The 576,716-nt window shown below is 45.4% G+C and overlaps 1 protein-coding gene across 1 annotated transcript; it reads right to left on the reverse strand.

The window, feature by feature from the left end:
* Positions 1-5,034: 5,034 nt before the first annotated feature.
* SLC16A2 (solute carrier family 16 member 2) lies at positions 5,035-402,026 on the reverse strand. The gene is made up of 6 exons (XM_069210883.1): positions 399,866-402,026; positions 184,662-184,806; positions 133,560-134,007; positions 115,487-115,630; positions 71,547-71,775; positions 5,035-17,875 (listed from the first exon to the last, which is right to left on the reverse strand). The coding sequence occupies exons 1-6, from the start codon at positions 400,203-400,205 to the stop codon at positions 17,655-17,657; spliced, it is 1,527 nt and encodes a 508-aa protein (XP_069066984.1). The 5' UTR covers positions 400,206-402,026; the 3' UTR covers positions 5,035-17,654.
* Between the last annotated feature and the right edge of the window lie 174,690 nt (positions 402,027-576,716).

Genomic DNA, 576,716 nt, shown 5'->3' on the forward strand with positions numbered 1-576,716 from the left:
CAGAGTCTTCAGTCAGCAGAGTTGTTCTTCAGCAGTTTCAATAAAATATTATTATCGCTCAAAACTTTCTGTTTAAAATAGTGTTATCATAATGAACGCATGCTAACATTTTAGAAGAGGAAAGTGGGTAATTTAAAAAAAAATATTATAATAATCAGGAAAATGTATTTCTCCCATTGACTTCTATTAAAGGAGAGGTAATTTCAGGCAGGAGACAGCCAACAAAATAAAGCCATTTTTGGCTCAAAAAATCTGGAGTCACCCACTTTATAGATGGGCACAGCTAAACATCAGTTTAGCCCAGGGAGCTTCCATGCCTGATCCTGTGAGGAGAGGCGCTGCCTAGGAACAGTGATCGCCTCATGGATTTTCCTATTCTCTGTACCAGATCTGCCAACCTCACCAAACACCTCACAGCGTGAGGAGGGGGCAGTGTGTCTTGTGATGGAACCCCAGGGTAGGTTTGAGGAGATTCCTATCATTCCTGAGGTCCATCTTTTGTAGACGAGGAGGGCATAGAAGTGTTGGGTTTCTAAGTTCTCTGTCTTTGGAAACTATGTAGAACGAAGACATTTACTGAAATGTTCATTCTTCTGCACCGTTGTTATTGAAACTATGCCAAATATCAACATATTTGTGGTAAAATGCTAAAAATATTTATTATTATTCAAAAGCTTTTTCATATTCGTATCAAAACCAGTAGGCATTACTTTTAGAATTGCATACCAGATGCTCGCCATGGGCATATGTGGTGGTAGTATGGTTTAGGTGTTAGGGTCTGCTAGTGTGCAGACTATTAAAGATGCCTCAGACCTGCATGGTCTAATCTATATTTGAGTACTGTGACCTTTCTTTAATGTTTTCTCCTCTACTTTCAAGACCCTTTAAAGTGTTTTTGTCCTTCTACCGTCTATATATTTATAATTTTGTGTGTAGTGTTTATTTTTCCTTGTATTAAAGTACGTTTTCTTTTTAAAGAAAAATCACTGGACTGCTTTTGAGTATTCCTTAGTGCGTGGATGAATTCTGAGGCCCATATTTACAAGCAGCGTGCACCGATGGAAGGTCTCTTTTTGTGGCGCACGGGAAGCGCAAGTTGCACACCCATATCTACAAGGTCACGCAAATCCACTTTATGTGGTTTTACATGACCTTGTAAATATAGAGGAAGGCAGCGTAGCGCAGGCCACTGCATTTCCTTCCTTTGCGCCAGAAAGGCGTTTCCATGGTTCCCACGCAACACCCATGGATTATGACGCATTCCCAGATTTACAAGGTTTTGAACCTGGGAATGCATCAAAAGCCTACGCCTCCCCAAGGGTGGTGTAAGAGTGGAGCAAACGGGAGAAATAACATTATTTCTCCCCGTGTTTCCAACTGTTTATGTGTGCTGCATTATGCAGCACACATAGGAGAAAATCGCCTCCACTGATTGTTTTTGTGCAGGAAGGTTTTCCTTCCTGCACAAAAACAATCATCCCCACAATGCAGGCACTCTTGGTGCAAGGGTGCCTTGCATTGGTGCATGGTAGTAATTTGTGCCCCAGCGAAGTGGGAGAGGACAGAAGTCCGACATATCTTGTAGAAATGGCACATATCTGCCCGTTGCCTGGCAGCGCAGCACAGCACTTGCTGCACCGGCCTGCGCCATGGGCCTTGTAAATATGGCCCTGAGTTTCTTCCCTGCTGGAACCCCATGTAGTAAGCCTAAACCTCTCTTCCTCACTACCCTGAGAGTCAAGTGCTAAAAAGGGTACTTGGTTCCTAGTTTGGGGGTACACAGCACAGGGGAGCCCATGACACCAGAAGCAAAACAACTTATTTACCACAATTAGGGCTTTGTAACTTCTGATTATCCTGGGACCCTCCTGCCCAAATTTCTTAGAGAGAGCTTATAATGACTGTGCTTAACACTGCACTACTGGCAAGATCCTTATAGCGAAAATCATTGCAGGAAGGGAGGCACAGCCTGGCCATGCTGGCAAGGACCATGTTTCCCAGATGTTCGTAGGAAGCCTGATCTTTCCCACTGCATGATATCAGCAGGACATGTTCTGACACTCTGGAGTAATGGTATGCATGGAGGACAATGGAACCAAATACGGAGAGATTACAATCATGCTGTTCAAGCAGTGGTCATTGTAAATCTTGAAACACTCCCTTGATGTGTAATTAAGTCATGGCCTGACAGGTGATAGAGGATGCATCTGTGATCTTCAGGGGTGGTATACTACCTGCATTTATAGCCGCGAGAAATCCGTTTATAAATATTTAGGCAAAGTAACTTTTAAAACGTGATACGTTCTCTGCTTAAACCTCTAGTGGGCTAATTAGCATTGTCCTGCCAGCAGCTGGCCCCTGTCAGTGTTTCCTCCTAATGAGGTGTGAAAACTGCTCCTGCAGTAGAAACAAAGGCCGAGACTTTTTGACAGGAAAACCTGGATGTGCTCAGGAAGGGCTGCTGGGGAGGGTTCAGGATTTTCATTATCTTGAAAGGGATGGGGTGAGGCCTGCCCATTCATAGTTCAGTCTAACAGGAGACCTGGTGAAGAAAAGCCTTTCTTCCCTGGGCCAACTGTACCCAGCATGGCACCCACCCAAGGGAGGGACAGGTTGGTCACAGAACCAGTTTGGTGGGCTGAGGAGGAGGGGACTTCTCATTTCCCTAAACACACCCATGCATGGGATGCCAGAAACTTCCAAGGACCGAAGGGTGCTGCCATGATGGACTGCAATCATAATAGTGCACTGGGGGATTTGCAAGAGGCAAACGAAATGCACTGCAAAAGTAGAAAGGGTTACCCCTTGTAACTTTTTTCTCCTATGGTTACGGAGGGAATCACCTCACTCAATGGCTAGTGAATCTTACAAATGAGGACACACACCCACAGCTCATCAGAACATATTAAGACCTGTGGAAGATCAGAACAGGGCTGGATCTTCTGTCTGTGACCTATGTGGAGACCGTAAGTCTGGACCTGCTCCAACTGTACCTAGACTAAGACGTGGACTCCAAGGGCCAGTTGGCTGACCTCCTACTTGGCTACAGGAACAGAGTAAGCTACAAGATACTGGCCCCTATGTGCTGTCCCTGATGTCCTAGGAGACTTAGAGGAGACCAAGTGGAACGGATTTGGAAAAACTAAAGAGGTGAGGCTTGAAACAGTTTTGGACTTCCAAGACATCCGGATCATAAGCAGGACTTCGGGGCAAAGGTGTCCGACTCTGAAGGGACTTTATTGAATGCAGCTTCCAGTCTTGCCTGGCTAGAAAATTTTGAGCCCCAAAAGGCCAAGATTTAGTAAGATTTTACATCAGCGTTGATCACTGTTTTGATGCAGCCCTCCACAAAATCCGTTTTGGTATTTACTGAGCCACAAAAAGTCCAATTTGCATGTCTTTGTAAGCGTTGTCTTGCATTACCTTGTATCACCATACGTCAGGGTGGCACGGCATGGGTGGAGCATGGGTATTCCCCTTCATCCACCCATGCCCACCCATGTATTCTGATCCAGACCCATATTTACTAAAGTCAGCAAATATGAGTTTGTGCTAGAATGGTACGCCTACCCGAGGCTGGTGTGACAAGGAGATATATCTTAATTTCTCCTCGTTACTTTCTCTTTGCATTCTGCAGCACACACAGAGGAATGAACCTCTAAAAATAGTTTTTGTGCACATAGCTATTCTGACCATAGCGCAGGCACCCTTGTGTTGTGGTGCAGGGGTGCGTGCATTGATGCCAGGTAGCCAAAAGTGGCAGGTGCTACAAGAGAACTGAAATGTGCCATACATTTAGTAGATCTCCTTTGCTGCATTGCAGTGCGTGAAACTTTGGTAAATCTGGGCCTAAGTCCGAAAATAAATATTTTGAATGGGCGAAGGCATGAAAAGTGTCCACCCTACAAAAGAACTGCGATAACCACAAAATTTGACTTTTGCTGCTACAGAACTTTTCTTGCCAAAATCAAAGGCTAAAACGGAATGCCAATCAACAGCTCTTTGACTTTGAGAGTACGTTGCATAATAAAGCTTGGAATCTTGGTCCACTGGACTTCGAATTCAGAGACTAAGGAGGTAAAAGCTTTGCCCAGGTGACCCACTTGGGCTATTGATCTCCTTTCTTTCACAATTGGCCTGAAATCATGCCTAGGTCCCAGTGAACAGTGACCAGTGAGGTATGATGGGTGCTTTGCCTTTTTCCACTGAAACTTAAAAAAGTTATATCTTCAGTTCCTTTTATCGGATTTCAGTCATTTTGGTGTCATTTTTCTTAGTGAAATGTTCTCTATTTTGTGAACCTGTTTGTGGGATTTTGATTGTGTTGTATTTTGACCTTTTAGTTGTTCAGGTGCTGCTAAATACTTCACACACTTGTCCTTTAGGTAAGACTCTCTCGTCTTTCCCATATCTCCCAGGTTTAGAGCCCAGGCGTACTTATTGAACCTGTGTGTTGGACAAAAAAAAGACCTTTGAAGTTTCTGAAACTAGTCACATCCTCATCAAATAATAGCCAACATTTCTTTACAATGAGGGACTATTTTATATCTCAAAAGGTCTCAAGGCGTATGTCATTGTATATAGAAAGCAATTGCTTTTAATTTGACTGTATCCCTGCAACAGGCTTGTTTGTAATATTTTAGTCATGACTCAAAATGTGGTCCAGTCTATTAGCATTGCCAGTGCTTGCTTAACTAAGTACAAATTTATTTTTCCAAAATAATTGTTTTTGGCTGACATTTACATGATCTACCAATAACACAACTGAGAGAAGTGATAAATTATTCTTATTACCCTTGTTACTCAAGTATTGTAATTACCCAGGCTCCCTGTTTAGGAATACATGGCATCCCTTTGTGATAAACGGTTGGTGGGCCAGTGGGGGTCTGAAAGAGAATGTAATCAAGCCAGTGAAAACCTACCCTATCACCCCCCCCCCAAAAAAAAAAAACACACAGGACTATAAAAGATACTGTAAAGTACCTTTCACACACTGCCTTTGGAGACCTCCACTGGAATAACCAAAGTCAGACCAGCTGTTATTTCCTTTATTGCGTCCATCACATTTTGCACATCCATATTCAACTTTCTAGAAAAATACAGATATTATTGATTACATTCTACTACAAAATATATCTTTTTTCTATTTGCACAGAGACAAACTACAAGCAAGATAAGGCAGTGGAGAAGGTTCAATATACAAAAAGTTGGCAGTATAATTACCATTGATTTATACAAGAACATTGTAGACCAAACAACCTAGAAAAAAAGTTATCATCATTAAATCCGGAACAGTGCCTTCTTTTATTACATGTATTTGCTATTTAATGGCGTCTGATGTTGACAAGGTAAAATCAAACATTTGCACTACAAAAATGACACAAAGTTTATTTGCTTAAGCCATGCCTGGAGGGTTTGTTTGCTGTGTGTCTGTTTTTTCTCGTCAGGGTGCCCATGCAGCACGGGCGCCATGAGGCAACATTTTCAGGTGCCCACCTGGATGTGAAAATAAACACTGGTGCTGGAACAGAAGCTAAAAGAAGAGATATGGTAGGAAATGTGAAATTATGTATACGGCTCTTTGGGAGCAGGCATTAGAACAAACATCTACAAAAAGGCCCAGGATAAAGTCACTGTTGTTTTTACTTTTTAAGACATGCTTGAGCTATCCAATTTGCCCAAAAGGGGGTGCTCTTCATTCCGCTGCCATAAAGTTTTTATTGTACATTTGCATTTTCTGGCCTGCTGATCTTTGGGACGTATTGAGAGGGGCGTAGCATGGTCAGAAAGATTGGGGGGAGGGGGTGGTGTGTTCATCAGATTTTCCGACAATAAGGCTGACATGTAATGTTTAAATACATTATAGGACAAGCAGGGAGAATGGGAGGGGCCTAAGGAGAAATGGAAAGGGAGAGGAAAGTGGATTGGTAGAGGTACTAAGTGAGAGAAAACACAATATTTTGTAAAATTACCAATATTTTTGATGACTTTAAAAACTGAGAGGGAGAGAGTGTGTGTGCGTTTTTGCCTGAATGTAGGTAAAAAAAATCCTGGTGAAATCCGGCAGATACCTCACCATACCCGACTGAAAGCATCTGTACCCAACTATTTATCAGAACATTAATTTATTGAATTCTGAAGCTACGCCCCTGCTTATTGATATCTGGAGCATCAGTCATTCAGCTTTCAGGCCAACGGTTTATGCGAATGTGAGTATTTTGTCACTTTCCATACAGGCACGCCCCTTGTGATTTACCCAATCTGAATAATGACTTTTCAAAAAACTTTTTTACCTTTGGCGTTTTAGTAACTGGTAGTTCCTGGCTGTTTGTGCAGCTGCTGCTTATTAGAATTCTTCATATTAATGCAAAAAAGATCAACAAATTACAGTGGCTCTTCTTCAGGGTCCATAGACTGGGGACGTCACTTCCTTTTTGACTACCACAGGATAAAGGAACCATGATGATACTTCCGCTGTTCAAATGACACAACAGTTTCTACGATTGTCTTACAGAGTGCACTGTACGGCTTCTGTCTACAACACATCAAAACTCTGGGCAAACACCCATTGTCAGAAAAGGCAAAAACGGTCAAACGCGGGGGGCACAATTAACTAAGCTTCTTGAATACATAAGTTATATTAAAGTGTGCAAGTGCGATCTTTGAGTGCAAATAATGGACTTGATCCAAAACAATGGGCGTTCCTCAGTAAGAATTTGCATAACGTCTCCTTTGTGTGCCTTGATTCTTGTGTGAAAACCCCTCATGTAGGCTTTTGTGGGAATGTAGAGGAACAAAGGGGACGCTGCTTCTCCATCCCATACTATAGTTGATTCTTATTTTTTATTAGTTTTACCCACCACAATTTTGAAATTGTTTTGTATCCAGGTATAAAGGACGCTGTGCAAACACTCTGCTAAAGTGACCACAGATAGGTTTTTCAAAAAGGCATCTGGTGCAAAGAGGACCATTTTGAGCAATATTACAATTGTAAGACTCTGTGTTTCCGCAACCACCACCAAAGTGCCAGTAGTAAGAAACCTGGGAGTTTTTCCAAATAAAGACATTAGTTTCTCCATTCAGGTAGATAGATTTACATCTTCCTCTTTCTTATGCTGGAGGCTGCTACAGAAGATCACCTTGTTAGTGCCTGCCTCAAGTCAGTAATGCAGGCCAAATATTATCTAGATTGAACTATATGACATTGTAACACAGTGCTCCAAAATACCTGTTTCTAAGGCTATGTATAGTGCAAAATGTAGCAGCTGGTCTAATGTTAGATCTCCTTCATCGTGCACACATTTCTCCACAATTGTCACTGCACAGGCATCCTATCTGGAAGACAGTCTTCTTCAAAACGTTAATACTGGAACATCACACCCTGACTGACAGCCCTTCTACAGTCTAGGTCTAAGCGGTACCTTTGTGCTTCAATCCTCCAGCACCCACCATCTGGTGCTTCCTTGTTTTTTGAGTTACGAGTGGTCGCTCTTTTTACTTTCAGGCACTCAGGCATTGGCACTATCTTCCCCTCATTTGTCATTTGCAGGAGGGGTGACTTAAAGTTTTGTAAGCTTCTGAAGACCTGGCTCTTAACAGGCACTGGCTAGAAAATGTTTGGCCTTCAATTAAGTGATTTAGTGCAAGGATACCCTAATGGATAATCACAATGTGTAATGGTTTATCGAGGACTCGAAGTAACTGAAAGCAAATTTGATGCTATAGCCGGAATGCGCTTTATAAATACAAATTCAATTCAAGGTAAACTGCACTTCAATTCTCACTTTCACATTGATTTTGATGGTGCTAAGCAAGGCCAGTTGAACGCTCTGTTACTGTCCTAATAATACTTGTGTATTTGTGAAGTGGAAAAGACAACAGGATTTAAAAACATTGCACATCAACTCAGCAAAAAGGTCAAAGGATGGATGTAGAGCACATGTAAGGTGACAGTGTGGCAGCCTCTAGAAGTTGTTTCTTTCTCAGGACCTAATTTGCAAACAAATATGTTCGTTCAGGAGTCATTGTCTTATGCCTACAAGGTACATACATTTACAGATTTTGTGGTTTTCAAAATCCCTATCCTTTAGATTAGAAATGTAAGTAAATCCGGGATCTCTTTGCATTGGTCTAGCCCTAAGCAGGTGGATTTCTACAAATAGAAAACACTCCAGCTTTTGGTTATTTTTATGGTGCAAATATGTTTACTTTTTTCCCACATTTAAAATATTTCTCTATACAGAAAGACCTATGGATTGTCAAAAACTGATGGTGGTTGATGCACTTTGATTCCCAGTTTGTCCACTGACTATGCAAACTAGGTATGAAATACTACTTGAATAGTTTGTGGCTTTGTGGATTCTTACCACCACCTTAACTGGCATCTTCTGGGAACACTGATGTGCCACATGACTGGCAGAGTTCCTGCTGTATTAAGTGGGAATCTGAATCACAACTGAGTACATATACAAGTTAATTCAGTAATAATCTAGATTTCCTTTAAAGAAGTCATCCAGTCAAGACAAAAATGTTATTTTTACTCAGTCCTGCATCACTAACAAACACTAACAACAAGCATTCTAGAATGTTCCTTTATTTGAAGATATTGTTTGGGTTTTGAGACATATTGTGACATCATTCACCAGGTACCATTTTAAAAGGTTGGATACCACAGGTCGCAGTTAAGTGCAGGTGGATTGGACAAAAGTAGGCCTACTATACTCTTGTGTAGCACTACATGAGATCCCCAGATTGGAGATCCATGTTTATTTTTGTAGAGTGCTTTTTGCAAGGGTACAGTTTAAGTACTCCTAATTATTTTCAGATAATAAAAATTGGAAGAAAGGGAAAAAAGTGATCTGCCCAGGATCAGATTTCTTGGTCAAGAAGAGAAATTGGGATTAGAAAGCTAATCTGCTACTTTTACAGTAACTAGTATCCCTCATCTCCTACATTATGTTTCATCCCACACCTGTACGGCTATAAGTCATAAACTCAAGAGTCCAGTAACTCTATTAAAACAATGACTATTTCATCCATTTAAACAAGAAATGTTAAAATAATTTGACAAATCATTCCGTCACCATGATTTAACAATGGCCTCCTTTTTTGCCAGTATGAAACTGTGCCCTACGTCATACAGGCATTACACATTTCCTAATGGTTTGCGAATGACTGTCAGTCCATTTGCTGCATATGATCAGATAATGACCATAGTACTGAGCTGACTGTGTCTAATGTGGTCTATTGTGTTGAGGCACAGGCGAAGGAAAGTGCTGATTAGTTCAAATGTAAGTGCGGGCATGTTATATGATTCACGCACACACAATTTGCATGCTAAAATAAAATGCATTATGAAAAATAAAAATATCCCTATCCATATATATAATTAAATGCATTGTCTATATTGAATGTATCTAATTAAACTGATATGTGTTTATGTGCATCCTAGTGTGTAAATATCACTTGAGTTTAACCATGACTCAAAAGCTCTTAGGTGCCTTCATTCCACATTCCCTCATATTTGGTGAAATCCAATCCAGCTCTTAATATTTAGTCAGGTTCAGCCACCATCCTTGATCCGAAGGGCAGAGCTGTCATTTGTCTAGGAATTCTTAAATCACAGGATGTTTGGTGCTACTTCTGCAAGCCACAAAACATGGTGTAGATCAGATGTGAGTTTAAGCCAGACACACTTGAACACTGATATTTGCCTGTGCTATTTAGAAAATGAGCCAATTTCTGTCCATGATAGCCTGCCTTTACTTTGAACAGCAACTTCACAGTAAAAACACATGAACATTACAAAACTCAAGGGGTTACACATGTGACTTTAACAACCAATCAATGCAAGCCATGTCCATAACTTAAAATACCGCAGCCATTTTATCCTCTTTCCTTGCCAAGGATAGCTTCAGTTACCTACACCCATATATTCACTTTTCTTCTGATTTTTAGGATTCAGTGTTTGTCTTATTAACTTTTACATATGATTTTATTTTAATATTCAGATTGGCTGATACTATTAAGTAGCAGTTGCACTACACGCACCCTTGCCTCCATGCGTTCATGGGCTCTGCCGGACCCCGGCTCTGTGAGTTTCTTGCAGAGAGGCATGGCTCAGCACTCCTTTCTTTAGACTGAGGACACAGCCACCATTTCTGTGACTCTGTGGTGGTGAGCCTTCTAGTAAGCACATTCAATAGTTGGTTAGAGACTGTAGCAACCTGCCCCTGCTTCCTGTGTATTTCGCCCCTGGGTGGGGGTCGTAAAACTTTACAATTCAGCTCTGCTGTGTTGCTGAGTGGGTATGCATGGCCTGCCAACCATTTTCAGCCATCCCCAATCAGTCACTGCTCGCTATACAGACCTATTGTAGCTTTACTTCTTCATAACTAAGTTAGGCCCTCACTCTGGAATTAGCGAGAACAGACTTAAAGACTGCTAGTTCAGGGCAGAATCAGTCTTTGCCTGCGGCCTTTTGTTTTTCTACTTATGATGGTTCCAGGGAAATTTGTACAAGAGTCGCAGCAGCTACTGTTAGGGGAGAATAACTCCCAAGTTATTGGAGCCACAGTTTATGACACTGCGGCGAAAGCTCTGGTTATTGCACTGCAACTGCTGCACTCTCCCAGTGCAGAATTGGCCATTCAAGTGAACTCAGGGCTACAAAATGCAGAAGAAGCAGCCCACTCTAGAAAGACAATCCAGCATGCAAGAAAAGCCTCCATTTTACACAATGAAAGAGAAATCTAAGAAAGCTTCCCACAAAGACTCACTTGAGAAACTGAGGCAGCAATTCCTTTAGCACAAGATTCAGTATGAAGGAATTGCTATTCGCATCGACTGAAGAAGCATGGAAAGACTTGGATTAATCCACTGTGCACAATCAAGGGTGGAGGGTGTGGGTTACATGACTCGGACTTCCCACGAAGAGGGTCACAAAGAAAAAGATGTGAAGGAGATGAGGCTAGTGAGGACCCCCGGCCGACCATGACAGTCCCTGTGAAGCAACTGTTAGAGGGCCTTCCTTTTTGACATGGATGAGATTGTACATTCTTGATCCTCAGACTGGATTCCGTCTCCACGTACTGAGGCTTAAGTCCGGACCTGATTATGCCAAGCATTAGACAAAGAGATTAGAAACCCCCCTTAAGATGGAACATCCTGGAACTACCTTTATAGCAAAGGGGCCTACACTACTAAGCTGGGCCCAAAATGTCCATCTCCAAGGGCAAATTCTCTTAAAATCAATAAAAGAGATTAGATTGAGCCTAGAGGGGATCCCAGGACAAATATCCGGAGCTGGCAGACTCTCTGATGAACATTTTGGACATGACCCTTATTTCAAAAGGCCCTAATGCTACAATTAGTACTGACACAGTGGCAAAATGGGTCCTGAGCCCTATGTGCTTGCTGGTAAGTGCCAATTGTGCCCTCTCTAGGAAGAGACATAGACCCAGTTTAATCAGACCACACCCTGAACTGACCTTGCATCACTCAAAGAGGGCTCAGTAACCCAAATACCCCTTTTTGGGGGATATCTTCATAAAAGAACTTGGGCAATTGTTGCTATATTCACGGTCTTGAAGAAGGCGAACCTTTCTTTAAAGAAGGCCTTCAATCCTTTTTTCAAGCCTTAATATGGCGGGTGCCACATCTCCAGCCATTCCAAGGCACAAGCCTTCCAGCTCTTAATTACAGGCAAAAAAAGTTGAGGTGGCTGAGGACGTTTCCAAGGCAATGGATGAGGAGGTTCTTTAGACTATATTTGCATGTAAGTGTACCGCCACCAGATCAAGTGCATTTAGGGGGCAGAAAAAAAAAATATCTTAGCCAACTGGAGGCAAACAATGTCAGGCATGTGGGCTCCACAGACAATATAATGTTTTAACCTCAAAATGTATGGCACCCCCAAGCTGGCATCTTGGCCTTACATTCTCTTCTTTGCTCACCAGGAACAAATATGTTGAGATAGATCTGTTCAGCAAAACAAGAGTCCAAATGTCACCCAAAACTGGTTAACAGGCAATGGTTTTCTAGTGCTAAAGAAAGACAAGGGGTTTAGATTTGTATTAAATCTGAATGAATTTAATTCTTGGACCCTGTGTTGACATTTCAACATGGAAGGGAGTTACTTTTTAAGAGACGGCCTTTGGAAGAATTAGTGAGTGGTCCGTTTAGATCTCAGAGATGCTTATCTTTCTAATTCAACATTTCACCCTCATTCCAGGTTCCTTTGGTTCATCTGGAACCAGGCTTTAGACCTAAAAGGCAGAATATGTACCCCTGTTGTTTTCTGGCTAGATTAAACATTTTCAAGGTTGATCTCCTACCTAATTTTTCCTGAAAATCCTCACCCATGCTTTGTGCGTGTCTTAAGGAAACCTTGAAGACAGAACTAGGGAAATTAAGCAGCGTGAGACTTAATTTCCTACTTGAAAATCATTTGCTGCAGTTTCCACTGCTTCATTGGGCAGGTAAGTACAATGGATTATGGCAGAAGCCAAAATAAACATTGTAAGAGTCAGAGAAAGCCGTAAGATGAGCCATGGTGATGGAGTTTTACCTTTTAAGTGTTGCTGAAAATATATTATGAATTCTGTTGATTGAGCCAAAGATTCAACTTTTACATTGTTTTACTTTTCCTGGTATTGCATCTGAAGTAATTGCTAAACTTTGAACTAGCACCATACTTGCCCGAGGTCCTGCCATTTATTCACATTATTCAGACTGATTGTGATGTGGAAACAATGTTTAAAAGGCTTGATTTACGAATCTGTTTCATTCACAGGTGCAGAGAACAAGCAAGTTCAATTAGGGTAGACAAACAGATGAAGGCGCATCGAACAAAGGAAGAACTTAAAATGGCTGTAGGTTTGTCATCATGGACTTGGTTTACATGGATTGGTCATTAAAGTCATGTGCTTGTGTTAAATCCTTTGGCATATTGGGTTTTTAAGCTACTATCAAATTTAAAGAATGTCTACAAGCATAATACTTGCCTTCATGTTCTTAACAGATTAAACATTTCAGTCTTGAAAGCTAGGAAAGTTTGCAGTCTCATCACTGAATGTGTGAACTCACACCCTGTCATGGCTGCCAAATGTATGTAGCACAGGCTAAGCAGAGGAGTTGCAGCCAATTGGCTTACTATTCCAACAAATATGATGAAGGGAGGTTGTTCGAGATGCCATGGTGAATTAGAATCTATGTTGCTAGTGTCAAGATAACAAAACATGATTCTAAGAAATTTAGTGGAGTGGCACACATTGTATGCAAACCTACAAATCAAATTAGCAGTGAACATTAGTTAAAAAATCAAAAATAATCGACAGAAAACACTTGTCACAGCTCTGGGTCATCCAAGCAGCTGAATGAATGTGGTTAAAATCCTGTTGCCCTATCAGCAGAGCAGCTGCTGTTTTAATATCTCTACAAGGGAAATGGTTCACTATCTGCTGTTCTGCAACCTGTTGTAAATTCATACCCGCTTGTACTTCAGAGCATGTGCTCAGTCTCTCATCAATAAACCCAGATGCTGTCTCTGTTTCTGCAGGATTTCCAGGTAGAATCACACTTCACAAATGGCAACCTGGCCTGCAATCAAAAATGTAAGCAGGAGTTATACTTTCGCCTGCAGCTAAACACAAAAATATCACTTTCGTTTTGATTAGATAAGGACTACTAATAGTTTATTGGGTAACAAAGATGCTTGCCACAGGTTTTTTTCAGGAAGAAATGGGCATGAATCCACGAGTTTTAGTTAAGACATTGTTTTAGTTACATTTAAGACACAGTTTTCAGATTTTATTAGAAAAGCAAAGTCTCATAGTTCATTAGATTAACAGAATATTGTTATACCAGAGCTACACCAATAATGGTGAGACACCCAATTTACACAGAACAAAAGTGGGCACCCTTAGCAGCTCTTTTGGGGAGGAGGATAGCAGTTCAGTCACTTTCAGGAAAAGTCACGTTCTACAGTGAGGGAATATTTAACTCAAGAAACAGGCTAGCAGCCCTGTTGTTAGAGTCAATGTGTTACAACTACCTTCTTAGGAATGAGAAGCATTGGTCAGTAACGGTGAATACTAAGGGGCATATTTATCATGGGTTTGCGACACCCTTGCGCCAGGCAAGGGGGAACAAGGGCGGTGAAAAACCTAGAATGACATCTACCAAGCCATGCAAGACCACCTTGCATGGCCCTGTGGCCCTTGGCAAATGTGGATTAACGAAAGACAGTGCAAGTCGCTGCCTTGCGTTACTCTGCCCTGGGAAAGCATCTAATAGATTCTGCTGCATTCACAGACGTACCATTAGTGGTAGACCTGGAAATGCCTATTTCTCCTTTTTCCTCTTTCTATATGTGCTACCGAATGCAGCACACGTAAAAAGAGGACAAAGCCTCAGAGGATTGCTTTTGTGCATGAAGGTCTGCCTTCCTGCACAAAAACAATCCTGTCTAAAACGCAGGCACCCTTGCACAATGGTGCAAGGGTGCCTACGTTGGTGCTAGGCGTCAATTTGTGCACCAATGCAGGCAGAGACCAGGAATGAGCCGTATAATATTAAATAAAGCGCATTCCTGCCTTCTCCCTTTCACGCAGCACAGCAAGGCGACTTCCAGGGTTTCATAAATATTTGATAAATATTCCCGAGTTTCCAGATGTATTTTGGTGGAGACAATTCAGGCATAGTTTCATATTTGGAGTAGACAAATGAGGTTTTCTTTATTTCTGCTAAACTTCCACAGAATACACTTTGCCTGATTCTTTATTAATACTTAGAAATTTCCCTTCCTTTATCATCAGAGAGATGAACAACTCAAACCAGAGCCTAGCTGACAGATACCACAGGACGTGGTGTACAAACTGTCAACATATACAGACTTCATGACAACCGACAACCAGTTCTTAATTTGTGGTGGTGTTTTTGACAGTCTACCACATGGTGGTGGTGTCGGTTCATTTTTCAAAAAGCACTTGTGCAAAGGTGTTTAGAATTCAAAATGTGAATTAAAAAAACATAACACCAGTGTACACAGGTCATTTTACAGCTTTTGGCCATATATTATATTCCAAGTTGTCACATTTATAGGACTGTTATGGTTAAGTAGGTGTAATTGGCAGTGCTGTGAGCGACCATTGATGGTGCAAGCTCTGGTGGCCTCCAGAGAAATATTTTGGGCCTGGCACTTACTTTACCAATTAAGCACTGTACTGCACTGACTGACCTCAGTGTAGGTCCAAACAACTGTGCAAAATCTACTAGCACAATCCATGTAATCAGGAGTTCCCTTGTCTAACCTGTCCTCTGTGTTTATTACAGCTAAACTAACTTCTGGTGTGACTCTGAAGACTGAAGGCTATTTTTTAATTCGATGAAGTCAAAATAGTTGGTCCAAGTCAGCTTTCCAATAATGTTTGCTTGAAACCCTTGCTGAACACAAATGTTTTGGCAGATGCATTGCAGCACCTTGTGCACAGTTTGATGGGCCTCTGCAGCATGAGACTAGGATGAGAACTTCAGTGACCATGGATTGTGAGTATGTAACTCCTAGAGAAGGCATTTGCTGGAATAAAGCCAATTCTTGCATCTACCAAAGCACAAAAGAAGTGACAATGTGATCCTAATCTGCAGCAGCCTTTTATCATCCATATCATTAATATTTTGTGATTTCATGAAACTGTTTGCCTACATGTATGCACAAGTGCAAATCAACAAGTAATCCAAGTGTTTCTGTGTTGTGCTTAACACATCTGTGAGCATTCTGTGAGATTAGTGATCAGCTTGAGAGGTATGTCCTTGTGGGGTCAGTTGGTGAAATCACTACACTGACATGAAAGTGACCTGTTCAATTAAGTATAAATAGCCCTTTTAATCCACTCTAACATTTTGTTTTTTGGATCAGTGGACACAGAAGAAACTATTCAATGCCACATAAGTGTAATTACTTCTTTGCCTAGTAACATGACTGATGCAAACATATTTTGCACATTTAAATAAAGTGTTCTCAGGCAGTCAACGGTTACACTGGCCAGACAAAGTCCTGCAGGATGTCCATTCTTGTTCATCGGCAGCCATTGAAGAGACAGCAAAAACACGCCAGGGCGGTTTTTTACTATAGCCTTAAGAGGCCGCCGTAGCGGGCTATGCTGGCCATTAAAGGCCTGCTCCGGGATTGGCTCGGGAATTTAACAAGGGTTCGGCACTTAAATTACTGGTATAGCCCAGATATGAAGGGCCATAAGGCCATTAGAACATTCTGTCACTAGAGGGAAAGATGTTCTAAAAAATAAAATAAAGTTCTCACGGAGCCTGAGGGGATTAAAACCTCCTCGGGCTCCGTGAGGCCTTTGTTCACAGCTGTTGCTGTGAACAAAGAGCACTGGAATGTTGACGCTCCCGGCTTTTACGAGCCAGTAAAAGCCCAGATCACTCCATTGTCTGCAATGGAGCTCCCAACATTCCAGTATTCTAATAAGGTTTTGTGCATTATGCAGACATGCACAAACCATTGTGTCGATTTACTTGCCATTATAAAGTCTGATGGTGAGGAGAAAAATTGTGTAGCGTGGTGCAAGCACCATCAGACCTCTAGTAAATATCTCCCTAGATGATTTAATATGCTACTCTAAGTCAATGTTCTGGTACGGTGACAGTTTTTGGACATTCTGTATACTTGATCAGCAGTTTCTTGGCCACCAATTCATCTGTATCTGATGAAACTACATAGGCACCCATAAGTTCTCATTTAGGACCAAATGCACTCCCTCGCACATGATTGTGCAGCCAATACTTTTCCATTTACTGCGATGAGAGCCTCAACTCGATCCGCCAAATTATCCGATGTAATTAATGACTGTATGAAGACACCAACCAATGAAAGTCACAGAAAGGACACCTAAAAGGAGTGAAAAAGCTGCACAATAAAAGGCACAGCTGCAATGTCTTTGGCAATCATTTTGATGTCAATATAGTGCAGGCTGTGATACGCTATGCTACCAAATGGGATACGAAAATTTAGTGAATTTGCATAGACTTAGGCAATAAAGGTTTCTTAATTTTTAAAAACACAAGTTACAGGCGTATAGCTGCTAGGCAAGCCAAACCAGGAAAAACAATATATATTTTATATATAGTATTATATTGATTAAAAAAAAAGACATTGTAATACTTTTATGTTGAAGGCTGCAAAACACAAAACTTCCATTGTCGACTTTCAGTTCATTGTTAGAATAGTTGCAAAACCACATAGACTCCATGAGCAGCCATGATCTTTTCCTACCAGAATGCAAGCCATGTTCATGTTGAAGACATTTGCAACCATACGATATTACTATGCCAAATAAAAAAATATATTTCTAAGATCCTTGTGGAATGAACACCAGTAAAATCCAAAAAAAGTCTCCTCTAAAATATTTCAGTCACTGGAGGAATAACATCCTCCCCTTCCCTGCAGAAAGCATGTGAACATGGGGGAAAGAGCAAGGGGCTTGGTGTGAACATGGGGAAACAATGGTGTTGGATGAGGGTGTGGGGGGAGGTGGGTGTCTGCCCCATTTACAAATACGAGGGGGGCAAGGTTGTGCGTAACCGCCACTCTTAGCAAAGAAAGGCCAGTGCTTGACTAGCTACTGAGGCAAATGTTATACCCGAGCATCTGTAACAGGACTGCCAGGCAGAAGTTCTCCATTTATGACCGTCTCAGAACTCAGCATCTTGGCTTTGTCCAAATCAATCTTTTGCCTTTTCATCTCTCTTTCGTGGATGAGTGGAACAAACGAAATGACCAGGGCACCCACGATTGGAGGAACTCCAGCTAAGTAAAACGACACACTGTAATTTCCAGTATAATCATGGAGCAATCCTGAAAGACAGAAGAGAAACCGTCAAGTAGTGTATCCCATTATGATGCATGGATCTCACAAACATTTAATTTACAGGTTCATAATGCAGCAACACACAGAGTGTGTCCAGCTTCATAAAAAGTAAATTTCGGATGCACACTGGAAGCTTTAACGTCAATCTAATAGACCAATGCAAAAAGATATTACCATGTCAAACCTGTCCCTCAACAAGCCTCATTTAAAGTCTGTGGGTCCAGCCACTGAACATCTACTGTGGGGGGAGCTTATGGCGGCTGGAATGACGAATCAGGACTCTGCTATTTTTGCAGATGTTTCACCTACCACATCCATGGCTGAGGTGACATCACGAACCACATTGGTATGGTGGACGTGTTGTCACTAATGTTACTCCTGAAGGTAGACTTATAAAGCAGTGGTCTAGCTTTGGGAGAAACATGACTAATATCACCCAGTGAAAGTAGATATTTAATGACATTTTCTGTCGTGGACCACCATGATTTACATGGTGGCCCCAGACACAAAAGACACTTCTGGAAATGGATTTAGAGTGGGTTGCCCTAAAATCTGAGGGTGCTGCCCTGACATTCTTACTTGTGTCAGGACTGTCTTAATGAGATTACTGTTCCTGGAGTCGGTGGTAGCACCTCTTTTGAGAACTTTGAATCTCCACACACTCTAAATCAGATGAATGGGAAATCCATATTTTTGGGGGGATATTGTGTTACAGAGCTCCTGTAAATGAGGATAGTAATCTAAAATACCATGTTGATAAATAAAGCACATTTTCCCCAATATATTTTTTATAAAACATTTGAACTATAAAAGTGTAATGTTCAATCATCCATTTCACTATTGGTGCAGAACACCTTAATTGCTTACCAGACCTCCTCTCACCCCACTCAATGACCTTCCTTAAGAAATGCTTCATAATATTTTCTATATTCTATGCTGTTCTACACTTCATGGGAATTTGGCCCCTCCCGACCTACACCACTCCAAAGCTTCATAAAATCCTTTCAACTTTCCATGACAATCTTCAACCGCTTAAATGTAATGTAACTGTGTTTTCATCAGTTAACATTTGACTTGCACCAACTATTCCCTTTCTAGAATCTCCATGTTAATTTGGCATTTTTTTTATCCTGTCTACCTTTCAATGGAGGCTTTCATGCCTCAGTATATCATCGAGTTCAATGTGGTCAATCCCAGACCCACAGTACATGTCAGTTTCCTCTATTTGGCAACACAAACGTTTCCCCATAATATGACCTTACTATGTTTGCCAACTGAATACTCAAAATGATCTTATCCAAGATATTGGCCTGCAGTGTTGTGATCTAGCCCATTATCTTTTCAACCCTTTCGCTGCTAGGCCTCATCCCATCTCTCAACACCCAGTGCTGGGCCCTTTTTCTGGCTATTTGGGGTAGTTCACACTTAGGCCTCCAAAACGTCTTGTGCATATAAGCTATTCATGCCAAATTTGTGTCTTTTCTAACATCCATGGGATTCTAAAGGTGCCCAGGGGTTGTGGATTCCCTTGGAGAGGACTGAGAAAAATAGGAAAGAAGTGCTCCAGATAAAAGAGAACAGTTTGCTGTACTAAAGTGACCATCTTCCCAGTTTCAGGAACACGCAGAGCTGAATAAAAATAAATAAATTGTAGCACAGTTTTAACATTTTTCTAAGAGGTAACCTATTTGTCCTAATTTTTGTGCTCTCAACCTACTTCCAGTTTGTGGTGGAAACCAGTGGGAAACCCCTGGGAGATCCAGAAAAGCTATACATTTTTGAGAAGTAGACACACAATTCTGAATTCAATATGGGTTCATATTAACTGTTGAAATAAAGAACTATTGAAAACGAGTAGAAAAAAACTGGCATCATCTGTAACTTTTTGTCACAATGGCCAATTGACGGAAGCAATATACCATTATGTCTGCTGGACCCTTCTGGTGCGGGAATATAAAGGGTTAGGAGGTTCCCATACTTGCGTATGATTTTGAGGGTATTTTTCAAAATGTAATCCTCTCCTATACACTGGCTTACAACTGAAAGACGTAAATGCAGCAAAATCCAATTGGTAATAACAAATGTTCTACTGTTCTATGCTCTGATAAGTCTCCCAATAAAAATGGCACCTCACTTGTGTGGTTAGGACTAATGCCCGCGGCTGGAAACAACCTAAAAGGCATTATGTATGAAGTGCATTTTTCCACCGAAAACTAAATCTTTTTTCCGCTGTAGGTAGCTCTAAATTTTGGACCCTAGCTCAAATGGCACCTAGGGAAACCTAGCAAACCTGTACATTTTAAAAAACTAGACACCAAGGGGTATCAAGTGTGGGCTGACTTGTGTGTCTTTCATAATGTTTTTTACCCAGAATCCCTTGCAAACATCAAGCTGTGACAAAAAAATACATTTTCCTCACATTTCTGTGATGAAAAGTTCTGGAAACTGTGAAGAGCCACAAACTTCCTTCCACCCAGCATTCATCTAAGACTCCCAATAAAAATGGTACTTCGCTTGTATGGGTATAGGCCCGCAACAGGGAACGGCCTAAAACACAACACATATGCAGCATATTTTTCCACTGAAAACTGACCCTCTTTTTCTGTTGTGGCTATCTTTAGATTTTGGACCCTAACTCAGCCGGCATCTAGGGAAGCCTAGCCGACCTGTACATGTTTGAAATTAGAGACCTAGTGCAATCCAGGATGGTGTGACATGCATGGATCTCATTATGTGTTCTTACTCACAATGCCCTGCAAATCTCAAACTCTTCCTGAAATCACTAATTTTCCTTTGATTTCTGGCTGGGCCAAGTGCCACAACAGGAACGGATCAAACCAAGGACAATCGGAGCGCTTGCGTGGAGACTCCCACTGATCTCGGCTGGATCCGTTCCCGACGCTGGCACTAGGCCCAGCCACACAAGTGAAGCAGAGTTTGTATCGGCACAGGTGGGGCAATGCTGGGTGGTAGGAATTTTGTGAATTCCTGCAGATTCCGAAAGATTCCATCACAAAACTTTAGAAAAAATGTGTGGCAGGCAAAGTTGGAGGTTTGCAGTGCACTGTGGGTAAGAAAATGGTGTGGGGTTCATTTGAAGCATACCACCTTGGACTTGCCCAGATGTCTACCTTTCAGAAGTGACTGGGTCTGGTAGGTTTTTCAAGGTAGCAGCATACCCAAGCCCAAAAAGTGCCATTGCTCACCACTGCAAGTGGGACAATATTAGGAGTTAGCCGAGCTCTGCTTGCTCTTATGTGAAATCAACACTCAAAAGATTCCTACCTCCTTTTGTTTACCACTGGGATGAGATGCTTTAGTCAGTGGGTGGCATAAAGACTGTGGCCATTTTGGGAGGGAGAGGCATTGCCAATCCCATTCTGGGCAGCCCCCAGACCTAATAGTCCCTGGTTCCTAGTAGGCTTCCTGCTCTGCCAGGAGGCAGATAGGGGCTATTGCTCCCATCTGCCCCCCCCAAGGTGAGCAGAAAGACTGTGCCCATTTTGGGGGGAGGAGGGGTTGGGGCATTGTCATGCTCATTCTGGGCACCCCTGCACTAATAAAAACAAATAGTTCCTGGTGGCTAGCGGGCTTTCAGGCAGAAAGACTGTGCCCATTTTGTTTTAGGGTCGGGCATTGCCATGCACATACTGGGCAGCCCCCACCCCTACACTATTTTTTTGTTTTTAAACTGGTGCCTAGTGGGCTTTCTGCCTCCCTGGGGGTGCAGATCAGGAGGGTCTATTGCCCACATCTGCCCCACAAAGGGGGGGCAGAAAGACTGCCCATTTTTTGAGGGTGTGGGGGTACTGTCATGCCTATTCTTGGCAGCCCCCACCTCAAAACTTAATTAAAAAAGTCCATGGTGCCTAACGATCTTTCTGGCTGGAGATTTTCCCCTTTCTAATGATACCTTTCCTGTGTGGATCAGTATTTTGGGGGCGAAGATAGACCCTCAAGTATCAATGGAGAGAGAATGAAATGAGTTAATTGGTTAATTTCACTTTATTTTTCAGGGAAATGACATCCCCTTGAAACAAAGAAACAGCTTCAGGAACTGTGGAAGCTCTCCCCCAGCGTGTGAGGCTGTTTCTTTGTACAGGAAATCCCTCTGATGCCTGCACCAGAGAGATTTCCAGTGCCATGTGCGTGGATGGACGGGAGCTGTCCGATGCACATGAGCACTGTGGCATCGGACAGCTCCTTGCCACCCGACGCACCGAAACAGTTAGACTGTAACATCTTTCCTGAGGGCTGTGCAACTGATGGCCCCCTTTATGAAAAATGCACTCTTTTTGTAAAAACACTAATAAAAATAATTTAGAAAAGTCAGTACTTATCAGGAGAAAGGATCTTACCCCCTATGGACAAGGAAAATTCAACATTATCCCAGACCGAGGCCTTCTTGACATACCAATGGCACCAATGGCACCAAGTAGAGGTCACTTCTTTACATAACTTTCCATTATTTGTACACTGTAGACACTCCTAATTAACACTCAGCCATCTTATCCATTTTCAGCCATCAATAATGCATCCTCAGGATATCATGTCATGTCAGCCATGATATTCACACATTGCCTGCATGCTACTTTCTCCCAGTCCGGAAGACTTCAACATCCTGAACAAAATGTCTTGGGGCGTAACCAAGCAATGAGGGACTTAGTCACTCAGTTTAGGGAAAGAACAAAAAATGGCACCCAATTATCTACATCATAATAATGTCCACGGGCTACATTTCACATCTTTGATAGGAAATTCTGGGCCATATGTATGAATATATTTTACCATAGACAAAGAATGGGTAAAACCCCTTGATACATTTGGCCCTCACTAACATGCTGGTTTCAAGGGGATGCGCTACTTTGAACTCATACTGCTTCAATTCTCTGTGCACAACAATTGTATTTAATATCAACATTATTTAATACTAAGATCCAGGTTATATGGTGGCATCCGAGGACAAATGTTACCTCCCCTCACACACATTTTGAAAATTGCCATACTCCAGCAACCGGCTAAAATCTTTTTTGCAATCACTGCATAACACTGTAACAAAAATTATTTAGAAAAGTCAGTAATTATCAGGAGAAAGGATCTTACCCCCTATGGACAACGGAAATTGAACGTTATCCCAGACCGAGGCCTTCTGGACATACCAATGGCACCAAGTAGAGGTCACGTCTTTACATAACATTCCATTATTTGCACACTGTAGACACTCCTAATTAACACTCAGCCATCTTATCCATTTGCAGCCATCAATAATCCATCCTCAGGATATGTTTGTTTTGGGGCATCCATGAATGCACTTTGTGCGGCAGCCGCCACTCCCTTGAAGAACATTAAAATCCGAGAGAAAGTTCATCACTCACTAAAAAAGAGTTGCCTTGTCCAATTTAGTCATATTCTCATGCGATAACTTATGAATTACTTGTCTTTATCCCTTTTCACAAGTCTGCATGCAGCCACCATGCCACTCATCTCACTGCATCTTGGATCTTTCTCCTTGGTATTTTATTCTGGCCCGATTGCGATGGAAGCGACATACAGACATTGCTTCTTACCTCTGCTACTCTAGTTCAGCACATATTACCTTGGTCACCAAAACTGGAAGTAATTGGAAAGGCAGCAAAGATCATGTGCAATATTGTCATTGCACTGCATGCAAAAGTAGGGCCTTGGAATGAGAAATAACCGAGATAATGAGGGAGCGGCTGGGCTTGCCCAACCACAGCAAAAGCCAGGATTCCATGGTACTATGTAATAGACAAAGTTTGTTTATAATGAATTGTATTGAGATTTGTTGTATGCTTGTTGATCATTTCGAAAACATTTTGCTATTGGTGGCCCGATGAGCCTAGCCTTCTATAAGATATATCTTTTCAAATATTCTGAGCCGCAGCTACTTTGTTTTTTTTATCTGACCCATATTCTAGTAGACAAGAATTGGACTTCTAAATGTTACTATCCCTATAGTCAGATTCTGAATTAATGGCATTAGCAAATGGTCAGGAAAGTATATATTAAGTTCTGTGAATTAAAAAAATATATATTTTACTTCCACCAGCAAGATTAAATATGAATCTTGTTTTACAGTGAAGTGGTGATATGGAAGACTCTGCTAAGGTATTGTTTTACAGGATAATTGTATTGCTAAGAAATATTTGAAAAAGCATCTAAAGGATCAAGCATGGAGCTGAATTTTAATAACACATGTCAATGGCATAGATCGATGGCCTGTTGTCATATTTGTAACACAGAGCCATGCTCCTAACTAAAGATGAGCCAAATTTAGATTTCACCCAGGTTTTGCGAAGTTGACAACAACATTTATGCTAAATTTTACCCAATGAAAGAAAATTCAGGGAAGAAAATATTTTCTCGAAGAGTTTTAATTCAAAAGTTGTTTTCATGGGAAAATTGCTCCACAAAAAAATTGAGTTTTTACTGGAGGCATTTTCCAGCAAACCTACTTTTTTACAGGATTTTTTCCTACAAAGGTTTAAAATTTTGCATCGTCCCTAAACAGAAAGTTTGGAGTTTTGCGAGGGAAACATTTGCAACTTCACACATACCTCTGACAAGAAGTAATATTTTATTGAGTTCAGATCTGAAAAAACGAAAGTAGGCAACACAAAACAGACAAATTACAAACGTCCTCTCTTTCATTTCCGAAAAAGAGCAACTGTATGAATCAGAAACTATGTCAAGATATTAAATAAAATTGTTGTGCAACCGGCAACGTTCAATATTGTTTAATACTAAGATCCGGGTTATATGGTGGCATCCGAGGACAAATGGTACCTCCCCTCACACACACTTTGAACTTTTCCATACCCCAGCAACCGGCTAAAATCGTCCTTGCAATCACTGCATAATATCTGTCCTAGTTCTGCAGAGCCAAAAGATAGAGGATCTTATTGATGGCTTCCTCTAACATGTAAGCCTCTCGTGGAGATTTCAGGGCTGACGTATATTTTACTTTGATGCGTTAGGATTTCTGCATTGTCCCCTTGCCATTTCCATTTTTAGCTCAAATGCTGATCACAACCTACTGGAAAAAGCTGCATGGCTACTTGCCTGGGGCGCCTCCAGTGGTGAATTTGTAAAAAAAAAAATACATTTAAATTTAAAGCCCAAACGTTTTTCATAGGAGCCTGCGCTGGCACTACTGAATGCCAGAGTTGGTGAATACCAAGGTCACCCACCCTTTGGTGGCAAACTTCATCACATGGTTCCTCCTCAGGTGTGGGCCACCTGAAACCACGCAAGGAGCACCTTGCCTGGTCTGGGGTGGGGACTCTACATAAGCTATAAGTGTGGTGTGGATTTTTGTACTTAAAGAAATATGTTGCAAGCAACAGAGACAGACAAAATAAGGACACTTCCAATGTGTCTGGGTTCCAGACCAGGGGTGTCCTTAATGTTCTGAATGAGTTAGATGGGAGACATGCATATATGGTATTTCAACACTCCCGCTTGACTCTCCTGCGTGTTCCAAACACCTGTTACCAGCCCCTTGCTAGGGCTGGAAATAAAGGCTATCGGAATTATGTTTGGCTACTGCCTTACCTTATACCCAATGTCTCCCTTTGCCACTGTTTTTCTATATTCCTCCTCCTTCTCCATTTTCACTCTTGCTCTTTGTTGCTCTGTATCAGAGTCTGAGGGCACAATAAGCACCTGCCTGTGTGGCATTTGAATAGAATCATCCTGGCCTCTTTGGCCACCTGTATCCATATTAAGATCACCCCTAAACTATAGGTAAAAATGCCAGAAGTAATAATTGCGTACCAAGTCTATTTCTTATTTACTGTAGCCTTTGAGTATGTGCCCCAGATAAGGGTTCAGGTCTGTGTGCTTTCCACAATCCCTCAAGCAAATCTAAGCGTATTCTACCCACTATCATGTAGCCATGGTGGAAACATGCATCAGTGTTTTGTGTAAGCACCTAGGCATGTGCTAAGTTTCTGTGTTAACTCCTCCATGTGGTTTATATTGGTAAAATGAGGTACAGGTTCTATAAAGGTTCTGGTGAGTCACTAAGTAACTTGGCACACTCTTGCTGAAGAGCACTTTGCAAACAAGAGAAATGATTAACAAATACCCCCAGGATCTCTAAGACAAACACATTTAACTGTAAGACAAATATCCCCCATCATCCTCTGAAATGCTTTCTCCCCTTTGGGATTTTTCCCCTCTCACCAAGTTGTCTTCAATGGAGGCTGTTCTCGGGACAAACTCAACTCAGGGAACTTATTTGGATGTTGCCTGCAAGCAGATCCAATTTAAGGTTTACATAATATCTTCTTTATCCGAAGGTGACCTTCAGTACATGACCAAACCTCCAACTGGTGGTCGACAGAGATCTCATAGTTTGCTCTGCACATTGATGTTGGTTGTTGAAAATAGTCATAAGTACCATTTGAATATTTTCTGAAAAATTCAATTAATGGGCAGCCATTGAAGATGTTTACAACAGGTATTCATGGATTTGCCTGATGTAATATTATTGCTCCCATTTGAACACCTGCCACTTTATGCATACGTAATTGTTACACTGATTACTATTTTGGTATCAGTTTGTGGAAATTCATGAATAAGTCACTCTCAAGTCTGAGGTAAGATATACATGCTTACAGCAAAGTGCTTTGTGAAATTCAGGAGTAATTCTCATCTAAGATCTGACTGACACAATTACTTGGAGATAAAGCTTAGTTTAAATGTCACACAGAAGGGCATTTGGACTGCTTTACTTTTTCCTCGAAAAGAAACCCCCCCCCGACACACCTGAAAATGTTGGAAGTGTTCCCTCCCCTTACTCACCATGAAGGATTACCTCCAGATGGATGTATGGCCAGACTTAAGACGGACATTCAAGGTGTTTAGAATACGTGTTTCCTACCCTCACCAAGGCATCATGCTGGTTACCTGTATACTTGTGGGCTTAAGATAGAAGGTGTGCATATTTCACTGATGTTGTGCAACTGGGATGGAATAGTTAATAATAATTTGGAGATAATATCTGAGCTTCTACCTACTTTAGACACCTGTCAGGAATGTATAAAGAATACCTTTTTGATGTGCCCCTGGGATTATGTGAATTAGGCCCTCGGTTTAATCTATACGTACCGAGAGTGTTGACTGACTTTAAATGAATTTTAGAATCTTGGTAACTTTTATACAATATAGGAATTTTAATACACTGTGTGAATAACCGTACTGTTTGTTTGATTTAACTAAATTGATTGTGAACTATTTCTAATAAAAATAAAAGTGGATCTCTGAGGGCCTGATTTAGAACTCGACGGACGGCTCACTCCATAACAACGGTGACGAATATCCTGTCCCCTGAAATCTAAACCTCATTATATCCAATGGGACTTATATTTCGTCAGATGGGATATCCGTCACCATTGTGACAAAGTAACCTGTCCGCCGAGTTCTAAATCAGGCCCTGTATGTTTTCAGTTTGGGAGACTACCTACAAAAGGTTTGTGAGTACACACAAGCTTGCTAATTTGCATCTGTTCACCTCTTTTTTCCCCAGTTTTCCCATCCTGTAAATGCCCGAATTTGGCCCCCTGAAGACATTTACCCACACATAAAATTACATTTTAGTGGTGTAAATAAACTTGAGAGTAAATCAATTTATTACTTATGCCGCCAGTGTATCCACTACAAAACAATATCATTGTGCATTGCCTCACTCACCCATGATATAGGCATTTCGGCTTGTACCCTTTTTAAAAACATTTCATTAAATTAATCTTGCTGCTTATATGAAGAAACATACAAAATAAATCACTGCAAATTTATGTTTTATGAATCACATTTGAAATTACTCTCTTAAGGGCTACTATATTATTTGAATACATTAAGAGCACAAACACACTTTTCTGCACTTGCCAATTTTTTTATCTTGCTCCTGTCTCAATGGAAAAGCCTGTGCTAGCTTAAAGGGGGAAACTTCAGTTTAAATAAATACAAGTTAGGAAAATATTTATATTTTAAACATTTCAAATAGCAATGTATGGTCTGCCCTGAGTCTCCCACTGTGCCCAAAACTGGCCTGGCGCTTTAAGCCACATGACTTCTGGCAATTGAACCCCATAACAAAACAGACAACAAAAACTGATGAAATATGGAGATGAAATCCAAGTATGCATGTCACACCAGGATTCAGCAGTCATAAACATGAAACCTATAATGAACTGTATTATACCACCAGGCATAGTTGTGTAAAGAATGTAATGGAGTGGTCAATTCAAAATGTATCCCTCTAGCAGCCTTAATCTGAACGCTGCATTAGATACTGGTGCAAAATCCATGTGGAGAGGATTTGGGGCAGATTTATCAAAAAGTCACACAGCACAGTAAAACAACTTGCTGTGTCGCGTTGCGTGACAGGGCGAGGGCACAAATGCGCCTTCTCCCTGCGTTGGTGCAGTGAGTGATCCTAGCACCTGCCCAGCCACCCATGCACCATGGTGCAAGGGTGCCTGTGTTACAAGCTGCACAAAAACAATCCTTTGAGGTAGGTTTCTCTTTCTAGCTGTTCTAGAGTGCGCAGCACAACTGGAAAGAGGAATTAACGAGGCAAAATAGAGATATGTCTCCTTTGGGAAGGAGTACTATTTTGATACAAAGCTTAGTAAACCTGGAATTGCATCAAGATTCATGGGTGGATGCATGGCAACGCCTTCTAAATGCACAGGAACACAAAGCAGCGATTTGCACTACCTTGCATTACACTGGATTTACTGAGCCACACAAAGGAACTTTGTGTGGCTCAGTAAATCCCACTAAATGCCTTGCGCTGCTTTGCGTGATGCAAGGGCAATGCAAGCCTTTTGTAAATCCGGGGGCCCTAGTGACTGGCCTTTCCTCAAGGTAGACAGTGGCCTGAGAGAAACTAGATGCCCAAAATCTCTGGGACTGAGCACAATTTGCATGAAACCTATGATAATAAAACCGAGTCCAATTACTGTGTGTGATACATTTTACAATTTCCACATTACTCAGAACGATGCTGAATGTCCTTAAGCAGACTAATCAGGCAGATCCTGCTTCATACGAGGTCTATTATGCAGAAGAAATGAGCCTACAGTACTCTCAAGTTGTTGTGGGTAAGTACAGAGGAACTATTAGTCTCACATTTTAGTCGCACATAATTCATAGTGCCTTGAAATGATGGATCCAGATCCATAAACAACTTGTCACATGACTCTTCGCCCTAAATGACAATCACTAGGCAAGCATCGACCATTTACAGAAAAAAGGATTTCACAAAGGTTTCATGAGCAGGATCTAAAAAAGGATGCCCCAAAAGATGGCACAAAAATATCTATGTACTTAGCAAAAACAGCTGTACACTTTGTATCTGTGAGTATCTAGGTAGCTTAAAAAGTGTGTTCATGTCTTTCCCTTCTTAAGTCTCTTTATGAACTATGAGTAGGCAAACAATGTTATCTATTTAACTGTGACAACAATCTAATCAGAAAAAACGTGGCTCACTATTTAAATCATATATTACGTTTTTTTAAGACAATTAGTGTCTCTTGAATACTGAAGTTTTCTTTTGATTTATCTTCATAGTTTATTTTGTTTTTGTAAACCTAAATAAACTATATTTCTAAATGAAAACGAACTAACATATTTATTGTGTTTCGTAGGTGAACGTATGTGTGAATTACATAACCATAACTATAACTGCTGAATCTCTATGTTTTTGTGTGAGTAAAAAGGAAACCTAACTATAACATCCCTGTAACCTTTGGCTTTAAGTGAATTTCTATGCTATTTTCAATTCTATTTCCTAACTATAACGTCCCTGTACCCTTTGTTTTCTTCAGTGAATTTCTGTTATTTTTTTTAACGTTAAATAATATTTAATAACTTTATCTTAATCTGACCACCGCTGCGTGGCTGATGCCCTTTGGTTATTTGTGGTGGGGGCTGGCTAGGCCCTGGGGCCCCATTCCCTGGGGCCTGGACAATTACTGGACGGGCTGTGTGGCCCCCCTCTCCCTTGAACTGATTTTGGCCCCGGGGACCCTATCCCCCAGGGCCCAGTCAATGTTTAAAAGGGGGAGGCCCCTCCTCCTTTTATGGATGATTTTGGTCCCGGGAACCCCACCCTCCTGGGCCTGCCCAATTATTTTAAGGGAGGGAGGTGGTTGCGCAGGCTGGCTGATTATTAGAAGGGGAAGGGGCCATGTGGCCCTATCCCAGGGCCGATTTTGGCCCATGGGGACCCTATTCCCCAAGGCTTGGCCAATGATTAAAAGGGGGAGGGACGCCACACAGCCCACCTCCTTGGGCTGTTTTTGTCCTCTGGGCTTAGAAAGGGACGACGGCCATGTGACCTCGATCCCTGGGCCAACTTTGGCCCTGGGGACCCCATCCCCCAGGGCCTGGCCAATTACTGAAAAGGGAGAGGGGCCATGAGGCCCCGCTCCCTGGGCCAATTCTGGCCCCGGGGCCCCAATCCCCTGGGGTCCAGCCATTATTGATGTGCCATTATTAAATGGGGGCAGCCTGCGCAGCCCCCCTTCCCAGGCAGATTTCTGCCCTGGGGACACCATCCCCTGGGGCCCGGCCACTTGTACCTGCATGCCCTGGCCCCACCCAGGGCACCCAGTGTGCATTGATGGGGACTGGAGGGGGAGTCTGAATGCCTCCACGATCTCAGCTGGCTCTCTGCCTCCTGCTGGTGCTGCCATTGCTCCCGCACGCAAGAAACTGCAAGTAATGCAGCTCCCTATGTGTGGGAGAAATCCTTTCATCTGGTTCCCTGCCTGCATGACAGTGGGCATGGAAACAGAAAAAACATTGCTCCCAGCGAGTGGGAGCAGTTTTCCTGCTCCCGCTTAATGAGAGCAGTTAGTGTTTGCATTTGCTTGACAGCTGTCAAAGCTCCGGCCAAGCAAAAGCAAACTGCTATCTCCCAAGGGTAGGTACCTTGGGAGATAGCAGGAGCCTGCTCTGCGGGTGGCAATCCCTAGGGTCATTAATAGCTGCAGGAGGGGGGTCATGAGGCCCCCCTCCAACATTACACAGTCTGGGGAGGTGGTGGTCCCCAGGGCTTGGGGGTCTGAAACAGACCCCTTTCACTCTTTTTATTACAGCCCTGGGGAAGTGGTGGTCCCCAGGGATGGGGAGGCAGTGCGACATCCCAGAACCATATTTCTGCAAAGCCCCGGGGATGTGGTGGTCCCCGGGGATGTATGCTTTTGCTTGGTGGGAGCTGTCAGATATGCCCTGCAGCCAAGTCCTTATAACCACCCAACACTGTGCTGCGCAGAGCCTTTGGCCTTGCGCAGCAGGAATTGGCCAGTGGACCCGTCTCTGTCAGTGGATCTGTTAGTGGGTGCAGGAGTGTCTGAGTGGGCCTGAAAGTGGGTGCGTGAGTCTATGATTGGGTGTGTGAGTGCATGAGTCTCTGAGTGGGTGTGTGAGTAGGCGCATGAGTCTCTGAGTGCACGTATGAGTGAATAAATTAGTGTATAACTCAGTCTGTGAATTGTTTTTTACGCATATCCTTGAATATTCTCAAATATTTGAGGATATCGCGCATGATGAAAAATCATTTAAACCCATAATTTGACCCTAAAACACCCCTGTATCACAACCCTTATCATTTCTATTTTCAGCCCCAGGGACCCTCTCCGATAACATAAAACGGCGGCTGCAACTTTTTAGTCAGGTTGTGGCCAGCCAATTACAGCGCTTCTACTTGCAAGCGCATTGTGATTTATATGAGGCAGAGATATACAAATTTATTTTCTCTTTAACATCTCCAAAACTACTGGATGGTTTTACACCAAATAAGTAAAAGCACAATCTGCGTACCGAAAGCTAGCTTTCTGTTAAATTTGGTGTATTTCCGTCCAGCGGTTCAGGCTGTAATCGTTTCTAAAGATCGTATGGGAATTAACATGGGCAACACAACTTTTTTGACCCCCCTTTTTTCTGGGACCCCCTTGACGGTTCACCCTAAAACTTTTAATGCGCAAGAATCACCGGCACAGTTTTTTGGACATTTTTGTGAAGATTCATCAAACAGTGCCAAAGATATAGGCAAGTCCAAAAACGCTTTCTGTATGGAAATATGGTCCTAACTATAACTACCTACTGACAACCGCCACTAGGTAATGTGTGCGTATACAGGGCCTCAGGAACTCAAGCACATCAGTCACACCAAACCTGATAGGAACCAGCAAACAACAAGCACTCTACTGAATCGGAAATCCTCACACAGGATTGGTCATTACAGCTGTAAGAGGTCTTCAGGATCCAAGATGCTCCGAAGTCTTCTCGCAGCATCGTTCCTCCTTCATAGACCCAAGCGCTTGCAGCACTGAGGCATGTCCACCGCAATACTTTGCAGAGACTTCATCCGTCTGCAGGTTCAAACCTGCAGACAGGCAACAATTGCCAGCCTGAACCTGGAGAGTACTATGTTAAATGCTAAAGTTGTGAAGTTCCTCCAAGCCGCAGCAGCAAAATCTGCCTATAATAATGCCATTGTAGAAAGTGGACCCTAAATATGTCAACTTCCCCCCATAGTTCCATTTTACATCCCAACTAATCTAGGCATAATTTAACGCTGCCTTTGCACTTTGCCTTTTTTCCCGTGCCTTTGCCTTGCTTTGCTGCTACCCTCAACTTAATAAGGGCACAAATGACTGCTGAATTTGCACTTTTGCTTTTGTGTTTTTTTAACTTCTATCAACTTCCTCTAGAATTTTAGGTTTTAAATAACATCAGATGAACGTCATGTGAAATGCTTAAGTCAACCTTACCAACTATGGCATAGCTTCATGCGGCTTTGCCCCTCGTACTTTCTCTCGTGATTTTTCCTTACTATGCTGCGACCTTACATTTCATTCCCTTATGGCCTACAACAACTGCCAGGCTCTGCATTCGCACCTTCTTTTTATTTTATTTTTTAACTAACTCCCTCTAGAAGCTGAGGCTTAGTCTTACATTTTGTTTATAATTATTTGGTCATGTCTTTGTTTTTCAATATTTGTTTTGGAACGGTTGCATCCTTGTTAAGGTTTTAATTGACTGATCAATAAATGATTTACTTACTTATGGTGCAAATTTCTTACTATGGCACTACAGCACTTTACAAAAAACCTGATGATGTAACCCTTTCTTTAGGCACAGGGAGATTAAGTGATTTGGCCGGGCTCACAGGGTGTTGAGCCAAGGCGAGGATTCAAGCTTGGTTTGCCAGTTCCAAAGTCAGCAGCTCTAGCCGCAAAGCTACATATCCTCCCAGTTCCTCTCATCCTGCCAGGCAGGGGATCACTATGCTGTAAGTAGATCGACCGATGCAGTAGTTGAGCTGAAACAAAGGTGGGTGTCAAGCACCAATTTCTTTTTTTTTTGGGGCTGCCCTCGGCAATGCAGGGTTTGTTTTAGAAAAACAATGACAATGATGTGCAGGGAGTTTTCTCCATTCACACCAGGACCATTGCTTTTTTGCAGACATACTGGCTGTGTTGTGACACTGCTATTTAGTGAATATGCTCTGCCTCTATAACATGAGGCACAATCTGCCACACAGAATTAGCCTATTTAACTATCTAGTAATATATCAGAAGTTGGTACATTTAACACAGAAAATGCACTAGTGGCATAGAAGGTTAGTGTTACGTGTATATATACACCACCCACAGGTATGACTGAAACAATATGGCTCCAGGTCCACCATTGTGGGGTGGGTGGCTGCACTTTGAAATGTTGTGCATCAACACTGGAGTAACGTGGTAGAGAACAGTGCTATATAGAAAAAAATTACATTTATGTGTTAGCTAAGCCAGTGGTAGGTGTGCACCGTAAGATCAAAGGGTTGAGTACCCAAATTATGAACATGGGACATTCTAAATATTAAAGAAAGTATGTCCCTACAATGAACAGCTACCAAATTGTGTATGTTACTGTGTAGTAGCACTTTTGTTTGGAGAGCCTGGTTTGTGAATAAAAGCCTACTTTTACAATATTGGATAAGAAAAAGGCTAGGAATCGGCTTAAAAGTTATTTTTTACTATTTACAAAAAATCTAGTTTAGTGATGAAAGTAGACTTTCGATATTGTGAGTAGAAAGGTAGCTTTTAGAAATCAAATGTTTGTGCTGTCTGAAAGCCTGGCAGAAGTAAACTAGTTCTACTGGCTTTCTCTTTCCTCTAGTGGCAGTAATTAGCAAACTGAATTCAAAAAGTGTAAAAGGTGCTCTGCCAGGAAACAACAGACCAACTTCTAAATGCAGGAAGACTGGAGTTGGGCAATCACTGGATATTTATAGGAGACAGGTCCTTTGAAGTGTAAGGAAACTGATGGCATCCCAAAGGGCAAGAGTCGCAGACTACTGTTTGACCTTAGCATACCACACCGAGGCTAAAGTGGACTTTCATTTAGATATGCCTCCTAAACCTTCATGTCTGCCCAGGGGAGAATCTTATTCCTACATCAAGTAGAAAGGATGGTTCCTCATTTCCATTAGGTGGAATACGTGAGGGGATGTGAGTCAGAACCCTATGCCACAACTCCGTTTCTCCATGAAGCTTCCAGGCATTACCTAATATACAGCATCATAACATGCAGTCTCTGCCTTCAGGAATTGGGCTCAAACATGCAGCTAACAGGGACGGTAAGCTAGTCTCTGCCAGCTGATGCTGTACTCCTTCCCTGTGATTGTGTGTGAGACGGATTCTAGCAGAAGTGCTCACACCTCTCTAAAAATATAGAAATACTCTTGGGCCAGCTTTCTGCACTCAGTCTCCCCCCATGGTAATGGTACAACCCTTGTGTCTGTGAACTACTCCTTGCCTCACAACTACATAAGCTGTTAACAACATTTTTCTGACCTACTTGCTCAGCTGAGTGATTCCCACTCTGTTTTTGCTTGCTGCCTGCCTGCTCCTTAGATGCTGCATCTTGGTGTGGATTTTATTTTATGTTTGCATCCTGGGAATTATGTTTGTATCCGGGGAATTGGCTTCCTCTACATTTTGTGACACTGATATCCCATCCCCCAGGACCTTAAGTTTTTTTTTTAAAGGGAAGGGGGGCCACATGGCACCCCTCCCCAAGCATCATTAGGCCCTGGGTACCCATACCCCAGTGCCTTTTTTTTTTTTTTAAGGGGAGGGGGCTGTGCGCCCCCCTCATTGATCCTCATTATGCCCTGGGGAACCTATCCCGGGAGCCTTAAGGTTATTAAAGGGGAGTGGAGCCACATAGCACCCCCTCCCTGAGCCTCATTAGGCCCAGGGGGCCCTATCCCCCAGGGCCTTCTTTTCTGAAAGGGGAGTAGGGCCATGTGACCCCACCTCCCGATCATCATTAGGTTATGTGGACCCTATTCCCAGGGCCTTATGTTTTCTAAAGAGGAGGGGGGACATGTGACCCCTTCCCAAGCCTTATAGGGCCTGGGGGACCCCATCCCTTAGGGATGTTTTTATTTTAAAGGGGAGGTGGGACACATGGATCCCCTTGCCGAGCCTATTCCGGCCCCAGGGACCGCATCCCCAGGGGTGCCCTGGTGCTCACCCAAGCCACCTACCATACATTGGGAGTCCCAGGGCCCGCAATGCTCCCGCCGGCAGGGACAGCTATTTATGCTGCTCCCCCTGGTTGGGAGCAGTCTGTTGCTCTGTTTCCCTAAGTCTGCTCCCAGCCAGATAGAGCATTTTTAAAGTTCCAGCCCGCTGGCAGCAGACTTTGTGTTTGCTTCTGTTTGGCAGGTGTTTTGAAAATGCTCCCACCAAGTGGGAGCAAACACACAAACACAAGTTTCCCTGCCGGCGCAGGTGCATGCAGGGAAACTGCTGTGTCCTGAGGTGGGGTCCCCAGCACACTGCATGTGAGCTGCCCTGAGGGATGGGGTTCCTGGGGTCTTAGAAGGCTCAAGGAAGAGGCCCACGGACCCTACCCTTATTTAATAAAGTAGGCCCTGGGTGATGGGGTCCCCGGGCCTTTGGAGGCTCGGGAAGGAAAGGTGCATACACCACCACCTTTTGTGCACTTTTTGGCCCTGGGGTGGGCTCTCATGGGGCCTATAATGGCTTGAGGAGGGGCGAGTCACACGCCCCCATCCCTTATAGAATGTTGCCCCAGGGATGTGCTCCCTGGGGCCTAAATGGCTTGACAAGTGGGGCTGTGCACCCCCTTCCCTTAATTCATCAATGGGCATCTGAACGGCTCTGTTTGATCCCGTCAAAGTCCTGTGAGATTGTGGTGAAAACTTTGTATTTTTTTTTTGTATTTTGGCTCGTGGGGGCAGAGCCTCTAGGTCACCTTATGTAAAAAAAAAAAAAGAATAACTTCAGGACAGGGGACTAAGTTCCTGAGTCATGTAATGTCTGCCAGCAAATTTTTCTCTTGTTGCTGCTAACCAATCAGAGTGCTCGGTCCCGCTGGGGTTTGACTCCTATAGGAGCGAATTGGTGCAAGGAAAAAAAAAGCTCCCTGGACCAATTAGAACACTCCATTTTTGAAGTGGCACTCCTACAAGAGTCTCACGAGCCTCTCACGAGCCCAACAGTCCAGATATACAAATATATTTGAACAATACTTTCTAAAAAAAAACTACTGAACGGATTTACACCAAATCACAAAAAACACACTCTGTGGACCAAGATCTAGCTTCCTGACAAATTTGGTGTCATTCCGTTGAGCAGTTTTTGCTGTAGCCCCGGGAAAAGAAGTCTATGGAAAATGCATGGGGATTTGGCGTTTTGGGTCCCACTTTTTTTCTCAGCCTCCGCTTGACAGATCACCCCGAAACTTTCAATGCACAAACTAGGCAGAAAAGAGCATTTTTTTCAACGTTTTGTGATGAGTCGTCAAATGCTGCCAAAGTTATTAGCAACACAAAAAGCACATTTCCTATGGAAACGCTGACCAAACTTTAATGTCCACTACTGGGTAATAGATAGACAGATAGAAAGACAGACCTACTCATACAGATATGGGTGCCCTTGTGTAGTTCTGGTTAGAGTCTCCATAGGAAGAATGTTTTTTTATTCTGCTTATAACTTTGGCACCGTTTGATAAAGATTCATAAAACGTTCCCAAAAACATTTTATGCACCACATCTTATCCTCAGAGTTTTGCGCTGATTCGTTAAGCGGGATCCAAGAAAAAGGGGGGGGGTCCAAAACATTGCTTTTTAATGTTCTCATAGGAAACCTCTGTTGCTGCAAAATCTTTCACACATTGCCCTGGAGAAAAGTCTGCTGGTTGTGCCATGGCAACCAGAGTTTGAGCAGCTTTTTTCTCAGTGAAATATGCTATAAACGTAAATGTTTGTGTTTTATTACGTTGGTAGGGTCACCCAATGTCAAATGAATAACCACTTTTTGCCACTGTTTACTGCGTTTGTTTAAGACTTGGTCCAGTAGTAAGTATTCAGTAACTATTCATCTTTAGCAGTGGAAAACTAACTAGATTTAGATGCACATTTCTTTGTTTTTTAACTGTCTAAATTATTTTTGTTCATTTTTAATTTCATGATTTTTTTATACAGGTCGTTTTTTATAATGTTTTGTGTACCTTCCTTTTTAGTAACATGAGAGTGGATTTGTCTATTGTTGATAGCCTTACAATTGTTCAGATGATGCTAGTGATCCCAGAGGGCTGAAAAGAACCGGAAGTGCATAACCCCACATTCTTTGCCTCCTGATCAAATGTTACCTCGTGTTAACCAGCATATTACTTCTATGTTACCCTACAGAAAAAGGCGACATTAATACTTTTCTACACATTTGGGCAGTTCTCTGATGTCACAATTGAAAACCCAAAAGGGCTTAAGGAAGTAAATCCACCCAAACAAAACTAAGCACAGGGACAAGCCTCCTTGTATGATAACCCACTACATCCATCCCTCTGATACATCTACCACCATAATCCCCTCCTTCAAGGACACAAGCACAAAGAAGAATCACTGCCCTTTTATATCCCCACTCACCAAGTCTATAGACAGCCCAGTGTTACATCCACTGCTCCTGCTAGCCAAAGTACAAGCTCCAACATGAAATTGCTGCAGCACCGGGTCTGAAACAATCCGCATCCCTGCTTCAAATTTCTCCGACCCTTGTACAATTTAGTGGTGTTGCAACATATTTATGAATATGCTGGGACGGAAGCTAGGATAGTGAATAGTGAACAAACAATTCAAGTAATGGCCCAAAATGCAAGGGCAACAAGCCACAGAACATGCAAGAGAACACCCACAGGCCTCTGATTAAAAAAAACTATTTAGTGATCAAGAATGTGCCAATACCACACATAGAATGTTGTAATGCCCTAAAAATAATGCAAATGTCCTCAGCGTAATGTGAGATTAGGATTTTTTTAGGCCCATGATTTGAACAAAATAAAGGAAGATCTCAACTGCGAAATGGGACAAGAAAAAAACTAATTATCATAGGATGGGGAATGGCGCAACGTCTCACATTTTGATGTGCAACAAGGACTTTATGGACAACAGCTCCCCTTTAAGCAATCTGAACTTTGAGCTCAGTTACCCGACTTTAGAATGTGCTCATAATGATAACTAGTAATAGGTAGGGTGCCCAGAAACTTGCATCTAATCATCAACTACTGCAATGGCTGGCCAGTAGGACATGCCTTTCATAAGGCAGTTGCCCACTTACTAAAATGGGTGACTGAGAAACAAACTGCTTTATACCTGAACTGGATTTATATAAGGCTCTCAATGATACCTTACATGTTGGGTTGGGGGATGGAGGACAGAGGAGCATGGAGAGGGAAACAGTGCACTGTATGGTTCCTTTGTTTCTTCTCCATGACCTTCAAAAAAGGTTATTTGCTTAGTACTTACCCATTTATTGCATGTGAGATGAGCATGTTGACATGAAATGCTGCTGATTGCAACAGAACCACAGTACATAAGGAAATGTGCACGCTTTTATCTAATTTGGGTGGAGTTAAGAGAATGGTCTTGTTGTTCTGGACCATAAACCATATGGTTTACAGTGAAGTCTGAATGAATTGCAGCTTTACTGACAATATGACTCATCATTCCAGGAAGAAGATGATGACATATAAATAGTTGTGAACACACCAGGAATGTAGGACTGTGTCCGAATTCAACTGTTTACGTGTGACTTTTAAGCTTTGTATATGTTATGGTAATTTAGTCACACATTTGCCCTCAGTATGAGTGGCCTGGTAATCCAGTTGTGGCAAGTATTGCCTTGACGTCCTTAAATTGAACTTATTACAGTGAAACCAAGATGGAGACAGAGACTGCAGTTGAAAACATCTAAAAGTTATGAGGCTTTAACTCCCATTCTCCCGGTGTCCTGTCTGCACCCAAAAGGAGCAAGGGGCTTGTGCAGGAACCCACTACCCCTTTGGTGTGTACTGGGCTATAGAATTTGGCAGAGAGACTGGAAAAACCTGAATTCCAAAGGCTGTGCAGTCTTCAGACATCATGCCAAATTCACCCAAGGACCACTAAAGCCAGGCGATACATTTCGCTAGAAAAACTAAGGTTTCTCCTGGGTAAGGTGTATGGTAAATTATATAATGGAAAGCTCGCAACATTTTCCCTGATAATCCCTGCTTTTAGCAAAGTAGCTGACTTTTATCCAGCTTCATGGATTGTATGAACACTCTTGGCACCATGTAGCCCTGCAGTAAATAATACTGCTGACCTGTTGCCCAAGGTTATTTTGATGCTAAACTTGTAGTTAATCTGCTAAACGAATGATCATGGAATCGTTTAGAGACTCTATGTATTTCTACTTTGTGATAAACTGCATTGGCAAATAGACCTGAGGGGGTTTAAGCCCTACAGGTTATTTTAAAATCCTCTCCCCCTTACTCATCATTTACATGCCAATTTAGAACTTGGCATATTTCATCCAAGGGCTATGTGAAGGTGCCCCCACTGTTGCTTTGGATCGCAACGCACGAGACCAGTTGTAACTGTTTTGTAATTTCTGACTGCCTGGCCCACCGCGATGTGGATTCTCTGGTTGCTATATGTCTAAGAGGATATCACTAGGCTAGGAAAACCCGAATGGAATTGTTTTAATACCCCAGACTGCACTAACTCATCTACAGAAGATAATAATAATAAAATGATTCCTAGAGCGCACAGTAACTCCAAACGGATTGTCCCCTCACTAACATGGAACCAGCAGCCGCCCTAAGCCCCAAAACCAGAAGTGACCTCTACGGTTTCCTAAAGTTCCATGTCTTGATTTTTTTACGGAAGACAACTTCAGAGCTTTTCTGTCTTAAGTCAATAGGCAAGGAGTTCCAACATTTAGAAGCCAGGAAGCCAAAGGAGCTTCCCTCCAGACCTAATCTTGTTATTTTGGGATAACTACTCGGGGCACCATCAGATCTGAGATCTCTGTTCAGAGCACACTCTATTAACAAGAAGTGCAGATAGCGGGGGGCCTTTCCCCTGTAGGATTCTGTGATACAAATTAGGGCCTTAAAGAGAACTCTCTTATTTATCAGGAGCCAATGTAGTCTGCTAAGAGCAGTCCCAACAGGCACCCCCTAGGGATGTTACGCAAGAGGCGTGCTGCTGCATTTTGCACTCTCTGGAGTTTATTCTGTCTGCCTCCTGATACACCAAGATACAGCACATTGCAGTAGTCCAGACTTGAGATAACTAAGGCCTGGACTACAGATTTCCTGGACTCCACAGGATGCAAGCCTATAATTTTGCTCATGATTTTCAGAATACGGAAGCACCTTCCTGCCAAGAAGGAAATCTGCCTATCAAAGGATAGGTTGGCATCAAACCAAACACCAAGATTTTTCACTTTCAACTGGGGCACCAGTACAGGCCCTAATACATCTAGCCATCTGTGTTTCTTCCTTCTCTTCTGCACCGCGACCTGCGTGTGCTTTCTTCTTCTTTGTCCTTCTTCTGTGTTCTTCATCTGTACTCTTCTTCTGTGTACTTTGTATCCTCTGCTTCTCAGGGCTCTCCTCTTCTGCCGGACTCCTCTTCCTTGACTCTTCTCTCCTCTTCTTTACCCTTCCTCTTGGATCTTCTCTCCTCTGTTCTTCTGCTCTGGACTCCTCGCTCCTCTTCTTCTTTACCTTCTCCCTGGCTCTTCTCTCTTCTGCTCCTCTTCTTCTTTACCTTCTTCTGGGCTCTTCTCTCTTCTGTTCTTCTGCTCCTCTTCTTCTTTACCTTCTTCTTGGCTCTTCTCTCTTCTGTTCTTCTGCTCCTCGCTCCTCTTCTTCTTTACCCTCTTCTGGGCTCTTCTCTCTTCTCTCTTCTGCACCTGACTCTTCTCTCTGACCTTCCTCACTCCCCTCCACCTCTGAAACCCCCCCTCCCCTATCTTTTCTTACTAACTCCCTGCCACCTTTAACCCCCCGTCCCCTATCTTTTCTCCCCTCTACCTGACCCCCCACCCTCCGCTTTCCCACCGCCACCTCCTGCTCGCCCCCGCCCCCCTCTGCTCCCATTCGTCACCCCACTCCCACCCCCCGCCCCCAGCTGACCCCTCCTCCCACCCTCCTCCCTCTTATGCGAGGGTAGGTCGCTCCCCCTGCCGCTGCAGCTCCACCAGCCCAGGCTCCTGAAACCTCCAAGCAAGTCCTGCGAAAATACAGTAAGTACCCCCCCGCCCAGCCCCTCGCCCTGCCCCGCGCTACTCACCTCCTCTCCTGCTTCTTTCTTCATCTTTGATCTTCTTCTGTGCTCTTCATCTGTATTCTTCATCTGTGTTCTTCTTTTCTTCCCTGCACCCCGTCCTGTGTGTTCTTTCTTCTGTCTTCATCTGTGTTCTTCTTCTGTATACTTCATCTGTGTTTCTTCCTTCTCTTCTGCACCGCGACCTGCGTGTGCTTTCTTCTTCTTTGTCCTTCTTCTGTGTTCTTCATCTGTACTCTTCTTCTGTGTACTTCATCTGTGTTTCTTCCTTCTCTTCTGCACCGCGACCTGCATGTGCTTTCTTCTTCTTTGTCCTTCTTCTGTGTTCCTCATCTGTACTCTTCTTCTGTGTACTTCATCTGTGTTTCTTCCTTCTCTTCTGCACCGTGACCTGCGTGTGCTTTCTTCTTCTTTGTCCTTCTTCTGTGTTCTTCATCTGTACTCTTCTTCTGTGTACTTCATCTGTTTCTTCCTTCTCTTCTGCACCACGACCTGCGTGTGCTTTCTTCTTCTTTGTCCTTCTTCTGTGTTCTTCATCTGTACTCTTCTTCTGTGTACTTCATCTGTGTTCTTCTTCTGTGTACTTTGTATCCTCTGCTTCTCAGGGCTCTCCTCTTCTGCCAGACTCCTCTTCCTTGACTCTTCTCTCCTCCTCTTCTTTACCCTTCCTCTTGGATCTTCTCTCCTCTGTTCTTCTGCTCTGGACTCCTCGCTCCTCTTCTTCTTTACCTTCTCCCTGGCTCTTCTCTCTTCTGCTCCTCTTCTTCTTTACCTTCTTCTGGCCTCTTCTCCTGCTCCTCTTCTTCTTTACCTTCTTCTTGGATCTTCTCTCTTCTGTTCTTCTGCTCCTCGCTCCTCTTCTTCTTTACCCTCTTCTGGGCTCTTCTCTCTTCTGCTCTTCTGCTCCTGACTCTTCTCTCTGACCTTCCTCACTCCCCTCCACCTCTGTAACCCCCCCTCCCCTATCTTCCTATCTTTTCTTCCTAACTCCCGGCCACCTTTAACCCCCCCTCCCCTATCTTTTCTCCACTCTACCTGACCCCCCCATCCTCCGCTTTCCCGCCACCACCTCCTGCTCGCCCCCACCCCCCCTGCTCCCATTCGTCGCCCCACTCCCGCCCCCGCTGACCCCTTCTCCCCCCCTCCTCCCTCTTATGGCGGCCGCGCGCAGCAGGCACGCCGCTGTGTCTGCGCCCATCCGCGCCTGGACCGCGCCCAGCGCCACGACCCCTGGCCACCAGCACTCCCAAACCCCGCAGCACCGCTACGACCCCGCCACCCTCCACGCCCTCAACCCGGGGCGCTCCAGTACCTGCTTCCAAGCCAACCCGAAACGTACCCACGGACCCTTCGTATGTCACACCTGCAAACTCACCTTCCACCGCGAAAACACCACGCCCGCCAGCCCACGCGCTAACAACCACCTCAAATGCATCCTGATCAACGCACGCTCGGTCCACAAGCACGCCGTTGAACTTTGGGACCTCCTGGACTCCACCGCACCGGACGTCGCCTTCATAACTGAGACCTGGATGAACGCCTCCTCGGCCCCCGACATCGCCATAGCCATCCCCGAAGGCTACAAAATTTCCAGGAAAGACCGCAACAACCAAGTAGGAGGAGGAATCGCCATCGTCTTCAAGGACTCCATCAACGTCACCACCTCCACCGAAGACACCCCCCTCGCCGCCGAACACCTGCACTTCCAGATCCACACAGACCCCAGGACCACCCTCAGAGGAACTCTCATCTACCGACCCCCTGGACCCACGCCCTCTTCAGCGACTCTATCTCCGACTTCATCTCCCCGCACGCCCTTGCCTCGCCGGACTACATCCTCCTCGGGGACCTCAACTTCCACCTGGAACAGAACAACGACCCCAACACCACCGCCCTGCTCGACAACCTCGCCAACCTCGGCCTCAAGCAACTGGTGAACACCCCCACCCACATCGCCGGACACACGCTCGACCCCATCTTCTCCGCCTGCAACCACGTATCCTTTAGCCACTCCTCTGCTATACACTGGACCGACCACAGATGTGTCCACTTCACCTTCCGACGCGAGAATCGCCACCTCCGCACACAACCCATCCCACGTCGACAGTGGAACAAAATCCCCGAGGAACAGCTTTTCTCCACTCTCAACGACAACCAACCCACCTTCCCCTCCGACCCCAACGACGCAGCTCTCAGCCTCACGAATTGGATCACCAACTGCGCAGACAACCTCGCTCCCCTCAGACGCCTCCCAAGACAGACCAACACCAAAAAACCTCTCTGGTTCACCGACACCCTTAAGGAATCAAAGAAAACCTTCCGCACCCTCGAGAAAGCCTGGCGCAAGGACCACACCGCAGAGAACATGACTGCCCTCAAGAACGCTTCCTGCGAACACCACCAACTGATCCGCGCCGCCAAAAGAAATGTCTTCACAGACAGACTGGACAAAAACAGCCACAACAGCAGAGAACTCTTCAACGTCGTAAAAGAGCTCTCCAACCCTAACACCAACGCCATCACGCCCTCACAAGACCTCTGCAACTCCCTCGCCACCTTCTTCCATCGTAAGATCACCGACCTACACGACAGCTTCGGACACCAGACCCAGCCAACCACCACAGAACCTACAACCCCAGCCATCACCCTCAACGCCTGGACTCACATCAACATATATAACGGGAGAGCTGGAAACACGCTGAAGTCAATGCCCTACTGAAAAAACCTACGGCGGACCCAAGCGACCTGAAGAACTTCCGCCCCATCTCGCTCCTCCCCTTCCCTGCCAAAGTCATAGAGAAGACCGTCAACAAGCAACTTACCAACTTCCTTGAAGACAACAGCCTACTCGACCCCTCTCAGTCCGGATTCCGAGCCAATCACAGAAACGGCCCTCATCTCAGTCACAGACGACATCAGAACCCTGATGGACAACAGAGAAACAGTCGCCCTCATCCTCCTCGACCTCTCGGCTGCCTTCGACACCGTCTGTCACCGCACCCTAATAACCCGCCTCCGCTCCACCGGGATCCAAGGACAGGCCCTGGACTGGATCACCTCCTTCCTCTCCAACCGCTCCCAAAGAGTCTACCTCCCACCTTTCCGCTCAGACCCCACCGAGATCATCTGCGGCGTCCCCCAAGGCTCCTCGCTCAGCCAGACTCTCTTCAATGTCTACATGAGCCCCCTCGCTGACATCGTATGCAAACACAGCATCTTCATCACCTCCTACGCCGACGACACTCAACTGATACTTTCCCTCACCAAGGACCCCACCAGCGCCAAGACCAACCTGCAAGATGGAATGAAAGACGTCGCAGATTGGATGAAACTCAGCCGTCTGAAACTGAACTCAGACAAAACGGAAGTCCTCATCCTCGGAAACACCCCGACCGCCTGGGACGTCTCCTGGTGGCCCACGGCCCTTGGCACCACACCGACCCCCTCAGACCACGCACGCAACCTCGGTTTCATCCTGGACCCACTTCTCACCATGACCAAACAAGGCAACGCCGTATCATCCTCCTGCTTCCTCACCCTCTGCATGCTCCGAAAGATCTTCCGTTGGATCCCCGCCGACACCAGAAAGACCGTGACCCACGCCCTCGTCACGAGCCGCCTGGACTACGGCAACACCCTATACGCAGGAACCACCGCTAAACTCCAGAAACGTCTGCAACGAATTCAAAACGCCTCCGCCCGCCTCATCCTCAACATACCCCGCAACAGCCACATCTCCGCCCACCTGAGACACCTGCACTGGCTTCCCGTCAACAAAAGGATCACCTTCCGACTCCTCACCCACGCACACAAAGCCCTCCACAACAAGGGACCCAAATACCTCAACCGCTGCCTCAGCTTCTAAACACCCACCCGTCCTCTTTGCTCCACCAACCTCGCTCTCGCCGCCGTCCCTCGCGTCCGCCGCACCACGGCGGGTGGAAGGTCCTTCCCCTACCTGGCAGCCAAGACATGGAACTCCCTCCCCACCATCCTCAGGACCACCCAGGACCACTCCGCTTTCCGGAGACTACTCAAGACCTGGCTCTTCGAGCAGCAGTAACCCCCTCCCCCTAGCGCCTTGAGACCCGCACGGGTGAGTAGCGCGCTTTATAAATGTTTATGATTTAGCCATCAGACAGAGGACCAAGTTGAAGGCTGTTTTCCAACTAGCAGAACCTCAGTTTTGCCACCACTGAGCATGAGGCAGCTGTGCGATGTCCATTCCGCAAGATCTATCGGGCAAGATTTTAGCCAAGAGGCAGATACTCCTCCATCCTGGGAAAGGGTGATAACAAGCTGTGTGTCATCCGCGTATGATATAATATTAAATCCATGACACTCAATGACATCAGCGAGAGGGCGCATGTACAGATTGGACCAAAGATCTTATCAGGAATCTCTTTCTTACTCCTATTAACACTAAAGGAACAGTTTGAATTCCTGAAGAAGAAGAGGCTTTCAATTACTATCAATTACAAATCTTGCGAAGCCTTACTTAAGTGTTATCCCCGCTGCACAACCTAGGTTCTACCACGCACGGTTTAGTTTTAACACAACATATTATTTGGTACATTATCCTAAAGGTGTTTATAGGACATCATATCTTGTATCTTTACCAGATCAGTGAAGTTCTTCTCGATCTATGCTACATTTTGTCTTCTTCTGCAAGCTCAGTGACAGAGGCAGTTGTTTCTGGTACCCCTACTGAGAGATCTCAATACAAGTCAATGTACTCCCCTCTGAATCTGTGCAGTGTATAGCTTTATTGAGGCTGCCATAGGGTCGAGAAATATGATAGAATTACAAAATATGTACTGGCTTTTAATACTGTTTGTATTGTATGCCATTATATCATGGCCATCTTTTGCAACTTTCCGTAGTGGGTGCACTCAATATAGGACAATGTAGAGTTGCAATGCATTTTTTAGCTACTTTTCTTTGAACTTGTTTACTTTGTGGTGTATAAATTAATTTAGACCACAGCTAGGTCAAGCTATATTTACAGGGTATATTGTGGTGTTTATATTGTAATCAATTATGTATTGTATTTTCCTATATTCATGATCATCTTTTATGGCTTTAAACCAAATAAAGCATCATCTGATATGATCACTTCCCTTCATCATTTTTCATCTGATTTTCCTTTTTGTACCAATAAGATAACAAAGGTATTTTAAATGGTACTTTTATTTTCATGGATTGGTTCCGACACTACATTTGTAAATCCTTTTATGTTTTGATCCATCTTTGCGTCTCCCCAAAATGGAGTATGTCTTCAACCTTAAAGTAACAATAGGTAGGATAAGGGTACTATTTATAAACAATTGTTTTGCCTCTGTCGGTTTCCCCTCAACAGTGATCTGTTAGGACCTGATTTTAGCTTTAGGGATCTTTGACCACTGCCCTCTCTCAGCCTTGCAGAGAGCAAACATATTCAGAGACAGGGCTCAGGCACAGGATATGTGAAAGACCAATCTCTGTGTTTTGCAGATTGTTTAAAACAACATAATCATGAAGATAATTTGGTTCCAAATGCATGTAATGATCACTGTGGCACAAAGTAACTCAAATACTCTTTCAGCGTCTATGGATTGCCAGTGATTTATTTTGGGCCCCACACTGCTCAGAGTAGTAAAAATTGTATGCAGTATGTAACCTAAACCTGCAAGGGGTGAAACAAACCTGATGTTGACAAACCCATGTACAACCCTTCAAAATGTACCTGGCCACCCTCATCCCTAAAGTGTATTAAGTTAATGAAAATATTTCAATTTAATAATGGTTGTACCTTATATAGTCAATAATGTCACGAGGGCTTATTGTCAATGGCACTAACTTGAATCTTAAAGAATTAGGAACATGGTCCAAAGATGCAAGGTACCAGCCAGGTAAAGTAGGTTAATAACTATGTGCTGTTTCATCCATTATAAGATGAAAGTCCCTGAGGACCTCCTACGTTATTGCCATCAACAATAGAGTAATAGATTGAATGACATGGAAATAAACATCTGAAAGATTAAAGATGTCCTCATATGCCACTGAATTTCATATCATGTCTAAGCTCTTAATCTTTGCTGAGGTCAGTGTCCATACACACCTCTTCAAAAAATGCCCATTCAACTCACAAGCATTTGCTAAAGATACACTTAAAGACAACCAAAACATCTAACCTGGCAATACTCATTAAGTAGAGAATTGGAAGCTTGAGGTATACGAGTGAACGAGACAACCCACATCACCTCACTATATGCCGACGATGCTCTAGTATACATCCACTCTCCTACTGAGGCAGTACTTGTACTAATGCAGCACCTACAGAACTTTGGACTTGTGTCGGGGGTTACAGATAAATCTTAGGAAAACATTAATGTTTTCTTTGGGGAGACTGCCCGGGTGCCTCTGTATCAATTATCGAACCTGGGGATCAAATGAAAACAGGAATGTTTCCCGTACCTGGGCATTATGGTTACCTGGACACCGCTGGAGCATCAGAGAATTAGGGGGTCATTTTGACGTTTTTCACCTTCCACCGAAGTCCCGCGGTCAGGTTGCCGCCAGTGCACCCGCCTTCCCCCGGGCCCCATTAAGAGTTCCCTGCTGGGTCAGCAGGCAGAAACTGTATTTCCGCCCGCTGGCCCAGCGCAGAATGGCCTACAACATTGACGCTGGCTCATAACAGAGCCAGCGGCAATGCTGTAGTGCACAGACTGCACCAGCGTCTGTTGCGGCAGTGCAGAGGCCCCCCTGGTTCACCCCGTCTCCGCCAGCCTTTACATGGCAGTGCTACCACCATGTAAAAGCTAGCAGAGAGGGGGATCGTAATCCCCAGGGTGGCGCTGTTGCAGCGCTGCCCTGGCGGATTAGGACCATCAGTCCCTCCTGTGAGGAGAACTGGCGGTCTCACCACGGCACGACCGCCACGGTCAGAATGTGGTGGTCAGACCGCCGCCAAAGAGGTCAGGCCACCGATTTGGTGGAGGTCAGACCACCACCGCAACCCTGGCGGCCTGAAGACCTCCAGGGTCGTAATGATCCTCTTAATGTTGACCGGGTAGAACAGGGACTCACCAAGTCGGTCGCTTTCTGGAATACACTCCCCCTGTCGGTCATGGGGAGGGCAGCAGTGGCAAAAATGGTCTTTCTCCCTGGGTGCTTTCACCTTATGCAAAATGCACTCTTTCCGCTGCACGGACCCTAAACAGTCTACTCATTTCAGTAGTATGGGCAGAGAAACTTAGCAAGGTCGCCTTAGCAGTACTGAAAAGGGACATTGAAGAGTGAGGCTTAGCTCTCCAGATATACGACTGTATTTTTATGCAGCACATCTACAACATGCTGCCAGGTGGCTTACTTATGGTATTCACTGGAAGAAGCAGCTCCTACAGGGGTCAACGAGAGAGGACACATTACTGCATCTTTTAATGCAGGGAGGTCAGGCAGACGCATTAGTACCTTACCTGATCAGGCATACAGTACATTTATGGGTAACAGTGGTGAAGAAGATACTGCGTAGCGCACCATTCGATAGGGAGTTACCCCTTTGGGAACTGGAGGTCTTTCACTCTATTGACTGGGGAATGTCCATGGAGCGATGGAGAGAACATGTCCATGGAGTGGTGGAGAGAAGGTGGCTGTCTTTTAGCAAGGGATCTATATCCTGGGGAAACCTTAATCACATTCCAGGAATCACAAGCTACATTGGAGGTAGGACAGGGACAATTTCTACACTATGCCAAACTGGAAAATACTGCAAAGGAATTATGGTACACACACCCAACAGCCCCTACACCCTCACAGACACTAGGGAGGTTTCTTCATTGGAGGGAGGGTAGGTACCTAATTTCTCTGTTTTACACAGCACTCTGTGAGGATCAAACAAAACGGGAATATAAAACGAGGACGGCATGTGAGGCGGGCCTCGGTGAACCTATTGCTGACTCAGACTTTGAGCATGCATGCAGTGTAGTAAAGTTGGTATCCTGTAATAACCGGTTCAAACTACTCCACTTTAATTTCCTACACTGTATTTATGTAACACCGGCTAAACTCAACAATATTGATCCCAATAGGAAGGCAAAATGTGCCCATTGTGGGGAGGAAGGAGCCACTTTCATTCATCTGGCTTGGACTTGTGTGGGGGTGTGGGTTTTGAGAAATATTACCCCCCATTTCTGAAACAGTAGGGATTGATATTCCTATCACACCTGGCACATGCTTGCTAGGGGGGCATGGCGGCCCAAGGGACGCAAGATCTCGTATAAGCTTCTAAAACTGGCATTACTTCTTGCAAAGCGTAGAATAGCGATAGGGTGGATGGAATCATGGACCCCTAGTGAGATCTTATGGGTGAAGGACGTTTTGGAATAGGGAGTCACTGAGGAACAGCACATGAGGCTCTCTTGTACGGATGATAAGGTCAGTGGGGATTTGGCAGCGTGGGGAGTGATGTTAGACTCATTTAATGGACAGGAGGACACAGATACGGTCTCAGACACAGGGGATTCAGAGTCATGAGAAGCTATTGCCCCACATTATCTAAGTGAGATGACACTGCCGAGTGGGAATTACCTGGATTTATGACATTTAACATCTGTTTACTGTCTCGACACATGTATTGATTATATGTGCCTGAGGAATCAGAGATTGCATCCCAAATTTCTGCTGTGTGATTGTGACATCTCTGACCATGTTTTGTTATGTTGCTAAGTGAAAATGCATAAATAAAGGTTTAAAAAACAACAACCTGGCAAAACTCAAGCCATCATTTGACTAAAAGAAAGGGACAAATCCACCTCAATCCAAGAGATAAAAAAACGATCTCAGCGAAAGCATCACTGTTAAATCACCAGACTAGAGAACCACAAGTACACATTGGCAGTTCAGTGATATATGCAACACAAACCTATGCATGTGTGCACACCAGATACTTGTAATCAATTACCTTAAACTTTTCACTGTTTCTCTAACAACCTGTCCTACAACACTGCTCCCAGTACTTGCGGTGGTCTGCAAAGAGACCATGAACCATTGTGCCCCAGGACTGGAAAGGAATTTAGCTCATGATAACTAGGACCTGAATGGAACTGCATAAGTATGAAAACATTTAGAGTAAACTACATAAACTAGCAGCCATATTTAGGACCCCCTTTGTGTCACTCTTGCACCACGCAGCGTGGTGCATAAGCGACACAAATAAGTTATATTTATGAAGCCACGCCTGCGTTGCATTACTCTGCACCTGGGAGGCGTATCCATGGGTGTTGCGTGGGTGTTCCCATGCAACATCCACTGATTTTGATACATTCCTAGATTTACAAAAACAGGTAAACCTGGGAATGCGCCAAAAAGTTACGCCTCCCCAGAAGAGGCGTAACACACAGACATACTTTTATTTCTCCTCATTTTTTCCTCTTTCTGTCTGCAGCAGTCATAGAAGGAAAAGCATCTCAGGATTGTTTTTATGCAAGAAAGTGCCCCTTCCTGCACAAAAAAAATCCTGCATGCAACGCAGGAACACTTGCACCACGGTGCAAGGGTGCCTGGTTTGGCACTAGGCTGTCTAAAGGGCGCCAACACAGAGGAAAAGACAGGAATGTGCCGTATTCTTTTAAATACGGCACATTCCCGCTCTTTCCCTGTCACGCAGTGCAGCGTAGGAAGATGACTTGACATTCTATATAAATATGCCCCTAAAGGAAAACCACTATCAGGATGATGTCCCAGTACTACAGAAGCGTAATAACAAGAAGATGGAAAGAGAATAAAATAGAACTTGTATCCAAATGTAGCCATGTACCAGCTCACCGTCTGACGCTCACGATAAGTAATCATGACAGCTGAGGGACCTTGTCTGGTCACGTGGTGCAGCTGTAGGGCTCTGTTATTTCACCTCTGTCTCTTCATTAAGCTCTGCAGCAGGAGGGAGGCCTTCTGTCCCATTGGCCATTTAGACATTAGTTGATGATACTATAAATGCGCCATTTGTTCCTATGACTTCACAACGCATCCACACCCCAGCAGCCTGGTGAAAAAGCTTCCAAACTACTAGGTGCCACCTAGCTGCTGGGTTTCAACTAGCTGCCAGACCTAGACATCCTGGAACAGGACGCCTGGGTGTGAGCACCCCTGGCCATGCGATGATTCAGTGTGGGCATCTGGGCTGTGGGAGCTACAAAGTTGCCAATCTCTCTCATGCTAACTCCAATGTGTCTATCCAAATCCATGCCAGCCCCTCACTCTCTGGGCCACTCCTTCCCTCACCTGCCCATACCATGACCCTCCCTCACACGTCACACATGGTGCCCCGTTCCTCTCCCACTAACTAGAACTCGAGCGATTAACTGCTAGAGTCTCCCTACATGTTACCAATTTCCCATCCCCTTTGATTCACTGTTAGAAACACTTTACATTTTTCTAATCTTGCTTGGTTCCTGATAGAGGGCATGATCCAACACTCTTAAACTCCTGTTAGACACCTGTCATTTGCTATTAGTCTCCCTATTTGTCGCCTGTCTTTCTCCTAAATGCAAGGCGAGTTTCACTTTCACCCACATTTTCTTAGCATGCTCAGCTTCTGTCTTAAAGTTAGTTGAGTGATCCCAGTTCTTGGATTCCTATTCTTTGGTGTAACCTTCTTTGTTTTTTTCATCAGATGTTCTTTTTGTGCCTCTTAGATACCAGTAGTAATCTAAAAAGTACTTTCATAGATCGGTATTGGCATTACATTTTTAACTCTATCTATGTTGCCGCTTCTCTGCATTAAGCACAAGGTAATGTATCCCTTCCACCTCTGTTCACATTAACAATAGGTAACTTAAGAGTACTATTCAGAAGCATTTGGCTTTCCTCTGTCCTGTCTCCTCCTGTACAGCAGCAGTGATCATGAGTTTATCTGTTTACTTCCTCTTATGTGGGTTGCTAAGGAGGGCAAAATACTGCAGATCACATGGAAATGTGAGTGTTTACATCTAGTCTAATACAGACTGAAAGCATCTGGCAAAGTTTTTGGTGTGAGCTTGTAGATTACATGTACCTGTGCGACCTCCTACTGTCCTGTTAAGGAATACTACAAATGCATGGGCCAGGTAGATTGAACACTTTTACAGAAGCTCAATATTTAGGTCTGATTGGAAAGTAATTCTACCTGTGTGTATGTAATGATAGGACCATACATGCCAATAGACTAGATTAGCGTCGGGGGGGCTCCCGATTCCCAAAGCAATAGATGGCCTGACTGTCTCCCTCCTGAAATTGCCTCTGCTCTAGTAAAAGTCAACGAGGAAATACATTTCTCCCGAAAGATCTTATGCATGTGTGCACAAGTACATTCCTTCCTTTTCAACAGCGTGGAACTACACAAACCAGCACACTGTTTCAAGTGGCTGAAAGTCAAATTACATGCAAAGTATAGCTCATCTGCCTGGTGTACTGGTGAACTGCAGTTCCACATTTTTCATTATAATTATGGGGTTCAGAAGCACAGCATCCAGAGTTCTCCTGCCTAAAAATCAGAACTGGGAAACAGAGGCTCACATGACGTTATGCCACTTGGCTAAGCTGACAACCTCACCCCATGTCATTAAGGGCACTGTTTCCACTTCTTGGCTTTCAAGTGACAACTTACTGCATTCTGGGTATTGTGGTCCTGATTTCTGTCCATTGACCTAATTAGGCGAACAGACCCGAGCATAATAATTTGTAGATGAACAAACCCCAGACTGGAAACCCTGCCCTTGATGTCATGGAGTGAAGTGGTCACCCTACACTTGGCAGCTGTAAATGACATGACTGGTGCATCCTTCCCAGCAGCAGTTAAACAGAGCATGGCTTGTCTCAGAGCTCTAACAGAGGTTGCATGGATGAATACTACCTTGCAAAGTGCTATCCTCTAATGTCATATACAGATGTTTGTGTGTCTGTGCTCTGGCCCTAGAGTATGTATTACTCAGGCATTAAGCATTAATTCTAGGCAACAACAACTGTTTTTCTGTGGGAAGAGGAATTGTCCGTGGAGACCTCTTGTCCCATATTTTCATCCTCATCAATCAAAAGCGGTGTCCTCTAGGACACCATCTGAGGCCTTAGTCGGGCGGGTCCAAATGTTTAAGAGTTGATGTGCTATTCCTTGTTAAGCTCGATGAATAAACATCAACTTGCCACAAAAGCAGCATAAGTGCACTGGTGCAAGGTGGAACCAGCACAAGTAAGGGTAAAGTGGCAAAACAGATGCTGAGCACATCACCCTAATTCACCCTAAATGTAACACAACCTGGAAAGAAAAAAGCACTGGAGGAGGAAAAACACACACAAATTCAAGAAACATAATAAACAGAGGTCTTCATGGACGAGGTGTCCGGATGCACTGAGCCACAAATGTTATATTCTCTTCCCCTGGGGGTCACATGCTGTGGTGTGGTGGTACCTCCACACTGGCATTCGGGCTCTGTCCTGCCACTTTTTGACAGTTGTTTAGACTTAGCAAACAGTGCAGCAGCTCCCTGCACCATTTACTGAATAGAACAGGAACAGGCTGCCACTGCTGTCTATCAGAATCACCCACGGCTTGAAGCAGAACAGCTCAGTACAGATATGTGGGGATAAGGCGGAGTACACCATGGTGTGGTCCTCTCCATCTCCACAGCAGCATGCAAGGCCATGGTGAAATATTACAGTCCTGCTTTTGGCATGGCACTATAGAGCCTTTCCTGAAGAGGGAGGGGAGGCCAGTCTCTTCCCTTCCTGTTACTCCATCTTTTCCTGGCATGCCACTGGATTGGGTGAGGTCACTGGGTTTGTTGTCCCTCAACAGCCTGTAACTTGGCGAGAAATGGTTGAGTCAGAGGGTGAGTCTCAGTTCCACCCTCTCTTGTCCCAAGATACTCTGTCTCAAGGCGCACAGATGGGAGGATGTGTAATTCTTAGAGCCCCCTGACTCTACCCAAACCCCCTTCCATCGCTGCACTGGGTGGGTGGGTGGCTAGCTCACTGAACACAAGTGCCTGGCTTCCCCATGGTCTGGGAGACTGACAGCTCAGCTTCTTGAGTTACAGAGCCCTGGTTTCACAGGGATATGCAGCAACTGGGCCTGTCACTCCCTCCTCCGGCCAGCACCTGCGTCTGCAGCAAGCAGGGACCGTGGGGTGGTAAAGTCCATGGGACTGCCGAACATGTTTGTTACCGCTGCCCAGAAGAAGAGTAGTGGAGAGGAGGATGGTCTGGAAAACATCATTTTGGAAGTGAGACATCTCAGGAGGCAAAAGCTTGCTCCAGATGCAAGAGTCTTCTCCGGAGAATAAACCACATATGTACTGCCTTGAGGCAATAAGGTTGGAAGAGGTATTCACCTGGCCAAGTGCAATGCCCACGTAAAATTGAATTTAAGGAACGGCAATTAATATAACTGAAATATATGATGCCTTTCAGAGGGTGGAAACAGAGACTAAAGGGGAGAGCAAACTACAGCCAATCTCGGGTGGTGAGAACACAATCCTTTGTACAACAATATGGCAGAGCTCTCAAGATTTTCATTCTCCATGGAAGGTAAAGCAGACTTGTTATCAGGGAAGGACATTGAACTCCATGCAGATGAAAGGTTTTTGAAGGTTAGGGAATATTTCAGTGTAGGTGTTCCCAGGGAAGTCTAGAAGAGACTTTTACCTGGTTATGGAGTGAAAATTAGTCCAAGGAGGCAAGGAGGAAGGCACCCTCTAAATAAGGGAGAATTGAGAATTATGGTATAAGGGTCTGTGAGTATTATTTAATAACTTGTTTTTTGGTATTGAACAATTATTATTATTATAGAGTTGTGTGTAGCACGCAGCTACCAAACAGGGTTTCCCGGTGCTTTGACAGCAGGTAGGGGCAAACAGAATAAGACACTATTACAACATCCAGGTCTTCAAGTTCTTATGGAAGAGGGTCAGACAGGGGCAATACTCAAGTAAGGTGTTGCACAACTTGGAGCCCAAGTATGAGAAGGAGCGGCCTCCCATGCGGGCCAGGTTGACCCGGGAACCATACACAGGGACAGGTTGCCTGAACGCAGAGAGCGAGTGAGCTGGCAGGGAAACACCAGTTCTTGTAGGTATCGTGGTCCAGTGCATGACCTATCCTTATGTATATAGCATAGTGCCTTAAACTGTATTCTCCTTTTCACTGTAAGCTAACAAAGCGCGTGAAGGAGGCGGGACACAGAAGCACATTTCTGGTGTCGATAAAGAAGCCTGGCAGCATAGTTCTGGACTACTTGTAGGCGTTTAATGAGGACTTGTTTGTCCCTAAATAGAGACTATTTCAGTAATCTGATCTTGATAAGATCATGTCCTGAACTTCCGTCCTTTGGGCTGATAAAGGGATCATCCAAATAATGTTTTCCAGCCTTTTCAGGACCACAAAGCAAGTTGAAGCTACCATGGCAATCTGAAGTTTAATCGACACATCACTATCCAGCCAGAAACCCAAGTTCTTGACCTTGGAGGCCAGCTCAGGGAGAGCACCCAGGGTCTTAGGCCAGTGTTGTGGGCCCGTTACCTCTGTCTTATCGCCAATCCGTTTTAGCGAGCTGAAGTTCATCCAGGTGGAAACCAAACCCAGGCAGGAGTTCAGGGCCTCAGGGTTGTTACCCTGAGCAGATGACACATACAAAATAATTGGAGTGACTTCTGTGTCGGAGAACAGGGTAAGGCCACAGCTTTCCACAAAATCCGCAAGAGGACAGATGTAAATATTGAATAACATTGGGTTTAAAGTTGATCCCTGACGGACTACAGAAGTAAGGGCATATAGCTGTGACGCAGAGCAGGCAGAGAAAATGTGGAATGAACAATCTTTCACAAAGGAGGTCATGCGGGATAAAGCTGTCCCTTGGAGACATAAACTCGCCTGTCTTTCCAATACAGGGATGTGTGACACCGTTTTGAAGGTCGTGCTGAGGTCTGGCAAAATCATTGCGACCATCCAGCCCTTATCCAGAAGCCATCTCAGATGTTCAGTGATTCCCAGAAGGGCAGATTCAGTACTAGGTCCTGCTCTAAAACGTGACTGAGAAGGGCGCAGAAACTTTTGGGAGTCCACAAAGGTGGTCAATTGTGCCTTCACATGTTTCTCCCAAAATTTTGGAAAGAATGGTAAGCAATGAAATCGGTCTAAAGTTGGACCAGTTGAGGGCCCCAGGTTAGGATTTTAAGAGGAGGAATGTGTCTCTCTTGTAAGAAGAAGTTGAGGAGTCCTACCAAACATTATATGAGATCAGGGTCCAGTGTGCTGAACTTGGCCGGACGGGGAGGGTAATATGAATAGCTGGACTTAATTGACTGCAACAAAGTCAGAAAGAATGGGTTGTTCAGAGGGACCAGTGAGTTCATTTTATACATGGTCTGCAAATAGTCTGAGATATTTACTTCCATGGGAGGAGAGTGTATCTGTAAGCAGATATTGGTAATGCTAATGTCCAACTGGAATATACCCATCCAAGTGGTCAAAAGGGAGTGCTGGATATCTGTTACCTTTTTAACAAAGAAGTGGACAAGCTCCTCACAATGTGACCGTGTCAGAGATGGGAAGAACTGAGATATTTTACTTGAGTCAGAAACTTCTCTAACTACTCTAAAGAGCGTTTTTCAGCAGTTTTGGGCAGCCAAGATTTTATTTGAGTACAATGCAGCCTGAGCAGCTCTGAAAGTGCATGATAGTCTTTTAGTGTTGATTTCTATTCAAATTTTTTATCTTTGTCCTCCGGGACCCTTCCAGGCCCTTGCACCTCTTTTTCTCTACGGGTAAATCCCCATTAAACCACAGGGCAGGGGGGTAAAGTCTAGCAGAGGAACCAGGTTTTGCCAGCAAGACTGCATCCAACGAATCTCGAATCCAGTTGTCAACCATAGGTTGGTCTAAATCGTCCCTCTGCATTGGATTAGGTATCATATTCCAAAGTTGAGCATTGAAGGGGGGACATCTGGTTTTGGACAGGTTTCTAGACATAATTTGAGGTCCATCTGCCACTGTGAATCTGAAAATAAACCGGAATTGAGAAAGGCGCTGCAAAGTGGGCTGACCAGAGTGACGGTAGGAGCTTGTAGTAATGCCCTTGATTTTTGAGAAAATTGAGTCAAGAATGTGCCCTGCCTTATGTGTGAGTGTCGAATCAAGATTCAAGGAGCTAAGATCCGCTATACTGACCCGGCTAGAGCTACACATGAGATCCTCCAAATGAATGTTTGAATCCCCAAGCAATATGAAGTTAGCACACTTAAGAATATAGAGAGAAAGCAAGTCAGGGACCATCGAGCACCAGTTCCCAGCATGTACGGAAGAACGATACCACACACACACACACACACACACACAAACACACAGGGTCACCCCCTTGCCGCTCCCCACCACCACCACCACCACCAAAGGTTTGTTTTGGTCAGTTTCTTTCATCTGTTGCATGAAGAATGCATCATTCACATTACAGCACACATTCATGGCAAGCATGAGCTCACGAGCCATCTGGCTGCCTTGTTTTCCTGTTTGTTCAGAAACATGCTATGTTTGACGTGCAAGACCCTTTCAGTCACCCAAAGTACTAAAACTCTAGAACATCTGGATTTGAATTCAAAGAAAACATGGAAGTCATATTTAAAACCTGGAAATGAAAACATATGCATTTAATAAGACAGTTCATAAGCTCTCCTTTAATAGTCCCAGATGTTTGCCTGCCTCACACGAGTTTATAGGAGACTAGAAAACAGAACAGTAGCCAAACCTCCACTTTCTAAACACTCACTGTCTCTCCTGAAAGTGAAACGTGAATGGTCCCCCAACCACCTACAATACTTTCCATTTCATCAACATGCTTCAGCGGTCCAGGCTGCAGCTGCAAATCAGGTGCAGGTTGACACGCAAGAAGTTCTTAGCACATATTATGTAACCTCGAAGACATACAACTGTACTGCGCTCAGCACAGTTGCCCCTCCAGTGACACCACATCTGGGGATGTGCAGAACCTTGAGAGCCTTTAACAGCGCCTTGCGTTGTACCATTGGCAGACTGCGGTGAATGTCTTCTCTGATCTGCTCCGCTTCCCGCCCTAGGCAGACGGCAGAAGAACCTGAGGCTGCAGAAACTAGGGAAGAACAGTTAAAGGGACAAATGGCTAGCCCTATGGGGAATCTATGTCGCTTTGTTTATCTCTTGAGAACTGATTCACACCCCCTGTGTTTAGTTTGAAACAATCCCAATCATGTTGAGAGCAAAGTATTCCTGTAGCCTATGGGAGTTTCAGTAGCTTCTTGTTTGCCCTTTGATGTATTTTAACATCTATTAATTCATTTTGGAGAATTTTACAGCACTTTCACCAAAGCACTGCCCAAAGGTACACAAAGCAGCACAATATTATTTTAATTTATTTCTTGTGGCAGGAATGTCACCTGCGTGATGTACAGTCAGGTGACCTGCTCTGCATTCCCAAACTGCATGCCTGTGATCCTGTTTTTTTTTATTTTTGTTCATGCCACACACTAATCCCATGTGCATGCACTAACATAGCTTGATCTTTTGACAATGATAGGTTCTGTTCCTTGTCATGAGCTGGGAGGGGCACACCAGGCACACCCTCATGACGACACTGGTTTCATGCATGGAGCGCGGTGGTGGCAGCGTACTCTATAAGTGATTTATAGAGACAGGCTTTCACCTGTTAGACATAAAAATGCATTCATCGGCCCATTCTTCTAAAGTTCTGCTTCTTGCGATGAACCCGGAATACTGAATGAGATATCTAGTGTGTTGTATGTGCGCCTGTATGCTGGATGCGATAGTGTGCTGTGCATGTGTGATACAGACCTCCAGTTTCCATTTTGGAAACCCACAGCCTGGACCAGAGTAGAAGGTGTAGAGGTTGCTTATTTCAGACAGCATACGGGTGTTGCTGGCATCTGCTAAATGGTGTCAAAAGAGAAGACAGGCTTGCCTTAGAAGGTCTAGCCCATTCCTCATATATTGGGTTCAAAATGATTCTCACTGCAGCTGCCACTAGGCAGATGGAAGGGGGTACATGGTGAGGCCCGTAGTACCTGTTGTTAAGGAAAGGAGTTCATTGAAGAGGCACCGAATATAGGGCCTCATTACGATCCTGGCGGGCGGCGGAGGCCGCCCGCCAGGATGCCGCCCTCCATAATACCGCTCCGCGGTCAGAAGACCGCGGAGGGTATTATGAGTTTTTCCCTGGGCTGGCGGGCGGTCTCCAAAAGACCGCCCGCCAGCCCAGGGAAAAACTCCCTTCCCACGAGGATGCCGGCTCGTAATCGAGCCGGCGGAGTGGGAAGGTGCGACGGGTGCTACTGCACCCGTCGCGTATTTCACTGTCTGCCAAGCAGACAGTGAAATACTTTTAGGGGCCCTCTTACGGGGGCCCCTGCAGTGCCCATGCCATTGGCATGGGCACTGCAGGGGCCCCCAGGGGCCCCACGACAATCCCTACCGCCATCCTGTTCCTGGCGGGCGAGCCGCCAGGAACAGGATGGCGGTAGGGATTGTCAGAATCCCCTCGGCGGCGCAGCGAGCTGCGCCGCCTTGGAGGATTCTAAGGGGCAGTGGAAAAGCGGCGGGAGACCGCCGGTTTTCCCTTTCTGACCGCGGCCAAAGCGCCGTGGTCAGAATGCCCCGCGGGGCACTGCCAGGCTGTCGGCGGTGCTCCCGCCTACAGCGGCCCTGGCGGTGTTACACCGCCAGGGTCGTAATGAGGGCCATATTCTCTCTTCCTGATGTCTGTGAGGAGGGGTTGCAAATAGCTTGGTGCAGTCTGCTTTCACCTCTTTTTACTTCTGTGCTGGGCACCCCACCTGGAGACTGAGCTGCCAGGCAGGGCATCCATGCAGACAGAGGCCAGGCTTGGGATTTGGCCTGACCTGGACACGTCAAAGGGGAACTGACCCAAACAGGTTCCAAGGAAGCAGACCTAAAGTATCTTCCATCTGAGAAACTAGCTTTGAGTTAGGCGTTCAATACCCATCTCTTCAATGTTGTGGTCTCTTCTGCCAAGGAAGGGATACTGTGCAGAGTAACGAGGGACAAGAAAGCAGCCAAGTATTGGTGATGTTCTGATAACCAACTCGCCAGATCCAGAGAAATATCACCTGGAGTCTGATCTGAAGTAGAATTACTGGACTGCTATGCGTACCAAGATATCCTGCCTATGAACATGGAATGCAAGAGCCAACCCTGCAAGAGGAGGGATCGTGGAAGGGACTGCTGTGACTGACCATGGCATTGGGTCGGTAAGGCACAGACTCGCTAAGCAAATACTCCAATGGACTTGTGGTACTGTTGGATCAGGCAGTGCAATCTTTGTCACTTATTACTGTGTGAGCCATCAGTCACCTGTAGCAGTGCATGTGTGGTAGGCCCAACTAAAGCCAGGATAAGCATTTGCTGGTGTCTTGTGTGCACCACAAGTGGACTGCATGACTGTGGCACTGCCAAGTGTGTCACTGAGACTGGACCTGCCCTGAAGATGAAGCGACCAAAGAGATGCCCTGGGGGCACTTTGTAAAGATTTGAGCTAGTTGCCTCGAGGCACTGTGTGTCAAAGATCGCACCTTGTTTGAACTGTGTTATAGAATAGTGTGCCAAAGATTGCACCTACTTTCAACCGTGCTATAGAGACATTATTTGTCAGAGTGTGGCCGGTCCTCTCAAAAGGAAGCAATAAGTACTCACCGGAGTATCACTGTGAGTCGCACCATGAGTCAAGTACCCACTGGAGTGCAGAAGTGAGACGCAATCTCCAGCCCGCCTCCTGGAAGAGGGCCTGTGACAGAAGCCGTAACCCATTAAGCTGTATAGAGCAGTTGTCAAAGGCCTTAACCCGCACACTGGTGGCCCATAGACTCTTTCTCCCCTATTGCCTCCTGAACTGGTTCTGACATAATTCGAATATAAAAAAGAATCAGAGGTAACTAACAGGTTTAATATGTAAATATGCATAAAATGTTGAAATCAAGGTCTGCATTGCTGCCTCAAACAAAGAAGGGGAAACCAATCCAATGACCTCAACAGCTCAATTAAGTGATGTTAATAGAATACAGAAAGAGCATTTTGCTTGTTGTGCATGTGATGAGCAGAAACCTTGTGCAGACACCTTGTGCACTTCCCATGGCCTGGGATGGAGCAAGGTGACAGTCAACAGGGCAAACAGATGAAGACTGGATAACTACTACTACACCAGACCCCAAAGCCTCTTGTCAGCCTTCTAGGTACCTCATGGCGGAGGGGAGGAGAACAAGCTACAGGCAACTTAGCCCTCCCTTGCCCATGATCCCAGAACATGGGTAACGGTCACGCCAAGTGCAAGAGATGGCAGCAGCAGTAGAGGAAATCCCCACTCTAGAGTTTGCAGCAACCTATACGTATGACAGCTTCAGCATAAGTTACATTTTGGTACCAACCAGGAACAACGGAACAGATCCAACTACACCCATAGACCTCCATGATGGCGCAAGCCATGAACATCAGAGCCTTCAGGCTGACATACCCCAGCACCAGCGTGTCAGCAGACGCAGCTGACATCCCAAATTGCCGAACTACAGAATAAAGTGGGCAGAACAAGGAACAGAGCGGGCTCGATTGCAACAAACACAAGAAGGAGACATAAATGAGGACTGAAGACGGAGAAAAGTCGACTGAATGGCCCTGTAGGCAAGGGAGCAGATTTTACATGTGCTCCAAGCTTCTTAGGTAATCAATTTAAGTTATACAGAATTTGAGCAATGTCCTTAAATTCGTTTTTTGACAAGCTTCATCTCGCTGTTGAGTGAAAGATGGCTTTCAATGGGGTGAAGGATGTCTGATGGATGCCAAACTACGTGGTATTTTGCAGTCCACTAGAGAGCTGAAGGCATGTGATGCTATGCTCTGTTGACTTGGGGATAGACGGTTCTAGATTTTCTTTCAGAAATAGAGGTAAATGTGTCAGGATAGTGATAGCTTATTATCGACCTGATAGATTTTATCCCCAGAGAGTGCATCAAGGAAAGACCTTCAAATTTCACAGTATGCATTCATGCTGAGTCAAATCTGCATATCAATGCATTTTTAATAAGAAGAAACTTTTTTTTTGTTAGTTAAGCATCAGGAGGTTGCCACACATCTACTGCTGGATTTATTAGAGATGAGACCTAAGGTTACAGGATGTTGTGCATTGACGTCTTTAGGTATGATTGTCAGTCATCACCTATTAATATATGGTTATTCCATGCTCATCTAGGCAAATATTTAGTGATACCGCAGTAAGGAAAAAAACAAGAGGAAAAAATGAAGACGGGAGACAAATTTTTTTTAGATAGGTGTGGCATTTCCCTACAGCCATGTATTCCAGAACAGATTGCTGGACTGCAATATATAGACTTGAATATAGTCAGCTAGTACCCGCTGCCTTAACCTCCACTACTCAAGTTTGTGCTCCATGTGAGTGGATCTTATTAAATCCGGAATCTGATACGTCCTGATGCTGGAGCCTTCATGTCAACGAGGACATGCAGCCCTCACCTTGCAAACTGCCTGCGCGAGGGCCTGAGCAGATGTCACAGACGCATGCGCAAAGGTCAAAGGACATGTGAGCCGTCAGTGGGAGTTCTGTGAATAAATTCTATGTCAGGACCGGAGGCTCAGATTATGCTTCTCTTTCCATGCTTTATTTTTAACAGCAGCCAATGAAAATCATGGAAAGTAAAAAACTGCATGACCCAATATTAGTCACAACACGTGATCAACCATAGAGGAGGAAGCCTATAAAGTGTTGAATCACACCAAGCCACTCCTCTTTCTTTGCTGCTTTGCAGCCAGATAAGTGTGATTTTCATTTTTCTTACTGTTACATTTTAACGTATTGGAGCGGGCTTTTCCCCTCCTTACAAGCGTCCTTTGGAACGCTTTTCAGCAGTGGAGTGGGAGCAAGGGAGCGAGGGCTCGCGCTTCCTGCGCAGCCCTTTTATGCCGGTGAGGTTCTTATCTTCATTTCTTTCGCTTAAATTTTATGACCCGCGCTCAGCGTGAGCGCGTTTTATGGGTCTACGTTCCCTTTTTCTTTCCCTTCTTCACCGCGTGGATATACGCGCGTGTAAAGCCTTTCACTCAGACGTTCTGTTGTTGAGCCGATCGCTCTGCAAGTCCGCTCTTCGAATTCCGCCTCCCCCGGGACGCCTATTATTCAACGCTCATATCGGAGCGTTAATCCTCCCCTCTCCGCACGCTCGCTCGGAGCGCTGTCTGTTCTTTTGTGTATTTCCCCAAGGGGCCCGGTTTACAGCGCTCGTACCGGAGCGCGGCTGGGGCCTAATTAATTAGATTTTTTCCTTTCCTTTTTCCCACGAGGGCATTTACTAGAGGCTCTGCCTCGTGCGACTCAAGCGCATATGCGCTATTAACCCCCTCATTACGGGGACATTATTAGAGGCACTGCCTCATAATATCAAAGCGTTTTTAGTGCTTTTGAGTCCCTCTGAAGTTCCTCCACCGGCTCAGCTCCCACTTACGCCCCAGTGCTTGGACACTGGGGTTGAAATAGTTCTGATTCAGGCTGGGCCAGGTTTAAGGGTCTTTAACCCCTTCAGGGCTGCTCCCTCCACATCTTAAAATTCTGATATTCTGGTTACTGCCCTGATTTATTATTTACTGATTTTACTGTTTCTCCATCAGTATGGCTGGCTATGATGACCAAGCCGAGGACTTGTACTATATTGATGATACTGCTGGCTCTTTTGACCAAGACTTAGTGTATGCTCTAGACGCGGGTGTGCGTCACTCAGTTAATCAGGCCTTGGCTCAGGCCATTCAGCCCATCAAGCATCATCTCTTGAGCTTGGTTGATCAACAGGCTTGGACAGCGCCCGTGAGCGCCCCTTCCTTGGGAGATCCTTCCTTTGCGGCAAGCCCGCAGCCTGCGAAACAGCCTTCTAATCCACATGCTGTGGATTTCCAATCCCTTATAAGGAATATGGCAAGAGAACATGATTACAATGCAGGATCACAAAAGAAAGCTGTGGATGATCCAGCTTCTTCTTCTTCATCTGACCACTCTTCTGAGCAGGAGGACGCGCCTCCTCGTAAACGCAAGAAGAAAGCCCACCACCAGGAGGTCCCTACCCCTAAGGTGTTGACTTTCGAGCCAGAGGACATCGTGCACCCCAGATCCTCTCTGTGGTTACCACCCCCTGAGGTGGCGGATTATGTAGAAGCCCATATTAGACACGGATTTGATAAGGATATTCGTTCTAGATTAAGGTCTGAGTGACCCAGACCTGATTTTCCCTCCAAGGTTACTGAGACTCCAGAGTTAGAGCCTACCCTTGTTACGTTCCTCAAAAAATCGGCTAAGGATCCTAAGAAGGGTATCGATTGCGCCTGGTGTGGATGTCAAGATAAACTTTTAGACATTTCCGGACCTCTAACTAAGATTCTGGCATTGGCGGACCTCGCTGCATCGGAATCAGGCCCCGTGGCCCAGGGTTTACTATTTGGTTCACGCTTCATGAAAGAACTTGCTAAGTTCGTATCCACCTACGCCAGTCTGGACAAAGCACAAGGATCCATCCGGAGAGTGCTGCGTCCACTTTTTCGAGGGGCCGGACACTACAGAGGGCGTGCCTTCGGCCGTTTCAATCAGCAAGGCCCCCATCGTGGATCCTTCCAACAAGGAAGAGGGGGTTATCAGGGTTACGACTCCTCCTCGTCTACCTTCTACCCGTCAAGACCTAGGTATGGTCGAGGCAGATTCCGCAGAGTGAGAGCCAAAGGACAACAATCTTTCTCCCAGGAGTCAGGAGCCACAGGTGAGATTGGTCTTGAGTTCAGAAGTAATTTTAGGGGGCAGAACTCAGAAGTTTTTGGAGAATTGGCATCTAATTTCAGAAGATGCTTGGGTCTTAGAGACCGTGCAGGGGTTCAAACTAGAATTTTACGAGACCCCTTATCAAACATGCCTTCCCAGGCAGGGATATTTTTCCCATCAAGAACACAGTCTTATTTCCGCAGTAATTGCGGCTCTGCTCAAGAAGGGTGCCGGTATCAGAGTTCCCCATCACCCTTCAGGGTTTGTCAGTCCAGTATTTCTGGTAGACAAGAAAGGGGGCGGCTCGCGTCTAGTTCTAAACTTAAAAGACTTCAATGTTTTTTTGCTATATCGTCATTTCAAAATGGAAGGTATCCATTTACTAAGAGATGTTCTCCAAGAGGGAGACTGGTTAGTCCGCTTAGATCTAAAGGATGCTTACTTGACCATTCCTATTTTTCCTCCACATCGGAGGTTCCTTCAGTTCTGTTGGGAGACCGAATATTACGAGTACAAGGTTCTCCCCTTTGGTCTGTCCTGCGCCCCTTGGTGTTTCACGAAGGTTATGCGTCCAGTAGTAGAATTCCTTCGCTCCCAAGGGGTCAGGCTTATTGTGTACCTAGACAACATCTTAATCATGGCTCAAGATCGGGACCTTCTGTTAAACCACCTTGAATGGTCTGTGTCTCTTCTTCAGAGTCTGGGTTTCATAATCAATGCCCAAAAATCCGTTCTGGTCCCCTCACATCGGATAGACTTTCTGGGATTCCAGATAGACTCGTTACGGTCTCTTCTGATTCTTCCTTCTGGGAAGATCCGTTCAATCAAGACAGAATTGAAGTCTCTATTATCCAAACAGACTGTTTCCTTGAGAGCGATTGCTCGCATGGTGGGCCTGCTATCTTCTTCGATTCAGGCGATATTCCCGGGTCCTTTGCATTACCGAGCACTTCAACGTTTGAAGATTTCTCATCTTCAGAAGGTCCTCCGTTATGCAGATCAAGTTCCCTTGTCGGAGGAGTCCTGTGCAGAGATGCATTGGTGGCTCGATCATATGGAAGCCTGGAACGGTAGAGCCATATTCAGCTCTCTCCCGGATGTAGTGATAGAGTCCGACGCCAGTCGTTGGGGCTGGGGAGCCCGGTGCGGCTCAGTGTCCACGGGAGGCAGATGGTCCAGCTCGGAGTTGAGTCTCCACATAAATTGCTTGGAACTCCTAGCAGGCTCTTTTTGCAATCAAGAGTCTTTCCCCCATCAGAGCAAATTGTTGTATTCTCCTTCGCATGGATAATATCTCGGCAGTGAGATATGTCAACAAGTTGGGGGGAACTCGTTCCCGCATTCAGGCGGAGATAGCCATTGAATTCTGACACTTTTGTCTTCAGCACAGGATTTCTGTGGTGGCGGAGTACCTCCCTGGGGCCAGCAACTTAGTGGCCGATTGGAACTCTCGTCACCTGAGAGACTTCAGAGATTGGAGGTTACATCCCAGAGTTTTCTGAACTCTCTCTGCGAAGTGGGGCCCCTTTTCGATCGATCTGTTTGCATCACGCCTCAACCGGCAGATAAAACATTTTTTCAGTTGGAGGCCAGATCCAGAGGCATCAAGGACGGATGCGTTTCTTCAGGACTGGTCTCAGGAGTTCCGCTATGCTTTTCCTCGCTTCTTGATGATTCCCAGGGCTTTGGCCCAGATCAGGCGTCAGCAAGCGGAGTTAGTCCTAGTGACACCCCTTTGGAGGTTGCAAGCTTGGTTTCCGATAGCTATGGAACTGAGTTGCGACCATCCGATCATTCTTCCCTTCCAAGAGAATCTCCTCCAGGACCCTCAGGGCTTGTTACATCCATTGATCCTGTCAGGCAAACTATCCCTGATGGCATGGCGTCTTTCAGGCAAAGATGGGTCATCCCAGGACTTTCGCAAGAGTCTTCCGACTTCATTGCAGGTTCCTGGTCCTCCAGTACTCACAAGAGGTACGCTTCGGCGTGGAAACGATGGAGTGCTTGGTGTAGTTCTAGGAGTGCAGATCCTTCTTCAGCAGGTAGCTGTCTGGTCTTGAATTTCCTTTCCTCCTTAGCAGCGTCAGGTTTGGCATACCGCTCTATTAATAATTATAGGTCCGCTATTTCAGCAGGGCATTTGCCAGTAGAGGGTAAACCCATCGGTGAGTCTCCTATTGTTTGTAAATTAATGAGGGGTATCAGGTTAGCTAATCCGCCTCGCCCCCGTTATTTGTCCCTTTGGGATGTTAATGTGGTTCTTCGATTTTTAGAATCCTGGCCTGCTAATAGATTTTTGTCTAGGAAACAGTTATCAGCTAAACTCACCATGTTATTGTGTTTGATATCTTGTAAGAGGATTTCAGATGTTAGAGCTCTGGATTTGGCGGGGAGAGTTTTTTCTTCTGAAGGAGTCTCTTTCTCCATCTCACGTAGAACTAAATGCAATTTGAAGTCCGTGTCTTACCCTTGTTTTGTGGACAACCCCAAGCTTTGTGTGGTGCAATGTCTTAAAGCGTACGAGGTAAGTACAGAAGAATTTCGTTCTGATATGGGGGGTCAATTACTCATTTCCTTAGTCAAACCATATCATCCTGTTTCCTCAGCCACTTTTGCTAGGTGGATGTGTTGGTTGCTGAGTGAAGCGGGCATTGATGTTTCTAAGTTTTGTGCGCATTCTGCCAGAGGAGCTATGGCATCGAAGTCTTTGGTTTTGGGTTCTCGTGTAGAGGAAATTTTAAAGGCAGCAGATTGGTCTTCGCCTTCTACTTTTAAAACTTTTTATTATAAACCTATTGTTGATATAGCATCTGTAGTTGTGAATCAGCTTTGAACAAGCATAATCCTAACCCCCACTGTCCTAACATAGAATTAAAAAAATTCTAGCATTTGCGCTAAGAATTTTTAAATTCTATTAACGACACGGAGGCGAGGATTATCCTGCCGCACTGTATATATATGATGGTGGAGTGTCATGCTATTTTGTTGATATTATGTACAAGTTACTGTACGTCAGTGCTATCCCACCCTATTGTTTAGTAATATAAGTATTTCTTATGATATTCAGTTTTTATGGCCTGGATTTTTTCATTTTTTCTAGGAAATGATGAGAAGTGATGCGGTCTGCCGCGATTTCGTTCTTCTTCCAGTCAAGTGGGATGTCTGTTCGTCTATTTTTCAGGATTTCGTTTGCAAGTTTTGGTTAAGACTTTGATTTTTCTGTTACGAATTTTGGACAAAGAAAGAGGAGTGGCTTGGTGTGATTCAACACTTTATAGGCTTCCTCCTCTATGGTTGATTCACGTGTTATGACTAATATTGGGTCATGTAGTTTTTTACTTTCCATGATTTTCATTGGCTGCTGTCAAAAATAAAGCATGGAAAGAGAAGCATAATCCTCGCCTCCGTGTCCTTAATAGAATTGAAAAATTCTTAGCGCGAATGCTAGAATTATTTTTATTATTGTGACTTGTCCTCACTAGTACGACTGGAGGTGACGCACCCTTATCGAATTGGACAAAGTCTTCTGGTAGCTTCCTTTTACTCCTTGCTGTAAGGGCAAGAATAAATGGGGTACCAGAATCTTTGAAAGTACCAGTTATCATTAAAATACACCCAGGGATTATGACAGGTATTGGTGCAGATGTCTAACTTCCTCGGGCTTTGCAGAAAGCAGTTGTTGAAAATAAGAAATAATTACTTAGAAAGGAGGTTCTGGAGTATCAGACTGGCTACTGGAATCGGTTACAGCAGCAGGAACCACCTTTGAAAGGACTACTTGTTCTGTTGAATACATGGATGCCTTTAGGCTAGGCTTGCACTAACCAATCACTATATACATACGTACAAACATACATAAGTACGTGCATACATACATACATACGTATGAGTGAGTGGAGCAGCTGGTGTTCGCAACATACCCAGTGAGTTGTGAGTCTGTGGTGAGGACATTTCTGGTGTTGGGTGTTACATTTGTCCAGACATGTCTTAGTTCCACTTTGGTTGGTATTCCAGTTTTTGCATTTTTTTGATCGCCGGTTAGGCCGCGTACAGGTCTGGGCTGTGTGAAGCAGTTCCACATCTTTTGTCACCATGTGGAATGCAACTCTACCGCCTTTTTTCCTGACCTCAGCAGAGGAACCAATATCAAGACAAACAAGTAGAAGGTCCTCACCCGCTATGCAAGAGTATGCAGGACCAGCCTCCCAGGAGACAGGAAGGCTTCCTTGCTCACGAACTGCCTGGTGGGTGCAGGGACAGGAAGTGTTTTTGAAACACTGCCTGATCAGGAACCTAAAGAAGTGACTGACTAAGTAAAGTACTCTGGTTAACAGATGTTCCGTCCCAAGTAAAGCTTTGATGGTGGCCAAGAAAACATTCATTAGCTTGTATACTTGTCAATAAGAAAGATAACAGAGGTAGGGAATATACTAGCAAGGAAAACTAGCAGCCAGTACAAAAGGCAGAAAAATAAAAAAAGAATCTCTTGCAGTAAAGGATGAAGCAAATTCAGTGCGACCAGTTAGCACTCAGCACGAAGACAACACAAAGATGGCAACTGAGACCTTGGCACAAGTGCGGACACCAGGAACAAATAATATTTGCGCCTATACAGCACTTTCCTCCTAGGGTACGTGTGCAAATAACACTTGCTCTTGTGTTTGTGAAGGTACTTACCACCAGCTTCTGTCAGTTACTAATTCCCCATGCAAAACTGTGCTTGAGGCAATAACAAATGCAGAAATGGTGCTTACATTCTTTCTACATCCCATGCTTCATTTATTTCTACTTAAGTGTAAACTGGGTGCAAATAACACCTGACTCCCAGAGCAAATGTTATCAATGCCCATCAATGTGCATATGAATTGAAACAGGCATGTTACAAAAATTAGAAATACACAGAAAGAGAGCAAGGGAAGCAAGGCTAACCCACACCGCCTCCCAAAAGAAACTAAGTAATCACAAAAGGTGTGGGATAGTAGGAACAGGGGGTAAGACTGGGTTAGTCTTTAACCAGTTCCTGGTTGCATTATGTTGCTTGATAGGGGGTGCTGTGTTGCCCTACAGGAGTAGCAGGGGATTTTCCTTTACGGACTAGGTGGTCTCACACACATAATAGTGTCTTTCTTCATCATATGACCACCTAGCCCCACCTAAGTAAGATGATACTACTCAGGCGGACTCGACCTCTGGTTAAAAGAACCAGAGGGAGTGCTGAAATTTAATTGTCTGGATAGTTACAGTGATCCAGAGGGGGTGAATAATAAAATTACCTAACATGTCACCGGTGGCTCTTGTTAGTTTTAATGGTGGTGCATGGGGGTTTCCCTTGTAGTCACACTCACGCCAAAGGGAATACCATGGGGGGTACCTACGTGCCGGAGCGGCCTGGCTCCGGCACGTAGGTACCCTCCATGGTATTCCCTTTGGCGTGAGTGTGACTACAAGGGAAACCCCCCCCCCCCTGGTTCTAGCCAGACCGGAGGCAATACGCCCCCAGCTCCGGGGCCTACCCCACCGTGAACTACCTGTTCAGGTAGGACACACACTTTCACTTTGAGCACCGTACTCATTACAGATGCTCCGACCCTGACGAATGCCCCTGACCCACCAGCACTTAGTGAGGGCAGAAACATGTTGGTCATGTTCAACCCCTTTTAGACTCCAAGAGACATTATCCTCTAACGAGCCTTCCCCCTTAGTTTTAGTCTTACCAACATGCACCACCATTAAAACTAACAAGAGCCACCGGTGACATGTTAGGTAATTTTATTATTCACCCCCTCTGGATCACTGTAACTATCCAGACAATTCAATTTCAGCACTCCCTCTGGTTCTTTTAACCAGAGGTCGAGTCCGCCTGAGTAGTACCATCTTACTTAGGTGGGGCTAGGTGGTCATATGATGAAGCAAGACACTATTATGTGTGTGAGACCACCTAGTCTGTAAAGGAAAATCCCCTGCTACTCCTGTAGGGCAACACAGCACCCCCTATCAAGCAACCTAATGCAACCAGGAACTGGTTAAAGACTAACCCAGTCTTACCCCCTGTTCCTACTATCCCACACCTTTTGTGATTACTATGTTACAAAAATTGACTTGCTTCATATAAAGAATAATATAGAAATCAAAATACTTTAAAATACTTTCTATTTGAGGGTGAGTTACTGACCTGCTATTGGTGGGCCAGCTGTCATAGGTATTGCCATCAGGCCTAAGAGGAAGCCAATGGCCTGAGATGCCTGCGCGGGCCCAACGAGCTCAAAGGCAATGGGGCCCATGATGCTGATGAAGAAACCATCACAAAGTCCAAGGAAAAGGCAGACGACAACCAGGGCGGCGAACACTCGGCACAGGGGTATCATCATGCTCATGAGTCCGAGCAACACAAAGGCAGCAACCTGGAAAAGAAGATGGAAATTAAAACTGTGAGTGAAGATAGGTGTTGGCATCCTTAACAAACATAGGGTGCATTTCTGAAATTCTCAAAGAATAAATTGCTATTGTCCTCAGAGCAAATCCTTTCCAACACAGCATGTCTCCTGCAGGCAGCTGGCACACACAAAGCACAGACTTCCACAACAAAATTCCAGCACAAAGACTCATAATTTATTGGTGCTTTTCCCCTGCCCTGAGCTAGAGAAAGACTACAGAAATGTAGGCGACACAAAGGGCCTGATTTAGAGTTTGGTGGATGTGTTACTCCGTCACACACGTGACAGATATTCGGTCCACCATATTACAATTTCTTTAGGATATAATGGAATCGTAACAAAGCAGACGGCATTTCCACCACATTTGTGACGGTGTAACACGTCCACCAAACTCGAAATCCGGCCCAAAGAGATTAGCACAAAAGGTGAAGACTGATTCTCAAAATTCAGGTTCTTTGGGCATACTTTACAAGATATTGTCATGTGACGGCATTTCTATTGATTCCCATGCCCAATCTGTTGGAGGAGCACTGAATTTCAAGTATAAAATCAGTTTTCTCCTCCAAACGAATCGCCCACTGTCTTCTGCCGCATTTCCAATTGGTACAATCTATTCTATTAGTCTTGCAATACCAAGGCTTCTACAGCTATTGTTTCTTTCCACAACCCCTCCTTCCCTCTAGTTTGCTATCAGTTGTGCTTTCACAGTCTTGTGCACAGTTCTTGTCCTTATTCTTTTGAAGTCTTGCAAAGGGCAGAAAGAGGCACCATCTCAAGATTCTGTGACACAAGCTTTACCATACTCAAACAATTTAAACCCATTTTACAAATCTAAGAAAGATTATCTGCTGTACGGATCCACGTGTAGAACTGCAGCTCCCTAGTTTTCAGAAGTAGATAACTCAACCAATTGGCATACAAGATTAATAAATTCACTATATGCTTTTTAGTCTCATTCATCCAAATCTCTTTTTTTGATTTCACTTTTCTTTTTTTGTACAGTAAATGCTCGCATTATCTTCTGCCAGTAGTTATTATCATATTATTACCCTCCACCAAACACAAAATGTCGGGGAGCTCTCTTTAACAATAACTCCCCAGAAAGTATCTCCTCAGCCCCAACTCTCCCCATTCACAAGTTTTCACTTAGATCAGCATAGTCAAAATGTTGGTCCATTAGATCCACAGCCAAACCAGGTTTACATGATATCCAGTACTGGATATATTAACATATGGTGATCATAAATCTGAGTCATTTATGCTTATCTGGAAAATAAAGCATGCTACACTCGTGGAACAATTTTGGACAGCTCTGCTTTCTGTGTTATTTTGAATACGGCTCCTCTGATAAAATGTTCCCATAAATATCTGATATTCCTTGTTTCCCCTGCTTTTTCTCTCAGTTCTCTGTAAATATGTCCGACACAGACTACTTTCCTAACTTCTTGCCTCTCGGTTAAATCACTTTCCCCCTACGTTTCTTCTGCTCCAGAAGACTCCCTTTGACGTCCCTCATTCTACCTTTCCATTATTTCTGCTCTTCAGCCTCTGTGCTGTCCCACCTTGGTTCCCCCATACCTACTGCCATCCTTTCAAGACCTAGTTCAGTCACTCACCACTCCTCTTACTGGTCTTAAGGCGGGTATACAGATGAGTACATAGGACCTGAAGATGACCTCTCTAGCACAAGATATACACAGTTGCTTCTCTTCTGTGCATGGAAATAATATAGTGTCCAGATATTTTTGGAAAGTCTATGACTAAGCTCCTAAAATAACCTTACCAGGGCCTATCAATGAAGCAAACCAAACACATCTTAAAAGTAGTGGAGCTCAAGACTTAGCCTGAGAGAAATGCTGAAGAGTTCAACAGTTACCAACTAAAACAAGAAATACCGTGTATGATTTGATTCAAATTCTTACATAGAATTGTGAGTTATCTAGTTCCTACAAAACAGTTTGAGGAAAATTGATAAAAGAAAGTGGAGAAAAATGTATATTGTACGCAAAAGTGGTCATCCATTATGAAGGATCTGATTGCAAGAAAAGGGGGATCAATAAAATGGCAGGAAAAATTGCAGCCTCTGTTGGGGTTTTTGGTGGGAGAAGGTTCATTTGTGATTGAATCTTCTTGTATATGGTTAGTGGATTAGCCTCGATACACAAAGGTACCTTCAGATCTAGAAATTTTCCTTGATCCCAAACTACACCGGAAGACTAGATCTCAAGGCACCATCTCGAAGGACACCACAAGGTCTGATAGAGTCTTGGATGTCAAGCTGGGAAAAACAAAAACTTCAATAGAAGGTACTTCTTTGCAGTGCACCTAGCTGAAAAGCTGAAAGATGCTCTGGATTGATCCTATCAGTTAGTCCTTTTTTAGGTAGAGTGGTGGTGCCTTGCAGGCCAGTGGTCTAGGCAGGGCTCCCAGGCTAAATGAACTGTTAAGCTGGGGACTCAGGGCCATCATTTCAACCTCTAATCTCTGCATGAGACGATTTCTTATAAGTTATTTTATTATCAAACCACCTTTAGGTTTGGATATTAGTCAGCCTTTACTCTCCAAGATTTTCAGTTTTTTCCCACTGTCTTTCTTCTTATGTGAGTCCATTCTCCTGCACTGAGAATAGGTCTTAAAGAGGCTGGAGTTATAATTGACATCAAGGTAATCTTGACCCATCTCCTCCTCCTTCCATGTCTCCCTAAATCATCACTACATCGCATGGAATATATCACATGATAAAAATGCTGCATGCACTACATCGATCTAGACAATCCATTGAGGAGTAAGTCTTGTTAAGTAGATGTGGAGATAAGTAAATGTGTAGTACCATGACTATGTAGTGGATGCAATATTTCTGCAATCGTACTATGGACCTATAGGGACTTACAAACTTTAAAGCTTTTATGTGGGCTAGTCAGTAAACATAACCCATCCGGCTACTCTCATTCCTCAGGCTGTCACAAATATGCTTTCAACCCTCAAGTGAATAAAAAAATAGTACCAAAGCAGATTGGCAATGAATTCTAATAGATTCTGAATTCACAGTTAGAATTAGGGTAGTGGTATCATGGACTTAATGTCACAAATTGTAGACACTGGAATAACTCCAAAAAAGATGGTCTGCTACAACTGTTTCTTCAAGAAAGTGACTTAAGAACAGCTGTTCAACCTCTTGTGGGCTTGCATCTCGATGGTGGTAATGCACTGCTCCATGGTTTCCCAGATGCCACCCTGGCACCCCTTAAGGACATCCTACAATGCCACAGCATGTCGCACTCAGGGCCTGAAGAAATATGATCACGTCAAACTCATCCTGATGGAACTCCACTGGCTCCCCTTGCTAGACACCACCATCTTCAAAACCAACTGTGTTTGTGCACCCAATGTATTCAATGTTTAGAGAATATTCAGTCACAGCGAGCAGTGAGTTTTTTTAAAAGGCGGTGTCTTGTGATGATGCTGGTCTCAGGTTCTGGCTATGATTTTCCCTGACTACTGTCTGAAGTTCTGAGTCAATGAAGATCCAGCATTTTGGTATTTGATTTACAATGCCAACTACTGTAATGCCTTGGTGGCACTAATATACGTTCACTAGTCCCTACAGTCATGCCAGAAAAAGATTACCAGGTACTAATTACCTGAATCAAGATTCAGCCATACATTATGAACATCTGATTGGAGGGCACCACATGACAGACAGTGTGGCAGTTGTTTTGGTAATGTTTTAACACTTGGAGTGATAGGAGCAGAACTCTCTATTGCAAACTCTTAAGTATGGACCTGGTTGAAAATTGTGCCATACAAAGTTGTGATGTTGGAAAAGATCAGAGGTCTACCTGCCCCACTGCCACGCCTGGACAGGCAATATGACTTATAAGGAAAATCAGCTGGAGGACAGGGCAGCACCTTTCAGGTCTGGATGGGCTGAGAAGACTTTAAGAATATCTATCCATGAAATCAGCACTGAGTGAGAAGCATAAGTTTTTCTTTTATGCCCTTAAAGGATTTGCTGCTGTGAAGAATGAGTGCTTCTGGGTCCTGTGACAAGCACTGGAGATTTAAAAAATGTCATGCATTCACAGGTGATTACAAGGTCAGTAGGAAAGCATGTGTAAACCTGTGTTACTCTCTCAACCAGGGCAAAGTAGGGTTGGTAACAAAACATCTTCCAATGCAGACTTTAGTTGCCACTCTACCTCTGCCCACCATTATCAGACACCATGGGCTAGAGATTGCACCAATGATTGCATTTAATTTACTCATTTACTGTACTGGGAAGAAGCGCAGCCACACAGGACCAGGGTCTGTGGTATCGGCTAGGTCCTGCCACAGGACAGGAACAACTGATATTCTTGGATACATTAAATTGAGGTAATCATGGTTTTGCTTTCTTTGTTCTCAAAGATTTCAGATGTTTCGAAACCACAGTAAGCAGCTGATTAAAATATATAGAAACCTCTGGGGTTTGCAGACATGGACAATCCGCCAAGTTTCCGAGGTTTGGACACAGCCAGTAAAAATCACTATTTAAGACCTCAACTTGCTTGTGGTTCATTATGTCCTCTTGAGTTCAATTATTTATCGCAGCTGTTTCCCAGTTGTTCCCAGAGGGAATGTGACTACAGAAAGCCATGGAAAGCATTACTGAACAGGGCAAAACAACCTGAAAAGCTCCACAAACAAGCTGGATTAAATACTCTTCGTCAAAACAAAACATTCCAGCCACAACTACTTCATTTCTTGCAGACTAGAACTTCCTTCCTTTTACATTTCTGAAAAAGCCATAAACCGTTATTGGGTGTTTATTTCATTGAGCTTCAAATTCCCATCACATTTTCACTTCTCAACACTCCCCCTTTCGGCCACTTCATTGTGGGCCTGAGAGGGTCAACACCTGCTCTACTGTTTACATTTTTCTAATAAATCTCTAGATCTCCAGAATATTTGGTGGGACTAGTGAAAGTATTGGCAGTAGCTGTCACCCTCAGAAGGATGGATTATGATCACTGTTTTGACAATGACGGTGTTTATAAGGCCAAAAATGCCCGGCAGAAGGATTCACAGATCCCGAGCCAAGTGAACAGGATCCACCACACGTCAAATTAGAATGTTGGAATGGCTAAGCAGTGGCAACGAGGATCCACATCCTAGAACTATTAGCTGATATGCTGCAGTTATATCAACTCTAAAAGCATAAAAGAAGAATATGTAATGCACCTTGTATCCCTGGTGCATACTTTGTATGCCAATGCATGTACATCGGTGTCTCACTCATGTAAAGCCAATCAGCGAGGATCATTCTGAACGCGTGATGTAGGGAGTGGGACGGTTTTTGTCATTGGTAACTGAGTCATGAAGATTTACACTACTAGATGGATACCTAGATGCACTTATTTACTGCAGCATTATGCTCCTCAACCTTGTGCGGCAAAAAGCAAATCACATGTACAACTGGAAGAGTACAGAGCAGGCCATGGACTACACCTGGGCGACATCAGTAATCAGTTTCAGAGTTTACATTACGAAACAAGCCTTGCCTAAGAGATCCCAGCCTTGTAAACGTCATCAGCTAAGATATCAAGTTGCAATACGCTGGAAGCTGCCCTTGCTCTAGAAGCATTCGCCTGAAGATCTTCATTGCAGGGTAGGAATGTCATATGGAAATCTGACATTGGAATAGATTGGTCTGATATTAACATGATACTTATTTTATACAGTGCTTAATGACTGTGGTCACTGCAGATAAATCAATACTATGTTACCTGGAAAGGAGAATGTTAAATGCTATTATGAAACATCCCATATCTGTTGGTGTGAGTTCTTTGAACCAAGTTATTGAAAAGTGCAGTTTAGACGTTAATCTAATAGTTAGATTGCCATCTAGATGGTCTGTTGCTTTACTGGATGCGTATGAAGAGAGATGCAAAAAGATACTGTGGTAACCGTGTCAAACAGGGGCGTTGTTGACTCCAGTTGAACATTGTTGTAAGGCGAATAGCAATTCTTTAGGACAGGTTTTGAGAAGCAGAAAAAAAAACAGGGGCTTCCGGTATGCCGCAATGATGTGCACATAACTCGCCCAATGATCAGCTTGAAAACAACACAGATTAAACCCCATGAACAAGTGTTTGTGAGTGTGTAAAGAGCAGCTGGGAGTCATGTGGCACTAGAAACTCATCAGGAGAGCATCCATCAGCTATAAGTCAATCATAGCGATAATGTAATTAAAGCAAGAAAGCTCGCAATTTGTATTGCTTTACTAAATTCCAGATAGTTCCAGAGTGCTTGAATAAGGATGGGTGGATACTCCAAACGTTAGGGACCAGAACTGATAGAGTCCAGCTTTCCAGACATATTTTCATGGCAACAGTTAATAGAAGACAAATTATGTAAAGAAGCAGTTGACATGCAAGGGTGATGGGAGACCTGGCTTGTCACAAAGCACAATAGGTGAGACCAAAATGAACTAAGTGAATTTGTTGCTGCAACAGGAGCCATGGTAGTTTACACCAAGAATGATCATAATACATAGTTATTGCAATTTATTTAAATATCTTACTGTATGAACAGATACAGGGGGTGCTCTTTGTCAAATCAGGATGAGATAAACAAGTTTGTGATGATGGGTGTGCAGAGAACCACCACAGATGGTGAGCTTGTCTTCAAGATAAGCCGGGGTACTAATGGTTATGTCTCTGTAAAAAGGCAGCCAGTTTCGAAGATGGTGCGGGCCAGCAAAGGGAGCCAACAGAGTGCGATCAGTTCAGGATAATGTGATCATATTTCTTCAGGCCCTGGATGACTCATACTGAGGCATGTATGATGCCCTTCTTAAGGTGTGACATTGCGGAGTCTGGGAGGCCATGGAGAAGGATGTCACCATCATCCAGGTGCAAGAGTAAGAGGGTTTGAACGGCAGTGCTGAATGTTGTGCTCCTGAAGTAACGGTTTCACTATCTTTAGGAGAGAGAGCTGGTACCAGGCTGTCTTTGATTCTCCTTTCGCAATGTGTTCGTTGAGGGTGAGGTTGGATCCAGGGTGAACCTAAATGACTTGGCATTGAGTGAAAACTGAGGTTTGAACGCATCAAGATCCATGTCATTGAGCCAGATCTGTACTGCTACTTTGTGTTGTTCTAGGCAAATAACAGGAATTCTGTCTGACTGATGTGCAGGCAGTGTCTGGGGTGTTGGATATTTAAAACAGAGGATGCTTTCAAGTAGTTTTGTACCATCAGCACATTGGTAAATCTTGATGAACTTATCTGTGAGTACAGCACCAAGCGGCTCCCTGTACAAGCTGAAGATGACAGGGGACAGTATAGAACACTGGGGGACTCTGCAGGTGATGGGGATCCCCTGGACCCAGAAGTGCCCAAAGTGCCCATTTGAAAAAACTGGTGTAGTTGGAAAGGTAGGCGGAGAAACAGTGAGGAACGTTACCAGTGAATCCCATTCAAGACTTCACGGTGCGTATCAGGGTGGTCTTGTCGGCGGTATCAACGGCAGCTGAGAGGCCCCGCAGTATCAGGAGGCAAGGGCCATCTTCATCAGTGGCCAGAAGCTCTGCCAGGACTAGGACACTTGATAGTCAATATGCCAAATCACACTTGGCCATTCCCAAAAGATATTCCAGGACAGACCTGCTTGGGTTCCTGGGACCATTCTGGCAGTAAATGTTCAATCCCTTTGAAGTGGACAGCTCTAACTAGTTGGTAGTGAGTGGAGCTTGACAAGACACAAGGGCATCAACGTCCTTCAGTGCCAGGTTGGACTTTAGGCACAAATAATTCAGGGACAGCTTGGGTGGCACGTGCACTGTACCCTTTGGAGTAAGAGAACGGGAGTCTGCAGGATGAGGTTACGGTCACCAATCTATTGTATTGTAGATCCCCTTTTATAAGTCTTCTTTATTCATAATTCACTTCTGCTTCTAGCAGACATAAAAAAAAATGCACCCGCTCCTAACTGTCTCACCTTCACCGAACCATGACAGTGCCCACCTGTCCTCAAGGCGCCCACTTAAGGTAATCAGGACAATGTTCCAGTGATCTATGTTTTAATCAATTTTCAGTTATCTCCATTATTTTATCACATTTGTTAAGTTGCTATCCCCCGGTCTCGTCCTTACTATCTAATGTATATTTGTTTAATACAGTAATTACTTTTTGACTAAACATGGTTGCCCCTTGGTGTTGATTTGTTGTTTGCCTGAGATGCTACATTCACCATCTCACACATTTTCTCGGCGGTTTTCCTTGCTTTTTTAACAAATTAGGTTTTGGCAGTACCCCATGAACCAAATATTTATTCATTTATGTATTTATTTATGGAGATTTGTAGCGCGCCAAGCATATCCCTGGCCTCTTCTCCTGAGAGCGCGAGGTTTAACGCTGCCTTTGTGAGGCTGCTGAACGCTACGATAGCCCTCGATAAATATGTGCCCTGTTTGGCAACTAAATCCATTTTAGATGTGCAAAAAACTTATGACCAGTCATAAATGGTACATCCCGAAACACAGAATGGTCCCATGGAGACACTGATGCCTACAGATGAACGGTATGGCTGAGGAAATCCTGCCTACGTGAATCCACAAAATCGTAGGATTATGGTTAGTACTGGCAGTAAAAATCTCACAGTTGTGCTGAAATATATATATATATGTGTATATATATATATATATATATATATATATATATATATATATATATATATATATATATATATATATATATAAAATAGTTTAAGTATGTGTGTGAATGTGGTGGAAATTTCCCACAATATTTTTCGGGATGTAAGTAAAGAGATTTCACGACCAGAAATAATATTTATGGGTGTAGAAAAAAAGGAAAAATGTTACCTTGATGCACATTCCTGTCGCACTTTCGCACTGAATTGTTGTACCTTGTGGACAATCAGCAGGAGTAAGTCTAGGGCAACAGGAATACTCATGGAAAGCTAAACATTGCAGAAATTCTCATGCCTGCTCTTGGGAATGATGGAAGTTTACTCAAATTGCAGGAGGTGATCTACAATGCATAAATGTAAAAATAAGTTTTGGGACTTTCCCTGTTGTGAGCTGCATGGCCCTACTTGTAGATATCAACTTTACTTTTTAAAGTAGCAATATATAATGCAATTTGTTGTTTCATGTGCTTCCCTTGTGATGTATTTTTAAGTGTGGATTTCTACACACGGTGCCGGGTACCTGCAGGTTATAGCGGTTTAGGTTACACAATGTGTATCCGTGTCACAGGGCCCAGACAGTCAAGGCTACCTCTGCACAAACACGTATGTAAGTTGAACGTGACCTTATACTCACTCGTCTAGCCAGCATGCGCACTGTAAGCTCATCCCCAGGACACGGGCAGCCTTGTGAAATACAGATATCACTTTGCAACCTGAGTCTGTAAAAGCGACAGAAAGGTGAAACACCTCAGTGTCCATATGTGCATGCAAAGGAAGTTGTCTGCATGGACCTGTGCATTTTCGAGCTCTAAAAAAACTCAATAAAAAAAGGACGAAATTGAACATATATAAATAGAAAATGGAAAACTAAAAGACTGGCCCACCAGCCCTGGCACTAAAGTGCATAATTTCCAGGACCTGCACACGTGATCAGGCAAATGCCATCAATCACAAGGCAATGCAGCCAATGGCGGAAGTGGGCAGATCCATTGCCCTCTGTGGAATGGTGCCCGGTGGCGTAACAAAGGGCCCCGCTGCCCCCGCAGTGCGGGGGGGCCCGGGCTCCAGGGGGACCCCCGCACAGTACCCTGGCCCAAGACCTCCTCAGTGAGTCCAGATGGGGTGCCCTCCACGTACTGTGCAGGGGCCCCCTCAAGTTTCGTTACGCCACTCGTGCTGCCCTGGCAGAAGCGGGATGTGTATGACGCTTCAACAGTATGTATGGATGTATAAATGTTATTTTATGAACTGTTTTGATTACTAAAGCCTGGCAGACAGCTAAACCTGTCAGTAGGCCCAGGTGAAATGTCATGTTACGCTTGTGACAGGAAATGTCCTAAGTAGCGCCATTACACCACAATGCGCTAAATGCAGTTTTTACAGTTCACATAAGTTTGCATTCTTTTTCGGAACTTCACCTAATTATGCAAAAGCTAATTACGCAAATTTTAGACACCACTACCTGCCAGGCCGTTCTAAGAACATGTACTATCACAGTGAGAATGATTAACGTCAGGGTTTGTAAGATGGGGTTATCAACACCAAAGTCTTTGCCCACTGTAGCAATCTGTGAAGCTTCACCATGGAGTGATAATTCATCTCAGAAGGCCTACTGGCTTTAACATACACTTTTCATAATAAGAACGTCAGGGGACTGCCTTTCATAATCCTTCATAATAAACAGACCAAGCCTGTGATGTCTGACATGAACCAAGGTGACCCATATCTTTATCATTGGTTTAGCACCATTACCACCTCTGGCCTAATGTACTGTTCATGGGCTTTTTCACGAGGTTCACGCCAACATAGGCAGAATTACAAACTGAGCTCACATTACAATTGGAAAATGTTACACTGTCCCTCTAAAACAGCCGATCGGGGATTATCACTGTGCAAATCTTCATCCTCCAATGCTTGTTGGAGGGGGTGGGACCAACACGTTTCTATTATGATAATTCATGAGACTCCTTGAAACTAAATACACTTGCACAGGCCTTAACATAGTATAACCCACCATTGAAGGTTGATTGATTTTAACATTTGCTTTTCACAATAAGTAAATCAAGACTACTGCCTTCGTCATAATAAACAGATCAGACGAACAAACTACTGAGGCAGAGCTTATCATTGGCTTGTCACAACAACTGACACAGGCCTACGATACAGAACACCTGTGCAGCATTATGGCTGTAAAATTACAAATATGTACAAAATTACAGTTGGAAACTCAGCAAACAACAACTGTTAAAAGGACTTAATGAGCAATATCGCAGTGCAAATTCATAACAAATCCCTTCTACAATATTCAGTGTTGTTTCATGTAACAAAATGCTGGTTTACATTCTATAACACAGAGTAATACCAATCCACCATGACAGGCCTATTGGCTTTAGCATACACTGTTCACAGTAAAGTAAACCAGGCCTCCTTTCTTAACAATGTGTTTCCTAAGGGTGAGGTTGGTGCCCAGGAGTCCAGCTGACCCGGCATTCAGTGAAAGAAGGGGGTCAGACCCATGACGGTTCATGTCACTGAGCCAGGTTTGCACTATTTCTTATTTGTTGTCCTTGGCAGGTAACAGGAATTCTGTCTTGGGTGGGTTGAGCCTCAGGTGGGCACTGGACATCCAAGTCTGGACGGTGTGCAGACAGAGCTTGAGGCGTTGGATGTTTGGAGCAGAGGACACTTTCAAGTAGAGTTGTAAATGATCAGCGTATTGGTGAATCTTGGTGCTGTTGGCTGTGAGTAGAGCACCAAGGGGTTAAAGAAGAGAGGAAACAGACAGCATGGAGCACTGGGGGACTCTGCAGATGATAGGGACCTCTTGCGATGTGGAGGTGCTCATCGGAAAAACTGGTCTCCTTGGAAAGGTGCATAGCAGAATTATAAGTTGTTTTTGCAAATTATCTTAGTAAAGTAGGAGTGTGCAAGTTTATGTTGAAAGTGCACTACATGATTATGAAACGCGTAAGCCGAGTTATGCATAAAAAGATGTTGACAGGTGTGTGTGCTACGTAGAAGAGATAGGGCCTAGGTTGCAGTAGCTGATGGGTATTTCATTACCGTGGGCAATGGTGTACAGCTGCTGCACACTGGGCGCCTGTTCTGTGAGGGTAAGGATGCATATACTGCTGCCACCTCCCATATAACCAGTCTTTGAGTTAAGGAAGCTAGAGCTGCTGCTGGAAAATTGTGCTTGTGTTGGCTACTAATGGACCTTGGTGAACATATTTTCACTGTATACTGCCCAAAATGACCTGCAGTATAAAAATGAGGAGTTCAGTGTGCACATGGCTGAGGGGGTGATGTTTGCAGGGGTGTGCAGGCAGGGCACAGAGTGCCAGGGACAATGTAGGATGCAGAGGAGGGAGCAGGGGGTGTGACACCGGTGTAGGGTTTGTTTGCACACCCAGAAATGGCACAGCACATGCAGAAGCAATGTATTCGGACACACACAGAGACAGAAAGATGCACACAGAATGAACAGATATGGAATTAGCAATAGCTCAATCTATACACATTACAAACGCATGGTTCGCTCCTGAACCACGAGGTGGAAACAATAGTTTGTGACAGTAGGAACATCTCACCAGCGTAAACATGGTTCTTGTTAAAGACAGTGGGCCCAGGCAAACACCTCTAGGGAGCTCGCCTCTTCCAAAAATAGAGCTGTGATTGTGTATAGTACATTATACTAGTTACTTCAAAAATGAAATGGGAACTTGTATTTGACCTATCACTCTACAGATGTAGGTCATGGTGAGAGGCGTTTGCTAAATCTCTGCTGAAAGCCAGTGACATCACATTCGCTGAATCTTTGCAGCAAGCCACTAACCTCTCATTTCCTTAATCTTTGCAACAAGCCAATGATATATTTGCTAAATTTTTGCAGCAAGCCAATGATATCACATTTGCTAAATCTTGGTAAAACGTCAATTATATTATATTGACTTTGTTTCTACTGTCTATAAGTAGATTATGTTGATAAAGTGTTGCAAAAACTTTGACAGTACACCAGTTTTATTACATGAACTGTGTTAATATTCATTTCACATAATTTGGAAATACTGGTGTGATTATTGGACAGCTCTCATTAGGTGTTCATGTAACTTCACCTTCACGCACAAGGGCCTTATTCCAATAGATGAGGTGACCTATCTTTGGACTCACTTTTCAGACCTTCGAAACAGTCATTTTTTTGTTCCTAGGGCTCAAAAGCTGTGTTAACCAATTGCCTGGTCTGATATTGCTGCATTAGGTTCTTTGTGACTGTTCAAGCGATATTCTGACAAAATACTGAGTTAAAAATATCGATGCACACACATATTGAGTTTTTAATATTGTGATACTAAATATTGTGAGGCATGAATATCATTGACAAAAATATTGATTTTCTAAGGTAAGTAATATCGATGTTAAAAATATCTATGTTGGTGATGTCGTTCACAAAAATATAACTGTAAAGAATATCGTTTTTTAAATATCTTAATGTATTTTAGTATATATTTTAATTGTATATGTCAAATTGTTTGTATAATTGTTGTTGTGTTTTTTAATATAGTCTGTAAATGTTTAGTTGTTTTTAAATTTAATTTAATTATTAATTTGCCATTTTTAGTGTTGTTGTGGGTTGTGGGGTTTGCAAAGATACAGAGTGGGTAGTAAATTTATCATAATTAATAATTTTAATTATAATTAATTTTTAAATTGATAATTATGCAAATTGTGTAATTAATTTATTTTTTAAGTTGGGTTTTAGGTGCGGATTGTGGGGTTTGTAGGGGCGAAGGCTAGGAAGTTAATTATAATTAATCAATAAAACAATTCAATTTATATTAATTATTTAATTGATAAATATGTCAATTGTGTAATTAGGATATTTTAGGTTATATTTCAGGTGTGGGTTGTTGGGTAGGTAGTGGTAAAGGTTGGGAAGTTAATTGTGAAATTATATTTGTTGAGCTATATTTTAGGTGTGCATTGTTTAGTTTGTAGAGGAATAGGGTGGGAAGTTACTTAAGTAATCATAAATGAAAAGAAAAAAAAAAAATATATATATATATATATGTATATATATATATATATATATATATATATTAACATGTTAATTGTTAAATGTGTGTGTTTTTTATTTCCATTATATTTTATTCATATTATGTGTTTTGATTGATAATAATTATTTAAAATTGTAATTAGTTTTTATTTTTGTGAAAATTTAGACATATCATTTTTATATTTAGAATTTTATATTTTTGGGTACTTAAGAAAGTTAATAAAATCTATTATTTGTTTAAAGTGAAATACGCTCTCTCTACTATTGGACTGAATAGAGTGGGAAGAGTAAATTGTACCCCTCCTGAGTCCAACGCTTTCCCTGCTGTTGCACAGACTGGAGTGGGAATAGTAAATGTTACCCCTCCTGAGTCCAACGCTTTCCCTGCTGTTGCACACACTAGAGTGGGAATAGTAAATTTTATTTATTCAGTATCCAATGCTTTTCCTACTGTTGCATCGACTGGAGTGGGAATAGTACATTTTACCCCTCCTGAGTCCAACACTTTCCCTAATGTTGTACTAACTGGAGTGGGAATAGTTAATTTTACCCCTCCTTAGGCCAACGTTTTCCCTACTGTTGCACCAACTGGAGAGGGAATAGTAAACTGTAGCCCTCCGGTGTCCAATGCTTTCCCTACTATTGCACAGACTGGAGTAGGAATAGTACATTTTACCCCTTCTGCATCCAACGCTTTCCCTCTGTTGCATACACTGCAGTGGGAATAGTATTTTTATTATTTCTACAGTTTAATAGTTTTGTTAGTATTGTTTAAATATTTATTATGTGTCTGTGTATTTAATGTTATGTTTTTAATATATGCATTTATGTCATTTTTAACATATTTTTAGTAAAACGTATTTTTATTCGTTGTTACTTTTATGTATAATTAAATTGGAAATACTTTTTTTGTTACATTTGTTATTTTTGATGTGTATGTTAATATATATATCTGTACATGTCAAATTAGTATATTTAAAAGAAAATATAAAATTATAATATGGATTGGAATTATTATGTTTTCTAATAGTTTTACTATATATATATATATATATATATATATACACATATATAAATATACACACATGTGTTTGTTTAACTAAGTATTTATTAATATATATTTTTAATAATATTCAAACATATTAAATGTACCTTATATTAATCTCATATGTAAAAATATTTCAGATTTACTGTTTAACTACATATAATAAAAAAACAGATATTTTTGTAAATATTTTTGGATATTAGTGTAAAACAATACTTTTTCCGGTATTTTTGCATTTACCTTTATACGCATAGGATAACAATATTTTTGTGATCAACATTTTTGACTGACCTACATGGAGCTGTTTAGATAAGTATAAGGATAATGGTATGATTTGTGCAGAGCAGCCGGCTGAGTTGGTATCTGCACACACTTGTCAGATAGTTTCAGCAGCTGGTTTCTGTGAACACAGGTGCAGTAGTTTGTGTTGGAAGAGGGTCTTGATTTTGGTAATGCACTACATGGTTTAGTAAGATTTAAGTTTTTGGTGACAGGGTAATTGGTTAATTTCAAGTTTTACTGTCCAACATGGCGCTGACATTGATATGGTGCAGATGACCACAGACTGGTTCTTTTAGAGGTCCCCTCAATATGGCGCCATGAGGTTTAGGTACCGTATGCAGCAGATTTGCTATCATTTCACATATATACTTACGCATGTCAAGTATTGCGTGCATGTGTTTGAAGGGATAAATAGGAGTTTGGGTAAAATGGCAGCTGTTGGCAATGCTGTTCCCGAGCACATAAGCTGGCAGGCTGCCACTCCAGGGTAAGATACTTCACTTGATGTAAACTCTTCTTTTTAACTCTACTCTGTAATTGACATACTGTCTATGACTGTCAGGCCGTCATTATGAGTTTGGTGGACAGGAAAGCCTGTCTGCCAAACTCCCGAGAGGGTGGCCATCACCTTCATGGCAACCACTCTGCCGGAGTTATTAAGAGTTTCCTGCTAGGTCGGTGGGCGGATATCGCAGTTTCTGACCGCTGACCTAGCGGGAAACAAGCTACAGCATTGTCTCTGGCTCATAATCACACAAGAGGGTGAAAGAAAAATCTTCCTACAACCACTATTACAGGACTTGATTTTTCTTTCACCGTCTTGTGTGTTGGTAGAGTGGCAGAACATTATCTCCATTCCAGTCCCTAGAGTTTTTAACCTTGACCGAGATCCCTTATGATCAATAAAATATATAGATTTTTGAGGTTCTCGAGCCAATTTTAATTTCTCTTTCTCCAGCTCCTCTCTGACTGTAGGTTCAAATTCACTCCTACATTCTTTCACCATGGCACGCATTACAAATCAAGATCTCCGGCAAAGAGCCCCCTTGTGTGGCCCATCAGATATTGCAGCACCAGTCTGATGAGGAGCAAGCCCTATGATGAAGCATGACATCCAATGGGTGTGTGAGGGCTCTTGCTTCTATTTTTAGAAGTACCTAGTGGATCATTTCCTTTTCTTGTGGAACAGTGTACCTTTTTGATTTGCATTGTATGATGGTTAGTCTCCTTAAGAGGCCATCATAATGGCCCGGTACATGGTTAGTTTCCTTAAGAGCCCATCATAAAATTTAGACATAAGTAGAAGAGTAAGAAGGTTATGTTGCGTTAAGAGGCTGCCACAACAGTTTCCCCTTGGAAAATAGCTGGTACCCAGAGATTGTAGTAGGGTAATGGTTAGTCCCCTAAAGAGAGAAAATAATTTGCAGATTTGGTAAGAGAAATTGGTAAAGGTTAAGATTTCAGATTCAATGATACAAAGTGGACAGAAAATGTGCCCCTAAGAACTTAGAATTACTTTCCCAGAACCTTCTAGCTTGCCAATGATTGTTTGAAGATGTTCTCTGCATTCTAGTGACAGTGTGAATGAATAGGTTTTGCGCTTGCACAGCTTAAGAAAATCACAGGTGAATTGTGATGTTTGTGAGAATTAGGGAGTCTGCATACTCCAAATGAAGTTGTTGAAGGAGTTTGCGTACTCCAAATGAAGTGGTTGAAGGAGTTTGCGTACTCTGAAGTGTGAGAGTAGGGAAGTTGTCGAACTTCACATGTGTGTGGCGCTTTGTTCTCAAAAATTGTCCAAGTGGTTGTTGGTATATGGGCCCTGCGAGGTCTAAGACTCTGGAGTATATTGGAAAGTGTATGAGACACTTGGTTTTTGTTGTAATTTGTCTGGTTTAATAGGTCAATCGGGCGTGGTTGACAAACTCAAGAGTGCGTGTTAAAGTGAGTGAAAGGCTTTTTGACTGAGATCTGGTGAGTCCTATGTGCACCAGGACAGACCCACTGATCAGTTGAGAGTAAAATTTGTGGGTCGAATTTTGCTTGCGAATCAGGGAAACTGAGAAAGAAAGAGTAGCTGCCAGAGCGAAAAGCCGTCAGTGAAAAATCCGTAAGGTTTCTGAAGCAACTGCGATACCCTACCTGTAGTAAACAGACAAATTGGGTTTTGATTTTGTTTAGTGCTTGCAATAGTCGCATTCGTTTTTCTGTGAGTTCGAGTTGAGTAGAAAAGGCTGAAAGACTGTCAGCCGCTGTACGTGTGAGTGTGACGTCATTAGAGCCGTGCTGGGATAGGTCTGTTAGTGAGAAGGGTCACGCACGGATTGGCGGACAATCGTGAAGCGCAATTGGTTGAGAAGGTCGGCGAAAAGGATTTTGGGATTGAAAATCACTTCCTGATTTGATTGAAAGTAGCGTAAGAATTACAAAGATTACATTTTGCAAGGCTTTAAAGAGTGACCTAGGGAGAGATACGTATATTCCAATGAGTATAGGAGAAATTACACTGCAAGAAGGTACACCCGCATACATTGTATTCGAAGAGAAGGGTGCTGTGGCATGTCTTTGGCTGAAGCAATGGTGCAAAGTGACAGAGAAAGATGGGAGTTTAGCGTTTCCTGTCCATAGAACATTTAATTTGAAGAGCTTAGAGAATTTGAGGAGGGTGCTGTATGACTTGAAACCCCCTCCGAGACCAGCACAGATCAAAGCAATAGCAATTTGGGAACTATTGGCTAGACAGCAGCAGCAACTGAAATTCGAGAGGAGAATGAGAAAAGCTGAGAAGACACTAGCAGAGGCTAGATGGGACAGTGATCAGAGATTTTGGAGAACCAAGACTTTACAGGGAATTAAGCTGTTCCTGCAATTACAAAGGAGAATGAGAATACGGGTAGAAAGAGCACTAGAAAGATGGCTTTGTATCTTTCTAATTACACAGAGCAGAAATCCACAGGATCTTTGACACACGACGAAGAGTCAGATGATGATGAATTCATTTTACATTTATTGAGAAATCATCCCTCGCCATATGCAGCAAATGAGAGAAGCTCAAGCACCAGTATAGATCCTACTGCCCCGATATCAGTTGAATCACCACAGAGACAGATACAGGTTAGCCATAATTCTCCAGTTATTTCAGGCCTATGTTGCAAATGTATATTCCAAGAATTTACCCTGATGTGCCTATTGTAGATACTGCAACAAACTTGATACTGCCGACAGGACAAGTTTACCAGAAGCCAACATTGGTCTTGATAGAGTCCACCCCAAACTTTATGTCCCCAGTACAGACACAGACAGTTCTGAGACACACCCCTTTAATAGGATCACAGATAGAAATGTTCACCCTGACAAATGAGAATGCAGGAATAGTGCACCCACAAGAGCCAAATGTCAGACCAAGCCCAGATGCAGTGTCAGTACCAGTCTCCATAGGTCCGGTCATACCATTTGTTTGCCCAGGGAAATAACGAGAACAGTGAGCAGAAGTCTCTGAACCAGAGTGTAGAAAGGGAAAGATACATTGTGAATACAAGAATGACAACTCCCATGAGACCAACATATGATGGAACAGGTCCGTTAATTGATTTAAGTCCTTTCAGGTCTCCTCCAAACAATGAGGTGAGATCATATATAGGTCCAAATCCAAGCATGGTGACACCAGAAACCCCGGATCTGACACTGCAGCAAGTGCCAGGGGTGAGTCACAACAATGTTACGTTACAAGGTTTGACAGCTCAGCAATTAACTGAATGGTTAGAGAGGTTGAGTAGTACTCAAGGAGATCCTAGCAGAGGAAGTGCCCTGAATTTGTCTAGGCTTATACTAGAAGCAGAAGACCTAACTGAGGGAACAATAGGGTTAGACAGGATTGACACGTCCAAAGAAGACGAGTTACGTTACTGGTGCCAATTGGTCACTTACAAAGCAGAAATAGTACACTAGAAACTAGCAGACCTAGCAGACAAATATGACATAGAGACTGAGAAGACCAAACATTTGAAGAGGAGTTACAGATTAGAGTTTGACTCAAAGGACTTTGAGAACTTGAGAATGCCAGAAATGAAGATTCACATTAAGAAGCTAATACACAGCATCAAGATATGGGGGAATTAACCAAATGGGAAGGCAGATGGATGAAGAGAAGAGACAAAATGAAAAGGGATTCTGCGAATCTTACTGCAAAGGTGCAGCAGGTTGAGGACCCAGTGAAAATTCTACCAATGAGAGAGATTACAGGAGGGAATTTTGTTCATGTCCCTTGGGGCAGAAGTGATATTCTGTCATTCAAAAATGATTATCCCAGGTTGAGGGAGAAGCCGGATCGTTTAGTATTGGTGTAGAATTCCTCAGGGGTATTCAGAGCCACCTTCTATTTTCAATCAGATCTTACAAAAAAACCTGGAGTCATTTGAAATGCCTTTCCAATCGACACTGGTACAGTGCATTGATGATTTGTTAATGGCATCCAAAACAAAAGAAGAATGCAAGTGTGATACTACTGCCTTGCTGAATCATTTGGGGAAGAATGGTCACAAAGTGTTCCCAAGGAAATTACAGCACTGCCAGAAAGAAGTGAAATATTTGGGTCACCTAACTGAGAAAGTAGTTAGGAACATATCCAGAGAAAGGGTCACAGCTATATTGCCAATGAATCCCCCAGCAACACAGAGAGATGTCAGGATGTTTTTGGGGATGGTAGGCTACTGTCGCCAGTGGATTCCCAACTTTTCAGTCATTTCGAAGCCATTTCAGAAGCTGACTCACAAAGAAGTTACTGATCCCTTAGTGTTAGATCAAGCCTGTATGAAGGCATTTTCTGAGTTGAGAGAAAGTTTGTGCAAAGCCCCGGCTTTGGGAATGCCTGACTACACAGAACCCTTCATGTTGTTTTGTCATGAGCATCATGAATGTTCTTTGTCTGTTTTGACTCAAGTCCATGGTGGTGTGAACCGCTCAGTAGCCTATTTTTCAGCTACTTTCGACCCAGTTGCAGCAGCTTTACCAGGCTGTCTGCATTCAGTCGCTGCGGTTGGACTGTGCCTCACTCAGAGTGAGAGCATTGTGATGGGACATTCTTTAACGGTCATGGTCACTCACTCCACTGAAGTTTTACTTACGCAAACCAAAATGCAGTACCTTACAGGAGCCAGGCCGACTCGCTATGAGACGAGCATCCTGGGGTCCCCAAATGTGTCATTGAAAAGATGTACAGTGCTTAACCCAGCAACCTTACTTTCAAAAGAGAATGTTGAAAATGACAAATTGGAAGAAGTTGAACATGATTGTCTTGAAGTAACTGATTGGTGCACAAAACCGAGATCTGATATTAGAGGTACCCGATTGGAGGCAAATTACCAAATTATTTTTGTTGATGGTTCCTGTTTAAGAGACAACATGGGAACACTGAGAGCAATATATGCCGTATGCACAATTTCTGGTATACTTGAAGCGTCCTGGCTTCGAGGAGTATATTCTGCACATGTGGCGGAACTGGTAGCACTTATTAGTGCATGCCATGTTTCCACACAGTTTAAAGTTACTATCTATACGGACAGCCAGTATGGATTTGGAATAATCCATGACTTTGGCCAGTTGTGGTCACAGAGAGGTTTCCTGACCTCTTTTGGTTCATCGGTCAGAATTGGTGAAAGAATTCATGAATTGTTACAAGCTATTCAAATGCCTGAGAAGATTGCCATGGTGAAATGCAGTGCACACTTGAAATCACAAGATTTTGTGTCAATGGCGCATTGAACTGTATATCGTTCAAAGATAAGTGGGAATTGTTACCTGAGGAAGACGAGGTGTGTCCAAGTTATGCATTACATGTTATAGATACCAGATTTCAGAAGAACTGAAAGCATTGTGGGATAACGTTGAAAGGGATGAGAAAAAATCATGGGTCAAATTGAAATGTGTCCAGCGTGAAGATGAACTGTGGGTTTCATAAGAAGGTCAGCTAGTGTTGCCCAATAGTTTGCTTACACAAATGGCTAGACATTATCATAGTCAAGCACATGTTGGGAGGGATGCTATGATTTGACTGTTTAAACAAAATTGGTTCAATCCAAAGTTTAGACAGGTTGCCGAAGCAGTTTGCCATTGTTGCGTCATTTGTCAGCAGGTGAATGTGGGGAAAGGGACAGTGGTCAACTTGAGCTACACTGGAAGAGCTGGAGGTCCATTCAGCAGGATGCAGATTTATTTTATTGAGATGCCTGTTTGTGGAGGATTGAGATACGTGTTGGTGATTGGTTGCATCTTTAGCCATTGGATGGAAGCTTACCCTACACAAAGAAATGACAGCTTTACAGTAGCACAGTTACTGCTTAGGGAACTGATACCACGTTTTGGGTTTCTGGTCTCTTTAGAATCATATAGGGCAAGTCATTTAAAAAATGAAGTAATGCGATTGCTATGTTCAGCTTTAAACATTGAGCAGAAGTTGCATTGTAGCTACAACCCTGAAGCATCAGGATTTGTGGAACAGATGAATGGTACTTTGAAATCAAGAATGGTGAAAATGTGTGCGCCCACAAATCTGAAATGGCCCCATGCACTTCTGTTAGTTCTGAAGACAATTAGGAACACACCCAACAGGAAGACAAGACTGTCACCGCATGAGATCCTCATGGGCAGAGCAATGAGGTTGCCAGCGGTTCCAGCAAACGTTCTTGTGAACATAACAGATGATATGGTGTTGGACTACTGCAAAGGTCTGGCTGATGTGGTTCGCTCTTTCTCTCATCAGGTGGAAGCTACCACACTGCAACAGTCTCAAGATCAAGGACACAACCTGAGAGCAGGTGACTGGGTTTTGATCAGAAAGCACGTGAGGAAGATGTGTTTGGAGCCTTGGTGGAAGGGTTCTTACCAGGCAGTGCTGATCCCTACCACAGCTGTGAAGTGTGCTGGAGTTCCAAACTGGATCCAGGCAGGCCATACGAGGAAAGTGGCATATCCGTTGGACAATGAAGAGGAGTTGTTGAGAGTACCAACAACGTCCAGAACAACTCCAGAGCTGGAGTGGGGAGAAGAAGAGACTGTGACTGAATCTGAGCAAACTGAAAGTAGTTCAGCCATTCATGTTAGAGACGAAGGCGAAGACCCACAGGAAAGTGAAAGTGAACCAACCTCAACTGAGGTAACAGAAGAGTCTAGTCAGGGGAGCAGACGGGACGGTCTTGAGAGGCAAACAGAGCAAACAATAGACCCTAAGGGGGAAGGAGCTGAGGCGGATCAAAGCCAATGTGGTGTGACTTCTCCTGAACCAGTTGCAGGTCCATCAAGAGAAAATCCTGCAGAACAAGGAGAAATTACAAGTCCGACACTGAAAAGAGCATTGATGAAAGGTCCACTGAAAGGAGATAAATGGCCGAAGTCGCAAGCAAAGAGAAAAGAAGCAATTACAGTGACAACAATTTGAGGAAGTAGACACGACAAGGAGAGAAGATTTGAGTGATAGAGAGTTAAATGGAGATCGCAGATTGAAAAGAAAAAGGTACACTGGTCCTGAATGGGTGTATGCAACAACTAGTGATTGGCAGAGTGAATTTTTGTCTTTTTGTTTTGATAGAGACATTCCAGGTTAATATTTTGGCACTCGAAGAGAATAAATGAACTGTTGGGAACTGTAAACTGAGAAAAAGTGCAAAGAAAGACACTATTGAAAGCAACTGGAAACGACTTTTGATAACCTGATCTGACAAACTGCTAAACTGATTTTGACAAATTACCTATTTTTGACAAAAGGATCCTGGAGGAAATACTGAAAGCTGTAAATAATTGCTAAAGAAGATTGAAGATTTGTTTTTTGATTTTTGCTGCATAGTTATAATTTCTCTTTTACTTTCTGATTCTTTACAGATTATGAGTAACCTTAGCCAGCAGGGTAGGAAGAATAGGTGCTGTAAATACATGAGTATTAGTTTGGCGACTGTATGCATGATATTGTGCCTGGTCTTGATTGTGGTTATGACTGTTCCTGACAAGAGTAAAGCCAACGATACCTTAGCTTTAGAGACAACTATTGCACTCACAGAAATAGAGAAGTTTAGGTTAGATGAAAAATATCTGCACGTAGATAATACACAAGGAGAACGTTCTTCTAATGTTTTCTATCGCTTATTGGGTGAGCATGTTGAGACGATGAATGCGAGAGATTGTTACGTTTGCACGTAGATTCCTTCATCAGTCGAGGAAGGAGTTACTTATCATAGTTTGCCCCTTACTTATGGAATAAGTTGTAGTCTGTTACTAACATGATTCTATAACCAGGAGTACATTCAGTATTTCTACTCCAATTACGATGTTGTATTTTCGTTTGTCCCTATAATTAAGTATCTGAGTAGAATAGCTAAGGAGAACACTACATAATTAGTGAGAGGATTCTTTGAGCCCATGTTGACCTTTGGCACAGTATACGCGTGCCGCAACAACTTGACATGCTTGGTTACACCTATATAAAAGAGCTTTTTAGATCAGACAGATGATAGAGGAAAAGCATTTAAGGAAAAATTGGAAAACGGTTTAGACAAAAGGACGTTTAGAAATGATTATGCATTTAGTGAGATAAAGACACAAGGAAGGTTAGCTTGAGATGTGCAACACGTAGGAAAGCTGTATGTATATAGGTCTAAATCTAGAACTGATACATTGTTTGTGGGAACGAGTGAATGTAGACGTGTTTTTGTTTCAGAGTAAATGGATGTTCATGTTGAATGAACAGGATCTGGCAATTCCAGGAGTTTATTACATCTGTGGACCAAATGTGTATTATTGTCTTCCAAGAGGATGGTATGGCACATGTTACTTAGGGATAGTCTTCCCAAAGATATTTCAACGTGAGGACTTGAAAAGTTACTGAAAATGACTGAATTAATCATGTTAGACATAAAAGAGAGTCTTCTTCTAGTATAGTTGGAGATATATTTGGAGCTATAATTTCTTCAGTAGGAGTTATCCTAAATTCTATAAATATTCAATAGTTGTCTACTATTGTGGATAACATGCTGACAAATTTTTCAGGAGCCATGATCCTAATGGATACGGAAATGGCTGCAGTAAATCTATGACTCTTCAGTCCCGCCTTGCGTTAGACATTCTTTTAGCAAAGGATGATGGAGTTTGCAAAATGATGAACTCGAAACATTGTTGTTCATATATTCCTGATAATAGCAAAGAAATTAGAAGCTTGATTAGTAATCTGACTAAGGATAGTGCTGAGTTAAAGGAGCTGAAAGAACCAGGAGTTTGGGAAAAGGTTGGCAAAGGATTTGCTTCCGTGGGAAATTGGCTTGGCAATCTAGTGAAAGAGATAAAATTGGAGCAGGGGGAATATGTAAATTGTATTATGTGATTAAAAAAGAGTCAAAAAATGATCAGAGGAGGGAAGAAATTAAAATGGAAAAATTGTTCAGGGAAAATTCGAAAAGGGAACGAAGAAATTAAAGGGACAGGCAGGACAAATTTTAGTGGAGCAAAAATTTGTGTGGGAAGATGTAAGTGTGATTACATATTTGGTCATCAGAGGAGGGATTGTGAACGCTGAATTTTTACTAATAAATATTCATGTATTATGAATTGAATCTGCATATAAAATGAATTAATGTAGAAAATAATACACAACTTGAATATGTGGCCACTTGAATGACCGCTAGCAATCACAAAGTGTCCTTTTTAAATGCTTATTAATACAAATTTATATGCTTATTTTTAAATTGATGTAGTAGCATGTTATATTAATGATTACTTGTTATGTATTTGCTTTATAAATTGTAGGCCTTAAGTTAGCAAGGTTTTGGGCCTAGTTGCACAGCCTCATGTTAAACTGTACTGTTGAGTTAATGCTGTGAGAAAATGTTCGCCTGAAGAAATTAATATGTGAATTGTTCTTTTCACCTGCGTTGACCACACACTAGTAAAAGCTTTCTTTCCCATGAGAACTGCTTGCTAGAATATGCTGTATTAGCCATTGATAAATTGTCGAGTTTAGTGTGTGTGAAAGCGATGTTCCCAGGAGCTAACAATGGATGCACTGACTGGAGGACAGAGAGATACAAAATTGTTACCTGGTGAGTCCGACGTTGGGAACAGGAGAAGAGGAGCCAATCATCGACATGTGAAAGACAGTTTAGTTATATCTTAGATCTGAAGTTCTATTTTCTTTGGACTAAATGTAAACGTACGATTCTTTGACCAATAGCAACGTGGAAAGAGTTCTGGATGATTTTAACTTAGCCTGACTGCACAGAGAGAAGAGAGCTCATTTTTCATAATCCTTTGCTGAGATGCCATTTCAATCATTCTCACCTTCCATGCTCATTCTTATTTTGATTCTCTTACTTGGAGAATTCTATCTTTAACTATTGCTTAGCTGTTGATGCTGAATCCTGATCCTTAGACGCTGCGTTCCATATGGTTCGGATAACTTAAAGTCCACTGTTCTGAACCATTCTCTTTCATGGCCCGATGCTGATGCTGACTGAACAGATGCCCAACTGACGAAGACAGTCGCAGCTTGCTGATCCATACCGAGGAGTGGTACTAACCAGATGTTATTGTGTGATGTAATGTGTCTTTTGTTTCTAGGTACCAACCGCTATTTTGATAGAAGCCATAGTTAAATGTTTTTCAAATTTGTGTTGACTAAACTGTTTTGCATGAAGCCCAAACATGCCATTCTAATCTGAAGGCCAGTTAGGGGACTCACAGAAGATGTTTGCTAATTTTTAACAACAGTTGATGTCAATTCTTTGTTGAATCTAAATGTATGCTATTTCTATTGCGCAGTTATTCTTGCTACTGAGTTGTACTGTAGTCCTAGAATGCGTGACCATACATGCTTTAATTAAATTGAGATTCTTTAGGAGATTTGGTCAACCAGTGTTGTTTCTGTATGTTAATTATTTGATTTTGAGATTGAGTTATGTGATTTTAGCACTGTTAATATAGGGAAATAAGCATTATAGCTTTTACATAAAGGTGTGGTTATTCATGGCCAAAGGGGTCATGGAGCATGGAAATGACTGACTCCACAGATTATTGATGTTATTGATTGATATTGTTATTGACGGGTATTGAAATCGAGTTCTATGGTGGGATTTACTCTAGGCGCAGTCAAAAGATCCATCTAACCTCTAAAGCGTCCCCTTATAAAGTAATATTGAGAAACCAAATAAGGTCAGACGTGCTAACAAGTGTGACGCCTTCCTTTTGTTCTAGCTCTGAAAGAGGTGCATACAATCTGCAGGAGCTATTTTCATGGACTACACGTAGGAGAGTGTGTCATTACTGTGTTGGGTAAGAGATTTGTGCTAATAAGTCCGCCCGTGCATTCTCGTCAGTAAATGTGAAAACTTTGATCTGAGAGTTGATGATATTAATAATTCTCCCATTGTGGTTGGATTAAATGAGAAGTACACTCTTTAAAGAAAATAGAGGTAATGTTGGATGAAATTATCAATTGTGGAAGAATATTTTTGCTTTTTACCACTGTGCTCATAGTCTTGCTAATCATCATGGGAACCTATGGAATAATTACACAACATATAGGTAATGTTGTAGTCTCACATTACTTTTTTGGAAGAGGCATGCTATCTGGCGCTATAGGCCTGGGGCCAATATCTTTAAAAGTAACACTTTTACATGAGTGTGATGTTCTTACTGTTACAAACTAGTGTTTCTACTTTGTGGGACTCAGTGTATTATAATTTTAACATTATAATAGTAAGATGCGACTAAGAGTCCTGGTTTCATGTTGGGATATTATGAATTATTATATATATTATTATTTCCTAGCCCTAATGAAACCTCATGAAAGATTTTCAGGAACGAAACATGTTTGGAGTGAAGATTGGCGGAACTATTTCAAGTGCCTGACTTATTATTCAGATTTTAGATATTGGGCAAACCGACATTCATTATATCCAATCATTGCAGTAAATGGTTTTTAAATAATTATGTGCAGTCTAGAAATATTGAATTTGGTGATCCTTTGAGACGTGCCATCACGTACCTGTGATTGCCTGTTACTATTTGTAGGCACACAATTGGCATAAGCAGTGCAACTTTCCATTGTAAACACAAAGGCGTGCAAGGATGCCTACACAAATTTTCTTGCATTCGTGGATGCTTGCACAGGTCAGGGGCGGCTCATCCATAGGGCAGAAGAGCGTCGCCACCCCGCGAGCAGCGGCCGCTGCAAACCTTTTTCCCAAAAAATGATCACAAACTATGTTTATGATTGTTTTTGGGGAAAAAGGGGTGGGGCCACGGGGGTGACGAGTGTGAGGGGGAGTGCTCAGCACTCCCACTCAGAGTGCATGTGTGTTTGGCAGGCCGTCTCGGGCCGGCCAAACACACATGTGCACAGGGCTCTCTCCAGCCCAGCAACATAGTTGCTGGGCTGGAGAGGGCCTGCACAGGCTCCCAGTCTGCTTGGGAGCACCCTCGCTGGGTGCTCCCAGCCAATCCTAACGCTGCTCTAAGCAGCGTCAGGATTGGCGCAAGGCAGGCTGGGAGCCTGTGCCTGCCTCGCCAGCGAGACGGAGCAGCAGAGGAGAGGCGCAGGAGCGGAGGTAATTTTTTTCTACATTTTTTAATTTAATTTAATTATCCCCAACCGCACGTGCGCCCGCCACCCCGCCCCTTTCCATTAGCGCGAGCCGCGACTGGCACTGGTGTGCCTCTCTGAGCATGGAGCTGTCTTGCTGTGGAATGCTTGCACAGGTGTGCCGCTCTAAGTATGCAGCATGTAACTATCTTGCTGTGGGATGCTTGCACAAGTGCGCCTCTCTGAGCATGTAGCATGCAACTGTCTTGCCGTAGGATGCTTGCACAGGTGCGCCGCTCTAAGCATGTAGCATGTAACTGTCTTGCTGTGGAATGCTTGCACCGGTGCGCCGCTCTAAGCATGTAGCATGTAACTGTCTTGCTGTGGAATGCTTGCACAGGTGCGCCGCTCTAAGTATGTAGCATGTAACGATCTTGCTGTGGGATGCCTGTACAGGTGCCCCTCTCTGAGCATGGAGCATGTAACTGTCTTGCTGTGGGATGCTTGCACAGGTGCACCGCTCAGAGCATGAAGCATGTAACTGTCTTGCTGTGGGATGCCTGCACAGGTGCGCCGCTCAGAGCATGGAGCATGTAACTGCCTTGCTGTGGGATGCCTGCACAGGTGCCCCTCTCTGAGCATGGAGAGTGTAACTGTCTCGCTGTGGGATGCTTGCACAGGTGTGCCTCTCTCAGCATGGAGCATGTAACTGTCTTGCTGTGGGATGGTTGCACAGGTGCCCCTCTCTGAGCATGGAGCATGTAACTGTCTTGCTGTGGGATGCCTGCACAGGTGCGCCTCTCTCAGCATGGAGCATGTAACTGTCTCGCTGTAGGATGCTTGCACGGGTGCGCCTCTCTAAGCATGGAGCATGTAACTGTCTCGCTGTGGGATGCCTGCACAGGTGCGCCGCTCTGAGCATGGAGCATGTAACTGTCTTGCTGTGGGATGCCTGCACAGGTGCGCCGCTCTGAGCATGGAGCATGTAACTGTCTTGCTGTGGGATGTTTGCACAGGTGCGCCGCTCTGAGCATGGAGCATGTAACTGTCTCGCTGTAGGAGGCTTGCACGGGTGCGCCTCTCTAAGCATGGAGCATGTAACTGTCTCGCTGTGGGATGCCTGCACAGGTGCGCCGCTCTGAGCATGGAGCATGTAACTGTCTCGCTGTAGGATGCTTGCACGGGTGCGCCTCTCTAAGCATGGAGCATGTAACTGTCTTGCTGTGGGATGCCTGCACAGGTGCGCCGCTCTGAGCATGGAGCATGTAACTGTCTCGCTGTGGGATGCTTGCACGGGTGCGCCGCTATAAGCATACAGCATGTAACTGTCTTGCTGTGGGATGCTTGCACAGGTGCACCGCTCAGAGCATGGAGCATGTAACTGTCTTGCTGTGGGATGTCTGCACAGGTGCGCCTCTCTGAGCATGGAGAGTGTAACTGTCTTGCTGTGGGATGCCTGCACAGGTGCGCCGCACTGAGCATGGAGCATGTAACTGTCTTGCTGTGAGATGCTGGCACAGGTGCGCCGCTCTGAGCATGGAGCATGTAACTGTCTCGCTGTAGGATGCTTGCACAGGTGCGCCTCTCTGAGCATGGAGAGTGTAACTGTCTTGCTGTGGGATGTTTGCACAGGTGCGCCGCTCTGAGCATGGAGAGTGTAACTGTCTCGCTGTAGGATGCTTGCACGGGTGCGCCTCTCTAAGCATGGAGCATGTAACTGTCTTGCTGTGGGATGCTTGCACAGGTGCTCCTCTCTAAGCATGGAGCAAGTAACTGTCTCGCTGTGGGATGTTTGCACAGGTGCGCCGCTCTGAACATGGAGCATGTAACTGTCTCGCTGTAGGATGCTTGCACGGGTGCGCCTCTCTGAGCATGCAGCATGCAACTGTCTCGCTGTAGGATGCTTGCACAGGTGCGCCTCTCTTAGCATGGAGAGTGTAACTTTCTCGCTGTGGGATGCTTGCACAGGTGTGCATCTCTAAGCATGGAGCGTGTAACTGTCTCGCTGTGGGATGCTTGCACAGGTGCGCCGCTCTGTGCATGGAGCATGTAACTGTCTCGCTGTGGGATGCTTGCACGGGTGCGCCTCTCTGAGCATGCAGCATGTAACTGTCTTGCTGTGGGATGCTTGCACAGGTGCGCCGCTCTGAGCATGGAGCATGTAACTGTCTCGCTGTAGGATGCTTGCACGGGTGCGCCTCTCTGAGCATGCAGCATGTAACTGTCTCGCTGTAGGATGTTTGCACAGGTGCGCCTCTCTGAGCATGGAGAGTGTAACTGTCTTGCTGTGGAATGCTTGCACCGGTGCGCCGCTCTAAGCATGTAGCATGTAACTGTCTTGCTGTGGAATGCTTGCACAGGTGCGCCGCTCTAAGTATGTAGCATGTAACGGTCTTGCTGTGGGATGCCTGTACAGGTGCCCCTCTCTGAGCATGGAGCATGTAACTGTCTTGCTGTGGGATGCTTGCACAGGTGCACCGCTCAGAGCATGAAGCATGTAACTGTCTTGCTGTGGGATGCCTGCACAGGTGCGCCGCTCAGAGCATGGAGCATGTAACTGCCTTGCTGTGGGATGCCTGCACAGGTGCCCCTCTCTGAGCATGGAGAGTGTAACTGTCTCGCTGTGGGATGCTTGCACAGGCGTGCCTCTCTCAGCATGGAGCATGTAACTGTCTTGCTGTGGGATGGTTGCACAGGTGCCCCTCTCTGAGCATGTAACTGTCTTGCTGTGGGATGCCTGCACAGGTGCGCCTCTCTCAGCATGGAGCATGTAACTGTCTCGCTGTGGGATGCCTGCACAGGTGCGCCGCTCTGAGCATGGAGCATGTAACTGTCTCGCTGTGGGATGCCTGCACAGGTGCGCCGCTCTGAGCATGGAGCATGTAACTGTCTTGCTGTGGGATGTTTGCACGGGTGCGCCGCTCTGAGCATGGAGCATGTAACTGTCTCGCTGTAGGATGCTTGCACGGGTGCGCCTCTCTAAGCATGGAGCATGTAACTGTCTCGCTGTGGGATGCCTGCACAGGTGCGCCGCTCTGAGCATGGAGCATGTAACTGTCTCGCTGTAGGATGCTTGCATGGGTGCGCCTCTCTAAGCATGGAGCATGTAACTGTCTTGCTGTGGGATGCCTGCACAGGTGCGCCGCTCTGAGCATGGAACATGTAACTGTCTCGCTGTGGGATGCTTGCACGGGTGCGCCGCTATAAGCATACAGCATGTAACTGTCTTGCTGTGGGATGCTTGCACAGGTGCACCGCTCAGAGCATGGAGCATGTAACTGTCTTGCTGTGGGATGTCTGCACAGGTGCGCCTCTCTGAGCATGGAGAGTGTAACTGTCTTGCTGTGGGATGCCTGCACAGGTGCGCCGCACTGAGCATGGAGCATGTAACTGTCTTGCTGTGGGATGCTTGCACAGGTGCGCCTCTCTGAGCATGGAGAGTGTAACTGTCTTGCTGTGGGATGCTTGCACAGGTGTGCCTCTCTGAGCATGGAGAGTGTAACTGTCTTGCTGTGGGATGCCTGCACAGGTGCGCCGCTCTGAGCATGGAGCATGTAACTGTCTCGCTGTAGGATGCTTGCACAGGTGCGCCTCTCTGAGCATGGAGAGTGTAACTGTCTTGCTGTGGGATGCTTGCACAGGTGTGCCTCTCTAAGCATGGAGCGTGTAACTGTCTCGCTGTGGGATGCTTGCACAGGTGCGCCGCTCTGTGCATGGAGCATGTAACTGTCTCGCTGTGGGATGCTTGCACGGGTGCACCTCTCTGAGCATGCAGCATGTAACTGTCTTGCTGTGGGATGCTTGCACAGGTGCGCCGCTCTGAGCATGGAGCATGTAACTGTCTCGCTGTAGGATGCTTGCACGGGTGCGCCTCTCTGAGCATGCAGCATGTAACTGTCTCGCTGTAGGATGTTTGCACAGGTGCGCCTCTCTGAGCATGGAGAGTGTAACTGTCTCTCTGTGGGATGTTTGCACAGGTGCGCCGCTCTGAGCATGGAGCATGTAACTGTCTCGCTGTAGGATGCTTGCACGGGTGCGCCGCTCTGAGCATGGAGAGTGTAACTGTCTCGCTGTAGGATGCTTGCACGGGTGCGCCGCTCTGAGCATGGAGAGTGTAACTGTCTCGCTGTAGGATGCTTGCACGGGTGCGCCGCTCTGAGCATGGAGAGTGTAACTGTCTCGCTGTAGGATGCTTGCACAGGTGCGCCTCTCTGAGCATGGAGAGTGTAACTGTCTCGCTGTGGGATGCTTGCACAGGTGTGCCTCTCTAAGCATGGAGCGTGTAACTGTCTCGCTGTGGGATGCTTGCACAGGTGCGCCGCTCTGTGCATGGAGCATGTAACTGTCTCGCTGTGGGATGCTTGCACGGGTGCGCCTCTCTGAGCATGCAGCATGTAACTGTCTCGCTGTGGGATGCTTGCACAGGTGCGCCGCTCTGAGCATGGAGCATGTAACTGTCTCGCTGTAGGATGCTTGCACGGGTGCGCCTCTCTGAGCATGGAGCATGTAACTGTCTCGCTGTAGGATGCTTGCACGGGTGCGCCTCTCTGAGCATGAAGAGTGTAATTGTCTTGCTGTGGATGCTTGCACAGGTGCGCCGCTCTGAGCATGGAGCGTGTAACTGTCTCGCTGTGGGATGCTTGCACGGGTGCGCCGCTCTGAGCATGGAGCATGTAACTGTCTCGCTGTAGGATGCTTGCACGGTTGCGCCTCTCTGAGCATGGAGCATGTAACTGTCTCGCTGTAGGATGCTTGCACGGGTGCGCCTCTCTGAGCATGAAGAGTGTAATTGTCTTGCTGTGGATGCTTGCACAGGTGCGCCGCTCTGAGCATGGAGCGTGTAACTGTCTCGCTGTGGGATGCTTGCACGGGTGCGCCGCTCTGAGCATGGAGCATGTAACTGTCTCGCTGTAGGATGCTTGCACGGGTGCGCCTCTCTGAGCATGAAGAGTGTAATTGTCTTGCTGTGGATGCTTGCACAGGTGCGCCGCTCTGAGCATGGAGCGTGTAACTGTCTCGCTGTGGGATGCTTGCACGGGTGCGCCGCTCTGAGCATGGAGCATGTAACTGTCTCGCTGTAGGATGCTTGCACGGGTGCGCCGCTCTAAGCATACAGCATGTAACTGTCTTGCTGAGCCTGCACGCATGTTTGTATCTGTGCATGCACTGCCCAAAAACCAAACCTGCTAGTTTTGTGAGTGCCTCTCAAGACACTGGCTGACTGCTGCTGAGTACTAGATGTGTGCCTGTTTGTCCACTCCTGTCTCAGCCTTACAGAGGTGCATCTGGAATGTAACTGACTCCGCTCCAGCCCTACCGAGCACGGATCTGCCTGTTATATAACTGGCACTGCCCCGAGCCTAGAAGCTCTACAGGTTTATTTCCGTTGTTTTTACTGCCAGTACCGATCCTACCATCTCCTCAGACATGATCTGCTCGGGTCCTGCTGCTCTGACAGCAGTGACTGCAAGTGACTGACTGCACGTGCGTAGCTGCACTATATGGAGGTGTGCCTGGCTTGTGAGCGTTTCCGCCCTGTTCGGGATGTGACCGACCGGCATGACAGATGCGCTGCCCCCTGCAATTCTCCTCCTTCCCCAGAAGCCAGTCACTACTTGCCTCATGAGCTCTCTTCTGGTCCTTCAGCACAAACTAAACTACGTTTATTTCCCAGTTCCGAGAGTGACTCAGCATCCTCTCCATTTGGATTAAAAAGAATTTAGCAGCACATTTTGTCATGCAGGCAATTCAAAGAAATACAAACCCAGGTCCCTGAAAATGCCAGGCGCCTGCATGTATGCTCTGCGGCTGCACAGGTGTCTGCGCGTGCAGGCTTTTGTGTGCACGTGCCAGCCTGCAATTCAAACTATTCTGTCTGCATGTGCCCCTCTTCAAAGGTCCATTATACAAAAAACGAAACGATTACCTTTGTTAAAGCTTCCAAATCGTGGAAATCTAGAATGAAACACCGGTGCAGCGGATTAGAACGTGTTGACATCACCACTGTCCTTACAGAGGACAGCATAACTGGCGTGACTGAGTCTGGCTGAGCCAGAGGCCTGCATGGACTGTGACTGAGTCTGAACCAGCCCTCGCTGCATTACCCGCGCATGCGCTGTGCAGTTCAGCCCCACTGAACTTTGTGACATGTGCCTCACTCTACCCCAGCCCCATTGGCCGGCCGACATGTCAAATATGCACCGTGCATGTGACCAACTCACGGACTGTCCTAGCGATGTCTGACGTGTGTCTGCCTAGGTCTGAATCTTTCCCAACCCGACATGCTTTTCGGGGGGCGTCCTACACTTCACTAATTCTGTCCTAGTATTGGTTTTTCAAGGGTAGTGGGCTGTCAGAAATGACCTCACCTTCCCAGAGGTCAGCTTTTGACCAGACGTCCCGGATTTCCCCGGACAGTCCCGGTTTTTAGAGGACCGTTCCGGTGTTCCGACGCTTCTCTTAATTTTAAACAAATGTCACGGTTTTTGGGACAAAGGTCAGATTATCTAGGGAAGCATAAATTCAAGGTAAAACGCATACAAAGTATGCAATAATTAAAGTAATTATCTGTTATTGTCAGGCAACACAGTCCCCTGTCTGATCCCAGCAGAGAAACAAGTGGGGAGCAGAGAGAGGTGGGTGGTGGTGGGTTGAGGGTGCACGGTGGGAGGTCAAGCCACAGCTAATTTTATATGTGTAGTCTTGTAAATGTGTGTGGGTGTGTGTATATATATATATATATATAAACACACATGTATAGGCACAAATTCACAAAGCTACACAAAAAACGGGGCATGCCAGATATAAAAGTGTGTGTAAAGTTGTTAGCCCTTCTTTTATGTCTGACCTGTCCCGGTTTTTGCTCCTCAAAATCTGGTCACCCTAGCTTTTCATCCATGACTATGTACTAGGGTGATCATCTCACTTCAGATCCCTATGGACGCCGTCTCCAGTCGTGAGCATTTCACCTACAAATTGCTGATCCAGGTGGGTTACTCTGATTAGTTCAATTGAAACAACGCAAGACTACAATACCCAGAATGCAGTAAGTTATTACATGAACGCCCAGCGACGGAAACAGTGTGCGTTATGACTTAATAATCATGGCCACACCCTTCTATTTACATCCCGAGCTATTTTCTAAATCATGAAGAGGTTTGAAAACGGCACTTTTAATAACAGATTTGAGCATATTCTGGGGCCAAAGGCAACCACAGTAGATGCCAGACATGTTCTTGCCCTACTCGGTAGACTCATCCCACTGCCGGACCAAAGAAACGGAAAGTTACAAACAACAAACGGAGATGCTGAATGCGTCCTTCTTTCCAGAATACATGACCTCTGCGGACGAAGTTTTCAGTTACAAAATATTCAAAAACAGACTCTGGATATGGCTTAAGTGGGTACAGAAATACCTGTAATTGCTTATAGATGTATAGCGCCAACTACCTTGCTTTGTGAGTGGTATATTGTTGGGTGTCCCATTAGAGTTTTGAATGAATTACTCCCCATGATGCCAACCTCCACTGTTAGAAAAACATGAATGTGTACAGGATACCAAAGTAATCTGATATTGGAAACACCTGGTAGGACAGCTGGAACTTACAAGATCCTCACATAAGTACTCCAGGAGGAGGAGGAGGAAGGGGGGGGGGGAGTGTGAGTGTGTGTGTCACAGCTTTCCAGGTGTACTACAGTTAATGTGTTATCAATTCTTAAAGGTAGTACACCTGCACCAGTTTGTAGGAGTACTACAATGGGAAAAGATTTACTACACTTCTATATGAATCGGGCTCAAAGCAGCTATTTGCCTAGCGATGCTAGAGCACGTGACATGCACAAATACTTACAGTAACTTACTACCGCCATCATAAGGCATCCTGCCAGCTCCACCTTCAAAGCACGGATGAACAAACATTGATGCTGAAGACCACAGCCTACACTTGAAGCACAAAAGAGAATTCTATGTTGAAGAAGATTTAAAGTCCCTTGACTTACAGGCGGCAGTTAGTACATTTCCCTGGATAGATGCCTGCTTGGATGGAAATATGGTGGGGGCGATGTAGGCCATTACCAGAATCTCTGACTAAGCCCCTTTGAATGAGAAGTACCATTCTCTCAGCCAGTCCGGGTTATAGTCTAGGCAAGTTGTGCTGTCTGCCTTACTGCCCACACCGTATCATTAGTACACAACAGGAGATTCAACTGCATAATGTGTAGTAATGCTATTACTGGGCTATTTACATTTTTATCTGTGCAATCAGTCTTTTGCAGATGATAATGGCAGACATTTTTCCCATCTTGTGATGCAGTTGTTTCCCCAACGCTGATATAGCGAAACAGTGGAACACAACTGCTTTACTAAATAAATTGACAATATTTGTCCTAATGACAAAATGTGTGGAGATTAATCAATCAATCAATCAAGGCATTTGTAAAGCGCACTACTCGCCTGTGAGGGTCTCAAGGCACTGAGGGGGGAGATTAGGTAGTCACACATTTTTATAATTTGCCAGGTGGGTCCAAAGTGACAATCTCGTGTTTAGGAGATCTTTCTACAAGGTAGGCATCAGCAGAGCCAGTCTTCTCTCAAAAGATCAAGGTTAAACAGCAAATAAATTAGGATCATTAGGCTTTCATAGGTGTCGCACTTAATTGTTGCGGTCCAAATATCGACTTAGGCATACACTGTGCCCACAATATTGATTCTGAAATATCATCGCATTGGAGTTCAGAATAGTAAATCTATACTTACCTTGATAATATTTCAAAGGTTGATAATGTGACAGAAGTCTTAGTAGGCACAAGAGCACTACAAAGTCAGTGTCTTGGGGTGGCGCTGTAGATGCATTCCTTGACAGGAATGACCTTGATGCTACACATCTCACTGCTTCCATCCACAGCTCTAAGCATGACAGATCCATTGATGGTGATGCATTTCTTGACAGGAATGACCTTGATGCTACACATCTCACTGCTTCCACCCACAGCTCTAAGCATGGCGGATCCATTGATGGAGATGCATTCCTTGACAGGAATGACCTTGATGCTGCACATCTCACTGCATCCATCCACTGCTCTAAGCATGGCGGATCCACTGATGGAGATGCATTCCTTGACAGGAATGACCTTGATGCTGCACATCTCAGTGCTTCCACCCACTGGTCTAAGCATGGCGGATCCATTGATGGAGATGCATTCCTTGACAGGAATAAGCATGGTGGATCCATTGATGGAGATGCATTTCTTGACAGGAATGACCTTGATGCTGCACATCTCACTGCTTCCACCCACTGATCTAAGCATGGCGGATCCATTGTTTCACCAGAAGTATGTATCTGAAGCAACTCAGAAATCTCATGCACGTCCTGCCATCAGGTAGTGCGGACACGTGGGGTGTGTGCACTCACTGAGGGAGGAGGGTATCGAAGTGCCCTTTCAAGCAGTATCTGGGGCCAGCGGCCTCCTGGTACCAGCCAGGAAAGCACACAGTAACGGACACCTAAAAAACTCAATTTACTGCAGATGCCACAACCGTCACCTAAGGAAGGAGTCACTGTCATCTTTACGTTTTTTTGTGACCGGAGCAAGATATATTTGGGGCCCCCAGTTCAGAACAACTCTGAATTTTATTACGTGTTCTGCTAATTCAAGCCAGCAAGATACCAAACAATATTGAATTATATGTATAAATTATCAAAAATGGGGTCACACAAACAGTCACAACGTCTCTTAGCTGGGGCAGTAAAAATTCATAAAATGACATTGGGTAGAGAGAGATAGAGGTACAAATGGGTAGACAGAGGCGAAGAGGTTGAGATGGTGAAACTGAGGTGATGTTGAGCGAACAGTCACTTTCCCAGGGGGCTCTTGGCCTTAAAAGGTCTCTGGAAGGTGCATGAAGAGGCCAGATGTGGAAAGGGTGGGTGGGTGCAATCTGCAAGCTGACACCCACACACACGCCAGAACTTCCGGTTCGTCTCATGTCCAACCTGGTGGGAAAAAGTTAAATACCCGCAAACCCTACGGTGGCTGTGACTCTAAATAGTCTTAAAGGCAAACCAAGCACTGGCTTTCTACACATCCTGCTGTGAAGCTTAGCTACCCCAGTTCCACCACCACTGGACCATGGCAGTGCTGCTTCTGATTGGACGGGATCGGTAGTCAGGACTGCCAATCCTATCCAATAAGCAGAAGCCCTGCAGTGGACCAGGAGGACGGGCCTGGTTAGGCATCCTCCCCAAGAACCGCCAAGAAGGCTCATCCAATGAAGAGATAGGTGCTCCGTGCTGGTCCATGCAGGCCACTGGAGCACGTGCACAACAGTGTCAGGGAGGTTTTTCTAGGAACAGTTTCCCAGGGACGTAGTTTGGTCAGTAAGACTTGGGGCTGTGAGCTTCACATTTTCCGACAATCAGACTGGCATATAATGTTTACATGCATTTTACAACAAGCAGGCTGCATAAGAGGGGTTTAAGGGGCCGCGGAAAGGGCAAGGGATGCAGATTGGTAGGAATACTAAGGGAGAAAACAATATTTTGCAAAATCAGCAATATTTTTGAGAGACAGAGAGAGAGAGTGTGTGTGTGTGTGTGTGTGTGTGTGTGTATACATTCCTGCTGAAATCTACCCGACTGAAAGCACATGTAACCAAGTATTCATCAGAAAACACATTTATGAGGAACTGGGGTAACACCCTACACCACGAAGCCACACCCCTGAAGCTTCCTTGCAAAGAAATGCAAATCCACATGTTAGTTTTGTTACATGTTGTTTCCACATGTTTGAATAATGCGGAAACTGCATTCGTTCCACAAAGAATGCTTAACAGTTTACTGGATATGACATCAAAAACACCCGCTTACCACTGTACATAGGTTCTGGTGAAGATCCCCTTGTGGATCGCTTTGTATTTTGGAAACAGGTGAATAGTTCCGGATCACTAAACATTTTGGGCTATGAGGTGTATGGTGAAAACACCTTTAACTACAGTATCTCTAAAGTGGCCGTGTGGCCTGGTTAGTAATAAGCTTATGGCTTCCTCTTTGAGCAGACGGACTGCAGTCGAGTCGCAACAGCTATAATACCCTACAATAACACGAAGGCATTACAACACAAGAGAATAATGCTACGACAAACCTAGAACACAATATAGACACACTGGCACACACCACAACAGCTTAAGAAAGCAACAGTGTGAGGACACAGAACAGCAGCAACCATTAACAAAATACACCAACAAAAACCCCAACACAAAACAACACAGCCACACAATAAAACAAAAAAAAACAAAAGCACAAAAATGCAATTGCATTTTGTTTTCATGGGGTCATTTTAGATTGTTTTTTAATTTTATGTTCTGTGTCATTGCTGCTGTGGTGTGTTACTTTGTGTTGCTATTTCTGTTTTGTCTTGTGCTTTTGCACGGTCATGTTTTTACAGTAGTGTGTTTTTATGTTACTGTGTTATTTGTATTAGATAAATTGTAGTATTATGTTGTGGATGTTTTGTTGTGCTGTACTATGTTATTTTGTTATTGAGATGATTTCTGGTTTGCACTGTTATGTTGTGATATCATCTTAAGTTGTGTTGTGCTTTAGAGTTGCTTGATTTATAACCTAGATCTAAAATCTATAATGGCTTTGTTGATGTTTGTAGTATATTATTTTGTGTTGCATTATTGTATTGTCAATCATGTTTTTTCTGTTGTGATTTGTTGTTTATTGTCATTATAATGTTATGTTTTGGCATGCTGACTGTATTGTGATTGCGCAGCAAAATTGTGTTGTGTTTCATGTTCAAAATGCTCTGTGGTTCTTTTCTATTGTGAAGTGGTGGCTTGCTGGGGTTATGATGTAGAATTGTTTTACTGTATTTTTTGAGTTGTATTTTTTGTTGCTGTGTGTTATGTTGTGTGAGTTGGTATTGTATTAGTTATGTAATAATGGCATATGATATGGCGAATATCAAATTAAAAGTGACTTTCTCAACAAAAGAAAAAGTATTTTGGTGTTAATTAATAACAGACACCATCTGCCCTGCTAGATTCTCTTTAGATGTCTTTGGGGGTAATAAAAATCACATAAGGCCTGATTTAAAGTTTGGCGACTGGTTACTCGATGTCCCGTCTACTGTACTATGATTTTATTACAAGACTGGAGGCTCATATTATGCTTTCTTCTCTTGCTTTAATAATACAGAAGCCAAGAAAAAACTTCAATACCCACAAAACCCTGGGAAAGAACTTTTACATTACATCACAATAGGGTAACAATAAGACCTTGAGTACAACAATAACTATCTTGACTGAGAGCAACAAGCCCTCTTTTCTTGCTGTTTGCAGTCAAGATAAGTATTCTGCTCGCAAAATGTACTTATATTTATAAGTTAATGTTATTTATGTTAATATATTGCATATATACTGTTTAATATAGTTAATACATACTGCTAGTGGCTCGTAATACTCTAAATCAGGCCCATTGTGTTTAGTGCTAAACAACCTTAGCGACTGAGTAAAAGTCCAAAATATATGCCCACTCCCAAACGCCTTTGGCAAGGGATTTGAGCACAGAATTGAAACATAGCAAGATATGCAATTTATCTTTCAAACCCTTTCAGACTGAGTTGCACGCTTGAATATGATTATTTTAAAACCATGTCTATAACACCACCCAGCTGATACTCAAACGAGGAAAAATATGTCAGTCATTGTTGAGGATTTATGAGATATGTCTTTGGTTGAACAAATAAATCACAAATAATATGGCACAGTCTTCAGATGATGGTATAATTGTGAACTGTGGCTTCGAACCTGCTGTGGAGCTCAAAGGAGGCTATTATTCCATGAAGATGTGCCTGTCATAACATACATGAAAATCACTGGAATCATTTTTTTTTTGTTCAGCAGCATCATAGCAAACCCAATAGCGTATATTGGCTCGAAGAATGAAGGTACGACTTCTTATGAATGCGCCAAGAGGCAGTTAAGTCAGTGATCTTAACTACCAATATTTATCCATTCATTCACGCGTATTTTGGTTTATTCAGCCATTCTTTCATTTGTATTGGTATTAAGCATCTTAAATGATCCCCTGCCATTCCACTACATTGTGCCCTCTTCTGACCGTCACTAGCACGAGGGGGGCACATGTTTTAAGCCTCTGTCTGATGAGGAAACACTTCTACCAAACATTAATTGGAAGGTTTAGAGCAGCTTCTAGGTGGTAGAGTAAACAGTTACATCCAGGCAATCATTTAAATGTCTCCTCTTGATAAACAAGCTTGACGCGGGTCCGCACTGACCTCTGCCAACTAGTCATTCTAGTCCCCAGTATCTAATATAGGACTTTTACAATGTCATGCCATGTGATCCTTACTGTTTCCGCTCACTGGTGACTTCCGCTGTCTCTCCTGCTGTGGTTGCAGTGACTCCAGGCAGGCGGCATGTTCTAGAGGTGCTGCCCAGATAGGCTCCTCCCAAGGCCAGGCAGCGCTCAGCAAAGGAAGTACTGTAGCTACTGTGAGCCTGGCTTGTTAAAAACATGCAGTATCATCTTAAGCCCAGCTTTCTGACGTCAGACTGTATGGCTTTATGCATATAGTACACGTCAGAGCAGTGATGGCAAACAGCACAGCCGCTAATACAAGCCTTGGGTCAGCCAATGAGGGAAGGCAGCAGTCCCAGCCTCGTCACAGAGTGGGATGGGGTCAGTGAGACTGCTGACCCCACCCCACCCCACTCTGTGACGAAGTGTCACTGATTGACACTCGCCCTGGGCGCTTCAGGGCTTAAACCTGAAGCGCCCAGGGCGAGTGTCAATGGGTGACGCTTTCCTCGTCTCCCAGGGGAGGGCCTCGAGGCACCTTTGCTGAGCCGATGAGCTCACGCCCATAGGAGCTGTGACCTCCTCAGCCCAGCAAAGTTCAGCTCAGGCAGCCAGGAGTCTGCGCAAATCGCACATGCTCACTCATGGCTGTCTAAGCTGAAAATGAAGAGTGTCTGTCAGGCTGGCCTTTGTTCAGCCTGACAGACACTCTTCATGAGGGGCAAAAGGTGGGGGGGTGGGGCCCCTCCACCCTAAAGTATGGGCCACCACTGGTGCGTATACGAGGGAAGCTTGCTCTGCTGCTGCGCATGCTGCAATTGGTCTGTGCGTATGCAAGGGAAACTTGCGCTGCGCTGCGCATGCTGCAATTGGTCTGTGCGTATGCGAGGCAAATTTGCTCTGCTGCTGCATGTGCTGCGATAGGTCTTTGCGTATGTGAAGGAAGATTGCTCTGCTGCTGTACGTGCTGCAACTGGTCTTTGTGTGTAGAAGGAAAGCATGACCTGCTGCTGCATAAGCTGCGATAGGTCTTTGCATATGCAAGGGAAGCTTGCTCTGCTGCTGCACGTGCTGAGATTGGTCTGGGTGTATGTGAGGGATACTTGCTCTGCTGCACGTGCTGTGATTGGTGTGGGTGTATGCAAGGGAAGCTTGCTCTGTTGCTGCACATGCTGCGATTGATCTGGGCGTATGCAAGGGAAGCTTGCTCTGCTGCTGCACATGCTGCGATTGGTCTGTGCGTATGCAAGGGAAGTTTGCTCTGCTGCTGCACCTGCTGAGATTGGTCTGGGCGTATGCGAGGGACACCTGCCCTGCTGCTGCACATGCTGTAATAGGTGTGGGCGTATGCAAGGGAAACTTGCTCTGCTACTACACATGCTGCAGTTGGTCGGTGCATGTGCTAGGGAAGCTTGCTCTGCTGCTGCACCTGCTGAAATTGGTCTGTGGATATGTGAAGGAAGTTTTCTCTGCTGCTGCATATGGTGCGATTGGTCTATGCGTATGCGAGGGAAGCTTGCTCTATTGCTGCACATGCTGCGATTGTTCAGTGCATATGTCAGGGAAGCTTGCTCTGCTATTGCATGTGCTGTGATTGCTCTGTGCATAAGCGAGGGAAGCTTGCATTGCCGCCCCAGCCCATGATGTGGATGTGCTACACAAAAGCCAAATGTAAGGGCTTTGCAAGTGTTTGTTATGTTTTAGCAGCCAGGTAGGCTAGCTACCTACAGAGGCCCCTGGCATCTACGTAGGCTTGGTATTCCTTGGGCAGTACACTAATGTCACATCCTGCCATGCCGTTCGCCCCCACTTTTCACTACTCCAAACCACAAGACTAGGCACATTTCCAAAATATCCTGATGAATAAGCCTGTGGTTGAAGAAAATGTGGTTATCCATCCAGACAAACACACAAGTCCCTGCCACATACATCGAGGATGGTTGGTTCTGGCCACCATCAAACCTCCCACTGCACATCAGAGCCTTCTCTCCTTGAATTCCACAAGAAGATGAAGACCAGGTTTTCAGTTAACCAATCTACCCTAGGCAGGCTAGCTGCACACACCTGCTCAGCACCAGGGTACTCTCACAGGTAGTAATGCACTTAAACACACAACACACATGCATTGTTATGATGCCCTCTTTTCCATGAACGTCAACCAGCACTGGAGACCCCCAGAGCTTTCCACCTCTGGATCATAGCAAGCAACTATTATTGTACCAAGGTGAGATAACCTCCAGTGCTTTCAGAACAGCTGCACAGCAGGAGGAAAAGAGCTAAACTTTAGGAGAATGTTCCTAAATTATGAGACAATGTTTCCTGTTTAACTTCATTACTGCCTCATACATTCTTCAGAGAGATGCCCTGGTAGTGTTTATTGTAATGATGTGATTTAAGATGAGGCTTGCTTCATTGTTTTTCTTAAGATGACAAAGTGTGGATTCTAGGGAGCAATCAGCACTCACCACAGCCATTAAGTCAAGATAATATTGGAAATTAAGAGCTTTCAAGGTGCCCTCTCTCACCTTGGAAGCCTGTGCAGGCCTGGTTTCGATCATTGCATTCTGGTACTCCTAGTTTTGCCTTTCCAATTCTAATTGCAGGACTACAAATCCCAGAAAAGAGGAAACTGCAATCAATGCCTCACTCACTCACGCCTTTGGAGGATCCATCTAACCTATCACACGCTGCAAAGAATGGCGCACGAGGACATTTTCACAGTACCTGTAGGTAAATCTTTCTCAGCCCAGGAATAGAGTCCCCGATTCTGCCAGAAGCCAATCTTCCGATTCCTGAGGTCGCGCCAATACACACCAAAAGGATCCAGTCTGTGTTGGTTTCTTTAAACTCCTCCTCAACATGTTTCATCTAAAAAAAAACAAAGATATGGTTTTTATAAAATGTTGAACCAGCTATGCTGGGTAATATGAAAGCACAGGAAAGACCAAGGGTGGGCCTCAATAGCCAGGTGATGTCAATGACTCATATTATAGATTCTTAATGACTAATTATTTTAGGATGTGAGGTAGTAATCCGGTAGGTTGAACTTGAAATCAACATTGAAGATGAAATAAATTATAGCCCCTTAGTGACACCTTGCTTGGAGAAAGGGCATGCTGACAGGGGAATTAAATGGTGCATTCTTGAGAAGATTGTAAGTGACAAAAAGCTAGTGACGTCACCTAGAAAGGTGAGAGCAGCATTGGATTTGTGAATTTAGGATTCAAATAGCTGGTCTCAACCAAACACAGTCCGGGCAAGCTACATAGATTTTTAAGTTTTCCATATGATTGATCACTACTACAATATTTCGTATCTCTTATCCGGGAAACCTGCTGCATTTGTTATATGTTCATGCGCTAATGTACTGATTTTAACGTTCTGTCATGTGTTAACATTATTCCATAGTAGCGTCAACTATTTGTTAGTTAATTACTCTTGCAATATTCATTACAAGACTGCTCCTACAGAAGCTTCAGGGACTTTGTTATAGGCTTTCATGGACTTTGTTATAGGTTTTTCGCCATAGCTACTCGCGTAAGACTCAGTGCAGTCCTCTAACTGTATTGCAAAACATTGGTGGCACCGTTACACTCATATTACCCAGTCCACACGTAATGTCATATTTGGGTGCATGTAGATGCATTAATTAGTGTTGCGGATAAGGTTTATAAAGAAATGTTTTCTCCTCTTCTCCTTCAGATCTCCTGTTGCATCACATAATGGCGTGGCCCACAATATTTCAGTTCGTGGGTCGTGGATCTAATATATGACACAATAAGGTAACAAAGTGATCAAGAAAGATACATTACAAGGATAAAATGGTTTAAAATTAAATTCTGAAACACAAAACAGTAGGGGGAGTGATTGATAATGTTCACTTACCACGCATCAGTTATTTATAGATTTAGCTCCTGATAATAAGAGCAAATATATCCACCACATACGTTTGACATTTCTAGTTTATTGAATCCTGATATATTTATCACAGAGAAGAAGACGTCTGTGGGTGTTCCATCTTGAAGGCCATAATTAAGTTGATTGAAACTGTAGAGCATGGCCAAAATCTCTCATTGGGGGATATCAGATGTGCAAAGTAATCCTTTAAAAAGTGAATGAATTTAAAACAGTTCTGCTCAAAGAAGATAAGTGAGAAGGCTGATAAACATAAAGAGTGTTGGTCTATATGCACTGCTGAGACAACTAGGAATCTAAACTATTAAAGACTTGTTGGCATTTGAAGTCAAACTCATTGTTTGTAGAGGTGATTATGTAAATTCCTGACTGTGGGGATGTGGATAATTGAAATACAAGGTAGCCCTTTCGGGTCTCTGATTGTGCCACCCACTTCAGTAGCCCCTTAACCTTGTCTCAGGCCTGCCATTGCAAGGCCTATGTCTGCAGTTTCACTAACAATTCGACTTGGCATTTAAAAGTACTTGCCAAGCCTAGAACTCCCCTTTTTCTACATACAAGTCGCCCCTAAGGTGTGGCCTGGGTAACCCCTAGGGCAGGGTGCTGTGTAGGCAAAAGGCAGGGCATGTACCTATGTAGTTTACATGTCCTGGTAGTGTAAAACTCCTAAATTCGTTTTTACACTGCTGTGAGGCCTGATCCCTTCATAGGCTAACACTGGGGCTGCCCTCATACATTGTTTGAGTGGTAGCTGCTGATCTGAAAAGAGTAGGAAGGTCATATTTAGTATGGCCAGAATAGTAATACAAAGTCCTGCTGACTGATGAAGTTGGATTTAATATTACTATTTTAGAAATGCCACTTTTAGAAAGTGAGCATTTCTCTGCACTTGAAATCTTTCTGTGCCTTACAATCCACGTCTGGCTGGGCTTAGTTGACAGCTCTCTTGTGCATTCACTCAGACACACCCCAAGCACAGGATACTCAGCCTCACTTGCATACATCTGCATTTTGAATGGCTCTTCCTGGCTGGGAGGGTGGAAGGCCTGACACTTGCATGTCAAAGGACAGTAGCCTGCTCTCACACAAAGGACTGCCACACCCCCTACTGGGAACCTGGCAGACAGGATTGGACTGAAAGGGGACCCTGTGCACTTTTAAGCCACTCTTTGAAGTCTCCCACTTCAAATGCACATTTGGGTATTTAAACAGGGCCTTGGCCCTACCAACTCAGACACTTCCTGGAGAAGAGAACCTAAACCAGACCTGCATCCTGCCAAGAAGACCTGCCTGGCTGCTCAAAGGACTCACCTGTCTGCTTTCTGTGAAGGACTGCTGCCTTGCTGCTCTCTGGCTGTGGTGAAGAAGTGCTCTCCGAGGGCTTGGATTGAGTTTGCCTCCTGTTTCCTGAAGTCTCAGGACCAAAAAGACTTCACCTATGCAAGAAGGACTTCATGTGCGGCGAAATACGACGCACAGACTGCCAGAAACGATGCACAGCCTGCACCGCGGTGAAAGTTTCACTGCACGCCGAACCGGAACGACGCTGCCCGACTTCGCAACAAGAAGATAGACGCAGCGCCAGCGTAGCGACCGGAACTTAGACCGACTTCCAGAGAGGAATCGACGCAGCACCTGCCGTGCCTACTGGATCGACACAGCTCCTGTGACTTCGTCCTAGCAGCGCCGGAAATCCATGCATCGTACCCGGGGCGTCTGAAAATCCTGCAACCCAAAGAGGATCCACGACCGAGCACCGGAAATCGACGCACAGCCGTTCCTGCTTGAAAACTAAACGACGCATTGCTGTGTGCGGCCCGAGAAATCAACGCATACCCCTTTGTTTCCACGCATCTCCTCCTCTGCGTTCCTTTGCGGAGATTTTTCATGCAAACCAGGTACTTTGTGCTTGAAAGAGACTTTGTTTGCTTTTAAAAGACTTAAGACACTTTATATCACTTTTCAGTGATAGCTCAACATATACTTATTGCATTTTAATCGTTTTGACCTGCATTTATCCAGATAAATATTATATATTTTTCTAAACACTGTGTGTTGTATTTTTGTGGTGCTATATTGTGGTATTGTATGATTTATTGCACAAATACTTTACACATTGCCTTCTAAATTAAGCCTGACTGCTCAGTGCCAAGCTACCCGAGGGTGGGCACAGGATAATTTGGATTGTGTGTGACTTACCCAGACTAGAGTGAGGGTCCTTGCTTGGACAGGGGGTAACCTGACTGCCAACCAAAGACCCCATTTCTAACAATGTGTATATTCTGTACAGTCTGTGAATACTGTCATATCTGTGGGGTTACTAATTTCATTCATTGGATTTGTGTGACATACTAGTTTAATGAATAAATTATGGTTCTTTAAAAAAAAAAGTTTCTAAATAACATTGAATCACTATAAAGTATAATAAATTATGCTGCCCCCGCCCCCCCGCACTCCCATTGGAGGTTTCCCTCCCTCCTCCCAGTTGCCACTCCCTCCCGCCTCCCTCCCCTCTTATGCCGGCCGCAGTGCAGCCGCGCCGCTGGCGCGCCTTCCGCCAGCGCCCGTCCGCGCCAAGACCGCGCCCAGCACTAGACCCCCTGGCCAACACACCTCCCCCGCCACCGAACACCTTTACACTGCCAACGAACTCCACGCCCTTAATCCAGGACGCTCCTCCATCTGCTTCCAGTCCACACCAACTTCCACCTAGAAAATAACAACACCACCAACCTAATCGACAACCTTGCCAACTTCGGCCTCAAGCAAGTCGTCATTACACCCACCCACTCCGCAGGCCACACACTCGACCCCATCTTCTCAGCCAGCAACCACGTCTCTTTCAGCCACACCACCGAACTCAGCTGGACAGACCACCGCTGCATCCACTTCTCCTACCAGAAACCAGTCACTCACCACCACCGCACACAACCCCCGACGCAACTGGAGCAAAATATCAACGGATCAACTGAACTCCACTCTCGCCCGGGCCCCACCCCCTGGGACCCCAGACCCCAACACAGCCACCACCAACCTGCATTGCTGGATAGAAGACTGCGCCAACACCCTCGCACCGCTCAAAAAAAAAAAAAACACCTCCCACAGAATCAAAGCCAGCTGGTTCACCCCAGAACTACAGGAATCCAAACGGCTATGTCGCAGAATGGAAAAAACCTGGCACCTTGACCCTACCAACTCCAACCACATCGCTTTCAAGGATGCCCTACGCAAACATCACCAACTGATCCGCACCACCAAAAGGACCCACTTCAAAAACCGCATCGAAGCCAACGCTCACAACAGTAAAGAGCTCTTCGGCATCGTCAATGAGCTCTCCACCCACAGGACCTGCTCCAACTAACCCCGCCATCACAGGAGTTCTGCAACTCACTGGCAACCCACTTCCGTCGAAAGATAAAAGAAATCCACAATAGCTTCAAACCCCAGACCCACCAGCTGACTACAAACACCCAAGAAACCAACGCTCCAAGCAACACCCACCTCCTCCACACCTGGACCCCCGTCAACATAGAGGACACCGCCACCACCATGGCCTCCATCCACTCCAGATCACCATCGGACCCCTGCCCACACCATATCTTCAATAAGGCAAACATCATCATCACCCCCCACCTCTGCAAAACCATCAACAGCTCCTTTGAGTCAGCCACCTTCCCAGAAAGATGGAAGCACGCAGAAATCAACGCCCTGCTGAAGAAACCAAAGGCAGACCCTCCTCCCCTTCCCAAATAAGGTCATCGAGAAAATCGTAATCAGCCAACTATCCCGGTTCCTGGAAGACAGCAAGGTACTCAACACCTCCCAATCCAGATTCCGCAGAAACCACAGCACCGAGACTGCACTCATTGCTGCCACAGATGACATTAGGACCATGCTCGACGAAGGAGAAACAGCAGCACTCATCCTCCTGGACCTCTCCGCAGCCTTCGACATGGTATGTCATCACACTCTCCGCACACGCCTCCACAACTTTGGAATCCGCGACAAGGCACTCGACTGAATCTCGTCATTTGTCTCAGGCAGAACCCAGAGAGTCCACCTCCCACCATTCCTGTCAGAAGCCTCCAGAATCATCTGTCGCGTTCCCCAAGGATCTTCGCTCAGCCCCACGCTCTTCAATGTTTACATGGCCCCCCTCACCAACATCGCACGAACCCACCACATCAACATAGTTTCCTACACAGACGACACTCAGCTCATCCTCTCCCTCACGAAAGACCCTACAACTGCAAAGAACAACCTCCACAACGGACTTCATGCCATCGCCAGCTGGATGGAATCAAGCCACCTCAAGTTAAACACAGACAAGACAGAAATCCTCATCTTTGGCACCAACCCCTCAACTTGGAATGACTCCTGGTGGCCCACCTACCTAGGAACCGCGCCCCCACCCACCACCCACGCACGCAACCTAGGCTTCATCTTGGACTCCACACTCAGCAGGTCAATGCCATCTCCTCTTCCTGATACAACACTCTCCGCAAAATCTTCAAGTGGATTCCCGTCGAAACCAGGAAAACTGTCACCCACGCCCTGGTCAGCAGCCGATTGGACTACGGAAACACCCTATATGCAGGAATAATAACCGAAATCCTAACAATGCTGCAAAGAATCCAGAACGCATCCGCCCGCCTCATTCTGGACATCCCACACGGCGACCACATTTCCCCCCACCTCAGAGACCTTCACTGGCTACCAATTTCAAAGAGGATCACCTTCAAACTCCTCATCCACGCACACAAGGCCCTCCACGACACAGGCCCAGCCTACCTCAACCACAGACTCACCTTCCACACCCCCACCCACAATCTTCGCTCCACCAGCCTCACCCTCGCCTCCATCCCCCGCATCCGCCGCACCACCGCCGGAAGATCCTTCTCTCACCTAGCCGCGAAGACTTGGAACTCCCTACCGCTCCACCTTCGCCAGACCCAAGACCTCTTGACATTCAGGAAACGCCTCAAGACATGGCTTTACGACCAGTAGCTCCCCCCCAGCGCCATGAGACCCTAACGGGTGATTAGTGCGCTCTATAATTCCTTGATTGATAGATTGAATAAATTGGAAACAAGGTAATTTGGATTTAACAGGGATATACACAGTTTCCTGTAGTTTCTGAGTCTGGTGCTGATCCTCCCTGTAATCCCACTGTGTTAAGGCTTTCCCTTTTTGATTGTTAGATATATACTAATCCCCACACTCATAAATGTCTTTGTGAATTATGTGAATTAGCCTCAAAATATTTCAAATTGGAATATTGAGGGAATAGACATAAAAAATTAGGACACATAGAGAGAGCTACAATTAGAGAGGGCTGTGCCATCTCCACAACAGGTCGTTGGACATTTCGGGGCCATTTCATAAATGTTTTCATAAGTATGGGAAGTAATACTCAGCAGTACTACTTGATGTACTCATATATACATTTGTGAAGTGGCCCCTTACATTGTGAATTTGTCTCGTGTGAATATTCGGAACCTATGGCGTGGGCCGAAGCTTTGTGGACCAAGACTAACAATGAGGTTATCAATGAGCTATTTTTTCAGATAGCCCAGTCATTGATTCAAAGTTAGTTTCCCTTCTTTGAGGCCTAGAAGTATGTTATAAGTAATGCTACCAGTGTTAGGACAATTGTGATAAGCTGCTGAAAGGGAGTCAGGGTAGCTGGTTCACAGGTTCCCCCCACGTGCCTGCGGGACAGAAATCTCACAGGGTCAGTGGAGGGTGGGTCTGATTTTAATTTCTGTAGGCAGCTGAGGTAAGTAGGCTTTAAAAAAAAGGCAGAGTTGCTCTGGAATTTGCCTCTGGTTATCACAAACAGATTCAAAAAGTCTTCCAAACTCTACTTTTTTCCTGCACTTTGGCTACAGCATCAGTAGGGATGATAAGGCTTCAGAGTTCTCATTTATTTTAAGAGCTGTTTTATTTTCCAAATCATTGAGATTGTGAAAAATAAAAAGTAAGCTCCTGATATTTCAGCAGATTTATGGGGAATGTTCTAATTCCATAAGGAAAACAGGCTTGCAGTATTGTGTCAAGTTAAAAACTGAATACAACAGGCCTTAGTCATTGTGGCCGATTCATAAAGTCATTTATGAGTAAGGGAGGTAGTACTAAATGAAGGAGTACTTTTTATGTACTCTTGTGCACTCTTACAAGCCTTTGGTAAATCCTCCCTGAAACATATTAGTAAAACCCCTTCTATTACTGCTAATTATTTATTAATAGCCTCATGTTATTTCCCTTTTCGATCTTATGAGGTCAATGGAGAAAGATATCTAAAAGCATGCAAAAGAGTACTACTGGAGAACCACTTTACGCACTCCAAAAGGCATGTGTGAATAGGTCCTAGGATGGTTCATAATCCATCATGGAGCATATTCCTTACAGCTTAGGATATGTTTGATTGCTGATGCACTATTGATTAGCACACCTGGTATAAGAAGCATATACAAGCACCGGAGGTTGTTCCATAGATTCTCCTTCCTTCATCTTCGACATGCGCGGGATGGACAGATAGGGCTCGGAGGAGGATATCTAGGTAGATGAACCCACCAGCTTCCGTCCATCTTGTATTAAATCACAGTCAGTTTCTCTCACCTATAGCCCCATCTGCAGGGATATCCTACTGAACCACAGAATGCTGTGGAACCAAACTTTCCTATCGGTACCTGGAGTGCCAAGATGGGAACTCAAACAACATGCCAAGAAGCGATGAGCTCAGATGACGTTGGACCTAGCCAGATGACCCCAACATCTTAACTACATACGTAGTCAATTGCTGCAGTTGCAATTAAGCCAGAGTTTATGGGATACTCTGTTGCTGGTAAACTGTTATCAGGAACTCAGAACTTTGGGGGAACTTGTCTGGCACTGACTGACCATGTAGTTCCACGTGGCACCGCAATGGCTCAAAGTCATGTTCAGAACTGGGACTTGTTTGCAGGCAAGGCGAGTACTGCAGTGATTACCCTACAAATGCTGGTATGTTGGGCTATTTACAGGCTGCAGTACGGCAGTCAGAGGTACTGCAGATGTCCATGGATTTTAGGAGGGGATGTTGCTCACCTAGTGTTGCTTTGCAATGATGGAGCAAACACGCCATTGCAGGGAGTACTGCAAACGCATCGTCCTCAGTGTCACTGAACACACAGTAGGATATGCGGTTTTGGAGACATTTTGGTGGATTGCAGCTTAAGTTATCAGTGAGCTGCACCCTCACAGTTTTATGCCGGCCACGCAAACACACTAGAAACAACTTTAAAAAGTCTATATGCAGACGGGATCCACATATCAATCAGAATGCTAGTCATATGTGTATGAATAAGGACTTGAGTGTGAAATGTGCCCAGAGCTGGGTCAGTGTATGGTGCTAGTACAGCCCTAGCAGGCTATACCGACCATTAAAGGCCCGCTCTGGTGTTAAAGGCCTGAGCTGAAGGCAAGGGCCTTTAACAAGGGAGCTTGCCTTAAATGGCCGGTATTGACCATCTACGGTGGGCTACAAAGCTATTAGACGATTCCATCCCTAGAGGGTAGAGTGTTCTAATTATTAAAACAAAGGCCTCCTGGATCCTTAGGGGATTGAAATTCCCTCTGATTCAATGAGGCCTTTGTTCACAGCAACAGCTGTGAATGACAAACATTGGAATGCTGGAGCTCCGAGCTTCTACCGGCCATTAGAATCCCAGAGCACCCCATTGTCTTCATTGGAGCTCCCAACATTCCAGTGTTCTAGAATGTATTCCACCTTGGAGGGTCGAGTGTTCTAGAATATAGATGGAGAAGGACAAAGGTTGGAATGTTGGAGCAGAAGGTTTACACCAGCCACTGCTGGCCAGGAGGCTCATCATTGTCCTGAATGGAGCTATCAAGATTCCAGTGTTTAATGTTGAATATGCATCATAACCCAAAGGAATGGGCCATCCGCGAACTGTTATTTAGAGGTCACCGGGGGTCGCAACTACAACCCCTGGCTTGGTTCATGTGACCCCTAACAATGTGCGTGCGAGCCCTGGCCTCAGAGCAAAACAAAACACTTGCAAAACATGCATTCTTGCAAGTGGGGCTGCAAAGATGTCCTTTGTCCCCTGAGAATAGAACAAATGCAAGAAATAGAGGAGAGAGAAGTGGGGGGGAGGGGGGGTGAAGGGGAAAGGCGAGGAGGCGATATTGAGAAATGAAGGCCAGAAGAGGAGGCTACAGATGAGAGGCAGGAGTGAGAAAGGTTATAAAGGGACAGCTGGTGAGACAACCGAGAGACAGAGGGAGGTGCGTGAGACTTCTTAGAAAGGTACAGCTCCGAGTGGGGAGACGGGAAGGACTGTTGAGAGTCTATTCAAAGGCGATGAGGGAAGGAGGTTGGAGAGGTGACAAAGACAATGATGGGAGACAGGTATGCGCGCGAGAGGCGTGATAAAGAGACAGGTGAGGACAGCTGAGAGTTGGGGAGGTGGACATGGGAGTGACCGCTGATAGCAAGGAGGCTATTGAGAAAGTGGTGATAAAATGCCAGGGCTCAAAGGGAGACAGGGTGATTATGATGTTTACAGAGACAGGTTAGGGAAAAATGCTGAGGGAGAGGCGGGGAGGAGAAAAGGAGAGAGAGACGGAGGAGATATTGAGAGAGGAACAGGTGAGAAAAGACCGACAAGTAAGAGAGTTGGAGACAGGTGAAAAAAGACAGAAGCGGCGAGAGTCAGAAGGGAGTGAGATATTATAAGGACATCAGTGAGAAAGACAAGTGAGGTAGAGATGACAGAGAGGGAACGAAAGTGTGTGAGAGGTACCAAAAAAAGACAGTTGAGAAACAGACAGCTGAGGGGGGGGCCTGACAATGGGTCAAAGGTCATACCGCATCACTTCGTGCCACTTACGCCACCCCTGGCATTTTGGTGAATGGACATCCTATGGAACACAGCACAGGCCTCACTGTGCAAGAGCACACGTGTACATCGGAGACCGCCAGGATTAATACTGGCCGTGATTACAACCGTTAGTGGTAACCTGTGTTTCCTGATCTTGAAACATGAAAGGGTTCATTAATTCGCCTTTTCCAGAAGAATAATGCTTTGAGGTCAAAGATCATGTGGAAGGGAAATGACTTGCAGATGTCTGGAGCACGCCCTGGGAAGGACTTCTTGGAGTGTTGCTGTTATTTTGAACCTTCGCCACGCCAGCACATACCACCTGATGACTGGGGATGGGTGGGGGCGTGTGGGGGCGGCGGAGGAATAGGAGTCTTACTTGCTCATAGCAGAATTGTCAACAGCATTGTAGGTTAAGAAAGCCGTTTTGGATTCAGATCAGGAGCCCGGTGGGAGTCGGTGTAGGGAAATCTCAGTGGGTGGTATGTGATCACATTGCGCCTTATTTGATACTAACCTGTTTTTATATAGCGTTTTATGCCGTACCGTTTCTCAGCATTGTAAATGGCTGTTCTTATTACCCAATGTAATGGTGCTCAATTTACCAACCTTGGAAGGATGGAAGTCCGAGTTGGCCCTTACAGGATTCAAGAGTGACCTTAAGTTCACAGAAGATGTTAGTGCTGAGCTTTGGTTCACTGAACCATCTTTCCAGCATCATACAAGGCCTGTGGCAGCGAGAGGTTCTAATCTGCCCTCCGGGAGACCTGCCAATTTTGTGTTTCTATCGTCAAGTCTGGACAAGAATAGCGCCCGCACTGACGTGTGTATATGATTGAGAGAAGCCCTTTCCAAAGTAGGAGCTGGATGACCGGAGCCATGCCAGATTTTCAGGATATCCATTGCATATCTCTCTGAGTCCCCTTTACATGCATGTTCTGTACATGCATCTCATGTGCAAATCCTAAAGCTCTGGCGTGGCAACAGTGGCTCATGGACCTTTGTTGGACAACACAGATTTAGAGAAGCATGGTTTACTCTATACCAAAGGTGCAGGTGGACTTGTGCTCCGTGAACAGTGTCCTTTCTTGCAGTGGAGCTGCAGATCGAACTGAGGTCTGAAGTTCTGCAGGAGTTTGGACCAATGGTGGCAGTGACCACGTGATCTTCGCCTGACTCTGGAGAATGCAGGCGCATTCCCAATATCTGCCCCCCTCTGAAACCTCCACCATCCCCACTCTGCCTTCGCTGGAGCCGGTGGCCTTCGTCTCACTCTCGTAGCCAACAAGCACAAGCTCATGTTACGTATTCAACAGAGTGATCTTTGATGTATCGCTCCTTGTCATGAGAAGCTCAGTCATCCTGGGTGCACATCTGTAATGACCTCACTGTGAAGCTCATGATATGTCCATAGGCGCAGTCTCAGATTTACTTCTGCGGCTTTTCGTCAACACCATCTCCTGCTCGCTGGCTTGCACCACAGAAAAGTTCAGAGCCCAAGAGAAGGGACACCTTCTAGATTTCAGCAAATGTTTCTAAAAAAGCCAACCAGCAGATGTCCGCGCTAGTGGTCTACATCTGTGACGCAGGAGCCTCGCCCCCTCCACCTTCTGTGGTTACTGCCGTTCAAGCGGCTCAGCCCGGGCAGGCTGTGCGAGTCAATATCCCTGGACCGTAAATCACAGCACGGTCTGTTGTTCCTGGTCGCCTTCCAAACAATATTTCCTCCCCTCTAAACCGTGACTGAACATGCCGGCTGTAGCCAAGGAGTGAACTCTTTGGTTGTTGTGGCTTGTGTGCTTGCCAGCGGCTAACAGGAGGGCTTGAGGAACCACAACCGCTGGCTGACTGTGGGCTGTGTGAGCACTGCCATTATATAATATATCTTTCTAAGTATGGAGGAGTTATGAAACACAAAAGTAGCAAAAAATCAAAGGAGAACTGTACAAGATGGGGCATAAGAGAAACCATAGCAGATAGGTACAGCTGGTCACAGAGGGGGACTTACAGATAGGGTATGGAAGGGTCAGGAAATTATAGGGAGGGACTCACTTTTCAATTGCTGGACAGCATCAGGATAGACTTGCACATGGATGAGGTGTTGATTGAACAGACCCCGCTGACCTGAAGAAGGGATGGGGCTTAATGGTGCTCAACAGTGGAGGGCCTGACCTTTGGTCTTTGCCTATGTTGCGCTGGGCACCAGCGATTTTGATTTTGTTCAGCACAGTGAAAGATGTGGTTCTGGAGCTCACAGTCTTCAAGGCGCTCCCACAGACTTTCAAGCTGACGTGTGTGGGTAGAGGGAGTCATGGAGTTCTGAGATGGTGGACAGACCATGTTGGACTCTTCCACCCCTTGATCAGATGGCCTTCAGCATGGCTGGGTCTGATCCGAGCTGGTACGGACGGGTAAATAAGTGATGGACTGGGATGTGGCTTGAATAATTATCAGTGGCTGAGATTAATTCAAGCATTCTTTCATCACTGTTTTGTATTTTTAATTGTGATGCCCTAAGTGTGACAGTAATGGCCAGACGTTGGACCATTGCTCACTGTGCCACTGGAACCAAGCTCCACCTAAATGGAGGGATCTAACTAAGCCAAAACTAGTCTTGGGTTGCTTGTCTTTCAATTCAGAGAGCACCTGACTTCGCAGTTCGGGATGGACTGTTCCTGTTGGAGCAGGACCAAGGCTGGTTTGCATAGGGCTGGGCCTCATCTGAGATGGCACTGAGGGCAAAACAATGATGGACTGGGATACTACCCACAGTAGTTATCAGTGGCTGATATTAATTCAAGCATTCCATGCATCACTTTTTTGTATTTTTCATTGTGACAACCTAAGTGTGACAGGTATGTTCAGGCGCGGGTCCTGTGCTCACTATGTCACTGGAATAAGCTGCACCTAAATAAAAAGGCTCGAATAGGCTGAAACTGGCCTTGGGTGGCTTCACCATGAAGTCAGACACAGGCAGCCTGCCCGAACTGGACACCTCTGAGGCTCGCAATGGCCTCAACATACGGATGGGATGTAATGATTATGCTATCCTAACGGTAAGAGATGTCTCTCCACCCAAAATGAGAAGAACTTGCCACCACTCAGCACCTGAAGACCTGCTTCTTGGCAGATGAGATGGGGGGTTCTCACCTTAGACCCCTCCACACAACAGACTTAGCTGCCTTATCTCCAACCTCTAACTACAGTCATTCTATTGTCCTCCCTATCTCAATCTGCTGTAAGCTATGTCACCATTTGATATCAGATATAACTTCCCCACCTGATCCTTCATCATCAACAGAGCATGCATATTATCTATGAAATGATCTACAGAACACTGCTGCACCTGGCTATACACGCCCAGTTAACTAAACACTCAATATTAACCACACAGTCCTTCAAAGAATTGAGAGATCTGCCGCATATTGCTGTTCACTGGAGTACTCTAGCATGGGAAACCACCTTTAGTACACGGTCGTAACCTTGCAAGCGTTACTGCGCTTGCCTGAACCACGCTGGTGCCTGAGCCACGCAAATGTGTGGTTAAGGCACCATGCAAACGTGTGGTTCAGGCACACAGCAGGGCAGCCGGGAGAGGAACGAGGCGTCCGGGTAAGTGGGGCTGGGGAAGTTGGGGGAGTGGGTGATTTAGAACAGGGCGGGGTAGGTTTTAGGTTTTGGGGTGGGGTAGTTTTTAGGACAGGGCTGGGTAGGTTTTAGGGATCAGGACAGGTGAATGATAAAACAGGTGACTATATTAGAACATTGGCATGTTGAGCGGTCCATTGAAGACAATGGAGTAGCTCCACTTTTATAATGGCTGGTATAAGCCCGGAGCTCCAACAGTCCGATGTTTCCCTTAATGTTTCTCCCTTTTTAATTCACAACATTCTACCCTTAGTGGGTGGAATGTTCTAATAGCCCTATAGCCCTTCTGACTTGGGGCACATATAGACCATTCTGATTTAGCTGTATAGTATCCTATTTATCAATGAAGTGCAACTTCCAACATGGCTATAATTCTGGCATGAAGAGGTGTAAATTATGTTTGTCGCTGGTTCATATGTGTTTTTCATTTCACATATAAACAACCTTAATTCAAGTGAGTCTGCCATATGCACACATGAAACAGCCTCTCCCATTGATCTTCTGGGGTACTGCTCTATCTATATAAGTATATGGCACTTCTATAGCGCAAACCTAGCCAAACCCCAGTGAAGCACTGCACAGCGTCAAAGACAAACATACAACCAATATGTGATAGGAGAAGTAGCTGGGTTGTGGACTGTTAATGTATTGTAATCCATACATAAAGGGGAGTGCTATGGTAGCCCAAAGAAATTTCCTTGAGTGTTCAAAAAATCCAGTAATACTAGAACATTTCTTATAAGCCTTATAAATTGTTTCTTTATTCCTTTAATGATCATTCAGCATCAAGCCAGCCCGGCTGATGCTGAATGATCATTAAAGGAATAAAGAAACAATTCTGGATTGAAACACAATATAATCACTGGATATTTAAGAAAGACTGTATTTTTATATGATAAGGCTGATAAGAAATGTTCTAGTATTACTGAATTTTTTAAACACTCAAGGAAATGTCTTTGGACTACCGTAGCACTCCCTTTTATGTTGGCTTTTGGTCATGGGTATATGGTCTCTGAGTAATAGGACCATTGGGAGGTAGAGTGCTGTACCCTTAAACTCTAAGCACTAGCACCTGTGCAGCTGCTTGTTGCCCAATGTTGCTCTTCCAGTTGTTAATGTATTGTGATGTGGTGTTCTTGAAAGAGGTGGGTCTTCAAATCTTTCCTAAATTGAAGCAGCGTTGGGTGGTCCGGATGGATAAAGGGCTGTTGTTCCAGATCCTGGGCGCACAGATGGAAAAGTCTTGCTACCTTTGTTTTTTCTTTTTTTTTTACCATTCATAGTCTGCATTCTGATGATGTCCTGGCCACAAATGTGTGGGAAACACCCGAGACAGTGAGCTTGTTTGCAGTATAAGCTGATTGCTGGTAAAGATGCATCTGGTTTTGAAGATAGTGCAGGCCCGCAGGGGGAGCTAATGGAGTTCCATTAGGATGGGGGAGATGTGATAATTTTTCTTCAGGGTCCTGCATGAGGCATGCCGCAGCATGTAGGATTCCCTCAAGGAGTGCCTGTGTGGAGCCTGAGAGGCACAGGGAAGGGCATCACCATCATCTAGATGTGAAAGTATGTTGACTTGTACCGTAGTTCTGAAGTCTCTTTTGGGATGAAGCCATTTGACTTTCTTTAGATGGGACAGCTGGTACCAGGCTGTCTTTGTGTTTTTGGCAATGTGTTCCTTGAAGCTTAGAAGATTGGTGTTCAGAGTGAATCCAAGTGACTTGACGTTTAGTTAAAGATGGGGCTTGACGCTGTCATGGTCCATGTCATTTAACCAGCTTTGTATTGTTTCTTGATTCTTGTTTGCTTTTCTTAGCAAATAACAGGAATTCTGTCTTGGTTGGGTTGAGCTTTAGGTAGGAGTTGGGCATCTAGGTCTGGATGATGTGCAGACAATGTTTGAGGCCTTACATGATGTTGGCTGGTCAGTGTCAGGTATAACCTTACTCCAGTGCCACTCAAATTGTATCCTGGTAGTTCAGTTGTACTTCAGAGCAGAATTGGGTCGACCTCTCAAATCTATTGCCATACCTTAGTGAGTGTTTGGCCTCAGCAAAACAGGCCATGATTTTGGGAACTTTCCCAAGATAAATCAGAGCTATTCTGGTGGTTACATGCTACGCGTCTGAAAACCTGGTAAGTAGTGTTCGAGTGTGTATTTTAAAATGAATATTAACATGAAAAGCTTGAAATATATTGTGCGATGAAGTTGCATAGAAAATGTGCGAACATACAAAATAATGCATGTGTTTGGAATGTGCCCACGGGGAGTGGCTGCCAATGTATACGAAGGCTAATGAATCTTATTAATGATGGACTAATGTTTTGAATTTGTATAAGCATATCATAATTAGAGTCATGTATTAGGAGTTTGCTTATTAAATCCTTAGGCCTTAGCTTAGTAGGGCTCTGGGCCTAGATGCCTGGTCTCATATTAGAAAAATACAGTTTAACGGGCAATGTGCTGTTTTCCTGAAAGACACAAAGCTGTATTTTTCCAGAGTTAGATGTGTGTAGCCGTAGTAAATTCTTTCTCATGGGACTCGACTTGCTCAAGGAGACATTCTTGCTGAATGCAACAGTGTAATTCGGAACAGGTGCAAGGCATTATAGAAAACAATGGAACCACTGACTCGAGTGTAAAGTGTAACTTTTCTTACCTGACATTCTAACTGATGAAGACGTCAATAACATGAACCAAACGCGACATGAGAACTGTGGTTTGTGGAAAATTCGGGTGAAGTGCGTGGAAAATTATTGGCCAGAGATAACGATGCACCAATTATTACCCAATGAGAAATTAAAGACAGATTAGACAGTTTTGGTTTAATTGCACTACCCAAGGAGAAAGGGGATCATTCTTTTGAGACTTTGCCGTTTGTTTGCGCTGATACTTTGAACCATCTTCTTTCCATTCTTACTTATACTTACTTCTCCTCCCTATGAGGGAAGATCCTGTTCCTTAGCTATGCTATATTGAGACTTCGCCCCGTCCTATCTCTGCTGATGATGAATCGACTGATGTCCTGAGGACGAAGACTGACGCTGTTTGCTGATCTGTTGGACTGGTAACTATCTGATGCAGAAATTGTAATTGTCTGTTTGCCTTTCTTTCTAGGTACCAACTGCTATTTTGACAGAGGCCATAGTTAGATGTTTTCTAAATATGCGTTTGCTTAAACGTTTTGCATGAAGCCCAACATGCTGATGCTAATTCGAGGGTAGATAAGGTGTTCACAAATAATCTGACGCAAATAGACAAATGACTGAGTTCTTGCTTTGTTGAAACATGTACTAATGAGACTCTGCTAAGTTGATACATTTCAATGATGTGCTTAAGTACTAAATGATCATAATCTATGCATTAATTAAGTTGTGTTCTAATTGCCAAATAATAGTGGTTATGATGAGCTTATTGCTATTGAGACTAATAAACATGATATTAGATTGTAACAAATAGGGAAATAAATATCCTAACACTTAACTAAACTGGAGTGGTTATTCATGACTGAAGGGTCATGGCGTGTTCAACTTATTGATTCTTACTAAATGTTATTGATTAACTTGTTGATTTAGTTACTGTGATTATTGATTGGGTTATTGATCCATTGATCTGTGATGCCAAAAGACATCTTGTCCTGGGAAGTCCCCGAAAGTGGTCCAAAGGTTCACCGACCTAGGCGTGTCTCCTTGTAAGTTTACTTATCAAGGCTCTGACGCGCTATCAGTAGTAGCCCCTGCCCTTTCGCTCTCCTCGTTCAGACACTTTTTCATCCTGTTAACTGAAACACCCTCACCTCTCTCCAGTGCCTACACTCTATGATGTGATCACAAACTCTCTGCAGCTTTGATAGAATAAACACTCTTCACCGATTCTCAAACAGAACACAAAACAAATGCCCATATGTACTGTCCATAGGCAGAGTGGGAAAACCCTTTTGTACATCAGGCCCAACATGCCCAGTTAAACACAAATGATAGAGGAAACATGCCCAGGCCTGCACTATGAAAAGATACTCAGGTCTAAATGAAATCAGCAACACTGTCAACTGCACAGGTCCCACTAATGCGGAGCAGCTTCAACAACAAATGGAGCAAGTGTAAATCTCAAAGGTGCTGCATGTAAGTTTTGTGGTGCTTTACAGTTCCTGGTATAGTATTTAGTAAAACGTTTATTGTGCACAGCATTATGTTTTACCATAAGCTTATAATTAAAAACACATATATAGCTTGAGTGCAAAAAAGTATATTTATGCATATGGTTATTTTTTTTCAAAATGCGTTGAGTGGTCAAAATACATACATATCCAAACAAAAGAAGAAAAGCATGCATAGAATGTTCTTACCAGGTGGATGTAAGGTACGAAGTATCCGAGGACCACCGTGGCTATTCCAAATGCCCAAACCCGATATGTCTTCCGGCGGAACACTCTCAGATTAAAGTAGTTCCGCACCTCGGCCAGGCACTTCCTTTTCCCCCCCTTCTCCTTGTCCCCGCCATGACCGGATGAGCGAGGGAGGATGGGTTTGAAGGTGAGGGACAGCAGAACCTGAATGAACATGAAGGCGCTGAGCACCTGGAAGGTGTGTGCGAGGCCGATGGCTTTTCCGATGGTCTTCATGATGAAGGGGAGGGACATGGTGAAGAGGCAGCTCCCGCCGGCCACTATACCATTGACCAATCCCAGGCGCCGTCTAAAGTAGTGACCAAGGATAACCAGAGAAGGCTGGAAGGCAAAGGAGCTGCCGCATCCAAAGAGTATCCCATAGGTGAAGTATCTGACCTCAAGAGACCTGCAGAAACAGAGGGTTCAAGAGCAAGCGTTACTTAAAGATATATATCAATTAATGTGTGGCAGCTTGAGCAGTTACACAAACTTATTTCCCCATACTCAAATCCACTTCACCCGCCTTTAAAATTAAAATTGCCTTTTTTGTGCATGTACACACACACACATACATATATATATATATATATATATATAGAGAAAGAGAGAGCGAGCGAGCGAGATTTATATACACTGAAAAAACACGTTAAAATGGTGTTATCGTTCCACAGCAAAGCCTTATATCCCTTGAAAGTTGCCAGCACTTAAGGCCCTCCATACATACCATAACTCCCCCCCACTATGAAAACATAATTTGCATCAAAAATGATGACCTTACACATTAAATCACAATTGTCATAACAAATTACATCAATGACATCACTAATTCCATTACATTACACAACCCGCTATAACTGATATTAACTTTAGCATCACTCTATATACAGTATAATTCCTTTATTTGGATCCAAGTCCAGTTGTTTATTACTATAAGTCGCACAAAGAGCTCATGTAGCTGCCAATGCCTATGCAGCATGAAATTGCGTAATGTGTATTTTATTATGAAACTTTACTAATAAATTAAATTCAAACTCACATCAAGAAAAACATTTTCCATATATGCCATGACTGATGAACGGAATGCTAACAAGAGACGATTGTTTAATGCTGATTTAGCTGCTTACTAATATTACAGGATTAGCCATATTACTTAGAGATTAAATAAATTAATTCTATAGAATAAGTGGCAACATTGTGCTGTTCTGAGTAGGCTGTTCCCAAAGAAGTATGAGGTAATCTGTTTTAACACTTTTTCGTATTTTATACCATACACATACTCATGGAGAAATACAAAGGTTGACTAGAAATGTATATGTGGGGATATAATACTTCCTATCTATCTATATATTACATGTTGTGGGGCACAGCATGTAGGGATAAACCCATATATCACAGGGAACCTTGAAATAAAGAAAATATTTCTCACTATTTCACAACTGCAACAAGAAATTGCAGACAGACTAATCTGGAAAGCTTACACATTGCCAAAGCTACTAGGATTATTTGGCATAGAGAACCAAATTATGCAGAAATATTATCTAAACATCTAAATTATTCAGGAAAAATGTTAATTACACAGCACATTCCCTGGAAGTATTATTTCGATCAATCTGAGCTTGAACCACCATATTTGGTAAAATCTGCAGAATTCACAAATTATGTGGCACATTTTGTGACATATGGTAAATCTATAATTATGTGGTAAACACTGCTGCCACAAAATCGCTAACATCCACTGACCCTCATCATGGCCCACTGTCTTATCAACAGTTTTTTCAAGAAAGGTAAACAAAATCTAAACATTCTAACTTCAATCAGTGCCTATTGTTAGCTGTACTTTGAAGAAAACAGCTTTTTCAAACTAACTACCCAAAAATAAATATGTAATATACAGTACGTGTAACGGATATCATATGTAATATGGGGCATTATTGTTATTGAGGGGTTCTGGGCACATTTACAAATCACTTTTTGTGTGGTTTGTGATATCTTCAGAACGACTCAATGGCAATATTACACCATATTTCAAAGGTACCTGTGCACCATATACATTTCAACATGCAAACCCACACTTGCTTCCAAGGGCTTGGGATTTTTACATTCTATGCACCCACACACAAGTTCTCACAGTAACTCTATGCTATAAATGGGTGTAATCCTATCAGTGATGTCATCAATGACATTTGTGAAGATCAATGATGTATTTTAACATGTCATGAGTTATGTAATACGTGAAGTCAAAAGCAGTGCATGGCAGGGGTGCACGTTATAGTTAGTTCAATAAACTATAAGTGGGGAATATCTGTTTTTTGATTGTTAGTTTTTCCTATCTCATTTCAACACCTAACTACAGCTCTCACTTTAATCTTTGATTTTCTTCAGCAGATTTCTGGAGTTTTTTTTTATGTAAACTGAGATATTATTACCATACCTAACTATAACTTCTTTTTAACCTTCGTGTTTTTCAGTGAGTTGCTGGGGATTTTGTTTTAGCATATTCACACTTGAGCACATTCCCCAACCCCACAGTTCAGACGGTGTCCAATGCTCCTGCTTCCTACTGGCCTCGGCCAGTCACAGTGGGATGCTGACTCTGAGGCCTGGTTAGTGACTAACCCCTGCAGCTGCCTAACCATCCCCGTGGACTGGCAATTGCTGCAGAGTGCACGGCCTTTGGCAGGGCTCAGCAGTGAGCTGGATGTAGGACTTCGCCCATGGCCAGGCCCTACATCCAACCTAAATGTGGCTGCCCAACCTTTCACAATGCATGACCTTTGACAATGCCTGGCAGGTGGGTTGACTGCAGGGCCTGACGTTGCCAGGCCCTGCAGCCAAACCTCCACAGTTGGCCAACTGCCCCATGGCTTCAACCACGCGCAGCTGAGGTTGGCCTCAGGCTTCTCAAACCCCACAGGCATCCATTTAATGTTGTACCGTGGTGCCATGCTGGGTACTGCTGTACCAGGCACATGTACCATGGTACAGACGCATCAAACGTTTTTGTTAGTTAAACTTAAGGGGAGGAGGCGTTCCTTTGGGACCCCGCCACACTGCTCCTGGGGTGGCTACCAATCCCTCCTTATAGGTTTTTTAAAACATGTTTTCAAGACTCAGGGACCAAGTTCCCGAATGCTGCAATGGAAGCAGCCGCAACATTTTGAACCCGGGTTTCGGCACTGTCATCTTTTTCATCTCATCATCATTTTCAGGTCTAGTATCCCAATATTAGGTCCATGGTCCAAAAGAGTCGGATTTATGGTTCGGTTCAGTTCCACCATCCTGTGACAAAAATTGGGACAAGGTGTGCATCTCGTGACCCATTGGCTGATGTGCAGGCAGGAGGGACTCAGAGAAATAAAAAAAAAGGAAATTTTGTTGAATGATTTGCAGATCCTGAGTTAGGGTTCTGAAACCTCTCAGTAAGCCTCCAAGGTTTGCCTCCTCCTGGGTCAGCGGAACCCAAGCAAACGCTCTTTGACCCTTACTGGTCCCTCCTTCTGGGTTCGCAGACCTGGGCCAGGACTGCAAACTCTGTAGGGTTGTGGGAGTTCAACTTAAGTCCTTGAGGGTTTAAACTATTTACACTGAATATGAATATAGTAATATTTACTGGTCTGAGTATATGTAGTTAGTTAGGTGTTACTTATTGGTATAAATATTGTAAGGTCATAAGCACTGTACATGGTTCACTTTTCTCCTGACTTGTCTGTTGCACCACTGCTCTGTATGAGCGAACAGCCAAAGTTTAAAAAGCTGAAGACCTGCCGCTTCCAATAGGCCCCCTCACAAAGCCCTGGCCATACCTTCTATGGTGCCAGGATACCCTCTTAGGTGATATGCATGCCCAATAAATGCTAATACCATAACACATCAAGAACAACATGCAGTTGCAAAGCCAAGATTAAGGGCCAGATGTAGCAAAGGTTTTTACCCATTCTGTGTCTATGGGAAAAAGTGTTCGTACATATGGCCCTAAGCCTTTGACTTTGCTAACTCAGACCTATTAGCTTTGCCAGTGTTTTTGCTGCAAACCAAAACGGTCATTGCCTCTGCTCAACAGCATCACAAAAAGAAGGTAAGTAGTATAATGCATACAAGCATCATCACACATGCACATAAGTAGGGGTGCGTGGTAAACGCCATTCGGCCGGAGGAGTTTGCAGAGTTTTGCCACTTCGCCCTGCACTTGGAGCGCAGAGTTCGGCATAAACTCCGATAACCGGTGGCGGAGCGGAGTTAACCGGTGTGGTCAGTTGCTCATTAGGAAGCTGATAGGGAAGACTACATTTCCCAGAGTGCTGGAGGCGGTGTCATCAACAAGAGTGAGACTGGCAATCCCAGAATCCCGGTGGCAGGGCAGATGCTGTTGGAGGAGGAGACCCCTGCCTGCAGGCGGGTGTGCCTCTCATCGAGAGCGTGGCACCTGTGCACCCAGCAAGCTCCGCCCAGGATCACACATAAGTGTCATTACGTTATGGCAGCCCCAGTGTGATTAGGCATGCAGCCTCATGTATCACCAAGCATGTGTCATGATGCAGCTGACATTTTATTTTGGTTTTAATTTCCTGTTCCAAACTGTCTGTTGCTTAATCTTGGAGTGGTAAGTGTGCAAAATATAACAAGCATTTGCAATGCAATGGGTCTCGCGTTTGCTCATGTTAGAGCTGATCGCGTTGTAAACTCCTAACCCGACTTTTCACCTATCGGGCAAAAGTGCATTTATGTACATAACCCGAAAAAGTGAAATGAACTATGTAAAGCGCTCGACTTCTGCCAAGCGAGATCGTGCTAGTAAATTAGAGAAAAAGAAGTCCACGAGCCCGATGGAAAACAGCGAGCCTCGCATGTTTTCTGTACTTGGTCGCTGCGCTCGAGGAGGGCTAGCCACCGGAAAAGGCACGACGTATGCGTGCCTTCGACTAATGAAAGCATGCAGATTTTATTAGGCAAGCCCACGAACCAATAAAAAAACACTGACGTGACGTTGACAGGGCTCCGAGCCCTTTTCTAAACACTAAAGCGCCTCGCTGCGATACGCATGCGCGAGCGCATGCAACGCAGGCTCGACCCTAAAAAAGGGCACGAAAGTGCCGTTTTAAAGAACAAAGTGTCCCTACAGCAAATTAAAGTTGCCGATCCCTCCAAAAAGGAAAAGAAAATATAATAAAACAATAATGTGATGGGATTTGGAGGAGCTTGTTTGGAGGTGAGTGGAGTAAGACAGCTGATGAGCAACAGGTAGCAGCAGAGGAACTGAACGGGGGTGGGGTGTTTAAATAAAAAAAAGTTAGTGGGACATGGACAGGCAGGGAAGCAATGGGCAAGCTTTGGGAGGGGAAGCAACACAGAGCCGACGCAGTGGGGATGTGAGAGGGAATCAGCACACGAGGAAAGAACAAGAAAACACATACAAAGTGCAAGAAACCGTATGCACTTCCATGAAGTGCTAAAAAAAGAGAAAAAACATTTCCCTCTTGAGGAACTGTGGAAGGATACAAGTCATTAAAAAAAACATGATACAGATGCTATGATCTAGGGGAGGGACAAACATAAGTCGAGGAAGGGAAGCCATTGACAAGAATTCAAGAAAATGAGATTGACAAAAAGCAGTGAGCTAACCAAAGGTAGAGTGTAAGTAATGGCACTGTCCACAATAGGTCTTCTACAACAGGAAGCTAAAAGCAATCTGTAAACGAGACCTAACATGGGAAATAGAATACTAGGACAGATCCAGTGACGGGCAAGATGGATCCAGGAGCAGTAAGCTTTCATCAGTTCCTGGAATCTGAGACGACAAGGCAATCTTTTGTTAAACAGTTGAGGTGTGATTCACAAAACATTTTGCAAGCCAACGTTCTTTAATCATAAAAGGAAGATCAGAGGTGTGACCAAACATATCAGCAGGAGAGAAAAGCAGGTTGATCCCTGAGAGGGTAGTGATCATGGGCAAATTTGGAACTTTGAGGATATTTACAAAACTTTCAATGCTCACATAGTGCCAAAATGATCAGCAGATAAGTATGCAAGTTGTGGTGAATAAAAGAAGCGAGATCTCCACCAGGAACCTTGGTTTCCAGGTGAGAACAAAAAGTTAAGGTGCATTTTTCATCTTAGCCCTGACAGCAAGCCAGATTGTTCACCACTTAAGAGCTAGAAGTATTCATTTAACTCTATATTTTTTGTAGATTTTCATGCTTAGGTTTTGGGTTTTTCAGAATCTCAGAAAACTAGTAAAAAAAATCATAGACTTGACCCCATTTCACCTATTCTTAAGGACCTTCACTGGTTTCCAGTTGAGACATGGATAAAAGTTACAATCAGATTTAAGAAGTAAGAACCCACTTCACCTGGAAATGCTGAAATTACAAACAACCCAGGCACCGGAGCAATCAGTCTCCAATGTATTTGAAACTCCTTATCAGTACAATTAGGAACATTGTCTGACATGCTACCATTCAGTAATGGTCTGAAGAGTGTCCTTTTCCTGTCATAGTTGTTGAGAAGGATCTCTAAACAAGAAATTATGCATTATATGCTCCCACCTAATCACCTGCTAATAGGTTACTATAACTACGTCTGTCCCCATTCTACGCCCCTGATCGCCACCACATTTCTCTTTAATGTATCTATAAAATGTGGTCCTCATTGACATACAACTTTCTATGGCCATTTAACTTTGTTTTTCAGTACATAAAATTGTAATTTGCTGTCCTTCGTAAAGTGCTGCAATACTGGTCATTTTAGCAGTGTTATGAAAAAAAAAAAAAAAAACAGTTGGTATCACAAACTGCATTCCCGTTTGCCAATCAGTCGGAATGAAAATTGTACATCCTGGTTTGCAAATGGATGTGCGCACATCTGGTCCAATTTTCCTTGCATCTGTCACTCAATACACATAATCAATCAATCAGTAGATTAGTAGAGCGCTACTTGTCACCTGTGAGGGTATCCAGGCGCTGGCAGGGTCCAGTTGATTAGCCGAATAGCCAGGTCTTCACGGGCGTTCGAAACTCTGGAAGAGATAGGGAGGTTCATACATAAAAGGGTAGCTCATTCCATGTCTTCACTGCTAGGTAGGAGAAGGAGAGACCTCTGCATCTCCTACGTCGGAAGCAGGGAGTAAGGATTAGAGAAAGGGACGAGGAGCAGAGGTGGCTGGTGGGCTGATGGAAGTTTAGGCGGTGATTCAAGTAGGCAGGTCCGCAGTTATGTAAGGCATGTTTGCATGGGTCAGGAGCTTGAATTGGCATAATTTCTGTACTGGAAGCCAGTGGAGTTCCTGGAGGTAGGGGATGACGTGGGTTCATCAAGGGAGCACCAGTTCCAGTCTGGCTGCAGCGTTCAGTATGATCCGTAGTCAGAGGAAGTGAGCTGTGATCCCTGCGTAGACAGTGTTGTCATAGTCCAATCAGCTGGAAATGAGGGCCTGAGTGATGGTGCATCTGGAGCATTGGGGTAGCCATTTCAATATCTTATGAAGCATGCGGAGGATGAAGAAGCACCAGGACAAAACAGAATTTACCTGAGTTGTCATTGGTAGCTTATTGTCCAAAATGATGCCTAGGTCCCTAGCGTGGTCAGTGGGGGCCGGAGTATATCTAAGTTCTGAGGGACACCAGGATGCGTCCCATGGGGAGCTTTTGTTTCTGAAAATCAGTACCTCTGTCTTGTCCGTGTTGAGCTTCATGCAGTTGTTCTTCCACAACTGTCATGCAGATGTGGAAGCTGGTCTTGGTGATGCTGGTGTCTTCGGAGAGGGACAGGATGAGTTGTGTGTGGTCGGCATAGGATGTGATGTTGAGTCCGTGGGTTTTGGCATGCTGGCAAAAGGTGTCATATAAGTTTTGAAGAGTGTGGGCTGAGCGAGGATCCTTGGGGTACTACACAGATGATTTTCTTGGGCTCGGAGGTGAAAGGGTAAGGCAGACAATTTGCGTACTTTCAGTGAGGAAAAAGGTGATCCACCTGAGGGCAGCTCCTTGGATGCCTATGTTGTGCAGCAGTGAGATGAGTGTATGGTGGGAGTCCATATCAAAGGCTGCCGAGAGGTCTAGGAGGATTACAGCAGCAGTCTCTCCTGGGTCGAGTAGGGCTCAATTGTCATCAGTAGCTGCAATGAGGACTGTGTTGATGCGGTGGTTGCTGCAGAATCAGAATTAGGAGGAGTTGAGTAGGAGGTTTCATTCCAGATATGAGCAGAGTTGTTGGTTGATAATTTTTTCTAATACTTTGGTCGTGATAGGGAGCAGGGAGATCAGACGGTTGTTGTTGAGTTCACTGGGGTCTGCCGATGGGTAATTTAGTGGGGCACTGACTTCTGCATGTTTCCAGTCCTTAGGGACGGTGGTCGTGGCAAGTAAGGTGTAAAACAATGTGGCGTGTACGTGGCTGATTCTGGCTTCGCCTTGGTTGAAAATCTGGTGAAGGCATGGGTTGGTTGGGGCCCCTGAGTGGACTGAGTTCATGGTGGAGGTGGTGGCCTGTAGGGCAAGCTAGCTCCATTCATTTAGTCAGGTGCCTGTGGTGGCGGGGGTGTTGTGTTGCTTGAAGAAGTTGGTGGCCTTGGTCTGGGGCTTGAAGTTTCTGTAGATGTTGGCAATCTTGTTGTGGAAGAAGTTTGCACGTTTGTCACTGAGTTCCTGTGAGGGGGTAATGTTTGTTGCAGCTGAGGGGTTGAAGAATTCCTTGACAATGTTGAAGAGTTCTTTGCTGTTAGTGGAGCTTGATGTGTGAGGCTAAGGCCTTTTCTTCGATTCTCTCAACTGTTTGTGGTAGAGGTTGAGGACTTTCTTGAAGGCAGTCTTATCGGACGTGTCCTTGTTAGTGCGCCATCTCCTTTCCATTTGTTTACAGTGTCATTTAGCGGTTCTGAGGTATTCATTGTGCCAACTAGCTTGCTTGGTAGACCTTCTGTGGGTGTTGTTGCTAATGGGATTGGTGCTGTCAGTCCAGTTAGTGATCCAATTGTTGAAGTTTCTGATGATTTGGTGTAGGTTGTTGTTGGAGTTGGGGTGGGTGGTGTTGAGGGTGTTGATCCATGTCTCCTTTGAGACTTTGCGCCATCTGTGGTAGGGGTTGTTGGGCAGACTGGGGCAGACGTCCGTAAGCTGGTGATTTTGAAGTGGAGGATGGAGTGGTAAGTCCAGGTTAGTTCTATGGCGTGATTGTACTTGATGCGAACGCTGGGGGTGAAGATGAGGTCTAGTGTGTGGCCTGTGTTTTGCGTGGGTTTGTGGAAGATTTGGGTGAGTGCGATGGTGTTCATTCTGTTGAGGAGACTGGTAGAGTTGATGTCATTGTGGTAGTCGAAATGGAAGTTGAGGTCGCCAAGGAAAATAAAATTGTTAGAGCCTATGGCGAGGGAATCGATGATGTTGGCGATGAAGGTGCAAAAAGCTGGGTGTGATCTGGAGACGTTAGGCGAGGGTGCCCCTGATGATGGTTTTGCTGTCTGTTTGGAGTCGGAAGTGGAGGTGTTTCATGGCTGGGGTAATATTATCATTTGTGGTGGTGTGCTGGATAGATTCCGCATGTCTGATGGCGATCCCTCCAACAGGCTTGTTGATGTGGTAGCAGTGGGTGATCTTGAATCCTTCAGGTATTGTGGTGGCAATGTTGGGCACAAAAGTGGGGTTAATCCAGGTCTGTGAGGAAGAGGAGAGGACGTCAGGTGTGAGGGTGGAGCTGAGGCCCCAAATCTCTGTGGTGTGTTTGCATAGTGAGCGTGTGTTGAGAAGGGCACATGCAAGGTTGGTGTTTTTGTTCAGGTGGTGTCTTCAGGGTGGGGCCGATCGGTGGGCTGGTGTGTCTGCTGTGGCAGGTGAACGGGCAGTGAGTGCAGATGAAAGGGCCTATCGTGGAGCATGGGTTGGCGTGGTGGGAGTGTTTGTTGCGTTATCTGGGGTCGAGGGTACAGTGCTTAGCGATGGTGTATCTTTGGGAGGGCAGGGGGTCAAGCTGTGGGTGCAGTCCAGGCACAGGCAGGCGCAAAATGGTTGCCTTTGCCCACCCACTATGTGCATCTGCTGCACCATCATGCTGCAGCCTGCATTAAGTAGAACAAGCAGGAACTGGAAGCCACAGGCACTTGGCAGGCTAGGTGTCTAGGTGCCTACAACTTACCATATCTTTACAATCAGCAATGGATAAGACAGCATTCCAATGGCAATGCTCCATGCAAGAAAAGTGTTGCGATTGAACAGGGGTCCACAGGGCCAAATATGTCAATTTTTACAATCCCACTGCAGCCTCTAAGACTGCTTCAAAGAGCTCAGAATGGACAGTCCTAGAAATCCCAGCCACTGATGTAGAATCACTTTCAGACACACTTTAATAGTGATCCCTATTCTTATGGTAGAACTTGGGTCTTAAAACTTTCTGGAGGTTGGAATCTGTCAGTGAGACAAGGCTGAAAGCCAAAGCTGAGCAAGACTACAGAGTACTGGATCCAGAGTTAGAAATCTTTGTAGTAAGTTCAAAGCGAGAGAGCGTGCCTTTAGCTCTGGGCTGTGTTGTTCTTATGATCGGAAAATGGCACCTTTCCTATCAAATTATGTACCAAATACTATGCTAAGCCTCAATAAAAAAATAACAAATTGTTGCTGAGATCTTGACATAATCTTAACCACCACAACACTTAAATCTCCAGAGCTGGGGACTCCACAGGAAACAGCATGCTATTGTCCTATTAAACCTGGATCCACCCATCAGTCCCCAGCAGATGCAATTAAAAAATCTATGCATATGGCTCAAAGAAAAGAAAACAATCTATCATATGCTTTGCAAATTACTGAGCTGCTCATGAACACCACTTTCTACCTAATACCAGTAGTATAAGTGTGCCCTCTGGACCTGTACTGAGGTAATTGATTCTAAAATGAAGAAGTTACAAAGGGTGAAATGAGATGTCATCTGCATTTTTTTACCTTGCCATAAATTTAACAGAATTGTGAAAACCTTTGGATGATTCAACAAGATGTACATATCCTTGAGGAAAAGCATAAAAACTGCTGTCAAGTACAGACTACACTACTGCGCAAGGTGGCCACACAACTTCCTTTAGAAATGCTCTGTTTATTGCAAGGGAGGACATAGACAGAGTTAAAGTTGCTCTAATCTTTTTCATGTCACTAGGATGCACACCTACAGTTGCCTCTCCCTGTCAGGCCTTCCCTGTGGGAGTGACAGTCAGGCATCGCTTACTGGCTGTTAGGCTTGGAAGGAAAAGGACTAACAGTCTGCACTTCTCTTGGCATTGGTGGAAGACAGGCTCGTGGAGCCTGGGTGCCAGCAGAGGATTAGCTTCCATTGGTGCAGCAGGTGCAGTGGCACTGGAGCACAGAGGCCTGAAGGGGTCCACTGAACTTTGATGTTTGCAGCATTCCACAGTATAACAGCAGACAAGGGGCCCATCTCCTTTCTTGCAATAGGGTCCGTGACACAGTGGCCATGCCCCTGGGTGTAAGGAAGGTGTAGGGCATGGAGGCAGGTCCTTGAAGTCATTGAGATAACAATGGTGCCTGGGAACATCAGCTTGTAGGGCATTTGCAGCTGCTTAGTGTCTGCACCTGTTGTGCGCCCTGCATTTCATTTTCCTCCCTGGGGCATCCCTCGGTTTAGGTCTATATTTAGCCTTGTCTGTCTCTTTTGTTACTACCTGTTGTTCTCCTAGGTGATGACTCCTACCCTTGTGGAACATGGCAAATTTCTGGTTGTTCTGAACCTTCCCTCAACTACCTTCCAGGAATAGTTGGTGAGTGTTTCGCTCCCCATTTTTTGTCTACCCGCTTACTTCTCACATGCTTTCTACTCACAGGGCCTGATCCACTAATGGCCTCCGCACTCGTGGCGAAGGCCCCACAGCCACGAGGGAGTATCCACACTGGGGGTGGAATCATCTCAATAAGAATTCTCATTGCGGAGATTCTGCCACGAGTACAGAGACTGCCCCACGACAGCAGGGCCTTCGCCATGAGTGCGGAGGACCTTTGTGAATTCGGCCCACATGCAAAAAGTTAATATTTGTTACCCTCTTCTGTTTTCTACTGCCACAGTCCTATGCATCCCGGATAGAACTTTCCTAATCCTCTGACCGCTTTACCCTCAAAGTTACCACTGACTTCTTTGTCAAGACGCATCCTTTTTGCTAAGACCCCAGTGACACTATTCACCTGCCAGCCCCAACCCTTTACCCATTCCCCCGCCCCATCTGCCTCATATTAAAATAATTAAAAGTATCTGAGACTAGTGGCATCTGGGAGCGAGGTAAGTACCAGATCAGTAACCTGGTCTACTGAATTTTGGGCAAGTAACTACTTCTAGCTATATAATGCTGTGGTATTCTCCAGAGGGCTACATCATTCAAGGGACAACAGGAAAACCAGCATATTGGATCTCAGAGGCAAGGTTACGAAACAATTCAAAGGTATGACTCTACTTCGAGAGACCAAAAGGTTGGCGGTGTTGAGTAATTTTACGATACACATTATATAGTCCCTGAGATCGTACTTTGCACCTTTTTCAATGTATGTATAGGACAAGACGTGCATAGTTAGTATGCAGCACAATCAGTCTTCTGACTTCTAGTTATTGAAAACTGGAAATGTAGGGTTCCTCTCCGTGGTGCAGAAATCTAAAATATGCAGTTGCCCACAGCTTTAAAAAGTTGACCCTATATCTTCAGGCTTTATAGCTTAGCTCTTTGGGGTCCGCATCTGGCTGTAACAATCTTGGTTCTTCCTGATTCGAATCCTCCAATGCTGGGCTTCACCCCATTCTCCTGAAGTCGATTACACGAAAACCACTGAGGTGGGCAACAAGCGTCAGACCTCTTAAGACAAACAGGAAACTAATTTTGAGGCAGCCATATGAATGCTACATTTCAATACTAACACTCCAGATTAAGCATTAGGTAATATATTCGATTCACACTGTGCTGTGATAAGTATAATTTAAACGAAGCGGCCTTAGAGACAGATGAGAGTAATTGGACTACCGGTTAATACACGTTACAGCAGTATCTAGTTTCGGAAGAAAAAGTTTCAACTTATGCTTACCAAGAAATGCTAATAAATTTTCGCTTACAACAAAGATATCTTAGATATGAAGCAGAGAGAGAGAAGACAAGACCCCTTAGGCATCTGCAGTCACAGGTGGGTTGCAGTTAAGCAGGTCCAAGGTATCAACGAGAAAAATAAATCATTTCGACAGGAGAAATCTTTGGCATTTTCCCACTCGCTGCATAATAACGTAATCATTGATAAAATAATCAAACAGACTTTTTCTAAAGAAACTTTAACTTGGATACATTGGGAAGCAGGTTCAAGTAAAACCTTAATATATCTGGGCTGCCACTGCTTGATACAAATAGAAGACCAGTGTTTGATGTATTTGCTCTGCCCCTTCTTCATTGAGAATTTGTCAAAAGGACTTGCCAAAGTTGGATATGGCCAGGTAAAAGAGATGACACGCGATACTGCTAAAATTACAGGACCTCGGATGTAAATCACCAAAAGGCAAGGCTAGAGGAAATTAGATGGGAATTGGCTTGTTGTTAAAATCTTAGAAGCTGTATTATTAGTTAAATGGATTTGCATGCCGAGGTTCCCACAAGCTGAAATTATTGTTCTGGTTCAGCGAGGACCTGGCTTGGCAGTTTGGGCTAGACTGTTCCTATTGGAGCCCATGAACGTCCATTCACCAAAATACAAGGAGTAGCGGAAGTGACCTCACAATTCAAGTGACATCACATGACTTTTAATCCTGAATCCTACAAAATGATGTAACAAGACCTTTATTCAGTTGAAATCACTGAAGCATAATTTATACCTCAAAGGAAAAAGAGTTGCTAAATCACAGGGAAATGCACACAAAAAAATAATTAAAAAGCCCAATAATGGTGAGGCTAATTCAAAGGTACTATACATTGTATATGAACTATATTGTTGGCTTGATTTACTTCTGTTCATTGATAATAAGCTTTGATTTATCATCGTTTGAGAGGAAATGCAAACCAAAGCGGCAACGTTGTTTTCAAAAACAATTTTTTTGCAAATATTCACAGTAATGGACTGTGGCAACAATTTGTAAATTTTTTAAAGTGTATCTAATTTCATTTTTTATTACCAACGGAGTGCATACCACTTCATAATGTATTTATTTCTAACTTAAAGTGCAATCTCCCAGTGGGATCTGCATAAAGTAAACAGTGTCCTTCATAAGAACACTGTTTACCGTCTACGTTTGGCACTGCCTTTGAGGCCCAGGTTCGCAAAAGCAGCGCTAGATAGAGGTCGCAAGATAGAGGCCGCAGCTGCGACCCCCTAAAAAACTTCCAACGGGAACCACAGCTAGGTCAAATCTGAGGTGGATAGAAGAATAATCGGTTGGAATGTTACCCCAAATGATTGCCAGTGATTAGACAAATTGCACGCATTCCTATCATCACCTTTTGTGTGTTTGATGTAACACCCTAAGGTTATGTCCAGAAGTGGGTCCCTTGCTCACTGTGCCACTGGAGCCAATCTGCCCCGACTGAAAAAACCCAATCATGTCAAAACTGGTCTTGGGTTGCTTGTGTTCTGGTTCAGAGAGGACCCGACTTGGCAGTTCAGGTTGGACTGTTCCTATTGGAGCAAGACCAAAGCTGATTTGCATATAGCTGGGTCAAATTTGAAGAGGCATTGTGGGCAAAACGACAATGGAATGGAATGCTACCCCAAGCAATTGTCAGCGGTTAGACAAATTCCAAGCGTTCCTCTCATCGCCTTTTGTGTGTGTAGTTTAGCTTTATGCCAGTGTCTATAAGATGAACCAGTATTTGCTAAATTTAAAATGTTTTGTTTCCCTATGATCACACACCTTATGAAAGGAGATCTGTATCAATCCACCAGTTTTACCCCATCTTTCAAATTGCACTCCTTCCGTCCCAACCCGGCCCCTATGCCCCCCCACATGGTGGATGATGAAATTTCAAAGTATTGGGGCGTGAAAATTAGTCCTGAGATCCAGCAAAGTTTGGAAGCCTGACAAACATAAGGGTGCCTGACAGGGACAGAGGGGTAACTACTTTTCACATGAAGCTGAGTCCTTAAGTGCTTCAATGTTTATTACTATCTTTATACTTGTAAGTACTTATGCTATGATGAAAACACTATTGAAAAACCTCCGCAGAAAACACACACTAACCTGTTAAAAATGTAATCCTTGAAGAATTGTATCACCGGTGAATGGATCTGAACATCAGCCATGAAGCTCTTTATGGAAAACGTGAACACAGACATCCACATGTAAAAATGAAACATCATTTGAGCATACTTTTTCTGCAGCTTGGCGCAATGGAGAGAGAGTTCACAAATAATAAGATGGGCTTTGTCCAAAGAAAGCAGGACCGCAGCAGCAAGAGCCAAGGGAAAGAAAGAATAAATCATTGCAAAGCAGGATGCTTTCCAGTAATTAGTAGGCAGACAACTCATCGCTAACTAAATATAAAAAACAAGCCATATGTCATGTGCAGTTTTAGATTCAGAAACTATTGTCTGCGTACTATTTCTGAAACTTGTATGTGCAAGATAACTCCACAACAGAGAGGACTACTGAGGCAGCCTGCATGCTTGCTTGCTTCATCACGGACCCAGCAGGTGACACACCTTAACTCGTCCCTTCTCTGTGCCTTCACTGGTAGAGGCAGCAATGACAATCGTTGAGCCATGGCAGGTTGCAAACAACCAATCACTATGTGGCTCCAAAATAGGATGGAAAAGTGATTGGTCATGTTTTTAGTTACTGCTCCCGCCCCGCCGCATACACCGACTTTGGGGGTGGGGGGGATTGAAGTTTCAGCTGATCCCTGCCAATCCCAACGCTGCTCTCACACTGTGTATTACAACACACAGAATGAAAGCTGCAATGGGATTGGCTGGGCGGTCAAGAACAGCACTCCCTCAGATTATAGTGGGACTGGGCCTCTGTCCCTTTTTTGACTTTCTGGCAAAGCATGGATTCAGAACGCAAATATGCGCATGTCAGACTGGCTGCGTTGAAGGCAATGGTCAGGCTGACATGCGCAGTTCAATTCACAACAGTAGGTATCCATCCACTCTGCCAGTCACCAGGACAATGTCACATCCTTGCACTGTGCCAAGGGGCACACCTGTTTCATGTTACAATGGTTCTCTCCACTACCTACAAACAGTGTGTGACGGCTCCCAGTGGGGGCGGGGCACCATCCCTTTGACCCTGAGAGGGAGCCGTCCCTGTGCCCCCCCCCATTCCAATGACTAGCTCCCGTGGACACTACATTTGTGCTTGAAGCACAAAACCTTTGTATCCTGCCTGCCCGCAGCACATTTTGTTAGGGGAACTATAATACTTCACTGCACTTGCGGCTGCACAGCCTGAACCAGCAAATACATTGTCTGCTGTTATTAGGTAGAGGTTTTACTATGAAAAATTTTGAAGTACGAAAAAATGGCTAAAAATGGTTTGCTCAATAAGGTGGAGAATATGCATCTGAGATGGAAAGTGCAGAGACGAAAGGAGTTGGCCATACTACACACACTGTTGTGGGGGCACATGGGGCGTGTGAATCCACCTTGTTCACCCTCAGGGCACTATGGTATTACAGAAGGGCCCGCAGACGCTGTTGTGGCCCTTTCAGATAGCACTTTTGCACATGTAGCGCCAGCCCGGGCCAGCTTTAGGGCAGTGCAACCAATGCAGCTGCACCAGGCACAGACTCTGGTGGAGGGCATTGGGTTTACAAATAACTTTTGGGCTTAAAAGCACGTTAACTTTCTGGTGCGTCCAGGAGTTTTCAGGCAACAATACAAATGTTAAGATAACTCGTGATAAATGTTCCTACTGGTGAGAGATCAGTATTTTGTCTTGTGGTAGTTTTGACTCTTCATAAAGTAGGGTAAGGGGTTAATGTGCCTGCTGCAAACAATGTGTACCATTCAGACCACAGAACTGAGTGAGTGAACTACGAGCAGTGCTATAAAAACCAAAATGTATGTCAGAGAAAGGCTATGGAGAGATGATCGGCACTGTTGGAGAGTGGTAGTGAAAGAATTTGTGGAGAAGGAAGTCATAGGGGCAGCAAAAAAAGACAGTTGCGCTGTGCGCCACCAGCACTACAGCCGGCCCAGGTCCCAACTCTATTGTGAGAGGGCATTCCCTCATTTGCATGGTAGCCTGGCCTCATGCAAGTTAGGGAATCACTTTGCCTCTGTGCCCACGCCGTAGTATGGACATGGGCGCAGAGCAGTGCTAAATTTGAGCCGTGGTTGACGGTGGGGGGTGCCAGCACTTAATAAGGTCAAGCGCAAAGCGCTCAGATCCTACTGTGATCTGTCTTTCGGCTTCTAACCACGCCCATATTACATAAGCCACTTTCATTCGTTCATGGGCTTGCCTTTTAAAATCCGCTTGCTTTCATTAGTGAAAGGCATGCATAAGTCATGCCTTTTCCGGTGTTTAGACCTCCTCGAGCGCACCGACCAACTACTGAAAACATACGAGGCTCTGTGTTTTCCGTCTGGTTTCTGGACTACTTTTTTCTTTATTTTGCAGCGAGATCACGCTGTTTTTTTTTTTCCAATTAATGTGGTAAGAAAAGTCCGGTTGGGAGTTTACAACGCTAATAGCTCTAACTTGACGAAATGCGAGACCCGTTGCATTGTAAATGCTTGTTTTTGGGTTCTGGCACTTATTTCTCCACATCAGATATTTCCTGAGGACAGCAGAGGGAAAAATAAAATAAACAAAAATTAAAAGACAGAGGAAAAGAAATACAAACAAAATCTATCACCAGAGGAGAAAGCACACACCTGTAAGTGTGAGATAACGGGGCTGGGAGTGCCTGGCAGAGAATTAAAGATGCCTGAGGTGGATTAGGGACTGCACACCCTTGCTATTCGCGCTCTGACATTTTAGAGCGCCAGTCGCTGGTGTCTCAGCAGCACACTGGGTACTGCCACTTATTTTACAAATAAAGCACTGGCGCAGAGGCAATCAGGCCCTTACAAGGTGCACTAACAGTGTGGCTCAAAAAGGTGGCACACTGTCAGTGCGCCTCCTTAAGCCAGCCCACTGGATGGGGCAAAGAGGGTCCCATGGACTCCCCAGACATCCCCCTGCAGGCGGGTACAGTCACTCACTGCGACATTCCGGCAGCACATAGGTACATGGAACAGCTCAGGCCAGAACCAGCAGCCTCAAAAACCTTTTGTTTTGTGTTTTCTGGTGGATGGAGGAGGTTGATGAGGCAGGGGATGGGGCAGAAGGCCCTTTTGGGACATTTGTTGGCTGGGGTTACCTTAAGGGTTCACATTGTCACATCACTGTGTTTGCTTGTTAAATTAAGGACTTTAACGACAGGGGCCATTGGGGCCCATTTAAAAGTCTGTTTTCACATTCTGTTGGTGCCGAGTAACTCTCTCACAAAAAGCCATGACTCGCACATCAACGTTTCCACCCTTTTGACAGGGCATTCGTCAGGACTCGAGGATCTCTAAGCTGTTTCCCTAAAGCTGCATCAGTTCCATACTCAGGTGGGGTTCACTGCATGTGACTGGAAGGGAAAGAAGATGTAAACAGGACCTGCTTGGTTGTTTCACCAGGGGAAGAGCAAGGTACAGTTTAATCAAGGAGGACTAGGATTGAAATCCCATTTTTACAGGAAACGATTTATGATGCGAACTGGTGGAATACAATACATTCCTCGCTGCTTGAACCCTCTTTGCGGTAACGCAGCCATGCACTCTCCAACACGTGGACAAACAGTCCAGAGGTTTTTTTTTTTTTCTTCAGTTTTATATAGCGCAAACACGACCCGAAGGTATTGGAGCGCTTTACATGAGCACCAGTTATATTACACAAGGACACATTCATTTTTGTTTGTAGTCACAGGGAGATTAAGGGGCATATTTGCAAAATAATGATGCAGGCCGGCGTGCTGTTCCGAGCTGCACCATAAGGATGCAGTGTATTTAGAGCAATACAATGCATTCCTGTACATTCCTCAGAGCTGGTGCACAATTGGCAGTCTAGTGCCAACGGAGACACCCCGGCACCATGGTACAAGGGTGTCTGTGCTGCGGGGATGATTGTTTATGTGCAGGAAGGAACATCTTCCTGCACATAAACAATCATTAATGGTGTTTTCCTCCATCTATCTGGGCTGCTGATTGCAGCACACATAGAATGAGGAAAGACGAGGAGAAATGAAGATATTTCTCCTTGGTGCGGCACTTTTACGCCACCTCTGGGGGGGGCGTAGGAATCTGACACATCCGCAGCCTTGTAAATCTGGGAATGCGTCAAATTTCATGGGTGTCGAGTGTGAACACCGACAGCGACACTCACGGAATGCCCCTTTCACACACAGTAATGCATGAAAGGGGGCCATATTTACAAGGCCATGAAAAGCCACAAAAGTTGGCTTGGCGTGGCCTAGTATATATGGGCCGGCACACTGCGCCACTGGAGCGTAAAAAAAAAGTGACGCTCCGGTGACGCTAGGGACTTGTAAATATGCTCCTGAGTGATTTGCCCAGAATCACAGGATGTGAGCCGACGCAGAAACTTGAACCAAGTTCCCCAGTTCCATAGTCGGCAGCTCCGGCAGTTACGCCACATCCGCCTACACTATTGTCTTGTATTATCCCTCACCAAGTTAGTATACAAATTAAGCCTCACTTATTTGGAGGCAGTCAAGATGTATCACATGCACGAATTTTGTTTCCAAAACTTTCCAAAGCAGTAGTATTTTCAGGCTGACCATGGAGAACATCATGCTTCTACGGCAGCATCATCGGCAACTGCTGCTTCCACCCACTTACAGTTGGTCTGAGGAGACCCAGGGAGGCACTGAAACATCACTGCAGACTCAGAGATGTCCCTATAGTTGCCACCAACAGCCAGAATCACCTACCAGTGCCACAGGAAACAAAATATTCTCAAAGGGTTACTTTCATGGGGTCATTGCAGAAGACATCATGGAGAAGTTTGAGCTATTCAACCATTACGAAGGCTAACTTTTATAAGGGGTAGTTTAATATGCAGAAAACTGATGCCCACCACCAGGATTTCAGACACCAGGGTGCAAGGGGGTGGCAATATTCTACATAATTGTGGATTAGTAAATATATGATGGTTGTAAATGAGGCTTGTTCTGTTACCATAGGAGGAAGGAGCCCTGCTACTTACATCTCTAAGAACAGGTGACCGACTAGTAAATAATACTCAAGAGCCATTAAAAACTATTAGCACTCTCTGTTGAGCATTAAGATCAGCTAAGCCAATCAGAATGTTTAAATTGTAGGCAATAATTATTGTTATTTGCCATAAATTAAGGTTTTTTGTTGCTTGCATATCTTAAGGTTGGAGTGCGGGCGGGGCCTGCTTGCTGCCATCTCCTAACCATTCTGTCATGCCAAGGGCAGTGTGCTCAGAAGGTGCAAGAAAGGTTGTCAGCAGGAAGGTGGGGAGAGGTGGGCAGTGAACTCAGTGAAGTGGTGGAAGCGAGAAGATGCTACATAAGGGAGATGGCTTGGGGAGGGCTATGACACAGTAAGGAATGCAAAAATATCCTCTGTGAACAGGATAGCTTGCAAGGTATCAACTAGCACAGAAGAGTCAAAGCAGAGTCCATTAAGTATTCTAACTTCATATCCACACGCACCTTAATGATAGTGTGCAAGTCAGTATCTTTCATTTGATATTGTTGTAGGTCAATATTTAAAAGTCGATCTTGTGGTACCACACTGAAGCAGGAGAGTGCTAAGTTTGTGGAGAAGAGAAACCAGACAGGGCCAAAGTGACCAGGTAGGCGCAAGGCCAAATAGTTGTAGGAGATCTGCAGAGATTGTGGCCTGCTGTGAGGAGAAGCTGGCTTGGAAAAACTAGGGCAGGATAATGGACCCAGGAATGGTGTAGGTGAAGAGTATGTGTGATTTGGGAACATTGTAGGATTATCACGGGGTGTGTGGGAAATGGCTCATCCTGCCATAAGTATGAGGCCAAAAGTGGGCATTTGGCGGTGGAGAACAGAGGAGTTAGGGAAGTTTGGGTACTGAAAGCCTTTTTGCTGTTTGCTGCTGGGCAATAACAGTGATTAATTGCCTACTCATACATCGCCCACCAGCTAAACCTTCCTCGGATTGCAGAACTGAAAATTTTAGAGGGTGCAGAGCCTCTGCCCTTCTGACTCCTTTTAACCTTTTACCTCTTGTAATAACTCTACAGCGATTGGGTGCCCAATTAACAGCTGTTATTGCTCAAAGCAGTGGGAAATAATGCTTAAAACGCATGGTGGCATGGTCATCATCGTTGCTGTTTCCCAATCACAAGCACCCAAGTCAAAGGTTTAGTTTTGAAAAAATGTTAGACCTGGAATCTTTAGGGTGGTCCTACCGCAGACTTTTTGCCTTTACCTCCTGTTTTGTTGCTGTATCTTTTTGTTGGCCTTAGGACTCTGAGCACTTTACAACTGCTAACCAATGCTAAAGTGCATATGCTTCTCCCCTAAAACATGGTTACATTGTTGTATCCACAATTGGCATATTTAATGTACTTACAAGTCCCTTGTATAGTGGTATCCCATCTACCCAGGGCTTGTAGACTAAATGCTACTAGTGGGCCTGCAGCACGGATTGTGCCACCCACTTAAGTAGCCCTGGAAACATGTCTCAGGGCTGCCACTGCACAGCCTGTGTGTGCAGTCTACCTGCCACCCTGACTTGGCATTTAAAACCTCTTGCCAAGCCCAAAACTCCCCTTTTCTTACATATAGGTCACCCCTACGGTAGGCCCTAGGTAGCCAATAGGGCAGGGTGCGATATAAGTAAAAGGCAGGACATATACTTTTAAGTCGCATGCCCTGGTAATGAAAAACTCCTCCAGTCGTTTTTCATTACTGTGAGGCCTGCCCCTCTCAGGCCAGCTTTGGGAATTCCCTATAATACCTTTAAGCTGTCATTCCTGATGTGAGAGGAGTAGCTGCATCATGTTTAGTACCATTGGTAATAATAAATCTTCTATACTGGTAAAGTCTGATTTATTATTACTATTTTAGAAATGCCACTTTTAGAAAGTAGGCATTTCTCTGCACTTATTACCTTGTGTCCCCACAGCCTATCTCCATTACATGTCTGGCTTGGTCTAGGTAACAGCTACACATGTGCTTTCCCTTCAGACACCCACAACACAGGATACTCAACTGCATCTGCATGCATGTGAATACTGATGGGTCTTCCTGGGGAGAAGGTTGGGAAGGGCTCAAACATACTATCTTGAGTCCACACAAACGGGCTGATTACCTCCCACTGATAGTCTGGAGCAGAGGCTGACCTGAAAGGGGGACCTGTGCACCTCACAAGAACTCTTTGTAGTCACCCCCATATCAAAGACACTTTCTAGTATAAGTACTGGGTCATTGACCCCCTAAAATCAGTGTATTTCTGGACTCAAGAAACGCTACCGGAGTAAAGTCTGCTGTCTGCCAGGATTGACTGCTCTCAGGAACTGCTGCCCTGCTTTGCTTTGCCGCCCTGCTGCCTGCTGATCTCTGCTCAGTAACCCAAGACTCATCTTCCAAATCCAGTGACTCTGAGCGGCCCTGCATTCTTTTACCACTCACCTTCTATCTCAGCCCAAGAGGCTTTTGAGAAAGCTCTCCGCTCGCATCTGTGACCTGCCTAGAGTGGCCCGGCTTTCCTTTGCTGCTCACCTTAACTGCAACCCAAACGGCTTTTGCGCAGCTTCATCGCTTGCATCTATGACCTGCCTAGAGCAGCCCTGCTTTCCTTTGCCGTCCGCCTTCAACTTCAACCTGAGTAGCTTTTCCCCAGCTTTGCCGCTCGCACCTGCGACCTGCCCCGAGCACTCCGTCTTTCCTTTGTCGATCAACTTCATTTCAACCAGAGCAGCTTTTGCCCAGCTTCGCCACTCACATCTGTAGCCTGCCTGGAGCTGCCCTGCTTTTCCTTGCCGCTCGACATCAACTGCAACTCAAGTGGCTCTGTCCAGCACAGTCCCACTCCACTGCCAGATAGGAGCACAACCAAAGACATCACACACCCATCTTGGAGGACTCCTCGGCACCACCCCTTTGATCTATTACCTTCTGCACATTAATCTTACTATTTTTAAGTCTTCAAAGCCCATGCTTTGCTATTTATGAATTGGATCTCTATTGTGCTGAACTTAAAAGTAACCAGATAAACAAGTTTTATTTTTCTACATCTGTGTGAAGTCTCTTTCTGTGATGTATCTCTTGTGATTATTGTGTGTGTTGCACAAGTACTTACAAATTGCCTTCTAACTTAGGCCTGCCTGCTCTGTGCCAAGCTACCAGATGGTGAGCAAAGGCTAATTCATGATGTATCATTGACTTGCGCTGACTAGATTGTGCTCCCTACTTTTACACGGTGCACACCTCTGCCAACTAGAGACCCAATTTCTAACAGATAACATAAAAGCAATCTTCTCGGTCTGCTGGGAGTTTTCTACCAGGTCGAGGATTGTGAGTTATTGATCTGCAGATGTAGTACTGGAATCCTCACCCTACACCATAGGTGCTGGAAGTAGGGGTATGGTGCACCTCCGATATAATCATGCTGGAGTTCAGAAGATGAATGAGCATCTAGTTATATTTGCTGTATGTTCAAAGACAGTTCCAATGTCAGGCTATGTCTTCTGTCAAATAGTTGCTTATTCTTTTAACATGGAGATTGGTAGTTACATTACTTTCTCAGACTACTGACTGGTTTTTGTGAAGTATCTGACAGTTGGGATGGTGAGTGTGAAAGTAAAGGCTGTAGGATTTTAGTTATTCTCTAACACAGAACAACATTTAAATACTGTGCAGATATATCAAAGTAAATCAGCAGTTAGGAAAGCACAAATAAAGCACTTTTTTTTTTTACAGTTCTGAAATGTGATGGAGATAAAGTTTTTAATAGGCTCAAAACAAATCAAAACCCTGTACGTGGTGATGTGCAAATGATAAATATTCACTGAAACACGATTTCCACACATTATCATTATGTGTGCTGTATAGTTTTATCAATACAACTGTATGTCAGTGTAAAATTTTCAGCCATTTCAACGGAAATGTGCTGTTTGTAAATGACTGTACGCTACCACACCATATTTTTAGTAATATATTTGCAACCGTGTGCTCCATGATGCACCACCAGCTACATACCACATCATTACCACTCTCCTGGCGAATTGGCATGGCTCATTTGCTACACTTGTTCTTCGTGACGCTTCTGCTTTTCACAATCGCTATGTCTTGTGATGTATAATTGGTGGCAACACTCCCACTCTGAAAAGATTTCCAGCACCATTGTCATAAACTGGTCAGGGTTTCCCAAGCCATGCCTGCTGCAGGATAGCAGCAGTTTCTCTGACGTGAGGGTATTTCTGATGCTCTGCTGTCAGAAACACAACATCTACAACTTTGGATGAGAAATGGAAACCAAGAGGCTGCCAGCTAGGATATTTACTCATTTTTGGCAGATAGCCTTTTATCGCCAATCCCTAACTCAGGGCCTTTGTTTGGCTTCTTGCATAGTGCAACACAGACTAAGAGAGTTAGATTCATGAACTAATTCACAAAAAAGATCCTGGGACGAGGGAGGTGCACAGGATATCACATTAGAGCCTCCTTTTCAGGCACCGGAACCTATGGAGCCACCTATGGTGGCTGTCGTTAAGACCGTATAGAATGTAGGGCTTGCCACATTATTTGAGGCGGTGGGCGACAGTGAATGAAATGCAGCCTGTGGTGTACATTTTGGGGGCTGGAGATGCTTGTTAAATTGGAGGAAATTTGTAGGGTGGGCAACAGAAGAGCACAGTGCCCAGTGAAGGTTCTTTCTAACTATATTCACATGACCATTTAAATGAAAATGAAAGAGTGACCATGGGAATTAGCAGTGAAGATAATTTTGAGACGGGGATTTGTCCTTTCATCTAGGGGATGCATTTGGGCATTTTGACAAAAGAGCGGTTTGGTAGTGGGAGACCCTGGCGGTAGTTTGAAAGAAGATATGGGGTTTTGTCTGAGTTGAAGGAATGGAAATTTTGAAGGGGTTTGGCACCAGGATATCATCGTCTAAATGTCCATAGACATAAATATATGTCCCTAAATATAGTTCACAAAAAGATCGCCCCCCGTCTCACTGCTTAGTAATGGAACATCAGCTCCCAAATGGAGTAACATTTTTGTAAATTATATTTAGGTCAAGGTATTTTTCTCAGGTATTTTTTTGTTGTTAATGAGATTCTGAAATGCAACCTTTGCAGAAGATGCAACTTGGGCTTCTTTGCAAGTGACACTTCAGCAGGTATAGCAGGACCTGACCAAAGTGCACTTGGCAGAGGCAATGATGGTGGCAACAAAGTTAAAGTAGGACCCACAATAGCTCATGTATCTAAGCTTTGCTTGTAACATGATATATCTTAGCAGGGTTTTATTTCAAGAATGTGGCATAAGGAGGCAGAGGCCACATACCTGGACGCAGCCTATTAAAGGACTTGAGGATTTGAGAGTGCAGTAGACTATTTTACAGGAAGTCAGGGCACACCCATGTGACTGCGTAAGGGTCAAATGCAATAGGAGAGACAAATTTCCTCAACATTCTGCCAGTAAATACTTATTTATTAAGGTTAATGAACTGGAAAAAAGTATGCCTAGAAATAGGCCATTGAGTAGTTGATAGTGAATTATTTTACGATTCTTGAATTATTTCACGTCTTATTTGGGGTGGTGTGTAGGTGTAAACCTTTGCGAATAAAATTGTGATAATTATTGTTGACAATAATAAAGCGGTGTGAACAACTAAAAGTCAGCGTTGCAGCTTCTGATGCTCTTTCTTAAAAATGGGATGTTGCTTTCAAAGCACATCATATACCAGGAGAGACAAAAGTGTGGATGGCACAAAAAATGTCATTCACAGTGGCCGAGATTCCCTGGGTTTGGAAGAGGCAGAGGAGGTCCCATCTCAGATCACTGCAGATTTATGTACAATGGATGCATGAGTATGCAACAACTGGTAGAAATATTTTAAGGAGCCACTACTCAAGGGGTCTGCAGGCAGGCCTGGAAATAATCTGAGAGGATCACTGCAAAATGAAGAAGTTTAGGTTGTCAGGCAGAGGCTGAAGAAAGACGGGCCACGTTTGTTTTTGCTACACTGACCCAGCAATGATCGCTGTTAAGTTTGTGGTTACAGCACTTTATGGTAAATGGTTTTGAGGCTATGAGCCATCTCTGCTGGCAATAGGTTGCATTGTACTAAGAGGCAGCTTTTAACTTATGGTCCCCTGATCTTGCCATTGCCCTATAATCACTGTATGGAATTACCCAGTTGCGGTTCATGGGGCGGAGAATGGGCAGGGTGGCGCATGGGGGATGGTGGGGACGGGGTTGGAATAAAAATGTAATTAAGAAAAAACAAAAACATACCTCCTCCTCGCCTCACGCCGCTCCTCTGCAGCATGCAGGCACAGGCTCCCAGCTTGCCCTGTGGCCAATCCTGACCCCGCTCAGAGGAGCGTCAGGATTGGATGGGAGCGCCCAGCCAGGGTGCCCCCAGACAGACTGGGAGCCTGTGCAGGCTCTCTCCAGCCCGGCAACTGTGTTACTGGGCTGGAGAGAGCCATGTGCGCATGTGTGTTTGGCCAGCCCGACACGGCCAGCCAAACATACATGCGCAGTGAGGGGGAGTGCTGTGCACTCCCGCTCAGTGCACGTCACCCCCATGGCCCCGCCCCTTTAAAAGAAAACAATAATAAACATGGTTTATTATCGTTTTCTTTGAAAGGTTTTGCAGCTGCCGCTGCTGGCGGGAGGGTGACACTCCTCCGCCCTAATGGAGGAGCTGCCCCGTGAATTACCTGCTCCTGTTGCTGATTATTTGATCGGGTGGATGCCTCCCAGCAACTCCACTCCTATACTTCAGGACATTCATTGTGTACAGGGATATTCACAGAAGGGGCAGTGCACATAGCACCGGCGGATCTGTGATTGGACACGACTGCTTGAAATGGACCTGCAACGGCACCCAACAGAGGTGGAAGTAAACCTTAACTTGAAAACTACCAGCCAGTCTCTCCCCTACCATATATGTCCAAACTGTTGGAAAAGGCTGTTTTGAATCAGTTATGAAGCTTTGTTGACTCACATTCCCTCCTGCACCCATCACAAACAGTTTTAGGGCTTGAAGAAGCACAGAATGTGTGGCCACAGCTATCCTGGATGATCTAAGAATTGTGGAGAACCCGAGCACTCCAGTTACTTTGATTCTTATTGATCTATCTGCAGCCTTCAACACTGTGGACCACAAGACTTTATTGCACTGACACGGGTCCTAGATGTCAGGGGTACTGAATTGAGCTAGTTTCAAAGCTTTTTTGAGTAGACTAACAGTCCAGGGGAAGAGGGAGGACAGCTTTCAGGTTGCAAACAAGTTACAGTTGGAGTACCCCAGGGATCCGTGCTGCCCACTATACTGTTCAACCTATGAACGCCCTCTCCCAGGGATGTGATTTCAAAGGGAGGTTTGGAAGTCTTAATGTATGCTGACGATAAACAAATCAACTTCAGAACTGATGACAACATTGTTTTAAGTGCTGAAAGACTAATAATGTGCCTGGCTGCTGTCCAACACTGGATGTCCCTCAATGGGTTGCCAGTAAATGGGAATAAAGCTGGGATACTTCTCCCCTTTAGACAGACTTTAGTGGGGAGCTATATTTTTTGCCCCAAGTTTATGGACCAAAAACCTAACCAAGTGTTGAAAGTAGGAAATGTAGGGGTGGTAACCAACTCCAGTCTGCAACTGGATGATCAGACTGAGTCGGTGGTGAAGAGATGTTTCTTGATTCTTTCCCATGCACGTTATAAAGAGAAGAATCATCTATATATTTAATCACTACAAAACATCCAACTTCTAGATGTTTTTGTATCCACGGGGCTGTGTTGCCGCAGTGCTGTAGATCTTGATCTGCCAGCAGTCAAGAAATTATTGCTTGTGCAGAATGCAGGTCCACATTATTTCAAAACATTTAAAAAACATTTTTTTAAAGTGAAACTCTTTTGATTTGTCTGTTGCAATTTAACTGGCTCACTGTGAACCAAAGAATAAAAGCCTTATGTCGTGACCCTCCCCCTTCTTTCCCGCTTAAGTGGGGTGGGGGTTGGGGGTGGATGAGTTGACACATAGTTATATATGAGCCTGTTCTGCCTGCAGCTCTGCAGACAAAAGCTCTTAAAAATCAAGTTAAGGGGAAACCATAACAGAGGTCAGGGATGCAAAGCCAATCAAAGTAAAGGAGGCGTAGACGGTGAAAAGCGAAAAATAAAGGGTTAGTGAGTGAGAGAGAGAAAGGGATGCAAGGAAGAGTGAAAGGATGGACCCATGAGAAGAAGAAGAGAGTGACGAGAAGGAAGCTGAAAACAAATGAAAGGATGGATGCAGGGGGAAGGAATGGTGCATGGAAGGGTAAATTAACATTTTCATGGGTTGGTGAAAGAAAGAAGGGTTGGAACGATAAAAGGCTAGGTGAATGGGTAATTGGAAGTCAATGGAAAGGTGGAATAATGGATGAATGAATCGATGAAAGGGGGTGTGATGGTGGACGGATAATAAAAGCAATGGACATAGGATGGGAAAAGGACAGATGAATGGCTAGATATGCGAGTGGAAGCCTAGAAGGATGGATGGAAAAGTGTAATGATGAAATGGTGAATAGACAAAACAGTAAAGGATGGATGGATGAAGCTTGAAGAGATAGAGTGATGGCGGCTGTAAGAAAGGTTTATAGATGGAAAGATAGATGGATGGAAAGTTGGATGAAGGGCCCTCATTTGTGTGGGTACTGCTTACCCGCTCTGCTCACCGTATACCATTCGAGGTATGGATCAAAGTGGAGGGTACTTTAATTTTCTGGCTATTCTTTTGTGCTTGGTACATAGTACTTGGTGGCATGATGAACACATTACAGGGCAAATGTTATTTTTATAACTTAAGTTTGGAAGGAACCATTGTATTTAATATTCCCATTTTTGTTACTCAGAATCTGTTTATTAACATTTTGAACGTTTTACATCATTTTTGCAGAATTAAGACCAATACATCACTTAGCATACACTTGTTATATGCAATGCAATCGGGGAAACACTGTGGCGGATACATATGCGAGGATTAAAGCTGTCTCAAGCTGAGAAATAAAAGGGGAATCCTTCAGTACATCAATGTGCTGTCAACAGGAGGATAGTACACACCTACGGGGAGGATCTCATGTTTTGCTCTGGCGCCTGTGTACGTCTGAGTGGGAAGTATGAGGGTGGAACAAACTGGGGCATAACAAACAGAGGAAGGAGGAACCAGGGAAGATTTCTAGGTCTCAGGCCAGTGTCCTCCTCAGCAGGTGTTATGAGGGGGGGTCAGACGCCCGAGACAGCGCAATTTAGCAGGTGCGAGTAGGCGATACACAGAGAGGGGGTAATTGTCCCTAGTCTGATGCATCAAAAAAATGAAGGGTTCAGACCCTGGGAGGTTGAAAGCATAAGTATTCCAAACGGGACATCTAATCGATATGGGGTGTCCATAGACGCAGGAACTTTTTGTCCGTAGAGGACAGTTGTGTGTCATCTCTTCTATTGCTGGGGTGTGTCATAACTGTGTGAACCAGGATGCTGTCGGAGGGGCGGTTGGGGACTTCCAGGCCCATGCTATAAGCTGTTTGGCCGCTCTGGTCGTGTGGCTTGTGAGGTACCAGTCTGAATGTGTCATTGCTACCAGTAATGTGGGGCATACTCCCAGTATAATGTCTGACAGTTTGCCAGTATAGGATGGCCCACAGTGCCCTTAATATGGCTTAGGATCTCTTTCCAAAACACAGTGAGAGAGGGGCATGCCCACCAGATGCGTTGAGATGTGTTGGAAGTCGCCCTCTTGATGTCCCACAAGAACTCTTCCCACTGCTGTTGCGTAATGTCTGGGGTATTGTTCTGGGTCCACTTCCATTGCTATGGGTGGTAAGGCACGAGGCGTGACCACTGGGGGACCTCGTATGTCTATGTAGCAGGTGCCATCGAATCCTCGAACAAGTGTCTCAAAGGGAGTGAGGGATGGGGTAGCGGCCTGTGCACTGGGGGTGGGGGTGGAGAGCCCAGTGACGCAGTTGAAAGTATTGATGGCGGGCGGAATCAGGGAGCAAAAAATTAGGTTTGCATTGGTCAAACAATTTAATAGTCATGTCCCAAAATAAGTCTTGAAGGATCCCACATTCACCCTGTATCCAGTCTGGGAAGGAGTCCTGGGGGAGGGCTGGTGTGAAGTCAGGGTTAAGTGCAATGGGAGTGTTTGAGGATGGAAACGTGGTGAAGCCCCGCACTGTGGCTAGTTTGTCCCATATCTCCAGCACTGTGCATGTTGGGATAGCTATGCAGGTGATACGAGGGTGAAGCTGTTTGGGGAGCTATGCAAGCTCCCAGAGGGGGCAGCAGGAGTCAGCGCTATCCATGTGTACCCAATGTTTCTCGCTTTCACTTACTCCCCACTCAGAGTTGTAGTGCAAGTGGGCTGCCCAATAATAATCTTGTATATTGGGACAGGCGGGGCCACCTCGGTTTTTACACGAGGGTAGATACACAGGGGTTCTTTCCCTTCCAAATGAATGAGCGTTAAGATGCTCTGTAACTGTTTGATATCATTAGAGGGGACAGGGGAAAGCAGCGACTGAAAGAGGTAGAGCAGTAGTTGGGGTATGTTCATCTTTACGACATTAATGTGACCTAGCCACGAGATATGGAGTGGCCTCCAACACCGGAGGTCTTCCAGTATTGACCTGCAGTAGTGTGGCCAGTTGGCACTCGTCCTTGTGGCCAGGGAGTTCGTGATGGTAAGACCTAAGTAAGGTATGGAATGGGGAGACCATTGGAAGGGGGTGAGCATCTGCAGGCGATGAAGGTGTTGTGGGGTCAATGTAAAATTAAGTGCCTGGGACTTAGCCAAGTTCATTTTGTAACTGGTTACCTGCTCAAGTTGGAGGGCATGGATCACTGCAGGGAGAGAAGTGTCTGGCTCTGTCAAAGCGAGGAGGAGATCATCGGCATAAAGGAGGACTTTGTATTCCTGTCCTCCAAAAGGGATGCCCTTGATATCGGAGGATTGCCAGGTAGATAGCGAGTGGTTCAACTGCAAAGGCGAACAGCAAGGGGGTCAAAGGGCATCCCTGCCATGTGCCAGAAGAGAGTGGGAAGGACCGGGTCATTTGGCCGTTAACTCGGGTGGAGCGGTAGGTGCTGTATATGAGGCAATGATCCTACTGATAATGGTGGGCCCCAGTCCCACTTTCTGCAGGATTGCCTTTAAAAAGGTCCAACTCACCTTATGAAAGCCTTTGCAGCATCGGGGGAGAGAAGGATGTCAGGGATGGCATGTCTGTGGGTTTTTTCAGCTAGATGACCAAGGTGATGGATATTGTCAGAGTCCTGACTGTGCTGTATAATACCGATGTGATCAATGTCTATTACGCCAGGTAAGAGGGACTCTAAACAGTTAGCCAGCATTTTGGTGTAGAGCTTGGCATCCATGTATCTGTGTTGAATAGGCTATTTGGAGATAGGAGGAGCAGTGTGTGGAGTCCTTACCAGGTTTAAGTGTGATCACTGCATTGGACATGGTCAGTGTGAGGCCTTTGGAATCTGTGAAGGAGTTGTAAAGTTTGAGCAGTTGGTCTTGGAGTTGTTGTAGAAATATCATGTAGAAGGAAGGTCAAAGGCCGTGTGGACAGGGGGATATGCCCCTTGGGAGCCCCTCAAGGGCTTTATACAGTTCCGCCTTGGAAAAGGGCTCTTCTGGGTCGTCAACCAAACTGGGGGTGAGTGACTGCCATTGACAGGTCTGGAGGTAAGAGTCTATTGCAGTTTGGTCCTCCCCCCATGAGGTGTAGAGGCTTTGGTAAAAGGCCAAGAAGGCTTCTTGTTTGTCTGATTCCCTGAGGACCCATCTGGAGTTCTCCGTCCTAAGTTTACCAATGTGGGACCTTGCGTGTGGTTGACGCAGCCTGCGTGCCAGGAGGGTGCCCACCTTGTCTTCCCCCTCGTAATACCTCTTCCCTAAGTTCTAAGAGGGAGCGCTCCACTTTTTAACTCTATGCGCTTAGAACTGTCCCCAGAATATGGCCAATTGATGTTTCTCTCTTCTCGTAGGGTACTGTTTGTCTGAGCATTCTAGAGTAAGAATTTCTTCTGTGAGCTTTGCTTCAAACAGGCGGGCTTACCGCACTCCAGCTATGGTGATGGAGAAGATGGTGCCTCGGATGGTGGCCTTAAACCCATGCCAAAGAGTAGGAGGGGAGATGTCAGGGAGGGAGTGGAGTCTAAAGTATTTTATGATACTGTCTCTTATTGCCAATCTGTTTACGGGGTCTCGAAGGGGCAGGAGGAAGAGGCACCAATGTGGGGGGTATCGACTCTGCCCGTGTGTGGGTTCCAAAAAAGCTCTATGTGTGGGTGATCCAAGATAGAAATATTGGAGATTTGTGCAGAGGTTAAGGTTTACAGGAGAGAAGAGGTGACAAAGAGGTAGTCGATGCAGGAGATGGAAGGGCGCACGTGCGAGTAGAAGGAGTACTCCTTTGTGTCTGGGTGTAGGTAGCACCATGAATCGACTAGGCCTGCGTCAGAGAATTCTCTTGAAAGCAATTAAGACATGGCTCCCATGCCCTGTTCGTGCGCAGTGCTTCTATATAGTTCTGGGTCCCAGACCATGTTAAAATCGCCTCCCACAATATTGTCGCCCGTGACTGATCGCAGTTGTCCTGCGAGTGTCTGTTCTTTAAATGTGTCCTGTGCTTGGCTTGAGGCGTAATAGTTGAGAAGTGTCAGTGTACCCCTTTCGACCATCAGTGTAAGCAAGTGTCCACCTGGCTCTCTAGTCATGCTGGTAGCCTTCGTATAGAAACCCTTTTTACAGAGAATGCTGTGTCCCAAAGTCTTACAGTCTGTATAAGCCCAATGCTGGTATGTGCATTTGAAGTGCATCATGCAGTGGCAGTAAGATTTAAGCAGATGCATTTCTTGTAAGAAGATTATGTCTGGGTCTGCTGCAAAAGGTAGCGCCATACCTCCCACCGTTTACTAGGGGAGTTGAGCCCGTAAACATTAAGAGATAGTATCATCAGGTCATGCTTGATGCCCAGGAGGTGAATGGAAGATATTGCCTATGCTGGGAAAGGGACTGTCACTCGTTAGGGGTGGTTATTTGTGAGGAGAGTCCGAGTTCAGACCCTGGAGCACCTGTGCGGGATGTGGTAGCAACTTGAAGGCCGAGCAGGGAAGTCCTAGGTTTAGAACAAGTGGAGGGGGGGGGTAGAAAGGTCCAACAGGGCCCAACCGAGTGAACCGATCCATTTGGGGTCATTGAAATAAAGAGAAATACGACCCTTTAGAGGTGTTGCCCTGAATGGAGATAAGGCTCAGCGTTAGCGGTGTGGGGGTCCGGGAGCAGTACCAGCTTGCACTCTATGAAGTGCAAACTTCCCTGGAATTATAACAGGTGAAAGAAAATACAAGTAGTATCAGACTTATCTCGAGGGCCCAAACTCCAGACCGTGGGCCCTGCATAGGATATTGGTGGTGTATAAGTCAATTGGACCGATCACAGGCCATGCTTGTCAGTTCTCGTCGGCTGAGGAATGTGCAGGTTCCTACTTCAGTTTCTGGAGTTGTGCGATAATGTCTGCTTTCACCAAGTGGGAGGACTGGACAGCCGAGTGGCTACGACTGCGGCCATGTCGATGGACTGTGCACCATTGGGGTTGCCGAGCATCAGAGCGCGTTGAAGGAAGGAGGGGCGGCATCTCTCCTGGGTGGATCTCCAGGTAGACCCTGGATCACCCTGGCCTCTACCAAGGAGCATGTGATGCGTTGCTTTCCATTCCATGTGAATAGGCCGAAGGGGTGGGTCCATTGATATTTGATGTGCTGGGCTCGTAGATGCTCCGTCACAGGCATAAAGTCGCTCCTCTTCTTCAAGGTCAAGGGAGAGAGGTCCTGATATATCTTAAATGTGTGCCCTCAGAATACCAAGTCTGCTTTACCCCTTGTGGTCTTGAGTACTGCCTCCTTGTGCTGGAAATAGTGGAGCCTGGTAATGATGCAGGGGGTGCATTAGACCTTCTGGGCGCCTGCGTTAATCTGTGTGCCCTGTCCAGTACAAGGGGTTCCACCTCTGTAGTACCCCTGACAGCTCCCAGGAGATCTCTGGGGAAGGACATAATATTGTCTCCCTCCGCCCCATGCAGAATGCCTCTGATGCGCAGGTTGTTGCGGTGGCCCATATTCTTCAGGTCCTCCTGATTAGTCTGGAGCTCGACATATTGCTCTTTCAATGTGTTGAGTCATCACCATAGTTATAGCATCTATTCTTTTTCCCACTGCTGCCACGTCTTTGCGTAATTCATTGAGGCAGCTCTTAAAGTCCATTTTTAGGAGCCAATCTCCTGCTGGAAATCTGCCAGGAATTTCTCCATATAGTCCCGTGTGATAGAGAGAGCAGAGGGGGCCGATGCAGGTTGGCCATACGGGTTCCCCTTGTTACTCATGTCGGCCAGTGAAGCTTTGGCCCAGGGAGAGGTTACCGAGTTGTCTCTAGTGGATTTGCCCCTGGGCATAGTAGGTGGAGTGGCAGACTGGTGTATTTCGGTGATGTCGATCCCGCAGGATGTAGGGGGATTGATTTACTTCTGGAGTAAGTAATAGCAGCTGTCACCCTTGTCGCGTAGAGTATATAAAGGGGCTCCGATGTTGCAGAAGTGGCCCACCAGTATATGAAAGATTGCCTGGGCAGTTGTCAGCGTTTAAAGAAATTTAGTAGTCATTTCTCCAGTCATTTCCCCTTGTGTTGATCCCTGTTCTGGAGGAGAGGGGTCTCGTCCCTTCATAAGATCCCCTGGGTCCTAGCTCAGCGTTTGTTTGAATGAGGGAAGGGGAGGGAAGGCACTCTTATCTGCTGCAATGCTGCTGTGAATGTCCTCCTGCTCGTTGTTCCTCCGGGTTACGGGAGGGTGCAGCGGGAATCTCAGTTTATAGGCGGGGTCTCAAACTGAAGCAGGGGGGAGTAAGGTCCTCCAGTTCCCAAGAAGTGACCAGGCGGGGGTAGCGATTGTATCTTGGTGGATGCTTCCTGGCAAGTGTCCCAGGCCCAATGTTCATGGGGGTGAGGGGGAAGGTAAGCAGAATGTGGGCCATAAGTATATGGGCTGTGGTTGCAGGGTTCCCTAGGTCCAGGAGTAAATCAAGTTTTTTCCTACCTTCATAATATAGCTGGTGCCTTGATGTGTTGTGGCAGGGTTGAGAAGAAGAAACACGAGTCCCTGTCTGGGTCCTGGAAGCAGGTGGAGAGTCACCACCGCGTGGGCCTGGGCCCCAGATGGGGCTTCGGCCGGAGATGGGCCTCAAGGGCAACGGCGGACGCTCCTTCCCGTCTGGTAATTTCTGAATGGGGAGGCAGGAGAAAGGATCTCAATGTCAGTAGGCACCACTGGCGGTGTCAGAATGTCCGCAGGTTGGTGTGGCTATTTCGGGTGGGCTGCCTCAAGGACAAGATGGCACTGGGCATCTGTGCGGGGTCTAAGGCCGCAACCTCCTCCGGTCCCAGGCACGGTGGGAGCTCCGTGATGCACTTGGAACATGACCGTGGCCATGGTGTAGAGTTGCAAGGGAGGGGGCACCAAGTTTCAAGCCAGCGTGCCCCCAAGTCAGGCCCCAAAAACAGGGAATGGATTAATGCTGTGTGTGCCCAGGTCTGGGGGTGGTGGGAGGGACCTGGCGGGGTTAGCAATCCCCTGATCATGGCGTCCGCCTGGCGGCGACCTCCTGGCCTCGAAGGGGAGAAAAGTATTGTGGTGCCCCAGGGCGTCGTCAGCCAGCAGCTCCCGGGCATCTGCTTGTCTCCCGGGTCATCGGAGCTCCCCCGCGAGGGCCGCTGCAGGTGCAAAATGGCCCTGAGTGCCTGTGAGGAGCTGGAGGCCGCGGCTGCGTCCCAGTTGCTGGGTTGGTGCAGGAGGCCGTGCGCCGAGTCCACGGGGAGGCCGTCCCAGGCCGGGACCGTCCCGGCTCCACTGCCAGTGATTTCAGGCTGGTGGTTGTGCTTGAAAGTCGCAATAGGGCTCCGAGAGATCAGAGCCCAGACTATATGCATCCTACTACATTCCCGGCCAAGCCATACCCCCCAATATTCCGATTTTAATTGTGTAATTATAGGAGGTCCAATTATAGGAGGTTGAGTATTTTCTGTGGTAGATTCGTAGTTGTCCAGTTCTCTCCTATTGTCACCTAGAAGGGAGTCAGCATTGCTGTTCACTTTGCCATGATGCTCTTGGTACCGTAAACAGTTCGAGGCTCCCTCAGCACCACACTTAATAAATAAAAAAAAATTGAAGACTTGGCTATTCAATTTGGCATTACCTCCCGTCCCTCCCTCGCCTTCCTTTTAACCAATGAGGCCTCCCGCCTCCCCCCTAGACCCTCCCTTCCCCTTTCAAAAACCCCCCCCACCCTTATCCCCTCCTGTTCTTTTGTCTAGCCCACGCTAGACGGTTTTCTTTCCCTTTCTTACCTGCACGGCGGGGCCTGGAGGTCGTCGATGGAGGCACTCCTCGGGACGCGGTGCTCCGCGAGGAGTGCTACGGCTGGGTCACGTCTTGAGCGAACGGCATGGCTGCTCGAGAGGCGTGTACTGGGGGCCGGCTGACGGGGTCAGCCGGCCCTCTGTGGCTGGGGCGTTAGTTTCCGGGTTTCCGCGCCGCGGAGCCGCGAGGACCGAGGAACTTCAATTTTTGGATGCTGGTCAGGTAGGACGGGCGTTCTGCCCGTGGTTTTTTGGATTTTTACAAGGATTGTGACCTTTTTAGGGTTTGGTGGAGCCCTGTTAGGGAGGACCAGGGTCCTATATGTAGGGTAGTGTTTTGGAATGAAAGGCAGTGTTATTTTGGTTACCATGCCTAAAGCTCCAGCAAAGAGACGTGGTTGTCTCTTCTTCCTCCTCGGAGGTGGGAGGGGAGGGTAGCATTGCTCTTCCTGAGAACCCACAGGTACCTGGCAGGGGTACTCCCCTCATGTCTAGTGAGGAAGTGCAGGATATGGGTGAAATGGCTGTCACCAGGGCACTGCAAGCTGGCGTGGCCAGGACTGATCAGTCTAAGCGTGCACACTCATCGGTAGCGGCAAGGAAATCCTCTTCGGAGAGTGAGGATGAGGCCCCATCAACGTCATCTGGGGGGAAATAGGTTTCCAGAAGAGGTAATGTGGGAAGTGATGACACATGTTCGGGACAGTTTAGGTTTCCCTGTGTTTCAACCTACAAACTCAGAGTCTCATTTATTTCCTCAAATATCAGACGCCTTTTATGTTTGCCATGCCTTTCCAGGGACCTGTGAAGGATATGGTGTTTCGTGAGTGGAAGGATGTGGAGAAGGCTCAGGTTCCACGATTCCTTCAGAAACTTTACTTACTTGAGGGTGAGGGGGTTTTTCCTCCTTCAATACGCCTGGACTCTATTCTGGCTACTCTAATTGGCAAAACGGCAGTCAATCCGGAGGATTGTGTGCCTACGTATGCCACAGACCGTAAAGTGGATTCAGGTCTTAAGAGAGCTTTTGCGGCGGAGAATCTGGCGCTGAAGGCAGGGATTTATTCTGCTTATGCGTCACAATCATTGGTTCAAGGCTTTGATAAACTGGCGGTGGCTGTACAGGAAGGGGCGGAGTGTTCGGAGCTCCTGGCTGGTATGGAACAGCTGGCCAGATTATTGGTGGATGTGTCTTCAGATATAGTCCGTACTTCGGCTCTGGCATCTGGGTCTTTGATTGGGGCTCGTAGGTCCCTCTGGTTGCGTTCATGGAAGGCTGATCCAGGGGAAACGGCGGCCTTGTTGAGACTGCCGTTTGAGGGTTGTATCTTGTTTGGAGAACTATTACCATCCATACTTTCCAAGGCGTTTAAGGAGCGGAAGCATGCCTTACCTTATAAAGGGGTTTCTTCTTCGGGTAAAGGGTGGAAGAAGCATTCCAGATCTTCTCCTACTAGGGTTGCTAAATCCTTTTCGTTTAGGAGACGGCGTTTTCATCCGCGTTTTTCACCTAAGAAGTCTACTCCTGAGACCCGGGGTGGTTTCAAGAAGGGGTCCTGGCATTCGCTGTGGGCCTGGCAGAGGGCCGGTTGGGGGATGACTGTGTCACTTTCTTTCAGCTTGGGAGGACAGTGTAACCGATCATTGGGTACTAGACATGGTGACCAATGGTTATGTCATAGATTTTGTGGCGGTTCCTCCAGATTCCGGGGTGCATCCCACACCTCTGCCTTCAGAGGGGTCTTGGAGTGGAGCATTATTGGACGGAGTGCGGGACTTACTGGTCATGGGGGCCATTTCCCATGTTCCGCTAGACGACCGAGGTCAGGGCACTTATGCGGTCTTGTTTCTTGTGCGGAAAGTTTCAGGGGGATTTTCAACCGGTGCTCAATCTGAAGGAGGTGAATACCTGGATCAGGACAGTGCATTTCCACATGCTGTCCATTCGGACTATTTTTCCATTGGTCAGGCAAGGGGATTTTCTGGTGTCACTGGATCTGCCGGATGCTTACCCACACGTACCGGGGGCATGGTCCTCTCACAAGTTCCTGAGGTTTGCTGTGGGGCAGGATCATTTCCAGTTTTGCGTTCTGCCTTTCGGTCTGAAATCTTCTCCCCGAATTTTCACGAATATGCTGGCTCCTCTAGTGGCTTTGCTTCATTCAGAAGGGGTGTTTCTGCACCCTTATCTAGTCGACATTTTGATTCATGCCCATTCACGAGACCTTTTGCAGAGGCAGGTGGCCCAAGTTCTGGGGGTCCTGCAATAACACAGGTTTTTGATCAATTGGGTGTAATCAGACTTTGTGCCGTCCCAGGATCTGGTTTTTCTAGGGGCTCGGTTTCAGCCTATTCTAGGGTTGGTGACTGTGTCCGAAAAATAAAAAATAAAAATAAAAAAAAAGGTTGGATGCTCTCCGGGCTTTGGTAAAGAAGGTATGGTTACTGTCTGCTCCCCGAGCTCTTCTATGGTTGCGACTGCACATTTGGCGTCAGTGATATTTTGGGTTCTTGGGCACGTTTCCATCCCCTGTGCTTGATGACGTGGTTCTTGAGTAGGTGGGATCCAGGGTCCGGTTCTCTGAAGGACGGGGTTCCAGGGTCCGGATTGATTCACAGAGAGTTGCAATGGTGGTTGGATGCAGACCACCTGAGGGTAGGGGTGTCTTTGTCACCTCTGAGACCCGTGGTGGTGACGACGGATGCCAGCCTCTCCGGTTGGGGGGCATGGATGGGGTCAGCTCAGATTCGGGGGTTTTGGTCCCCTCGGGAGGCGAGTCGGTCATCTAATTGGCGAGAATTGCGGGCTATATTCCTGGCTCTGGTCCATTTCCAGGATTCCCTGAGGGGGTTGGCGGTTCTGGTTCGCACAGACGACTTAGTGGCCGAGGCTTATGTCATTCGGCGAGAGTGGTAAGTGTTCGGGCGGATCTACTGAGCAGAGTGATTCCTTCCTCTCAACTTTTCTCTCTCCGGAGGTCTCTGTTTCGGCATCTGGTTCGGCTTTGGGGTCTTCCAGTGCTGGATGTGTTTGCGTCAGTAGAGACTGCGATAGTGGAGTGCTTCTGCTCCCGGTTTCGGTGTCCCCAAGCATGGGAGGTGGACGGGATGTCATGTCCTTGGCCGCAGGGCCTTTTATATGCGTTCCCTCCGTTTCAACTATTCAGGGCGTTTCTGTTAGGTGCCAGTGGCTTTGAGTTCTACCTTGCTGGCTTCATGGAGACGTTCAACTTTGCTTTCTTATGGTAGACAGTGGAAGGTGTTTTCGTCTTGGTGCTTAAGTCGTGAGTTGGATCCTTCCTGCGCTTCTCTCTTTGAGGTGATGCAGTTCCTGCAGGACGGTGCTCGTTTAGGGTTGTCAGTGGCTTCTCTTCGGGTACAGTGGGCGGCTATTCAGGCATTTAGGGACCATGGCGTAATCTTCAAGTTGAAGGGCGATTGATGCCTGGATTTTTTCAGGGGCTTATTAATTTATTTCCTCGCCCGGTACGTTCTTTTCCCTCATGGGATCTGTCCTTGGTTTTGGATGTGTTGACGGGGGCCCCTTTTGACCCATTGGGGGGCTATGATTTGCGACGTCTATCTTTGAAGACGTTCTTTTTGGTCGCCATTACTTCGGCTCGTCGGTTGGGGGAATTGGGGGCATTGGCATGTTCCTTTCCTTTTTTGTAAGATTTTTCCCGATAGGGTGGTTCTGGTTCCGGTGCCTTCCTTTATTCCAAAAGTCAATTCTTCGTTCCATTCCAGGCAGGCGGTCATCCTTCCTTCATTTTGTCCGGATCCCTCATCAGGGGAGGAGGTCCGTTTGCATTTGTTGGATGTACGTAGGGTTTTGTTGGAGTATCTGCGGGTGGTGGCTCCTTTTCGTACAGGGGATTCACTGTTTGTTACTTTTGGTCCGGCGCGCTAAGGTGAGAAACCTTCCACGGCTTCCTTGAGTCGGTGGGTTCGATCTTTGATTCTGTTGGCCTATTCCTTGAAAGAGGTGGTTCCTCCTCTAGGGATTCAGGGGAGGTCTTCCAGAGGCATGGCGGCGACGGTGGCAGAGCTTCAGGGGACTTCAGTGGTGGATATTTGCAGGGCCGCCACTTGGGCTTCTCCTTCGGCGTTTGTGCGTCATTATAGGCTGTCGGACTTGGGTGGTTTGGAGTCGGTGTTTGGTCACTGGGTCTTATCCTCTATGAGATACTGTTTGGGATGTTCTTGGTGCAGGATATTAAATAAGGGTCTTGCAACTCGATGTCCGTCTCCTGTGTGTTTTTCTTGCTATGTCTCATTGGTTAAAAGGAAGGCGAGGGAGGGACGGGAGGTAATGCTTCCATTTTCTTACGATAATGGCATTACTCCTAGTCCTACTCCCTCGCCTTCCTTTTCCGTTCCCTCCCACCCTCCCGGTACGGACTGTCCGAGTTGCGGCTTGGGCTTGGTTTTTGTACAGGAGGGGATAAGGGTGGGGGGGGGTTTTGAAAGGGGAAGGGAGGGTCTAGGGGGGAGGCGGGAGGCCTCATTGGTTAAAAGGAAGGCGAGGGAGTAGGACTAGGAGTAATGCCATTATCGTAAGAAAATGGAAGCATGATGTTCCTGGCACCTCAAGTAGTCCGAGGTTCCCTCAGCGCCAGGCTACCCATGTGTGATTGTGTGCTTAATAAAATGTAAAAAAAAAACTAAACAAAGAAACGTGAGGTTCCTTTGATTTATCTGAATCCTACAGTCAATTGAGTACCTACTGCTATTTCTCACTATTTGACCAGTGTGTGACCCCCACCGAGCCCCTTCATTCACTGTGAGACGGTGACGTTCAGCAAAGGGGTGGACCCCACACCGCCAGCAGCCCTGTGATGGGTCAACACGGCTTCAAAGGGAACCCTGAGGGGCACTTTAACTTGTGTCCCTTTTTTTTCAATTATACACTGTAGTCACTTTCTGAGATTATCTGGTGTAGTGGGGTTGGGCAAGAATTAGGGTTGAGAGGGGCAATGACAGGCATTCAAATACAGCACGGCTGCTCAGGCAGATTTTGCTGGCCTCATTCATTCATGTCATGGATGTTTCTGCAGTGGTAGTTGGGCCTTCTAGGTGACTCTCCCAGAAGACAGAAAGAGGAGAAAGTTGATGAATAAAAGTTTGCCTTATTAGTGTTTGTGGAAGAGGCCCATATTTTTACCCAGATTTACAGCCGGTGCTATTAAAGATTCAGGTATCCAGTACCAAGGCTGCATAGTCTTGATTCCACCTCATGCCCCTTTAATCCACACAAAAAACTCTCTGCCTCTTCACATCACTCTTACAGGTTGTTTTTCGCTCATGGTTTCTTCGCTTGTCAGTTTTTCTGTATCAATCTTCTTCCTTCTTTCCCACTTTTGCGTTTTTCTCTCTCCTGCTCTTGATCAAAATCTGATGAGGAAAAATAAGTGCCGGTCCCCAAAAATAAGTGCTGGTGGGCCATACCTGCAACCACCGGCTGAAATTAAGACTAGTGCACAACTGTCTGAAGAAATGCGATGAGTCAGAAGGAGCTTGGGGTTGGTGTGTAGGCTGGCCGAAGTGTAGGGACGGGTGCCATGTCCAGGCACACCACAGCAAGAGGGTTGACTGCCCTATATTCTTTTGAGCAATTAAACACAGCAAGGTTCAAGGTGTGTTAGGTGTAGGGGTCCTGATGTTTAAACACCTTTGTTTTTGGTACCCATTCTTTTAGGATTGAGAGTACATGAAGGGGAACGAATGCAGAAGAGTAATGAGTTTGGGGTATGGGAATCACATAGAAGTGAAGGGTAACTGACGTCATATAGGTAGCTTGAAACAAAGCCTGTTTCTAACCTTTGTTGTTTTTTTTCTTTGGATGTATTAACAGGCGATGGGAATATAAATGGGGTCATGGATGGCAAATGAACGGCCAGAGATGTCTTTCTTTAAATTATTGTAAGTTCCTCAAAGAGCACCTTTCACTTTGTGTCACAGGAGCACAAATCCATCGAAAGCAACACCAATCAAATCAAATCATTAACATTTATAAAGCGCGCTACTCACCCGTGCGGGTCTCAAGGCGCTAGGGGGAAGGGGGTTACTGCTGCTCGAAGAGCCAGGTCTTGAGGAGTCTCCGGAATGCGGAGTGGTCCTGGGTGGTCCTGAGGCTGGTGGGGAGGGTGTTCCAGGTCTTGGCTGCCAGGTAGGAGAAAGATCTCCCACCCGCCGTGGAGCGGCGGATGCGAGGGACGGCAGCGAGCGCGAGGCCGGTGGAACGGAGGAGACGGGTGGGGGCGTAGAGGCTGAGGCGTCGGTTGAGGTATTCAGGTCCCTTGTCGTGGAGGGCTTTGTGTGCGTGGGTGAGAAGTCGGAAGGTGATCCTTTTGCTGACTGGGAGCCAATGCAGGTGTCTCAGGTGTGCGGAGATGTGGCTGTTGCGGGGTACGTCGAGGATGAGGCGGGCGGAGGCGTTTTGAATACATTGCAGACGTTTTTGGAGTTTTGCGGTGGTCCCAGCATAAAGGGTGTTGCCGTAGTCCAGGCGGCTAGTGACTAGGGCGTGGGTCACGGTTTTTCTGGTGTCGGTGGGGATCCAGCGGAAGATCTTGCGGAGCATGAGGAGGGTGAGGAAGCAGGAGGAGGACACGGCGTTGACTTGTTTGGTCATGGTGAGAAGAGGGTCCAAGATGAAGCCGAGGTTGCGGGCGTGGTCTGAGGGGGTCGGTGCGGTGCCAAGGGCCGTGGGCCACCAGGAGTCGTCCCATGCGGCTGGGGTGTTTCCGAGGATGAGGACTTCCGTTTTGTCTGAGTTCAGTTTTAGACGGCTGAGCCTCATCCAATCTGCGACGTCCTTCATGCCATCTTGAAGGTTGGTCTTAGCGCTGGCGGGGTCCTTGGTGAGGGAAAGTATAAGTTGAGTGTCGTCGGCGTAGGAGGTGATGATGATGTTGTGCTTGCGTACGATGTCGGTGAGGGGGCTCATGTAGACATTGAAGAGTGTCGGGCTGAGCGAGGAGCCTTGAGGAACGCCGCAGATGATCTCGGTGGGGTCTGAGCGAAAAGGTGGGAGGTAGACTCTTTGAGAGCGGTTGGAGAGGAAGGAGGCGATCCAGTCCAGGGCCTGGCCTTGGATCCCGGTGGAGCGGAGGCGGGTTATTAGGGTGCGGTGACAGACGGTGTTGAAGGCAGCCGAGAGGTCGAGGAGGATGAGGGCGACTGTTTCACCGTTGTCCATCAGGGTTCTGATGTCGTCTGTGACTGAGATGAGGGCAGTTTCAGTGCTGTGGTTGGTTCGGAATCCGGATTGTGAAGGGTAGAGAAGGTTGTTGTCTTCCAGGAAGTTGGTAAGCTGTTTGTTGACGGTCTTCTCTATTACCTTGGCAGGGAAGGGGAGGAGCGAGATGGGGCGGAAGTTTTTCAGGTCGCTTGGGTCAGCCGTAGGTTTCTTTAGTAGGGCGTTGACTTCGGTGTGTTTCCAGCTTTCGGGGAAGGTAGCAGATGACACCAAGGCTGTTCTACCATAGAGATGGCAGGTTTATCTGTGGATTTTGGAGGGGTGTCAATATGTAATGCAGCAACCTGGGCTTCGCCTCACACATTTGCAAGCTTTTCACATTGAGGATGGGGAGTTTAGTGTGTAGATTTCAGGACAATGCTCAGCCCAATCGTTGTCTGAAGCTAGTATTTCTTAATACATCTGATTTCCTTCTGAATAAACCTAGATGCACGGCAGTTACAATCTCTCAGTGTCAATCATTGGCAGGTTTATTAATTACCATATTCCAAATTTTAAAGGACGAAAAAGAAGGATGATGGAGTAATGTCCTGGTCAGATACCGGCAACCTTCACAACAGGAAGCCATTGCATCCTCTTTCCGGTTCGTCACCTCTGGATGCTCGAGGGCTTCTTATCCCCTCTCTTCTCTGAGGAGGGACTTAGTTTGTGAAATAACAGAGTGGGTCAGCTCACTGCTACCCCAGTGGGTGAGGGAGGAAGGACTCTGGAATTAATGTTGCCAGTGAAGAATCAAGGCTTTACTATCACATAAAATGTCCGATAGACGCCACCTGTCTGTACAGACTGAGTGAGTACACACATGCTATTTGATGCTGGTCACGTTGCTGCCACTGTTGCGCCTCTCAAAAAAACACAATGGGAGCCTCCATTGCTGACAATGGTGCTCTCCTGACAGAGAATGTCAGAAAGCCAGAAAGAGCAAGTGGGAGGTCCTACACAAGGTGGCATTGCACATGTGGCGAACTTCCAGCACGCCCTCTGTCTTTCAAAGTATTTTTCTTTAATAGGATATGTTTGCAATTCAAGGTTAAACTGAGGTTAAACGGGATCTCTTAAGTGTACAAATGCACCAACACGTTTCGCCTTTAAGGCATTAGCTACTGGTCTTCATTAGGGCAAAGAAAATGGATCAGGTTACCGTCTGGAAAAACATGTTTTGTAAAATGACATTTTCTGAAACTTTGCTTGGTAAGTTTATCTTTTTCACAGTTGAATGCAATGTATAGTAACTCAAAGGGTTCACACAACTGTATGTCTCATTAATTTAGAAGATATTTTGCCTTCTGCAAGCGCAAACCTTTGTAACAAGATGGTTGAAGAACCAACAGTCGCTACATAATGGCAATGGAGTCGTCAAATTCTGCACAGCAGCCTTCACAATTTCATTACAAAGACTGGCAGCTGAAGTGTAAATTCCTATTTTTCATCCTTGTAACTTACGTCTCTGTATGAAAAATATCATTAGTCCTTTCCTTGCGAATAAGGATCCAATGTTTCATAGAGAATTTTGCAGTTGTCCACTTGTGATTTTGTTTGTTTTGCAAATAAAAACTTTCAGGTCTCAAAGAAGCGGTATGATATCTATTTCGGCTCATAAAGACGCTTTCAGCTGTAATACTGTTGCTATAGCTTTGAATATTGAAGTCGGGTCATCATATTATATTATAATGTACAGCCAACGGTAACATAGGCCCACAAAATGCACATTGTAGTTGTAAATACCACTTCCTCATTACTAAAAAAAATCCACCTTGGTATTCTGCACTTTCCCAAGTTCAGACTGATGCAGGATTGTGGGACTTCCTGGGTAGGCCATTCCCCAGAAGTAAGTAAAACCCCACAAACTCAGACTTCTGTGGGTATTGCCATAACTCTTGCAGGTACTTTCCAATCTTAGCAACCCACAAAATAGGCTGTTGTTTTGAAGATTCCTTCAAATGTACCTGGGATTTTTTGTGAATCCTAAAAAGGTAAAACTTGGGCCTAGGTATATTGGGACAAAAGGTACCACCGGTGGGACTTTTATTGGTCCGGGAAAGAGACCTTTTGCTGAGGATGCTATGGAAAAACACACTTTGGAAGCACACAAATTGCCCATAGCCACTCTCACCTCTAGCCTAGGCATGGTTGAAAGAAATTGATTTTAGGCCCTTTGCATAACAGGGCCTGAAGAGGGGTTCTTCTAAGTGCCAGAGGAAGGGAGTTCCATAAGGAAGATACAAGCACCGAGAAGGGGCATCCTACAAGGCTGGTTTTCTTGAAAAAGGAAGCAATCAGTTCTTTAGCAGCCGCAGATGACAAGAGCCTCCTGGGATGGTATGGTATGAGAATTCTTTTAGGGAAGTTAGAAGACCCACCATAAGAGGCCTGAGAGCAATGCATGCAGTTTTATTTCATGCTGTGGCCTGAAGGCATAGCCAGCAGAGGGTCCTACGAATCAGCACTACATGAATAAACCTGGGAGCCTGGATAGCCATGCTAGTTGCATTGTTCTGGATACTTTAAAGTTTCATAAAAACCTATAGGGCAGCCCTACATAGCCTGCTTTGTCATACTCTGATCATGAGCCACAGAATCTCCACCCTGTCATACTGTGACCTTCGGGATGAGATATAGAATAATTCTGCTAAGATTTTTTAGGTAAAATTTGCATGCGGCTATCACCGCCAAGACTTGGCTGTGAAGCTGAAGGAGAGCATCAGCATGAATGGCCTGATTCTTCCCAACTTCCACTGGAATAGGACACAGATTCAGAGCTCCAAGCCAGTAGTCTGGAGAGCAATGATATCTCGACCTTGTCCTATACCGCTATCGGTAGACATTTAGGGCCTGATTTAAAGTTTGGCGGCGAGGGTACTCCGTCACCACTGCAACGGAGTACACTCGCCGCTAAACCCTCAGTCCACCCGAATGGTTTTCAGGTGGACGGACCTTCTGGACAATGGAGCCTCCTCTGGCTCTGCTGCTGACATAGTGCCCCTACCGCGCAACTAAGCATGGGCTGCCTAAGGTTAACACATAATACCATCCACCTTACTTAGACAGCAAAAAAACACGCAATGCCGTCCACTCTGTCACCTGGGATAGTAAAGAAAAAAATAATGACTACCACACCATGGGAGAAAAATCCCAGAGTGTGGGTGTCATTAGTTTTTTTGAAAAATGAAAAGCTCTATAAAAGTTTGACAGCCAGCCGACCTGCTTGATGGAGCCATCCATCACACTGTTACACCAATGACAGGAACCCCCATGACAGCAGTTACTGCCAATGTTATGAGTCGTCTGCAGGGACAGAGGACAATTCCAGATTTGGGGGACTGTATGTCCATCATGGCAACAGAGTAATTTACTCCATCACCCTCAGTGCATAATTTAGAAAAAAAATAGGTGCTGGTCCTCAAACATTTCCTAGAAGGTTGGCATCCACTGTCACTGCTAGAGTGGCCCACTTTAACAACTGGTGCTACCCACTACATCATGGGCTCTGGCACTTTACTTGGCCCTCTCCGTTCGGTAAGGTTCATCTCCTGTCCTGCTAAATATCTTTCTCTCTCTTGTCCAGGTCTTTCTCCCTGTCCACAAATCGTATAGAACCAAAGATGGACAAATGACATGCTCTACCAGCCACCTGCCGTGTTCATACTCACCGCAGTCTGCCAGGCAAAGAGCATCTGATACTACATACTCAAGGCAGAGGTCCCAGCCGCTCACCCGCCCTCCATTTGTAACCATTACTTCAAGTGCTACGGACAGAAAAATGAAGGTAATCTGCATTTCCATGTAACAGCCTGTTGAAAAACATGTAAATGCAGCTAACAACAATAAAAAGTGATGGCTTGCTTAGCACATCATTGAATCTGACTGGTCAGTTGGTGCTTAAATATGGGATTGTATCACTCAGAGTAGTGCATCATTGTATCAGCGCTGGTCTAAATGAGTCTACACACAGGTCCCAGCTGCAGGTGCAGTATCTCGAAGAGATAACCTATTGTTATCAGAAATTGCAACCTGCAAATTACACACGTCAATGCACCAGCTGCTCTAGCCAATCAGCTGCTCAAGGGCAGGTTCCCAAGAAGAATGGCCAAACTTAAAACAATTGCGTTTCCATTCATTGGGTATTGAGCGAATGGGGAAAGATTTATTCATTTTCTAAGTTGACACGCCCTCAGAACATATCATTACCCTACTAGGTTTATGAAAATATGAATCTAAGAGCAGCTAGTCTTGTCATCTGAGAGGAGAGAGACCCCAGGCCGTAGATGTAGCATGGATGTCACCTTTTTCAGTCCAGTGACAAATATTAATTGACATTGTCCAGCGAAGAGACAGTCACTTCAGGACACCAAGAGACAGTCACTTCAAGACACCAAGAGACAGTCACTTCAAGACACCAAGAGACAGTCACTTCAAGACACCAAGAGGCAGTCACTTCAAGACACCAAGAGGCAGTCACTACAAGACACCAAGAGGCAGTCACTTCAAGACACCAAGAGACAGTCACTTCAAGACACCAAGAGACAGTCACTACAAGACACCAAGAGACAGTCACTTCAAGACACCAAGGGACAGTCACTACAAGACACCAAGGGACAGTCACTTCAAGACACCAAGAGACAGTCACTACAAGACATCAAGAGACAGTCACTACAAGACACCAAGAGACAGTCACTTCAAGACACCAAGAGACAGTCACTACAAGACACCAAGAGACAGTCACTTCAAGACACCAAGAGACAGTCACTACAAGACACCAGACAGTCACTTCAAGACACCAAGAGACAGTCACTACAAGACACCAAGGGACAGTCACTACAAGACACCAAGGGACAGTCACTTCAAGACACCAAGAGACAGTCACTACAAGACATCAAGAGACAGTCACTTCAAGACACCAAGAGACAGTCACTACAAGACACCAAGAGACAGTCACTACAAGACACCAGACAGTCACTTCAAGACACCAAGAGACAGTCACTACAAGACACCAAGGGACAGTCACTACAAGACACCAAGGGACAGTCACTTCAAGACACCAAGAGACAGTCACTACAAGACATCAAGAGACAGTCACTTCAAGACACCAAGAGACAGTCACTACAAGACACCAAGAGACAGTCACTACAAGACACCAGACAGTCACTTCAAGACACTAACTCACACCAGCAATTCTCCCAGCCCTAGGAGTCTTTACTGGAGGTGATTTACATGCAGGAGGGAGAGGTGGGCGAGGTCTCTCAGAGTAGGTCAGTTGTGTTCTCAGGGATTAAGAATCCTAAATAACATGTTATGTCCTGTTTTAAAATGGATGGGAGCATTGCCTTAATGATGTGCGACCTCTGGCGCTTCCTGGTGAGTGGTGGAATGACGTCACCTCATTGTCCCTTCAGGCTTCACAGCTAATAATGCCTCTTAGGGCCAAAGTGAGGACAGGACAGACCCCCTGCAGCTGGGACAGTTCACCAGGCTGACACCCTGGCGACGTGGCCAAAAGTAAATGCCTTTGGAGCCCACCGGGGACCACCGGTTCAAATTAACAACTGAGATCTATCCTGACGAACATCAATCCCTTCGCCCAAATCTAATTCGGGCCCTTAGTTAAATCGTGTTCTGCGCCGACCCTGAGGATGCATAATCTCCTCGTCACGGTCTCTGCATTTTTATCATTTTGAACATTTGTTCAGACACCAAATAAGATCCCCCGGGCTCAGTGCACGAAAATGTAATCAGTCTGTGCAGACAAGTGTCTGCAAAATAATATAATGAACTTGGAAAAATGACAGCAAAATGTTCACACCAAAACCCGGCTGTGTGGGAATATTCACAAAGTATAAGGCACCTTTTTTGTCAGTTTGAACACTTTTATACATCCAAACACGTAAACTGTATGTGCTGGCCTAGTTTACAAATTGTGGTCATAAAGACGGAGAGATGCTCCAAATTTTGTGCAATGAGTAAACAATGAATAAATGCACATCTTCACAGATAATTCACTGGATTTGCTTAAGTATGCTGGAATGCCCATATTCGCCCACACTTGGACAGATTATTAATTTGTCAGTGGTTAGTGAATTACTATTAAATGCGGACGATCAGGAGCGCGCATTAATTTGCATATGTACAGGTCAATTTGCCTCTCAGGAAATGCCTTGTGACTCCATCTGACTGTCTCTGTCCTTGTTTTGGGTGAACTAGAGTCAAGGCACGGAAAGATCTGGAGGCACCCCCGTGGCTTGTGGAGTACTAGTAAGCATTTCACCTTTTGTCAATAACAAGAGGTCATGTTATGCTGATTTGTATAGCGCACTAATCACCTGAGAGGGTATCAAGGCGCTTGGGCAGGTATGTGGTCCCATGGTACTTATATGACGAGCCAGATCTTCAGCTTCTTCCGGAACTTAGGAGGAGGCTCTGACATGTTAAAGGATGTCATTCCACGTGCTGGGTGCGAAGCAGGAGAATCAGCGACCTCCGGTTTTGCTTTTGCAGATGCGTGGAATGTGCATGCGTGAGAGTGAGGCAAAGCGTAGGTGCCTGGCAAGTTGGTGAAAGTGTATGCAGTTGTACAGGTATTCTGGTCCTGTCTTGCGTAGGGCTTCGTATGTGTGTGTGAGAAATTTGAATTGGCTACACTTGTGAATGGGGCGCCAAGAAAAATCATAAATAAGAAAAAAACATGCATCTGAAAAATTAAGCATAACTAAAGCAACACAAAAGACAATCCCTGCGGAGAATAATCAAATGTATGTCCTACTTTAGTGTAAATGATGAACAATGAAACAAACAGTAACAAGTTTTCTGTTGTATAGCGCTTGCTGTTATGCCTGTGGTAGCAAGCACTTTGCAACAAAGTTATTCACTGGAAATGTCCTCAATTATCAATCTCAGAAAGATGAAAGGTTGAGTTAGCCCTGCTGGGATTGGAACCTATAATCTGGTGGTCACAAATCAATAGTAAGAAAACTGAAGTGAGACAAAGGTGGAGTGCAGTGCATGCGCCCATCCGCAAATCCACCAGTGAGTCAACAGGGGAGTCTCTGAGGAAGAAAGAAAGCGCGCAAACCGCAGAGGGAATGAGAGCAACAGGCAACATATGTAAAATCAAAGTACTAATTAATGGCTCACAGAGCACTTCCACCTTACTTTGTGAAGGAACTGGAAAGAAGTCCAAGGCAAGCCACGGCGGCTCCGCCGGATGACGTCAGCCGGCAGCCAATCCTGTCGGTGAATATGCTGACAATAGGGGAGCAGAAGAAGATCATGCCCATGGCCAGCGCACCGACCCATGCTGTAAAGAGAGGGAGAGAAGTTTGAGAAATCTAATGCAGTGGTTCCCAACCTTTTGACTCCTGAGGACCCCCAATGAATCATTACTGGAAGCCGGGGACCCCCAGCAATTGGTACGATTTAATTTTCAAACATTAAAACAGTAATTCGCAAAAAATATAACAAGTACACACCAAACAAATACTCAAATTACTAAAGATAAAATTCTTTTATATTGAAAAAATATGCAAAAATCTAAACATTTTATTGGGAAGGTTGGTGCCTCATCTCGGCAACTACCTTTTCAATGTTTGGTTTTATTTAGGAAAGGTGAATTCTCAGGTCAGATTCTACATTTCCGGAGCGATTTCAGTTTTTATTTTTTAGGTATGCAAGAACTGAGAAAGCTTTTTCACATAAATACGTGAAGGGGAAAGGAAGTAAACCATAAGGGCCTCTCATCTCTCCCTAGCCTCTCTGTCACATGTACTTAATTTGTTTTATAGCACCTCTCATACCACTGCAGGGTGTCAGGGCACTTTACAGGGGACTGCAAGGTGTAGGATTCACATGTCATCCACACTGGTAGGCATTTTCTAAGAGTGCTTGGTCCAGAGAAGCACAAACTTAGGATTCAGAACACAGCACAGTGATTAGTGATGAAGTTAGCACAGTGCTTAATTTGTCAATAAAAACGTGCCGGTGCCCAAAGCCCTCCTATTAAACACGCAGCTGCTGCAATTAAATGTGGGTACACAGAATGCAGAGGCAGCAAAATCCTGAAGCCATCTCGGGACTCTTCAATCCATATAAAGCCACTCCCTGCCACGTCAGCGCACACTAGCAGGTTTTCTACTTTCTCCCTTTGTGACGCTTTTTCATTTTTCCCTTCCTCCGTCTTTCCATTATGTGTCTTTTGCTCGCAGTAAATGCTTGAGGCAGAAGAATAAGCCCCAGCGCTCAAAAATAAGTGCTGGTGCTCAGCACCAGAAACAACAAGCACAAATTAAGCACTGCGTTAGCAAAAGAATGTATTTCTACACAAGCAAATCTTTTTTTAGCAGCATAAGGAAAATGAAAGACTAGGAAAAAAACAACTTTCTAATTTGTGCTATGCGGTTTGCATGCAGCTCTTAAATGGCAGTTCACATCTCACTGTGCTAGATTACGATTATGAACTGCATATTAACAAAATAATCTCTGTGACAAAAGCAGTAACCCACTGTGCCATGCATGTTTCTTTGCATGAAACACATTCTTTGCAGCAGGCACATTAACCATCTGCGCTACCTTTGAGTCAAAACTGCCACTGCACAAAACTCCCATCTCCCCCAGATACATTAATCACTTGAATTAGCTTGATGCTTTTACTTTTGCAGTACATGGAGCTGCTGCATTTAAAACTGCTCAACAAAGGAAGTAATAAATATGAAAACACACACGCATGTGTTTGTCAGAGGCCCCAGCTGGAGAAGTGCCTTCCTCCCAGTCCAGGCCTGCGGACCCCCTGGGAATGTGTCACGGACCCCTGGGGGTCCGCGAACCACAGGTTGGGAACCACTGATCTAATGTACACAAATAATTGAGAGAGATGCACACGAGTGTACTCAAAAAGCCACACAACTGAGATACTCTTTGCATCTGTCGGTGGTGACACCGCAAGGCCTCACTGGGGATCCAAAGTCAAATGATAATCAACAATCAGAAAAGTCTTCCATAGAACACTCCAGACTCTGGAATGACATACCGTGAATCCAGAGAGGGCACCAACCATCCAACAATACAGACAACCATCCAAAAATACGTAAAAAGATCTGAGCACTAAGCACAGCCAGGCATAGACCTCTGGCCCTAGACCTGCTGAATATAATATCCCTGATGCAATAATACAGTAAGAGAATCTTTAACTGAAGTCACATGAGAAGTTAAATAACCTGTGGCTGCTTAAGGACTGTGCAGTGGGGTACAGTCTGAAGTAAACACAACAGCAATGGAAGGAATGCTTCAATGAATCTCATCCACTGGTAATTACTTGGGCAGCACCCCAGTCCATCATTAGGTTGTTCACCATGCCATCCTGAAATGCAGCATATGCGACCAAGAACGCTTTAGCCCTGATTGGGAGGGAGGGGTTGGTCAGTCAGGTGCAGCTTGGTTCCAGCGGCACAGTGAGCATGTTACCTACTTCAGAGCATGTCGTTCGCTCTTAGGGTATTGCACTGAAGAAAACAAAACAGCTCCTGAAGGGAGCCTCGCCTGGCAGTTCGGCAGATTTTCAAGCATTTTATCCATCACCTAGTGTTGCAGGTTACTCCCTAAGTGTGACAGGTAAGTCCAGACTTAGGTCCCGTGCTCGCTGTGCCATAGAACTCAAACTACACTGTACTAACACGTCTGGGGTTGCTTGTAGTGCTTTCTGGAGGGGGCTTCACCTAGCAGATTGGGACAGGCAGTTCCCATGAGGAGCAGTGCTGGTACTGATTTGCATAAGGAGGGCCTTTGTTTAGTGTGGCATGGTGAGTGACAAGCGATGCACTGCAACAAGGATCAAGCAATTGCCAGTGTCTAAGATTAATTCAAGCATTCGATCCATCACCTTCCTGTTGTAGTTTGCTTGTGCGATGAATAACGTCCTGTTACAGTTTGCTTGTGGGATAAATAACTCAATTGAACTTGTACTATGTAAATGTTAAAATGTTTGCCCCACTTCTCTCAATCCTCTACACCTGCAGCAGTACAATATGCCAGTGTTGCTTGGTTGCACTAAACATGTAGAGTGAGCCAAGAGCTTAATACCGATCTTACAAGATATTCTGCTTGCCCTAAATGTCATGCCTTTTAATATCACCACTCTCCCTTCTCTCTCCAACACTGGCACTGCAACATTATCTAATAAGGAAACTTTATATAACGTTATCTTTTTCAAGCGGTGACCTTATACTATTGTTAAACAGATCAGTGATGAATCCATCATTGACAAATTCACTATGATGAGCTGTCACAGTCTTCCCTTGTTGCTTTGCACCATTCATTTAAGGTTCAGAACCCCAACCCGCCCCTCTTGTGAGGTCTTCTGTCCAAGTGGTGTTCAGGTTGGTATATGAAATATTCAAATAGCTTTGGTGTGTGTGGTGTTTATGCTTGATATTAGCTGGTCCCTATGGCTGGAATGGATATCCTATGTACTTTGCTGGGTTGTTGGACATTAGCACCCTTATTGACTCCTGGTCTTTCTTGCAGCAATGCCAATGAGAATGGGCATTAAAGAGCCACCCATTGGGGCACCAAGGTGGCTCCCCCCGGTAATAATGATCAGAATCCAAATGACAGTAATAGAACATGTGTTGACCGTGGAGATATTTATGACAAACATATTATTATTCATGTTAAGTATGCTAGAGAAAGCAGAATAGTTACCACCATGTAATGTTACACCCTTGACATTGTTTATGATGGCACATGGGATGGATCCATTTGTGTGTGTTTCCTTTGAGTTGGTAACTTCATAAATTTTCTTTTAAACGTAAATGATGACACGTTTTAAGAACTTTCAGGTGTTCCTTATATTTGAGAACGTTTTTAAATGAAAAATGTTGCGTAAAATTAGAGGTAGCTGGGTTATACGTTCATGAAATATGGGATACAGCCAAAAACAGGGTTGGGTGAGGCCATACTTAATAATACTTGGCATTAATGGAGTACCATGCCTAGTGTATGCATTTTCTTTCTGGTGGTATAAGGGAGTTAAAGAGACGGGGTACTCTAAGAACCAAATATACAATACGAAGAGTGGTTTGATATGTCAATCATTTTTATTAAAAATATTATAGCTGCAGTGAGTGGCAGAAGCATGAGCTAGAAAGATTGTTACCAAGGAAGGGGTGAAGGTAAAGGAATGGAAAGGTGGAACGAGATTAAGCAAGAGGCAGTGTGCACGGTGGTAACACCTGGTTGTAAAAATGGTGTAGGCAAGGAAAAAAGTCACAGAAAAAGAATATCAAGTTTCATGAATGAGATAATGTAATAATGAAAGCGTAAGATACCCAATTTACAGAGTTTATGGTTTCCTGGAAATCTAGATGAATACAAAGTTACTGAGCCCTAATTGTGTCTTTAGAGGTCTTGCAGATCTGGTGTCCTGTGCACTCCAAACCGTGGCTCCTAAAACCGTGGACCAAGTATTCCTTTTAGCACTTGACTACCAGGCTAGTGAGGAAGAGAAGCTGAAGGCTGACTTGGGATGGTATTATGAGCTAGAAACTCAGAATGCAGCACCACACAAAATAACATTCAATAAATCACTTCCTGGTCATTGCTTTTTTTTTGTAAACAAAAGGAAACATGCTTTAATTTATGCACATACAATTAAATATCACACATGAAATTGCAAATATTTACAAGCGATCAAGTGGAACTATGGATTGCAAATCTACAATAAGGATATCCTGCAGCCTTCCAACATCTTCTGACACTGGTGCTTTCTCCTCCTAAGCAGGAGTATGTCTGTAGGTGCTTAAAACAGCCCTCCTGTTCAGCCTTTGCAAGGTCCTCACATGGATTTTCCTTGCAGCTGCTCCAAGGCATTTCACACCAGATCGATCTCCTTTCTCACCTTACACAGCCTCGCAGCTCTTCCACCAACAAGTCTGAAGTGCCCACTCCTTAAGTACCAATATGAAATTGTGTTATTGGTATAGAGGGGAACTAGGGTGGCCTTTGAGAAGCAACAACCGCACCAGGTCAGACATTATATATATATATATATATATATATATATATATATACACTAGTTTCCAAAGCAATAGCGTTTTTTGTAACTTTGCAGCAGTTTGACAAATCTCCACGAAATGTTCAAACCGAGTCTGCCAGTCAATTCAGCTGCTGTCTGGAAAGTTTTCAGGGTGATTGTCAAGCAGGGGCCGACAAAAACAGGGGGGTCCGAAAACACATTTTCCCTATGCAATTTCCCATAGAGATTTTGAACATGACCACAGCCAAAACCACTGAATGGAATTACACCAAATTTGGCAGAAAGACAGATCTTGGTCCAGAAAGAGTGCTTTTTGTAATTTAGTGTAAATCAGTCCTGTAGTTCCTAAGAAATTACAAAATATATATTTATGTATATCTAGGAACGCAGAAAGTCTGCGGATCCGGCAGATCTCATGTTGAGATCTTATTCGCTGCCACCATTTCAACCAAGAAAAATGTTTAAAAAACACAAGGGGGCAGAGTAGGATACCCTCACCCTCTAGGCCTAATAATGGGGTCCCACAGGGATCCTGCCTGGGGCCAAAACAACTTTTTTTTAAAAAAATTGTGCGCATTCACGGGTGATCCTCTCACAATTTCTTTTTTTTTTTTTTTTTTTTTAACTTTTTCTGTGCTTTTGTTTAGCCCCCACGGTTGGGCCAGGTCTCGGGTGAATTGCTTTCATTATTATGGTAGAGAGAGGCACACGTGCCCCCCATCCCCGGGCCAATTTCATCCCTGGAAATCCCATCCCCAGGGGCCCAGCCTTTTTAATAATGGGGAGGGGAGCCGGCTCCTGCTATGTCCCGGGTGGCTACCTGGGTTTGCTTTCGCTTGATGGGGACAATTTCAAAGTTCCTGCAAAGTGAGAGCAAACACTAAGGGGCTCATTATGAACATGGTGGTCCAGACTGCCATATAATAAAGAAAGGAAGACCGCCAGAGGTGGCTCTCCACAACCGCCATGCTACCGCCGACAGCAAGCAGCGCTGCCCTCCGGATAAAGAACCCTTGTTCCTCCAGCTTTTCCCTGGCGGTTCCCCCCGCCGGGGAAAGGCTGGCGGACGGGGTGCTCCGGGGCCCCCCCGTGGGGCCCCTGCACTTTGCATTGGCAGTGCACGGGCCCCCGTGCACAGCCCTGTTGCGCAGGTCACTGTCCGATTTACGGGCAGTTATATGCGTGACGGTGCTGCTGCACCTGCCGCACTGCGGCATTGACAGCGGCTCCATGTGGAGCCGTCGGCAATGTCCTGGCCCAGCATTCCGCTGGGCCAGCTGGCGGAAACACTGTTTCCACCCGCCGGCCCAGTGGAATGTATATTATAGGGCTGGCTCTGTCTTCTACGGGCTGGTGGTCTGTGTTTAGACCACCAGCATGAACAGGGTGTGGAATCCCGCCGTGTTCATAATGAGCCCCTAAATCTGCTCCAAGTTTCTTCCCATGTTGAGGTTCCCTTCTTGTGCCATGTTAAGGCTCTACAGGAAATCTGCCATTTTTGAGAGAGGTGAGATTTTTACAGCTTCTTACAGATGTTTAGCAAAACATACCAGTAATAAACAATAGCTGGGAGCAAAAGTGACGGAGGCGAGATGCAAAAACTACGTACTGGTGGCCAACAGTGTGTCCAGTTGAACACGGGTGGCTACAATCATTTTTATGAATGCAGGTGAAGCCTTTACTAGAAGCTGTTGTGTTACCTGAAATCAGAATGTGCTTGGCTGGCATTTATATCAGGGTCCTCTTTAAGTGAAGCATGGTGGGCAGCTTAGTGTACCAGCCATTTGTGCCCTCCTACACATTACTGATAGGTCACTGCTGTAGTGATCTGATCTGCCACAGTGGCATCCGTGCCTTGGAAAAAGGCAATAGAAATGGAGAATTGGCATTACCTGTGAAAAGTTGGCCATCAGAAGTATAATTATCTTGTTGCCAGTGGCATCTGGTGGATTTTAAAAGTGGTAAGGTGACATTTTTTAGATAGGTGTGTAGTGCCTGAGCAAGTCCACTGAGCGAGCATGAACTAAGAACAGAGGGTTTGGAGATGGGGGATCTCATCCTGCAAGTAAACTTTGGAAAATGGTTTCAAATAGTGAATTGTACATCATACATTTGTAGTACTGCACTACTCAGAGGCTCACAATCACTCCCCTGGTGTCTGCCCCAATCTCTACACTAATAGCATCATCCTCGATCTCTTTCCATATTGAAGTCACCATTCTGGCCAAAGTGGCACCAGAGAGGAGCTAAGTCAATGCTCCATCCAAGCCCTCCCCTCAACTGGTCCACTGATTTATTCATGCAGGCCACAGCACGCTCCAGTGGCAGTGAGAGAACGCCATCCACTCCGCAGAGACTCCATGACTGTGCAACACCACACCAAGCGTGTGTTAGTCACTGAGGCTGCTATAACAAAGCATGACACGCTCAAGTTTCATTCTTCTCTACAGGTATCTCAATGGACAGTGAATCAGAGCTCTTTTGGTTTGCGGCACTGTGCCAAAGAAGATTCTTCATTTATTTATTTATTGACCTACCCAACATTGAGTAAGTTCTTCAACAGTTTATACAACACACAGCCCAACAAGGCATGCTCCAATCCCATCAAGTCAGCTGTCGTAGTGTACAAAACATTGTCTGAACACAATGCAGTCAACAGAATCGCTGTGTACAAACTGTTTATTTTATGGAAATTGTTTCTCAGCTTTCTCTAAATGAAGCCCTACTCTCCTAATACTTGCGTATAAAGTGCCTTTCACTGAGAGACATCATAAGGCACTTGAGGTTCCTTTATCCCTTGCCACATGCCGTAGAATGTTTGATTATGTGATGTGAATTTGGTTTTGTCCTGATAAAGCACCACTAGATCCAGCTGGACTGTTTCAGGCACGAAACATGTTGACCTATTATAGCTAGAGGGAGAGTTTCCCAGTCTAGCTTTGTGTGTTTTTTAGAGTGGTGGTACATTGTCCCCTGCCCACTCTTGTGTGTTTTTAATCTTGACCAAGATCCCTGTCGTTCTAATTAAAACTGAATTCATGTTGAGGTTCTTGAGCCAATTTTATCCCACCTTTTTTCCTGCTCTTTTTCTCAGCAGACTTACTCTATCCCTACTGGATTTCATCACGGCACATACTTTTTACAAAAAGATCTCCGGCAAGAGCCCCCTCGTGGGGCTCGTCAGACATTGCAGCACCAGTCTGACAAGGAGCTAGCCCTATGATGAAGCATGACATCCAATGGATGTGTGAGGGCTCTTGCTTCTAAAGATAGAAGTGCCTTGAACTCCTGTGCCTGCATTTTTTCAATTTTTTCATTATTTTCTCTGTTTAGGAACTGTGCACTTCTTTTGATTGTTTGATTTAAGTTAGGGAGGCTGTACACTGGACCTGGTAAAATCTCCCTGTTCCCCTCTTTTTGTGGGTGAGATGTGATATAATGCATGCGAGTGCACTCTGCTTGTTGTGGACAGTCAGTGTCTTATTACATGTAGTTGCTCCTTCAAGTCCCTATGTGGTTAGAAGGTCGCACTGTATGCAGTGATGTCTTAACGCGATTGCGGTTCTTCAGTCCACTTTGGTCTGCTGTTGGATAGTTGCTTTACCCAACCACACAAACCCCATGCATGGAAACAAGCAGCCTCCTCTGCACTGGTCAGACCATGGCTCGGCCTTACGTGAACCACCAATAATCAGCTGACATGAGGGGGCATACAATGCCTCAATCAGTGAGATACCCAAGGGAAGAGGCCTGGGCACTGGAAGTAGGAGGTGAATCACTGCACTGTCCAGTGCCAGGTAGGACAGATGCATTAAAGCCTCCGTATCTTCTTGGGGATGACAGGAGTGAAATGCAATAATTGGACTTGGGGTGGTGCTGGATAGGTGCCATGGCCTCACTGCACGACAAGAATATGCCTCTACAGACCTTATTTCCACAGCTCTATTTGGAAAGTAATGGGCTCCGGTGCCACTGCACCTGTTGCCCCGTTGACAGATGCACCGCTTCACTGGAGTAAATGATCAAAGATGCACTTTCTATCTCACGAAAAGAAAGAGAACGATTTTCGTCCAAGGTCAATTCACAAGAATCTGGTCACAACAGACTTAGAATGCCAGTGTTCTCAGATGACTGGCCTGATTTTATTGTGATTTCGTTTCTGACTTCTGTTTCCTCATATTTGACTGCGATGGATATGACTCAACTTCACCTGAAATACAAAACTATTGCTCTGCCTGGCATACACTTCTTTCAGTACAGTTCATGAGGTCATAGGTTTAGGTCATGCACTGAACTCCGAAAGCCGCACCTTACTCAATGAGGTACATACAGCACACTGCTTTAAATGGGCTGCAGGTTTGCAGTGCTGTTCGTTGTATCCCACCTACAAAGGCACGCCACCACAGTACTCTGCAGAAGACTTTAGCTGTTTTTTACCCCACTCTATGTTCCCCATTAAACAGTGACAGATGAATGAATGTCAGAGTCTTCCCTGCTGAACACGTGACCACCACAACGCAATACATTCTTGGTTAAAGTTGCACGCCTTTAATGCACACTGCTCAGGGTACAGTCAGCCCTCCCTTTCCTCAGAAAACCCTCCACTTTGTAGCCCTCACAACCCTGCACCTCGTGAGGCTGCTGAGGCTGCAGTCCACAGGCCACACTCCCTCCAGACTGGGAACTCACCTTTGTTACGCCAGCAGTGTAAGAAATCCAGGATTGGCAGTGAATTTTTTAATGGGCACTGTTAGCAGCCAGAGACAGAGACTTAGAGTTGGCATTCACTTGCTGCTAGGGCCCAGGAAGATCTAACCAGTGTCTGTACCTTTCCTGCTAGTGAATCCCTTCGATCCTGCTGCCAGAGAAGCAAACTCCAGTCCGAAAACAAAACAAAACCAGCGCGGACAAGAGCAGGACTGGTAGGTACTGGGAAATGGCGCAACTGACAATCTGCAAAGTTCTGAGTTCCAACTAGAAAATAACACAAGCATTTGCAATGCAACGGTTCTCGCATTTGCTCGAGGTAGAGCTACTAGCGTTATAAACTCCTAACCGGTCTTTTCTTGTCACATAAATTGAAAATGAAAAGTAAAACAGTTTCACATAAGCGAGCCGATTCAAAGCGCCACGGCGGCCATGAGCATCAGCGTGAAGAGACACACAAAAGGAAAAAGAAGTTTGCTTGCAGTCAAACTTATCGGCAAAAGTGCAAATAGCCATGTAACAGGGGCGATGGCCAAGGCGGTAACCAATCCTCCCCAAGGAGGAACAAACGTAAACCATTTACCAATGTCATCAAAGGATTTTTGAAGGGCTAGCCCATGAACGAGTGGCAGTGATGGGTGTGATGTGGGCGTTGTTAAAAGCCCAGATACATACCAATATGTCGGAAAAGCAGCGCTTGCACGCTGCTATACTCGACCTAAAAAGGAGGACTTAAAAGCAATATGGTAATCGGAACTTGCAAACTGAAAGCCCTGACAAAAATAAATGCATAACTTTGAACCAAGGTCACGTGGCACCAGCTTTAATTAACATGGAAAGGGCCTGCTTCACTCCTCCTTCAGGTCCCAGTCCACCTATCAATAAGCAACAACACCAGTTGCTGGGCTGCAAGACTGGAGGTAGAGAGCATCGAAAACCACACTCACTCCAACATTGTACCCTTTGGCCTGCCCCAAACCCGGCCCTTTTGCCTAATACACTCTTCTAGGCCTGCGCCATTGTTTTTCACACCCAAAATTAAACCCTTTACATAGCGATAAAATCCACCACACCCACCACTATGACATCACTGCCCTGGTTTCTAGTTCCAGGACGAGGGAGATTTCGCCCAGCCATGTCTCCATCCCCTCAAAAAAAAAAAAATTGTAAACACGGATTCAGTACACTATCTCACCGAGCAGCAACTGAAATTAGTTTTCAGGGGGGCGTGGCCTGGAGCCCATGGAATAGGATGCACTGGGCGAGACTCTCATCCCATAGCTGTCATCCTCTACAATCCTGACCCCCGTCGCACAAGAAGCTCCTCAAACCCTTCAGAGGGAAGACACTCGTGCTCCCTGATACCTGGGGAGAGTTATCCTGCCCCGCTCCACCATAAACAGAGCTGAAGCAGACGACCTGGGCCGAGACCCTAGCGACCAAGATGGTGGCGTGCGGCGCAGAAGATAGCAGCGTGGTGAGTTAGAGGTGGGGTGTGGCAGAGGCTGCAGGCGAGGTAGCCCAGGGCTGGTCAGCAGGCCCCCTGGTCATGGGGGATGGCGAACAACGAGCCATGGACATGAGGACGAGGACCGTGGTGCCTGGGAGGGCCCTCGACAGACTGAAGCGGTGTGCCACCGGCGTGCCCATCGTGGATCGAAGACACATCAGAGGCAAGAGCAGGGGTGAGAGAACTGTGGGAGGAGACGCCTCGGCCGGACTGTGCTGCCCTGCGGCCGTCGCTTGCCCCCAGCACCCTCCCTCCTTCTGGGAATGGCCCGGATCTCTGTAGGCATCTGGACTCCCGGTGAGTGAGGGGTCTTGGGCCCTTGAGGCAGCGTGGGCATTCTGCCCGATCTTGGGTCGGACTGTGCCGGACACGTTGCCGCCTTGGCCCGCCCCCTGCCCCCACCGCTGCCTTGGCTTTCATCTACTGAGACCCCAGGGGTACCAGTCTCGACCCCAGTCGGGAGCTCCTAGTGGGGGTGCTCCCTGTGTGGGGGCCCCCGAGAACACTGAACTGACTGGTCCTCGGAGGAAAGGAAGAAGAACCGAGGACCCATCTGGAGGGGGTTGCAATCTGTGGCCACGGTGTCCGTGGACCCGGCTGTTGGATGGGGCCCTTGGTGACATTGAAGGAGCGTGGCCCAGCTGTTCCCAGTCAGCAACCTGAAACCCGTTGGGCCTGGAGCGGGGAGATGATGGCAGGCCCTGGGAGGTGACTAAGACATGGGAGCAGTGGTGAGACCTACCCGCATAGTGCTCACGTTTGAGCTTGCACCGTCTCCATGTACTCTCGCCCTGCTGAGCTCTGTGGTGCGGCGGGGTCGGACATAGGCTGCTGACCACTGAAAAGTGCCGGAGTCTATGTACTGGGCGCTGCCTCCAAGGCGGGAGGGAGAGGTGGCGAGATTTGAGGCACTTGCCGATTGAAGACCGGGGGTTTCTGGGGGCCAAAGCTGAGCCGTGCTGTGATACAGCCCGGCCACCCGGTGAGCTGAATCAACCTACGCCCTACTGCGTGGACCCCCATGAGCAAATTCACGAGAAAGAGGTATGTGGCAGACCTGGATGGCACAATCGACCCACACCACCCGCGCGGGGGGTCCGGACCTGCTGCCTTGTCCTGGAGCTCTCACAGAGAAACCACACTGGACACGATTCTCCAGGCCAAAGTCGCCTCCTGGGAGGCATTAGAACTTGAAATAGACATGACAGGCACTAACCTGGGTGTCCTCGGGCACGATCATCGTAGGCTATCTGAAAGTTACCACAACAGAGCAGACTCTGGACCTTCTTACCCCAGACTTCCGTCAAATGCAAACTCGCACTGCCAAGATGGAAAGCAAAGTGAAAATCCTGGGAGCGCAAGCGAAGGACACAAGAAATAGAGCAAGAAGAAGCAACATATGTATATTGGGCCTACTGGAAAAAAAGGGACAGCAACAAACATGATTGCCTTCTTGGAACATTGGATTTGAACGGAAGTGGCCCCTGAGGGTCTGTCCTCATACTTTGCGCTTGAGCGAGCCCACTGGGTGCCGTACCGGCCACCCCCACTGGGCATCCATCCCTGCCTGGTTATGGCCAAACTGCTCCACTTCAAGGACCGTGATCATATCTGGCCCAAGCACGGCTGCGCTTGAGGACCACAGCATCATGATATTTCCAGACTTTACAAGGGAAACACAAAGGCAGAGAGCGTTATTCACCGAGACTAAGAAGAAGTTAAGAGATCTGGGGTCCGATATGCCATGTTGTTCCCCACCAAGCTCTGTGTAACTACAAATAATTCCGCACTCTTCTTCACTTCCCCTCAACAGGTATGGGACTGGAAGGAGACGAACTTCAATGCCACAAGAGAGGACCAAAGGGGGCAGTCTAGGCCTTCCCGGGAAGCCCCTAAGAAAACCTCAGAAAACCAAGACTGGAACAGCCCCGTCAAGCAGGCAAGCACTAAAGGAGAGACGCAAGGCTGTGGAGATGGCAGCAGCCCTTGGAGGGGCGAGCCCTAGCATCTCACAACCAATGGATAATCTGTCGGACAGAGAATCAATATCTGAATGTGCCTCGATCTCTTCCATGGACTCGACGGACCCACCACAAGCGGCGATTCCCGGAACATCAGATGAAATTATATGATTATATCACGCCTTAGGTCTGCCGTGGTGCTTCGCGCCCTTCGATGTCCACTGGGCGCCGGAAACTCTGAAGGGGGCACCTGTGTAGTACTGAATTGGGGTACAGCTGCTGAGGACCCGACCCTGTTCACCTCAACTGGAGCCCTGGAGGAGCTCCCTCGGCCCATCACAACACCAACCCATTTGCACAGGCCGAGCTCATTCAGCAGCGCGACTGGAGGTCTTCTAATAATTCTGGTGGAGCAGATGGCGTGGAGTGTCAATGGGAGAGTCTGCCTAGAGCTCCTTACACTGACCCCTCTATTTTGACTGTTGAAAAAGTTATAAGAAAGTTTGGACGGGGATGTTGCTTATTCCGGCCCTGGGGAAGGGGAGCTGGGCTGTTCATTTAGTTGTTCTGTTTGTTACAGGAATACTGGGGTTGCATCTGCACACTCCTAACCTTATGCACTTATAAAGGGTATTCCCAAGCCTGCTGGAAGCAGGCAACAGCAATCTCGCAGCACACACCTAGTAGACAACAATGATCCCCCCTCCCCCATGGCATCCCTCCCTAAAGTATAACTTCATTACTTGGAATGTCAGGGGTTTTAAAGCATGACCAAGCGCTACAAAGTCTATTCCCACTTAAAGAGGTGAGGCATGCACATAGCAATCATTCAGGTAACACACCTTACAACCCAGGAATGCAACACCATCAAAAAAAGATGGTGTGGACAAGTATAGGCCACCACTTACTCAGCATTTGCTAGGGGCGTCCTGATATGGATTTACCACGGATACCCTTTCAGGCCACAAAATAATTTTTAGACCCATAGGGCCCTTACGCCTTATTCTCAGGAAGGTTAGAGGGCCGAGACATCACTATACGCACCAGACGAGTGGGATTAATCATTCTACTCGGGCTCCATGATCTATACAGAGGCAGAGAGCTACAACCCTTTGACACCCTGGCTGACTAATACAGGCTCCCCGGGGCAGTTTTTACTGTATAGGCATTGACAAACACAATTAGACAACACTGGAAACAAGGGTCAGCAGAACCGCCAATACACATGGGCTGCCAGAACTTATGCACAATGACCGGGAAGATGAAAACCAATGACCTCCCTGTACAGAGAGCTGTGAAAGGACGCACTGCTCCCATTAGATGAATTGAGGCATAGGTGGGAACTCGATATCGGTGCCCCCTTTGATGACGTTCAGTGGGCTAGGATTACCTCGCACACATACACAGACTCCAGAAACGTTTGCTTTAATTTGATTAACTTTTACATCCTCCATAGGGCCCACCTCACCCCGAATAAAATATCCCAGTTGTTTGGCACGGAGGATGCCAGTTGCCTATGATGCGCTGAGCAAGCTGTGCACTTTCTCCATATGCTGTGGGCATGCCCACCTTAGAGAGTATTGGGAGGGAGTGTTTCAAAGCATACATGATGTAACTGATATCCCCCCTGGTGGCTCTCTTTGGGGATTTTTCACACCCTAGATCCCTAAAAATACACAGACTTTGCTCTTGTTCTGGCAAAATGGGAGATTACTGTACACTGGAAGTCTCCCAGGGGCTCACTCCTAAAGAAACGCAGGGATGCGCTGCTGAGATGGGTGGGGGCGGAAGGCAGGGTTCTCCTTCAGGAGGCAGCGAGGGGCTGCTATACATTAGATAAAGCCAGGGCATGGGACCATCTGGTGACCTGTCTGCTGGAGCTGGACTTAGATTCCCCTAACACGTCCAAGGCACTATCTCAACACAATGAACAGAGAGAACCTGATGGGACACTTAAGACCAGAATCACGATGACTAGGCCCAAGTTCCGGGATAATACAATCAGGAACCAGGACACATTGTCCTAAATATAGAGCAGATGCGGGGGGTTTGGGAGGAGGGTATTGTTGTTATTTCAGGGGGACTTGGGAATGGTGATCGCATAACAAAATAAGCCATAGGCACCTATACTTGGTCATCTTTGATGTAAAAGGATGGAATATTGTAACAGCTTAGCTGAACATTAGTTTGATCCGTGTGCCACACACATCATATATTTTTAGCTTGACTGTAGATAAATCACCCAGGTTAAGTACTGGTTTATTATGTACTTAGGTTAAATGCTAATAAAATATGTTTTTTAAAAACGGAAATTTGTTTCCAGCTGCATGGTGCCCCTTTTAATCCTTTTGATTGTTCACAGGGGTGGTAGGGCGATGCCCGTCACGCTCATCAACACCACTGTCCCTGCTTGTTGCTGTGTTAGCAGTAGTTCAGGTAACAAAAGCCATGGGCTACTAAAAATTGTAGGCCTGAAGAAATATGATGATGTCACTGCCATCCTGATGGACCTCCACTGGTGTCCCTGACAACCAGCACCATGTTCAAAAACAGCTGCATTATTTAAAAGCAATCATGACCAACATTCACATTTATCTTGAAGACAAACTCTCTATCTCTGGTGGTTCTCAGCACACCCAAAGCCAGGACAATATCACACTGAGCACTAAGAAGTGTAAAAAAAAAAAGAGAGAAAAACAGGACATCAGCCTTTTTTCCATCTATGCACTCAAGAACTGGAACAAGATCCTTGTATCCATCAGGACCGCCCCAATGGTGCTCCAAGATAGCTAAGAGTTGAAGAAGAACTTTTTTATAGACACTTCATCACAATGCATTAATGGTCCAAACCCGCTACCTCTTCTATTACTTGTTGACTTTAAGCTTGTCTTTCACACTATACAAAGCTCCGCTGCCTTTTGCCTAAGGTTTGCACTATAGAAATACCGCATACATACATTGTTACAATGACCTTAATGTGTATAGGAAAAAAGATTCATAAAACTGCGTATACATATGAATTCATTGATGAACAAGTAGCAAGGTTGGACCAGGAAAGTGATACCAAGCATATGCCAATATTTTGGCCATGTTGGGGGTCAGAATGGACTTGTGTACTAAATTAGTGCAGCCCTGCTCTCATAAAAAAGGACATTTACTTTGTCAGAGCAGATTCATAGCTCCACAATCGCAATGAATAAAAAGTGGAACTCCCTGGATTGCAGGTCTTCCTGTTTGACTTCCAAGCAAATTTTTCATTTTAGGATTTTTCAAGAAATGTATACCTATCATCGGTTTCCTGGTATACTGCTACCGCCTTACGCTTACCCCTGTCAACTGTCTCTAGTGGAAGACGTAGTTTTCTTTTTTTACCTGAAAATGTGTTTTCTGGTTCGGATGTCACTTTTCCCCAGGCTTCCAGACCAAATGGGATTATTTTAGGAGTACATTACACTAAATTTGCACACTTGCACCAGTTTGTCACCAAGTTGCACATAATGGATGGAAAAGTCAACAGGAAAGGTTTGCAGGTGCCCACAAAGTGATGACATTGAGGGTGTACAGCACCTTCCCAGTGGCTAACTTCTGCACCCCCAAGTGAACCTCCTTTTTGTCACACTTAACCCCAAAGATATAACAGCAGACTATATGGCACACATTCACATTTCGTATTGATTTAAGTTCAATTTACAAGTGTACACGTCTGCAGATGTTGGTTCCAGTATCAGATACAGATGTTGCTTTTTGGGCATGTTGGCTGATCTTAGTTGTAGAAAGACTACTTATATAAAATTGATTGTGGTAGGAATGGGTTTTGTTTCCTCATCATTTATCCTACTTTTGTGAAAAACACATTTTCGGATATTGCCACCTACCCAGCCTCAGTAGTGATGGTATGAAGGGTTCCTGAAAGTAACGTACTCCCGGATTTGCATCCTTTGTGAATGCTGTCAGCAGTGTCGAGTGACGTAGGCAGCTGCACATTGGATCACTGCATTCTCCCCACAAGGTTTTCCCAAAGGAGATATTTTTTTAAACAGCACGCTTTACTTTAAGGAAGACGGGCTGCTTTAAAAACAAGCTTTTGCAATGCAATAGGTCTCATATTTGCTTGACTTAGCGCTTTTAGTGTTGTAAACTCCTAACCTGACGTCTCTTGCCCCATAAATTGAAAATCAAAAGTAAAACAGTTTCACATAAGCAAGCTGATTTGGCCGCCATGAGCATCAGCATGAAGGAGACACACAAAAGGAAAAAGAAGTTTGCTCGCAGTCAAACATATCAGCAAAAGTGCAATTACCAATGTAACAGGGTTGTTGTCCAAGGCGGTAAACAAACCGCCCCAAGGAGGGACAAACGTGAAGCATTTACCAATGATAACAAAGGATTTTTAGCTGCTATACTCAACTTAAAAAGATTGCTTGTGTGTGACCTGTTGCTCTTTGCAGGCCACCATCCCGGTGTGTGCAGCCAATCACAGGGAGTTGCAAATTGCAATCTACCTAATTAACATTCAAAAGGCAGGATGTTCCACAAAAACCTAAGACTATAGATTTGTGATGCAACATGTTAATACATAGGTCACATTGTAAAATTAAAAAGCTCTTGCAATAGGTCAGTGCCAATTTGGAACCACTTTTTGCGACCAGTGTTTTGATACACCTGGTCCTATCTGTGACAGATCCCTTACACTATTAGTACGAGGCATTGCCCAGCACATAGGTTGAAGTGCTTGCTAAATCCACTGCTAAAGGATACACCCAATTATTCAGAGCAGTATTTTCTCATGACCCCAGTTTTATTGACAGTGACAGTGTTTTCGATATTCTGCTATTGATCCACACTGTGATTTTGCATTAACTGTTGGGCTTTTGTGACACCGTCTCTTTCTAGGTTAGCTGTGTTTTATTAGCCGACTCAAAGTATTAGGTTGTGATTTTCTTTCTAAGTAGATGTTGGGTTTTGTTGCTACATGTCTTTCTGAATTAATCATCGCCAGTAATTAATAGCCAGCGCTTTAAGTACTTACCTGGCCAGATCATACTTACTTTGAGTCAAACAAGAAACTAATGTACAAGAAATGAGATGCCTGCTATTGTCTGTGACTCTGGGAACAAATTGTTCAGTCATTAATTTAAGAAAGACAGTTCAGTGTAGTAGCAACATGTATTATTATGACGCACCAACCATGCCAGGAACACTCTTGTAAACTTTCAGTAACAAGTCTCTCCTGAGTAATATTCTCCTAATTACTCTCCACAGCTAACTCAAGGTGTTTACTTTTTTCCATTGCAACTCTTTCTAGTAACCCTAGCAATCTCTCCAGGACGCCTGCTCTGTACCACAATCCTCACTACTTTTGGGCCACAGCTTCTTCTGATTAAACACATCAGACATGCTTCATCACACCACATGACCAGCACATTAAAAATGGTCATGAGGGAAGCCATCCAATGATTGCAGTTGTGCATTCTAGAGGCACATTATGTCAGGTGCGTTATTATACAGACTTCGTCTTAGAACTTCTAAACACTGCTTGCAGTATCAGTGGCATAACAAAACTGGAACGGGCCCCCCTGCAAGGAACATGGATGGGGCCCACCATCGGACTCACTCAGGCCAGGTGCTGTGCCGAGGGAGCTTTTGTTACGCCCCTGTGCAGAATCAGTATGGTGTATGGCAGTGGCTCCCAATCTGTGGTCCGAGGACTACTGGGGGCCCGTGACTGCTTAGAAAATTAATATTAACAGATTACTAAGGTGTATATTAATAAAGCAGCTAAATGTACTGTAAATGTAAAGCACTTTGAAAATGGAGGCTAAAAAATAAATTAGTATCCTCAAATTGATTCACGGTAGTAGTGCAGGTGCATCAGTCAGAATATAATATAGACGTGTGGCTTCAATTGAATTTAGAAAAGCTACAACCTTCCCATTAAATTTAAATTTTGTATTTGTTTTATTTTATTTGTTTTTAAATTAAAATAAATGTTCTATGATTTGTTGTTGTTTCTGTATTTTTTGTGTATTATTTTGTGGCTCAAATCATCGACAACATATAGGCCTGTGTACCCAGCTTCTAGTAATTACTCAGCGGGGGTCCTCCCGATTCCAACAATGATTTAGTGGCGGTCCACAGAAGTCAAAAGTTTGGGAACCACTGATCTATGGTACAAACAAAAGAACAATGCAAGGAAATGGAAAATTGTATAATGTTGCGCACTTCCAGTTATGCTCACCCCTAAGGAAATTTAAGAGGCTGCCCTTCTTCCGCCAAGGAACAGGACCATTTTGAGGAAATAGTTTCTAACCAAGAAATACACGTGTGGGGAGAGTAACTCTGGATGGATCCTTTTGTACAACTATTACCACAAAGGATGTCAATATCTTGTGGCCAATTTTGTACATTCAGAATCCGTTGGAGGATTGTTATGTCCTGGAACTTAGTCAGAAGGCCAACCCTGGTAGGAACCCCCCCAAACTTATACCAGAGGGGACTCCAGCAAATGTCTTATCAGCTTTCCTAGTTCTTATGCAGAATGGCAATAATATATTGTATTGTTTTAATCAGGTTTGTATGTAGGAGGGTGGGTCCTTTGAAGCATTATGAAGCGTTAGCCTAAAATATTTGTGAACATTTTAGTACAGTTTGTCGTAATGAAAGGTGTGTGGTCACAAAAATCTTACAGGTCTTCTCTGGTTTCAAAAAAGATGGTCTCACTATAACTCACACCCTAAGATAACTATAGCTCGCGCCCTTTGCCATGCACAATTTTCTTATCAATAATTTCATTGCAAATATTGCAGTGATAATATCAAAGATGCCATACAAGATCTAATGATATAATATTTGGAGTAACTAGCAGTGCTTTTGTGAAGGTGCGAGTTATAGCTACCTCAGGGCGCAAGTTATAGTTACTTGAAATAACTAACTATAAATGCTGAATTTCTATGGTTTTGAATGAGTAATTTCAGAACCTATCTATAATGTCCCTGTAACCTTTTGTTTTTAGTGAATTTCTATATTTTTTTAATATAAAGTAATTTTAATGACTATATGTTAATCCAGCCACTGCCGCGCACAGCCATCAGCCGTGCGCAGCGGAGGTTGGCGGGCAGGTCCTGCAGCCAAGCCCTTATAACCACCCAGCCCCACACCGCGCAGGGCCTTTGCCCATGCACAGCGGGGGTTGGCCACAGAGTCTGTCTCTGTAAGTGGATCTGTGAGTGGGTGTGTGTGCCTGAGTGGGTCTGAAAGTGGGTGTGTGAGTCTATGAGTGGGTCTAAGTGGGTGCATGAGTATCTGAGTAGGTGTGTCAGTGGGCGCATGAGTTTCTGAGTGCATGTATAAGTGAATGAATTAATGTACGAATGAGCCTGTGAATGTTTTTTAAATTATTTTTGCATATTCTAGCATATCCTTCAATAGTCGAGAATATCCTTGTATATTCAAGGATACTCGCGAATATCGCACATGGAAAGGAAAAATCATTTTAAACCCATAACTTGACCCTAAAACACCCCATATCACACCCCTGGGGTACCTCCACCCTGATCCCTTACACCACTTATAATTTCTATTTTCAGTCCTGGGGACCCTCTCTCATAACATAAAATGACGGCCGCAGCTTTCTACTCAGGTTGTGGCCAGCCAATTACAGTGCTTCTATTTGCACGCTCATTCACGAAAATTCTGGAATATTTGCACCTAGAGATATACAAAGTTTGATTTTCTTTAACTTCTCGTAAACTACTGAACGGATTTCCACAAAATAACCAAAGGCACGATCTGCATACCCAAAGCTAGCTCTCTGCCAAATTTGGTGTAATTCCACCCAGCGGTTTGGGCTGTAGTCGTGTGTAAAGGTCCTATGGGAATTAACATGGGAAAAACAACTTTTTTGACCCCGCCACCACCTTTTTCTCTGCCCCTGTTTGACGAATCACCCCAAAACATTCCATGCACAACAAGAATCACTGGGGCATTTTTTTCTTGGAAAATTTTGTGAAGATTCGTCAAACGGTGCCAAAGATATTGGCAAGTCATATGTTATATGTTACATGGAAGCATGGTCCTAACTATAACTGGCGACCACCACTAGGTCATATATATATATATATATGAAATGTGTTTAATGTTGAAACTCTGAGGGTTTTTGGGTTGACATGTGCTGGCCAGTTCTTCTAATTAAATGTATTGTTCATGCTATATTAAATTCAGTTTTTCCACACAACGTACCTTTGCTATAGCTGATCATAACACTTTGTATTCACAAGCTGGATCCACATGGAGCCTAGAATCAGTTATTCATTAGAACAAGATCTGTCAGCGCTTTTCCAGAAATACTGAATTACCTCTAAGAAAAGCTTCTTCACCAGGACCCAATACCCGGCATTCTCAATTAGGAAAAGCTTGCTAATCAACTCTTACCAGCCCATAAGCTACTTTCACATGTTTCGTGATTTCTTAACATGCCACGGGCTGTTTTTGTCACGTATTATAACCTCTAACAAATACATGGACTATCTGTTCAAGTCCTGTGATCTCTTCCCAATCCGTAGTCTGTGTTTTTTCGGATTGTATTACCTCTTAACACGCATGGACTATTTTCTCTGAGCTTGCGATCTCTTACCAACAAGTTATCTTTTCAGTTCTAGATCTATTACAATCCCTTTGGTTATCTTCTAAGGTCTTCTGATCTCTTACCAACTTGTCTTTAATCTTAGCATCTATTATAATATTTCCATCCGATGACCTATCTCACTTGGTATTGCGATTTCTACTAACCAAGTAACTATTTCAGCATCTACCAAGATGTAGGATGACATGCCATACTTGGGTTTTGTCTTTCTTGGAATACTAAATGGCTCTGTTAAATCTTAAATGTAAGTGGACATTGGTTATAATCAGAGCTAGCCCAGAGTGCTAATGATGACCAGGGACGAAAAATTATGGATAAGAAAATTGTTATTTTCCCCCAAGGAATTAGGCAAAGTGTAAATGGGCGTACTTCACAAAGCGAAGTGTGTGTTCTTCACACAACTCAACTTGGCTAAAGTTTTCCACCACAAATCCTGCTACAGGAGACTAAAACCCTTTCATAGAAAAATCCTGCTGCAACAAACATGTTTCACTGTTTTTTGACTCGCAGAACATGCCTTTCATTCACATTCCGCCTGCCTTGTTCACAAAACTTGTGACATCCATTTAGGTTGCAAAGTTTTGAGAGAAATTGTGTGAAGTTGCACTATGCTTATCCATCACAATCACCTCAGAGCCAGATCTGCGCTGAAGGACCCCTTGAAATGTAAGGCAACTTCACAGTAGGGCAAGCAAGGGCTACAAACATTATGCCAGAGGCATCACAACAGGTTTAATAGTCCTTCAGGCCTTCGGGCTTTGAACCATAAATGGTGGGAGCATTCGCATCTATAGCAACAGTGAATTACTTGTGCTTGTAACTTACCTCGGATTACAAAAGGGATAATTAATTCCTAGATGTGAGTGTAATTGACCCCATAAAATTTCACATGCAGGTGGATATTTCACAAACCAGGATTATGTAAAGACCAGGTGGTGGTCACGGCAATGGTGAACATCTGGTATCACACTAATGTTTACCAGTAACAGTGATATGCAGTGATAACTGCATCTATAATATCACCAAAGAAGCATTTTAGGGTGATGCAAATGACCCAGAGGAAAGGAGTTGATGGGGATGCAATAGCCCAGATGAAGGATCTGAAAAGAGCCCACATGGCCCATAGCAGGAAATTGAGATGGACACAGATGATTGAAAAGGAGTTGGGAGGAGTGAAGATGGGCCACTGGAATGATTTAAGAGCAATCCAGATGCCTTATTGCAAGGAGTTAAGAGTGATGCTGATGACCCGCAGGAAGAAGCTGAAACCAATGCAGGTGACTAACCCGAGGATGCTAAGAGAGATGTACCACATTGACGTTTACTATAATTCACTCTCCTCCTGTCATTTGTGAATCTGTGTTTTATTTACCAGCAAGATATGTCAGTTAGTAAATGCATCCACTGCAGCGAACCCCAGTGGCTTTATTCACTCTTCCTCATTTTTTAGACTGATCCACCGAGTACCACTTAGTCAGGAAAAACGTCATTCATTCTTGTTGCCTGGAGGCAATGCAGTCATCATCGTGCACCACACGAGCTCGAAAAAAATCAATCAGCTTCTAATAATGGCTCTAAGTTATCTGGCCTTGTAATATAATGTACAAAGGAGTCTGAAAGTACATCAGCGAGTACATCAGGGCCCTTCGGAGAGTAACTGGGGAAGTTCTGAAGTGGCAGTAAATTGGAAGCGCCGGGGAAATGAGCGGAGATGGCAGCAAATACCAGGAAAAAAAGTCAAAAGAGAAGTAATTAGGGCATGGCAGGGGCCTGACACACCACACTGCTCGCCGTGGTTTCTTGGAAGCCTGATTATGTTGGAGGGCACGGGGACGGTCCTCTGGACACCTGCCACTTCATAAGAGTGGGGGCATTGTGCAGCCAAAGCCCTTCTGCTGGGAAGAGAGTGATGTGGAGCGGTCTCAGCCCAAGCAGCATCCCACACTGCTAGTACAGCACCTAAATGTACTCGGATTGTTACATGTCTTCCACTGGGGAATGTTTTTCCGACAACAGGTTTCCTCACATCTTGTAGCAAGAAATAACTGCAATATTTTATTTATGGGTGCGGAAAGATTTTATTATCTGAGTTTCCGCGCGTTCTCTTCCCCTATGTCCAAGCCAATCCCCCCCCCCCCAACTAAACTCATAAATTGCTTCAGTTCCCTAAGTAAATAACACTTTAAATTAGCTCTTGTCACAGCCAACACAATTACTTTTCAAATTCTCTCTGCGCCAATACCGGGCTCTTGTGGCCTAGGATCCAAGTTTTAGACTATGGGTTAGTTCAATGACTTTATCTACTTTCGAATCATGCCTGTGAGCCATGGTCCTCATCTCTAGTTCCAGCAGGCATCAGCATCACCACAAAACCTGTATTCGATGTAATCAATATATAAAACCACGGAAGTGCAGCATTAAAAACGTTTTAAACCATCCATTTAAAACATTCACATCTATTTATAAATAATTGATTCCAACATGATGCTATACCAAACCTTTCAACTTGGACCACGAAATATAGGATCTTTACAGGGCCATTGAACTGACTCCTAATTTCATTATTTCCTTTTACTGATATCACCAGTACGTTTCCTTAGACGTAAGGGCATCGAGTGTAAGTGAAAAGTGCCAGCAGTCACTTTCCACCTGTTGGCTCCGCCTTTCAACCTGTTCATTCACTGCCATTCCCATATCAGCTGTCTACATTCTGAAGCAAATGATTCCTTGATAGCTATATGACATGGATGAAATACATGTTCTCAGCCATGGGAATCCGAGGACATCAGCCACTTACTAAATTGCCGAGTGCATCCAATATGTTAAAATGATGAGTCTACGTCCCAGTGCATTTCCCCCATCTACTGAATCTCATATATGGGCTTTTTCCCTTGATGTGGAGCCGAACCTTACGTAAGGACGTAATAAAAATAACAAGAGCATCCCCAGCATAGAAATACACCCCTGCATCAAAACAATGTATTTTCAGGCAGTTTTTCCATCTGTGTCTAAAGCTAACGAGTGTGGCAGGTTTCTGATGCGGTTTCCAGACACACAGGGACCTACCTGCATGTCTGTCTCTGGTCTGTGTTTTACCCTGGTATACTGTTATGTAGAGGCAATTCCTGAAAGCTCCAATCTGGTGATAAATGTCTCTGGGATCAATTGAAACAAGAGCAATTCAATTTGCTCATAGGCAGAGGAGAAAAGGTTAAAAACTGATGAAAATATTTTTTGCAACTATTTTATTACTTAAGAAACACACTTATTTTATTCTTTTTTTGCAGTTTTATATGGAGCAAAGTTGGCACAACTGCTTTAGAACAATTTACATGAGCACCAGATTACTTTAGATAAGGTCGGACTGTCTGTTGCAAGGCACTTTCCGAAGCGTTTTTGGGTTGGCAAAAGGTCTGATTCGCAGAGTTGGGCCATTTGCGACACAAAAAAACTTTCTGTTATGTATGAAACCTAAAACACGATTTGGTAACATGTTACCGAATCACAATTTGAGTTTGGGACAAAATACCAAATTGGTATTTGGAAAGTGCGTGTTTAGGGCTTCCATTCCCAATAACGATTCGGAATGGGATGTATTAATGTTTAGTGACCATAATCCGGAAGCAAAACATTAATATTTTACTGGAAACACAAAAGTAGTAGTAACCCATTTGCAAACTGGAAGGGGTCCCCAAGGTACCCCTTACCCTTTGTGAGTGTTGACAGAAACATTTTTTGGGCCACTGCCTACTCTTAAAAAAAAGTTACTTACTTTTTGTTTTGCCTTTACACACATCGCTTTTTCCTTTAAGGAAAAGAGATTGTATTTTTTTTAAAAAGCTTTATTTACAAGCAATCACAGACATGGAAGTCTGCTGACCTCAGCAGCCCAACATCCTTCTGATGGCTGAGAGTCATACTGAGTCGCAATTTGCAATCTACTCTTTTACTATTCATGAGGTAAGTTGAATTGCGACCCACTATGAATCTTGTTTTTGTGAAACGGCTTAAGACATAGATGGCTTCTTAAAAAACCCAGAATAGATTCAGTATAAGTTGCGGAGAAAATTGGAACCACTTTTATCAACTCTTTTCTTAGCACATCTGGCTCATTGCGGCTTACTAACAACATAGATGGGCATGGAGTCCGCCCATTACTTATCATTGGTTGGCTTTCCGTCTCACTCTAATTTTCCTCCTTATTCGTGTCCCAGGTTGTGAATATTGTGTCTGTGCTCCCAGGGAGCATTGCCTTTTTATGGTCTCTTTGATTGGCTAGCATTGTTGCTTCCACTTCTTGCTTTTCAAGCACTACTTTTTTCTTTTGTGTGAAGCATTCCATTAGAGTGCATGTGTTTTTCAGCCATCTTCCTCATGTACATCTCTCCCTCTGCACTGTGTGCTTCTCTCGATTGCCCAACTGCTTCTCCATGCTCACCTCCCTCTCACACTGCCAAGTTTGTTTCTCCCCTTTGCTTCCTCCCCACGCACGTTCTCCGTGTTTCTTTCTCTAAACCGCCACATTGCTTTCACTCTCGCCCTCCCTCATCTTCTTTCGCGTCCCATTGAGTCCTTCCATGCTACTGTGGCACCCCGTCAAGCTGCCCCTGTTGATTTGCTGTGCACCCCTACCCTCACTGTGCTGCTTTGCTATTACCACCACCCTCCCCCATATTTCTTCACTGTTCTGCCCTCCCCATGCTGCTTCTGCATCCCCCACCCATTCACTTTAAAAAAAAAAAAGTTTTTTGCATGTTTTATTTTCTTTTTAGCTACTAATGCAACATGGATCAGTAACTAAAAAGAAAAAATGCACCATCTTCATTTTGTAGGGACATGCATGTGTGGTGCACTCTCCTACAAAGTGATCCGGGCACCCGTTGTTTGTTTTTAACCTTACCCATGCTGCATATCAATGCGAATGTATGCAGTGAGGCTAAAAAACATTAGCATAGCCAAGAAGTCACAAAGATGAAATCTATTGGCTTTGCCACTGCATGTTCTTTTATAAGCACAAGGAGATTAAGTGATTTGCCCTGAATCACAGGCTGGTGAGCAGATACTAAGACTAGAACCTGGTTTTCCAATTTCAAAGTTGGCAGCTCTGGCACTAGGCCCCATCTCCTCCAATTAAATATATCACTCTCAAACAAACAGAGAAAATGCAGACCCAATAATATGACACAAGACAGTAAGAAAGGGAGAGTGTGTGTGAACACTGACTGCCCAAACAGGAGAGTAACATTTTGCATCTTTTTCTATCCACTCAAAACAGCTTGTTACCTGAACTAGTGATATTCCCTCACACATGCGGGACACGCGGTTAGTGGTTCAGTAGCACACCTCCCGATGTTGCATACATATAATGACCGTTGTGTACAGCATGTACCATACACTAAGGGTCCCATTACAAAGGTAACGTTGGTCATAAATGTACCACAGTTACTTGTCTTACTGCTGCCAGGAACTTGCATGGAGATTTATTCCTGGCAGGCATAAGCCCATTTACTAGTCTGAAGATCTTCGCTACAAGTGTTGAGTGCTCTGAATCTGTAAATCCTGCTTAATGGGTTGGGAAATGGATGTTCCAAGGCATGGATAGGCCTTGGAGGTTTGTGACCACAAACATATACATTTGTTGATCTTTACAAACTCCTCTTATTGCCCTCTCCACACTGGAAACTGTAAGCAGCCAAGGGCTGTGATAAATCCCTTTCCACAGTGGGAAGGGAAATGGACCATCCACAAATTTTGTTGGGCGGGGGATGTAGCAGAAGGGCTTTCTACACAGGGAAAAGTACTTTTCTCACATGACCTTCTCAGAAATACGCCTGAAAAGCTGCACTAGCTGTCTGGCACAATTTGCTCTGGGTACCCCTGGGAGGGATTTTGAATTCCAGAAAACTGGAAGAATATATTCAGACGGAGGCAGAGCTCTCCACTCAAATGTTTTTTAAAATGTCTTTGTGAATCACCCCTCAATTGTCAATATGGCCCTAAACAGTCACTGTGCGCTCAAATCATAGGTTTTATTATCAGTGGCGGCTTGCGGGCCGCCGAAGGGGTGGGGCGGGGAAGGTGCGGGAGGGGGTTGAGGAAGGGAATAAAAAATTTTTTTTTTTTTTTTAAATCACTTACCTCCTCCGTGGCTCCTCTGTCCCTCAACGCTCCTCACTGCAGGCACAGGCTCCCAGCGTGCCCTGCCCCAATCCTGATGCTGCTCAGAGCAGCGTCAGGCTTGGCTGGGAGCACCCAGCCAGGGCGCTTCCAGGCAGACTGGGAGCCTGTGCAGGTTCTCTCCAGCCCAGCAACTTTGTTGCTGGGCTGAAGAGAGCCAGCAGCGCATGTGTGTTTGGCCAGCCTGAGACGGCCAGCCAAACACACATGCGCTGTGAAAGGGGGATGCTGTGCACTCCCCCTCAGTGCACGTCACCCCCGTGGCCCTGCCTGATAATCATTTTCTTCAAAAGGTTTTGCAGCTGCCGCTGCTGGTGGGGGAAGGCGATACTCCTCCACCCAAACGGAGGAGCCACCACTGTTTAGTATCCAAACCGAAAAAAATCTAATTTTAACGGGCTTATATAGAAAACAGACTTATTTCAGCTTACTAGGTTTTTTTTTTACTTGAAACCTATTGGTCACTCGATCCATTGATCCATCTTATCAGACTTTTTTAGACCTATATTTCCTGATGCATTTTCAGGGCCTGATTTAGACACTGGCAGACATGATACTCCAAATGTGATGGGAATACCCTCTCTTCCAAACCCTCATTCCGCCCACTCTCTAGTCGGAGTCAGGTGGACCATCAGTGTTTTGATGGCTGTGCCCCACTGGGTATATTGTCGGAAACCTTACTCCAGCAGCTTGATGGAGTAGAGGTATTCGGAGTAAGGATACAAGTCCCCTGTCCTATTTACAACAGACAGTTCAATGTGTTTTTTCTTTGCAGCACCGTGAGGAAAAACCTGGTGGCATTGACAGAACAAACGATAATGACCTTCACGCCCCGGGAAAACTCTCAGAGTGTGAGGGTCATACGTATTTTTTTTTTTTTCAGAAACCTTTGGGAGTTTGCTTTTGAATAAACAATAGGCGTGGTTGCCTAAAAGATGGCGGACATGCCCCAAAGTTCCAGTGCCCTCAGAGGGGTCACCATAGCAGTCTCCTCTGAAGGCACAAAGATCACTGCAGGGCTGGCAGTGATCTCGTAATTCAGCAGGCAGACAGCCAGTCAGGGTGGCGAAGGAGATGACCTCCACCACCATTGACAGATGGAGACCCAACCCCCAGGGCCAAAATAACGCCCATATATTTTATTTAGTATCTAACAGTGTTGACATTTTGCTTACAAGACCACATATAACTGCAAGCAAAGATGCTCTGGTACCATTTTGCCAGGTGTTGCATAAAGTCATTGTATGGCAAGTAGAGTCATAACACTTTAAATAAGGGTTACTGAATGTTGAGCAATTGAGAATTTTTAATATGAAAACACAAGTGAAATACCAAACCATGAGAGACCCTTCCTGCGCGTGATAGACGAGAAATTCAATTAAACTGTTGATGTATTGTGCACCCTGAACTCCGAGAACCACATATCATTCAAAGAGATACTTTTCAAAAACCCACTCCCCCCTTGGAGGCATTTACTACAAAGTGTCGGGGTCAGAGGGGTGCAGGGTGGACCAGAGGGGTGCAGGGTGGACCAGAGGGGCACACAGTGGGAGTTTCATTCGAGTTTCAATACAGGCTCTTTAGTTTCACAAATGAAAGAATTGCTAGAACAGTGTGTGCACCGAATAACGCACTGTTCTCCCAATTAAAGTTGTGCTGGCCTTCGGCCAGGCTTGCCCCTGGTAAATCTCTCTTTTAGACCAACCAACAATACTAAGTGCCCCATTTAGCTAAAGTGGATTAAAGAAAATACATTTTGCTCTAATACACAAAGTGGGTCATAGATGGAGGGACTTGTATTTGCCAGCACGGTGCAATGCCGGTATCTCTCACCAGACTTCACAAAGTTACAATTCCATGCAGGTCAACTTTCCAGAACTAAATGAGGGTGATAACTGGTCGACGGTGTCAGCACCCTCGATGGATCACGGGGGGATCAAGACGAGCCACCCACTCACAGAAACTCTGAAGCAGTATTTCTGGTGCATAGTCCTGGCTTTCCTTTAACAATTAATTGTCATTGCCTAAGCCAATGCTTGATTGTAGCAGAATAACATTACAACTACCAGATATGATTTTGGTTTAACTTTCTAAGCAACGATAAATAATTCACATGAGCTCGAATTTGAAATATGTATCACCTGCATGCAGTGTTTGTTCACAAAATGAGTCTTATTTTCATGCAGGTGACTTGAAAATTACTTTTAAATATATAGTTTTATGAGCAAATGAAAATGTTTTATTTTTGTTACTGTTAATTATACTTGTATGCGCCGAGGAGTGCAGCTCTAGGCCCCCATCTCCGGGTTCTCAATAGGGATGAGATTAACTATTACCTCAATCAATCTTGCACCCTCCACCTGAACAAATCTCCCTATGGCTTTCATCTTGTAAAGCGCCTAGATGTCAGGTTGTCACTGTTTTGGATTTTTTTTTGCTGCCGACCCCTGTTCTACATTTTTCTGCTCCATCATGTTTTGCAAATGAATTCCCCTTCAGCCTCTACCTGTCACTACCCTAGTCTCAGACTTGTAGCACTGATAGCAGTTTCCTGGAGGCCCCCTAGGCGAGCACAGGCACATTGGTCCTACTGTTTTACCCCAACCTATTTAGTAAGGGTAAGTAGCATCTGTATCCTAAAGATATTAACGATGTTTGTAAAGCGTGAGGCGGTCCTGATCTCTTTCAGATGATCGGTTGGAGTCGGATCAGTGTCGCTGGAATGGGGTCTCCAACAGTATTTATCAGATCGCTTTGCATGATCTCTTTAAAAGATGTTTAGACCTCAATGAATTTCCAGGATGGACCATCTAGCTGGTTGGTTGTTCACTTTGTAGGGAGTAAGAGACTGTTTGATATTTTTTACATTGAACTGAAAAGAAGTGGAACAATTTCTCACAAACTTTTTGGGTGTTACTGGCAACGAGAGAGGCTGACGGTAGCTCTACGTCAGGGCTGAAAAGCATGCGCTTGTGAAGGATTATTGCGCAGAACCGGGGCAGCACAACCGCCATTTCACAATCCAGCATCGTGACATCTTTTGCGGTGGAAATCTCATAGTATGTTTGGTGGAGGCTGTGGAGTCTGTCACCATCGAAGGTACCGTCCTTCGCTCACAGGGGCATAGCCCATTTAATGGGGGGGGAGTGCTAGAAAACAATTCAGATCTAGAGGAGACCCAGAGTGATCAAGTCTGAAAAAACATTGGTAGACCTGGTTTCTGAAAGACCAGACTGATCAGTGGTGGATCCCTTACAGGGTCTAAAAAATGATGTAGAAGCTAAGAATCCACTCATTAACACTGTATCCAGTAAATAAACCTCATTTTGACCTGCTACTATTTCACACTGGGAAATTACATATATTGCAAAATGATTGTAACGGATGTGAGAACATGAATGGCACTGCAGTATGGTAATTTAATCAAGGTATAAAAACAAAGTTTCTTCCATGCCACCTGGGTGTGCAGGTTACGAAGCTTCATGTTCTTCACAGATAACATCCTCTTGGTTTGGGCTGCTGGAAAACACAACTTCATACGGTTCCACTAGAGCAATAATGGAATCTATCTAACCACCAATCTCCACTTTGTCCACTCTAAAGAAAGATCATGGACATTACCATCAAAAGAAGAGATTACGTAACACTGGCCACAGTATACTATAAATCAACACAGGTCTGCTATTTAAAGACTGACCGCTATCACCCAACATACACCTACATACCCTCAAACTCAATAGAGTTGATGTGACACCTGGGCCACAAACTTACAGGACCTAGTGGTGTGAGGTTATAAGGGGGCACCACGTTCCAGATATCTATGCTCAGTGTGTGGTAATGCAGCGCGTCTTTAACTACTATACTCGTTGCTGGGGAAGTGGTATCTTCCTTGTCCGTTCGGAGTACGTTGGCTTTGCAGTTTAGGTTTTATTTTGTAACCATAACATCCCTTTAACTATGGTTTTTTAAGTAATTTTCAGAGGTTTTGTAACCAAACACGTCCTCACCATTACTTCACCTTTACTAATTTTGTCAGTGAATATATATATATATATATATGAATTATATATGTACGTGTGTGTGTGTGGGTGGGTGGTTGTCTGGGTGTGTGTGTGTGTTTTACACTTCTCAACAATCACGAAATATGCCAGTACTGCACACTGTATGAACTAGCACATCACAACACACCACACCAGAAAAGAAATTGGCAATTTAGTATTAGTGAGGCTGGTTTTGTGTTCTATTTTTTGTGTTCTGTTTTTGGAGTGTGGTTTTGTTGTTATGTATTGTGATTGAGCTTAAGTTCTGTTTTGTTGTGTTGCTTTGCAGCACCGCTGGGCTGTTGGAAAGTGTGTCATTGTGTTGTTTCAGTATAATTGTGTCACTGATGTGTTACTGTAATAATTTGTGCTGTGCACCGTATTGTTTTCGAGCTGCATTGACGTTTTGTGCTTCTGTTTTAGGCTGTGTTCTGATTCGGTGTGTTTTTTTGTGTTACTGTGTTGCATTCATTTATGTGGTGAAGTGTTGTGTTATTTTTGTGCTGTTGTGTTCCATTTGTTTATGTGGTGCAGTGGTTGCAATATTACATTCGATTTGTATTGTTTTTACATCTCATTCCCTGCTATGTTTTTGTTGTTTGTTATTTTACTGTGTGTTGTGTTATTGTGTTGTGCTTTGTAGCATGTCCAGACTGGGAACCAAAATGTTCAGACCTCCTCTCCTTTCATTCCCTCTCTCTCTCTTCCATCTTCTCTCTCCTCTTCTCTCCATCTCCAAAATCTCACTCCATCCTCTCATGCTTCCTTCACCTCTGACCCTCTTTCCCTCCTTCCTCACGGCCCCCCACGACTGGTGAGGGAGGCACCAGTGGGGGCCATGGACCCCCAAAGGCTCCTGCCCCAATGGAATGTGGGAGGAGGCAGATGGCCAGTCCAGGCTTGTCCTCTAGTTACTTTAGTGCAGTCAAGAAATGTTGATACATTTCCAGCCAAGGCAGCACATTCCTTTAAAGTTCAGGTCATAAACAACCATTTACCCATTTCTAAGGTGGTAACATACCAATAGTCAGTCCAAAACTGTGGCTGCGACCTTGCCTTGAATCAGCATTTCCAGTGTTCTCAATATGTGATCTGGTCTCTGGTTGTCTGCAAGTCTACATCTGGTGTGTGGCCTAAACTATAATTTTCCTCCTCCAGGCGGGTGGCAGTAGGAGAAGCCCCTTCCCTTGTTTGGAGCAGCAGTTACCATCAGGGACATGTGGCTATGGGAGGCCATTGTCTCTGAAAAATACTTGAAAATCTAAAACAATTTCTGTAAAAAAGAAAACAAACATAATCTTCTTGGGAAACCTATGGAATCTGTGAAAACCAAAGGTGAAATGCATATTAATGTTTCTCAATTAAAGTCACATCAAAGACATCCTTCAGTGGTGACACCAGACCCCACAAAATAACAGAAGTGAGACTGTCCCACTGGGTAATCTCTTATCGAGAACACCTGTGGACACCTGAATGTCGGCAGAGACTCCTCCAGTGCGGCCAGAGGAGTGATACCAGGCCCCACAATACCTACAGGCACCAGGAGAGTGATACAAGACCCCATACCACCCACATGCAGCCAGAAGAGGTGTGGTGTGAGGAAATCACAGTAAACATGTCGCCTGACATAAATATCATGCCCTAAACAATAGTCACAAAATGACAGACACTATTCTATAAGTGATATTCTGACACAAACCCACAAAAGTGAAACAAGGCCCTGAACTTCCAACAGGCCCACAAAAGGTTGCATGGTCCACCCAGAGGTGGAGAATCTGCTCCTGGACTCCTGGCAGCACCAAAGGCGAAGCAGAAGTGCCCCGGGACAAGCTTGGAGCAGAAATTAAGGCGACCATTTAGATGCTAACAGCAGAGATGTCTGCTACAGCCAGGGAGGAGAATTAATGGCTTCATACATGAATGAAATCATTCATAGAAAAATCTCAAAACGAATGGCCATATATTCTGAAACTACTACACAATGTGGCAGACTTGGAGTGTGGCCCCAGTCTGTAAATGTTGTAGACAACTACAAAGTTACAGCCACGTCCACTGTGGTGTGAAGTCAATGAATCTGGACCTGCCTACTGAACGCAACAGTGGTCTACCATCACAACCGTCCAACCACATGTACCCTTTCAACCAATAGGGGCCTATTTTAGGACCACTCCGATTGGCTGCTGGTGGCGACCTAGCCCACACTTGACCTATGTGTGCTCATAATTTCTTAGCAGTCAGTGAATGGTTGCAAAAGTACCACACCACCTATAGTTCACCATCACTTGTTGTTCTGTTGTAGGTGGGTAGCAGAATCAAGCTGTGATATGGACTCACATACCTGGTACTAGAAGAAATTTGTCCAGCATGAATTGGAACTCTCGGGGCTCGTTTTGATTTTTAGCCTCAAGTGCAATTGTCTTGCCTTCTTGACCCCCTATGCAGTCATAGCTGTGGGGAAAAACACAAACCCACCAGCAAGCTACATTTTATTTGGAAAATAAAATCACAAATGCAATAGCCTGTGAAAATCGTTCAATGTTTATTTTTCAGTATTATATGATTCTAGCATATTTTTTCCATAGAAAGAATATCTTCTTGCAAGACTAATGTAATAAAAAGAAATGCAAAACGGATACCTAGCACCATAAAAACTGATTAGGCCTCTAAGAGCAGACCCATGGTGAGCATATAACTTACAGTGAGCTGTGCTGTAATGCGTTCAGGATGGTGGCGGTAAAGCCCGCCTAGGGGTACAGGTAAAACATTGCCGGGGATCCCACACATAACCACATAACGCGAATAGATTATTTTCGGGGAACAAGCTAACACTGTTCCAGATGGCTGCTTATGGAACACTTCTGTCCCTATGGAGAGAAAGGCTTGCTTGAAACCACAGGATGTGGCCGCCAGGTCCTGGGCTGCAGGATAAACTTGCTGCATAGTTGGCAGCGGGATCAGTGCTCTTAGCTTACTACATTAAAGGAGAGAAAACTGGGAATCACGGGAAAGAAATTAACTTTTATGGTTTAATGGCTCAGCGACTTAAGTGCTCCCTTGCTGACAGGGCTGCTACATTTCCCAGATCCAGGCATGATGTGACGCTCCAGTCCATGTTTTTTTTTTCTTCTTTCAATTCTGGGACTTGTAGTCCTGTTTTACAATGTAATAAACGAGACTAGTCCCAGTACTCAAAGAAAAAACCTTGACTGGAGCAGCACTTCACGCATGGACCTGGGAACTTGGTAGGGCTGGAATCACCAAACATGCGTTCAAATCCAGGCAGAGGCAATTCAGCCCCTTATCCTTCTTGGCTGATAAAGTGAATATATATAAACTGGGTAATAGTAAGACCTGTTATTTATTGTGCTGAGAGCAGAAATGTCACAAAGTGAGAGCTGTCAAGACCAGGGTGTTCTCCTGGGATGGGTGTGGTCGCGTCAGCACCTCCAGCGGCTGTCTAGGCCAGACAGGGGAGCGCGCACCTTCCATGTTCACGCCCTTCTGCAATTCTAGAGGTTTCTCTCTTTTGTGAAACCTGTTTGGATGAGTTTGTTTGAGACCTAATCCTTATTGTGCACTGCAAATCCATTTCCGGCATTACCTCCTCCAGTGTCATGTGATGTCATTTCCTGTGATGTCATTTGGTCGAAGGGTGGGTATGTTCTTCTACTAGACCTAGCGTTTTAGTCAATTGACACCCATGGCTATGTTTATATGAATTTCCTTCTCTTGGGTTCATCAGCAAAGAGGGTCATGTGGCTTGTTACCTTTGTAACAGAAAGAGCATGGCCTTGTGGCCCTCCTTCCCATAACCTACATTTCTCCTGAGCACTGTAAACAATCTGTAACAAAACAAGCCTGCAGTCATTTCTAATAACAATGAGAGGTTGCCAAGTTTCATGAGAAGATAAATGCCTCAGCCACCCTGACAACTTCCGTTCCGCCCTTACACTGACTCTTAATTCACAGGAACGCACCAAGGCGCTGTTACGTAACCACCTACTAGTCAGCCATTGATGTCGGTGTCTCGTCCTGGCACAGGCCTCCTGAGGCCCTACACAACCACTGACAGACCACCATAGTAGTACCGGTATGCAGGTACATATGCTATTTATTCAAGCTTCCTTTCCCCGCTCTTACAACTCCTTCCACATGTCACTAGATTCCACCATCAGGGTCACCTCTCGCAGGAACCAAACCAAACACCCCTGCAGTCCTCATGACAATGGCAGAACTCTAGAGGAGGTTACCACACAATGTTTTGACTCTCAAAATCTTATTACTGCAATCTTTCCTCTATTTGGACTTTAGGGGCCCAATTTAGGTTTCAATGGAAAGTACTCTAGTACCCTAACTTATAGAGGAAGTATTAAGCTAGAGAGCCCGCAGGTGGAATTTCCTACACCCCGGTGCATTCTCCTTCGGATTTAGGACTTCATCCTGAGACCAGCATTTTTCATTACCACCGAAAATAAGAACATTGATTTTCAATTGCTAATTCATGCTTAAAAAAAGAAATCACAGACCAGGAAGCACCATATTTTCAAAGGCTAATGGCCTGAATTAGTTTGGCGGATGGGGTTACCCTGTCACAAACGTGAAGGACGTCACGTCCGCCGTATTTCAATTCCATTACATCCTATGGAAATTGTAATACAGCGGAAGGAATATCTGTCACGTTTGGGATGGAGTAACCCGTTGCCAATCTCTAAATCAGGTCCTAAGCCTTTTTTTCACACCTCTGCTGCGAATTACCAGCTGAGAATCTCAGTATTTTCATAGGACGATATTCACTGAGGACTTAGTGTCAGCCCACAAAAATTAGGTATAACCATCAAAGTCATTGTTTGCACCATAAGGTTCCCTTCCCCCTCATTCGCAGGACTTTCCCCGGGGTAGAATTCGGAAGGCTATTCCTGGAGAAGAGTGCATGGAGAAATCAACTAGTGACTGCGATAAATCCACATAATTTGTCATACCGATTCAGCCTGGGAGCTATTCTTACATGAGGGATCACTCAATATTTGCATTGGGCTGAAGCATATAAAATCCCCCTTATTCAGTAGTTCCACATGTGTTCTTGCCATTTGAGAAAACATAGTAACTTTCAACAAGGTGTCTTAAACCTTCAGGCCTGCTAGGCTTGACTTCCGTCAGGCTGGTTTTACCACTTGCCCTTCATTTCAGAACATTCTCAATTTTTTTTCTGAATAAATGCTCCAACTTTGGGATCTGTCCTGCTTCACTTGTTGACGCTTTAAAATGGCCTGACACTGGATAAGTGCCAGCGGCAAGCTGTTAAAGCAAACTTTTTAGATTTTTTGAGGGCACTACATGGGTTCTCAGCTGGTTTGGATTTCATAGATTTTACTTTCTGCAAATCCAGATTAAAAATATCAACGTTTTCAGATTTCGACAAGCAATAGTGATATTTGTTTTTTCCCCTTTTTTTAATATCAGAAATTATTTGTGAATAATTTTGGGGGACTGTTAGCCACTCTAGGCGTCCGTGGAAGCACACCAGACGCGTATATATTATTGTTTTGTATTTTTTTTTCTTCAACTGTGCAATCACAAGGTTGTATGTGCAACTATGCTTGTGTGAGTGAAAGTGGAGGTCAAAGGGCATGTGATGTCACTTCCTCTACCCCTAGCTTTTCGGTGAATCGACTTCCATGTCCCTAGCCGTGTACCCCAATTCATTTTGACATTATATATTTAGTTGTGTTTGCTGTATATTTCTCTCCCTTGGTAAAGTCGGTGGGCCTTTTATGCAGCCTTTTGCGTTCACTAGTTCTTTGACTCTACATTTGTTTAGTTTGTAATGCAGAACACCTCACACCTTCTCTGGGAACTGCTTTGCTGCTCAGAGCCAAGCCACCAGGGCCCAGGTTTCACTGAGGAAAACATTTTCATCTTCATGATTCTTTTTATTAAAGCAGCTTTGGAGCTCAGCGAAGCTCAGCTCCAGCCTGTGACCTTTCTGCCACTGGATTTCCTATAGTCAACATATACCTTTGAATTTCATAAATATACCAATTTAATGGATCTCACAAAAGGCTCCAGATTATTCAGGGAAATTTGTGAAAATCAGAAAATTGCACTTTTACATCAAACTCTTAACAATTACATTATTTACTTTCAGGTGCGAATGCAAATGTGTTTCTTTTTTCACTTGGAAAATATTTTCCCTTCATTTTCACAAAGCTGAAACACAGGAACGTTTCAGTGCCCTTCACAAACACTTTACACTCTTAAACAAGCATTTTCTGCCACTGACTTTAGATGCAGAAATTAGATGAGAAACAGTTGGAATACTCAAAAAACTCTGTTCTAGGGAGTGTTACTACCTACATAAAGGCCAGTCCCTGCTCCTTCCCAAAACCAACACTTAGTACCCCAGTTTTCGTACCCGCGGGCTCTGTGTGTCAGATTTGTGGATTGTGCCACAAATCAATTATTGCGCACACATGAGAAAAGTTTCGTTGTGTGTAAATAGGGATGTTCATTTTTTTAAATCAATGCGTCTTTTTTGCTTGAACACATTTTATGTTCATGCCTGGGAGCCCTTGCACCACAAAGCCATTGAAAAACGAATTCATTCACCTCCATGGCTGTTAAGAATTCAGTTTTCTTATGAGTGACATTTGCATGAGTATTATGACCTCATGACCACGTTATTGTGTCCTATTTGTGACACACTGAATGACACCCACGATCTGCGTTTACAGGAAGTACCCTATGTAGTATCCACCTAAGAATCACAATTGGAGTAACAGCCCACAGTGATTGCAGGAATTGTTGCAGCACTAACATTATGCCCGTGTCCAGACTTATGATGGAGCCTCTCTCGGGACCAGGACTGCCTTACCAACTAATTTCCCAGGCCCTGCTTGCATGACCAAAGTTTGAGATTTACAGGGAAAAAAAATATGAATTTAATTTTCTCATTAACTTGTGCTGGGCTGGGGGAAAGCTTGAAAGGGGAAGGCAGAAATACATTTTTTAGGTTAAAAAAAATCTGGCGTCCCTCACATAAACCGTGAGTGCCATCATGCACGCTCTCTGGACTTACTTCCTCCTCCTAACCTCTGAAGGTGGTCCATCCAGTCTTTTTTCTATTTCTATTAGTCTTTTTTCTTTTTCTATTTGCATTTATATAGCACAACTGTCACTTCCAAAGGAGCTTCCTGGCGCTAAGGCGAATTGAAAATTCTGTTAAGGAGAACCCTGCTGTTGAAATATCAAATATTTACAAAATGAGAGAATAGCAAGATGTATCCGAGATCGCGTAAATCCAGGTTTTGAGCTGTTTTGAAAAGTAGCTTCCTGAGGTACAATCCCTAAATGTCTACGCAAGGAGTTCCAGGCTTTACTGCCCAGGACGAACAGGGTTTACCGCCTCTAGTCTTCAATCTGAAGACCAGCGGTTTAAGCAAATTCACCTGCGATGATCTCAAAGTTCTGTTAGGCCGATAATGAGTGAACCTGGCTGTAAGAAAACTTGGACTGGTAGAAGAGAAGGCTCTGAAAGTCATAAGAAGAAGTGCTCCAAAAGTGCTCTCTCCTTTTCCTGAATCTGTAGCGCTTCCCTCTTTAAGCTCTGACAGCTTTTCTCATATCCAGATCACTGCAGTACTCCCTTCAGATCAATCATAGTGCTGGAGCATCTCTTCACACCTGCAGTGGTCCCTAACTTCAGGCAGTGCTTAATTTGTAAATAAAAAAGTGCTGGTGTTCAAAGCTCTCCTCTGAAACACACGGTTGCTACAATTGAATCTACAAGCACGGAATACTGACATAGCGTAATCCTGAAGCCAACTCGGGCCTCTTTAATCCATTTACAGCCACTCCCTGCCCCTTCAGCTCACTCTTGCACCTTTCTGCTTTCTCCATGTGTGACGCTTTTTCATTGTTCTCTTCCTCCATCTTTCCCATATTTGTCTTTTGCTCACAGTAAATGCTTGAGGCAGAAAAATAAGTGCCGGCTCTCAAAAATAAGTGCCGGTGCCCAGCACCCGAAACCACCAACACAAATTAAGCACTGCCTTCAGGGTAGAAGTACACTCAATACATCCCCTCTTGCTTCAGGTGCATGCACCACTCCCTCCAGGCACGTGGAGGTGAAGGTAGATAGAACACCAGAGTGGGCTCCAGTGCAATCTTGGGCGGGCGCTGACCTCTACTAGGACCTCCATGGGCTTTTGGTGCAAGCTCCCATGGTCAACAATGGCTCTGGTTGCTCTTGCTAAAATGGTGCTTTTGCCCTGACTTACCAAAAACAAACAGGGGCTTGGAGTCATCCCATTGTTTGTCATTGGTTGGCTTGCCTGTCATTCTTATTTGTCTGCTTTTTGTTAGTGTCCTTGCCTGTCAATCTGGAGTTATACCCTTCCATGGCAGGTACCCTGCTTACCATTTATTCTGACTGGTTGTCTTCTATACTTGTATTCCTTGCTTTTCAAGCGCTAATTCTTTCTCTTTTGGACTAAGCACCCCAAAGCAGTGGATGTGTTTTCCAGCTGTATCCATCTTGTACTTCTCTCTCCCTGCGCTCCATTTTGCTGATGCCTGTGTGTTTCAACCTGTCCCCCTTGATGAATCACTGATCCTCGTGTACGTCCCCCATAGCGCACCCTCTTTCTCTCTCACCCTTTGTCTCACCTCCCCAGCATCCAGGTGGTCCCCCCTTCCTCTTGCCCACTGGTTTTCTCCTCCATCTTCACCCTCCATGCTGCTTCAGCCCCCAGTATGCTTTCCCCCACCTGTGCCCTAAATGTTGCTCCCCTGCCCCAGTCTTCCGAGTTGCTCCCCTCACCCCGCTTAAAGACAATGCTCTGTGTGACTTTTTTGTTTTCCGATCCAAATCTGTCAATAAAGAAATATTGCTTACATCATTTCGTAGGTGCACCCAAGATAGTGGACTTCTCCAAGATGACGTGATCACCATATCATAGCACCTTTGTGTTTTTAGCCATCCTGCACATCAAGGGGTATGCTGTGCAGCAAGGCTAAAAACTATTTGCAAAGTCAATATGTGAGAAAGGCAGGACCTATTGGCTTTGCCAATACTTTTTACAATTCTAGTAGAATTTACGTGTGCATGATCTATACACTGCGTACATTATGTAGGGTGATGTAGGGAGTGCAGTATCCAAACAAACAAATAAAATGACATTAGGGACAACTGCTCGTGTGGCGGGGTCTTGCGTATCAGTTTCAGAATTCTAACTCAAAACAGCTCTTGAGAATTAAATGCAGAACGCCATCGTGATTATGACACTCCATGGCCTTTATCACAGATAGGGCGCGCCGTCACGGCACTGACTGAACTGAGAGCCCTTGGTACAGACTGGGGAAATGAGCCACGCGACACTGCACGCGCTGGTCCCGGTGTAAGCAGGGTAGCGGGAAAAGCCAGACTGGCAATTTGAAGAAGCCAGTCTGCCGTTCACTGTGCAGACAGCGCCTGACCTGCATTTAAGAGGGGCCGGAGATCTCCCTGCAGGCGGCCGAAGGGGCCAGAGATCTCCCTGCAGGCGGCCGAAGGGGCCAGAGATCTCCCCGCAGGCGGCCGAAGGGGCCAGAGATCTCCCCGCAGGCCGCTGAAGGGGCCAGAGATCTCCCTGCAGGCGGCCGAAGGGGCCAGAGATCTCCCCGCAGGTGGGTGAAGGGGCCGGAGATCTCCCCGCAGGTGGGTGAAGGGGCCGGAGAACTCCCCGCAGCGGGTGAAGGGGCCGGAGATCTCCCCGCAGGTGGGTGAAGGGGCCGGAGATCTCCCCGCAGGTGGGTGAAGGGGCCGGAGATCTGCCAGCAGGTGGGTGAAGGGGCCGGAGATCTCCCCCGCAGCGGGTGAAGGGGCCGGAGATCTCCCCGCAGGTGGGTGAAGGGGCCGGAGATCTCCCTGCAGCGGGTGAAGGGGCCGGAGATCTCCCCGCAGGTGGGTGAAGGGGCCGGAGATCTGCCAGCAGGTGGGTGAAGGGTCCGGAGATCTCCCCGCAGCGGGTGAAGGAGCCGGAGATCTCCCCGCAGGTCGGTAAAGGGGCCGGAGATCTCCCCGCAGGTGGGTGAAGGAGCCCGAGATCTCTCTGCAGGAAGCCGGAGATCTTCCTGCAGACAGTTGTAGTGAGTGACCTGCAGAAGGATGCCTTGGACTCCCTTTTATGGGGGCCCGGGAGGCCTACTGGCCGTGCACCACCCCGGTAGAGCACGCACTCAGTCTGCCTTCTGATGGTCCCTTCGCATCTGTGCCCACAGATGTAATGCTGTGCACACACAGAGGCCAAGTCTTTCCTCATTTGCATGGGGCCCGGAGCCATGACAATGCAGGGGACACCCCATCACGATCACGCTGGCACAAAATGCGCAGCAGTTTGATCCGAGGCGGGAGGGGAATCTCCCCCAGGTGGGTGAAGGGGCCGGAGATCTCCCTGCAGCGGGTGAAGCGGAGATCTCCCTGCAGCGGGTGAAGGGGCCGGAGATCTCCCCGCAGGTAGGTAAAGGGTCCGGAGATCTCCCCGCAGGTGGGTGAAGGGGCCGGAGATCTCCCTGCAGCGGGTGAAGGGGCCGGAGATCTCCCCGCAGGTAGGTAAAGGGTCCGGAGATCTCCCTGCAGGTGGGTGAAGGGGCCGGAGATCTCCCTGCAGGTGGGTGAAGGGGCCGGAGATCTCCCTGCAGCGGGTGAAGGGGCCGGAGATCTCCCCGCAGGTGGGTGAAGGGGCCACCTGCAGGGGGTCTTTAACATAACTGGGACATGAGCATCTTTCCTAGAATGTCTAACTAGGTGCTCATTAATCGGGTGAACAAGGAGGAACATTTTGTGGGAGGCTACGTAAGCACAGGTCCGTAGATGCATCTGTCACTAAATCATGTAATCTTTATTGATAAAGTTAATAAAAACTATTATCTTGTAGTATATTTGATTGAAACATTCAACACATTTTCTAACTGCTTTTGCTCACACTGAAAAATACAAATACATTTTGAGTGAATTAAATGAAGCATTTTATCATTTCTTTTCCACTTGTGACAGGTGTTACCCACCGCTGCTACAAACGCAGCCAAGACCCCACGTCACGTGCTCGTGGAGTCATCTGTTTCCCTTCAACTGAACATTTCAATGCGATTGAGACTAGATTTCGCATTTTCTCTTCTGGGGTTATTTGGTTTCATTTTTAATTAAATGTTTCATAAACAATTCAACTAAGTAATTTTATTTCCTTGATTCATAACTTTTTGCGGAATCCACTCCCTCTTCTAGGAAAACGTGGTTCTAATCACTGTTGAGTTTTGTAATCTGATGCACACGTTCCATAATGCAGTCATTCTACCTGCAAGCCCGCCTTGGCTCCAGATCTTGTCCTTTCCTGAAGAAGGATGCCCATTCTAGTGAATAAAGCACCTGGGGAATTCATATAACCAATATTATATATATATATATATATCTATCTCCAACAAAGAAGAACTGCAGCGCACTCCGTAAAGGCTTTTACTTCCATATTATTTATTCAATGTTCTTGTCAGTGCATTACACCAAAGCGTTTTGACCAAACGGTAAAGACCGTTTGGTCGAAACGCGTTGGTTTGTTGCACTGACAAGAACATTGAATAAATTGGTCGAAACGCGTTGGTTTGTTGCACTGACAAGAACACTGAATAAATAATATGGAAGTATAAGCCTTTACGGGGTGCGCTGCAGTTCTTCTTTGTTGGATATTATGACTAGAGGGATCGGTCTACCCTCGTGCATCGCACCAGCAATTGAGCGTGTCATCCAATTGACCGCATTGTATATGAGATATATATATATGTAATGTTATATGTGTAAAACCTACTGGCAGTAGCCAGTAGGATGTTATGGTTAGGACCAACTTTTCCCATAGATGAAGCATTGTTGGTTTTGCTACAAACATCGGCACGGTTTGACAAATCTTGACAAAACTTTCAAAACTCGCACATTAGCTAGTTCAGCTACTGTCTGGAATGTTTCAGAGCGATTCATTAAGCAGGGGCTGAGAAACAGGGGAGGGTCCCAAAATGCTTTTTCCTCATGCAATGTCTATGGAGATTTTTCATTTTTTGGACACAACTATGGCCCAAACCGCTGAAAGAATTTACACCAAATTTGGCCAAAAGCTGGATCTTGGTCTAGAAAGATCTCTTCTTGTTATTTGGTGTAAATCTGTTCAGTAGTTTTGGAGTTATTAATGCTATAAAAATATAGATATCAAGGCATGCAGATCTGTGGGTACCCATGGGTGATCTGTGGGTACCCGTGAATCCAGGCGAAACTCAAGGCCCTGATTGGCTGGCTGCAACCTGAAAGGAAACCTGCGGCTGCCATCTTCTTTCTTGGCTGGGCATCTGTGGACAAAACATGAATAAAAACACACATAAGGGGTCAGGATAGAGGTATCTTGACCCCACAGGACATATGGAGGGTCAATGGGGTAAAATTGGCCAATTTTTTTTATTTGTTGATCCGTGGATTCACCGTGGAGCACCATGCGAGTGCCAGTGTAAATCCACAATGCATCCGTGAATCCGAAGCCTAATGGAATAAAAAAATCCCTCACCCACTCCCACACCATACCCCCGGCACGCACGGGCAAAGCAGTACGCAGCGTGGGTTTGGGTGCCGAAGGCCGTGCACAGCAGTGGTTGTATTAATGTACTGTAGTTATATATTAGTTTATGTTTAAATAAACAGAGAAATTCACTGACCTAAAAAACAAAGGTTGCAGGGACATTATTGTTAGGTTCACGTTTTACCCATATAAAACTACAGAAATTCAACACTTGTAGTTATAGTTATTTGAAGAAACTATAACTTGAGTAGTCCTTTAAGCATGTCTCAGGTCTGCAATTGCAGCCTTATGTGCAGTTTAACCTGCCATTTCAACCAGGCAAAATAAACCTTTTGCCATGTCTAAACCTTCATTAGTAATACATATGTCACCCTAAGGTAGCCCCTGAACAGCCCAGGGGACAGGGTGCAGTGTATTTAAAATGTTGGACATGTACTTCTAGGTTTTACATGTCCTGGTAGTGAAAAACTCAGAAAGTCATTTTTCACTACTGCAAGGCCTACCTAGCCCATAGAATAACACTGACATTACCTTATTACATTAAAAAATCTGTAACTTCCAATTGGGAACAGGTGAACAAGCCAAGTTTGGTGTCTAAAGAATTGTAAACAAAAGCCCTCTTTAATTGTAAAGTTGGAATTTTAATCTTTCAAATGCCACTTTTAGAAAGTTGGTATTTTCTTTTATTAACCATTTGGTGCCTACAGTGTGATCTTGAGCACATGACCAGGGCTACTCTGAATTAACAAGGGGGATGTGCTGTCACCTACCACACTAGTACTTCACCAAGGCACTGACTGAGCACTCTCATAAAGGGATTGTCATTAATCTATTGTGACCCCAGACAAGCTGGGGCAAAGACAGAGAGGAAGAGGATACCTGACACCTCACGGGTGCGGGGGCCTGGAAACCCCCAGAAGCTTTCTCCACTTCAAAGTGGGCACCAGGTATAAATAATGGACCTCAGACACCAACTCTTCAGTACACTTCTGGACCTGTAGACTCTGTCAGAAAGAAGGATCGCCACTCTGCCGAAAATACTGCCACTGTTCTGGACTGCTTCTCTGAAGGAGTTCCATCCTGCTTTGCCGGCCTGCTGCCCTCTTGCCTGGGTGAGAAGGACTGAATCTGCATCTCTTGAACCCAGGACCCCAGAATGACTCCATGGGTTAGTTGGCTGGCATCCTGGCTACAACCTCAGGGTCAAAAGGCTCCAACAACCTTGAACCCAGCACCTGTTTTCTCCCATCTGTGAGTCCTACCCTGCCAAGTTGTGCCACCCCAGTTCTGGACCCTCAGAAGTGAGCCGAAGGTGCTGTACCGGCCCATCCATAGAACCAGCAGAACCAACATCTCTCCTCTGCTGCATGGCACAACTCAGAGAAGAACCAACACCTAGCCTCTGCCGCTTGGACTTTCCAGACGCAAGGCATTCACCTCACAGCCCGCAGTTCCATTGGAACCACTGTTTACATAATGCATCATCGCGGATGAAGACCCTCGCATCGCAAACCTCTCGTCGACAACAGCCTTGCCGACTACACAGGTTTCCGCAACAGAAGCCTAGCAGCTTTTTTGAAACCAGCCCATGTAAAACATATCTTTGACAAAAAACTTCGCATTGCGAGCCCCTCCCCCAACGATATCCTCAATGACGACGCAGAACCTTGCATTGCAGGTCACTAGAACAAATTCTGCGTGACGCAACTTTGACCAGAACCTTGCATCGCCTCTGCTGAGCGACGCATTCTCGACACGGGACTCGGCAACTCTTTGCATTTAAGGTACTCTTGTTTAGCGGGCCAAGCTCTGCCCTTGTACCCAGACTGCGCTCCGTCGCGGTCAGCCTGAACTTGTGACTTTGTCCTGGTCTAGCACAACCAGATAGCCACAGTTGGTGTTCTGTGCTTTTTTGCACTATATTCACTGACGTTTTAAAAATTGCATAACTACGGTTCTACTAATTGAATTCTTGTTATTTTGGTCCTGACTTATTTAATAAAATGTACTCTAGTTTGCTAAATTGGTGTGGATTCTTCTTGTGTTATGCTTTCACTTTATGACTGTTAGACCTGGCATCCTTTATGTGGTGTTCCCCTGACATTTTGCCTCCTAACCTCCTCCTGTCTTTTTGACTTCATTTTTGCTGGCATTAGGATTCTGTGCAGTTTACCACTGCTAACCAATGCTTATGTGCAGGTGCTCTGTACTCTATTGGCTTATCCACAATTGGCATATTTAATTTACTTTGTAAGTCCCCAGTAAAGTGTCCTATAAGTGCCCAGGGCCTGTAAACTAAATGCCTCCCACTACAATAGCCCTTTAAAAATGTTTCAAGCCTACCACTGCAGAGCCTGTGTATGCAGTTTTAAACTGCCATTTTGACTTCGCAAGTTCACCTACTTGCCAGGCCCAAGCCTTACTTTTAGTACATGTACGAGATCCCTAAGGTGCAGTGTATTTAAAAAGTTAGACATGTATTTTAGGTGTAACATGCCCAGGCATTGAAAAACGTACGTTTGTTTTTCGCTACTGCCAGGTCTATCTCTCCAGTAGGTTAACATTTGGATTACCTTGATACTGTTTTTGGTGTCCCTGAACTCAGAATTTAAAATCATAACTTAGGGTGAAGTTGGATGTTAAATTGTAAGCCTGAAAATGCCACTTCTAGAAAATTGGCATTTTCTTACCCTAACCATTCTGTGCCTCTGCCTATCTCTGAAAACACATCTGGGGAGGGTGACAGTTAGGCTTTGTGCATTCCCTATAGACAGTCACGCACAAAGGGAGATGGTGTGTGACTTTCACTTGCTGATGGCCCATTACAAGGCTGATGGGCCTTCCTGAGCTAGATTGGGAGGGAAGAGCTGACACTTGCAAATGAAAAGGCCTGTGCCAACCCCTACACAAAGAGCTGCATTGCCCCCTGTAGAGTGTCTGGAGCCAGGGAAGGAAGGGCAGGGACCTTGTGCATTCCAAAGGCCTCTCTATGAAGTCTCACCAAGTTCAAATGCACAACTGGGTATAAGTACTGGACCCCAAACTCCACCAAATCAGTACACTTCTGGATCTGGGGACATTCTGCGAGGAAGAAGAACTGTTGTTCTGCCAGGAGGGACTGCCACTCTGCTGAACTGCTTTGCTGTGTTGGTCTGCTGCCTATTGCCTCTTGCTTGGGAGTGAGATGGACTGGACTTGTCTCTCTACATCCTCCAAGAACCTAAGTAACTCCAAGGGCTTGTTGGCTTGCCTCTTGTTTTAGAGTCTCAGGGTCATCAAAGACTTACTTCAACCTTGTTTCAGCTGCTGGACTCTACCAACTTTGAGTTCTGCCCTGCCAAGAAGTGCCAATCCAGTCCTGGACCTCTAAAGGGAGCTTTGCAGATGTCTATCTACAAAAAAAGAACAATGCATTGCCGCTGTTTCGCTAATCAGAACTGACGCATCCCTCCTCAATGCCAATGCATCACCGCTGTGGACAAGGACTTCACATCACTGACTGCACAGCACCGGATCTATGCATCACCACCAGCCCGGCACATCGCATTCGCATCACCAGCGTTAGGGCTCAACGACAACACATTACCTTCATCACAAAGGGTTCAACGCTGCACCTCAAGCACATCGCACCGATGGCTGCGCAGCTCGATGATGCATCCCCTGGCTGCGAAGCTCAGAACCGACCCATTGCCTTAGCATGCTTCCTCGACGTCGACGCGACCCTCCATTCAACGTACTTTTCAGCAGGCCCTGTGTGGGTCCTGTGGCCAGCCTGCCCTCCACTGTGGTCGGCCTGAATTTTGGATTTACCCCGGTCCAGCACGACCTCAATTAACCTTTAAGCGCTATTGATTTCTAACAACTATATTGCAGATTATTCTTTGAGAATTCATATCTCAAGTTCTACTTATTGGATTTTTGTCGTTTTGGCCCTGCTTTACTCATAAAAAATATCCTCTATTTTAGGAAGAGTAATTTAGTGGTGTTTTTATTGTGTTACTGTAATTTAAGTGTTGCACAAATACTTTACCCATTGTCTCTTAAATTAAGCTTGACTACTCTGCGCCAAGTTACCAGAGGGTGAGCACAGGTTACTTGAGGGTGTGTATTTGACTTACCCTGACTAGGAGGATTGCGGTTCCTACTTGGACAGGGCGCATACCTCTTCTAACTAGAGACCCAATTTCTAACCATTCCTACTTAAAGTGCTGCTCAAATACTTTACACATTGCCTCTAAGTTAAGCCTGACTGCTCTGTGCCAAGCTACCAGAGGGTTGAGCACAGATTAATTTGGGGTTTGCTTGCGCCTCACCCCGACAAGGATTCTGGTTCTTGCTTGGATATGGTTTCAACCCCCCTCAACCAGTAGCCCAATCTCCTACAGTTTAAAATATTGTTGTATTGCACTCTGACAGAGAATATAAAAAATAAAACACATAGCTAGTATTAAATTTACCCACATCTATTACACTGAAATAGAACAAGTTGTGGGCAATCCAACTATGAGCAATAATCTAAAGAAAGAGAAGTGGTACCAGGTGATCATTTATCTACAACTTAAAGCTACATAAGTATGGGGTTGATGGTAGATGACAGACCACCACTAGCTCTTGGATCTCACAAAAAAAATGTGTTGATCACCAATAGCCCTAAAACGAAGAAAAATATTAAGGGCAATAACTACTGTTAACAAGAGGATTCTTTCATTGGCAAAGGAACTAGACAAAAAGTTGACAATTATCAATTAATCATATTAGGAATAGCATACCTTGTGTGTAAAAGTGGTAATGCCTATCAAACCTGCTAGAGACCCAAAGGAAGGACTAGAAAGTAATATATCAAAAGCTAATAACATAACCTACAGCCCCTAGTACGAGCCACCGAAATAGACGAAGGACTAATATGGCATGCATTAACAGCCATGAAACTACAGACAGAGAGGAACCTACAAGAGTAAATAAAAGCAAAATATTCGTGAGTCAGACCCCTGTTGTCTCAATCACCTGTGGATATCTCAGTGCGCACTGAGATACTCGTGGGAATACTAATATATGGCAAACATCAATATGCAAAAAGATATCCATTTTCACTGATTAACTCTTGGAAGCAAAGCAGCAGTTGCATCTGACGCACAATTGGGCATTTAGCTAAAGTAGGTCAGTGTGTTTGTTGCCTAGAACTGCTTTGAATGCACCAGCAAGGGCAGAATAGCAGACTTTCAGTGCACATCAGACCGGTGAAGTGCTTCCCAGAACACGCCACTCATGCATCCACAGCATGCATTCTAAAATCCCTACTCCTTTACCCTTCTTTATTGAAAAATCCATCCAGCTACGATGACCTTAATTCCTAGACTGCTTAAGGCAGTGGAATAAAACCTCCTGTTCTACAAGGCAGAATAAGCCTATTAAAAACTCAAGAGCACTTGGGATCCCTTCACAAATTCATTTATGACCAGGGGAAGTTGTACTACAGGAAAACTCTTATGTACTCTTACAAGCCTTTGTGAATCGGCTTAAACATCCAACTCCAGGTTAGTAAATGTGCAAAGAGGACAAAGTCATTTCTACTTCTGCCAATTGTAAATTAGTCTTTTCCAAAACGTCCCATTTTATTTGCAATTTAAGTTTTTTGGGACAAAACCACAAAAGCATGTGGGGACAGTGGCTTATCAAGCCCCAGCTAGCTCTAGGGGGTTCCCTCAGCAAAAGTGGTAGGTGATGGGCAAGGGGGGAGGGAGCCCTCCACATACTTTGCAGCCCCCCCCCCTCAAGTTTCGTTACATCACTGAGTAGTATAAAAGAATACTACTTTAGGCACTTGTGAATGGACCCCCTACTGCTCATTACTGTACTTGTGGGATGCATGAATGTGATCACACATTAGAAATCTCTGATCACAGAAGTTTCAACATACGGAGAGATCATTTGCATCACTGGAAGGAACAGGCAAATGGTTTCTGGGTGGAATTGTGGATCATTTAAAAAAATGTAAAAAATCATTTGATTTATCATCATGTGGAATAAGAGATTTTTTATTCCGATTTTAAATTTGTCAATCATTTTCTTCGTCTTTGTTTAATCAATCCATAATGACTTGGCTGTGTTTTTTTTTTTTTTTAACACAACAATCAATAAGCTTTTTGTCAAATATGAAAGCATTTGTTCCGTAATTAAATCCTGTTTTAAAGAAATGTATTTATTTTTAGGAAACACCCATTTATGTTTACAGTTTTTAGGCAAAATGTTTTGGCGAATAGTGGATGACTTGCTGCAAAGTGGTTCATGGCTAACAATGCACCCTATGAACGCTTGTGTGAATGAAATACTCTTGGCCCTAATGATGTCAGTCCAGGTACAGAGACTAGCATTTAAATAAAGGAACGCAAAAGATTGCAGTCTGCTTATAATAAACTATGAAAACACAGGAAGAGAAACAGAATGCATTTTAGGATGTGGGTTATTAAGGCCATAACACCATCTGAATAGCCGCTGTACAAAACAGAAGTCTGCTTTGGAATGTGAAACTGTACACTGAGGGCCCCTTTCACTTTCCAGGCTAGATTCTGAATGACAAAATTATAAACTGGAGGTTGAATTCCGATCCCTATGCCAGCAAGAGTTTGCACAGGCGTCTGAATTACAAGTTGGGTTATAATTATCACACTCCCACCATTTTCTCCTGAGAGATTTCCACAGGTCAAACCTAACAAACATTTTCAGAGAAAAAGCCTAGAAAAAGGTAAAGCAATTGAATTTCGAGTTTCAAACCCAAATTCTGTATGGTACGTCTCATTTCCAAGTTGAATACTTGAAAAAAAGAGGCCCTCACCAAACCTAGTAAGTAACTCACCTTGGGGTCATGGCATTTACTAGCTACTACAAATTGTGAATGAGGATGTAAAAGGAGGGGACGAGGAGGCCCACATTCTCCAGGTACTAGCCCCAGAATCTGAGAGGGTGCATTAAATCTGATACTGACCCGAGACCACCAATTATCACCAATGATCTTTAAACAGTTAAAGTCTTTCCTCTTCAGACAGCACTCTCCTCTTCCAGGCACCACCGCTGTTGCTCGACCATGTCCACCAACTCAAGACAGTGAAGGACCAGCTTGCGACAACTATGGCCTACGTATGGCCAATCTATGAAACAGCAATTGCCCCTGTATTCTCCTTGGGGAAGAGTAGAGGATGAGCGGGTCCTGGCGAGCAGACAATCCTGCAGAGCTAAGCTGGAACCGCAGGTTCTATGGAGATTCCTGTATAAGGACAGGGCAACCCTGTAATGAATACTGAACCTGGTGGTGTATGACGTCAAGTAGCAACGTTCTGTACAGAACATTTATGAGAAAGGTGGCACATTTCCTTTTTGCACTAATTTAATTAATAATGCCTGTTCTTGATCCTGGTAATATACAATCAAGTATGCAAACTATTGGGCACCAAACAAGGAGAATATACTGCATTTGCCACAGCGGTCATCGATGAGGTGGGCAGTGTGCAGAAAAGTGGGTAAAAACTATTAAAAAAATTAAAAATAAAATAGCAACTCAAAATTTTGAGAGCACAGAGCATTGGTTGATTTTGACAAGAATGCACATACTTTAAAGAATCTCAAAATGATTATCTGTCGAGCTCACAAACCCTTGGTCAAGCAATGGTCAGGGTCGTCTGCAGGACGTACAGTACATACAGCAGTTAGTTGTTACCACTCTGCAGCATTCTAGCAGTGAGGTATCAAAGATGGGGGAGGCATAAATACGGATTAATGAGCTCACAAAACGTTCAAGCCAATTTGGTGTGTGAACATAAGGAACTCTGTTCAGACGCCTGTATTCGTCTGCTGAGTTACTGCGAGCGAACACCAAATGGGTACTATACTGAGTAACTGGGGTCATAGGATTGGAAGCATGTAAGTAGGATTTTAGAGGTGTGCAAAACTGAGGGAATGTGCTTCCTCTTTTTGTGTAAAGCACTGATCTGCCTCCAGGACTAGGTCCACATCACCTCAATAAACCTAATAAAGTTAATAAAACGTTATCCTTAACTGATGCTTGCTGAGAAAATCAGGCTCCTGGAACGTCACGCAAGGGTGAGCTGTTGCACCACTGTTAAGATATTTTCTTAAGTTCACGGTGCATTTGACTACAGCAGCCCTTGTCCTCACAGTCGCCATGTTAGGGCCAGGCATTCGCTCTGAATTATTGTGTGTGAATTACACCCGTGCTTTTCTGGAAGAGGAGCTGAACATACTCAATTTCTCTCCCTGAAACTGCAACTGTATCCTGTCAGAACTTCTCTTCGCCTCAGCATTCTTCATTGTTATTTCTCTCCTTTATCACGTTACATTTATTTTATCCCTGGCAATACGTCATGTTTGTAGGGAAGCACGAACAATGTTTTTGCAGCACTTTGAGGATGACTAAAAGGCACATGGAATATCAGAACTCTAGATTTAAAACACAGCTTTCTTTTCCCTGCTGCGTGATCCTGCTACCTCGACCAGCTTCGTGTCAGGATGTCGCGGAAAACCTATAAAGTTTACAAACTTTCTGTGGCCTACGAATCAACTGCAAAAATATTGTGAAGGCAAGATATATGTGTCAGTAAAGACTTACCATTCTTAACTCCACATCTACATAACTTGTATATAAACATATCTAAGAGGAAGATATCAATATAGCTGGAGTTATATATTAAAACTATACTTACCTGTATGTACCTATGTTCTACATACAATACCCTGGTAGAAAACATCCTAGATATACATTTACCTTCTGTAATTCACCTTCTTGCTCTTCCTATCGCCCCTGGTGAAGGGTGTAGGGTTGTGCAAGAGTCAATGCTGTTATATCATGGGGTACAAAGGGTTTGTGACTGTCCCTTGCGCTAACTTTGATATTTCAGAGAATCGATGTCAGGCCCCCACCTGGTGCCCATGAGCTGCAAAGAGAATTTTGAAAAAATACCTGTCACTCATCTGCTCTGAGAGCCGGGCACCCAGCACAGCTAGTGTCTTTGTTGTGGCAGTTGTGTGTGTGTGTCAGGAGAGAATCTTGCACCGATACTGCACATATGTTTCCTGTGACACATCCGTTTGTGTGTCTCAAGCACTGCTGCTGCTGCCCATGCTGTGGCTCTTCTGTGTGCAAGGGGTGTAAAGCTGGTACTGTTGATGCCCACCTGGAACCTGTTCTCTCTGCCTTATATTCACAATACAAGCAACACAAGTATTGGCATTACCAAAGCTTGTTATAATACAAGATTACAAATGTGTTAAAATTATGTGCTTATGCACGTTGATGCACAGTAGCAATAAATGGCACATCACAAGTGTTTTTGTAAAGTACACATTCACAGGTGGGCATCTTGGTACTGAAAAATATTTGGTTTGTGCCAAACAGCTCGGTGGTACTCATGTTCTCGACCTCTGGCAGAAGTAAGACTTCCAGTTCAAACAGGAGTTCAATCTTTTGAAATCAAACACAAGCGCTCCCAGGGGATGTATTAGCCCTTTGAGCAAAGAAGCCCGACTCCCAGCAGGTTCAAACTCGAGGCAAACCCGTCGTAGACACTGATAGCCAATAATGACGAAAGTACAATATCAATAAACTTATCATGAAAAGATAAGAAGGAGCCAAAGTAAGCATAATGTGGAAAGGCAACAGATAAAACCAAATAACCCACGTGTTTCTTTTCATTAATTAAGCTGACAGGTTTCGAGTAAAAAAACGAAATAAACAAAATGTTTAAAAAGTGAATTAAAAAGACAGGTGTTCCGCTTCAGTGAATGAAACAGAAGTCATCTTCTAAAGTCATCAAAAAGGAATCTACATTAGAAATTGGTCGAGAACTGGAAACAAGCGTACCTTTCCACAGTGTCTTTTTTAATACCCACAGTGTTTTTTTTTTAATAATAAAGTACAGGGATAGTTGAGACACGGCAGATTTTTTAAATAAATGGACAGCGTTAACATACTTCTAAGTGCCAGAGAACCAGCTGCAATGCAAAAGTGCATTATTAGCGTTAGTTGACTGCAAAACAATATTGGAACTGCTGGCCAGCTAGTAATTCTGTTTCGGTCCTGCAGACTCGCTGGACAGGCTTCACCTAGAAATTTAGAACAGGCATGTTCCAAACATACTGCCACATTTCCTCCAACCCTTTATATGAATAAAGCTAGGTGTACAAATAGATTGGGGAAAAGTCAGGAGCATCCGAGAACATCTACAAAGTCACCATTTGGTGAATGTTCTTAATACGCTCATATTCCCACTCTATAATACACTTGCTACTGTGGAAAGTTTCCACCTAGCAGCCCGGACATGGAACACACGTCCTCTCAAGGTCAGGCAGACCGCATCACTGACGCAGACCGCATCACTGACGCAGCTCAGGAAGGACCTCAAGACCTGGCTCTTCGACTGAGCAGCACGCCTACATTCAGCGCCTTGAGGCCCTGTGGGTGATTAGCTGCGCTTTACAAATCCTTGATTGATCGATTGATTGAAACATCTGTAAACTTCTTGAGCTGTGATTCCGGTAGGCAAAGCAGATAATACTTTATTACAAGACTCACAGTTCCGGTGAAAGGGTAAAATGTCCAATGAGGAGGTGGCTCAAGCAACCAATCATGGCTTCTTGTGGCGAAGGGATTAGAGCGGAGACTCCTCTCATTAAGAAAAGGGCTAATATGCAGATGTTACAATGCATTTCTGACCAGATAGGACGATGGGTAATAGCTCGTATTAAGATCTCAAACACACTGTACCAAATATCAAGGACATCAATAAACCAAATAATGATCCAGCAATTATGCTGGAGATGACCAATTAATTAGGAAACTAAGTGGCCTTCTTTGTATTGGTTGGAGGCACGAATATTACTTTAGCTCTAACTGACAAATCTGTCTCCCTTAAAATCAAACACCACTCATAGCGCAAAACAGGCTTTTTCAATGTAATTCCATTCCTTGAGCTCCATGATGTATGGAGGGTCCAGAATTCAGAGGATCCATCAGGAACACCACCAGTTTTCCAAAACAGATTTGTTTTTAATCCCAAAGCTAACACATTAAGGTCAAAATAATCTTCCACCACCGATCAGATCATTCAACAATAATAAAGTGGGTACACCAGAAGAATTCTGCTAAAATAATATCATCATACCAAAATAGTCTGTGAATCAATTATTAACAACTGAGCTTCACTATGTAGACTGGATAGGTCAAGAAATAGGAAATGTTTCAGGTGTTATTCGTGAATATGCCCATGTGAAGGCAACGTGGGATACTTGTTAAACCTATTTAAGAGGACTAACCACTTAGAGCAGGGAAACCATCTGAAATTAAAGAGCTTGAGAGTGGTATCACAACTTTAAATAATACAATTCTTAAACCTGATGGAGAACCTGTGTCAAACAACATGTTATCCAAAAAGACCATTCTGTTTGGTTTCTGAGACAGACTCAAAAACAATGCCATGAGAAAGTTATACAATAGGACAGTGCGGAGAAGGCTAGTGAAACATTAACAAGACAAAAGGAAAGTATTGAACAGATCAACTAAATGAAAGACTCCAACACCCGTGTTATAATAAATCATCATAAAGGAATCTTGGGGGTACTTGAACAGTTCTATGCCCAGCAATAAGAGGCAGACAGCAATTTTAATGTCTATGAATTCCACCAGTTTTTGTGGCCAAACACAGACAGACATTTACTGTGGTAGAATATCTAGGGGGAAATTGTAGAAGCTATAAATTCTGCAAAACATGAGCCATGTTTAAAGGGCTACTGTAGTGGGTGGCATAGTCAGTGCTGCCAAGCAGGCTACCGGTCCTAGTGGACTGGCAAACAAACCGGTTAAGGCACTTATTACTTTTGATGATCCTTTATTGTTTATTTTTGATATACGGAAAAAATGCGATTTCGTGATAAACTGGAAGGAAACCAAAATATTTATTTTCTAGTAGATAAAGAGGGATAAAATGCAATAGTTGCTGTACCACCCAAATTCTCTGGTTACTAATGATGCAAAGCTATTTGCTTTCATCTTCTTTGATCAGCCTGCCTGCGATAGCAAGAGGATGGTTAATAAAAGACTAATAGGGTTTTATGCCTAATGGGGCTATGGGTAAAACTATTTGTGATGCACTGTCAATCATGAACTGTCCCTCTCTTCACAATAATGAAATGGGTATTACTGCAGTTGATAGCGAAAAAGTGTTTGAGAGGGAAAGGTGAAATTATTTCTGGCAGCTGCTGTCCAATTACCAATTTGGCCTAGAAGTTGTTCGCGCAATTAAGGCTTGATATTAAGGGATCTTGAAAGCTATTGTGATGAACAAGAACAAAATGAATACATATCAATTATTGCAAGGAACTGGGCAAGAGTGCTCATTATCTACTGGGCTGTTAGCTTTTTATATTGAACCACTCACAATTATGACCAAAACATGTCAGGATAGACGGAAATTTTATACGTAGATGACTTGATAGCAGCTACATCAAGTGCAAACAATTTCTTAACTATTGACTTCCCTAGAAGTCTCCTAGATACAAAATGTATTCAGGCAAAACAGAAATAATATAATTGAACTTAGATACTATTTCACCATATCAATAAGACGTACTTAGTTATGAATTTCACCTAAGCAGCTAATGATCTTGGTGATAGGATGTATCAACTATATCAAGATTACAAAATTGTAAAATTGTGTTATATATAAGAAATGTATACACAAATCTTCTTTATTGAACAAATGGTGAGGTACAGAAGTAGATGCATTGTGTGTGTGTGTGCGTGCATGCATGTGTGTGCAGCATACTTCTGTACCTCAACATGTCTTCAATAAAGCGCAAAATCGTAATGCCAAAGTTATCTGCAATAAACAAGTAAGACTGTCAAACACACTAAAGCGCTAAAGAAGAAGGAGAGTACCATAACGGATAAAGCTGGAATTTATAACTCTGGAAAATCTGATATTTCCAGGATCTGCAGGATATGCGTATAAATGAATTTGTCCATAATACTTCAAAAAGTTTCAGCTAACACTAATCTCTCTTCATTTGGTCAAATATGGATTGACAGTTGCAAGCACTAAAAAATACTACTTTTGCCTAACATCTCCAATATGGATCAATAGTAATCTGCATTTTCCAGAGGCCTTTACACTGTCAGCAGCACAAATTCTAGAGTATCACTTGCTGGAGACGAAGGAGATATTTTTAAGATGTACAGGACTTTTATAACATTGGAAGAATGTCAAAATAAAATCCGAGGTAAATTGCCAGTTTAGGTGTTTCCAGCTAAGACATTACTTTATGCCATTGTGAAGTTGCAGAACCTATGCAAAACCATTAGCTCACTGACATTTCATAATCAAAGATTTTCAAAAGATATTATATTCTCCTCAACGCACAGCTCAAAGAAAAGGTAAGCGTTACATTCTTATTAGCAGTTCTCACTCCGAGATAGATTATTATTAATTTCACTCTGCATGTTCCGCACTATCTGCAATCAAATTTCAACACCAACATTTATTTAGAGAACACAAAACATACTCCACTTCAAAAAAGAAGAATATTTCCTGAGAAAACTACTGCATGCCCAGGTTACAGTTCTAGAGGTGCAAACCAGGTTCTGTGGGATGCCAAAGACTGATTCCTTACAATGAGCAGATGATCCCATATCTACAACACTTTACCAGTCAGACTTTCCATCTCGGTCATATATAGATTTTGTTAATCATTAACATGTGTAGTTTCCTGCTACCTTTGGAGATACAGAATCTCACCTCTGTGGCCTTTGCGATTGGCTCTAATAATACTGCACGTGATTAGTTGGATCTGATTCCACTGATGTTTGAGGATTAGCTAGAAGAATTTGCTGCTTTAGAAATAAAAAACATGGGTGCACAGGAGCTGAAACATAACAGAATACATTTCCAGGAACTGATGGCAGACTGACAATGCTAGCAATAATTACACAAAACCATTCAGTCTTCTTTGGAACTTTGATCTCTTAGTATGCTCTAACTTAATCTTATTTTGTTAAGCCACTTTTTTTTTTTTGTCTATTTTTTTCTTCTTTGACCCAACTCTCACCTCTCTGCACGTAAGGAGTAAATTTATATACATGGACTATGTTGTTGAATACTATCCCTTGATTAACGGTCAAGGACTACTATCAGGTATCCTGACATGTTAAATAGAGCACTACTAGTCGACCATTGGTGATGGTGGGCGTAGGTAACAGTTAGGGTAAGGCGCAAGGTTGGATTTGTAGGTAAGATTAGGGAAAAGCACAAGGCTTTATTTAGACATTGGGCCTGATTTAGATGTGGATGGACGGGTTGCTCCATCACAATGGTGACAGATATCCCGTCCGCCAAACTATAGACCCCATTATCTCCTATATTTATATTTCAGAGGACAAGATGTCCGTCACCGTTGTGACGGAGTAGCCCGTCCGCCTAGATCTAAATCAGGCCCATAGATTTAAGATTATGGTTTGCTGTAAAGCAGAACAGGGCCCACATAGAGCCCAGATTTTAGATTTCACTTTTTAACTTAACCTATCTTTCTGATGGCGAATTTTCACTCTGTTTTTCACTCATAAGATAAAGTACTGAGAAAACACGGTACAAGCAGCCTATTCCTTGAAAGCATTGCTGCCATGCAGTCTGTACACTCCATCCAAGGCTGGGCACATAGAAAGCCATGCCCTCGTATTATGATTGTCCATTGGAGACAGCCCCTCACTTGCAGACATATCATTTCATCAGCTCTGCACTTCTGACACAGTGCAATATAAATGGTGCTTTGGTTATAAAAAGCACTTCTGTGCTATATACAACAGAGGAGCACTTCTTCTGAGATTATCCTGGAACGAAGTGCACTGTAACCAAGATACAGCCCTGCTGACTCCGACCTCCATCATGCAAAAGCCGATAGCCTGCATTACACGAGGCCAGCTTCCTGGTACATCTTATCCAGGAATTAGGGGGCGGGGGTTAGGCTATCCTGAATTGATCTGGCAGAGGGTATTCCCACTATGCTCTTGATAGTGTAAGAAGTAACAGATAGGATTGTACCAACACAGTAACATTTTCATTGTTGAACTGTTGGTCACGCAGAGTGACAACAAAAGGGTAAATCTGTTTCCACGATTTGCTTGAAAATCTGTGTAGTCATGTTTGAGGTTGCAAATACCATCTGGTACCCTGGTAAGTTTAGGGTTTCAGACGAGGCACTGTGGGATAGCTAGGAATTGTGTTAACATTTCCTGATGGTATAGTCAGCCTGAGTGACTGAGTCCCTATAACCTGAAGTTTATGTTGACCTGATACACAGTCCTTCTTGATTTGAGGGAACCAAGTAACAGGTTAAGAAAGTGAATAGGTTGGGTTTAGAGTGAGGAACAAAGTTGGATTGACAGGAAGGCTTAAGGACATTGGGTTAGGGGCGGGGACTGAGGCTAGACATTGGACTATGGTTAGAGTAAAGTGAATTGTAGGATAAGGGATCTTAGGTTACAATTAAGAAAAAGGTTTGGGATTGGGCTTATCTCAGGGTTTGGGATGGGGTGGTGTAAGGGTGATGCAGTTGTTTTAACAATCTGTTGGTGTTGATAGAGTAGCCAATTACATCACACAGCTATTGAGTCAGTTTAGTAGTAGGTTGAGGCAATTTTGTCAATGTAGTGCTAGGTTAATGTCGTGACAGTCAAGGCACTGGAGTGATAACAGTGCTATGAGCGCTAAAGCAAGTAGGAAAAATGGGCCCTCATGCCCCTCAGGTCGGTGTTAGCAGATATCCAAACCTGGGGGCCTCTTGAACCTCTTGATTCTGGTGCCACTGCACCTGCGGCACTAATGACAGCTGGGGCTCTGCTCCTCTCCCGTCATTGTCTCCACCCCTCTCTGCTCTCACCCCTTCCTCCTTTCACTTTCATCACCATATCCACTTCCACATGTCCTTTCCCCCCACTCAAAATTACCGGCTACCCCCTCCTTTTCTAAATGTTCCGTTTCTTTTCCCCTCATTTTCAACCCCCCCTACTCTTATCTTCTCTCTGCGGTCTTCTGTTTCTTATATTTCTCTCCCGACCCCACTAACATCTTGCAGGGCACTCAGTCTCGGTGCTTAATTTGAGCCAGTGGTTTAAGGTGCGCGGCACCTGCACTTATGGCAGTCTCCCACATGGTGGCACAGCCTGTATAATTTAGAAATTAGCACAACAACAGTTGTTTTTTAATTCAATATACATTATAAGGACCAATGCCTGCTGCCCAAATCATTCTTACAGTGTTAGGTGCCTGGAATAGCCTGAATTGTCACACTTGTAGCAGTGTGACGGATAGTAGTGGTTTGGGTAGCATCATGGGCAGTGGTAGTGGCCTCCTGGCAAGGGCACTGGCACTAAGGGGGGTCATTATGACCCCGGCGGTCGGTGGTAATGTGGCGGTAGTGCCACCAACAGGCTGGCGGTACATACCGTCACATTATGACATTGAAGGGTTGGCTGAAGCCAACCTGTCAATTTACCACTCCAACTGCCACGGCGGTAGCAGCCGCCGGGCTGGAGATAAGAATCTCCACCCCGGTGGCCACTATTGTACCGTCTCAGGCATTTTGACCCTGCCTACCGCCATGGTTTTAAACCATGGCGGTAGGCCCTATCAGTGACAGGGAATTCCTTCCCTGTCACTGATAGGACACCCCCCCTCCCCCTCCAAACACTCCCCAGATGCCCCCCTACACAAACATGCAGACATGCACCACACATACACACCCACTCACACAGGCATACACGCATTCATACATGCATGCATCCATTCATTCATGCACACATCCGCACTGACATGCAGACACGCATTCATATATCCATACTTACACGCATTCTCACACATGCATACACGCACGCAAACAACACTACACATACATTCACACTCCCACACTCATGCGCAACCCCCCCACACACAACACCCCCCACCCCTCCTCTCCTGTCAGAAACCCAACTTACGTGCACCCAGGGGGTCTTCCAGCAGGGGACGGGACGAGGTGCTGCTACAGCCAGCAGCGCCCGCCAGCAGAACACCGCCAGGCCATATTATTTTTCATAATACGGCTGCTGGTGGTAGCAGTGCCACCTTAACGCCATCCGCCAGCATGGCCACAGCCGGATATCCGCCCTTTTTGTGGTGGAAATCCAGCTATGGTCATAATTTGGTGGACTGCTGTTAGCCGCGGCGACGGTCTTTTGGCGGCCGTCGCCACGGCGGTAGTCGGTACTTACCACCAATGTCATAATGAGGGCCTTAATGTTTTACAAATTAAGCACGCTCAGTCTCTTTCCCCCCTTCCTCTTTGACAGCTGAATCTTGCCTTCCAGCCTCTCTCTTCCTATCCCTCTCTCCATTCTCTGTCCTCCTATTGTCTTTGGCATCCTTATTTCTGTCCCCTCTCTCTTTCACCTCTTAATCTGCTTTTGCATCCCCATTATGGTGACTCTCTCGAAATGCCTCCCCTGGCGAAGGAGTAAAAAAGCCAGCCAGGTTCTAAGTGCTATAAAAAATAAAAAAAACTCAGCCTGTTAAATAAATTGCAGCTGGTGCAGGGCCCCGGTGCCAATGCACTGCCTGCAGCACAGTCAGCAATGCCCCCGATTCGAAATATTAACACAGAACAGAAGAATATTTGTAATTTGATTTTACGTAGCGTTTAGTGCCGCAGTCTATCGTATCCAAACACTATAAAACATAATTACAACTAATACCCAATTTAATGATACCCAAGTGTAGGAGGCTGGACTGGCTTGTAGTGAGTACCAAGGGGTACTTGCACCTTGCACCAGGCCCAGTTATCCCTTATTAGTGTATAGGGTGTCTAGCAGCTTAGGCTGATAGATAATGGTAGCTTAGCAGAGCAGCTCAGGCTGAACTAGGAGACGTGTGAAGCTACTACAGTACCACTTAGTGTCATATGCACAATATCATAAGAAAACACAATACACAGTTATACTAAAAATAAAGGTACTTTATTTTTATGACAATATGCCAAAGTATCTTAGAGTGTACCCTCAGTGAGAGGATAGGAAATATACACAAGATATATATACAAAATAGCAAAAATATGCAGTATAGTCTTAGAAAACAGTGCAAACAATGTATAGTTACAATAGGATGCAATGGGGAAACATAGGGATAGGGGCAACACAAACCATATACTCCAAAAGTGGAATGCGAACCACGAATGGACCCCAAACCTATGTGACCTTGTAGAGGGTCGCTGGGACTATTAGAAAATAGTGAGAGTTAGAAAAATAACCCTCCCCAAGACCCTGAAAAGTGAGTGCAAAGTGCACTAAAGTTCCCCTAACGACAAAGTAGTCGTGTTAGAGGAATAATGCAGGAAAGACACAAACCAGCAATGCAACAACTGTGGATTTCCAATCTAGGGTACCTGTGGAACAAGGGGACCAAGTCCAAAAGTCACAAGCAAGTCGGAGATGGGCAGATGCCCAGGAAATGCCAGCTGCGGGTGCAAAGAAGCTTCGACTGGACAGAAGAAGCTGAGGTTTCTGCAGGAACGAAAAGGGCTAGAGACTTCCCCTTTGGTGGACGGATCCCTCTCGCCTTGGAGAGTCGTGCAGAAGTGTTTTCCCGCCGGAAAGACGCCAACAAGCCTTGCTACACGCAAATCGTGCGTTTGGCGTTTTTGGACGCTGCCGGGGCCCAGGAGGTCGCAAATTGGACCTGAAGAGAGAGGGGACGTCGAGCAAGACAAAGAGCCCTCACTGAAGCAGGTAGCACCCGGAGAAGTGCCAGAAACAGGCACTATGAGGATGCGTGAAACGGTGCTCGCCGAAGTTGCACAAAGGAGTCCCACATCGCCGGAGACCAACTTAGAAAGTCGTGCAATGCAGGTTAGAGTGCCGTGGACCCAGGCTTGGCTGTGCACAAAGGATTTCCGCCGGAAGTGCACAGGGGCCGGAGTAGCTGCAAAGTCGCGGTTCCCAGCAATGCAGCCCAGCGAGGTGAGGCAAGGACTTACCTCCACCAAACTTGGGCTGAAGAGTCACTGGACTGTGGGGGTCACTTGGACAGCGTCGCTGGATTCGAGGGACCTCGCTCGTCGTTCTGAGAGGAGACCCAAGGGACCGGTAATGCAGCTTTTTGGTGCCTGCGGTTGCAGGGGGAAGATTCCGTTGACCCACGGGAGATTTCTTCGGAGCTTCTGGTGCAGAGAGGAGGCAGGCTACCCCCATAGCATGCACAAGCAGGAAAACAGTCGAGAAGGCGGCAGGATCAGCGTTACAGAGTTGCAGTAGTCGTCTTTGCTACTATGTTGCAGGTTTGCAGGCTTCCAGCGTGGTCAGCGGTCGATTCCTTATCAGAAGGTGAAGAGGGAGATGCAGAGGAACTCGGCTGAGCTCATGCATTCGTTATCTAAAGTTTCCCCAGAGACAGAGACCCTAAATAGCCAGAAAAGAGGGTTTGGCTACCTAGGAGAGAGGAAAGGCTACTAACACCTGAAGGAGCCTATCAGCAGGAGTCTCTGACGTCACCTGGTGGCACTGGCCACTCAGAGCAGTCCAGTGTGCCAGCAGCACCTCTGTTTCCAAGATGGCAGAGGTCTGGAGCACACTGGAGGAGCTCTGGACACCTCCCAGGGGAGGTGCAGGTCAGGGGAGTGGTCACTCCCCTTTCCTTTGTCCAGTTTCGCGCCAGAGCAGGGGCTAAGGGGTCCCTGAACCGGTGTAGACTGGCTTATGCAGAATTGGGCACATCTGTGCCCAACAAAGCATTTCCAGAGGCTGGGGGAGGCTACTCCTCCCCTGCCTTCACACTATTTTCCAAAGGGAGAGGGTGTCACACCCTCTCTCAGAGGAAGTTCTTTGTTCTGCCATCCTGGGCCAGGCCTGGCTGGACCCCAGGAGGGCAGCTGCCTGTCTGAGGGGTTGGCAGCAGCAGCAGCTGCAGTGAAACCCCAGGAAGGGCAGTCTGGCAGTACCAGGGTCTGTGCTACAGACCACTGGGATCATGGAATTGTACCAACAATGCCAGGATGGCATAGAGGGGGCAATTCCATGATCATAGACATGTTACATGGCCATATTCGGAGTTACCATGGTGAAGCTACATATAGGTAGTGACCTATATGTAGTGCACGCGTGTAATGGTGTCCCCGCACTCACAAAGTTCAGTGAATTGGCTCTGAACAATGTGGGGGCACCTTGGCTAGTGCCAGGGTGCCCTCACACTAAGTAACTTTGCACCTAACCTTTACCAGGTAAAGGTTAGACATATATGTGACTTATAAGTTACTTAAGTGCAGTGTAAAATGGCTGTGAAATAACGTGGACGTTATTTCACTCAGGCTGCAGTGGCAGGCCTGTGTAAGAATTGTCAGAGCTCCCTATGGGTGGCAAAAGAAATGCTGCAGCCCATAGGGATCTCCTGGAACCCCAATACCCTGGGCACCTCAGTACCATATACTAGGGAATTATAAGGGTGTTCCAGTAAGCCAATGTAAATTGGTAAAATTGGTCACTAGCCTGTTAGTGACAATTTGAAAGTAATGAGAGAGCATAACCACTGAGGTTCTGGTTAGCAGAGCCTCAGTGAGACAGTTAGGCACCACACAGGGAACATATACATGCACACCTATGAGCACTGGGGCCCTGTGTGACAGGGTCCCAGTGACACATACATATAGGCCACAAACCTATGAGCACTGGGGTCCTGACCAGCAGGATCCCAGTGACACATAACAAACATACTGAAAACATAGTGTTTTCACTATGAGCACTGGGGCCTAGCCATCAGGATCCCAGTGAGACAGTGAAAACAGTGACAAACATCCTGACATACACTCACAAACAGGCCAAAAGTGGGGGTAACAAGGCTAGAAAGAGGCTACCTTCTCACACCAAGCTACTGAGGGATGGGGGGGCTGAGTCTGATTTTCCGAGGCTCAGAACATCTGGCTCTCACATCACCGCAGGTGTCAGAGGAGAGCGTTAACTCACTGGGATATCTCACCAGCAAAATTATCATCTTGGAATTTTGTCTAAATTCAGCAAGCAATTCCAGCAAGACCAGTTTCTTTTTTTTATACCACATTTTATTGACTTATAACAAAGAAACCTGATGAGAATGTCAGGTGTTTACAGATTACATCATACAGCAGACATCCAACATAAAACACAAAATGTGCAAAACACCGACAGCATAATAGCTCTAGTCAATACATGAGGTAGAGACATGGCACAATCGGGTATTTTGAAAGAGTCAGCATACTGTATAATCAAAGGTCTCTCTGCAAAATGACTAAACATATTCTGAACAGGTCAGCAGAAAGGGCCCAAGCCAGGTGTGATGAAAGGTCTGTTAAGCATCTCCTTCTATGAGATCTTCCAATCACTGATGCCTGTCCGCTCTTGAATCCAAGGCACAGTTCCATGTCGATGTACGGAGGGGATTTCCAGTTACTTAGGGTGCATTTCCTGGCAACATTCAAACGGGGTCGGGCTGGGACAAAAAAAGAAAAGTCCGGGCACCAAAATTAAAGCGGCCTCCGTTAGCCAAGCAGATAGCTAAAAATGTGGGTCACATTTGCAAATCGGGCCACTTTTGTTCTTAGAAAGATAAGCTGTGTGTGTATATTGCAGGGCATGAGCGACTGCATTCATATGTGTTTGATGCACGCAGTGTAAAGAATAAAACAAGCCCACAAACTGCTAAAAACACATGGCCCAGGCACTGATCTTTCAGACCGGCCCATGTGGCACTGCCCGACTGCCCACAGGCCAGTGCGCCCCTGCACTGAAAGCCCAGTTAGGAGCTGGGGTAAAAAGCTTCTGTTTCCTACTGCAGGTAAAATTTTCACTTGGAATACACTTTTCAGGGCACACATACATCTGTCTTTTATGTTTAAGTTAAAAATTCCAATGAAAGTGCTTCAGGGGAAGAACAACTCTCTTGGAAGATACACAGAATATAAAAACTCAGCCCCATTTGAGGGCTTATTTCAGTTTTACAGCTGGTATGTTTACATTTTTTTCTAATCCCCAGCACTTGGTTTCCAGTGAATTCTTTACATTCTCGGCCTGGCCCAGGTTACGTTTATCTTCCAGGCATGCCAGAACAGGTCCCGCCTCCACTGCTCCGGGGGTGTACGAAGTGTCAATCACCGCAGCCCATCTGGTTGTCTCAACCTAGCACATTCCAACTGCCTGCCTGATCCTCTGTGCTAATGCATCCATTGTGGGTAATGTGTTTGCAGAGATCTGGGGCCGCATCAGGGTCAAGTGTGGAGGTGCAGGCAGAAGTAGGACGCGGTGTGTCTTGCCTATAAAGCGCGTACTGTTTAGTGCAGGGTTCTGCAAAGTCAGTCCTGGAGAGCCGGGTCCATGCCAGATTTTTAGCATATCCACATTTAGAAAAAAGATGTTTCAGAAATCTACAGTTTCTAAATGTGGATATGCTAAAAATCTGGCATGGACCCGGCTCTCCATGGTCTAGTGCAAACAGCACAACACGCCAGTGATGTAACAAAGGCCCCGAAGCTCCCGAGATCCAGGAGGCTTCCTCAGCTCAGTACCCTGGCATGAAACATCTTGAGTGAGTTCAGAGGGGGGCCCTCTGTGTGCTTTGAAGGGGGGGCGGATGGGGGGGGGGGGGGCCTCAAGTTTCGTTACGCCACTGCAATACCAAATACAGACCGCCTGCTTCATTAGCTTGCAGACTTGGGTCTGATTACGAGTATGTCCGATTTTATCGCATAATTTTCCGAGTTTTGGTGGAATAACATGCAGGTTTTTGTGCTTACTGAACCAATATATTGCATGTCTCAATGCATGCCGCAGCTTTTACCCTTGTTAACTTTTGGCGGGTTTGTCCTGCAAAAATGTAACAAAAGCTGCAGCTTTTATTGCACCTGGTAATTATTAGAGGCTATAAACATCATGCGACTTGTAATTGCAACCCCTGCACAAACAGGTAATCTTATTTAATGTGCACTTATAATCAAACCGTACAGCTACAGCGCATGCACTGTAGAAAGTGCAATTTCCTTAAAAATGCATGTGTCCCTTCCATGTCTATGCACACTTGTTCACAGGATGACGCTGCACCCCTAGTTACCAGGTACTGACACTCTTCCTGAATGAGGGAGTGCTGGGGTAACATTTGAACCCAACTGCAAACAAGCATTTGCAATGCAATAGGTCTTGCATTTGCAAGAGTTAGAGCTATTGGCGTAAATGACAATGGGCCTGATCACGACCTTTGCGGACGGGCTACTCCGTCACAAATGTGACGGATATCCCGCCCCCGTTTTACAAGTTCCATAGAATATAATGGAACTTGTAATGCGGCGGACGGGATATCCGTCACGTTTGTGACAGAGTATAGCATTCGTACAGGTCGTAACCAGGCCGATTGTCTTGTATCGGTGTGTAAGGTTTGGAGTAGAGTTGATGCATGTGGTGTGGAGGGGAGTTATGCGGTTGTAATTAAATTATTAGTTGTGGAACTGTATGGGGTGGAATTGTGTGGTGTAGGGTGGCTTTGTGTGGTGGAAATATGTGGCAGGGTGGATAGACAGGGGTGAGAGCTGTACAGATTAGACAGGAAGACAGAGAGGGACAGGTAGTTTGAACTTTGAACTTTTTGATGCGAGAGAGGGAACATGGAAATGTAAGAGCGTAAAAACTACCTGTTGGTTTTGTTCCTAGCGCAGAGAGGCATTAGCTCTGCCTTTGCCTGGCGTTTATCACTGAAAATAAACGTTTGTGGTGACAGAAGAAAAAAAAAACAAGCTCAAATCCCACTCTTTCATAACTTCAAAAAAACACTTGCACAGCATGTCAAGTTCAAAACTTCCCCAATTTGCACTATAGACCACGTTTGAAACTTTATAATACACTAGTGGGTGCCACTTCTGTCCCAGTCCGACCCGGAGGGTCCCTGGCACTGGGCAAAAGCTGACAGCAGCAGTATCAACAAACACAGGCAGCCTGGCTCAGTGGAAGTAATGTTCTTCAGAAGGTCTGTGAACCACTGCATATTCAAACTGCAGGGAGGGATACATCCTAATGGCAATGCGGCGACTTTGCAAGCTGGATTACAAAGTACAGCATCTTTGATGTTTCTTGTACGGTTGCGACGATAACAGATAATTGTTAGTAATTCGTTTACAAGCCTGTCACAGCCATGCTGAACCATGCACTGCATATTGCCACGCGAGACACTGTGCTTTTGTGGGGCGAAACACTTTCGGCCTGTTTATAAATTTAAAGGATTTTATTACGAAATCTCTGCATCGGCTCAACATCAGGTGATTCTGGCAAATAACTTAATCTCCACATGCTTGTAAACAATGCGTAGGACCATGTGTAATGTATCTGGTGCTCTGGTAAAGCCCTCCCAGACCTTCAGGTTGAGTTTGCTCTACATTTTCTGCAATTTTTCAGTAGTTTAAAAGGGGGGTTTCATGATGATAGTTATGTTGGTTTTGTTAAAGAAAGAGCCTCACGTGCTTTAGCAATGTCTGAGGTGCAAAATTGTATTAGTTCACCAGGTGATTTAATGAGTATCCTGTATCAGGTGGAGGGTATGTTGTGCCTAATATCCCTCACCCCTCCAGTTAATTTAATTAATGTGATCAACTCTCATGGGCACCCGGGTGAATGCCGAGCAATTACAGGATTGCGATGAACGTCACAACCGGAGAAAACTGCGTGGCGTTGCTGTGCGCAATGCAGTGGGACTTCTTACATGGCACTATGTATTGGCACCAGAGCAATGGTTGGGCCTTCTCCAAAGAGACACATGATCACTCGATGTTCTGACACCGATTCAACCACTAATTCTGCTACATAACAAAGTCCCCTTTTCTAGTGCACAACAGACTATTGCGATATATTGGGGTTCACTATTGGGGTTCGGTTCCTTTATGTATTTGACTTCCTTTATTCATGATGGTTTATGGGTGGATTTCCAGATGTGTCCCCTCAGGTATTACAGTGCGACTCGCACCGAACCTTCTCTGCTACCCCACGGTGGTACTGTGCAGTCACCTCTGGTGAGCCTATCCAGCCGCCAGAGAGGACACAGTTGTGCAACCCTCGTGCAACGGAAGGCACTCTTATGTAGCTGCACGCTGTCATTTTAGCATGCCAAGTGGCACGGAAAAAAACACTATTATGTCAGCTATTATCAAAAATAGAAGCAAATAAATACTGCTAAAGGAGTATGAATTACTTTCTGTCTCAAAGATCTTTGCACAAGAAGACTGGTGCTTTGATGAAAGAGGACATTTTTGCCCGACTCAATAGCACTCACCTCCTCTTCTGTGAAGTGAATGACTGGAATAGCCATTCCAGGTTTTAAACAGTGGCAGGAGGCCTTACACAAGTCGCTAAGCAATTGTTCGAGTCTCAGTTTGTGACATGGTTTTAGATATATTGGGAATGTATAAAGACGTATAACTGGAGAGCATGATTAGGGAAAGGCAAGTGATTGATCTGAAACTCGTGTAATGCGAGCTATGCCTGCGGCTAACCTCATGCTGTATGAGAATTGGAAACAAAATAAAACCAGCAGTATTAAGAAAGAGAATGTGGCGTAACATCCAGACTGCCGCCTTAGCCGGGTTTGAGTCTCTGCGTCGGTTCTCTCCAGCGTAAAAAAAATAATTTAAATACATTGCAATTGTAAACAAACAATGATGAAAATGAAACAGAATGGCAAATGCAGAATGCCTGCAAAGGAACTTCCGTAGAGTAAACGTTTAGTGAAAGTAAATCGGCATTTCGAAAGCAGGGTCAGAGACAGGAAACAATTAAAAAAAAGTTCCCGGAAACAACAGATAAACAATTAAAGCGTAAGGAAACTGTACTTGGCTGGTGCTCCTCAGCCAAGAACGGAAGTGATGTATCGGTTGACAGAACCAGTTAGGAGCCAGCAAAGACGAGCGACACTGCAGTCAACCTATACTAAGCAGTAGGCGGGATCAAAGTCCTTTTACTGAGTACAGAAGGTCTTGCAGACCACGCATGCGAGCTGCCTAGGCTCGACCTAATGAGACCCACCTGCTACCAAACAAAGCTTTGTTGGGCAGGGCAAATACAAACACTGTCAAAATATCCCAGGCAACCATATAATTCTATATAAAGAAATCCTAAAAAAAAACCTGTATGGCTCAAAAAGAATACAATCACATGTATGGCTTTATTGGTATTATTTGGTCATCAATATTTTTAACTTGATCACAACACATAATAATGAACCAGGACTCCCATAAAAAGCATATTCACAGTCCCATATAACACACACCATGTATCCTTCACTCACCTTGATTCACTACCTTCAGTTGACTTCACTCACTCTCTCCCACTCTTACCCTCTTTATAAATGTCAAACAGAATATATAAAACATATAGATCTTGTGTGTCAAAATTATCACAATTCTTGACAATGTTTCTATTATACTACAGCTTCAACTTATCTTACATGTGTTTATAACAATTGCTAGGAAAATATTTTCTGCCCATCAACAAAGTTTACTAGTAATTATGAAAGATATCACTGCTTTCCACATGTGATAAACTATCCATCAAGTCTTGCAACTTTAAATACATTCATCTTTTCGCAATTATAACTTTAGTGCTTTGTCCCTAACTTAAAATTTATTCTTTTCAAAATGACCCACTGTTCATAGTAATTGTGGCTTGGGGTCTTACTCTCGAGATTGTCATTTTGAAAGGATTGCGGGGATATTTTGACAGTGTTTTTACCATATGAACCCTCAAGCAGCAGCCCCTCAGATCGCGTGCACTGCGGACTCTTTATTTGCAGGAGACTTTGACAATATTTGTCTACCTGCTGCCATCCAACCTTCAACAAGTTTTACAATCTATATTTACACAGGCAAAGTATTTTTTGTGGAAAGATCCAACTCAATTAGTAGGAACTTGGTATAACAACCCTTTGACTAACAGTATTTGTGGAACATTTTTGCATTCATGGTCTCTGCAAGATTAGTGCCACACTACACACAGCAACATTTTACTGCTCCAGTTCCCTGGCAAAGGAGCTTATAAAAACCCAGTAAACATACTAGAGGAGCCACAACTGCCTGCAAATCTTGAACACATTAAAACTGAATCTCCCTTTAAAAAGAGCTCAGTTAGGCCTGATGATCAGTTCCACAGTACTTGCTTGGTAGCAAATCTGCATGCAAAATTATTATCGTGTGGTAACACCGGGCCAGTACCATGCATTTACAATGCCATGTGGAACCAGATTTACTTGTTATAAAAGCACATGGACTTCCCAGTTCCATGGGCTAGATTCACAAAGGTAAACTTAGACTTTTGGTCTAAGCTTAGACTAAAAGTCAAAATTTACAACTTTTCAGTATTCACAAAGGTAAGTTATGAATAATATCTTTACGGCCGCACTAGGAGCAGAATCTCCGCAGTTGGGCAGAGATCCACCCTGAGTGCGGAGATTCCACTCCGAGTGCAGACAGTACACTCTGGGTGCAGAAATTACACTCCAGGTGGGGAGTGGAATCTCCATACTCGGGGCAGAGATTCCACCCCAAGTGTGGAGAATCCACCCTGAGTGAGGAAGAAAAGATACTACTCATAACTTATAATACTGAAAAGTCGTAAATTTAGACTTCCGATCTAAACTTAGATCAAAAGTCTAAGTTTACGTATGTGAATCAGGCCCTTTGGGTTTAATGCATAATTTACCACCTTTCTGAGCAGAAGGTAAATGAATGCTGCAGCATCTATGTGGGATAGGGATTTCAGGGGGTGGGTATGGGAAAGCATGTGAAGCTAGGTGCTGGCAAGAGACATTGTATGCTCCCCTGCCAAAAAAGTGGCGACTGAGGCATGGGAGTTGCTGCAGTCAAAACCTCATGCAATTGTTCATAAGGAATTACCACCCAGTAAAACTGGGTCAGTGTTTAACACCAGGAAAAAAAGCAGGAGATATCACCAAGCGAGCAGGTGCTCGCCCGCTTGATAATTCCTGTTTCAGGGATGCACAATGGAGTGGTTGGTTTAAAGGGACTGGCGTCTGGTTCAATGCTGCATCTCTGTGTGGCATTCAACACCCTGTAACGCTTTCTATTATACAGTCACTTGCTGTGAGATGTGGGAATTCTCAGACCATCTGCTGCTTGAATTTCAGTCTTCCAAACTGATCACTTGCCTCAAGTTGTTGGAGGTGACATTCTTTCCTACTTAACATCATATGTGTGTTTAGCCCCTTGCCATCTCTACTTTCCATAGTGTCACGTAATGTATACATGACAGCACTCTGTTAACTGCTGGGCTTGCTAACCATGAAATACTATCCTTACCCTGATGACACTTACATTTATTTTAGACTTTGAAAAGACCACTGAACGCAGACTATCTTCCTACTGTTCTACAGAAAGTATACACGAGTGCGAGACAACTGGCCTACTCTCAACTCAAAACAAACATTGGCAATCCCAGGAGTTTGTTTTATGAACAAAGGATTCTTTGTATCATTGATTGGTATAGGCACTCAATAAGTCATCATTCGCGAACGTTGCCACTCATCTTTGCACTTGTATGTCTATTCACATCTCCACTCACTCATTTGTGCAATCACCCTCTGACACATCCACAATATAACACAAACACACTCAACAACATATGCAAGGTAAATGAAAAGACAACCAGTAGAAAAAGCATTTGCAATGCACTAGGGTCTCGCATTTGTCGGAGTTACAGCTATTCACAGTTGTAAACTCCCAACCGGATTTTTCTTGCATTAAAAGAAAAAAACACTGCGATCGCGCTGCTACAGTTCACACCTATTGGCAAAAGTGCAATTATGAACGAAACAGGCAAAAGTGCAATTAACTGTGTAGCAAGGTCGATAGTATGCAAAGCGCTCGACTTCTGCCCAGATTTTCGTGCTGCGAAAATAGAGAAAAAGTAGTCCACAAACCTGACGGGAAACAGTGAGCCTCACGTTTTCTGTACTTGGTCACTGCGCTCGAGGAGAGCTAACCACCGGAAAAGGCATGACGTATGCGTGCCTTCCACTAATCAAAGGAAGCGGATTCTAACGGGCAAGCCAACTTGCCAATGAAAGAGACTGACGTGACGTCGACAGGGCTCCAAGCCCTTTTCGAATACCTAAAGCATCTCGCTAGCGATGCGCATGCACGAGCACATGCGACGCAGGCTCGACCCTAAAAAAGAAAGCATGCTGCCATCTAAACACAGAGGAGAGGGGTGTATTTTGACAGTAACAAACGAAACATAGTTGTGTGTCCATCTTGCATAGGTATCTTACACTGTCTACTGTTTTAAGATTCCAGCATGTCCACCACGTTTAGAACCAACATGTTGGCCATCTTGTAATGGTAAAACAAAGATGCAGTATAGACAAAATGGTCTCCTGGGTAAGAAGACATGACCACGTGGGATGAGGTGCACTGCAGATGACATGGACGGCAGCAAGAAACCTGCTAGCACTGCCTAAAGAGTGTTCGTATCCTCTTAAGAAAAGGTCAAATGAAAGAGAACAAATATATGAAACAGGAACTATAACTTAATAAATTACAAATATGTACAAAAGTACAGTTGTGAAAAGAACATAAAAATTCCCTACTAAAGAACTAATAAGGATTTTTGTAGGGCATGACTGACAGTGCTTAATTTGAGCCGGTGGTATCCGGTGCAGGGCACCAGCACTTTTTTGGGAGGGCTGGCACTTAGTTTTCTGCATCTGGCATTTTCTACTAGCAAAACACACCCATGGGAAAGAGAGAGGAAGAGAAAAACGGAAAAGAGTCACAAAGGAAGAAAGCTGAAAGCAGCAAGAGTGAGCTGAAGGGGCTGTGAGTGGCTGTAAATGGATTAAAGAGGCCAGAGATGGTGTTAGGATAACATTGCCTCAACATTTAGTGTTCACACATGTAACTGCAGCAGTCAATTGTTTCGGAGGAGAGCTCTGGGCACCAGCACGTTTTTATTTACAAATTAAGCACTGATGACTGATATCCCCACAGAATGTTCGGGTGGGTCACCAACATCAAAACCCTTGCATGATACTGTAATGTGTGAAATCCAATGTGATAAAATACCTGCCTACAGTGTAATAACAATCCATCCTTAAAAAGCTTGTTGCTTTTAACACACACGTTTCACAATGAATCAGACCTACTGGCTTTGTTATATCAAATAGATCAATCCTATGGAATCTGGCATAATATTTCCCAATGACATGCTAAGGCCCATAGCCTTTACAATTGGCATGACACCATAAGAATACATGCCCATCCAAGTGCACATTAACCAACAACTATCATGTATGCAGTTGTAATATTATAAATGTGTAGAAAAATACAGTTTGCAAAACAATATAAAACTCCTCCCAATAGGGCCTAACAGAGATTCATCACAGTGAAAAGCCCCAGAGTTTGTTAGAAAAAATGGCCAAAAACAAAACTCTTTCCTACTATGACAATCTATGAGAATACAAGTAACAAAATATGTGTCTGTTGCTTGTAGCACAGTGTGATAACTTTTAAAGATTTTCTGTTTTTTTGTAATATTTCATATTACACAGATCAGGCCTATAGCGTGATCATTGGCTTGCCATTATAGCCAACTCAGTCCTGCTGCTCTGAGTGGAAGCATTGCCACAAGTCAAAAAGTGCAATGCAAGCATTCTTTGTACTGAAAACACACAGCCGAATTAAGGGCCAGATGTATCAAAGGGTTTTACCCATTCTGTGTCTATGGGAAAATGTGTTCGTACATATGGCCCTAAATCTTCTACTCAGGGAGATAAATGTGGGTGGAGACTAAGTCGTCCTCTCAGTAATTCTCTGAAATTACATTTTTATTGCTCACGTAAAGACAAAAGGTCCAGAGTCAGCTCTGCTGCCAAGGCAAACCTAACAACTATTGGCAAAAACAATAGGTTTCGACTTTTGCAAAGTATTGGCTTTGTCAATTTTTTTAGCTATGTTGTACATCAGAATGATTGCGATACAGCATGGCTGTAATTAAAAGCGCTATAACATGACCAGCGCCCGCCAAGTGATAGTGTTTTGTTATTGCTAGCAGGAGAGAGGGTAGGGTGGGACAGCAAACACAGCGGGTGGGGGAAGACAAGGGTGGAGGGTGTGGGGGGGGCACCATACTGCAGCCAGCAATGTGTGCATCATGGTGAAATATTGTTAGTGTGTGGGTGGGCCAACACAGACAACGGAGCTAGGAGGGCAAGTGTGCTTGGTGCAAGCCAACACGGGCAAAAAATGAAGGGAGTAATAAAGAGTGGGGGCAGTGCAAAAGAGACAACGAATGGAGGGAGAAAGGGTGTTAGCAAGCCAACACAGAATGAATGGTGAAAGTAGGGAGGGGGCAAGCAAACATTGACAGCAACGGATGGGAGGGTAGGTGAGGCAAGCAGATTGAGAGGCGGGGTACACGGAGACAACAGAAGAACGCAAGGGAGCCAGCTGAAATAGATACGCTCTGGTAGAGTGCTTAAATACAAAGAAAAAGGTAAGCAATTAGAAAAATGAGCCATGGAAGGGCATAAGTCATCCATCTTTACTCCAGGCGAGGGACAAACAGACGAATGGGAAGGAACTCTGCAGTAGCTGATCAAAAGAAAGCAAGCAAGAGCCACAATGAAGCCAACCAATGGTAAGCAATGAACGGTCTGTAAACCCATTGATAAAAAACAAAGGGTCTTTAAGAGACAGAGTTGGCTACATAAGCGAGACCTAAAAATGCATGTATCCCTGGGCATTCCAAACAGCTCTCTACACACAACTGCACTCTGAAGGCTAAAGTTAATGATGGGAAGGGGAAATGCTGCTGTCAGAGAGAAACAAACAGCCTAAATTATCTACTTAGCAAAGTCACTTTAACAGCATTACAATGCCAAGGCATGCCCCCAAAGTTCAACCTCCAGCTCACTGTAAGCTTGATCCATATTGGTGCTGACTCATGCAGCTAGATAAACAAAATAATCACAGTGGCGTGGACGGGAAGCACTTTTTCCGTGGAAGCACACAACTTCTGGACAATGAAAACATCTACCACTGTCCGCTAACATGTGCACTGAGCCAAAGCTCCTCTCTGTAGCACTCCTGGAAGCTCTCTTTTCTTTTTTAAGATTGACGTTGTCACACCAGACCTAAAAAGACTGACACTCACCTGTCTGATTCCAACACCTTTTCCACTATAACTCTGACAAGTCTGCTAGCCATAGTAAAAGCAAGCGTTCTTTCACCAGACACAAACATTACGCTGTAAGTATCTCCCCTAATTTTTAAGACTGCTGAGGTCCCTGAAACATTTGGCCACAGACACCTGGATGATGGCTGGACCATCATCCTACATCCAGGATCAACAATAAAAGATTGTGCTCAAAACTTCAGTGTAGCAGCTAGTCTAGTCTCCAGCCTGGGAGATCATGGACTATTTGACAATACTTCATTAGCGCCTCAGGTGAGCCCCCATTCCACATGAGATCCTGATTCTGGTTCCTAAGGAACAAGCTGGTCTTGGTTTCTGCCCAACCAAGTCTTCTTCCACTTGTGGACACTTTTAAAAAGCACAAAACAATTTCCAAGGATGATTTCTCTCACCATTTGGGTGGTATAATTTCCTAGTTGCTCTTTGGCTTCTCAGACATTGCCTGGTGTTTGTGAGTTGGGCCTGTTTTGTTGCTGGGCGTTAAGGGTTTTAAAATAGTGCGCCTGTTGCTGTCTCGGACGTTGCATGAAGTTTCAGCATGCATGTTTTGCTTACTATGGACATAAACAAATAAAACAAAGACATGAACACCCTCAGCAGGCCCTGAAGCGAGAGTGGACAATGGGGGCAGTCTCATCTCTTCATTCTCAGGCCTTGAGGGTTTTTAATGGGCAGAAATACGAAGGGCAAAAGGTTTGCAGGCTGGGATTCTGGGCTCACACCCTTTGCACTGTGCTAAAGCGGTTGCAGTGTCAGCACAACGCTCCAGGGGCTCACACAGTTAACCGCCCCCACAACTCGTCACCAGTTACAAAGATGGCAGGAATGTGGTAAGACAGGCTCCTGCAAGCTTGAACTTGAGCTACGTACCAGAGATGACACAATGGAGTCAGTGAAGTGCCGAGCTGCGCATCTTTGCTGCGGGTCACGTGACGGGTGTGTACCTTCTTGCGTTCAGTGGCAAAGAGGCCGACTTTGGAACTTGGGTACCTGGGTTCGAACCCAGGTGTCGGCACGTAACTAAAAAGCAGGTAATTCTGGCCAATTCACTGAGTCATTTGTTTCCTGTGAATGAAATTATATAGAATTCAATTGCAGAGAGCTGTGTTTGTGTAATTTAAAGGGATACATCCATACTCGAGGAACACCATCTCGGGGCCACCGTATCGTTGCATTTTGCAGCCAAAAAGCCCGTGATTTGCGGTTTCACACGCTTGGCAACTTCAAAGTGAAAGGAACGGATGCAATGCATCAAAGGCCATTTGTGAATAAAAAAGACTTATAGACTCACAAAAGATGCCTTATGCGAACATTAAGGATTACATTCAGGAAGGGGAGTGAAAAGAACTTTCCCTTCAAATTAAGATTCATTCTAAAAGATATCTGTAAAATGACCTTGTTACAGTCCCAAACAATTGAAAAGTTATCGACTCCCAAGCTGGATAGGTTACAGATTGTCAAAGGATTCATTCTCATCTAAGACTCATGCCCTGCATGTTGGGGTAGCAGGCAGTGGGCAGAGAGTTCCCTGCCTGCCCCCCTCCATGTGTCGTTCTAAATTGGAGGGATTTTTATTAAGCAGCACTTGTACCTTTTTTTGCGCTCAGGCTGCTTACAAAATGTTTCCTATTTAGGAATGCAGGTGCAGGGACAATTTTCGGCCCACTATACTTAAATATGGAGCCAATCACAGGGTGTCTCAAACAGTGAGCAGCCTAAATAATATTCACCAGGTAGATGATTTTACAACATCCAACAAATGGGAAGTTACATTTTGGATTCTTTGTAAATAGATCGCACAGCAAATTGGATCTCTGTTCACAAACCAATCTGCGTGTAACTTTCACATACTGGTTTGCAAGCAGGTATTATATACAAAGCTAAGTATGAACTTTATAAATATTAGCAATATCAATATATACATTCATCCCTTACTTAATGTCAAAGCAAAATGACGACAAAGAAATAAGACAATGATCTGTGCCACACCAGGTAACACAAAAAATGACACATTCATTACTGAATTCCTGGTCATTTCTGGTCACTAGATTGAGAGCTCTGGAGTTGGCCATCCCCAAGTGTTCTCAATGGGCCAGTTCCCAGAAGCAGGTGTTACATTTAGTGAGTTCTGCACTCACTTATTTATATTCAGTTCTCTTTCCTAAATCATGGAAGGATACTCACTGGTCATCAGCTTCAACATACCGGAGTATTTTTTGGGAATGAGACAATTAAAATGTAATCTATTGATGCCAAACATTTTCTGAAGAGGAAGACGGGACTATTTCAAGGAAAGAAGAGCATGTTTCAGAGTTTTAATGTATTGACTTTGCTGACACCAGGGAGGGGCACTGACCTCAGGATCTCTTGAGTCAGATACCTATGAGTGTAGGATCTTGGGGAGCTTAGATGAGACAGAACACGTCTTTGGATTAGCTAGCTGGATTGCCACCTGTGTGCTGGACCCAGGTGCTCAGAAGAGTCCAGACAGCATGAAAAGAATTGATGAAAATAACAAACGTTAGAGCAGAGAGAGGTGTGTTCCCCAGTCACTGTCATCCAATACCTTGTAGTAGTTGATATCTTGGAGAGCCCATCTATGTCTCCATGCTGGGTTTGAGGGGCTTAGGGTTCTTGTATTCAGGGTCAGCCCTTCAGCAGGCAGGCTCCATCTCACAGTGAAGGGTAGATTGGACTCGGGCTATGAACAGAGCTGCATGACTACTTGGGCTGGTTGGGGGGCTTATATGCTGGACAAGGTAACAGCAGACCAGGCATGCAGAGCTTGAGCGAGGCCAATTAGCTTAGCCTTAGCCTTCAGGAAGTGGGACGCATGCTAGCTCCAAATTCTATAATGCATCTCCAGTAGGGTCCATGTAGGTTTTCAATAAGGATGATGTTTGTAGTCTACAAGGAAGTTCCGGCGTATAATGTAAAAGCTCAACAGTTGGACAGATGCCCACAACTGTGTTCTGTGCATCCTTACTAACTCGAAGGTTCAGGCAATCATGCTGGGCCAATATATAGATTCTCTGAGAGAAGTATTCGATAGTAAGAGCATCTGCCTATGTGTTGAGGCTCAGGTGACTAGGTACCCCGAAAACTACACATTCTGCTTCTACCCGCTAGAGCTGAGCTGCTCAGGGAGACTACCCAGGAGACCAGTACGGGGGTCCCCTCTCAGGGTCCACCGAAAGTGTGATCAAGGAGGAGAGTTGTAATGGACCCTCACACCAAAATGGCATAAACAAGTGAAACTTGAGTGACAAAGGGAAAATGGCAGGTCAAAACAGCTGCACAGCGTGACGAGGACTTTGATGCTCCCAGCTGTATAGAGCTTACATGATGTTCATGGATGAGCTGAACAGATCATATGCTGATCAGTCTCACAGAGAAAGGCCAAGTGGTTCTCACTCCTTTTGCTTTATCAAGGAAGACCACCTAACAACTGAGTAAACTGGTGATGTTCTTGTTCGAAGCGGGCCAGTTTGGTTGGCGCACAGTATGGCATTGTGATCTCTCAATCTCTCTGAACTAAGAGGACAAAAAAACAATAGTAGTTAGTTCAAGCACACTTAATCATTACGATTGGCTGATCCAATCTCAGCAATTCACACTGTATGCCAATTGCTATGGTAGTCTGGTGGTCCAATATTCCTTTTGGCTTGTTGCAGTCTAACTCCAGATGACATTGGCTGGCAGGCCACTGGCTATATGATTTAAAAAAAAGCCAATTTGTAGGAACTAATTCATTTGGCTTGTTGGTGCACAGTATGGCATTGTGATCTCTCAAATAAATATAAAAGGTCAATCGGGCAAGACAAATAATACTCTGGAATCCAAGTAATTGTACCGCTGTGTGTCCAGATTCCAGATGTTCCTCAATATGTTCATTGACAGTGGACAGAAAAGTGGTTAGCAATTTTTAAATGGAAAGAACATTTTTAGGGAATAAATTCTTACTAGCATACGAGAAACAGAGAGTTTGCTTTGGTCCAAAACATCTTTTCCAGGTATATTCTTTTCTAATGTGTACCTATCTTCTAAAATGCACCGAAATACACTTTCCATCTAAGTCGTGGTATGAAACACATTGTAAAACAGTGGAATCTAATGTGATTCCTACAATTGAAAAGTGAATTTAAGAGAGGGCAATTCTTTAAAAAAATACAAAGATTGGACATGGTTAAAACATATGAAAGGGCTTGATACCGTTCCAATGATCTGCATAATTAACGCACGTAAGTAAGGTTTCTTTTTTGTCTTGTGTTGTCTTGGAGATGTGATCATTGTTGCATTAACTATTATTTTAATCCTTGTGAGTATCAACAGAAACGTTTTAATTTCGTGAGTTGAATATGTTAAATATTCATTACTGTTCATGATGGTAGTTAAACTACTAGGCAATTTATAAGGAAGAGTTGTTCTCAGAACTTTATGTGAAAGTAAAATGCGTATTTGCCCCCTTGTGAATTTTATTTTTCTATTGATTGGCTTTTAAAAATAATAAGACCTTTAAAAAACAATCTGTCTGATTGAAGAGTTTGGTATTACTACCATATTGTTGAAAGAATGTCACAGCTTAGTCAAGTTTCAATAGCCCCTTAGTATATCCAAAGGAAACACACAATAATGTAATATTTAATGGTAACCATTTTTTAACCGTATTGCCTTTTGCATAGTGTGTTATCAGCAGTTAAAGCCATTTACAGAAATTGTAAACTACTGTTAACTTGATATATATCTGCAAAGAATACAGATATAGATTTAAGAAGAGTAAATCTATAACTTCCATTACATACTTATAATACATGGGATTCAGCAATCCCTGTATGAACACTTGTCTCTAATTTCTTTGTAATTGGTGACTTGTGACAAAAAAGACATCAGAACTCAACTGTAAAAAGTTATTACAGTTGAGTTCTGACATCACAATGCCTGCTGCCAGAGCTAGAAGCCAAGGTGAAAAGCAGGGCAGGTCATGGAGCATAATTAAAGCAGCTGTTTAAAAACAATACAAACCAAACATTGCTTTTCTTTCTTCTGGTCTTTTTCTGTAGCTTACAGTGACAAGCAGAAAGAAAATGTTTATTGGTTGTCCTCCTTTGATAACTATTGAAAGGTTAGAATCTCTGCATGTTTCTACACATTCCAACCTACTACAGTTAAAAAAAAATCTGACTTGTATTGAACTGTTTCTAATATCTTTTTGCAACAAATATCTGACAGGTTTTTGATGTGTTTAATTTTGCACTAGGAGTTCTATTGTTATTCTTTCTGTTTGCAAACATGCTCTGCTTTTCATATGAAAGAGCTACACACCAAGGATTTAAGCTGTTTGTGTTAAGGCTGATGGTATGACCATGTATTATATGGGATAAAGTACCCCCGTACCATACATTATAAGGATATTGCAAGTCAACTCGGAGTACCATAACCTAATAAAGGAACTCAGCCATATCCTTATGATGTCCACCAGGGGTACTTTATCCCTTATGTCCTCTCACTATTTTGGTTGTTGGTAGATTTGCTGCAATATTCTTGTAGCACAATATTACAGTAGTTGACATTCTGACATACAACCAAGGAAAATGACCATTAATAACTGTTAACACTCAACACCAGATGGTCAATAAGACTATTAGCATCCATCCTGCTAATATCAACAAACACAAGCGGAAAAAAGGCTGGCTGTCCTTGTCTGCTCCTATGTCCCTGTTTACACTCTTACTGAACTAAGAAGACAAAAAACAATAGTAGTTAGTTCCAGCACTCTAAACAATATGATTGGCCGATCCAATCTCAGCAATTCACACTGGATGCCAATTGCTGTGGTAGTCTGGTGTTCCAATATTCTCTTTGGCTTGTTGCAGTCTAAATAACTCCAGATGACACTGGCAGGCAGGCCACAGGATTTTTTTTTTAAAAGCTAATTTGTAGGAACTAATTTATTTGACTTGTTCTAAACAAGCCATTACCAAATACCTGTCATGTATGATTAATCGCTAATTTAGTGCTTCCTAAAGTGACTGCATTTCTGATGCCAGAAAAACTCAAAAACATGAATTCTTTAGCTAAAATGAAGTACTGAATAATGACTAAACCAGAGGAGAAAGACACATTATTTGAGAAGGTTCTGATTGCCAAATTATAACCAGAGGCTAAATTGGAGCGAGAACATTATGTTCAAGGATAGCCTGCGAGTTAGTCAAGCAACATTACCATATTTTCATAAACAGAAAACGAGCGTAGAAGAATGGTACCACTGACAGAAAGAGGATTATTGTTATGGAAGGGGGACAATGTATAAAACTGTTTTTACTCTACCTGGCTTTTAAAAAATGGCAAATCAGTTGATCGCTATACCTTAAACAATTGTTTAAAAAAACATTTAGCAATGATGCTTCATTTAAAAAGCTAAATTATAGTTTTGATTGTATCCTTTCAACAAATTAATTATTATCTTTCTTTAACTTGAAAGGTTTTAATAACGCAACAACCAAACAACAATTGACAAAGTATATTTTAAATGAGCAAATGTCTTATTACAGAGGTTCCCAACCTTTTGACTTATTTGGACCCCCACTTTATCAATACTGGAACCCGGGGACCCCCATTGAATTATAACGAAATCAGGGACCCTCCCCCCCCCCCACTGAGTCATTACTGAGAGCTGGGGACCTAATCTGTTGATATTATTTAATTTTCTCAGCAGTCATGGACCCCCTAAAGAAGCTTTGCGGACCCCCAAGGGTCCCCGGACCATAGGCTGGGAACCACTGTCTTATTATATTAAACTGAGGTACTGCATCAATGAGTTTCTACAGAATGGCCATATGATTATGGACTGTCATATCTTGAAGAGGGCTTTGTCTTTTTTTTCTTTTTATAAAACTTGTTGGGAACATAAGAATGACCACTTGATGAAGAATGTCTGCTCTGTGCTTGTTGAGGATGGTAAAGTGACTATCTTGGGAAGCTTGTATTTCTCATATTTCATCTCTTTTAGCAGCTTGGAGCTAAGGTACCTCAGTAGAGACAGAAGCTTTGTTAAACTTCTCCGATTGATGGCTACCTCTTCTGCAGCATGCATGTCTAAATTCAGGTTTCTCAACTGATTCTACGTGGCCTGGAGTTTGATCTCAATTTGAAGCACTACTGGTCTTTGTACTTTTACAAGTTTAGTTTTAACTTTTGACACAATGTGTAATTGACCAACTTGTGTCAATGTTTTGGAGTTCTTAGCTGAAGGTCAGAGGGCCCATTCTAAAAATCCAAAATTCTGTAACAAGGCACTAGCCTCCTGTGGGTTGGTACAGAGGAGTACAGGTGGGTGCTTTGAGAAGGTTCTGATGCTAACTGCTAAGACTCATGCAGGTTGTGCAGTGTTACTATGACAATAGTTTTCTTGGAACGGAGATGCAATTCAGTGAGATTTCCATAAGGACAGCCAAGAATGTCTGACTTTACCGTCCCAGATACTCTCTTGTATCTTCAGCTGATGACTAGTTAAAGCCTCGTTGGCTCACATCAAAATGCAGAGAGCAATGTTTGCACCAGCAATCCCTGTACTAGGTCAGAAGTAATGTCAGCACTAGGAACAATGTGGTAGTAACAGTGTCAGTTGTATCACGCACAGGAGCCGCGGCTGGAGCTTTTACTCTCCTTCTTGACCTAGGTTTTTGTCTGTCTGTGATTTTGGTGCAAGAAAGACCTTAGGATCTGATCAGGTTATCGGTTACTGTCATGCCAGTAGCAGGGTAGATGGAACACCAACAGAGGATGTCTTGGTCAACTTTAAATCCAGATCTGTATCTCCTGCTCCAGTTAGGGGGAGAAGGTCAGAACATGCCTTTGAGTGCTGCAGGCCTTCCCGAAATCTTCCCAGCAAAACCAGTGCAGGAGATGGTCCTAATATTTTAGTATCTTTCTGCAATGTGTAAATTGGTATCTGGGGAACCATTCTGCATTGGAAGAAATGCAATGCTTCTTTGGGAGACTGAAGAATCTGAAACCACGCCTGGCTATGTGGAAAAAGGCTTTTATTCCACATAGGCTTTTTATTCGGGAGCAAGTTAGGCTCACAAACCAAGCATCATTCGGCTGTGGCATGCACTCTAACAATCCCTAAATATCAAACTAACAAATAATGTCTAACTCTTCCAACCACCCTCTAATCAATTTCTCGCCCCTAAACAACACCCCTCTCATTCTTAGCAGTATGGCTTTAAACCTTTAAACTAATATTTGATGAACTTGTTCCTCTGAACTCTTCAACTTTCCCTGCATCATTTGACCGTGTTGACCACCTGGCCTGTCCCGGGACCAGTCTTACTTCCCGATGGACTTGACTTTTCTCTAATCTTTTACTGTTCCCACCTTACTTTACTGAACCCCACACACAAATTCTTGTTCTTTAAGCCTTCACTTCACTTACTCACAGTGATTTGCAACCATACAATAGAAAACTATCTCTGCATAACCTACTGTCCAAGCATTAAGGCCCGTCCCAGGGTGAGAGGTGGTCTTCTTCCACACAGCAGGGAAATGGAAACTCCCTGCCTGATCCGTGCACAGACGCAATAACATCATGTGGCGGCCACTCTCCTGCCGCATCACTGCACCGTGCCATACTCTGTGCTCCTCCCTCAATCACACCAGATGGGGTTCCCACACCACACCTTTGTTCAGGAGCAAGCTAGCCTAAAAAAAACATATCTGGTGGCTATACCATGCACCCTAAAACTCCCAAACAACACACTAATCAATGATGTCTAACCGTCCCCCCGAGCCTCTAAGAAGTTTTGCTCCCCTATTAATTATCAACAATATAACTTTATAATTATATTTGACTATCTTTAGGTCGCCTTGTTCCTCTGAACTCTTCAACTTTCCCTGCATTCGTTTCACTATGTTGTGCATATACTGCCCGCCTCAGGACCATTCTTTCTTTCTGGCAGTCTTCCCTTCTCTCTCCTCCTCTGCAATTCCATTCTTCACTTTTACCCCATAGCCCTCAATTCTTGTTCTTTGAGCCATCACTCCCACATCGAAAAAAATCCACCGAGGTGTTCTTTACCCTCTCCTGGTAACCAGTTCACATCCAATTCCCTGCCCCGTCCACAATTGCTCCAAATAAATTCCGTTGCTCAATAGAGACAAGTAAACCCCATCGTGGCAACATAGCACTGGGCATTCGAGCCCGATATTAAACATAGCATCTCACTTCCATCTCCCACCTCCGACAGTATCCCAAAATGTCTCTGCTAAGCCCCTGCCTAGCCCTGTTGATTGCTGCAGGCGTCCAGACCCCCGCACTCTCCTGGGCAGCAGCTGCATCGAGAACACTGCTGTTTGCACCTACCCATCTTTCATTTCCGTCATGTTCCTTTTTATCTCTTTTATTAATTCCTACACTAAATGTTTGTTTTTTTTGCCCAGGTGCATCAACACCACATCTGGCCTGTGACATTTTCCCTTATTTCCCATTACATGGGCATCCATTGCCCCATCTCATCCCTTTGGTACCTGACCACTACACCAAACGGTAATCCCAAAGGGTGGCCATAGCTCTGCTGGCCTAAGTGCTCACCTGCCCTTTTTAAGTTGGGCGCACAAGCGCTCTGGCCTGCTGTAATCCATCTCTGGGCTTTTCACCACACCCACCGCATGCCCATCACTCATTCATGGACTTGCCTTTCAAAAATCCTTTTTCACTGGTAAATGCTTTACGTTTGCCCTTCCTGGAGGCAGTTTTGTTACTGCCTTGGCCATCGACCCTGTTACATGGATAATTGCACTTTTGCCGATATGTTTGACTGCAAACGAACTTCTTTTTCATTTTGTGTCTCTCCTTCACGCTCATGCTCATGGAGGCTGTGGTGCTTTGAATCGGCTTGCTTATGTCAATTGGTTTACTTCTCATTTTCAGCTTCTCATTTTCAGCTTATGTGGCAACAAAAAAGTCCAATTAGGAATGTACAATGCTAATAAGCTCTAACTCGAGCAAACGGGAGAGCCATTGCATTGCAAATGCTTGTTCACAATGGAGCAACCGCATTTCCAAATCTCTCTTCCTAAAGCTCCACACCCGGTGGTTCCCTCCCCTTTGCCCAGGGCTCGCATTTGGGCTCCCAGGGCTCCTCTCTACTTCACCTGGGCTCCTGCAATAACTTGCAAAACCTGTATGTTAGATGACGCAGCACAATGAAGGCAGACTCAGAGGAACGTGAGAGCTGCTCATGATCAAACAAAACTCTTCAAATCTTGTCTCCAAGTGTGAGATCTCCACAGTTCACACAACAGCAACAAAGGTATACCAAATTGCTTTCATTCTTTTAATAGCTTTCCTCCAGCTTAGGGATGAACCACAGATGAGTGGCATGTGAAGGAAGGTGGCTCTCATCTGTGATTCTTAAACTTTGGCTGTGTGACGGAGATTGTTTCCTAATTTACCAATGTTATGTTGAGTTCCTGACCAGCAATGGGATAGACCCTTTAACTGCCAGAACATAGCCACCAAAAACAAAGGTGTCAAAAAAATGGGTACCCCATAATTACATGAACATTAAAGGGTTCATTTCCATAATGTCCCCCTTTGGCACCCTTTGCGTTTTACTGAAGGCATATCAAAGAACTGAGGGCCAGATGCACGGCCTTTTGTTTAGAGACTCACAATTTGCAATTTGTTTGCGAATCGCAAATTGCAAGTCGCAAAACAAAATATACAACAGTCTTAACCACACTGTTAACAATTCTCAAATGGGTCGCAAAGGACCTGTCTCATTAATATTCATGAGGCAGGCCGCAATTTGAAGACCACCATGTCTGTAACTGCTTTTTCAATAAAGCAGTTTTTTTTTTAATGCAGCCTGTTTTCCTTAAAGGAAAATGGGATGCATTTCAAAAATAAAAATTAAAGTTTTCATTTCATTTTTTCAGAGTAGGCAGTGGTCCGTGCCTGCTATGAAAAAACATTTTTGCTACCATTCACAAAGAGAAGGTGGTCCCGCTGGGAACCCCTTCCCGTTTACAAATGGGTTAACAAAAATTTGAAATTGGTGTTAACTTGATTGTCTTGTGATCGCATTCACGGTCACAAAACAATCATACATGAGCCTGCGCAATTAGGAAGGGACTCCTGTGGAACACCCCTTCCTAACTGTGAGTCGCAGTCCCTATTTTGCGAGTCAGTAACAGGATACCAACTCACAAAATAGGGATGGTACATTGTACAAGGACATTTTGCTGTCCCAAACTGCGATTTTCACACCTTGTGACCGCAAAATCGAATCGTACATCTGTCCGTGAATTTTCAAACCAGACATCCCCACTGTAGTAGGATGTGGAACATCACTGGAAAAAAGGAAACAATATGAGTAGGATGTGTTGTCATGGTCTAAAACACAAACTGCCAGAATAAACACTGATAACAATTCTGACTACCCTTTGCTTCCGTAAGTAAGCCAACCGTCACAGATAGGTAAAACTCCTTAGACTTTCTTTGGTTCAACCCTGCGTCTATGAATGGTGAACCGATTACGCACAGTGGTTATGGTAGTCAATGGCCAGACTGACCATGGTGGTGACTCTAGATCTCCATATCTCCAGGGGAGGTCCTCCACTTACCACTACTTGATCTCCCGAAGGGCAAATCTCCAACCCCTCCCAGATAACTGCAGGTCGAGATACTATGAGCATTCTCTTCATCGTGGCCAACCTTGATTCTAGTGAAGCCTTTAAGAAACTGGGAGCAGGGATGGCTTGGGATTCCTAGCACCTATCAACTTTGACAAGGTATAGAATGTCTGTACCTATTTGCTTTTTTCAAATGTACTACAATATAAAGCGTATCCCTATTTAACAAACTTAACATAAGGATAATTCCATCGCTCGACGTACAGTCGCTCATGGTTCACAGACTCCATGATGGAAGATCATGTGTCACTTGGCAGCGATCCACAAATCTGGAGATGCACGATTATGTTAGTCCATTCTGGGAAGGAGATGAGTGCAGCCAGCAGCTGGGAAGTGTGATGGAAGGGAAATAAAAGGTTGCCAAAGGCACTGTGCAAGAAACCCTTCCATAGAAAAAACAGCCAGGGGATCAGTGAAAGCAGACAAGAGGATCAAACAGGAGCCCGCGGGCAATTACATCTGCTGCTTTGCCAACAGATAAAAGATGCAGTGTGACTGAGAAGACTACATGTGCAGCTGCAGCTGGGAAGCAAAACCCCCACTACTGAGAAAAGATGCCTTGTCCACTGTTAGAAACTCCAGAGCAATAAGTGGATAACTTAAACTGAGCATCTTAGTCAAATTTACAGCTGAGATTCAATAGAGCTGTGAAATGAATCATTCTTAATGACAAATGTCTTACAAAGGAGTTAGGACTTTACTCCAAAAACAAAGTTTGAAAGCTCTGTGAGTCATGCCACCCCAATAACTTTTTCCCCATATATGTGAGGTCACGGGCAAGATACTTGGGGCCATATGTACGAACACTTTTTCCCATAGACACAGAATGGGTAAAAACCTTTGCTGCATCTGGCCCTTAGCTTCTAAACTGCTCCAACTCACAGCAGACTTTTCCATCTTACTGAGGTTGGATGTGATCAGTTTACAAGCGAAGAGATTGGTGGGAGCTCAGTACTTTATGTAGAGGTATAAAGAAAGCCGCAAGCTGATTACTCCAACCCCATGGTATTAAATAATTTTTAAAAAAGGCCTAAAAAAGAGTGATGGCAGGAGAAGACATGTTGGTGCAAGTGTGCCTCTTCTGAGCTCACTCACACCATATCAGCAGTTAGGGGTACTGTTCATTATTGTCTGTATTTAGCTTTTTTCTTTTTGTATTTTTGTGTGGTTTGGCTGCATCCAAGTAGCTAGCACAGTAGAGCTATTTTGCAGAGAAAAAAAAACAAAATGGAAAACAAACCATAGTTGTGACAGCTAATCAAATGCTTACTTTGGGATCGGTGTGGTCATTTCGATTTAATGATCTGGCAGACTGATAGTTACTGGGGCTGTGTAGAAGTAGCCATCGGGGTGTTTCAAGGTGTTCTAACAGCATTGTATAACAAATTGCTACTCTGGTGACAGTGTAACACTTCTTTGTGATTTTGACAGATGAACAACCCGTAAAGCCAGAGATGCTGACTGCTCTGATTTGGAAGGCCAGTTACCAACATAGGAGTGAACCAATTACTACAAAACGTCATTGTGATTGAATGAATGATTGAATGAATGCCATTCGAAAAGCACACAGCTGCTTCCCAGGAAACGTCATCATTGTGACTGAATGAATGAATGTCATTTGAAAAGTGCACAGCTGCTTCACAAAAAGCGTCCCGATGCTAAACATCCTGTAAGAAGTGATGGTACTTTAAAGCTTAGCAGATACATTTTTAACGAAGCCTTCAAATCACTTAGGATATCTGGATCTCTGAGCGAATTGGGAAGCAGGTTCCAGCTTTTTGCATCCAATAGGCTATTGACCTTCTTCCACCATGTCCATATGTATCATAGGAATACACACTAAATCCTGGTTAGAAAACCATAAAGTTCTACTAGGGTGGTACTGTCTGAATCACCTTTGTAGATAAGGAGGGCAGGATTGATGTCTGGGCTTTAAACACCAGGGCTAGTGTAGAACCTTGATGCCAGTTTCTGATTAGTGAAAAAATCTAACTGGGACACAGAGAGGCCTCTCTAGAGTGAAGTATCTGTCCAAGCAAAGGAAGGCCATCCCTACTCGTACTGTGCCCCGTAGGCATGCTACCGCAGACAACAGGGATCCAATTAAGCCTTCATTTTATGTCCCAACAGCAAAGGTAACACCAAACAGAACTACAGGCCCAAAGTATGGCTAAACTACCTTTGCTTTCTTCCTCCCTGTGTGATAGGCACATTTTCTAAGGCTAACCACTATGAGCAGTTTACCTTTTACAGACCTTCGCTGGAGGAGACAGGGGTGTAACTACTATTGGTGCAGCAGGTGCAGTGCACAGGGGCCCAGAGCCCTGAGGGACCCATTGAGCCCCAACGATTGCTGTATTTTACTTCCCAGCAGCGGGAAGTGGGACACTTTCCTTGCTTGCACCAGGGCCCATGGCATCCTTGCTACTCCACTGACAGGAAGGGCACGCGTCTTTGTTCCATCCTACACACGGTCTGGATACTAGTGGCCATTTTGAAGGGCTTTTCCCTTGTACGTCATTGAGCCGACCATATCCTTGCTCAGTGACATGAGAGCTATTTCACACTTTTATGGGGTTCAAGAGTATTCTTTGGAGTAGTGGCTTGTTTCTGGTGTATTATGTGCACTGTGGTATGAATGAGAGCGGGTGCTGAGGTTTCTCTGACTGCCCCCAACTTTGTTTATTTTTATAATGATTGTATCACTTTTTGGCATTTTAACACGTGTAAATTTATTTTCGGTTACACAGGGTACGTAATCAGATTCCACCAAGAAGGATGCCATGATTCAAGCTGCTGTTCCAACAAGCCCTCAATTGCTCCACGGTTATCCTCTCCTTGGTACAGAGCAGCTTCTAAAGAGCGCTTCCATACTTGTGAGTAAACTAAAGCACTGCATTTACCATAATGCATCTTGGAGAGGTTATGAGCCAGTGTGCCAAGCTATTATGTTTCCCGCTACCTTTGACTGGTTCTTTCTTAGTCCTAGTGGTTGATGAGCCCCTTTAGATGCACCAGTACTTTTGAAGCGGTACATAACTCAAAAAGCCTTGGGCAGCATTCGCAAGCCACCACAAACTGGCCTGGTACTCTCTGTTGATGAAGGACAGTAATCCAGAAACTTATAAAACCAGATATCTGCATCACGGCGCCAGAACCTGCAGTGGTTGTGCCCATACCGCGCTCTACTCAGAGCAGAACGGGGCAAAAAGATGCGGAAAAACCCAAATGGCAATGGGTCGTAAATGGTGGAGATGCAGGAATTACTGACATACAAAAATACAGCCTGCAATGTTTCAAGATGGCCGCCGGTTTACAAGCTCTTCTGGAACGTTCCTTCTGACATTGTCAGGTGCCGGTATATAAGTGTTTTACCAAGACGCTGGCGTGCTCTACCATTCTGAGTATTTCCGGAATTGTGTGTGGTCGGCAGTATTATTTGTCGTGTGCTGAGGACGCGCTGTTCCACGTGGCTGGGCCACTTGTGTTTGTTTCCTCGGCTGGGGTCCCATTTTGAAGAAGTAACACTGCGAAATTTCCTAGCTATCGTGAAGGAAAGTTTCAATTCTATTAAGGACACGGAGGCGAGGATTATGCATATCTTTCTCCACTCTTTATTCAAACAGAAAGTTCAAAGTTAAACAAAAGAAACAGAAAACGGCAATGAGCTCCACGAGACTGCGACCATGGTAACCATCATCCAATGAGGATCCACTCTTGCCGGCAGTATAAATATCCTCGAGCCTTTCAATCTTCCTCTTTCTTCACTGCTCAGGACAAGATAAGTGCCTTTCTGCCTCTGAGCATTATTTGTATTACGCGCTTATCTTTACCGCGTTTACTGCCTTGTGCACGTTCGGCTTTGTTATTATTTCTGTAAACGGAGCTTCCGAACCGTCTCCTCTGCGCAGCAGGCTTCTGCCCGAGCGCACTTCTTTCCCTGAGGAGACGCGTCGGGCCCTCTAGAGGGCGCGCTTCACATTTTTTCACTCGCATGTTGAGCGCTGAGACGCCTCGGCGCTTGGCACGCGAATTCCTCAGTCCTGAGGAATAATTGCAGCTTCGGCTATATTCCCTATCCCACAGACACCGTTAACGGTGGAATTTTACCCCATTTGGGAGAACTTTATATTTTATAACAAATTCGGTTATTTGTTGTTTGACAGAAGTGGGTAGGGGTTTTTTCGTACCCTTTGTAGATTTTTTTCGGGTGTTGTTCTGTCAAGTTCCTATGAGTCACAAGATACAGTCCACTCTGGACAACGATTCTATCGCCAATATGTCCCCAGGTTAGGACCCCTCTCACCGTTCCCTTTCCCCAGGAATGGATGTACTGTTCTCGTAGGCTATATCTCAAGCCCTCGCTCCTCTTTGAGATAGCGTGGCGCAACTCACGGAACAAGTTTCCAAAGGGACGGGCATGTTTGGCACGACGGGGACGGAAAGTGGATCTTCGTAGAGCCCCCAAGAAATCGCGCAAGCGTGACGCGGGGTACCTTGAATACGTCTTGCTTCTGTCTGGCGCCTTCAGTAAGAGTGCGCGCACGCAAAAGCGCATACCCTCCCTGGAGGGTTTTCTACCCAGCGTAATGGGTGAAAAGCTTCACCACAAATGGAAGCTTAATGCGGGGTCTCCTAATGGCATCACATGTGACTCGAATGGGGACTCCTCCTCTTTGGAGGACGATGAGACCGGTCGCCCTTGGAGTCCTGGAGCTTCTTTACAAGAACCTTTCGATTCAGGAGATTCTGAATCAGACATGTTCGAACCGGAGGGAATTTACCATCCTCGTTCTTCGGAGTGGATGCCAGACCACAAGGTGGCTGAGTACGTGGCCTCAAAATTAGACAACCTCTTGATAAGGAGGAGCGCTCCCGATTGAAAGCAGAATGCCTGCGTCCAACTTTAATGGACAAAGTGGTAGCCACGCCGGATATCGATCCGAAGTTGTGTAAATTTTTCTCCAAATACATGAAGGACCCTAAGAAGGGTATAGATAGATCCTGGAGGACGTGCCAGGACAAACTCCTGGATGTGTTAGGCCCCCTTACACAAATAATTCAACTGGCAGAACGTGCCAGGCAGTCAAACACGCCCCTTCCAACTGATGTTGTAGCTCCCTCCAATGCTCTCCTCTTCCTCACAGGATACCATGGTCTTGGCAAACAGACAGGCAATAGTGCTACAGTCTCCAGGGTGGGTGGACTTGGATTTCCTGGGTAATGTATCCTCACCCAGCAGTGAGACTACCAATCCTTGGCTCCCAGTCCTCATCACAGGCAGAAATCTTACAGAGCTCCGTGTAATAAAGTGAATCCACACCAGATGAAGATATGTGGTAGGAGGTATTTATTACAGCCTCAACCAACAGCCAGCATATCAACTGTCATGCAGAGAACCCTGCATGACAGAACCTCAGAACAAGCTGGTTCCATGCCCAGTGTTCTGGCATGGAGCCATGTTACATCATTACACTCCCCCTCCTCCCACAGCCCGTATGGGTGTTTGGCCAATAATTTTTGGGGTCTGAAGCTCCCCTTCTTGCAGTCCATTCCTCAACACCAAATGTGGTTTAGAGACAGGTGTTTGAGGTTTGTTGGGGTTCTGCTTTATTTGAAGTGCCCACTTATTTGCCCTCCCTTCCTTTTGAAAGCAGTATGTCACAGCAGTAGCAACTCCGAGGCTGATAGTCCCACAACACAGGCCATGGGAGTGACTAGAGTTCACACCTGGATCTCAGTCACAGTGATATAGGCATCAAAATGTTAATCCCAGGCTCCCAGCTCTACTCTTTACAATTCTCTTATCAGTCCCATCTCCTTTCTGAGATGTGCACCCTTTGAAGTGTAAGGGGGGATGCCTGGCGCCCCACTCTCTAGTGTGTGTCTCACCCAGCTTACAAGAATGCAGCAATACACACATCTATCTGGGAGATTCCTCTACCTCCTCTTCAGGCCTGGATCTCCCAAAATGAAGCCCAGAGCACTCCATGTGTTGTACCATTCACAGGCACACATACATGTTTACAGCATGCACACACTGCACAGCGATCTATACTTCCTGTACTCTACCACTCAAAGTCACAAATACATCCAGCACATGGATTCAGCCTGCATGCACTGCACAGTACTGCAGGATCCCTGTATTGTACACCCGGTGCAGATACACCAATTATGCTGAGCAACTACACACAAAACCGATGTAGGGCCCTGGGCCAATTAAGCACACAGCAGCAGAATTTTACAACGAGTAAGTCTGTAGACATCACTCCACTGACACAGGTTACACAGGTTCACTCCTGCTGATCACTACACAGCATGGTGTCACCATAGCGGTCGTGCTGCTTAACTCTTGGTGAAGGAAGAAGCCTTTCACCACTATCGAGGTAGCATTTTGGGTACCCCTCCCAGTTCAACGAGACTGAAATCCGTAAGACAAGCCTATGTCACGGTGCACATGCATGATTTGTGTTTGCCTATGAAGCAGAAATTAGCATCAGGGATCCAGACATCAGTACAACTGGGACACTCAAGGCACGTCTGTTATGCAAAGACTTTTTCATCCAAACACCCAAATGCCACTAATGCGCTACCCCCAGGGCAGCTTCGAGTCTGCGTCCCTTGTTTGCACCCAGAACATCTTTTGAAAGGTGTGTGGTGGTGCAAACACTGACACAGAGCCTGTTTCGTAATAGGGGCCCAGGAGTAGATCTGCAACTTTCTTATGGATTCACAGGACTGCAAGGGGCACCCGTGAACATCTGTTGCAGTGGTACATCTCTAGAAGTACTCTTGCTGCACTGAATGCGAAATGCGAATTTGAACCTTCATCTTTTTTTTATTTTATCTGCACAGAGTAAAACTGTTGTCCTTGGAAAAAACCCTTCCACAACACAGCTATCAAATACAGGATGCTCCATACCGTGAAAGGATACGAACTCCCGCCTTTCACATGAGTGTTGGATGAATGAATGATTGAGAGATTTATAGGGTGCACACATCTCCAGAAACACGGTGCCCGGTACGAGTGAAAGTGCACAGAACTTAAATAGGCAAAACATAGAGACGTTTTCAAAATGATTTGCAAAAAGAAGCTCCCTTCCATGCTTTTCCGGTGAATAAAGATAGCACATGACCACCTAACCTAGAACATCTAAATCTGGCAAATGCCAGGAGGTGGACATTTACAGAACACCGTGACCCTGCAGCTTGTAAGAAGTGAAGAGCCTCTGCATGTACATCGCATCAGAACCGTGGACCTTTTTGTGACATAAACAAAGGGCCTTAACAAAGCATCTTTTGTGAAAGAAAAACTGGAAGAATGAAACAGGATGAGAGGAGATGTGAGAGTGATGGCTAAGGGCAAACACTAGCCTGGCAGCACCATTTTCAAGGCACTTAGATGGGAAATGATGGGCCCCTGGACTATTGAGTTGTGACAATCTGGATGAGACAGGTAGGACTGTGCACAGATCTGGAGCATAAAAAAAAACAATCACAGGTAAAGCATTTTGTTTTGTAGTGAGAAAGAAAGATGGTAGTTGAAAAGGATGACTAAATTTAAGGCAGAGGGAAGTGCCTAGTTCAGATGGCCACCAAGAGGGATTCCAGGCAGACATCTTGCCATATAGAAGCACCTCTTGTTTATCTGAACTTAAACACAGGAACATATTATTCATCGAAAGAGAGGAGAGGCCCATGCACGCCTGATCAGCTTCCAGCCTCAGGCTTAGATGAGTGCTGTACACATACGCATGTAGACCTCAACTAATCAGGTATCAACTTCACTGACTTCTTAGATGTAAATATAGCACCATAGGTTTATTCTTCTCTTAAAGTTCTCACGTAACCAAAGAGTAACTAAGGAGATGCGCTGTGGTACCAACATATGCAATATAAAGCGGATTATTGGAGCTTTCATTCGTGAGGGTTACTTATGGAATACGAACCTATGGTTTGATATTTACACTTAAAAGGTCAGCGAAGTTGATGCCGGACTAATTAAGGCTGCACCCTGTTTTTCTAGTCCTGCTAAAGACCCTCAGAAATTGCCCCAAGGGTCGAAACATCGCCAAGCACTTTTGCCTGGCCACAACTAAATCATAGACAGTTTGCTCGTGTACACCAGTGTGTGCCTTGTTGTATCAAATTACAACTACATTTGTGACCATTGCATTTTCTACATGAGTACTTGATCACTTTATCAGTGTGCCAGCACCACAAGCACCACTTGTTTGACTGGAGTCATTTTATTATTATGTCTTGTCCTAAAGCTCTGCCCTCATTCGTGAATCCGTCCTTTGTGTCATTCTGACTGTGGGATGTGCTCTTTGAGATCTCCCGATTTAACAGGTTTTCTTTTATTCCACGGGTTGTTTGAAATAGATTTTGGCTTGTACAGTCAGTGCTGCTATTGTAGCAGATCTAAATGTAACTTTTATGAACAGCAATTGGCACAATCTTTTGTGGGTTTGTTTCAGTGTCTCTTTGAGCCTCTCCAACGGCCTGCTTAAGTTCCCTCACCTCACCCATTTAAAAGTAGATATTCCCCGTTTTCCAACCGCTCACCTCTGGCCCTCCCCAAAAATGTCTACAAACACACATCTCGATGCGTGGGGGATCTCTGCACTCTTGGCAGAGACATCTGCACATAAGAGGTAAGACAGAAGAGGAGCTCTCTGGCCAGAGTTCTATGAATAGTGAATAGCATTTGTGAGTATGTAAGTAGTACCACTGGAGTAATATTTCCCATGCTCAAAAATGCTTTTGTGAGTAGGCCCCAATGTATGCACTCTCTGTTCTTCTCCTAATTGTGGTGCATTGAGTCCTACTTAAAGGCCAAAATAGGTCATCACATCAACAATATATTCTTCAACGCCAGATGACTTTTCTCCGCTCTCTACTGCTTCTGCTCTCTACTGATGAAGAGCTAAACCCAGAAACACGTGTTACAGATAAAAGCTCTACCCGCACCAACTTTAGTGAAAACCTACAGCAGCCTTGAAGTAAGCGTACTGCATTTTCCAGAATGCAATGGGGTGAGCTGTGCTGGGATGAGAGGCAGTGTGCTCCCTCACCCCGTGTATATTCTTCAACTTAACAGTCTGATTTCTGAGTGTTGTGTTTCACACGTCTTTGTATTTAGACTATGCTGTGGAACCTGAATATCAACTCCAAAATAACACCTGAACATAATATGGTCAAAATACATCACTACAAAACATCCAGAGGGACACAGGGCCTGCTTATGAGTTTGGCAGACCGGAACACACCGTCCACCAAACTCCCGATGGTGTGGTCGTTGCCATTCTGGTGATCTCCCCACCAGCCATATTAGGACTTTCCCACTGGGCTGACCGGCAGAAACCACGGTTTCCGCCGGTCAGCTCAGTGGGAAAGTGGTGGCAGCATTGTCACCAACTCGTAACAGAGCTGGCGGCAATGCTGCAGCAGGCAAGGAGCACCAGCACCCTCAAAATGCACACTGCACAGAAGACAGTGCGCATTTTGAGGGTGCTGGGCAGGGGGACCCTTAGACCCCCATGCCATTGGAATGGACAGTGCAGGGGCCGCCCTGCAGCCCTTTGCACTTGTTCTCCGCCAGCCTTTTCACAGAGGTTTCACCATGGTTGTAATCAGCAGGGCGGCGATGCCACCCTGACTGATTGCAACCTGCACTGCCGTCAGCCCATCGGGATCTAGGATCCTGGCAGGAACAGCAGAACCTCGTAATGTGGCGGTCGGACCTCCACAACCGCGGAGGTCCGACAGCCACCACACCATTGGCAGTCCTCGGACCACCAATTTTGTAATCTGGCCCACAGTCTGGAGGATAAGTATTTTTTTTTTGTCAACTATAAACAATTGAGGTATTTATCATAGTTACATTAATTATTGTAATTTCTATGTTTATTAACATACTTTTAATTAAATGTTTTGATTTATATTATTTTTTGTTATTACCTTTTATTTATTTTTGTGGGTGTGGGATATTTTCGGGCTTAGGGTGGTTTGTGGTTTTCTTTAATTTCTATAATAAATTATGGGTTGTGGGGTTTATTGGGGGTTAGGTCGAGAAGTGTCTTTGGACCATTCAAATGTAATGGTAAGTGTTGTTTTCAGCTTTTTGAAAGAGGTGCACATTTTGACGATTCATAAATCTTTCAGTAGTGTTTCACTTACAAATTATTTGATAAATATAATTAACAATTCTACTATTTAAAATGTTTTTTATATGTTATTTTTTTAAATAATACATATTTTCATTGTTTTTAAATATTTGAGACATTTTGTGGGGTATAATGTTGATGTTTAAATTATGGGATAAGTAGTTGTTGGAAATGCAGTGTTTTAATTTAGTTGTATTTTTTTGTATTGTCTTCATGGTTTTAAATGTAATTGAGGTACATGAATTAGGGTATATTTAATTAGAGTGTTTATATTTTATAATTTGAAAATGTTAATTGTTTACATTATTTTATATGTCATATTCATTTTATGTATTTTGTAGTTTGGTTGGAGGTTTATTTTTCATTTTATCAACTACATTTTTAAATAGTTAAAAATGTATTTCATTTTTATATTTTTAAACTACACGTATAGCTACATTTATGTTTCAATACATTTAAAAATATCATAAATATATTAAATGAATTACACTATTTTACGTTTAGCTAATTCTAAAAATAATTGTATTACTTTTTACATTTTGTTTTATATTTTGTACATTATATATTGACAACATTTTATGGTACAGTCTATTGTTTATTTTTTATCTATCATACTTTTGTAGTAGATATTTTTATAGTCACTGTATTAATAATCACAATATTTTTGTTTTCAATATTTTTGTACTTTACTTTATAAAAGATATAAATCGAAACTTTGGCCTACAATACCATTGCATTATATATTTTGTAGTCGGTGTACCGATATGCAATGCGCACCTCATCCACTTTACTTCATCCTGGTCAGGCTCATTCATCTAGTTAAATGTGAGCACCTACTGTACCCACAGACAGGTCATGGTAGAGTTTTATGTGCTGGGCCTGGGTCCTTGCCTAGACGATCTATGGGTAAGCAGCTAATTCTCACTTTCCATCAATAGAATGTACACATATCTGGAAGTCAACAGTCTAGAGACTATTCAGAATCAGGAAGCTGCACCTGTGCTCAAGCAGTTTATCCTCAATGATTTTATTACTTCATGTAGGACCTAAGACAGTAATGTAACGTGCATGAGAGGTGTGGGATGGCAAAACAAGTGTGCTACACAACCTGTCCCTTCCATACAGGTGTAGAAGCGGTGGATTTGCTGTTTTTGAATGCAAAGGTGTCAAGGGCTGGATGCAAGGACATCTCAAAGAACTTGGTCTTGGAGTGTCTCAAGTATGGCTAATGCCCTCTAGCTGCCACCTTGCTCCTTTGCAAGTAGTGAGTGAAAAGAACAGAGATTCTTCAGAGATGGGTCTAAGATCTTGAATGGAGGAAAAAGCTGTAAGTCATAAGACACCTTTAACTGTAGAAGTAAGATAAGCTGACGTTGGAGAAGCAGGCTCAGGGATGTACATAGCAGAAGAGGCTGTAAGCAGCAAGGCTAACAAACTGGAACAAGAGCTAGTGAAGAAACTCCAGCTGCAGCCTTTTATACCTAAAAACAGGACGCAATGTAAAGGTTAAGGAAATAAAAAGACTCCATGATGGATACTTTTGAAGAATGTATTATAATTGTCTCCATATTAATTAGAGTAGAAAGGCTTTCATGAAGAGAGATGAGTAAGGAAACTGAAGCCAAGAAGCTTATAGAAACCTCTACATGCACATGTCTCAAGACTATAAACTTTTAAGTCCTTAAGTTCAGAGGGCAACCCATTGACATCCTCTGCCCTACCTTCATAGTGGTCTGCATCTGTGAGGCCTTTAAGTGAGAAGATGACACCTACATTCTTTTCCAGACCTTTCCAGAAAGTAATCACTCTGAAATGTTTCCAGCCATCACTCCTGCCCTAACTAGAAGCGGACGCTTCAAGGAATGCCAGACTACTGTCAACCAGCATGCCACTCTGACCAAGGCAGAAGAGCACAGGCCCCACCCCAGATCACCCCCAGCCATTCCCACAAACACAGGACCACGCGAACCAAGGAATGGAAAAAGCTCTTTCGGGTGTGTGGACTGGGTGCGGAAACCTGAGCATTGGATCCCTGGTAAGTCCATATCGCAGCCCAGCACAGCACAGAACTCTCCGCCAGTGCATTTGTATCAGTTGCCTCCCATGAGCCATATGGTTGAATGGACATTAAGTTTCTGATGCCTACAGGCCCCGGACCCTTCACCCATATGGGCCAGGAAGCGCATGTCCTTAAGCAAGCTTTAAAGGGACTGTCTATGGAACTAGCTCTAATTTTGGAATACAAATCAAATTATGCACATTTACATTCATGCCCTGCAAGACTGCAGTGTGTATAGGGGAACACAGTGCAAGTAGAAGGCTTATTTGTTCACTATTAATATTGTGACCTACCTTGTGTGCTCCTTGTGCCAGGTCAATAAAAGACCTGCACGTGGAAAGGGAGCCCATGAAAAGAAACAGAGCCTATGTGAATAACTCGCTGGGGCGCCTCATGTACAATAATTTTGCTCACAGCAACATGCACTTTTCACAGATTGGAGAAAGAAACTTCACATTTTGGCCTTTAGAATTACGTTAGTTCATTGTCTACTGTAGGCTTCATTGTGCTATCCAATGGTTAATAGACTGCTCTCAGAAGGGGTTGGAGTGTATTAGGTACTATTAGTATAATATAGAAAGAGAAAACATGGAAGAGCTTGCCAGAAATTTTGCGGCCATATAAGAACAAGCTGTTAAAATAAAGCTGCAAATTAATTCTTTTTCCCAGTTTCCCTGTCTACATGCCTTGCTCTCTGCTCCTGCTAGTTCTTTTTGAGGCAGAGTACTCCAGCTTGGTGGGTGTGTATGGGGAGGGGGATTTTCACTGGAAAACAAATTTGCTGTGGAAAACAAAAAAAACAGAAATTCATCTACACCAGGTGACACATGCTTGGGGCCCGATTCATGAAATACACTTTGCAATAAGCAAAGTTTTACTCCAGTAATAATACTTCATGTACTATAAAATATAATTCACAAACCTGCAGCCAGAGATCTTGTCCAACTCTCCTGTCTGTTCTGTACAGACATCTCCGACCTGGTGGTGGAGATCTATGCACGTAAAAAAATAATTCAACAGTAAATTCGGGAGGGACAAGGGGGAGGGAGGGATGGGAATACTTCCTACAAAGTGGACGGAGTTACCGCTTTCGACTTTGGTAGGGACATGGTAAGACCCTACAGGCATCTACATAGGAGTACAGCAATTGCTAGTCACAAAGTGCACTTCTAAGTCTACCACAGAGGTCACAGTGACAAAAAAGGCCTAACTGTACTCCAGCCCAACACTGGAGTAAGTCAAGCACCACACATGGCCAACCACTGGTACACATTAACAGGATCCCATAGGAAATAATATAAAACAAATCAAATAAAACCAGGAAAACCAGCCAACCTGGCTTCCAAACTCACTAAGGCAGGACAATCGAGAAACCTAACGAGCTCTAACACTGTGCTTCTCAACCCTCCCCCCCCAAAAAAAACAATCAAAAGCCCTATTACACTCTTTCTCCGGTTATTCACCCAGAATCTGTAATTCCCTCCCAGTAAATATCAGGACAAACCTCTGGTTCTCGAGCTTCAAAAAACAATTAAAAGATCTCCTCCTCAACAAAACACCTCGGGCTCTAGCGACTAAAACAGAACCTAAATCCCAACTGGAACCTCCTTCTCGAGTTTCTCATTATTGTTTGTTCCCCCAAAGGAATTGCTGTGTTTTGACTTTAAAAAGACTTGATTCTGTAATCGATATGACCTCAAAGAACTCTATTCTGAAACCTACTTTCATCCAACACTGCCTCTGACAATGCTTGATAATCAAATGTTTGTAAAGCGCTATGATACCCTTGGGTATTGCCAGCACTATATAAAACTGTTTAAATAAACGAAAAATGTATATATATCCCCATTAGGCAGTTATAGTTAGGACCATCTTTCCATAGCAAATGTATTTTTTGTTTTGCTAATAATTTTGGCACCATTTAACAAATGTTCATGAAAGCTTCTACCTGGAAAGATTAGCGGTCATCCCTCAAGCAGGGGGCCAAGAAAATGAAGGCTCCAAAAATCTCTCATTCATTTTTTTCATAGGAAAAATTATAAGCAGCTTTTGACAAAATGGGTAAACTGAATTGCACCAAATTTGGCAGAAAGCTGGTCTTGGTCCAGGAAGAGTGCTTTTTGTGATTTGATGTAAATCTGTTCAGTAGTTGGCGAGAAATTAAGGTTTAAAATTAATTGGTACATCACGCAGTGGAGGATCTACGGACCCAACTGATCAAAAGATTTGATCTAATTGGCTTCCACAACAGCAACAAAGATGGAGGGGCAGCTACCGTAGGACGCAGGAACTCAGTCCTCTGTCCTAGAAAATGTTTTCTTTTTAAAACATATAAGAGAAGGGCAGGGATAACCCTCACCCCTAAACCTAGTTGGGGAGTCTCAGACGGACTCCCCTGTGGCCAAAAACAGTATTTTCTTTTTTTAACCGGCTCTTAAAATCCGTATCCACTGATGATCCACAGCGCAGAAAGAAAAATGGTAGATTCCTGCCTTCTAAAAAACAAAAACAAGTGGGCCAGCACCCTGGGTGATGGCATAGTGTTTTCTTTTGGGAAGGGGGCTTGCAGGCCCCTCCCTGAGCTTCTATGAGGCCCTAAAGACCCCATCACTCCCTGGGACCATTTTCAATTTGAAGGGGGTGTGTAGCCCTCCCCACGCCCCAAGCCACAGTAGGGCCCCAGGTACCCCATTGCTTAAGGTCAGTGTTTTTTTTTGTTTTGTTTTTTAAACAGGGCAGGTGGCATCAGGTCCCGTTCCCCAAGCCTACATTGGCCCCTGTTTACCCCATCGTCCACAGCCAGATCCAAGCAGTGTCCTCTTTTGGAGAAAAAAAATGCCAGCTTCTGCCAGCACCCAATATGGATGCTGGCTGAGGGCTTTAGGGCTCCCCTGCACCTGCCAATAATTTTGGTAATATGTGGTTTCCTGGATGGACACCAGGGCACCCATGTTTGAAACAAAAACTTTCTCCCATAGGCAGCCAGTATGGGTGGTGGCTGGGGAGTCAACCAGGGCACAGGGGCCTTGCCCCATCCCCCACATCCCCTGTGGCTCCAAACATTTCTGGTGATGTGGGTGCCTCGGTGGGCACATGGGCAGTCAGTTTACAAAAAAAGGCAAAAGGAATAATCATTGAGCAGTATGAGCTGCTAATTAAATATTCACTTCTCCGTTGAAGGAGCTTCCCATAATAACCTTTTGGTTAATATGATTTATTCTTGGTGGTGCCCCTAGAAGGGGTAGGTGCACCGCCAACCATTTGTTTATTGTTATGGGGGGCCCTGCAGGGAGTGCAGCAGCCCCCAGCAACATTAAAAATACTCACACACAGCAAGTTGACTGGGTCACTGAATTCATGTCCCCAGAAGACCTTACCAGATTTTTAAAGCACTCCCAACTGGAGCTCTATATTCTTCAGCAGGAGTGCAGAGCTCCCTTATGGTTGGTTTTATTGCTGCACTTTGTAGCTTGAAAAGTGTCAAAAAAAGCTAATTTTGTATTAAAAATACTTCATTAAAAAATATTTTGAGATAGTCACTATTATTAAACATTGCAATGTATGAATTTATGAACTATACATCTGATTATAGCTAATTTATAGCTATTGGTGACTTTGATAAAGCCAATAGGCCAGTGGCGACTTCCACTGAACGGGGGTGGTTGGGTGGAGCGGATAAAAAAAAAAATTAAAACATAAAAAAAAGCTAAAAAATACACTTATCTCCTCCGTCAGAAGACTGGTTCATCTCCTCGGTCCTTGTCCTCAGCAGCCTCGTCCTCTTCCGGAAAGCACACAGGCTCCCACACTCCCCTCAGCCACTCGTGATGCTGCTCTCACCAGCATGACAGCAGCATAGTGATTAGTGTGAGCGACCTAGTTTGATGCTCACACAGGGAATGGGACCCTGTGCACTTTCTTCTCCCGGCTGTGCAGTACAGCTGGGTGGAGAAATGCTAAGTGCGCATGTCTGTTTGGCCAGCCAAACAGACATGCGCACTTATGGTGCACATACCACTCCTCCTCTAGCTTGGCCCTAACGTGGCTCCAGATAAATTTAAAATGATCATAACATTCCTTTATTATCATTTTATTTTTCCTTCTCCTGAAAGCAGTGGGGTGACACTCCCCGCTGCAATAGGCCTGTTTTTATATATGTTGATGTTGTGACCCCTTGATAAAGCCAATAGGCCCAGTGCTTTATGTATTCTGACCATTCAAATGAAACCTTTTATATTGTTACATAACAGTTAACTGCGTACGGCAGAAGGTGTTGGGTGTAGGCCCAGCCTGTGCCCAAACCCACATCAGGTTTTGCCAAAGGCCGTGCGCAGTGGGGTGTTAGGCACTCATAGGGGGTCTGGTGCAGGGCCTAGCCCTGCGACCAACCCATGTCACGCATCGCGGTCGATATCTTACAGTAGTTAAAAAAATAAAAGATAGAAATTCACTGGAAAAAAAAAACCAAACGTTGAAGTGATGCCAGTTAAAACATACCGTTTTAAACTAACAAAACCACTGAATTTGACCAATTAGAGTTATCTCAAGTAACTATAACTCATGCCTTGACATGCACTGCTAATTACCTTGCATATTACATCTCTCATGATATGTTCTATGACACCATGGATAACATCACTGCAACATCTTAAATTACATCATTCATGACAACACTGTACATGGCAGGGGTACAGGTTTATACAATAACTGACGAATTTCATTTGTTTTGTTTGTTGACAACGGTATGTTTTAACTAACTACAACATTGCAGATTTAGAGAAAAGTACTGCACTCTGTGCCTAATACTACTAGAACACAAGCAATAAGCTGGTAATAATTTTACACCAACAGATGTGTAAAAGAGACAAAAACAATGTTTGCCCATTTCTCTCTAAATTTGTGGCAATGTCATGATTGCGGGTTTTAATAACGCTATCACTAAAAGTCTCCAGTCCTAAAAGTGCCTCCACTAATGCCCTTAAAAGGTTATTCTAAGAGCCTTTTAGCAGGTGAGCCTTTTCATGTTGCTTGATGCCACTATTGATACACCTCATCAGAGTTACCAATACCGTGGGCACTGATGATTGCGGGGTGGGAGGTGGCAATAACAATAACAGGGGTTACAAGCGGGCCCTGAGGGTCCCCTTATAAATGAGGACCAATCTGAGGATTTAGTAATTCGGTTCTCAATTTTTCCTTCTAATTCGTTAAAGGATAGTAAGAGGTTTTTAGGTTTCAGGGAGAAGTAGCCTTAAGGGTCAATTATGGTTTTTAGGGTTCAGAGATGGGATGCAGTTAAGGATAGTAATGGGGTTTTAGAGGTCCTGGAAGGTCAGAGTTATGGGATAGTAAGTTGGCCCTAGGGTTCAGGAAATAGTAGCATTAAGGGATAGTAAAGAGTTTTAGAGTTTAGGGAAGGTTGGTACTAAGGGGTGGTGAGGGGTTTTAGGGTTTAGAGTAGGAGAACATTAAGGGGTAGTAAGGGTTTTTAGGGTTCAGTGATGGGTAGTGTAAAGGGGACTAAAGAGTTTCAGCATTCCTGGAAGGTCAGCGCTATGGGATAGTAAGGTGTTTTCAGGGCGCAGGGAAGGGTAGCGTTAAGGAGTAGAAAGTAACTTTAAAGGTTCAGTGACGGGTAGTGTTAAAGGGTAGTATGAAGTTTGGGGTTCAGGGAAGGGAAGCATTAAGGGATACTAAGGTGCTTTAGGGTCCTGGGAAGTGTAATTTAAAATTACATTAAATAAATACATTTAATTTAGTATAGAAAAAATAGTAAGTTTTTAAGTATTAATTTAGATTTTTTTTTAATAACTAATATATTAAAATCAATAATTAAATTAACGTTTTGTTTTGATAAATAAATGTTTATAAATGCTTGGAGAGTTTCTGTGGAAGCGCAAAGCTTTGGCCAGATCAAAAGCTGTACTTTTGTAAACCAAAATCCGCCTAGAGCCACGGTCCCTCTCTGCAGTAATCCTGAAAGCTTTTTTTAAACCACATCATGTCTGGAGATAGCTGTGCTGTCAAGACTGACCTAAAAGAAATGTAACATACCATGCTGTCTATGAGCAGTAGACATAAATAGGAAACAATTCTAGTACCGACAGAGCACAAATACATAAAGATATTATTATAGAGAGTAATATCATAAGAGGCCTTAAATGTATACAGAATTGTGTAAAAATGGCCGAACACGAGTTTTGCACCAGTGTGCACCACAGCACTAGATTAACCCAACCAGAGTTTCTTGATTGCTGCCACCCCAGTTTATGATTTTGGGAGGAGCAGCTAAAACTTGAAAATGATGGAAACGTGGAAACAAGATGAGCGCACACATTTTAGTACATTTTAAGTCACAACTTAAGAGGGGGCATACATTGACGGAGAAGGGGAAATGATAAACACGAGAGCTTGTTTCACAACAGATCAATAAATCTTCACAGGAGTGTGAATGTGCCCTAAAGTTAAAAAGAGATTTACGACCCTTATCCCCACTTACAAAAATGTTTCTTGTCAGTTTCTGAATTTAACGCATGTAAAAATTAATGACATTTATATGTATTTCATGATACTACACGTGTCGGTTTAGTAATTACGTGACATTCTAACAAACACATTTTTTTAAACTTTTTCCTTCACATGGAAAGCTCCAGAATAAATGTTCCCTTCGCTCGCCTGCTCATGTTTTGTACACCACATATTATGGGATTAATCAGATGTAATTTGAGGAGTGCAGCGAGGGTGCAGTCCGGTGCAAGGGCTGCAATGGATACAATCGAGGCTCTTTTTTAGGAACGTGGTGGAGAGATATAAAGATATAATAAAACGATTTTAATTCTGTATTGGGTTTCCAAAGTTGCAAAAATGAACACACTAAAATTAATCGAGTCAACACAGGACGTAAACCAACACGTGTTACGCAATTCTGAAGTTACCCCAGAGCTTCAAATTTTAAAAACATCTGTAAATATTTTTAAAAAGCCTCAATCTTGTGTATTCGAATTCGTTTATATAGTGCCTGGGAGGAGGCACTACACTGGTGAGGCTTTTTGGCCAGTCTCTCCAGAGGTACCTCCCCTATGTTTCTGAACCAGTTGCATGTGTGCTGGGACGTGCATGCATGCATATGGGGGACTGGTGCATGCAGAAAGAGATACTGACGTGGGAAATGGCTGCATGAGCAAAAAGGCACATGAGAGGAAGCCCTAGTGCAGACACAAGGGGGCACCAATGCCTGTGTGCCGAAATTTGGGTGCGTTTGAAAGGAGTTATTGGTGCATGCTTGATATTGGTTATGCATTGTTGGTAATGCATGCGGGAGAAGGGCTGGTGTACAAGTAATGTGGCTCAGTTGCTTGTGCAAGTAGGCATAGGTGCATGCATTACGACTCACTAGCGCAAGCATAAGGAGGCACGAGAAAGAAAAATTGGTGCATTCGTGAGGAGTTACTTGCATGCATGAGGAGGCATTGTTGCATGAGTGGAATGGCTCCGGTGCTCGTGTGAGGGTGCATGGGTGCATGCATTAGAAAGAACTGATGCATATGTGTGGAGGCTCTGGCCTCTGCCTAGGCAAGCACTGTGGCATGCACGATGAGGCACTGGCAGTCTAGTGGGGAGCCCCTGGGTAAGTCTTAGGGGCATTGGTGATCTCCTGAGGCAGACCTGTAGTAATCCAAAGACAATGGTGCACGTGTGAGAAGGGGGAACAGGGTCAAGACTGATTTGCATACAGCTGGGTCCAAACTGAGGTGGTGTGCTGGGCAAAAAACGATGGATTAAACCCAGATCTTTGTGCCTTGATGTTTGCATTGTTCGGCATCCCGCCCATCATCTGTTCTTTTTGCTTGTGTGAGAAGGCACTGCAGCATGCATGATGTTTGAGATATTTGTTTATAGCGGCACTGGGAGATGTAAGAGGAGGCACGGGAATATGTCTGTTGAAGCTGTTGCGCATGTGTGAGACAGACTGTGGAAAGGATAAAGAGGCCCTTATCCAGGTGTGAGCATGCAATGGACTACTTGTGAGGTGCTTCTGGGGGATGGGTTTGGAGGCACTGGCACTCGTGTGATGATGCACTGCCCATTAACAGTCAACGGGAACCTGTAAAGCTGAAATAGACGAGTTACTACTGAACATGCGATGAGGCGCTACAGAGTGAAGGGATCTTGTGCAACTACGTGAAAGGACTAGGGGAAGGTAATGCTTCTAAGGCCATAGTAGTAAGAATACAATTAACAATTATCGTTTAAAAAGCACACATCACAAACTTTTGATATTAATGTGTTTCATTGTTATGCAGCCTAACGCTATTTACATTTGCATATAGGACGCACACAGAAAGCTGCAGCATGTGCACCCGATAAGCAAATGCAGCTGTCCCAGTCTTCTCCCAGGTATGTGTGTGTATGCGGCATATGATAAACCCATGCAGCTGTCCTACAATCTTCTACCAGGTCATGAACATGTATGCAGCATGCAATAAACACATGCAGCTGTCCTACAGTCTTTTTCCAGGCCATGTCCATGTATTCAGCATGCCATGAGCTGTCCTACAGTCTTTTCCCGGGCCATGTGCATGTATGCAGCTTGAGATACACACATGCAACTGCGCTATAGTCTTCTCCGAGGCCATATGCATGTATGCAGCTTGCGATACACACATGCAACTGCGCTAAAGTCTCCTCCGAGGCCATGTCCATGTATACAGCTTGCGATAAGCACATGCAGCTGCCCTACAGTCTTCTTCCAAGCCATGTGCATGTATGCAGCACGCAATAAACACATGCAGCTGTCCTACAGACTTCTCCCAGGTCATGTGCATGTATGCAGCCTGCAAGAAACACATTCAGCTGATCTACAGTCTTCCCCCAGGCCAAGTGCATATATGCAGTGTAGGAAAGTGCCATGTTGGAATGGTTACCCCTACACTGTTTGCCGGATATTGATGCCAACTTTGATTGAAAGTGTGCTGGGATCCTGCTAACCAGGCCCCAGCACCAGTGTTCTTTCCCAAAATCTGTACCTTTGTTTCCACAATTGGCACACAGTTCAGTCTCTTGTAAAAGGTACCCATGGTACCAAAGGACCTGTGGCCAGTGAAAGTCCCCAAGGGCTGCAGAATGTATTATGCCACCATGGGGGACCCTTCACCAAGCACATGCACACTGCCTTAGCAGCTTGTGTGTGCTGGTGGGGAGAAAAGGCAAAGTCGGCATCACATCCCTCTCAGAGTGCCATGCCCACAAACCACTGCATGTGGCATGTGTAAGTCACCTCTCGAGCAGGCCTTACAGCCCTACGGCAGGGTTCACTATACCACAGGTGAGGGCGTAGCAGCATGAGCAATATGCCCCTACAGTGTCTAAGTCCATTCTTAGACATTTTAAGTGCAGTATAGCCATATTAAGTATATGGTCTGCGATTTGTCATTACGAACTCCACAGCTCCATAATGGCTTCACTGAATACTGGGAACTTTGGTATCAAACTTCTCGGCACAATAAACTCACACTGATGCCAGTGTGGGATATACTGAGAAATGCATCCAAAGGGCATCTTAGCGATGCCCCCTGTATGTTGGCCAAACTGCTAGTGCAGGACTGACTAGTCTGTGCCAGCCTGCCACTTCCAGATGAGTTTCTGACCACATGGGGTGAGTGCCTTTGTGCTCTCTGTGGCCAGAAACAATACCTATCCTGGGTGGAGTGCTTCACACCTCCCTTCTGCAGGAACTTTAACACCTGGCGGTGAGCCTCAAGGCGCCAGCCTCTTGTTAGAGTGCTCCAGGGCACCCCAGCGAGTGGAGTTGCCTGCCCCACGGACAAAGCCCCGCTTTTGGTGGCAAGTCCGGTGGGAAAATTAGGGAAAACAGGGAGGAGTGACCACCCGAGCTAGGACTACCCGTAAGGTGCCCAGAGCTGAGGTGACCCCCTCCCTGCAGAATCCTCGATCTTGGTTTGGAGGACAGGGACCAATAAGGTTAGGTTTATGTCCCACTCCCCAAAGAGAGTGGACACAAGAAGGGTGTAGCCACCCTCAAGGACAGTGGCCATTGGCTACTGCCCTCTGACCCATGTAACGCCCCTAAATCCAGGATTTAAGGCTTCCCCTGGACCTAAGTTGTCAGATTCCTGGCAACCTGACAAGAAAGAAGGACTGCTAAACTGAACCCCGAGCAGAGAAGAAGGAAGATGTAAACTGACTTGGCCCCAGCCATACCAGCCTGTTTCCTGCTTCAAAGAACCTGCAACAAGAAAGCAATGCATCCTGCAGGACCAGTGACCTCTGCTAAGCTCCAGAGGGCTGCTGTGCACCCCAAAAGACCAAGAACTCCTGAGGACAGCAGCCCTGTCCAAACAGAAACTACACCAATAGACTCCAGAGCTTCCCCGGATCCACGAGTCCTGACTACTCTGCACCCAAGGCCCATGTCCAGGTGGCCCAACTGGCTAGAGAGGATCCCCAGGCGATTCCAAGGAAGTGCCCACCCTGGGTTGACCTCTCCTTCCCCTCAAGACGACGCCTGCAGTGTGAATGCAGAGGACTCCCCTGACCGCGAAATCTCTGGACAAAGATATCTGACGCCTAAAGGTACACTGCACCTGCAGCCCCCAGGCCTAGGAAAACCCAACCGCTGGTGCAGCAATGTTTAGCAGGCAGCCCTCTTACTTGTCCAGCCTGTGGTTTTCCCGAACTGACCCCCTGGACCCAGCCTGCAGCATCTAAGTGACCCCCGGGGTCCCCTCATATAAAAGCATTGGGAGCCAGATGCTCTGTTTGCACCCGGCCGCCCCTGTGCCGCAAAGGGTGTGGGTTTGGTGGCTACTTGTGGCCCCCCGATGCTCCTCTAAACCCCCCAGGTCTGCTCTCCAAAGACACGGGTACTTACCTGCCAGCAGACCTGAAACCGAGTGCCCCCAGTCTCAATAGGAGCCCATGTTAAGTTTGCCTAAACCTTGACCTCTGCACCCGGTTAGCCCATTGTTGCTGGTAGTGGGTGTTTGGGGTTAACTCAAACCCCAACCTGTGGACTGCCTAACCTCCAGAGACTGAAACTGTAAGTCAAGTACCTACCTGTAAATTGTACTATCTTTTCTTCCCCCCAGGAACTGTTTCTAAAAATTTCACTGTCAACTTTTAAAACAGAGTATTGCCATTTATTCCTAAACTGTATAACTTACCGATTCCAAACAAAATCATATTGATTCACCTGTGAAATATATATTTAATAATGTACTTACCTGCAACTTGAATCTTGTGGTTCTAGAAATAAATTAAGAAAATATATTTTTGCTATATAATAACCATTGGTCTTGAGTTGTCATTGACTGTGTGCTTCTTCTATTGTCTGTATGTGTACAACAAATGCTTTGCACTACCCTCTGATAAGCCTGCTCGACCACACTACCACAAAAGAGTGCATTAGTATTATCTACTTTAGCTTCTGTTAAGCTTCTGGGGAACCCCCAGACTCTGTGCAGGCTATATCTCATTTTGATATAGTATATACAGAGCCAGCTTCCTACATGCAGCAGGTGATAAACACATGCAGCTGACCTACAGTCTTCTCCCAGGCCATATGGATGTAAGAGGCATGCAATAAACACATGCAGATGTCTCATAGGCTTCTCTCAGGCCAAGTTCATTTATGCAGCACGCCATAAGCACATGCAGCTGTCCTACAGTCTTTTCCCAGACCATGTGCATGTATGCAGCATGCGATAAACACATGCAGCTGGTCCACTGGCTTCTCACAGGCCAAATGCATGTAAGCAGCCTATGATAAACACATGCAGCTGCCCTACAGTCTTCTCCTAGGCCATGTGCATGTATGCAGCCTGCAATAAACATAGACAGCTGCCCTACAGTCTTCTTCCAGGTCCTGTGCATGTATGCAGCATGCAATAAACACATACAGCTGATCTACAGTCTTCCCCCAGGCCATATACAAGTATGCAGCTTGCAATAAACACATGCAGCTGCCCTACAGTCTTCTCCCAGGCCATGTGCATGTATGCAGCTTACAATAAACCCATTCAGTTGTCCTAAAGTCTTCTCCCAGGCCATGTGCATGTATTCAGCATGCAATAGACACATGTATCTGGCCTACAGTCATCTCCTAGGTAATGTGCTTGTATACAGCATGTAATAAACACATACAGCTGGATTAGAGTCTTCTCCCAAGTCATGTGCATGTTTGCAGCATGCAATAAACATATGCAGTGGTTCTAGAGTCTTCTCCCAGGTATGTGCATGTATGCAGCACTCGATAACACATGTAGCTGTTTCATAGTCTTCTCCATGGCCAAGTGCACGTATGCAGCATTCAATAAACACATGGAGCTGTCATAAAGTCTTCTCCCAGGCTATGTGCATACGCAACAAGCGATAAGAACGTGTAGCTGTCCCATACGCCTCTCCTAGGCCATGTGCATGTATGGCATTCCAGTCCTAAAATGACTGCCCCTGTTCTATGGTCTAATTGTGGCCTCCACCAAACACTCTAAGTGCTGCAACTATAGCAAACCATCAGCTTAACACTAGAAGCTGGATGCAAGCTAGACCAACACCGGTGCACACATACACATATAAGCACACATACCCAGCAGATGAAGTATATTTGGATACAAAATGAGATATATTAACACAAGCATCTGCTGTTAAGTAAATTTGTTTACTGAGTATTAAACTAGGCTCTTTCAGGAGTCTAAGATCTCTTTACAGTGCTGGAATTCAACTGGAAATAATACATGTGGCCTGTTGATAGTGTGTTTGCTTGTGTCATGTGTCTCCAAGGTACATTACCCTGGACAGTGACCAGCAAGACTAGAACAGATAATGAATGGTTTGGTACTTGTTAATATTAGACAGGGTCTGGCTAGATCCTAATATGGACTTCTGTTTTATGTGCATGCCAAGGGGCTATGGGATACCCCACCGTCCACTGCTTGACTTGTGGTGACAGTTCAGTTTAGAGACATGTTTGCTGATTAAGCAGCTTGGTATAGTGCTGTGCACATGTGCGTGCGACATGTCTAAGCACACTTCTTCTAAATAGTTCATATATGGAATGGTGATACAACATGAATGTGCTGTTAAGGCGGCAAGCGCCTAACCAGTTACATGGCTTAGAGCCATGTTGTGAACAGATTGTGCCATGAGATGCCTCTAATGTATATGTTTGGTATAGGCTGAAGTATGACTATAGCGTGATATGTATGTATTGTTGAAGGTCAGCTACGTGACTTAAAGCAGTGCTGCAAACATGATTGTCATGGGCGTGTCTCAGAAAATCCCTTTCACGTTAATCAAAGGTTGACAAATCTAAATATATCCTTGTGGGAATCTGCCAATCCCAGGTCTCTTGTGCACTGAGTAAGTTTCCCCAAATTTGACGGATCTACGTGCTGCATGCTTCTGGACAGCCTGCTGCTGACCCGGGGTGCAGGAAGGGAGGAGGGTGCCTGAGAGCAGTAGTGCGGTGTCGCTCATCGGATCGGACTCGTCCCGACTTGTGGTGTCCTCACTGCCGGCAGTGCAGTGCCTCTGCTTGTGCAGTACACACGAACATTGTGTGCTAGTACTTAATCCGGGCTTGAGAGGAGAGGAAGCAGTCAGTCCTCGCAGCACGCCGCAGGGAGTTCCTCTATAGGAGCTCTACGGATCTTCAGTACCAGCTGACAGCTCTCATACACCTGGGGCAGAGTGCAGGAGTCAAAGTGTGGGCTCTCCCTGCAAACACTGCACTGAGGTCCCCAGAGTGAACCCACTGGAACAATTTCATCTGCACTCAATTTTGCTTTTTGTAAGTTTTCTCTCCATTTTTGACAGATATCGTTGGCATTTTCAGCCTTTTCCAACTACCTAATTACTTTTTTAACTTTATTCTTTCCAGCCTCTTTGTGCTCTTAATTGAGCACAGTGAGGTACATAAGAGGTCGAAACGCTGTTGGCTCATTTAGTTAGACACAAGGACTATGTTCTTCTCTGTACACCTTTTAGTTCCAAGTCCTTCTCCCACGCCATGTGCATGTATGCGACATGCAATAAACACATGCAGGTGATCTACGGTCCTCTCCCAGGTTATGTGCATCTATGTGGCATGCAGTAAACACATAAAGCTGATCTACAGTCTTCTCCCAGGCCATGTGCATGTATACAACATGCAAGAAACACATGCAGCTGATCTACAGTCTTCTCCCAGGTTATATGCATGTATGCGGCATGCAGCAAATACATGCAGCTGATCTACAGTCCTCTCCCAGGTTATGTGCATCTACGTGGCATGCAGTAAACACATGCAGCTGATCTACAGTCTTCTCCCAGGCCGTGTGCATATATGCAGCATGTGATAAACACATGTGGCTGTCCCAAAGGCTTCTCGCAGGCCATGGCATGCATGCAGCCTGCGATAAACACATTCAGCTGATCCATAGTCTCCCCCAGGCCATGTGCATTTACGTGACATGCAGTAAACACATGCAGCTGATCCACAGTCTCCCCCCAGGCCAGGTGCATGTATGCGGCTTGCCATAAACACATGCAGTCCACATTTCCACATTTTTTACATGTTTTACCTTTGCTGAACAGCATCACCTTACTTAGAGCATTATTTGAAACATTTTAATGAGTAATAAATTGCCTTAATACTCTGAATAGAATCTAAAGGAAACTGTTTGATGCTTACATTTTGGACTACTAATGCATCCAGCTACTTGGTAAATGTTTTTAACGAGGTCACAGTAAACAGCTCTCTCTTTAGCGTTGTAATTTTTAGCAGAGGGACAACAGCGTGTAGCGCACTGTACTCGCCAGAATGATGTGTCAGCGCTACACAGATTCTTCATGAATAAACGGGAAAGTTCTTGATGAACGAAACAGGCTGGGTAACCGCAGTTTTAAAACTGCAGGTAACTGTGTGATCTAGGACGACAGGAAGAAAGCGCAGTTATTGAACACGGGCGGATGTGTCTGCTCCTAATGACATTGGAGTTGCTTTGTTTTGCAGAGTAACCGTCGCAGTCCATGACGGTGCTGAGCAATTCGTGTAATACTGTCCAAGCTAACAGCCCTCGGTTGTTCCAATGAAGCGGCTGGTGTGATGGAGCCGCACACGACTTGTGCACCTCAAACTACTTACACTGTCTTAAATCTGATAGGTGCAGACGGGGCTGGTACCCGGTCACCTTCTGTAAATTAGTTGTTAACCAATAAAGCAGGTTGGTAAGGTCTTCCGGTTTGAGCTGCACTCCCCACCTTGGCTCTTCTATGTCCACCACTTATCTTTCTAAATATTGCCACTGGTCGCCCCCCAGAGCACCTCACCTCTGCTGTTTCAGGAACCCACTCTTTCAGAATTACACCATAAGTCTCTTCCCAACTTCTGTGTGCTTCATACTGTTTCTTCCTCAAACCACAAAACATTTTCTCCTTTGAAACTCCTCAACAATTTGCTCTGGCCCCATCTAGTCACCCCACTCACTCACACTCAGCCCTTTCCTCAGTCATGAAGTGGATATGACCTGGACAACTTCAAACTCACCTCCTACCAACGCCATCAGTACAGTGCTTAATTTGTAATTAACAACGTGCCGGTGCCCAAAGCCCTCCTCTTAAAAACGCGGCTGCTGCAATTAAATGTACGAGCACAGAATACTGAGGCAGCGTAATCCTGAAACCATCGCGGGGCTCTTTAATCCATTTAAAGCCACTCCCTGCCCCTTCAGCTCACTCTTGCAGCTTTCTCCCATTGTGGCGCTTTTTCGTTTTTCTCTCCTTCCGTCTTTCCCATATGTGTCTTTTGCTCGCAGTAAATGCTTGAGGCAGAAAAATAAGCACCGGCCCTCAGAAATAAGTGCTGGTGCTCCGCACCGGAAACAACAAGCACAAATTATGCACTGCATCAGCAAACTAATAGCAGTACCCATTCCGGCATCCGTTGAGGATAGCTCAGTAACTCACAGGCTGTTCTATGCCTTGCAAAAATGATTGGATGGGTTGGTAACAGTGGTGGTGTGTTGCAGCTAATCGACGACAAGCATCCTTTGCAGCCACAATGATGCAGGTTGGGCAGGGTCTGCACACACTTTTCAGGGTCGAGCTTGCGCATGCGTTTCGCTTGCGAGACGCTTTAGGAGACAGAAAAGGGCTCTGAGCCCTGTCCATATCACGTCAGTGTCTTTCATTGGTTCGTGGGCTTGCCTGTTAAAATCTGCTTGCTTTCATTAGTCGAAGGCATGCATACGTCATGCCTTTTCCGGTGGTTAGCCCTCCTCGAGCGCAGCGACCAAGTACAGAAAACATACGAGGCTTGCTGTTTCCCGTCAGGTTTGTGGACTACTTTTTATCTTTTGTTCACAGCGCGATCTCGCTTGGCAGAAGTCTAGCGCTTTGCATAACATCGACCCGGTTACATAGTTAATTGCACTTTTGCCGCTTATGTAAATAATTCCACTTTTGCCAATAGGTTTCACTACGAGTGAACTGTAGAAGTGCGATTGCGCTGTTTTTTTCCATTCAATGTGGCAAGAAAAATCCGGTTGGGAGTTTACAGCTGCTAATAGCTGTAACTTGGAGAAATGGGAGACCCTATTGCATTGCAAATGCTTGTTTAATCCAGGGTACAGGTCTGCCCATTAAACGCCTTCCTTCGAATGAGGGAAGTCTCAAAATAACAGCAACGCACCTTTACTAATCCCAACCAAGCATTCCCCGTATGTTGTAAAAGCTAACCTCTGATGTACAAGCACTTCCGTCCTGAAATAATGCACGACCCCTATAAGATAACACTCTTGTTGGGAAACCCCCTCAATTCCGTGACCTCGGTGAGAAATTCCACACTCTAAGGCAGCTAGAGGTCAAGGGATTGAAGAACACTCAGCTACATAAACTACATACCGTAACTACAGGGAGTGCAGAATTATTAGGCAAGTTGTATTTTTGAGGATTAATTTTATTATTGAACAACAACCATGTTCTCAATGAACCCAAAAAACTAATTAATATCAAAGCTGAATATTTTTGGAAGTAGTTTTTAGTTTGTTTTTACTTTTAGCTATGTTAGGGGGATATCTGTGTGTGCAGGTGACTATTACTGTGCATAATTATTAGGCAACTTAACAAAAAACAAATATATACCCATTTCAATTATTTATTATTACCAGTGAAACCAATATAACATCTCAACATTCACAAATATACATTTCTGACATTCAAAAACAAAACAAAAACAAATCAGTGACCAATATAGCCACCTTACTTTGCAAGGACACTCAAAAGCCTGCCATCCATGGATTCTGTCAGTGTTTTGATCTGTTCACCGTCAACATTGCGTGCAGCAGCAACCACAGCCTCCCAGACACTGTTCAGAGAGGTGTACTGTTTTCCCTCCTTGTAAATCTCACATTTGATGATGGACCACAGGTTCTCAATGGGGTTCAGATCAGGTGAACAAGGAGGCCATGTCATTAGATTTCCTTCTTTTATACCCTTTCTTGCCAGCCACGCTGTGGAGTACTTGGACGCGTGTGATGGAGCATTGTCCTGCATGAAAATCATGTTTTTCTTGAAGGATGCAGACTTCTTCCTGTACCACTGCTTGAAGAAGGTGTCTTCCAGGAACTGGCAGTAGGACTGGGAGTTGAGCTTGACTCCATCCTCAACCCGAAAAGGCCCCACAAGCTCATCTTTGATGATACCAGCCCAAACCAGTACTCCACCTCCACCTTGCTGGCGTCTGAGTCGGACTGGAGCTCCCTGCCCTTTACCAATCCAGCCACGGGCCCATCCATCTGGCCCATCAAGACTCACTCTCATTTCATCAGTCCATAAAACCTTAGAAAAATCAGTCTTGAGATATTTCTTGGCCCAGTCTTGACGTTTCAGCTTGTGTGTCTTGTTCAGTGGTGGTCGTCTTTCAGCCTTTCTTACCTTGGCCATGTCTCTGAGTATTGCACACCTTGTGCTTTTGGGCACTCCAGTGATGTTGCAGCTCTGAAATATGGCCAAACTGGTGGCAAGTGGCATCGTGGCAGCTGCACGCTTGACTTTTCTCAGTTCATGGGCAGTTATTTTGCGCCTTGGTTTTTCCACACGCTTCTTGCGACCCTGTTGACTATTTTGAATGAAACGCTTGATTGTTCGATGATCACGCTTCAGAAGCTTTGCAATTTTAAGAGTGCTGCATCCCTCTGCAAGATATCTCACTATTTTTGACTTTTCTGAGCCTGTCAAGTCCTTCTTTTGACCCATTTTGCCAAAGGAAAGGAAGTTGCCTAATAATTATGCACACCTGATATAGGGTGTTGATGTCATTAGACCACACCCCTTCTCATTACAGAGATGCACATCACCTAATATGCTTAATTGGTAGTAGGCTTTCGAGCCTATACAGCTTGGAGTAAGACAACATGCATAAAGAGGATGATGTGGTCAAAATACTCATTTGCCTAATAATTCTGCACTCCCTGTAGAACATAATTGCAACACTGTACCACAGCACACAACACCATACCATACCACCTGACAAATCACCATCTGGCACAACTACTCAATGCCACGCCATACCACACTACATCACAACATACCATATGTTATCACAACATACCGCAACCATAACATACAGCATTATCACACCAAAATATAACCATCAGCACCTAGTACATAATACATTATCACATCCCACCCCACACTTCTGCACCATCCACCACGCAACACCATAGCACACTTCACCTCACTGTAAGCCAGAACATTACTCTCCTACATCACACCTCCAGTACCACAGCAATACACACTCCTGCAAGCCAACCCATACTGTGCTATGCTTCACTACACCAGTCCACACCGCTCACACTTCATCTCCCCATAAAACTGCACATCACATCTCGCACATCACCAATGCCAAGTACCATATCACACCTCTAGCACCACACTGCCAACTCACCATACGCAACACATCACTACACCACAACCCACAGCATCGCAGGCCAAACCATATAACATAATAAGGGGTACTACACAGAAACAGATTCTGGGAGCTACAAAGGACAGTGCCAATAAACAGACACACTGGGCATCAAGGAAGCAGGCTTGTTGACTTGGATGTACTTTCTGGGTGTTGTTAGTTGGAGTGGCGCAGTCTTCTTCAGCTGTGGTATATGTGCATTTGTGCTGCCAGGTCAGAGGTTTTGCCTGCCTGCTCAATGGTGTCACCTGGAAGGGAGGGAAAGGAGGTCGGTAAGAAGCTTCCACAGGAGGCCGGTGCTTGTGGTGCCAACATCAGGAGCAGTGATGGGCTTCAGGATAACCCACCGCCTAGGAAAAGAAAACAATCGCACACAGAGAGAAAGACACAGAGACATATACACACACACAGGTAGGTGCACACATACACACAACCGCAGACACACACACAAAGACACACACATATACAGACAGACAGACACACACACACACACACACATCTCAGGACAAAACCAGCATGAAACACAAACGTTGACATGCGCGCCCTAGCCCAACAACAATGCTGCGGGGCAATATTTATTACTAGTTTCTGCACAGGTACACAGGTTGGTGGTAAGACTACAGACTAACCCTCACCCTACGAAGACTTCTTTTGCGAGTGCCCATACGTTAGCAGTGAGAGGCATAGGGAGCAGGTGGGTCCTGCAACACACAACCACCTACGCAAAGTCCACAATGGCACTAACACACATGGAACCGAGGCTCGCAAGACGTAATCTACTATAGTCTGAGCAAACCCAGAATTAATACTCCCAACAGCTCGAAAGTCCCATTATCCATGGCCAACAATGCATTAGATAAAAATGAGTCTAATAACACAAGATGCTTGGAAGTGGATATGGCCTTCTTGGGTGATGTGTCTCGCCCCATGTGTTGCACAAAGCCACAAAGTACATTTTCTACATATCCATCTTAAAGAGTGGCTCTCTGGGGTTCGCTTTTTATCTTTAAATAGTTAAGTCTTAGCACAAATCAATCCATCCGAATATATTTTGCATTTACAAGCATTCCTTTGGTTGTGGCAAGTACTGATGCATTACAAAAACGCTTTCCCGGGCTGTGTGCCTTTTTTGTGCCAGTTGCTGTTTGGTGTTCGAGAATACTTTAAGCCTCTTTCTGTAGTACTAAATTCGCATATCATGACAGCTGAAGAAAGGAAAAAACAGCACGCACTCCAGGTTTTGCAAGCTGAAATAACGTGCATTGGCATCCAACATGTACTGCGAACAGCCGACAAGTTTCACGCTTGACGCTTTTTTAAGGCTCACAACTTTCGAACAGAAAGATTCTTGAACACAACATTTATGGCATCCGTACTGATCACGGTTCTTGATGAAGAGAACAGCTCCCAGCAGGAAAGAAAGACGGTGTGGACTTTAGACAACCCGATCGCTCAAAATTGACTAACCTTGAAAAAGCATCAAGCGAAACACGTGTCAATCAATTTTGGAGCCCAAAGTTATTTGCACTTGCAATACTTGAAGTGTGTGGTTTCATCTCTTTCCTCACTTGCATCTGCTATCGCAGGGGAGTCGCTAGGCGCTTTGGGGGTGAACCTCACAGGCAATAGCTCAAGTAAGAGGCGGCGCAGTGGGAGGTTGTGATTGCTCTCGCACTGGCAGGCCAACATTTTTTATGGATATTATGAAGCGTGCCATTAAGCAACTATTTCTGCTGCTGCTGTCATTTCCAATGAATTGAAGCACAGAGAGGGATAAACTGCTGTGCAGCTCACCAGAGAAGCAGCGCTGCCCCGGGGAATGTTAAGTGGGCACTGTGCAGTGCAGAAGTGGGCACCGTGGTTGGGCACCGTGGTGAACACGGCTGCTAAGTGCTCATCAAAGAGCCACGTGGCAGCAGCTGACGCGTCTGCCTGGTCTGGTCCCAGCATGCACCAGGGGATTGGTGGAATAGCTTGCTTTCAGGTTGGAGGGCCCAGAAGAGAGCTATGAGTACAGGCCCACTTCACGAGCCGAGGAGCTGGTATTTTTTAAGCAAGTAAACACTGGTTCTGTTCGGCTTCTCTGCCTTGTGAGCGCTGCACAAGATGTCCGGAGTACGTGTCATGAGCAACCACAGATTCGCCAGCTAATAAAGTGTCGTTTTGTCACGGATTCTGCACCTGGTTGTTCCACTTTGGCCTGCATGGGCGTCCCAGCTCGGCCGCCTCTCCCCTGCCCTTTGCCCTCTCACCTCACACGGCCTCACTTCACTCTGATTGGATAGAATATTGCAAAGTGACCACAGCTGGCAGCACACTTTCTAGGACAAACGAGTTTGTGTGCACTTTCTCTGATGTCCCAGTGCCGAGTCATTGGCAGGGTCTGTGCGCCTGTGTCCTGCGCCACTCGTTGGTCTCTAAGTGCTGAGACGCAGAGGCACCTCTGCCTCGAGATGCACCACAGGCTGGTCATTCCAGGGATCTATGCATCTCCTCCATCCTCAGCTGCACCAGACACTCATATCCCAGTACTGAGACACTCAGAGGGCTCTCACAGGGCACCTCTATCCTGAGCTCACCATACACTGGTTTCCCAGTTCTGCGACATTCAGGGTACTCTCACAGGGCACCTCTATCCTGAGCTCACCATGCACTGGTATCCCAGTACTTAGACATTCAGAGGATTCTCACAAGGCACCTCTATCCCGATCTGTACCATTCACTGATGTTCACAAGACTCTCACAATGCAACCCTGGCTTGACCTGCACTGTTGACATTTGCAAAACTTTCATAATGAGCATCTATTTTGACCAGCGTTTGGAAAAGCAATCCCCTCAGCTAAGCGAATAATAGAGTTCATGCAATGTTTACCCGCTTCTTCCACAGACATCCAAATATATCGAGTCATCCATGGGGCTGTCCTGATGCACCTCTAAGCTGACTGCACCATGCACGGATGTCCCAAGACTGACAATTCCCACAGAATTCATCAAAAAGCTCCTCAATCCTAACTAGAATCATATGTCAGGGTACTCAGTCACAAAGCCTGCACAATGCACCTTAATTATGACTTGCATCGTTCATCAATATATGTGTAATGAGACGTCTATGGAGCTCCCACAATGCATCTTTGTACGACATGCATCATGTGCTAGGGTCGTGATTCATCACTTATAGCGTCATCACTTGGAGCCTATGACCTGTGATCCCTGCTCCACAGTGAAGTAACATGAAAAAGTTCAGCACTAATCAGAATGTACTGTAAATATTTATGTTGGTTCATGATGATTTTAAATTGTTTGTAGACACCATATGAATATAAATTAATCTCACTAATACTTGCTATTGCCTGTATTCAAGAGTATTATGCAAAAGCCTGCTACCATGGCTTCTCACTTGTGCAGTCTGTTCATCATCTTTCTCATAATGTAATGCAAAATTAACTGCTCAGGATGTGGCCTGGTGTTGGACTAGGCCCTCTCTGCAGGGTTACTCCCAAACTTTTTGCTTCACCCTTCCTGAACCCGTTTTTGTTGGGTTTTCTTTGGACGCTAACCAGTGCTAAAGTGCTTGTACTCTCCCCCAAACATGGTATAATTGGTTTACATCTGATTAGTACATTTAGTTTACTTGTAAATCCCACATATATGGTACTGCTGGTACCCAGGGCTTTTAAATGAAATACTACTAGTGGGCACCACTCATTGTGCCACCTACTTAAGTAGCCCTTAAAACATGCCACACACCTGCCAAAGCAGGCTGTAGTGCAGTTTTAAACTACCAATTTGACCTGACAAAGTACATTTTTTGCCAACCCTTTTCATACATATAAGCCACCCCACCCCTAAAGTAGACCCCAAACAGCCCATAGGTCAAGGTGTGTTGTATTTAAAAAGTAAGACGTGTTTTTAGGTTTTACATGTCCTAGTGGTGAAAAACTACTACATTTGTTTTTAACAACTGTAAGGCCTACTCTCTCGTACGATAACATTGAGTTTTCTTATTACATTTAATATGTGCTAAAATTTAATTAGGAGCAGGTAGTAGAAATATCCTGTTTGGATTCAAATTAATTGCAATTTAAAATCCTCTTTAATGGTAAAGTCAGACTTTAGAATGCTATTTTGAAAATGCCACTTTTAGAAAGTTCAAAAACAACCGATGATGGACAGAATGCGGAACAAATCAAACATTCACCTCTAGTCACAGTTCTGGGTTTAATCCATCAGTTTGTTTGCTTGCCATGCCACCCCAGCCTGGACCCAGCTATATGCAAATCAGTTTTGACCCTGCTCCCCATGAGATCAGTCCAGCCTGAACTACCAGTCCAGGTCCTCCCTGGGCCAGGAACAAGCATCCTGGGACCAGTTTCGGGGTATCACCCCTCATCAATCAGGCTAGCTTGAATCCTGTGGTACAGTGAGCACGGGACCCACATCTGGATATACGCTTCCCACTTAGGGAGATGAAAGCAAAAAAAACAGATGATGGACAGATTTCAGAACAAATCAAACATTCACCCCCAGTTACAGAACTGGGTTTAATCCATCCGTTTTTTTGCTCACAAGGCCACCCGAATTTGGACCCAGCCATATGCAAATCAGTCTTGACCCTGCTCCCCATGGGAACAGTCTAGTTCGAACTGCCAGACCAAGTCCGCCCTTTATCAGAAACAAGCATCCTTCGACTGGTTTCAGGGTATAACCCCTTATCAGCCAGGCTAGCTTCTTTTTGCTATGGTGGGTCTGTTAATTGCTCCCCCATCAAGAACGTGTAATGGGCCCAGACAGTGAAGAATAGGACCGGGGTGTAGTTGGAAAAGGGCCATCCTGCCAGCATGGGAGGGGCGGAGCTGTTCCCTGTCCCTCTTAAATTTCAAAACAGATGTCTCAGGACTTCCACAAAGAACTTGACAACAGACTTTTGTCACCTCAGACATCTTGAGACCTGAGCCGGGAGGAAGGACATTTCAGAACCATCTGTTGGGTGAGGGGAACTCCAGAAGTTTCTTCCACATGAAAGTTGGCACCAGGTATAAATAGTGGACCGCCAGGCCCATACTTCAGTATACTCCTGGACCTGAGGACTGCCTTGTACTCCACAGTGCTGCCTGCTACTTGAGGCCCACCTTGTTTCTCAGAGGACTGCCATGCTGCTACCAGAGGAAGCCATACTGCTTCAAGTCTGCTTTGTTCTTCTGAGAATTGACGTGCTACTTGAGGCCTGCCTGTTTCTTCAGAGGATTGTCCTGCTGCTTCAGGTCAGCCTTTCTGTTTGAAGTACAGAGCACCATCTCCTTAAACCCATGACTACCAGAGTCACTGCAAGGGTCAATTGGCTGACCTCCTGTTCTTAGCTACAGGGACACAACAAATGCCAGAGGCCTCCCTGCAACTGCCCAGTTGACCTGCTGCAACTGGCCCTGCTTGGACTTGCAATTGGACCTGATTAAGCTCTGCTGGTTTCAGTTCAGATCCCCAAGAGGTGCCTCCCCAGGTTCAGGACTCTTGGTTGGCATCAGTTCAGATCCTCCTGTGAAATCCTGAAGTCTTCAACTGTGTGAGTCGGACTTTGAGAAGGCAACTTTATCAAGGGGACTAATTTGTTCCTTGTATCTGGCCCACACTCCATCACAGTGGGCCTGAGCTTGTGGCTTTGTCCCAGTCTAGCAGGACCAGACACCTACAGTTAGTGTTCTTTTTGTTATAGGAGCTATTTTTACTTACTCTTTTAAAATTGCATATTTACGGTTCTACTGCTTCGATTTGTCATTTTATTCTCATTTTATTTCTTAAATTTTACCCTAGTGTTCTAAAATGCTGTTGAATATTTATTTTGTTGTATTTCCACTTTATTACTGTTGTGTGCTGCATAAATACTTTACACATTGCCTCTAAGTTAATCCTGACTGCTTTAGTGCCAAGGTACCAGCGGGTTAAGGACAGGTTAATTTAATGACTTTTGTGGTTCATCCTGACAAGGACCACGGTTGTTGCTCAAAAAGGGCTTTCAACCCCTCAAAAGCCCAATTTCTCACATCTGGTATCTGGTTAGGGAGGCGACAAGGACAAGTCTCACATTTTTAGAGGGAAAGAGTGAATGAAAATTCTAAGTTGTAAGTGCCTTGTAAGGACATTGCTTATTTCACTCTGCCGATCAGATGAGCTGTCAGAAAATGAACTCCGAACACAACTCTACAAAAGGTCACTCACAACTGCTGATGTACGGAGAGGATTCAGGGATGGCTTACTTTTTTAGCAGATCAACAGTATACAAGTGTAGGCTCCTGGTAACTATTTATAACCTGTTAGGTACCTACTTACTGTTTCCATGTCTTATTCTCATGTATGCTAATGTTCACTACAGTAGGCTTGCAAACCTTTATGGCTTATGTTAGTGTTAAATATAGACTTGAAAAATATATAATTGTATAACACACCTCTAGCTTGACTTTTACCCTAACTGTATGCGAGTACTGGCACATCCATGACATGCATCATGCACCTGTGCTATGTACTGACACATTCAGAGAGTTCAGGCACTACATTGGTTTCCCATATACTTCAATATCCGATGGGCTATTATGAAGCACCTCTATCTTGACCTACAATATGACTTGCATGCTAGTACCGAGATGTCTGTACCCACTGAACACTTGCAATGCACCTCATTTCTGACTTGCATTATGCACTCGGGGACCGGCACTGACACATTCACGGGCACAGGGCTCAAACAATGCACATCTGCCTTGATTTGCAGAATGCAATGGTTATCCGGTATTCATATCTTGTATTGTATTGACATGGTGCTTACTACCCCTGATGACGTTCACAGTGCTCTCCTAAAGCACCTCTGCTCTCACATGCAGGCTGTGGTGTCAGTACGGGGCTCCCAGAGCCGTCTCAGTAATTATTCTGACTCCTCTTCGGGTACAGAGTTGAAGCAAGCCCTTCCTGGTAAGATGGCCTGAGGGCTTTGTACTGGGAGGCTCCTTACCCTGCAGGCTGACTTCCTGGAGGAACCAACTATACTTTTCTCACTTCCAAGGCTCAGTTAATGAGTGCTGTTGACTACAGCAACAGTAACACCTGCTATAAACTGCCCCAAGGAAAAGCACTTAAAAGGTAGCATGCACACGCTGTGCGAGCCAAGCCTTTAATAAATCACCGTGTAGATGTGAGCAAAAAGAAACCTGCCAAACCTACGAAGCATAAGGGCCGCGGTGTCCTTTATGAAAAGGGACTGAAGTACAGCACAGCACAGAAAACCATGACCTGGGGCTCAAGTCCCAATAAGATTGTTTAACCATCTGCTGCAGTGATTTGTGAGTAACTTATAAGTGCCAATGCCAGAAACACAGTCTCTCTTCTCTTCTCTCTCTTTCTCTCTACCTATCTACCTCTCCCACACAGGAGACCTTGGTGCCTTAGCTTGCCGCAAAAATATGGGCCTAACCTGCAGATTGCAGTTTGAAATCCCTGGATGACCATCTCATCTTTTCACCCTTGAATGGTGACAAAAGGACTATGTTTGAATATGGTAACAATAAAAAACATTTCTCACATTGAGCAGTAAGGCTCACCCTGTAAAAGTTAAACAGGCACTCTGCCCCCTCTCCTACAGAAATAGAGAATTGTGCCTTCCAACATTCATAACATATATTTCAAATAAAAAGTGAAATCAAATACACACAAATACAGGTCTGACAGTCTGTACAATTTTGCTAAAGGTGGGCAGCTTAGAATGGAACCTTCTCAGAGCAGCAAGTACATTCCCTCCTCCCCCACATAACGAGGTAAGCATATACAGAAGGCCATTCCATATAGTTTATCTGCAGTCTTCTTCTTGACAATAGGTGACCAGGGCGAGAAGCTGCTATAGTGGGTTTGCCGACTGGTATCCCTGGCACGGGACTGGCTGCAGCTGATTTCATGGGTAGGTGGCAACAGAACACAAGGAGGGCAGTTTCCATTCCTTGTATTTCCCCTTATTCTGCAGTAGGATTTATGAGGCCATCAAGAACTTCCCCACCTGGATCACAGACTGCACCAAAATAGTCATTCCCTACAAACCTACCAAGTCCAAAAGATCCTCCAAGCCAGCTGGTACACGACTGATCTAAGAACCGCAAAGCATACCTACAAACCACTCTAAAGGAAATGGCACACAATCAGGGAGCCCACGGACCAAACCTCTTCCAAAACCACCCTCAACCAATACCACCAACTCCTGAAAAAGATGAAAAGTAGCACACTGGCCGACCACATCAAAGCAAGCTCGAATCACAGCAAGGAACTCTTCAACATCGTCAAGAGTTCTCCAGCTCCTTAGCCACTGAAAATGACATCACCCGTTCACAAGAACTCTGTCACTCCCTGGCTGACTTATTACAGAACATCTCCACCATCTACAGAAACTTCAATTCCCAACCCACCAGCTTCCCGAGCCATCTCAAACCCACTAACGAAGAACACGACCACCTGCTAACCACCTGAGACTATCTCGCCATGCAAGACACCACTGCCATCATGTGATCCAGCCACTCAGAAACACCCATGGACCCGTGCACCTACCACATCTTCAAACTTGGGAGCAAGTCGATCAGCAGCAAGCACACTACCATCCTAAACGCTTTAATCACTACAGCCACATTCTCCAAGGAATGGAAGCACGTCAAGCCTCCTATTCATGAAACTGTCTGCCGACCCACATGATCTCAAGAACTACCACTCCATCTCACTGCTCCCCTTCCCCACTAGGGTCCTTGAGAAGGCCATCAACCTCCAACTCACAGAACACCTGGAGAACCGCAGTCTTCTGCACACCTCCCAATCAGGATTCCGCACCAATCACAGCACCGAAACTGCCTTGTTGGAAGCTACTAATGACATCAGATCACTTCTATGCCAAGGAAAAACAGAAGCCCTCATCCAGCTGAATCTCTCAGCAGCATTCGACACAGTGTAACACCACATCCTGATGAAAAGGCTGCACAGCATCGGAATCAGAGGAAAATCCTTCAAGTGGATCGCCTCCTTCCTCACAGGTAGAACAGAGAGAATATGCCTCCTGCCCATCACCTCGGAAGCTAAGAACAACATCTGCGTCGTCCCTCAAGGTTCGTCTTTCAGCCCCACCTTGTTCAACACCTACATGAGTCCTCTGGCCAATGTAGCAAGATCGCATGGACTAAACATCATATCCTACACCGACACCCAACTCATCCTCTCACTATCAGATGACCCCAACATCATGTTAACAATCTTCCGCAAGTGTATGGCGAGAATTGCCGACGGGATGCGAACCAACTGCCTCCAACTCAACACAGACAAGACGGATGTGCAGATATTCGGAAACATCCCCCCATGAAACGATACATGGTGGCCCTCCAAACTAGGACCCCCACCAACAATGACCACCCATGCCCCCAACCTGGGGCATCATCCTGGACAATAAGCTGAGCATGACAAAGCAGATCAACACAGTCTCTACCTCCTGCTTCCTCACCCTCCGCATGCTCCAAAAGATTTTCAAGTTGCTTTGCATCAACCCTAGATGCACCGTCACTCAAGCCCTGGTCATCAAACAACTGGACTACGGCAATGCACTCTGTGCAGGTATCACCACACAACTCCTCAAGAGACTACAGGCGATACAGGACTCAGCAGCCAGACTCATCCTTGACCTCCCTAAGCGGACCCACATCATCCCCCACCTCAAGAATCTCCAATGGCTGCCCATTCAGAAGAAATGCCAGTTCAAGATGCTGATCCACGCCTACAAAGCCCTCCACAACCTATGACCAGAGTACATTAATCATCAACTGAATTTCCACCTGCCGTACAGACACCTGAACTTCGCACCCCTCTTCCTCGTCCACACACCCTGCATCTATCACAGCAACAGTGGAGGACACCCTGCTCGCCACAAAATCTTGGAACGACCTCCCACTTACCTACGGACCTCATCCTCCCTGCAAGAACTCAGAGGAGGACTCAAGACCTGGCTATTCAAATGAGCCCTGGCAGGAGCAATACCAGCGCCTGGATATCCTCTCGGTGATTAGCTATGCTTTACACATCTATTTTGGATTAGACTGAATTTGATAGAGACATTATGAGTGGGACAAGGGATCAAGCTTGCGATGTCATCAAGGTGGGTCAAAGGGAGCGTGATCTTACTTTTGTTACCACTGCATTCTGGTTTGTTGACATTCATTAATTTCACTTACCATCCTTCCACCCAAACAATGACATTTTCAGAATACCCTGATATCCCTTCTGCTGTCAACCTCCCCATCACATCAATGTACTTTCACTTTCTGTGTGATCTTCCACATAACTGATCAGAAAAGAGGTAAAATGTTTTCTCTCTGGACAATCCGAGAAGAGCACATGGTTAAGATGTACTGTCTTTGACTGCAGTAGGACATGTGTTGTTCCCACGTAGTGCGGCCACCTTATTCCAAATCTTTATGGACATTTATTCCATTTTGGATTTTGCAACTACAAATCATTGCTATCAAATTTCTTAGTCTTACTCAGGCAATCAAAGCAAACAGGAATGTAACACCCGGAATGGTACTCGAAAGTCAAACATATCAGGTCACTTGGTTTAAATAGGCCACTCCTACTGACTGTATTGGAACTTGAACACGTTTAATGGACAGTTCTGGTCTCCATCTAGCTCCCTGACTTAAAAATGTAAAACCACCAGGATCCCGCCTGGCATCTCTGCTCAGTGCTTAATCTGAGCCGGTGGCTGCAGGTGGGGCCCGCCGACACTTATTTTTGGGGACCTACACTTATTTTATCTTATGAGACTTTGACCTAGGACAAGAGAGAGAAAAACACAAACGGCAGAAAGAAGGGGGAAGAGAAAGATGGAAAAACAATGGCAAAGGAAGAAAGTTGGGGCAAAAAAAAATGTGCAGGGGAGAGTTTGAAGAGCAGGGAGTATCTGGTGATCGATTAAAGATACATAAAGGGGAAATCATGGAAGGAAAAAGGTTAGAGAGAAAGAATGATGGATAAAAATAAGGATGGATAGAAGGATAGAGAAGATAGAAAAATTGGTAAGTTTGGAAAAATACATAAAGGACATAAAGCAAGATGGAAAAAGACAGAAAGAAATAGAGAAAGAAAGAAGAAAAATTAAGAATTAGAGAATTTGCTCACGGTAAGCAATCCCTCATACGCCTGCCTCATCCACTTGCAATGAGCAACTTGGGACATGGTTCAAAGTGTGGGTATTTTATCGTTCTGGCCACTCCCTTGGATACAACCATAGGCTGCTTGTGTGGCTTGTGTGCATTCTGGGCTATAGATCTTGCTACCACCAGAAATCTGTATGACTGGTGAACTAACGAGAGGGGAGGGGCGTGTCAAAGGTTCTAGGCCGCATTAAGGCTTTGCATAGCCAAAATGGTGCATTAATCAACTTTACAGTTGCCATTATGGCCGCGCTGGTTGAATAAAGCAAAGTAAAACTTGATCCAAGGCTGTGGTTGCCATGGAAAAGCAATCACAATAAATAAGTAACCTTGGACCTAGTCGCCGGTCATAATTGTGACCAGTGACTTGGTCCAGGGTTACTTAATTATTGGGATTGGTTATTGAATTGAGAGGGGGTATCCCTGGGTGGGGAGTGAACATCTCCCCCTAAAAAAAAATGTTTAAAAAAAAGCTCCTTCCTGCCCTTTTGGGCTTGAGAACCGAGTGTTGGTGGTTTCTCAATGCTCTAGGTCAGTGGTTCCCAATCTGTGCGCCGCGGCTCTCTGGTGCGCCGTCAAAACTAGCCACGGGCGCCGTGCACAGTTTGGGAACCATCCTAGGTGTTTATGAATTAAGAGAGACGAGTATTACAAATTCCCAAACCAATGAAAACAGAAGGTTAGTCCATTGTGCTGATATATAAAAACATTTCGGCAGAGGACAATTAGGCAAGCATTCATTCAACAACTTAACACCCTGCCTAGAGACGGGAAGCGTACGCTTTTCCCCTGTTTACAACAAAGATTCGCTGTCTTGATCATTTGTTTGTCCTTCCACCTTTTTTGATTAACATGGCAAGCCGCTCTCTGATTCAAGGTGGCTGCGAGCATCAGGACACAATGTCAGCGGCGACGGCGCTGCACTGAAGGTTACCTTGGCAGCCAGTCACCCCCATACAGTTAATATCCCATCTCCCCATGCCGCCTGCTCTCTGCAGCATGTGCTTTTCTTCCTGCACATTTCTTCCAGTTTAAAAAGTGGCCTTTTTGTGTGGCTGCCGGTTTGGAGTAGACTTGGATGTACAGTAGTCCATCACTTCGAGCAAGGTGCGGGCACTGTTTCACAACGTCTGAACGGACCCACAGTTTACATTCCTGGCCCTGCAGTTGACTTTGTGCCCCTGCCACGTTTGCATAGATTTGAGATTATGTGGCAGCATCATTGTTGGTCATTTTGAAGCTCCGCCTCCCTCCCAATCTTACTGACCAAGCTACGCCCCTGCTTTTACTGCTACCAGTTTTGCAGGTCTGGAGTATCGCTCTGTGGGAAAGCTGCATGTGTGGGCAGAGATTAACATTAATTTGCAAGCAAGCTCCTGGGTTTGGTGTGATCCTGGGTAGGTGTGTGAGCAATGACTATGCAAGTTCATGAAAGGTCTGTGCACCTTTAACTCTTGCCGGAAAATGCATGTTACACCCACTGTGTCCTGCAGCATGGGCTAAGATTTCAGGCAGGGTAACTTTACTCAGCAACATATGCTTTCATTTCCAGTGATGGCATAGCAGGGGCACAGGTTGTATGTCATAATTTCTGGTGACATTGTCATTATTTTTGGTGGTAATTATTTGAGCTAGCAAACCCTGCCTCTTTTTGTCACAGAATGCTGGCAGTTACGAAAGCATTACAGTAACACATCAGCAAGTTAATAACAATACTCATACATAAATACAAATGTAAGTAATTAAATCTTAGTATGTTTGGTTAAAATGTCCTCCACATTATCATATAAAGCAGCGAATAAATGCTTATTTTGCACTTAAATATTAGACAATAACACACAAAATCATCAACTCTCTGTAGAGCTGTGGTATCTTTCGTTCATAGCGCTATACCTCCCTATTGCGGGCGATTCATGAAAATGAAAACGCAAATGAATATACTGTTGATTCAGTAAATCATAGACAGACGTGGTTTGCCTTTCCGTAAATCCGTCCTCCAAAGCTCTCAATGCTTGCTTTCACAGGTAAGGACACCCTACTTTCTGTCTCCCAGAAGAAGTCCACCTTGTCTCCTCCGTCCACTGCAGGTGTAGCGAGGCCTGTTCCGTGAGTGGGAGGAGGGTGGTGATAATATTATTCCTTGTGACCACGTTTTCAATGCGTCCACACTAAGTCTTCGCCTCCTTAGTGCCTCAAACACAGAGCTGCCTACCTCTGGTTACTGTCCGGGCCCTGGACTGAGCAGGCTTCGAGGCAGGAAGCAGCGCTGGCCTCCTCTGGGGCCACAGGGCGACCTGCATAGCATTCCCCAATGCAAAGCCCAGAGGAGTCTGTCCCTCTCCATTCCCACTTCCTAAAACCACTCACAAAACACCGGTTTGTAGCTTATAGGCAGACCTGAGCTTGACGACTGGGCTATCTGATGAATAACAGAAGCCTCTGTTTTTTGCATAGCTTAACTAAAGGTTGTTTAAAATTACCATTTATTATCTAACATCGCATCTGACAACCAAACACCCCAAAAATGTTTTCCTTTTGCCTCTGTTGGTGTTTATCTCATACTGCCTTGACTTTTCAAGCCTTCTGCTCACTCCAGTCTCCAGACACCCTTCTTCAATCTGCCTGCCATAGGTACGATTATTTTCATGGAGAAAAATGGAAGTACTCCCTGGGCTGGTTTTACATCCCCCCCACCAGCCAAAAAAAAACTAACACAATGGGGAGCCAATGGCCAATAGGTCAAGGGAGCCACAGGTCGAAAATGTTTACGAACCACTGCTCTAGGTATAAAGTCTCATGGAAAAGCCCTGGTGTACACTTAACACCATGAAAGTTGTGTGCTGTTCCTGAACAATCCGCTTAAAAGCCCTGTGGTTTCCAAGGCACCGGTTTGGGCTTGCTGTGGGATTATGGAGCGATGAAGGGGGCGTTCCCGCCACCTGCTGCCCCGCAGCGTCGGCCCGGTGACCTGTTCATCTCAACCGGATCTCCTCTCCCCGCATCGGCCGCTCCCAGAAGCACCCGCGCCAAAGGGGGTCCATACATCAGGCCTGCTTTGTTCGTGTGCAGGTTTAGGAGAGGATGTCCGGACGCCGCCATCCTCGGATTAGTGCTTGGCAGGTGCCCGAGAAAACCCACGGCCGAAACCGAATGTATAGTCGGCGTTTGTCAACTTGGTTGTGTAACATCCCTCGCCCATCTAATAATTCAGGCACATCCCCATGGCTGGCAAGGCAGGGGTTTTACTTTTAATTGAAAACACAAAATCTCTGTTATGTTTTCACTTCGGGGCGAAAAAAATAATGTGACTCTTGCCACTCATGTGCCTCGAAGCTAAAAATACCAGTGGTTCTTTGTGTCCATGTTATTAGCCCCTCGCTGGCCTGGCTCCCAGATCTTATGGCGGACTTCCCCTCTTCCTCAAACAAACTCACAAAGACCCGGACCCGTGCCAAAAAGAGGCGATTGCCACCTGCGGCCTCAGGGCCCCTCCCGATAACATCGTGACCGACACCGGTGGTCCAACAACCCCTGTCCGCCTTTCACGTCCATCTCCCCGGAAGTAGAGGGGGGTTGTGAACAACAGCTTGACAATTAATTAAGCAATAGGGGAGGACCAAACCAGAGTTGGGTATTAATGAAAAACATTCTCTGATTTTCAGAGGAATGCTGCCTTAGGCTTGTTACGTAATAGTATGCAATACAGTATTTTTTTAAGTTAATTTGTTTGCAATATGCCTTCTTAGAAATTTCATGGGAAGCCAGGAAGAACGGAACCGGTCTTCCCGGGGTCTTGTAGCTCTCCCCTGGGGGCTTAGTTAAGGTTTATTTACGCCTTTTTTCAGTATTGACTCTTCTATGTAAATATCCACCCAAAGAAGTTTCTCTACCACAGCAGAGAATCTACGCTATTAGATATACGGTCACGGAAATTCATCTGGTGAATTACCCTTCAGATTACTTACTGAAATCTGGGCATATCTGATTACCACTCAACTCTAAATCTGACCCATAGTTTGTACAAACTCCTGTCATAATATTTTGAACTGGGCGAATAAACATTCCCATTCAGGGCATCGAATCTGCTGTGATAATTGCTCGTCTCCGGTTTAATGCAATTCGTGTTCATGTACTGAAATGCATGTATGTGTGTAAGGGAGGTGAAAGGGCACATTAGTAAGCAGAAACGGAACTGCCATTCACCAGGCTTCGAGGGTGCAGGCACGTTTAGACCCTTGAGTAGTCTTTATGTATGACCCAAACCTGCTCTTAGACATTCAAGGCTGCAGCCAGAATGTATCCTTGTGATCACTTGTGCGATTTTGATCTAAGCCCAGACTGGTCTTCTTGCCAACAGAAAAGGCTGAATTTCATCAAAGACATAGGCAAACATCAGGAAAGAAAATGGCTTGATTGGCTGACAGGAGAATGACCTATAGCCAATGAAAATGCGTTTTGCCTTTAACTGGTGTGTTTGTTCTGTCCACTATGGGACTGCTTCACAAACAAGCATTGGCAAAACCAATAGGTCTCACCTAAGAGAGGAGAACTATTCGATTTGTCAATAGTTCTTTAGCCATGTTGTACAGCAGCGTGACTGTTGGGCAGCATGGCTGAATGTTATTTAAAAAAAAAAAAAAAAAGCTCCATGACGAGATCAGGGCGGATGGGTGGATCAAAACTGACAATAGAGGATGTGGGGAAAAAGGGCTATGATACACCCAGTTCTGGATGCGTCATAGCACTTTTTTCTACAGCGGAATTGGGGGAAAGCAATGACACAGACTACTAAGGAAAGGCGGGTAGGCGCAAGCAGCACAGACGATTTGGTAGTGGCAAGAAACATGGACAAGGGAGGGAGGAATGGTGGGGCAAGAAACAAAGGTGTGTGGGGGCAAGGAACACAAGGAACGGAGGGCAAGTGGGGTGAAGCAGGAGAAGAAAATTAGGGAGGGAGGGAGGAACATGGAGGAAGGAGAAGTACACAAGAGAACTACCTGACAAAGACACATTCAGGTCCAGAGCTTAAAAAGAAAGAAAGGAAAAAGTAGTGCCTAAAAAACCGAACAATGGAAGGACCCAAGTAATGCATCCATGCTCCAGGGGTGGGACAAACACAGAGAAAGGAAGCCTATGGCAGCTGAGCAATTAGAAGCAAGCAAACGAGAGTGACATTGAAGTCAACCAACGAAAGCAATGCTGAGCCTCTAAGCCCACTGCTAGAAAACAAAGGCGGTCATTCCAACCCTGGCGGTCCGAGACCGCCAGGGTTGGGGACCGCGGGAGCACCGCCAACAGCCTGGCTGTGCTGCCATGGGCATTCCGACCGCGGCGGTACAGCCGCGGTCAGAAACGGAAAACCGGCGGTGTACCGCCGGTTTTCCGCTGCCCTGGGGAATCCTCCATGGCGGCGCAGCTTGCTGCGCCGCCATGGGGATTCCGACCGCCATCCTGTTCCTGGCGGTTTCGGCCCCCAGGAACAGGATGGCGGTATGGGGTGCCGTGGGGCCCCTGGGGGCCCCTGCAGTGCCCATGCCAATGGCATGGGCAATGCAGGGGCCCCCTAACAGGGCCCCACAAAGATTTTCAGTGTCTGCCATGCAGACACTGAAAACCGCGACGGGTGCAACTGCACCCGTCGCACCCCTTCCACTCCGCCGGCTCCATTCGGAGCCGGCATCCTCATGGAAGGGTGTTTCCCGCTGGGCTGGCGGGCGGCCTTCTGGCGGTCGCCCGCCAGCCCAGCGGGAAACCCAGAATAACCGCGGCGGTCTTCTGACCGCGCAGCGGTATTCTGGCGGCTCCCGCCGGCCCTGCGGTTACCGCGGCCGGCGGGAGTCAGAATGACCCCCAAAATGTCTTGAAGAGGCAGCGCATGCACTGTCTAAGCGAAACCTACAATGTGAGGACATCTACGTATTCTCAACATTTGAGAAGCTGCTTTGTGTGCATCTGACCACGCACACGGTCACCGTATGTCACACAATACTGATACCCTTGATATGGGAGCCCGAAGAGGTGCGATATCGCAACATGCGCAAAGTATGTGGAGGAGCTCAACAGTGTAAATCTGTTATGGGATTTTCATCCCCGCCAGACCAGGGAAGCTGCATGAAAAAACATTTTGCGTGTTTTTAGTGGGGGCGGAGCAGCTGCTTAAGCACCTGATTCTCCCCACCCACCCACCCACTAGATAGTCTTGTCCCTCCAACTATGGTCTCTCTTTGCTCAGGAAGTGATGTGCCTAGTCCACCCCTCCCCACCCCCCTTCCCCGATTCCACCTCCTCCCTTAAGCAGTGCTTTTTTTCCCCAAGGCTGGCAGTTATGAATGTGGCATGGATTTCTTAATTTTTTGATTCACAAAATAGCAAGAAGTGTGTCTTGGAAATGTACGTCAGACATCGATTTCCAGCATACGGCTACATCCGTGCAGGAGTAAGTATAACTCAAATATTGTCATTTAAATTCTTTCAAGGGGACAGAAGTCTTCCGATAAAGCTATTTGGGGGCGAGGGGTCGGTTTGTAATAGTTTCCCATTCAGCTACCACACACATTTCACGGCAGACTTCCTCAGGACTAAATCTGTATGTAAAACAAGAGAAGACATTGAGAATGTTTATTTTTTTCTGTGGGGGAGGGGGACATTCCCAAAGCCCACTCACCTGTGAACATCCATTTGGTGAACTTATTACTGTGGAAAACTCCACTAACTTGGCAGGTATTGCACAGTGGTACGTCGAATTTGCGCTTTAAAAAAAACAGACTTCTGTGATTCAGCATGTGGGAATTGTGATTTTACAGTTGTAAGTTACGAAAACGATCAAGGGATTTGTTGTGAATCTAGTTCTTGGATGGGCCCAGGCCTCGCAGAGGCAGCGCTCTGCTTTCCAGGCATGTCTTTTTCAGGACAATATATTTTTTTTCTTCCCTTCTCTGAGTTACTCATCGGGAGGAGCTAAAGCGGGCGGTGCTATAGAGGTGGTTAGAAACAGAAACCAGATGCCTTATTAAATGTATAACTCTATAAGGCGTGTTGACTTTTCCTTGGTCTCAAAGTAAATGTAAACTTCAGGGGCCCGCGGGGAGGCCGGACACAGATACCTCTTGTTCTCGGAGGCGGGGACAAGCTGCGCAGCCCATGAGGCCTCTTCTCGAACACGAGATCTTGTCTACAGCGAAATTGCCAAATTTGGAGCTGAGAAACCAGAATGAAAATCCAGACCTCTTGTTCCCTCCTTCATCAAATTGTGTGATCCTCTGCATATAACGTGTTTTCCTCTCCTTCAGTTCCGTACCTGCTCAAAATCGGGAGTGCTTAGAGGCAGGCCACATGGTAGCATGAAGCGCTAACTAAATAAATTGTATTTGATATTAAGCATGTTGATAACAATTATTTCAGTTTAAGATTATGCAATGGACACCTGGCATTGCTTAACTTCAAGGGAACTGCGGGCCTTCTGACACTATCTGCCTTCTTGAAGTATAAATTATAAAGGTTTGCTGATAGAGCAGGTTTGGTGCTTTCCCCTGTCCTAAACAGCAAATGACGTCACCCCCATGGGCGTCATTTAGGGGTCGCCCAGTGGCGTAACGAAACTTGAGCCCTCAACCCATATCCCCTGCAAAGTACCTGGAGGGGGCCTCCTCCCCACTGGACCCAGTCAGGGGGCTGCCCCTGTTGCACAGTGTACTGTGATGAGCCCCCTCCCCCGCACCACGGGGCTGTGGGGGCCTTTGTTGCGCCACAGGGGTGGCAGCTGCGATCCCTGGACTGCCATTTGCGCCCCCTGGCGTCAGAGGTGGCAAACTCAGTGCCAGGAACACAGGGGCAGCTCGTCCTCATGCACGTCAGTTGGGGCTCCACACTAATTTCTGACAAATTTGTTTCAGACGAATAGTAAATAATATTATATTATTCCCTATTAGTTTAATAAAATTAGTACAATTAGCTAGGATATACCCTTCCATGGCAACGGAGATAAGTAGAGAATGCCTCAAAGTGATGTGCGTGCTTGCAGGTGAGAGTGTGTTTATGTGAAGGAGTGTATCTAGGTGTGAATCTGTATGTATGTGTGCATGAGTGGAAGTGGCAGTCAAAGGGCATGTGTCGGATTAAGCCGCCTGGCACCGCCAGGCTGTCGACTGGCGGCAACCTAGCAGTGCTGGCGAACGGACCGTGGTGGCTCCACCACGGTCGTAATGTGGAGGCCGGACCACTGCTTTGGTGGCCGTCCAACCTCCACCGCGAGTCTGGCGGTCCCAGGACCTCCAGACTCGTAATGAGGGTCCTAGTCTCATGGCAAGCGTGCTTTGAGCCCTAGTTGAAAGAAAATAACTCTCTACCCGAGTGGATGTTAAAAGAGGGCCATAATTGGGGTGCAATGGACTTTGTAAAGTCCCAGCGTCTCTGCACCTAGAGAGTTTATGACAGAATACACGCTGCACCCATCTTGGAGTGGCGGCTGCACTCTCCAAAATCGTTTATTGGCAAGTACCCTGGGTATGCTTAAAAACATACAAGTTGGATCATCTTTGCACTTTTCATCCATTTACCCACCAACATGTTTCTGTCCATTTAGTTACCTAAAAAGGTCAAGGGTAATCTTCAGGACTATGCAAAGATCCCCATGTCACAAAATTCTGCACTTCCATGCAGGTGAGAGAGGAATTTCTTACCTTCACTCAGAGTATATACGCCCACCTGTGGGTACTTACTGACATCAAGGACAAACTCAAGGGCGGTGCTCCTGCTGTCACGCACACGTCAAGAAGCCAGCCATTAATCTACAGCGCGTCCTTAGTGAACCAAATCACTCTCTTACTGCCACTGCGTCTAGGGCTAGATGTACCGAGGACTCTGCAGGCACACATGCTGCAGCACTTTTCGATGGTAAGTAAATCAACACAGTGCTTTGAGCCACTCTTTACAAACGAGCACCCGTGCAACACGTTAGTATGTGTTAAATTTGCGGTAGCAACAGCTGTAGGTGTAGTGGAGAAGTGTGGCTCATTAGTTAGCGCGGCAGACCCTGATGCTGAGGTCTGGCCTGGGACCAGGGTTCAATTCCTGCCTCAGTGGGTCTTGGGCTCAATTTCATCAGACCTGATATTTCTCACCTCGGTGCCTAATCTAATCATGGGTCCCACTCTGTAACTCTGGGCAATAGCTTGCTTATTCTCCACAACAGCGCTGGGATGCCTGGCTTCACCTTGGGGGTGCCCAGGAGTGGGCACTTCACAGGGAAAAGCCAGGAAGGGTTCCACAGCGGTATGCGTAAAGCGGCAAGAAGCTGCAGGGTAAAAGTGCGCTATACAAGTACGAAGTTTACAGTTTTTACACAGTGCAGGTTTATACAACTCTACCACTAGGTGTTAATTGTAAAACACTGCTAATTGTGGGAGATGAATATAAAGTTCAACCACACACTTACTGGTAATTGGTGCAGTGGGCCACCCACCTGGATTCTCTGACTACTAATGATCTACTCCCAGTACAAACCTCTACTTCAAAGCCTGCTGACATCAAGAGGAACATACTGCACTGCAGGAAAAATGTAAATTGCAAATAAGATGTCATGGTTCAACGGTGATTACAATGGCTCCATTCCCTGCAAGGGTAACTCTATCCTGCCTGGAAAGGAGCCAACAGCTACCATAAGTGCTTCCTGCATCAAACACAGGCCAGGCTCCAGGATTCTGTGCTGAGCAGGGAGTGAGTGGCATGTGAAGCTATTGGCTCAGAAGATCTGAGATAATGTTATGTCACTGGCGTTTCTACAGGGCACAAATTGCAATTATTGTGATAATCCCATTTCAAAGGTTCTATGACTGACCCAGTCTCATTCGGGTTGTGCTAATGAGATATCCACAGAGTACATGGATATTTCGCTCTGTTGTGTCAATGTTTCAGCTTCAATAAGCTGGGGTCTAAGGTTTTGGGGTTTGATGTACGAGACCAGATCGCTGGAGCAGATCAATCGTACCCTTCCAGGTAGGTTTAAGTGTGCAAGCTTAGCTATTGATAATCAGAAAATTTCAACCTAGGAGTAATTAAGCGAAGTTTCCCTAGTTCCATCCAACTACAAGATGCATAGTTAAAAGCCAGCTAGGTGTCCTCTCCGGCACATACATGTTCTGTTGGAGGATGCAGCCTGAATTGCTATTTCCCTATGATAGATGTCTTGCCTGGAGCAGGAAAGGGTGGAGAGGGACGCAGGACAAAGGAGCCTTGCATCCCTATCCATGATGGACAACAATCCTGGATGCAACCAGACTGCACAGAACGCCAGTAGGTCCTGGGGAGGGCAGCCAGGACAAGTCATTGGCTGACGCTGTGACTGTGGGCAGGCTTTAAAGGCTGCTCTTGAGCTGGAAAATACCGGCAGGTGGGCGGGAATACAGGGAAAAGTCAGCTTACCTTGGGCAGACCTGGGCTCTTTTTGGTGGACTGACAGCTGGAAACCATGAGCAGGAAGATGAGGGGCTCATAAAAGCGTATGGGGCGGACCCATGCTGAATTGCACAAGTGCCGGGTCATACGGCTTCACAACCTTGCACACCCCTATTTATCGGTTGGCAGAAGCTCACAGCGTAGTATATTTTGTATGAGCAGATGGGGTTGGTCAGTGCGTTCATGTTCTGTAATAATCAGTTGGCAGGATATTCAAGCTCGCTTGGCTATATGTTGGGAATCCGGTTTTAGTGTGTTCTGGGTTTTCTGTCATGGTGGAGATGTGCTTTTGTGAGTACGGTGACATCTAATTATATGGTATAGCCATGCTGCGCTGGATGTTGGTATGATGTTCAGCCTATGTCTAACGTGTATTGGTGACTTGTGCATGTGGTCTGTGACTGGACAGGAATGCTCTTGTGAGCTTACACTAGGTATGGGTAGTGCCGTTGCTTGCAGTTTTATAGAAATAAAAGTTTAAAATCCTATTTATTTCACTTTATCACTTAAAACGGAGACTTTTAAATTACATTTAATAATGTATGTCAGTAAAATGCAGTGAAATAATCTGTAATAACAATAAATGACATTATAAGGCTAAGTAACGCGAAAATGAGATTGGATGAAAAATGTTACCTGTTTTTACCAAGACAATAGGTGGCTCATTATCCAGAATATGCACCCCACAGCCAGACACTTCCCAACTGTGCGGGCTCGTCTGTCTCAATGGATAGCGCTGAGGTTTCCCTAGCCAGTTGCTATGAGAAGAAGGGACAAAGGTCCCGGAGCTTCCTGGTTGCCTTTATAATTGAGAAGGATGAGCCTGCTAAGCCCCTGGCCCTCCCCATCTGTGGAGGATGCCTGTACCTAGCTACTCCCATTTCCTGGTGAGGTCAAGGGGGATATACCAACTGCTTCCTTCAGCCTCGTTTCTCTATGGGGTCCTGGAGCTCCTTGGTGACTTGCAACATCCTTCTGGTCTACAGCAGGGGTACTTCATCCCACACATAATTACAGGTCAAGTGGTGGGGAACCTAGGCTATACATCTAATTCGCAGCTCTTTTCTATATCCTTATCCCAAAGCTCTGCAACACTGTTTTTACTCTTATGAGCTTTATCTTATTTATTTAACATCTGCAAAAAGCTTATGATGTGGCTCTTTGACCAAGATATTTAGGCTGTGGTAATCTCAGAACTCACTTCCGAAGCCCAGGCCACCTATTGGTGTTTTCCATCTCTCAATAGCTGCTAAAATAAATAAACAACATAATAATTTCATCACTATGTCAATGTTCGTTAAATAACAGCATTCAGCTACTGGTTATAGGTCCCCACTAAAAATTCATATTTCACAAGTTCCCAGTAGCAGTGAAAGGCTGTCTGGTCTTCTCTTGGCAAACATGACAATTCAATTTAGAATCCACTGACAGTGCCTTATATCCTATAGTTCTTTGGTGCTTAGACGTTTTTAATCGATAAAGGACTAGTTACCTTAATTTATACTGCTATGGAAAAAGTAAACGTAGATAGTTTTGAAGTGAATGAGCACACGTATAATACGTTCAGAGATTTCCCTATTCAGACAGGTAAAAAAGCAGTACATTTCTGGAGGGAGTGTGACCTACTTCTATTCTTAAGCACAACCAATGATCAACTTGAAATTACACCATTTAAACCTCTTAGCAAAAGTTCTTGGAGATCAACGCATATATAAAAAAAATATTAAAAGCAGTAGCAATTGAGAAACAACTGTCTCTCGAGAAAGATTTTGTGAGAAAATTGATACAGTTCCTTTGGTCATCGGATCAGGACCCAGAATAAAAAAGTTTAGAGGCCCCGTTTAAACGGAAGACCCCAATGGCTCCGAAAGAGCATCTGAGTTATTACATAGAAAAGTAAGCAGCATGTGCACAGTTGTTTCTAAAACTCTAGAAAAACGTGTAAACTAGGAGTGAGGAGAACCTCCACAACATAAGAGCCTCTCAGAAGCCACCTGTTTATTCAGAAAGAAATAAAAGGTTTTTCTTGGACAATTTAGGAACCCCCAACAGCTCAAGTGTTAACTGATCCCCATGAAACAGATTAGCTACATGCCTAATTTCCTCTTTTACGCTATATAGCTAGATAAATAGACCCACATTTTGGCAGCTCACCCAGTACTAGATTCTGGAGCATACAACCAGTAGGGATGAGTTTTGATCCACTGTCATCCTGACTGTTGTGGGTCAGAGATCAATGTTGGCCACATTTAGCTGGGAAAAGAGCTTAGTTATGTCCAATGAAGCTCTACTGGACTTACTGACGAGTTTTTAAGTGGGTTCTTCTCACTATATTCTCCAAAAGAGCACAAACAAGACATTTTGAGTATTACCTCAGAAGCCTTTATCTGAAGCCAATCTACTGCAAAGATTGTGTAAAATTATTACAGCAGATATTAAATGTAGTGTGGCAATTACGAGTGATCACAGAGAGGATGTTATGAAAATGGACAACATATACATTACACGAATTCAATTATTAACAAATCCCAGCTAATAATATTTAGCACTAATAGAGATGCTGTTGTGTACGATGCACGTGGGTTGCATCCCAGAAAGCTGAAGGCAGGCAGCCCGCAGGACTTTACACTTGGGAGAAGCTAGAAAGTTTACAGTTCCAAGTTTTGATAGAAAATCAACAGGTTCCCTCAAAGTCGAAAATGTTTCTCTCTCCTCGAGTCAGCTGAAAACACTATTAAGCACTATTAGGAGTGATCTAGTGGGAGTGAAAACTCAAAAGAATTATTTCACCATTTTAGACACAGGATCAGTCAATACCAAAGTTAACACAGTAACCGTAATAGGAGTATATGAATAAGAAAACTAAAGGCTTATTATCAAGACCCATGACAAATATAACATATATTGACACATAATAATAATAATAATAATATGTGTGGAAAATTAAGCAACAGTCATGAATAAGGGACAATATAAAAGGCTACAGGCTTTAAAGGAATGAAAATAAAGTGCAACATATGACAGACACCAGTACAAGGTATGAGAGGCACCAGTGCAAGGTAGGACAGGCCCCAGTGCAAGACAGGACAGGCCCCAGTGCAAGGCAGGACAGGCCCCAGTGCAAGGCAGGACAGGCCCCAGTGCAAGGCAGGACAGGCCCCAGTGCAAGGCAGGACAGGCCCCAGTGCAAGGCAGGACAGGCCCCAGTGCAAGGCAGGACAGGCCCCAGTGCAAGGCAGGACAGGCCCCAGTCCAAGACAGGCCAGGCCCCAGTGCAAGACAGGCCAGGCCCCAGTGCAAGACAGGCCAGGCCCCAGTGCAAGGCATGACAGGCCCCAGTGCAAGGCATGACAGGCCCCAGTGCAAGACAGGCCAGGCCCCAGTGCAAGGCATGACAGGCCCCAGTGTAAGACAGGACAGGCCCCAGTGCAAGACAGGACAGGCCCCAGTGCAAGACAGGACAGGCCCCAGTGCAATAAATACAGAGCACATGACATGGTCATGCTTTCTAGAAGACAGAGGGAAGGGGATCATTAATTTGAGAATACATATGGCTGATCCACAGCCCCTTCCTTACTGAGCGGCAACATACATGTCTGAAACATGAAGTCTACTGTTGCACTCCCTGAATGCCTGTCAAAGCACACCGTTGTCAAAGTTGGCATGGTAAATAGAGTAACGGGCACATTTTCAGTGCAAACTGCTCGACACGCCAAACTGCACAATCGAGTTTGTGGACTGCTTTGAAATTATACTTTACAGTTCACTTAGTCAGCCATTGCAGCAAGACGCAAACATGGCAAATTTAATGGATTCATGCTAGGATTTGCTTCGAATTACAGTTGACAAACCGACAAAACAAGCATTGACAATGCCAATAGGCCTGTCTTGTGAATAAAAGCGCCTTTGGTGTCACTGATGGGTTTAGGTCCTCAATAAGTCATCATGCTTGCACTCTGCCACTCATGCATGCACTCATGCATACATTTAGCCATCCACTGATTCATACTTGCACACGCCCTCTGACATAACCACCGTAAAACATACACCACACAACATATGCAAGATAAATTAAAAGAATGCAAATGGAAAAATAAAACATGCTGCTATCTAAACACAGTGTGCATGCACTTGCAATAACAAAACTAAACTTAGCCGAGGGTGTACGTCTTGCAGAGTTACTGTAAACAGTTTATTATTGTTTTAAAGGACCAATGTGCTGGCCATCTTGGAATGGTAAAACAATGATACAGTATGGACAACAGAATTCTATAACGGCCTCCTGGTGTGGAGGAAGTGGCCATGTGGGATACCGCGCACTACAGATGAAAGGCAAGCAAGTGACCCATTAGCACTGCTTGGAGAGCCGTAGTATCCATTCAAGAAACATTACAATGAAAAGAGCATTCTGACAGTCAAATATTCTAAACCCACAGTCTGACAGAAGGGGTACTTCTGACAAACAAAATACTGTTGTCAAAACAATATGAAATCCTTACCAATGAGCCCAAAAAGGATTTCCACAGTGCAAACCATCCATCCCCATCGTTTGTTCAAGTGGGTCACCAGCAAAACCAGTGCCTACTATGGTAATCTGCAAGATTCCATGTAACACAACATCTGCCTTTAGGGTTTAGGGCAGTGTGACTACAATCCATCCTTACAAACCTATTGTTTTTACAACATTCCCACAGAGCAAGCATTCTGTATCCACGGTTTGTCACATGGGGGTGACCAACACCCAAAATATTGCCTCCGTGACATTCCATGTAACAAAATACCTATGAGTAGGCTTTGATGTAGAGCTATAAGAATACACAATTATGTGGCTCTCGACTTCAACATATGATTTTCACAATAAATACATCAGACCCAGGAGCTTTATAATAACATTTCATAATAAACAGATCATGCCTCTAACCATGGTCGTTGGCTCGCCGCCCTAACCAACTCAGTACTGCTGCTTCGACGACCAACAGACAAAACTTCTCTATAAGACTCCTGAAAGCTCTTTTTTGGGTTCATAACATTATATCTGGCGATAGTTGAGCTGTCAAGCCAGACCCAACAATTGTTCAGTCTTACTGAGAGTATCTATAATGTGGGAGGGCACACTGCACTTATCTTTAGAGTCAAACAGTGGTTATTGAATCCTTTTTGCTCGTGTTCTCTTCTCTCTGGGTCACATTGACCATATTTATTAAGTGCCAAGTGTTGGTGTCAGGATGGCTGGAATTTCCTGCACACTCGTACACTTTACATCAACAACTGAGGGTCTGGCAAGGGTCCAGGCAGGAGCTACTGCGTGCAGCTGTTAGCAGATGTGGGACTGTGGTGCTGTGCACAGCTGGATGGTAGAGGCCAGGCTCTGCATTAGGGCTCCATTTTAGCATCAGGGAAGAAAGTTTCTCCGTTCAAGGCATGCTATATAACCTATGTAACCGAGTGTGTACTTATGGGCGATATTATGTACCATATGTATCAGAATAGGTTACATTGTATAGATATCGTTAAGTAATAGCTTGCCTATATATTGATTTTATCGTACTCTACGAGTATCCCGGTACCTATGTATTGACAATATTATTTCCCAGGAGTATTATATTACATATATTTCATTTATATCATAGTCTATGTCTATCATTTTACATCAGTATTTGTGATGTCACATTGCATAAATATCAGAGCATGTATGTATTGATAATATTCCATGTTACCATGTTGCTTATGCATTTGTCAGATTATACTCCACAACTGTCAGAGTATGTATGTATTATAATAAACTCTCTCAGAGTCCATATATCATCCATGCTTATGTCATACTCCTTAAGTATCAGAAGACTTATGTATTGACAATACATTATTCCATGTGTATCATGTTAGGTTTGCATTATGTTATCACAATAGATGTATATTGGTTATATTGGATTCCATTTGTATTATGTTATATACCATGCGTATCAGAGCATGTAGGCACTGAATAATCTAAACTACATCAGTATCATACTACATATTTCTTTCTTGTCTGCACTGTACTCCATGAACAGTGGGGGTGGGTATTTATTGACTGTGTCATACCCCATGAGAAGAGGCTCATTTACATTAATTATAGCATTAAAACTCTGAACCTATTAGAGTAGTCGTGTATTGGTTATGTTATACATTCCATGAGAACAGATTTGTGTAAGTATTTGATATATGACACACCGTGAGTATGAGATTACACATGTATCCACAATATTATACTCCACACTTATCAGAGTATGTATGTGTTGGTGACATTACCTTTAATGAGTATCAGGGTGTTTAAGTTTTGGTGACATTATAGTCCATAAGTATCATGTTACTTACCGTTGTGCTACATGATACTTCATGAGAATCAAAGCATGTGTGTATTGGTTACATTATACTCCATGAGAATTATGTTACTTATATTTGTGTTATATTATACTTCACGAGTATCAGAGTGTGTGTATTTGTTACACTACACTTCATGAGTATCAGAATGTTTGTGTTTTGGTTACACTAAACGCCACGAGTATCATGTTACTTATACTTGTATAAAAGTATACTTTATGAGTATCAGAGTATGTGTGTATTCATTATAATTTACTTCATGAGTATCAGAGCATGTGTGCATTGGTTATATAACACTTCATGAGTACCAGAGTATGTGTGCATTTGTTAGATTACACTTCATGAGTATCAGAGTATGTGTGCATTGGTTAGATTACACTTCACGAGTATCAGAGTTTATGTCTTGGTTACACCATACGCCATGAGTATTATGTTAATTATACTTGTGTAAAATTATACTTTATGAGTATCAGAGTATGTGTGTATTCATTATAATATACTTCATGAGTATCAGAGTATCTGTGTATTGGTTAGATTACACTTCATGAGTATCATTGTATGTGTGTATTGGTTACATTATACTCCTTGAGTATCAGGTTACTTATATTTGTGTTATATTATAATTCATGGGTATCAGACTATGTAGGTCTTCGTTAAACTATACTTCATGAGTATCAGAGTGTTTATGTTTTGATTATATTTCATTCCATGAATATTAGGTTACTTATATTTGTGTTATATTATACTTCATGTGTATGAGAGTGTGTGTGCATTCTTTATAATATATTTCATGTGTACTAGAGTGTGTGTGTATTGGTTACTTTATACTCCATGAGTATCCGATTACATATATGTGTGTGTTATACTTCATGAGTATCAGAATATGTGTGTATTCATTAGATTACACTTCGGGAGTCTCCAAGTGTTTATGTTTTAGATACATTAAACTCCATGAATATCAGGGTACTTATACTTGTGTTGTACTACACTTCATAAGTATCAGAGCGAGTGTGTATTGGATGCATTGCACTTCATGAGTATCAGAGGGTGTATGGTTTGGTTACATTATACTCCCTATCATGTTACTTAAATTTTTGCTATATCATACATCACGAGTATCATTAGTATGTGTGTATTGATTAGATTACACTTCTTGATTATCAGAGTGTTTATAATTTGGTAACATTACACTCCATGTGTATCAGGATACTTATATTTGTATTGTATTACACTACGTGAGTATCCGAGTATGCAGGTCTTGGTTACATTATACTCCATGAGGATCAGGTTACTTAGATTTGTGTTGTTTTGTACTTCAGGAGTATTATGAGTGTATTGATTACATTACACTTCATGAGTATCAAAGTGTTTACGTTTTGGTTACATTATACTCCAGAGTATCAGGTTACTAATATTTGTGTTATACTTCATGAGTATCAGAGTATTTATTATTTTGTTACATTACACTCCATGAGTATCAGGTTACTTATATTTGTGTTATATTACATTTCATGAGTATCAGAGTATGTGTGTATAGGTTACATTACACTTCATGAGTATCAGAGTGTTTATGCTTTGGTTACACTATACACCACAAGAACCAGTTTACTTATACTTGTGTAAAATTATACTTTATGAGTATCAGAGAATGTGTGTATTCATTATAATATACTTCATGAGTATCAGAGTATGTGTGCATTGGTTAGATTACACTTCATGAGTATCAGAGTATGTGTGTATTGGGTTTATTACACTTAATGAGTATCAGAGTATCTGTGTATTGGTTAAATTACACTTCATGAGTATCAGTGTATATATGTACCGGTTACATTATACTCCAGGTGTATCAGGTTACTGATATTTGTGTTATATTAGAACTCAGGGGCATCAGAGTAGGTAGGTCTTATTAAATTGCACTTAATGAGTATCAGAGTGTTTATGTTTTGGTTATATTATACTCCATGAGTATCAGGTTAGTTATATTTGTGTTATATTACATATACTTCATGAGTATCAGACTATGTAGGTCTTGGTTACATTATTCTTCACGAGTATCAGAGTGTGTATGTTTTGATTATATTTCAGTCCATGAGCACCAGGTTACTTATATTTCTGTTATTTTTCATTAGTATCAGAGTATGTGTGTATTCGTTATAATATACTTCATGTGTATCAGAGTATCTGTGTACTTGTTATAATATACTTCATGTGTATCAGATTATGTGATGATTGATTACATTATATTGCATGAGTATCAGATTACCTATATTTGTGTTGTACTGCATGAGTATCAGAGTATGTGTGTATTCACTGGATTACACTTGAGTATCAGAGTGTTTATGTTTTGATTAGATTTCACTCCATGGGTATCAGGTTACTTATATTTGTTATATTATACTTTATGATTACCAGAGTACGTGTGCATTCGTTATAATGTACTTCATGTGTATCAGAGTATGTGTGTATTGGTTACATTATACTCCATGAGTATCGGGTTACCTATATTTGTGTTATACTTCTTGAGTATCAAAGTATGTGTGTATTTATTAGACTACACTTTGTGAGTATCAGAGTGTTTATGTTTTAGTTACATTAATCTTCATGAATATCAGTGTACTTATATCTGTGTTATATTATACTTCATGAGTATCAGTGTGTGTGTATTGGTTACAGTACACTTCATGCGTAACAGGCTATGTAGGTCTTGGTTACATTATACTTCATGAGTATCAGAGTGTGTATGCTTTGGTTACATTATACTCCATGAATATCAGGTTACTTATATTTTTGTTATATAATATATCTTGAGCATCAGAGTATGTGTGTATTGATTACATTACACTACATGAGTATCAGGGTGTTTATGTTTTGGTTACATTATACTCCAGAGTATCAGGTTACTTATATTTGTGTTATACTTCATGAGTATCAGCGTTTTTATGCTTTGCTTACATTACACTCCATGAGTATCAGGTTACTTATATCTGTGTTATATTACACTTCATTAGTATCAGAGTATATGTGTATTGGTTACATTACACTTCATGAGTATCCGATTGTTTATTTTTTGGTTATACTATACACCACAAGTACCAGGTTACTTATACTTGTGTAACATTATACTTTATGAGTATCAGAGTATGTGTGCATTCATATTAATATACTTCATGAGTGTCAGAGTATGTGTGCATTGGTTAGATTACACTTCATGAGTATCAGAGTATGTGTGTATTGGGTTGATTACACTTAATGAGTATCAGAGTATCTGCGTATTGGTTAGATTACATTTTCTGAGTATCAGTATCTGTGTAGTGGTTAAATTACACTTCATTAGTATCATTGTATGTATCGGTTACATTATACTCTATGCATATCAGGTTACTGATATTTGTGTTATATTATAATTCAGGGGTATCAGAGTATGTAGGTCTTGGTTAGATTGCACTTCATGAGTATCAGAGTGTTTATGGTTTGGTTATATTATACTCCATGGGTATCATGTTAATTATATGTGTATTATATTACATATACTTCATGGGTATCAGACTATGTAGGTCTTGGATACATTCTTCTTCTTGAGTATCAGAGTGTTTATGTTTTGATTACATTTCAATCCATTCGCATCAGGTTACGTATATTTGTGCTATGTTATAATTCATGAGTATCAGAGTAAGTGTACATTCTTTATAATATAATTCATGAGTATCAGAGTATGTGTTTATTGGTTGCATTACAATTCATGACTATCAGAGTGTTTATGTTTTGGTTAAATTATACCCCGTGAGTATCAGGTTACTTATACTTGTGTTATATTACACTCCATAAGTATCAGGTTACTTATATTTGTGTTATATTACACTTTGTGAGTATCAGAGTAGGTACGTCTTGGTTACATTACACTTCATGAGTATCTAGTTACTTACATTTGTGTATATATCCCTTCATGTGTATCAGAGTGTCTATGCTTTGGTTATATTACACTTCATGAGTATCAGAGTGTTTATGGTTTGGCTACATTACACTCCATAAGTATCACATTCAATCAATCAATCTGTGTATTTGTAAGGTGCGCTACCACCCGCGAGGGTCTCAAGGCGCTTACAGAGGGTTCGGGGGTGCCGGTACTGCTCAAAGAGCCCGGTCTTGAGCCGCTTTCTGAAAGTCAGCAGGTCTTCGGTCTGTCGTAGGGGCAGGGTAAGGTTGTTCCAGGTCTTGGCCGCGAGGTGGGAGAAGGATCTGCCTCCGGTAGTCGCTCTTCGGATGCAGGGGACGGTAGCGAGGGAGAGGTCGGCTGAGCGGAGTTGGCGGGACATTAATTATGTTTGTGGTGTATTACACTTAACGAGTATCAGAGTGTTTATGTTTTGGTTACATTACACTTCATGAGTATCTAGTTACTTATATTTGTGTTTTATTACACTTCATGAGTATCATAGCGTTTATGCTTTGGTTACATTTCACTCTGAGTATAGGGTTACTAATATTTGTAATATATTACACTCCATGAGTATCAGAGTGTTTATGCTTTGGTTACATTACACTCCATGAGTATCAGGTTACTTATGTTTGTGTTATATTACACTTCATGAGTTTCGAAGTCTTTATGCCTTGGTTACATTTCACTCAATGAGTATAGGGTTACTAATATGTGTGTTATATTACACTCCATGAGTATCAGAGTGTTTATGCTTTGGTTACATTACACTTCATGAGTATCAGAAATGTTTATGCTTTGGCTACATTGCACTCCATAAGTATCAGGTTACTTATGTTTGTGGTATATAACAATTCACGAGTATCAGAGTGTTTATGTTTTGGTTACATTACACTTCATGAGTATCAGACTATGCAGGTATTGGTTATATTACATGTCACGAGTATCAGAGTGTTTATGCTTTGGCTACATTACACTCCATGAGTATCAGGTTACTTATGTTTGTGGTATATTACACTTCGCGAGTATCAGAGTTTTAATGTTTTGATTACATTACACTTCATGAGTATCTAGTTACTTATATTTGTGTTACATTACACTTCATGAGTATCGAAGTGTTTATGCTTTATTTACATTTCACTCAATGAGTATAGGGTTACTAATATTTGTGTTATATTACACTCCATGAGTATCAGATTACTTATGTTTGTTGTATATTACACTTTACGAGTATCAGTGTTTATGCTTTGGTTACATTACTCCATGAGTATCTGGTTACTCATGTTTGTGTTATATTACACTCTATGAGTATCAGAGTGCTTATGCTTTGGTTACATTACACTTCATGAGTATCAGATTACTTATGTTTGTGTTATATTAGACTTCATGGGTATCGAAGTGTTTATGCTTTGGTTACATTTCACTCAACGAGTATAGGGTTACTAATATGTTCGTTATATTACACTCCATGAGTATCAGAGTGTTTATGCTTTGGTTATATTACACTTCATGAGTACCAGAGTGTTTATGTTTTGGTTACATTACACTTCATGAGTATCTAGTTACTTTTATTTGTGTTATATTACACCTCATGAGTATCAAAGTGTTTATGCTTTGGTTACGTTACTTCATGAGTATCAGGTTACTTATGTTTGTGGTATATTACACTTTGCGAGTATCAGTGTTTATGCTTTGGTTACATTACTCCATGAGTATCTGGTTACTCATGTTTGTGTTATATTACACTCCATGAGTATCAGAGACTGATAAGTGCCGGTTCCAGTACGCTGCATGCACCTCAGGGAGTAACACATCACTGAGGCACAGCGATGGGGGGGGGGGGGGGGGGGGGGGGAGAGAGGGTGTTAGCGCTATGTACCCAGAGACAAGAATACTTATGTAATCATAGTCTCTCCACGGGCGATAAAACGATGGGGGCGATAAGCATAGCGCGCACCTTGGAGAGAAGTCTATAGTTATAAGAAGGCTTTAGACTCCACTCACAAGGGCTCATTGTCCTGGAGCCCAGTCCTGTCCTAAACTCTGAGCTCTGACCTGAAGGTGCCTCAGAACTAATGCAAGTGCCCTTTTCAAGAATGCAATTGTTTCTCTTTTAGGGACACAACACTAAACTTCCCAGGTACAATTCTCGACTCATTAAGTAGGGGGCTTTGCTCCCCTTGCTATTCTACAAACCTGCGGTGCGTGTAAAGCGTCCTTTGCACTGACCACCGGAATGTACCCGCGGTTCACGCGCACAAAACAGCGCGAGCAAGGGACGTGCAGCACAAGCCGAGGAGCAAAGATTCAGGTGCATAGAGGAGTATAGAAACTGTCAGTGAGTGCGGTGCGAGGACGGAGAAAGGAGCTAAAAACTAAGGGGGTCATTGCCGGGGACCGCGGATGCACCGCCAACAGGCTGGCGATGCATCCATGGGCATTCTGGCCGCGGCTGTCAGAAACGGGAAACCGGCGGTGTCCCGCTGGTTTCCCGCTGCCCTGGGGAATCCTCCATGGCGGCGCTGCTTGCAGCGCCGCCATGGGGATTCCGACCCCCTTACCGCCATCCTGTTCCTGGCGGTTTTCGCCGCCAGGAACAGGATGGCGGTAATGGGTGTCGTAGGGCCCCTGGGGGCCCCTGCAGTGCCCATGCCAATGGCATGGGCACTGCAGGGGCCCCCTAACAGGGCCCCACCAAGATTTTCAGTGTCAAGCAGACACTGAAAATCGCGACGGGTGCAACTGCACCCGTCGCACCCCTTCCACTCCGCCGGCTCCATTCGGAGCCGGCATCCTCATGGAAGGGGGTTTCCCGTTGGGCTGGCGGGCGGCCTTCTGGCGGTCGCCGCCAGCCAGCGGGAAACTCAGAATTACCGCGGCAGTCTTTTGACCGCGCAGCGCCCGCCAAAGTCAGAATGACCCCCTAAATCTTCTGTAACTGTTCTGTCTGCCTTTCACCTTCGGATGACTGCAGATAAAACAGAAGGTGCGCGCCTCAAAGGAAAAACAAATGCAATTTGAAAAAATCAGTTTGAAGTGCTTTCTTTTACGTTGTGAAAGCTCAGTGGGTTAATGCGATCACTGCAGATGTCTGGGTGTAATCAGAGAATCACAGAATTGAAATCTGGTTGTCACATTGGGGAACATTTATATGAATTTTTAGTGCTAGGAGGCCCCGGCAAGTGACAGAAAGCACTATGAATATGTAAAATGTTCAAAAAGTAATACGAAAGTAAAAGATAGGCTACTGCAAAGTGTGCAAAGAATATTTAGGGGTCTATTAAACGACATTTTGTAGTACATTAACAGTACTACTAAGATACTACAAATGCTATTGGCACCCCTTTGTGCGGAGGTCCACGACTCCGCCACACCTGTCTCTTATGTGAGGAGATCCCCCTCCTGTGCCCAGAATTCACATATCAACTTTTAGTTTTCTTCCTATCCAGCACTCAAATTAGGATCTCATTAGAGTAATTTGTTTTTAGCAAATCAGAGAAATTTTGATAAACAGTGAAACAAAACAAGAAAACTGGTATTTTCATTATTTCCTCAAGCTATTATTTAGCCCGCTCTACAGCAATACAAATAGGACATGTCCTTTCATGTAACCCGACCTGGCTGTCATTCCAGCTAGTTTCCTTCTGCTTGTTAGTGTGGCCATCTGGACCCATGTCATTTGGGACACTGATCCGTTCCTAGGACCTCAGGTGACAACCTGATGCGTTCCGAGTCCAGTGACATGGGAGAAGACTAAACCAAATGATGGCTATGATTGCTTGGTTAAGATCGCAGGAAGGGAAACATAGGCCCTCATTGTGAACAAACCGCCACTGGGGTAACTCCGCCACCACCAGGCTACGCCGCCAGGTAGCCTAGCAATGGCGGTGTTACATATCCGAGAGGCAGCGCTGCCCGCCGGATAATGTACCTGATTCCACCAGCCTTTCCCTGGGGGTTTACCCCGCTAGGGAAAGGCTGGCGGAATGGGTGCCTCGAGGGCCCCCCTGGAGGCCCCTGCACTGCCCATGCACTTGGCATGGGCAGTGCAGGGGCCCTCGTGCACTGCCCAGACGCGCATGTCACTGCCCGATTTACGGTCAGTGATATGCGCGACGGGTGCTGCTGCACCCGCCCGACTGCTACATTGCTGCCGTACAGGCCCTGCATTCAGCTTGGCCGGCTGGCGGAAACACTGTTTTCACCTGTCTTCAATGCGCTGGCGGTCTTTTGTAGGCCGCCAGCGCCGAACTCAGGGGGTTTTCCCGCCATAATGAGGGCCATAGTCCTTAGTGACATGGAATAAGGCAGTTATACTAACCTTGATTAACAATACCCCACAGCTCCTCTGAGCAGAAAGCCTGGCATATTTTTAAGTTTCGAAATAAAAATATTTAATAACAATAATCTAACAGATTGCTTTGGCTAGTGATTCTCTCAGGGAGTGGATGAATCAATAGTTTTATGATGGAATATTTTTCTGCCTTCTCCGCCCCAGAAGCAAACTCTCTGTATATTGATGGGGAGTGAGTGAGCTCCTGTCCTGTTGAGGACCTCAATTTACGGGGCTTGGGTATTTCTGGGGGTAGGCGCTGTAGAAATTCAGTTAAGTCATATTGTGTCTTATACAAAACTTAATTAAAATTATATTGTTTTATTTCATTTGGCCCTTTATGTATCACAAACCCTATAGGTATAAAATATACTGTGCAAACATTATTTACGTACACAAACACGGAACAAAAATAAATAGGATATATCCTGACACAAAAATTGGAAAAATCAGTATGAATAACTGTGGATGTAAACTTCAAAATAAATAAATTACAAACAAAATAAGGGTTCCTAAAGTAATATTTTCTAACATTTCAACTAAGGTCCTCCTGGGTAAAGACTTCTTCCATTGCGGAAGAAACCTAACATGAATCAAGCTGATGTGCCAACTACAGCAATAGCCATCCCACCACAATGTCACACCACAGTGGTAACCCAGATACTTTTTGAGCGAGGGTCTGAATCCCGGGTGATACTGGTCCTGGAATATGAGAGGTAGGTTGCAGGACTGAGATTATGTCCTTGCCTTGAGGAAACTGGATTGTGTGACATTGTGAGGCACATTATCAGCAGTAATATCTTGATGGCTTGTAATTTTAACACCCATTGATTAAAAAAATGGATCCCAACACTATGCGAAAAGATAAATGTTTCTTAAGAAACAAAAGTACAAACACACAACAGATTCTATGGAAAAAGGCATCCACCAAAAAACGAGTGTCTTGCAAGGAAGCACAGAGGCACCATTATATTAGCAATCTCCCTGCTATATCCTATATTTGCCTAGTCAGTATAGAACTTATGGTAAACTCACACTCTGCAGAAAACAAGCCTACACTTGCACTCTTCACATAATAAAAGGTGTGCTTCTATTATACTGAAGAGCCCAATCAGGATTAGAACTGGTGTTCCTGTTTGGACCTCTTGAAGCAACACTTTCCAATAAGAAATAGCATTACACAACAGTATTCATGATTAAGGGGCTGATTTAACTCTTGGTAGTAAGGATATTCTATTGCATGGGCAATGGAGTATCCTTCCCGCCAAGACGATGGCCTGCCCACCAAATTTAGATGTCCGCTACCATAGGTGTAACTATGACAGACAATACTCTGTCTCTGCAGTAGGAACAGCCCTCCGACAGCCCAACGGATTAAAGGCCATCAGAGGCTGACCTTTATGGGAACCTAAATTAGATTGGTGGGCAGAGAGGTCAGTTTTCACGTGCTATCACCGCCATGAAAACCCTGGCAGTAAGGGGCAGTGAATGTTGTCTAATGTCCTCCTCGGCGTGGGAGGTTGCTCCCGTAGACAGGGGGAGGGGGCATTTTTTTTTTTATTTTAAAAATGAAAATCCTGCTGTGGGATTTTCCTTTTGAAAATAAAAAAAATAAGTTTGATGGACGGCTCAGTCATGTTGAGGTATCTGTGCACCAAACTTTAAAAGCACAGGCATCAACTACTGTGTTGGCGGTTTCTGCCAAGGCTTTCATTTCTAAGTTTGGCAGGTGGAGTAGCCTCGGCTTGATGGACGTTAATTTCTCCAGCAGGTTAACGGAGATTACACGAGCCGTCAAATATTAAATACGGCACCAAATATGTCTAATGAAACTGTCTCACTAGGAAGAACTGTAAGATTCAAGACATCAAAACTTTAAAAGAAAGGCAATTTTAGTTTTTGTTCTGTATTTAGAGTACCTCCTAGAAATAAAAACTACTTTCTCAACAGCATCAGTGGTGTAACATGAATGGGAACAAATGATGAAACGGAACAATTTTATGACAAATGCGGACTCCACATTTCCTATCTCACTTTATTACATTCAAGCAATATAATGATTTTTAATTTTTGCACAGATATTCACCTTTGATAGTCTCAACATTTTAAAGCACGGCTTGATTGGGGAACCAAACGCAGCCCTGGTAAAAATGTTCAAAGCATCCTGGCTTCCTTCATCTCCTTAGCTATCTCTCCTTTCCATCCATCTGCTCTCTCCTCCCTCTCTGATAGTGTTCTCTCTGCCTTCTTCCTCTCTGTCTTTCGCTCTCTGTTGCACCCTCCCCACTACTGCAGCGGTTTTAACCCCTGGAGCTGGGAACAAGAACAGAGGCACGATGAGCGGCCCTTGGCTTTCAAAAACAAACTAGCTCCCAGGGGCTCCAGCCCACTGGAGAAATGCCTGGTGGAATAAATGGCCTGTCCAGCCCCGATTTAAACCCTGAATATGATAAACAGCAACTGAAGGTAACATGTTTTTCTCTGCGCTGCGGCACATATGCCACATTTTGTAACCTTGATCCATTTGAGCTATGAATATTTTTGGGTTGAAATGCGCAAATTATGCAGCAGATGGTGAAATATGTGGCAAGTGCAGCACATGCAAAATTATGTGGAAAATGCAGCAATAGCACAATCACGATTTCGGAGGCCATGATTCTAGCACTAACCTTAGATATACAGCTAACCTTACCCTAACCATACCCTGACACTAAGCCTCCTGCTAAAACTAACACCCCCATGACAATTACTCTGATCCTAACCCCAAAATGTATAATAACTATATATCTGAAACTAAGCCTGGCCCTTACCCAAAATATATAATTACAATAACCTCAACATTAACTCAACCCTGACCTCTAATCCTAGCCATTCACCTTGTCTCTACCGCAGAGCCGTAGCTATGGGGGGGGCATCTGAGGGCTGGGCCAGCCCACAATAATCTTTGCTCCCTGCACCCCTCATATGACCTAGGCAGGTGGCACAGTATAGAAGTGCTGGAGTTCAAAAGGTGAATGAACAATAAAATACCTTTAAACTTATTTTTTTTGTTACATGTACCAAGACAGGTTTTTTCTGCATGTACCAAGACAGGGTGAATGTCAGGCTATGTCTTCTAGTAAATTGCTGCATGTTCTTTTAACGTTTTTCGACTGTACAGGGACTGGATTTTGTCAACTGAACTGTGACAATCTCTCTAGGGTACCGAAGGGTCCACTAGAATTATGCGACAGGAGAGGCCTAAATTATGTGGCAAGAAAATACAAATTATTCAGTTTAAAGCGGCACATTTAGTGACAGTATCACTTAATTATATTCTAATTTGTACACATTGGCATTGTCTATGTAACAGTTTCCCTTCATTAGTACCGGTTCCACATCCACAGATAGCTTTAACTGAGCGGTAACCATTAAAGCTTTGTGAAGGATCTTCCAATGCACAGCAGTACGTGTTGCAGCATTTGTGGTAGGTTTTGAGCTGTTTCAGCTGAAACAAAATGTGTGTTTACTTAAAATCAGTAGATTATGCAGCAGATGATAGATTATCTGGCAAATGTGGCAAATTCATAATTATGCGGAAAATATCCCAGCCGCCAAATTGCATAATTCCAGTGGCATTGCTTACAGGGAGTGCAAAAAAATACCGTAGGATATCAATTTGTTTCTAATTTGCAAAAATGTAAGTAACTGTAAATTACCTGTACAAATGTTTCAACATATAGCATAGGTAACAAAAGTACAAATGAAGCACATTTTGTTTTCTAATGCTGAATTGCGATGGAAACAATGTTCAAAATAAATCTTGGTGATGCAAAGATAATAAATATTGTATTGTATTGAACATTTGTATAGTGCTTATTACCCTTATCTGTGGCACTGATGCTCTTATCTACAAGGCAGAAAGCTACGCCAAATAAGGTGGTGTGTGGTTGGAGGGGTTTTGTCTTTATTTGTGATCCTACATGGGAAGTGTTTCTTTGTTTTGTGTGATGCCCACAAGGTGTGGTTATTGTGTAATGAGAAGTACCAGTGTGATGAATGATGAGGTGTGAGAGACATAGAAGCGCAGTTTATGATTTATCAGTACAATGGCAGCTTTGAACAGCTCTAAAGGGCCCTTTATGGAATTCCTACGACTATAGTCTGTAGAAAGGGATATCCTTTGAAGCATATTCCTCTTTTTATGTGTGTTGCTAAATGCTCCGGATATAGAATGAGGAAGCAACATGGAGAAATAAATATTTTTTCCCTGCTACGCCTCACTAGGGAAGGCTTAGAATTTTGACGCATTCTTAGGTATATTCTAGCTGTAGTAAATATGAGATGCATGGGAACTCCCAAGCCTGCCCATGGAACACCTTGGTAACGGAAGGCAGCGATATGCACTGTCTTCTATTACTTTGTATTTACTAAGCCACACAAAGCCATGGAAAGTATGTTTTGTGTGGCTTAGGAAATACCAATAATGATTTTACGTTGGACTGTGTCACAAAAATAATGCAACTCCATACAAAATCTTAATAAATGAATATTTGGTAAACATTTAGGGTAGTATGTTTTATTGGGAGGAGTGTGGGATGTTGGGTGCTAGGAACTTTATGGATCCTCACAGATTCTGGAATTTTTCTTCACAGACATATGAGGAAAATCTGTGATTTAGCCAAAGTTTGGTGTTTGCAGATTATATGCATAATATAGAGATATTCACACAAACTTCTCCACCCCAGTCTTCTTTAGGTAGCTTGTTTTCTGTAATATATCTGGGCTTGGCATTTTTCCCTGGCTGCCGACCAAACCCTGGCTTAAATACAGCAGCTACCCACATAGCTAGAATTGGTCAATTCTCCAGGCAAAATCTTGATTTTTCCTAGCATCTTAAGGGCCTAGGGAGCCTTTCCCTTATAGGGCTATAGCTCAGCTCAGTCACACAAATTGTGTACTATTTTTTATCAAGAGAAGTGTAGGCATGCTACAGGGTAGGACATTTGTGGATCCATTATCATGGTCTGCTTTCACCTTTGTTTTGCTGTGTGACATCAGTGTGCACAGTGTGCTGAGGATACAGCAAAATAAGCATTTGCAATACAATAGGTCTCGCCATTTCGTGAGTTAAAGCTATTGGCATTGTAAATCCAGAACTGGACTTTTCTTGCCACATAAACTGGCCAACCCGGTCTCATAATTTCATCTTTTCCTGCCATGTTTTGGTGGTCACTGGCGGCTACTGACATCAGAAAACACAAGCCCTAAAGGAGAGATGAGATGACTGCACTACCTCACCTTGTGTAAACGTCTGAACATAAATTGGAAAATAAGGCTGGAAAAGTATTTTATTTTTATTTTAACAGAATGAAAAGTCTTGCAAGCATTCTTACCTTGCATTTCAATGAGCAGAGCAGCCTGAGAAGAGTTATGGCCCCAATAAAGGAGATAAGCCATGCCCTGTGTGCAATGTGGTGAGTGCTGGCAGAGAGGGGCCCTGGAAAGAGAGAGACTCCAGAGGCTAAGCAAGTTTCACATCATTGCTTCTAGGTTTAGCTACATTCTACCAGAAAGGGCATATTGTGGCTTTCTGAGCAGTGAGATAAACAACTGGGTGATTCTTTTGTAAAATAAGCTTATTTTAGGAGCCAGAAGTAAATGAGGACAGCACTGGAATAAAGCCAAAATAAATGTCAGCGACATGGGAGGAGATGAGAGTAATGGAATGCGGCAATAAAACGCAGGCAGCTACCAGCCTAAAACACCCACAGTGAAAGGGGAGCACCACAGAAATAACAAAAATAGTCCATCACAGTAACAGATGAAGAAACTAAAGTGGAATAATACAGTAGTTGGTCACTGCTCTGAAACAGAAAAAGGAGGGAGGAAAAGGCAAAACTGACCACTAGCGAGCAATACTTTTTAAAGGACACTGCAATCAACAAATGAAAATCGCATTAAGCCATAAGAAGTTTACTAAAAGTATATACGAGGTCGAACGCTTACGTTCGACCTTAAAATCAAACTTGGGATTTGTGGGACGCATTTCCCTCCCATGCTGACTTTGAATTTGGAAAAGAAAATGTTTACGGTGTTTTTAATCAAAAAGATTTCCTTTACCAGTACTGCTGAAGACCTGTTGAAGTACACTATACTTTGAAAGTAGCATGATAGATGTAAACGGGTCGTCTGCCCTAACACAGTTAACATTTGCTAAAACCATGCATCCTCATGTCCTGTCTAACATGAATTGACAAGATGGAGGGATGTGATGGCTACACTGCACTAACTTCCATGACGGTCAGGGACTTCTCCAGTTCCAGGAGGCCCCCTGGATGGTTTGCTTCCTTCCCTGGGGAGCAGCGAAAAGTACAATGGTTAAAGAAATGAGGCAGGTGCTGGTAATGGCCACGCACAGCCAAGAGAAAGTTTCAGTTGCCATATATTGTCAATGTGAAGAGGGCTAGAGAGAGAATAAAAATCTTGAGAAGTACAAAGAAGATAGAAGAGGAGATGGAGAGAAGACATTCTAGAAAAGGAGAGAAGATTGAGAGAAAAAACCGAGAGCAAATAGAAAGACAAAAAAGAGCACGAGAGACAGGAATGGAGAGATAAATGAAGCCACAGCAAACATAAAGGATAGTGGGGAAAATGTTGAGAGAGGCAGCGGGGGGGAGATTGGAATATTAGGAAAGAATAGAGAAAGTAAGGGTGAGCTTAAAGGAGCAAAATAAGAGCTAGGTACACACAGAGAAATGGTGATTGGAGATTTTAAGTGGAATGTATAGCTTATCATGCTATAGACTACACACCTGGCCCAGATCTGATGAATTCCTGATTCAGAATGTCCCAGGTACAACATCCTCCAGCAAATAATTATGAGTGTGGAGGCTGGACATCCACACCACCACTTGTAATAAGATGTGTGGGAGGGAGGGTTCTAAGCTGAGGTCACCTTATTTTAAAAAAAAAAAAAAAGAGAGAGAAAACTTGCTAAGCTTGGCATTGCACAAAGCTTGAACATTACTGAAAATACACAAGGTTGAAAGTCAGCCTACTATACACCCTTCTACTTTAAATTAGATAACCTATCTAACTGATTTAACGTTGGATTGCAAAAGGTTGTATGAGTGTGCTTTAATATGTACCTTAAAAACAATCCACATAACGATACCAAAATATTATTGACACAGAATATCGAGGGCAGAATATCGATTTCAAAATATTCACAGTTTAGTATAGTTTTTTCTATACCTTATTCCACATATAAGTACCTACATGATATATATATAAGGTAGGTAACTGTGGAGTTAGGAATAGTAAATCTATACTTCCTGCTATGCACTTAACTTTCAATATTCTGTCCTCTGTATCCTTGTGCCACAATATTCTGTCCTCTGTATCCTTGTGCCACAATATTCTCAGGGTTTAGAGCACAGATAAAATGTTAGGTCACAGCTGAGGGCCATGCCCTCCTAAAAATATACCTCTGCTCTACCCAGATATAACGCTGAAACCCAATAGCTCAACCCTGCCTAAGCGGGGCCACTGGTCCAACCAAAACACTGTATCCTAGCCTCCCGGGAACTTTTAATTCGAAATGTGCATTTTTTTTTTATTTTTATTTTTTACTTTTGGCTTTCAAACCTTATTTTAAGACTTAACCCTATACCCAAATAAAAAGCACACATGATTTTAAAGACCAGAAAAAGTCTCTGGAGACTTAGCTGGCAGTGGGGCAGATTCTGCACATCAAGAGTGAGGCGTGATCAAGAGACTATAGCAGGGCCAGACAGGCTGTAGCAGGCATCAGGCTTTTCCCCAGGGGGCTGGAAGGGTAGGAGCCAATTTTGCAGCGATGTGGGGCCAGTTTTGCAGGAGTGCTGCAATATAGGCCCCCAGTAACAAAAGCAGCAGCGCTTTGCACTTGGATGAAACGCACCTTCCCCCTTTCTTCCCTCCCCAAGACCTGGGGGCTGGTCTGACATATTGCCAGGGCTGCTTTGGGTTTCCATTCTGGTCTTGGACTGCAGCCCTGATTCCCAGTGCCCTGCAAAGAAGTACAGCATTTACCACACTCGGCAATATTGATCCAAGGTGAGGTATTTGCTGGATGCAGTAAATACTCAGTATTCTGAGTATTCCCTCCAAAATTGAGGATTTCATGTTAAGTTGGTGCTTCCCACACCATCTTCCACATGTATATTAATAAAGCCCACATTTTTCTGCCCGTAATTTTAGCAGGGCTGACCTGCCAACATTTACCTGAGGATAACAAAATAGTGAGGGTGATCTTTGAATCAAGCCCTGCAGTGCAACATGTCCATTATATGGTATGTTTCTGCTGCCTTACTTAATTTGTAAATAAAAACGTGCCGGTGCCCCAAGCTGTCCACTGAAACACGGGGCTGCTGCAATTAAATGTGCGAGCATTGAATACTGAGGCAGCGTAATACGGAAGCCACCTCGGGCCTCTTTAATCCATTTACAGCCACTCTCTGCCCCTTCAGCTCACCCTTGCAGCTTTCTGCTTTCTGCTTTCTCTCTGTGACGCTTTTTCGTTTTTCTCTTCCTTCGTCTTTCCCATATCGGTCTTGCGCTCGCAGTAAATGCTTGAGGCAAAAAAATAAGTGCCGGTGCCCCGCACCGAAACCACCGGCTAAAATTACGTTCAGTACCGTTTGTGTGCTCCCTCTTTGGGCTACATTCCTGCAGGCTGCTTGGGTCTACCCCTCGGCCAGCTTTGTGTGGTGCAAACAGTTCCTCTTCGAAAACGCTGAGACATTCTTGCATTAAAAAAGCTATTTCAGAAATGTCTCCCAGTCACCCAGCATTACTGGTCCTCCCAGCGGCAGGAAGCTGGTTGCTGAAGTTCAGGGACACCTGCTCTGAGGAAAACGCACTATCTCAGCCTTTCGTTGACTCTTAAGTCAGTTAACTGCTTCCGCTTGCCCGGAACCCGCGCGCACATGTGCGCGTGCGATTAGGCCACATCTTGTTATTTCCATGGAATAAGGCACGCGAGCTTCTTCCAAACACGCATTTCCCGGCAGCGGAGGAGATTTGGTTAAGAGGCCTGTGAAAGGTTGCCTGTACCGTGCAAGGACCACCTGACCTGCCGGGCTGGGGTACTTAGCCAGATGCACGTGAATCCTAGATTTAGCGGGAAGGGAACTTCTGCAAAGGATGGAGGCCGGTCTGTAACCAAGATACGGTTCCCTGGCCCCAGAAATGCCAGTGCCCGACTGCCAAAAGCCGGGGTCTCCCAGATGCAGTGTTTTCACCATCAATGACCTTCACGCAGGGGTCACTGCTCGCCGTCGGGTGCTCCCACCGCACTGCCCGGCCGTCAGAGTGGCCAGTCAGCTCACGGGCACAACACGCACACAAATGTGGATGCTCTTGCAATCTCCGTAAACCACCGATATTCTGAAGACAGACTCAAAAATATTTTATTAAAAAGTCAGAAATCAAAGCTCTGACGGTTTTCATGAATATTCCCAATGGACTACACAAACTCATCACGAGCTTAAAATGTTTATTAGGATTTTTTGTTGACTTTTTGTTTCAAACAGCCAATCCCCTTTCCCTACAATCCTAATGTAAGAAATTGCGTTACTGGCTGAGGAGAGTGACTCCCTTCTAAAGCAGCAACCACAATCCTTGTCCTGGTGAAACATTAAACTAACCTGTGCTTAACCCTCTGTAGATTGGCACAAAAGCAGGTTTAACTTGGAGACAATGTGTAAAGTATGTGTGCAGCACGCAAACAGTAATAAAGTGAAAACAAAACACACGAAAGAGATATGCAATTTTTAAAAGTGAATGGTAAAAATAGTGCCTAAAAGCACAAAGTGCCAACTATGGTTATCTGTTTGCCTCAGACTGGGAAAAAATCACAGTTCAGGCCGACCGTGATGGAGCGCGGGCCGGAAACAACTAAGTTAGGCCCGCTTAACAAAGTACCTTAAATCCTGGTTGCAGGTTGTTGTGAGATCCTATATGAGAACGCTTAAGGCAGTGGCGCTTGCGATGAGCTGCGGGGTGCGATGTCAAGTCCTGCGTCATAAATGCATCACGCACAAGTGATTCCATGGAACTGCAGAGCTGCAATAATAGGGTCCTGCATTGAGGCTGCATCACAAATGGTGGGTCAGAGGAGTTGCAGGGCTGCGAGACGAGGTCCTGCATCAAGGAGGTCTTGAGCAGCAGGGGTACTGAAGAGCTGCAGGCTTCATGCTGTATTAGTCATGCTCTTAAGGACAATTACAGAGCTGGCAGAGCACCTTCAGGCCCACTTCCAAGGATCCAGGACTGGGATGGCACCACTCGTGGGTAAGGCTCACAGGAGGCAGAGACCAGGTGCAGGGTTCAAGGTAGCTGGGGCCTTTCCTGTCCCTGAGGCTCTGATCAGGAGGCCAGCCAACTAACCTTTGCAGTCACTCCGTTGATCCTGGGTTCAGGTCCAGTCCTCTCTCAAGTTGCAGGGCAGTGAAGTAGCAGTCCGTCTTGCGGCAGAGCAGCACAACAGTCCTTCTGACCTTCCACAGGTCCAGAGATGTGTAGAAGAGTTGGGTCTGAGGGTTCAATATTTGTACTTTGTGTCAGCTTTGAAGTAGGAGACGTTTCTACAGGGTTCCACCACCAAAGGTGTTTGAAATTTCCTTCCTTCCCACCCTGACCCCAGGTTGTGTGAAGCGAAAACAACTAGCGTGAAACCCTTTGTGAGTGTGCTGATGCAGAATCTTTGTGATGTGCAAGGGTGGTAGTTGACAGCTCTACCCCCTAGCAAGCCAGAGATGGTCCATCCTGGCAATCCCTCTCCGTCGCACTGTCTGGGAACAATATACAAAAACCAACTGCCAGCTACACCAAGTCATCTAACACAGGATACAAGCTGCAGTCACTAAATAGTTGGGAGAAGAAAATGGCAACTTTGTAAAAGTGGCATTTTCAGAATTGTGACTTAAAATCCACCTTTATTATTAAAGAGGGTTTTAAACTACAAGAGACCAATCTTGACATTCCTACCTGCTCCCAAATTAATGTTATCACATATTAAATGCAATAAGGCAACACAATGTTATCCTATGAGAGAGGGAGGCCATGTAGTAGTGAAATATGAATTTAAGAGCTTTCCACTACCTGGATACATACAAGTTAAAAGAACATGACCAACTTTTCAAATACATGGTAAACTGCCCTATAATCTGTTTATTAAAAAGGAATGTTTAGGCCTAGCAAAAGGTTTATTTTGCCAGGTCGAAAATGGCAGTCTAAAACAGCACACACAGGCTGCAATGGCACACCAGCAACATGTTTCAAAGGATAATTAAGTGGGTGGCACAATTAGAGCTGCAGGCCTACTAGTAGCATTTCATTTATAGGCCCTGGGTACAGGTAGTACCACTTTACTAGAGACTTACAAGTAAATTAAATATGGCAGTTGGAAGGAAGCCAGCGTTACCATGTTTATGGGGGAAAGCACAAGCACTTTAGCACTGGTTAGCAGTGGTAAAGTGTGCAGAATCCTAAGGCCAACAAAAACAGAATCAGCAAAAGCAGAAGGACTGAAGGCAAAAAGGTAGGAGAAAACCACACCAATGATTTCAGATCCAACACCTGTGGAATGTGGGCCATACACTTTCCCATTCTGGAAACACTTTATTCTGCCTTTTATGTGTCCGTGAAGACAATAGCCATGTTATAAGTTTGTGAATACACACACAATGCAGGGCTGTGATTGCATAACAGGCCTCCCTTAGGCATAACCGATAGATGATGTCTGATGATGAGCATAAGACTGAAATGAGACCCGGAGCGATCCAATGGCAAAATGCTACTTTGCCTTAACTACAGTAAATCCTTGCACGTTTCATTCCACAATGTTAGGGTGTGAATGTACAAAGATATTCCAACCATTATCCAAAGTCCTACCTCTTACCCAACACCAATGACTACTGCAGTGGAAATTCGCCACTAATGCATTTTAATTAACACTGAGTTGCATTTTGTGGTCATACAGTCTGAAAAATGTGATCCCAGATTTGAAAATGCAACATACTTTTACTTAAGCGTCTCTTTGACCACTGCAAGCTCTCCTCTGCCTGTTGGTCTTTGGTGACTGCAATATAATTGGTATACACGATGCTACCAATGATTTGGGAATTTCCAACTTAAAAAAGCATAAAACTTGTGAATATGGCTGCACGTTTTCAGCATATCGGAAAGTGATTGGTGCACGTTCCAACGTGGGCTGTTTTGAGCTTGCAAGCAATACTTTTGTGAGAGAGAGAGTGTGTGTGCGTGCGCGCGCGTGTGCGTCCGCGCACAGTGACCCTTGTTTGAAACTGATTCATGGTGAAAACACTGCGCCTGGCAGCCTCCTGGCCTTGGCAGCCTGGCACTGGCATTTCTGGGGCAAGGGTACAGTATCCTGGTTACAGACCAGACATGATTCTCTTACAAACCCCCTTTCAAGAAAAAACACAGTAATCTAGGATTCACGTGCATTTGGTCTCGCACGTCAGCCTTCGCACTTAACATATTAACCCTTTCAGGTACTTTACAGGCAGAACGGTGGCATTTACTCCTTTTTAGGAGCACCCAAAAAATCCTGAATGCCCTCCTGACCCACGTGAAGCTTGCCCCCACCCTTTCACCTGTTCAACAAAAGTCTCAAAACCCCTAAATAACTAAAGTAACTTGATCTATATCATTTCCAACTTGCTGAAAACTATAAAAATAAAATAAAAAATGTAAAAGTAAGGATACATTTACATTTGTTAATACATGCATATTCCCAGGAGTACCCGTGGTAGGGTGAGCCAGGAACAGGTTTCCAGGGCTACCACTGGGATTGTCAAGTGACTATTCTCATGGGCTCCCATTGCTACGATGCAGAATCACACATAGTGTAGAACTTCACTCAGGGAGAATGGAGCCTCCTGTTCAAATGCACTTGTTTTTTCTCTGAGGAGAGAATATCTTTAGGTCGAGCGCACAAGCGCTCTGACGTATTGTAATCTATCTGTGGGCTTTTAACCACGCCCACCGCACGCTCATCACTATCACTCGCTCATGGGCTTGCATTTTGAAAATCCTTTGTTATGATTGGTAAATGCTTTACGTTTGTCCCTCCTTGGGGCAGTTTTGATACCGCCTTGGCCTTCGACCCTGTTACATGGATAATTGCACTTTTTCCAATATGTTTGACTGCAAGTGAACTTCTTTTCCCTTTTGTGTCTCTCCTTCGCGCTCACTCCTATGGCGGCCGTGGCACTTTGAATGGGCTTGCTTATTTCAACTGTTTTACTTTTCATTTTCAATTTATGTGGCAAGAAAACTCCAGTTAGAAATTTACAATGCTACTAGCTCTAACTCAAGCAGACGCAACACCCATTGCATTGCAAATGCTTGTTTGCTGTGGAGAAAGCCCATCTTGGAGTGAGCTGCTTCCCATCCCACCCTGGAAAAGTAGTTACTCCAGCTTTCGGTTGGAGAAATAATCTGACTATTTCCAGGGTCAGAATGGGACATTCAGACATTTGGGGATGCCCCCACAGGTACAAGTTTGTGGGCATTCTCGAACTTCCATGGCAATCCACTTACCACAACGCCAACTTCGCACCCCTTTATTTTATGTAATACAGTGGATTTCTCAGTACTCCAAGTGGAGAAATCCCCAGTAGTAAATGCATTTACACCAGCCCTTTGAGAATTGCTGCCAGGGATTTTCAGACGTAATTTTACAGTGGCTGTGAAAGTATTTCTGTGATTAGGCCCCTATGGTTCTTGTCTATACAAAACTAGCCCTCACAACCATATTTACAACATCACTGCATGAACAGCTTCTATCAGATATTAAGATTTTCTAATTGTTCTCAGCCATGTCCTCAAGAACAGTAAATATGCTTACGTAAAGGGCTTTCAGCCATCCCTCATCATCCATTGGTTTGTTGTTGCATCATTCACCACAAACCCTCCCCACACTATAGCAAACAGCATGGGGCAGTGGGTCTGCCCATTTCAGCTACTGGCTAACTTCACTGTGAATGAGGATATTCACTTCTTTTGCACATCCGCACAAAGTAGTTCGTGTCTGGCAAGGCAAAATGTGCTTTGTGAAGCCAAAAAACATATTGTTTATTTTAGGCAATGTTTATTTAGGATGCTGGCGATGGACAGGCAGCTCCTCAATAACAGAGTTTTACAAAATTCATGACAAGAAAAAAAAAAAACAATGGCAACATCCAAAGGCTGCCAATCAACACCAGACCTACTGACTTTGCCTCTGCTTTTCAATATATAAAGTGTATCTAATGTTTAATGTTTCGTATTGTCTTCTAAGTACTGTGTGCGTATTGTTGTATTTTTATCTGGACGAAAAATGTTTAATAAACTGTTTAAAAACATTCTGTTGCAATGTTGACGTACATTTTTATTTTTATGTTCTCTTGTGTATTTGTTCTGCACTCCTACTATGGTTGTTGTTTTGTATTCTGTTTTTAATGTTTTGTTTTACAGTGCCATCTTAAGTGTTTATTGTGTTATTATTTTGCTTTATTTCTTTGTGCTGGGTTATTCTGTATACTTTAGAGATGTCAGCGAATGCTGCTACAATTCCAGTTAAAAGCAGCCCATTCCTTTAATGTTCCAGTCACTATCAATTACCACTTTCTAATGTGGTACAATAACACTGCTTTACCTCTAACTATCTAAGCAACCAGTCAGCCCCAAACTGTGGGAGAGATATATCGATCTTACGTTAGCACTCCCAGCGCTCACCTTGTGCAACAGCACTTGTCCTCAGGTTCTGACCCAAAAGCAGGCCCAGGACGTCGTTGGGTTTAGGGATCTGTGCTCCAGTCTTGCATTACATGTGTGAAAGGTCTTTGCTGTATCAAATGTGAAATGTTTGGTGGAGAGTCCTGGCAGGAGTGTTGTAGGACACCAAGCAGGGAAGGTACACAGAGCCAGTCCCAATAGGCCTGGTGCACTATTCAAGGGGCTTTAAACTTGATCCTTGACTCCACTGGCAGCCACCGATGAACCTTCAAGGCTGGTGTAATGTGATCCTCTTCCCATAAGGTTGGGTGCATCCAGACAGCCTGCTTTTGAAATCTGTGCATCATCTCTGCACGTTTTGTTAGGGATCTTCTATCATGCCTAACAGAACTCCATCCAGACAGGCCATCACCAGACCGAACACAAACAATGAGCTACTATGCTGCTCCATTGAAAAAATATACATACTTTCTGCCAGAATAACATTTTTTAAAGTATATATACATACACAAACAAAAAAAGAAGCAAGAATTCTGGGTAGTTCCCAAGTTTATGTGGAGAGCAGGGGTTGCTTTTGCTCATTCCAGGTTAGCTTGGGTGGTATTATCTCAATCCAAAGCTGTAATACTGTGCCTGGAGTGGTGAAAGGCTTTTGTCGTTTTACAGCTGGGCGAGGATAGCAATGTGCCAAACCTATGCCTAAAAATGTTGCTGTACCTTTCTAGCCCTGCGTGGATGGCACTGTGCTAATCTTATGCTTAAAAACTTTGCTAGAAAAACAGACATTTGAGGTCAGCAAATCTAGAGCGTTGCTGGTGTTGCAGGGCGAGCTGCTCTCCACCTAAACTTAGGAACTACCCAGAGTGCTCCCATTTTGCATAATTTATGCATCACTCTAACCCTGAAAGGGTTGTGTTTTGACATATATGTATATACACACATACATATACATGTATGTATGTGTGTATATATATATATATATATATATATATATATATATATATATATATATATATATATATATATATATATATATATATATACACACACACACACACACCTTTTAATTATTTAGGCTCTTATTAAGAACTCCCTAGCCTAAGTGTGATGGGTGCTGTTCAACAATAAATTAACACACATGAATATATCAATAAATATAAAAAAGGAAAAGATACACAATTTCAAATAAAGGTGAAAAGGATAAAATGGGAAAAAAACTGAGCACCCCTTATGTAATTGTGCTAACTGGGTGTAGGGATTATCACTTTTTACTACAGGGTTACATCTTTACATTTACGTACCTAACAGTTTTAGCACGCACTCATTTTGTGGGATTGTGTCTGACTGGCCAACTCAAGACACGTAGATTTACACCACCAGCCTCCACACATAATAACATTCATGGTATCATGGCAATATAATAATATGCCATGAGTATTACCATTGGTACCATACCACAAGTCATCCTCACAATGCTAAGCTTTATCAATTTTGTTTACACACAAGCGACTCAACGATTCTCTGATCACCGATGCATCTGTTCCAGGACCTGACTTTGTGAATAGAGCATAAAACGGTCGGATTAATCTGCTACAGGATATTACAGGCACCTGTTTACAAAGGTAAATCCATATCTGTACATTAGCTCACATATATTTTTACTTCTTCAGCTATGTGTATGTGCACTTTTTGCTGATCCCCATTTCTGAGTGTAGATGTACACCTAGGTGTAGGCTCAGATCAGGAGGTGGAGCCCCCTGCAACAGGATTTACAAGTGCAAAGTTACTATAATTAACCTAACACAGGTAGCAGGAGATTTCCGCCACTGTGGTGGTGTTCTCCATATGAAAACTGTAGGAATAATTACTAAAACGTATTTAAAAAAAAAAAAAAAAGTTAAAAGAAAAAGGTAATGCAAAATAGAGTGTAAGTTAATTCTGAATATCTATTTTTAACTTAGAACTAGCAAAATAAAAATGTTACAGCACATTAACACATTAAACTGAATTGGTTTAAATAATGAATTGCAATACATTAATTTAAATGTTTCAATAATCATTTCAAACAATAATTGAAAAACATTTCCATCCCACTAGCTTTTTTTTATTAAATACACAGCAGATTTTGTTAAAAATATCTGTTTAATTCAAATTATTTTCTTTTTTTTCATAAAAGTATTAGTTTAATTCATTTTTAATTAATGCAATTATTCATTTTTAAAATAATAAAATAAATACATAATCAGAATATATAAACAGATATATATGTATACATATATATGAAAATTTTCAATATTAAAAACTATTTCCTGCCTCCACTTTTTTCTAATGAATTGTGTTCCAATACCTGTGAGTGGTCATGTGGGGTGACTGACTTACTCTAAGATTGAACTGGGCAGTAGTACTTTTACATCTGCTTTAAAACCCTAACGGTTGTAGTAACTTTAGAAGAGTAGTCTGTGAACAGCAAAAGTCTTACTTTTTGTGGGCATGTGTTTTTTTAGCATAGCTCTTTATAAATCCCTCAATAAATTCCCCCAATCCCTTCCCATTGGGCAGTAAGTAGTCCTCATTTTCCAGCCACACCCCTTTGTCTGTGCCACATGTAGGTTAAAACATGCAGGTGTGCAGAGATTTTTGCAACCTAAGTTGAGACCTTTGCACAGAAACAACAGGAGAGACAGAGGCTGAGGTTTGTTGATATAGGTAGGTTTGTTGATATAATTTTTTACTACTTGAGTAGTACTGCTGAAGTACTACTTCAGGTGCCAAAAATGCAGTTTGTGAGTAGGCCCCACAATCTTCAAGGGCTAAATAATTCACTGTTGCTCTGAGTCCTGGGATCCTGGCTGTAGCCTAGTCGCTGGGCCTGCTTCAGGCATTGCCTGGCTCTCAAGATGGGCGGTGTGGGATGCTCTGTGGGGCTTGTAGTTAAAGGTGAAGGAGCAGATGGGGGAGTGGTGTGGGTGTCCATCGGCCAAAGGAGATTCTGGTATACATTGCTCACATCCGTGCTATCAACTGTGGACAGAGCTGCACAGCCTCACCACCAGTGAGGACCAGGAAATACAACAGTCCTGGGGAGGGTTGCTTCCAAACTCAGTCTTCTGTTATCTATTTTCGTTTTCTGTTCCAAAGTTGTGAAGTTGTGAAGTGGCCTAGAAGATGTGAAGTGCTTTATAAAACTCCCAAATGAAAAAATGCTAGAAAGATGAATCCACAGAGAATCTGTTGACCGGGGACCACTTGCATGGAGTCTGAAAGAGGCCACACTGCCTGCTTCCACTAAGGTTTCCACCCCTTATGGACTGATTTCCTTCACAACTAAAGTTTTGATGAACACTTTCTACACCAGTAATCACTTGCTCTATGAGAAACAGGTTCAACATCTGGAGTTAAAATATCCAAACCTATATCTCCTTCAAGCAGAGTTTATTTAAAACAAATAGGAGATAGTGTATCTATAAAATGAGTAGATGAGTAAGCAATTGTGTGATTGATGCTGTGGAAAAAGCAGGCAAATTAATCACTTAACTATCTTTAATAGCTGCCCTGAGCAAAAGAACATCAAATCTAAACTACAATCGCATCAGTGTCCTCAAAGGCCCGGTGACCACTGCCTGCTCGGCAATGCAAATTAGTATCAACGTGTGCAATGCAATCACAGAAAAATTGTTTGTCCCTCGATGCTCCTGTGATTCAGGAGTCAGCCCCATCCTTCTACCACAAGGAGTGCAGTAAAAAAAATATTTATTCTGGGAACGCCTTCTCTAGATAAGGGGTAATGTACTGAGATTTTATCTCATTCAATCAATACAATTTCATATTTGTTTCTCAAAACTCTTTAATGGTCTACAAACACCCACACTAAGGGCCTCATTACGACTTTGGCGGTCCTTTCATAGGACCACCGAAACCGCGGCAGGCAATGGAGTTCTTTTGCCCACCATATTATGAGTTTTCCACTGGGCCAGCGGGCAAAAACAGCATTTCCACCCGCTGGCCCAGCAGAAAACTCACCACAACATTGACACCGGCTCGTAATCGAGCCGGCGGCAATGTTGTGGTGCATCCGGTGTGACAGCACCCGTCATGAATTTCACTGCTCATAATTCGGGCAGTGAAATGTGCGACTGGGCCGTCCATGGGGGCCCCTGCACTGCCCGTGCTAAGTGCATGGGCAGTGCAGAGGCCCCCATGGGGCCCTCGCCATCCCCTTTCTGCCAGCTTTTGCATGGCAGCGAGACCGCCATGCAAAGGCTGGTGGAAAGGGGACGCGTAACCCCCAGGCAGCGCTGCTTGCAGTGCTGCCCTGGCAGATTGCGACTGCCGAGACCGCCAGGCTGTCGACAGGCGACAACCTGGTGGTGCCGCCGGTCAGACCATGGCCCATTTTCCGCGGTCATAATAGGGCGGTCGGACCATCTTGGCTGCAGCGGTCCGACCGCCATCGCGAGGGTGGCGAGCTTGAGACCGCCACACTCGTAATGAGGGCCAAAGTTTTTTCCAGAAACATCAAAAGGAACTGTAGGAGATTCCCTTACCACATGAGACTTATCAATTGTATGCAATGGGCAGTTCCTTACACGTCTTTCCAAATCTTGTCCATTCCAGGCAACCAGAAAACCATGGGCACTTTTGCTTCATGGATGGCATTCCTCCAGGTCCTTCATGGAGTCATACCATCCCTTTATCTCTCAATGCAATGGGCACCACCAATCTTTTACCACAATAGAGCAGCTCATCCACCATTTGTAATTCTGACCTGAACTTGGACAACAAAACACCATTGAGAAATTCTTTCTCTCCTCTCTTGTGATATGTGGTTTCCCACTTGCCAACTCGGTATCAATAGTCACTTTGTTTTTCCACTCCTACTCACTAATGGTACTTCCAGACACATCCTCAACACTCGTGACCATCCAATCATCCTATTCAGAGCCATTGAACTTTCCAGTGGTAACATTAATAAACACTCAGCACTCGTGATACTGACACCTGGCTATATTTAGTTAAGAAAATATTCCTGCAACGTAAATTGGTAACCTCTGAATAGCCTTTCCTGGCTCATAATCTGTTCCCAACTCAGTAGTATACCCCACAAACATATCTGAAAATACTGAATGCCCCACCAAGCCAATGCTTCTTTCTCTATAACAGAACAATTACTTTCCACACCTTTGTGCGTTCTGGATTGGAAAGTGACTACTCTCCCCTTTCCATGGTACAACTGCAACAAGACAGCATCAGGACCATGTGCACTGGCATCTATTATCATACCCATACTAAATTTAGGATTAAATGGTTTCAAAATCAATGCCTCCGCAATGCTCTTCTTCACACTCTGGAACAATCCTCACACTTACTAGTCCACACATACTTCTCACTTTTTTTCAGCAAAGCACTCACAGAATTGTTTTTTTCAGCAAAATGATGAATGAATTTTCTACGATATTCAGTAAGTCCCAAAAAGATATAAACTGTTCTTTATTCACTGGGATGGGCTTCCTTGATTCCGTTCAACAAATCTAATTTGTGCTTTATGTCATCTACATTTATACTGTGACTTAAATACTCCACTTCGGTTACCTAAAATTATGTTTTCCATGTCTATGGGTGAATCTGCTTCCTTCAACTTTTCCTTGAACTTGCCTCAAAATCCAATCATCATCTACCCACTCCTTGCCATATATCAAAATATCATCCTGGAACAGCGCTACGCGATCAATACATTCTATTGCATCAATATTCCACACAGTGATGAATTCATCAGTAGCAGGATATAACACTAACCATTCTATTTAAAGTCCTTTTCTGGATGCTCAGAAATTATGGATTGGATTTTTAATAGCAAAAGTCCTTCTCATGTATTCAAGGGGCACTTTATCCCATTAAATACATGGTAACGCCTTCATTTTTCCACAAACCACCTAAAACCTTGGTGCGTATCTCTTTCATTTGAAAGAGCTAGTATGTTTGCAAACATGAAGTATAAAAATATAATCTCTAGTATGAAATTAAACACATCAAAAACCTGTTAGGCATTTATTGCAAACAGATATTAGAAACAGTTCAATACAAGTCCAGTTTAAATTTTTTTTAAAGTTGCAGTAGCTCGGAAGGTGTAGAAACATGGAGAAAGAGTCTAGCTTTTCTCTATCTAAGGACAGCAAAAATAAACATATTCTTTCAGTCTGTCATTGTAAGCTAATAAAATAGAGCAGAAGAAAGAAAAGCAATGTTCCATTTGTTGCTTTAAACAGCTGCTTTAATTATGCTCCATGACCTGATCTGCCTTTGACCTCGGCTGCTGGCTCTGGCAGCAGGCAATATGCGGCAAAGGCTGCAATAACCTTATAATAGTCGACTTCTGGTGCATTTATAAAGAAATTAGTGACTGCCGTTTATACAGCAATTACAGAATCCTGTGTATTATTCTAATATTATGTTGACTTCAATAATGCAATGTATGTCATTGCAATACCCCATTTTCTCATTTACAACGTAGACCCTTCCCCTCTCTGTGTGGCATCCTAAAATCCCTTCCTACATCGCTCTGTAATGTATTTTACCCATATTTAAAGATATCTAACCAATCCTTTATACATGATCTTAATGCCTATATCTATCTATACCTGATAAAGCCAAAGTTTGTTCATATCAACTTGTTACCTGGCACAGCAGCACCGCTACCACTGTGCAATTTCTACCATGGATCCCTGATCTCTCTGATTTCAGTAACCAATAATTAATATGCATGTAAAGCCCATTTAAGAAGCATGCTGTACTATACTTTCACAATGAAGGTCTCTCTGTTTTAGAATTAATCGTCTTTAGTTTGTTTTGGAAATGGACCAAATTATAAAACTGAAGATTTTTTGTTTTCCTGAAGGGGAGTGACACAACTCTCAAAAGTCTGACCTATTTCAAAACCTCCAACCATCTGCACAAATTAAGCACTATACAGAATCTCTCTCCGTAGCACACCTGTACCTACTTGGAGAAACGCCCTTAGAAAGCGTATGGGCTTTTCTTTCGGTACACTCCAAAACTAAATTCAAGTCTGTAGGAAACTGGTCCTTGTTGCAGTTACACACCCACTTTTTGCCTAATATTGATGCTGACTTGCCTGAGAGTGTGCTGGGATCCTGCTAACCAGGTCCCAGCACCAGCGTTCTTTTCATAAAAATGTACCATTGTTCCCAGAATTGGCACACCTCTGGCACACAGATAAGTCCCTTGTAAAGGATACTAGTGGTACCAAAAGCCCTGTGGCCAGGGAGGATCTCTAAGGGCTGCAGCATTTATTATGCAACCCCAGGGGATCCCTCACTCAGCACATACACACTGCCTTGCAGCCTGTGTGTGCTGGTGGGGAGAAAAAGGCAAAGTCGACATGGCACCCCTCTCAGGGTGCCATGCCCACAAAACACTGCCTGTGGCATAGGTAAGTCACCCCTCTGGCAGGCCTTACAGCCCTAAGGCAGGGTGTACTATACCACAGGTGAGGGCATAGCTGCATGACCAATATGGCCCCACAGTGTCAAAGTCCATTCTTAGACATTGTAAGTGCAGTGTAGCCATATTGAGTATATGGTCTGAGAGTTTGTCATTACGAACTCCACAGCACCATAATGGCTTCACTGAACACTGGGAAGTTTGGTATCAAACTTCTCAGCACAATACGCCCACAATGATGCCAGTGTAGGATTTATTTGAAAATGCACACAGCGGGCATCTTAGAGATGCCCCCTCTATTTTACCCAACCCTCTAGTGTAGGACTGACTGGTCTGTGCCAGCCTGCCACTAGCAGACATGTTTCTGACCCCATGGGGTGAGAGTCGTTGTGCTCTCTGGGGCCAGAAACAAAGCCTGCACTGGGTGGAGGTGCTTCACACCTCCCACCCTGCAGGAACTGTAACACCTGGCGGTGAGCCTCAAAGGCTCAGGCCTCCAGTTACAGTGCCCCTGGGCACTCCAGCTAGTGAAGATGCCCTCCCCCCAGACAAAGTCTCATTTTTGGTGGCAAGGTCGACAGGAAACTTAGGAAAACCAAGGAGTGTCCACTCCAAGGTATGCCTCCAAGGTATACCCCCTCCCCCCCCCCCCACCAGAACAGAACAAAATGAGGGCAGGGGATGGCCTGCTGCTACAGCCAAAGCTTTGTGTGATTTTTCCCGGCGGAATTGACACTAGGTAAAATGTGGTCTGGTGGTCCAGCCCCTGAGAAAATCAGATGTGGGAACACCATCCCACTCAGAATCAGATGAAGTGGGATTCCATACAGTAATTCAGCGCCGCCTCCCTCATAATCAGGGCCTCAGGGTACTAAGATTACCAAGCTTAAAAGGATGTAAAGGTACATTTTCCTTGCAGGGATTTGAAGTCTGGACCTTCTGGACACTACATTATTCATCAGCAAGGCTCCCGTTCTCAGAGCCATCCTCCCTCTGCACGACGCTGGTTTGTGCATCTCTATATGGACATTGAGCAATCATTGAACAATCTGCTTGCGCCGTCTCGCGGGTTTGCACTTAAGGTACAGACAGAGGGAGCAGCACTGAAACACAGAAGGACAACCCAGAATTCTAGTGAGAAGATGGACACACATCTTCACTTGCCTATAGTTTGTTGTTCAGATTTGGATGTGATCATATCTTCTACAAACAATAGGGCTCTCCCCACCCTGTCTGAATTCAGCCACATGCCCTTTTAACAAATAGCATCCAGTGGGTCCGGTGTATAGGAAAACATACACACACACTCATCTCTGGTAATGGGCGCTCAACATCAAGCGCCCCACCAGTGGCGGACATTTAGTGCATCCCCTGGTGGTGAATTCACCTGCATGGCCTTTTCTGTAATACCAAAGTGCCGTGCCTGAGACATAAACAGAACCAGAGTCCATTTGTGCAAGGGTCACATTCTCTATGATGCAGTTGGCGAGGTTTACTTAGTATATGGGCACTTCAATTGTACACAATGCACAACTCAATTATTTTTCAAAGATGGCTGCTGTGCCCAGTGCTTAATTAATAAAAACAAAAAATGAGTGATGGAGCCCAAATCTTTGCTCAGAAGCCCCTGGACAGTGCTATCAAGTGTCAGCATGTCGAATGTGTAGTCTTGAATCCACCTCATGCCTCTTTAATCCACTCCCAGACACTCCCTGCTCCCTCATCTCACTCTTGCAGGTTCCTGTTTTCTCTCTTTATGACAGGCCTTTCCGTCTTTCTCTTCCTCCTCCTTTCCAGTTTGTGTATTTTTCCGTCTCCTGTTCTCAGTAAATATCTAATAAGGAAAAATAAGTGACAATCCACAAAAATGAGTGCCGGTGGAACTCGCCAGCAGACACCGGCTCAAATTAAGCACTGACTGTGCATCGTAGATGTGGCCCAGTGGCTAAAGCTGCGTTCTTCCTAACTGGGGAACCCGGTTCGAATCCTGACTTTGAATCTATCTATTGCAATTTGGACAAATCGTATAGGGCCTGATTTACAGTTTGGTGGACGAGTTGCTCCGTCACAATTGTGACAGATATTCCTTCTGCCGTATTACAATCTCCAAAGGCTAAAATGGGATCGTAATACGATGGTCAGTAACCACCCCCCCCCCCTGCCAAACTCTAAATCAGGCCCTTAGTATCTCTGCGCATAAAAAAATTTGTAACATGATTTTTTTTTTTTTTTTTTTGTTTAGCGCTGTAGTGACCTCGGGCCAAACTTGTCATATATTAAACTGCATTAAAAAAAAATGATAGTGTTTCTAATTCCATAAGCAATAGAAATTACATTTTTTTAAACTGCGATTTGATGAATAGGTCTTTTCCGAATTCTTGGCCAGTATTCTAATTTTATAATTAAATATTTATTTGATTTTTATAAGAAGCACTTAACTGCCATTTTGGCAAAATTGAAGCTCCATAAATAATTACAACCTCAAAAGTACCCACGTGGTGCATTTCTTTTGGAAAATTGTAGATTTATGTTGTTCTATGGTTTTACACTTTGGGTGGTAAATTAAAATTCTGCGGTTTCTAAAGTGTATGTTACATTCCAAGGATATTTTTTCAGCTGAATTTCCTGCACCATTTATTCCAACTTCAGAAATTCCAATAATGGATTATTCTCATGACTTTGCAATTCCTTCAGAAACTAGAGGAATCTGAATTTCCATTACCATCCAACTCCATATCAGCCCTTTTTTGTTGCAGGTCATTAAATATTCAATTTAATTTATAGACAAACATGGAAAACAGCACAATATCGCAGGCAGGCACAGCTTCTTTTATTTCAAGTCATTTTTATTGATATGTCATAAACCAGACAACACCGAGGTGGTACAGAAGGAGAAATGAGGACCAGTCGCGTATTGGGGTGTGGTGATTAGGGTAGGCAGTGCTTTAACCATCAAAAACAAATCAAAGATATTCTGGCAAAACACATTTCACTGTTACAATTTACTAAAGATGGTTGTTAAAATGATTAATTTTGTAAAGACCAAATTGCCTCTTTAAAAATAAAAGTGATTATCGAAAAAAAAAAAACATTTTTTGTTATATGACGGTATTCATAGTTTGCATAAGAGACTTTCACAGGGACGGATTCATCCATTTTGCTTTGTGGTGAATTGAGGGATTTGGGCATTTTCCAATACGATTTACAATTGGCATTCAACAAATTGAGGCCGTTCATCAGCCCTACACCACAACAGCAAAACTACATTACATGATTCAACACACTCTAAGCATGCACTTTACAAGAAGCACCACAACTTAACAAAAGGTCTACCTGATCGTCTAAGAGAAAACACACCATCTTTGAATCACTGATATTTCTCAGGAAAGTATTTTAATTTTCACGGATGAACATTAAAATCCTCATGATTCTTCCTGCAAAGTATTAAGCCACACACAAAAGTGGCTGTCGCATTTCGGCCACGACGCTGGCCTTCTTCATGGCAAGTGTCGTGACCGAAATGCACAGCACTGTCCTTTGGTGCCAATGAACTATACTCCTACTATAGCGGACTCCTGAGTGTTAAACTCCTTTCCTAAAATGGTAGTGCAGCTGCAGGTGTTTTAGCAGGCTGGAGTATGACCCGCTTTAAGTAATACCACCTCGATTTGGCACCTGATAGCACCTTGCTCCTTTGGACTTCATTTCAATATAAGTATAACGACTAGGGGCCTTATTATGATTTTAGCAGATGGAAAAGCCCATCCGCCGAAATCCCGACAGGTAGGTTGCTGCAATTGTGACAGCCTCCCCGACGGGCCCATTACGAGTTTCCCGCTGGCCCAGCGAGAAACAGCCTACAGCATTGTCTTCGGCTCGTAATAGAGCCAGCGGCAATGCTGTAGTACACAGGGTGCACCAGCACCTTCGCAATGTTCGGTCTGCAAAGCAGACAGTGAACACTGCGACGGTGCTGGCCAGGGGGACCTACACTGCCCATGCCAAGAGCATGGGCAGTGCCGGGGCCCCCTGCACCCGTTCTCCACAACCCTTTTCATGGTGGTGAAACAGGCATGAAATTGCTGGCGGAGAACAAAGTTGTAATCTCAGAGCAGCACTGCTTGCAGCGCTGCCCTGATGTATTAGGATCTCCAGGATCGCCAGACTGCAGGAACGACTAATCCTGGCGGTCAGACCGCGGCACAACTGCCACGGTCATAATGTGGCATTCGGACTGCCCCATTTGGCGGCGGTCTGTACACCACTGCGAGTCTGGCAGTCAGTAGTCCGCCAGACTCATAATGACCCCCTATATCTTTCTACATATATCTCAACATCTCTCTGTGTATGTATGTGTATATATATATATTTTTTTTTTTTTTCACTGAAAAAAACAAAGGTTAGAGGTACGTTATAGTTAGGTTTTGAATTTACTCAGTTGGGAGTTTATTGGAGCATTTCTGCCTGCAGCGTTGGTTAACAACACTGGTTATAGTCTCACAGCCGACTAACATGCCAAAGCCACAGCTGAAATAATTTAAAGGGGATAAGTGGTTTTACTGACTGGCTTTAAGGTCAGTAATGCTACTTACTGGTAACTGAATGTGTCAGCACAGATGGTAATTTCTTCTCTTCCATACTCACTCCCTCTCCTTCACTTCTTTCAGTGTTTCGTCTTGTGCGCCATCCGTGTTGCGAATGAGCTGCGATTTCGGAGATACGTACCACTCCAGACCACTGCACTTTACTCTGCGCCACTCCAATTTACACCACTCCAAGCCACTGCACTCTGAACCACTCCACTCTACGCCGTTGTACTCTATGCCACGTCTCGCTAATCCTTACTACTCCACCCTGTATCACTCTGCTCAATGCCAGTGCACTTTTCACCACTCTACTCTACACCACTGCACTCCAGGCCACACCAACTTACTCTACACCACTCTGCCAAGCTGCACTCCACGCCGCTGCACTCTATGCCAATACACTCTACGCCAATGCACTTCACTCTGTAACACTCAACTCTGTGCCCCTGCGCTCTACCCCAATCCACTGTACGCCACTCCAATCGACTCTGCATTGCTGCACTCTACGCCACTTTACTCTATGCCATTACACTCTACGCCACTCGACTCTACTCTGCACACTGCCCTCGGCATCACTCAACTCTACACCACTCTATACTGCTGCACTCTATGCCAGTGCTCTCTACTCTGCACACTTTGCTCTGCTCCTCTCTACTTCGCGCTACTCTACTCTGCACCACTCTACTCACTATGCAGCGCTTATCTACGCCACTGCATTCTACAACAAAGCTTTCTCCACCACTGAATTCAACGCCGCTGCACTCTACGCTACTATACTCTGCAACGCACTACACCAATGCACTCCACACCAGTCTACTCTACGCCACTCCTGTGTATGGCACTCTACAGGGCTCCACACTATACCACTCCAATACACAACACTCTCTGCCACTGCACTCTACAACACTCTCCTCTGTGCCACTAACCTTTAGCCGTGCTGAACAGTGGTCACGCTGGTGATCAACATGGCTACAACACATTGACAAAGCCAACAGTTCCTGCATAGGTGAGACCTATTGGATATGCAAAGGCTTGTCGTGTTCTACACGAACTGGATGTCGCAACAGTAGGAAATCTTTTTTTCGCTCCAAAATAACTAAAAATAATTAGAACAAATAGCAAAAGAACAAACAAAATGTTTGTCTATGTGCAGGAGCAGAGGACAAGGCCGCGGTGTTGTTACAGATCAGAGGAGCAAAGGACAGTATTTCAGAGGAGGAAATGTGCACGGGGCAAACGTTTAGAACCGCAACAATAATGAAGAACTACTGGGGCAAAGGGAACTGAAGGCATGGGAAAGCGGGCAATTACCAGGGTCCCCACCTTTCAAGGGAACGTTGTGTGTCTGTTTCCCTACCTCAACCTTTAATGTACAAGTCAGTATTGTTTGGTGTAATGGGACTTGCGTTAGTAAAAATGAGTGATAAAAGTTGTTTTGAATGTGACGCCAAAAATGTTTCTTCCCAAGGCCACCAAAACCCTTAAAATGACACTGTATTGGACTAAGGGTGGACGCGATTAGCCCTAAGAAACTAGTTTGGAAACTGGGTTTCACCTCCTAGCGCAAACGAAGGGCTCACTATTCCCAAATGTATTATGAGCTGGGATGCAGAAAAAACAGCGAAACATGTCAAGTTCCTTCCGTTCCGTTCCGAAAGATAAAACTGAGGAATATGTGGTAAGAAGTGCCGATCCTCGTGGGAGCACGAGGACTGCTTTATTTATTGCCTCACGAGCAGTGCTTAATTTGTAAATAAAAACGTCCCGGTGCCCAAGCCCTCCTCTTAAACACACAGCAGTTGCAATTAAATGTGGGAACAGGGACTACTGAGGCAGATAATCCTAAAGCCATCTCAGTCCTCTTGAATCCATTTACAGACGCTCCCTGCCCCTTCAGCTCACTCTTACAGATCCTGCTTTCTCCCACTGTGACGCTTTTTTACGCCTTTCTCTTCCTCCGTCTTTCCCATATGTGTCTTTTGCTCGCAGCAAATCCTTGAGGCAGAAGAATACGCTCCGGCCCTAAAAAATAAGTGCCAGTGCTCAGCACCGGAAACAACAAGCACAAATTAAGCACTGCTCACGAGGCTTTTGTAATGTTCTGTTCTGAATGTTTTATTTCAATCTGGTTTCCATGCTCGGGAAGCAGAACTGCACCTACGAGACTCTCGGAAACTTTAGTCATTTGCTGCAGAGACTCGTAGACGTCGGATGCTCCCTGTCGTGGGTGTGAGGTCCTTTAATAAAACGCCTTCAAAACCTTTCTCCCGTCGTCTGCGCCTCAACCTACTGCAGAATATTTCAACATCAGGTAACAAGCACCGTGCGATGATCTTGGTGCGGGGATCTTTGCAAGTAGTTCGATCCACGGGCTCTTTTGCTTTGCTGGCCAGTAAGGCACGGCTCCCCCGCACACCCTGCTCCTTCCCAAGCCTTGTGGCACTCACTGTGTGGTGAGTGAGGGTGTGAAGACAGTTGTAATTGCCGCCAGAGGAAGTGATGGGGTTGAAATATCAGCTTTTCAATCGTCCCAACAGTCTTGCCTGGTACATGAACCAGCTCTACTGGCATTCCTGCGGACGCTGATCCCATATCCTGGAAGTATGGGTGGCTTGGAATGGCCACTTTGGAAACCGTGTAGTAAGGACGCCCAAGAAACATTTGGCAAAGACTGTGGCTTTGAGAAGTTACACAGGATGCTGCGCTGTCATTGGTCAGTGCCTTCAAGTAGCACCTTGAAGTTTCTTGGATCGGCCACTGTGAACAAACTTAAAAGTTTCTGTGGGGGTGAGAGGGGAGACGAATCCCAGGAGGATCAGGTGAGATGCTGAAAGAGGTACTTCTGGGATGGGGGTGGAATTGGTTCCAGAGCAGAGGTGCCAGGGTCCTCCAGCTTACCTGGCAGAGCATTGCTTGGTTACATGCAGTTGGGCACAGGAATAAATTCCCAGTTCCAGCAAAATCATAGGGCCTGATTTAGATGTCGGCGGACAGGTTCTCCGTCACAAAATAACAGATATCCCATCCGCCGAAATATACCTCCCATTAAATCCTATGGGATTCATGTTTCAGCGGATGGACTATCCCTCGCCGTTGTAACGGAGTAACCCATCCGCTGCCTTCTAAATCAGGCCCATAGTATATTTGGGACAGCAGCTGGTTTATTCAAGGGTGATCGCAAGGCAGGAAAGGTGTATAGATCACTCAGGTGTGCTGAACATGAAGGTTCATGAGGGAAAAGCTGCTGGAGCAGTATGTGTATGCAGTGCCTTGAAACTAGGTGTGGTGAACAAGCACTATCTTCATTAGGTCATCATCCCTGTGCTAAATAAACTACCTCTATACACACAGCTTTGTGGTCTACTAACAAACCTAACATAAAAGGGGGCTGCCCACACACACACACACACACACACACACACACACAGAGTCTGCAATGGCAGATCTTATGGAAAGAGGTTTAGTCATATATACCAAGGAGCTCGTGCTAACACAGGAGCAGTTTGCGTTTGACATCATAGGGTCAGATTTATCAAGTCTCTGCACCACCGCAAAGTCCTACAAGGTGAGACGGAGTAGTGCAAAGTCTCGGTAAGGTGTTTACTTTCCAGCACTTGAAAACAGCCCTTCTTATAATACTTCGCACTGCTTTGCATTACTTTCTGTCAAAAGGGCATTTCGTGGATTGGGCTTTGGCATTAAGAGGGAAACACCTATGTGTTTTGCAACAAAGTCATATCTACTAAATGTGTTAGATGAGGCTTTTGCATGGCAGATAACGCCCCCTACAGGCAGGCACGGAGTAGGAGAAATGTTTTTACTTCTTACATTTCACACATTGCACGTGTGATGCACTGCACCCAACACATCCAATGAATGAAGTGTTTGAAAGAATATCTAGGCTTAACATTTTGCACAGTAGCGTGTCCTTCCAGCATAAAACTTATGCTGTGCAGCACACACACTTTTGCACCATGGTGCAAAGGTGTGAGTGTGGGGCTAGGGAGGGCCAGTAGGGGAGACAAGAGCACAAGGCTGCTGTGGCTCTGCGCTGCTCTTTGTCCGCCTAGCGCAATGCCGCACAGCAAGGTAGGCAGTACTTAATTTGTAAATAAAAACGTGCCGGTGCCCAAAGCTCCTCTGAAACCCGGAGCTGCTGCAATTAAATGTGTGAACACGGAATATTGGGGCAGAATAATCCTGAAGCCATCTCGGGCCTCTTTAATCTATTTACAGCGACTCCCTGCCCCTTCACCTCACTCTTGGAGCTTTCCTATTTCCCCCCATTGTGGCGCTTTTCGTCTAACTGTTCCTCCGTCTTTCCCACAAGTGTCTTTTGCTCCCAGTAAATGCTTGAGGCAGAAAAATAAGTAAGTCCCGGCCCTCAAAAATAAGGGCCGGCGCACCGCACCGGAAACAACAAGCACACATTAAGCACTGAAGGTAGGGTGATGCTTTGCACTGCACCACTTTTTGTAAACCCGCCCCATGCTGTTCACGCGAGAGGTACGAGCACGGAGATGGATGCTCTGTGACCACAACGATGATCTTTAATCTGCAAATTTGTTATCAGAGCACACATGATGGAAGCTGGTGGATTTTTCCAGAATGTGGGCAAGGCCTGCTGGTGTGAGTAAGGAAGGAAGGCCCACAGGTGTGCGGAAGTCACTGGAAAACTATACTGAATTCCTTAGACAGATGGAGACTTCTTGGGTGTGGAGTAGATACAAGAGTGAGGTGTGGGAGTGACAGGCCAGGGCAGCTGTTCCCTATGATGTGCATCAGGCAAAGTTTTCAGGATAACCCCGGGAGTACCAGCAAATGCACACACACGAGAAGCATGCCAACTATTCGCTTATTCCTTACCCTCCCCTTCCCTGTTTACTTCACATTTCCTTTGCCCTAAAGGAACTCAACATATTTTGCTAGGTCGTTGTGCCGACCACATTAGGATCAAAATTAATACAACTTTTTTTAACTAAAAAAAAGAAAACATCGTTTTGGAACATAAGGGCACCAGGGTCAACTAGTTTGCTGTAACTGATGCTCATTAAAATCTTGGAGCAACTTCGGCGTGTTATATAGCACATCCACCTGGTAATGACATTCACACTTTTTCAAATGTGTGGTACTAGAGGGCAGATCACCCACATAATCACCAACCGGGTGCAATGAAATTGGAATGGACATCCTCCCAAGTTGGTGATATAAAATTAAATTTCAAACATGATTTGGTCTCTTTGGGATCATGGGGTGAAGACTAGAGCATGATCCAAGTGCCACAGTAGCTACTCTAAGGGACATGGTGTAGTGAGTCGGCCACTGACAACGTAAAGCGCCCCCTTCATCATGAAGATGAATCGATCACTGACGACGTAAAGAGTCACCTCCATCATTTTAGTGAATCGGCCACTGACAGAATGAACTGCCACCACCATCATGCAGATGAATCAGCCACATACAACGTGAACTGCCACCACCATCATGCAGATGAATCAGCTCTGACAACGTAAAGAGTCACCTCCATCATTTAGCTGGAACAGCCACTGACAGCATGGAATACCACCGCCAGCATTTAGGCAAAGCAGCCACTGACAACGTGAAGTGCCACCTCCATCATGTAGGTGAATTAGCCGCAGACAACATAAAGTGCCACCTCCATAATGCAGATGAATCAGCCACAGAAAACATTAAGTACCACCTCCATCATGCAGGTAAATCAGCCAGTGACAACATGAAGTGCCACCTCAACCATGTAGGGGAATCAGGCACTGACAATGTCCAGTGCCACCTCCATCAGTTAGGTGAATAGGCCGCTGACAGCTTGAAGTGCCACCTACATCATGTAGGTGAATCAGCCACAGACAACATGAAGCGCCACCTCTGCCATGCATGAAAATCAGCCAGTGACAACAAAGTGTCACTACCATCATTTAGGTCAATCAGCCACAGGCACCGTGAAGTGCCACCTCCATCACGCAGGTGAATCAGCCACAGATACCATGAAGTGCCACCTCCAACATTCAGGTGAATCAGCCACAGAAAACGTGAAGTACCACCTCCATCATGCAGTTAAACCAGCCACTGACACCATGAAGTGCCTGCCACCTCCATCATGCAGGTGAATCAGCCACAGACAGCATGAAGTGCCACCTCCAACATGCATGTAAATCAGTCAGAGACAACATGAAGCGCCACCACCATCATTTAGGCTAATCACAAACAGTCAACATGAAGTGCAACCTCCATCATGCAGGAGAATAGCTCACTGACAATTTGAAGTGCCTCCTCCATCATGCATGTAAATCAGCCAGTGACAACATGAAGTGCCACCATGATCATGCATGTAAATCAGCCAGTAACAACATGAAGTGCCACCTGCATCATTTAGAAGAATCAGCCACAGACAACATGAAGTGCCACCTCCATCATGCAGGTGAAGAGACTCCAGTACGAAGAAAAATGGATTTGGAGAAAAGGGACCAACAAAATCAAATGGTGCAGCAGATCACGAGTAAAGAGAGATAAGAAGCAGACAAATTAAGGACTTGGAAACTGTTCAGTCGTACGCCTTTTTAATCCAATTAGCATGAACAGTGCAGAAACCACCTGATTAAAAAAGTTCACATCAAGTCACAATGCAGTTATCTGAGAAATACAGCCCGCAGTGCTATATCGCAGGGGAGCATTTCCTTGACGCTATGTAATTTACTCACTTAAGGAGGTTTTTAGCATGTCGCCTTCATCCACTGGTCAGTTATTGTGTCAGTTACATTTTTCTTCCATCCACTACAGCAAGTAGCATGGGGCAGTGGGACAGCCCACTTCAGCTATTGGCTAACTTCACTATGACTGACAGCATTCCATCCTTTTACAAGGAGCATACCCACATACTAAGTAGTCCCACCCCAGTGCCAGGGACTACCATGGCAAGGTGTGTTTTTTGAGACCACAAATAGTTTTTCTTTTAGCCAATTTTTTATTTTGTAGATTGATAAAGGCCCAGCAGCTTCCCTAACAATAAAGATTTGTAAAAATCATGACAAAACAAGCATTGACAAAGCCAAGAAGCTGGTGGCTAACACCTGACATGCTGGTGTTGTCAATGCTTGTTATCTACAGGAGTTTGTACAGGCATATCATACAATTGTACATAGCATTTCTATCCTTGCACACTCGAAGGGGTTATATAGGGATATCATAAAATGACTCACATTTCTAGTCCGTGTTCATTTGAGGAGTTTACATAGGTCGTTTTGTGACCATCAGAAATGTTTACATGGGCAAATATCATGTAGTATTTTTTTTATTCGGCAACGGGATTATACAGGAGCACAAGGTAGTCTGACAATTTGTATATAATCATTCCTCCCTAGAAGGTTTACATAGACATTCAACGTACCACACCGTACTTGAATCAGTCGTCACTGTGTCTAAATGGGTTTATCTAGGAAAACCAAATCATTAAAGCAATCTACATATCTACCAGCGCGCGGGTGTGAAAAAGCACAGGAATTCTACCACCCCAATGACAACACCACCTGACGTGGTCTGCCTCCCCTTTGTCCTTCTGAATTAAGAGACTGTTTAACAAAACAGTCCTGGGAGAAATGAATCTGCGCATACAACATCTTAGAAGAGGAAAGTGGGAGATTTTACAAAAATAATCGTGAGAATGTATTTTGCCCATTGACTTATATCGAAGCAAAGGTCATTTCAGGCAGAAGAGAGACAAAAATGTAGACAAAATGGCTTCTCCCGCCTGAATTGGGTGCATTGACGTGTTTCTGCCTGAACTCGAATGAGGCGAACTGTAAGGAAATGCCTCCTTGGCATGGTTGCCCCCTGACTTTTTGCCTTTGCTGATGCTATGTTTACAATTGAAAGTGTGCTGAGGCCTGCTAACCAGGCCCCAGCACCAGTGTTCTTTCCCTAACCTGTACTTTTGTATCCACAATTGGCAGACCCTGGCATCCAGATAAGTCCCTTGTAACTGGTACTTCTAGTACCAAGGGCCCTGATGCCAAGGAAGGTCTCTAAGGGCTGCAGCATGTCTTATGCCACCCTGGAGACCTCTCACTCAGCACAGACACACTGCTTGCCAGCTTGTGTGTGCTAGTGAGAACAAAAGGAGTAAGTCGACATGGCACTCCCCTCAGGGTGCCATGCCAGCCTCTCACTGCCTATGCAAGTATAGGTCAGTCACCCCTCTAGCAGGCCTTACAGCCCTAAGGCAGGGTGCACTATACCATAGGTGAGGGTACCAGTGCATGAGCATGGTACCCCTACAGTGTCTAAACAAAACCTTAGACATTGTAAGTGCAGGGTAGCCATAAGAGTATATGGTCTGGGAGTTTGTCAAACACGAACTCCACAGCACCATAATGGCTATACTGAAAACTGGGAAGTTTGGTATCAAACTTCTCAGCACAATAAATGCACACTGATGCCAGTGTACATTTTATTGCAAAATACACCCCAGAGGGCACCTTAGAGGTGCCCCCTGAAACTTAACCGACTGTCTGTGTAGGCTGACTAGTTCCAGCAGCCTGCCACACTAGAGACATGTTGCTGGCCCCATGGGGAGAGTGCCTTTGTCACTCTGAGGCCAGTAACAAAGCCTGCACTGGGTGGAGATGCTAACACCTCCCCCAGGCAGGAGCTGTAACACCTGGCGGTGAGCCTCAAAGGCTCACCCCTTTGTCACAGCACCGCAGGACACTCCAGCTAGTGGAGTTGCCCGCCCCCTCCGGCCCCGGCCCCCACTTTTGGCGGCAAGGCCGGAGAAAATAATGAGAATAACAAGGAGGAGTCACTGGCCAGTCAGGACAGCCCCTAAGGTGTCCTGAGCTGAGGTGACTCTAACTTTTAGAAATCCTCCATCTTGCAGATGGAGGATTCCCCCAATAGGATTAGGGATGTGACCCCCTCCCCTTGGGAGGAGGCACAAAGAGGGTGTACTCACCCTCAGGGCTAGTAGCCATTGGCTACTAACCCCCCAGACCTAAACACGCCCTTAAATTTAGTATTTAAGGGCTACCCTGAACCCTAGAAAATTAGATTCCTGCAACAACAAGAAGAAGGACTGCCCAGCTGAAAACCCCTGCAGAGGAAGACCAGAAGACAACAACTGCCTTGGCTCCAGAAACTCACCGGCCTGTCTCCTGCCTTCCAAAGAACTCTGCTCCAGCGACGCCTTCCAAAGGGACCAGCGACCTCTGAATCCTCTGAGGACTGCCCTGCTTCGACGACGACAAGAAACTCCCGAGGACAGCGGACCTGCTCCAAAAAGACTGCAACTTTGTTTCAAGAAGCAGCTTTAAAGAACCCTGCAACTCCCCGCAAGAAGCGTGAGACTTGCAACACTGCACCCGGCGACCCCGACTCGGCTGGTGGAGAACCAACACCTCAGGGAGGACCCCCGGACTACTCTACGACTGTGAGTACCAAAACCTGTCCCCCCTGAGCCCCCACAGCGCCGCCTGCAGAGGGAATCCCGAGGCTTCCCCTGACCGCGACTCTCTGAAACCTAAGTCCCGACGCCTGGAAAAGACCCTGCACCCGCAGCCCCCAGGACCTGAAGGACCGGACTTTCACTGCAGAAGTGACCCCCAGGAGCCCCTCTCCCTTGCCCAAGTGGAGGTTTCCCCGAGGAAGCCCCCCCTTGCCTGCCTGCAGCGCTAAAGAGATCCCTTGATCTCTCATTGACTAACATTGCGAACCCGACGCTTGTTCTAACACTGCACCCGGCCGCCCCCGCGCCGCTGAGGGTGAAATTTCTATGTGGGCTTGTGTCCCCCCCGGTGCCCTACAAAACCCCCCTGGTCTGCCCTCCGAAGACGCGGGTACTTACCTGCAAGCAGACCGGAACCGGGGCACCCCCTTCTCTCCATTATAGCCTATGCGTTTTGGGCACCACTTTGAACTCTGCACCTGACCGGCCCTGAGCTGCTGGTGTGGTGACTTTGGGGTTGCTCTGAACCCCCAACGGTGGGCTACCTTGGACCAAGAACTGAACCCTGTAAGTGTCTTACTTACCTGGTAAAACTAACAAAAACTTACCTCCCCCAGGAACTGTGAAAATTGCACTGTGTCCACTTTTAAAACAGCTATTTGTGAATAACTTGAAAAGTATACATGCAATTGAAATGATTCAAAGTTCCTAATGTACTTACTTGCAATACCTTTCGAACAAGATATTACATGTTAAATTTGAACCTGTGGTTCTTAAAATAAACTAAGAAAATGTATTTTTCTATAACAAAACCTATTGGCTGGATTTGTCTCTGAGTGTGTGTACCTCATTTATTGTCTATGTGTATGTACAACAAATGCTTAACACTACTCCTTGGATAAGCCTACTGCTCGACCACACTACCACAAAATAGAGCATTAGTATTATCTCTTTTTACCACTATTTTACCTCTAAGGGGAACCCTTGGACTCTGTGCATGCTATTCCTTACTTTGAAATAGCACATACAGAGCCAACTTCCTACATTGGTGGATCAGCGGTGGGGTACAAGACTTTGCATTTGCTGGACTACTCAGCCAATACCTGATCACACGACAAATTCCAAAATTGTCATTAGAAATTGATTTTTGCAATTTGAAAAGTTTTCTAAATTCTTAAAAGACCTGCTAGGGCCTTGTGTTAGATCCTGTTTAGCATTTCTTTTAGAGTTTAAAAGTTTGTAAAAGTTTGAATTAGATTCTAGAACCAGTTTTAGATTCTTAAAAAGTATTCCAACTTTTAGAAGCAAAATGTCTAGCACAGATGTGGCTGTGGTGGAACTCGACACCACACCTTACCTCCATCTACAGATGAGAGAGCTAAGGTCACTCTGTAAACTAAAGAAAATAGCAATGGGCCCCAAACCTACCAAAGTACAGCTCCAGGAGCTTTTGGCAGAGTTTGAAAAGGCCAACCCCTCTGAGGGTGGCAACTCAGAGGATGAAGATAGTGACTTGGAGGGAAATTCCCCCCCTCCAGTCCTACTTAGGGAGAGCAGGGCTACTCAAGCCCTGACTCCACAAATAATAGTCAGAGATGCTGGTTCCCTCACAGGAGGGACCAACAACTCTGAAATCACTGAGGATAACTCCAGTGAAGAGGACATCCAGTTAGCCAGGATGGCCAAAAGATTGGCTTTGGAAAGACAGATCCTAGCCATAGAGAGGGAAAGACAAGAGATGGGCCTAGGACCCATCAATGGTGGCAGCAACATAAATAGGGTCAGAGATTCTCCTGACATGTTGAAAATCCCTAAAGGGATTGTAACTAAATATGAAGATGGTGATGACATCACCAAATGGTTCACAGCTTTTGAGAGGGCTTGTGTAACCAGAAAAGTGAACAGATCTCACTGGGGTGCTCTCCTTTGGGAAATGTTCACAGGAAAGTGTAGGGATAGACTCCTCACACTCTCTGGAAAAGATGCAGAATCTTATGACCTCATGAAGGGTACCCTGATTGAGGGCTTTGGATTCTCCACTGAGGAGTATAGGATTAGATTCAGGGGGGCTCAAAAATCCTCGAGCCAGACCTGGGTTGACTTTGTAGACTACTCAGTAAAAACACTAGATGGTTGGATTCAAGGCAGTGGTGTAAGTAATTATGATGGGCTGTACAATTTATTTGTGAAAGAACACCTGTTAAGTAATTGTTTCAATGATAAACTGCATCAGCATCTGGTAGACCTAGGACCAATTTCTCCCCAAGAATTGGGAAAGAAGGCGGAACATTGGGTCAAGACTAGGGTGTCCAAAACTTCCACAGGGGGTGACCAAAAGAAAGGGGTCACAAAACCTCCCCAGGGGAAAGGTGGTGAGACAGCCAAAAATAAAAATAGTAAAGAGTCTTCTACAGGCCCCCAAAAACCTGCACAGGAGGGTGGGCCCAGAGCCTCTTCACAAAACAATCCTGGGTACAAGGGTAAAAACTTTGATCCCAAAAAGGCCTGGTGTCGAAACTGTAGTCAGTCTGGACACCAAACTGGAGACAAGGCCTGTCCCAAGAAAGGTTCCACTCCAAACTCCAATCCAGGTAACACTGGAATGGCTAGTCTCCAAGTGGGATCAACAGTGTGCCCAGAGCAAATCAGGGTCCACACTGAAGCTACTCTAGTCTCTGAGGGTGGGGTGGATTTAGCCACACTAGCTGCCTGGCCTCCTAACATGCAAAAATACAGGCAGCAGCTCTTTATTAATGGGACATTTTTGAGGGCCTGAGGGATACAGGTGCCAGTGTCACCATGGTGACAGAGAAACTGGTTTCCCCTGGCCAATACCTGACTGGAAAAACTTATACAGTCACCAATGCTGACAATCAAACTAAAGCACATCCCATGGCAATGGTAACTTTAGAATGGGGAGGGGTCAATGGCCTGAAACAGGTGGTGGTCTCCTCAAACATCCCAGTAGACTGTCTGCTTGGAAATGACCTGGAGTCCTCAGCATGGGCTGAGGTAGAACTAAAAACCCATGCAGCCATGCTGGGTATCCCTGAACTGGTGTGTGTAAAAACAAGAGCACAATGCAAGGCACAGGGTGAAAAAGTAGAGCTGGAGTCTGGAAAAATGGCCCAGCCTACCAAGAGAAAAGGAAGGTCAGTTGGGAAACCAACTGCAACACAGTCAGAAAAAGAGAACCTCTCTTCTCAGGAAGAAGTTCTGCCCTCTGAGGGAACTGAGCCTTTGGAGCTTGAACCTTATCAGGTTGAGCTCTTAGGCCCAGGGGGACCCTCAAGGGAGGAGCTGTGTAAGGGACAAGAAACCTGTCCCTCTCTTGAAGGCCTTAGGCAGCAAGCCGCTGAAGAGTCCAAGGGCAAGAAAAATGGAACACATAGGGTCTATTGGGAAGATGGACTCCTGTACACTGAGGCCAGAGACCCCAAACCTGATACCACTAGGAGAGTGGTAGTGCCTCAGTCGTTCAGAGAGTTTATTCTGACCTTAGCCCATGATATTCCCCTTGCTGGGCATTTGGGACAAACCAAGACGTGGGAGAGGTTAGTCAACCACTTCTACTGGCCCAATATGTCCTAGAAGGTTAAGGAGTTTTGCCTCTCCTGCCCCACCTGTCAATCCAGTGGTAAGACAGGTGGGCACCCAAAGGCCCCCCTCATTCCACTTCCAGTGGTGGGGGTCCCCTTTGAAAGAGTGGGTGTGGACATAGTTGGTCCACTGGAACCTCCCACAGCCTCAGGAAATATGTACATCCTAGTAGTAGTGGATCATGCTACTAGTTATCCTGAAGCTATTCCCCTTAGGTCGACTACTGCCCCTGCAGTAGCCAAGGCCCTCATTGGTATCTTTACCAGAGTGGGTTTCCCTAAGGAGGTGGTGTCTGACAGAGGTACCAACTTCATGTCAGCATACCTAAAACACATGTGGAATGAGTGTGGAGTGACTTACAAATTCACTACACCATACCATCCACAAACTAATGGCTTAGTTGAGAGATTCAACAAGACATTAAAAGGCATGATCATGGGGCTCCCAGAAAAACTCAAAAGGAGATGGGATGTCCTCTTGCCATGTCTGCTTTTTGCTTACAGAGAGGTGCCACAGAAGGGAGTAGGATTCTCACCCTTTGAACTTCTGTTTGGTCACCCTGTAAGGGGACCACTTGCTCTTGTTAAAGAAGGCTGGGAGAGACCTCTTCATGAGCCTAAACAAGACATAGTGGACTATGTACTTGGCCTTCGCTCTAGAATGGCAGAGTACATGGAAAAGGCAACCAAAAACCTTGAGGCCAGCCAACAGCTCCAGAAGTTTTGGTATGACCAAAAGGCTGCACTGGTGGAGTTCCAACCAGGGCAGAAAGTCTGGGTTCTGGAGCCTGTGGCTCCCAGGGCACTCCAGGACAAATGGAGTGGCCCTTACCCAGTACTAGAAAGGAAGAGTCAGGTCACCTACCTGGTGGACCTGGGCACAAGCAGGAGCCCCAAGAGGGTGATCCATGTGAACCGCCTTAAGCTCTTCCATGACAGGGCTGATGTGAATCTGTTGATGGTAACAGATGAGGATCAGGAGGCAGAGAGTGAACCTCTCCCTGATCTTCTGTCATCAGACCCAAAAGATGGCTCAGTAGATGGAGTGATCTACTCAGACACCCTCTCTGGCCAACAGCAAGCTGATTGTAGGAGAGTCCTACAACAGTTTCCTGAACTCTTCTCCTTAACCCCTGGTCAGACACACCTGTGTACCCATGATGTGGACACAGGAGACAGCATGCCTGTCAAGAACAAAATCTTTAGACAGTCTGACCATGTTAAGGAAAGCATCAAGGTGGAAGTCCACAAGATGCTGGAATTGGGAGTAATTGAGCGCTCTGACAGCCCCTGGGCTAGCCCAGTGGTCTTAGTCCCCAAACCTCACACCAAAGATGGAAAGAAAGAGATGAGGTTTTGTGTGGATTACAGAGGGCTCAATTCTGTCACCAAGACAGATGCTCATCCAATTCCTAGAGCTGATGAGCTCATAGATAAATTAGGTGCTGCCAAATTCTTAAGTACCTTTGACTTGACAGCAGGGTACTGGCAAATAAAAATGGCACCTGGAGCAAAAGAGAAAACAGCATTCTCCACACCTGATGGGCATTACCAGTTTACTGTTATGCCCTTTGGTTTAAAGAATGCCCCTGCCACCTTCCAAAGGTTGGTGAATCAAGTCCTTGCTGGCTTGGAGTCCTTTAGCACAGCTTATCTTGATGATATTGCTGTCTTTAGCTCCACCTGGCAGGATCACCTGGTCCACCTGAAGAAGGTTTTAAAGGCTCTGCAATCTGCAGGCCTCTCTATCAAGGCATCCAAATGCCAGATAGGGCAGGGAACTGTGGTTTACTTGGGCCACCTTGTAGGTGGAGGCCAAGTTCAGCCACTCCAACCCAAGATCCAGACTATTCTGGACTGGGTAGCTCCAAAAACCCAGACTCAAGTCAGGGCATTCCTTGGCTTGACTGGGTATTACAGGAGGTTTGTGAAGGGATATGGATCCATCGTGACAGCCCTCACTGAACTCACCTCCAAGAAAATGCCCAAGAAAGTGAACTGGACTGTGGAATGCCAACAGGCCTTTGACACCCTGAAACAAGCAATGTGCTCAGCACCAGTTCTAAAAGCTCCAGATTATTCTAAGCAGTTAATTGTGCAGACAGATGCCTCTGAACATGGGATAGGGGCAGTTTTGTCCCAAACAAATGATGATGGCCTTGACCAGCCTGTTGCTTTCATTAGCAGGAGGTTACTCCCCAGGGAGCAGCGTTGGAGTGCCATTGAGAGGGAGGCCTTTGCTGTGGTTTGGTCCCTGAAGAAGCTGAGACCATACCTCTTTGGGACTCACTTCCTAGTTCAAACTGACCACAGACCTCTCAAATGGCTGATGCAAATGAAAGGTGAAAATCCTAAACTGTTGAGGTGGTCCATCTCCCTACAGGGAATGGACTTTATAGTGGAACACAGACCTGGGACTGCCCATGCCAATGCAGATGGCCTTTCCAGGTTCTTCTACTTAGAAAATGAAGACTCTCTTGGGAAAGGTTAGTCTCATCCTCTTTCGTTTGGGGGGGGGGGTTGTGTAAGGAAATGCCTCCTTGGCATGGTTGCCCCCTGACTTTTTGCCTTTGCTGATGCTATGTTTACAATTGAAAGTGTGCTGAGGCCTGCTAACCAGGCCCCAGCACCAGTGTTCTTTCCCTAACCTGTACTTTTGTATCCACAATTGGCAGACCCTGGCATCCAGATAAGTCCCTTGTAACTGGTATTTCTAGTACCAAGGGCCCTGATGCCAAGGAAGGTCTCTAAGGGCTGCAGCATGTCTTATGCAACCCTGGAGACCTCTCACTCAGCACAGACACACTGCTTGCCAGCTTGTGTGTGCTAGTGAGAACAAAACGAGTAAGTCGACATGGCACTCCCCTCAGGGTGCCATGCCAGCCTCTCACTGCCTATGCAAGTATAGGTCAGTCACCCCTCTAGCAGGCCTTACAGCCCTAAGGCAGGGTGCACTATACCATAGGTGAGGGTACCAGTGCATGAGCATGGTACCCCTACAGTGTCTAAACAAAACCTTAGACATTGTAAGTGCAGGGTAGCCATAAGAGTATATGGTCTGGGAGTTTGTCAAACACGAACTCCACAGCACCATAATGGCTACACTGAAAACTGGGAAGTTTGGTATCAAACTTCTCAGCACAATAAATGCACACTGATGCCAGTGTACATTTTATTGCAAAATACACCCCAGAGGGCACCTTAGAGGTGCCCCCTGAAACTTAACCGACTGTCTGTGTAGGCTGACTAGTTCCAGCAGCCTGCCACACTAGAGACATGTTGCTGGCCCCATGGGGAGAGTGCCTTTGTCACTCTGAGGCCAGTAACAAAGCCTGCACTGGGTGGAGATGCTAACACCTCCCCCAGGCAGGAGCTGTAACACCTGGCGGTGAGCCTCAAAGGCTCACCCCTTTGTCACAGCACCGCAGGACACTCCAGCTAGTGGAGTTGCCAGCCCCCTCCGGCCCCGGCCCCCACTTTTGGCGGCAAGGCCGGAGAAAATAATGAGAATAACAAGGAGGAGTCACTGGCCAGTCAGGACAGCCCCTAAGGTGTCCTGAGCTGAGGTGACTCTAACTTTTAGAAATCCTCCATCTTGCAGATGGAGGATTCCCCCAATAGGATTAGGGATGTGACCCCCTCCCCTTGGGAGGAGGCACAAAGAGGGTGTACTCACTCTCAGGGCTAGTAGCCATTGGCTACTAACCCCCCAGACCTAAACACGCCCTTAAATTTAGTATTTAAGGGCTACCCTGAACCCTAGAAAATTAGATTCCTGCAACAACAAGAAGAAGGACTGCCCAGCTGAAAACCCCTGCAGAGGAAGACCAGAAGACAACAACTGCCTTGGCTCCAGAAACTCACCGGCCTGTCTCCTGCCTTCCAAAGAACTCTGCTCCAGCGACGCCTTCCAAAGGGACCAGCGACCTCTGAATCCTCTGAGGACTGCCCTGCTTTGACGACGACAAGAAACTCCCGAGGACAGCGGACCTGCTCCAAAAAGACTGCAACTTTGTTTCAAGAAGCAGCTTTAAAGAACCCTGCAACTCCCCGCAAGAAGCGCGAGACTTGCAACACTGCACCCGGCGACCCCGACTCGGCTGGTGGAGAACCAACACCTCAGGGAGGACCCCCGGACTACTCTACGACTGTGAGTACCAAAACCTGTCCCCCCTGAGCCCCCACAGCGCCGCCTGCAGAGGGAATCCCGAGGCTTCCCCTGACCGCGACTCTCTGAAACCTAAGACCCGACGCCTGGAAAAGACCCTGCACCCGCAGCCCCCAGGACCTGAAGGACCGGACTTTCACTGCAGAAGTGACCCCCAGGAGCCCCTCTCCCTTGCCCAAGTGGAGGTTTCCCCGAGGAAGCCCCCCCTTGCCTTGCTTGCCTGCCTGCAGCGCTAAAGAGATCCCTTGATCTCTCATTGACTAACATTGCGAACCCGACGCTTGTTCTAACACTGCACCCGGCCGCCCCCGCGCCGCTGAGGGTGAAATTTCTGTGTGGGCTTGTGTCCCCCCCGGTGCCCTACAAAACCCCCCTGGTCTGCCCTCCGAAGACGCGGGTACTTACCTGCAAGCAGACCGGAACCGGGGCACCCCCTTCTCTCCATTATAGCCTATGCGTTTTGGGCACCACTTTGAACTCTGCACCTGACCGGCCCTGAGCTGCTGGTGTGGTGACTTTGGGGTTGCTCTGAACCCCCAACGGTGGGCTACCTTGGACCAAGAACTGAACCCTGTAAGTGTCTTACTTACCTGGTAAAACTAACAAAAACTTACCTCCCCCAGGAACTGTGAAAATTGCACTGTGTCCACTTTTAAAACAGCTATTTGTGAATAACTTGAAAAGTATACATGCAATTGAAATGATTCAAAGTTCCTAATGTACTTACTTGCAATACCTTTCGAACAAGATATTACATGTTAAATTTGAACCTGTGGTTCTTAAAATAAACTAAGAAAAGATATTTTTCTATAACAAAACCTATTGGCTGGATTTGTCTCTGAGTGTGTGTACCTCATTTATTGTCTATGTGTATGTACAACAAATGCTTAACACTACTCCTTGGATAAGCCTACTGCTCGACCACACTACCACAAAATAGAGCATTAGTATTATCTCTTTTTACCACTATTTTACCTCTAAGGGGAACCCTTGGACTCTGTGCATGCTATTCCTTACTTTGAAATAGCACATACAGAGCCAACTTCCTACACGAACCCTGCAGTGAAGGGCCAGATGTATCAAAGGGTTTTACCCATTCTGTGTCTAAGGGAAAATGCGTTGGTACATATGGCCCTAAGTCTGATGAATTTTCAAGGATTTTATAGCATTCTCAGTACTGCAGCACATACCATTTGAGGTGATAAGACTTCCACAGGTGGCCTTGATTGAATTTAGAAAAGGTTCAACCTTCCCATTGAAGTTTTAAATTTTGTATATTTGTTTGAGAACTAAACAAAACACTTCAGCATTTGTGTATTTGTTTGATGGAGGCTTTTGCAGTATTTTTGAGTATTTTTTGCGGTTTAAATAATTGAAATTGCTTACGCTAGTGTCCCCCTAATGACTTAGGGCCAGATGTAGCAAAGGTTTTTACCCATTCTGTGTCTATGGGAAAAAGTGTTTGTACATATGGCCCTTAGTGCGGGCCCCTGGGTTCCAATAATGATACATTGGTGGGCCCTGGATTCCAGTACTGATTACGTGAGGCGTCACAAGGTTAAGAACCACTGATCTAAGGTAGTCTAACTCATCATGCGCCAACGCTGTTCCATTAAAGGTACTGCGGTGTTGCTGAGCAATACCTGCCATGTCCTGGTAAAAGGGCATCTGTCTATTTCTTTACATGCCCCTTTAATGTAAAGCAAATCTGAAGAGAATCACGGATGCAGTTCCATCAAAAGCACAGAAGCCTTCAGAGACGCGCGAGGAGGGTCAAGTTAGGGGCATTAGTGGAATTTTAAGACGTTGTGCCATTTTGGAATTGCAACAGCCGTCCTGAGAAATGTCGGCTTTGTTGCATCAAGCACATTGCAGCCCTTCAGAGAAGTGCAAATAACTTCCCACTAACAGTACTTCAGCCATTCCAAAGAGTGTCTCTATCGCCCCATTAAAGGTACTGCAGCATTGCTGACACGTGCCAGCACCTTGTTATGAGAAGAGTATGATTCTCGGTGAGAATAATCCGTAGTAGATTCACACTGAGAAGTTCCAGCATGTTGGTGGTTCACTTGTACAGATAGTTCAAGGTGGTGAGCATGGATAGTTATTTTACTTCACCAGACGTTAACCCACTCCAAGAGAGAAAATGGCAGAAAAGGAAGGAAGAACGAGGAAGAGAAGGCTGGAAAACATTGACTAAAGGAGAAATCAGGGATGAAACTTCTGGAAGAGTGAGAGAAAGGAACAGGAAGTGTAGGGTGGTTGAAGAAAGGGGCATGAGGTGGAACAAAAACTAAGCAACTTTGGTATTTGGCATTACAGACAAACTCTTAAGCAAAACTTCAAGGCAGTGCCGTAACACAGGCCCCTGCGGTGTTGGAGAGAGGGGGTGGGAGGCCCTGAGCTCCAAGGGGGACCCTCAGGACAGTATCCTGGCTTGAGAGCTCCTGAGTCTGGAAGGGGGGCTCCTCCACGTACTTTGCAGGAGGCCCAGCTCAAGTTTCGGTTATGCCACAGCTTCAGGCCTTGCACTTATATTTTTGACACACGGAGTACATACAGCAGTCAGTTGTGAAAACCATACACGAGGCTGTTAAACGCACATCAGCCCCAAAGAGGAGTCACAACAGAGAACTTTAGAGATAACTTGTCTCAAATGCTGGCTCAATCATTGCAATAGCTATGTTTCCAAGATAGCAAAGGGTATTATCTCTCCTTTAGATAACTCTTCCAGGCCATAGTTTGCTACGATTAGATAACACCAAGTTCCAGAGGACTTCAGCCTTGTGATACCAGGCACAGCAATCTGGATGTTGTCCAGGTCCAGAGTTGATAAGCTGTTCATAAAAAGCTACAATACAACCTATCAGGAAGTGATAACTTGGGCCTAGAGGTGGCAAAGAGTCCGTAAAGAGCTAAAACAGACTCTACCAAGAAGTGATAGCCTATGTCCAGGGGTGATGAAAAGTCCATAAAGAAATAAAATACAATCTACCACGAAGTGATAACTTAGGTCTGGAGGTGATAAAAAGTCCACAAAGAAATAAATAGAATGAATCAGGAAGGATAGATTAGGTCTGTAGGTGATAAAGAGCATGTAAAGAGTTAAAATAGAATCTGCACATTAGCAGTAGCTTAGATCTAGCAGTTACAATTAATCCATAGAGAGTCTGTAAAGATCTAAAACAAAATGTATCAGGCATCTACAGCTTAAATCTAGAGGTCGACAAAGAGTACCAAAAGAGCAGTATTTAAAAGACATCAACAGCTCAATTCCTAGGTCATAAAGAACCCATAACTAACTAAAACAGAATCTATAAGGAACCAATAGCTTAGATGTAAAAGTAATAATGAATTTATAAAAGATTTAAACTAGAATCTATCAGGAAGCAATAACTTAGATCTAGAAGGAGTAAGGCACAACTAGAGACTGAAACATATTCCGTAAGGCATGACAACTTAAGAAAACTGGGCTAATGGGAACCTGAGGCAACCAAAATGTCCTTGTGATCGAAGATGGGCAGAAACCTTTCTCCAAATGCTTTGTAAAAATGACACAATGTTCTTACAAACATGAGCGGCAGGATCTGACAACAATCCTATGGAGTTAGTAAATAGCAGGTAAGGACGACAACTAGCGATCACTTAATTTTTTTAAGCTCCTACAAGTAATGTTGTGTCTTCAATTCATGAATAAAATCCTGTGATTCCTAAGTTAGTACATCAATGTTAGTACACCCACAACCCCTATTGATAAGCCTCATTAACTATGCCACTTAGCTATCATTTCTGAAAAAATCTTGGGCCACATAATTCTAAAATATACCATCTCCTGATTCAAGTATTTTGTCAAGTTCCGAGCCTGCTGACTTGTACTGTCTAGTGGGTAATTTGCTCACAATGCCATCTGGCACATTATTCAACAATTGCCCATCCACTGATTGGCAAGTGTACCAAAAAAAAAAAATCACAGTCTACTGATCCTCCATTTGGGGGATAGTAAACCCATTGTACAGAACAACAGACAGTGTACCCATCATCCCGTCCACTGGATAATGGCCATATCGTCCCATCCAGTGGATAGTATCCCCATTGTCCCAGTCACTGGATAGTATCCCTATTGCTCCATCCAGTGGATCGTGTCCCCATCGTCCAATCTGGTGGGCTGTTCCCCTATTGTCCCATATAGGGGACTGAGTCCCTATCAATCCAAGCAGTAAACACAGGTCCCATTTTCACATGCAGTGGATCATGTCTGCATCATACAATTTAGTGGGCAGTGTTTCTAATCCCATCAATTAGACAGCAGCTCTCCTGTCTCAACCACCATCCCATCTGGTGCACAGTGTAACCGTCATTCTATGACGTTGACCAGCTCATCATCATCCAGTCAGATGCACACTAAAAACACTGTGCTGTCCTGTTCACATCCTGACCAGGTGCACAAGTTACCCATAATCTCATCCAGTGGACAGTGTCCCCATCATCCCAGTCAGTGGACAGCACCTCTTTGACCCCTCCACGGGAGAGTGTACCAATAACCCCACCAGCTGGATACTCTACCATTCAAGTCATAGTTTCTTTGCAACAACATCCTACACCTTCTACAACCAGGCTTAAGATAGCATCAAAGTAGACACCTCAAACAGCCAGGTGTGTTTTTTAGATGCTGAAATGGTTAAACGTGTTATCTCTCCACCCTTTTTTCTAGATCGATTGTCACATGCGCCTTGATATTGATCCATTGTTTCAAGTTCTTCCTCTGCCGGTGCCCCTCTAGTGTTTTCCGTGAAGACATTATTCTTCTCAAATGGGCATCAGACTGCGTCTGATCTTTATTTCTCATTAGTGTACATGTTCAACTGATAGGTGATCTCCCTTGAGCACCAGGTGTTGATTTTTGCTCTTCCAAAAATTATATTCACTGTGCCTAGTGCTCTCAATATCAATCCAAATTCTAGATCCGGAGTGTCTAATCTTGGTCCCGGAATGGAGGGTCCATGCCTGATTTCCAAGGTAATCACTGATTATGTTATAAATTAAATATATTGCATGTGGATATCCTGAGTATCTGAGAATAATATGGCCCACGTGAACCAAAGTTGATACCCCTGATCCAAATAATATGGAGTCCTGAAAAGAAAAAAATATATTTTGCGATAGCCTGACAAAAGAAATACAAGTTCATATTGGTTGATAATCTTCTAGTCGATGAAGCAGTCACTCAAGGTGACGACCTATCATTTTAACTCATGAGAAGGAGGACTGGGCTCATGCAGCCACTAAGAAATAACAACATGAACTTGTTTTCACTTCACACATGCTCCTATTAAAAGCACTCCCAAGAACAGGTGTTATTATTAATTGCACCTATGTAATATTACTATGTTTTTACATTCTATGAAGAAAGTAAGGCTGAATTGGCCTTGGAAGAATTTGAGCTCAAGACTTCCAGATCATGGCCAGTGTCAGCGGTGGGAATTAACTAACTCAGCCATCTGTTCAGCTAAATGGTAAAATGAATTCAAGTTTTCAGAATGGCCAACAAAAATGCAAGCCATTTCTGTGAACACCAATATTTGTATGTTTGCTCCCTATGTATTAATTGAGGAATCTCTGAGGGATGAAGTTAAACATCTAAGAATGAGAACTATAAATTGTTCTTAAGAAAGCCTTTGAGGAAGATCAAATGGTGGGGACATTTCTAGCCTTAAAAATAATGGGAAGGAAAGCACTGAGCCAGATTAAAAAGTAAAAACATCGAAAATTAGATAATGGAGCAGGGATGTGGAATTTCTGTAGCCCAGCGCCCAGGACATACTGTTTGGGGTAAAGGACAGAAAGTTTTCAAGTTGACTTTGTCCTTGGGAAAAGTAGGCCCAACACCCTGCAGCACAAATCTTTTGGTTGCCAATTTACAGTACCATATTAAAGAGCAGTGGAAAGAATTGTCTGCAGTTAAGATAACATGTGTCCGTATGTCAATGCTGTCCAAAATTGTATTTAAGGTTCATTAATGCAAAGCCTTCATTATTAGGGTGAGCATTCTATATAAATGTTATAAGCTCAGACAGCACTACTGACAGTGGTTCCAGTAAAAAAGCGTGTACACACGCTCGCAAAGTTTAATGTCCTGAGAATGCTCTCTGATTAAATGCAATTTTTTGCAGAAACTTGAATGCAAGATTGATGATTTTTTGCTTTCAAAATAAAATGTTCACAAAAAATGTAATGTGTTGCTAAACTACTATGAAACTTAGGTACCATTTCTTTGAAGCACCTTTCAATAAAATGTGTTAATGAATGTAAAAAATATTTATAATGAAAAGTCAGTGTAACCAGTTTCAACAGGAGTATGGGAAACATGAATATAAACAAGCACTGGCAAAGCTAATAGGTCCAACATTGGTGGTCAGTCTTGTGGTTTTGTCAATGCGTGTCTGTTTTGACATGGCTTTTGTAAAACTTTATTGCTGTGGGGGCTGCTAGGCCCTCACCATTGTAACAAATATTAACAAAAAGCTAAAATATTTTTGGTTCCAATAAGCACACATTGCCACAGTAGTTCCTGGCACTGAAAAAAACTACTTTGCATGCTGGTATGCACCTTGTGAAAGAGCAGATTGCTATTATTGTAATGTAATGTAACATGAATTTGTAGAGAATGGAACTTGTCAAGTGTGTGTGTATCCAGGTGCTGAACAGGAGCGGATTCTGCAGGTAGGATCAGTCACAGTGTAGCCAGCCGATAGATGGATAGAGATATAATTTTAATAAAACAAAAGGTCTTGGTTAACACAGACCTAATTAGAGGCCCAATTCTTAAAGAATGTCACAAAAGTGCAAGCATGGTATATATGTATTTGCATTAGTGTAGATTTGCATATTTCATGAATTGACAAGAATTAACAGAAGTAGACCAGGAACTTGTAGTCCTAGAAAGTATTTGTGAACTGTATTTTAGCACTAGCAAATATGCAGGTGTAGATTTGCTCATGCAAAAATCTGTTGAGCGTTTATAAGTTCACTTTCCCTTTAACCACTTTTTTCTCAACCCTGGAAGAAGTTTTACTTCTGACACTTGCCGAGAGTAAACTTCCAACCTTTCTCAGTATGGGAAATAAGAGAAGAGCAAGTGGAAACCCTTAAAAAATGCAAGTTAATAGGTTTTGCATAGACTGAAAAAGGCATTCCAACCTTGGAACAATTGCTTATTGCTACCTCCCACCCCAGTATGTAGATCTGCTGAAAGGTGGCAAAATAAAGTAATTGCTAGTATTCAAGCCCTATTATAGTACGAGCCCTGGCATAATCAGAGAGGCTATTATCAGATGCCTGCCATAATATGTCGCCACACTACAAGGAACCAAAGGGACAAGTAGATTTATAAACCAACCTGTTCTATGGACAAGTAGATATTATATTAAATTCCACATCCCTTTTGGAGGATACCCAACCAAAATAACACAGAAATGTTTTTAATTTTACCAGCAACACAAACTAGAATCTTGCAAGCCACCAAGGAAGAGATTATGGGCCATATGTATCAAAGCATTTTCCCATTGACACAGAATGGGCAAAACCTTTTGATACATCCAGCCCTATATTTCTTATCCATAGCTCAGCTAAATACACTCGCAAAAAAAAAAAATCAGAAGATTTTGTGCATGCTGAAAATGCCAGAAAAAGTCAAAAAAGCCCTCAAACCCTATCAACAGCAGAAACACTGCAGCAAATGATATGACAAGTGAAGTTTATAAGCACTTTATTGATGACTGGCATTGCAATTGGCAAAATTATTTATTGCTATCCCTCTGGAAGTTTGCCCACTCTGGACTTTGTGACGGGGATACCTAGTTACATTTATACAGCACTGCAAGGACCCCAAGGCCGATGGCTTTTAATTGGCAAATACCCTAAATGAAGAGTTTCTCAAAGAGGATAGCTCACATTATCCACATATTCGTAGATGCAAATCAGGCAACCTTTATCCCAGCTTACCTTGTAGTTTCCAATGTGCTCTTTTTACATGAAATAATAGAATAAATGAAAAAAACAAAGGCAAAAGTTCCAGAGTGTTTTCTGAATGCAGAAAAATCATTTGACACAGCGCATTGGGAACATCTCTACACCATATTAGAAGAAATTAACTTCCAGCCCTGTCCACTAGGCTGAGTTGGTTGCTAAATAAAGGCTTAGCCAGATTTATTTCAGAGAAAAATAGGCTGGCAAAATCTTGAGATAGCGCGGCACGAAGCATGGATGCCGTTTTCCACCTCTGCTCTTCATTTTTATAGACCCTCCTTGTAGGAAAATATATCAAGTGAGAGGACCAAATACAGACCAGCCATCAAACAGATAGATCAATAAAAAAGGCTATTTCCCAAAGATGTTTCACTGTATCTAGCACTTGAATAGAAAAATATAAAGAATGTGACCCCTGTGATAGAGAATTTTCCATAATTTCTAGCTACACAGTTAATAAGCAAAACACAGAGACCCCCTCATAAATACTAGCCCACTACAATTTTCATGAGAAATTCAAAACATGGTTCCCTACCAAGAGGTATGCTATCTCGATAGACTGCCCTCAAGAAAAGTGAAGGACATGCATACTGAATTACAGTGACCAGCTGAAAATATGTAAAATTGAATATTAAAGCTTAGTGCACATATCCCTGTCTTTAAAGGATGCAATAATGGTAATAAAAGTTGTCATGCTTCCACAATGTCTGTTCTTGTCCAGTGCCTTCAATGTTATCTGAAGAGTTTTTTTAATAGAATAAATGGGATGACCACTCCCTGGATTTGTGGAGGAATAACTCACAAACTTTCCGGGAGAACACTATGGGGGTCATTCTGACCCCGGCGGGCGGCGGGAGCCGCCCGCCTGGAGGGAACCGCCAGAAGACCGTACCGCGGTCAAAAGACCGCGGCGGTCATTCTGGGTTTCCCACTGGGCTGGCGGGCGACCGCCAAAAGGCCGCCCGCCAGCCCAGTGGGAAACAGCCCTCCATGAGGATGCCGGCTCCGAATGGAGCCGGTGGAGTGGAGGATGTGCGACGGGTGCAGTGGCACCCGTCGCGTATTTCAGTGTCTGCAATGCAGACACTGAAATACAAAGTGGGGCCCTCTTACGGGGGCCCCACGACACCCCTCACCGCCATCCTGTTCCTGGCGGGCGGAACCGCCAGGAACAGGATGGCGGTGAGGGGGTCGGAATCCCCCATGGCGGCGCAGCAGGCTGCGCCGCCATGGGGGATTCCCAGGGCAGCGGAAAACCGGCGGGAGACCGCTGGTTTTCCTGTTCTGACCGCGGCCGAACCGCCGCGGTCAGAATGCCCAAGGGAGCACAGCCAGCCTGTTGGCGGTGCTCCCGCGATCCCCGGCCCTGGCGGTATTTACCGCCAGGGTCGGAATGACCCCCTATGTGTCTCCTTCCAGACAGGTGGTTAGACCATTCCCAGTACAGCTGCATTACCTTGCTGTGTTATTTATTTATTAATAGAAATACTGCAAACAATTGTAAATTCCCAGAAAGACTCAACAGCAATGCCAAAGCCCTCCTACTGAAATGGCAAGATAATATGGCCTGATAAGTGTAGTAGGAAATTTACACAGCCCAAAATATTCAGCAAAATAAAAATATTTAGATTCCAAACGCTATGGGCACTGAGGCGGAGGAAGGCTAAGATGCAGAGTTGGGAGGTGCCAATAAACATATATTTTTCTCCAGACTTTCTAACCTTTTTCCGAATCCAGTACTATTTAGTGCACATACAACATCTCAGCCATGACAAAAGTCACACATTTGCTTATGACGCCTCGCCTCCGTGTACAGGACACCTGGGTGCTGATGGCCAAGCGCAGCCCTGAACTGAGCCCACTGGGGCAGAGATGTTTTAGGGCCTGGACAAAGTAGGCAACTGCTCAGGGGCCCCTTCTTCCAAAGGGCCCTGGGAATGTCCTTTCTATCACACCTCTAGTTTGCTATTTTAACCTTAACATATAATTCAGCATTGTTTGTCAACATAGTGTATAAATTAGTAGAAAAATAGGCGATAAACATTTACATTTGTTCCGTAACAAGAGGCACCCAAAAGATGTATAGCCTAGGGCCCCAAAATCTTTCAGATGACTGCATTGTGCGACTCCATAGAAAATAAATCCTACATATCACTGAATCATAACCGCGCGGGGACTTCTGGGTAAGGGGTGGGAGCTCCCTGGTGTTTCCAGCACTAAGAATGATACTTATTGTGGATCTCGCCAGGTGCTCAGAACAGGTAAATAAAATAAAAAGGATAATGTTCTATGAACAACTGCATTGTTCCAGCATTAGGCAAACTCTGACATTCCAAAGAACACGAGGCCTATTCGGATTGGATAAACAATCCCTAAAAATTATAAAGGGGCTGGAAGGTTAATTGAGACTTTGCAACATCAAACAAGAATCAGATACCAGGGGTTATTTGCTGTGTAATGCATGGTGTACCTATATTAAATGTAATGGGTGGATGAGAGAGAGAGATAACTGTATATCGTTTTCACTCGTCTAATTTAAAAAAAAGGAAATGCTAGCAATGTCTTCTTAAAAGTACACAGCCCGAGTGAGAACACTGGCACTCTCTCATTAAAGATCTAGAGATCCCAGCTGAGCGTAGCAAGCAGTTTCAATAAAAAATACATCTAACAAGGGCTAGCAGCATCTCATTAAACTATTTAGCAGCCTAGCTGAGAACAGCTAGACTTGTCTCATTAAATGTATAGCAGCCCAGCTGAGTACTGCCACCCCAGTCTCATTAAATGTATAGCAGCCCAGCTGAATGCTGCCTCCACGGTCTCATTAGAGGTATAGCAGCCCAGCTGAGTGCTGCTCCCACAGTCTCATTAAAGGTTTAGCAGCCCAGTTGAGTGCTGCCTCCACAGTCTCATTAAAGGTATAACAGCCCAGTTGAGTGCTACAACCACAGTCTCATTAAATGTATATCAGCCCAGTTGAGTGTGGCCTCCACAGTCTCATTAAAGGTATAGCAGCCCAGTTGAGTGCTGCCTCCACAGTCTCATTAGAGGAATAGCAGCCCAGCTGAGAGCTGCCTCCACAGCCTCATTAAAAGTATAACAGCCCTGTTGAGTGCTGCTACCACAGTCTCATTAAAGGTATAGCAGCCCAGCTGAGTGCTGCCTCCACGGTCTCATTAAAGGTATAGCAGCCCACTTGAGAGCTGCCTCCACAGCCTCATTAAAGGTATAGCAGCCCAGCTGAGTGCAGCTTCCACAGTCTCATTAAAGGTTTAGCAGCCCAGTTGATTGCTGCCACCACAGTCTCATTAAAGGTATAGCAGCCCAGCTGAGTGCTGCCTCCACAGTCTCATTAAAGGTATAGCAGCCCAGCTGAGTGCTGCCTCCACAGTCTCATTAAAGGTTTAGCAGCCCAGTTGATTGCTGCTACCACAGTCTCATTAAAGGTATAGCAGCCCAGCTGAGTGCTGCCTCCACAGTCTCATTAAAGGTATAGCAGCCCAGCTGAGTGCTGCCTCCACAGTCTCATTAAAGGTTTAGCAGCCCAGTTGATTGCTGCTACCACAGTCTCATTAAAGGTATAGCAGCCCAGTTCAGTGCTGCCTCCACAGTCTCATTAAAGGTTTAGCAGCCCATTTGATTGCTGCTACCACAGTCTCATCAAAGGTATAGCAGCCCAGTTGAGTGCTGCCTCCACAGTCTCATTAAAGGTTTAGCAGCCCAGTTGAGTGCTGCTACCACAGTCTCATTAAAGGTATAGCAGACCAGCTGAGTGCTGCCTCCACAGTCTCATTAAAGGTATAGCAGGCCAGCTGATTGCTGCCTCCACAGTCTCATTAAAGGTATAGCAGCCCAGCTGAGTGCTGCCTCCACAGTCTCATTAAAGGTATAGCAGCCCAGCTGAGTGCTGCCTCCACAGTCTCATTAAAGGTATAGCAGCCCAGCTGAGTGCTGCCTCCACAGTCTCATTAAAGGTTTAGCAGCCCAGTTGATTGCTGCTACCACAGTCTCATTAAAGGTATAGCAGCCCAGCTGAGTGCTGCCTCCACAGTCTCATTAAAGGTATAGCAGCCCAACTGAGTGCTGCCTCCACAGTCTCATTAAAGGTATAGCAGCCCAGCTGAGTGCTGCCTCCACAGTCTCATTAAAGGTTTAGCAGCCCAGTTGATTGCTGCTACCACAGTCTCATTAAAGGTATAGCAGCCCAGTTGAGTGCTGCCTCCACAGTCTCATTAAAGGTATAGCAGCCCAGCTGAGTGCTGCCTCCACAGTCTCATTAAAGGTATAGCAGCCCAGCTGAGTGCTGCCTCCACAGTCTCATTAAAGGTATAGCAGCCCAGCTGAGTGCTGCCTCCACAGTCTCATTAAAGGTATAGCAGCCCAGCTGAGTGCTGCCTCCACAGTCTCATTAAAGGTACAGCAGACGAGCTGAGAAGTGCCAGCTGCTACCTTATAAGCCCAGGACAAAAGCGAAACGTGCCAGCTACAGCCAACGGAGACATTGCATTCCTAGACCCACAAAACTCTCACAAACACACCATCTAGAAAACTGCTCAGTCCCAAATTATCAAACATCGAGGAGGAATTAGACTCAGTGGGGTGTATGGTATAGTTTAAACAGAATAAGTAGCTAATAATTGCAAATCAAACAGTGGATATAAATCAACGAAATCAATACATACAACAAAGCTTTTACACAAATTACGATGTGATGATCTGATGCAGGGGCCACAACAAAAACTGAAAGACTTTTACCGAAACTCCGTTTTTCCTGAAGGAACTGAGCAACGTTTGTCTTAAATAAACAGCTAAAGGGGTCTCATAAATAAATCGCTCTGGAGGGCTCTGTGAAACGCATGAGGTGCGATGGAATAAAAGCTACAAACAAGCCCTTTATTCTCAAACAGACAGCAAGGAGCTGTGTAGTGAACTGGGACTCATTTTGCAAAATAGGGCTGGTTGGAACAAAGATAGGGGCATGGTTGAACATGATCTTAATAGCAACTCTGCCACAAGTGCGGGCGTTTTAACCAGTTACATTAATGTTGATAAATTCAGAATAAAAGGTGCGCACTTTTAATTCCAAACCACTGACTGCAGACCTGCACAGACCGACTCGGACCCGTGTCTCTGTTTGGTTGCGATGCCGTTCTACAGCCACATTGTGTACTATGCAAGCGCCAATTAAAGGAGCAGGAGTGTCCGAGGCGCTATTTCCGCGAGGTGATTTAGGGCCAGATGTAGCAAAGGGTTTTTCTCATTCTGTGTCAATGGGAAAATGTGTTGGTACATATGGCCCTTAAAAACGTATACTTTGCACATTTTGGGGCATATGCGGCTCTTAAAGGCCCCTTTCCTCTTAGTTCAAATGCATACGCTCACTATTAGGTGGACACCTTTAATTGCATGTGTCCCTCTACGAGCAAAGAAACGGTACATGTTTTTTCTAGAAAGATTAAAATATACTGCATGGTTTCTAAGGGCTGTATGAACTGGACTTCTGTCAAAACGCCAGGGAATCTCATAAATGTCAGCAGAGAAGCCCTTTCAGGCACACGCGATCGACAACGTGACAGATGTGCGTGCACTGAATAAAGCAGTGAAAAGATGGACATTTTACTTTTCAGAAAATATTGGTAGAATTCATCTGATTCCTCCACTACTGAGTAAACACAGAGTCACTAGACACTAATTTATGTGGGTTTGCTTCTTAAAATGGTCCTATAATTATAACTTCGGTAAGAACGTGTAAAAACTAGAATTATTAGCTCCGAATATTACACCTTTATACCTTGGGCTGATCCAGCCCAATGTGCTACTGTTAAAACTGGCGCGAACGCTTCCTACTGAGAATATTAAGAGTTGGCGCTCATGCTGCGTTCCAACTAGTATTCTAGGTGATTCCGCTCATTTTATCAAAATAGTGTGCAAAGGGCCATGACACATTCAGATCCGGCACCAACTCGTCTGCACGTGTTGTTTACCCACATATATAGGGCAGGACAAAACTACCCCAAAATAAATGTTACTTGCTCACAGAATGGCCACCTCACTTCATGCCATAATGACACTGGGATTGTGTGGGGCAATGCAATGCATTCTGGGTGCTGTAGTCTTGGTCTACTTCGTCGCTCTGATTAGATACTAACACACTGGACAGCAATGATTTCTAAATATTAAAAGCCAGGACTGGAAACACGGATCGAGATGAGCCCCTACTTGCACCAAGTTGTTTTTTAATCCATTAAATCAGGGCCATCCAACGTAGGCCCACGTGAGCCCAGTCCATACACGACTTTTAGAATACCCACTACCTACATAAATGAATTCTATGTGCACTTATCACAGTTATTTTACATAGCTATCCTGGACCTCTAAATACTTTATAAGCCTAAATGGTCAGATTGGCCTCTACAATGAATAAAAAGTGCACACCTTTTATTATTCAAAATATAACAGGTCGAATGTAAAAAATAAGCCATAAACAAATATGGAGGTGGGGTGAAAGGCCAAATGGGGATGAAAAATGGCCAAGAAAAGATCGCAGAAGTCGACCACGACAGGATGTAGGCAGTCTAGGGTGGGGGTGGGGGGGGGGGGGGGGAAGGGTGCTGGACCGGCTCGCTCGGGTCTGGCGCTCCAGAGAGGCGCGGGCTTCAGAGGGAAGGTGTTTTAAATACAGGTGCCACGGCCAGGATAATTATATGCACACCTTGCATGTGAAAAAACACAAGCATTTGCAGCCGGGAACAGAACAAGGTGTGACCGGCTAGGCATGGGGACACAAAACGAGTTCAGATAGAATCATGAAGAGTGTTTATGTGCAGTCCAACCAATCGGGTATGCACACCCTACCCAGGTGATGAGAAAGGGTAATTTTGCAAGCAGGGTTCGAAGCCTGAATAAAAGGGTGCACACTTTTTAATGTATTATACTATACAACACACCTTTTATTGTGAAAATGTGTAGGATAGATTCGTTAAATATCGGGGAAAGATTACTCAAGGGAAGGAATAATGTATTGTCTAAGCGCTTGACAGCGGCTTGAGACTGCACTAGCCCTTGACCACGCACTCACGTGCATGCACATCACCCCACCACGTGGTCCTGCAGTACTTAAATAATTCACTAACACACGCACCCATTCCTAAAATCATTAACCAACTCATCCACATCATGTGACTCACCGGTCTTGAACTCGAGCGCCTTGTCCTTGGGCCCCTCCATGTCCTCCTGCAGCATCACGTACAGGATCCCGAAGGAGTTCTGGATGCCGAAGATGGAGCCGCTGCACCAGGTGGCGGCGAAGACCACCAGCCAGCCGTAGCCCCCCTCCGGGGGCTGGAACCCGCCCTGCGGGGAGGCCTCCGGAGAGCCCTCTGGCGCGCCATCCCTCGGGGCCCCGGGGGTCTCCTGCGCCTCCAGCAGCCGGTCCCTCACTCCGGAGGGCTGCTGCGCCTCTCCCTTCAGGTCCTCGTCCTCATTGGGCGCTGCCCTCTGCTGCCCGCCGCTGCCCTCTGCGCTCATGCTGCCCGCTCCACCTGCTACTGTCCTGGATGCCCAGATGCGCGCACTGCCAGCCGGGGCGCAGCCGTCCACGTCCCCCCGAGAGCGAGGGCTGAAGTTCAGCTCAGCCTAGGGCACGTGTGGGGCACAGACTGCGCACAACACCAATGCAGAGAGTGGCCCTGGCATGAGGGTTAGGAGGCAGCAGGCACCGGTGGGGGGACGGACCCTCCCTCCCCTCCACATCTGTCCTTTAAAAGGCGGGCACGGCTCATTCGGGGCCGCCCGTGTCCTGAGAGAGGTGAGGGGCACGGCGTGGGCAGTCACAGGGACACGCAGCTCCTGGCACGGGGATACGGTGTATGCCTCGGGAGGATACACGCTGCCTGGCACACAAAGGGACACATTGGCAGGGGGTGGCACGCGGTGTACTCCACTGGGATACAGGGTATCTGTGGCCGGAGCGCGCAGCCTGCGTCACCGGCAATCAGTGTGACACGCACTTTGTGGCACAAGGATGTACTGTAATTGTGACGTGACTTCACCGGAAGGGCAGGGTGAGTACAACACCTGTGTTAAGAGCCCATAACAGGTAGAACAGGGAATCAATATATATGTGTCAAAAGCGACGGAAGGCCACGGGGATTCACAATCTCTGAGACGGTAGCACACAGTGTGGAGACAGTGTGAGCAACACAAGGCAGGCGTAACAAAGGTACACTGTTAGAGTCACAGACAGCTGGTAGCACATGGGAACACTAAGTGTAACACAAGGACACAGCATACGTCACAAAGGTACACTGTCTGCGACAGCCACCTGCAGCGGGTACCACATGGAAGCACTGTGTGTAGCACAAGGGCACAACATACGTCACACACGAACATTTATATGTGACAGAACAGACCGCGCGTAACCTTGAAGTACTCTATGTAACGTAAGACCACCGCATGCATAACATGGGTACTCTACATAAGTGAGTGGAACACAGAGAAGGCACACGATAGAACATAGCAGGCACACAAGGGTACACTTTGACAGGAGCACGCAGCATGTGTCACAGAGATCAAACATTGATGTATACGCAAACCGGGAAGTGACAAACACACAATAGGAAATGTGTGTCACACAGTATCCATCACAAGGATACACAACGAAACACAAACAGGTGATACTTTCTAGCAGAAGGGCGGTGGATGACGTGGCACGCGCATCCACGGGCGGTCGCACAGGTACAACACTTCTGCACACACGCCCAGGGATACCTGTATGCACTTCTTAGCACAGGAACACGTGGTATGTAGGCATGTACATTATACAGGTAAGATAGAAACGGACTACTGTAAAGTGCTTGGCAAGGCCGCGCCTCAGAGACACGCCGCATGCAGAACGGGCACACAGTATCACATGGTACACACTCAGCCAGTGCCAGACACCAAGAACCCCTCCTACGGGGGGGCTTCAAGGGAGGGGGTGGGTTGGCGGGACAGCTCACCTCTGCATGACTGCTGCAGGCAGGGTACACCTCGCGCGCACAGGTTGGCCTCTCACCACTTCCTGGGAGCTGAGAGCTAGAGAGCAAGCGCCTCCCCTACGCAAGGTGTCTCATTAGGGCCACCCCCAACCTGCCACCCCAATGCCAGTGATTTTGCCCCCTCAGCTCTCTGGGCTATTTTGAAGGCGTGCAGGCAGCGTGGCCAGGGGTCTCTCCGCGGCCACAGGCACTGTGTGCATGCGATCTGCAGACCGGGGGGAGGAGAGCGGCGCAAACACCGCCCCCTTCCCCCTCCCACATGCACACCGTCTGCTGTGGGAGTCACCCCCGGTGTTTATCCATCCACAAGTCATCCTAAAATACACGGGGCGCAGGGGGCGTACGGCGCGGGCAGGAAGGGGGGCCGGTGGCTTTGATGTTGGCAGCGAAGACAAAAGGGCGCTTCTCGCGTTCAGGAAAACACAGGGAAGAGGAAGCCGAGAAGTTCTTCTGAAAAAAGCGAGGATCCGCCGGCGACCCGCCCCTCCTGGGAGCCGGCCAACCCCAGCCATTGTTGTTGTACTGTACGAGCAGCATGGCGCAGGGAGGCCGAGCCAAGGCGCGCACTCACGCACTCCATCCGGACTGCAGGACGGAGGCTGGAGGGCGCACACGGGTGCCCCTGGCGAGGGCCTCTCCGGCGGCCCAGGGGCTGCTGCATCCACAGACCCCTCGACATGTACAGTATCTGCCTGTCACAAATCCCTCAGAATGTACAGTATCTGCCTGTCACAAATCCCTCGGAATGTACAGTATCCCAGACTGCCTCAGTCACAGCCCCTCTGAATGTACAGTATCCCAGACTGCCTCATCCACAGACCCCTCAGAATGTACAGTATCCCAGACTGCCTCATCCACAGACCCCTCAGAATGTACAGTATCCCAGACTGCCTCAGTCACAGCCCCTCTGAATGTACAGTATCCCAGACTGCCTCAGTCACAGACCCCTCAGAATGTACAGTATCCCAGACTGCCTCAGTCATAGCCCCTCTGAATGTACAGTATCACTGACTGCCTCAGTCACAGACCCCTCAGAATGTACAGTATCCCAGGCTGCCTCAGTCACAGACCCCTCAGAATGTACAGTATCTGCCTCAGTCACAGACCCCTCAGAATGTACAGAATCTGCTTGTCACAAATCCCTCAGAATGTACAGTATCCCAGACTGCCTCAGTCGCAGCCCCCCCAAATGTACAGTATCCCAGACTGCCTCAGTCATAGCCCCTCTGAATGTACAGTATCCCAGACTGCCTCAGTCACAGAGCCCTCAGAATGTACAGTATCCCAGACTGCCTCAGTCACAGCCCCTCTGAATGTACAGTATCACTGACTGCCTCAGTCACAGACCCCTCAGATTGTACAGTATCCCAGGCTGCCTCAGTCACAGACCCCTCAGAATGTACAGTATCTGCCTCAGTCACAGACCCCTCAGAATGTGCAGTATCTGCTTGTCACAAATCCCTCAGAATGTACAGTATCCCAGACTGCCTCAGTCACAGCCCCACCGAATGTACAGTATCCCAGACTGCCCCAGTCACAGCCCCTCTGAATGTACAGTATCCCAGACTGCCCCAGTCACAGACCCCACAGAATGTACAGTATCCCAGACTGCCTCAGTCACAGCCCCCCGAATGTACAGTATCTCAGACTGCCTCAGTCACAGCCCCTCTGAATGTACAGTATTCCAGACTGCCACAATCACAGACCCCTCAGAATGTACAGTATCTGCCACCGTCATAAACCTCTCAGAATGTACAGTATCTCAGACTGCCTCAGTCACAGATCCCTCAGCATGTACAGTATCCCAGACTGCCTCAGTCACAGCCCCTCTGAATGTACAGTATCCCAGACTGAGTCAGTCACAGCCCCCCTGAATGTACAGTATCCCAGACTGCCTCAGTCACAGCCCCTTAGCCGCTGCATTGACAGACCCCTCTGAATGTACAGTATCCCAGACTGCCTCAGTGACACCCCCTTAGACGCAACATTCACAGACGTCTGAATGTGCAGTATAACAGGCTGCTTCATTCACAGACCCATATGAATGCATAGTATTCCAGACTGCCTCATTCACAGGCTATTTAGAATGTTCAATATCCATGACTGCCTCTCTCACATGCCTCCCAGAATGTACAGTATCCAAGACTGCCCCAGTCACTGCCCCTTAGACGCTGCATTCACGGAGCCCTCTGAATGTACAGTATCCCAGACTGCCTCAGTCACAGCCCCTTAGAATGTACAGTATCACTGACTGCCTCAGTCACAGACCCCTCAGATTGTACAGTATCCCAGGCTGCCTCAGTCACAGACCCCTCAGAATGTACAGTATCTGCCTCAGTCACAGACCCCTCAGAATGTGCAGTATCTGCTTGTCACAAATCCCTCAGAATGTACAGTACCCCAGACTGCCTCAGTCACAGCCCCACCGAATGTACAGTATCCCAGACTGCCTCAGTCACAGCCCCTCTGAATGTACAGTATCCCAGACTGCCCCAGTCACAGACCCCACAGAATGTACAGTATCCCAGACTGCCTCAGTCACAGCCCCCCCGAATGTACAGTATCCCAGACTGCCTCAGTCACAGCCCCTCTGAATGTACAGTATTCCAGACTGCCACAGTCACAGACCCCTCAGAATGTACAGTATCTGCCTCAGTCACAAACCCCTCAGAATGTACAGTATCTCAGACTGCCTCAGTCACAGATCCCTCAGCATGTACAGTATCCCAGACTGCCTCAGTCACAGCCCCTCTGAATGTACAGTATCCCAGACTGACTCAGTCACAGCCCCCCTGAATGTACAGTATCCCAGACTGCCTCAGTCACAGCCCCTTAGCCGCTGCATTGACAGACACCTCTGAATGTACAGTATCCCAGACTGCCTCAGTGACACCCCCTAAGACGCAACATTCACAGACGTCTGAATGTGCAGTATAACAGGCTGCTTCATTCACAGACCCATATGAATGCATAGTATTCCAGACTGCCTCATTCACAGGCCATTTAGAATGTTCAATATCCATGACTGCCTCTCTCACATGCCTCCCAGAATGTACAGTATCCAAGACTGCCCCAGTCACTGCCCCTTAGACGCTGCATTCACGGAGCCCTCTGAATGTACAGTATCCCAGACTGCCTCAGTCACAGCCCCTTAGACTGCTGCATTCACAGGTCCCTCAGAATATACAGTATCCCAAAATGCATAATTCACAGGTCACCTAAAACGCACAGTATCCCAGACTGCTTCACTCGCAGCCCCCTAGAATGTACCGTATCCCAGATTGTTTCATTCACAGCCCCCTTAGAATGCACAGTATCGCTGACTGCTTCATTCACAGGCCCCTTAGAATGTATAGTATCGCAGATCGTTTAATTCACAGCTCCCTTAGAATGCACAGTATCACTGACTACTTCATTCACAGGCCCCTTAGAATGAACAGTATCCCTGACCCCTGCATTCACAGGCCCCTTTAGAATATACAGTATCACAGACTGCCTCATTCTCAGCCCCCTTAGAATGTACAGTGTCCCAGACTGCTTCATTCACAGGCCCCTTAGAATGTACAGTGTCCCTTAGACTGCTTCATTCACACACCCCTCAGAATGCACAGAATCACTGACTGCTTCATTCACAGGCCCTTAGAATGTACAGTGTCCCAGGCTGCCTCAGTCACAGACCCCTCAGAATGTACAGTATCCCAGACTGCTGCAGTCTCAGGTCCCTCAGAATGTACAGTATCCCTGGCTGCTTCATTCACAGCCACATTCAAATGCACAGTATCACTGACTGCTTCGTTCACAGCCCCTTAGAATGTACAGAATCACTGACTGCTTCATTCACACACCCCTCAGAATGCACAGTATCACTGACTGCTTCATTCACAGCCCCTTAGAATGTACAGTATCGCTAACTGCTTCATTCACAGGCCCCTTTAAATATACAGTATCATTGACTGCTTCATTTACAGTATCACTGACTGCTTCATTCACACACCCCTCAGAATGCACAGTGTCACTGACTGCTTCATTTACAGGCCCCTTAGAATGAACAGTATCCCTGACCGCTGCATTCACAGGCCCCTTTAGAATATACAGTATCAGAGACTGCCTCATTCTCAGCCCCCTTAGAATGCACAGTATCACTGACTGCTTCATTCACAGGCCCTTAGAATGTACAGTGTCCCAGACTGCTTCATTCACAGGCCCCTTAGAATGTACAGTGTCCCTTAGACTGCTTCATTCACACACCGCTCAGAATGCGCAGTATCACTGACTGCTTCATTCACAGGCCCTTAGAATGTACACTTTCCCAGACTGCTTCATTCACAGCCCCTTAGAATGTACAGAATCACTGACTGCTTCATTCACACACCCCTCAGAATGCACAGTATCACTGACTGCTTCATTCACAGGCCCTTAGAATGTACAGTATCACTGACTGCTTCATTCACAGGCCCCTTTGAATATACAGTATCACTGACTGCTTCATTTACAGTATCACTGACTGCTTCATTCACACACCCCTCAGAATGTACAGTATCACTGACTGCTTCATTTACAGGCCCCTTAGAATGAACAGTATCCCTGACCGCTTCATTCACAGGCCCCTTTAGAATATACAGTATCAGAGACTGCCTCATTCTCAGCCCCCTTAGAATGCACAGTATCACTGACTGCTTCATTCACAGGCCCTTAGAATGTACAGTGTCCCAGACTGCTTCATTCACAGGCCCCTTAGAATGTACAGTGTCCCTTAGACTGCTTCATTCACACACCCCTCAGAATGCGCAGTATCACTGACTGCTTCATTCACAGGCCCTTAGAATGTACAGTATCCCAGACTGCTTCATTCACAGGCCCCTTAGAATGTACAGTATCCCAGACTGCTGCAGTCTCAGGTCCCTCAGAATGTACAGTATCCCTGGCTGCTTCATTCACAGCCCCATTCAAATGCACAGTATCACTGACTGCTTCATTCACAGCCCCCTTAGAGTGTACAGTATCACTGACTGCTTCATTCACAGCCCCTTAGAATGTACAGTATCACTGACTGCTTCATTCACACACCCGTCAGAATGCACAGTATCACTGACTGCTTCATTCACACACCCCTCAGAATGCGCAGTATCACTGACTGCTTCATTCATAGGCCCTTAGAATGTACAGTGTCCCAGACTGCCTCAGTCACAGACCCCTCAGAATGTACAGTATCCCAGACTGCTGCAGTCTCAGGTCCCTCAGAATGTACAGTATCCCTGGCTGCTTCATTCACAGCCCCATTCAAATGCACAGTATCACTGACTGCTTCATTCACAGCCCCCTTAGAATGTACAGTATCACTGACTGCTTCATTCACAGCCCCTTAGAATGTACAGTATCACTGACTGCTTCATTCACACACCCCTCACAATGCACAGTATTACTGACTGCTACTGACCCTCCCTTCTTAATGGCTGGCGCTGCGCGTCCGCGCCAGAGGCAAGCCCGTCTGCGCCCGTCCGCGCCTGGACCGCGCGCAGCGCCACCCCCCCTGGTCCTCACGCCCCCCGCATCCCCATCCTTCGCTACTCGGCCAGCGAACTCCTCGCCCTGCACCCTGGACCCTCCACAGAATGCTTCCAGGCCACACCGAAGCACACCAAAGGACCCTTTTCCTGCCGCACCTGCAACTTCACCTGCAACAGAACAACAAAGCTTGCAACAACCAACACAAACCACCTACACTGCATCCTCCTCAACACACGCTCCGCACGAAAGCACGCCATCGAGCTCTGGGACCTGCTCGACACCACCGCCCCAGATGTAGCCTTCCTAACCGAAACCTGGTGGAACGACTCTTCGGCCCCAGACATCGCCATAGCCATGCCTGACGGCTACAAGATCACCAGAAGAGATCGCACCAACGGAATCGGCGGAGGAATAGCCATCGCCCACAAATCCACCCTCAATCCTCACCCACACGGACGACACCCTCAAGACAGCCGAACACCTTCACTTCCAGATCCACATGGACCCCAACACCACCCTCAGAGGAACCCTCATATACCGACCTCCTCGACCAAGAGCCCCCTTCAGCGACACCATCTGCGACCTCGCAAGCACACACTCCCTCGCCTCTTCAGACTACATCCTCCTGGGAGACCTCAACTTCCACCTGGAGAACAACAATGACGCCAACACCGCATCACTGACCACCAACCTCTCCAACCGTGGACTCCGTCAACTGGTCAACACACCCACCCACGTCGCCGGTCACACCCTAGAACAACTCTTCACTGCAAGCAACAACATCGTATTCAACCACACCACCGAACTCCACTGGACGGACCACCACTGCGTCCATTTCACATTCAAGAAAATCACCGAACACCACCGCAACCCGCTACCGCCACACCACAGCTGGGGAAAAGTAACCAAAGACCAACTAACCAGCACCCTCGCCAAGAACCCACCGCCCGACCCCACCGACCCAGACTCTGCCGCCATCAACCTCCAACAGTGGATCCTCAACAGCGCCAACTCCCTCGCACCACTCAAGAGGCCCACCGTCAACCAAGAAAAGAAAAAAGCAGCCTGGTTCACAGAAAAACTGATCGCCTCCAAACGCACCTGCCAGAAACTCAAGAAAAAATGGATTCTCGAACGCACACCCGACAGCCTAGCAACCCACAAAGAAGCCAACCGCAAACACCACCAACTTATCCGACTCGCCAAACGCTCCCACTTCACAGAACGCCTTAACAACAACGCACACGACAGCAAGGAACTCTTCTGCATCGTGAAGGAGCTCTCCAACCCCAACGGCAACGTCAACGACGTCCCACCATCCCAGAAACTCTGCGACGAACTCTCCACCTTTTTCTACCAGAAAATCGCCACCATCCGCGACAGCTTCAACACCACACCTCCGCCAGACCCCACCCCCAACAACCCCCCGCCACGCCGACCGCCTCACCACCTGGACCCACGTAGACGACGCCGAAACCCTAAAGACCATGAACTCCATACACTCTGGATCTCCCTCTGACCCCTGCCCACACCACGTCTTCAACAAAGCCTACTCCACCATCGCCCCCCAACTCCGCAAGATCATCAACCTATCCCTCGACACCGCAATCTTCCCAGACAGCTGGAAGCACGCCGATATCCAACCCCTCCTCAAGAAACCCAAGGCTGACCTCAACGACCTCAAAAACTTCAGACCGATCTCCCTCCTCCCCTTCCCAGCGAAGGTCATCGAAAAAATCGTCAACGCACAGCTCACCCACTACCTCGAAGACAACTCCATCCTGGACCCCTCCCAATCCGGATTCAGACGCAACCACAGCACCGAGACTGCACTCCTCGCCGCCACAGACGACATCAGACAACAAATGGACAACGGCGAAACTTCAGCCCTCATCCTCTTAGACCTATCCGCCGCTTTCGATACGGTCTGCCACCGCACCCTACTATCTCGACTCCACAAAGCCGGAATTCAAGACAAAGCCCTCAACTGGATCTCCTCTTTCCTCTCCGATAGAACCCAGAGAATCCGACTCTCACCCTACCGATCCAAAGCCACCAACCTCATCTGTGGCGTCCCCCAAGGCTCCTCGCTAAGCCCAACGCTGTTCAACGCATACATGGCACCCCTCGCACAACTGGCCTGCCAGCACAGCCTCAGCATCCTCTCCTATGCCGACGACACCCAGCTCGTCCTCTCCCTTACTAAAGATCCACACATCGCCAAAACCAACCTCCACGAGGGACTGAAATCTCTCACCGAATGGATGAGAAACAGCCGCCTGAAACTAAACTCCGACAAGACGGAAGTCCTCATCCTCGGTCGCTCCCCCTCAGCCTGGGACGACTCCTGGTGGCCCTCCGCGCTGGGGCACCCTCCAACTCCAACCAACCACGCACGCAACCTCGGATTCATCCTCGACTCTGCTCTCACCATGTCCAAACAGGTCAACGCAGTCTCCTCCTCCTGCTTCAATACCCTCTGCATGCTCCGCAGAATCTACAAGTGGATCCCTACAGAAACCAGAAAAACGGTGACCCAAGCCCTCGTCAGCAGCAGACTTGACTATGGCAACGCACTCTACACAGGCATCCCAAAAAAAGACATCCAACGACTCCAACGCATCCAGAACGCATCCGCCCGATTGATCCTCGACATACCCCGCCATTGCCACATCTCCCACCACCTGAAGAACCTCCACTGGCTCCCCGTGGACAAGAGGATCACCTTCAAACTTCTCACCCACGCGCACAAAGCACTACACAACGCCGGACCCGCCTACCTGAACAACAGACTCAACTTCTACGTCCCCCCCACCAACTCCGCTCCACCAACCTCTCACTCGCCACCGTTCCCCGAATCCAGCGCAAGACCTCTGGCGGCAGATCCTTCTCCTACCTCGCCGCCAAGACCTGGAACTCACTCCCCACCTCCCTGCGCCAGACCCAGGACCTCCTCACCTTCAGGAGACTCCTCAAGACATGGCTCTTCAACCGATAGCAGCTACCCCACTCCCCTCCCCCTCAGTGCTTTGAAACCCTAACGGGTACATAGCGCGCTTTATAAGTGCTTTGATTGATTGATTGATTCATTCATTCACAGGCCCCTCAGAATGCACAGTATCACTGACTGCTTCATTCACACACCCCTCACAATGCACAGTATCACTGACTGCTTCATTCACAGGCCCAGGCCCTTAGAATGTACAGTATCACTGACTGCTGCAGTCTCAGGTCCCTCAGAATGTACAGTATCCCTGGCTGCTTCATTCACAGCCCCATTCAAATGCACAGTATCACTGACTGATTCATTCACAGCCCCCTTAGAGTGTACAGTATCACTGACTGCTTCATTCACAGCCCCTTCGAATGTACAGTATCACTGACTGCTTCATTCACACACCCCTCAGAATGCACAGTATCACTGACTGCTTCATTCACACACCCCTGAGAATGTGCAGTATCACTGACTGCTTCATTCACAGGCCCTTAGAATGTACAGTGTCCCAGACTGCCTCAGTCACAGACCCCTCAGAATGTACAGTATCCCAGACTGCTGCAGTCTCAGGTCCCTCAGAATGTACAGTATCCCTGGCTGCTTCATTCACAGCCCCATTCAAATGCACAGTATCACTGACTGCTTCATCCACAGCCCCCTTAGAATGTACAGTATCACTGACTGCTTCATTCACAGCCCCTTAGAATGTACAGTATCACTGACTGCTTCATTCACACACCCCTCAGAATGCACAGTATCACTGACTGCTTCATTTACAGTATCACTGACTGCTTCATTCACACACCCCTTAGAATGTACAGTATCACTGACTGCTTCATTCACAGGCCCCTTAGAATGAACAGCATCCCTGACCGCTGCATTCACAGGCCCCTTTAGAATATACAGTATCACAGACTGCCTCATTCTCAGCCCCCTTAGAATGCACAGTATCACTGACTGCTTCATTCACAGGCCGTTAGAATGTACAGTGTCCCAGACTGCTTCATTCACAGGCCCCTTAGAATGTACAGTGTCCCTTAGACTGCTTCATTCACACACCCCTCAGAATGTGCAGTATCACTGACTGCTTCATTCACAGGCCCTTAGAATGTACAGTGTCCCAGACTGCCTCAGTCACAGACCCCTCAGAATGTACAGTATCCCAGACTGCTGCAGTCTCAGGTCCCTCAGAATGTACAGTATCCCTGGCTGCTTCATTCACAGCCCCATTCAAATGCACAGTATCACTGACTGCTTCATTCACAGCCCCCTTAGAATGTACAGTATCACTGACTGCTTCATTCACAGCCCCTTAGAATGTACAGTATCACTGACTGCTTCATTCACACACCCCTCACAATGCACAGTATTACTGACTGCTTCATTCACAGGCCCCTCAGAATGCACAGTGTCACTGACTGCTTCATTCACGCACCCCTCACAATGCACAGTATCACTGACTGCTTCATTCACAGGCCCCTTAGAATATACAGTTTCACTGACTGCTTCATTTACAGTATCACTGACTGCTTCATTCACACACCCCTCAAAATGTACAGTATCACTGACTGCTTCATTCACAGGCCCCTTAGAATGAACAGTATCCGTGACTGCTGCATTCACAGGCCCCTTTAGAATATACAGTATCACAGACTGCCTCATTCTCAGCCCCCTTAGAATGCACAGTATCACTGACTGCTTCATTCACAGGCCCTTAGAATGTACAGTGTCCCATACTGCTTCATTCACAGGCCCCTTAGAATGTACAGTGTCCCTTAGACTGCTTCATTCACACACCCCTCAGAATGCGCAGTATCACTGACTGCTTCATTCACAGGCCCTTAGAATGTACAGTGTCCCAGACTGCCTCAGTCACAGACCCCTCAGAATGTACAGTATCCCAGACTGCTGCAGTCTCAGGTCCCTCAGAATGTACAGTATCCCTGGCTGCTTCATTCACAGCCCCATTCAAATGCACAGTATCACTGACTGCTTCATTCACAGCCCCCTCAGAATGCACAGTATAACTGACTGCTTCATTCACAGGCCCTTAGAATGTACAGTATCACTGACTGCTTCATTCACAGGCCCCTTAGAATATACAGTATCACTGACTGCTTCATTTACAGTATCACTGACTGCTTCATTCACACACCCCTCAGAATGTACAGTATCACTGCCTGCTTCATTCACAGGCCCCTTAGAATGTTAGACCTGACATGCCTTAGGGTGGTCACCCCTAACTTTTTGCCTGCCTCCCTCCACTTTTTGGACCCTGTTTTGCTGGCTTTTAGACTCTGCGCACTTTACCACTGCTAACCAGTGCTAAAGTGCATATGCTCTCTCCCTTTTTAAACATGGTAACTTTGGATCATACCTGATTGGACTATTTAATTTACTTATAAGTCCCTAGTAATGTGCACTATATGTGCCTACGGCCTGTAGATTAAATGCTACTAGTGGGCCTGCAGCACTGATTGTGCCACCCACTTAAGTAGCCCCCTTAACCGTGTCTCAGGCCTGCCATTGCAAGGCCTGTGTGTGCAGTTTCACTGCCACTTCAACTTGGCATTTAAAAGTACTTGCCAAGCCTAGAACTCCTCTTTTTCTACATATAAGTCACCCCTAATGTGTGCCCTAGGTATCCCCTAGAGCAGGGTGCTGTGTGGGTAAAAGGCAGGACATGTACCTATGTAGTTATATGTCCTGGTAGTGTAAAACTCCTAAATTCGTTTTTGCACTACTGTGAGGCCTGCTCCCTTCATAGACTAACATTGGGGCTGCCCTCATACATTGTTGAAGTGGCAGCTGCTGATCTGAAAGGAGCAGGAAGGTCATATTTAGTATGGCCAGAAAGGTAATACAAAATCCTGCTGACTGGTGAAGTTGGATTTAATATTACTATTCTAGAAATGCCACTTTTAGAAAGTGAGCATTTCTTTGCACTTAAATCTTTCTGTGCCTTACAATCCACGTCTGGCTGGGCTTGGTTGACAGCTCCTTGTGCATTCACTCAGACACACCCCAAACACAGGGTACTCAGCCTCACCTGCATACATCTGCATTTTGAATGGGTCTTCCTGGGGTGGGAGGGTGGAGGGCCTGCTCTCACACAAAGGACTGCCACACCCCCTACTGGGACTCTGGCAGACAGGATTGAACTGAAAGGGGACCTGGTGCACTTCTTAGCCACTCTTTGAAGTCTCCCCCACTTCAAAGCCACATTTGGGTATAAAACAGGGCCTCTGCCCTACCTCATCAGACACTTGCTGGAGAAGAAACCTGAACCAGAAACTACATCCTGCCAAGAAGAACTGCCTGGCTGCTCAAAGGACTCACCTGTCTGCTTTCCTACAAAGGACTGCTGCCTTGCTGTTGGCCTGCTGCCTTGCTGAACTCTTGTCTGGCTGTAAAAGTGCTCTCCAAGGGCTTGGATAGAGCTTGCCTCCTGTTCCCTGAAGTCTCAGGACCAAAAAGACTTCTCTTTTTCACTTGGACGCTTCGTGCGCCGAAATTTTCGACGCACAGCTTCTTCCGCGGTGAGGAAAACGCTGCACACCGATGCTGATCGACGCAACGCCTTCGGGACTACCAGAACTTCAACGCACGGCCTCGCAAGGACAACGCCGCCCGACCTCCAGAGGAGAAATTGACGCAACGCCTGCCGTGAGAGCAAAACTTCGACGCGCAGCCCTGCAGAACAACGCGCAGCCGGAAAACAAGCAGAAGAATCCACACACAGACCCGGGACATCTGGTAATCCCCGCGATCCACAGAAAGAGACAGTCCGCGCGCCGTAAAAAAACGCACGACTTCCCCGCGTGAAAAATAACGACACAAGTCCGTGTGTGCTGGGGAGAAATCGACGCACACACCATTTTTCCACGTATCTCTTCTTCTGTGACCCTCTGAGGAGATTTTCCACTCCAAACCAGGTACTTTGTGCTTGAAAGAGACTTTGTTTGCTTTTTAAAGACTTAAGACACTTTGGGGGTTATTCTAACTTTGGAGGAGGTGTTAATCCGTCCCAAAAGTGACGGAAAAGTGACGGATTTACCACCAGCCGTATTACGAGTCCATTATATCCTATGGAACTCGTAATACGGCTGGTGGTATATCCGTCACTTTACCGTCACTTTTGGGACGGATTAACACTCCTCCAAAGTTAGAATAACCCCCTTTATTTCACTTTCCAGTGATATCTCTACAAATTCACATTGCAAGTTTATTTGTTTTGACCTACAGTTATCCTGATAAATATTATATATTTTTCTAAACACTGTGTGGTGTATTTTTGTGGTGCTATATGGTGGTATTGTATGATTTATTGCACAAATACTTTACACATTGCCTTCTAAGGTAAGCCTGACTGCTCGTGCCAAGCTACCAGAGGGTGGGCACAGGCTAATTTTGGATTGTGTATGACTTACCCTCACTAGAGTGAGGGTTCTTGCTTGGACAGATGGTAACCTGACTGCAAACCAAAAACCCCATTTCTAACATTGGTGATCAGCGGTGAGGATAGGACTTGTATTTGTGCAGTGACATACAGTAACTAAGTATTTCACTACCTACCCACAGTTGAAGGTCAACTTGATTTTTATCTCTTTTTGCAAATTCCTTTTTCCTGACAAGTTTCAAAAACTAAATCCTCACTCAACATGTCTCTGACTGGGTATCAAATAGATGACTTTGACCTAGTCCTGTTGGATACATATACGGTCAAACAACTAAGAGGGTTCTGCAGGACAATGAGGGTACCCACCCAAGGGGCCTCCAAAAAGGAGGACTTTCAAGTGGCGCTGAGGGCCTGGGCAGAAGCCCATTTAGAAGAGGATAATGAGGAAGAGGAGCCAGAAAATGGCCCCTTAGAGGATTTGTTGCTATCTGTGGATGATGTTACCACTGCAATTATGCCCCCTTCCAGACCAGGGAGCAGTGTCCCTGTGCAAAGCCTGACCGCAGAGGAAAGGAGAGAGGAAAGGGAGTTCCAATTGCAAATGGCAAAACTGAAAATTGAGGCTCAACAGGAGGAAAGAAGGGCAGAAAGAGAAGCCAAGCAAGCTGAGGCAGAAAGAGCAGCCAAACAGGTGGAAGCTGAAAGAGCTTTGGCTGAAAAGAAACTATTATTGGCTCATGAACTGAGTCTCAAGGAGCTGGATATCAAGGCAAGACAGTCTGAATCCAGCAATAATGGTGGCAGCATACAGACAGGACCTGCTGGAGAAAAGAAGGTTCATATACCCAAAAATGTGGTGCCCAGTTTTGTGGTGGGAGATGACATAGATAAATGGTTAGCTTCTTACGAAGTTGCACTAAGGGCTCATGAGGTTCCTGAAGGGCAATGGGGGGTAGCTATGTGGGGTTATGTGCCGCCATTGGGGAGGGACACACTTCTCAAATTGGATCAACCTGATCAAAACACATACCCTCTTCAGAAAGCCACTTTACTTGCCAAGTTTGGGCTGACCCCTGAGGGATACCGTCAGAGGTTCAGGGACAGCACCAAACAAACCACACAAACATGGGTAGATTTCTTTGACTTTTCCAGTAAGGCACTGAATGGATGGGTGCGGGGCAACAAAGTAGATAATTATAAAGGGCTATATGACTTGATTCTGAGAGAGCATATACTCAATGTTACCTATACAGAGTTGCGCCAGCACTTGGTAGATAGTAAGCTGACTGATCCCAGGAAGCTTGCTGAGGAGGCGGACCTCTGGGTTAGCACCAGAGTGTCCAAAAAGGTACCTGGGGGGGACTCCCACAAAGGTGGTCAGGGTTCCCAACAGAAGAAAGAGGGGGAGATAAACTTACAGATAAGGAACTCTCAAAAGGCCCCCAAAAGAATTCCCAGGGAGGGGGTGGCAACCATTCATTTTCCAGATTTGGGAAAAAGCCAGGGACATATGATAGGTCAGGGAAATCCAACCCCAAATGTATGGAGTGTTACCAGTATGGTCACTATAAAGGCGACCCCTAGTGCTCCAAAAGGACACCGTCCACTACCGGACAGACACCTGGGTTGACTAGTGTAGCGCTTGGGGGAGAGATGGACCCAGATAGCTTTGGGGAGCAGGTAGAGATTTCCCTAGTGTCCCTGGGAGAAAGAGAAATGGTGCCCAAAGCCCACATGCCCCGAAATACTTCCAAGTACAGGCAGTGGGTCACCATTAAAGGGCAGAAGGTGGAGGCTCTGCGTGACACAGGAGCCAGTATGACTACTAACCAGAGTCAGCTGGTGTCAACAGAGCAGATGGTCCCTAATACATTCCACCAGGTCATAGTCGCTGACAATCGTGAGAGTCACCTACCGGTGGCTCTGGTTCCCTTTGAGTGGGGGGGGGTCTCTGGTACTCTGAAAGTAGCTGTGAGTCCTGCCATGCCTGTAGATTGTCTGTTAGGCAATGATCTTGAGCATACTGCTTGGAAAGAAGTAGAGCTCAGATCTCACCTGGAGATGTCAGGGTTACCTGAGTGGGTCTGCATGACCACGCGGTCCATGGCTGCCCAGGAAGGGAGTCAAGGGCGTCTGGAGCCTGAAAAGATGGCCCAGACAGCTGCCAAAGAGGGGGGCCAGGGGCGCGGGAAACCCGCCTCCAATGTTCCCCCAGTGGTAGACGAGGCCCCCGAGCCAACTGGGGAGGACATAGCTGCCCTGGGTAACCTACCTGAACTTGCTGGCTGGCAAGTAGAGGGGGGCCAACCAGGGAAGCATTCTGCAAGGTGCAGAAAGAATGCCCCACCCTTGAGGGTCTGAGGAAGCAGGCCACAGACCACACAGCAGGTGACGCCTCTGGCGCTCACCAGATTTACTGGGAGAAGGAGCTCCTTTACAGTGTGCGTAGGATTCCAGGCCCTGGGGCACACCGCGTGCTGGTTGTCCCCCAGTGTTACCGGAAATTCCTACTAGGCCTGGCTCACGACATTCCCCTGGCAGGACACCTGGGCCAAGACAAGACCTTTGACAGGCTTAACACCCACTTTCATTGGCCCAGAATGAGGAAAGCCTCAGATAACCTCTGCAGAGCTTGCCCCACCTGCCAGGCTAGTGGGAAGGCAGGGAAACGGCTTAAAGCTCCCCTGCTCCCACTCCCAGTCGTTGGCACCCCCTTTGAAAGGGTGGGCATCGACATTGTTGGTCCCTTGGACCCCAAAACTGCCTTGGGCAACAGGTTTATCCTGGTTTTGATGGACCATGCCACCCGCTATCCAGAGGCAATCCCTCTGAGAACAGTGACTGCAAAGGTGGTGACCAGAGCCCTGTTGGGAATATTTACCTGTCTGCATACATGAAGACCCTGTGGGATGAGTGTGGGGTGACCTACCGGTTTACCACCCCTTATCATCCTCAAACCAATGGGCTTGTTGAGAGATTCAACCAGACCCTGAAAGGCATGATTGGTGGTCTGACTGAGGCCATGAGGCGTAAGTGGGACGTCCTCTTACCCTGCCTGTTGTTCGCTTATAGAGAGGTGCCCCAGAAAGGGGTGGGGTTCAGCCCCTTTGAGCTTCTCTATGGTCACCCTGTCAGGGGACCCCTAAGAATCATTAAGGAGGGCTGGGAGGATGCTCCCCAGGCCCCTCCCCAGGATGTGGTCAGCTACATGCTGGCCCTCCGCAAACAAACCCAACGCTTCTGGAAGCAGGCCCAGAGTAACCTCGAGGCCAGTCAAGAGGTGATGAAGGAGTGGTACGACCAGAAAGCCACTCTAGTTGAGTTCTCACCTGGAGACAAAGTTTGGGTGATGAAGCCAGTAGAGCCCAGGGCTCTCCAGGACCGCTGGACTGGCCCCTTTGAGATCAAGGAGCGTAAATGGGAGGCCACTTACCTAGTGGACCTCTAGACCCCTAGGCAACCCCTCAGGGTCCTCCATAACAACCGGCTCAAACCTCACTTTGAGAGGTCTGAGGTCAGTATGCTCCTAGTCACCGATGAGGGCATGGAAGAGGAGAGTGAACCTCTCCCCGACCTCCTCGCTGTCAAAGAAGGGGATGGGTCAGTAGGTGGTGTCATGCTCTGACTCCCTGACTCCAACCCAGAGAGGGGACTGCTATGAGCTGTTAGAGCAGTTCTCCCCCTGTTCTCCCTTACTCCTGGACTAACCCACCTCTGTGTGCATGACATTGACACAGGTGACAGTGCCCCTGTAAAGAACAAAATTTACAGGTTATCAGATAAGGTGAAGGCCAGCATCAAGGAGAAGGTCTCCAAGATGTTGACTTTGGGGGTTACTGAGAAATCCAGTAGTCCCTGGGCCAGCCCTGTGGTATTGGTTCCCAAGGCTAATGCCCCAGGTGCGAAGCCAGAACTCTGGTTCTGTGTGGACTACCGGGGTCTCAATTCAGTCACCCGGACTGATGCTCACCCCATCCCCCGAGCTGATGAGCTCGTTGACAGGCTAGGCGCTGCCAAGTTCCTGAGTACGTTCGATCTTACTTCAGGGTACTGGCAGATTGGCCTGACTGAGGGGGCTAAAGAAAGATCCGCTTTTTTCACCCCTGATGGCCATTACCAATTCCAGGTGATGCCATTCGAGCTGAAAAATGCCCCGCTACCTTCCTACGGTTGGTTAACGGTGTCCTAGCTGGTAAAGATGCCTTCTGTGCAGCTTACCTAGATGACATAGCTGTCTACAGTTCCAGCTGGGAGGAACACCTGCTCCACCTCAAGGAGGTGCTTCAGGCCCTGCAACAGGCAGGCCTGACTATCAAGGCTAGTAAGTGCCATATTGGGCAGGGTTCCATGGTGTACTTGGGACACCTAGTAGGTGGTGGCAGGGTGCAGCCGCTCCAGGCCAAGATTGAAACTATCAAGGCCTAGCAACCACCTAGAACACAGACTGAGGTGAGAGCCTTTTTGGGCCTCACTGGATACTACCGCAGGTTCGTCAAGGGCTATGGTACCATTGTGTCCCCCTTGACAGAACTCACTTCCAAGAAACAACCTAGGTTGGTGAATTGGACAGAGGCCTGTCAGAAAGCCTTTGATACTCTGAAGGAAGCCATGTTTACAGCCCCCGTGCTGAAGGCCCCTGACTACTCCCAGTAATTTATTGTCCAGACAGACGCTTCAGAGCATAGCATAGGGGCTGTTCCAGCACAGCTGAATGAGGAGGACTCACACCTACCAGTAGTCTTTATTAGCAGAAGATTATTACCACGGGAACAAAGGTGGAGTGCTATTGAGAGAGAAGCATTTGCTGTGGTCTGGGCACTGAAGAAGTTAAGACCCTACCTGTTTGGGACTCACTTCCGGGTTCAGACAGCCACAGGCCCCTCAGATGGCTCATGCAGATGAGGGGTGAGAATCCAAAACTCTTGAGATGGTCCATTTCCCTACACGGGATGGACTTTACGGTGGAGCATCGCCCAGGGGTTGACCACACCAATGCTGATGGTCTCTCCAGATACTTCCGCCTTAGCGATGAGAGCTCCCAGGAGGTCGGGTAGCTCTCCCCACTTTTAGCTGGGGGGGACACATGTTAGACCTGACATGCCTTAGGGTGGTCACCCCTAACCTTTTGCCTGCCTCCCTCCACTTTTTGGACCCTGTTTTGCTGGCTTTTAGACTCTGCGCACTTTAGCACTGCTAACCAGTGCTAAAGTGCATATGCTCTCTCCCTTTTTAAACATGGTAACTTTGGATCATACCTGATTGGACTATTTAATTTACTTATAAGTCCCTAGTAATGTGCACTATATGTGCCTAGGGCCTGTAGATTAAATGCTACTAGTGGGCCTGCAGCACTGATTGTGCCACCCACTTAAGTAGCCCCCTTAACCGTGTCTCAGGCCTGCCATTGCAGGGCCTATGTGTGCAGTTTCACTGCCACTTCAACTTGGCATTTAAAAGTACTTGCCAAGCCTAGAACTCCCCTTTTTCTACATATACGTCACCCCTAATGTGTGTCCTAGGTAACCCCTAGAGCAGGGTGCTGTGTGGGTTAAAGGCAGGACATGTACCTATGTAGTTATATGTCCTGGTAGTGTAAAACTCCTAAATTCGTTTTTGCACTACTGTGAGGCCTGCTCCCTTCATAGACTAACATTGGGGCTGCCCTCATACATTGTTGAAGTGGCAGCTGCTGATCTGAAAGGAGCAGGAAGGTCATATTTAGTATGGCCAGAATGGTAATACAAAATCCTGCTGACTGGTGAAGTTGGATTTAATATTACTATTCTAGAAATGCCACTTTTAGAAAGTGAGCATTTCTTTGCACTTAAATCTTTCTGTGCCTTACAATCCACGTCTGGCTGGGCTTGGTTGACAGCTCCTTGTGCATTCACTCAGACACACCCCAAACACAGGGTACTCAGCCTCACCTGCATACATCTGCATTTTGAATGGGTCTTCCTGGGCTGGGAGGGTGGAGGGTCTGCTCTCACACAAAGGACTGCCACACCCCCTACTGGGACTCTGGCAGACAGGATTGAACTGAAAGGGGACCTGGTGCACTTCTTAGCCACTCTTTGAAGTCTCCCCCACTTCAAAGGCACATTTGGGTATAAAACAGGGCCTCTGCCCTACCTCATCAGACACTTGCTGGAGAAGAAACCTGAACCAGAAACTACATCCTGCCAAGAAGAACTGCCTGGCTGCTCAAAGGACTCACCTGTCTGCTTTTCTACAAAGGACTGCTGCCTTGCTGTTGGCCTGCTGCCTTGCTGAACTCTTGTCTGGCTGTAAAAGTGCTCTCCAAGGGCTTGGATAGAGCTTGCCTCCTGTTCCCTGAAGTCTCAGGACCAAAAAGACTTCTCTTTTTCGACGCACAGCTTGTTCCGTGGTGAGAAAAACGCCGCACACCTACGCTGACCGACGCGACGCCTTCGGGACTACCGGAACTTCGACACACGGCCTCGCAAGGACAACGCCGCCCGACCTCCAGAGGAGAAATCGACGCGACGCCTGCCGTGAGAGCGAAACTTCGACGCGCAGCCCCGCAGAACGACGTGCAGCCGGAAAACAAGCAGGAGAATCCACGCACAGACCCGGGACATCTGGTAATCCCCGCGATCCACAGAAAGAGACTGTCCGCGAGCCGGAAAACGACACACGACTTCCCCGCATGAAAAATAACGACGCAAGTCCGTGTGTGCTGGGGAGAAATCGACACACACCATTTTTCCGCGTATCTCTTCTTATGTGACCCTCTGAGGAGATTTTCCACTCCAAACCAGGTACTTTGTGCTTGAAAGAGACTTTGATTGCTTTTTAAAGACTTAAGACACTTTATATCACTTTCCAGTGATATCTCTACAAATTCACATTGCAACTTTATTCGTTTTGACCTACAGTTATCCTGATAAATATTATATATTTTTCTAAACACTGTGTGGTGTATTTTTGTGGTGGTATATGGTGGTATTGTATGATTTATTGCACAAATACTTTACACATTGCCTTCTAAGTTAAGCCTGACTGCTCGTGCCAAGCTACCAGAGGGTGGGCACAGGCTAATTTTGGATTGTGTGTGACTTACCCTGACTAGAGTGAGGGTTCTTACTTGGACAGAGGGTAACCTGACTGCCAACCAAAAACCCCATTTCTAACATACAGTATCACTGACTGCTTCATTCACAGGCCCCTCAGAATGCACAGTATCACTGACTGCTTAATTCACAGCCCCCTCAGAATGTACAGTATCCCAGACTGCTTCATTCACAGGCCCCTCAGAATGTACAGTATCACTGACTGCTTCATTCACAGGCCCCTTAGAATGTACAGTGTCCCAGAATGCTTCATTCGCAGGCCCCTTAGAATGTACAGTATAACTGACTGCTTCATTCACAGCCCCTTTAGAATGTACAGTATCACTGAATGCTTCATTCACAGGCCCCTTAGAATGTACAGTGTCCCAGACTGCTTCATTCACAGCCCCTTAGAATGTACAGTATCACTGACTCCTTCATTCACAGGCCCCTCAGAATGTACAATATCACTGACTGCTTCATTCACAGCCCCTCAGAATGTACAGTATCACTGACTGCTTCATTCACAGGCCCCTTAGAATATACAGTGTCCCAGACTGCTTCATTCACACACCCCTCAGAATGCACAGTATCACTGACTGCTTCATTCACAGCCCCTTAGAATATACAGTATCACTGACTGCTTCATTTACAGTATCACTGACTGCTTCATTCACAGGTCCCTTAGAATGAACAGTATCCCTGACCGCTGCATTCACAGGCCCCTTTAGAATATACAGTATCACAGACTGCCTCATTCTCAGCCCCCTTAGAATGCACAGTATCACTGACTGCTTCATTCACAGGCCCTTAGAATGTACAGTGTCCCAGACTGCTTCACTCACAGGCCCCTTAGAATGTACAGTGTCCCTTAGACTGCTTCATTCACACACCCCTCAGAATGCGCAGTATCACTGACTGCTTCATTCACAGGCCCTTAGAATGTACAGTGTCCCAGACTGCCTCAGTCACAGACCCCTCAGAATGTACAGTATCCCAGACTGCTGCAGTCTCAGGTCCCTCAGAATGTACAGTATCCCTGGCTGCTTCATTCACAGCCCCATTCAAATGCACAGTATCACTGACTGCTTCATTCACAGCCCCCTTAGAATGTACAGTATCACTGACTGCTTCATTCACAGCCCCTTAGAATGCACAGTATCACTGACTGCTTCATTCACACACCCCTCAGAATGCACAGTATCACTGACTGCTTCATTCACAGGCCCCTCAGAATGCACAGTATCACTGACTGCTTCATTCACAGGTCCTTAAAATGTACAGTATCACTGACTGCTTCATTCACCTGCCCCTTAGAATACACAGTATCACTGACTGCCTCATTTACAGTATCGCTGACTGCTTCATTCACAGGCCCCTTAGAATGTACAAGTATCACTGACTGCTTCATTCACAGGCCCCTTAGAATGTACAGTATCACTGACTGCTTCATTCACAGGCCCCTAAGAATGCACAGTATCACTGACTGCTTAATTCACAGCCCCCTTTAATGTACAGTATCACTGACTGCTTCATTCACAGGCCCCTTAGAATCTACAGTGTCCCAGACTGCTTCATTCACAGGCCCCTTAGAATGTACAGTATTACTGACTGCTTCATTCACAACCCCTTAGAATGTACAGTATCACTGACTGCTTCATTCACAGTCCCTTTAGAATGTACAGTATCACTGACTGCTTCATTCACAGGCCCCTTACAATATACAGTATCACTGACTGCTTCATTCACAGACCCCTCAGAATGTACAGTATCACTGACTGCTTCATTCACAGGCCCCTTAGAATGTACAGTGTCCCAGACTGCTTCATTCACAGGCCCCTTAGAATGTACAGTATTACTGACTGCTTCATTCACAACCCCTTAGAATGTACAGTATTACTGACTGCTTCATTCACAGGCCCCTTAGAATGTACAGTATCACAGACTGCTGCAGTCTCAGGTCCCTCAGAATGTACAGTATCACTGCTTCATTCACAGGCCCCTCAGAATGCACAGTATCACTGACTGCTTCATTCACAGGCCCTTAGAATATACAAAATCACTGACTGCTTCATTTACAGTATCACTGACTGCTTCATTCACACACCCCTCAGAATGCACAGTATCACTGACTGCTTAATTTACAGCCCCCTCAGAATGTACAGTATCCCAGACTGCTTCATTCACAGGCCCCCAGAATGTACAGTATCACTGACTGCTTCATTCACAGGCCCCTTAGAATGTACAGTGTCCCAGACTGCTTCATTCACAACCCCTTAGAATGTACAGTATCACTGACTGCTTCATTCACAACCCCTTAGAATGTACAGTGTCCCACACTGCTTCATTCACAGGCCCCTCAGAATGTACAGTATCACTGACTGCTTCATTCACAGTCCCTTTAGTTTGTACAGTATCACTGACTGTTTAATTCCCAGGTCCCTCGGAATGCACAGTATCCCTGCCACACCCGGTATTACATGTATGGCATTTGCTCGAGGTAGTTCCGTTCTGCACCTGGGAGGACACACTTCTTTAATTTCAAGTAGCTGCATAGCTGCCAAGAGACCACTTGTCGCGTGACAGCACAAAACGTGATGGGGGATGCTTAAAATAACCGAATCTACGTCGGGCCACATTCCAATACATTGTTTTTTTTTTTTTTTGCCCGTCTGGGCAAAGGACATCCGAGGAATAACCCTACCCACCTGAGACTTCACTCTGCCACAGAAAGGGAAACCCAGCTCACGTGTGAAACTTTAAGGTGATGCGGGTGTTTTTGAAGTCAACAGAATGTTACTTGCTGGGGTTTTTGAGTCCAGGCGTAAGAAGTTAACAGTTACACTTCATTTCTAAGAATGCACAAAGATATCCTTTAACATGTGAGGGTTATGTAAACCTTTTTTATATAGGTCGTACAAGGCCCATTGGACAGGTCAGGTATTAATAAGCAAGCATAGTTCTGAAGTTCGTCAACATAGCAAGTGAGATATCCCTATTCGTTAAATTATACTCAATGGTATATGCACAGGGAGTAACTTGCAAACTCACATATAGCCATATTAAGAGTGTAGGCAAACGTAGTAGAATATGGTGAAACATTACTGCGCCCTTTTCATATTTGCCCAAGGTTGACTACCACTCGGGCAGTGAGGAAACTAGTTGATGGTGACACACAAAACTTGGGATTACTTGGCCACATAAAACGAGGTTACTTGACAGCTCTTTGTAGAGACTCACCCACAGTATACCACCCAATTTCAATTAATAAAAAAACGCGACTTTCCTCCTGTGATCTTGTTGGAGTGTGTCTTTAAAAAGCAATATTAACATGAAAAGCTTGCAAAATATTGTGTGATGAAGCTGCATAGAAAATGTGTTAACATAGAAAATAATGCACACGTTTGAAATGTGCCCACGGGGAGTGGCTACCAAAGTATACGAAGACTAATGAAAGTTGTTAATTTTGACTTAATTATGTAATAATGTTTTGAATTTGTATTAGCATATCATAATTAGAGTTGTGTATTAGGAATTGCTTATTAAGTAAAGGGCCTTAGCTTAGCGAGGGTCTGGGCCTAGCTGCCTGCTCTCATATTAAACTGTATTTTTCTAACGTGTAATGTGCTGTTTTCCTGAATGCAACAGTGTAATTCGTATCAGGTGCAAGGTTAGCTGTAGTAGGAGAGAACAATGGAGACACTGACTGGAGCGCAAAGTGTAACTTTTCTTACCTGACATTCCAACCGATGAAGACGTCAATGAGAACTGTGGTTTGTGGAAAATTCTGGCAAGATGCTTGAAGGATTATTGGACAGAGATAACGATGCACCAATTATTATCCAATGAGGCGTTAAGGGCTAATTAGACAGTTTTGATTCAACGGAATGACCCAAGGAACTTGGCGTGCAAAAACTTTTAGACTCCACTTACTTCACGGAGACTTTAACTCTTTTGCTTTGTCCTGATACCTTAAACAATCCTCTACCCGTTCTTACCTGATGCTTACTTCTCCTCCATAGGAGGGAAGATCCTATTCCTTAGCTATGCTATATCAAGACTTTGCCCCGTCCTATCTCTGCTGATGGTGAACCGACTGATGTCCTGAGGATGAAGACTGATGCTGTTTGCTGATCTGTTGGATTTGTAACTATCTGATGCAAAATTGTAATTGTCTGTTTGCCTTTTCTTTCTAGGTACCAACTACTCTTTTGATAGAGGCCATAGTTTAGATGTTTTCCAAATTCGTGTTTGCTAAAATGTTTTGCATGAAGCCCAACATGCTAATGCTAATTTGAGGTTAGTTAAGGTGTTCACAAATATCCCACGCAAATAGACAAATGACTAAGTTCTTGCTTTGTTGAATCATATACTACTGAGACTTTGCTAAGTTGCTTCATATTAATGACGTGCCTAATACCGAATGAATATTCTCTATGCATTGATTAATTGCGTTCTAATTGCACATCCGAAGAGTTTCTAATTAGATGAATTGCTAATGAGATTAACAGAAATGACATCAGATTGTAACTAATAGGGAAATAAATATCCGAACACTTAACTAAATTGGTGTGGTTATTCATGACTGAAAGGTCATGGTATGTTCAACTTATTGATTCTTACTAAATGTTATTGATTAGGTTGCTTATTAGTTATTGAAATTATTGATTGGTTTATTGATCTATTGATTTGTGATGCCAAAAAGACATCTCGTATAGGGAAGTCCCCGAACGTGGTCCAAAGGTTCGTTGACCTAAACGCGTCTCCTTGTAAGTTTACTTATTAAGGCTCTGACGCGCTAACAATCTTCCGAAAAAATCACATTGCAATGCACATATATGAAAGTCAATACTCCCGCAGAAAGTTGTAAATTAAAATGAAAAAAAGAGCCTGAAACAGGAAAAAAGAAGCAAGTGGCCTAGCAGCAGACTTCAGCTGCCAGGCTCTTGTAGTTGGGAAGGATATCTCCCTTCCTTGATGGAAAGGCATGTCCCGCTACCACAAGTGTGTTTCAGGTATCCTGGCTTTATATTTTTTGTCCTTAGTTACGCTAATCAAGTGTGTGCACAGAGGCCCAGGCCTGTCCCTAACTGAGAAGTCCTGGCTTGTCATATGACCTGGAAGGACAAACCAAAGTGCCATAGTTGGTTACAGAGAATTGTCCCTGTCATTGAGTTTGGTACATAGAGTGGTGGTGGCAGCATGCAATGTCTTAAGGATAAATAGCGTGACCAGATCTTCTGACCTAGGTCACTGATGTGGGGGCCACCTGGCTCACTTGTGTAAAGTTCCACTTCTGTGCTTTTGTCCAGTTCTTTATAAGAAAATCCAGAATTTGTGTGAAGCATGCGGTACATTGAGGGCATGTGTGAGTGAGCCAGATAATGGGAACCTTTAGGTGGGGCCCGCCCACCTTTGTCTTTCCCTGCTTACTCCTTCAGTTGTTCAGAAAGTTCACACATCTTTGTGCCTCTGTTGTGGGTGCTCCAGGATGGAGACAACCCTGGTGTAAGATGCATCACTCTACACCAGGGGTCTTCAAACTGATGGGCGGGCCCCCCTAGGAGGGGCTCAAGTGATCCGGGGGGGGGGGCACCAGGCCCTGGCCAAAAGAAGCATTACAAAGATAACATTGTTTTGTTTTAAGCGGAAACATGTTACTGCACTAATAAAAAGGTAACATTACTTAACTGCAATGTTAAACTACCTTTAAACATTGCCATCTTTATAAAATAATTGGAAAAAAGTCTGAGGGCGGCCCAATAATTTGTATTTTTCAACTGGGGGGGCACAGCCTTAAAAAGTTGAGAGACCACTGCTCTACACAAAGACTATCTGGAGAACAGCCTTAACATTAAAGAAGAACCACATCATCTCCGGTCTACCTCTTGTGTACAAAAGTGAGATCCAAACCACCCAACTTTATTCCAGTTCTAAGTACTCCGAGGGCTGCTGTGCAGGTAGGGATGGTGTTTGCCAGATAGCCAGTCTCCCAGAGGTGAGGGCCATCACCTGAAGACTGTGGGGGTGATTCTAACCCTGGCGGTCGGTGTTAAAGCGGCGGCCAACCCGCCAACAGGCTGTCGTTAAAAAATATGGAATTCTGACCCTGGCGGGAACCGCCAACACAGACAGCCACTTTAACACTCCGCCCGCCACGGCGGTACAAACAAACAGCGCGGCGGTCACCGCCAACAGCCAGGCGGCAGACAATGTACCGCCCACACTATCACAACTCACCAATCCGCCACCATTTCCGGGGCGGGAGCACTGCCGATAAAAACACGGCAGAAACAGACTACGAACGGGAAAACGCTCACCACTACGCACTCCAGGAGGAAGGAGGACAGCATGGAACCCGAATTAAACATCCTACCTGCTCTCGTCTACCTTCTCATCTACCACGAGTACGAAGTCCGGTGCAGACAACAACGGTGAGTACTGCACCTACGACACACGGGAGGGGGGAGGACGAAAGGTTACGGGCACACACATATGCGACCCCCCCCCCCAACTATGTACACACCAATGCAGAGCAACAAGTCACAGTGACACCACCCAAACACCCCAGAAAAATGCTAGGACATAATCAAATTTGGAATAAATATTTATGTACCAAAAAGGTCCTGAAAAATATCGTACAACCATGAAAGATATTCACAAGAAAACAAATGACATACACATCAGTGTATAACTGAAGTAACAAGTCCTGCACATCCTACGAATTCATCATGTCCGTGGGCCAAAGTTTTGAGAAACAAGGGCAAAGCCCACACAGGAGACCTGAGTCCTTTGGAGAGAACACTGCAGGGGCATCAGATGTAAAAACTACAGGCACCTCAGGGGGAAGGGAAGGGGGGGGCACCACAGCCACATGAGTCCACGACGCCAGATCCACGAGGAGCCACCATGCCCACTGTACCATCCTGGGGAGTGCAAAGCCACAGTCTCTCAATGTCTCTACAGTGGGTGGGCTGCCCACTGGACCATCCTGGGGAGTGCAAAGCCACAGTCTCTCAATGTCTCTACAGTGGGTGGGCTGCCCACTGGACCATCCTGGGGAGTGCAAAGCCACAGTCTCTCAATGTCTCTACAGTGGGTGGGCTGCCCACTGTACCATCCTGGGGAGTGCAAAGCCACAGTCCATCAGGTGGATGACAGTCTCCACTGGTCAAGGAGGAGGCATGGTGGGCACAGTGAACCATAAACAGTGATTGAGACGGCGGTGCCCAGCGGAGCGGTGCTTGAGAGGAAGGGCCCAGCGGAGCGGTGCTTGAGAGGAAGGGCCCAGCGGAGCGGTGCTTGAGAGGAAGGGCCCACCGGAGCGGTGCTTGAGACAGCGGTGCCCAGCGGAGCGGTGCTTGAGATGAAGGGCCCAGCGGAGCGGTGCTTGAGATGAAGGGCCCAGCGGAGCGGTGCTTGAGACGGCGGTGCCCAGCGGAGCGGTGCTTGAGAAGAAGGGCCCAGCGGAGCGGTGCTTGAGACGGCGGTGCCCAGCGGAGCGGTGCTTGAGAAGAAGGGTCCAGCGGAGCGGTGCTTGAGATGAAGGGCCCAGCGGAGCGGTGCTTGAGATGAAGGGCCCAGCGGAGCGGTGCTTGAGACGGCGGTGCCCAGCGGAGCGGAGCTTGAGATGAAGGGCCCAGCGGAGCGGTGCTTGAGAGGAAGGGCCCAGCGGAGCGGTGCTTGAGACGGCGGTGCCCAGCGGAGCGGTGCTTGAGAAGAAGGGCCCAGCGGAGCGGTGCTTGAGATGAAGGGCCCAGCGGAGCGGTGCTTGAGATGAAGGGCCCAGCGGAGCGGTGCTTGAGACGGCGGTGCCCAGCGGAGCGGTGCTTGAGATGAAGGGCCCAGCGGAGCGGTGCTTGAGAGGAAGGGCCCAGCGGAGCGGTGCTTGAGACGGCGGTGCCCAGCGGAGCGGTGCTTGAGAAGAAGGGCCCAGCGGAGCGGTGCTTGAGATGAAGGGCCCAGCGGAGCGGTGCTTGAGATGAAGGGCCCAGCGGAGCGGTGCTTGAGACGGCGGTGCCCAGCGGAGCGGTGCTTGAGAAGAAGGGCCCAGCGGAGCGGTGCTTGAGACGGCGGTGCCCAGCGGAGCGGTGCTTGAGATGAAGGGCCCAGCGGAGCGGTGCTTGAGATGAAGGGCCCAGCGGAGCGGTGCTTGAGAGGAAGGGCCCAGCGGAGCGGTGCTCTTCTCCACGGCGGGCCCTGTTCAGCGGTGCTCTTCTCCACGGCGGGCCCTGTTCAGCGGTGCTCTTCTTCACCGCGGGCCCTGTTCAGCGGTGCTCTTCTCCACGGCGGGCCCTGTTCAGCGGTGCTCTTCTCCACGGCAGGCCCTGTTCAGCGGTGCTCTTCTCCACGTCGGGCCCTGTTCAGCGGTGCTCTTCTCCACGGCGGGCCCTGTTCAGCGGTGCTCTTCTTCACCGCGGGCCCTGTTCAGCGGTGCTCTTCTTCACCGCGGGCCCTGTTCAGCGGTGCTCTTCTCCACGGCGGGCCCTGTTCAGCGGTGCTCTTCTCCACGGCGGGCCCTGTTCAGCGGTGCTCTTCTCCACGGCGGGCCCTGTTCAGCGGTGCTCTTCTTCACCGCGGGCCCTGTTCAGCGGTGCTCTTCTCCACGGCGGGCCCTGTTCAGCGGTGCTCTTCTCCACGGCGGGCCCTGTTCAGCGGTGCTCTTCTTCACCGCGGGCCCTGTTCAGCGGTGCTCTTCTCCACGGCGGGCCCTGTTCAGCGGTGCTCTTCTCCACGGCGGGCCCTGTTCAGCGGTGCTCTTCTCCACGGCGGGCCCTGTTCAGCGGTGCTCTTCTCCACGGCGGGCCCTGTTCAGCGGTGCTCTTCTTCACCGCGGGCCCTGTTCAGCGGTGCTCTTCTCCACGGCGGGCCCTGTTCAGCGGTGCTCTTCTCCACGGCGGGCCCTGTTCAGCGGTGCTCTTCTCCACGGCGGGCCCTGTTCAGCGGTGCTCTTCTTCACGGCGGGCCCTGTTCAGCGGTGCTCTTCTCCACGGCGGGCCCTGTTCAGCGGTGCTCTTCTCCACGGCGGGCCCTGTTCAGCGGTGCTCTTCTTCACCGCGGGCCCTGTTCAGCGGTGCTCTTCTCCACGGCGGGCCCTGTTCAGCGGTGCTCTTCTCCACGGCGGGCCCTGTTCAGCGGTGCTCTTCTCCACGGCGGGCCCTGTTCAGCGGTGCTCTTCTCCACGGCGGGCCCTGTTCAGCGGTGCTCTTCTTCACCGCGGGCCCTGTTCAGCGGTGCTCTTCTCCACGGCGGGCCCTGTTCAGTGGTGCTCTTCTCCACGGCGGGCCCTGTTCAGCGGTGCTCATCCAGCAGGTCAAGGGAGCCAGACCTGGCCTGGACTCCCTGCTCAGTCGCCCTCGGACCGTGACGTTTCTGGACCCTTCGGGGACGGACTCCTGGCCTCCTTAGTGTCCTTCTTCCCAGCTGGGATGTGGCATGTGGGGTCCACCTTCTCCGTGCTCCTGCTGCCCTTCCGCTCCTTTGATGGGGCTCTCGGGCCCTTGCCTCCCCTAGATGGTGTGGGTGGTGAAGTGGCCGCACATTGCTCCTTGGGGGCAGCCCTGTCGGTCCTCGCACGGCGGCCCTTGTTTTTGCGGGTCCTCTTGCCGGGGGGGGGCTGGACGTGTCCTTGCTGCTGATCGATGTGTCACTGCTGGCAAAGGGTGGGCTCCAGAACCCATGCACAACAGTGACACCCGAAGCTGGGCTGGTGGTGGCTGCGGTGCTCTTGGGACTCTTTGAAGATGGATGGGGGAGCTCATCGGGGGGAAAGAGGTCAAGGTTAGCCATGAAAAGTTTTTTAGGGCCAAGGTAAAGGGTAGGAGAAGTGGAGATGGAAGTGGAGGTAGAGGAGGTGGTTGTAGGAGAGTCAGGTGTGCTGTCATTGGGTGAAGGTGCTGGTGCTGTAGGCTGTCGTGAGGTGGATGGCTGTTGGGTGGGTGGCTGCCTGCGTTTGTGTGTCTTGGAAGAGGGGGTGACAGACACAGTGGGACAGGACACAGGGGACGTGTAAATGGCAGTGGGGGTGGTGACTGCACGAGTGTGGACTGTACTGGAGGGTGAGGTGGTGATGGAAGCACTGGCTGATGTTGGGGTGCATGCAGGTGTGAGTGTAGACGTCACAGGGAGGGAGGAGGGAGACGAGGAGGAGGGGGACACAGGGGTGGCAGTGGCTGTTGGCATGTCTGCATCTGGGTGTTGCTTGGGTGAGTGTTTGTGGGATCTGTGGTGCTTGTGTTTGGATGAGCTGCTCTTGGGTGTTGAGGTGTGTGCAGGCTGGTCTGATGGTGTGGATGGGATAGGCTGAGGAACAGGAGACAGAGAAAGGCTGGAGACAGTAAGAAGAGGGAGGCTGGAAACAGGGACAATGGCTGCCGTCAGTGCTGAGGCCAGAGCAGTGAACGCTCGTTGATGGGCAGCCTGACCCGAATGAATGCCCTCCAGGTACGCATTGCTCTGTTGCACCTCCCTTTGCACACCCTGGATGGCATTCAAAAGGGTCGTCTGCCCAACAATGAGCGTCCTTACCAGGTCAATGAGCTCCGCACTGAGGGCAGCAGGGGCAACAGGGGCAGGGGCTGAGGTGCCTGGGGCGAAGGAGACGCGCGCCTTCCTGGGCGAACGGGCACGGAGCGAAGACTGAGGGGCTGCTGGGAGGGCGGGGCTGGTGCGCTGGGTGGCGGCTGTACCTGTAGAGGCGGGGGGCACGGATGTTGCCGCCACCCCTAGGGAGCTCCCATCCGAGGACGTGTCGCTTTCGCTGCTCTCACCAGCGGTCCCCGTCGTGGTGCTCCCCTCGCCCTCCGGATCACTGGTGCCCTCGGTGTCTGTTCCTGGGCCCACCGGGGCCTTGTGTCCTGCAGCTCCCTCGTGCTCCGATGCCAAATCTCCTCCGCCTGATGATGCTAATGCACACATGCACAAGAAGATGAAGAGAAAGGGTGGGGGGAGAAAAAAGAAGACCAGGTTGAGTGCATGCAATGTCAACACCGTTGGCGGAGAGGACAGACACAGGTGCCTAATGCACTAAGCCGCGCATTCGGGGTACACTACTCAGTACTACTGACTAAGACAACAGGCCAAGAGATGTCAAACGCGCACATGGGAGATGCTGGACCTTCAATGGCTGTACTTGTCACCCTACCGAGGTGGGGGCCGGGGGCACAGGGCCATGCCTAAGGGAGAGGACTACACTACAGAAAGCGCCCTGGCCTAATGTCACCCACAGCCCTCCTCCCCCACCCATACGCCTCCACTGCGCAGAAAGATAGGAGAATGTGCTGATACTCACCCCCTTGTGTCTGCTGTGATGTCTTAAAGCGCCCATCCAATTCAGGGTTGGCCACCGCCAGGATCCGGGACATCAGGGGGGTCATGGTGCGACTGGCACCCCTCCTAGGTTGGGAGGCCATCCCCAGCAGTGTTTCTGCGGTCTTCCTTGTTCCGCGGCGGATGTCCTCCCACCTCTTGCGGCAGTGGGTGCCCCGTCTGTTGTGGACCCCCAAGTTCCGGACTTCCTTGGCGATGGCACGCCAAATCTCGATCTTCTGATGGGCACTGACCTATTTGACATGTACAGGGTGGAAAGGAGGAAATCATCAATGACCTGCATGTTAGATGTAATTGGCCCCCCCACCAACTTTGCCATATGGCACATGCTCTCATCTGTCGTGCGTTGAACTCCTCATTCGCCCCCCACCCCACCAACTTACATCCACCCCAATCCACACAGGCATAGCCCATTCCATGTGCACCCGGTGTACTCACTTGTTGGTCTGGAGGACCGTAGAGTAGCGCATACTGGGGGAGGACCCCATCCACGAGCTTGGGACTTGCGATGAGAAGGAGGAATCCTCGCGTGTACCGACCGCTGGTGGACCTGTCGACAATGGAAGAACGCCATATAATACTTCGATACAGACTTGACCGTGCCACTATCCATGAACTGTGTGCCCAGCTGGAGCCAGACCTGATGTACCCCATCCGCCAACCCACAGGGATTCCCCCTCTGGTGCAGGTTTTGTCAGTCCTCCTTTTTTTGGCAAGTGGGTCATTCCAGACCACAGTGGCCATGTCACCTGGAATGTCTCAGCCTATGTTTTCTAAGATTTTGAGCAGAGTGTTGTCTGCCCTGATGAAACTCATGCGGAGCTACATCATTTTCCCAGAGGAGGGTGACTTGCCTACAGTGAAGGGTGATTTCTATGCCCTTGGACATATCCCCAACATCATTGGTGCCATTGATGGGACCCATGTGGCTTTGGTACCCCCAAAAGACGATGAGCAGGTGTACCGAAAACAGAAAAAGTTATCATTCGATGAATGTCCAGGTGGTCTGTTTGGCTGACCAGTACATCTCCCATGTAAATGCCAAGTTCCCAGGGTCAGTGCATGACGCGTATGTGATGCGAAATAGCAGCATCCCCTATGTGATGGAGCAGCTACAGAGACAACGTGTGTGGCTAATAGGTGACTCTGGTTACCCCAACCTGCCGTGGCTACTGACCCCAGTGAGGAATCCCCGGACAAGGGCAGAGGAACGCTACAATGAGGCCCATGGGCGTACTAGGAGGGTGATTGAGCGAACCTTTGGCCTCCTGAAGGCCAGGTTTAGGTGCCTGCATATGACCGGTGGATCCCTAATGTACTCACCAAAGAAGGTGTGCCATATCATCGTGGCGTGCTGTATGCTTCACAACCTGGCTTTGCGACGCCAGGTGCCTTTCCTGCAGGAGGATGGTCCAGATGGTGGTGTTGTAGAAGCCGTGGAGCCTGTGGAGAGTGAAGAGGAGGAAGACTCAGAGGACGACACAGACAATAGGGACAGAGTGATACAACAGTATTTCCAGTAACACCCAGGTAAGAATCACCCACGCCATTTCACAATTGCTTATAGCCTCCTGCATCTGTACTTTCTGTAGTTCCCACCAGATCTTTTTGGGTAATTTTTGTTTTTCCCTTCCCTTCTCAGTGCTGTATGACTCAGTGCCTGACTTCTGCTTGGTTTGCCCATGAACTACAGCGTATTGACATTGGTATGTTGTCATCACTAATTGACAGAACAGATATTGAACAGTAATATGTAATACATTTGCTAATAATACAGCATGACTCCAAACTGATTTGTGTGCAATATGTGATTTATTTACAGTGCTAGATATTGGTACATGTGATTATAAGGGTGATGGGTGGGGGTGGAGTAATGTCCATGGCAGAGTCCAGTTCTCAGTCTCACAGGTGCATTGTCCTTTTGCCTGTGGAAGGATGGAGCAGAGGCAGTTCATGGTTGGACAGGGTGGCAATGTGGGACAGTGGGAAGAGTTCAGGGGGTATGTCCTGCTGGCGGGGGTCTTGACATCCTACTCTGTCTTTTTTTTGGATCTCAGGCTCCTCTTACGGGGTGGTTGTTCTTCAGCAGGAGGTGGGGTTCTGGTGGCCTGTCGTGGTGTTGGGGCCTCCTGTCCACTAGCGCCGGCGGAGGTGGTAGGCTGTTCCTGGTCCGGGCTAGTGACAGGGGCCCTGTGTGGTGCCACATGGTCCCGCAACGCGTCTTCTATCCTGTTGAGGGCCAGGACGATGGTCCCCATTGCGGTCCCGATGATTCTCAGCTCCTCCCTGAACCCCATGTTGCGTTCCTCCTGCTGTGCCTGGATCTCCGTGAACCTGGCCAGTACCGTCGCCATCGTCTCTTGGGAGTGGTGGTAGGCCCCCATGATGGTGGTGAGGGCCTCTTGGAGAGTGGGTTCCCTGGGCCTCTCCTCCCCCCCCTGTCGCACAGCAGCCCTCCGAGCTGCCCGGTTTCCCCCGGCCTCTGTCTCCTGGACGGTGTGCCCGCTCCCACTGCCCCCAGGTCCCTGTTGTTGTTGGGGTGTTGGGTTAGCCTGGGTGCCCTGTAGTGGCAGACACACCGCTGATTGACGTGTCCTAGAGACAGAGGCATGGGCCCGCTGGGTGGGAGCTGTGCTGGTGTTGGCAGAGGGGGTCGGGTCTGGTGTGGCCTATGGCTGCCTGAGGGGAACCGACTGCCCAGAGGTCCCCGATGGTCCGGGCTGGTCATCAGGTTCAGTGTCGACAGAGCTGCTGTCCTCACTGTGGGCCTGTTCCGGGGGTGGGATGGACATTTCTGGACCCTCCTGGCTGGTGTGTTGGCGTTCGGGTCCTGCATGGGGTAAGAGAGTTTGGTTATTGTTTCTGTGTGTGCAATGGCGTGCGTGTTATGGGTGCCCTCGTCCCCCAGTGCAGGCATTCCCTTGAGGGAGGTGTTGTGAGGGTAGTTAGTGGGGGGGGGGTAAGTGCAGTGGTCATGCTTGGGTGATGGGTGTCCATGGATTGTGTTGGCATGCAGGAGTTGGTGTTGGGATGGGTGGGTTGTGCTGGTGAGACATTGTCAGGGAGGATGTGTGCTGGGGGTTGGGGGTGAGGGTGGGGGTGTGGGTTGGCATGCTGGTGGGGTGGGGGGGATATAGTAGTTGAGATTGGACTTACCAGAGTCCATTCCTCCGGCTACTCCTGCGAGGCCCTGAGGATGCAGGATGTTGAAGATCTCTTGCTCCCATGATGTAAATTCGGGAGGGGTGGGTGGGGGTCCGCCGCCAGTCTTCTGGACCGCGATGTTGTGCCTGGAGACCATCGATCGGACCTTCCCCCGTAGGTCGTTCCATCGTTTGCGGATGTCCTCCCTATTCCTGGGATGCTGTCCCACCGCGTTGACCCTGTCCACGATCCGCTGCCATAGCTCCGCCTTCATAGCTATACTGGTGTGCTGCACCTGTGAGCCGAAGAGCTGGGGTTCCACTCTTAGGATTTCCTCCACCATGACCCGGAGTTCTTGGTCCGAAAAGCGTGGGTGCCTTTGGGGTGCCATGGGGTGGTGTGGGTGAGGTGTGGGGTGGTGTATGTGATGATGAGTATGTTGGTGTGTGGTGCTTTGTGCTACTATGTGGTGTGTGTGATGGTGTAGTGTGCCTCAGTGTGTATTGCTATGGATTGTCTGCTGTGTCTCTCTCTCCTTCTCTCAGTAATTGTGGTCGTAGGGGTTTGTGGGTGATGTGGGGGTGTGTTTTATAGTTGATTGATTGTGTGGGAGTGGGTTGTGTATGTGTATCAGGTGTGTGTATTTGTAATTGTCCAATGTGCCTGTGTTTTGGTGCTGTGTGTGTATTTTGACCGCGGCGGTGTGTACCGCCAATGGAATACCGCGTTGGAAAGCCCGCCGCGTTGATTCGTGGGTCGAAATGGCATGGGCGTATTTCTGTTGGCGTGACGGTGGAGGTTTGGTCATCTCCAGTTTATCGCTGCCCGCTGATGTGGCGGCCTGCAGTGGAGGTTGGATTTTTGGAGGTTTGGCCGTTGTGGGTCAGAATGACCGTGGCGGCTTTCTGCGGCCGCGGCGGTGTTATGGCGGTCTTCTGACCGGCGGTAAGCGCCTTTTACCGCCGAGGTCAGAATGACCCCCTGTATCTCTTGTTAGAGGTGCTGTGACATGTCCTGAAGCATTGGACTGTTCAGTCAATCAATCAAGGTTTGTAGAGTTCAACTACTCACCCGTTAGGGTCTCAAGTCACTGCAGGGGTGAGGGGAGCATCCATAGTTCAGTCGAAGAGCCAGGTCTTGAGGTCCTTCCTGAATTGAGGCAGGGATGGAGCTTGCCTGAGATGCATGGGCAGGGAGTCCCAGGTCTTCGCTGTGAGGTAGGAGAAAGATCTTCCTCCAGCCATGGCTTTGTGGATGGATGGGATGGTGGCCAGGTTCAGCTGGGCAGAGCGGAGGGAAGTGTCTGGTGGTCGTGTAGAAGGAGAGGCGGTGGTTGAGGTATTTGGGTCTGGCGTTGTGGAGGGCTTTGTAGGCGTGGATGAGGGGTTTGAGGGTGATCCTCTTGTTGATTGGGAGCCAATGTAGGTCTCGCAGGTGGCTGGAGATGTGGCTGGGACAGCAGATTTCTAGGATGAGTCTGGCAGCAGCGTTCTGGATGTTCAGGAGTTTCCTTTGGATCTTCAAGATGGTTCTGGCGTAGAGAGTGTTGCCAAAGTCGAGTCTGCTGCTAACGAGTGCGTGGGTGACCATTTCCTGGATTCGATGGGGATCCATTTGAAGATCTTCCAGCAGAAGCGGTGCATGTGGAAGAAGGATGACAGACGGCGTTGACCTGGCGGTTCATCAAGAGTGAAAAGTCCATGATGATGCCAAGATTTCTTGCGTGGTCCGTGGGTATGGGGTTCCGAGCGCTGTGGGCCACCAGGAGCCGTCCCAGGCGGAGACGGTGGGCCCATGATAAGGACTTTGGTCTTGTCAGATCTGAGCATGAGGCAGCTGTCCTTCATCCAGGTGGTGACTTCCTTCATTCCACTGTAGAAGTTGTTCTTGGCGGCCTTGGGTTCGTTGGTGAGGGAGGGGATCCGCTGCGTGTCGTCAGCGTAAAAGATGATGTTCAGTCTGTGTTCTCTGACAATGGTTGCAAGCAGGGCCATGTAAATGTTGAAGAGGGTGGGGCTCAGGGAGGAGCCCTGCGGCACTCCACAGCTGATTTCGGTGGGTCCTGATAGAAATGGTGGGAGTCTGACTCTTTACGTTTGGCCGGTGACAACTAAGTGGATCCAGGCTAGGTCTTTGTTGAGGAATCCGGCGTCCTGGAGTCTTGCGCAGAGTGTGTGGGGGAGATGGTGTTGAAAGCAGCCGAGAGGTCCAAGAGTATGAGGGCAGCGGTTTTTCCTTGGTCAAGTAAGGTGCGGATGTCATCTGTGGCAGCTAGGAGAGCGGTCTCAGTGCTTTGGTTGCTTCTGAATCCTAATTGGGAAGGGTCCAGGATGTGGTTTGTCTCGAATTCAGAGAGTTGCAAGTTGATGGTCTTCTCAATGACTTTTGCTGGGAAGGGGAGTATTGATATTAGCCTGCAGTTCTTGAGGTTCGTTAGGTCTGCGGATGGTTTCTTCAACACAGGGTTTACTTCTGTGTGTTTCCAGTCTTCGGGGAAGGTGGCAGACTGGATGGAACAGTTGATGGTACAGCAGAGTGTTGGGTCAGGAAATGAAAGAACGACACAACTCTGTTTGGGAAATAATATGAGTATTTATGAATAACGGCCGGGAGGGCAGCACAGCTCAGTGAATGATACTGCACTCAACTTTGTCATCACAAACAACTTCTTTTATAGGTTCAAGATACCTTGAATGCGTCTTATCACTTGTCATGCATTTCGATTTAAGCGCTTGCTTGGTTGTTTATAAACAACTTTATTAGTTTTGTAACAAGACATACACTAAGTGGGTCACAACCCCGCCCCTCCGGGCATGGTACCAAACAATATCGCACAAATGACTGAGGCACATGATTGACAGTAATAAGGACAATCAGTGACAAGGCACCCCATAGCAAGGCCCCTACGACCCAGCCCCCGAGTCCCCACCCCAGGCTGCCACCCATTTCCCCAACACTCTCTCGTATTTAGCCGGGCACCCTCTCGCTTCGTACACAAATTTTTCACGCTGGGCACACCAGTCTACTCTGCGGCACCACTTTGCTAGTGTCGGCGCCACCTCTGCTTTCCAGCCAGCTACAATATCTCTTTTGACCACCAAACAAGCCACCCCAAAAAGGTCCACTCAGCTCTGCTGGATCCTACTCCCTCCATGACCCCCAATAAAAGCGGCAATGGGGCCGTGTCCACCTTCGCCTGCAAGACCTCAGAAATTTCTGTCACCACCGCCGGCCAGTAGGAAGCTATGCGCGGGCAGGTCCACACCATATGATCGAAGTCGGCATCAGGGCTGGTGCAACGGGGACAGTCTGCGTGGGGCTTGAGGCCCGCAATATGTAGCCTGGTGGGCGTGAGGTATGCTGTGTGTGGATAGTATGTCCGCACCACATGAAGACGGGTGGTCATGGTCAAGGTCCTAGGGCCATCAGCGCCTCCCTACAACCCTCCTCTTCCACGGGGCCCAACCAATACTCCCACCGCTGTCAGAGTTTGTCCAATGACTAAGCTGTGTTGGTGACCAGAGAGTGGTAAATCCGCGACACTCCCCCCCTACCCAGGCCGCCCATCAGCACCTTGACCTCCATGGGACTGAACTCGGAGAGGAAGACACCAGTCCGGATATGCACGTGTAATGCGTGCCGGAGTTGCAGGTATTTGTGGAATTGGGTCTTGCTGAGCAAATATTGCTGTTGAAGCTCCTCAAAGGACCGCATGTGGGACCCCCCCAGATGTCACCCAGTAGTGAGGTTCTTATAAGGTCCCATTTTTGAAACCCCTCCAATGCAGAGACCTCTCCCAACCACACCCCCTGCCACAGCGGGGTCTGCTGGGTGAGACGGCGCAACAACCCGTTACCATCTGAGCCTCCCGCCAACATGGCAGCACCACCCTGGTCACCTCTGGGACTGCGCGAGGCAAAGGGCTACCGTAAAGCACTCCGAGTAAGTCAGAGAAGCCCATTGTCAGGAGTTCTAGCTGGTGCGCAGGGTCAGACCAGCCCCCCCCATCCAGTCGTTTATCACCAGCCAGTGCATTGCTAAGTAATAATAGTAAATGTTAGATATCCCCAACCCGCCTTCATATACATCTCTTTGACAGGTGCTAAGAGCCAACCTGGGCTGGGTGCCACACCATAGAAACTGTCGCGCTGCGGCGTCTACTTCCCTAAACCATCGCCAAAACGTGGGGTAGGGGTAGTTCTGTAGCGGGTAGAGGAACCTGGGCAGTACCAACATTTTATAGAGTGCTATTCTGCCCAATAAATTGAGGGGTAGGGTCTGCCATCGCTGGAGGTCAGCTCTAATCCGTCGAGTGATCGGCGAAACATTGAGTACTCAAGCCAACTCGGGCAACAGAGCCACAGTTATACTCAAATACCGGAAGCTGTTGCGCTTGATAGGGAGGTCCTGTTGCCAGTCGAAGCAATCCCTAGTGGGGTGCAGTGGCACCAGCAGGGATTTACCGGGATTGAGGATCAGGCCGGAGGCCTCTGAGAACAGTCCCAGGATCTGCAACACCTGGGGCCCACTGCGGGTTTTGTTGGCCGTGAATAGGAGCACATCACCCTGCGTAAAGCGATGCGCAGTCCTCTCGCCCTGTGGGCCAAGACCAATCGTCTATCAGGGGATCCTCCCATATGAGCTTCACCAGAGGCTCCATCGCTAACGCGAAGAGGAGCAGGGACAGGGGGCACCCCTGACGGGTCCCCCTGCGGATGGGGAACGGATCAGAGATCACCCCATTCACCTGCACCTGTGCCGTCAGGTTAGAATAAAGGAGTTTCACTAGGACACGAAACTTGGGACCAAGCCCGTTGCTCAACTGCACCTGGTCTAGATAGGTCTAGTCCTACGTGTTGAAGGCCTTTTCGAAATCTAGTAGAAGGAGCGCCAAAGGAGGGATTAAAAGGCCTCAGTGGGCCAACGCCACATGTAAGCACCTAATGCAGTGCCTGGTACTTCTCGCGGGCATAAAGCCGCACTGATCTGGGTGTATCAGCGAGGGCAACGCCCTTTTCAGTCTGGTTGCGAGGATCGTGGACAGTATCCTAATTTCAGAGTTGAGAAGCGAAATAGGGCGGTAGGCAGAGGAGCAATTGCGTGATGGGAGGTTGCTCTTATGAATCACCACTATGGTGGCTTGGTCCAGGGCCGGGGGAAAGCCACCCGTCTTTTCGGCTTGCTCGTACATGGCGAGCAAGTGAAGTCCTAGGATGTCACTACACTTGCTGTAAAGTTCTGCTGGGAAGCCGTCGGGGCCTGAAGTCTTACCCAGAGCCAGTATCGAAATGACTTCCCTAACCTCCTTGAGGCCCACAGGCTCATCGAGGCTTTGCCTCTCCATCAATGAGAGTCTAGAGAGAGACACATCCCCCAGCAGGGGGGCCTCCCTCTCCAACTGTGGCCTGGGTCGCTCCTTGTAGAGTCTTGCATAACAAGTGGCAAAGCTCTGCGCAGTATCACAGGGCGCCTTGGAGAGGACCCCTGACTCATCAGCAACCTTGGGGATGACCCTATTAGCCAACGGCCGGGATGCTAGCCAGTGCAGGACCTTTCCGTTCTTGTCCCCCCAGCTGTACCCGCGGGCTGCTGAGGCCCGCCGCATATGTTTTGCTATTTTGAGAACCGAGTGCCTGATCTCCTCTCTCATTAGGGTTAATTGCCTCGATATGGATGCATGCGCAGAGACAGCAAGCCGACGTTTGAGTCGTAATGCCCTGGCCTCAAGTTCCGACACCTTGAAGTTGCGTGCACACTCACGCAAGCGCAGGAGATGTTTAGCCTGCCCCCGGCAGGTAGCCTTGCAGGCCGCCCAGATTGTGCCTGATGACTGTACGGACACCAGATTGTGGTCAAAGTACTGGGTGAGGTGATACGTAACGGCTTGGGTATATTCCCTGTCCTGCAGATACCAGGCATTCAGGCACCACACCGGGCGCCGAGTGGGGTCTGTAAAGCCCAGATGGATTAGTAATGGTGCGTGGTCCGAAACCCCATGTGGCAGTATATCTTCTCCCATGACACTGGAGACATCAAGTGCTGGCATAAAAAGGAGGTAAATTCTGGCGTGGATGTGTTGTGCCACCGAGGTGTGAGTGTACTGCCGGGACCTGGGGTGCCATATGCCCCACACATCAGCCCAGCGGCTCAATCCAGATGCCCGGTGGGAACGACTCACGGACAGGGGACCGGAAATATCCAGCGCTGGGTTCATGACAGAGTTGAAGTCTCCACCCAGTAGGGTCAGACCCGGCGGGAGTCCTGACATCACGTCCCGGAGGACAAGCAAGAAGCGCTCAAACACTCCAGGAGGGGCGTAGGCGCTCAGGATATTAATCGGTTGTCCCCGGAGCGTGCCGGACACCACCACATTGCGCCCCTGTGGATCCAACTGGGTATTGGCTATCACCAAGGGCAAGGAGCGGTGCAGCAGGACCGCCACCCCCCTGGAGCCCCTGGAAAACCCTGCATGGTAGACCCTGTCACATCCCCCCGCGTGAGCATGGGGCAATGAGTACCAAGTAAGTGGGTCTCCTGGAGGAGGACCACAGAGGGGGCGTATCTACGGAGGGCACCAAAAACCGCAGACCGTTTAATTTTATCTAGGAGCCCGTTAACATTCCATGAAAGTACCTGCATCGGGGGGACTGCGCGTGGGGTGCACCATTAAGGACATATGTTGCATGCCTGCCTTTGGGCCCGGGTGTGACCACCTAAAAGAAGAGAAGTTAGAGTGACAGCAACACAACCACAGTAAAACATAAAATTTCTGTAACATTAGCAACTCCCCTCCCCCCAACCACCCCCCCCATCCCATACTTCTACACCCGAAGCATCTGTTGCCCAAAAACCCAACCAAAACCTTGAACCCAGAAAATCTGTCAGTGGTGTGGAGTGGTGGACCCGTCCATTCAGCCGGAACTCTGCAATCCTGCCACCCCCCCCACCCGCGACCAGTGCCAAACAGAAAGAATGTATCCTCAGGTGACCACATCAGAGGAAGTCTGAGCGTACTGCCCTTCAGGAGAATGAGGGAGTCTGGCTGAGGCGGTCCTCCTCCACTGTCCGTGTAGGTCTTTTTTCGTCCGGGGCATCCACGGGAGTTTCCCTGATCAGATGACAGAGCCCCTGCCCCGAGTCCTCGGCCGATGGACTGTTCAGACCACTCCGCTTCCTGCGGCGGGACCTGGTGCATCTGCGTCCCCCTCGGGCACCCGGGGGAGCAACTGAACCAGGACCCGGGGAGCCCCCCCCCCCCAGTCCTGCCGGGACCCCTCCAAGCCAACCGGCCCTCCTCAGTCAGCCAGTCCCACGCCGCCTCAGGTGAGTCGAAGAAGAAGGACTTCCCATCCAGAAGGACTTGAAGGCGAGCGGGGAAAAGGAGCATATAGGTCAGCTGCATTGCCCTGAGCTTTTGTTTAACTCCTTCGTAGGAGCGGTGCCGGGTCTGCACTTCTCGGGTGTAGTCTGGCAATACTAAGATCCAGTGGTTATCCCAACAGAGGTCTGGGCACACTCTAGCTTCTCCAAGGATGATGTCACGATCTTTGAAGTTCAGGAATCGGGCGATCATTGGCCTCCTAGGTCCCCCAAGCGGGGGTTTGGGCGCAAGTGCCCTGTGTCCCCTGTTCAATCGCAAACCAGGGAGAGAGATGCTGCTCCGGTACCCAGGATGGAATCCAGCTCTCCAAAAACTCAATCGATTGGCCCGCCTCCGCCCCTTCAGCTGGGCAACTTTAGTTTTAAGCTCTGCGAGCTCGTCCTCTGCCTAAGAAACCTGACCCTCGACCTCATAATGCAGCCCACCCTCGTCCGCAGATCTTGCCGCAAGAGGCCCACGTCCTCGCGTACCTCACCAATCTTATTCTCAACCGGCAGTTGCGAGGACTGAATGGCCTGGAGGATCGTGCTCACTCCCTCCGCACCGGCCCACCCAACGCCTGATCGTTCACACCTAGGGGAGTCGCCTATGTGGTGAACTGGTCGATGGCCTCTCTTGGTGTATTGCTCACAATACCCAGGGTCTCTTCATCCGCTGCCGCTTAGCACTGCGCCGCAGAGTCAGGAAACCTGGGGGGAGACCTCACTGCCTCAGGCTCCCCCCCACCCACTCTCCGCTCACCCTACTCACCGGTAGAGGGTCGACCCTCGAGGGGGTGGAGGGGTACCGGGTTTCACAGATCCTTCCTGAGGCTCCTTTCAGGCAGACAAATACATCTTCATGCGGCCCGATGTAGCCGCCACTGCTCCGGACTCAATGCACCCAGGCGCTCACCGTGTCAGGGCATCCACCTGTCCATCCCGGACGGGGCCGTTTCTTTGCTCCTGGGACTCCACTCTCCCAATCGGGGAAAGGGGGCCAACCAGTCCCTCTGGGCCTGCACACCGCGCCGCCACAGGCGCTACCTGCGGGGGGCCCAACAACACCTCTGGCTCCCCGGATCGCGGCCCGATTGGCCGCCACCGCACCTTCGCTCTCCGAGTCTCAGACCCTTCGCCACTCTGCTCACAAGGGCAGGCCACGCGCCCGGAACCAGCCGCGGCTGCTGCTCATCTCCCGGCCGATCTCAAGTGCAGGCCAGCGCCAGCCCGTCCGGGCCGCTCCACCGGCCCTCCTACCACGTGGGCTCTTCTCCGCCCAACGCACCTCCGGTCTTCTGTGGTCTCTGCCCCGGGGGCCGCCACCACACCGCGGCATGCCAAGCACCCATCACTCCTCGTCTCAGCACACGGGGCAGGCCACACCTCCGAGAATAGAATCTCACCTCGGCCGTGGCTCAACGCCCATAAGGCCACCCCGGCTTCAACCGACGGCCGAAGTCCGCCCCTCCAGGCCGCACCTCTGACTCTACTGCCTTGCTGCTCCTCTACTCTTCCTCCACGGCGCTCACCGGGCTCATGCCTCGCCCCCCCAGATCTCTCACTGCCCTCACGGCCAGGCGGGGCAAATTTGGCGAGGGGTGGTTGGAGCTTCTACCGGCGGATGACAGAGGGGTGCAGAGAACTCTTAGAGTGCGACCGCCATTTTGACGCCCGAAGCCACGCCCCTGCTTGGTACATTGTTATCTCTACTTACGTTAACACAAAGCAATATTTCTCCTTGGGAAAGCATCTAATTACGCATTTACAGAAAAGCGAAGGTTACACATCTGTCATGGACACATTTGCTAATAACCACAATGCCTTTTGATCTCACTTTCTGAAGCCTATCAGTATGTCCTTCCTCAGCTAACTCCACGCTTGGAAACATCTCTTCCTATCCTCCCTTGCACAGCTGCTGGCCTTCAAGCATCAAAGCTTATCGTGTTCCCTTTACAAAACCACCATGGTGTACACTTCCCTTGTGAACGTGGATCAGAATGTGCGCCCTCCCTGTGTGTGTGTTATCAAGTTATGGCTCAAGGTTTCGTGTTGTGGCCTTCTACTTCCAGCTGCATTATGAATACATGTTTCTGCTTGTCCCAGGCCTTGCACCCCTGCATCCTCTCTATCCTAGGCTCTCTATTTGGACATCATGAACATTCTAGGCCTTTATTCTTCTCTGATCATATACGATTCTGCACCTTTTCCTCCTAATTCATGCATTAGAAAGTGGGCCTTCTCCTTTTTCCATATTTTCAGTAACATTCCCCCCTTTAGTTGCATTTTCAACTACTTCCTCACCTTCCCTGATACATACATTCACTAGTGTGTATATGTTGTCCTCGTCCTCCTGCACTTTCCTGACCGCCCTGAAAGTGAACATCCCACTCAACCTCTGGCTAACCCTCTTGCAGAATCCTACCACTACCTGTAAGGTATAGTACATCAATAGGATCACCACAAGGATCGTGAATAACCCTTTAAACAGTCCTGACAACCAGGATGGCATCTATACAAACCACCCTGAAAAACATTCGTCGGGGGCACCCCCCTCGCCTGCCATCTTCTTACGCAGGCTATGTAAAGTCTGTATGGCCTCCGTTATTGTTCTGTTGTCTGCATGTTAGCTGGTACGTATGTACAGCAGGCAGTTCTGATTTTGGCACAAACCCCACCCTCCATGGCCATCATCAAGAGTAGCACATATCTGTGTTGCATAAGCATTACCCTCACAGCCCGCATTTCTTCCTTGACTGCATTGAAACCATCTTCAGTCGCGTTAATGGTCTTCATCAGTTCCCATCGGGTTATTTGCAGCCAGCGGGCAGTTGCCTTTGCTTGGACAAATGGGAAGATGCTTCCGAAGAATAACTGGGCATCATTGAACAACCTGTGCTCTTGTGGAACGTATTTCCAGGTTGTAGTGCCTAAATAATCTGCAGATCTCTTCTTCCGATGGTGTAGCAAGGTGGTCAAATGGCTCATGGGATAGTCATGTAACTTTGAAATGTCCACCCCTGGAATCACCAATGAGGGGGTGTGCACAGTAACCAAATAACAAAGACCTCTCCATCCGGAAGGAAGTCGCATATACAGCCATTCTCAGCACTGCCAATAGTAGTCCATCAGACTGGAGGTGCCCCATTGCATGTCAGCATTGTACCTTTTAGTGATGCAATTGATGTTCCTCCCCACCGGGACCGTTCCATTCCCCGGAAACATAAAAAGAAAACAATTGGTGTTCTACCTGCTCGAAGAGTGGATGGCGTTTCTACCCAGGTTAATCTAGATATATTTTCGTCCCATATAGCCTGACATTTGTGTTGCGTGCTATTGTCACTCTGATTACCCATCCATAAAGAGAGAGCTTTACATCCAAATGTTGCACCATGGTGCCACTGACCATGGACGTATACTGATCCATTTACTCAAAAATATGGCTTCTCCTGTCAACCATAGGGCATAGGTGTGGTGAGTAGTTCTTACAGAAAAGTGTAGGTCGTGATATTCCCAGGAATCCCTGCTCTAATATTCTAGTTTCCCATTTGTTACTGTTATACCTCTTGACCCCCTGTCTCAGCCATTGTTTCTAACTTCACTATTAACTCCTTGCGGTCTGTCAGGACATTCATTATATCGGCTAACTCCTCCTCATATTGTGTGGTGTTTACTAGGAACGCTCCCTGCCTTATCTGTAAGGGTTGCATCCGTGCTCGCATTCTACAAAGATACAGGTGTAATAAACATTGAGTTCGGGGATGCCTTTTGACGATTGCTGCCTGTCTGTGTCACTAGCATGAGGAATCAGGGAACAAACAAAACATGACTTATTAGTAGTCTGCATGCCTATCTCTGTCATATGCTGGTACCACATGTTGTCTAGCAAACTAACATGGATATTATGGGATACATTTTCATACTTATATACTTCTCTCTGCAAGCGCTTAGTATACTGATATATTGCCATGCATGGGCTAAATTACCATTGAAATGCAATTGCTAGCATAACAAGACATGAACAGAAGAACAAAATTGAAATACATAACTGTCCTCTAGCAGTATCGAATAGGAACTCCGCTGGCCTCTTTAAAGGGGACGTTGTCCTTCGTCTTTTTCTTTGCCCCTCTCTAAAAGTTCCTGTGAAGATGGCGATGCGTGACATAAAGCAGCGGCCAATCGAACGTCTGACAGATGTATCCATGGCTTCAAACCCTCCACTTTCACTGCTGTGGGGGTGCTTTGGATAACTACGTAGGGGCCCTCAAACTTGCTGTCTCTTCATCGTCATACGAAATTGTGGACGTACACTTGCTGGCCCACGGAAATTGGACTGGACTGGTCTGCTGGGCTGCGGTGGTGCACTTCTCCTGTCGTAACACCTGTTTAGAGAAGAACTTGGAAGACTTCATTAACTGAGATAAATAACTACTCATCTCCTGTCCTAAAACCTCAGCTGTTTTTTGAGCATCTGTCTTCTGTCGAGCTATCGTTAAGGGAGTCGGCATAGGATGACCTGTCATTATCTGGTGAGGGGTCAAGTGATGATCACTTCCTGGTTGGTTTCTGATGGCATATAAAGCTAGTGGAAGGCAATATAGCCAGTGTTTCTGCAGTGTGGCACATAGTTTACAAATTTTGTTTTTTAAAAGGCTGTTTAGGCGTTCCACTATACCATTACTTTGGGGATGATAAACAAATTACAATTTATGTTTTATTCCTAGAGAGGTGCAGATGTGCTAAAACATTGCATTAACAAAGTGTGTGTTGTTATCTGAGGGGATCGCTTCTGCGATTCCCTGCCTAGGTATCATCTCTCTTATCAGAAAATTGTCTGCTGCTTTAGCATCATTATGTACACATGGTCCTGCTTCCATCCACCTTGAAAAAGGGCAGACCACCACAATAAGGCACATCTCACAGTCATGTCGACAAAATCTAAATGTGAATTTTTAAATGGGCCTGTTGGACATGGTATTGTTGAGGTAATTACTTTTAGTGTGGGTCTAGGGCTGTTTTGTTGGTATACTGCACATTCTGCAATGTACGTAGTAATAATTTCAGATAATTGTGGAATGAACCAATCTGTCTGTAGCGTAGCAAGAAGATATTCTTTGGCAGTGTGCGCAGGGAGGTGTAGTTGCTCTAGGGCTGATATATAACATGGCTTGTTGCATTACTGGTTTACCTGTGCTTTCTTGCCTATAGACAAAGGGGGTGATTTTAACCTTGGCGGACGGCAGAGGCCGTCCGCCAAGGTACCGCCGCCAAATGACCGCACCGCGGTCAAAAGCCCGCGGTGGCCATTCAAACATTTCCTCTGGGCCGGCGGGCACTCTCCAAAAGAGCGCCCGCCGGCCCAGAGGAAATGCCCCTGCAACGAGGACGCCGGCTCAGAATTGAGCCGGCGTAGTTGCAGGGGTGCGACGGGTGCAGTTGCACCCGTCGCGTATTTCAGTGTCTGCAAAGCAGACACTGAAATACTTTTTGGGGCCCTCTTACGGGGGCCCCTGCAGTGCCTATGCCATTGTCATGGGCACTGCAGGGGCCCCCAGGGGCCCCGCGGCACCCCCTACCGCCATCCTGTTCATGGCGGGTTTCCCGCCATGAACAGGATGGCGGTAGGGGGTGTCTGAATCTTCATGGCGGCGGAGCGCGCTCCGCCGCCATGGAGGATTCACTGGGGCAGCGGTAAACCGGCGGGAGACCGCCGGTTTACCCTTTCTGACCGTGGCTGAACCACCGCGGTCAGAATGCCCTCGGGAGCACCGCTAGCCTGTTGGCGGTGCTCCCGTGGTCGGTGACCCTGGCGGTCACCGGCCGCCAGGGTCAGAATGACCCCCAAAATCTGTTGGTGACTGTATACACCCTCACTGTTCCCACAGCTCCCTTTCATGAGGTAGTGCTTGTTCTTGCAATTCACGTAAATGTAATTGTGCTGTCTCTGTATATGGGGGTGGTAACTCAGTAGCATTCTGTTGTCTGCTTGTCATCATCCCTAATGTGTGCTCATCCTGTTCACTATAATTTGGAGATGTTTTAGCTGCTTCTTTTGCTGCCCAGTCTGCCAAAGCATTACCCCTGGAGACAAGGTCTTGCCTATTGGTGTGTGCTGCACATTTTATGACTGCTACCTTGGATGGTAGAGTTAAAGCCTTTATCAATTGCGCCAATAAATCTTTATGCATTACAGAGGATCCATCAGATTTAAGAAATCCCCTCCTTTCTCACCTGTGAATGCTAGAATGCACAGTGGTGGTGACATATGCTGAATCTGATTAAATGGTAACCTCTAGTCCTTCGGCTTGATGCAGCGCTTCAATGATGGCCACTAATTCTGCAGCTTGTGCTGAGAAATGGGATGGAAGTGATATTTGACTCACTATCTGTAAGGTGTCAGATGATCCCTGCTGTTTGGCTTTTACAACGGCTGCTCCCGAGTGCCTAATTCCAGTTTCCTGAGCTATGAAAGAGGACCCATCAACAAAGAGCAACGTGCCCCCAGGAATGGGGTCTTCTCCCACCTTACTCTCTTCTTCTGGGGTGTAATTGGCACAGTCATGTATTTGTTTATCATCAGAAACTGGGTGTGCAAAGAATGTTGCTGTATTAACTGTGTGACATCGAACCACTTGCAAGGATGGTATTGAAAGTATTACTTCATATACAGACACCCTTTGAGTTGTAAGGGTGCTGTTGCTTTTTTGCAAGATAGCGAATATCGCATGCTCTACATACAGTGTTAAAAGTGATCCCATCACTATGGTGGTGCTCTTCTGGATTGCAAAAGCTGCTGTAGCCAGTGCTTGCTCACATGGATAATGCCCTTTTATGACTGGATCTAGCAGACCACTGCAGTAGGCAACTGGTTTGTGTCCCATAGATGCCTTTTGAGTTAGTACTGCTGTCATCGTCATTCCATGACAATGACAGAAGAAGTAGAATGTTTTATTATAATCAGGTGTACCTAACACTGGAGCATTTGTGATTGCTCTCTTTAGCTCCAGGAAGGCTGTCTCCCTTTCGTCAGTCAAGTCGATTTTGTTTGCATTTGTGCGGAACTCCTTTAAGGCAGTTAGAAGTGGTGTGGTCAGAGTGGCATAATCGAATACCCACTGCCTCACATAATTGCAGAGTCCTAAAAACTTCTGCATTTGTTTTGTGGTTGTGGGCTTAGGCATGTTCTAATGCTCTCTACTCTGTCCGGTGACACCTCCTCCCATCTTTAGATATTATCTGCCCCAAATAGTGGACCTCTGGCTGCACGTATTGCAATTTATTTTTGTCCACTTTGTAACCTTTTTCTGCAAGCATGGAGACGAGACCAATGGTGTAGTCTCTAAATATGTCTTCAGTAGAGCTACAAACCATGATATCATCCATGTATTGTAACAGAGTACTCTTGCATTTTATGTTTGCTAAATCCTTTTTTACTGTTCTGTTGAAAATACTCGGTGACTCACAGAAGCCTTGGGGGAGCTATCTGTAGCAATATTGTGTTTCTCTAAATGTGCATCTGGTCAAATATTGGCTGTCAGAATTCAATGGAATGCTGAAAAACTCATTTTTCAAATTGACCATGGAAAATTAACTGACATCTTTAGGAATGTTTGTCAGTATGACTGAGGGGTAGGGTACTACTGGAAATTCTGGTATCACTACATCGTTTAGGGAGCGCAAATCCTGAATCATTCTCCAAGTCCCCCCCTTTGCCTTGCGTATCAGAAAAATTGGTGTATTGTACGGTGTTGAACTCTCATATATTACTCCCTGCTCAAGTAACACCTGAATTGTAGGTAGGATGCCTTCTTCAGCCTCTTTGGACAAGGGGTACTGGCGTATCCTGGGCAGCATTGCTTCAGGTTTCATAGTAATTTTCACAGGCTCTGCCCCTTTGATCAGTCACACATCATATGGTCCCTTAGTCCACAACACTTTAAGGACTTTTGCCAAATCTTTCTCTAATATTGTTCTGTCTTGTGTTAGTGTCTAGACACTGTCCTGTATTGTAACTGTACTCTAATTGCAATGTCTATCTCAAACACGACTGTCTCAATTCGTAGGCAATCATCAAATACTTTTTCGACTGATATATCTCTTAATTTAACCCCGGCATCTGTGAATACTATTGATGCCCACATCTCCTGTCTTCTGTCAGCTGCCATTAGCATGGCATATGTTGATCTTATTTCAAGGGAGGATATTCCCAATATAATTTCAGGTTCTACTATGTGATCCATGGGCTCGTAAGGTCTGAACAGCAGTTCCTTTGGTAATTGCACTGTTTTCCCTCGAACAGCTGGTGTGTGCGCTATCAAGGCATATATACCGTGCAAAAAAAGCCCCTGTATCGACAGGAACTGCTCTGACCTGCTGTCTTAGCTCCTCATGAGCTATAAGAGACAGTATTCTGCTCAGTGTGACATCTGGTGTGTAACATACCATTGACTCATCCTCCAGGAAGGAGATGGTCATGTTCAATTTGCTCATTAGGTCTCTCCCAAGAAGATTGACTGGTGACTCTGGGGAGTATAATAGTGGCCCTTCAATTTGTGTATCTCCCACAATCATGCTTACTGATTTGGTGAATGGAACCCTCCTCACAGCCCCAGAAAACCCTTGGGTTACCATTGAGTAACAAGAAAGTGGTAGGGTTCCTTCCTTTATACACAATTTGGTGGCCCCAGTGTTGATTAAAAACCTGTAGGGGCGACCTTCTATGGCTACTGTCACAGTGGGTTCCTCATCTGACCAGTGGGTTACCAATAGTATCGGACACACAGTGGCCATCTGCAGGATCTGTCATTGGGTATAATTTTGAGTTGGGGTTCCCCCGTAGTTATTGGGGTGATGCATAAAAGGGGTTGCCTCCTAGCACTGTTAGTCCTCCCACCTGAACCTGTTCTTGTCCTCCCATAGTCTTGCTGACACCTTGGGGCCCGCCCTGCGACATTGGCCCTTCTGGTGCAACCCACTGAGCTTGCGGGCCCTGAGTGGGCCCCTGCATTGCTTGCTGCTGGGGTGCCCATTGCACCTGTTGAGGCCTTATCTGCCCCTGCGGGGTATTCCAACCTTGTACTCTCTCATCATTTTTCCTGGCTCTGCATTCTCTTGCAAAATGGCCCATCTTACAGCAATAATAATATTGTTGTCCTTCCCTATAGCTTCCCTGTATTTTCCCTTGTGTCGACCCTTGCTCTCCTATAAAACTTCCCTGTCCCTTCCTCGTATCACTTACTGGTTGTCCTTCTGGTGCCTCTAATTGCACTGGCATTGCAACAGTTGTTGGTGTGCAGTCACGAGTGCCGCTTCTGTACTCGGCTTCTTAAGTTTTTGTTGCACCAGCTTAGCTGCGGCCCTTTCTGCCTGTTCTGTCCTTTCCTTGTCCTTTTCTTGTTTTCGCTTAAAAATATTGTATTATGTGGGGCTGTATTTTGGGCCATGGTTTAGCCTCTATTCCCACCACTCCATCTAAGCTTACTTGTATATCGGTGGGAAGGCCTCGCTTTAATACATTATAAAACAAAATTGCATTCCCTCTTGTTTTATCCCAGTTACATCCTACTTCCTGCACCCATCGTTTTTTCATTCTAGTAATGAATTCTGCAATATCCTCAGTCAGTTTTTTACTTTCTGCCATAAGGGCCCCAATGTCTGGTCTATCTGGATACGTCCGCCGAAGTGCATCCCAAATATGTTGGCTGACATTGTTAAAAGATGATCTGTCAAACTGTGTATTTATCAATGTCACTTGAGGGATCCCTGCCCTAACAAAAATTGTGTTTACTTCATCTCCCACCAATGAGCTGAGCAAGCTTTTGACATCGCCTAAGGCAAGGTTGACCCTGGCATTGTGTTTTTCAAAGCATCCTTTCCATTTTCCCGCACGTTCAGACAGAGGGGCAGTGCTCTCTTTAAATAAATTCTCTTTGTCCATTTGAGGCCTTGGCACATATCTTGGCACCTGTCCTCCCTTAAAAATAAGGGGCAACTAATTTATTGGTCAAGGGCTTCCTGACCTGAGGCTTAACCTTGGAACCGCATGTCTAGAACCGCATGCCACTTTAGATGGTTTGTCTATAGCATACTGCTCCCAGACTGCAAGGCATTTTTTAATGTAGGGGTAGTTCCAACCTTGGTCACCCCATCTCTGCCGTATGCAATCTTTGGCAGTCGCTAAATCAAAGGGTTGAAAAGACCATCGTCAGAGCCATGGCTTCCTTCCTTCCCTTTTGGTCCACCTCGCCAATTCATCTGAGAACGGTTGACAATAATAGCTACCCTCCTTTTGCTCTGTTATCTCTATAGGTGTAATTTCTGACCTTGTTTTTAGGATTGACCCTCTTTTTGTGGCACATCTTGCTGTCATTAATAACTCTTGTGTAGGGCGTGGGCGAAAATGATATAACCTTCTGTTAACCCCTTGTTCGTGCGCACTCCTATTAAACCCATTGTCCCAATCCTCATCATCTTCTGCCCCTGTTACGACCTGTGAGCCATCCGGGGGCTCCTCATGTTGTGGCATCTCTACATCTCTATCCCATTCCTCTTCCTATTCTATCCATTCCTCTGCTGCCTCTCTCCGAGTTTCGCAGACGTATCTCCAAGCCTAAGAATGGCATGCCCTGTAGTCCATTGTCCCTGGAGGGGGGCAATACTCCTACATCGCTCTGCCTGTCTCACCGTGTGCTGCAACTCACTTATTAGCCTGTCTCTCCCACTCTGTTCTGGGTCGGCTCAAGGAGCTGATGGGACAGGAGCGGGGGTCGCCTCAGCTCCCTGTGCCTCTAACCTCTCCTCCTTAGGCTCAACCCGGACTGGATCCTCGTACCCTGCAGCTGGCAGGATAGGGTAAAGACCATAAGGTGGGGGTTCCCCTAGAGACACTCCTGGGGTTCTGTTTGTGCCACTACCTCTTCATGCGCGGTTGACTTTACCTTTGTCTTTTCATGACAGAATACCCACCATAGAGATAGAATAGCTTCCCTTTTCTGTCATTTTTTTCTTCTTATACGTTGACCAAATGTAAGTCAATGTGTGTTCAGCTATGTCCTCATCAAATGTCCCTTCCTTTGGCTATGATTGGGCATGATCCTCAGTGCCTTTGTGCCACTGCTTACAATATTTTACTATTCTTTTCTTATCTGAAGGGATCGTTTTTATCATATGGTCCAGAGGGGTGTCAATGGTCCCCACAGGACGGGTGTTTCCTATGCGTACCTCTTCCAGTCTGACCGCTGTGCTGTGTATCTCTTTTCAGCTCTTGTCCCCCTTCTTAATGTGAATTTACCTTTACCACTGTTGCTGACCTATAGCAGTCATGTGCAGGGACAGTCTTACTCAGTGTTACCTGACTTTACATATATTGTTGTGAGACCGTATTGGTGAACGCCAGCCATACTTATCGCCAATCTATGTAACACCTCTTCTGTGGTGATGTCTGGGGCGGGTTAATTTAATTTGGGTCTGGGTGGATTAGTACCAGACGCAATGCATGTTATAATGTTGTCATATATGTAGATAACTACTTGTGGTGCTCGGTGCTCAGGGATGTGTTGAGCCATTCATTATTTAAGGTTGTGAAATTACGAATATCTGTGAGAAATGCATCAAGAAGAGCCTCTAATACAAGAGGTGACTGTGTTATTATTTCAAACCGCGGGGTGTTGCATGGGCATGTCTGTTGCCCGTGAGCCAATTTAAATACTACTTTTAACTCAATGGTATCTGTTTCCTGCCACAGAGAATCATCAACATCACTCATAGGGATTTGTTATCAATCTTCACTTACTTTGGGATTGGTTATTCTGCCCCCTGTGTTTTTATCTACACTAATTATTCCCCACTTACGGGACACTTGAGGGGTGTCTATTGGGATGTCAAAAATATGGCAGAGATCTTGCACCCTCCTCTCCTCACTTATATCTGACTGCGTGACAACTGGTGGGGACACCTGCCATTCCTCTATAACTTGACCCTTATGATTGTAAAACACTGTACTCTTTTTGGCTTCTTTCTCACTCATTACTCATAAAATGCATCCGCTGTTGCACTTTTCAGGTTTGCAACCAAGGGTCTGACCGTGCTCAGGGCAAAGTCAGCTGACACCAACCCTCGGGTTGTCCCCTTACCTAAACATCATACTCCCCACTGATACCTCAGCCTTGGTCGCCCTCCCTCAAAGACGCCTTCCAGATGTGTTAAATCTGGGAATTTGGTGACCCGGGCGTCTGACTCATTCAGAGCAAGGTCTGCCGGCGCCGGTAAAGTGACCGTCTCTTACCATGTCAGATTTTACACTTGTTACCTGGTCCACATCACTACTTCTACCCTGACCCTCCGGATCTAACCGGGATACCTGCTAGGCATTCCCAAATGAATGTCTCTCCCAGGGGCTGCCCCCTAGGTAATGCACTGCTGCCTGTCGTAGTAGCTAGTCTTAAGGTCTGACTGGGAAATCACAATTCATTTGTAGCATACCAACACAACATTGCATTTAAACCACCTAGCTAGTCTTCCGGTCTGACCGGGAAATCAAAGTTCATTTTTAGCATAACAACATAACATTGCATTTAAACCCCACATAAATCATGCATGCTTTTCCTCATATTATAGTTGCCAAAAAGAATCATGCAATTAAAAAATAATAAGGTACGAAGCCCACCCTCTCATCACCCTTTAGGACAGCAACATCTGGAGCCCTGACTGCCTGTTTGAATAGGCAGGTGTTTGCTCACCTGATTTGCGCGCAGTGTTCTATTCAAGCATCGGAGGCGGTGCCTCCTTCAGCCGCAGTCTGGGGAAGAGAAGACAGCTCCTGGCTGGCTACACCAGATGTTGGGTCAGGAAATGAAAGAATGACACAATTCTGTTTGCAAATAATATGAGCATTTATGAATAACGGCCAGGGGGGCAGCACAGCTCAGTGACTGATACCGCACTCAACTTTGTCATCATGAACAACTTCTTTTATAGGTTCAAGATACCTTGAATGCATCTTACCACTTATCATGCATTTTGATTTAAGCGCTTGCTTAGTACATTGTTATCTCTACTTACGTTAGCACAAAGCAATATTTCTCCTTGGGAAAGCACCTAATTACGCATTTACAGAAAAGCAAAGGTTTCACATCTGTCATGTACACATTTTCTAATAACCACAGTGTCTTTTGATCTCACGTTCTGAAGCCTATCAGTATGTCCTTCATCAGCTAACTTCACGCTTGGAAACATTTCTGTCTATCCTCCCTTGCACAGTTGCTGGCCTTCAAGCATCAAAGCTTATTGTGTTCCCTTTCCAAAACCACCATGGTGTACACTTCCCTTGTGAACGTGGATCAGAATGTGAGCCCTCCCTGTGCGTGTGTTATCAAGTTATGGCTCAAGGTTTCGTGTTGTGGCCTTCTACTTCCAGCTGCATTATGAATAAATGTTTCTGCTTGTCCCTGTCCTTGCACCCCTGCATCCTCTCTATCCTGTACTCTCTATTTGGACATCATGAACATTCTATGCCTGTATTCTTCTCTGATCATATATGATTCTGCACATTTTCCTCCTAATTCATGCATTAGCAAAAGTGGGCCATCTCCTTTTTCCATATTGTCAGTAACAAGAGTTCGGGTGCGATGCAGGTGCAGGCTCTGTTGAAGATGTGGTGAGGGCAGGGGCCCGAGGGGGCTCTGGAGTGGATGCTCTTCATGATCCTCAGGGTGTCGTTGGTGGTGGGCGTGGTCCATTCGTGCAGAGTTTGCTTGGGTCTGGGGAAGTCGGGTTCAGTGGTTGTGGGTGTGGAGGGTGGGTCTTTGGTGAGGAAGCTGCCGTAGATGTCCCTTATCTTGTGGTGGAAGAAGGTGGCAAACTGGTCACACAGATCTTGGGAGGGGGGATGTCTGCCGACTCCGAGCTGGGTTTAGCAAATTCCTTGACTACTGTGAACAGTTCTTTGCTGTTGTGTGTGTTGGCGAGGATGAGTTTCTGAATGGTAGTTCCCTTTGTTGATCTGGTAAGGTGGTGGTGTGCGGTGACGGCAGATTTGAAGGCTGAATGGTTCTCTGGGGTCTTGTTGTTCCTCCACCTTTTCTCAAGTCTTCTGCAGTTGCGTCTGGTTTCTTGGAGGGTGGGGGAGAACTAGCTGACTTTCTTGGTGAGTTGCTTGGTGGGTGGTTTCTTGAATGGGGCCAGAGCGTTGGTGCAGTTGGAAATCCATCGGTGGAGGTTACGCGCTGAGGTGTTGGCATCCATGGATGTTCAGAGAGGACAGGAGCCTGCCAGGCTCTACAGGAAGAGAGGCTGTCAAGTAAGGAGCAAGGACCAGCATGTCCTTTGGGGCTGAATCTACCCAAGTGCTGGCCGGCCTCTGCGGGGCTGCATCAGAAGACCTGTCGGGGTCTATACCTGCTATCCAGTTGGCTTGTTCTTTGGCTACAATTGACAATTTGCAAGGGGCACCTATACGACTCCACCTACCAATGGGCCACTTGGGACTGCACCATCTCAATACTGCTGACCTTCGGGTGATTGACTGCACATGTCATTCAGAGGCCTCTCCATCTAGGCTGCTGTGACCACAAAGTGAAGGGTGGTATAGGTCCCCGGTGGATGGGTGCTCCACCAAATGCAGCCATGCCCCTGGCATTGATGAGACTCCACCGAATTCTGCTGGTGCACCACTATTCTCGAGAATGTGCAGGTGCACTGCTGTATTACCCGGTATCACTGAAGTGACCCTAGAAGGCAGCGGTGCTGGAACAATTTTCAAGACGGGGTTGCTGCTGTAATGTTATATCACTGAAATCATAGGGATTGTGAAAGATCCAAGCGCCATTTAAAAAAAAAAAACAAGTGTTGCAAATTAGCTATGCTCATTCAGCAGAGAGTGGTAACGGTGTGGTATGTAGATGGTGGTGCATATTGGAACACTGGAGTGGTAGCAAGCTGTCATTTACACGCAGCACATTTTCCATTGAAATGACTACTAAATTTGCATAGCCATGCAGTTTTACTCGTAAAAATATATAGCACAAAAATCAATATGTGTGGAAATCGGCTTTCAGTGAATATTTATCATTTGCGCATCACAGAGTAAATTGTCTTGATTTCTTTTGATCCTATTGAAATATTTGTTTCCCTCACTTCAGAATTACAAACAAGTGCTTCATTTTTGCTTTCGTAATTGCTGATATAATTTGAAATATGTGTATAGACCCTTTCCCGATATTTATTTGTTGCTGTGAGTTAGAAAAAAACTGATGTGCTACAGTCTTTGCTTTCGGTTCCTGTAGTTCAGCGGGATTGTCACCAAGATCACTTTTACAAAATCCTCTCACTTTACAGTCACATCCGTGTAATGGACCCACATAAATCACCCTCAGTGCAAGAGAATGGAAGGTAAATGTGAGACAAATATCCAAAGCTCCCAATGTGATCAATAACTGCAGAATAGGGATGGTGGCATTAGGGGGATCCCAGTAAAGATGCTTCTCTGGGACACATTTCACTTTGCACATGCCCATAAAACGCTTTTTACACAGGAACTGGGGCTCTATGTATCTCAGGGAGAACCAATAGTAAAACCAAGTGCTATGCCTATGTGCCAAATGTGCCTAAGTGCAAGTCAAGAAAGCAAATACAACAGCAACAACATGGGTCACACATTTAGATGAAGTAGCTGTAAGGTATACACATGAAAGTGGACACATGGTCAGTCGAATGTATAGGAAGGTAGCACAATTGAACACCCTCCATGTGCGGACAAACAAAACTCTAGCTAGCACACATGATACCAATGTCCAGTCGGCATCAGGGGGGCAAATGTAACCCAATAGACGTTGACATTGGCAAAGCCAAGATGAAATACTTATCATATCAAACAACACAGAATGCAATGACAACCCAATTGGATTACCACCCACTTATCCATCCATTGAACATCTCTTCTTGTTCTGGTTGACACCAGCACTGCTCCCAAGGTCAGATGTTGCCAACTATAGCAAATGGCTCAGCAATGAGGGTAAATCAAACACAACTGTAGGCACACACCACAAATTACTCAGGAACAACAAAAATGTAGAAACGTAATGGCAGGACAAATGCGTACCCAAAAAACAGCTTGGGTTTTATTAACTTAACTTACATTTTTATTAAAGTCCAATGGGCAGTCCACATACATTAGTCCATGCACACGGCTGTGCACCACAACTTGACTTCCTGATCACTGCCATAGGACGCTCCACAGGAAGGGCTTCAAGTGGACATGCCAGGCACCTCAGTGATCATCCTGGGGTGGGGTCTGATTTAGGATAAGTGGGTTTGGTTTTGGGAAGGGTGGGCTTAACTTTGGGTGGGATGGACTTCTTCTTGGGGGCATGAGGGGTATGGCTGGTTTTCAGGAGTGAGAGTGGCAGGAGTGACGGGAGGACTTGGACATGGAAGGAATGGGTCAGGATGTGGGTGCGGTCCTTATGGTTTTGGGGGGTGGTCACAGGGCTAAGGGCAAGGCCAAGCAGGAAACGTTTTTGGGAAAACACTTAGGGTCTGCAGAAGGGATTAGGGGTTGGGAGGTGGAGGAAGTGATTGTGTTGGCTGTGGGTGGTTGTTGGTGCTGGTGTGTGCTTGGTTTTGGAAGGTGTCTGTTGCATGTGTGAGTGTGAGTTTTTGCGTCTCTTGAGGGACTGTGAGGTGGAGGTGATGGCTAAGGTGGGAGAGGTGGCTGTGTCTGTGGGTGTTGGGGTGGTGTCTGGGGGTATGGTGTGTGTGGTGTGTGGGTCAGTGGGAGTTGGGGGGGTGTCTGGGGGTATGGCATGTGTAGTGGCTGGGTCTGAGGGAATTGGGGTGGTGTCTGGGGGTATGATGTTTGGGTCTGTAGGGGTGGTGTTGGGGTATGGTATGTGTGGTGGTTTGTGTGAGTGACTGTTGTGTCTTGTGGTGCTTGTGTTTATGTGTGCTGCTTGTGTGTGTTGAGGTGAGTGTGTATGGATGTATGTGTGTGATTGGGACAGGTATAGGAAGAGGGAAATTCAATAGGGAAGAAGTAGCTGGTGGGGCGTAGGATGGTGGGGGGTGGAAGGCTGCTGTGAATGAGGAGGCCAGAGTCTGAAGAGATCTCAGTAGGCCAGACAGGGCACTATGAATGCCTTCCAGGTACGCAACCACCTCCTGAAGTTGGCTGCCCTGCACCTGGATAGCATTCAGAATGGCAGTCTGACCCACAGAGATAGTCCTAAGGAGGTCAATAGCCTCTTCACTCAGGGCAGCAGGGGTAACGTGGGCAGGGGGTGAGGTGCCTGGTGTGAGGGAGACGCCCACTCTCTTGGGTAAGCCAGCACGGCCAACTGGGTGGGGAAAAACATGGAGGATGGAGATGGAACTGGGGGTGGCGGACAAGGATAGAACAGGTCCTGATGGGTCCACCACCACTAGGGAGTGTCCACTGGAGGGAGAATCCAAGGAGGATGATGTTGATTCTGTGTCCTCACCCTCCGGGCCACTGGGTCCCTCTGTGACTAATGTCCCATGACTGGAGATACTGTGGCCAGCTGCTTCCCTACTGTTTTCACCCTGTCTCATCCGCTTGCCTGTGCTGACGCTGAAATCACAAAGACAAATAGGGTCACTACATGTGCCTGATCACACTTGAACAACAGCTTTCATTAACAAACTTTACAATAATGTACTTTAGCCCCTAGCCACAAGCGTCAGCAAAGTGTTCCAACATTTGCTACACCATATGCACGCATTCTACATGAACTGTGAACAGTTACCCACAGGAAAATCAGAATCACTGACAACTCCAGTTGCATGGGTGAGATTGTGCAATCACAATACCCATGGAGCAAGTAGGAAACTTTATCACCTTGAATTGTTTGGCTTATCTAGCATCCATCCGTAACCTCTTGTCACAAAATATTATGACAATGGCAAGTTCAGTCTCACAGCTAATCTTCATGTACTCAATAGCACATCATGGTGAAATGATGGCCAAATAATCCAGACACTGTGCAGCACGAAGTACAGTAGCCGGAAGAAGGTGACATGGAAACACTCATGTCACACTGTAAAAAATCCCCAATGGTAACTTCACAAAATGTCCATTCTCATGGAAGTTGTATTAATGTTGCTCTGATAGATAACACATCTTGCACAGAAAGGTACACTGTAGACAATTTGAGCAAAATGTCTGGGAGATTTGTCTACAAATATGCACACCACAATGAATCAGCTAGCCCCAGGGAAATCACCTGTCTTGATTTGTACTGCTGTGAATACCCTACTCAGATTGCATAAGCAAAAGCCAATAGTCCATTGAATGTTGTAGAGGCTCAGGGAATCTTCAGTACCTCTAGTAGTCCCTTAACATGTTGCTCAATGGAAAGGCACATCAAAGTCCCTTTTTGTCATGCAAAACACAGACTCCCTTGGATGAATAAGTGTACACAACCACATATGATTCCCACATTCCTGCAAGTCACTCCCTGATGCATGTCAACTGTTAGGTAATTAACCTTCACCACTAAACATGTGCTGAGCACTTTGAATGTTTCCACATCGATGGCATGGAAATGCTCATTGTGAGTAAAAACTGTAGTCCTACCTGTCATGTCATTTATTACTTCTGCAATTGTAAATGCCAATTTACCTGGAGTGACGGCTGAGGGTATGTGTGAGCCACCAATCAATCATGACACACTCCTGTCTGTGGCATCACATGAACTGTAGCCCCATCACATATGTCCAACTCAAGAGACATTTAGGGCATGCACACATTTGTGAGGGAATCAGACATCATCCGATGAAGACAAGTAGACCATGCATGAAACAGCAGTGAAAAAGATGTGGCAAAAATGAAAGGTACACATGCTAACATGTAGGCACAAGAAATGATGGCAACAGTTATGTTACCAGAATAATTTCACTGGACATTCGCTACTCACTAAGGGAAAGTATTGCTCTGCGACTGCACCCAGAGGGCAATGTATGCTATGTCACATGTATGATGGCCACCTTCACATGAGAGACAGTATTGAGGCCAGTGGTGTAACACAACTTGAGGGGGACCCCTGCAAAGTGCAGGGAGGGCCCCCCAACTCACTCAGGAGCTCTCAGGCCAGGATACTGTGCTGAGGGGGCCCCCTCGCACCACAGGTGCTGCGGGGGCCTTTTGTTACACCACTGAGTGAGGCATCAGAACTCATGACACACTGAAGACAAGTGGACTGTTGGGTACAAATGACACCCACAACAACAAACAACATGATCTGATTGATCACAGCACTCAGCCATGTGTTGGCCTTGGTGAGAATATTGGTTGTGGACTGTACTCTTTTGTGTCCTAGGTCACTGGGTCAATGGCTAGGCACATCAGAATGCACCAACATCCACACCTACACAAACAATAACTCATCTTGTGCCACACATGGCCCATCTCTAATCTTCAGGGGGAGATGGCAGACTCTAACACATCACCTTGGCAATGTAACAGGCAGGAAATTCCCAGGACTCACCCCGTTGTAGCTGCTGTGCTCCCCTAAAATGCCCATCAAGCTTGGGGTAGGCCACTGCCAGAAAGGCAGTCAGGTTCCGGCATGCACTCTGCCCACATTGGGAGGACAGCCCCAGCTGGACCTCCGCAATCTTCCAGGCCCAGCGTCTCAGGTCCTCCCACCTCTTGCGACAATGGGCACTCTGCTGGCTATGGACCCTCAGGGCCTGCACCTTCTGGGCGATGGCTTTCCAAATCCCTTTCTTCTGGTGGTCATTGACCTGTCTGGATCCAATAGACAAATGAAGAGGTTACAATTCCATTTCTTTGGCTACCTAGTAGTTGCACACACATTTCAGTAACACCTAGCACAAACATTTTGTTTTTGTCAACACACCACAACTGTACAGCCCACATGCTGGTAAGTATAGGGACATAAATACACACTTTCGGAGTCATCTGCAGACTAACCCACTACTATGCTCATGGCCTACTCTAACTATGCAAACCCACTGACATCAGGCAGCCCAGGTTCAAGCAACATGTGCTGTGAGCCATAATGACACACAACACCCCATTGTGACCTTCTGAAGGGTAAACGTATTTAGCCTGACTGGACAGACACATTTACATCCAGCCACATTGACTCAATGCATACAGTCCCTACAAGCAACTACCATTGTACAGCCTACACCATAAGACTTAAGCAACTATGAAAGGGCTGCCATGGGTGGCATGAGATGTCTCTTCCCTGTTCATGTGTGGACATATGGCCCACCCAATGTAATCTCATATCACTTCAGAGTGAGTTTGTGTGGTATGTACTTGTAGCACAGAACACACCTTTTACCATATGTGGCAATCCTACAGGGATGGCATCCAACATACTAAGGTATGTTTGGTCTGATTGGTTGCATGTAACCAAGCTAATGAGTCACATGTCATGCCCTCCCCTGAATTAACCAACTGTCTGCATTGTTGTTTTGTCACTTGTGCAATACACCTGTACTGTACAAATGTGACTCATTAAAGGTGACAACAGAGCTGCGGGAGCAAGGGACCTGTCATAAGTCAATGACACACATTGCCAATGAGGGTCAATGGAAACATGTCCTAGGTTAGGATGTTACTCTGTCACTTTTTTGGGAACATCCAGAAGTAAGACAACTCCTAAAGAAATCCACTACAGACCCCACCGACCTCAAGTACTACCGCCCCGTCTCACTCCTCCCTTTCCCTGCAAAGGTCCTTGAGAAAGCCATCAACCATCAGCTCACAGACTACCTGGAGCGAACCTGCTAAACACCTCCCAATCCGGCATGAGATCCAACTACAGCACCGAAATGGCCCTCATAGCTGCAACGGATGACATCAGAACCATCCTCAACTGCCGAGAATCTGCTGCCCTTATCTTCCCCCACCCTCTCCGCAGCCTTCGATACCGTGTCCTGCCACATCCTGGTTAATAGACTTCACCACATCGGCATCAGCGGAAATGCACTCAATCTCCACCCTACACCTCCGAACCCAAGGACACCGCCTGTGGCATTCACCAGGGCTCCTCACTCAGCCCCACCCTCTTCAACATCTCTGTGACTCCGCTGGCCCACATCATCTGCAGCCACGGACTCAACGTCATCTCATACGCAGACAACACTCAACTCATCCTCTCCCTCACGAAAGACACTTCCACCACCAGAACGCTATGACCAAAGTCGCTGGATGGATGAAGACCACATACCTGAAACTGAACAAGGACAGTTTGGAAGTGCTCTTCTTTGGAAGAAGCCCTCCCCTTGGGATGACTCCTGGTGGTCCTCCGCTTCCGGACCTGCTCCAACCCCCACCACCCATACCAGGAACAGCAAGCTCTCCATTAAGCACCAGGTTAACGCAATAACCTCCACAAGGTTCCACATCCTCCAAATGCTCTGAAAGATCTTCAGGTGATCCTGCCCAGGTGATCCCGCCCAGCACCAGGAGAACAGTAACATAGGCCCTCATTATCAACCAACAGGACTACGGAAACACACGCTACATCGGAATCACCACCCAGCTCTTGAAACTACTCCAGACCATCCAAAACGCAATAGCCAGGCACATCATTGATCTCCCAAGACAGTCAAGCATCACCCCACACCTCAGAGACCTGCACCGGCCCCCAATCAAGAAGAGATGCCACCTCAAACTACTCACCCACGCTCACAAGGCCCTCCACAATACTGGACCGGTCTACATTAACTACTGCGTGACCTTCCAGCAGCCCACCAGACAACTCTGCTCCTCCCACCTCGCCCTCACACATGTCCCACGCATCCACTGGATCCGCGAAGGAGGCTGCTCCTTCTCCTACCTCGGTGCCAAACCCTGGAACGGCCAGCCGCTCCACCTCCGGACCTCCATCACCCTCGCCGACTTCAGGAGAGCTCTCAAGACCTGGCTGTTTGACTAAACGGCTCATCCTCAGCGCCTGGATACCCCCTGGGGCGATTGGCCACGTTCTGCAAATCCTGCTGGTTGATTAATTGATTGACGACCCATTTTAGCCACATCCAAGGATCTGCAGGTCTACATAGAGTGGGCCTAGTGCCAATGTTACATACCCACAGTAACTCTACACCAGCCTGCTCTATGTCCCATACTGGGATAAACATTTGACAGGCCTTGGTCTCTGCAAGCTGAGTATACAGAGCCTAGACGCTCACATTTCCACCACTTCCAGGCATGACAGTAGCATGACAGGATGTGCCCACCCTCAATGTAGGTTCCGGGTTGTGTGGCACTCTGAAGGGAACAGTGAGTTTACATGGTTCTCATACAACAGTTTAGCAAGGCTTGAGTTCTGTGGGACACATTGCTAACAAGATCCTCACATGACTCAAAGAGTATACACACACAGCTCATGCTGTAATGCACAAACATGTTGTTTAACATTTACAAGCATCATCACCAAAGATATGTCATTGAATGGTGTTAGAAATGGGGTTTTTGGTTGGCAGTCAGGTTACCCTCTGTCCAAGCAAGAACCCTCACTCTAGTCAGGGTAAGTCACACACAATCCAAATTATCCTGTGCCCACCCTCTGGTAGCTTGGCACGAGCAGTCAGGCTTAACTTAGAAGGCAATGTGTAAAGCATTTGTGCAATAAATCATACAATAACATAATATAGCACCACAAAAATACAACACACAGTGTTTAGAAAAATATATAATATTTATCTGGGTATTTGCAGGTCAAAACGATCAAAGATGCAATATGAATTTGTAAAGATATCACTAAAAAGTGATATGAAGTGTCTTAAGTCTTTAAAAAGTAAACAAAGTCTCTTTCAAGCACAAGGTACCTGGTTTGGACACACGGACTTGTCTCATTATTTTTCACGCGGGAGACGTGTGTTGTTCTACGGGAGGAAAAATGGTGTGTGCGTCGGTTTCGCCCCTTCACACACGGACTTGCATCATTATTTTTCACTCGGGGAAGACGTGCGTCATTTACCGGCACGCGGACCGTCTCCTTCTATGGATCGCAGGATTACCAGATGTCCCAGGGTCTGTGCGTGGATTCCTCGGTTTGTTATCCAGCTGCGCGTCGTTCCGGGAGGCTCTGCTTGGAATTTTCTTTCTCACGGCAAGCGTCGCGTCGATTTCCTCTCTGGAAGTCGGGCGGCATTGTCCATGCGAGGCCGTGCGTCGAAGTTCCGGTCGCACCGCAGGCGTCGCGTCAAGTGGCGTCTTTCTGGATCGGCGTGCAGCGATTTTCTCACCGCGGCGCAAGCTGTGCGTCAAATTTTTCGGCGCACGAGGAGTCCAAATGAAAAAGAGAAGTCCTTTTGGTCCTGAGACTTCAGGGAACAGGAGGCAAGCTCTATCCAAGCCCTTGGAGAGCACTTTTACAGCCAGATAAGAGTTCAGCAAGGCAGCAGGCCAACAGCAAGGTAGCAGTCCTTTGTAGAAAGCAGACAGGTGAGTCCTTTGAGCAGCCAGGCAGGTCTTCTTGGCAAGATGTAGGTTCTGGTTTCTTCTCCAGCAAGTGTCTGAGGTGGTAGGGCAGAGGCCCTGTTTTATACTAAATTGTGCCTTTGAAGTGGGGGTGACTTCAAAGAGTGGTTAAGAAGTGCACCAGGTCCCCTTTCAGATCAATCCTGTCTGCCAGGGTCCCAGTAGGGGGTGTGGCAGTCCTTTGTGTGAGGGCAGGCCTTCCACCCTCCTAGCCCAGGAAGACCCATTCAAAATGCAGATGTATGCAAGTGAGGCTGAGTACCCTGTGTTTGGGGTGTGTCTGAGTGAATGCACAAGGAGCTGTCAACTAAACCTAGCCAGACGTGGATTGTAAGGCACAGAAAGATTTAAGTGCAAAGAAATGCTCACTTTCTAAAAGTGGCATTTCTAGAATGGTAATATTAAATCCGACTTCACCAGTCAGCAGGATTTTGTATTACCACTCTGGCCATACTAAATATGACCTTCCTGCTCCTTTCAGATCAGCAGCTGCCACTTCAACAATGTATGAGGGCAGCCCCAATGTTAGCCTATGAAGGGAGCAGGCCTCACAGTGGTGTAAAAACGAATTTAGGAGTTTTACACTACCAGGATATATAAACTACACAGGTACATGTCCTGTCTTCTACTCACACAGCACCCTGCTCTAGGGGTTACCTAGGGCACACATTAGGGGTGACTTATATGTAGAAAAAGGGGAGTTTTAGGCTTGGCAAGTACTTTTAAATGCCAAGTCGAAGTGGCAGTGATACTGCACACACAGGCCTTGCAATGGCAGGCCTGAGACAAGGTGAAGGGGCTACTTAAGTGGGTGGCACAACCAGTGCTGCAGGCCCACTAGTAGCATTTAATCTACAGGCCCTAGGCACATATAGTGCACTCTACTAGGGTCTTACAAGTAAATCAAATAGCCAATCATGGATAAACCAATCAACAGTACAATTTACACAGAGAGCATATGCACTTTAGCACTGGTTAGCAATGGTAAAGTGCCCAGAGTTCAAAAGCCAACAACAACAGGTCAGAAAAAATAGGAGGAAGGAGGCAAAAAGTTTGGGGATGACCCTGTCAAAAAGCCAGGTCCAACAAATGGCTATAAAGTCTCCTTGCCTAGATATATGAATACAACAAAAGGAGGATCTAGGGCTCATCACACATCACACAACACAATGATAATGTGGAATACATAGAGTACTTGGCTCCACTACCGGCACCATGTACATCCTATGTATGAAACATAAAATGTAACAAGAGGCACCCAAAAAAGTCTCACTGGCACTCAAAGGCACATTGTCACCTATTAGGAGGGAAAGTATGGTGCCAGACAGAGTCAAATACGCCTATGAGGTTCTTACCTGCTCCTCTGGTGAACCATAGAGCTGACCATACAGGTGAAGGACCTCCTAAACAAGCCTCTCCAGCTTCTCAGGAGAGAAAGTAGGGGCCCTTTCACCTGCTTGGCCTGGCATGGTTGCTCACAGAGGCAGCACATAGCAGTTGAAGTAGTGGTTGTGTTGATGGCAGCAGTGTCAAGAGTCAAGTGAGTGATTTAGCAAAACATAGCATGCATGAACGCCACATACGCGGTCATCACTGCCAACGGCCACAACCATTGAGGCACAAACGTCACAGGCACTAACTTTAGCCTTTGGCTGTTTCCGCCGCTGTTGAAGCTGCCCACTACGTGGTCAACTTCTGCCAGCAGCCACAGGAGGTTCCTAATGTCCAGTGAACTAAGTGAGACATCTGTACAGTACTGGGCCATGTTAAATGCCTCACAACATCAATATATATGCCTGATCTTCTCAAAAATGTAAAGCAGCCTTGTTGTGTAGGTTCTCCTACACAATCACCAGTGTAGTGTGTTGCTGGTCACAGATGGGATATTATGGCGATTCACTGTCCACCGCTGATGATGGTGTTTTAGGCGGTCAGAACAGACTGTTAAATTTCGAAGGGCACATGAGGAGCAGATAGTTCGGTAATGCACAAATACATGTTGTAGACAACCATGGGGCTCACATTTGGTCTTTGAGTAGTAGACAGCTTTGATGTGTAATGGGTGTAATGTTTTTCCAGTCAGTAATGCTTTGTCCCACGATTTTGGTCCTATTCATCATGTTTGTTGGTGTGGATACTGTTACTAATGCTCCAACTCATTTAATTCCACAAATAGGTACCCCGGGAGAGGGAGGAAGCGACAACCTCCAGTGTACCATCCATTGCTAGACCTTCATACAATGGAAGAACGTCACATCATAAAGCAGTTCCATCTGAATAGGCAAACTATTGTGTATTTATGTTGTCAGTTTGAGCCACATCTGATGCCTGAAAACACAAATCCAACATGGATACCACCAATTGTTAAACTCGTGGCAGTATTACACTTTCTGGCCACAGGGTCCTTCCAATATACAGTGGCCATACCTGGTGGTATGTCTCAACCTGTGTTCAGTGGTGTATTAAGAGACGTCCTATCAACAGTGATGAAACACATTGACAGCTAAATCATGTTACCCAGACGTGAGGATTTAGCAAATGTGAAGGCTGACTTCTATGGTTTTGTTCGCCCCTCACATGTGGTGGGAGCCATTGATGGCACACATATAGCCTTGGTACCACCGGAGGCCAGTGCAACAGCAAGCACTTCCATTCTATCAACGTGCAAGATGTCTGCTTGTCAGATCTCTACATCTCAAACGTCTGTGTCCGGTTCCCAGGTTCAGCCCATTATTTCTTTGCAATGCAGAACAGCATCATACCCCAGCTGATGTCACAACTGCAACCAAAGAGGGCCTGGCTGGTTAATAAGGCACATCTATCCTGATTTTGTGTGTGCAATGTCAGCTGCTACAATCATGAAGTGAGTGACTCATTGAGGCACTCATGTCTCATTTCAAAACAGGAAACTCAGCATTTCCAAATCGTCCTTGGTTGTTGACACCGCTGAGGAATCCAAACAAGTCAGGGGAAGTCCACTTCAATGAGGCCCATGGACGAACACAGTTGGCTGTGGAGCCGACTTTTGGGCTCCCGAAGGCCAGATTTCGCAGCCTAGATAAAACTGGGGAGCCCCCCTCTACTCACCCGGGAAGGTATGTCAGATCACAGTGGCGTGCTGCATGCTCCAGAACATTACCCTGTGGAGGAATATTCCTTACATCCCAGAGGAGGGGGAGCCTGTAGAGCCACTGGGTGAGAATCCGGAAATTAGGATGATAGTGGTGAAGAGGTAGGAGCTGATTTGCGACACGCTCTCATCAATAGCTTCTTATCATGAGTGTAAGTATGTCATGAGATGTCATGACTTTGACTGTACAATGAACTGTAGTTGTGATAATGTGTGGAGTATATTTTTGACATTAGGAAGCTGATGCTCAGGCAAAATCTGCCAAAGAGTGTTTGAGGAAGAAGCTTTTGACACATTCACATTTTGATGATGTTGCTTTGTCAGAGGTTTTATAATGGATTTTGTTCTCCAGACGTTTGCTATGTGACCTGTATCATATGTATGGTTTCATAATTATACTCCTTGTTTTGTTCTTAATTCAGGTACCTTCACCTTGAGATCTTTATTTGGGCATTTCAGAGTTGTGACATTGGCAGGTATTTCATGCTGTTGGGACATGTAAAGTGGGGATGGATTGTTCCTGGAAATGTATTTCACAGATTTTACGCGTAGAAGACTTGTGTCAAGACAGCTTGCACAGTGATAGGATGAAAGGGCAGAAGACTCCATTGGATTGTTCGTTCGTGTGTGGTGGCCCTGATGCATCATGTGTCTCATCATGTGCTCAATAAAAATAATGTATGTTTTAGGTGAAATTCATGTAAGTTCTCCTTCACATTGGCTAAACTTCTTTGACTGAACTGTTTGTAGCTGTTAGTATGTTTCATCATTCTATGCCAAAGTGCCTGTGGCACAGCACTGATATTTGTTTGTGTCATACCACCACATTCAGTGCCAGTGGATTGTAATGACACTGTGGTCAGGGACTGTTGTACTTCCATCTGTGTGGGTGTTGCATTCTATGAGGTGGGCTTCATTTTGAGAGCTAGGGGAAATGGCTCCGGCTGATGACATCAACCATATAGATGTTTGCCTATTTAACTGGACAATGTCTGATTTGTCCATTCTTACAATGTTCTAGGGGTCTGTACCAGGATATTTGGTGGCCTACACAGTCTGATATGGTCATTTTTGAATTTCCATGTTTCTGACATCTTGACAGCCTATGTGCTGAACAATGTAACACAATCTCTTCTGAAACAAGACCCTTGTATGTATGTGTTGGTGTTAATGGTTGTACTCCTGAGCTGGACACTGTGTACAAGCATCATATTCCTGCTTGCACAAGTAGCTTCATATTTTCATCACATGGTTCACATGGTCCTACATATCTACATAGCTGAATGTGAAGTTCAAGTCAGCAGAAAATAAGTTTGTGACAGGTGAATTTATTACAATGCTAATACAGAAAATAAATTTGGGACAGAAAGATACACAGATGTAAAGTGAAGAGGACAGTCATGGTGAATGAAATCATTGGAGTAGATGCCATACAACTGGAAGTCCAAAGTCCAGAGTACTCCTCCCATTGGAACTGGAATGTGTGTAACACACAAAGGAGGACATTAAGGAAGAGGTTTCTTGCTGGCAGTGGTCGGTGTCTTGCCAACTGCACCTCCTAGATTCTTGCATGGATATCCCCCTTGTGGGGGTGGGCGGGAATCAGCTGCTGCAGAGACAGGAGTGTCTGAGGGTGGTTGGGCCTCTGGCAGGGCCTCCCTTCCCGTGGCTGCTGCAGATGTACTTGGACTTGAAGTAGTTGGCCCACAGGAAGGGATGGATGATGGTGGAAAAGCACTGTTCAGGGTTGTGTGAATGTCCCTCAGCTCCGCTGTTAGGTTGCCCATGATGGAAATGTGGTCATCCAGTTTGTGGGTCATGTCCCTCTGCAGCTGCTTTTTTCCTGGAGTTCAGTTAACACCTGGCCCATCCCACCTTGGGACTCCTGATAGACCCCAAGATGTGGCTGATGGCATCATGGTCCACAGCTGCCCCAGTGGCCTCACTCCGCTGGACCACAGCATGCCTCCCACACACCCTACTCCCACGAGCCTGTGCCCTTGGCAAAAGGTGCCCTCTATAACTGGATCCTGGACCCTCAGTATCAGGAGTGTTGGGTTGCACCTCAGGATCCAGGACTGGGGGGCCCAAGATGGTTGAAGGGTACACAGGTTGGGGGACTTGTTGTGGCTGTGATGTTGACTTGTCAGGGCTAGGAGGTGTTGTTGTGGGCACAGTGAGGCTCACTGTCACTCAATGTTGCCATCTGACCAGGTTGCCCAGATGTGCCAGGCCTGTCCTCCATGTCCACAAGTCCAGGTGTGTCGTTATCAATGAGGGCTTTAACCGGGGGTGGAGTGTGAGTCTGGTCGGTGGACGAGGTCTGCCCAGGGGCTGTGAGAAAGAGAGTACATTGTTATTGGTGAAGTGTGACGTCTACCTCCAAAGGTTTTATATTACAGTAAGTAGAGACAATGGACATTCTTATGTGGTAGGTTAGCCTGTTGTGCCATATTACCATGGTACTGGAGTATTTGACATGACATGTGAAACCTGCCTAAACTATTAGACTCGAGCAGCTCATTAGATGTGCTGAACAGTCGTACTTTGGATGAGGGAATAAAAATGACATCTTACCAACAGTAAAGCCAACACAGTGGAGAGGCAACAAAGTATTTGACCATTCAGAGGCCTAGTTGATTGTGATGCAGGCAAACACAGAACTTCGTTGTATCTGTAGTCATCATGTGTTCAGTGCTGTGCCAATGTGTTAGCTGCCAATCTGCTGATGCAGATAGAGGCCGTAGGAATACGTGGTGTACACACTTTGTAAGGTGTCATTGCTGTCATCAATAGTTTAATCTTTGGATACCAGGTCAAGATGGGGCTAGTTAGACAGACACATCTCTGAGTTGACCATTATCTGTATATTTCTCACTCACAGGTGAGTAAACGTAATTTGAGAGTTAAAAAACAGGTGTATTTAGGCACATGAACACTGGGCTGGTGGTTGAAGTTACAGAAACAGGGCATATTGGGATTTGCAGTCAGATAACTCCCTCTACTTTCCAACACTAGACAAATGGTATACTCCCAGGTGAGTGAAGTGCATTTGAGGGAAAACAAACAGGTGTACTTGGGCAAGTGAACACTGGCCTGGTGGTTGGAGCCACAGAAACAAGGCCTTCTGGGAGTTGCAATCAGGTAACTCCCTCTACTTCTCAACACTAGACAAATGGTATACTCCAAGGTGAGTAAACTTTATTTGCCAGACTGCATTTAGGTTGAAGCATACATGTTGAGACATACCATGAGTCCTGGGATGATTCTTTGATACGGAAACAAACACAGGCACCTTTCCAACATATGGCATGTGATGGGCCTTGGTAGCTGTGATGTTAGGTCCAACAATACACACTGACAGTCTTACATCTCACATACTTTGTTTATTGAATGTTGGTACAGTCAGTGAAACACACAGTGGCAAAAGCTGAGCTGTGAGCATGCAGGGCATTGCTGTTTTGGTACTCAGGATGCAGGATGGCAAATACCATCTCCTTTCATGGAAGTTGATTGCTAAATCCCACACTCTTAGATGTGTACATTCATTAAATAGCTTACCTATTGAAGATAAGCTCTCAGTAATTACTTGGAAAGACTTATTTTCCAGCTCAGATAGACACTCAAGGGCAATCCAGGTGTAGTCCATCAACCTGTTTTGCAGATTAATATTAAAAAAATTGATTCATCACTAACTGTCCTTAAGGTTAAGCAAATTTTAAAGTTATGCAACTGAGTAGGATAAATTATAGATGGTATATCCTCAGTAAAAGCTCTGTCAGTAGTTTCCAACATTAGATTGGAGCCAATTGAATATTACCTAAATATATAAGGGAATACATTCTGAGAAACATGACTGGCACCGATCCATCATGGCTGATCAAAGGTTTCAGAAGAAGAAGGGTTGATGCAAATGGTAGTTACCAATTTTGACATTTAAATGTGAAATATAATAGTGTTCAGTTTCTCTTAGACTGCGAACACTTTCAAAATACTAGCTGTAACAACTTTTTTCGTTTTAATTATAAAGTATGCGCGCAGTACTAGAATCGATGCAGGTAAAATTTTATTGTCCTTAAGGTCTATTCCTTGGGTAATTACATTAGGTTAACTCAAAAAAGAATATTTGGCATACAACTGGCCATCTATTTATGGATTTTTTTATTTAAATTATATTCAGTTTTTAACAAGTATAATAGCTCTGATACTATTTTAATGCTTCATTGAGTCTGCTTCATATTTTTTTTCATATGTATTTTTTAAATTATGTGTGGCAAAGGCATTGTATTCCTTGTTACTGTTTGTTACTGGTTGTATATTGTTAAACTGTGTTTTAATAATATGTATAGCTTTATATTTTGTGGTAATATCTACAAGAATATTTCGCAGAAATGAATACAAAATTAATAATTAATTGGTTAATTTAATAATTAGTATAATTCATCCATTTGTAAAATATCAATGTAGCAATAATTTGAAAATGGTAATAATTAATGTAATGCTAGTAGTGTTTATATTATTTAACATGTGTTATATGTGTTATTTTATTTTTTACATTTTATAATATATTTATTTTAGATTGTAAAGATATATATTATACATAGTTTAGAGAGTAATTAAATTGCTTTTTTATTTAATGGAGGAAGTGGTTGTGTTTTTAGAATAAATTATATTATGTGTAACTATTTTTTAAATATAAATATCTGTTTCAAATTTTATTAAAGTGCAGTGAAAATATACATTCACTGTTAGGATGGTTGTGTTTTAGGAGACATAAGGTATGAATGTTTGCCATCAAACAGGTAATAAATATAAAGGATTAACAATGAATTCTACATTGTTATATATTTAAATTGATTATTTAATTGATAAATACAACACAGTTGTAGAAATACTGTAGTAATCAATTATAAATAACATTTTCCACTTAGGTATTTTAAGTGTTTAAAATAATATATATATATACTCTAAAACATCAATAATTTACCTAATGGTAGTTTATTTGGTGTAGTAAAGCTGCATTCTCGAAATTTAAACAAGTTCTCAACTGTGTTTGTCTTGTTAAAGTAGCAACTATACACTCCACAAAATAAAACACTTTTCATAATGGTAGTTGGGTTGAAGTTAGGGTAGTATAATCTATCTCACCAAAATAAAACATATCCACTTTCACATTCCCTTTAATGTTTCTAGTTTTTTTTATGTTTGAATGCATATTTATATTATATATTTGTAGTATATTACTTACATGTTTTATGTAATTAAGATATTACTTTGTTTGCTTATAGTTTGAAAAATATAAGGGTTTATGCATTATTTTATTTTGTGCAAATAATAAATATTAATAATAAGATAACAAAACATTTAAAACAGTTATAATAAATAACATACATAACTTTAAAACTTTAAAAATTCAAAAATAAAAATATTTAAAAGTACATTTATTAAGAAAGGAATATTTGATGTACACATAATACACATTAAAATACATTTTCCATTATATCTTCAAGTATCATTCCTATTACACATATTTACATACAGAGATATTAAGTAATTTTTGATAAACGTATTCAGGAAAACAAATAATAACATAATTTTCACATATTTGGTTTAAGTTAAAACACAAATATTCACATTACAAAATGAAATAAAATTATTTTTACATAGTAAACACAAAAATTTGCTTAATAACATAATGTATTTATATGTTAATAAATATAGTTAATTTCTTGAGACACAATCATAAATATGTAATATTCATAAAGATTATTACACTTTTTCATTTTTTTAATTATCTAAAACAATGTATGAATTATAAAACAGTATTTATTGAATAACAAGTTGTTTCAATCACCTATTTCATTGTGTTCAAATGTTTTTTATTTGAATTTCAACTTTGATGCCATTATTTTTAACGGAAAACTGTATTTTGTAGTTTATGTTTCATCTTCAGTATGCATACCCAGTCAGCATGGATCACAGATCCAGGGGTGCAGCCTTGTGCTTCAGGTGGAGGCATTACTTTTATGATTTTTAAGGGATAGTAGTATTTTGGGTGGGTTAGAATTAAGGTTGGTGATAGTTAGTTAAGGTGGTTTGGGAAACTGAAATTGTTATAGTTACTTTAGTAAGTGCATTAGGGCATAGTGTTTTGTGTAGTGAATTTTTAATTTGTTACTTTCTGCAGAAACTCATACTTTTTGGTTAGGAATGTATGTTTTGTTTTTGCAAGACATGACAGTTACCTAAAAGAAAGGTTCTTGATTGAGGTTTTATTTGTTTTATTTTACAAAGAAAATATTTTTTATATCCAAGGTTAACATTAATGTTTTTACCATTTTCCTGGAGCATTCCTTTTTTCAAATACATTTTTTGGGTCTTGGTGTGATTCGTAGAATTGTCTATGGATATTTTTTAATGATTATTCTTGTACGATGCAGTATCTTTTTGCACTTTTCCACTTATTAAATTTAATATTTGCTTCAAGGGCCTTCAGCTACTAAACTAAGGGCCTGATTATGAGTACTATCCTATGGACTGCTGTACCCTCTGTGGCGGCCCGACCGCCCCTGTCGGTCCAACCACCAGATTATGATCCTAGAGGTTGGACCATCAGGAGACTGCTGCCACTGGCAGGATCAGAGATCCCAATGTGGTGGTAAAAGTCGTGGTGAGCAATGGCGGTGGTGCATGGAGACTGCTGTCATCGATGTGCTGATCACGACTTTCCTCTCTGCCAGCCTTTCAATGGCGGGGTCCCCCCCATGAAAAGACTGGCAGAAAAGCAGAATTGGGGCCACAGAGGGAGCCCCAGTACTGCCCAAGACGTGGCCCCTCTGCCAGCATCCTTAGAATGCGCACTGTCTGCCGTGGTAGACAGTACACATTACGAGGGTTCTGTGTTCAGCGGTACTGGCCTTCCCCCACAGAGAGAGCCAATGCCGTTGCACTGTTTACGCCAGTCAGCCCAGCATAATACAAAAGTGGTGAGGCTGCTGGCTTGATGGCTGCCTCCCCACCTCCTTATTGGAGTTCTGGCAGTTAGCCCCTAAATACGTTTTCATTTCTTTAGTAAAAATGCAATGTTGAGTGTGATGGATTAAAATGATACAATTAATAATTTATGGAGGTGTATGATGTGTTCTCTGTTGCTATAGTGCAGTAATTTTAACTTTAGCTATCTATTTTATATTGTCTTTTACAGTAATGTTGGGATCAGTTGTAGTATGGTTCATTTTAAATAGGTGTTGGGAATTGTTTATTTTTTTAATGTTCTAAGAATGTATGTGATAATTTGGATTCTGTTGGATTATATTTTTTAAAACTAAAAAAAAAATATTAATTTATCTTATAGCATTATTTTGGTAGTTTTGTGTGGCTTGTTTTGCTATTTTGTGTGGTGCCGAATTTTATGCCTATATGGTGGAGTAGATTATAAGAGTCTTTTAGCAACTCTTCTAGGTAGTGTAGTCTTTGGTTGTTTAGGAAGAGTAGAACTCTCAAGCATCTCTTTGTGCCACAAAATAGCCTAGGATATACACAATGGCTGAAGTGATGGTTGGGCTGGGCACAGTGTTCCCTCTAATTATATTTTTCTGTGTACAACACCAGTATGTTTGTATGCACACTCTTCTTGACTGTGTGTGCAATCAAGAGTATTGAGGAACCATTATACGAGAAAAGGTTGCGAAACAGCTTTCACATCTGAGGTGGTTGAAGGTGAGGGGGCCTCAGAGATAAGAGACTTAAGAGACCCAGCCAAAATCAAGATTCCTGTGAAGCACTGTCCAAAAGAGACTCAAACATGTCACCTGCTGTTTCTAGCATGGGCACAGTTATACCATTTTGACTATTTTGGGGGTAAATTACTTGATCCTTCAAGTATATTCAGATGTACTGCATGCTTTGCCAGTAGGTCAGTGCAAGCTTCACAGACACATAAGCTCACACACACACATAGAAATGTACAAAGAGAGACAAAACATCTTAGAGGGCTGCAATAGTGCAAGCCTGCCTCAGACACAGAGAGTATATAACACAGGCACAAATGGGGTAAACCCAGCTTAGCACCCCCACTGACACATATAGAACACATAAAGGTACGGCAGCAAAAGTGTAAGCCAGAAACATATACACAAAAGTGAAAGGGTAGTCTCCAGCAGTACAAGCTTTCATCATACACACATGCACAGGTGTGACTACATTAAGCCTACTTCACACATGCAAGATATTGGCGCACCACCCATAGACATTGATGGTGAACCACTGTGTAATAAATTGACTTGATGCATTTTACTGCACGAAATATAATGTATGCATTGTGTGCCTGATTTACAACAGGTAAACTTAAGACCAAAAGTCTAAGGGCCTCCTTACGATCTTGGCAGTCTTTAGGCAAGACCGCCGCGGTGGCGGCTGCTAAAAGACCGCAATGTTGGTGGTTATCCGACCACCGTATTACAACCCACACCATGAAGACCCCCAAAAAACAGCCAAATTTTCAAAACCACCAGGACACTGGCGGGTGGGAAAGAGGCGATCTCACCACCAGCACCGCCAGCCTAACACAAACCCACCCATCAGATTACGACTCATAAATTAGCACAGCAGTTCTTCCATGGCGGTAAAGCATTGGCGGTGCTTGCCGCCGCAGTCAGAAACCACTACTGACAGAAGACAACACCACATTGGGCAGTTTGAATACCCCACACCTGACATACATCTCTACACCCGACACACCTACACACACCACTACATAACACCACCCCACACAACCCACAATCCTTTGCAACTAAAACGCCATACAGAGACACTGAGAGCAGGAACATACACAGAGCGAGCACCCTAACACTATAGGCACACACACATCACACGCATCACACATCAAATAAACAAACACAACACACACATAACGAGCACACACATTCTGCTTCAACCATCCATCCCTCACAATGCACCACCCACACCCCACCATTCACCCAACACTGCACCCTTTCATACACAACACCCCCCATACTGTAAACACAATCTCAAACAGGCCCCACAAAAGCATCCACGATTCACCGAAGATGAGTTGAGGGTCACGGTGGATGAAATTGTCAGGGTAGACCCACAACTGTGCTGCACAGGTCCAGCTAACATCAATTGTCAGGAAAATGGAGTTCTGGCAAAGAATAGTCGACAGGATCAACTCAGTGGGCAGCCATCCATGCACAAGGGACAACATCAGGAAGAGGTGATGGCACCTACCGGGGAAGGTGCGTTCCATGAGTTCGAGAGACCAAATAGCTGTCCAGACGAGTGGCGGTGAGCCTCCACCACAGTCCACATCTTCGGAGGAGAATGTCTTGGAGATACTGCATCCTGAGGGACTGACTGGAATACCTGAGGGACTGGAGTCTGGTAAATACCCACTACATCTATGTTACGCCATTTTCATGTCTTTTATGCTTCCTCACCACCCAAATATCCCATAATTCACTGAATGTCCCACTACACCTACCTACCAGTCACCCATTGCCCCTCTCCTGCATGCCACCACCCCAAACAGCCCTTGGCACGGGCATGGATACCACAGCCTATTTCTATCATTACGACTCCCACAGTGCACCAACCCAATAATGCGAAAACCTGCAATGTGCATATAACGTCACATTTCATGCATGTATTGTACTACCTACACCAGCTAGAATGTATGACTGAGGACCAGTACATGGCGATGACAGCAATACAATGGCGCACCACAATGGCAAGCAAGGCAAAACACAGCTACACCCCTGTAACTATTCCAAATGGACACTGATCCATATCCCTAAGCCTGTAATGGACTGCCCATGGGTAGGAAAGTAAGATACCAGACTCCATGCACATTAACAAGATCCAGAGACAGGAGTACTAGCCTTGCATACCCACATACTCTGTTCCCTATGGGACATCATGGTGCAATGTTCAGCCTTATTGTGTGACTACTACCAAGCCTGACTACTCACCAGGTAGCAGAGTCTATTAGTCATGTCAAGTATCAGATGGTAATAGAAACCCATCAGCAGTGCCATATGTACAAATCATTGATGACAGCACACAACATGGAGTATGGCAATCCTGTCACAGACTTCTATATACCACCAAGCTATGCTGTGAAGCAACTGTCATTGTCATTGCTGAAAATCATGCTAAGCCATTGTCAGTATCACACAAAGAGGGTACCAAGCACACTTTGTAAACTGTACTCTGTATCTCACTCCATCCACAGGTAACCCTGCCATTGTCACCATGGAGAGGATTCCAGACACTGCCAGCCCTCATCAGGGTGAAGGCCCCAATGAGGACAACACGCCTGGATGTCTGGATAGTGATGACGTACCTGGCCCATCTGGGACATCTGGTAAGTCGACGACTCCCAACCTCTCCCTGCCCACATCATTCCCCCCACCCCAGCTGCTCAGACATCCCAGCCAAGCAAGCAACCCCAAACCTGTGTCCCAAGGACTGTTCAATCTATTGTGTGCCCCTCAGTATAGGGATCTGAGTCGAACCTTCACACCCCAAACAGTGATGGTCCTGCTAACACTAACAGTGGGCACACCAAGCCAGGAGCACAGGCACCTGGAGGTAGGGGGCGTGGGAAGGATGCTGTGGGCCAGAGGATGGGGCCTCAAAGGGACTCCACTGACCAGGAAACCATCTCCCAAGTCCTGGGAGCATACCATACTTCCCAGGACAGGATGGGCCAGATCATCACCATGTTGGGGAAAAATCAAAGGCTACAGAGGGAAAACCACCAGGAGGCCATGAAGCAGTGGAGGTCATACAATACCACCATGGCCTCATTAGCAGGGGTGTGTAGGGACATCAAAACCACCCGGCGTAATATAGCTTCCCACCATCAGGTCCCTTCCACTAGCAAAGCTACATATGCCCCCTCTACATCAGTGACCTCTAGTGGAATGGAGGTGCCGCCAGGGGAACCCCAAGCCTCAGACACCCTTCCCTCTGTAGCAGAAGAACTCTCAGCAAATGTGGTCGTCCATCCAGATGTCCGGCTACAGCAGATGCCAAGACCAAACCCACTTCCAGGAAGTGACCCTCTCCTGCTTTGCCACCCTGGTGTGCCACTGAGACACCCTGATGACTGTTCTGAATCCTAACTCCATTTTCCTATGGTATAAGGAAACAGGACCTGTGTGACCAAATGTTGTATCAGCTACTCTGATCAATCCATCTACCATGACTCCACTTATCACCTGTTTGTAATGTTGTTTACTTTTATTTGACTTCTCATAAAACTGATATGCACAATAAATCACTTATGGACACAGTTACTATACATGTGTGTTTAATGGTACAACATATGTCCTTCTACACAAATGTGGTCTGGTAATGCCCCCCCGATTCCAACTGGCAGTGTAATGGCCATAAGACAGAGGCCCCCTCACCAGGACACACATGACAACAGTAACGTCACTGACAGTATGATTTTGAAATCTACAGTAGCACCAGGGTATAGACGGTTAAGCCATCTGCAATTAGAGCAAGACAGAGAGTACAATCAGGATGGAAGGCATGATGACACAGTAAGCACATATAAAGGTAATCAACTGTGTGCCTATTGTAGTATGACTCCAATTCATGGGCACCCAGATAGGACCTATACAGCACAAGGCTCAAGGCCTTCTTAGTATCATTTTAATAAGCTATCTGTCTTGAACACCTCTCAGAACTATACTCTTTAACCATTGACTACTGACAATGTATTCCCCAAGTCCTAGGTAGCAGACCCACAGATGATATCCACATCCTATGGGTGGGAGGAGCTGGCAATAGAAGAATGCATGAAATCCAGCTCTAAACTGCTAAGTCCATGAGAGAAGTGAATGTTGGAATCAGTTGCTACAATACATGTTAGGGCTGCACCACTAATACTGTACACCTTCCATTCCTTCTGTCTGCTACCACAACTCACACCCAGGCATTGGACATCATTACACCGTTACATATGCTAAAGTTCAGGCGGTGTAATGTCAGCTATGCACTTCTGATTATGCAATGACAAGACATTAAATGGTCCACCTCAGATACCTGTATGTCACTGGAAGTACTGATTGATGAGCTCAGTCCTACAGTCAGCTGCTCCTTCTTACTCTGGCTCCTCATCACTTTCCATATCACCATTTGCAGGCACAGGTACCACTGCCTCACCCTCATCAGCTAGCAATGGTATTGGACGTCTCAGGGCTAGATTGTGGAGCAGACAGCAGGCAGTGATAATTTGGCAAACCTTGTGGGGCGAGTAGAGGAGAGCACCTCCAGATAGGTCCAGGCACCTGAAACTTGCCTTTAGGAGGCCGAAAGTACGCTCTATTACACGCCTTGTCCTCCCGTGGGCCTTATTGAAATGGAGTCTTCCCGGCGTGGCTGGGTACCTCACAGGTGTCAACAGCCAAGGAAGGTTTGGATAGCCTATGAACACAATGGTTGAACAAAATCAATTGAGGTACTGTGAGTGTGCAGATTGTGATGGCAAGTCACATTAAATTCACCCACATAACAATGCATACTCACCAACCAGCCAAACCATCTCTGTGTGTAGCCGTGCCATCATGGTTGGGGCATTGCTGTTCCGCATAATGTAAGAGTCATGCACTGATCCAGGAAACTTGGCAGTCACTTGAGAGATATTCTGGTCTGCCAGACACACCACTGGCACATTGATAGAGTGGTAGTTCTTCCTGTTCCTATACACCTGTTCATTGACAGTGGTAGGGACGAGGGTACATGGGTGCCATCAATGGCACCTACCACATGAGGAATCAGTCCCATCTGATAAAAGTGATCCTTCACATTGGTCATATCTGCTCTTTGGGGAAACCTGATGTAGCTGTCCAAGTGATGCAAGAAATCACACATATACTTGTACTTATATACTTGACAATACTTGAACGATGGGAGGTATGCAATAGGGATTGCAATTGCCTGGCATCAGATCTGGCTCCCACTGTCTACATAGAGACATGATGGTCTGGCGATTCAGACGGTAGGTCTGGATAACATGCCTGTCCTCCACAGTTGCCAGGACTACCAGTGGACGGTACACTGGTGGTTGTTTCATTTCCCTCATGGCAAGATATCTAATTTGAGAGGAGAAACTGTACAATAGGTCATGCAGTTAGCACACGTCAGCAGCACATGGTATACTTGCAGACACCTACACATGTGTAGGGGATGCATAGCAGTGCAGATATAAACATTACAGACCATAGGAATGCACATCATACACCATCATTGCAGCACATTTTCTGGAATGCCAGTCCGATAGAACACATCCGACCACTTATGTATGTGAAAATGTGTGGGTGATTGTGCAGTCCTGCACTGGTGATACATGTGTAACTAAATTATCCTATATTTATCTGACACCTATGTACCTCAGAGTAGCTAGACAGAACTATCAACATATACACAGGCTCAACCCGTCATATTCTCATGAGTGTCCCATTATGTAGCACAATTATGAAGTCACAACATTGGGTTACATATATTTCTGGTTGATCGGGTGTCTGACACACTTATTTAAGCACATGCATCGAGTACATGTGCCCAAAATGGCCTAGTATTCTGGACAGTTGGAAGAGACCTAAGTCCGCCAGCAGTAGGCGGTTGCAACCACTGTGTAACTTGTCATAGGTTAACATTGCTGCCTATGGCAGACTGGAGCCGGCCAGGAGTGATGGCCTGTACGTGGTGGCCGTGACCTCCATTTTCTGCTGTCTTGCTCACTTGACTCCTGGCACTGTTGCAGCAAGACCTCCACTACGTGAGCTGCTGTGTACTGCCTCTGGGAGCCATCATACCACATCCTGCAGGTGTTAGGGCCCCTGCCTTCACACAGGAAGAGCTGGATAAGCTGGTGGGAGAGGTCCTACCCCTGTTTGGACAGGTATATGGGGCACCAGATTCCAATGCCCCAGCCATGTGTGATCGGTATTGTGTGTGATGGTGAGCTGGCCATTGTTAGAAATGGGGTCTTTGGTTTGCAGTCAGGTTACCCCCTGTCAAAGCATGGACCCTCAGTCTAGTCAGGGCAATGGAGAAACATACTTGGATAACACCTGCTTCCCCCCTTTGTAGCTTGGCACAAACAGTCAGGCTTATCTCAGAAGCAAAGTGTGAAGTATTTGTACCAACACTCACAGTAATACAGTGAAAACACTACAAAATGGACACCACACCAGTTTAGAAAAATAGGTAATATTAATCTAAATCAAACAAAACCTAAACAAGAAAAATCCAACATACACAAGTCAAGATATGAATATTTTTAAAAGAATAAGAGTCTTACTCCATAGAAAACAATGGAAACGTTGATTTTCCACAAAGTACCTGGTTTGCGTAAAAAACAAAGCCGTACAGGTGAGCGTGCGTTGGAAAAGTCAGCAATACGTTGATTCCTTACTCGCAAGTGAGGCTGCGCATCGTTTCTTCTCCAGTCGGGTAGGCGATGCGTCATTTTTCTCCCTCACAAGGGAGCGATGCATCTATTTCCAGACAGGGCACTTTGACGCCCAGGGGTGATGTGTGAGAAATCTGGTGGGTTTGCGTCATTTTCGGCAGCCACATGCGGGTGTTGCACTGTTTCTCCAGCTGCGATGCGTCGATCTCCCAATTGCGATGCAGGTGGAGTGTCGATTTTAGCTGCGAAGTTTATCAGCTGTGTTGCAGATGGTGCATCGAAAATGTCGCCGCACAGCATTCTGTGCGTGAATTTCAGCTCTTGTTCTGCCAACTTCACCCTCATGGCCCTGAGACTTTAGAACAAAAGGCAAGCTCAGTTCAAGCCCTTGGAGATTCTTCTTAGGGGTAATGCACAACAAAGTCCAGTCTTTGTCCCCTTCCACAGCCAGAAGCAGCAACTGCAGGATAGCCCATCAAAGCATAGTCACAGGCAGGGGCAGCACTTTTCCTCAACTCTTCAGCTCTTCTCCTTGGCAGAGTTCCTCTTGGTTCCAGAAGTGATCTAAAGTCTGGGGTTTTGGGTCCAATACTTATACCCCTTTCTGCCTTTGAAGTAGGCAAACTCCAAAGGAAAGTCTTGTTTACAGGAACCTGCCTTGCCCAGGCCAGGCCCCAGACACACACTAGGGGGTTGGAGACTGCATTGTGTGACGGCAGGCACAGCCCATTCAGATGTAAGTGACCACTCCTCCCTCCACTCCAGCTCAGATGGCTCATCAGGATATGCAGGTTACACCCCAGCTCCCTTTGTGTCACTGTCTAGAGGAGATTCACAAAACAGCCCAACTATCAGTCTGACCCAGACAGGGAATCCACAAACAGGCAGAGTCACTGAATGGTTTAAGTAAGAAAAGTGGCATTTTCTAACTAACAATCTAAAAACCAACTTCACTAACAGATGTATTTTTTAAATTGTGAGTTCAGAGACCCCAAACTCCAAATTTCTATGCGCTCTCAAAGGGAAGCTTCACTTTACGGATATTTGAAGGCAACCCCCATGTTAACCTATGAGAGAGATAGGCCTTGCAACAGTGAAAAACAAATTTAGCAGTATTTCACCGTTAGGACATAAAACACATCAGTACATGTCCCACCTTTAACATACACTGCACCTTGCCCATGGGGCTACCTGGGGCCTACTTTAGTGTTGCCTTACATGTATAAAAAGGGAAGGTTTAAGCCTGGCAAGTGAGTACACTTGCCAAGTCGAATTGGCAGTTTAAAACTGCACACACAGACACTGCAGTGGCAGGTCTGAGCCATGTTTACAGGGCTACTAATGTGGGTGGCACAACCAGTGTTGCAGGCCTACTAGTAGCATTTGATTTACAGGCCCTGGGCACCTCTAGTGACCTTTACTAGGGTCTTACTAGTAAATGTAATGTGCCAATCATGGAGAAGCCAATTACACATACATTTTATACACAAGCACTTGCACTTTAGCACTGGTCAGCAGTGGTAAAGTGCCCAGAGTACCACACACAGCAAAAGCAGAGTCCAGCACACAGTCAAACCATGGGAAGCAGAGGCAAAAAAGACGGGGGGGTCCATGCCAAAATTGTCAGGTCTAACAGCCATGTGAACTGTTGTTGGTATATATGCATGCATGTGGCATACCGAACAGGCCTGTGGGCAGGGAGGATGGGTATGTGTACTCACTTGGTGTTACAGTTGTGTTGTGTCAACTACTGTTGGTATGGTGCATGTATACATGCCTTTCTCCTTTTATCTGTGTCATCAAGGCAGGTGAACACCCATAAGAAGAAAGGAATCTGGCGTTCCATCACCAAGCATGTGCGGAAGTGCAGACCCTGGGGGTACACAGCCGGCAGAGCACCCATTGTCGCAAGTGGTATGAGGACATAAGATACTGGGCCCGGAAAACTGCAGAGGCCCAGCAGGGGATGTCCTCCCAATGAGGGAGGGGTGCCCGTCGGACACTGACCCCCCCTATTGGCCCGCATTTTGGCAGTAGCCTACCCTGAGGTGGATGAGCATTTGAGGGCATCACAGCAGCCACAAGGGGGTAAGTGCTGACTGTTACCTGGTTCTTGGCTCTGGTTGTATGCTGTTTGCTGTCTCACTGTACCTTTCTTGATGATGTAGTAGCTGAAAAATGTTCCTAGACTAGTGGTAATCAGTTGGTATGACCTTGCCAATGTATGAGATTTGGAGCTGCCGTTATGGTTTGCTATGTGTAAATTTTGGAATCATGTATCAAGACATCATTATGACTGCATTTGGAGATGCCATAATGTCAATGGCACATGTGTTGCACATCCTGCCATTCCTATGTATGTGAGCTGGTGTTTCACCATACCATTTTACCCTATCCCGACCCATTGTCCGTTCATCTCCATTCAATGGGGTATGTGAAGGTAGCAACAGAGGGACATTCTACTTTGGGGGTCTGATTTGTGTATTTGTAATCCTAATGCTTTTCCAAGTGATTGACATGTGGGCATTTCATCTCTGTCCCAGTGGGTGGGTTATAGAGAAGATAAGTGCCTTGGCAAAGCCAGCCTTATACAATACGCAATGTCAATGGTATGTGCGCAAATGCCATACCAATTTCTTTGTAACCTTTTTAATACGCTGCCTACATCATGTCGCAATGGCTAATTGAGGGCACACCATGTGGAGTAGAACAGTCTATGCTACCCTTGGCCTAGCTGATGTGTCCAGTCAGGTGAGGATTATGTATTGCATTACTTATGTGTTCATGAATTGGTGGCCATGTTGTACCACTATGTTGAAAGCAGGTATGTGTTGTAATGGAAGATGTTTTTAATGCACTGGCAGTGTTGCAGGGCCATGTGTAAATCATGTGTACATGTCACTTCCATGTGACATTTATGTAGTCTTGAGTTAGGTACAGGTAATCACAAGTCAGGTATGGTGTGACTGATGTCAGTGTACTCATGTTGTCAAGTCCTGGAACTGCAAGTCAGGTGTTATGGTAGGTGGCCTATGATGTCTATAGTGGCCGCCTGTAGTGTAGTTGTTGTGACACTGCACTCAGTGATTGCCTATGGATGTGTAATGGGCGCTATGTAGGCCATTGTAGCTTCACGTGCAATAATGAAGTGATGTGGTGTATCTGTGTTTTGTGTATTCAGATTTTCCTCTGTGATTGTATGAATGTCATGCCATGGCTGTTATCCAGACATGTATTCTACACATCAGTTGTCATCTGTATGGGAGTGCCACTTGTTTTGGCTTCATCAGTTCAGGTACCCATGTTGGCATATATGTAAAAGGGGTCAGCCAGCAATGTGATATGTATGGCATGTGCTGTGTGGGATGTGAATTGGGCAGTCTACACTTTCAAGTGACATTAATAATTGAGATGGCCTGGTCAGGTGGAGTTTCAGGACTTGCATGATGTGCTGGGATCACTCACCTGCTCTTCCAATAGGTGATAGGAGTATGGAGAGATTGGATCAGGAACATGCATGATATATCTACTTCTGCAAGGGCATGAGTAGCATGCTGACATGGCTTTACAGGTTTACAGGTGGATTAGTCCAGTCGTGCTAACTGACTCAAAATGTGATGTGGGTGTGAGGGACGACATGAAGGGGTAGATAGTAGTAACATGATGTGACATGATGTAGGATATGTGTAATGCCAAGAGGGATAGGCTAGCCTGGACATGTTCACCTGCAGTTGTGCATTTTTACATGTGTGTATGTAAGGAATGTGATAACACTTTCTCTCCCTCTCTCCCTCCCTCTCTTTCTACTTGTGTGCTTCAGCATTGGCAGGCGAAGGAGACGAGGCACAGACGCGTGGGGATGTTGCTGGCTACGGGACCCGGAGTGCTGTGACCAGCGGCAGCGAGGGACCCAGTGGCCAGGAGGGAGAGGGGAGTTCCACGGGGGAGACTGGTTCTTCCGCATCATCATCTTCGGAATCCTCCTCCAGTGGACCCCCTTACTACCACCTCTCTCTCTGTAGCTCCCCACCCAGTTGTCCATGCCTGCTCACCCAGGAGGGTGGGCGTTTCCTTTGCTGCAGGCATCTCTGTCCTTGCCCTCCTGCCCTCAGTGAGGAGGCTATTGACCTCCTGAGGTGCATCTCTGTGGATCTGTTGACCATCGTGAATGCCATGCAGGGCCTTCAACTTAAGTCCAACAGAGCAATGCATTGCTGTGTTGCTGTAGAGCACTTAGAGTGTACTGGCTGGCCTACATAGATCCTTTCATGCTCTGCCCTCCGCACTGATGGCAGCCAGTCGCCCTTTGTCTTCTGTCCCCCCTCCATCTTCCCCTAACCAATCCCACAACCCTTTTCCCCGTCCCAGCCAGATCACATAGACAGACAAGCATGCATCCACCTCAACAGACAAGGATACCACAGTCAAACACAAGCACCACAAGACCTACCACCGGCATGCACACAGACAACACCCACCTGCAGACACACCAACACCCACTACCTGCACAAACTCTTCCACCACCCCACCTTCACATACACTACTTCTGACACACCAGCAGACACACCAACATTCACAGATCCAGCTACAACTCCAATCCTACCCACAGTCAGCACAATAGCAGACCCTCAGACATCCACCCCAGTCACCACATCCGCAGCCACCACAACAACAGACACACCCACATGTAGCACATCCACCATACATGTAGTCACTACCCCAACAGACACTCACCCATCCAGCACAGGATCTCCCAGCTTCTCCACCCCACCTCCACCCAAAACATATAAACACCCACACTCACCCACCCAACAGACACCCAGTACACACAAGCATTCCTCGCACACACCTGCATCCAAAACATCCTCCAAGACACCTTCTACAATCACTCCCTCTCCTTCCACTCCCAAACCCTTTTGCCATGACCGTCCCTGTGTGTCTAAAACTTTTTTCCTCTCAGAGTTGAGCCTTTTCCATACTCCTCTCCCACCCTGTGACCCCCAAAAGATCGGTTTCCCTCCTCAAGTCCAGTCCTTCCACCTCCAAGTCCTCCCCTGCCCTCCCTGCAAGTTCCCATGCCCCTCCCCCTGCCAAGAAGTCGACCCCTCCAAAGTGTAACCAGCTCTTCCCTAAGCAACGTCCGAAGCCCCCACCTCCCAAGCCCAAAGACCCCCACCCAAACCTAAGTCCAAACTCCCACCTCCGTCCCCCCAGCCCCTAAGGTGCTTGCCTGCCCCCTTTATGCCCCTACCCGTGGATGTACTTTAGCAGTCAGGAGTCAAGTTGGAGCAGTCTGACATGCCAGCTGTGCATTTTGCACTTTCGGTTTTGGGACTGGACTAAGGCCTTTTATAGTTGTAAATACTGATACCTTATCTTTTCTTATCATTATTTATTGACATACACTTGGGCCAACCAGTTGTTGGTTCCAACGTTATCATCTTTGTCCTGCCTTTCATTCCTCATGGCTGTTATGGTCTTGCTTGCTTCATATTGTGTGTGAGTGTGTTATTTTGTTTGTGGTGGTTGTGCTACCTGTTGTGTCTGAGCTGCTTGTGTGGGTGTGTGTTTTGTATTTCTCTCGCAGTGATGACTGGGTATGGAGGGTTGGGCATGTATGTGTGTGGGACATACATTTAGGGTGATATTGTATGCTTTGAATGTGTTGGCTATTGTTATTTGGAATGTTGTGTGCCCTTGTGTGGTTGTACTGTGTGTGTGCATGTGTGAGGTGACTGGTATGTCCGAAATGCTGTGTGGTGTGTTTGCGTGGTGTGACGTATGCCTCGTTTTATGGCTGTGTGATTGTGTGTCTTGGTACAATGGCATTGTTACGTTGTGTTGTATATATATATTGTCAGGTGGGGTGTGAGTTGTGGCGGATTGACGGCGTGTTTGAAGTGTTGCAGTTTTTGTGTAGTTGTGTAGTTTGCCATTGTTGCGTGTTGTTGTGTTTGACAGGGCCAGTGCTCTGTGTCTGTGGCTCGGTATTTGTTTTGGTCGTGTGTGTTGGTCGTGGTGTGTGTCCTGCGTCTGTGCGTGTGTGTACATGGCTGTCTCTGAATGTGTGTGTCAGTGTAGGAGTATGTGTCTGTGTCAGATGTGTATGTTGTGTGTGCGTTGCGACCTTGCCATTATGCAACAGTGACAGGTAAGTGTGTGTAAACACAGTTGCTGCTGTTGTTGTCGTTGCAAGTTACGGAGTCGTTGGGCGAGCAGGAGCAGCGGGAAGACGTGTAATACATGTTCCATGGAGGCTCCAGACGGGTGTGGCTTCATGAAGGTGGGTGTCTCCTTTTATACTGTTAGTTTCGGCCAGGGTTTCTGTGGTGGTGCGACCTCGGTGGAAACCTTGTCGGTCTGCAACTTTGTAATCTGTCCGGTGGTAACATGGTCGGCCTGAAGGTGCCTCCCGCCGTCTGTGGCAGCCTGACTGCACTGGCGGTGCCGGCAGTGGGTTGGCTGTATTCTTTTGTGAATAACACCATGGTCATAATTTGGCGTTCTTCTCCGACAGCCTGTTGGCGGTACGACAGCCACCACCAACATGGCGGTCATGGAACCGCCAACATCGGAATGACCTCTTAAGTTTAGACCAAAAGTCTAACTTTACTATGAGCAGGCACGGCCCCACCTTTTGCCCCTCATGAAGAGTGTCCGTCAGGCTGAACAAAGGTCAGCCTGACATGCACTCTTCGTGTTCAGGTCAGGCAGCCAGGAGCAAGGCATGTGCGATTTGCGCAGACTCCTGGCTGCCTGAGCTGAACTTTGCTGAGCTGAAGAGGTCACAGCTCTTATGGGCGTGACCTCCTCAGCTCAGCAAAGGTGCCTTGAGGACCTCCCCTAGGTGACTTCCACCTGGGCACTTCAGGTTTCAGCCCTGAAACGCCAAGGGCGAGTGTCAATCAGTGACACCTCGTCACAGAGTGGGTTGGGGTCAGAAGTCTCACTGACCCCATCACACTCTGCGACGAAGTAGGGACTGCTACCTTCCCTCATTGGCTGACCTAAGGTCAGCCAGAGAGGGAAGGCAGCAGTCCCAACCCTCCTGGGACCGTGTGTGTGTGTGATCTTTTTAAATGAATGTTTGGTGCATGCGTGCATGTTTGAATGTTGATGAGTACTATTAATGGATGTGCATGCGTGTGTTGTGAAAGAATGAGTGCGAGTGTGCTGCCCGCCCCCCTCCCTCCTAAAACTGCCGGCCGCCTCTGACTATGAGTAAAGTTAGACTTTTGGTCTAAACTTAGACTTTTGGTCTTAAGTTTACCTTTGTGAATCGGACCCTCCATGAATAATGTTGCGCACACCATGGTCTTGCTGATTGTACCGAACCTTTCCTTGATGAATACTTTTCTTTTTCCAAGATTCCCATGTTTTTAAATGTAATTCTTATCAATGAGTTGTAGTCTCTTGACTAACTTATTTCTAGTTTCCCTTGAGAAAAAGAAGACAATCGTTTAAGTGGACATTTGCTGTGCAAGTGTGATGCAATTTACTGCTAATGGCTGAAAAGTGAAATCCTGCAGGGAAACAGCATTAAAACGACCTTGGATCCGCCCTAATCTCTATCTTTAATGTAGGTTTTAAGTGTGGCAGTGCGACTCCACCCCTGGAGGGTGATAATGGATGCCCTTGTTTCCCAGGCATCTGAGCACGCGCATCCAAAGTCTTTCCAACCGCGCAGGTTAGAGTGAACAGTGTCTTGGGGCAGTAAGGGGGAATTCTCCTATGGAGGGGACTAAAATAAAATAAACACAGAAATACAGGCTTCAGGGACTACAAAAGTAGGAGGTATCACTCCATAGCCCCTTTCAGGAGCCTTTGGGCCTGATTACAACTTTGGAGGAGGTGTTAATCCGTCCCAAAAGTGACGGTATAGTGACGGATATACCACCAGCCGTATTACGAGTCCAATGTATATCCTATGGAACTCATAATACGGCTGGTGGTGTATAGGTCACATTTGGGACGGATTAACACCTCCTCCAAAGTTGTAATCAGGCCCTTTGTTTTCAAAAGTGACTAGAAAAATGCTGCATTTAGAAAAATAAATTTGTGGGTATGCTTGAAATACAAGAACATCTGTGTGTGGGTGGGGGGGGGTTGTATTGCCTCCCCAAACTCATTTCCTAATCAATTCATGTAAGTGGTGCATTTTGATGCACAAGTCACCCACCACAATTATAGTGATCCAAGGTGAGTAGACATTGTTAAAATGTAAAACGCAAGCCAAGAATGCAGGTGTGACAAATAACCCAAGTGGTAAATGTATTTTTTGCATTAGAGTCCTAGGTACTGCAGGCCACTCGACGGACATATATTTGTGTTCAGAACCGGTGGCTCTATTTCAGCAGCTACAGGTTTTCTTTCTCAACAGATTATCCAGTTCAGCTTCAAGGATACCGTTGTAGTTTTGATCCTCATTCTTTAAACAACACTGTAAATACAAGAAAGCAAAACCAATCCCAAGACTGGATACTTACTTGACAAGTGGCACCTTGAAAGAGCATCCCTGCATCCCTACCCACTCCCTTCATACTTCATCTCTCTTCTCAGGAGACTTTGAGGGTACTGTACCAACCACTGTAAACACCTCTAGTTAGGTAGTAGCTATCTTCAGGTTACTGCAGAAAGCAGGGGGTTTTGAATACTATTTCAACAGAAAATCTGAGATGTAAAGGAGGAGTATTTTACTAGTACAATTGGAGTGAAAATTGGGAAATATCAGTAAAAACTAGATTGTGTTTCCTTTAAAAATACATATATAAAATCGCAAGTATACAGGAAATGGTACTGGAAGTTTTCTAAACTATTCTTGAATAATCTTTGAGGCAAGCACAAGCAGATTGCCAAATTAGAGACCTATGCATTTTACACACTTTGGGGGTGATTCTGACCCCGGTGGTCAAGGACCGCCGGGGCCGGGGTCGGCTGGAGCACCGCCAACAGGCTGGCGGTGCTCCGCCGGGCATTCTGACCGCGGCAGTACAGCCGCGGCCAGAAACGGAAAGTCGGCGGTGTACCGCCGACTTTCCGCTGCCCATGGGAATCCTCCAAGCTGCGCCGCCATGGGGATTCTGACCCCCTCACCGCCATCCTGTTCCTGGCGGTTCCCGCCGCCAGGAACAGGATGGCGGTGAGGGGTGTCGTGGGGCCCCTGGGGGCCCCTGCAGTGCCCATGCCAATGGCATGGGCACTGCAGGGGCCCCCGTAAGAGGGCCCCACTTTGAATTTCAGTGTCTGCTTAGCAGACACTGAAATTCGCGACGGGTGCAACTGCACCCGTCGCACCTTCCCACTCCGCCGGCTCCATTCGGAGCCGGCTTCCTCGTGGGAAGGGGTTTCCCGCTGGGCTGGCGGGCGGCGCCAGCCCAGCGGGAAACACAGAATCACCGCGGCGGTCTTCAGACCGCGGAGCGGTGTTCTGTCGGGGGAACTCTGGCGGGCGGCCTCCGCCGCCCGCCAGAGTTAGAATGACCCCCTTTGTTATTCAACTATCAGTTGCCCGCCCTCCCACAATCTCAGATTATGAACAAGGGGCTAGTACTGTCCTAGAAGGATGGCAGAGGCAGTGCCGCAGCCTGCTCATGTGGCACACTGCCATGTCTGCAGAGCAGCACGGAGACAGAGTTCCAGGTCTGACTTGTGACACTTTGAAATATATTTTATCACAAGCATAGTCGCCAGTTTAAGCGGAGAAATACATTTCAGTCACCAATTGCAACAATTTCTTACACTGATATCATAATTGAAATTTAGAAGAGTAATGGCCCTGAAAGCAGAGGAAATCCTGAGCAGCACAGATTGCCTACACTGAGGCACTCACCAAATTAGGACACATATGCCAGCAACAACTCCCTCAAGTCACCCAGCAACGTCACATTTCTAATTAAACTTGTGCATGTTCCCCGTCCTTCCTCCCAGACACTTCTGGGTCCTACATGCTTTGATGTTGCTGACAACTTCATGGTACTTCAGGAGGAAACAAACATACTCCAATGTACAGCCGTATTTTCATGATTTGGAAGAAATACCAATATGAAAACACAAATATACCTAATGGGAGCACTGAATGAGAAGGACAATGTGTCACTAATGTGCCCAAGAAATCATTCATTACACCTGTAGTTAGACCTCACATTGTCTTGTGTGAGTCCGGCTGAACTCCATTGCATTATGGTACTTGAAGTCCTGCATTTGCAACCGAAAAAGCAAAAGTGCAAGAGCCAGAATGTGGAGAAAAAGACAAGACTCACACCTGTCACGAGACCACTAGAGACGGTTGCTTTATAATATAAAGGTTTTAATCCAGGGGCATAAATATTCAGTTCACTGAAGTTTTATTAGTGAAGCTGAAATTATTTGCCTTCTTTACATTACTTTACTTTGGGGAAAAAGGGGAAAGCTTCCAAATATTTAAGCTAAACTACTCACAGGGACAAACAGTTGTCGCTACTGTTTATTTATTTGAATACTTGGCACATTTATTGGTAGCAGTCAGAGCAGAAAAGGTATTAAAACATGAGGCGATGAACACCAAGTGGCCATGCTGAGCGTCTAAAAAGCAGCTTAATTTGTGCGCCAATAATTTTTAGTGCAGTGATGTGGGGAAAATGCCAGATATTTGTTACTCTAATAAGTGGTGCATGGCAGGGGACGCTGAGAGAGGAGGCAGCCTATGGGGGATGGTCTCCATCTCCTAGGCTGTACCACTGATCTACCCAGCAAAAAGGGCGGGGGGGCTTAACACTTGTAAGGTGCCCATTTAGCCCTACAGTGCGGGACGGCACTGGGCTATGCCCAGGCAAAGACCACGCTGTTATGTCTGCTATTTGGTATTTGTCTCTATGCGGCGCTCCGGTCATCGTTCATAAATAATCACCATCACAGTCGGTATTGATGTTGTGCGAGCACGCGGTCTTGGAGGGCCTATTTGGAGCCGACTCGTGTGCCCTGTGATCGCTGCTGTTCCGTCCACACGCCGCAGCTACTGACCCCCCTAGACCACGCCCTCCGTTTATTTATAACCCCGCTCTCTAACCCGAGAGAAAACCATTCCAATACAAACCAGAGGTGGGGCACACCTCAACACATCCGGGGTTCACGGACTCCTAATGAGTTGGAGTCACCCGCAATTAGTCTGACCTGTGTCATGTGGGCTGTTAACTCACAGCCCAGCGACACTACATTCCTCCAAAAAGACAACAAACAAAACGAACACCAGTGCAATTAAAGTCACACATCTACTAAATGGTCACGGAGACGAATTGAAGGGCCAGGATTACTGCGAAGGTTATATCTGGTAGACTCAGCCCGACCACCAACTGGAACAGGTTCCCCTGAACTATTCGGGGAACTCACTGACTCTTCGGCTGCAACTCCTTCCTGACCCGTCACCGGAACAGGATGACCCTCGCCACTCGGGGTGGGAATTAACGGTGGGAGATCATCTTGGCGGTCGTCAAACACATCAGGAAGTCTATCCCCTGATGGGACAAATCGTTTAAACAGAGACACGTTCCTCGTGACTACCTCTCCACCTCGCTGGGCTACCACCTCAGATCCTTTCCGACGGATTACCACCCAAGGGGTGGGGCTGTACGTCATGCGAAACTAACTTCCGCTGGAATGGTTCTTCAACAGCACGGCATCACCCACAGCAATATCCGAATGAGCTGAACGCCTGTACACGCTGACGCGCTGGTTGGAGGCCAATCGTCTTTCTTGGACCTGATCCGGGTTGGGAGGTAGAGGCATCCATGACGGGTGGTGAGGAATCAGATCTGTACCCACTCTCCCAAAGGCCATGTGACTCGGAGAGCGATTAGTTGTAGAGTGAGGCGTTTGCCTGTAGTTTCGCAGGAAAGAATATATGGCATAGTCCATCGTTTGGTGGTTGGCCTGAGCGATGCGAATCACCTTGTTCAAAGTCCTCATGAATCTTTCCACCTCGCTGTTGGCCTGGGGCCATCTTGGGGTGATCCTCCGGTGCCTTGTGCCAACGTTGGCTAGATATTCGGAAAACTCACGACCTTGAAAGGGGGGACCATTGTCTGTCTTGACCTCAGAGATGATGCCATGGGTGGCCATGACTTTCTCCATACTTGAGATCACTACATCGGCGGTGAGGGATGAGATGATCTCCACTTCAGGATATTTCGAAAAGTCGTCGATGATGACCAGGGTGTGCCTGCCATCCGGCAGACTGCCAAAATCCAGACTGGCTGACACCCACGGACCTTTTGGAGCAGGCTCAGTCTCGATGGGTACCGGCCTAGGCGATTCTCCGGTAGCCTGACACCATAGGCACGATCTCACCACTCTCTCTACCTGCTCGTCCATGAGGGGGAACCACACCTTGGCGCGCAACCGACTTTTGGTCTTGACCATACCCTGATGACCATTGTGGGCCAGTTCCACTGCCTTGCCCGTGAGTTTCGAGGGAAGAACCAATCGAGTGCCACGTAGCAAACACCCTTCTTCATCCATCGTGAGCTCTTCTCTCACATGAAACAAGCTCTTCAGAACGCGCTTGGACTCGGAGTCCAGTAGAGGTAATTGCTTCATCACAGAGTGCCATTTGTTGTGTCGCACCGCCATCAGTGCCTTTTGCAAACACTCATCTTCGCTGGTGGCTTGAACGATGTCAGCCATCGACATTGGGAGTGGTCGGGATCGGTCAATGACATATCTGACGTACTCTTCCGTCTCTCGTGCGTCTGACATTTCTGACTCGGAGGTGGTTCTCGGGTGACGAGACAAATAGTCTGCGGGATTTTCCTCCCCGGGGTGATACTCCAGTCTGCATCGATAGTCCTGCAGCTGTAGCATCCATTTTTTTATCCTTGGTGGCGGCTTCGAGGCGGTGCCATTGAAAAGGCGTAATAGGGGTTTATGGTCAGTGGTCACCACAAAAGGGCGGCCATATACGTAAATGTGATAATGTTTACAACCCCAATGCACCGCAATGGCTTCCTTTTCTATTTGGGAGTATCTTTGCTCCGTATCGGTAAGAGATCTGCTGGCATACGCGACAGGAGACCACACTCCTCCCACTTGTTCTTGGAGCAGCACGGCCCCCAAACCCTTCGGTCCTGCGTCGACTGCAAACTTTGTATTTTTTGGGGGATCGAAATATCTCAGTGTCGTCTCACTGGAGAGTGCCTCCTTGATGGCCTCAAATGCCTTTTGTTCATCTGGCCCCCAGTCCCACGACTCAGAGTTTTTGGTTAACCTCCGAAGAGGTTGGGTAAGATTCGACAGGTCTTTAATAAACCGGCCACAAAAATTTACCATCCCCAGAAAGCTTCTGACCTCGGTGACACTGTTGGGTGGTGGGGCAGATCTGATGTCATTCACCTTGGCCGGGTCCGGGGCAACACCGTTGGCAGAGAAAATGTGTCCAAAAAATTGAATTCGATCTTTTAAGAATTCGCATTTGCGGCGGTGTAAAGTGAGTCCTGCATCCTGTATGCGCTGGAGTACACTTTGAAGGCGAACGTGGTGTTCGGCCATTGTGGGGGCATGAATGAGAATGTCATCACTCACGTAAATTGTTCCCGGTAGGTCGGCTAATAGTTCCTGAATGACATTTTGGAATACCTCAGCAGCGCTGGACACGCCGAAACTCAGCCGTTTGTACCTCCTCAGCCCTATGTGAGTGGAGAAGGTTGTGATGTATCTCAACTCTTTGGCTAGTACTAGCTGATGATACCCTGACCGAAGGTCGAGCTTGGAGAACCAACGCGATTCGCTGAGTTCACCCAGGATATCGTCAATGGTGGGCGTTAAATGCAGCTCCCTTTTGATGGCGGCATTGGAGAGTTGCATGTCCACGCATATGCGGACCTCTCCCGGCTGTTTGGGTTTCTGTGCTACCACGATCGGTGACACCCACGGTGTAGGCCCTGATACCTTCTCGATGATGCCTGCTTTTTCCAATTGATCTAGCTCCTTCTCCACCTGTGGTCTTAGGTGGAAAGCCACCCTCCGATGTCGGAGAGCGACCGGTTGGACAGTTTTGTCAATATGTAACTTTATTTCACGGCCTTTTAGGCACCCAATCCCTTCGAATACTTCTTTATATCTGGCCAGCAGGTCTGCCATCGATTCTTGATGAATGCTGAATGCGAAGGTAACTATTCCTAATTCTTCTGCCGCCTTGCACCCGAGCAACATGCCTTGACCCTCCTCCGTTACATACACTCTGGCCGGGATGGATTGTGAGCAATGGGTGATGTTAGTCTGAAACGCCCCTAATAGTGCCAGAGGCTGACATTGTCCGTAGGCGTAGACCCTTACTTTGGCTTTGGTCAGTGTCGGGGCTGGTACCATTCGCCGATATTCTTCTGCCGCGATGAGGTTAATTGACGCCCCAGTGTCTACCACCGCAATAGTCTCATGGGTGCCAACCTGGACTTGGCACCTTGGGAGCTTCGCCTTCCTGCTGTCAGTGTTCCCTACTGTGAATATGGCATGTACCACATGCACGACATTCTCATCCTCATCCATGTCGCTGCCATGTTCTGACTTGCTCGAGACTTGATGGAGGCGCTGCCTGGTCTTGCCTTCTTTGACCGACACACCCTAGCAAAGAGGTTTGTCTTTCCGCAGTTTGAGCACGTTTTGCCTCTCGCTGGGCATTCAAACGGTCTATTTGTTCCCCCACAGTATCCACACTGTCTCCCTTGCGATCCGCTTGGCTTCGTCCTTTGCCTGTTTGCAGGCGCCATGACTACATTGACGGCCTCTTCTTTGATGGGGTGTTGCAATGCTGCCTCCATATGGGATGCCCGCACTTTCGAGAGTTCTTTTGTTCTCCCCATTTGTAGGATGTCAGGCAGTGACTTTCCTGACTCTTCCAGTATACGTTCCCTGAGTTTCAATGATGAGCACCCTTGTATTATTTGTCCTCTCACCTCCTCCGTTTCGTCCGTAAATCTGCATGAGCTTGCTAGGTCTTTAAGCCGCAGATGGAATGCATCCAGTGACTCCTCTGCTCTCTGTCTGGCCTGTCTGAATATGAACCTTTCGTAATCTGTGTTGGCCATGGGTTCGAAATGCCTGTTTAGTGCAGCAATAAGCGTGGCATGTGTTTTCGGGGTATCCTCTACCAGATTCTTGGATATTTTGTAGATATCCCTTGCTGCCATATGGAGTAACATGGAGCGTTTCTCCGCATTTCCGACCTTTGTTGCTTCAAAATAGAGAAGTGCTCTCTCTACCCATTCTTTCCACTTGGGTGCCTGCGCTGAGGGGGCACCTTCAACTACGAATGGCTCTACTGGCGGTATAGCTGACATGGTGGTATTGCATTTTCACCGGTGGCTCCAACACTGTTCACCTCTGGGGGAGGAGCGTGACTTGCCTGTCCTGTGATTATTGTTTTGTGTCACTTTGTGCGCAACTTGTTCACGTCGGGGTGATTTATGTCGTCCCTCATATAATGTTCTCACCTTGGAACTGTGGCCTAGCTTACTGGGCGTGTGACAGTGCCGGCTGTATTCTTAATTTGTGGTTTAATCAATCAATCAATCATTTCATTTATATAGCGCACTATGTACCAGTCAGGGTTTCGAGGCGCTGGGGGGGGGGGGGTATGGGGGGTGGGTGAGCTGTTATCGGTCGAAAAGCCAGGTCTTGAGGAGTCTCCTGAAGGTGAGGAGGTCCTGGGTCTGGCGTAGTGAGGTGGGGAGAGAGTTCCAGGTTTTGGCGGCGAGGAAGGAGAAGGATCTGCCGCCGGAGGTCTTGCGCTGGATCCTGGGGACGATGGCGAGGGCGAGATTGGCAGAGCGGAGTTGACGAGTGGGGGCGTAAAAGTTGAGTCTGGAGTTGAGGTAGGTAGGTCCGGTGTTGTGTAGAGCCTTGTGAGCGTGGGTGAGGAGTTTAAAGGTGATCCTCTTGTCCACGGGGAGCCAGTGGAGGTCCTTCAGGTGAGGGGAGATGTGACATCGGCGGGGTATGTCGAGGATCAGGCGGGCGGATGCATTTTGGATACGCTGGAGTCTTTTGATGTCTTTTGTTGGGATGCCTGTGTAGAGTGCGTTGCCGTAGTCAAGTCTGCTACTGGCGAGGGCTTGGGTCACCGTCTTTCTGGTTCCTGTTGGGATCCACTTGAAAATTCTGCGGAGCATTCGAAGGGTGTTAAAGCAGGAAGAGGAGACGGCGCTGACCTGTTTGGACATGGTGAGGGCGGAGTCCAGGATGAAGCCGAGGTTTCTTGCGTGGCTGGCTGGGGTGGGTGGGGGTCCGAAGTCAGTGGGCCACCAGGAGTCGTTCCAGGCCGAAGGGGTGCGCCCGAGGATGAGGACTTCCGTCTTGTCGGAGTTGAGCTTCAGGCGGCTGTCGTTCATCCACTCGGCGATGGCTTTTAGTCCCTCGTGGAGGTTGGTTTTGGCGGTGAGTGGGTCTTTGGTCAGGGAGAGGACGAGCTGGGTGTCGTCGGCGTAGGAGATGATGCTGAGGTGATGTTGGCGGGCCAGTTTAGCGAGGGGGGCCATGTAGACGTTGAACAACGTAGGGCTGAGGGAGGAGCCTTGGGGGACGCCGCAGATGAGGTTGGTGGCTTTGGAGCGGAAAGGGGAGAGTCGGACTCTCTGGGTTCTGTCGGAGAGGAAGGATGAGATCCAGCTCGTGCTCGTACGCGTTGGGTGACATCTCTCTGGCATCCCCCTGCTGCTTAGTGGTATGCTGCGGGCGGGGTATCGTACTAGTAGTGGCCGTTTTCACACCTGAACAGCACCTGAACAGCACGAGCACCACTCAATGAGTAGCCGCCTTTCTAGGTGTATCGTTTTCTCTTTAGAATTTATTATTATTATTATTTTCCGTTATGCGCTTGCACCAGGCCGACCCACTGGAGCCAAATGTTATGTCTGCTATTTGGTATTTGCCTCTATGCGGCGCTCCGGTCATCGTTCATAAATAATCACCATCACAGTCGGTATTGATGTTGTGCGAGCACGCGGTCTTGGAGGGCCTATTTGGAGCCGACTCGTGTGCCCTGTGATCTCTGCTGTTCCGTCCACACGCTGCAGCTACTGACCCCCCTAGACCACACCCTCCGTTTATTTATAACCCCGCTCTCTAACCCGAGAGCAAACCATTCCAATACAAACCAGAGGTGGGGCACACCTCAACACATCCGGGGCTCACGGACTCCTAATGAGTTGGAGTCACCCGCAATTAGTCTGACCTGTGTCACGTGGGCTGTTAACTCACAGCCCAACGACACTACACACGCAAAGGCGGGTCCGTCTCAGCCCATCAGAGACTGACAGAGGCTGAGCTTGGCCACCCCGTAAGTTTTGCTCCCTTTGCCTTGATGCAAATTGTATAAGATGGGGAAGTGGAACTCATAATTGCTAAAGCAGTTAAAGACAGCCCTCCCAGCATTGCTACTTACCTCACAAATGCTATGGGTGCTATTCAGAAGAAAGTAAGGCCCATATTTAAACTTTTTTGTGCCGCATTTGCGTCATTTTTTGATGCACAAGCGCCGCAAACTTACAAAATACAATTATATTTTGTAAGTTTGCGCCCCTTTTGCGTAAAACAAAAGGATGCAAATGCGGCGCAAAAAAAGTATAAATATGGGCCTAAGTATTTTGTAAGAATGCCTTTATTCCAGGCAAAGAGTCCCTTCTGATTTGTTACCTCAAACCAATCCCGCTGCTGCCAAGGACAATCATAGCGGAATGGGGTGGCTGTACTGCTTATGAAGCTAAGCCTGTTTAGTGCTCTCATCATGTCCAACTACCCGCCCCCGGCCCCTGTATTAGGTATGATTCCACACAACCGGATACAGTGGTCTCTCCATTGAATGAGAACCAGCCCCAGTCAAAAAAGCCAAACATGCCACACGTGCATCTAAACAAAAGCACAGGGATCGCGTAGGGGAGCAGCCGGAGCTCAGGAAGGACCATGAAACTGACCCACTGACTAACTCTTCAGGTGCCCTAGTGGCGGACTCGCTTTGTCAACTCCTCAGCGAGGCTGTAACCTGCAGCCTAGGCAAATTAGAGATGTGGGTTTCGGAGAAAATTTCCAACATTCCTACTAGGTTGGATTCCCTGGAGAAGACCATTGGCGCCGATAGATAGGGATGAAGCCATAAGCGATTGCCAGTGACTGCGATTAATTCATGAATTCCATCCATCACCTTATTCTTTTTGCATTTGCTGCCCTAAGTTTGGACGTGGGTCCTGGGCTCACTGTGCCACTGGAACCAAGCTAATCCTGGCTGAAGAGCCCTAACAAGGTTGAAACCCGTCCCAGGATGCTTGTTTCCGATCCAGGGAGGACCTAGTCTGGCAGTTTTGGCGGAACTATTCCCATGAGGAGCAGGATCAAGGCTGATTTGTATATGGCTGGGTCCAAACTCAGGTGGCATGGGGGGCACAAAAACAATGGTTTGGGATGCGGCCCGCGTGATTGCCAGTGGCTGAGAATAATTCAAGAATTCTATCCATCACCATGTTTTTCTTGAATTGGCGCCAGTACTATCAAAACAGATGCAAGCTGAGTGGAGCAATTAGTCCTACAGGGTAACGTGAGTACTGGGATGCCCTCTGTAAATGACCCTCAGGATAAAATTCATCATAATTCCTCTGCAATGCACCCAGAGGTCTCTAACACCCAATCTGATGTTGCTCCCAAACCCCTGTTTCCCATTCAAAGGCTAGGTCCCACTAATAAAGCTATTGACAGTGAAGTGGTAAATTTGGACGCTGAACGATCTAGTAATCTTGTGTTTAATTTTTCTTCAGGAACGCTGCCTTTGCTTTTGCCTATGGAGTCTAACCAAGCTGAACAAATGAACTTTTTGTAACTCCCACCAGCAGAGACTCCATATGTCCTGGTTTTGCAGAATGTCCCCATTTTACCAAGTGGTTCTATCAAGGGCTGGCGAGAGCTCTGGAACAAAGTCAGACATTGGCTGGGCAATAAGTCAGATTTGTTAAACCATATCAACATGGTGCGGAGAGTGCTCTGGATTTTCACAAGCCCTAAGGCTTCATCTTATGACTGTGTGGTTGTTAATTTTTTATAGTCTTTTTCTGTGACAAGAATTTTAGCAAAGCTATCCACAGGGGACCCAGTGGCTACTTCTGTGGTCCTTCTAGGTTATTTTTGCAGACCTTCAGTTAGTTACATAAATCCTCTCAGTAGGACTGAAGCTCTTTGTCCACTTACCTTCCCCAAACACTCTGATCATTTTAGATATGACAATAAAGCCCCTCCAATTTCCCTGTCTAACAGATTTGGACCATTGAGCTCTTTGGTTGACCAGGATTGACAAGATGATGATCAGGCAACCATATTTCTCCTTCTTCGTGATTGCTCTGTGAGCATGCGCGCCACAGTGGGTAGTTGGGCTCACCTTGAGTTGAATGGTGGCATACTTAGCAATTATTGCAGCCCAATGAACAATAGTGCTTTGGGGAACTATACTATCACCCACCTGTGATGCTGGTGCTTCTAGGACGCCCGCCGCTTTCACTGCTCCCTCAACTAATTCTCAATGTGTGGGGGAGATGGGCAATAAAGAAGGGATCTTAACCTGGAATCTCGCAGGTATTACATCAAAATTGAACAATCCAGACTGGAGGCGGTACATTGGTGATTATACCATGTTGTGTCTTCAGGAAACATGGTCTGTGGACACTTTTTACATAGATGGAATTCCTCCATATTGCACTGATGTTATCCCCTCTAGTCATTGGAGGGCAAAGGAGGATTTAACGGCATTGGTGTTGATGACCATTCCGGGCACTGTGAGGAAGATCTTTTTAAGATCTCAATTTTATCAATCTGCTGTTATTAATTGTAGAGGGGGGCACCAAATTGTGTTTACAAATTATTTTAACAATCTATTCCAGTCTAGTACCAGTGTGGTTGTCAACCTGGAAAAGGATTTGAATGAGATTCTAATTCTGGCAGATGGGATCCTATCCCTAGTTTGATTAGGGGGTTATAATGTGCATAGATGCTTTTATCCTGCCAGTGAGGTCTGCAGGATTGAGGATGTTGCCAGAACTGTCCCATTTTAAGCTTAATGAGTATGGTAATGCAACAGACAGCCTTATGATTAAACTTAATATTTGGCCAATGAGCGATGTTCAAACTCCCCTGCTGCCTTTGTCCCCTACATTTGCTGGAAACGGTCATGCTAGCACGATAGACTTCATTTTGAGATCAAGAAACTGTGAACTATTCATATCTGATTTCTTGGTACATGTGAAGTGTATGAGGATTCTAATCCTTTATCCTTGAATTGTAAGATACCAAGGAGGATGGAATTGACAGCATGCCCCTCTCAGGCGCTAGAGATAGTTAGACTGAATGGTTACCCAGTGAAATGGAGGAATGTTGATTCTGATTTCAAGCTGAGAAACTAAGTAGCTGTGAAAACTGCTTGACAGTTTTATAAAGCTGCAATATAAAGACAAAAAAACTATTAAAGATGAGTTTCAGGAGGCATTGACTCAGATGTATGACAGAACCACGCATGCCATACCCCGCACGCCAGTACCATGCATTCTTCACCATGTAATGCCTTTACCACGCAAGTCTTTATCATGCATATGCCTTTACCATGCATACCTTTACAACGAAAATGTAAGTATTTATCAGGTAAGTGAAAACTCCTTTAATATATATATATATATATATATATAGTCAGTGAAAAAATCAAAGGTTACAGGGAGGTTATAGTTAGGCTGAGATTGTACACACACAAAACCATAGAAATTCAGCAGTTATAGTTACCTGAGTTAAGAGTTAACCTGAGCTAACTGTAACTTATGTCCCTGCAATGCACTGCTTTTGGCCTCACTTATTACATCACTCATAACATGGTCAGTGACATTCCTGATGACATCACTGGTGACATCTCAAATGGCATCACTGATGGCATCATCCAGTGAGTGTAGGTGTTTCACAAATGCTTCTGAGACTTCAAGATATATACTAAGCTACTGCATAAGTTAGTTGCTATTCTTTCTATACTAGTGAGTGGTACTATTTGTGACATATGTCATCTGATCTATAATCCCATTATTAAAACAGGTGTAATCTTTATCAGTGAACTTGCCTCTACACTGACATGTCCCCTGCTGTTGTATGTGTATGGCCGTGCTTTGCGACAGTCTAAGCTGTTCATTGAGACTTCACTCCAGTGTGATGGCTGAGTGTAGTTCTGTTTTATGACATACTGACCAGTTTCCTTAGACCGCTCTCCTTTGTGATGAATGACTGTAGTAGTCGATTGCAATAAATTCATCTGTTCATTAAGACGTTCTCTAGGGTGATGGTTTAGTGTCGTAGAGATTTACAACAGACTGACCGCTCTGCTCTCACTTTTCTCCAGGATGAAAAATAATTTTACTAGTTGTCTGTGACACACTGGCCTGTCCACTAAGACCTCTCTACTGGTCGGATGGTGTAGTTGTTTGTGTAAATCTGAACTTTACACCAAAACTTCTTTCCAGGTTCATAAATGGTGTTGTTGTGATTAGTGTTTAGAGTAGTGGCTCGGAAGAGTCAGGAGTTTTGACTGAGAAATGTCTCTCAGGTGATAAGTGAGTGTAATAGTTGATAAGGTTACAGTGAGCTCTGTGGTGTAAGTCTCTCACCTCTGTCTTCTTATTTTTTACAAATGTAAGTGTTATTTTGTGAAGTATATTGAAGTTCATTTTGCTGAATGATGTCATAGTGATGTCAATAGTGGTAATCAGTGATGTCAATGACTGTGTAATGAGTGATGTAATATGTGAGGTTGGAAGCAGTGCATTGCGGGGACGTAAGTAATAGGTCAAGTAACTATAGCTGCTGAATTTCAGTGGTTTTATGTGTATAAAATATGAGCCTAACTATAAGGTCCTTGTAACCTTTGTTTTTTTCAGTGAATTTCTAAGGTGTTTTTTAATTCTATTTCCTAACTATAAGGTCCCTGCAATCTTTGTGTTTTTTAGTGAATTGCACTAATTTGTTAATAGAAATTGTACAACAATTTCACTCATACATTGAATTTAGTAATATACATTTTCACAAGTTTACAAATGCATTTTATTCACAGATATATTCTGTTGGACCTTTTTGCTTATGCAGGATCATCCCCAATCTTTTTGCCTCCTGCCTCCTATTTTTTTCTGACCTGTTGCTGTTGGCTTTTGAACTCTGAGCACTTTACCACTGCTAACCAGTGCTGAAGTGCAAATTGTATGTAATTGGTTTATCCATGATTGCCATATTTGTTTTACTGTTAAGTCCCTAGTAAAGTGCACTAGAGGTGCCTAGGGCCTGTAAATCAAATGTTACTAGTGGGCCTGCAGCACTGGTTGTGCCACCCACACAAGTAACCCTGTAATCATGTCTCAGACCTGCCACTGCAGTGTCTGTGTGTGTATTTTTACACTGTAAATTCGACTTGGCAAGTGTACCCACTTGCCAGGCCTAAACCTTCCCTTTTCTTACATGTAAGGCACCCCTAAAGTAGGCCCTAGGTAGCCCCAAGGGCAGGGTGCAGTGTATGGATAAGGTAGGACATATAGTAATGTGGTTTATATGTCCTGACAGTGAAATACTGCCAACTTCGTTTTTCACTGTTGCAAGGCCTGTCTCTCTCATAGGATAACACGGGGGCTACCTTTAAATATGATGAAAGTGTAGATTCCCCTAGAGAGTAGATGGATATGTGGAGTTTGGGGTCCCTGAACTCACAATTAAAAATACATCTTTTTTTAAAGTTGATTTTGAGATTGTGCGTTTGAAAATGCCACTTTTAGAAAGTGAGCATTTTCTTGCTTAAACCATTCTGTGACTCTGCCGTGTTTGTGGATTCCCTGTCTGGGTCAGTTTGACAGTTGGGTTGTTTTTCACCTCACACCAGACAGTGACACAAAGGGAGCTGGGGTGTAACCTGCATTTCCTGATTAGCCATCTCTGCTAGGAGGGAGGGGTGGAGTGGTCACCCTCATCTGAAAGGACTGTGCCTGCCTCTGACAATGCCGGCTCCAACCCCCTGCTGTGTGTCTGATGCCTTGCCTGGGCAAGGCAGGATTTCACAAGTAGGTGTGAGTCCCCTTTGAAGAAAGGTGACTTCAAAGACTAAAATGGGTATAAGAAGGGCACCCAAATCTACAGACTTCAGAAACACTTCTGAAACCAAGAGGAACCTCTGCCTGGAGAAGAGCTGATAGCTGAGGAAGAAGTGCTGCCCTGCCTGTGACTGTGCTTTGTGGAGCTTTCCTGCAGTGCTGCTTCTGCCAGAGTAAGAGGGCAAAGACTGGACTTTGTGTGCCTTCCATCTTGTGAAGAAATCTCCAAGGGCTTGATTTAGAGCTTGCCTCCTGTTGTTTGAAGTCTCAGGGACAGCAAAGACTTCTCTCTGCCAGCACCTGGAGTCTCTGGAGAGACTCCTGCTCTGACAAGTGGTGCCCTATCCAGTTCCTGGGCCCTTGAAAGGAAACCTGGTGGAAATCCAAGGAAATCGACTTCGGACGACTTCGGACCGACGCCGCTGCTGAATGCGGTAACGCCGCCTGCACCTGACGCCGTAACCTTCGCTAGAACACGTAGAACTTCGTAGGCCCGACGCCGCAGCAGCCCCGCTGAAGTCCCCGACTCCGTGGAAGTCGCCGCACCACGTCGTGACCGACGGCGCTCAAAGTGCACAGATTCAACGTTTCGCACAGACGCTGCGATTCACGACTTCGCGCATCGTCTTGTTTACACTCTTCACCAAAGGTACTGTACTTGGGGGTCTACGCGACTCCGTGTCCGGTGCCGCTGGTGTCAGCTTGTTGGGAACGACTCCGTCACTACGCCGTGTTAACATCTCATTGAAGCATTTTTGTTTCTAAGCACTATTTTTGAGGTTAATCTCTAAAAATTCATAACTTGACTTGTGTATGTCGGATTTTTGTCGTTTTGGTCTTGTTTTGTTTAGATATTTCCTATTTTTCTAAACTGGTGTTGTGTCATTTTGTAGTGTTTTTCATTAAGTTACTGTGTGTGTTGGTACAAATACTTTACACCTAGCACTCTGAAGTTAAGCCTACTGCTCTGCCAAGCTACCAAGGGGGTAAGCAGGGGTTAGCTGAGGGTGATTCTCTTTTACCCTGACTAGAGTGAGGGTCCTTGCTTGAACAGGGGGTAACCTGACTGTCAACCAAAGACCCTATTTCTAACATATTCTTATTTTGCATTTCACAAATAATAATTAACAAATCACTGTAAGGTAACTTATGTAAGCATTCTATAAATGCAATACAGCAAGTTTTTATCTTTTTTGTATTCATTAAAAATATTTCTAGCTATTGTGTCAAAAATGTTCAGTTCTATTAAAGACATGGAGATGAGGATTATGCTTCTCCTTCTTTGCTGTTTATTGTCAAAACACACAGAGCAACCAATAAAATTAAACTTTATAGAAAAACTACATTTCACAATAATCTCGATTGACATCATGTCTCATGCGCCAATGACGGCTATCTGCCGAATATATATACGTTTTCTGGTGCCGTCTTCATCTTCTTTCTTTGCCTGACAGCATTACGTGTTCCATTAATCCTCTCACACAACTGGATATGTCCCCCAACTGCTGGATAATCATCGCTCGACTCAGTGGAACAAACGTAACAACAAACTAATTCAAGGACCAAACGCATCTGGAACAGGAAAGCGTGAAGGAAGACCCATTATCCGTTATCCATTCTTTTGATCAGATTCTTCAATAAGATGGAGACAAGGCATCATAACACCCAGGACTCCATAACAAATGTCATTATAACCATACTCACCATAGCTGGGAGGGAAATCATCAACAATTCAATTGCATCTGTTACCATTACATATTAAAAATGTTGATGGATGTTAGGATGGGATAATCCTTGCCTATGTGTCCTTAATAGAATTGAAAATTCTTGATGTGATAGCAAGAAGATTTTTTATTCCATACCATATTCCATAAGGCTTTGGATTATGCTTGTTCAAATCTGGTGTAGGACTAAGGAAGCCTCATCCAGAATCAGTTTGTAGTAAAAAGTTTTAAATGTAGAATCAGCAGACAAATCTGCTGCCCTGGAGGTCAGAACCTAGGCTGAACGATTTAGAAGCCATGGCTCCTCTCACTGAATGTGCACCGAACTTTGAAGTGTCTATGTCTGCCTTTGAAATAATAAATTTCACCCAGCGAGCTAAGATTGCAGAAGACAAGGGTTGAAACGGTTTCTGGAGGGCAATTAGCAGTTGACCCCCGTTAGACTGACAAAATTCCCTAGTACGATCTTCAAATTCCTGCAGGCAATGAACAATACAAAGCTTTGGGTTTTCAGGAAAACCAAGGTTAGCAATTTGTTTAGAAACGGTTTTCATGCCTCTAGATTTGGAAAAGGTGACCCTTTCTGGGGAAAAGATGCGGCCTGCAATGTCTAAGGCTTTAACGTCTGACACCCTCCTGCACAACACCAGGCACAGCAAGAGAGTCAGTTTGGTGGAAAGCTGTTTCCTAGATAGTCTGAATTAGACGGCCATCTTTGTAGAAAGTTGAAGACGATGTCTGAATTAGACAACCATCTTTGTAGAAACATGAAGACGATGTTAACATCCCACAGAGCCGAACATTTCAGGAGAGGAGGATTGGAGAGACAAATACCTCACATGTCCCTGCTTACTACAGGATGTTCCTCCATATGTTTACCTTAAAGAAAAATGTGACCTGCAGAAATAGCGGAGCAGTAATTATTGACGGAGCGTTAGCCAAGACTTGGAGGCCATTTCCACTAAGAAATTGATGACAGAGGTAACGGGTGCCCCCAGGTGATCCAAACCCCGTAAGTCGCACCAACCCAACTGTTTTCACCAAGCTGAAGCATATCATTTATGAGTGGATTTGGACCAGGATGTGGAGATGAATGTAACAGCCTATTCCGAAAGGTTTGGCACAAACCAGTGTGTCCGTAAATGCACCAAGCCATAAGTTGAAGGTTGCCGTCCAGGAGAAGGGAATGAATGCAACCCTTTAGGTCAGTTAGAAGTTCTGGAAATGAGGGGATTTGGACCGAAAAATGCAGAGACAACAGAATAGGGAACCAAGATCAGTTCCGCTTGCTGGTGCAGGGCTTGAGCTGTGACCCTTGAAATAATTAGAATTGTTAGTGGAGATGGCCTTTCCAGTGTTGAAGGAAGGCGTTTGTGGTGTTGGCCAACGGATCCGGTCTCCAGGAGAAAAAACAAATCAACTGATGAGACAGGCAAGATGCAAACAGGTTATCTAACATTGTCCCCATAGAGCCTAAAGAGCTTGGAAGACTGATTGGTGGATACCTCGCGTTCCAATCCACCACCATGTTGCACTAGCCTGGGAGATACTCCACTGTCACTGAGATGTGGTGTTGAAGGCAGTATTGCCAGAAGTTTCTTGCAATCTCCATCAGAAATTGGGATCTCATTCCCCCTAATTTGGTTATATAGAGGACCACTGAGATGTTGCCCATCCTCAGTAGGATGCAGCATTTTGAGAGGGGAACTAGAGTCTGAATCGCGAAAGAACTGGCTAAGAGTTCTAAGCAATTGATGTGTAAACGAGATTCCTCTTAAGACCATCGGCCTCTGACATGTGGTCTAACCACTACTGGTGTTCGGCGTTGGTCTTGGGGTTGAGCGTGATGCAGTCTGAGTATCTCACGCCTCTCTGGAGGTGTTGTATCCTCAAGCGTTGTAGAACCCTGTAGTGTAAGGGGGCCAAGAAGATTGCTTGGATCGAGGGGGCCCACTATCTTGGCCAATATTCTTAGAGAGAATTGGTCTTTGTAAATGATGGATTTTATCTCTTCTGAACCTCCTTCAACTTTTGAGTGTGGAGGGACAGAAGTGAGGAAGAGAAGTCGATCTGGAATCCTATAAATTCTACGCAACTGGAGGGAGAAAGGGCCAATTTATTTTGTGGATGATGAAACCTAGATCCTGGTAAAGCTGGACAGTCCAATCCAGGTGCATCAGGAGGAGTTGTGTTTCTTGAGCCATGATTAGAATGTTGTCTGAGTAAATAATCAGACAAACACCCTTCGAGCGTATGCTCTCCACCACCGTGCGCATGACTTTGGTAAAACACCACAGGGCGAAAGAGAGTCCAAAGGGAAGAACTTTTAAGTGGAACCACTGGTCCTCCCATCTGAACTGGAGAAATATCTGGTGTGGTTGCCAAATCAGGATTGAGCGATAAGCACCCTCCAGGTCTAGGTGGACCATCCAGTCGCCTTCTCAAAGGATATCCCTCAGGAGGTGGATTCCTTACATCTTGAAATGACGGTAGAGAATCCAACTGTTGAATCCCCTCAAGTTTGTGCCCAGATGGGAGCCCTCTCCCTTCTTCGTTACTATGAAGATGTTGCTGCAGCAACCTGAGAGGTCTGGGAGACAAGGGCAGATTGGCTGTTTAGCTAGGAGTTGATCTATCTCTTGTTGAATAAAAGATCGATCTGTTTGGGAAAAATGGAGAGGAGGAAAGATTTGGAGGGGAACCCCAAAGAACTCTAGTCTTAATCCCATTATTGTCTCCAGTATCCATGGATCTGACATCAGGAAACACCAATTGGTTAGGAACAAATGTGTCCTGCCCCCCCAAAACCACCAAAGTTGGTTGAATCAATCTGACCTTGAATGTCTGATCTGGAATTGTAAGCGGACTGAGCACAGAAGGAGCCTCTGTTGAAACGAGGTCAGCCACCTTGCATACTGGCCAGGTAGAAGGTGTCTCTGGTCTGGGTGGTGTAGCCACGGCCTCAGGTTGACATGGAGGCGTGGGGGCTGCGAGAGGGAAAACGGCTAGACGGTCGCCCTCTATAACAGCCTTGGTAAAAAGGCATTGGTTTAGGACTTTTTAGATGGAATTCTGGGCCTCGTCCAAGGCCATAAATGTTTAGATAAATTTTTAAAGGCCCTTGACAAATTTATCGCCAAACAGCATCCCATTTGCCAGGTGACCGGATTCTGCATTGGACAATTCGGTGAGTTTAGGGTCAGTGCGCATGAGCACTGACTGCCTGCTCTCCACTGATAACGTGCAGTTGACGTTGCCTAGGAGGTATAGAACGCATTGAGCCCAGCCTGCCAATGTGTCATAGTCTATACGGGTATCCAATTGTTTTGCCATGACAGCCATGTCGAGGATTTTGCATAAAGGGCCCGAAAGGTCAAGGAGTTTGTCTTGACAGGCCTTCCCGGGCCTATCGATCCCTTTCTTGGAATCCTGAGGAAGGTGGCAAGATTAGTATCAAGTTCCGGAGTCTCTGTGACCTTATGTTGAATGTCGGGATGTGGGCACTTGGAGCAGTGTCTATTGCGGACTTCCTTGTCAAAGGCCTTGCACAGTCTGTCATGTGCATAGTCGGAGACAGCCGGAAGGGGGAGCCAGTAAGAGGAGTGGGGTGGACGATGTTGTCAGAGTCAAAGTCCAGTGTAGAGTCTTGGGCCGGTAGGGTGCCTGAAGTGGAGTAGGACAAATCCTGTTGGCTGTCGCGATGACGTTTTTGGGCTTGGTAGGAGCCGTCGTTTGAGTCGGAACTATTAGAGAAGGAGGGCTCTGTGTCATTGTCTTGGGGAAGGCAGTCTGTGGGATACACAATAGTGGACGCTTTGGGCACCAAACAGGTATGGTCTGATGCCAAGGAATTGGATATGTAGGTCATGGCTGCCGCGTGAGGTCAGTCAGAAGGATGTGGGGACTTGTCTACCTGTCGGGAAGGTGGTGTGACAGTGGGTTCTGGGCCATAAGGGGGTGCAGACTGGGCATATCTCTTTAATTGATGGCTCTATTCACTGATTGGGTGTTGGACAAATCTAGTGCATGGACGATATTACCAGCCAGTAGAAGGTCATGGTCTTCTTGGGCTAGATGTCGGTTTTCAGGTAGATCATGTTCTGCCATGTTGATATTTAAGTAGGGCACCAAAACTCACTCTCAGATAGAGTGACAATCAATGGGTGCGGGTAACCCAGAGGAGAAGGAGGCCGCATGAAGAAGGCAACAGACTACTGTGGAACGGTAAGATGAGAGGAAAAGCCCCTCAGGATAAAACCTGTATAGCCTAAACCACAAATCTGCCACAATACCATGAACACAGCCTAACCTCAACTTCTCACTGGATACACTAAGACCCTCATTATGACATTGGCGGTAAGTTTCCGCTTACCGCCATGCCGACTGCCTCCAACATACCGCTGCCACGGCAGTTTACCGCTACCCATATTATGACACACACATAGCAATCTGTCACTATGCAGACACACGCACAAGTCCGCCAGCCCAAAGGTCAGTGATAAACTGGCGCTACCAAAATCCACACCGTTACGCCAACAGAACTACGCCCACAATATTATGACCCACGAATCACCGCGGCGGACATTCAACTGCAGTAAACCATTGGCGGTACATACCTCTGCGCTCAAAATATACACAACCTAACAAAACAACACTACATTGGACAATTCAAACTACACACACCTGACACACATACACACACCACACCCACACTACCCACAACCCCTTACGACTCAAAAATATTGCCAACTGAGAGAGACAGACCAACAGCACCCACAGAACCAGAACCACAAAACACCATCACCCATGCACCATCCACGTACCTCACAGTACACACCCCAACACTTCACCGCACACACCCTCACACACACCACTCACACTACACCCATGGCACCACAACAACACCCCAGATTCTCAGAGGAGGAGCCAAGGGTCATGGTGGAGGAAATCATCCGGGTAGAGCCACAGCTATTCGGATCACAGGTGCAGCAGACATCCATTGCCAGAAAGATGGAGCTATGGCGGAGGATCGTGGGCAGGGTCAAGAACAAGGGATGACATTAGGAAGAGATGGAATGGCCTACGGGGGATGGTGTGTTCTGTGGTAGCAAGACACTAGATAGCAGTATAGAGGACTGGCGGTGGACCCACAACTAACGACCTGGGAGGAGCAAGTCTTGGCAATACTGCATCCTGAGGACCTGGCAGGAGTAGCAGGAGGACTGGACTCTGGTAAGTCAACTCTTTACTACTTTCAACCCCCCTACCTGCATGCCATCACATAACCCCACCCTTACCCTCACTCCCATCACTTCACCACCTCCCACACACCCCACCATCACAACCCACCCATCCCAATACCAAACCCTGCATGCACCACCAATGCATGGACACCACTCACAGCCCTGCATGGACACCCATCACTAAAACATGCACAGCTGAGACAATCACCTAGCCCACCAAATCACCAAGCACACAAGCCTAAGCTGCCAGGGCAATAACAACCATAGTGGGCAACACACCCATGCACAAGATGGCACACGCAGAATCAAGACCGCTGCATTTACATCCCCACAGGTCCCCCACACAACGTCACTGGAGAGGAGGTGCCAGCAACATCCAGTCCTCCCCCAGAAGAGGCCCACAGTGATGACAGCAGCTCTGCATGCCTGGATCAGGATGACCAACCTGGCCCATCAGGGACCCCCGGACAGTCAGTTCCCCAGGCACAGTCCCTACCACCACAGAGCCTCCCCCCTCCTGAAACACCACAAAGCACCTTCCCAGCGGGCCCATACCACTGTCCCCAGGACATATCAATCAGCAGTGTGTCCACCACTACAGGGACCCCAGGCCACCACACGAACACAGGACAATCAGGGACCTTGGGTCAGTGGCAGTGGGCAGAGGCACAGGACAACAGGGAAGCTGGGAGGACTGCTGTGTGACAGGGGGAGGACAGGCCCAGGGAACCGACTGCCCACGAGGGACTCACCAACATCCTGGGAGCATACCACCATTCCCAGGAGACGATGGGCCAGATATTGGCCAAGTTGCAGGAGACCCAGCGGCTGCAGGAGGGACAGTACCTGGGGATCAGGGAGGACCTGAGGGACATCCACACCACCCTGGTCACCATTGCAAGGGTGCTGGCAGACATGGCCAACACCATGAGGGAGGCAGTGGCACTCTGACACTAGCCAAACCGATGAACAGCCTTCCACCTCTGCTGACGCTAGTGTACAGGAGTCCCGCCAAAGGAACAACAGGCCTCCAGCACCCCTCCCCCTGCAGAAGGAGAACCACCACGCTAACGGTCCCTGCGATCCAGGTAGAATCCAGAGAATATTGCCAAGACCCCTGACAGGAAATAAGACTCTGCTGAATGTCACCCTTGTGTCCCACTCTGTCACCCTGTCCACCTTAAATTGCCATTGCTCCACTTCCTATGCCCCCTTGGACAGTGCACCTGTGATACAAACAGATTGGAACTTTACCCTGGACTCTCCTCCACCACCACCCCATCCACTTATTAGCACATAAATAAACACCCCTGTAAAAAATATGGAGTCTGTCAATTCATTGAAATATGTATTCGTTTAACAAGCTGTAAACATTGCAATTCAACTGTACAGTAATGTATACATAGGTAAGACCTGTAGTTGGCTGCAGTCAACACACCAGGAGCCAGAGTGGGGCACAGATATCTGAAAATAGAGATGCCAAAGGGAAGAGTAAGTGGCCATAGTAGTGGGAATATCAGCCTGCCAGTGACAATATCCAATACAAAACTGTCAATGGAAGGTGAAGTTACAGTGTCTTACCTGTGTGTCACTGGAAGTACTGTCATATGATTGCTGTTCTATTGTCCAAATCCTCATCCTCTACCTCCTCTTCGTCACTGTCCACAGGGCCCACTGCTGCCACACCCCCATCTCCAGCCTCCTCCACCTGCAGAAAAGGCACCTGGCGATGTAAGGCAAGGTTGTGCAACATACAACATGCCACAATGATCTGGCAGACCTTCTTGGGTGAGTAGCACAGGCAACCACCTGTTAGATGGAGGCCTCGAAACCTGGCCTTCAGGACGCCGAATGTCCTCTCTATTATTCTTCTGGTTCGCCCATGTGCCTCATTGTAACGTTCCTCTGCCCTTGCCCTGGAATTCCTCACTGGGGTCAGTACCCATGAGAGGTTGGGGTAACCAGAGTCACCTGCAAATATCAAGGGATACCTGTTAGCCAAACACTAACCCTTAGGGCCAACCCCATACCCATACACCAACATATACGGGGTGGGAATCATGGGCTCACCTATTAGCCACACCCGGTGCTTCTGGAGTTGAGCTATCACATATGGGATGCTGCTATTCCTCAGGATAAAGGCATCATGCACGGACCCAGGATACTTTGCATTGACATGGGAGATGTACTGGTCCACCAGGCACACTATCTATCATCGAATGAGAGCTCTTTCGATTTCTGAACATCTGTTTATTTCTCCGGGGGGGGACAAATGCAATATGTGTACCATCAATTGCCCCAATAATGTTGGGGATATGTCCCATTGCATAGAAGTCAGCTTTCACTGTGGCCAAATCCTCCACCTGGGGGAAAACAATGTAGCTGCGCATGTGTTTCATCAGGGCCGACAACACTCTTGTTAGCACTATTGAGAACATTGGCTGTGACATTCCTGCTGTCAAGCCCACTGTCACTTGGAAAGAACCAGTTGCCAAGAAATCGAGCACAGATAGCACCTGCACAAGAGGGGGGATCCCAGTGGGGTGACGGATAGCAGATATCAGGCCTGCCTCCAATTGGGCACACAGCTCTTGGATTGTGGTCCTGTCAAGTCTGTAGGTGAGGATAATGTGCCTGTCCTCCATTGTTGCCAAGTCCACCAGGGGTCTGTACACGGGTGGGATGTCTCCATCTCCTATTCATCTGCAGCGGTAGCAATCTAGGGGGCAAAACGATGAGCATCTAGGCAGTATTCCACATTTCCAAAATGTACACTGCATTGCATGTTGTGATTGAAACAGTATGTTGTTGGATAGGCCCAAATGGTGCCTATGTGTACTGTGACATAATTAGGTTCCATGGCCTACCCCCCCTTGAAATGGCGACCGCCTGTCCTGTGTGGAGGGACAGGTGGAAATGTGGTAATGCCGCTGACGTTGTGCGCCGTTGCGCGCCGTTGCGGGAGGCGGTCGAGTACCACCGTGCAATTCCTCATTGGTTGTCTGTGGGCCGTATGGTTTATAGTGGCCAATGGTGATGTATGCCGGCGGTGACGATACTCACCACCGCGGACGTGAGTGCCATTTTCTATCTGATTCCTCACTTGCTACCTGACCTTCAACAGGAGAGGACCTACACTGCAAGTGCTGCTGTGACCTGTGTCTGGAACTGACCATGGTTCGAGTCACTGGGGAAAGGGCCCCTGCCTTCACTGCAGCGGAGTTGGAGAGACTGGTGGATGGGGTCCTACCCCAGTACCGAATGCTGTATGGGCCTCTAGACCAGCAGGTGAGTACACTGGGAACACGATGCACGCGGCATGAATGCATGGAGTGCTGTGTGTGAGGGCCTCGTGTAAGTGGGGTGGAAGGGTCCTGGGCAGCATGCTGCATGTATGGTGGGCAAGGTCTGTGCGTAAGGGGATGTGAGGGATATGGTAGGCCATGAGTGTAACAGGCTGGACGGTATGGCTGATACCTTTTCTATGTTTATTTTTCTGCAGGTCAGCGCCAATCAGAAAAAGGGTATTTGGCGTGCCATCGCCAAGGACGTGCGGACCCTTGGGGTCTACGGCAGGCGGAGCACCCACTGTCGCAAACGGTGGGAGGACCTGAGACGCTGGGCATGGAAGACGGCAGAGGCCCAGCTGGGGATGGCCTCCCAATGAGGAAGGGGTGCCCATCAAACCCTGACCCCCCGGATGTTCCGCATACTGGCGGTGGCCTATCCAGAACTGGATGGGCGCTTGAGGGCATCACAGCAGCCATATTGGGGTGAGTACAGTTTCACAATATACTACTTGCGCGTGGTGGGGCAGTCTCCCAGCGGGGGATGTGGGCCTGTGGGTGCCCCTAGGCCAGGCAGGACATTGCATGGTAGGTCCCATGTTGGGCAGGGTTCTGATGTGAAATTCCTCCAACCAAGCTAGTAGGTCTCCACTAATGGGCAGGGGTATGTGGGTCTCAGGTATGCTGCTATTGGCCTTAGGTATGGCTGTCCTAGGGCTGGTGACTAGCATTGTGACTTGTAGTGCATAGGCCTGTTCCCTGTGTGACTGTGCTTTGTACGCCAACGGTGGTGTTGGTGCAGCCATTGACCAATTGTATCCTTTGTATCCCCCCTTTTGTTTTGTCACCCTGTCTTTGTGTGCATTAGCATCATCTGGCGGAGGAGTAGAGTCACCGGCGATGGAGGGAGCGGCATCCCACAGGGACCAGGAGGCCGAATCCACCGGCGGTGAGAGCACCACTGGGACGGAGGGCAAGGGGAGCACCACAGCTGAGACAGGAGGGGACAGTTCAGACAGTGATACCTCCTCCGATGGAAGTTCCCTGGTGGTCGCAGACAACTCTGTGCCCAACCCAACTACAGGTACAGCTGCCACCCCCGTACCAGCACCGCCCTCCCAGCAGTCCCTCAGCAAGTTTCCCGTGCCCGCTCACCCAGGAGGGTGGGCATCTCCTTTGCCCCAGGCACCTCAGGCCCTGCCCCAGTTAGCCCTGCTGCCCTGAGTGAGGAGGCTATTGACCTCCTGCAATCCATCTTTGTTGGGCAGTCAACCATAGTGAATGCCATCCACGGGCTGGCAGGCCATTTGCAACAAACAAATGCATTCCTGGAGGCCACTGCCACCACTGAGCAGCCGTCACTGCCGGTGGGCAGTGTGTAGTCCAGCCTCCATGGACTGTAGTGCGTGCTGGCCCCTGCAATTCCTGTGGGTGTGACCTCCAGGTGAGAGACTGTGACCTTGCACTCCCGATGTGCTGCATCAGAGGGCACAAAGCCCCCTCCAGAACCAGTGGAAAAAGCCACACAAAGCCCCCTCCAGAACCAGTGGAAGAAGCCATCCACTCACCGCATCCTTGCCAGGATGAAGCACACTGGGCACAAAGCCCCCGCCAGAACCAGTGGAAGAAGCCATCCACTCACCCCCTCCTTGCCAGGATGAAGCACACTGGGCACAAAGCCCCCTCCAGAACCAGTGGAAGAAGCCATCCACTCACTGCATCCTTGCCAGGATGAAGCACACTGGGCACAAAGCCCCCTCCAGAACCAGTGGAAGAAGCCATCCACTCACTCCATCCTCCACAAGATGAAGCACACTGGGCACAAACCCCCCCTCCAGAACCAGTGGAAGAAGCCATCCACCCCCCCCCCTCCTTGCCAGGATGAAGCACACTGGGCACAACGCCCCCTCCAGAACCAGTGGAAGAAGCCATCGACACACCCTCTTCTTGCCAGGATGAAGTACACTGGGCACAAAGCCCCCTCCAGAACCAGTGGAAGAAGGCATCCACTCACCCCATCCTCCAGAGGATGAAGCACACTGGGCACAAAGCTCACTTCAGATCCAGTGGGCAAATCACCCACTAGGGAGACTGGGGCTTTGCATTCCCCAGGACCAAGCAGTGGGCAGACCACCCACTAGAGAGACTGTGGCTTTGCACTCCTCAGGACCAAGCAGTGGGCAGACCACCCACTAGAGAGACTGTGGCTTTGCACTCCCCAGGACCAAGCAGTGGGCAGACCACCCACTTGAGAGACCGTGGCTTTGCACTCCCCAGGACAGTGTGATGGGCATGTAGCCTCCTCCAGGACCAGTGGTGTTGTTCCATCTTCCGGCTGAGGTGCCCCCCGTTCCCCGCCCCCCTGAGGTGCCTGTGTATTTTCAACCTGATGCCCCTGCAGTGTTCTCTCCGTGTTGATGCAGGAGTCAAGAGGGGCCTTGGCCTATGTGATGTGGCCCTGTGGCCCACGGACATTGTGGACTGGGCAGTGTCCCTCCATTTGTATATATGTATATACTGTTTTGATTTTGATGGACGTATTTATAGTATTTTATCTTATTACACTCACTTTAATCAATTCCTGTTGTCCTTACATTATTCCTGAGGGGTACAGGGTGGATATGTAATGTTTGTACATCTGTTTGTGTGTATGGTGTTGGGGGTGGGGGAGGTGGTGTTGCATGTTGCGTGTGTGTGTGACTCTTTTTTCTCCCCCCTCCCTTGTGTGCTAGGCGGCAGTACTCACCGTGATCGTCTTCGGCATTGGTATTCATGGTGAAGAAGGAGATAGACGAGCATGGGGAACACCTACAACTCAGGCTCCATGGCGGCGTGGTTCTTCCTTGAGATTCCAGAGGTGAGTCGTTTCCCTTCTGTGCACTGTGTCCGCTGTGCTTTTGATGTCGTTGGTACCACCCCGGAAAAAGTGGCAGATAGGCCTGTTGTAATAGTGTGGGCGGTACATTGTCTTCTACCTGGCTGTTGGCGGTTACCGCTGTGGTGCTTGTTGCTACCGCCGTGGCGGTCTGTGTGTTAAATTGGCTGTCTGTGTGAGTGGTTTCCACCGTGGTGATAATTCAATTTTTTTTACTGCCGGCCTGTTGGTGGTGTTACCGCCGCTTTATCACCGACTGCCAGGGTTGTAATGAGGGCCTAAGTCTCCACCCAGCCACACTGGAAACCGCTTCCCGTTTGCGACTGGGTTACCATCCACTTCAAGTGGATGGTAACTGCGCTTTCATTTGCGACCGCAATCGCGGTCGCAAATGAAATTGCATACCAGTGCGACTTGCAAATAGGAAGGGAACACCCCTTCCTATTTGCGACTCGGAAATGCATTTTGCGAGTCGGTTCCGACTCGCAAAATGCATTTCACATAGCAAAGTGTCTTTAGTGACTCACAAACGGCGATTTTCGCCATTTGCGAGTCGCTAAAGCTTTGCTACATCTGGCCCTTAGTTCCCATGCCTTTTCTGGCAAGATGCATGACTCCTAGTGCAGATGTGGGTAGCGTGCCTAATTGATTTAGACATTCTTTATAATGTTGTGTCTTTTGAGTGATCATCTATACACCAAAATGCATTTACTGCTGTGTCTTGTCTGTACCCCGATTCCCTTTGCCACCCATTCTCACTCTTTCTCACTCCTCTGGAGTCTCTTGCCTTGTTGTTGTTACCTTCACAAAATGCCAATAAAAACATTTAAAAACTGTGAAGAGGTGCGGTGAAGAAGTATTCTCATGACACATCCTCTGTTTGGAAACACCTGAAAACAATATATAGAAGGCTGTATCACAGGATGATAAGAGAGAGGGAAGGTGGTGCATCATCATCAGCAGCCTGACCACCTGTGGAACCCTTAACACCTGACCAGATGCTTACCATCCCCACTGTTTCAACAAAACTGCAAGATATGGTCACTCACTATAGCAAATACCATATGCCAGTTTCACCAAAAATGTAATCTGTTCCCCAGTTTATGGATGCTGTCAACAAACAAAATTGTCAATTGTTTTTCCACCTCACTGTTCCATCTTCAATTCCTCTTGAAACACAAGTAGATGTCTGAAAAGCAAATATAGAATACTTTTAACTTTACATTACATACTATTAGATTACATACTATGGGCAAGTAGCTACATAAGTGGTTATGTCAGTGAGTAACAGGGTGTGTAAGTGTCTGAGAATGGGTATATAAATGGGTATATAAGTGGCTATACTGGTGGGTGCCTGGGTATGTGCGTTGTTTTTAGTGGATAAGTGAATGAGTGTGTCAGTGACTCTGTGGGTGTGTCACTGGATGTGTAAGTGGGTTTGTGAGTGGGTGTGTTAGTGACTGTATTGGTGTCTAAATGGGTATGTAAGTGGCTGTATGGATTGGCATCTGGCTGTTTTAGTGGATGTTTAGGCGTGTAACTGTGTTTGGAAGTGGCTCTGTTAGAAGCGGATGCATAAGTTCATTGTGGGTGTGTGAATGGATGTGTAAGTGCCTCTGGTCCTGTCTGACTGGGTGTGTGAGTGGGTGTATGTTTCTGTAAATAGGTATGTGAGTGGCTATATGGGTGGGTGACTGGGTGTATAACTGGCTGTATGGGTGTGTAAGTACATGTAACTGACTGTCTGAGTGCTGGGTACATGAATGTCTGCCTAGGTGTGTGAGTGGGTGTGATCCTTTGCCACAGAAGGGGTCTGCCAGCTATGTTGCAAGTGGATCCACAACAGATCCATGGATCCTTTCCCAACCAAAAGAACACAATGAATACAAATCAACAACACATTTAATACATATATCTCCTACTGCAATTTATATAACTGCATCACTGCCTGTGTGTGGATATGTGAGTGAGTGTGTAAGTGACTGTGTGGGTGTGTGAGTAGCTGTCTAGTGTCTTTATGGGTGTGCAAGTGGTTTTATGGATCTGTGAGTGGGTGTGTGAGTGGCTGTGTGGGTGTGTAAGTGTGTGTATGAGTGTCTCTGTGGGTTTGTGAATGGGTGTGTGAGTGTGTCTCTGGGTCTCCAAGTGGATGCAACAGTGGCTGTATGGGTGTGTGGGTGGCTGTATGGATATGTGAGTGAGTTGGTCTGTGAGAGGGTGTATATTTTTTAATTGAGACCTGGATCTGCACAGATTCACACAGGTGGCTGTGGATCCTCACATGCCCCACAAAATGTTTTTAGGAAATTGCTTGCCTATCAGGGGTCCCTCACAGACACCTCTATCAGTCCCGTGTGGTCAGGATACCTCTACATTGACCCCTTCTCTCACTTCTAACTTTTGTTCCTTCCCCCAGGAACCTTGTCAGGATTGACAAAATGGTTGCCACAACTTTTTTATCAGGTTGCGAGCAGCCAATCACGGCATTGCTGTTGGTGTGTGAATCCGCAGTTCCACTGTGGTGGATCAGCGGTGGATCTGCAATCTAGAATACATAAATATTGTTTCAATAATAACTCTGAAACTACTGAACAGATTTACACCAAATTACAAGAAGCACTCTTTCTGGACCAAGATCTAGCTTTCTGCCAAATTTGGTGTAATACCATCCAGCGGTTTGGGCTGTAGTCAAGTCTAAACTCCCTATGGGAAACTGCATGAGGAAAATGCATTTTGGGACCACCCCCTTTTTCTCGCCCCTGCTTGACTAATCACCCCAAAATGTTCCAGACAGCAGATGAAGTGAGTGGCAAACTATTTTTTTAAATTTCATGAAGATTTGTCAAATGACTCTGAAGTCATTTGCAAAACAAAAACACCTTTCCTATGGAAACTAGGTCCTAACTATAACTACCTACTAGTGACCGCAAGTAGGTAACACATATGTGTATATAATAATCACCCAACCCCACGCTGTCCACAGCATTTGATCTTGTTGCAACAGGAGTTTCCTGCAGTGTCTCTGTATATCTGGGTGTTAGAATAAGCATGAGAGGGTGTCTCTGGGTGTGACAATGGCTGTGAGAGTGTCTGGGTGTGAGAGTGGGTGCAAGAGGGTCTATGTGGGATGGTGATGACCGGGACAGTGCAGATACTTCACAAGAAGGTGGCTCAGACTCTGATTCTTGCTGATTCTGTTGAGAGCATGGCATTGTTTCCCTCTATGACTCCTCAGCTGGCACGCGATCTTTAATGGTACATTCATGCTGGACCCAATTGCTTAGTGCTAGTGAAAGTAGTTGTGGCCCTCACACTTACGGCAGAGAGGTTGATTTTGTGTTAGGAGAAATGTATAGCTGGTGGACCTCTGACCATATATAATATTCAAGCAGACTTTGGAGCCCACTTCAGCACAGCATAAATGTATGATGGTCTGGGGCCATGTCTGGGTTGTTCTCCACAGCAAACGAATGGTGATCTATACAATGGCTTATGTCCCCCACATAAGCGTAGGCACAAGTTGTTTGATGTACATATGGTTTTTGTTTTCTATAATATTTGGTCGAACGACTGCATGGTGCTGGACTGAGAATTTGGTTTTACAAAGTTTACAGCAGGTAGCAGACCTCCCTGTCAACATACATCAGCATATACAGCTACACGAATTGGATATTAACGGTACGTTATCACACACGGCGCGACATGAGTGGCAATGGCTTCTTATACAATCCTAACATGGAATGTCAGGGGCTTGGGTACTCTACATAAGAGGTATTGAATATTGGCCCAATTACATAGGAGAAAGGCGCAGATGGTATACCTACAAGAGACACATCTGCTCGCATCTGAGGCGTTTCGCTTGCAGAAGAAATGGAGGGGACAGCTTTTTAGTATGTCATATTCAGGATATGGTAGAGGGGTGGCTATTTGGATCAGGGCGGGGGTTCCCTTCGAGGCTCAAGATATACATATTGCTACACAGGGCAGATATGTGTTGGTCAGGGGCAAACTGGATAGAGACCCACTGGTCCTGGGCTGTATATATGCTCCGAATACTAACCTAGAAACTTTTTGGGCACGTTTAACAGTAATCCTTAGTAAATGGGAGCATTACCCATGGCTTTTGGGTGGAGAATTTAATACAGTACTAGACATATCTTTAGACCGCTCCCATCCACCACTACCTGGAGCAGTGATGACAAGACAGGCAGCGTTCCTTCAATAATGTGTATCAGCTTGGTCTCTGATAGATGTCTGGTGCTCCACAAATATGGGATTACATGAATACTCATTTTATTCGTATCCACACAAATTACACACATGCATAGTTAGATTCCTGTGTTCCCCACATCTACTGCCCACTATAACCCACTCCACCTATCTCGTTAAGACGTTATCGGGTCACAACCCCCTAGAACTGACGCTGCAATGGGGCAGAACTCCGACACTAATACCCACCTGGAGGCTACAACCCACTTATTTGGAAGACCAGCCCTTCCGGAAAACACTGTCACAGATTGTAGATAATTATTTTTTAGAAAACACAGGAACTACCACCTCGTTGACATATGAGTGGGAAGCTTTTAAAGTGGTGATTCGAGGAGCTTCTATTGGCAAGTTATTGGGTGTTCATAACGAAATAATTAGAGCCCTGAAGGACGCTGAAACTTCAATGGCTACTACGGAAAAGGCAGAGGCCAGGGGAGAAGTTGACCCTGAGATACTACAGGAGTTGAGGACAGCACATGCAGAATATCTTAAGCGCTTAAGAACAATAGATTATAAGACATATATACAATGGACACATACTGAGACTGACAAATCCGGGGCACTTCCAGCAGGCTTAATACGTCCCACTTCTTCCCCAACCCCAATCCTCGCCATACACTCCGAAACGCAAGGAGTGGTTTGTACGCAATTGGGTATAAACAAAGTGTTTCGGGACTTGTATGCTGAACTGTATACAGCCCCCCTAGCTCCTCCTAATTCACTGCTGAGCACGTACTTGTCCCAGATAACACTACAAGACCGTGTGGAGTTGGGAGCTGATCTTACAATAGAGGAAATCAAGAGTGCGGTCAGGGACACGGCACGCAACAAAACACCAGGATCTGATAGACTGCCTGTTTTCCTCTCTACACAAATTAGACCCACAGCTGTTAAAATTACATACTCACTCATTACAGGAGCTGCAATTACCCCCCACAACGCGCAAGCTGTGGTTACATCTGGAAACCAGATGTGCCACCTCTTGAGTTAACCTCATATAGACCGTTGTCTCTCCTGAACACCGAATATAAAATGTTAAGCAAAATTCTTGCAAAAAGACTTCTTTTACACCTGCCACAGTTATCACACACGGACCAAAATGGCTTTGTACTTAACCGTAACACATCACTCAATATACGTTGGCTGTTTCATGTTATGTACAGTTCGAGTGCCAAATATTCATATGCAGGCTGCCTATCCTTGGATATATGTCATGCTTTTGATACACTGAGCTGGGATTTTTTGCTGTCCACATTTGCACATTATGGGATACCAACCTCATATACTAAGTGGGTTTGACTCTTGTACTCACTACCTACGGCAAGCGCAAAAACAGGAAAGTGTATATCAGAATCCTATAATATCTCCTGAGGCATGCGTAAGGGCCTATCGCCAATATTATTTGTATTGGCAATTGAACCCCTAGCGCAATTACTGAGATGTAGCACACCGGACTAAGCATACCACTTAGGGGCGACATACAGGCCACCTCTTTATATGCAGATGACATGATAGTATACGTCCGGGACATACGACAAGATATGTCTGTGATAGCAGACGAACTGACTGCGTTTCGTAGACTTTCGGGTCCACAAATAAATGCTGTGAAATCATGCATTTTGCTTTTCAGCATACTTTAGATCGGCAAACGCTGATGCTGGGAGCAGCTCACATCCCAGTGGCAACTCGTGCATTTTGTTATTTGGGGATCTATTTATAAAGAGATCTAAAGGATATCTGAGAGGGTAACTTGCAATGGGCGGTCGATTTTATTATGATGCAAATAGCCTTCTGAACGACATTACCCCTCTCTGTGGCAGGTAGACTGGCACTGGCAAAAATGGTCCTCTTTCCGAGGCTTCTGTACTATTTCACTAATCTACCGGTGGTGGTTCAGGCCACAGTGTTTGCCGCCTTGATTACTTTATTGATTGAGCTGGTGTGGGGGTCGGGACGTCGTAGTATAGGTCTGAAAAAATTGCAGTTGCCCATACTGGAGGGGGGAATGGCTGCTCCAGATGTTACAGCACAGCTGCAATGGTTGGTGTACTGGCTGGCAGGACGCAACTTACATGAAACAGGCTTTACGCTTGCGCAAGTACAAAATGGACAGCTGCATAAGCTGTTGTGCCAACACATAACCATGCCGTGCCGGGCCCCCATTCTGATACAGGTAGCCATGACATACAGGCGAATGTCCCTACGCTATACAAATATTCCAGTTCCTTACGCACCTGGGGCAAACTTGTTTTGCCCCAAATTTGCGTCATTTTCTTTGATGCAAATTCAGTGCAAAACTAACTCCATATTTATACTTTGGCGTTAGTCCCGTCTAGAACTAAATTTATGGAGTTAAAGTCATTTTTGGGACATGGAAACCTACTTTGAGTCAATGAGATGCAAAGTAGGTGTTCCTGTGCAAAAAATTACTCTATGGCCTTAGTGCCATATTTATACCCCTGTGCTAAAATCATGCACTGGGGGGAGCGGGGGTCAAATAATGGTGCAAAGCTTGCTTTGCACCATTATTTAATGCCTGGGTCAGGGCATGCGTTAGGGGACCTGTGGGCCTATTTCCATTGTGGAACACCATGGAATAAGCCCACAGGTACCCTCCCCAGGCCCCAGGGACACCTCCACCCACACCAGAGGGACAGCGGGGGATGGGGGACCCTATCCCAGGTAAGTATAGGTAAGTACAGGTAAGTATATATATATATATATATTTTTAAAGTGCCATTGGGTGCCCTGAAGTGGACACCCCTACATGGCACTGGGTGCAATGACTATGCCCAGGGGACCCTGGTCCCCTGTGCTGGCCATTGGGGTGGTGGGCATGACTCCTGTCTTTTCTAAGACAGGAGTCATGTGGTATGGATGGTTTTGCATCAGAAAATGACTCTAGGCAGGTTTAAGTCATTTTATTTACTCTAACCTGCCTAACGTCATTTTTTGGTGCAAAACCCTCTTCTTCCATACCGCCAGCCCCACCGATTAATGTGATTTATTTTCTTACGCAAGCCTACCCTTTGCACCGGCTTGCACCATTCCATAACTATGGTGCCCGGCTGGTGCACAGAAATGGTGCAAGCCGGTGCTAAACTTTTTGGTGCCAAACTGTGTTAGTGCAGTTTTGCACCAAAAAGTATAAATCAGGGCCCTAATATTCCATTGAGAGGGATTTCACTAGCAATGAGGACTATGTCAGCACAGGGATTGCAGCCCTGGGAAGGGTCAGAGACCATGACTGTGTCTAGGTTGTTCGCGGAAGGAGTTTTGATGTCTCACCAAGACTTTACACAGGCTCACAGCTTGCCAGACACATTGTTTCTGGTCCACGCAGGTTTGATCCGGTATGTTCGTCAACAATGGGTGCCATACGGCATTGAACCTATTGCATTTGAATTCCTTAATGTCTTACATACAGCAGGTCATGGCAACTATTTAATCTGATGGCTGTGTAGAGGCCTAAGATCACATTTGGGAAAATCATTACATACACTCCGTCAGAGGTGGGACACGGACCTCCACCGTGTATTGACGGATGCCGAGTGGAAGAGACTGCTTACAAATCCCTAAAACCATATCCAAAAACTCCAGATTTAAATGTATCCAATTCTCTATACTTCATAGGGCATACCTCGCCCCATGTAGCATTAATAAATTATATCCGGGTGCAGAGGCGGGCTGCCCCTGTTGCCACCAGACGGACGCAGATCTCATACATATGCTATGGAGTTGCATACAATTACACAATTACTGGGTGGAAATACCGCAGACCCTTAAATGTGTAACCGGTTATGACTATTGGGCGACATTACCCTTACACACCTCTAAATCCTAAAATCACCCTTACCACCCATTACCCTTACCCATGCCTAAAATCTAAAAGCACCCTTAGCACCCTATACTCTTACCCACCCTAAACCCCAAAATACTGTTACCCACCCTTAAAATCACCCTTAGCACCATATACCCTTATGTATCCTAAACCCTAAAAATACCTTTACACTAATTTTTAATATCATATATATATATGTGTGTGTATTGCCTAAAGGCGGTTGCCATTATAGCCTTAGAGCCCGCCACAGCCAGCTATACTGGCCATTAAAGGCCCGCTCCAGCATTAAACAAGGGAGCTGGACTTTAATAGCCGGTATAGTCCATCTACGAAGGGCTATGAGGCTATTAGAACATTCTGGCACTAGAGGGCAGAAAGTTCTAATAAATAAAACAAAGTCCTCACTGAGCCCGAGGGGATTAAAATCAATAGCTGTGAACAAAGAACATTGGAATGTTGGCACTCCGGGCTTTTACCAGCCAGTAAAAACCCAGAGCAATCCATTGTCTCCAGTGGATCTCCCAACATTCCAATGTTCTAATAGGTAGTTATAGTTAGGGCCTAGTTTTCTATATGAAAAGCGTTTAGTTACTTGCATATATCTTTCGCACTGCTTGACGAATCTTCACAAAACTTTCCAAAAACTTCTCCAGTCCTGTCAGCTGCTGCCTGGAAGGTTCTGGGGCGATCCGTCCAGGGGAGCTGAGAAAAAGGGGGGGTCCCAAAACACGTTTTCCCGATTCATTTGTCCATTAGGATTTTTAACAGCAATAGCGCAAAAACTACTGGATGGAATTACACCAAATTCGGCAGAAAGATAGGTCCTGGTCCAGAAACAGTGCTTTTTTGTTTTGGTATAATTCCGTTCAGTAGTTCTAGAGAAACTAAAGAAAATCCAAATTTGTATATCTAGGGACGCGAAGGATTCACAACCCCGCCCGATTTCATGCAGAGATCTGATTGGCTGATAACACTTCAACAAAAGAAGCGGTTGAAGTGTTGTCAGCCATCTTGGGGCTTGTCTGAAGCCGAGTTCCAAAAGAAAAGTAAAAAACTAAAGGAACGGGGCCAGGGTACAAACACTCTGACCCCTTACCTCTGGCGGTTGGGTCCAAAGGGACTCCCCAGGGCTAAAAAGCATTTTTTTTTAGTTTACGAACGGAGTCGCAGTGGATCCGCAGTAAAAAAAATAAAAAACCCATAAAGCGCTCTTCCGTGCTTCGTTACCATAAAGCCCCCGGGTGAACCAAGTCCCGGGGGCATTTGTATACAAATGCAGGGGGGCCTCCTGGCTCCCTCCCGCTGCCCCGGAGACCGCCACCTCCCCAGGGCTTATCATTTATATGCGGGGGCCCGTGCCCCCCACTGACCTGGAGACCACCACCTCCTCAGGGCAAATATTTAACAAAAGAAAATGGGTCACTGTGGGATCCCCAAGCCCTGGGGACCACCACCTCCCTGGGGCTGTGTGCAGAGTTGAAGAGGGGCCCATGCGGCCCCCCCTTCTTGGAGCCACAGATGGCCCTGGGGACTGCCACCCCATGGCTGGCTCCTACTATGTCCGGGGTGCCCACCCCTGGGACATAGCTGTTTTCTGTGGCTTTGCTGCAGCTCTGCAGCTTTATCCAAGACACATCAATACTGGGTTTTGACAGCAGTACCTGTAAAGCAGGTCCCGCTGTCAAAATCTGAAGCTTTAATCTCTGTTCCCTGCACGCATGCAGGGGACAGAGATGAAATGCTTCAGCAAGCAGGGAGCTGCTGTCAAAGCAGCTTTGTGCTTTCTGAAGTAATGGCACAGTAAGAGAAGCCTTAAGGCTTCCCCTGTGGTGCCAATAGCCCTTAAGGGCATTTTTATAAACTATAATAAATAAATAAATAAATATGGAGAGATCCAGATAGCCTAAAAAGGGCTAAGAAAAAAGTAAAAAAATAAAATAGAAACATTTAGCTCAATGTGAAGCTCAATAGGCCTGCGCAGTGAGGGTTCAAGTCCAGCCAGACTCGCTTCCTTTTTTTTTTTTTTAAAGTACAAATTATTTAGATTTTTTAAAAACAACCAATGCATTTTTATTTTAAATTGCAGAGTAATATCTCATTCTAAGTAAATCATACATTAAAGCCTAAAACACTCTCTATTTTGCTCCCTCTCACTTTTTTCTCTCTCTCTAAGACCCACTTAGACAGTCACACACCCACTCACAGACCCACTCAGACCCACTTGCACCCACTCACAGCCCCAATTAGGCCCTCACTCACCCACTCACAGACCTACTCCGACAGTTAAGCACCCACTCACAGACCCACTCAGACTCTCACACACCCACTGGCAGCCTTATGCACCCACTCACAGCCCCCACACACACTGACACACCCACTAAAACACTGGTGTACGCACTCTCACACCCAAACAGACACTCTCACAGCCACTCTCACCCCCAGATACACCCTCTCACACCTATTCTGACACCCAGAGTGGCTGTGGCCAACTTCTGCTGTACACGGTCAAAGGCCTGTGCACTGCATGGTGTTGGGTGGTTAGGGGGGTTGGCCGGAGGGTCTGGCTGCAGGCCAGGTCTTGCAGGCAACCTCCACTGGGCACAGGCCATACGCGATGGTGGTTGTTTTAACGTATAGTAATAAAAATTACTATGCGTTAAAAAAAAATCATAGAAATTCACTGAAAAATACAAAGGTTAGTGGGATGTTATAGTTAGGAAATAGGATTTTTTTTAAACCATAGAAATTCACTTAAAAAAACAAAGGTTACAGGGACGTTATAGTTAGTCTCACATTTTAAGCATACCAAGCCATAGAAATTCACCAGCTATAGTTAGAGTGACCTCAAGTATCTATAACTCATGCCTTAAGGTGACTATAACTCACGCCCTAGCCATGCACTGCTAATGACCCCACAAATGATGGCACTCATGACATCTTCGATAACATAATTGATAATATCAATGTAATATTTGCAGTAAAGCTTTTGATGACAAAACTGTGCATGGCGGGTGTGAGTTATAGTTTCCCTAGGGCACGCTAGCTAAAGGGGCTTCCACCAGGCACCCCCGATCGTAACCTAGCAAGGCCAGAACTGGTGTATGCATCAATGTCTCACCAGTGATATCCTCTAAGGCTCTAACCACAGCCAACCAGAACACCTGTACAGCTGGGCAATCCCAAGCTATATGAGCAAAGCCAGAATCCTCCATTCTGCACAGAGGACGACAAGAATTATTTTTCAGGCCATATCTAAATAGTCAGACCATGGTGTAGTATTTGAAATCTACTAGCCAGTGCTGCCATTTCAAGATATAGTGCGGGTCACAAAACAACAAAAAGGCTTGTCGGTGATGTTAATGCCCAGATCCGCCCGCCAATCCTGGCAAGCCTTGGGGACTGTGATCATCACTGCATCCCTGGCATATGAGTGTAAGACTGATACCACTTGTTGTGGAGATGGCGGTTGTAGTAGGTATGTGAAGGCAGGGATCTCTGGAGGCTCTGAAAGGTCAGTGGTTAACAGCGCCCTCCATGCGTGACATACCCTATATATTAGTGAAATTGTGCAATAAAACTGGGAGAGGGCGCTTGCTGCTTAATCAGTTCCCAGGTTTTCAGCGTGCTCTCCTTAAAGAAGTCCCCCATGCATTGTATCCCTAGTGCATGCATTTGCTCTAACACTGCATGTTCCTGACCCACGGAAACCATGCACACCACTTTACTGGCAACCGTGGGGAATAAAACAGATTCATTCCGCGTTTCTACTAGTTTGTGCAACAGATACAGTTTAGTTACCACTGGGTTTATGATGAGACAGCGACGCATCGGTTTATCTAGTAAAAAGCAAGGGAGCAATAATGGGGCTGCGCAGTTGCGTTATTATCATAAATGCAGTAATCTGGACTGTTCATGTAACCAAAAATAAGCATACATAGCTTGCATCGCTTTGTAGTAGGCCTCAAAATTAGTTGCATTAAGGCCAACAGCCAAATAAGGGAGAGTGAGTGTGTCCCACTGCACTTGCAGCTGCTTTTCAGCCCACGCCAGGCACAACAGCAGCGATCGCAATGAGCGAAATAACGCTCCCAGCAGCAATATCGGTATGTTCATGAAGTTCACCAAAAAGCGATGCAGTATAACCATCTTCATGATAGATATCCGGCCCAGGAGCATGACAACTTTTATAACATCATTAAAAATAGCAATGAAACATTAGCAGTCACGTTTTTGAAGGGAAAACTGTACATGGTGAGGACGCGAGTTATAGTTACCTTAGGGTGCGAGTTATAGTTACTTGAAATACCTCTAACTATAACTGCTGAATTTCTATGTTTTTCTATGAGTAAATTCACATAACGTCGCTGTAACCTTTGGTTTTTTTCAGAGAATATATATAATCTGTTCAGTAGTTTTGATAGTAAAAGAAAAGGTAATATATATATATATATATATATATATATATATATATATATATAGAGAGAGAGAGAGAGAGAGAGAGTTGGTGTTCAGATGTGCTCTGATTGTCCAATTTAAAGGAGAGCAGTCATTCCTGATTGGTTGGTGACAACTTGAACAATATGTTTTAGCAGCAATTGCAAGGCTCAGGGATTTAGTCCCTGTGTCCTGAAACGAATTATAAAAATATGCAAGTGGGCAGGGTGCACACACCCAGACCCCAAAGGGTATATATGGGGGTCCCCAGTGCACCCCACTCCCTCTTTATTGTCTGGCCACATCATGGACAACATGCTGTGGCAGCACTTACAGTCCTCTGAGGCATGGTCCCCATTGAAATGCATTGGAGTGAATGGCAGGTTTTGAAGGTCACAAAAAGAAGATTGTATAAAGGCTAAAAACTGATTTTAGTTACAATATAAATCATTTAGTGATGGTACCATACTATTTGTCGGAATTGTGGTGTGTTCTAGGGTGATTTTACCCTGTAAAAATCCTTCTCCTCTGATTTCATGACTCCTGTTTGACAGAAAACAGTTTTCTCATAATTTTCCCATATAGGTTATGGAAGGTGCTCCAGAAGCTAAAATGAGAGCATATTGTCTGAAAGTACATACTATAGTTCTCAGCCATATGAGAATGAAGTCTGACATTCTCAGTAAAACACGTGCTTCCAACAGGATAAGCCTGTCAATTGATTCCCTTCTGTTCTACTGCAGCCTCCCAGAGTGTTCCAAAGCACAACTAGACTGCTGTTAGTCTTACTTATGACAAAAGTGTGGCACACGTAAAGCCATCTTGATTGAATCAAACTGGTAACACTTAAAACATTTGATTTAAATGAGAGGGTTCATTTTGTCATAGAAATTAAGATTTGTGCTGTAGAAAGAAAAATTAGGACATGTTTTAAGTGAGTTTTCAAACATCTTCCTCTTCTATTTCAATGAAACATTCTGACATCATGACATGGAGACTGAAACATGGACATTCAACACCAGCAGCAGACTGCTAGTTACCTCCCTGGTAATCAGCAGCTTTACTACAGCATTCTAATGAGCAACTAGTGTGCATGAATTTGGAATCTATGCCAAAAGTGTGGCACTTCTGAACTCCATCTTGATGGAATTGAAATGGAAAACTGAAAGCATTTTCTGCTGAGGATACTGCAGTAAATGAGGAAATTAGGGAGCTTCATAACAAATACGTCTCCTGAGATGGTCACTAGAATAAAAAACAAGCCCAAATGTAGCAGAAATATCACTAAAATGTAGCCCAAGTGTAGCCTTATGATAGAAGTGTGCAAAACACCTAATTGTTTTTTTTTTTGGTATATAGCGCAGACCCAAAGCTACTGGAGTGGTTGACGTATCAGTCACATCTCACAAGGACGCATTCAGTTTGGTTTTAGCCATGGGGAAATTAAGGGCCTCATTACAACTTTGGGGGTCCCACCGCTGGACTGCCAAAGCCTCGGGGAGAAGGCCACTGTCATGCTGGTGCCCCCCCCAAGTCATATTACAATTTTCTTGCTGGGCTGACCGGCAGGAACAGTGCTATGGCATTGGACTTGACTCCCCTAAGGGAGCTGCGTCCAATCCCGTAGCACCCTAGCAAAGCAGACAGTGCACATTCTGATGATGCTCGGCACAGAGGCCTCTGCTCTGCCCTTTGCATGGGCATGGGCAGTGTAGGGGCCCCACTGTGAACCCCAGCACTGGCTTAGTGCCCGCTATGGAAAGGCTGGTGGTAAGAGGGGTTTTGATCAGCATGCGGCCGTGGCTGAGCATGACCCGACCACTGTCATCCCATCAGGAACCATGTTCCCAGCTGTGACAACGGTCCCCTAGCAGTCTAACCACCAGGGTCATAATGTGGTGGTCAGACCGCCTGGAGTGCGTGTTTCAGACTGTCACTGCAAGTCTGGCAATCCTTGGACCGCCAGACTCGTAATGGCCCCCTTAGGGATTTGCCCAGAATCACAGGATGTTGATTCCCCAGTTGCAAAATCTGTAGCTCTGGCTGCAACGCTACATCCTCTCCCCTAAATGTAATCTATAATCAAATAATCAACTGCATAAAAAAACATAAAGATAGCAAATAATTGAAAAGTCCTTCATCCCTATTTGAGAACTCAGAAAATATGTCCTCATTTTAGTTTTTTATAGCCCTACCCATAATTTCTATGGGAATACAACCCTCTCATTTTTATAATGTCTAAAAGAAATGCTTTAGGTATTACAGTTTTAGCTTCTTGAATTAATTAACTATAAAAGCTGAATTTCTATGGTTTTGTGAGCGTAAAATCTGAATCTAACTATTACTTCCCTGTAACATTTGGTTTGTTAGTGAATATATATATATATATATATATATATATATATATATATATATATATATATATATATATATATATATATATATATATATAGATATATATATAGATATATATATATATAGAGAGAGAGAGAGATTTTTCCCTCACCAGTGGCGGCTTGCAGGGCGCAGAAGGGGCAGGGCGGCACGCAGAGGGGGGTATAAAAATGTAATTAAGAAAAAAAGCACACTTACCTTCTTGTCATTGCACCTTCCTCTCCGCTCTGCTCCTCCGTCTTCTTGCTGCAGACACAGGCTCCCAGCCTGCCCTGCGGCCAATCCTGACGCTGCTCAAAGCAGCGTCAGGATTGGCTGGGAGCACCCAGCCAGGGCACTCGCAGGCAGACTGGGAGCCTGTGCAGGCTCTCTCCAGCCCAGCAACTATGTTGCTGGGCTGGCGAGAACCCTGTGCGCATGTGTGTTTGACCGGCCTGAGACAGCCGGCCAAACAGACATGCGCTTTGAGGGGGAGCGCTGAGCACTCCCTCTCACTGCTCGTCACCCCGTGGCCCGACACCCTTTCAAAGAAAACCACAATAAAATAGTTTATTATTGTTTTCTTTGAAAGGTTATGCAGCTGCTGCTGCTGGCGGGGGTGGGGGGTGACGCTCCTCCACTCTAATGGAGGGGACTCCCCTGTCCCTTACCTGATATACTTATATTTCCATTGTAAAGGGATGGGTGGTAGAGGCATATGCATGGTAAAGACTTGGTTAGTGAAGACATTGTGTGGTAGAGGCTGCGTGGTAATGACTATGGGCCTCATTATGAATTTGGTGGGCCGACTGTCGGCCCGCCAGACCCATGGGGAGGAGACCGCCATGGAGCTGGAGGTCTCCCCCCCACCCTATTACAAGGCTTCCACAGGGCTGACCGGTGGAAACCTCCATTTCAGGACGTTTTTGCCAGTCCACTTGGTGGAAACAGTCCGGTATCATTAGTCTCCGCTCCTCATGGAGCCGAGGCAAATGCTGTTGCACAGAGGATGCCCTCAGCACCCGCGGAATGCGCACTGTCTGCTGTAGCAGACAGTGTGCATTCCGAGGGTGCTGGGTGGTGGGGCCCCTGCACTGCCCACGACATAGTTGTGGGCTTTGCATGGCCCCCCTGTGGCCTCCAACATTGCCTTCCCACCAGCCTTTTCATGGTGGGTACCCCACGATTAAAAGGCTGGCTGAAAGTGAAGTCGTGATCAGCATGGCGGTGCTGAACTCAGCGCAGCCGTGGCTTGCCACGACTTTAACCGCCGCCAACCTGTTGGGATCCGTGATCCTGGCAGTGGCAGCGGTCCTACTACAGTCCAACCGCTGTCCACAGGTTTGGTGGTCTCATGACTGCCAAACTCGTAACGAGGCCCTATGTTGTAAATGTTATTTCCCATTGACACAAGCAAGCAAATTAAAGGACATTTCAGCCATTGTTTAAGGCCTCTAATGACACGGTTATTGAAATGCTAGTACCTCCACAGGGTTGGGTTACTCATGTTTCCTCTATACATTTTCCTCCCTCCTTAGAGTCTGACATTCATTTACATGCAACAGAGCAGTCCAACCCCAATGGCTCGAGGGGTGGGGGTGTTGCTTTTTCATTTGTAGAAGTTATTCATGCAAATAGGGACAGCAGGAAAGACAAAATACCAAGACTGACAGGGTACCCCTAGAGTTATTCCTAGAAAATATTCACTTGTGGACACTTTTGTTAACAAGTGTTTTTATCATGAGACTATAAAGTCTATGCCTATGTGGAATCAATCTGTGATTGCCCCAATATTTTAAAAGATTGCCAGCGGTATCCTTAAGTTGCTCGTCTTCTATTTGTCACCAGTTGGGGGCTCCACATTTAGAAGATGCTATAGTCATAGGTCCCTTATTGTTGTAGCACTCCATATGGATGAAACCACACAGAGGCTGTGTTAAATAGGGATTTGGTAAAGCATTGTTTGAGTCTAGACTTGGCAGGGGATCTTCCATGGTTACAGTATATCAGAAAGGAGTGCCAGGAGATGGGAGCTGCCAAATACGTTGAAGTTCCTGGGATCCTGCAGGACATCCGCAGCGGAGAGCTTGAAACTTTAATAAAAACATATAGAGCCAACATTAGAAAGCGATTAGACCAAACAAAGGACTCTTGTCATGATGCTTTATTAACCTGTATTCGGCACACTACTGTATACTAATTTGGTTCCGAATCAACAGCCTAGGTTAATTTCGAATAGATTTCTTTTAAACATCATTCATTATTAAGTATCCTTAAGTAGCGTGATCACTTTACATGTATGATTTTTCAGTGGGCTATATGTGAAAGCAAGAAAAAGTTTTTTTATAATTCCTCTGTTAAAATGTTTAAACTTCACAGATTGTATGCCAGCTTTTAAGTAGCTTAAAACGTCCACCTCTTTTTGTAGTTCTTTCAATTGCAAAATATTTGGGGAAGTGAGATAGATTAGAATTTTTATGCCACTTGATTATACTTTTGGAGTTAATGATTCTGTGTAGGTGAATTACCTGGAATTTTGTGTTTGGATTTTCCCAGATGTCTGTAGGTTGGAGTTTTTAACGTTTTTATGGCATCTATGATATTATGATTGTGAGCCAATTAAATGGTCTATTTTGATCCGTTTTTACGTATGTTTCAGATTTTTAAATGTAAGTATTATGATTATTTGTTTTATGTATTTATTTTTATTTTATCTTTTATTGCCCAGGTTCTGTCGAGTGGAAATATAGAATGATTTGACTTGACTTGACATATGGCAGGGATGCAATCCTAGCACTTTGTGCAATCTAATAGGCTCTTGGAAATCAAACTGCAGTGTTGAAGCCTCACAATTGATTTATCTGTGTAGGCACCTAGAATAAGCAACTGTTCCCCAAAAAGGCTGGTACAATAAATATGAATTTCAGCAAAATCTTGTATTATTTTCCTCTTAGAAATAAAAACTTGAAATTTAAAAATACAAGTAGAAACCACTTTTAATGTATTTTTAGTCTCTCAGACTAATCGGACATAGTTGTTAAATAGCAAATAGTATTACAGTATTTAAAGTACAGTGTTTTTGCACAAAATCTTTATACACCAACTTCTGGGTCTCAGAGAATCTCACAACACTGTCACAGATGGATGGCCAGTTTGTAACTCTGAGAAATATGTCAACCCTATGAGGGAGGAGGTGTTTGTGAGCAGAAAGAGAGGCAGAGAGAAGTCTGAACACAAGAGGCAGGGATGCCCAGAAAACTCCTGCAAGAAATCTTGTGCTTTCTTGATTGTAAAAAGTGTTTTCGTATTGTTGCAACTGTCACGTTTTCACTTTAGTATTTTCAAGCCACACCATTTTTAAATAGAGATCGGTTCATTTTCTACAGTCATTGTAGCTTGTTTTATGAGCAGAAACTGCCCTGCTCATCAAAAAAGCTGAAATGACTATAAAAGAAAGATCCGCACTGGAAAGGAAACAGTATGGCCCTCCTTACGAGTTTTACAGACGGGAAAGCCCATCCATCAAACTCCCAATAGGGTGGCCGCCGCCGTAGTGGTGACCACTTTGCCGGACCTATTAGGTGTTTCCTGCTAGGCCGACATCGGAAACCTCAGTTTCTGCCCGCGGGCCTAGCAGGAAACAAGCAGCAGCATTGTCTGTGGCTCGGAATCGAGCAGGTGGCAATACTGTTGGATGCACCAGTACCCTGACCATGTTCACTGTCTGCACAGCAGACAGTGAACAATGCGATGGTGCTGGGCAGGGAGACCCCCTGCACTGCCAATGCCCTCCTGTGCCCCCCTGCACCTGTTCTCCGCCCGCTTTTTTGGAGAACGAGGTCTTAATCCGCAGGGCTGGCGGATTACAATCTCTGCTACCGCCAGGCCGTTGGAATCATGGATCCTGGTGGTGCTGGTGGAACCCTGGCAGTCTTACTGCCAGGGTCTTTATGTGGTAGTCGGACCACCACAGCAGCAGCGGTCCTGACTGTGTTAGTGCATATGATCTTATTTGGTCTTTTATTATTAATTTATAAAGGGATGCATTAGAGGTTCAATTGGACCTTTTGACTATGTTTAGATTGATTCCACCATAAATCCCAATTACAACACAATGGGGGTCATTCAGACCCCGGCGGGCGGCGGGAGCCGCCCGCCTGGAGGGAACCGCCATATGGCCGCTCGACCGCGGAGGCCATTCTGGCTTTCCCGCTGGGCTGGCGGGCGACCGCCAGAAGGCCGCCCGCCAGCCCAGCGGGAAACCCCTTCCCACGAGGAAGCCGGCTCCGAATGGAGCCGGCGGAGTGGGAAGGTGTGACGGGTGCAGTTGCACCCGTCGCGAATTTCAGTGTCTGCTGAGCAGGCACTGAAATTCTTTGTGGGGCCTTCTTACGGGGGGCCCTGCAGTGCCCATGCCATTGGCAGGGGCCCCCAGGGGCCCCACGACACCCCATACCGCCATCCTGTTCCTGGCGGGCGAACCGCCAGGAACAGGATGGCGTATGGGGTGTCGGAATCCCCATTGCGGCGCAGCAAGCTGCGCCGCCATGGAGGATTCCTGAGGGCATCGGAAAACCGGCGGGAGACCGCCGGTTTTCCTGTTCTGACCGCGGCCAAACCGCCGCGGTCAGAATGCCCTGCGGGGCACCGCCAGCCTGTTGGTGGTGCTCCCGCATCCCCGGCCCCTCGGAATGACCCCCTATATCTTCAACAGCATCAATAAACAACATCAAAATACCTTTAGAGTCAGAAATCTTCACGCACTATGAACCTTTGTGTACAAGTTAGAATGTTTATTTCACTATATTAACAATGCTAATGATACGTAAATGAGTCTCAAAACCAAATGGTATACATAGAAGAACGACACTAGTTGACCAAAGCTTCTAAAGAATCTCAATTTAGCTAACGCATTGATCACTAACCATTCGAGAGACACATCACCAATCAATAGCAAAAATAACTGTGCAATAGAAATAGCATATATCTAGATTCAGTAACTAAGCAACATCAATCATCTGTTAATAGTAACCTGTTTACATGTCAATGGGTAGTCAACGGTTCCCTTACTAACCTTATGATTAGAACGGCATATTTGGACTTCATGCAAAAGAATTTAGTTAACATAAATTTGGAAAACATCCAGCTATGGCTCTATCAAAATAGTGGTTGGTACCTAGAAACAAAAGAGATGATCTATAACAAGCACATTAGCATTTTGTGATTCCTAACCTCATATGGATCAGCAAGCTGTGATTATCTTCATCAGTTGGACATCAGTTCGGTCAGCATCCGCAACTGTCCATGAAGGGGATGCTTCAAATACAGGGACTCTAAGCTATCCGATCCATTTAAAGCAATGTTTAATAGTCAGCATTCAGCACTAAGATTTTAAGCAATAAAGTTAAAGATAGAATCCTCTACGGAGGAAATCAAAGTAGGAAGCTCAAATCTAAGATACAACTAAACTGTCTTTCACATGTCGATGATTGGCTCCTCTTCTCCTGTTCCCATCATCAGGCTCATCGGGTAACATTTTTGTATCCATCCGTCCTCCAGTCAGTGCATCCATTGTTAGCTTCTGGGAACATCGCTGTCTCATGCATTAAACTATACAATGTATCGACGTCTAACACAAGACATTCTAGCAAGCAGTTCTCATGAGAAAGTTAAAGGCATCTGTTAACGTTTGGTCAACGCAGTGAAAATAATACATGAACTGATTTCTCTAGACATACATTCCCACAATTTTATCAAACAGGGCAGCTTAACCTGAGGCCGTGCAAACTAGGCCCAGACCTGGCTAACTTAAGGCCTATAATTAATAAAGCAAATACATAGTGCAAAATCATTCATATAACACATAACTATAATAACCTAAACATAGGCACTTCAATTAATGTTAATAAGCATTTAATAATAATCAATGAAGGCCACTCAAGTGGGCACATTTTCCAAGTCGCACATTATTTTCTGTGTTAGCCAAATTTTATGCAGATTCATAATCCAAAACACATAAAAATTAATTAGTAAAAACTTCAGCATTCACAACTACCACAGCTAGGCTGGCGGTCTAAAGACCGCCAGCCTCGTAATGCGGCCTTATGGCTTGAACACAAGTGAAAAAAATTAACTGGCCCCCTTCTTGGATGCAAACTTATCTGATTCAATTTTTCAAAGTAGAGCTTGGGCGACGCACGCCTGAGTCCCAGTGAGCTAACGTGCTGTGGTGCTGTAGAAATAAAAAAGCATACAGTGCAGCCGCTGACTTTACAAGGCACTTTCCTGCTTGCCAGTGATGGGAACTCACTGTAAGCATGACCAGGGGCAGTGCGCATGCACAAACTAACTAAATTGCATATGCACAACTGACCATCAGCTCCATTGCGAATGTAGCCTTGCAGCAAATAGCAGTGCCGGTTACTCTCTAAGCCAGGTGCTGCTGTTCATCAGGGGGGATACAAGAAATGATCTGAAAAAGCCACAAGCGGCCCCAGGGCCATAAAATGAGTATCACTGCTTAGGCCTTAATTGTTGTGCCGCGGCTTAACCCGCCCGAGACAGGCTACTTGGTCCTACCTGGTCTTTGATCAAAGCTCCCCTCTACAGGCCCTTCTTTCCCTAAGAGTCGGAGAGACCCTAGGGTGGAGGTAAAGGTTGCGGTTTATTAAACATTAAGTCATAAATCATGAGATGGTCAGAAATCCTCTTGACAGTAATTGATCGTTGATATACAGCAAAAGCTCCCTGGTTCCACGCCCCAGGCTCCCGTTACTCCACCTCAATGCCCGCGCATCCTGGAGCCCTCAGAGGCGTTAGCTGTGGTCCCTTCATGGTCTGGCTTCACCTCTCTGGCCCACTCTTTATCTTTGACATAGTACCTCATAGCTACATTCTGTTTTGAAGATTTCAATGAATTGGTATAGGGTAGGGAAGCTCATTCTAATAGGAGTTATACCACCTTTCTACTGGGGTAATAGTTTCGGCTACATGTGGAACCAGGGTTAGCGCGTGTGCCCTGAAGAGTGCATATGCCACAATAACAAGTATCTTCAAAACAGTCTAAGAAGGGTATTTGTTTTTCCTCATTTTCTTGCTAGAATAGTATGTCGAGTAGAAAGCAACAATATTTTTCTGATCCCTGTTGGTGGTACATATGCTAGAGCAATACTTTTTATGCTTTTTAATCTTGAAGGCATATTTAGTATTGGTAGAATGGTCAATACTAAGGCCTGATTACGAGGCTGGCAATCTGAAGACTGCCAGCCTCGCAGTGGCTGTTGGACCAGAGCGGCTGTGGCGGTCCGACCACCACGTTACAAGGTTGGCGGGCAGACACACCAACCTACCGATGTCCCTGCCAGGATCTGAGATGCCAATGGGCTGACAGCAGTGCAGGTTGAAATCAGCCAGGGTGGCACTGAACTCAATGCCGCCCGGCTGATTACAACCTTGTTCTCCGCCAGCATTTTCATGGAGGTTCAAACGCCATGAAAAGGTTGGCAGAGAACAAGTGCAGGGGGCCACAGGGGGCCCATGCCAGTGGCATGGGCATGTCAGTGGCGTGGGCAGTGCAAGAGTTCCCCTGCCCAGCACCCTCGAAATGCACACTGTCTACTGTGCAGAAAGTGCGCATTTCAAGGGTGCTGGAGCCCTCCACATGTAGAAACATTGCCGCCGGCACTATTATGAGCCTGGGACAATGCTGCCACACCTTTCCCAATGGGTTGGCTGGCGGAACCTTGGTTTCCACCAGTCAGCCCAGTGGGGAAGTCGTAATGGGGCCGGCGGGGAGGTCGCCAGCACGGCGGTGACTACCCCATCGGGAGTAATCAGAACCTAAATGTGGATTTTTGGATATGCCTCCATAACGTTTGATTGAAAAGAAAATTAAAGTCTTGCAATGATCTGTGAGGATATACTTTGAGGACTATTTTCAATCATTGACTTCAATATCAATAACTATTTTTTTGTGGGCAGTAGTTATTAATTTTCTCTTTTACAGATACCAGTGATTCTTGCTAAGCAGCAGAGATCTCTGTACTTTCAGAGGAGCCAACGCCTTCTAGCAAGAGAGCACTGGCTTAACAACTGCTGGTCTAATTAACTCCTTCGCCCCTCTAGCACCTACAAAAACGGAATGAAGCTCGGTGTTAAGTTTGGTGATAAACTATATTTCCAACCCCAGAACCAGCCTATATTTGTGACCTGTTTTGCCCTGCTTCATTCCAAGAAAACGTTTCTTGATCTCTTCCTGTATGCAACATGTAAGATGGTTGTTCAAATATTCATAACTTCCAGGTTAGACTACTTGAACATTCTGTGCTGTGGCCTTCCAGAAAAACTGATTAAAAAACTCCAATTAGAAAACAAAATGCCGAGGCCTGACTTATCTTGGATATACCCAAGCGTGATTCAGTGTCACATCACCTCTGTGATCTGCACTGGCTCCCGATTATGAAAAATATCCTATTTATGGCTCTGACCACCAATCATCAAGCCTTTCATAGGTACAGTGCCAAATATCTTATTGCTAGGCTTGTGCGTTACTACCGTCTAGAGCATCTGCTTTACTAATCAATGGTCCAAGGCCCCATCGTGTAGGGCAGGTGAGGGCTTTCCCTTTCGGACCTTGAAAGGAAAGACTGGAATTGGCTCCCACTGTCACTTTGCGCTACATCTTGCAAACTCTCATTTAGAAAAGTGTTTAAACCCCACCCATTTGCATCTTATTAGTGTGACTATTCGCAGTCTTATGATGCGTAGCGTCGGGACACTCTTTGGAGTGGCTGTGGGCAGCGTAAATTATTCATTCAGTGCACTCTGTGCTTTCAGAGGAGCCAATGCCTCAGTGACTCCTTTGAAAGCACTGAGGCCCTGATTCACCGAGGTAACATACACATTTGAGTAATTTACACTTTTGAGTAAGTTTACTAGTTTTTGCTTATTCGCAAAATCTGAGTGTAAGTTACTATTACGTAAAGAAAAACATTAGTAAGTCAAGCACCACACATGGCAACACCCTCTCATAGAGGTATGGATTTAAAATAAAACCTCGTTGAAAATGTTAAACTTAATTAAATTATTTGAACTTGTTGAAAATATAGATAAACATAATTTAATAGTTAGAAAATGTATACAATATGTTAAAAACATATTATGAATTTAAAATTAATGTAATAATTGTAACAAAATATGAGTAAAATACTTTTAATGAATCCAATTTGTCACTTTTATTAAGTGTTACTGCTTAGTTAAAAAAAACAATATTTATTTTAGGTAGGAATATATTTTTTTATTTAAAACTCAGAATAAAAACAATTAATTTAATTTAATTAAGTTAAAAAGGCTGTAGCCATTTTTCTTCTACATTGAAAGTAAATATATAAAATAAATTAACATTAATATTTAGCCTAAAGCTAATTTATTGTTTATTTTTGAGTAAAATAAATCATTTGTTTTTCCCTATATTTAAAAAAATGGAGGCTTTGCAGTGGGCCAGAGATCTCCACATTGTGAAAATAAATAGGAAAAAACAAAAAGTTATTTAACCCTAAAATAAATATTGAAATATTTGTATGTTATTGATGTAATTTATTCTAAATGTAGAACAAAATAAAAAATATATATACAGCACGATTAATGTAGTTCTGAAATGAATGTTTAATTAATGGAAATACTGTAAATTACATTAACATTATTGATGTTTAAATTTTTTAAAAATCCCACCTGAAGAACATTTTTTTTGTTATGCATTAATAATTATTGAAAGTGATGTATAGAATTAACTAATATTAATTTAATCATATTTTACTAAAGTATCATTACAATAATTTTTAAATTCAAAATAGGCAATTAAAATGTTTTCAAATTAAATAATAAATATGTGGCAATTTTTATCTAGATTTTACATCACATATATGTATTTATGTTTTTGACAAGTTTAAATAATTTCAATTAATTCCCGTGGGGTTTTATTTTAATTCCCTGCCTCCATCATTTTCTTTGCAAAGGAATTCTGTGAGCATGTCTGGTGCTGGATTTAATACAGATGCTATTCTCTTTTAGTATTAACTTACACTCGAATTTTGTAAATAAGCAAAAAGTAGAAAACTTACTCAAAATTGTAAATTACTCAAAAGTGTAAGTTGACTTTGTGAATCCGGACTTGAAAGTTTGCCACCATGTTTGAAGTGGCTGCTCGGCAATCTTTTTTGTGTGTCAAAAGCCAGGAATTCATTTTTGAAAAACAAAAACAAAACAAAAAAGCCATGATACTAAAATTCTTGACACTATCGGTGTGTTCTCCCAACGTGGGGGGGCCATCTGTAAAAAAAAAAATCTGTTCAGGACTGCCAGTCTATTGCTGGAGGTCTCGAATTGAAAAAAAAGTAGAAACTTAAAAAGTACATAAGATCGTCTTCTCTAAATAGGGATACATCTGCACTCAGGCCGGCTTTAGCGCTGGTGGCGCCCTGTGTAACATTTTTCTTTTTGGCGCCCCCACTCTCCCCATGACCACCTCCCCGGATTCACTCACTACAACCCAGCATATGCGCCATAGCCACTCTCACATACATTGATTTGTTTTAAAGCGCATGTAAAGGGTGGCTTTACTAATCAACTCAACTATCCACATAAAATACAGTCCTGTTCTTTGCAGCAAGCATATTAACCCTCTCTGCTGTTTTATGGCAAGTCAAAGCTGCCGCTAGACAAAACTCCCATCTCTCTCCATAGCAGGAACATTAATCACAAGAGGTATCATTTTAATGGCTTCCTGAAGGCTGGATGCACAATGAACTTTTCAGCAGATACTTTTCAATCGCAAGGTTCATAAGTACTTGCTAAACATAGGGCTCCGTGAGGTCAGCTCCCGGTGCGGCCGCACCGTACACACCGCCCTAAAGCCGGCCCTGTCTGTACGGATGGCCCCACCCTCATTGGGATGTCAGTGTAAGGTCTCCTGTGGCAGAGCTAGTGAGATGCTTGCCATAGGAAACGACAATCCACCCAACGTGTAAACAGAGCAGGGGGATGCTTGTGGCGGAGCACCCTGTCTGTCAAACTCTAAATCAGGCCCATAGTCTTTTAAAATCTTTCTTATTTGGGCTAAAGAGCTAGTGCTTGCTTCCTGTAAGATTTGCATGTTACAAACTTGTACTTCAGATATGTCTGTTCGATGACTAGGTCATTTTCAACAATGTCATTAATGGTAGTTGCTAAGTAAATCGAACATCTGTAATAGGGTAGTACTTAGGGCCCGACTGCGACCTTGGCGGATGGGATACTCCGTCACAAACGTGATGGATATCCCGTCCGCCGTACTACAAGTTCCATTACATCCTATGGAACTTGTAAAACGGCGGGTGGGATATCCGCCACGTTTGTGATGGGGTATCCCATCCACCAAGCTCATAATCAGGCCCTAAGTTACCTTTCAGTGGGTTTTTCATTGATACTACTTTTCTTTTTTAAGTGCTTGCATAATCCATATAGGTTAGTTGGGTTTTCCCTTTCCGTGAAGGTATATACATAGCTCTGTTTAGCATTTTGGAATCTGAGGATGAAATAAATATGAGACATATATAGATAATGTATGTATCTATGCATATAGGCGTGTGTTATTACTATAGAACAAACCTAGCCAAAAGCCAATGGAGCACTGTATATGGTCAAAGACAAGCAATCCTTAAAACATATTCCTCTTTCTGTGTGAGGTAAGCACACCACTTTGATGCAGTCCCAGGTTTACCACTTTTAGTAAATCTGGAATTGTGTCAAATTCCATGGGTGGATGCATGGGAACACCTATGCTCCATCCATGGATTGTCTACAGCAACAAAATGTAAGTCAATGCCTCACCCATCAAATGCCCACCATAACAAAATGTAAAGCAATGCAGCCCGTGCTGCTGCATTGTGTTACACTTCTTTACAAAGTCATGCACGGCGGCATGAATAGCCTTTTGCATACCTATATCTATACCATTTAAGGATCTTGCACTGCCTTGCAATGACTTGCATCACACGACAACAGTACAAGTCCTTATCAAATCTGACTCCAAATCATTTTCAGCATTTTGCGTTTTTGCTCAAGATATTTGTCGTCCTTTTTGACCCGCTCTTGGTTTGTGCAGAACATCAGAGGGTTTTTTTCCCTTTTTAAAGCTGTTTTTTTTTTTCATTTTCTCAGTTTCAATTTTGTACTGGTCATATGCATTAAATTAGTTTTTGGGTACAATTGTTTTATATTTTGGAAATAAATGTTTTTAGATAGAGACATTTTAAACTTACTTTTTTATAGAATGCAGTTAATTTCTTTTGCAGATTGATGGCATTGGTGAAGGAGGTCTTCCCCTCAAACAGACTAAGGGTCTTCTTTGCTGTGGGGTAGCCATACAGCAATTTGTGTGCTTCTAGTGTGTTGTATTTATACTGTTTTTAGATTACTTCTGTCTTCCTATTTGTTAATCATTTTGCCTTTGAGTTTGATTGGTTAAAATTCTAGTTATATGGTTTTCATTTAGCTATTAGTAACACAAAAGGATGATGGAGGGAGTGCTGAATTTTTCAAACACTCACCCTCAGTCACAGATCTGATTAAATCCATTGTTCTTTTGCTCACCAAACCACCCCAGTTTAGACCCAGCCATATGCAAATAAGTCTAGACCCTGCTCCCCATGGGAACAGTCCAGCCCTAACTGCCATGGCAGGTCCTCTATGTACAGGAATCAAGCATCCTGGGACCGGTTTCAGAGTATCACCCCTCATCAGCCAGGCTAGCATGAATCCAGTAGCACAGAGAGCAAGAGACCCATGTCTGGGCATACCCTGGCCACTTAGGGTGACTTCAGCAACACAAAAGGATGATGGAGGGAGTGCTGAAACTTTTCTAACACTCACCCCAAGTCCCTGATCTGGGTTAAATCCATTGTTCTTTTGTTCACTGTGCCACCCCAGTTTGGACCCAGCCAAAACTGCAAATCAGTCTTGACCCTGCTCCCCATGGGAACAGTCCAGCCTGAACTGCCAGGCCCTCCATCGATGGGAAACAACACCCTGAGACCAGTTTTGAGGTATCGCCCCTCCTCAGCCAGGCTAGCATGATTCTAGTGGCAGAGTGAGCATGGGACCAACGTTTGGGCATACCCTGGCCACTTAGAGCGACTTTATCAACACAAAAGAATGATGGATGGAGTGCTGAAACTTTTCAAACACTCACCCCCAGTCACAGATCTGGGTTAAACCCATCATTCTGTTGTTCACAATGCCACCTCAGTTTGAACCCAGCCATATGCAAATCAGTCTTGACCCTGCTTTCCATAGGAACAGTTCAGCCTGAACTGCCAGGCCAGATCCTCCCTGTACCAGAAACAAGCATCCTAGGACCAGTTTAAGGGTATCAGCCCTGATCAGCCAGGCAAGCTTGAATCCAGTGGCACAGCGAGCAAGGGACCCACGTCTAGGCATGCCCTGGCTACTTAGGCCGACTTTAGCAACATAAAAGGATGATGGACAGAGTGCTGACACTTTTCAAACACTCAAACCCAGTCACAGATCTGGGATGAATCCATTGTTTTGTGTTCATCACACCACTCAAGTTTGGACCCAGCGATATGCAAAACAGTCTTGACCCTGCTCCCCATAGGAATAGTCTAGCCCGAACTGCCAGGCCATGTCTGCCCTGGACCAGAAACAAGCGTCCTAGGACCGGTTTCGGGGTACTACCCCTCATCAGCCAGGCTAGCTTGAATCCATTGGCACAGTGAGCTAGGGACCCATATCTGTGCATACCCTGGCCACTTCGGGCGCCTCAAGCAGCACAAAAGTATGATGGACGGGGTTCTGAAACTTTTCTAACACTCACCCCCAGTCACAGACCTGGGATGGCGTGGTGAGAAAAAGAGCGATGGATCAAACACAGATCTGTGACTGGGGTGAGTGTTTGAAAAGTTTAAGCACTCTGTCCATGATTCTCTTGTGTTGCTTTTAACTACTACCACATATGGAAGACGCTAATTAAACTATACATTTTCTGGCATGCTGTAATAATTATGGTATTTTGATAAATGTACTTTTTTATTTTGTGCTATAGTTTGTTTTTAAGTAATTCTATATATAATTATAACAATGTTATAGTAATGGTTAGGTTTGTTATGGATATTTTCGCTGTTTTACATTTACACTCTATGTTTTTGTTTTTGCTATTGTTTTTGCAATGGTTTTGAACTATATTTTTGTAGGCAATATTTTCGTTGTTTATATATGGGTTTAAGAAAGTCGATATTATGCTTATTGTTGCTATTGTCACAATATGTTTGTACCACAGTACTGAGTCACACAACTTCAATACCAGGTCGCTATTAATTGAGGACTATTAATTGAGCAAATAACAACCATCTTAGACCCTGGAATCCCTGCTTTAAGCAGAAATTCAATAACAAATTCAATTAACTGTGGCACAGCTCTAAAAGGCGCAATGTTCCCACGCTCATCCTCTGGGTAAAAACTGTAAACCATTCTCTACTAAAACAAAGAATGGCACAACATGGAATCTGGGGAGGGTGATGAAGCTCAATTAATCTGCAGTCCAGTGGCGGCTGCCACTGAATGGGGGTTAAAAATTTTTTTTTTTTAAATCCTGCTCCTTTGAGACACAAATTCGGCTCTCATCTGTACTCGTCTCGGCTGCACACAGGCTCTCAGCCAATCATGACTCTGCTTTCACCAGCATGACAGCAGTGTCATGACTGGTGTGAGCGGACTGGTTGGGCGCTCACACTGGGAGTGAAGGCCTGTGCACTTTCTCCTCTCGGATGTGCAATACAGCCAGGTGGAGAAATGCAAAGTGCGCATGTCTGTTTGGCCGTCCCAACACGGCCACCCAAACAGACATGTGCACTTATGGGGCACATACCTCTCCTCCTCCAGCCCTCCTCCGGCCCACTTTAGTCCAGCCCCACCCTCACCTGGCTCCTAGGAAAAATAAAATGATAATAACATAGTGTTATTATCATTTTGTTTTTCCTTTTACCGAATGCAGTGGGGTGACGCTCCTCTTCCTTAGCGGAGGAGCCACCGCTGCTGCAGGCAAGGATAATCCAAGCCGGCCCCTAGCTGCTGTAGCAATAACAAAAACAGGAACCCAGATAATGAAACCCATGTGACGAGTAGAGGCACAAACAAACATTCCATTGGTGAAATCTCGTTTAGAGTGCGGATACGACCACCTTTGTACTTGAAAAACTATGGGCCTGATTGATATATTGGCGGACGGATGCTCCATGACCGTCGTGACGGAGTAACCCGTCCACCAATATCTAAAACAGGCCCTTTGTCGGGGCGTAATCTCCTCTTATCCTGATATATGCCCCAAATCACTGTTATTTGGGAGATTCTAAGCTAAATCAATAGTCAATGGATCTTTAGTTTATTATTACAAACTGTTTTTGTTAGATTCATGTAATGTTAAATGCAAAAAATACATCCAAAAAGTTTCTTTTTCTGTTTGAATAGTTCTCCTGCTCACGCCAAAATGTCAAAAATTCATTTTTTCCCTCCCTTTTCTCGTGACACCTCCCTTGCCCTCCTCTTCTGTGGTATGAAGAAAGGGGGATGTGTGGTAACATTTATTAGACTGTCCTCTACAGCAAAAATGTACAGTTGCTGCAGTGTCTGTTCCCTTCACTGGCACAGGCTCCAGCGCTTTCTTCAACGGAGTGTAGTGGCAGAGAACTATTTTAGTCAATATTTAATGACTTGTTAGATCCATAGCAGTAAACTATAGTTTTGTTGTGAATGTACCGACGGCAGATTCCCAAAGGATAGGTGGCCTTGATATTCAGTAGATATGCACTGCGCACTTTGGGCCAGATGTAGGTAGCCTTTTGCGCCTCGCAAACGGCGAAAAACCCCGTTTGCGAGGCGCAAAAGGCCTCACGCGATGCAGAAACACATTTTGCGAGTCAGTACCGACTCGCAAAATGTGTTTCCGACTCGCAAATAGGAAGGGGTGTGCCCTTCCTATTTGCGACCGCATCGCGATGTAGAGTTGATTTGTGACCGCGAAAGCGGTCGCAAATCAACTCGCAGTTACCATCCACTTGAAGTGGATGGTAACTCATTCGCAAACGGGAAGGGGTCCTCATGGGACCCCTTTGTGAATGCAAACAAAAATATGTTTTCAGAGGTTTCGATATTTTTTCTATTTGCAGCTCGTTTTCCTTTAAGGAAAACGGGCTGCAAAAAGAAAAAAAAAACTGCTTTATTCAAAAGCAGTCACGGACATGGTGGTCTGCTGTCTCCAGCAGGCCACCATCCCCGTGAGTGCCTAGACTCGCTATGGGGTCGCAAACTGCGACCCATCTCATAAATATTTATGAGGTGGGTCTTTGCGACCCCATAGCGAGACACCTTTCTGTATAACATTTTGCGAGGTGCAAATTGTGAGTCGCTGGTACTCGCAATTTGCACCTCGCAAAATGTTTTCTTCGTACATCTGGCCCTTTGTTTCTGCAGCATGGAGGAAAAAGGGTTTGTAAGCCTCAGCTAAAGTGTTCTGCTTAGTTTTTGTCTCTGCTGGGACAGCATCATCTTCTGCAATATTACCCCTGGGAACTGCCTGAATAGGAGCCTGTTCAGCTCACAGGCCACAAACAGGCTTTATTGTGTAACACAAGACCTGGCCATCGAAGGTAATGAGCATCCCCTTAACAGGTGAATGGCAAACTTCACTTGTAGAAGAAAGCTCTTTCTATAGCCAGCAGCAGAAGAGCTAGTGAAGAACTACCTTTAATGGTAGGGCTCCAAGTTTTATGGTATTTATTTTAAAAACTTTTTCGCCTGTATTTTTCGATATTTATTTTTGACCATTTTTCTGTATCTATTTTCTGTTTTGTGAAAAATGAAGCTGGAACTGGTATATTTTCACCTTAGTTTAATTGATAAGGGCACATTCACACTTGGATGCCTGGTGTGTTTTAGTGCTATAAGAAGACGTACAGGATATATCATTCTTAGGCAATACACTCATGTGAAAATATTAGTAATGTAGGATAAGCGCATGCACATCGGCGGCTGTTTAAAAAGTCAGTAGAAAATGTGTTTTTTAACTCCCAGTCTGTCAATCAACACAGCCATTGACCTAGCAGTCCTAATTGAGTGCTTTGAAAGGATACCGTTTCTGTCTTTAATAACTTGTAAAAATAGAAAACTGGGAGCCTTTAAAATGACCCCTTTTCTCTCCTCTAAAGAAGGCTTTAGGCGAGTTCAGTGATTCTTATCACCAGTTTGTAGCATCAGTTTGAGAACCAGTTAATTTTCCAGGACTTTTAGGACCTCATTATCCTTTAAACGTTCCAAAAGCTTTGGTGTTCTGACTAAGAACAGAGAAGAGATTTTCAAACCTCCAGCCAAAATTGAAATTTACCTGCTGGAGCTCTACACATGCACCTAATTGAGGTCATTTTCCAGCCCACCTGCAGTATTTTGTTCCTATCTGAAGGTGGTACCCTAAAGCCACTTGCTTACCACAAATTATGGGAGTGCCAGTCCTGGATTTTACTGCCATCCACAGCAAGAACTATACATACAACTGTTTGTCTGAGCTGAGAAGGTTTTCAGGAGAAGACTAGTTCATTTTCAGGCTAGATAAAAAAGGCTATTTTGCCAAAAGGCAACTTTATCATAGTCCTTTGTCAGTTTCACCAAGAAACACCTCTGATTTAGAATTAGATGACTTTAAATTAGGGTCTTGGGACTCCATTCTCTTTGGAGAAAATTGTCTGCCTTGCATCATAAGTCATTCATGGGTTCTCTCCACAAGCCAGTCACTGATGTGTACTGGGCGGAAGTTCACTGGGAGCAATTCTTTCCAACCATTATTTCTTCAGTTCTGATTCTAGTTCTGGACTTTTTAATCAGTGAAAAAACCTCATTACTAGTTGCCAGATGACCACCGGTCTGAGAATAGTAATGAAGAAAAGTCATCATAACATCAATTTGTAACCAGGGCTAGAGAGGGTAAGTCGGCCACACCATGAGTACCATGTGTGCTGCGACCAGATCCGCGCGAAAGGCCTGAGAGAGGTTGTGTGTACGGAGCACGGAGTACAGAGAGAGCAGGGAGAGCTGAAAGGGGAGTGTTGGGTGGAGAATGTAACAGCGGGATGGGTCCATTTCGCATCTTAGGTCCAGCTCTGCCCGTGCTGCTGCATCGCTTTTGCTCCTGTCTTCTCCTTGCTTTTTCCCCTCATTTTTTCTGCCTTCTCCTTGCTTTCCCCCCTTTTTTGTGTGCCTTCTCCTTGCTTTTCCCTTGTTTTACCTGCTTTCTCCTTTCTTTTCCCCCAGTTTTTTGAGTGGCTTCTTATTACTTTTCCCTCATTTTCACTGCTGTCTTCTTGCTTTTCCCCCTGTTTTTTGTGGGCCTTCTCCTTGCTTTTCCCACATTTTGTGTGCCTTCTCCTTGCTTTTTCCCCCTATTTCTTGTGTGCTTTTTCCTTGCTTTTCCCTAGTTTTCATTGCTTTCTCCTTGTTTTGTCCCTCATTTTTGTATGTTTTCTCCTTGCTTTCCCCCCATTTTGTGCTCCTTCTCCTTGCTTTTCCTTCTCCTTGCTTTTTCCCCCTATTTGTTGTGTGCTTTTTCCTTGCTTTTCCCTCGTTTTCATTGCTTTCTCCTTGCTTTTTCTCTCGTTTTTTGTGTGCTTTCTCCTTGCTTTTCCTTTATTTTCACTGCTTTCTCCTTCCTTCCCTTGCTTCTCCCACATGCCACCTGTTATTTCCCACCTCCCGCCTAGCCCAACCCACCGCATTCCCAGCATCCCTCCCTCCTCCCAGGACCTACTTAATGGAGGCCCCCATTGGGCAGGTCCCAGGCCCAGTTTTCCCCATGCTGCTGCATCACTCTTGCTCCTGTCTTCTCTTTGCTTTTTCAGCGCCTTGAGACCCTGACAGGTGATTTGCTTTATAAATCCTTGATTGATTGATTGATCGATCCATGATACAATTGTCCTTGATCTGGTCTTGTTCTTGTTTTGCTTTCATCTTGGTCTCTGCCTGACTGACTACTGCCTGTCCATGCACCTGACTCACACCCTGTGCCTGCTCCCATGCCTTCTCCTTTCTCGCTTCTCATTCATTTCTGTAGAGCAGAATGTGGTTGAGTACAGGAGAGGTGAGTTAGATGAACTTCTCCAGAGGGTTGAGCATTGATTGGTGCGCGGAGGCGGCCAACCTAGGAGATGGTGCAGACTCCCCTTCCACCACTAGCATTTTCATCTGTATTACCATTCACTTACTCCACTTGAAACCTGGGGGCCTAATAGCATCTGTGTGTCTGGATTTGCTCATGACTCTAGGAGGCGAGACCTCAGGGACATGGAGGTCACCTCACCAGGGAAGGCAGCCTGGTACTGCCAGCGGTCCAAGGCATTTGGAAGAATGATAAGGACAATGAGGAACATGAGACAAAACGCTAAACTCTAGATAACCAATCCAAGATCACCTGGCAATAGCACATCTGTCGAGGGAGTCCTTGAGGGAGTCTCAAAGGGCATACTAGGACCTAAGGTGTGTCTGGAGTTAACCATCTAAGGCAATTAACAGATTATGTGACGGGAGTCATTACATATGCCCGGGTAGTGAAAAGGTCCTTATTGGTGTCTGCCATCGAAAAAGCCTTATCAAGGAAAGCAAGCACAGGGAATTGGTCAAGTGTTGTGTCACCAAGTTGTCCGGTTGGGGGTTGATGTGGGCCTTCAGAGAAAAATGGCCCGCAAGAGGCTGCTAGTGGCATTAATGCCAAAGATCTTCCAGGTGTGCATTAACATGCACTAACTCACTCATCCTCTACCCCCTACAACACTCAGCTAATAAACTCACTAAACAGCAGCTATCAACCAGCAGTTGGATAAGACCTGCAGTCTATTTCCCCAGAATTTTCAGCAGTAAAAGCATCATGAGAATAACTGCACCAATATCCAAGACCCAGCAACAGATCTTACTAGGGACAAGTGTATTACAGAGTTCACCACAGGCCCAGGTGGAATGTCCTGTGTGGTTTCTGGAAGCATCAGCACCCATTCTCATTGGAAACAGGATCTAACCTTTGGCATTGCCTTTTGTAACAGTGGTGATAGTCAGTCACCTAACCTGGAATGATGTATACCAGTCAAGATTAAAATTACAATGTCTGCAGCAGTCCATAATGAACAGGAGAAGAGGTCCAAGTTTAGCCTCTTCTAGCTGACTTAGCATTTCCCAGACCTCTGGGCATGACTGAAAGGTCTAGACATTGCCCGTCCAGTTGCACTACCTCTACACCTAGACTGGTCGACAATAGTTCCAGGAGGGAGGTCGACATTTCATTTGAACTGGACATGTAGGCGCCTGGCCTGGTGGGTAGCTATCATGGCCCATATGGGCCAGACAACACATGTATAAATTGTACCCAGAAATCAGGAACTCCACTTAGGTTGTCATCTTGGCACAAAGACGCCTTGGCTCCCCTGGCACAAACGATCCTTGCCGTTATGAGCATTATGTGGATCTCACTGTGAATGCACTCTGAAGCTGAAAGACTAAACCAAAATTCTTTGTGAATGTCTTCAGATCTCGCAACTATAGATTCACAAATGCATGCTACAAAGAGTGCAGTAAAGGATTAATTTCAATACAAAATTTTTTCAAGTGAGATAAAGAACTGTTCGGAGATTCTCACAAAACTCACAAAGATTCGAGAAGTTATTAGATGATTAAAAAAATAAACTAACCGGAGGAGAATGTGCAGTAGAGAACACTTATAGCCCCAGCATGATCACTCAACTGACTCCTGGTGCACCTGATGCTCAAATTTCAACGCTGACCCACCATTGCACTATAGACAAACCATTGCGAGATCTTTCTGCTAATTGCAGCACATCTAAAATCTCAAATTTCTCTAAAAAAACAACATGAAGGAGGAGTTTCCATAAACTACAACTATGCAAAATCCGCAAAAAGTCTCACAAAAAGATGCATAGAAAGAATCACCTGAAAATATCTAGAACCTCCAGTGTAGGGGACCATTGGCTAGCTGAGGATCTGACATCCAAGCTAGAAGGGTATGCTAGCGCAAATGCGTGTGACAAAAACTCCAGGGGCCAATTGATGAAGGTATAGCCATTGATAAAGCTGCCACTAGCAACCCAAACCTTGAAGTGAAGGTCAATGGCTCAATTTATTGGAGACCCGGGAGCGACCTCATTGAAGGTTCTTACTTCTGCTAAGCGCAACGTGCCTCTGCTTCCCCGACCAAAGTGCCATCAACTTCAGAAGCCTACTGTAATGCTGTCATATTCATGGCACCATAACTAGGTCAGTCTATTGTGGGCAACCACGTGGGCTGCAGCCTACAGTCACAGGAGTAGCCACTGGGAATGGATATTGTCGCAGGCCAGCTGATGATGCGCTGAGAAGACAGCAGTTAGGTCGCAGTGGGGACGCTTGTAGCATTACCCCAGCTGAGGAGCAGGGATTTACCAATGTGCCTAGCAACATCCTGCAACCTACCATTATCTTATTTACACCTACATAACACAGCATCTTAAACAGATGTAAACTATTGAGAAACCTAAATTCTCTACTGTTACTGGGAGTATATCAACCCCACACAATCTCCCTTATGCATGAAACTGTAACACAACGTGTATCTCTGGCCTGTTCCATAGGTGAGTAGGTCACCGACTAGGCGATCTAATTCGTAGACATGGAAAATGGTTGTGACGTTCGAGTGTTCAGGGATGAGTGGGGGAGTTCCCTTTACGGACTAGGTGGTCTCACACACATTATAGTGTCATGCTTCATCATATGACCACCTAGCCCCACCCAGGTAAGATGATACTACCTGGGTGGACTCAACCCCGTTGTTAAACGAACTCTGAGGGAGTGCTGAAATGTTATCTCTTTCTGGATAAAACTGGGATCCAGTTGAAGAGAAATAGATACTACAATTACCTCACAAATCACGTATATGGTTCAATATTTTAATGAAGGTGTTTGCCGGTAAGGTTAAAAACAATATGTGACAATCTTGAACATAATGGTTCAAGGTGTCCTACAGAATTCTATGGCCAACATATTTCTGCCCTCTCCTATAGCCAAAACTGGTCTGGGGCATTTGTCAGGGCCTAGGATCCCTTCAGTATATGGGTTAGCTAACTAAGCTAGATCATGAGCACATGCATTAAAATGTACACAGGCCTACCTGTTTGAAGTGTCTGTGGAAGGCCCTGTGGTATAGAGGCTATCCGGCTACTCTACCTATCAACAGATCAGAGAGAGGAGCAAAGTTTTGTCCTTCATTTTAAAGATGGCCTGCGTCCGTCGAATGCATGTGATCTCCCACATTCACCTGCACAGTACACCTATCGACCTGTGGATCAGATAAGCCAGATGGATTATGTGTTAGTCAACCTGGAATCATGGGAGCTGGTTGATGACTCTGAAGTTGAGCAAAGTATTGAGAGTGATAATGATCTGTTGATAGCTTATCTTAGACTTTCAATGGGAGCATCAGATAAGCATGAACATCACGAAGGAGCAACAAACGGGCCACTGCATGTAACAACAAACAGAAGATCCTTTGCGTGTTGACAAGTACTGTAAAAACTGGCCACGGGATAGTTTTCTACCATTGACAACTCAAATGTAAAAAAATATCTTGAAATCAGAAAAGTTTGCGACCCAGAGGAAACCTGGCAAAAGTTTGCAACTTTGGTCAAATTGTCTTAGAGGATAAGTGCACCACATAAACTACCCCACCTCACAGGTCTGCATACAACAGCAATTCTGCATATACTGATTGGGTTGATACTGAGTGCAGTAACTTAAAACAAGTTTTATCTATTGCCCTAACAGCTAGGCATTTTGCTCTAGATGCAAATGTTGTCCAAAAACCCTCAGACAGGAATACAAACATCTCATAAAACTATGAAAGTCACCTCCATGTGAAAGCATGGCAGGCTCTTGAGCATGCACTGAGAAGCAGGAATCCCATACTTTTCTGGGAATTGGTTTGATAGGACTCCGAAGGGAAGGCAAGGAATCTAGAGATCAGCATCTCACCTACTCTTGGTAAAATTACTTTTCATCATTGTACAATACAGGCTGTCGTGGAATTCCACCACCTTTGGTGACCCCAGGCCTGCCCCAATGAATTTTGCTCATCTGGTATTTCAGTACCTCCCCTGGACACAGCATCAGAGGTTGTTATGCCACACAATGAATTTACTGCAGTTGAGGCTCGAGCGGCCATCCTCTGCCAGGAGTAAAACAAGGCGACCTGTCGGAGTACCAGCTAATATACTTCAATCTGATCAGTTTGTCTGGGTATCTATACTAACATCTGCATGTAATGTAATTTAGTTCCAGGAGACGGTCACAGCGTCACATGCCACCATATGAGAAAGGACCATGGACAACCCTGCCATTTATCGTCCTATCTCACTACTTTACGCAGTTGGTAAGATCTAAGCCAAACTGTTTTTCACTCACTTGGAGAACTAGGACTTTGCAAAGAGATCATCACCGCCTCACAAGCAGGCTTCAGAAAAGGCCAAGGCACAGTAGATCAAGCAATGCAACTATACAACATCGGTCTGCAACATCGAAATGGCCTGATAGGAGAAACAATTGACAGTTTCAGCATTAATGTCAGAGTCAGACAGGGTTGTGTCCTGGCACCTGCCTTGTTCAATATTTTCATCAGTGATGTTGACAATTCTCTGATGGCCTCACATCTTGATGTGCCAATCAGCGATGGACGAAAAATGGCACTTCTGTTATTTGCCGACGATGCAGTGCTTCTGTCCCATACTGATATTGCCATGCATAAACTTCCCAATGCATCTGAGGACTTGTAACTAGAAGAATCTCTTAGATCAATACCTCAAAAACAAAATATGTGATCCGAAAGAGTAGAGCCATATCAAGGAATGCATTTAAAATTTATGGAGTCCCATTAGAGCAGGTGTCTCCAACCAGTCCATCACCGGATATCAGTAGCTCCCAGACATCTCCATAGTAGCGCACAGCTTGGAGTTCATCTCTAAATAAGCACAGGGTCACATTTTCCGTTTTAAAGTGCAGGGAAGGCTTTGTTTATTTTACATTATTGTGATCAGGCTGCAGATAGCAGGGCCTAATAAGGAGCAGTGTTGGAGTCAGATTTATAACCCAGTGCACACAGGTGAAGAATTGAAGCACTAATGTATTTCAGTATTCGAGGTGAGAATAAAATGATGTTTCTCAATGCTTCAAATCTGGAAAAATCTAAATGAAAAGTTATCTTATATTTAACTTTTAATTTTAAATTTCTCAATTGTTTTTTCAAAGTGTTGAATTTAGAAACAGCAGGCCTCTCCTTCCCAGTGGCCATTAAAACACTGTGCCATATTTATAACTGGAAATTCAGCCCATTTTTAAATGGGATGAATTTAAAATGCATAAAAACTTTACACATTTTTAAGATTTTTGCACTTAAAATTTCTCCTATTTAAAAAAATGGTTGTATGTTTGTGTTATATATGTAACAGTGCCACAAATGGCAAAAGTTATGTCCTGGGCCACAAGTATATACAACACACATATATTCTATTCATATACACACATGTTCATACATCCCCAAAGACAACACTCTCGCTGACACATGGCAGCCCTGACATAATGCCCCTAGTCAAAGTATTTAGCTCAAACCATAGTATTTGGCTCTATGAACATTAGGCTCAAAGTCAAGGAAGCTGGGTGTGGGCTGTCTGAAAATAATGCGTGAGTTGTTTAGCTTTTGGTTGCTCACAATGATTTTCACTGATCAGAAGTAGCTCTTGCTACAGAAAAGGTTGGAGACCCCTGTATTAGAGCATGTGGATCATTAAGACTACCTTGGGATACGATTCAACTGAATGTTGGTCTGATCTGCACAATTAATAAAAAGCAAAGCCAAGCTGATTCAGCATCTGAACACAGTTATTAGTGTCTCCAACAAGTGTGGCCACAGATGAACTGGCATACCGAGCACAAGCTTTAGTGGGTGGGACTTATTGGGCAGAGTTGTGAAGCCACAAGAAAGCTAAGGGCCCATTTAAATCTGGGAGACGATTTCTAGGTTGTCTCCTTCATTTAGGCCCAGGGACCCCAATGGATGCCCTCAGGCTTGAGTTGGGCCTTAATTTTATTAAGCACCTGACAGCATTCCAGCCCCTTTTATATTGCATAAGGATATAGACCAAGCCTGAGTTGAGCAACCATTTGAAACGCTTGCATGAGCTATGATCATACGCAGGGTCAGCCAAGCTACCTTCAAACAACTATTTAGCCATCACCTGAATTCTCTAGGCTGTCCAGAGTTTTGGTTCAATGCTGAGAGCCTGACTTCAGCACGTGGGCAGCTGGAAACAGAAAAGTCCTGTGACTATGACATCACCCACCTGGGAAGAAAATTGGTTGCATGTTTCCAAGTCGTTAAACCTCTGCTATATTTGCACCCTATTTACACAATCGTGAGTTTGTTCTATTTACAGTCAGTAGGTTAGGCCGGTCGCCTTTTAGGTAGGCCACTTTAATGCACCTGAGACCAGTATTAGCCCTTTATAATACAGTTTTATATTAGGGATCAGATTTTTACTTTTTATTAGGAGCAGATTTATGGAGCTGAACCATTATTTGATCTTCTTCAGTGCATGATGATACAATTATTTGTATGTGCTGCTTTTGTGTAATTTTCAAACCTGAATTTCGTGATGTCTATTGTACGGCCTACATTTGTAGGCTAAAACAATAAAGTTGATTTGACTTGAAGTAATCAGTGCTTCACAGTTGTCATAGGCATATTTATTCAAAAAATGTTAATCTTATAGGCAAATATTAAAATAAAATGCCTCCTTCTGCTGATCAGAAGCGAGTTTAGAAGGAAAGCAAAATACAATTATTTACAAATTTCTAGACACACTTAGAAATACAAATAACTATGTGAGTAAATCACTATACATGCAAGTGTTTGCAACTATCATTATTGAATAAAATGTGCATATCACTTGTAGCATGGATATTCACACTATAAGTTAGTGGGCAACCCTTAGTGATTCATACAGGCTCTTCAGGTCCGACAAAGTTAAATCGTGAATAAATGGGAAAATTGTACTTATGGTGTTTGGACATTGCACTGGATGAGTAGATCAAGCTGCCAGCAGCTCCACTCGTAGTTCTGCAAATTGGTGGCCTGGCAGCGCCTACTGGGTGCCCCGCCACATAGGGTGACCAGATTTTGAGAACCAAAAACCGGGACATGCCAGAGTCTTACTTCCATATCTGGCCTGTCCCGTTTTATTGCGTAGCCTTGAAAAAAAAAGAAACATATATATATATATATATATATATATATAGATATAGATATATGTATATATATATATATACACACACACACATGCGCGTACACACACAGGCATACATTTAAAAAGGCTACATGTACTTACTATACATGGTAGAACCTCCACCCTATGCACCCCGTTACCTGTTCTCTCCACCTTCTCTCCCCTCCGCTAGGAGCACGTAACCAAACTCCCCCTGTGCTGCCTGACAGAAACAATAAATTGTTTTTTTTTTAGTCCTCTGTGTAGCCCAAATAAGGAGACCATACCTTCCAATTCTCCTTACAATTGCAATTACCTGACCTTTGTCTCAAAAACCGGGATTTTTTTTGAAAATGAAGATATGTGTCGGGACACCGTTACAGTTCACCGAAAACTGGCACTGTCCGGGGGAAACTGGGACGTATGGTCACCAGGGGCTAGATGTATCAAACTCCCGATTTGCATTTCTTATAAAGCAAATTTAAAAAAATCGCTGTTTAAGAAATGCAAAATGGCATGTATGAAAATTGTGATTCGGTAATAGCGATTTCTTAAAAATCGAGATCGCTATTAGTGAATTGCAATTAGGGAATAGGAATCCATTCATAGGTGAGAATGGTTTTGCATTACCGAATTTGTGAATTCCTCCTAGACTCCTGACTGGGTAATCGTAAATAGGTAATTCCTATTTGCGATTACCTATTTATGAATTGCAGATTGTGATTCCCTAATCGGACTCGCAATTTAATGGAATCGCTATTTTTGCGATTCCTTAAAATTACACTGCAAATTCCTTTCATAAATCATGAAAGGCAATTTTGCATTCGCAAACGGTGGAATATTCGATTCACACTGTTTGCGAATGCAAAATCCTTTGATACATCTAGCCCCAGATGTAGACAAGTGACTGGCCCAGAAGGCGAGATCAGTAACCTGGTTGACCGTGCATACACAGGGGTGGCCTCGTGAGGTGATGATCGGGAGTGCAGCTACTCTGAGGAGTGTCCTGATGCATCGGCGGCGGCCATTAGCTTTGATGAATTCGGATTTAAGTAGACAAAGATGGAGGGGAAGTTTGTTCCAGGCTGAGCGACCCATGTAAGAGAAGGATTGTCCGCCTGCTACAGAACTGCGTTTCCTGGGAACTAAAGCAAGAGCTCTGTTAGAGCAAAGCAACTTCCTATTTTCAGTTCTTAATTTGAGCCGGTGGTTGAGGGTGGGGTCACCGGCACTTATCTTTGGGGGCACCGGCACTTATGTTTTTTACATCAGGCAATTACTGCGAGCAAAAGTTACATATTGGAAAGAAGGAGGAAGAGAAAGACGAAAAAGCGTCACAAAGGGAGGAAGCTGCAAGAGTGAGCTGAAGGGGCAGGGAGTGGCTCTAAATTGATTAATAAGAGGCCCTTGGTGGCCTTAGCTGCCTCAGTATTCCGTGCTCACACATTTAAATGCAGCAGCCGCGTGTTTCAGAGGAGGGCTTTGGGAATAGCACGTTTTTATTTACAAATTAAACACTGCCTATTTAGGAGATATGTATGTAGCCAGGACCAAAGGTAACGGTCTGGTGAGAGCAGAGCCCTGTGGATCAGTACCAGAGATTTAAACTAGCTGGGTTTTTAGGAGCAGATTTATGGAGCTGAACCATTATTTGATCTTCTTCAGTGCATGATGATACAATTATTTGTATGTGCTGCTTTTGTGTAATTTTCAAACCTGAATTTCGTGATGTCTATTGTACGGCCTACATTTGTAGGCTAAAACAATAAAGTTGATTTGACTTGAAGTAATCAGTGCTTCACAGTTGTCATAGGCATATTTATTCAAAAAATGTTAATCTTATAGGCAAATATTAAAATAAAATGCCTCCTTCTGCTGATCAGAAGCGAGTTTAGAAGGAAAGCAAAATACAATTATTTACAAATTTCTAGACACACTTAGAAATACAAATAACTATGTGAGTAAATCACTATACATGCAAGTGTTTGCAACTATCATTATTGAATAAAATGTGCATATCACTTGTAGCATGGATATTCACACTATAAGTTAGTGGGCAACCCTTAGTGATTCATACAGGCTCTTCAGGTCCGACAAAGTTAAATCGTGAATAAATGGGAAAATTGTACTTATGGTGTTTGGACATTGCACTGGATGAGTAGATCAAGCTGCCAGCAGCTCCACTCGTAGTTCTGCAAATTGGTGGCCTGGCAGCGCCTACTGGGTGCCCCGCCACATAGGGTGACCAGATTTTGAGAACCAAAAACCGGGACATGCCAGAGTCTTACTTCCATATCTGGCCTGTCCCGTTTTATTGCGTAGCCTTGAAAAAAAAAGAAACATATATATATATATATATATATATATATATATATATAGATATAGATATATGTATATATATATATATACACACACACACATGCGCGTACACACACAGGCATACATTTAAAAAGGCTACATGTACTTACTATACATGGTAGAACCTCCACCCTATGCACCCCGTTACCTGTTCTCTCCACCTTCTCTCCCCTCCGCTAGGAGCACGTAACCAAACTCCCCCTGTGCTGCCTGACAGAAACAATAAATTGTTTTTTTTTTAGTCCTCTGTGTAGCCCAAATAAGGAGACCATACCTTCCAATTCTCCTTACAATTGCAATTACCTGACCTTTGTCTCAAAAACCGGGATTTTTTTTGAAAATGAAGATATGTGTCGGGACACCGTTACAGTTCACCGAAAACTGGCACTGTCCGGGGGAAACTGGGACGTATGGTCACCAGGGGCTAGATGTATCAAACTCCCGATTTGCATTTCTTATAAAGCAAATTTAAAAAAATCGCTGTTTAAGAAATGCAAAATGGCATGTATGAAAATTGTGATTCGGTAATAGCGATTTCTTAAAAATCGAGATCGCTATTAGTGAATTGCAATTAGGGAATAGGAATCCATTCATAGGTGAGAATGGTTTTGCATTACCGAATTTGTGAATTCCTCCTAGGAATTCACAAATTAGGTAATGCTAACCCCAGGGTGCCAGGGGCCTAAGGCCCCCTTTGATGCACCCCAAAAAAATATTTGTGGACATGTAAAGCGCACACATTCCCTAGGGGCATATGTTTGCTACATGTCATTCTTAAAGCATTTTTAAAAATTGCACATACTTACCACCAAACTTGAGTTTGTGGTAATTACATTTCCTAAATGCCAAGTTTGCATTTAGGAAATGCATGATACATGTGACTGGGTAATCGCAAATAGGTATTTCCTATTTGCGATTACCTATTTATGAATCGCAGATTGTGATTCCCTAATCGGACTCGCAATTTAAAGGAATCGCTATTTTTGCGATTCCTTAAAATTACACTGCAAATTCCTTTCATAAATCATGAAAGGCAATTTTGCATTCGCAAACGGTGGAATATTCGATTCACACTGTTTGCGAATGCAAAATCCTTTGATACATCTAGCCCCAGATGTAGACAAGTGACTGGCCCAGAAGGCGAGATCAGTAACCTGGTTGACCGTGCATACACAGGGGTGGCCTCGTGAGGTGATGATCGGGAGTGCAGCTACTCTGAGGAGTGTCCTGATGCATCGGCGGCGGCCATTAGCTTTGATGAATTCGGATTTAAGTAGACAAAGATGGAGGGGAAGTTTGTTCCAGGCTGAGCGACCCATGTAAGAGAAGGATTGTCCGCCTGCTACAGAACTGCGTTTCCTGGGAACTAAAGCAAGAGCTCTGTTAGAGCAAAGCAACTTCCTATTTTCAGTTCTTAATTTGAGCCGGTGGTTGAGGGTGGGGTCACCGGCACTTATCTTTGGGGGCACCGGCACTTATGTTTTTTACATCAGGCAATTACTGCGAGCAAAAGTTACATATTGGAAAGAAGGAGGAAGAGAAAGACGAAAAAGCGTCACAAAGGGAGGAAGCTGCAAGAGTGAGCTGAAGGGGCAGGGAGTGGCTCTAAATTGATTAATAAGAGGCCCTTGGTGGCCTTAGCTGCCTCAGTATTCCGTGCTCACACATTTAAATGCAGCAGCCGCGTGTTTCAGAGGAGGGCTTTGGGAATAGCACGTTTTTATTTACAAATTAAACACTGCCTATTTAGGAGATATGTATGTAGCCAGGACCAAAGGTAACGGTCTGGTGAGAGCAGAGCCCTGTGGATCAGTACCAGAGATTTAAACTAGCTGGGTTTTTAGGAGCAGATTTATGGAGCTGAACCATTATTTGATCTTCTTCAGTGCATGATGATACAATTATTTGTATGTGCTGCTTTTGTGTAATTTTCAAACCTGAATTTCGTGATGTCTATTGTACGGCCTACATTTGTAGGCTAAAACAATAAAGTTGATTTGACTTGAAGTAATCAGTGCTTCACAGTTGTCATAGGCATATTTATTCAAAAAATGTTAATCTTATAGGCAAATATTAAAATAAAATGCCTCCTTCTGCTGATCAGAAGCGAGTTTAGAAGGAAAGCAAAATACAATTATTTACAAATTTCTAGACACACTTAGAAATACAAATAACTATGTGAGTAAATCACTATACATGCAAGTGTTTGCAACTATCATTATTGAATAAAATGTGCATATCACTTGTAGCATGGATATTCACACTATAAGTTAGTGGGCAACCCTTAGTGATTCATACAGGCTCTTCAGGTCCGACAAAGTTAAATCGTGAATAAATGGGAAAATTGTACTTATGGTGTTTGGACATTGCACTGGATGAGTAGATCAAGCTGCCAGCAGCTCCACTCGTAGTTCTGCAAATTGGTGGCCTGGCAGCGCCTACTGGGTGCCCCGCCACATAGGGTGACCAGATTTTGAGAACCAAAAACCGGGACATGCCAGAGTCTTACTTCCATATCTGGCCTGTCCCGTTTTATTGCGTAGCCTTGAAAAAAAAAGAAACATATATATATATATATATATATATATATATAGATATAGATATATAGATATAGATATATGTATATATATATATATACACACACACACATGCGCGTACACACACAGGCATACATTTAAAAAGGCTACATGTACTTACTATACATGGTAGAACCTCCACCCTATGCACCCCGTTACCTGTTCTCTCCACCTTCTCTCCCCTCCGCTAGGAGCACGTAACCAAACTCCCCCTGTGCTGCCTGACAGAAACAATAAATTGTTTTTTTTTTAGTCCTCTGTGTAGCCCAAATAAGGAGACCATACCTTCCAATTCTCCTTACAATTGCAATTACCTGACCTTTGTCTCAAAAACCGGGATTTTTTTTGAAAATGAAGATATGTGTCGGGACACCGTTACAGTTCACCGAAAACTGGCACTGTCCGGGGGAAACTGGGACGTATGGTCACCAGGGGCTAGATGTATCAAACTCCCGATTTGCATTTCTTATAAAGCAAATTTAAAAAAATCGCTGTTTAAGAAATGCAAAATGGCATGTATGAAAATTGTGATTCGGTAATAGCGATTTCTTAAAAATCGAGATCGCTATTAGTGAATTGCAATTAGGGAATAGGAATCCATTCATAGGTGAGAATGGTTTTGCATTACCGAATTTGTGAATTCCTCCTAGGAATTCACAAATTAGGTAATGCTAACCCCAGGGTGCCAGGGGCCTAAGGCCCCCTTTGATGCACCCCAAAAAAATATTTGTGGACATGTAAAGCGCACACATTCCCTAGGGGCATATGTTTGCTACATGTCATTCTTAAAGCATTTTTAAAAATTGCACATACTTACCACCAAACTTGAGTTTGTGGTAATTACATTTCCTAAATGCCAAGTTTGCATTTAGGAAATGCATGATACATGTGACTGGGTAATCGCAAATAGGTATTTCCTATTTGCGATTACCTATTTATGAATCGCAGATTGTGATTCCCTAATCGGACTCGCAATTTAAAGGAATCGCTATTTTTGCGATTCCTTAAAATTACACTGCAAATTCCTTTCATAAATCATGAAAGGCAATTTTGCATTCGCAAACGGTGGAATATTCGATTCACACTGTTTGCGAATGCAAAATCCTTTGATACATCTAGCCCCAGATGTAGACAAGTGACTGGCCCAGAAGGCGAGATCAGTAACCTGGTTGACCGTGCATACACAGGGGTGGCCTCGTGAGGTGATGATCGGGAGTGCAGCTACTCTGAGGAGTGTCCTGATGCATCGGCGGCGGCCATTAGCTTTGATGAATTCGGATTTAAGTAGACAAAGATGGAGGGGAAGTTTGTTCCAGGCTGAGCGACCCATGTAAGAGAAGGATTGTCCGCCTGCTACAGAACTGCGTTTCCTGGGAACTAAAGCAAGAGCTCTGTTAGAGCAAAGCAACTTCCTATTTTCAGTTCTTAATTTGAGCCGGTGGTTGAGGGTGGGGTCACCGGCACTTATCTTTGGGGGCACCGGCACTTATGTTTTTTACATCAGGCAATTACTGCGAGCAAAAGTTACATATTGGAAAGAAGGAGGAAGAGAAAGACGAAAAAGCGTCACAAAGGGAGGAAGCTGCAAGAGTGAGCTGAAGGGGCAGGGAGTGGCTCTAAATTGATTAATAAGAGGCCCTTGGTGGCCTTAGCTGCCTCAGTATTCCGTGCTCACACATTTAAATGCAGCAGCCGCGTGTTTCAGAGGAGGGCTTTGGGAATAGCACGTTTTTATTTACAAATTAAACACTGCCTATTTAGGAGATATGTATGTAGCCAGGACCAAAGGTAACGGTCTGGTGAGAGCAGAGCCCTGTGGATCAGTACCAGAGATTTAAACTAGCTGGGTTTTTAGGAGCAGATTTATGGAGCTGAACCATTATTTGATCTTCTTCAGTGCATGATGATACAATTATTTGTATGTGCTGCTTTTGTGTAATTTTCAAACCTGAATTTCGTGATGTCTATTGTACGGCCTACATTTGTAGGCTAAAACAATAAAGTTGATTTGACTTGAAGTAATCAGTGCTTCACAGTTGTCATAGGCATATTTATTCAAAAAATGTTAATCTTATAGGCAAATATTAAAATAAAATGCCTCCTTCTGCTGATCAGAAGCGAGTTTAGAAGGAAAGCAAAATACAATTATTTACAAATTTCTAGACACACTTAGAAATACAAATAACTATGTGAGTAAATCACTATACATGCAAGTGTTTGCAACTATCATTATTGAATAAAATGTGCATATCACTTGTAGCATGGATATTCCCACTATAAGTTAGTGGGCAACCCTTAGTGATTCATACAGGCTCTTCAGGTCCGACAAAGTTAAATCGTGAATAAATGGGAAAATTGTACTTATGGTGTTTGGACATTGCACTGGATGAGTAGATCAAGCTGCCAGCAGCTCCACTCGTAGTTCTGCAAATTGGTGGCCTGGCAGCGCCTACTGGGTGCCCCGCCACATAGGGTGACCAGATTTTGAGAACCAAAAACCGGGACATGCCAGAGTCTTACTTCCATATCTGGCCTGTCCCGTTTTATTGCGTAGCCTTGAAAAAAAAAGAAACATATATATATATATATATATATATATATATATATATATATATATATAGATATAGATATATGTATATATATATATATACACACACACACATGCGCGTACACACACAGGCATACATTTAAAAAGGCTACATGTACTTACTATACATGGTAGAACCTCCACCCTATGCACCCCGTTACCTGTTCTCTCCACCTTCTCTCCCCTCCGCTAGGAGCACGTAACCAAACTCCCCCTGTGCTGCCTGACAGAAACAATAAATTGTTTTTTTTTTAGTCCTCTGTGTAGCCCAAATAAGGAGACCATACCTTCCAATTCTCCTTACAATTGCAATTACCTGACCTTTGTCTCAAAAACCGGGATTTTTTTTGAAAATGAAGATATGTGTCGGGACACCGTTACAGTTCACCGAAAACTGGCACTGTCCGGGGGAAACTGGGACGTATGGTCACCAGGGGCTAGATGTATCAAACTCCCGATTTGCATTTCTTATAAAGCAAATTTAAAAAAATCGCTGTTTAAGAAATGCAAAATGGCATGTATGAAAATTGTGATTCGGTAATAGCGATTTCTTAAAAATCGAGATCGCTATTAGTGAATTGCAATTAGGGAATAGGAATCCATTCATAGGTGAGAATGGTTTTGCATTACCGAATTTGTGAATTCCTCCTAGGAATTCACAAATTAGGTAATGCTAACCCCAGGGTGCCAGGGGCCTAAGGCCCCCTTTGATGCACCCCAAAAAAATATTTGTGGACATGTAAAGCGCACACATTCCCTAGGGGCATATGTTTGCTACATGTCATTCTTAAAGCATTTTTAAAAATTGCACATACTTACCACCAAACTTGAGTTTGTGGTAATTACATTTCCTAAATGCCAAGTTTGCATTTAGGAAATGCATGATACATGTGACTGGGTAATCGCAAATAGGTATTTCCTATTTGCGATTACCTATTTATGAATCGCAGATTGTGATTCCCTAATCGGACTCGCAATTTAAAGGAATCGCTATTTTTGCGATTCCTTAAAATTACACTGCAAATTCCTTTCATAAATCATGAAAGGCAATTTTGCATTCGCAAACGGTGGAATATTCGATTCACACTGTTTGCGAATGCAAAATCCTTTGATACATCTAGCCCCAGATGTAGACAAGTGACTGGCCCAGAAGGCGAGATCAGTAACCTGGTTGACCGTGCATACACAGGGGTGGCCTCGTGAGGTGATGATCGGGAGTGCAGCTACTCTGAGGAGTGTCCTGATGCATCGGCGGCGGCCATTAGCTTTGATGAATTCGGATTTAAGTAGACAAAGATGGAGGGGAAGTTTGTTCCAGGCTGAGCGACCCATGTAAGAGAAGGATTGTCCGCCTGCTACAGAACTGCGTTTCCTGGGAACTAAAGCAAGAGCTCTGTTAGAGCAAAGCAACTTCCTATTTTCAGTTCTTAATTTGAGCCGGTGGTTGAGGGTGGGGTCACCGGCACTTATCTTTGGGGGCACCGGCACTTATGTTTTTTACATCAGGCAATTACTGCGAGCAAAAGTTACATATTGGAAAGAAGGAGGAAGAGAAAGACGAAAAAGCGTCACAAAGGGAGGAAGCTGCAAGAGTGAGCTGAAGGGGCAGGGAGTGGCTCTAAATTGATTAATAAGAGGCCCTTGGTGGCCTTAGCTGCCTCAGTATTCCGTGCTCACACATTTAAATGCAGCAGCCGCGTGTTTCAGAGGAGGGCTTTGGGAATAGCACGTTTTTATTTACAAATTAAACACTGCCTATTTAGGAGATATGTATGTAGCCAGGACCAAAGGTAACGGTCTGGTGAGAGCAGAGCCCTGTGGATCAGTACCAGAGATTTAAACTAGCTGGGTTTTCTCATCGCAAGCCACTGTAAAGAGTGGAGATGCGAGAAAATCAGAACTCTGAGCAGAAGGAAGCAGGCGAGCAGCTGCATTTTGAATCACCTGTGCCTTGTTTACTAAGTAATATGGGAGACCAACATATAGTGCATTTGCATAGTTCAGTCTGGACATAATGAGTGCTAGAATGACTGTTTTCCTGGCTGGAACAAGGTGGAGGTGCAGGGACTCTTTTTTTACAGTGCGTAGCAAGCCAAAACAGTTCCCTGCCATGCCCTTAACTTGATGTTTAAGTGACAACAGGTTGTCAAGCTTCACCCCTAGGTTTCTGACCAGCTCAGATTACGGGCCTAGCGGGAAAGCATCATCTGGCCAGAGAGTTTGCCAGTTCAATTGGTTAATGCGCATCCAGTGGAACGCAGTAGCCAGACAAGGTATTATTGAATCCGGTGTAATAGTTGCATGTGGTCCGCATAAGAAATTAATTTGGCCCCAAATGATTCCACCAGGGATGCCAACGGAGCAAGGAAGATGTTAAACAGTATGGGACTGACAGCCAAGCCCTGAGGAACCCTGACTGTAAGCTCTTTGGTGTTAGAAGAGAAAGGGGAGGCCCCACACCTCCTGCCCTCTATCCTCCAAACAAAGACTTCAGCCATTCCAGTGCAAGACCATCAATTCCAATACTCAGAAGGCAGGAGAGGAGCCTAGAGTGAGGAACTGTTTCATAAGGCTGCTGACAGGTCTAACAATATCAGCACAGCCTTACCGCCTGCATCTAGAAGGTCTTCGTAACTTCAAGCAGGGCAGCTTTAGTGCTGGAATTGGGTTTGAAGACCCACTGGCTGGGATGCAGGAGGTTGATAATCTCTAGATAGCGTGAAAGTTGCTGGGTAACAAAAAGCAGCAGAGAGATGTGCCTATACGTAGCAGGTGGTTTGGGATCGGCTGATGGCTTTTTTAATAAAGAGAGGATTTTTGATTGCTTCAAGGCTGATGGACCAACTCCGGTGGAAAGAGTCATTCAGCAGTTTGTTAACTGTAGGGTTGATCGCTTCAGCCCCTAGGACTAAAAGGCTGAGGGGGCATGGGTCTGAAGGCGATACAGACTTCTGCTAATAATGGCCGACATGGTGTCCTCTTCAGAAATAGGTTCAAAGGAATGTAGAGAGCCTGTCACAACATTATCTGCTCCATTAGAGATATTAAGGCATGGATCATGGAGCCCTGTAATGTTCAGGCTAGCTTGAATGTCCTGAATTTTGTTGTAATAGAAGGAGGACATTATTCGCACCATTCGACTGAGGGCTCCCTGCTTATAACACCGGCCTTTGTTGAGATGAAAGTTTTCATTATTTCAAAACATTCTCTAGGTTTGTTGCCAGTTTGGTCTATCCTACCATAATATCCTATCATAATAGCATTTTTTGGCCATTTTAGCAGAAGCTTGGTCCTTCTTGAGGGCAAGCTCTGCCCCTTTTGTAAATCGTGTTGGCATCCAGAGCATCATTTGAATCCAACTTGGCTCTCCTGTGCCCCTCTTGTGTACTAGTAAGTTATGGCTGGGGAGATTGCCTGCATCACTCTGCAGAAGGACTGAGTGGGAGCACTGCAATGCACCTAGCTAAATGAAAGGAGGAGACCCCACACAGGGCACCGTCAATAGAAGCACTGCCACTTGGCAGAGGTAGAGTTCCTAGATGATGCAAATTCTACAGGAGATGGGCCGGCTGTATTTTGCCTGAGCATCGCTCTAAGCTATAGCATTGTATGTTCTGTGGATACATCATGATGCATGTTTTTAGATGGAAAATTGTGGGCTTGAGAAAGGATGTAGACTCCATAGTGAAGAGAACACTGAACAAGGAAGCAAAAAATTGATATATCCGAAAGCACAGGACCTCATCATTCAAAAGAGCCCTAGAGCCCTACGGAAATGGAACTCATGAGTTGTGAGAACCTCAGAAAACGTTCAAAGAGGGAAAATAGCTAAAATATATATATATATATATATATATATATATATATATATATATATATATATATATATATATATAAATATATATATATAATAAAGGATTAGGGGTTACAGAATAGTAAAGTCAGCTGATTGTATCTCTTCCTGAAAGACTACTAACATTCTTCCAACGAGAAGTTAGCCTGGCACCTGCTCGTTAATGTCTCTCTGAAATTTCTGTTTGATCATGTGCCCTCCTCCGATTATTGCATTGAGAACAATTCTATAAATGGAATTCTGAAATCTATGGAATTTAGCATTAGGTACCCCTACTGATTGGATGGCAGTATGCTGGTCCTTTGAAATGGCAATGTGCGCTGGGAGCACTTTTGATGCTTGCTGGCTATGTTTGCATTACACATGTGTTAGACTTCTGTGAGCTTCCTGAGTGTCTGATTTCTTCCACAGGCCTTAATGTGCCTGCCAAAAAAAATATCTGTATGGAAATCTCTTCTCGAACCATGAGCTGAAATTAACTAAGACTAGAGACCAATTAAAAAAGAGAAATAAACTATACCCTGAACCATGCTAACCATCAGGGAATTGCAAGCATAATGCTAGCTTTGTGCACGGAGACTATTCTTTTTACTGTGGCAGATATCAAGAAAGCAAGAAATACAGTAAGTTCCTACTGGTTGAGGAGTCATTGGAAAGCCTCTAGGTGGCATCTGCTCCCCTAATGTTGATGGCATCTGCTCCCCTAATGTTGATCAGGATGCATCTCTATTGAATTTTATTAAACAACTAAATATCATCCTCACATGAAACTTTAACCGAGTCTGGAATGGAAAACTGGACACTTCAATTTTTCTCTGCATTCTCTAGACATCTCAAAACGAATTGTCAACTGCTGACTTGAAGCTCCTTGGCAAGTAAGCAATGGGCAGGAGAGGTATTACACCTTCTTTTCACTCTCTCATATGTCTTTTTCCAGGCCTGACTATCTTCTAATAAGTAACTAGTTGGAGCCTGGTATCCAATAGAAATGACTTCGGTCTCTGAACATGCCCGCTTAGTTTTGAGGATGACATAGATTTTAAACCGGGTGGCCTGGGCATATGGGACTATTCCCCTCATTCTTGAGACATCCAGAGTTCCAGTAGGAAACAGCAGTAAACATTAGAGGTACTATTACCTTATTAATAATAGAGAGGTATCAACCCTGCATCTCTGGAATGCCTTCACATCACTCACTATGGGAAAATAATTCATAGCTTAATATTAGCTGCACAGACTATGGGGAGTGGAAATCTAGAGAATGGAACTGAAAATAAAAATCAGACAGGGAATAAAGGCTGACTCCATCTTTTAAACTTCTGAGAAAAACAATTTTGGTTAAGGGCCATCTGAAACCTGTATTCGCCAGTAAAATAGAAGCTCAAAAGATAGTTTTATGGAATAACTAAAAAGATAGGGACACACGTAGCTAAACAGTTGAAACATTAGACCATAATACCCTCTGTTATAAAAACACACTGCAGTCAGGGACACACTATTTGAGAAGGGGTAATCTTGAGTAGTTTAGAAAATTCTACAAGGTGCTCCAACCTACCGAAACATTTCCAATAGTCAAAGGGGCTACATCTCACGGGCAAACTTATCTAAAATAACTCAAGGGCAGACTGATGCATTCGAGCCCCCAGTAGCAGAGGTGAACTTAGCCAACCTCAAACCCAATAAAGCCCATACACCTGATCGCAACATCTGTAATTGTATAGGTGTTTGGCCCCTACATGATCCCTAAACTAAATACTTTATACAACCATATTGCTGAGAGAGTTACTCCATGAACGAGCAAGGCCCAGGTCTCTGTCATCCTCAAGCTGGGCAAGGAACCTTTTGGTTGCGTCTCTTACAATCTGATAGCCCTTCCCAGCAGAGGCACCAGAATTTATACAAATATTATAGCATCTAGGATTGAACACCTAATATTGGCTCTGGTCCATACAGACAAATCATGGGTTGTTAGAGATAGACACATTGTCCACTTGGTTGAATCTGACTGTCAAAAAGGTGTGCAGGCTGTATTGGTGTCATTAGACACCAAATAGGTCCTTCACTAGGTGGACTGGACATGTTTTCAATCGGTGGACTGGACATTCCTTCGATTGGTACTGAAGAAATGGAAGTGAGTCTTAATTTCCTTAGGATGGTGATGGTTAGCAATCAGAACCGCATGGTTTGTTTTGAATACTGTTAAGTGGCCAAACATAAGGACTACTATTTTTACAAACGGTGACCAGGAAGGTCCCTTTACTGTTCCTATTTTGTATTGAGCCCTTTGCCTGTCATATCAGACACTCTCAGGATATTCAGAGACTGACTTTTGGGTCAGATGTACAAGAACTATTTGTATTTGTGTATTATGCCCTCCTGACGCTGAGTAGTCCGGATACATCAGTACCCACCTTGATTGCTCGTCTAGGGGAATTTAATATCTGGCAGGCTAGAAGATACATATGGGCAAATCTAAAAAACTAAATATAAAGTTATTGGAAAATATAGTATCTCAATTGAGAGAGCATTATGACTTCCAATTGTTTTCATCATATATCAAGTATTTACGGTTGAACCTGAAGGAAGACCTGTTTGCCTTAACCCCAGGTTCCCAGCTGTAACTCCAAGGGCCAAATGGCTGACCTCCTGTTTCTGGTACAGGGACACAACAAGCTTCCAGAGGACTGCTCAAGCGAGACCCAATCCCCAACTGGTGCTCCCATGTCCCGGATCCTTGGCTTGTGTAAGAGTCCACCCCTCTCACCCCCAAACTGCAAGAAGTGTGACTTAGAAATTGTTTGCCAACACTTTGCCTTAGAAACCAATAGAGACCGGAAATGCCATCAAAGCCACAGAGGTCAATGTCAAATTGTCGGTCGTTCTAGGCTTAGTGGTCTGCCCCGCTGTAGGCAAGCTAACTTCCAGAAAAGTTTCTAAGTCTGAATTTCAGGAGCTTCACTGAGTCCGACGGCGAGCTGAAGCCGATTTGCGTTGAGGCGTTCTTGAGCACAGACTGTGGACCTCGCTCTCTCAGATCTTTCCCACCTTCTTCGATGAACGCACTGAAGCCCGCTCTTCAGCCGTCGGCCGTCCTCAAGCCATGCTTTAGATCCAGCTTGCAGTTTGCCCTACCACTGCTTCATCGACCACCACTTTTTTTCATCAAAGATTCTAAGTCAGAAGGTAAACTTTCCATGGGGACAAATCTGGTCTCTGAGTGAGAATCCTTTGGC

Source organism: Pleurodeles waltl, chromosome 2_1 (genome assembly GCF_031143425.1).
Source record: "Pleurodeles waltl isolate 20211129_DDA chromosome 2_1, aPleWal1.hap1.20221129, whole genome shotgun sequence".
NCBI lineage: Eukaryota > Metazoa > Chordata > Amphibia > Caudata > Salamandridae > Pleurodeles > Pleurodeles waltl.

What these genes read in the sequence shown, in the direction of transcription:
- SLC16A2 (XM_069210883.1), bottom strand. Translation starts at nt 400,205, where the DNA reads ATGAGCGCAGAGGGCAGCGGCGGGCAGCAGAGGGCAGCGCCCAATGAG. An exon ending in TCGTACCTTACATCCACCTG is followed by an intron (nt 115,631 to 133,559) that starts GTAAGAACATTC and finishes GTTTTTTTTTAG; the next exon opens with ATGAAACATGTTGAGGAGGA. An exon ending in AGCTGGCCCACCAATAGCAG is followed by an intron (nt 17,876 to 71,546) that starts GTCAGTAACTCA and finishes TCTGTCTTTCAG; the next exon opens with GATTGCTCCATGATTATACT.